The sequence below is a fragment of the Micrasema longulum genome, unplaced genomic scaffold, assembly GCF_059751315.1.
Source record: "Micrasema longulum isolate JH-2025_06_02 unplaced genomic scaffold, ASM5975131v1 h1tg000177l, whole genome shotgun sequence".
NCBI classification, from domain to species: domain Eukaryota; kingdom Metazoa; phylum Arthropoda; class Insecta; order Trichoptera; family Brachycentridae; genus Micrasema; species Micrasema longulum.
The window spans coordinates 713,408-1,159,980 of NW_028277382.1; the positions used below are offsets into that span (position 1 = coordinate 713,408).

General features: G+C 31.2%; 2 protein-coding genes and 1 long non-coding RNA gene across 5 annotated transcripts; 1 reads left to right on the forward strand and 2 right to left on the reverse strand.

Moving 5' to 3' along the window:
* The first annotated feature begins 67,825 nt into the window (after positions 1-67,825).
* LOC148283952 (uncharacterized) lies at positions 67,826-78,795 on the forward strand. Of its 2 annotated transcripts, none has more exons than XR_015825463.1 (3): positions 67,826-67,905; positions 77,331-77,529; positions 77,624-78,795. It is a non-coding gene; the product is annotated as an uncharacterized LOC148283952 (long non-coding RNA). The 2 variants fall into 2 exon arrangements; XR_015825464.1 differs by having other exon boundaries at positions 78,290-78,795.
* Positions 78,796-179,324: 100,529 nt separating this feature from the next.
* Positions 179,325-179,884, reverse strand: LOC148283953 (uncharacterized). The gene has a single exon (XM_088242923.1). It carries the CDS (start codon positions 179,759-179,761, stop codon positions 179,384-179,386), a length of 378 nt encoding a protein of 125 aa, XP_088099049.1. The 5' UTR covers positions 179,762-179,884; the 3' UTR covers positions 179,325-179,383.
* On the reverse strand, positions 179,774-399,348 carry LOC148283954 (potassium channel subfamily K member 18-like). Of its 2 annotated transcripts, XM_088242922.1 has the most exons (4): positions 398,930-399,348; positions 351,286-351,411; positions 285,362-287,141; positions 179,774-180,714 (listed from the first exon to the last, which is right to left on the reverse strand). In XM_088242922.1, exons 3-4 carry the CDS (start codon positions 285,993-285,995, stop codon positions 179,891-179,893), a joined length of 1,458 nt encoding a protein of 485 aa, XP_088099048.1. In that variant the 5' UTR covers positions 285,996-287,141; positions 351,286-351,411; positions 398,930-399,348; the 3' UTR covers positions 179,774-179,890. The 2 variants fall into 2 exon arrangements, with proteins under 2 accessions (XP_088099048.1, XP_088099047.1); XM_088242921.1 differs by lacking the exon at positions 351,286-351,411 and having other exon boundaries at positions 398,930-399,331.
* Positions 399,349-446,573: the final 47,225 nt, after the last annotated feature.

The window sequence follows — 446,573 nt, forward strand, 5'->3', positions numbered from 1 at the left end:
TTATTTGATATCTTACAAGGGTGGAAAAAAAAATCACTGGTTAACAACAAAGTTGTTTTATTTATTTTACCATAATGAATAACCACAAAGGGAGTGCTTCAAATATAAACTTGATATTATCTCAGTTTCACCTTTTTATAGCAGACTGTTTTCTGCATAACTACGTTCATTTTGTGTTTGTGTAAATGTTTATGTTTATATTTCAACCCCTTGGGAGGTATTAAAATGGACATATTACAATTGACACGGAGAACATTTCTGAGAAAGAAATATGAAAGTTAAGTCATTTTCAGGGCATGTGATCTATCATTTGCTGTATATACAATGATTTAGTCAGATGAATCTCACCTGCATTAATAAGGCGTTTAGCTTTTTAACCCCAAAAAATAACTTATGGAAAAAACATGTGACAGAAATACCTTTTGTTTTTGAAATATGGTAATGATAAAGATGGCCAATACCCGACTAAGGTCCTTCTTATAATTTACCAAACTCACAGTAAAAGCGGCAGTGAAAGCAGTAAATTTAATTAAATTAAAATCAAGAATTACGATCTTTTTAAAAGAGGAACTTGCTCTTTTGTATGAGAGATAAAAAAGAACGATACTATAGCTATCTTTATCGCCCAAACACAAAACATAATTATGTCGCGTAGTCCGTGACGTCAGTTTGAATATTGACAAGTTAAAACTTGACGACGCGCCGGCTCAAGTAAATTAGTAATTATAACAATGCGGAAAGTTTAAGTAAATAAGTTTGTTTCACAGACAGAAATTAGAATGAAAAATATTTCCGATATTTTTCATTCTAATTTTTAATTGAAATTAGAATGAAAAATATCGGATGTAATGTTTATGTGTCAATGCCGGTTTCCGTGAATAAACAGATCTTTTTATTTGGATTAAAAAAACGGACATTGCCTAAAATACATATAGGAAGTAAATAGTTATTTGTGTTCACACTAACAGCAATGTCCATTTCAAAGGACTAAAAAATAATATTTTTTGAAAAAAATAAATGTCATGCACTAAAAACTAAATTGATCAGAAAATGGGAGATCAAAATAGAAATATACCATTATTTCATTGGTAGAAATAATCAGAGTTACATCAGCCAACGAATGGTCATAAGCCCTGTAAATGCCTAGGCTTCCATATGTCCTTATCTTAAATATTCTCCATCTCTGTTGTAGTATATTGGTTTTCATCCCTTTGAGAAATCTTTGTTCGAGTAACCTTAAGGAGGGATTTCATTGTAACCAGCACCTGAGAACTTCGTCCATAATCTTTTAATTCGTGTCATCAACCCTTTTTAAGTTGGGGATGTTTCCTGTAGATTACCGCACATATTTTCCTCGGCAAATATTTCCTGAAAGGCCTTTTCCTACCTCAACCCTGCTCATCTATTTGTCTTCCGAGTAATCCTTCCCTCCTCAGCGAATTTTTTGTCGATATTTTTGTAAACATTACTGAAAAACCTTTTTCTTTATAAAGCGGCTGAAATAACGTTAATGTCCGGAAAAGAGAAAATAAAGTTGTAAAGGAAAAAGGATATTTTAAATTTTAAAATAAATCTTCCATTATTCTTGAAACTTGAGAATGACTATGGAGTTCAAAGGTCATGTAATTTACTTCAGGCAGCGTTGGTCGAGTCGATTTTCTTTAATCCTTTGATTCCTGAGTACTTTTTGAAGGTTATTTACGCAAATATTATTTCACTACATATTATTTTATCTGTGTGCGGGTGGTAAATAAATTGTAGAGTACAGTTTTGTGAGTGAAAAACAACCAGAATCTTGGATGAGCGTGTTTTCGAATCGATGCCTTCTTTCAAGTAAAAATCCTAAAAAACAGAAATCGTGAGGAGACAAATCCGCCTTGTAGTTTGGTGGCTGGCACGACCGCCAAAAATGCTTAAAGTCCCAGGTTGGATTCATGTGAAGGTTGATTCGGTTTCATTAATGCAGAAAAGAGTTTATTCGTCATTTTTAGAAACACACCTAATAACAATTTACCCACCCACTGAAAAGACTCTAGACTTAATCAACAATGCTTCGAGGATGATCCAATGTTAGAGAGGCTAGATTGCAAGAAATTAAGATCTTAATCTCTCCAAAATAATTTTAATTTCCTCTTTCGGGTGACAAGAATTAAGTATTTATTCCATCTGCCAGTCTGTAGCAATAACTATGCACAACACTCTTTCCTCTATCGTTCTTGCTCTAACTATAATGTTTTTTTTTCATCTATTGATACATTTTACATATCCCTTAATTTATTTAAAAATAAAATAAGACTTATTATTTCTGTCTGCGATACGATTCCACTTATTATTTAATGATGCACACTCCTGAACACTTACTCCCACACTAATACACATAAACACAAATCTACACTTACTCTCATAAAAATACACATAAACACATCCTTTTGTTGTGACACATTTTAATAATATGTATGATTTTTATTTGTAAACTTTGCTGGTCTGTCTTTAAACTGTATTTTAAAAAAATTTTAAAATATAATTGTCGACTGTTTGTTTCTATAAAATAAATAAATTAATAACTCGCCAAGGAGGGAATCCAGTCTGTCCTCAAGCATTTGGACGTACCCAAAACATTGGTGATTAAACTAACTGGTACACGAAGAAGTGTAGAAATTAAAAAAATGTTTTCAGGCGTTACCTAGTAGGTGAATAAGTTAAGGGGGCTATGTATAGCGTGTGAGCTCGCCAATATATGACAGTAAAAATTTTATTGTCTTTGAATTTCCTAGAGTTTTAATCATCGAAAAAAAAGAAGATTGCAAATAAAATCAACAGACAATGGAAATTTGATGTGTATTATTTTAATAGATTGTTTATAACAGAAAAATACATAGAGAAATATGCATTTTTATTTATTGTAATAAAAACAGTCTAGTAAATTCGAATAAATAAAAATACGCTTTATATTAACAATATTAATTAAAATGCAAAAATAACATTGAATACTTGAAAAATAAATATTACTGAGTGTTACAAACATAATTTAAAAAACGGATAGCGATTAAAAGTAAAAACTATCTTTAGTTTAATTCTTATAGCGATAAATACATAAACATTATAAAACAGGAGTTATACAAATACAAAAATAATATTGTAACTAGGCGGCTACCTACACGGTTAAATTTCGAAACATCACGCAATTTCTTATCTCGGCTACGCTATGTAAAATGAAAAAAAATATTTAAATTAATAATTTCATCACGTCATGAAGTCGCCCCTGGGTAGCGCCTGCTAACGTCAATCAACAAAAACATCCTCGTTTTAATTATAATATTTCAGCTACGCCATAAATCTCTTTTTTTAAATAATTTCTCACGTCACAAAGTCGCCCCTGGGTAGCGCCTGCTAACGTCAATCAACAAAAACATCCTCGTTTTAGTTACAATATTTCAGCTACGCCATGAATCTCTTTTTTTAAATAATTTCTCACGTCACAAAGTCGCCCCTGGGTAGCGCCTGCTAACGTCAATCAACAAAAACATCCTCGTTTTTATAACAGTATTTCGGCTACGCCATGAATTTCTTATAAAAAATGTCAAAACGTCACAAAGCCACTCTCTGAGTGTCGCTACTGACATCATTTACAAAAACATAATTATTTGTGCTTTTTTCAGGTACGCAACATTTTTTTTAATACACCTACCTAACCGATAAAATACTATTAGTAATTAAACCAAGGTGTGCTTTAAAGTTCCGTATGGCCAAATAATATTATTTATTATTAGAATATTATTGACATGTAGTTCAAGCATTGCTGCATTCACGTTGCTTTACTTCTGAGAACTCAACTGCTATGTTTTTCTATGGTTATGTTAATGTCATCTGTCATGTATTGGCGAGCTCACAGGCTATACTTACGCCAGTTAAGGTAGATGGATTTCACCAGCATGATTCGCTCTTTTATTTCTCAACATATGGAAGAGTTGAGATAATCGTAATTTTCAAACATGGACAGAATAGTAAATGTTGTTACACAGCGTGTAAAGTGGCTACTTAAACCAGCCAATAACAGATCATAAGCCCTGTAAACGCCAAGACTTCCATGTTCCCTCCTCAAAAATGTTTTCCGTCTCTGTTGCAACAAATTTTAATCTCTTGACTTATTCAGAGACTTTTCTGTGGACAGAATTTTTAAAAAGGTTTTGACACATTTACACATTATATCACTCAGATACCATATAATATTATAATTCCGAAATTTCCATACAAGTCATGGTCAAAATAGCTTTGTCTTCAAAGGTGTAAACAATTAATATAATCTTTCCAATGAACTATAAACTATTAAAAATAATATATCAATAAATAAATTTAAAGTTAATCTTAAGAAATTTTTTGAACACGTGGAAAAACAACATTAAATTTTAAATATGTAGTATGAATGCAATATTGTTTATATATCTTATGTTTTTATTTTTCTTTCTCATGTACTCGTAATTAAAATTATGTTAACTCCTATATATAAACAACTAAACCAGTGTAAGTCACTTTCCAAGTACAATAATTAGTCTCTTTTTTGAAGAGTTACAATGATAATATTTACCAAATGTGTAGATATGTTTAGAATTTTACAAAAACATATACTTTTTATGAAATTAATTAATAAAAAAAAAATATAAGTCGTATAATAAACATTTATTAATTTCCTTTTAAACTGTTACTACAAAGTACTGATGAGGTTTTCTCAGGGCTTTTTTTCATTTGATGCCTTCGATTTCAATAATAGTTTTCGGGAGATTATTGATCAACCTTCGAATAACATAATTTAATGTTTGTTCTCTGAAGTGTGGTATTTTATTTAATATTCCGGATAGTCACAGTTTAATAAACTCATTGTTGCATCCGTGACAAAACTTGAATTTCATTCCAGAATCGGACTACACTTTAAATTTACGAGCGCTGCGCTGCGCACTTGGCAAATCATTATGCATCAACTTCAGACTCTGGAGAACTTGTCTGAGGCGGTTCCACGAATCAACACACAATGAACCACCCAAGGGATTTGGTCCGCCAGCAGCCGGCCCATCATAACATATGGTAAAGTGATATATGCCCCACTACAGGGTCAACGAAAAATCTACAATCAATCTGTAGTCAACCACTAGATAATGCCACCGCCATTGAATTAGAAACAGTCCAGAAACCGCATGCGCGCATCAAACAGAAGTGGCTCCTATAAGAGTAGTTTTAGGTTTTGACCCATTAGTTTCTTTAAGACATCGCTCAGTACGCAACTCCTGATTTGAGTTCAACTGTGCCATGTAGTGTCGTTTAAAAGTGTAGAAACACTGCTGGGATCTTAAAGAAACATGATAGGATCACATTTCATGTGTAAGTAGCCAAATGCATTACTTAAAAAAAAAATATTTCCATTTGTCAAATTGTCAAAGAAAACAAAATGGAAATTTCGATGGTGTTGCCAGGGAAGTAAAATTTTTTACGCTACTTAGCTCATCTAATGACTAATAAAAATCTGCCCTCTCGGATTTAACAACGCCGTAGTGGACATTTGCATGACATTATCTTTAAAACATAAAAATATTCGTTTTATGTCAAATAAAATTTGTTTACTTTTTAAGTTAAAAGTTCATTTATTAAATGACCCTTTACTAATCTATTTGTTGTGTCAATCCGTGTTTCCACGTAAACATTAAAATTTTAGAGAAATTAAATGAATTAAAAAATATATATAGATAATAATCTTATATTTGTGTTACGATTATATTTTTCACGATCTGGCAACATTACACGGTGACTTCACGCATGCGCGCGGTGAAAGTGGAAAGATTTTTGGACACGGTAGGATGTATTTAAATATGATTTTATGGTCTTTCTAGCTATTCTTAATTCTATGGTCACCGCTTTCTTAAGAAACTACAGCTTTATCGTCCTTTGTTGTCGTTCTATACTATCGAAAATTAAATAAAAAGTTGAAAAAAAAATATTTTTTTAAGATGCGTTTAAACACGTTTATATAAAAAAGACTTTTCATAAATCGAAAGTTAAAAATAATGTAGGCATTGAGAATTTTTTATATTTTCCAATATTCAATTACGAAAATTATTCAATTTACGAGACCGAAGTTCGTTTTACCTTAGTAAGTTAAAAGCCAGATGCTTCTGCTATTGTTAAAGATTAGACTTTATCCGTAGTAAAGGACCCAAAAAGGATACCTTGAATAAGCTTCCGTAATATTTCTATGGGTCTGATAAAGAAAAATACTCCGATGCTTATTTTAATTTTAAACGTGCACTATTATTGTAGAAATCAAAATACAAATTTACAGTTAAGTAACGGCGTAAAACCGAATAAAGTTAAAATTAAAATATTAAACATTTAATGCATAAAATATTATAACGGAGATGGAGAACTTTGATCAGAAAATACGGAGATCTAGGCATTTAAAAGACTTATGACTTGCCACTTTATAAACTATGAAACGTTTACCATTCTGCCTATATTTAAACATCCATATTATTTCTTCTATATGTTGATTTTTTAAAACTTTAAGGGCTGTAGAAGAAATAATATGGATGTTTAAATATAGGCAGAATGGTAAACGTTTCATAGTTTATAAAGTGGCAAGTATAAGTCTTTTAAATACCCATATATCTCCGTAATATATTTTCTGATCAAAGTTTCCATCTACGTTATAATATTTTATGCACAAATATCATTTTCGTATTTTCAAAAATTTATTGGATTTATGACAGCAATTTGAGTTTGTCCAAATGTTTGTAGACATATACTGGATTTCACCCCCTAGGGAACCATTAAGATTAACAAATTACAACAGGGATGGATAACATTTTAGAGAAGGGAATATGTGAATCTAGGCATTTACATGGCTTAGTACCTTTTATTGGCTGGTTTAAGTGGCCACTTTACACACTGTGAGCATTCACCATTTTGCTTATGAGTGAACATCCATATGGCTTCAATTCTTCCATCTGTTTATTTTACTGAAGTTAAAGAGCTGAAACTTGAAGGCAACGCCTGAAAACAATTTTTCAATTTTTAAACTTCTTCTTGGACCTGTTGTAATTTGTTAAATATTAGTGACTTCCTAGAAGGCAAAATCCTGTTGGTTGTCTACAAACATTTGGACAAACTCAAAATATTGTTATTAAACCAACTGGTCAAAGAAGAGGTTAAAAAATAGGAAAATTGATTTCAGGCGTTGCCTAGTTTGTGAAATAATTCGATCAGTTGAATCTCGTCGCAACAATAAAAGTCTTAGCACTTTAACTTCAGTAAAATCGTCAGATGGAAGTGAAGAAATATGGATGTTCAAATAAAATCAAAATGGTGAATGTACACAGTTTGTAAAGTGACGACTTAAACTCGCCAATGACAGGTCATAAGCCTTTTCTAAAATGTACTCCAGAACTGTTGTAATTTGGCAATTTTATTTTTGAAGGTTTTGTTTATTTTATGTCGTTTGAAAAGCTTATTTATTTTTTATGATTTAGTTCCTAATTCGAAATGTGTTTCTCCGTGTAAAAATAATTTAAAAGAGAAATACGTTTTTTTGACTGTGGGATTTACGAAAAAACTAAAAAAGATGAAAGAAATGTAGATTTCGAAAGCGCTAGCCACCAAACGCAAACACTTTGAGATACTTGCTGTGGATTCTGTAGAGATCAACATGTTATTCCCTTTGTTGAGATGGATTGCCTCTCCATGTTTTCTCCTCCTTTCAGCTAAAACAAGAACAAACACAGCCCCTAAAGAATCCTACCCCTCAACAAATAGAGGGGAGGATCCGAGGCCAATTGGAGAAATCGATAGGCCGGAGAAAACTCGAGAAAGGAATCCATACACTAAATGTGATTATCGAATCAGAAGAAGGGTTTTGATGAAAGGAGGAAAATTCCGAATCGGCATTTGTTATAATGATCAGAGAAGATAATACGTTTTTCTATTCTTTTATCGCTAGTCCATTTAATTTATCGTGCATTATATATTATATTGTCTCGAGCTTTTTGGATCTAATCTAATCGATTGCCAAGCACTTAATTTTATTACTGAGCCGTAAGATATCATACATATTATGAAGGGTACTGGATATAAAGGATGAATGTCAAAAATACAGTTTTGTGATATAATATTTTTATATTTACGAAACCTCTAGGATAGGGCTATCCAAAGCACAGCCCGCGGCTTATATTCGTGCGGTCCGCGACGTTTTTTTGATATACCGTCTTCGGATCAACGCTCAACTAAATCTTTTTATACTCGTACCTACCTGTCATTCCCGTTTCCTACCGCACTCCACGCAACAATGATTTCACTCGGGAGTGCCAGTAACAACATCGAAATTTCAGTAGGAATTAAAGTCAACCAAGTGAAGTGCTTTACAAATATTTCATCAAGCGAGCTGTGCCAGCGTACATTTAGACCGCCAGCTCCATGCAAGCTGTGCTAGCGTCTCACGATGGCGAGTTTCACCATCCAGGTTCCTGCAAACGTCACGCCTCATCATCAGCAGGTTAGTTCGGTTTGTTTCTGTGGCCCTCCAATATATTTAGTTATTTGAATTAGCCCGGGATCGTATCTAGTTTGGACAGCCCTGCTCTAGGACATTAAAATCGCAGAACAAAGATGCATTTGATTTTTTCAACTTAACATGAGAGCGGTTTTTTTAACACTTTATGTCACCACTTAGTGAGTACAAAAGTACATCATTTAACACTGAGATTAATTATTAAGTATTTTTTTTCTTTGAAACCTGGAATATAAAGCCTTTATAATATAACTTTTTCCTGATCAAATATAAAATCCCACTTAATGAAAATGCTCATACAGTTTTATAAAATCTTATATGGTTTTCATTATTATAACTTTATTTCCAGTATTTAACTACTCGTTTTATCCACCTTTTATCCGATAAATTCATTTTATTCTTGTTCATTTATCGTAGAAATTAGAGTCGTTTTGTCCATTTTTATTAAACAGAAATGTAGATTTACGTTGAAATCACGGATAAAATGTCACTTCCTGAATATTTGAGTTTTTCTTTCTCCTCCTCCTTAACTTATCTCTTTACCCCCTCTTCTCTTCATAGTATAGTGTAAATATTAAGTAAATTAAAAAAATATATAAATATGCGTCAATGTTTTTTGCGGTATGATCGATAGATAATTCTGAAACTAGAATGAGCATTGGTTTGTATGTTCCTGATAATTACCTAAGACAGCGTCAGCATAGATTGTTTCATATTTCGATATTCAAGACCAACTTGCCTATGGTTATGCCTGTTGGAAGGGCTACCGCTATGCTGAACAGCATCGCTCTGGATATTGATCTGTTCCATGTATCTGAAGGGGTTTTCTGGAGTAGGATTCTCCTACTACTTTGACATGAGTTTCTTTCGTGTATTTTTTTCTTCTTTTTTACAATATGTACGTATTGAATATGTTTTTGTAATGTATATGTTATATCTAAAATAAATTAATTGAATAGAATTAAATTGAAGTTTTATAATGAAAATATTATAATGTACCAACAATATGTTCATTAACTACGGATTTGCTCAAATTGAACGGTTTGGGTAAGTAGTAGGAAATTGCCTTAGGGTAATATGCTCGCCCTTATACATATGAATGTAATCTGTTTATGTATAAAAAGTGTATTAAAAATCTGCCATCAGATGCAATCATTAGTTTTAAACATGTAAAACTGACAACCATTCTTTATATACTGTACGCTTCATATGTGTTTTAGATGTAGAAATAAAAGACGAGTGATAATTAAATCCAGAGATTAAGAATAACCAGTGACCGGTTTTATCGCTTTCGCGACATCTTCGAAGCTGGTATCTTTATTGTCTCTTGTATGGCTGTGATGTCACACTAGTCTACAAAGATAAGACTTGATATGTCTCTTATTTTGAGGTTGTATTTTTTGTAATCTTCAAATGCACATTTTCACACCGGATTTGGAAAGTAAAATTTGTATAACTATGCTGGATTTGAATCCAAAAAATATTTATTCTTGCCACGCGAAGAATGAATGTGACGCCAATACTACAATGAATATGTACAAGAGAGAGCACGAAGATAACTCTCATGACAATGAAGACAGTGATACTTTTCTGTGGCCAATGTATGTGTAAAAGAGATTTAGTCGGTTATTGACAGTGGTGGGGGACGCACACATGTAAAATGACCGCTGTATTTATAATTTGTAATTTATTTTGCTATAACAGGGCTAAATTTTGCGTTTATTTTTTTAAAAATGAAAAAATAATTATTAAACAGTTTGTCTCTATGTTTATTTTTCAAATGTCTGGAATTAAGAATATTCCTTCTTTTAATTGTGGTATCACGATGTTACATCACCGCACGTAAAGTAATTATTTACAACAATATTTTAAGAGTAAAAACATTAAACAGGTCTCCCATTTTGAAAGTTCGTTTTGTCCATTTTACTTTGTTTTAACATATTAATAAAAAATGTGTATTGATCTCTGTATTTAAACAAAATAAAAAATTTAATTGAATTTAATGAAAAAAAAACAAAAAACACAGAATTTCTGAAACATGAAAGATACTTTTTTATTTTTATTTAAATATATTTTTATTAAAAGATTGTTTGCTTTACAGAATTTCTTTCATAAGCTTATATCTTTGCATTTTTTGTTTATATGCTTACTGTTTTTTCTTGCATACCTTTGTTATTATTGTTTTTTTTACTTTGTAATTTTTTTTATTATATCCTTTTTAACTAATTTACATATTTTTTCTGTGTATTATGTGTTTATTATTTAGTATGTTAGCATGTATTTCATTTTTATTTTTTGTAAATGCCTTTTGGGCGTTAATGAACAAAATAAATATATCGTGAACAAGATCATTTTTTTAACTGTTTTATAATATGGAGGAAAGGATACACTTTAGAAATGTTTTAAAGGTGCAATAATAATTATTTTGGTATTTTTTTAAATTTTTTTTTTAATAAAAATGACAATCACTGCACATTAGTGTTTGTAATTTGTGACTTGGCAAAGAGACGGGTATGTCTCGAAACCGGTAGTCATTAAAAAGTCGGTGAGGGGTTATATACAATTTATTATCATATCGCATACGTACAATTGAACTTAGTTCTGCAGAGAGCAGCCAATCCACACTTTTGAAAAAAATGATATATTGGTGTTATCGGGTGCAGTAAGGTCGATTCTATGTTCTGCTAAAAACAGTCAGACCGCTTTCATACAAAAAACTGTAATAATCACCTTCTGAAAATATGCCGATCACAAAAACGGCATTTTTCAGTCTGTAGAAAACACTCACAGCACTAGAAAAATCTTACAGTATTTTAGAAATTATTAAAACTGGTCAAATACATAATTATATTCTGGTGTGTAATTAATGTATAAATTTGTCAAAGTCAAAAACATTCCAACTGTTTTGCAGATTTTATTATTCAGTCTTTTCATAAAAGTGCTATTATCTCTGTTTCACTTTTCTATAGCTGGCTGCTTTCTGCATAGCTACGTTTTATTATACATTTACACAAATTTTCTTTTACGTGTTTGATTTTTTGATTTGATTTATTTTGGTTATTTTATTATAAATTCATATAAATAAATATATTACAAAAAAAAAACCCTTTAATATCCTTTACTCTATAAGGCCAAGAGTCTGAGCTTCGACTGTCTAACTAGAGTTATTTACCCAGTTTTTTGACAGTCGAAATATAAAAACATTAACTAATGTAAAGAAAACAATAGTTTTAGAAAACTATACATTATAAAAACGTAGTCAAAAAACATAAAAGACAAATAAAAAAACATTAAAAACAAAGAACAAAACGTAGTAAAGGACATTGCGATGAAAAAAAAACTAATTAAAAAACATATTAAAAACCACAGTAAAAGATATGTAAAAGAAATGTAATGAAGATCTCTGAAATTTAATAAATTATTCTGTTACATTGAATAAAAAGTTTGATCACGAAGGTCAAACTTAAAATATGAGTAATATAATAAATACTCGGTTGAATAATTATTTATTTGATAATTGTATTTTGGTCCTTGATATATTATTGCATATTATCGTACATGTCTTCGTGCTTATACCATATGAAATAAAATATATGAATTCACGACGGCAGCAATTCTAAGGGACTGGAAAATCAAATTATACTCGTTGGATAAATATATTTAATCTAAATGTGGGTTTCGAAGCCTCGTCAATGCTGAGACGAGAGATTATTTCTGAAGTTAGAGAAAAGGGTAGGTATAAATGTGATTGAAAAGTTGTTTGAAATATTTCAGAAAATTATTGTGTTATGCTTAAAAATACACAATACGTATAGGTAGTTACATTTATTAGTATTGATATAAGGTCAATCGCAGCTAGACTAGTGTATTTAATGTAAGTGAAATATGGAATTGGCAGAACACGGTTGAAAACAAAGTGAACGCAGTCGAAATGCGATCTCTAAAACGAATGTGTGGGAAATCAATATATGATAGGGTTACGAATGATGAAATCAGGCAAGTGCAAATCTGAGATATGTTTAATTGATAAGACAAAGAAAGGATCACTAAGATGGTAATGTAAGACGTGGTGAGATCAGATAAACCATTATCCAAAGTCTGGTCATATCAAAAGTAAATAGAACCAAAGAGCATGTGTGATAAGATGTATAGATGTTCAAATTAAGATTAATTTATTTAACCAATAAAACATTACAAATAACAAAATACTTAAGACGTTATATTGGGACAACATATCAAACCAGAAACCTTTGAACAATGGTTCTTCGGTATTAAGGTATAATACTCTTCAATAGCAAGAGTTATTGCCTCTTAAAGTTTGTTTCAGTGATGTGAAGGATGTCACCAAAGTGATAATATTCAGCTGCTTGACTATTCTTCCAAATGGCGTAACCAAAGGCAGGTTGACTCTGGAAGCCGGGAAATAAAACAGTCTGTTCTGACGCTGTCCGAGATAACCATCAATAAAATAACAATTGATACTCCCTAAAATGGCTGAGTTCTCGATAAAACTTCTTATCAGTCTGAAAGAATGGGTCAGTGTGAATCCACCCTCTCTAAGTTTTGAACTATTGGTCCAAAGCATGTGAAAGAGGAATGCAGGGGTATAGAGACACGGATAACTACCACATTTTCTTATGAAGAGATACCGTAGAAATTTTTTGGACCCCTCTCCAACATGAAGGAATATCTCGCCTCGAGCAGACTCCATACCACCGAGGCACTCTCAAGCCTGGCCTGGTCCGAACCAACGAAATTTAATTTATTTTATAAGGTAATTTAACGAGGATACTAGGGGCGTGCGGTGAAGTTTTTGATTAGAAAAGCAATTAATATATAATTAATCGGTACATTATAATATACACTGCCCTTAAGAAATTAAAGACAAACTAAATCAATTAAATAAAGAAAAACTCAACCAAGATGTTTCATTGATAATTATATTTTTAATTATATTTAAATCATTAACTATGGAAATTATCAAGAAATATCTACAAAAACATCAATATAACAATCTAAATACTATATACATACGATTAAAAAATATATATTTTACATTGGCGGCCTCTGTGGTGTACTGGTAAAGACGCTTGACTCACGCACGGAAGGTTCCGGGTTCGATTCCCGGTGAAAACACAAAAATTTTAAAAATGTGTTTTTTATCAAGCCTGGGTGTTCCGTGATATAATTCACCATTGTAATTGGGCCTCCTGACCTGTTGTGGTGCAAACAAAAAATATCCACCAAAAATTGAAATAACAAATTAACCAATTTCACTAGATAATACTATAGTAAATAACTGCAAAGTATTTTGTGGCGTTACATTTCATTGGACTAAAATGTAGTGAAACTTAAATAGATTTAATCTATTTAAAGAACATGACTTTCAACGAAAAAAAATTGGTCATTATTTGAACCCGAAAAAACAATATATTTGATTTATTTCGAATACAAACAGGTGTACAGTGTATTGATTAAATTAATAAAAATAAAATCTTTGAAAAATATATCCAATTATATGGATTCACTTAATTTTACTGCAATAAAGCGACGACGGCTGAAAGTTTAAACTATAAATTAATAACCACACCATACATTAAAATAAAAGAAATTTTCACAAAAAAGAAGATAGTGGGAAGGAAATTGATAAGGAGTGGTGAAGGATGATTGAAGGAAAGTAGGAGTCGAAAATTGCATTTGATTTTATCATTTCATGATTATGGGGTAGATTATATATTTTTTTCTTATACCAAATCAATATTATATTTATGTGATGTTTGAATTAAATTGGACATTATATTTTGAATTCGTACTCCATCACAAAATAATAATTATAATTTTATGTTCAGTACCAAAATACCAAAATTGCATCTGCGCTGCTCGGGGTTGCGTTCACATCGCGTCTAAACTACATGAAAAATAATGGTATGTTTCGATTGCTTCCATAGCCAAGTGAGAATTTTAGTCTGCCACTGCGCGCGGATCGCGCGTTCAGTAAGGCGCTGGAATGGAATTTCGAATTTAGTTCCGCCGCGATCGTTCTTTGCTTGAGATCGATACCCAGCCAGCAGTAGCAAATACGCGCCGATCAGTACGCGCATGGCAGCACTGACAAATGGATGTGTTTGGGGTCTACGTTATTTTTTAAAATTATTTTTATAAGGCAATGGTAAAATTCCTCCGCAATTTATCGCGATTATTAATACAATTATTATTACGTTTTTTGTTTATAGTAATCTAAATGTTGGGTATTATGACTGATAATTCATTTATTAAACATGCTATTTTTAAAACATTATTTGTCTAAATTTAGGGGAATCAATGGTTCCGTGCGTTTTATAAACGGACCGCGCATGAAAGATACATTCTAGAAAACAAACAATTTGAAGTTATTTGTATTTACAATTTCACAAGCACATATCTACCTTAAATTATAGAATTACATTTGTTGTTTTTTATATATTTTTTAACCTAACTGGACCTAAAGGAAGGGTTTAAATCCCCTATAGACCGATTTAGTCAATTTCGCTTTATGTACATAAGCATTCGGCAAACTAACAAAAATGAATAAAATACACGAATGAGTAAAATATGTGTACTCGAAAACATGAATAAATTATCGCACGGTCATAAACGGCCATGGCGGCCTCCGTGGTGTAGTGGTCAAGACGCTTGGCTCACGCACGGAAGGTTCCGGGTTCGATTCCCGGTGAGAACACAAAAATTAAAATATGATTTTTCTCAAGCCTGGTTATTCTGTAATGTAATTCACCACTGTAATTGGGCCTCCTGGCCTGTTGTGGTGCAAACAAAATGGATTGAAATGAAAAAAATGAAATAAACAAGTCCAACGTTTTATTCTCCTGATGTCATATACAAGTAGGTGCTGGGGTCGTTTGGCCCCTCCGTTTGGATCATGTGTAATTTTTTGATACTTAGTGAGGGAAAGGTTAAAAGATGTGGAAAAATCTAGGAATGTATGTAAAGATAGACGTATGTGACAATCCATCTGCCTTTCCTAGGGAGAAATGACGTGATAGTATTAGTAGTAGTAAATATTTATTCCGCCGTCATTATTAACTTCCGCTTCATGGTAAAGCGGTTAGGTTTGCCTGCCATACAAGATGTCTAGAATTCAATTTCCGCCATAGTTAGCAAAAAATATTTATTTAACAAGTTGATTTTGTACTGGAACTCTTCACAATCCCTGGCCTAGTAAGTGCCTGTAGCGTTAGACTGATCATCTTGTCTTTATGTATAAAATAAATTATCAAGACACTGTAATCGGCGTACGAGTAGAAAAATAGCCCGCGACACTCCCCCCTACCCAGGATGAGGTCATTTAAGAAGGTCGCAGTCACGAGCAATTCAAAAGTTAAATAAAAGCAAACTACGGGGGGGGAGTAGCGCCAGATTCAGGATGTCGTTTTGTAAAAGATGAAAAATTCTTATTTTGGCCCACGACCCTTTAGCAAGACTTCGTGACCTCCTAGAGGGTCGTGACTAAATACAACCTGACAATTAACATGAAATAAAACAAAATCAAATTGTTTATGCTTAGTTAAAGGCAGAATGTTGAATGTGACATAGTATAATTGTCAATTTCGCGAGAGTCATAAAACCTGATATTGATTACTTACTTACTTAACGTATCAGGCTGAATCATATCCTGCCATTGCAATATGCGGCGGTGGATATCGCTTTGCCTTTGCAGGTCCCCAGGAGCGTAGCCTTTTTCCATGAGCATGGATGTTAGTCAGTGGGTGTCGTCTTGGGTTGAGCCTCAAAAACACAAGGTATCATCCACCGAAGAGGTACCCCCAGCTTTAGAAATTTTTCACCCTTGGTCTGTTAAGGACAATCCATAGGGAGTAGGGTCAATGTTCACCTCCTTGTATATCCTCATGTGGATCCATCTACAGTCTCGCTCCAAAATCCTGTAGCCGCAGTTCCCCTTCCGTTGTTGTGAGGATTCAATACGTGAAGTGGCTTTGATAAAACTGTTTCTAGATCTCAGACGCGAGGGCATTGTTTGATGGTAGTGTAGGGGATGTCTAAGATCGTGGGTTTGTTTGTACTGTTGGTCTAACAAACTAAATAGATTATCCTGGTTCTCTGCCGTTAATAAAACATTGAGTAAAATTATTTAATTGTACGTCACTGTGAATTTCCACCAAAATATTTGAATGTACACTGCGTGTAAAGTAATCACTGAATCAGATATTTCACTGTATTGGGCTCAAAGTTTTTAAACATATAAAAATATGGTGAGCAAGATAATAAAATGCAGATTTTTTAATATTCTGTGAATTTGAACTATTTGACAAGATAAAAATGGTTGTTTTGATTTTATATGTCTCGTTACTTTTTTATATTTTCTTGTTTATATTTTTATTTCTTGTTGATTATAATTCTTTGAGGATCATCCAATAAAAAAAGCATATGTATCAAAAAACTTCCTATCTAAACATAGTTAATTCCTAGGGAGTCGTGACCTGAAACAAATAAACTCTGTACAGTGCAAAAACAGTTAATTAAATAAATAAAAGTAATAAAATAAGACATCAGCCAATGCCAAAACATAAACATTGTAAATACCGAGGCTTCCATATTCTCCCTCTCACAAATATTCGTTGTTAATATTTATTAAAATGAAAATGACAATTAAAATGGACAAAACACATAGACGGACTCACTGAAGTAATGGCATCACTACATAGCCTCTTCTACAAAATTAAAGATTTTATACCAAGAAAGGAAAAAATTATGATGTATGAAGCCTATGTCAAAAGTAAATTGAGTTACATGATCGCCTTCTGGGGAACTGGTAACAAGACAGACATAACAATAATACAAAGACAACAAAATAAAATTCTTAAACTAACATACAACCTACCCTACCTGACCTCTACGACTGAACTGTACAAAAAACACACCAGTTTGACATAAACTACTTGACTAAAATTGAGACCTTAAAAATTGTGCACAAAATAACACTGGGAAACATACAAGACGACGACATAATATTAGTCAAAAATGCTGACATATACAAATATAACACCAGACAACAACAACACTATCATATTGAAAAAGCAAAGACAAACACAGGACAGTCAAAAATACTACATAATGGACTTAAACACTACAACGACCTACCTTATTACTTGAAAACTTTTACTAGAGACAAATTTAAAATCAATCTGAAAAAGCACATGATGACTGAACTAACTAAACTAGACGAGACATAAAATGACTAGACAATATTAAATTTCTAATGTAACCCTTACGGGTTTTTTAAAATTGTAAATAAATAATTAAAAAAATAAATTAATGTTTTTTATAATTCATAAAACTTGCATAAAAATGCATTAAACCTAGGTATTGATATTTTTCTAAAAATAAACTCTTGTATTTGGCTGTTTGATATCAAATATATATTTGGATAGATATGAAAGATCGAAATATGTGGTGTAAATACCCTAAGGATATTATATTATACCGTACTGGACCAGGCACTCATCCCTTATCGACGTATTTTCCGGTGGTTGTCGTGGCATTTACAGCCATTAACAAGAAACCACTTCGATACACCGGGGTTTGCTAAAAATATTAAAACTTCGAGGGTTAGTATCAAAGAGAGCAGTCATAGGGTTTCTATGATGGATCAGCCCTCAAAAAGGCTGCCTAGTATGCCTTAGGCATTTCGAGACATTACGCGAGAATCTAAAAGGCACAGAATTACGCGGTAATACTCAAAATTACATTCTCAAAATTTAAACCAAATAATAAACGTTAATTATTTTAGGGTTAAATTCACTTATGAATTAATTTGCCTTTTTCGAATTTTTATTTTTTATTCATTAAATGGCCAGAGCTCTTTAAAAGCACAAATTTTCTTTTAAAATAAAAAATAAAGTTTTCAAAATATAAAAGGTAGCAGTTATGCTTTCCATACATAGGTTAAAATATGAAGTTAATAAAAACATGTTTAAAAAGGTATATTCGAAAAAAATCAAAAGTATGAAAATTAGTTGTAATAAAGTGTAAAATAATAACCGAGTGAATAAAACCGAAAATAAAAAAATAAAAAATTAACACACAAATATAAACAAATACAGAAAAGTAAACTACAAATCTGCTTTTCTTCAATACTTTTACTTTTATTTGCTTTTTATATAGCTTGATATTGTAATGTTTTGTCATTATGTATTTTCGTATTATTAATTTAAGTACTTACTCTTATTTGGCATATCATTTATAACTCCTATTTCTTACTATAGTATAGAGCAGAGAACGATTCGGATGTGCCCGCCACTATTCGACAGAGACATAATTTTTTCATAAACATTAATAAAAAATGTGAATTATTTTTATTTATTTGTTAGAGTTCTATTTATTTTAATGCCTAGGTTTATTAAATACGTTTGTATGTTTGCGATATTGTATGTATGAAGTGGTTCCTTTGCTGACAGTACTTGTTACAACTTGTCTAGCGGCGAGCCAGACTGCACTCTTCACGCTACCCTGGAACGGGGAGTGCTATTTGCACATCACTCCTTGTACACGCAGATAACCCGAAGTAAACAATGAGCATCTTTATGATTGTTTGCTAACAGGATTATCGTCATACTCTCCTAATTATGAGGCACTGGTCAATGATATTCAATGCCAAAGATAACATTGACATTTTGATTTATTTTTTTCTTTGTATTTTTGTTTTTTGTTTCCGTTTTGTAAATACTTTTCTCTTTTCTCTGTGTGAATTACAATTTTATTATTTTGAAACATATTTGTTTATAATTTATTAATAATAAATTATAAATATAAGAAAATAAATCATGGGAAAATGAGAAGTTATGGAAGGAGTTTGTCGATTAAAAATAGGTGGTGCCCGCCACCCTACCATAATTTAGAATGTGATCTAGAGTACAAAAAGATTGGGAACCCCTGGTATAGAGTAAGTTTCTAGAAAACATATCTCGATTATCATTTCAATTATGTTAATATTTAAAAATATATATATATTTTTTTTATTATATTGAAAACATATTATACATAATTATATACAATATTCCCAAGGAGTTTTTTAAAAAAAAACTCATTTAGGGACATACAGATAATATTTTTTTTAGAGACGTTTTTAAATTTTAAACTATAATATTATTTAACAAAAGCAGAAAAATTAAAATTATGATATACTACAAATTAAAAAGGGTATGAAAAATACTTGAAAATAACAGAATAAACAGAATACTAGGCATGGAAATAAATTCAAAATAATGTTTACATTATGCAATCTGGGAAAGAAAATTGAAAAAGTTTAAAAATTACATGGATGTATATATACATACTGAACTAGTACAAAATAAAATCATTTTTTTTAATTAACAAAATATGCGCACACCCAATACAGGTTAATTTTTTTTCTATTGATTTTAGTTATACTATTATTCTGTTGATTTCAATAATACTATTATTTTGTATGTTTGATTATGTATGATTCTAAATTTGTATAATTTATATTGTATTATATTACATTGTATTCTATTGAATTTTATTACTCATTACTTAAACTTGTTTTACTGTATTGTTATTTTATTGCATCACATGTCATCATAACTTAATCTAATTAATTTTACTATGTATTTTTTATTGTTAATTATTATGGCTTGACACGGGCGCATCCTAAAAAGCCTAAATAAGTTAGTTAATATTGAAACGAGTGTAATTTTAAATAAATAAATCAACTCATCAATATAAAAATTAAGTACCAAAAGAGTGAATTCAAACATTGTTTTTGCTAGTAAAAGCTTATAACGATTATTAGCATTTAGATGAAATCGCACTTATGTAAAGAATTGAGCATTATTTGTTTAAAACGATTTTTTGTGGAACGTACTTTAAAGTCTGATGGTCTTAAATGGAATTCTAAAGTTTATTTCATTTACCAAGCACGGACAATCTAAAGCATTAGTCACAATATTATGTAGAGTAACAACATCAGCTACTATGCGTCTAGTTGAGCGTGAAGATATATTCAAATTTTATAATAACAAATCACATTTACTTTCGATATTTCAGAAAGAGGTAGACCCATCTTACAGTTAATATATCGTAAGAACTTTCTCTGGACTCTCTCCAAGTTATCTATGTTTACGTTATAAATAGGTGACTTGATTTGAGATGCATATTCTAACTGAGACCTCACCAGTGAGCAGTTCAATAATTGAATTGAATTGATTCTCAACAATGTTTTGAGTTTGCCCAAATTTTTGTAGACAAGGACTGGATTCAACTCCCAGAGGAGCTTTTAATATGAGCATATTACAACAGAGATAAAGAACATTTCAGAGAAGGTAATATAGAAGTCTAGTCATCTACAGGGCTAATGACTTGTTGGTGGGAAAACGAATCCCCACGCAGGTGCGGGGCAAGAAATTGCGTTGGGCGAAGCCCTAGGGTTTTTGTTATATTTTTTGGCGGAGTAGACTGTATTTTAATTTGAATGAAATAAGTTAATATCCTCAATATGCGGTATGCAGTGTCAATCGGTCACAATCCCAACAAATGAGATGGATTAGAAATGGATTCCACTAACCTGGTTCGTTCTTGATGGAATCGCAGTAGTCCGACTGGTCAATTGCAAGCGGCACCAACACTCAGACAGACCTCCAATCTGGAGCTGAACACTAGTGATTGGTGGAAACAAAACATACGAGTTAAACGTGCGATTCACTACGCGAGGTCTTAATTTGGCGGATGATCAAAGGATACTGAAGGTGTGAAGTGAACAGTTGTTGTGGGTAAAAAGGATGTTGAAGTGTGACAATATTTTAACAAAACATACCCACATAGTTCACAACCACCTGTCATTAGCTGGTTTATGTGGTTACTTTACACACTGGTTATACATAAAAGTACATAAAAGCTCTGTAGATGTAGATGCCTAGACTTCCGTAATATCTTCCCTTAAATGTTCTTTATCTCTGTTGTAAAATGTTTATTAGTTTATTAAAATGTTTAAATGTTTTCAATTTCTAATGTCAAACCCAAAAATTCCCATCACTTTGTTTGAAATCAATTCACAGTACTGGGAAAAAGAAAGTTTTCTATCAAATATGACGCCAAGATATTTGATTGATTCAACCGGCGTTAACGCAGTATTGTTAAAATAATATAAGATACTATTTGACAGCATAAAGGATTGAAAATTTTTATATCAATTATATTATTTATCAACAAATCCAGTAAATACTCGTGCTTGATGATGGACATGTCAAGCGTAGGAATAATCGGGGTTAGAGCACGAGAAGATGTACGAATTTAGAGGATGCGAGGTTTGTATGCAAATACAGAGTGATATGGCGTTCGATCCTCTCTACCTACCCCTACGGGGAAACGGCGTGATGGGTTGTTGTTGTTGTTGTTGTTATTGTTATATGTCGGATAATTATTCATGATATATGTTTCCAATAATAATACTAGAACGAGATCTCCAGCACTGTTTTACGCACCCAGATACCGTACAAATGTAAGTCAGAATTCACCTATAAATAAGGCGATTCTTCTGCGGACAATATAAATCTTTTTTTGTGTACATATTGGCAGTTTAGCAACTATCTGCTTTTTATTCTTCTTCTGATTTATATTTACAGCCTGCATCACGTCATGGGTTAAACAACCCGAAAACTAATGCAGACGACACTTATTGTCAAAATTACATTAACAAAGAACTATCCATTCCGTTGAATGAACGTTAGGGCATTCAAATCGCTATAAATGTTTGTTTATATTTCACCACGTTAAAAAAATGTCTATCATTTCAGTGGAGTGTTTCTGTCAGCTAAACAGCAGCTATTTTATACTCGTAAATACGTTATAAGAGTGAAGTCAGTGTATAGTGGAAAGTTACTAAGTAATGTTTGGAAATGGCCCAAATTCGAGTGGGGTTTCCACTAGCTTGCTACGATTTCAGGAGTGACATTAAGTATTAAAATGTTCTGGACGTGTGTCACAAAATACGCGAGGAATATTGAACAGCAAAAACTCCCAAATGTCAAATCGTGAAAGAAAAATAACAAAATAATGATTTAAAACATGATTTTGTAAATTACGCAACAAAGGTGTGATTGAAACGATTTACAACGATAATATAAGGAGGAAAGGAGGAAAGGAGGGAAGGAGGAAAGGAGGAAAGGAGGAAAGGAGGAAAGGAGGAAAGGAGGAAAGGAGGAAAGGAGGAAAGGAGGAAAGGAGGAAAGGAGGAAAGGAGGAAAGGAGGAAAGGAGGAAAGGAGGAAAGGAGGAAAGGAGGAAAGGAGGAAAGGAGGAAAGGAGGAAAGGAGGAAAGGAGGAAAGGAGGAAAGGAGGAAAGGAGGAAAGGAGGAAAGGAGGAAAGGAGGAAAGGAGGAAAGGAGGAAAGGAGGAAAGGAGGAAAGGAGGAAAGGAGGAAAGGAGGAAAGGAGGAAAGGAGGAAAGGAGGAAAGGAGGAAAGGAGGAAAGGAGGAAAGGAGGAAAGGAGGAAAGGAGGAAAGGAGGAAAGGAGGAAAGGAGGAAAGGAGGAAAGGAGGAAAGGAGGAAAGGAGGAAAGGAGGAAAGGAGGAAAGGAGGAAAGGAGGAAAGGAGGAAAGGAGGAAAGGAGGAAAGGAGGAAAGGAGAAAAGGAGGAAAGGAGAAAAGACTACTAAGTGTAGGGTAACTATTACAATTTAACATAACTCTAATAGTTTTACGTAACATCTGTCTAACAAACATTGGTTTGGAATTGATTTATATTAGAAAAATAATAAAAAATGTTTTGAGTTTGTCCAATTTTTTTTAGAAAAGAACTGGATTCAACTCCCTGGGGAGCTGTTAATATTAATACATTACAACAGAGATGCAAAACATTTTAGAGAAGGTAATATAGAAGTGAATATTATACAGTGTGTAACATGGCCACTTAAACCAGCCAATCGGGTCATAAGCAGTATAGATGTCAAGAATTCAATATTACCTTCTCTTAAATGTTTTTTTATCTTTGTTGGAACATGTTAAGAAAAAATCTGCCTATTTTTGAAAAGGTTATTTATTGTCCCGCAAAATTCCTTTTGTACCGCATTAGTCATTTAGCTGTTTGACCATCGATGTAATAAAAAATATTCTGATATTGTACAACTTCTTTGGATTTCAAATATGAAAAAACAAAGTATTTGGGTAATATTAATGAATCTAAATGAGCTTTTTTATCCTTTTAGATTCAAGTCGGAGTAGTTCAAAATTTATACTGAAAAACGTGTCATTTTTATCTCATTTCCCCGAATATATTTCACGATACTCGCTCAAAATTAGATTAAGGATAACAAAGTGTGGAATGATAGAGCAGCTTGCGGGATCAAAAGTTGTAAATTGGAAGTTTCTAAATTATTATTCAATACTGAAAAGTTCCACGGAATTCGGTAAAAAGTTTCGACATTGTTCTTCAAAATACTGGACTTGGAAATATTACGTGCGAAGTTTGTGTTTGATGGATGGCTTAATGTATTTTGCATATTTTGATTGATACTCTCATTGAATTCAGTAAAAAAGCTTTTACCGTCATTGTTTGAGAAACAGCTGAGAGGACAAAAATCAAAAGAGCTTCGTAAAAATTAAATACGTTTCTGATAAACGGTTTTCAAACGATTTTGTTTAGACTTCGTCAAAATTTACATCAGCATAAAAAGTGATTTAATAAATTTAACATAGCTCAGCGGTTGGTTTTATAAAAAAAAACTAATTAACACACTCAATATATCTTGCATGGTAAAGGACTTAAAAGGATACGTTTTTGAATAACATAGTGTTTACAACAAAACAAGTTTTAATAAAGTTCATATTGATAATCTTAGATATATAATTCCTCTGTCCGTGTGATGTCACTGAACTCCTTCTAAACGGATTAACCGATTTACGTGCGGTTTTCAGAGAAATATAGATCTTTGTGCTGTGCGTGTTCGTAGCAGATATTAAAACCTAATGTGTAAAAAAGAAGTAAAGAGCATAAGTGTTTTATTCATCGATCTATCAGAGTTACATTCGAGGAGAATGCATTGACAAAAAAATGGGAAGATTTGGTTTTTTTGTGTATAAAAAAAAGTTGTTTTTAAATGTTTACAAATAGCGTTTGATTTTTGTGGATCTCACTCAGATTTTTTCCTTAAATTCCTTATGATTTCTGTCCATTTATTTCTTTTTACTGGATTTTTGGTAATTCTAAAATAATATTAAATTCAATACATTTAAAAAAATCGTATTCTCACATAAGTACACCCTTCTGTTGGTGAGAAGACCGGAGTTTGATGTTTGCAAAAAGAATGCCATATTTGAAAAAAAAAATATTTTATGTTTTGGATTTCCACCACAAACAAGTACCTGCTTCAATTTAATATTTAAATATTAACAATTTTTGGTTTGCAAATTCAATCACAAACAATTACCTAGGTACCTCCTAATCAATAAAAAATATTTTTCCAAGGCAAACCAAGGTTTGGGCAGGACAACGTCTGTCGGGTCAGCTAGTTTACAATAAAAAACTGCTAAGGTGATGATGGTTTAGAAATATTTAAGTAAAAATTGATCTTTGAAATCCGCGTTTAAAATTAAAAACGGGTACCAAAAAAAGGCAACAGCTATGCATAAAAAATAAAAAAGTAACAGATACAATATAGAAGTAGGCAAAATAGGCTTAAAAAGCACAGGAACAGTCCAAAAAGGAATAAAAGAAGCAAAGGAATATTCCAAGAAGGTGTAAAAAGAAGCGTAGAGATATTCCTAAAGAGAATAAAAAGCATAAGCATTCTAAGAAAGTGTAAGAAGAAGCATAAAAATATTCAAAGGGGAAACAAAAAGCAAAGAAATATTCCAAGAAGCATTTGAATATTCCAAAAGGGAATAAAAAGCATAATGATATTCCAAGAAGGTATAAAAAGAAGCGTAGAGATATTACAAAGGAGAATGAAAAGCATAGATATATTCTAAGAAGGTGTAAAAAGAAGCATAGGAATATTCCAAAAGGGAATAAAAAGCATAATGATATTCCAAGAAGGTATAAAAAAAAGCGTAGAGATATTCCGAAGGGGAAGGAAAAAAAAGAAAATATATTCTAAGAAAGTGTAAAAAGAAGCATAGATAAATTCTAAGAAGCAATAAAAAGCATACAAATATTCTTAGAAGGTATGATAAGAAGCAGAGACATATGCATTATCATCAACCCCCCCCCCCCTCGCGCCTAGTGGTGCATATGGCACTGCATTGGTGCAATCCCAGCGTATCTTGATCATTTTAAGTAGAATAAAAAATATTTTTAAATTAATAATTTTTAATTCCCATAAAAACGGTCATTCCTAATACGTCACAATTCATGTTTTTTTAAAACTCTGTTCCTTTCCATTCAAATTTTTACGAAACATCATCATGAATCTTGACGTCACAACTATCAATTCAAAATACGCCGCGTTTTTCTAGGGATATATTTTCTATATTTTCTTTTTTAAAGCTATATATAAAAATAATTCTCCACAATATCCATATTGTTTTTGGAAATACAATCAATTATTCTATGTCCATTTAATATATTTTTACCGGTATTCGTAATATAAGATATTTCCCTATTATGTAATTATTTTTTTTCTTATATATTATGTATTTTTAGATTTACAGTGGAAATTTTAATTAATACTAGTATTGTTAAATATTTTTACAAATATTTTATGTAATAGCTGAAAAATTCCCAAATAAAATAAAATAAATAAAAGGCATACATTTAACATGACAACTATCAACACTCGTTCAAATTGACACAAATATACATATGTATTATATTTTATTTACATTTCATCTTTAGTATCTAAAACAGATTCAACAATATTTCAGTTTGTCCAAATTTTTGTAGACAAGGACTGAATTCAACTCCCTGGGAAGCTGTTAACATTAACATACTACAACAGAGCTCCCCAGGGAGTCGAATCCAGTCCTTGTCTGCAAAAATTTGGACAAACTCAAAATATTGTTGATAAATCCACCTGGTCCATGAAGAAGTATAGAAATCGAACAAAATAAAAATGCTCAAGCGTTGCCTAGTGTGTAGGTGAAATAATTATATTAGATGAATCTCACCCGCATAAATAAAGGTTTCACTTCACAAACATCAACATATGAAATAATTGAAGGAATGTAGATAGATTTTAAAATATGAGCAGAATGGTGAATGTTACACAGTGTGTAAAGAAGCTACTTAAACCAGCCAAAGACAGGTCATAAGCTCTGTAGATGCCTAGACTTCCATATTACCTTCTTTTGAATGTTCTTCATCTCTGTTGTAATATGTTAATAAAACAGTTTCCTTGAAATAAGATGTAATATTGTATTGAATTAATATGTTCAGTTGTTTACGATTTTATTGTGACAAACAGGTGAAATAAATTCAATAATGAGTCATATTTCGTTTAAATAAGGTAAATTTTGCATCGCTGTAATCCTGATGTATGTAGGGACAAGAACGTTAGTGGACTGTAATGAAAATTTGGGTAAATCCCCGAATGCCTCCACTTAGTGGAACCTTTGCCATGTATTGTACGCTGAACAAGTACGTACCTTCCCCACAAATGTAAATTAATTTCTTAACATGAAAGTTGTGGTAACACCTTAACACATCAAATAATATTCTGACAAAAAAAATAATCGCATTAACACAATACTTTACTTACAAATCTTTGTGGACAAGTACTAAAATCAACGTAATTATTTAAATTACCAATTATTTTTATGTAATAATACAAATATATATATTACAAAAAAAAGAAATATCCCCAACTCAATGAGTCGAAGAGTCCTGTGATGAGTTGAGATACAACACACAACCAGTCTCATGCACAAAGTTTTAAACTAGGGTAGGCAGTAGAAAAAAAAGCACGTTTTATATAAGTAAATATTAGTTTATCCTGTAAAATTATTAGGATTTGTACTTAGAACCGGAAAATATTTTAATAATATAAACACATTAAAATATCTTTACACATCTCTAGTTAGAAGCCAACTAGATTATAATTCTCCAATATGGTCACCTTATCAAATCACTTTCTCAGATTCTATTGAGAGAATTCAGAATAAATTTCTTAGATATATTAATTTTAAGATGGGTTTTTCTACTAATCAATTAAATTATAACAAAATTTTAGACTCTCTTAAATTAACTAAATTGCAAGAACGAAGAACATCGACCGATCTAATGACTTTATATAAAATAATAAAACCAATGTTTGATACCCCTGATCTATTGAAATTGATTTCATTTTATGTACCACCTAGATTAAGCAGAACATCTACGATATTTTATTGTCAAAATTTTCGAACGGTAGCTCAATATAACTCACCTATTGTTAGATTACAGAATACCGGGAATGAATATGCATCACATTTTGATATATTTAGTTTATCTCTGCCTAACTTAAAAAATAAAGTGACCAACATATTTTTATCAAAAAGAGCAAATCCTCTTCAGAAGATTGGGTTGGAATAGTTATAATTTGATTGATTAATGTATTTTGTTATTGTATAATTTCTTTAAAATATATATGTATTTCAAGTAATTAATAATGTGTACAGTGCGAGTATATTAATATTTCATACTCGATTTTTTCAAAAATATTTTTATTTTTAAGCACTCTTTATACCACATATATGTAAATGGCAGAAATGCCGTATATAAATAAATAAATGAATAAATAAATAAATAATAAATAAATCTTACCAAACAGTTTCCTTCTCTCGTCACATTAGTTTGAATCACTATGTTGTTGACTTGTAGTTATTGTTAAAATTACCTAAGCCACATCAAATATCCAAAGGCTAAATTTATATAATATATTACATGCCAAGTATTGAATATCTGAAGTGGCCTTGATAAAGGCCGATAACTTTGTTTACAATTTAAAGATAATAAAGTCCGTTTTTTAACTTATTTGCTTTACGCGCTTTTCTTTTGTTAAATATGCTTTTATAACATCATCGTTAAAACTGCCAGAACACTTTGAATCCAAAATTTCTGCAAAATAGTATGGATTGATTAAACACACATTTCCATCACTATCACAAGTTTCATAAAACTCCATTTAATTTTTTTCATTGACAAAATAAACATGAACTTTATTCTCGAATGTAAAAAAAGAAATCAATGTCAGATTTTTTATCTAACATTTAATATTTGACTGTCTTCTATTTAATAATAAATAAAAAAAACGCTAGATATCAGTAATGTGTTAATTTTTTCGTTATAAAACAATTGTTGAAATAAGCACTGCCTAAAACAACTAAAAAATAACCCACACAAACACGCATTGATCATGTATACAACAACTATGAAAAAAAATAGACATTTTTAGTTCGTGCCTCTGCCGCTAGCGGCGCGCCGATCGGAATGAAACACGACTTAACCGAAATACATTTGGCGCATTTTTCAAATTTTACAAATAGTATTTCGTATTTTTCATATTATTTTTTGTTATTGTTTAAATAAAATGCTAATAGAGTAGGCACTGTTTATGTGCTTATATGGAACGCACGCCGCTGCAAACAACATAATGGAAAGTAGACGCATACATATTATTAAGAAATAGTAAAAATACAAATCATTACATAAACATATAATTTAATAAATAAATTAATAAAATAAACTTTTAAGGCGTAAAAATAGGATAACACATCTTCGACCTTCAGGCAAAAGTTAACAACCCTAAAAAAGTCAATTTTGAGGTGAATATGCCACTTGAAGCGTAAAATTCTATTATTTAAAAGTCAAAAGTCACCAAGGTTACAGAGTTTTTTTATTATTAGTAAAAAACCGTAGTGTGACTTTCAATATATCAACGGCCATAAATCACTTAGTGCAGATAAAATTTATTGAGAGTTTCGGCAGATTTTTATAAATTTTTTAAGCATGACAGCTTTTTTCCCAAAAACATAATTTTATTTGTGTTAAGGTATTTGTATAATAAAACATAAAACAATAAATACGTTAAGAAACATTTCTTTTAATAAAGCATATTTTTAAACACAAATTTTATTTAATCACTAACTCTTTTATGATGCATTGTCCAAATTACAAACAAGCAAAAGTCACTAATCTTAATTTTAGCCACCTTGTTACATTCCACCTTGTCACACACCTTCCAGATATATAAATATGCATCTGAAAGAAAAAGTTACCAAATAAATTTATAAAAAAAAGAGGAATTGTGTTGTATACATAATACTCCCATGACACGAAAATCTGATTTCTCCAAACTTTCCAATTGCGACTCCTCAAAATTGCATTTTTCTGGTCGCTAACTTTTGCCTGAACGGCAACGATATTAAGCTAGAAACCCTTAGGCAAAAGCTTGATATTATGAAGTTTCAAAACTCTCTGTCACTGATGTGAAATATATCGATCTAAAAAGTAAATATTTTGAGTTGTCTGACAGTTCTTTCTATCGGCATGACCAAATCAGCCGATGCTGACGCTGTCGGAAATATCCAGGAACGTAAGAAACGATATATATTAGGTGTTTACAAAAGTTGAAGAGAACAAGAGAACACAATAAAAGGTCAAGAGACAGTTAAATAATAAAGCGGGATAAAGCTACGTTTTAAATCAATATTTCAGGTAAGGAATCAAACCCAATATTTCATGTATTGTGAAAAAACGTACTAAACCCAACTCAACATGGTGATTTTTTTTTCTCACGTTTTACTTTGGTAGGATTATTATCTATGTAAAATAAATCTGACTAGAGTTTTGTACTGGTTTTCTCTATCCTGTCATATCAGCATGCTGATTTTATATTTTCGATAGTGGGATTTGCACGTTTTTAAAAAAATAAAAATATTATTAATAAAAAATATACAACGAAAATTACATATTATACTCCCAGGAGTTATTAGAAACTCATTTGGGACTGTCCATAAGAAAAACAAATTTTTTGACAAAACATAATATCATAAAAATTGATACATCCGAAATAAAAAGAAAACATTATAGTATAGGAAACATAAAAGACCATCTTATATAAACTATATAACAAAAGATTTAAGAAATATTTTTTAATTGCGACACTTCTGGATTTTTTATTCAGTTTTTCGTGTCTTAGCTCATCAGGCAGTTTATTATATTTGGGATGGCCAATATTTTCCATGGACTTACTGCCAAACTTTGTTAAACGAAACTTAGACACGTGAAGATGCCCTGAATAACGCGTATTGTAATTATGAATATTATGACCAAATGTGTATTTTAAATTTGAGTGAGCAGAAAAGTTGATGATATTTAAAATAGTATTGGTTATGTCATGCAGTTGCATTACCTTGAAAGGAAGTATCTTTGTTTTTCGGTAGATATCCTTGACACGGGAATCCCGTTTAAGTCCAAGAATGTTTCTGAGAGCTCTGTTCTGAAGAACTTGTATTTCCGAGATCTGATTTTTGGTGGCAGAACCCCATATGCATGATAAATAAGATAGGTGGGAATAAATCAAAGCGTAGTAGACGTTATTGTAATTAGGTCTTGACGAAGAAACAAATACGTCTAGAAACCGGTGGACATAAAAAAATCGGTATCTGGTTGAGTGCAAATATTTATTAAATATGGAACTTTTATGGTGGATAAACCTATTTGGTTTGATATCGATAAACTCACATATATATGGCTCCATAGATAAGGCAATCAGTATGAGGACAAGGCTGATATATTTTGTTCTGGACTTGATAGTTATAAAACGAGTCTGATTTCTCTTGTTCTGTCGCAATATTATTATTAAACTTTTCTTTATATTTAAAAATGTTTTTCTTTTTTTTGTTTTTTCATATTTATGTATTTATTTCGTTAATATTTTTGGTTGCTTATGTGGATTTCCTACTTGTTACTATTGTTATAGTTATGCAATTTTGTAATTTAAATTTTTTTATATATTTTTTTATATTTATGTTCAATATATGTTAAAGGCAATTTATGCCGTTTATGTAAAATAAATAAATATTTATTGAAGTCAACGTGTTATAAAAATAATATATAATTTGGAAATCGAATAAATAAGAACGGGTGTATTCGAATGTGTTAAAAGTGCTTTCAGCAAAATGGCCGAGCACCGTGGACGGGGATTTGAACTCCCCATCACATGTATTTCCCTTTGTATCTTTTTTATTTCAGCTGATGCCCAAACCGGATGCGATGTAACTCTAACATTAACCATTTTTTGCATAGAGGTAACATTTTGAGAACAGTATCCAGAAATTTCACGTCGGTCGCTCGTCGTTTGATATGTGAAATTCACATTTCAAACGAACAGATTCAAATTTATGCTCAGCGTAGTAAAAATTTTAATGGTATTTTATTTTAAAAAGTACTATGACGTAGTACGAGTACTTATTAACACTTTGAGTACCGGCCAAATACACGTAGAATCTACCCCGTGCCCGGCCCATTTTCGTGAAATTTCGTGCTTTGTGAAGGGTTTCTTAAAAGTGTCATGATTATGAAAATACTGATTTATTTGAAACAATTAAATAAGCTATTTTTGTATGATATTTTTGCCAACATTGGCCTTTATGGAGAGCCATATTGCGCATTGCAATGTTCGCACATAATACAGGGCCCCACTCCATTTTTTGTACTTTGTGTCCCGGATCCGTGTAAACACGTGATTATAATAACCATGTGTTGTGTCCCGGTCCCGTGGTTTCACGTGGTTTACCAGCAGCAAAAAAGTACTAATAAAAGTCACTAGATTTCAATAAAATGCAACTTTTTAGACAGTTGGTAAACCACGTGAAAACACGGGACCGGGACACAACGCGTGGTTATATAATTTCGAATTTACATGGCTCCGGGATACAAAGTGTTAATGCAGTATTTAATAAAACAGTTTGGAAAGTTTTTCGTTTTAAATGTTTTTTTCTGTACGTTTTTCTTCCTGTTATTTATATTTTTTTCTCCGTTTATAGTATTCTGATTCTAACTTAAGTAAGTAATCTAGTGTTTTTATTTTTAGATAGATGTACAAAAATGTAAATTATAAAAATTAGTTAAACTCTTACTTATAAACAATATAAATATGTGTTTATTTATAAATATCAAGGCTATACTGACAAAATGCATCAGGTCAACAGTCTTAATACATTTAATATATTTTTAAATATATGTGCAAGATATTGATTTCAAATTTATGCTATGCCTAGAATAAAGATTACCCCTTTAAAGCTTACAAAAAAGCTTTTAATGCGATTATCTCGGAATTTGTTTTAATGACTTAATGCATTATGTCAGTCAAGCCTCGATATATACAATATTTATTATTTCAAAAACAAAACATTGTTATTACATCCAGACGCTTTCCGATGACATTCTATCTACCTAGATGGTTGTTTGTTTTTAACAAAAATCATCGCTTTCTCACAAAATGATGCGATGGACTAAGCAGCCCTAATTTCTTTTGGAAACTAAATAAATATCTTTAATCCTTTATGGTACATATTGTTCTGAGTTGCCTGGATTTCTATTTTTGGGAGACTGAAACGCTCACCTCTCCTCCTAAACAGTTTATTTTAAAATTTAAATCCATTTTCAGGAGAGGTGTACAAGTTTGGATTTTGTCTTAGGGGAGAGACCACTGCAGGAGAGATATTGCATAGATTTATATATTACTAAGCGTGTTGTCCAAATGTTTATTTCATAATTTTTTACTTTTGTTTTTTTTCAATAATATACATGCTTTCACTTTCCATTGAGTTGTATTCCAACTTAACACCGAGTTAGGGATACGTTATTATTTATGTTTTTTTAAAATTATTCTTTGTTTTACCGAAAACATGCCCAGTTTCGTCAACATAATATGTTGAATCTTTAAATATCTGCCATATTTTGACCTTTTATTGAATGTTATTTTTTAAGTGATTTTTTAATCATTAAAAATGGCATTTCATATGCTAAAAATTAAAGGATTACAAATTCTAGATAGAAAATATAGAACATAATAGGAAAGACAGGTATGTATCGAATTTGCTTAGCAATGTAATGGTTACACTCATGGAAATATTTGGTAGGAAAAAAACTTTTTTTTTTTTTTATAATTAATAAATTTCATAAAAGGTACACGTTTTTAAAAAAACCTTTCTACTTTTACGCATCTTGTAAATGTTATCACTGTAACTCTCCAAAAAAAGAGACTAACTCTTGTGCTTGGACAGTATCTTACACTGTTGTAGTTGTTTATTCAAAAGAGTTTATAAAATTTAAAAAACGAGTACATGAGAGAATAAAAAAATCAAAAACAAATAAAGAAAAATAAAACAATAATACATTCATACTAATTAAAATTTAATGTAGTTTTTACACGTGTTCAAAAAATTTCATTAGATATGCTTCAAATTTATTAACTGATTTATTTTTTTAATAGTTTTTAGTTCATTCGGAAAATTATTATAATTCATCTTAAATACATTTATTCACAGAAAGCGAGAAAGTCGTTTTTATATTTTGCAAATTTGAATTAAAGCAATTTACAGCTTACCCACCACATACCGCACACCGCATCTAAGGACACAAGTCTCTTTGGCGATGCCCACATACACGGAAAAGTTGCTCGTTGCTGAACGAGAAATTGTCTGTAATTTAGTAGCCTTAGCATCTTTGTGCTAAAAGAAGGTAATCCAGAAGTACATGATATGCACTTCATCGGATTGAGAAAGGAGGGAAGTGAATTTTTCACTGACTGGTCAAATTGATTGGACATGATCAATTCATCGAAATGACTACAAAACTTTTTTAATGCCTTGAAATTCAATGAACTAGAAACTAATAAAACTAATATATCGATAAAAAAATTTGAAGTAAATTTAAAGAAATTATTCGAACCCGAGTACAAACAGCTTTCTATTTTTAATTGAATAACTGTATTATTATTTTCTGTTTTCCCTTATATTTCGTATAATTTAACTTTTTTCTTATGTATATTCGAAATAACATAATTTTAAATTACTAAATAAATATAACAGCGTAAGTCACTTTCCAAGCCCAGAAGCTCTTATTTGGAAAGTTATAGCTTAAGCACTAAAATAAATATAAAAGTAGATTATATAGGAAAAAAATATGGATGAATTATGTAATTATATCAATCAATAAATAAAAAGGTTTCCCATCTCTGTTGTTATTTGTTTATCGTATGGGTAACTAAATTATGGTAAATATAATTTATCTGTTCTAATGTCGTGATGCAACTTGAAAATAATGATCCCGGGTTGAACATATCTGAACCAGACAGAACACATTTCAAAAATAAAATTCCATACTAAATCTGATTGACGTCACTGAAGATGTGTTTTTTAAAAGCTTAAGTGAAAAATTATTCAACTGTAGCCGAGTGGCAATAAGTTTTCCATGTCTGTTTAAGTTAATTTTTCCCGTTTCAACCCTGCAGTAGTCTCCTTTTTGTACTTGTTTTGAAAAATCCGAAATATAATTTTTTTTTTTAAATTTATTTCAACGGAGAGGTAAAACATTTTTGAGAAGGGGATATGGAAGTCTAGGCATTTGCAGGGCTTATGATCTGTAATATAAAAGATGGGTTGACGACAATGACGATATGAAGTTTATACTTTGATGTAATTTGTTTTTTTTTCATAAAAAACACGTTTAATTTTATACAATTATTTATTATCAATAGTAAAATATCCATAAAATATGTTTCAATCTAATTTTATGACGAATATGTCCATATACTTCTTATTTTTATTAGCAAAAATTGACTTATCTGCTTTCCTTTTATACTTTTTTTTTGCTTTTAACATATCTAGATATTTTCATGTGTTTTTATTTTGTATTTTTACATTATTTAATTTAGTACTCACTGTTATTTGGCATATTATTTATTAATCTCATTTTGTACTGTATTATAAAATAATATAAAGTGAGTTTCTAGAAATCGTATATCAATTATTATTTCAATAATATTTTTATATATTTTTTCCTATTGATTTTAATGATACTATTGATTTGTATATTTGATTATGTATGAATATAAACTTGTTTAATTTATATTTGATTTTTTTTCTGCATTGTCTTCTTTGGAATTTTATTATTTATTATTTATAAATTGTTTTTCTGGATTCGTATTCTATTGCATCATATGTCATTAAAATTGGATTGAATTAATTTAACTTTGTATTTTTTACTGTTAATTATTATGGCTTAACCCGGGCACAGCTTCAAAAGCCTTTATAAGTTCATTAGTATTTTAAAAAGCGTACTTTTAAATTATTAATTAATTTTTTCAAACTAAATGGCTTATATGTGCATAAAATGTATATCTAAATAAAGTGTCAAATGAATAGTACGTTATATAATTGGTACACATATTTTTTATATTTTTATGTATTTCATTGCTTTATATTTGTTTTAATATATATTATACTATATTATATATGTTTAAGTAACATGTATTCTTGGCACATTTATAAGGTTAATATTTGTATAATAACGATTTTCAATTTCTTAGATTTGATTAATAGTTTTGGTTTTTCTTTTTTATGTTATTGTTTTATTAGTATAGGACTACTTATGCCCTAAAGATAGAAAATCTCCACCTTAGAACAGGTTGTGCCATGTTAGATGGAGACTATTACAAACAGAGAACACTCCGTTTTAATTTTACATTAATTGGTTTTATATAGATTCCCTGTATATTCAAGTATGCATATTATATTTTTTTTGAACTAATTTTATAAATAAATAATAAAAGTAATGAAAAATAATTTTTAAGTAGCACAATATTCTAACTAAGCATTACAAAAAGACGTATGCGCAAATTTGTAGTGAATATACGTGGAACCATTGAAAAGTAATACTCAATGATTATCTATTAAAAGAAAAAAAATAACTTTTACAAGGAATGCTATTAAATACCTCATGAATTAATGTAAAACTACATAATGCTCTGGCTTAAAACCAAGTAATAAAGGTGAAAATAAAATGATTTAATCAAAAACATATACAAATATAATCAAAAAAGTATAATAAAAATATTAAAATTTATCTCAAAATATTTTAAACTAAGTATCGTCAGGTAATAATTTGTATTGTTTCTGGGATCCCTAGAATTGGTAATGTTTATTTTCTTACCTTGTATTGGAATTAGATAAAAACAAGACATAAATTAAAAATACAATTACACATATAGTAGAACTCCAACTATTCGACCTCCGACTATCCGAATTGCTGATTATCCGAATCGCTATCAGAATTAAAAAAAAAAATATATTTACGAAAACGTACTGCGATTCGCAAAATAATAATTCTGTCTACGCGGGCTATCGTCCTTCTCTTCCTCCGCCGTTCGTGTCGTTTGCCAGCTAAAAAGGTTTTTTCTCCCATTTTCGACATACATACCCTTTTTTCGAAAAAAAAAAACAATTATACGAATTTTTTATAATCCGACGGAGTCCGGTCCCAATTGATAAGAAGAATTGGAGTTTTACTGTAAAATAATTTCGCGCCATTCCGATGCAATTAAGTTTTTTTCTGACGCAATGTTTCAGATCGCATTGCTACTCAAAAGATTGATGTTATTTGTGTACTTATTATTTATTTATGTGACCTTATGTACTTAGAATTTGTACCGTGTCACAATCGTGGGTAAATGCAGCTTATTGGTCTAAGACCAAGTCATACAGGAGTGTCGGCAAAAGATGAAGAAAAATTTAATTTTAATTTTATAATTTAGTTTGCTCGACCAGCTTAGTGTTAAGTAAACTGTTCTGATTAATGTCGGCTAGGGTTGACGCAAAGTGGAGTCGCGTCACAGTGTCACATTTCTACAATGGGATATGTTAATGCCAGAACAACTTATGTCTGTGCAATTATTTTATACTGGAGAATTTACTGCACACAACTACTCTGGGATTTAACCGTATAACTAATGTGATTACCCGACCATCCCATGGCAGAAATAAAACAAAACCGGTGCTTTCACAAAACCGGTGCTTTCACAAAATCGGTGTTTTGTAGTACACAAAAAAAAACTACTTTGTTAGTACTGGTTGTATTGAACAATTTCTCGTTTCCAGACAGTGAAAGGGCTCCCTCAACAATAATATAAATAATATTTGGCTGATTTATAAAGCATTTTTGTAAAAAAAATCACCTCAAGGGCGTTTTAAAATTGTATACCTAAACTTACATTCTAACTAAACTAAAGTGGTATATTATATTTCCAGATTTAAAATTGAGGGTATGATAGTCTAAAGAAATGGGATTTTAGTTGGGATCTGAACATCTTGAAATCTGTTTTTAAGACCAAGGGTCTTTATATCGGTTTCGCTAATGTTATCATTAAAAAAATTTTTTTTGACAAAAATCGGGAAGTTTAATTTGGTTATAAAGAGGAATTTTAGCCCTACGGAAAATTAGAAACAATAAATGTTTTCTTGCGCGCAGTCAAAATCGGAGCATCAAATTGTACGGTAAAGTTTCCTTAAAATGTATGAAAAAAAAAACTAACTACTTTGAACGACGTCCCTGGTGCATATGAATCAACCCATGGTAATATAGTTATGGGAGATTTTTGGTTTGCCGTTAATGGACCAATGAACAGAACTGATCGAGAATAAGCGGAAGAGATCATTTGATGTCACGCGCGGAGTTATTTTAGAAATTTAAAACATTAAAAAAATCATTGTTATTATATTTTTGAAAATTACAGATGGTCCCTTCTGCCATCTGACAACCGAGATAATCTTGTGACTGTCGGTAAACATTTTCAAAATCAATCTCGATATTATGGAGGAATGATTTCGTACATAAATATTTAAAAAAATATTTTTTAAATGCGTCACTAGGAAAAAGCGACATATTTGACCTTGGTAGTTGTGACATCAAGATTGATGACCATGTTCCAAACAAATTTGAATGGTCAGGAACAAATAAATATCATTAGTAACGTATTAGGGGCGTGGCCAATGGAATGACTGTTTTTGCGGGAGTTCAAAATTACAAATTTAAAAATATTTTTTTTACTGGACAGTATTTTATAGACTTTTCATTATCATCATCATCGTTCCCTTTCTGCACCTAATGGTGCATACGCTGCAATCGGAGTACCATAGCATTGGTACTCCGATCGCAGCGTATCTTAATATTTTTTGTTACATAAAGGTAAGATGATCAGTCTTACGCTTCAGGTACCAGTCCAGGGACTATGAAATATTCTAGTGTAAAAACACCCATTCAAATAAATATTTCACATCAACTATGTCTGGAATCGAACCCGAGACCCCTTGCATGGCAGGCTAACGCGCTGACCACCACGAGGCCGACTTTTATTTCTTTAAAAATGTACATAAAAGGAAAGTGATATTTCCCTATTTCTCTACGTTTTATATTTTAGTTACCATCGACCAATTCTTGAAAGGTTAGCCATTTGTACTAATGATTTCGATCAATAAATGTTATGTGAATCTCCCGATAGCAAAAGTAACGTATGTAATTTTACATCCACGAAATAAAGATCCGACAGAGTATCAAGAATACTCCCTGTTTGTTTTTTTTTTTACAAAATCGCAAGGTTTTTGTCCCTTCTGACAAATGGTCTTTCCACGGTATTGAACTTACATAGACGATATCAAGTTTATCTTGTTGTCACATAGTTTTGTATGTCCCGAACGGAGTTGATGACTTGCAAACTTCTGAGACTATAATATGTATTCTGTATCACATGAACGAATTAATAATTTATTTATTTAAAAATGAAAATCATAGTACTGAACGATTTTTTTTTGTTAACAACGAGTAAGTGATTTATCATCGACTACCCTTCTGTATTTTTTATTTTGGTTTTTTAAATAATAAATTTTAATAACCAAAAGCTTTAATTATCTTCTATATATAACAAAACAAATAAGCCAATTACAGGTTTTCACAAGCAGTATCACAGTAAATTAAAAAAGATTCTTGAACATAAAATGAATAGTAATTTAATGTAAATTCAAAAGAAAAGAAAAAATACTACGAATTATTTCGAAAGCAAACGCCGTTCGTCATTAACTCTTAAAAAACTGTGGTAAATAATCCCTTTGCGCGCGGTGATGTAACGTCGTGTTACCACTAGTAAAAGACGCAATATTCTAAAATTCCGACGTTAAAAAAAATGAAAAACATGAATACATACTGTTTAATAATTTATTTTCCATGATTTATGCGAATAAACATATAATTTAACCCTGTTATAGCAAAATAAATTGAAAATCACTAATACGCCGCTTATGTTACGCGCGTGCGTCCCCCATCATTGTCATCAACCGATTGAAGACTAAATCTGTTTTAGACGACACTCGCCGCAGAACAGCGTCTCTGTCTTCCTTGTTATGACCTTCGTGCTCTCTCTTGTATAGGGTATCTGTATAGATGTGTCGCTGAATTAGCGGATATTCTTCGCGTAGCAAGGATAAATATTTTTTGTATCAACATTTAGCATGGTTATAAAAATTTTACTTTCCAAATTGAGATTACAAAAAATACGAATTCATCATTTTTAAAAATAAGAGAGATTTATCAAGTCTTGTGTCCTATGTCGACTAGTGTGACATCACAGCCACACAAGAGTTAAGATTGCAAATAAATCTATGTTAAGTGATATATTTATTACATTAAAATTATTAAAATTATTAAAAGTTCGCCATAAATATGAATTTTGCCCATAATTGGATGAAACATAAGGTGTGTGAAGAAGAAGGTTATTTCTTAAAAATTTGGAAGGAACATAATATATATAGAAAGTTTGCATAGTAGTTCAGGACAGTCGATTGAAACAGAGGCAATTTTTAGTTAATAAATTATATCCGCTATTTCACGACGTTTTCGCAGAGGCAATAGGTGATGTTTTTTACATATATGAATATACGTTTTTTATTTTTATTATTTTTATTATTACATATATTTTTTCTCGGCATAATTCTTGGGGCTTTGTTTGGTGTATGGTGAATTTGTTTCAAATTTGTCGTGGTTTGATAGGATAATGTGCTGCTGCTGAGATTGGTGTGTGGTTCAATGATTGATTGTGTTGTAGGTGATTTTACCTGAACCCATATCAAAAAATTATCTGGTTCTTCGTAAAAATTTTAATAAAAAATGTTTTGTTCAATTCATTTTTTTAAATAGCTTTCATGTGTTCGTATATTGATTGATTTGGTGTAAATTTTGTTTAACTAAATATTTAAACTTTTAATACAAGAAATCAAACACTAACTGGACACTTTATTTTATTTTTACAAATATAAAAAGAAAAATTTCGTCACAATTGTTTCACCGTGTTGGGGCATTTTCAAACGAATGTGAAGATTAGATCGATTTTATGTCCTTATCTTTATATATATAATTCCTCTGTACGTATGATGTCACCGTACTCCTAACGGCTTAACCGATTTACGTGCGGTTTTCAGAGAAATACAGATCTTTGCGTTGTGCGTGTTCGTAAATATTAAAATCTTTCATTGAATATGTAAAAGAGAAGTTGGGAGCATAAATGTTTTATTCATCGATCTACCATAGTTGCATTCGAGGAGAATGCATTCGCAAAAAATAAAAAAGATGTTGTTTTTTTGTGTATAAGAACGCTTGTTTTTGAATGTTTATAAACTGCATTTGTTTTTAGTAGATCTCAATCAGATTCTCTCCTCAAATTCCTTATGATTTCCACCCATTTTTTAAATTGGATTTTTAGTAACACCAAAATAATATTAAATTCAATACATTTTTAAAAATCGAATTCCTACATATGTACACCCCTTTATTGGTGAGACAAACAGAGTTTGACGTTTCAAAAAGAATATTATATTTGAACAAAAAAAAAATATGTTTTGGAATTCAACCATAAACAAGTACCATAATCAAAACTATTTAGCAAAGACAAACAAGAGCCAAACAATAATTGTATACAATTTATTCATAAAGACGAAAGACCTAAGACTTCGAGCTTAAACATGCCAATCCAACTTCATCCCACACTGTTTAGTCGCGAAGCGATCTACGAAAAGCCGGAAGGTCTATCCCGAAAAATTCCAAGTCGTGTGATGAATTAACTAATCTACACCTTCTGGACATTGGGGCATAAAAACCAAAGTAGCTCTTAAAAGATTTTATAAATAGCAGATTTTGACTTCTGATGACATGGTTGAGAACAAGAAAAGAAATTGATTGCAACAGAGATGGGACATCACTTATATCGTTAAGTATTTTGAAAATGCAAATAAGGTCTATTTCAGTTCTACGTCTCTCCAATGAAGACAAATTAAGAGATTGCTCTATTTCAAAACAGGAATAATTACCCCTTTGTAATCCGAGCTACCATGCCACTTTTCTTAGAAAACGGTGATGGACAGACTCAATATAGTCAATATGAGTCCTGTAGAATGGATATCAAATAGGAGAAGCGTATTCTAGATGGGGTCGAATTAGTGAGCAATAAAGAGTTTTGATGGTATTATATTATAAGTTTAAATGTACGTCAATTGTTTAGAAATGTTATAATTAGTATTTATTTTAATGATATTGAGATACAAGTTAATATAAGAACATTCATGTAGGAAGTTTGTATATTTTTAAATTTGATGTTTTTAATTTAAAAAAAATTTAAATGAAAAAAAAGGCTACATTTAAAAGTGTTACAATGTATTTCCATGAAATTTATATCTTTATATAATCACTTTGTAAAGCGCCCTTGAGGTATTATATGACGAAAATGGCGCTATATAAGTTATCCATAATTATTATTATTATACAAAAGTAATATCTAAATAGCCAACAATTATTAGAATTAAGTATTAAAATGAGTTTACTGTTATGCAAAATGATCAGGGTCGGTCACACCGGGTTAGATTAAAATGTCTTCAAATGTAAGTAGCGTATTTATAACCCGTTACGACATCCGCCCGCTCGGTCCCCCGCTTAACCCGAAATTACCACCACAAAACTAGCGCTCGGTCCTCCTCCGGCGGTCCCATTTGAGACAGACATAATGAGAAATGAAACCATGATGATGGTGTTCTGGTTAACTATGCTGCAGTGCTTCCATTAAATTTCACAAAGCAACTTAAGGAAACTGAGAAACTTGTCGGGTTATAAGTAGACAGTAAACCACGCCGTACGTACATTTTAATTACTTTCATTTTTCGCAAGTGAAGAAACAACTGTAACGTAGAGAACAATGTAAGAAAATACGGATTATCACTTTTTAATAGTTGAAAAAAAAAAGGTGATCAGAATTCCTTTGGGCCCGTTTTTCGCGTATCATCCGAATCCACACCAGCGACACCGTGAAATTTAGATGCATAGACATATTTTCTGAGTTCAGGTTTATGAAGATTACAAGTCTGTGTGTGAAATAAAATCAAAATAATAGTGAATAGTCAATAAAAATAAATAAGAATCTTTTTTTACATATTTGTGCATGTTGTGTTCGCATATAATTGATGAACTATATCTAAACGTAACAAATTGTCTAAATGTTTGTACACAAATGACTAGATTTCACTCTCTAGGGAGTCATTCTTTTTCTTCTTGTGCCTTGCCGCGTCCCAGCGAAAGTATATGTATCTGTCCTGCGCTAATTTTACATTTCACCGCCAAAACGACTGCTTATTGGTGTACTCGCCGTAGTGATTCTTGGGAAAAGATGACCAGAGTGGTTTCCCGTTGCCTTCTCTGGTGGATTTTCTGTCGGGGTTACCTTCCCTTAGCTGGTTGGTTTTGGTTTGGAGGCGCCAAAAATTCGCCTTTCATCCTCTCGTTATCTGCTGTGATCACACCGTTATGAGTGTGATCCCATTGCTCAGGATTTGCGACGTGGACGCCAACGAGTTGAAATAGTCAGTAGTGTTGCTGGTGGAATGCAACTAGGCGTTTGCAGCATTTTATAGAATTACATCCTCCAGCAAGATGTGACTCCCTGCGACCCTACTGACAGTTTGCACCCCTACGGTGTTCGAACCCCTAGGGAGTCATTAAGATTAACAAATTACAACAGGGATGAAAAATATTTAAGAAAATGATGTATAGAAGTCTAGGCATTTACGGGGCTTATGAAAAACCGACTGGTGCAAGAGTTTAAAAATTGGAAAATTATTTTCAAGCGTTGCCTAGTATGTGAAGTAATTCGATCAGATTCACATTCTTTACAACAATAAAGGTTTCAGCTTTTTAATTTCAGTAAAATCAACAGATGGAAGAAGTGAAGAAATATGGATGTTCAAACATAGGCAAAATGGTGAAAGTTACAAAGTGTGTACTATAATGTGGTCACTTTAACCAGCCAATTATTCTATTCTATTCTCTATTCTCTTCTCTAAAATGTTCTCCATCCCTGTTGTAATTTATAAATAATAAATTGTGTATATTATACCAATGTAGTATGATAGTAGGTCTACGATGTAGGCAAGGGAAGCGATTTGCTGATTAATTTCGATAAATTGAATGTGATGGTTTTTGAAAGAAATGAAAGTATGAATAAATGTGAAATCACTGTGAATTATGCTAAAAAGGTAGAGGAATTTGTGTATCTAGGAAGTATGTTTACTAGGGATGGAATGACTGAAAAGGATATTGAAAGGAGGGTGATTGCCAAGTGAACGGTGCACTTTAATTAACCCTGGCAAATAAATATTTGTCACAAGAGGCAAAATTAGCAGTTCACAATGGAGTCATGGTCTCGACCTTGATGTATGGTAGCGAAGTATGGACGTGGAAAAGCAGGGATGAAAGTCAGCTAAATGTTGTTGAAATGCGATCTCTTAGGCGAATGTGTGGTAAAACTATGTACGATAGATGCACAAATGTTGAGATCCGTACATTTTGTATGGCTGAGATAAGCATTACCGACAAAATCAAGAATGTAGCTCCACATTGGTTTAGACATGTAGAGCAAATGGACAGCGAAAGAACGGCTAAAACATTTACGATGCGAGTGTTGATGAATGCAGAAATAGAGAAATACCAAGAAAGACATGGCATGACCAAATCCAACAAATACTTGAAGTGTTAAAAGTCGAAATAATCGGCGCGCGTGTATGAGAAGATGTATTAATGTAGAGGAAGCGAGATCTGAATGCAAAGATAGAGTGATGTGGCGTTCTATCCTCTCTGCCTACCCTTACGGGGAAACGGGGCGATGGTTCTTGTTTGTTTGTTTTTTTGTATTATGTATTGTTTATTGTTTGTGAACCATAATAAATAAAATATAGTAAATAAACCAGACCTTTGGACGAGTTAAAAGTCCGCTGCGTAGAATAGCTGTTGGAGTTTTCGCCTATCACGCTTGAGGCCTGGGTTCAATTCCTAGAAAGATCAACATGAAATATTAGTTTATAATGTCGTTTTACACTGCAATATTTCACTGTCTCTGGATTGCAACCTGCGCAAGAATGATCACCTTACCTTCCTGTAATGCATGCTCGAGATATACTACATTTGGTGTAGCAATACAGAGAAAAAGAAAAGTTATTAAAAAAAAAAAATATAGAATTGTTAAAAAAATTAGAGATGAACTAAAATGGTTATCTGTAAGAAGGAGACTTAAATTTAATATGTTGATATTTATACATAAATTTTTTCACGATAAATTACCAAAATATTTTAAGGATAAAGTTGTCTTAAACAAAAATTGTCATGAATATGCTATTAGACAAAAGGATAAAATAAGACTACCATTATTGAAAAGAGCTGAGTCGCAAAATTGTTTGATGTATAAGGGTAAAAAAATGTATGATGAGATGCCTGAATGTATGAAGAATGAAAAGTGTCTGAAAGAATTTAAAAATAAATGTATAGGTTACTGTAAGGAAATGTAAATATATATAGATGATGTAAATGTACAAAATAGTTTATATTAGTTTTAATATAAGCTAACTTAAGAAATAAATAAATAAAAAAATACATTATATAGTTATTATGTAAGTGCCGGTAACACCATTTTAATTGCAGTACTAATCGAACATTAACCGAGTGAAGTGCTTAACAAACCTTTCATCGAGCGAGCTGTGCTAGCGTCCATTTAGACCGCCAGATCCATATAAAATGTGCCAGCGTCTAATGACCGCAAGCTTCAGGAGCCAGGTTCCAGCACACGTCACGCCTCATCATCAGCAGGTTAGTGGAGTTGCGCTACCTTCCTTACACAACAATACAGTCCACTCTTAATTATCCTCCTCTTAGGACGAGGTATTATTTACATCTCGTCCACTCATAAACAAAATAATACTTTCTTTTAACGTGACGTGATAAATGCGTTCCATTAATTTCAAAATTTTAATAACAGTCAGTACTCAATGATGTTTTTACACTTAAATAATCAGTCAACATATTATTGTCACAAGAGTGAATAAGCTGTTTTGGCCACTGTTTTCGTTGTTTTGACATTTGACGTCTCTCTCTTATTGGTTAATATTTACACAAAGACTAAACAATCCATAAACAAGCAATACTCAATAACCATAAACAAACAGTTTATTTATTTAAAAAAACCATAAACAAACCAAAACACTTTATGAAGTTTATATTTGAAGCACTAACTTTGTGGCTATTCATTATAATATATTATTTTCATTATTTTCACCATAACAAAATGGAAAAAAAAGTTAACATTGACATTTATCATGATAGAGCAAATGGTTATAAAAAAAACATTACTATGTATCTTAAATCAAATGCCTAATCCTTATTTTTGTGTATGTAAATTAATTTTAGTCTACTTTATTATATCTTATATGTTTTTAATTTCTCTTTTCTTTTCTTTAAAAAAAAAAAAATCTTTCTTTATTTTTACCTTTCACTAAACTTAATCTTTATCATAACATAAATTGATTTTACACTCTTATTTTATATAATTTATGAAAGATGTGGGAGTTCTATAATTGAGAATATATGTAAAGAACGTTAGTTATGCTCACTTAAAAAATGTATGTATTTTATGTATTCTTGTTGAACTTCCAAATAAATTTAAAAAAAATATATATATATTATTTTTTACAAAACAATATAGTTATTTTATTTTTTAAAATGTTGCAACAGAGAGGGAAAACATTTTAGAGAAGTGAATATGGAGATCAAGGCATTTTCATAGCTTATGACCTGTCATAGGCTAGTTTAAGTGGCCATTTTACACACTGTGTAACATTCACCGTTCTGCCTGTGTTTAACTTTAGGAATGTGTACATTTTTTATTTCTCCTTCATTACATTTAAAAATAACGTAAGAACAGTAATTTATGTTTTATTTACTTAACAAAGGTCAATAGATGGAAGAGTTGAGGAATGATGTTCAAACATAAACAGAATGGTAAATATTACACATTGTATAACGTGGCCACTTAAACCAGTCAATGACCGGCCGTTAGCCTTGTAAATGTTTAGACTTCCATATTTCGTTCTCAAAAATGTTTTCCATCATTGTTGCAACAAATTGAAATATGAATAATACCCCTGGGAGGAAATCCAGCCAGTAAGCAAGCATTTGGACATACTCAAAACATCCTTATTTTATTATTATTTGTGAAATATAATGTATTGCGCTAAACGTCGTAAATATATTCACCAAGATGATGCGATTTAATGTTGTGTATTTCAAAATGAAATTTACTTCTACTGTGGTATTGTGAATGAAGTTAATTGCCGTAAAATTTCTAGTTTGAATCGTAACAAATGGAAGTGCACTCTATGTAAAGCTGTTGAACCACTAAAAAAATCACCTGTTACTTCAGCAAATTGTGCGACAAAAAGTAAGCCAAACTTTTCAAAAGAATCAATGAACGAGTCTCCAATAATGATCGCGCTTTTAACAATACAACATGCGATGGTCGCAAATAAAGGTGAGCTTATAAATAAAATTGAACAGAATATCGAATCATTACTAGAAACGATATTACTTACGATTTATTCGAAAAATGCAGTGAGATAAAAGACAAGTTGGTTACAATAGAAAAAAAATCAGGAACTTGAGATTAAATTGAAAAATAATGATGCGCACAAATGATGGAAGAATTTGGAAACAGAAAACATATTAAAAAATACACCCTAGATAATCTGAAAGGGAACCACGAGGATAATGTTGAAAGAATAAATACTGATATGTTGAAGTTCTTTAGGAATTTGATTACTTTTAAAACAAATCTTCATTAAAATGTATAAAACTATAAACAATGGAGATCAAAGCCGATTAAAGTTATATTTGATAATAAAAAACAAATACGCAATCTACTTATAAATAAGTGTTCCAGTTAATCTCAAAGTTGCGAATGATCTTACATTTATGCAAAAATATCTTTTGAAGCCATAAGAAAATATCACTTTTTCTTTACAATGATATAGGTGAACAAAAGTGCTAATAGTTTATTAAGCTAAGTGTTTTATTTTAGATACCTTACCAAATCTAAATATGAAATTCTACCAATTATCTGCATACACAATAAATAAGTAAGAGATAATATTCAGTCAAAGATGAAATAATACAAAGATTAATTATTAAAGTAATTTTAAAGAAACCCTCAATATTCAATACGGAAAGTCTATGTAAAATATTTAAGGTTCATACAGTACACACTCTTTAAAAAATAAATTCTATTATACAAATATATAAAAAAGAAAAAATAAAAGAATTTGAACTGAATAAGTCATTTATTGTGTATGCAGACAATTGGTAGAGTTCCATTTTTTTTTTGGTAATGTATCCAAAATAAAACAAGTTTATTGGATTATAATTCTACTTTATTTATTTTTATAAAAAATATACAAATGGTATATTGTGACGCATTTTGTCTTGTTAGGATATTTTCAAATAAACTAACTTAAATATTTTCATAGTTTCATTATATACTAAAAATAATTGCTATTTAATGTTTGTGGATTTCTATACAAGCCAAAATAAATAGAGTAATTAAAATTCAATTAGGGTATACTGAGTATATAAGAGGAATATTTTGGTTATATTGGGGAAAAACCTTCCATTATTTAAATATATTTGTAAAGGTATGACTTTAAAATTAATTTAATAATTATAAAAATATTGATTTCATTTATACAGGTTTATTTGGAAAATTATTGTTGAAACTCCATGTTGGTGTTTTACACAGGTTTCATTCACAATAAAGTAGAATTATAATCCAACAAACATGTTTTATTTTGGATACACTACCAAACTGAATAAGTCGGTCAGATACCAACATAATATTAAAATTCCTAAATTCCATACAAGTCATGGTCAAAATAGCTTTGTCTTCAAAGGCGTAAAAAATTATAATAATCTTCCCAATGAACTAAAAACAATTAAAAATAACATATTAATAAATAAATTTGAACTAAAGAAATTTTTTGAACTCGTGTAAAAACAACATTAAATTTTAATTATTATGAATGTATAATTGTTTTATGTTTATTCTTTATATTTCTTATGTTTTTTTTTTTCATGTACTCGTATTTAAAATTATATAAACTCTTATAAATAAACAACTAAAACAGTTTGTTTCTTTTTTTGGAGAGTTACAGTGATAACATTTACTAGATGTGTAAACGTAGATATGTTTAGAATTTTACAAAAACATGTACTTTTTATGAAATTTATGAATTAAAAAAAACAAGTAAAAATACTTTCACAACATTTATAAAAAGTAATTAATTTGTTTAGGAAAAAAAAACCGGTCTAGTGATAGAAAATAGTACTGATATGTGATTTTTCTTTTTGGGGAACCATGCTTCCTCACGTGTATAAATGTGAGGCCAGAAATAGCAAGTGGTTAACTTAAAAGTGGCAAAAGTGCAGATTAGCGACTTTAGAATTGGAACGATGATATAATGTTGATCTCAGATAGCAGTAACAAAAATAAGAAGGTATGTGCATTTGTATAATCTCTCTTCCAATTCTGTTTTGGCATACTTCTGAATTATTTTAATCCACCCTGACCTGCGACATAATTTGCAGACCGCGAAAGTTTAAACGAGCTTCATAATTGCTTTATTGAAGAGAATGGTCTCCCGTTCCTGGGACGGCGGCGTCGTCAACCCATTTAGATATTATTTCTCCCTCCGTCCTTCCTTCGCTTAGTGCAGTGGTTCCTTCTCCCTCGGGCTAATGAAAACCTGTGACGTCACCTTGCCTGGCGTCTTAAATCGAATGGTGCCATTAATAGGGAGCGAGTTAATATGTAAATTGCAAGTTGGTTAATGGGTACTTGGACACTGCACGTGGAAACTGGTTTGACGCAAGATTTAACGGTTATTTTAAGAGGAAATAAAATTCCTTTTTAATAATAACATTATTTTACAATTAACTAACTAAACAGCCAAACGATTAGGTTTTACCGGAGTTTAAAAATTCGATTCCCGCTTTACCACAACTTGATTTCCATTTTTAAGCGATTATTTTCGGCTAGTTTTTTTTACATCATGCATTGGTTTAATTTATTTTTGAATATTAATTATAAAAATAGGAAAACTATACCAACCAGGGGCGAACCGTGTAAAGAAGCAATTATGCGCAGCTTACCATTTTATTTGACTATGCCTAATAATGTTTTACGGTAACTTTATTTACAGAAAAACAAACAAATAATTACTATTTCTTATAAATCGTGGCCATTATTTGTATTTTTCTTCAAATATAAATAAAAATATTAATAAACGCGCCGAGCTCCAGCAATAAGCCAAGGAAGCAGCCGATTACTTCAGCTTATTTATATATATATATAGTTGGATAATTTATATAGCGCCATTTTTGTGAAAATCACCTCAAGGGCGCTGTACAATTAATAAATATCCCAGTACGTCTTGCAGCTACAGAGCGCATGGACGGTTGGGATTCTAGTTCCTCGTTTTCAATTAAAATCAATAAAAAATTATAACAGATAGGAGCTAGATTACAGGACGTCTTGCAGCTACAGAGCGCATAGACAGTTAGAAATTTAGCTCCCATTTACACATTTATAAATTGACAAATAAATTTAGTGTATTAATGATACTAAAAAAAAATAAAAATAATATGAATAATAAAAAGGAGTAAGATTACAACACGTCTTGCAGCTACTAAGCGCATAGACGATTGGAATTCTAGACCCCATTAATAAAATTTAGGTATTTTTAAGTTGGTATATGAAAGCTAGATAACCAATCATCGTGCAGCTACAAAGCGCATGGACGAGTGGAGTTCTAGCAAAGTTAGAATGATATCAATAAATTTATAAAAAATAGAGCATAGTAGTAAGTTTGTCAAGTGTTCATGCCAAGAACTAAGCAATAAAAAACTAAATAAATAAAGCACTGTATCAACTCCATGGTTAACAAAGGGAGATAGATGTCCGAAGAGAATCTTTTGTAGACAGTAGGTAGATATCGTCACCGTATTTCTTCTTACAAAGAGGTGAACTATATTTTGAACATCATAGACCCAGTGGTGGGATTTTTCTCTTAGAGTAAATTTGCAAATTACACAAATTCTTTGAACATTTTCGATTTGGAAAACAGTATTTTAAACATTTTTACTTAAGGACTATTTGTCTTTGAGATAATACTTTTGACATAGACTCGCAACACATGTGGCACTTGACGCGGCCTATCTATACATCGCGGATATCTAGAACAAATCAGCCAGTGGGCATTTCAATCGTAATGAGAATACCTAATACTAACTGAATTTATTGTGCTATTTTTTAGTAAACTTTTTATACAAGTTATGTTTTTAATGAATGGATAATATAGCTACACAATATATAATATCACGAAGTTAGGTCGTTTGAGTTGATTTCATAGATGATAGTTGTTGTATCACACAGAACTACAGAAAAAAATAGCAATTTATTGTAAAATATAAACATGATATTATGTACCTAATGTGTAGGTACAAATAAATAATATTTTTTATAGCTTACTTGTAAATAAAATAACAGTTTGCCACTGCTAGTTAAACAAGCAAAAAATAAAAAAACGCGTATGTTTATTTTGACTACTTCTTAAACCCACTAAACAACTAAATGGAAATTGCTGTAATAATAGAAATACGTAACTATAAGTAAAAAAGGGGATTCGAACCATCAGTAGGGTTGCAATGAGTCACATCTTGCTGGAGGGTGTGATTCTATTTATTAAATGCTGCTAATGCCCAGTTGCAGTCCAGCGGTATTACTACTTACTAGTCCAACTCGTTAACGTCCACGTCGTGAACCCTGGGCAATGAGATCACAGCAGATAACGAGAGGATAATAGACAAGTTTGAGGCGCCTCCAAACCAGAACCAACCAAGGGGAAGGTAGCCCTGATTATCAGAGAAGGCAACGGGAAACCACTCTGGTCATCTTTTACCAGGAATCACTGTGACAAGAACATCTAATAAGCAGTTGTCCTGGCCTCGAATCGTATCCACATCATAAAGGTACGCTCAACAAATGAAAGAGTGTGCAGAATGGTGAATATTTCACCGTGCGTAATGTGGCTACTCAAACTAGCCAACGACAGGTCATATTTCCTTCTTAAAAATGTTTTCACTTTCCGTTGGAATAAATTCAGATCTAAATAACTCCCAAGGGAGAAAATCAAGCCTGTCTACAAACACTTGAACTTACTCAAAACATTGTTATATGTTTATTTTTTAAATGATAAAAAAATAACAACCTAATAGAAAAAAAAAGTACACAAAATCGGAGTATTAATTCAGTGCCCTATGCATCCGTGTGTGAAGGTGAGATGATAAAAATATACTCTCAGAATGTTTTTTTTTAATTCTTTTTTTTTATCCAACACAGCCATATTAACAAACAATACATACAGAATAACAACAAATATTATTTTTTTTGGTTTCACGTAGGATTAAAAATATAAAAAAACAAAACGTACAGTTTGCTAGGAGAGAATCAAAGTAGGATAGGAGAAAGAAAGAGGGAAGAGCAAGTATATATAAAACAATGCGAAAATAAATAAAAATTAATATAAATAGACATACATACATACATTTATATATATACACCAGTGGCAAATGGTGATTCTATTTAAAGGTAAGCTATAATTATTTTTTATCATATATTTGTACTCACATAGAAGGTACATAATATAATGTAAGTAATATGTATATACTTTTAATTGATATTTTACTGTGGTTCTGTATGATACAACAACTCTCATCCATGAAATCAACTCAAACGACGTAACTTCGTGATATATTATATTGTGCAACTATATTATCTCTTACTTTTATACATAACTCATTCAAAAATAAATAAAAATAGCACTATGAATTTAGTCGATATTAGGTATTCAATTGAAATGTCAACTGACCGAATTGTTCTAGAAATTAATAGTGCTAAAAACGGCCGCGTCAAACGCCATATGTCCTGCGATATGACGCGTGAAAGTAATTATGGTCTTATGTCAAAAGTACCATCTCAAAGAAAAATAGCCCTTAAGAAATTATGTTTGAAATACTGTTTTCCAAATAATTAATCTTCAAATAATGTGTGTAATCTGCAAGTTTAATCTAAGAGAAAAAACCCGCACTGGGGTTATAACATTCAAAATATAGTATCGGTCAGTTTCTTAGCTCACCGCAGGCGCTGGGCGCGCTTTTAATATTTATATTAGGATAAAAATATGAACGGTGGAAATTATTAAAAATAAATGGTAATTATTTGTTTGTTTTTCTGTCAATAAAGTTACAGTAAAACATTATTATGGTTAGTCAGATATAATTGTAATCTGCGCATAATCGCATTTATACACGGTTTGCCCCTGATACATACATATACACATACATCCGCGTACATACATACAATTAATAATAAAAGAAAGAAAGTAAATAAATAAAATTTTAAAAAAGGCAACTAAAAATTTTGCTTTTGTGACGTCTCCATCGCAATTTTGATATATTTTAAAAACATTATTTTGGTACGTTGAAAAGATCTATCGTGCTTAAGTTTTTGTATGACCAAACAAATGTAAGACTAAAGCTCAAGATAAGTTTAGTGCCCCCTAGTCCAGCGACATAATTGATCTATCAAAACAGCCACGTCTCTCCAATCTGTAGATTAAGCAATACGTCGGACGATGGAACCAATGCTAATGGGATTATGCATGTTACCTCGCATAACATTTGCATTAGAGTGGCACTTCGGGTCAGTCGGGATCGCCGCTGCCAAGATAATACTAATGATCCGGAACACAAGGCAAGAGAAGGAACTTGAACACCAAATTGGGACAGTAGACATGAAAATATACGAAGGTAAAATAATTAAAACAACTTTGTTTTTAACCACTTATTTTTAATTTTTCTACCGGCCGGTTTCAAAGCTATTCAAGCTAGCTATTATCGTATTATGCTACACATATGGAACTTAAAAATCAAGTTTTTTTGTTTTTTAAGGACAGAAAGCGTAATTTGAGATGAATACGCTCAAAACTAGACAGAAGTGGACTAAAGAAAATATTGTTTATTTGGTTATTTATATATTTTTTCTTATTATGAATCGCTTTTCAAACCGAACTAAAAAAATTTGACTGTTGAAGAATATAAAACTAAAAAAGTGTTTTATATAAAAAAAGTCCAAGAAGGTAAAAACTGATAGAAAAATAGTAAAATCCAGTGAAATATAACAATATATGAAATTTGTCAAAATTACATTTCTTAAAATACGACGCACTGACAAAAAAAGTGATGAATAATATTTAATATTTTACAAATTTGGTGTCATGATGCGGGTCTTTTAATAAATGCCAAAAAAAGTCAATTAATGCATGTTAGATCGCCACACGCCAAAACAAATATGTTACCTATTGTAAAAACTCATAATTTTGAATGCCTTCATAACTCTACCTTTGATAGAGCTTGCTTATGCGATAAATTAAAAATTGTGAATGAATATGTTTATTTAGGTTTAACTATTGATAACTTTTTTAAGTGGAATATTCATGTTATGAAAACATGCAAACGGTTAAGATCTGTAGTTAGTCAACTACACAAATTAAAGTTTTTAGTTCCTCTCTCCACACTAAGATTAGTATATTTGTCTCTGGGAGAATCTATAATAAGATACGGGATCACTGCTTGGGGACATTCTTGTTCAACAAACATTAAATATGTACAAAATGTTCAAAATGCACTTGTCAAATTGATTGCACCCAATTATGTATACAATCAGAGGAATAATACCCCATTTATGTATGATAAATTAAATGTTTTACCAGTTAAGGGTATTTTATGGAGCAAAATTATTATTCAACAGATGTTCAGCTCGATATATAAAAATAAATTAGAACACAGCTATCTAACAAGATTTACATCTGTTGATGGCCTAGTAGTACCAAAATTTAAAAATAAATATGGACAACGTACGTTGGATTATATTGTTCCAAAAGTATTTAATTTGTTGCCACTTGACATGAAAACATGCCATAGTAAAAATAAAATTAAGTTTCTATTACGTAAGTGGTTAGTAGATAAAACGTTCCTATATTGATTTATTATTTATGTAGTATTTATGTAATACATTTTTTAAATTTTTTAATATTCTTTACTTATTATTATTTTTTTACATATATACATTTTTTGAAAAAAAAAAAAAATTATCCCTCATTAATTACATTTTTGTTATTTTCTTGGGTTAACCTTTTCTTTTCTTTTATTACTTTCTTACTTTCTTATTTCATTTACAAATGTAAAATGTTAGATCTTAATTTTAATATGTACTTTTAATTTTCTTACTATTTTTTATATTTTTTTTCTGTAGATATGAATTGAAATTCTAGATTTACTTTACCTTGTTTAATTTATTTTCTTATCTTGTTTTGATTACATTTATGAGCACACACTATTTATATATGTGTCTATTATTTTTTTTCTTTCTTATATTTAAAATATATTTAAGTAAATTACTATTCTTTAATTTTAATTGTATTATTTTACTCTATTTTCTTACTTAAAAAAAAAAAAAAAATCTTTAAACTATTTTTATGTTTATTATTTTATACGTATACAGTATTATGTCTGTACTCTTCTTATTTGATTATTAATTAAAACTAATGTCTGAGCACCCGATGACAAACTATTATTGAATAGTTTATCGGGACAAAATATATCTTAATACTTTGTTTTCTTCATAATGTATTATAATGTAATAATATGTATATTTTATTGAATAAAGACTCTAAAAAAAAAAAAAAAAATCATATTTTTTTATAAAGCCCTTGAGATAATTTCCTCAAAAATCCATTATCATCATTCTGCTTTCCAAACTCAGTGGTGCATAGGGCACTGATATTTTGTTTACAAAATGCAGCATAGTTCAATAATCTGTTCCATGAAGACAAAGCCATCAGTCTTACTCTTCTAGTGCCAGCCCAAAAAAAAGAATTAATGCAGTTTGAATAACCCCATTAACGTAATACTTCACGTCCACCTTGCCAGTTTTCAAATACAAGACTTCGAAAATGATAGACGTAGGCACCATCCACTAGGCGGACATTTATCCACTTGTTTTTCTTATTCAGGATTTTTATCTGAGAGTAGGCATCAAGTCAAAAACACTCGTTCAGGGTTCTGGTTTTATTTTACAAACAGAACAGTATTCTTTATGCTCCTGGATAAAAATTGGGCTATGTAAATCATCCACAGTGATAGTAAAAAAGAAAACATTAAACAAACAAAAAATAGATGTTGTCCGATTTTCCAAACACGTTCATATTTGATTTCATAAATCAAGCGTCAAAGGTTTTATATATCAAAATCAAGTGACGTTTTCCGGTAAAGCGGTGATAAAAACATAGCGAACGACAAATTGGTAATAAAAATGATATCAGATTGACATCAGCATTGCGCCGGAACAAGGGTAGAGCTTGAAAAGCATACCTTTTAATTTTGAAGTAAAATACTTTAAAATTATGCATTATAAGGAATGTTTTTAATTTTTATTTTAATTGCAGTAAATAAGTTATTAAGTGAAACTAATATTAATTTTATTCAAACTTTGCAAAATTCTATGATCAATTTGCTACTACATAAAGATGTATGCCGCCAGAGACACAATATTTCAATATCATTAATGTATAAATCTGAAAATAAATTATCTGTTAGGGTTCTATTTTGGTACAAATTAATTTGTCAGCATGCGTCGCACTCCGAGTATAAACTCAAGTTGGTACACGATTACAACACCAGGTTTACTAGTATGGAAGGGCTAGCTGTTCCTAGATATTGCAATAAATATGGCAAAAGGACACTGCAATACTGTCATTATGTGATTTACATTTAAATCTTGATTTTTAATTTGTCATGATATGCATAGGGAACTGCGTTACTACTTCAATTTCAATGTGTCTAGATGTATTTTCCATCGTAATTAGTCTTACGATTCCGGTGTTAGTCTAGAAATATTAAATGTTGCGGTAAAGAATCTTTGAAACCAATATTTTAACGCCCATCTTGCCAGGAAACGAACCTGGTACCTCAAGAATAATAGGCAAACGCATCAACCATTACAAAAAAGGCGGATCTATCTCCCCTCGATTTCCTTAATCAAGATTTTTACCCGAAAAAGAAAAGGCATTTTCAAGTCGATTCTCAATTTCACGTCTCTAGAATTTACCTTTCAAAAGTTTGAGTTAAGATCGAATAAAATTTAGCTCGAAAACCGCACAGTTGATCTAAAAATGGCATTTCAAAGGTATATTTTGAATTTCTCAATTTTTTCGACCTACCATTGAAAAATCAAGTTGTTATCGAACAGCGTCAAAAATTTTGCCCAAAAATTAGTTGTTAGCTCGCGGTTGCTTTAGGAATAACATTTTTCATATTTAACATTTCACAAATTTCACGTCTTTCAGACTTAAATGTTTAAGTCTGTATCGAGTGGAGAACGAGTCAAATTTCACTCAAAATAGCACCGTTGAAATAGAAATCTAATTTACTAGTAAAATCAAGTGTTTAAATTTCATATCCCAACGACATGCCATTTTGAAAATGTTGTGGCAGACAAACTAACCAACAAACGGGCAAATAAACACACGTATGTATTTTTAGTTTCATAATATTAAGTCGAAAACACTCGTCCAGTATTTAAATTCTATTAAATACACAGAACTTTATTTGTAATCCGTCTGGACACGATACTTGATATGTATATGTTTTATTTTTTCAATTTAAAATAAAGTCGTATTTTACACGCCTAAATAACATAACTATTACCTTTTACTTGCGGCTTTGCTCGAATGGAATTAGGAAGAAATAATTTTGTCGTTTACTAATAAAAAAAATCCAGATGGATGATACGTTTTTTCAGAATAGAAAGAAGCTTGTATCGATTGCATCGCTATGAAAAAAATACGACAAACCTTTAGTCTATGGCGACGTTGCATAGTTATTCTGTCAGAAATCCAAAATCCTACTGCATAACTGAAACGAAAAGAAACCCAAACAAACCATGGATAAAGCAAGTCAATTATAGAACTTTTAATAATCAATTTCAAATCGATTTTTTTTTGACATCCTTTAATTACTGCTTCTGATTTTTAAATAATGTTGCTCATTTTTGAAAGGTATATTACATTTTTTTTTGTATTTTTTAATTCGAGATAAAAAAATTGTTTTGTTTTTAACTTCTCACCTCTTCGGCTATTCTTTTGCAAAAATTATGTCAAAGGATTGCTTCTTTGAGACGTGAAGAAAACACAAATAAACAAACAATCACATTTTCGAATTTATAATATTTGTATAAATTAGAAAAAAATATATATTATAAGTTAGTATAAAGAAAAAACTCCACGTAGCGAAACGACTATTTCTTTTAAATTACAACGTACAACTTGCGCATAATGTGCATGCTTTGACAAGAAGCGAAAAGACTATTTATTTTAAGTTGAATGTGCAATTTATTTATATATTGAAAACTTCAAGTCAAAGTTCAAAGAATAAGTAAATTGAGGGACTTATTGCTGAAAGCAATATCTTCTAGCCAACCAAAAAACAGACTGGTCAAAAGAAAGAGGTTGGTAAAAATTTTGTACTGAATTCCATAAATATATATTAAAAGATACATACAAATGTTGAAATAAAATATACTAAAAACCTAATATTTTAAAAATAACAGCTGTTTTTAATTGGGAGATAAGGCTTGCACATAGAATTAATGGGCTTGTACATATTAACAATAATATTTTATTTTTAAAGGTACATTATGTTATACGTATTAAATGATGAGGAAAATGAATGTGAAAATGAATCAGACGATGAGTTTGGAAGAAGAAAGAAAGATGAACCAAGCATATTGAACTAAAAAAAAAAAAAGTCTATTCGCTACTCGTTTTGTTGGTATTCCCAAAAACAGTGGCGTTTTTACTGTTAACCCACTCGTTATTTGGGTTAAATATTTTTTTAAATGATAAATTCATTTATTCAATTAAAATAACACTCAACAATGTATGATTATGTCCAAATGCTTGCAGACTGGCTGGATTTTCTCCCTAGGGAGTTGTTCATATTTAAATTTATTTCAACAGAGAGGGGAAACATTATTGAGAAGGAAATATGGAAGTCAAGGCATTTACAGGGCTTATGACCTGTCATTGACTGGTTTAAGTGGCCACTTTACACACTGTGTAACATTTACCATTCTGCCAATGTTTGAACATCCACATTTCCTCGACTCTTCCATCTGTTGACTTTTGTGAAGTAAAAGAGCTGAAAGCTTTATCACATGACAGGTCATAAGCCATGTAAATGTCTAGACTTCCATATTCTCTTCTCAAAAATGTTTTCCTCCTCTGTTGAAATAGATTTAAAATTACACTCGTTTATAGATTCATGAACTTATTAAAGCTTTTTAAAGCTGTGCCCATGTTAACCCACAATAGTTTACAGCAATAAAAAGTACATAGTGAAAAAAATTATCATAATTACATGTGATGCAATAGAATAGCAATCCAGAAAAATAAAGAAATCTTATAAATAATATAACAATAAACAATAACATTCTAAAGAAGATAACATAAAATAACTCTCAGTGTTCTTGTGAAATAATAAAATTGTCTAACACTTATAACAAAGTTTTATTTTCATAATAATGAATAAATAAAATGTCAAATAAAAGTAAGTACTGAATGAAATAATACAAAAATAGGCCATGAAAAATCTTATATTAAGATTTCGTCACTTAAGCGCCAACATGAACTATCTCATTTTTTTGCACTTTACAGAATGACAAAAAACTGAATAAGATATTCATCATGTTGTCTAGAAAATTTTGATATGTCATGTAAATATGAGTCGATTTGTGGCGCCTCTAGTGAGAGTTTGTCAAAACTGAGTATGCAGTTCGATTCAAAAGGCTACGAAGCTTTTTATATACTTATTTCAATCTGGGAAAAACATGAGATTGGTCATGTTGCCGCTTAAGCGACGATATGTAATAAGCAAATAAAAGAAAGGAAGGAAAGCAGATTAGTAATTTACATGTATTTAAAAAAATACAATATTTTGCTTTATGTAACACGACGTTGCAGCACCGTCTCCAGATGATTTTTTTAGCACAGTCTTTTAGGAATTTTAAAGAACGAGCGATTTATTATTTCGTGTTTCTAAAATCGAAGCTTTTACTAATTCATTTTTCAAAACAAAAGACAAAATGTTCGACCATCCCTGTCTTAGAACATTGGTATGCGGCTAGTTTCATCTTGAGTGCACATCTCGGTAATCTCTTTAACTTCCATATGCAGTCTCGTGCACAGGCAATCCATTCTTATCCACCTATCTGCATCTACATCCTAAGGAGGAATTTCTGAGGGGTACACCTAATGGCACCGAGGCTATCTTCCATAATCGGTAATAGGAAGATGCCACTTGGTCTCAAAATCACCGGGATTTTAAGCACAAGTATATGAAGATTCTAATACGTTTATTTTGATTAGATTTAATAAAGCTAGAAGTTAACGTTCTATGATTTAATACGTATTTTAGTCGTTGTAACAAAAAATTAGGATATAATTAAACTTAGTTATTCACAAAACATATTGGTGTTATTTTTATTATTTTCTTTTATTTTATTTTTCTCATAAAAACAAAACACATTATGAAATTTATACAATAATGGTTAGAATATGTCAGTAGAAATACATACATTACATGTGTCTAAATAACATCATGAGTTGAACTTTTATTATAACACAATATTTACTTTTAATACTAGGTTTAGTCACAAAAAATTAAGTGTATCCGTTTTATTATTGTACATGTTAGTGAGGGTGAGTATATATATATAGGGTGTGTGAGGGTGTGTGTGTATGTGTATGGGTGTGTGATTATTGTATGTATGCGAGAGTATATGTGCAGTTATCGGATGCAGTAAGGTCAATTCTATGATCTGTTAAAAACTGTTATGCCGCTTTCATAAAAAAAACTCGAATAATTTATTTCTGAAAAGAGAGTTGATCACAAAAAAGGCATTTGTCAATTTGCAAAAAGGACTAGAAAAAAATCTTAATGTATATATAGATGCTGATTAGAAGATTAAGGAATTCAGAAATCTAGTTCTTTTAAAAAAATGAAAGTGAACAAATACGTTCTTCATGATAAATTCATTTATTGAAAAAATCCTGTAATAAGAAAATATGTTTTAATACAGAATATCCCCTCATACATTCAACGTTTGAATGAGGTGTCATTGTATATTATTGGGTGTTTTCTTCAAAATTCATATTTTTAATTGTGTGGTCAGCCAGACTTCAAATCAACTCATAAATCACCAATATTCAACTTACACACACTTATCATAGAAAATTCATTAGGTGATTATTAACAATTTAGTGTCTTAACATAAATATAAAATTATGTGTTAAATAAATAATGACACAACAAACATCAGAGTTTTACTAGGGCCTGGCTGTTTTCTGCATAGTGTCCGTCTTAGATTGTATTGTCAACCAGACAATAAAAATCATTTAAACTGGTCAACTACATTAATATATATATTTTTAAATAATAAAATGAGTTTATGCATTATTTATTATTTGTCTGAGGAAAAAACATTCCAACTCTTGTGTAGATTTGATTATTCACTTTAATCACTAAAGTTCTATCCTCTCAGTTATTTTTTGTATGGCTGGCAGTTTCCTGAATAGCATCATCATCATTCTCTTTTCGCACCGAATGGTGCATAAGGCCTTGCATTGGTACACCAATCGCAGCGTATCTTGGTCATTTTTGTTACATGAAGGTAAGATGATTACCCTTACTATTCAGGTAATAGTCAAGGTACTTTATTCTGCATAATTCTACATAACAACGTTCAATTAGTAAATTTTGCATATTTTAATAAATATTAAAGAACCGTACTATCCACAGTCAATAACCATTATTCAACAGTGTCGAATAAAATGGGCTATTTAAGGTAAATCAATGATTAAATTTTCAAAACGATTTTCATCGATATCCACTTCACTTGCCCATGAGCACGTTTTTCTGACTTATGTGGTCCGTCCAAAGTATTACCTATACAAACACAAAACAAATAATATTTCCGAAACTCTGGCAGTTTCTATTGCGGTGATTTATCACGACACTGTTAATTTCATTAAACAAAAATAATAATTATGTAATGAAACGACTCGATTATTTTATTATTTTTTCACATCCGCTCCCAAGTGTAGCAAGTGGAGATCACCAGACGCCTCCGGAAACCTTGTCGAAAGCCACCACTCTCGCCTGTCGCCTCCTCTCACTTCAATCCTGCGTCCCTTAACTGAGCCAAAATCAACTGAATGATCGTCACCAATGTCCTTCTAGGATAGCGAGAGCATGCAGATGAGAAGAGGCAACTTGGTTTAATTCTCTTCTGAGGCATTCCCACAACGTTTCCAAGCCAGATCAACCGCTGAATCCTCAAGACACTCGTCACAGGAGGCTGCTGCGTCCGATCTCAGACTTGAATATTATTAATGAAATCGATCCATACCTTATATTCTCCTCAAGCACCAACACTCAAAACTTAGAAGTTTAGTGTTCTGAGTTTTGGCAAGGTGCCAAAATTCTTACTTATAAATTCGTGACTCCTTCACATTTGACCACAAAGATTATTTTGTAAAAATGCCACTTCTCCTATAAAGGTATGGTATCATTGATTATTCATATTGTAAATGTCAATTTTCATAATGTCAATTGTATTACGGAAGTTTATTTTACATTTTAGAATCAAATGTTGCACCGCTTTCACTTAAAAATGCGGTGTCCAGATCACTGATGCATTTTTTAAATCCCTTTTGACAAGTGACCATTTAATAATATTAAAAAAAACAGGAATAACCTGCTAAGTCTCTATTTAAAAGCATTGTCAGCAGGTTCAAAAGAGAGGATTTAGGAGAAAAGCATGAAAAATACAGGTTTATTTTTTTGATTTTTTCTTGCAACTGGCGGAACCTTTCAACATTTCAAAAATTGCGTCTAGTTTTTGGTAAGATATTTATGGCTGTCTACTTTATTCCCTCTTCATCTCTCCTGAGATATCTGTCTGAGTTATTAGTTTTCTAAACTAGTACGCTGGTTCCTCAACAGATAATATTTGTTTTATTTCAACATAAAGTGGACGCCCAACTTCTGCACGATTTAGTTATTAATTTGTTTGGTCATTTGGGAGTTGTAGTTGCTTGAACAGGGTTGTAGCACTAACTATTAACTATGCGCTTTAATATGGTTTGAGTTTTCAATTGACTAATTTGAATTACTAACTTAATAACTTATGTTTATTATCATATACGGCCACCAGTTTGATATTAATATGGAAAAAAAGTGTTTAAGTTTTACACGAGTGCAATTGAAAAACGTACAGAGTTAGAAAATTATTTTATTATTATTATTAGGACAGTTATAAATTGTGTTTTAAATAAAGCGTAATTTTGTTAAATTTATTTATCTATAATTTTAAAAGACGTAAAGTTTTTATGAATATTTATTATACGGTCCATTCACGTTACGTCTCATCTGGTTAGAGTAGTTATCGTGCGCTTTTAATGTTAATTTCAAATTTGTCTCCAGTATAATTTTAAAAGTAAGTTAAGACTTAACCAGTTAAGACCAGTAAAGACTTTGTACTGCTTAAGTACATTCTATTGTATTTTTAAATGACTTGCAGTAATTGTCCTTGTTTTTTTTAAGTGATAGTTCAATGTCTGTCAGCATTTTTGGTTACTGTTATATCTTTGTCTCGTATGTTTCCCAATGATTATTTTTTGTAAAATTCGTAACGTCCCCAAGATAATATCTGTCAAACTAACTTGTTTTTTGATACAATTCAACCGTAGGGGTCAATATTTTATTTTGTTGTCTTTGTATCCTTGTAATTTATTTAATTTAATTTATATATTTAGAACATTACAAAAAAAAAACAATTTGTTCTAAATACAATAATAAATTACAAATTATATTGGAAATGTTAATTAAATAATATAGCAAAGTGGAAAAAGAAAAATTAAAAGTTAGAAAGTGCTTTCCTAAAGGAAGGCCCACTGTCGTGAAATATGTTGACATCTTAGGTGTTGCGATTAAGTAGCAAGATTGCCGTTGGCAGGTTGGTTCTGCATCGTGGTAGGTAAAACAATCGATGTTGCCTTTGTCGAAGATAGTTATCAGGTACGAACAGACCTACATCCATCAGAATTTTTAAGTTATGTATGCGACCATCAATCACCTGGAAAAAGTGAACACCCCAATGAACGTCCCTTCTCCTCCATAATGACTGATAGCCTAGCATCCCCAGTAAAAAGTCGGTTCGAAAGAGCCAAGGATAATATCCACACTCTTTTAGGTACAGATAGCGCAGACATTTCTTCTGCACTCTCTCCACTATCAAAGAGCATCGAGCCTCATGTAGCGACCAAATAATGGAACTAAACTCAAAACGACTTCTTACCAAAGAATAATTATACAATGTCCTCATAATCTGAGTGTTTTTTTTTGAAAGATGTGTTTTTTGGTGTTTAAAAAAAGTTTGTTTTTGAATTTTTAGAAACAATATTTGCTTTTTATAGATCCCGATCAGATTCTTTCCTTACATTCCTTATATTTTCTTCCAATTTATTTCTTTTAACTGGATTTTTGGTAAAAATAAAATAACATTAACTTAAATTCAATACATTTTTGAATTTTGCATTCATGTATAAAGCGCACTCCTGTTGGTGAGAAGAGTCAAGTTTGACATTTGCAAAAATAATTCTATATTTGAAAATTAATTCTTTTTTGTTTTGGAATTTAACCACAAACAAGTACCTAAGTACCTACTTAAATTCAATATTTGAATATGAATAATTTTCAGTTTTGGAATTCAATAATAAACAAGTATCTAGGTACCTACTTATTGATTAAAAGTATTTTTCCAAGCTAATAGCGATAACGTTTGTCAGATCAGTCAGTATTTATATAAATAATAAAAAGTATTATGAACCATTTAGCAAGTAAACAATATTCATTAAAATGAAAACTAAATATTATTATTAGAATTAAGAGTAGTTAAAATGGAACAAGGGTTCCGGAGCGTTCGTTCGAATGTAGCTAGAACGAGAGTGAAATACGGTGTTGGTTGCGTTAGACTGGGATAGAGATACGAGATACGAACGAACTTATGAAACGAAGGAATGACATGCTAGGGGTTAAAAAAGAATTGGGTACCCAATTATTTTTTGAATATTCTAATGATTTAATTAACATTTCGGACAGAATACGAAATCGAATTATGTAAATTGTCTCGTTCACCCTAGTTTATGAAGACGAACTTGGAACTAGAGAGGGGAAGAACGAAAACACTTCTCGGAAATGTAAAGAACATATTGGATGTCGTCTGGTGAGAACGGCCAAGTAAAAGATAGAAGGTTCTAAATACACCATAAAAATGAAACGCATTATTATTTTGAAACCTTTTGTATCACTGACGTAGAGCAAAATTAAATGGACACCTTTCAAGCGCGTAATAGATGGCACTTGCCTAAATTATCTAACGGACTTTTGGCGTGGTTAGGCGTGATAATAATGCCGCCCTTTGAGATATTTGAAAACAAAATACACTATGTAAGCAGTGTTAAGTAAATAACAGAATTTATCGATACTGTTCCTGGCCGATTACCTTTCGTTCTCATCTTTCCTTTGACCCATCCTTATGGTACCTACCTAACATCAAGATAAAAGATATTCAAAATTAGAAGATTTGGATTTAGAACAAAAACCTAACAACATTTTTGACTTCACATAAAATCGGATAAAAAGTCGTTGGAATCGTCGCGCGTCGTGGAAAACATTGTTTTATTTTATGGTTCATTTTGTGATCCAGTGCCAAAAATTGAATAACATTCAGATCATATTAATGGTAGGTATCCATTCCATGTTTCTATCCTTTCTCAAATATTTCCAAATCACAAAACTAAATGAAATTCGTTTTTAATTTACAGTCCGCCTTTTCGTTAACAAGCAGCAAATATATATTTTTTTAGATGTATGTTATCCAGATGCTAATTCTAATTTTTTTGATAAATTAGAACGATTGCAGAATGTTTGTACACGTAATTATCGTTAATCTAAATAATTACTTCACAAAATTTTAAATAATCCCACTTCGCCTGTTGATCTGAGAGAGCTTTTCTAACCTCTATCACAGCATGGGCTGACTCTTCGTTCTAGTAACGAGAGAACCCTTTCAATACCAATCCACCGCTCTATATTTTTTGCCTCCTCTTTAACAGTAGTAGCCGCCCTCTTCTTTATTTACATTCAAATCACGCATGAAATCTCACTTACTGAATCTTTGAGTTTTTTCCTTTCTCCTTCCTCTTTCACCTCCTCTTCTTTTCATAGTATATTGTAAATATCATATTATACAGTAAATCAATTATTTTTTTATAATGAAAATATAATAATATATCTACAATATGTTTATATAAGAAAAAATAGTCTTTTAAAAAAAAAATTAAGCCAATCAACAGGTTTAAGTAAGCCCTAATAGATTGGCATTAATGAGTAATAATTAATCTTAACATTCTTAAAAACTACTTAAATCAACAAAGTGTATAATTAACTAAAGAGATGTACTCGTATATAGCGTAATCTTTGTTTTAAATTGTTGTTGTCGTCCCGCCCTGTGAGCAAGTCACATTGGGCCTTATTTATTAGATTTTCTTATACCAGGTTTACATTAAGAAATAACTATACCCGGCTTAACTTTTTATAACAGAGATAAAAAAAAACTTACGAAAAAAAATATTTATTACCTGGAATAACAATTCACAGGTTATTTCATGCTTTATTTTTTTAAACAGTCAACACTGAAATGTTCGCGTGTGCAGTTAATTTTATAACAACAACAAACAAACGTCATAATCAAATCTAGACTACTGTCAGTGTAATGGAGAACATGGAGAAAACCATTAATCCCAATTTCGATTTTTTTTTCTTAGGGAGAGAAGAACCTAAAAACGAGTTCTTTAGTTTATACATTTTTATTTTTTTATCACAATCAATTTAAACACATACAGACGTATAACATTTTGGATATTAAACAAAAAAATATTAAAAATCACTGTTGAATTCATGTTGACACTACCAAGAATTGAAACTGGGCCCCGATTACGATGAAAAGTTGAGTTATTTTCGACTGTCTTAAAAGCAATATTGAAATTAAAAATGTGTATATTTGTATGAAAATTGAAAGTATTTTCATTGGTAACCTGTAATTTATAAAAAAAACCTTTGTGGTTATTATATTTGAATACAGAGAACTTTAATAGGTGCGAAAGTTTTCACGGTCACTGTTATCAATATGTTCCTAAAACTAAACGTGTTTGTAAACTCGGTTTACCCTGAAGATGGCTCCTGCAATGGTTGCCGAAACGTCGGAACACATCCAACACACACGGTATCACCAGAAAAAGAAATATATTCAGAAAACTTAAATTGATTTTATATATATGCAATTGAAGATAAGTGTTGACTTTTTATTATAATACAGGACCTCGAGCACGGTTTGCGAATGCACCAACTATTACATTACGGGGCGGACTATTTTTAGCTGAGAGTAGCCACGAAAACGCTCGTCTAGGGTTTTGATTTTATTTCACACACCACGACGAATAAATTTGAGTAGGTACGTTGTCACATATTTTCGCACGCGTCACCCTCGCTGTTTCTCTATGATAAACGTTGTGAACTATTAATTATCGAACAATCTCTTTTTTCTCTATGGTTATTTTCATAACAAGAGAAGCGGGCGATGACAGCTAAAATCCCTGACAGTTTCGGACGCCGTCAACGAAGTAAAAAATCATGGAACTTGTTTACTGGGTGAGTTTTTTTAATCACTACGAGTATCTTAACGATTGACATCATCATTCTTGTAACAAATCGCTTTTCTTCCATACCAATTATTCGATATGTTCCGAAACTACGTGAAAGCGTCACGACTTGTAACGCTGTTGCTCATAACAACATTGCAGTATCTATTTTGTATTTATCGTGGTCAAACCGGATGACCCTTTAATTACTTTTTGGCCTGGTAAAAATGCCGATTGAAATTTGTCTCGCCGGCCGCCATCTTGAACAATGATTGGCGGGAAATAATTAAATGGTCAAGGAATTGTAGATTGGCTCACAAAAGAACTTTTTGTGTCATATGAATTCCTTTTTCTTATATCGCAAGTTGATCTACCCAGCAGAAAGTCTTTTATATTTATATTTTTTATATTTATTTTTGCACCACAACAAGCCTGGCGGCCCAATTACAGTGATGAATTACATCACAGGCTTGAGAAAAATCACATTTTAATTTTTGTGTTCTCACCGGGAATCGAACCCGGAACCTTCCGTGCGTAAGTCAATCGTCTTGACCACTACACCACAGAGGCCACACTTATTACATTGAAACAAGATGAGAGATCATAATTTAGGACCTTTACAACAAAACTATATAATTCATTTGTTATTTTACATAGTAATTTGGATTCGAAAATCCTCGTTTTTGGGCAAACAGTCATGGTGAAATTTGAACCGAACGTATAAATATAATATTTTTTTAAATATATAATTTAAAAACAGTGAAATTATTAATACAATGATGTAATGAGCAATATAATTATTGCCGTCGACCATTTCTTATTGCGTTTTAATTTAATTTTAAAGTGAATTCACTACTTATGAAATAAATTTATAATAGCAGCAGAGATTATATGAAACCTGTTAACTAATATTTACTTTGTCTCGAAATTCATTTGAAAATTAAAATTACCAGATAAAGAATTGTACCTTTTAAGTAAATACGCAATTAATTTATTGTGAATGCAGACAATCGGTAGAATTCCATAATAAAACAAATAAATATTTACATTATATATATGATGCGAATGTGTCTGGTTGTAGAAGTCGAGGAAGGCCGAGAAAGACATGGCATGATCAAGTACAACAAATTCTTGAAAGTGGTCATGTGAAAAGTCGGAATAATCGACGTGCGTGCATGAGAAGATGTATGAATGTGAAGGAAGCAAAGGAAGTGTGCCAGGACAGAGTGGTGTGGCGTTCTATCCTCTCTGCCTACCCCTCCGGGGAAATGGCGTGATGGTTAGTTAGTTAGTTAGTTAGTTATATATATGATATAAATTTAAAGTCATACCCTTACAAAGGTTTTTAAATAATGGAAGGTTTTTCCCCAATATAACCAAAATATTCCTCTAAAATATACTCAGTATACCCTAATTGATTGATAATTACTCTGCTTATTTTGGCTTGCATAGAATTCCACAAACATAAAACAGCAATTATTTTTAGTACATAAGGAAACTTTGTAAATATTTAAGTTAGTTTTTTTGAAAATGTCCTAAAAAGATGAACCGCGTCACAATATACCCTTTGTATATTTTATAAAAAACAAGAAAGAATTATAATCCAATAAAATTGTTTTATTTTGGATACATTACCAAATTTAAATACACAACTAGTGAATTGTTTTGTGAACCAGTGTAGGCCAGAGTAGAAAGGCAATTTGATTAATAATAAAACAGAGAAAAAACATTTTTGAGAAGGGAATATGGAAGTCTAGGCATTTACAGGGCTTATGACCTGTCATTGGCTGGTTTAAGTGGCCACTTTACACACTGTGTAACATTCACCATTCTGCCCATGATTGAACATCCACATTTCCTTAACTCTTCCATCTGTTGACTTTTGTGAAGTAAAACAGCTGAAACCTTTATCACGTGGGTGAGATTATTCCGGCTGAACCGAATCACCTACTAGGCAACGCCTGAAAACAATTTTCCAATTTTTATACTTCTTCTTTTACCAGGTAGTATTTCAACAATGTTTGATTATGTCCAAATACTTGCAGACTGGCTGGATTTCCTCCCTGGGGAGTTGTTCATATTTAAATTAATTTCAGCAGAGAGGGAAAACATTGCAGAATGGTGAATGTTACACAGTGTGCAAAGTGGCCACTTAAACCAGCCAACGACAGGTCATAAGCTCTGTAAATGCCTAGACTTCCATATTCCCTTCTCAAAAATGTTTTCTCCCTCTGTTGAAATTAATTTAAATATAACAACTCCCTAGGGAGGAAATCCAGCCAGTCTGCAAGCATTTGGACAAAATCAAACATTGTTGTTTAAACTTTTCTGGAAAGCTAAATTTTTGAATAAAAGTTATATTTAATATTTGGAACTTCATAAATCAGATTTTCGACTTGACCTTGAAATATTACACCTGACGTTATATTCTTGTGACTCCTTGTGATTTTGGAAAGTTACACCTGTGTAATATTTCTGTTAAGTTTAGAGCTGGAGAATTTAATATTTTTATGAAAGTATGATGAAGTAAATTAAAATACCTCAATCGAAAAAAGCTAGACTGATCTTATCGGTGGATGCGTCGCACCGGAATTTCTCCATCACAACAGAAAAGAATATTATTTTTTCGCATGGACACGGAACGAATAGATAAACTAAGTAATTTGCGATGGTTGGTCATTTCTTAAGAAGTTGTTTTTATTCAATGCCTGAACACTCTTTTCTCAGTGCTATTCATATTAAGAACAAGAAGCCTACTACGGCCGCGCCCACCTCGGCGTCCGCCCGCGCTCATTCCGTACGTAACGTAACCGCCGAACGACTTCTCTCTGATTTATTGTGTTCCAGTTAGGGATGCGACAATTCTTTCTTAAATGCCGAAAGTTCGATATTTAAATTTTATTTAGAGAATTATTAACATGGATAACTAATAAAGTTTAACAAATGACAAATGCGATGGAGAACATTTTAGAGAAGGGAATATGGAAGTCCATGCATTTACAGGGCTTATGACCTGTCATTGGGTGGTTGGAGTGGCCACTTTACACACTGTAACATTCACCAGTTTGCCTATGGTCGAAAATTCACGTAACTTTGACTCTTCCATCTGTTCACAAAGTTCACAAACTAGGCAACGTCGAAAGGTTTTAGCTATTTATTTATTTTAACATTTTACAACAGAGATGAAGAACATTTAAGAGAATGTAATATAGAAGTCTAGGCAACTTCGGGGCTTATGACCTGTAAATGGCTGGTTTAAGTGGCCACTTTACACACTGTGTAACATTCACCATTCTGCCCATATTTAAGCATCTTTATTCCTTCAATTATTTTATCTGTTGATGTTTCTGAAGTCAAAGAGCTAAAACCTTTATTTATGCGGGTGAGATTTATCTAATTGAATTATTTCACCTGCATACTAGCTGACGCCAAAATTTTTTAGTTTTTATAATTTCTATGCTTTTTCATGGACTTGGTGGATTTATCAACAACTATTTATCAATAACTTTATTAATTTGATTTATTTAAAACTTCAATACAAAGAATGAGTACTTTGGCGGATTCTCCTTCGGAGCACTCCTCCATTACACGGGTGATATAAAACGCTTATATCACTCGTTTTATATCACATAAAGTTTTATATCACCCGTCGATGAAAGGAGTGCTCTCCCGAAACTGTTGTAGTGTTCTTGTAAAATAATAAAAAAACACTAATAACAAAATTTAATTTTCATAATAATTTATAAACATAAGACGTCTGTCAGGTAGTTTATCTTAAATGCATATTTCTTTTGAATAGCCAAGTCGGTAATCAAATTCAAGATATTTTGCATGATAGCTACACGCACTTACCATTTGATTATCATAATCGCTCCCTTTCCGCACCCAATGGTGCAAAAGGCACTGCATTGATACTCCTACTACAGCGTTTCATGATACTTTTTGTTACATGAAGATAAGATGATCAGTCTTACGCATTACTTTAAAATACTATAGTGTAAAAACACATTTTTAAATGAATGTTTCAAAAATATTTGAGTTTGTCCAAATGCTCGCAGACTGGCTGAATTTCCTGTCTAGTGAGTTATTCATATTAAAATTTGTTTCAACAGAGAGAGAAAACTTCTTTAAGAAAGAAAAATTGGAAGTCTAGGCATTAACAAGACTTATATCTTACTGACTCATTAAATTATCATATTTTATATTGTAAAAGGCACTTGTGGCATTTAATAAATAAAAATAAATAAATAAAATATAACAACAGAGATGAAGAACATTTAAGAAAAGGTAAAATAGATGTCTAGGCATTTACAGGGCTTATGACCTGTCATTGGCTGGTTTGAGTGGCCACTTTACACACTGTGCAACATTCACCATTCTGCCCATGTTTGAACATCCACATTTCCTCAACTCTTCTATCTGTTGACTTTTGTCAAGTAAAAGTGCTAAAACCTTTATCACGTGGGTGAGATTCATCCGGCTGAACCAAATCACTTACTAGGCGACGCTTAAATGCCGAGACTTTCACATTCCCTTCTCAAAAATGTTTCCCCTCATGTTGAAATAAATTTAAATATGAATGTTTCATTTCTACCATCTCCGAAATTAAACTTGCACAGTAGGAAAATGCATTCTTTTTTTATCGATGTTTCGCAAATATCGATGTATCGTACCTACACATCCCTAATTTCTGAATAACTTTATTTACCGCCCAGGGACGTATTCGAGGTAAAAGGATAATAAAATTCAAAAGGGGATAAATATTATTGTTCTTTATAAATATGTTTTCACCTCTGGCCCAGTTCATTACAATATCAGATTTAAGATCATTACTTTTGAGTGATGGACTGTCAGGTGTAATGGAAAATGGAGTCATAAGGGTTTCGGGTTTCGAAGGTTTTCGTAAGACGTTGAAAAATTATGTACGGTTAAATGAGGGGGAGTCACCATATATTATTTTCCTTTAAGTGACAGTTAAAAATTTTAGTGGTGGGAATTTAAAAAAAAAACACACATTATTCAATAATTTCTAGCATCTTCACTGTACACTGCGTAAATATCGCAAGCGTTTTTTTTTTTTTGTTTTTTTACAATAAACAAAAATGATGAAACAGAGTATTAAAAAAATAAAGCATAATTACATAACAATGAAATACATACAACTAGTAAAAATAGTAAGCAAAAAAATCCCACAAAGGCATGGCCTGTTCGTGGGTACACAAAAAAATGTTAATTAATTGACATCTTTATTACCTCAGTTGAACGCGAACAAAGGAGGTGTCATATTTCTTCATGGGTGTCGGATGTTCAAACGTAAGCAAAATGGTAAATGTTACACAGTGTGTAATGTGGCCACTTACACCACCTAATAACAGGTCGTAAAAACTGTAAATACCTAGACTTCCATGTTTCTTTTCTAAAATTTTCTGCTGTAAAAACGGTAATTTTTTTTATTTATTGTACTGAGTGTTAACATAAGTTGTGTCCGTTTTCAGTTTAATTTTTAAAAATTTGCTTCAAAAGTACAAAAAAATGGTAAAGGTTATGCGTACATCATTTGAAAGAAAATTTTCTGCTGTACAATATGTAAACGTAGTTATGCAGAAAGCAGGCGAGATAATAAAACTTTTGTAAAAAGAGTAAATAATCAAATCTACGCAGCAGTTGAAAAGTTTTTGGCTTAGACAAATGATAAATAATCCACTTTCTTATTTTTTTCTCTTATTTTAATAATACAAAAATAATTTAACTGTGTACTTGACCAGTTTTTATGATTTTTAAAGTCTGGGTTTTCACACAACCTAAGATGTGCGTTTTGCAGATAACAACACTTAGATCACCGGCCGAATACACATAGAATTTACCCTGTGCCCGGCCCATTTTTGTGAAATTTAATGCTTTATGAAGGGTTTCTTAAAAGTTTCATAATTATAAAAATACTGGGTTAAATCAATTGAAACTTCTCATATTTATTTGATACAATTAAATAAGTCATTTTTGTATGATAGTTTTGCCAACATTGGCCATTATAGAGAGCCACAATGCGTATTGCAATGTTTACACATATACAGTGTCTCACTCCTTTTTTGTGCTTCGTATCCCGGGGCCGTGTTTTCACGTAGTTTACCAGCAGTGAAAAAGTACTAAAAATAGTCACTAGATGTCAATAAAATGCACTTTTTAGACAGCTGGTAAACCACGTGAAAACACGAGACCGGGACACATCGCGTGGTTATATAATCACGTGTTTACACGGCTCCGGAATACAGTGTTAAAACTCCGATGTATGTTGTCATAATGTATTAAACGTATTATTTTATATGTATATTATAGTTCCTAAGTCTAAAGAAGCACTCAATTAATTAGTTTTTATAACTTTTAAAATAATTTAATTATGAGTTAAAGGAATTTAGGTGATTTTTAAGTCTGGCAGACAAAACAATCTGAAATATGCATTTCGCTGAAAACAGACAATCTTATTTTAAATGATACCTCATTTAAACTTAGACATTTAGACAGGCGCCGTGGCGCAGTTGATTAGACAGCTAACTGTGAAACTGGCGTCGCGGGTCCGATTTCCGCCAGTTGCAAGAAAAAAATCCAAGAAATGTTTTTTTCTTAATTGGTCTGGGCGTTGTGGTGTATTTTCCATTACCTCCTTCCATATCCCCTTTATCCCACCTGCTGACAAGTCTCAAAATAGAGGCTTAGCTGGTTATTCCTTTTAAAAAAATATATTAATGAGGTGATGTTCTGTATCGAAACATATTATATATTATAGATATTTGATAATGAAAATTACATTGCTTAAGTATGTATCTTTAATTAATTTAAGGAAACTAGATTTCTTTTTATTTATTTATTCATGCTTTATTAAGTAAGTTCATAACATCTTAAGAACTCATAATAACTTTTAATAACATTACGATTTTTTTATCAAAATTTGTCAAAAACATATTTTTTCAAATTAATTTGAAATGTTTCAATATTTTCTATCTTCTTTATTTCTTTGGGTAACTCATTGTACAGCTTCAATCCCTTGTACAATTAGTTTTAAGATTCTGTTTTTCTCCTCATTGGTAATCTTATCTTTTTTTTATCGCTTGTTTCACATGTATGACATTGTTGGTTGGATTTTATTATTGTTTTTATTTTATTAATCTCCTTCATTATGTTATGTATAAAAATTGCTACATTATATTTCATTTGCTGCTTTACTGTGAGCAAGCCAATTTCTTTGTGCATTATTTTTACTTTAAAATAGATATTTCTTTTAAATACAGTTCTCATCGCCTTATTTTGAAGAATTTGAATTTTTTTAATTTCTCCTTTATTACATAAAAAAAGATTTTCGAAGGCATTAATCTGCCTATCAGTTTTCTGTAAATTGAGAAATGCCATTTTTGTGATCGACACTATTTTCAGAAGGCGATAATTACAGTTTTTTGTATAAAGCGGCCTGACTGTTTTTAGCAAGACATAGAATTGACCTTACTCCACCCGATAACACTAATTTTTTAATCGTAGACTAGCCGCTTTCTGCATAATTTCGTTCATCTTTAATTTGCTTTCACGTTGCACATATTATTTTACTTGATAATAAAGAAAGTGAGCTTTTTGGACTCCTTCTGTTTACGTTCGTATATTTTGTTTTCTCTTCTTGTTTTCTTTATTTAAAGGCACTGTTAATCTCTACACTTTCATTTTCCCTTCCCGAAAATGTTTTTCCTCAGTATTGCAATAAAAAAAGAACGAAATTGACTATCAATCAATCTATATAAGTACCGTTTATAACGAAAAACTATGTAACAGTTTGTAATCAGTTATGATAGATTGCCGTAAGCGGTTTCCATTGCCCACATACCACCCACTGTGTCATTTTACTATTCCGGAAAAAATGCACGGCTGGTGCATTTGTATGCTGCTAACTACAAAAAGATAAAACACCCATTCTGTTTTTCTGAAAAGACTTAACGCCCCGTGAAATTATTTTGAAATCAAAATTTAAAACCTATTGTTGTATAAATATTGAAATCAAAATTTATATAACAACTAGCGGACCCAACAGACGTTGTTCTGCCCGAACGTTGGCAAAAGACTTTTCATTGATAAGTAGGTACCTAGGTATTTGTTTATGGTTGAATTCCGAAACATAAAATAAATATTTTTTAAATATTGCATTCTTTTTGCAAACGTCAAACTCCGGTCTTTTCACCAACAGAGGGGTGTTCTTATGTAGGAATACAATGTTTTAAAATGTTTTGAATTTAATATTATTTTAAGATTACTAAAAATCCAGTAAAAATAAATAAACGGGTAGAAATTATAACGAATTAAAGGAAAGAATCTGATTGAGATTTACAAAAAATAAATGCTGTTTGTAAACATTCAAAAACAAACTTTTTTCATAAGCAAAAAAACTACATCTTTCCATTTTTTTGTAAATGCCAATCTCCTCGAATGTAACCCTGGTAGATCGATAAATAAAAGGTTTATGCGACGTACTTATTTTTTTCATATTATATTGAAGATTTTAATATCTACCAACACGCACAGCGCAAAGATATATATTTCTCTGAAAACCGCAAGTAAATTGGTTATGCCATTTTGGAGGAGTTTAGTGACATCACACGTACAGAGGAATTATATATATAAAGATAATTTTGACGATTAAAGTGTATTTTATTGTAACAAAACTGTCTCATATAAATGAAAAATAAAAATACTTTGAAATTGTATCGTATTTTTGGTTTTGGCACTCGGCGCTGGTGCAGTCGAAAAGTTGAAAAAATATTTTTTAGATTAAAAATCACTTTATTAATCAGGCAAATTTAAAAGTACAAAAGTAGAGTAGGTTTTTCAGATGAGTGACGAATAGGATGTAGGTATTCATTATAATAATGCTGAAAGTGAAGTGCGAAGATAAGAAATTTGAATGTAGAGGAAGTAAGGCCTGTATGTAAAGACAGGGTGATATGGCGTTCTATCCACCTCCTCCTAAAAATTCTGGAACCTAAACTATGCCGGGTCTTCAGGCTACTGCAAACAGCCTCAATAGGTACTCCGCATCCATGGGTGTCTTGTAACACTTCATGCTTTGATGCCCAAAATCCCCTTACTATGCCAAACCAAGTCATCAAAATGGTCGATAGTTAAGGCTATTTTAACATATTATTTATCCCGGAATTTTTTTGATAATGATCCTTAAGATAAAAATAACTTTATTTAATTTACTTTCACATAATTTTGAATTCTCTATCCTTACCTCTGTTTTGAATAAATACATTGAACTCTTTAATAAATATACTAGTCTCCAAGATGTCGCAAAAGCGATGAAACCGGTCACTGGATATTCCAAATTTGTGGATTAAAGTATCACTCGTCTTTTATTTATATAATATATGATGTATATTGTATTATATTTTATTTTTGCAGCAAAACAAGCCAGGAGGCCCAATTACAGTGGTAAATTATATCACAGAACACCCGGGCTTGAGAAGAATCACATTTAATTTTTGTGTTCCCACCAGGAATCGAACCTAGAACCATCCGAGTGTGAGTCAAGCGTCTTGACCACTACACCACGGAGGCCGCCGTTTTATTTAAAAATAAATGTACATCAATAACATCAAAGGTAACGTAATCAGTTTTACGTTTTAGGTTCCAGTTCTGTAATATTTAGGAATAAAACCACCCCCAAAACAAATATTTTATGTTAATATTCACAGGAATCGAACCCGGGACCTCGATTATAGTGGGTAAACGTTTCAGCCACTACACTTTGAAGCGGGCATGTACCCACTTGATTTCCCTTTTCCTCATTTTCACCTGAGAGTACCACTACTAGAGGTTCTGATTCAATTTCATAAACATCACTGTATTCTTTATCCGACTGGACACGGAATAAATTAGTTACACATATTTATTTACAAAATTAAAACTATTGTCATGTATGTGGAGGAAATAATGTAAAATTTACGTGAATGGAAGGACAGAAGCTATGGGAGAAGAAATGCAAAGCTATGCAAGATTTCTTGGTAGATAAAGGCTCGTTGTAAATATTAAAACGGGGTTCCTGTATATATTATATTTTGCTTTCTTTGTTGTTCACAAGGGATGGAAAAGGTTTTATAGCTACCTACGTAATATGCCTAGATTTAGGTACACGATAATGGTGGAGAATTGCCAAATAACAGAATTTTATATATTAGTTTAAGCCATTTTACCACAGGATCGTAAAATGGTTTCAAGATCTGTAGGATGATTTTTTAACAATGAAAACAACAGACTTACATGCAGGTTTTTTGTAAGGGTTGACAAATAGTAAATAAAGTATTCTTATAATGACAATATTTTCAGTACGATTTGTAGACAAGTCTGGGAACTTTTTTTAGATTGAAACATGAAACAGAGGGGTCAACATTTTTGGGAAGGCACTATCAAAGCAATGAATCTCACCCGCATAAACAAAGGTTTCAGCTCTTTAACTTCACAAACATCAACAGATGAAATAATTGAAAGAATATAAATGCTCAAATATAGGAAAAATGGTGAATGTTACACAGTGTGTAAAGTGGCCACTTAAACCAGCCATTGACAGGTCATAAGCCCTGTAGATCCCTGGACTTCTATATTACCTTCTCTTAGATGTTTTTCATCTCTGTTGTAATATGTTACTATCAAAGCACTTACGTGGCTCATGTATTTATTATTAACTGTTTTAAGTGACCACATTTAAAAAAAAAGTGTCTTGCCATATTATAAGATATATTGGAATAATAGTTTAAATCATCGAAACAAATATCTGTCTTTTTCCAAAATGCTTTGGAATGATTTTTTTTCATTTGGGCAACACCGATAAACACGAGAATATATCAATAACTCTCTTTTCTCTTTTTTATACTTTCATAATTAACATTAGATTTAATTGCTTTTTAATATGGAAACTTCACTGGTCCATTATAATTAAGTCCAATTGTGTAAAATATTGAACTTTGTAACTGTACTGTATGTTTCCTGAATAAAAGAAAATAAAAAAAAATAAAAAAAATAAAAAAATAACAATGCTACTTGTGTCTATACTTTAATATTTTATGACTATTCATGCAATTTCACAAAATTCACAAAAACCGCCCTTGAACCTGTAGCAATTGCACAGAAATCTTTAATCCGAGTCATCTTAAAAAAAACATTTCGCTATCCAAGTGACTTGCTCTTCAAAGAATTCAGAGTACTGAATATTATTCAACAGTATATATTGAGAACGGTAGTGGTTACACACATAAAAAGAGACATTTACCCAAGCGTCAACCACAACCATAATACAAGATACTCTAATAGGGATCTGATACTAAGTGAAGGGGTCAACACTGTTCTGGCATCGAGACAACACTATAACGTAGGCAAAAAGGTCCATAACCTTTTGCCAGAATCGTGGAAAGACGGGAGTGTTGTCAAGTTACGGAAGGTGTTGACCTCGCTCTTTCATGACATTGGTCGTAGGGAGTCAGAAAAGTTGATGCATGCCACGGATTGGAGAACCTTACTGGATGTCAAAAATAAAATATAAAAAATAAGGAATAATTTTTTAAAAATATATTTATAGATGACAACCATGAAGTTTCGCATAAATAAATTGTCTATGTTTTTATGAATGTATGTATGTGTTTGCGCATGGGTGTATGTACGTGTGTGTGTATGTACATGTGCATATATGTGTATATTTATATATACATGTGTGTATATATGTGTATGTCTGTATGTATATGAATCAAAATGTGTATCCGAATAAGTTTATATTTTTTTTGTCTGTGCTCTATATTAATTTGTTAACTATTATAATATATAAAAATATAATTGCCTAGCTTGGAACGGGGTATGTACCCTTGTTAGCTGGGCAAAGTGAATATGGAATTGTATTTTGATAAAGAGTGTGAATAAATAAATAAATAAATAAAATAAAAAATTTGGTGGTTATAGTGTAATTGAGTGTATGAGAAACAAGCTTAGAAATCTCCATTAAAGGAGTTCCTGAGATATTTGCGAAAAACTTGTTAGAAAAAGAATTGTTAGATTTCTAATCATGCTTCACGTACTCAATGGAGAATGCTCAGATTACGGTGTCAATGTATAATTGAAATCTGTTTTTGCAAGATTTAGAAACAGTTTTGAATAACGCTATTACTTAGGTAGGTTTCCGTGTATTTTTTATTTTGGCATTAATAACTAATTTTCCGATTTTGGTGGAGATTTCCAAGTTTGCTTCTAATACTCTCAATTTTGATATTGTGCAGGTACATTTGTTTGTCGGAATATTTTATTTTTAAGACTTATTTTGTGATTTAAACAATATTTTATCTATATCTGTATAAAAGTGAGAGAAAGTTTTTTTTTATTTGTTATGTAAAAATCCGTCCATAGAAATGGTGATGTTTTTCCATGAAAATTTGGAAAATTTTATGAGCTCATCGGAAATCGAACTCAGAAAAATTCTCATGTATGAAGCCTATTTTTTATTTATTTATTTAAATCTTAAAGTAGGGCACACATATCATACATATTGTTATGTGTGTTCTAATAATAACATTGCAAATATATTTAATTTATAAATTGTTTATCACATATGTCTTGACCATTATTTTAAATTTTGATATGTTTTTTTCTTCATAAATATTTTTTCCATTTCGTAATACTTTTTATTTGCTTTAAATAAAATTGAATTTTGTGACTTTGCCTTTTTCCTAAATGGAAGTGTAATTTTGTTCTTTTCTCTAGTATTGTGATCGTGTTCATGCTGGTTCCGATCAATTTTTTTCAAAAATTCTGTTTTTTTATTAGAGTTTATAATTTTATGAACAAATATCATTGTATTGTAAAATATTCTTTGTTTATATGTTAATAATTTCATTTCATTTACCATCGACTTTACCCTCGTATATCTGTTTTTTTCAAAATGATTCTAAAGGCTTTATTTTAAATAAAGTTAGTTTATCTATTGAAAAATATAAATACTGAGACATCTCAGTATAAAACCGCAAAGACCTTTCAAAGAACGATTAAAAGCATGGAGGAAAAATTGGATTAGGTTGAATCTTTGGAACCAGCCCGCTACTGGTAGAAAAATGCAAGAATACATTTTGTTTTTTTAAAATTAATGTTAATAATTTGGCAAGCCATTTTTTATCTATATTTATTTAATCTTTTTTAGATTATAAAATACAGTTTTTATGATTTACTTTTAAAAAATACATGCGGACAAGATGATCTGATTTACCAACGCTTTAGGTGGCAGTCCAGGCATTAATTAACATTGAGGTCTCTGGTTATTCCAAATCTGTAGGTATGATTATCAATCGTCTTTTATTTCAATAATAAATTACAATCAACTTTTATGTAGAATTTAATAAATTTTAATGTTTGTTTATAACTATTGCAACTTCATAAATGTTTTTTAGCCGTTTAGATGCACAATGAGTTTGTAACTGACGGTAGTTACATGCAGTCTAGCATGAGTCATGTGAGTGAACATTACACGAAATGCAAGACATGTTAACAGAGGGCGCTGTCAAAACGTTCTAAAACAAGAGAGATCGCTTTTTTTTCTACAACGACGGCCTCTAAACTAATGCGTGACGTTTTAACTCCACAACTCATTTTTATAAATTAGTCTTGTCATTTTAAACGTGAAAAATAAATCTCAAATTATTTATCTGCATCGCGCATCATTTGATTATCATGACCTGAATAGTTTTAAATAATTGTAATTAAATGTCATATTGGATAATCTTTCAACGGATCATATTTCGACAAGTTTAAATAGGACAACCCTGGCGATGGACGCTGTAATGTGACCGGAAACGTCGAAAGAGATTACAAAAGACTCACGATATAGTAACCCAGAAAAACTCACTATGCACAAACATACGTGTTTGAGGAAAATAGTTGATTGAGGTGACTGAATTGTTCCTATTTCGGCAAGGGACAAATAGGGTTTATTTTCCAAATATCAAGGTTGTATCATTTGTTGGGTCTTTTTACGGCTTTTTCGTATACCCGCATATCTAGTGGACAAATTTTGACTTGATGGATTCGGTTTCCCGAATTCTCATAACTTATGTAGATTTATTCGGAGTTTTTATGCCTTGTAAGGGAAAAGGGACAAAAATTGTATCCAGTGAGTCATAGACATAGAAATGGTTGGAATTATAGTTTATGGCACACATTTAGAAAACAAAGTCAGTATTTTCAGAAAGCGTACAGTAGGGAGCAAATTAATGCAGTTTTAAAATATATAGTTTATCAACAATATTTTGAGGTTGTCCAAATTTTTGTAGACAAGGACTGGATTCAACTCCCTGGGGAGCTGTTAACATTAACATATTACAACAGAGATGAAGAACATTTAAGAGAAGGTAATATAGAAGTCTAGGCATCTCTAGGGCTTATGACCTGTCATTGGCTAGCACTTTACACACTGTGTAACATTCACCATTTTGCCCATATTTGAACATCTAAATTCCTTCAATTCTTTCATCTGTTGATGTTTGTGAAGTTAAAGAGCTGAAACCTTTATTTATGCGGGTGAGATTAATCTAAGTGAATTATTTCACCTACACACTAGGCAACGCCTGAAAATGTACATTTTTTTCAATTTCTATACTTCTTCATAGACCAGGTGGATTTATCAACAATATTTGGGTTCCGGGTTCGATTCCCGGTGAGATCGCAAAAATTTAATGTGATTATCTTAAGTCCAAATGTATGGTTATTTACTTAATTAGAAGTAGAAGAAATAGAATTAATTGATATTTTTCTGATATTCTCGCATTATCTCTATGTTTACTACAATTTTTTTCAAGTTTTAGTTCTTTGTCTACAATTTCATCAGTGGTTAATTAATGGATACATTTTAAGGATCCTAGTTCAAAGAGTTCAGTAATATTTAATATAAAGGATCATAAATAGATAAAGGATCATGTAATGACTTTAATATTTTATTTTGCTGTCTTTGTAGTCTGTTTATGTCATTTTGATTTCCTATTTCCCATAGTAGTTGGATATAACATATTTTAGTTTTTAAATAGAAAAGGGAGAAAATTATAAAACAATTATGGACAGACTAAATCATGATCTTAATAGTGTATCACTGTGGCTAAAAATTAATAAATTAAAATTAAATGTTAACAAAACTAAATATATGAATATAGGAAACAAAAGAATAGAAATTACACCATCAATTGTAATAGAAAATGAAAAACTTTATGAAGTCACTGAAATTAAATATTTAGGTGTAATGTTGGATTCAAAACTTACATTTCCCAAAACGCTAAGATGGTAATAAATAAGATTGCAAAAAAATATCAATTTTGGGAAGGATCAGAAGATTTATTGATAAGGACTCCTGCAAAACTATTTACAAAGCAATTATTGAACCACACGTTAACTACTGTAGTAGCATTTTATTTTTATCAAACAAAGAAAACATAGATAAACTAACTGTATTACAAAATAAAGCCTTTAGAATCATTTTGAAAAAAAACAGATATACGAGGGTAAAGTCGATGGTAAATGAAATGAAATTATTAACATATAAACAAATAATATTTTACAATACAATGATATTTGTTCATAAAATTATAAACTCTAATAAAAAAACAGAATTTTTGAAAAAAATTGATCGGAACCAGCATGAACACGATCACAATACTAGAGAAAAGAACAAAATTAGACTTCCATTTAGGAAAAAGGCAAAGTCACATTCAATTTTATTTAAAGCAATTAAAAAGTATTACGAAATGGAACAAAATATTTATGAAGAAAAAAACATATAAAAATTTAAAATAATGGTCAAGACATATGTGATAAACAATTTATAAATTAAATATATTTGTAATGTTATTATTAGAACACACATAACAATATGTATGACATGTGTGCCCTACTTTAAGATTTAAATAAATAAATAAAAAATAGGCTTCATACATGAGAATTTTTCTGAGTTCGATTTCCGATGAGCTCATAAAATTTTCTCAAGCCTGAATATTCTGAGCGGGCCTGTTAATGCTGATGATAAATTATCCGTAATTGCCTAAAAAATATATACAACCACATTTAATAATTTTTTATTCTTAAAACCAAAAGCCGTGGAAATTTTCAAAATAATTGTACTATCAGTAATAATTAAAAACAAGGTTAAAGTCCTAGGTCATAACACGACATTACAACAATAATAATATTATATGGCAGATCATAATAACATGATAGTTTGTTTAAGCGTGTCGGCGTGGCGTGGTTTTATCACGAGAAACCTTAAATGTTAAGCATATTATAGAAAAGAATTCTTTCAGATTATCAAATATCAATAACCATTTATCTTGATTCGATAAATAGATTATTACTTCTTGTTGTACTAACCTCATATCTTCTGATACTAGATTAGATTTAGCGGTACTATTAATAGCTTGAGCTAGCTTTAGAAACTCTTGATTAATATCTTGCTAATTCATGAAAATGTATTTAAACAAATTAACAGAGCAAGAAATGTTTACAAAAAATGTCGATAACATTTTTGTGACCGATGTTTTGTGTCTGGATGGAAAAAATAATAAAGTTCCTGTTAGGACCGGTTGCATAAAAAAGAGTTGAGTTTAATAATGTAGCTGACTTACTTTGAAGCTTCATCATCATTCCCTTTCCGCACCTAATGATGCATAGGGCACTGCATTGGTGCACTAATCGAAGAGTATCTTGATTATTTTCGTTACTTAAAGGTAAGATACTCAGTCTCACGCTTCAGGTACCAGTCCAGGGACTACAAAATATTCTAGTGTAAAAACACCCTTTTTAATAAATCGATAGTCAGATGGCAGAAGGGAACATTCGTATTTTTGTCTATGTTTTAGTTTTCAAAAGTTTTAATTAACATTTCAGTAAATACACGCAGCAAAAAAATTAAAAAATCAGCGTCATTTAGAATGGTAATTTATTATTGAAAAACACAACAAAAATATTTTAGTTTGTTGATTAAAGTCTTGAAATTGAGACGTATTTCAGCTCTCCTGAACATTTTTGGAAATTACAAATGGTCCCTTCTGCCATCTGACTACCGAAATATTTCATATCAAGCATGTCAGGAATCGAATTCAAAACCTCTTACATGATAGGAAAACGCGCTTACTATCACACCATGAGGCAAAATAATTAATAAAATATTTCATAAACAAAATAATGAACAAAATTACAATAGCAAATAAAACAGTATTAATAATATAAGACTACAAATAATAAATTTCCCGCTACTGTGCTAAATTTATTTCTTGTATTATAACGTACTCCCCGGAAGAAATTTCTTTACATCCCCATTTCAAAAATTATTTTTACATCCCTTAACTTAATTTGAAGACCGTAAATAATAAAGAAACGGTAAATTAATAACAAGATACAGGATACACATACATATTGAAGTTACCAGCGCTAACCCATAATTCAATAAATATAACAAACCGAGGAAATAATATTTATGTCGGGTCAAACGACTTAGTGATCTTCCAAACAATTTGTTTTCTCGGGAAAATTGCAATATTTGTTTGAGAAAAATGATATTTTTGAAAATATTTACAACTTAAGTTTAACAGTGGACTGATTAAGGACTATAATCTTCATTTTGTCTTTTTTTTTTTACACTTTATATACATATACAATAAATATACATATAAGGGCGGGCATATTTCCTAAGGCAATTTCTTCCTACCTACCCAAACCGTTCATTTTTAGAATATTATAAATACATGGACATATTGAATCTTACAATTTTATACAAAAATTAAAAAACAAAGATTAAAGATTATATTAGATCTTCTTTGTGTTTATTTGGATATTCATTTGTTTCTTTGTACGCTCTGAGGGTTTATTAATTTTTTAGGCAATAGCTGATTACCAGTAGAAGTTACATAGACATATACGGAAAAAAATATATCTGAATAAGTAATATTTAATCTGTGCCCAGCATGATAGTTAAAAGAGTTATAAGAACAAGAAAAAAACTAAACAAAAAATAATACACAAGCACAAATAATATTGAGAACAAATAATGTTAAAAAAATGAGTTTTGCTTTTGAAAAAGGATAAGAATAATAATAATCATCGTGTATTAACAAAATAACAATTATTATATCTACTACATAATACACTTAAGTGATAGATTTCTCTGGATCATGTCTAGTCTGCCTTAATAGGTACAACCTGTTTTAAGGCTGACATTTTTATGCAAAAATAAACAATCAAATTACTACTTGCATACTTATGATAATCTATGACAGCAATTAATTATAAAACAAACAATGTTTTGAGTATATCCAAATGTTGGTAGATAAGCTGCATTTCCTCCCTAGGGATCTAAATTGGTTCCCTTCTCGAAAATGTTTTACTACTCTATTAATTTAGATTTCAATAACTCCATAGGGAGGAATAGCAGCTCATCTAGAAACATTTGAACATACTCAAAACATTGTTTTTTGAAGAAACAGGTATAAAAAGATGACGGAAAATTGAAAAAAAAATCACACGTTGCCTAGGCATTACTAGTAATGGAAATAATTCAGTCAAATGATTTTAATCCCACTTTTACTTTACAAAAGAAACCATATAAATAAGTAAAATTCACCAGCATGTTTAAACGTAGGCAAAATAGTGGTACAGCCCAAATCGAGCCTTGGGCTCCTTTATCTTTTGCCTCCAACTCCGCCTGTCCTCAGCAGCCATTTTCCGATTTGCAACTTGTAGAAGCTGTGCTGCACCTTTTTTCACATCATCCCCCCTAGTTAGTCTTGGTCTTCCAATCTTTGTTTTACCCCCTGGATGTCCAATCATGACTCTCTTAATTTCTCGCGCATCAGGCATTCTTTGTTCGCGTCCAGCCCATCTCAACCTGAGCAGTATTATGTGCATTGAGAAACTAGGGGATTGATATATGCTGTACAATTCGGCATTTTGCCTAATGCGCCACTCTAGTCCATCTTTCACGGGAGACCACAGATTCGGCGAATGTTACACAGTATATAAAATGGCCATTAGAATCAGCTAAGGGTAGGTAGCAAACCCTGTATTTACAAGGCTATGGAATATGAAAGTCTAGGCATTTTCCATGACTTCTATATTCCCTTCCCCGAAATATTTTCTTCCCCGGTCGTAACAAATTTAAAATTATAAAACCCCTTTCTGGTTTTTTGTCAAAATATATTGCTAAAATTCAAACCTTAAGATTGAATAAAATTACACAACATTCAATAAACAAAACCAGAGTAAATTTAGGTAAGGTATTCAAAATAAAACACTTTTATTGGATTTAATTCTACTTTTATTTATTTTAATATATGTGACGCGTTTTATCTTGTAAAGATGTAATGTACCTAATAAAATGCATTAATTTTTTTATTATTTTACTTTTCTTAGTCTTTATAAAATTTTTCAGTACTTTTTAAATACCCCATAAACCATTAGCATTATCAATATGGTGAATCCGTGTAAATGGAATTCGATAGCGGAGTAATAAATGAATTCTCCAAACTAACAATTTGAGCTAACGGATGCAGCAAACAATATATTTGAAATGAACGCAGACCAGAGAAAATTAACATGTTATAACACTGATTAACCTAGTGTTCGGTCCTCTTTCTTGTCGGCGATCAGCTCACGCTATCAGAGAAATTGGTGATCCAGGAACACTGCAGGCATACAATTTCGTCTGGAGGCGCGGATGATGTGAACGGCGATGGATTGATGATAAATGTTTGCGGCGTTGGGCGATCATAGGCGAAGTTTTAATAACTTTCACGGCGAAAAGCGAAATTACTTTTCAGCAATTCAAAATGCGTGCGGACATAACTAGTAAAAAAAGCGAAGAAAAAAGAGCAGGGGGACATACAGTGTAGCCACACCAACAATGTCCCGTAAGGCGTGGCAGCCTCACAAAACCAAAATTAGCCAGAATCTACTTACATTTAAATTTTTTGGCTAAAAAACATGGAAACAAATTATCGGCTCAACCAATTCACCTATATCATGAAACAGCAATTATTATTAGATTGATAATTTCCTAAAAAGACGAAACGCGTCAAATATATTTAAAAAAAGTAAACGTAGTATTTAATCGAATAAAAGTGTTTTATTTTGGATACCTTACAAAATTTTAATATGAAGTTCTACTAATTACCTGCATACTCAATAAATTATTTTACAAAAATATATTTAAAAAACAGAGAAGGTATCACGTTTCATCCTTACGATTGTAAAAATACATACCGTAATATCTAATCATTATTTATAGGATCATTCGTTACTTTAAATAGCGAATAAAAAATATTCACTGTATTTCATAGTCTCTGTTGGAATCTTAAACGTTTATCTGATTTTGACTACAATAAGATATAAGATATTTGCTATAAAAATACCTCAACTAGTTAAAATTAAATTAAAAAGAATAAGATTTATAAATAAAAGAATCTTTGTGGTTCCACGTCTGAAGTTAATTTTTGCCCAAAAACACTTTATAGGCTTTATAGGACCACGATGCAACAATAAGTTACCTCGATAGATTGGTAACTATCTCAAAAATAAATTCCGAATTGAATTGATAGAGTGGCTCCCTAGAATTGGAAGAGGTTCTAAGAATTTAATGCTGTCTTCAATAATCAATTTTGTTAAACGTTTTTTAATCTTCTTTTTTTCTATCTATTTTTCATAAATACTGCGTGCAAACACATTGGAATTTTAAGGTTTTAAAAAATACTTAAGTTTTAATTTGAAATAGTATATTTGCATTCTTTTACCAAAACAATTCTATTTTACAGCCATTTTCAGCGAGTTGTAAATAACTCAGAATTTATGAATCAATATGTGGTACAGCGGGGTTTGAACCTTAGACCTCTGATCCGTAATCTTGCAATACTAGCCAAGGGACCATAACCGTGATGCTTCATATAATATTTTATTGATAACGCACAGTTTATTTTTAGTCATAATTAATGAACCATAAAAAAAGTTGTAAAAAGTTGAAAGTATAAAAATAAAACAGTTGTATGAAAATAAATTAATGTTCAAAATAAAATGTCAATTCCGATAAAAAAAAAAACTATGTTAATATTTTAATTTTTTGAAAACTTATTTTATGCAAAACCTACAAGTGATCTTTAGATAAAAAATAGGTTCTTTAGTATAAATTTAAAACAAAACAGTATTTTAAATTTAATGAAATATTTCATCATCATCATTCCCTTTCTGCATACAATGGTGCATAGGGCACTGCATTAGTGCACCAATTGCAGCGTATCTTGATCATCTTTGTTACATGACGGTAAGATGATCAGTATTACGCTAGGTACCAGTTCAGTGACTATGAAATAATCCAGTGTAAAACACTCATTTGAATAAATATTTCATATCAACCATGTAGGGAATTTTAGCTCTTTTACTTTTTACTGAAATCGAAAAATTGAAGAAATATGGATGTTCACACATGGACAAAATGGTGAATGTTGCAGTGGATAAAATGGCCACTTAAACCAGCCAACTACAGGTCATAAGCCCTGTAAATGCCTAGACTTCCATATTCCCTTTTCTAAAATGTTCTCCATCTCTGTTGTAATTTGTTTACATAATTTTTGACAATTCTCCTCCAAAAAGCAAGTCAAAATTATTTATATGACTTAATTGATGAATCAGAATTATTATGACTAGGGTACGTAAAATAATGGGATGTTAAAATGTATCTTCAATTATATCTACAATGTAAAATTAAGTTTCCCGTATGAAAAATAAAATTTGTTTGCGATTTTTTTTCTAAACATGTTCAATTACCGGTTACCAACGAAGATATTTTGAATTTTCACACAAATATACTCACTATCGTTCATAAATATCGATATTAGTTTATTCCGTCTCAGTATTATATACCGATGAAGATATGCGTTTATAACCGCGGCCCTGATCACTTAGTATAACACCGCCCTATGCACTTTTAAGTGCCAATACTAAAAATAAAAACTAATGAAACCTTCGGAACTGACGAACATAGCTCTTTTACTGGTTTGATCAAAAGACTGTTCATTATTTTTTGTTCCCAATGCCTCTATAGAGCGCCGGATACGCGCAGACCCAGTACGGCGTCAGTCGACTCTAAAAGGTTGAAAATATCAATTAAAACTTCTGCCACTAATGGACTGGCCTTGTATGAATACGATGTGAAACCTTTATTTATTAATGCACTCTACGTAGAATTAAATTTCATGTCCTTTTTGTACTGCAGACTTTCGCTTTTCCCAATTACTTCACTTGCCAATAATCCAGTTTTAAGGGTATAGAACCCTGGTTGCTAAATTGAACGAGGGGCCCACCTCTTGTTATTTGAAAATGGCGTAAATAAAGTCGCATATTTTTATAATTGATAGGTATATCACGTCGGGGTCACCATTGTAAGATTTTAGTAGTGGAGGGTTGGAGTTCCTATCCCAGTTAGAAATTGACCTAGAAAACTCGAGGTTACTTTTTAAATGCGTATTTATTACATGGCAAATAAGAAACAGCACTTGGTTTTATACATAGCACGAACGTAGCAGCGATGTTGAGACTGTGAGACTGATTGAACTGAACTTGTTCGGCTGACTGACGTTGACTGCGTCCTGTGGTCTCTTTATATACTACGTTCCTTTGTAGTTTATTTCTTCATGGTAGGGACGATGTAAATGTACTGCACAATGACGCTCCCAATTTTATGTGCAATATCATTAGAGTTGTTGTATTGGATTCTATAGAAAATGATAATAATATTTTCTTCAGTCATAGCACTATTTCCGGTGAAACGTTTTACCACGTGTGTGTCATCGATTATGAACTATAAACCCTAAATATTTTTTAATGCCTTAAAGCAAAAAAAGTTAGATATTTTTCACTACAAAAGTCAACAGATGCAAGAGTTAAGGAAGTGTGGATGTTCGAAGATATGCAGGATGGTAAATGTTACACGGTATGTACAGTGATGAATTAAACCCGGCAACTAAGGGAATATGAAAGTCTAGACCAGCGTCTTCCAACATTTTTAACCGCGCGGACCGGTGAAAATAGGGAAAAAACTTTGCGGACCGTTAAACGCAGATACATTTTTTTTAATGTGGTATTTTGATTACTGGTTTTCAATATGATATTATTACAAGTATGGAAAAACAAATGCCGCTTTTTTAATACAGGAATTTTTAAATCGGCGACAAGTATTCCCGTGAACCGCTAGAAAATCTCAACGGACCGGAACCGGTTCGTTGACCGGCGGTTGGGAAACGCTGGTCTAGACATTAATAAGACTTATGACCTGTCGTTGGCTGGTTTAAAGGGCGTCTCTACGCACTTTGTAACATTCAGAATTCCGCCGATTTTGAAATGTCTTCTTTTCCTTAACTCCCATTTCTTAATAGCTTCCTAGGAAGTGAAATCCAGTCTTGTTTATAAACATTTGGATACACTAGAAATATCGTTTATTCAACCAACTGCCACAAAAAAAAGTTAATTGAAAATAAAAAAAATATGCTGATAAGCCGGTTTCGCGGTTTGGTGGGTTTCATTATTTTTCTTTTTACATTTTCTAATTATGTTTACCTTCTTAAATAAAAATAAATACAAAAACAAAAAAAAAGGTTTAAACAGGCGTTGTCTAGTTGGTTATATCCTACTAGGTAAGGTATTCAGATGAATTTCATCCACATCAATACGGTTTCAGATCTTTTACTAAGTGAAAGTTAAAAGATGGAAGAATTGAGGATGTGTGGATGTTCAAATATAGGCAGAATTGCGAATGTTACTCAAAGTGTAGTGTAATCACTAAATTAGCCAACGACAGGTTATACGCCCTGAAGATCCCTTGACTTGCATATTTTCTTCTGAAAATATATTTCCCATCCTGTTACGAAAAAATCATTGAGTAGTTTTGTTATCACTGTTTACATAATATTGCCTTTTTTTGTGTATCGTGATGTTATCTGAAAATTATGATATTATTGAATTTTGACTTGACCTCAAATGTATTCCCTCTCTGTTAAAATAAATTTACATATTTTATAAGGTTACGAAAATGTTACATGTATTTTAAAACAAATAAGTGTTTTACTACTTGCAAAGGAAATTGTTTTCAAAGAACAGGAAATAAAAATAGCTGACAAAAATTTGAAAATATATATAGGTACTATATTCAGAAACTTTTCAAATATTGCAAGTACGCAAACATGATCAAATGTCAATTATTGTTTAAATCAGAAAGGGGTAACTGTCTATAAGGTGAATTCAAATTCTCTTTACTAGGGCAAAATGTAATATCTAGATATACTACATGTATACTTTTTAAACTTTTACAATTAAAGTTGTCAGACAAAGATATTTCGAATTTTTATAAAAATATACACATTTCATTAAAACAATCAAATCCATTGTGATCCATAGGAATATCATTTGACGGTTAATTAATATTTGTGATTATATGTCGCAGCCGGACAGTCATTTTAGACAGAATAAATATTGGTTTGTCAAATTACAAAATAACTACGTATTGTTCTCGTAAAGGGTCAATCGATAATTAGCCGTATTGCGTTTTAGCTGAATAACTGTTTTTTTTTCATTCATTCTGAAATCTATTCTCCAAACGATACGACATGATGTTTAAATGTAAAAGAAGTTAAGGTGGCCCTGGTTTCAGATAAAAAATGAACATCCACTGTGTAGTACTAGGAGAAGACCATATAATTTGATCTTTATTACAGTCAATGAGTATTTCATTATTTTTTTCTATTTTTTATAGTTGTTAATTATTTGTACATTGCTTTCGTTATATGCAAGGTTTTATCGAATATTTTTAACTTAATGTTATATTCAGTTGACGTTAACATTTTTCACCGCAGATAACAATAATCAAAATAAAAGCAGAATCAGAATAAAAAAATAACTGTAGAAACATTACATTAACAAATAATAAAAACAGTCGTAAAAGTCGGACACAAAAAAAACAAAAGGAGTTATTAACACCACCATTAAATAACTTTGCCTGATTGATCGTCCTTGTAATGAATCGAACAGTCTCTCTTCGTGTATTATTACAGTTCAGAAGCTCAGCTAGGTTATTTGTCGCAGCAATCCGAGAGTTTAGTATTTCCTTAATATTAACACGGAAATGTCAGAAGACTCAACGGTGCGTATAATACCAATGGAGCAATATTTTTTTTTGTGTTATGTGAAGTAAGGTTAGTTGTATATTCCGATAATTTTAATAAAACTATAGCGAAAATAACTTTTTTCTTTTTTAAAAGGGCCAATAAAATTATTATATTTGTCATTCAAATGCTCTCTCTAAAAATTCCAAAATCTTCTCCTATTTACGTGGTGCAAAAACGTGGCCAGCCATATTGTAAAATGCACAGTATTGACAATATAACTAATCGTTCATTTGTCCTTTTACGATAAAGAGCCTTTTGTAATAATTTGACTAGTCAGTATGTTTTCCGGCTAAAATGATAATCCAGCTGCGATAGATGTATTTTGAAAGTAATAAAAAAGAATTACTCAAGTTTGCAGTAGCTAAAAGATAAAATGCTCATGTATAGCGGCAAAACGTGTTTCCCATTTCAAAGTGAAACTGGGATATATTTCGTAACAATATCGCTCTGCGGAACCGTCTTTGTGCAATCAAATATTATAACCAACAACTATAAAACTAGACAACAAGTTGAGCTGGTAAATAATTCAAAGGTTTTCTAAAGAATTTTACAGAAAAACATTGTTCCGATTTTAAGAAATTTCTCTAAAAAATATTTTAAAATTTTAGGATTTTAATTTAGAATTGGGAAAAAGAAAGTTTTGTTAATGCTGTTGAAATTCAATCCCACAGGTGAATGTGTAGTAAAACTATATGCGATAGGTACACAAACCGTGCACTTTTGACAAAAGCATAATATTTAATGAATATCATAGTATTCAATGAATACTTGTTTGAATATTTGTTTGGAGATTTTAATCTACTTCGAATCTAGTTTTAATTTTTTGAATCATGAACTTTTGTAACCTAATTTTTTATTTACTGCGTTTAATATTTTATTTTTTGTTATTAATGTGTGTTTTTCACTTTGTATTCGTAGTTTCTTATTTTTATAATTTCATTAAATTCATTTATTTTTAATATTTATTTATTGAAGAAATCATACAGTCTGTATATAAATACAAGGTACAAAAGAACGAATAAAAAAAGTAAGACCAATTACTGATTGCACACAATTTTTTTATGAATGGGAGAAGAGGGGAAAAATAAATCAATTCCAAAAAAGTAAAAATATGAATATTAAATAAAAAGTACATAAAAGGGAGAAGAAATTGTATAGCTCCAACTCTACTTTCCTCTCATTCTCTCTACTTCCATGAACATTTATATTTCTTTGTAAAAATTCACAACCAACAATAACTAATTAGATGCAGGTAGTAGATGTACATGAATAAGTATAAATTAAGAGTTGTAATTAAAAATTAAAGTTAAAATCAAAAGTACAAGTTAAAATTAAAGGTTTAAATTAAAATTAAAGTTAAAGGTTAAAATTAAAAGTTTAAAATTAAAGTAAAAATTAAGAATTAAAATTAAAAAATAAAAATTGAAAGACAAAATTAAAAGTCAAATCAAAAGTTAAAAGTCAAGCAGGAGATAAATTTAAAATGTCTTTAACCACAAAGAAGTTGGCTTGCTCACAGTAAAGCAAATTAAATATAATGTGGGAATTTTTATACATAAAATAATTAAGGGGATGAATAAAATAAAAACAATAATAAAATTTAACCAACAATGTCATACATATGAAACAAGGGGTAAAAAAAAGATAAGATTACCAATGAGGAAAAAAACAGAATCTCAAAACTCATTGTACAAGGGATTGAAGCTGTACAATGAGTTACCTGAAGAAATAAAAGAAATAGAAAAAATGAAATATTTATAATTAATTTGAAAAAATATGTAATTGAGAAATTTTGATAAAAAAAATTGTAATATTATAAAAAGTTTATATTAGTTCTTAAAATGTTATGAACTAACTTAATAAAGCATAAATAAATAAATTAAGATCTGATAAAAATATGGTATTTACAGGTATTTATTTATAACAATAAATGTTGTAATATTATCATTAAACATTAATGTTATAAAACATGTATGTCATGTAGCTTTAGAACGGGGATTTTTGTATTTAAAGAAGCTGCCAAATAGAAATATTTATCAACAATATTTTGAGTTTGTCCCAATTTTTGTAGACAAGGACTGGATTTAACTCCCTGGGGAGCTGTTAACATTAATATAAATAAAGGTTTCAGCTCTTTAACTTCACAAGCATCAACAGATGAAAAAAATGAAGTAATATAGATGTTCAAATATGGGCAGAATGGTGAATGTTACACAGTGTGTAAAGTGGCCACTTAAACCAGCCAATGACAGGTCATAAGCCCTGTAGATGCCTTGACTTCTATATTACCTTCTTTAAAATGTTCTTTGTCTCTGTTGTAATATGTTAAAAATATTTATATTTATATCAAGCATTTTTTTATTTTTGAATTGCACGCACGTATTTTTCTTATTGCTAGTTATTGCCATATTTGCGTACCGAATGTCTGTTTGATTGTCATTTAAATACATAAATTAAAATTTTATGTTATTGTATCACAAAAATAATATTAATTAAAATTCATATATATGAAATATTGTGGAGATGGTAATTAAAATAAAATACGCAGAACAAAGTCTATCAATGGAAGGTAAATTACTATACAAGTGTCACATTTTATCGTCTAATTGAATTGAAGTACGTGTTCGTGTTCGATAGAACAATTCTATAAATACGACTTTTGTTAACCAGTGAAACCTTCACAAGGCAGTGAAAATAATGGAAGTTTCTGGCTTTGTGGGCCAGATAGCGCATGGCGTCTCTAGCACAAATAGAAACTATGTCTTTGAAGACAAAGACACATTTATGGTTGAAAAGCTAAACGTTTCCGCTTATGTACACTATCTAGCGAGCTTTTTTGTATGCACAGAAAAAACGAGGCCCGCTTCCGCGGAGCAGGATTTGTATGGAGTGTGTGGCGGTGTATGTATATTACGTGTACGGAATGTGTATGGAGCTGTCTCTTCTTTTCAATTTTTCAGAATTGCAACGCGTTTTAACATGGGAAGATGAATAAACCAAGAGAGGGAGATATTAGACTTGCGCTTATTTGGACAACTGTGAATCGAACTGTGCTAACTCTAATTTATTATCGTTAAATGTATAATTGGTAATGTACAGTCAACTGATTGATTAAATTGCATAATAAAAATACGGTTAAAAGGCAGTCCAGTGATGTTTCCAAATAATAATCATACATATTAAATTATGGTACATTCTTAAATGTGTAAGTGCGTGTATATGTATATTTGAGTGTGTTTGTATGAGAGTATGCGTTCAGGTGTATGTTAAGCTAGGGTTTCCTAGGACAGCGGCGCCCGTATTTTAATGGCCGTAGTGAACGGTGATGCGGAGGACAGCCGTCGTAACGGTGACTAGAGAGTGGTTTCCTAGGAAAACGATGTTGATAACATCGTTAAAAAATAAAAACACTCTCTAGTCACTGTTACGACGGCTGTCCACCGTATCACCGTTCACTACGGCCGCTAAGATACGGGCACCGCTGTCCTAGGAAACCCTAGCTTAAGCGTGTGCATCATTAAAAAATAAGTGGGAGTGTATCGCAGCCAGATGGAATGAGTCGTAATTTATTTTTAAATAAGTAAAGAGATGTTTTAAAAATACCAATTGATTAAGAAAAAAATCATTTGAATAAGAACGATAGAAGAAAGAGTGTTGCGCATAATGTAGTGCTGCAGACAGAATAAATATTTCATGAGTGACTTACAAAAGGGGATCTTAAAATCAATTTTACATAAAAAGTTTTAAGGGTCCAATTTATTTTTTTATAATTTATGTTAATTTGTAAGCTAATACAAAAGATTTTGTATGATAACGTAACGAGAATGAAAAAAAATGATATAAATAAAAAGTTTTTAAGTATAAGTACTATCTTGGGGAAGTAAATATTGAGCCATGATTGTCAAAACATCGTAATCAACAGGAGCAATAATTTACGAAAGACTATATTTTTTGTGGTGAAGGAACTTTTTATTTAAAAAAAAAATTTTTTGTAATTGAAAATGTTTTATAAATATTTACAACTTTTTCTAATATAAATAATACACATAAGGTGAAAACATATAAGAAAAACGAAACTAAATACCACATCAAAAAAGAGACAACCCCTTGTTTTTGCTGTGGGAAAAATATAATACGAGAACTTTATTTCCCACCACAACAGATCGGAGGCCCAATTACAGTGATGAACTATATTACAGGACACCCAGAAAAATTACATTTATTTTTGGCGGTATCGCGGAGAACCGTTTTTCCAGTATATTTTTTTGTTTTTTTTATTTTGTTTAAATAAAATAAACAGTTAAAAGCGAGTGTAATTTTTTAAGAGTTTCTTTTTCAATTGGGAGGTAGAAATTAACGTTCTTCTTGAAAATATTGTTTTTGTCGGTTACGATGCTTTTTTTTTTTTTTTAGTTTTCTTACAATAAACATAATAATAAAACCGAGTTTTAAAAAATAAAGCATAATTACATTTCAAAGAAATACATATTAATAAAAAAATATTAAACAAAAAAATCCCACAAAGGCATGGCTTGCTCGTGGGTATACAAGAAATGTTTATGAATTTTTGCTCCTATTATAAACAATGGACAGTTATATATTTTTGTAAAACGTAAAAAAGAAAAAATGAAATACTCTGTAAAAGATAATATGGATATTTTTTTATAGTAATTAAAAAAGGAAATAATAAATATTTGAAAAAAACACAAAAATATTCCTTATTATTAAAGGGCAATAGAATAAATCGTGGAAAAAAAGAGTTCATATCTTTAGTTTGAATCCAGGATAGTGCATGTATTTTAAAAGAAGCAAAATTTGAAAGATTGGATTCAATGAAATATTATCAGTAAAAAAAGAATTAAACATTTTTGGGCCTATAAAATATGCATGTCTCTGTGCGAGCCTCGTTTTACAATGTGGTATTTCTAAACACACGATTCTTTCTTTGACTTGATCTATTTGAATTACCTGTAAATAAATTTTGGTTTTTAAATATATATTTAAAACAATGAAAACAATATATTTTTCTTATATCTAAAAGTTAAGCTTCTAGAAACAATTAGCAATCATGGCTCGATATAATTTACTATGGTTTTAAATATATAAAACAATGATTTCAAATGAAATCATAACATCAACAATGGTGAGTTTTATGAGTACGTACTATAAACTGGCTAGAGGCATTTAAAATGTGGATGCGTCAAAGAATGAAATGAACCGATATGGTCAGAAATGCAAATGTTTCGCAAATAGCAAGGGCAGTGTGCAGTTGTTGACTGATATCAGAGTCCGGAAGGTGTTCTTTCGAGGGCATGTGCTTAGAGGAGAGAAATTCCATCGATTATACCTAATTTAAAGAATAAAACAGAGGTTCAATGAGGTGTGATGAAAGAGATCTCCTGACTTCGAAACATACGAAATTCGGAGAGGGCCAGAATTAGAGCAGTCGAGGCACTGTTTAGAGCTGCTCAGGACAGGGACACATACTCCCAGGTGGTAATCCTGACACGAACATTAAGAGGAGTAAAACTACAAGACATTGACGATAAAAACCTGACTGTAAACACAATAGTTTTTTTACATATTTTGAGTTTGCTCAAATAATTGTAGGCAAATAACTGGATTTCCTCCCCAAGGGAATCATTAAGATCAAAAAATTACAACAGAAATGGAAAACATTTTAAGTAAGAAAATATATGTAAGTCTAGGCATTTACAGGGCTTGAGACCTATCGTTAGCCGGTTTAAGTGGCCACTTTACACAATGCGTAACATACACCATTTTACCTATGTTTAAACATGTGAAATGAATCTATTCACAACAATAAAGGCTTAAACCTTTTTATTGCTCCACAACAGGCTAGGAGGCCCAATTACAGTAGTGAATTACAGTACAGAACACCCAGGCTTGAGAAAAAATACATTCATTTTTAGTGTTCAAGCGTCTTCCCCGCTACACCACGAAGGCCGCCTAAACTTAAATTTACAGTCAATCACTTAATTTAACAATCATTTAAATTAAGTAAGAATCAGAATTTAAGGAATCTCCAAGTATGAATCTCATAACACTTCATTTGCTTAAATTTTTTGTGACATAAAATAATACAATGAAAGGAATTTTACCGGCATAAATAAAGGTTTCAGGTCTTTAACTTCACAAACATCAACAAATGAAAGAATTAAAGGAATATAGATGTTCAAATATGGGCAGAATGGTAAATGTTACACAGTGTGTAAAGTGGCCACTAAAACCAGCCAATGACAGGTCATAAGCCCTGTAGATGCCTAAACTTCTATATTACCTTATCTAAAGTGTTCTTCATCTCTGTGGTAATATGTTAACCTTGGTTTTCGTTTGTTACTAAGCTAAATAACAGGATTATACACCATATGAAAATTTTTTGCTAGAGTTTAGGTGTCGATAATAGCGATAAGTACGTCAAGGCAAATTTATTTTAGCACGCATGCGACTTGAAATTTCACACCACGCGTAAAATATTTATGTACACGTCTGTAACACATAGCAACGTGCAGTAAAGTGAATAGAAGAGAACGGATGGCTGTGGGGAGGGGAGGTAAATAGGGGATTTTTGCTTAAGATAACATACCAATCTTTTATTAAAGGAGAAAATCACATTAACGTAAATTATGGTTGATACCAAAATACAAAACAAGAAGATATGTTTTAATTGTTTTTTTTATACATTAACTTTTAGCGGAATCACTGTAGTTATTAAAATAAAAAATATATATTTTCGATGATCTTAAGATGACATGCATCCGTCTAAAATGACATGGTACTCTTATTTGCATAATTCACAGATATTTGTTTTCATGTCAGCGCACAATGTGTGGCACCACTTTGCACATAATTAAAAAAATATACAGTCGTTGCGCCGCCAATATCTGTTAAGTGATTTATTTTTTTGAAAGTATTTTTAACTTCTCATTAAGATTTCACAATTTTGTTTCGACAAAATGAAGTTATACATTTTTCAAAATAAAATTACGTATTTTACCTTTTTGTCATGAATAAAAATGTATTTATAAATAAAATCCTTCATCGAAAAATTTATTGTTTAAATTATCTCCTTGAAAAAATTCAAAATGTCACTTAACATGTATTGTCAGCGTAACGACGATACTTATGTTTTTAAAATATACGAAAAGCTGTAAAAATCATTGCAATTAATGAAGGGTGGATTATTATCGGTCATATTTTCATTGAAAACTGAAGTAGAATCAGAATTTAAGGCATCTCCAAATATGAATCTCATAAGACTTTATTTGCTTAAATTTTTTGTGATATTTTCTAAATTCTCATTTTTTTTGTGTCATCTTAAACCACGTTACTCTATGTCGTTTTACCTAGGAACGTTTAGAAACAAAATGTATCCAAAAATCTTAACAAGTGACTTATTTATTATGATCCACTTAAGTTAATAACAAAATAAAACTAATACTAAAAATCACAAACCTGTTAGTAGGTATTTATCAAATGTCAAGCAAAAATAAATATTTTTGGAACGGTTTCGACAAATACCTAACCAATACAACGCATTTTAGTGCACTATCTGCTGTGTATGTTTGTACTCTGAGAGTCATTTAAACGTGTTGCTTAAACTATATTTCCAGGGTCTAACTGTAATGGTTTAATATTGGTTGCGCGAGTGGTTGGTGATATTGAGTAGTTTTTGGCTGGATGGACCGACAGTTGATGAAAGTCTACCTATCCCATCCATCCTGTGATTGCTCAGCTTTCAATATTAATTTATTCTCCTCATCTCTATGGCCATAGGTAGCTGCGGTTGCTTTGAGAACAATTTTCCATATCCATACACTGAAAACATCCACCCTTTTCCCTAAACTGTTCATAAAGACTTGTGTTTTTCTTCAGTTCCGCATATTAATATAATTTTTTTTTAAACTAATTAAGCAAAAATTTAATATGTCTTTACAATCAAACCGCGGAAATAACAAAACAAAGAACTTTTAAAAGCTTTCATTGTACCCCTTCCTGCAGTATTGTCAATTTGTGATCAATCAAATACACATGGTCAGCACAATCACCTTTTTCTAATTTCCCAGTATAACAGTGAAAGAATGCAGTGTAAGTTCCTAATTAAGACCGCGGCCGCATGCTCCAGATCCCGCCTCGGAAAGAAAAAAGAAAGTAGTTGTACAAAAAAATCAAAAAACGACACAAAACTCAAATACATATAGGAAACATAAGAATAATTTGCCGTTTACAACATGCACTCAAGCAACAGAAGAAAAACAATACGTATCACAGAGAAACATCAAATTATCAAGACATTACTGGCAAATTCCTAACACAAATCCTTACATAACTCCTATCGAACTTAGGCAAAGTTACTTCTCGTCATAATACTGAATTCCACGAATATCCTTCCATATCTATAGCAACCAACATCAACAATCACGTGTTTTTCTTCTCTTGATAATTTTGTTCTGTCAACTACTGCACGTTCATAATTTTATCTGCCCGCATCCGCTCGCCTTTTAATTATCTGCCCGCATCCGCACACTTTTACATTTTCTGATCGCCGCGCCGCCACATTCATCTATATATTCCCCGAATAACTATAGTAAAAGTGCTGTGTTCACCAAATAAGGGAAATACTACCCAATGGTCGAAAATTGGAGATGGCTTCCGTATTCCTGTCCCTTATTCCCTTTCCTGACTTCCCAAAGGTAGGATTTTTGTCTGCTGTAGTTTTTTTGGCTGCATAACGTTCTTGTTCGCATCTGCTATCATCGCGAAAACGCATCTTTTCTCATTCCGCCAAAATTAACGATTCATTCAACTAATACCCACGTAAATTATAAATCACCACTACAAATTTATTTAACTGGTATGTTATCTTATCAGGTGTGTAACTTTGAATAGACTTCTCCTACCTAACATCATGATTACAAACGCTCAATATTGCTCAAGCTACTTTAAAAAGGTGTCTATGGAAGGCTCCCACGGTTCAAATTGAACGTTTACTCGTATGAAAGCTTCTGTAAATGGTTCTATAATGTAATTTAGGTGGTCCTTGCTCTCGTCCATGACCCCCCCCCCCTGAGACCATTATCCATTGCCCTTAATTATCCCCCTGCAGAGATGTCCAGACACATTTGTTACTCCTTTATACTTTGTCAATGGACCAAGCTATCGACCTGAACGGGACAAATTATCAAATAGATCCAATACACGATTACTGGTTTGTAATCGTGGAAGTAAATTTAAACTGAAACGAATTGTAAAAGTATTTTCGTTTATAAATTGAAACATGATAAAGATCTCTGTTTTAAGTATTTTCAATGTATTGCGTGTTTATTAATTTATAAGTTAATTCCTTTAGTAATATTTTTTTAATTTAATGTTGATATATCAACACATTTTAACCGGGTTGTAATAGTGTTGTGGACTTACGGTCAGGGGTTCAAATCCCTTTCTACCACAACTTGATTCTTATTTTCCCAGTAAAAGTTTTTTACAACTTTTAGGAAATAGTCTGAAAATCAAAATATTTGCGTAAAAGAACTCAAAAATGTTATTTTTACAAACTCCTCTTCGTCCCCAAAATGCCCCTCTTTAAAGATAAACATATTGTTTACCTCTTCATTTCATTGATCATTTTTTGCAGTTAATTATATAAAGGACATTAGGACTTTGCATTGGTACTTATAGTCGGTGTCTACGGAAATAATAATAATGCGGTAGTGTGTTGTGATGAGGTCCGGTTGAGTTTAGAAAAACCTTTCTGCCTATGTTTGAACGTCTTTATTTCCTCAACTCTTCCATCTGTTGACTTTTGTGAAGTAAAAAAGCTGAAACCTTTTATTTTATTTATTAGTTTTTCCATACATATATTTACATAATTTTTATTACAAAAATACAATTTAAAAAATGTATCTTAAAATTAAGCTATAACGCATTTGGAATAAATGCGGGTGAGATTCATCCGGCTGAACCAATTTACCTACTAGACAACGCCTAAAAACTATTGTTCAATTTGTATGCTTCCTCTTTAACCAGTTAGTTAATTCAACAATGTTTTGAGTATGGCCAAATGTTTGCAGACTAGCTGTATTTCCTCCCTATGGAGTTATTTAGATCTTAATTGGTTGCATCAGAGAAAAGAAAACAATTTTGAGAAGGGAATATGGAAGTATAGGCATTTACAGAGCTTATGATCCCTCATTGGCTGGTCAAAAAATTAAAACCAATTATTATAAAATGTATTCTTCTTTAATCATTTAGAACAAATTCGTCAGTAATTCATAGAATCTTCACTGTATACTGCGCACTGTGTAGCTTTGGCAGTTTTATTCCCTCAATTAAACGCGAGCAGAAGGAGGTGTCAAAAATGCTCACTTTCGTCTGTTTAACGTTCCGTTTTGAAGGCTGGTAATCAAATAAAATAAAATATTTAATGTAAAAGTAATCACGATATCTTGTAGAATATGATGTTTTCTTTCAAATGACGTATAACATTTAACATTTTGCTCTTCTTTTAGTGCTCATATCATTTAGGAATGGCTCATATTTGAATTTGGAAAAAACGGACACAACATATTTATACGTACACCAATATATTTATATATTTATACTAGCGGACCCAACAGACGTTGTCCTACTCAAACGTTGGCTTGCCTGCTATTAGCTTGGAAAAATACTTTTCGTTGATAAGTAGGTACCAGGGCTCTTGCTAATGATTGAATTCCAAAACATAAAATGATTAATTCTAAAATATAGAATTCTTTTTGCAAATGTCAAACTCTGCTCCTCTCACTAACAGGGGCGTACTTTCAAGCAATTTTTAAAAATTTATTAAATGTCAGTTAGTATTATTTAAGTATTACTAAAAATCCAGTAAAAATAAATAAGTGGGAAGAAATTATAAGGAATGTAAGGAGAGAATCTGATTGAGATCCATAAAAAGTAAATGTTGTTTGTAAACATTAAAAAACAAAACATTTTTTTAGACACAAAAAAAATACATCCTTTATTTTCTCTTGTAAATGCATTCTCGTCGAATGCAACCCTGGTAGGTCGATGAAAAAAGATTTATGCTTCTTACTTTTTTTTACAGATTCGATTGAAAATTTTAATATCTACGAACTCGCGTAGCGCAAAGATCTACATTTCGCTGAAAACCGCACGTAAATCGGTTAAGTCGTTTAGAAGGAGTTCAGTGACATCAAACAAACAGAAGAATTATATATATATATATATATTCATCAATATTTACCATGAAGATAGTATTATATTTCAACAAATTAATATCTAACTGTATAGATTCCCATGATATCCTTGCTCAATAAACCTTAATTTACCTCGCCGTAACTTGCGTACTAATCCTGTCATTCTTTTCTTCTCTGCCAAGGATCCTTAGAACAGTGAACGAAATCTCACTAAACGGTACTGTAGATGTGTTTTAACAGCAAGGGTAGGCATTCAAAAAGCAAGCGGTGTTGTCTCTCCTGACTCGCGATGTCACACTTGCGACTTCCGCCTAGATTATGCTATATACATACCTTTTGTTAATTATACACTTTTTTACTTTAGTAGATTTTAAGAATGTTTAGATTAAGTATAACTAGTTAATGCCAATGTATTAGGGCTTACTTAAGCCTGTTGTTTGGCTTAATAAAAAATATAAAAAAATCAGGAATATTGGTAAAAATATTTTTCTTTTTAAAAAAAATATCAAAACAATAAAACATCCCAATAATGCTCAAGCAATTAGGTTTCGCTAGAGTGAAATGAGAGGAGTTCTAGCAATGTGTGTCCATAAATTGATTGAAGACCCTCCACCTCCACTTACGTAGGTCGGTTCTTCGATAGCCATTACATACGAAGGGCAAAAGCATTAGCCCCTGAACTCGGAAAATAAATTGAAAAAGTTTTGCAACTGATTGCCTTTATTCTGAATTACCCGTGAATTTAAATCCAATTGATTCCGAAAGCATCATATTTTTATAAAACAATATTTTCCCCTCTTATGGGTACGATAATCATTTAGCTTTAAAAAAAATACAGATGAAAAATAATTCAACAACTCGGTTCGTTTATATATTTTACTATGGGGAAAATCTGATACTTTCCTTGCTTTACATAAATATTTTAAAAGTAGCAATTTGTTGTTTTGTCTATGTTGTGATGAAGAATATGCACGTCGATAGGGACGAGGTTGTCAATTTTTTTAATGTTCGAGATTAGCAATTAGCAAAAATTTACAAATCTGCTTTCCTTCCATACTTTTACTTTTATTTGCTTTTTCTATATCTTGATATTTTTATGTTTTTTTCATTATGCATTTTTGTATTATTTAATTTAGTACGTACTATTATTTGGCATATTATTTATTACTCCTTTTTCTTACTATAGTATTGAGTGAGTTTCTAGAAAACATATCTCAATTATCATTTCAATTATGTTTTTATATATACATTCTTTTTCTGTTGATTTCAATGATATTCTTTTTTTTTTTATACTACTATATTTTACTATTATTTGTTGATTTTAATGATACCATTATTTTGTATATTTGATTATGTGTGAATCTTAATCTATACAGTTTATATTTTTAAAAATATTTCTGATTATTTTTTTTGCATTGTATTCTTCGGAATTTTATTATTTATCGTTACTTGTCCCTTTTTTTCTAGATTGTTATTCTATTACATCAAATGTCATTATAATTTAATCCAATTAATTTTAATATGTATTTTTATTGTTAATTATTATGGCTTGACACGGGCATAGACAAAAAAGCCATAATAAGTTCATTAAAATTTAAACTAGTGTAATTTTGAATGAATAAATAAATAGTTCTGTGTGTGAAATATAACGAGAATCCTGGAGTGTTTTCGACTCGATGACTGCTCTCATGTAAAAGTCCTGAATAAAAATTCAAGGAGAGATCGTTCGCTTCGTTTTGTAGTGGTTGACGAGTTCACCTACCATTTTTGAGGTCTTGAGTTCGATTCATGGCAGGCGGGAGGTGAAATATTGATTTTAAAGGTTGTTTGTGTACACTGCAATATTTCATTGTCTTTGGACTGGCACTTGAAGCGTAGTGGCTGATCTACTTACCTTCTCGTGACTAGATGATCGAACAACGCTGCGTTTATTTGACGAATGCAGTGCCCTATGCATTACTGGGTGCGGAAATGAGGGTGATGATGAAGATGATATTATGTTTCTGTGTAATTCGTTACCGTAGCTTAGACACTAACTGTTAGTGGTATTATTTATGTTGTTTTAAATAGAGAATAAAAAAAAAATGAATATCTATTTTCTAATTATTCAATTAAATTGGTGTGTATTTTTAAAGGAAACGATTTATCTGTTGCAGAGACAAAACTTAATATTATCACCCAAAAAGTTATTTTTTATGTAACATGATGTCTGCTGGTAATCCAAGAATCAAAATGCTATTTATTTTGCGCTTGTGACGTCTCTTTTTATTTAAACGTCATCGGTTAATGTACTTTACCTAGAAACAAAGTTATAATAAAATAATATTCACGGACACTATTTAAATATCGTTGTACATGAATATTTGCAGAGAAAATTATACAAATAAAGCAAAAGATATTCGTTTCGTTTCTAAGAAAATAAGTTTTCCTAAACAAACGTAATATTTCAAGCAAGCGACAGGCGCGACTCAGCTGTTTAATCGCCGCCATCTTGATTTCGGAAAGAGCGCTACGCAGACAACTTCACTCCGCTGAGCCATTATTGGCGGAGGAGAATGGAAAGCCAAGTATTTGCGCCTACGCTTTCTACGTAAAATTATGTCACCGAGTATGCGGCACGCTTTTCAGTTATTGTACCCAACGAATGCAACAAATTTGACACTTAATTTCGTCGGAATACGTACTGGCAAAACCATCGAAATGCGTTATTGACCTCGCTGAGAAAAATCTATTTCAATATTTGACTAAAAAAATTTATTTTTTACATATTTTGGACATGATTCATCCTCGTGGAACCACCTAAGCTCCTTTTAATTTGTTTTAATGGATGAGATTTCGCAAAAAATAATCTGGTTTATGGAATTAATGGTTATCAGTGCAAAAAAAAATTAATAGGTTTTTTTTATGCATGATAATTTTGAAACTAAACTTTGGATATTTTCGATGACTTTATCAGTTGATAAAGCGTTTAAAATGACAACTGCATTTTCAAATTGTGTTATCAACTTTTGCAAATGTTTGCCTACCGTGCTTCAGGGCCTCGATTGTGATGGGAAGATAAAAACGTCACACCTTCACCTTGACGGTATAGTTAAAGATAAATTCTCTCTAGCGATTACAAAGATATACACGCCTTCAAATTTTGGGTAGGTACATCGATATGAAACAAAGGGGAGGGTACTTCACGGTTCACATATCTACGCTCTAAAATGACATAGCTTTAGTAAGACGTCATAGTTGAAGATAAAGTTCTCCCGACCGATTACAAAGATATACTACCGATCCCCCCCCATCAAATTTTGATATAAGTACATCGGTTTATACAAGAAAGAAAATTTAACACTAGAGTTATTAGTAGTAAATTTTCAAAACTTTTATGATTGTTTAATTTTTTATTTATTGTATTATTTTGTTTTGCATTTTTTTTTTTATAACATTTTGTAAAGTTGCCAAACACAAGAGCCAGATTTTTTTTGGCAAGTTCAACCTTAAGAGTTTCATTTTTTTACTGTATGTTTTGTTTTTGTATGCTAATAAAGGTTTTTCTTGAAAAAAAAAGTGTGTAAAGTGGCCACTCAAACCAGCAAATGACAGGTCATTAGCACTGAAAATGCATAAACTTCCATATTCCCCTCTTTAAGGTGTTCTCCATCCCGGTTGTGATTTGTTAATGTATAACTCATACTTTATAAACACAACGTAAAATGATTAATTCAGCCTCTTTTCTACTAATAATTCATTTATATTCTAGGTCAAAAATGTAAAAGCCAATATTTTCTTTTCTTGATAAACTTTTCATTTGCTCTAGTATTTTTTCCAAATATAATTATAAACTTTAATTGAAAATTATTTTGTTCTACATAAATTCTTTATATTTTTTATTTCGTATATTCAGATTCTTTACTCTTAGTCAAATTGAAAAAACAATCTGAAAGTAACATTCAATTTTTACTTCATGTTTTTATTTTTTTTATGTATTATGCATCTACACCTTTACGTATTCTAAATCTAGTATACACCGGCTATGCCTTTTTGTGGTTTTCATGTAAAATTGACAAGTTATATATTGTGTTTTGAAAAATGTACGGAATGTAAACGAAAAAATTTATTAAAAAAAAAAAGTGTTTTCACACATCATCATCGACATCATTACCCTTTCCACACCCAGTGTTAAAATTAATACTGCATTTGTAAACCAAACCGCAACAAATTTCCATAATCTGTTTACATGAAGGTGAGGTGATCAATCCTACGCTTCAGATATTATACCAGATACAGCTAAATACTTTATTGAGGGGATTCTTAAGCCCACCATCCACTCGCAGCCGTTATAGAGTCCAGTTCCTGTCAGCTGCGCATATAGGAATTTTGTTAAAAATATTCTTAAGAAATACGAACTCTATGCAGAAGTAGGAGTAGAAGGAAGATGTATAGACACGTCGTCTCTATTCTTCAGAATTACCTCAAAACCTTTGTTTTTTTGTTCAATAATCAAGTATCTACAAAATTTGCAAAAAACTTACTTCTTCTTCTTCACGTGTCATGTCGGGTCGCCCCGACGTTGACAATCACTTGGGAGAAAGCTTCCCTATCCCGAGCAGTGCAAAAGAGTTCCTCCACAGTTCTAATCCTGGTCCATGCTCGGATGTTTCGAAGCCAGGAAAGCTGTTTTCTTCCGACCCCTCTTCGTTTCCTCGATTTTCCCCTTCATGACAAGCTAAAGTATGGCATATTTATCACTTCTCAACACATGGACAAAATATAAAAGCTTACGGAGCCTAACAGTGGTGAATAGTTCTCCATTTGTATTGGCTCTACGTAATACTTTGGTTATCATATTGGTCCAAGATATTCTTAACATTCTACGGTGGATCCACATTTCAAATGCTTCAAGGTGGTTATTAGTATTGACTTTTAGAGTCCACGGCTCTACACCGTACAGTAGACCATACATAACATTTACACATTTTATTAAATGATCAAATACTTAATTTGAAAATCACGAACGAACGAAAAACGAACCTGGTACCTCAAACATGGTACACGTCAACCAATACCACTACAAAACTTGATTTCCTTTATAAATAATCTTATCCGAGAGCAGCTATCGAGTCAAAAATACTCATCTATGATCCTAGTTATGTTTTTGAAAATAACTGTATTGTTTATCTGCTTTGATGCAAAATAAAGGAAAATCAATAAAGAATAAATAAGAAACATAAAGTAACAAAAATGAGTAATGATTCTCAGGACAATCCGTCTCTCTTACAATACAAGATGAACATCATGGAAAGCAATGTTATCGCAAATAAACAGATTTTTTTATACAGCCCACCACTGTGGCCCACAGCAAGTCATTAACGCTCAGAAAAACACCTCTTGGGCTCTGGAAAACTGAATTATTCATCATTTTTCTCATTAATCACACTTCCGTTAGATTGCTTTACGCAGGACCCCAATGTTCGAACTTATTTATGTTTTTTTTATATATTGAATCAATAGGGCACACATAAGCACATTCTTCCGTGAGCTTTTAGAATAACGGTGTACATATATTTTATTTATAAGTTGTTTAACATATATTTCTTAACTTTCTGTTAGAATTTTGATTAAAAAAACTCATTAATGTGTTTTTCTATGTCATAATATTTTTTTACTGCCTTATATTACTATTATCATTTTTTTATTTTAGTTTTATACATACTTAATAAAAGGGAATCTATATATAACTTATTAATGTAAAATAAGAACGGAGTATTCTCTGTTTATGATAGTCTCCATCTAACATGTCACAGCCTGTTCTAAGATGGAGAATTTTTATCTTGAGAGCATAAGTAGTTCTATACTAATAAAACAATAACATAAAAAAGAAAAACTAAAATTACTTAATAATAAATGCCTAGTTAATCAAATGTAAGAAATTAAAAATCGTTATTATACAAATATAAAGTATATATATTTGCCAATAATACATACTACTTAAACATAAATAATAAAGTATAATATATAATTAAAAAACAATATAAAGCAATGAAATACATAAAAACATAAATAATATGTGTACCAATTATATAAAGTACTACGTGTTTTGATTAACATATATTTTTTTTAAATCTCTCGCTACACTATTTATATGTGCAGTTATTTTTATTTAAAAATTTGTTTTACATTTTGAATATTTTATATTTGGCAATAAATCATTAAATATTTTAGGAGCAATTACATTATATTGCTTTATACCAAAGGAAACAAAATGAATTTTGTGACTTCCCTTTTTTTCTAAATGGCAGTCTGATTTTTAACAATGTTTGATTATGTCCAAATGCTTGCAGACTGGCTGGATTTCCTCCCTAGGAAGTTGTTCATATTTAAATTTATTTCAACAGAGAGGGAAAAATTTTGAGAAGGGGATATGGAAGTCTAGGCATTTACAGGGCTTATGACCTGTCATTGGCTGGTTTAAGTGGCCACTTTACACACTGTGTAACATTCACCATTCAAAATGCTAAAGGCATTAAAACATAAATTAAATAAACACTTCTAAAACGCAAGGCTTAAAGAACAGAAAAGAAAATAAATCGTATGAAATAATATAAAGGAAACTGATATTAATATTAAAGAAATAAAAACAAAATTTAAAGATCTTTTTTAAATGTAAGTTGATGTTAACATAATGAAGATTGTAGAAAATACATGACATGAAAAAATAGTATGTTATTAAAAAAATATTTTCATCTTATATTTATAATAAAAAATACTCTTTTTAGGTTATATAAATGAACAAATGAAAAAAAATAAAAAATAAAAAGAAGTGTTAACAGATCTTCAAGATCATCAGCGCCTAGTAGAATTGTCGATTTGCCGATGATGACATTAGATTTGTTGATGATAAATTATCCACAATAATAAAAGTAATAATTTTAACAAATATTTATAATATCCCTGGTATAAAATACGTATACTTGTTTATGCAATAAATTTCTAAAATAAAATAATACTACATAAAATCGATTTAATAAGTCGTTCTTTTAAAACCTATTAGCGTAGACTTAGCTTTTAAAACATATATCTAATATGACGTGAACGGTAGGTCTATAGCCATTTGTAATTACTTATTTTTACATTCAAGTAAAAATTAAACAGTTGACATTTCGCAACGGCTACGGCAAAAGTTATAAAAATGCATTATGTTTATTATTCTGTGACCAATCAGTCTCAATACTATGTACAGAGCATGCGCAATAAATGACCAATCAGTGATCGAAATTTCGTTTTCATTATTGACACCAAAGCAGAACACAGCAGTCTATGGTAATAGATTAGGTCGGTACCAAAATATATAATATTTTTGTACAGATTACAGATAAAGTGGATACACATAAATAAAGCTAAACATAACCTAACATTAAATCGCATCTCGTTTACCATAGCAAAATAAAGTTGACAGCGGTTACGGTGTAGCCTTGAAAAAAAAGCACAACTAAACAAGATTTAAATTAAATTACATTCATTTTGCACCCGTTCTAGGTTGAAGATCTATTTTCGTGTAGTTCAAAGGCCTTGTGCTATGGGTGGAATCTTAAGAAGAAGCAGTGATTTTACCAGATTATGGCGATATTTGAAGCTGTTCCATGGCACGGATATTCTTGAAGTTTCCATCTGACGTGTAAAGAACAATGTGACCATTTCTCGTCCACCATAAATCAGGCTTGAAACTCCCACGTGCTTCTGAAAATATTTTGTGCCTCAACAATGTGAAATATTCGGTTAAAACAATTTTGTGCGCTTTAATTTCCTTTTCAGAGCCTTAACCTTACTTTTTGTTCCAACATTTGAGCTGTGTATTAGAACAACTCTCGATTGAACCCTTTTATTTGATTTCTTACCAACTCTGTGCGCGAATCAAATCGCCGCGATAGTCTTTGCTGTGCAAAGTGAAAAAAGAAATCGATTGGGGATAAATCCATCTTGCAGTACAGTGATCTGCGAGTTCGCTTGGCGTTGTGTGTTCAATTCCTGGAATCGTTGATGTGAAATTGTTCAAACCGATTTATTTATTTATTTATTTATTTATTTATTTATTTATTTATTTATTTATTTATTTATTTATTTATTTATTTATTTATTTATTTATTTATTTATTTATTTATTTATTTATTTATTTATTTATTTATTTATTTATTTATTTATTTATTTATTTATTTATTTATTTATTTATTTATTAACGGACATAGTCCATGTATACAATTTATAAGATTTAAATATTACAATAAAAGAGTAGTTTAAAACATTTAAAGAAAAAAGAAAGAAGCATTGACAAACATAAGGGACATCGAGACAAGATCTGGACTATTTATTTAGTGCTCGTTTAAATCGTTGTAAACTTAAACCAAAAAAGTCCAGATCCTGTCTTGAGTTAACAATACGACAAAGGCGGGTCATTGGAGAATTTAGGCCATAGTTTGTTCTATGCTGATCGATGAACAATACTTCACTGTTTCTCAATCTACGAGTCGGAATATTGAATTTTACTTGTCCCAGCAATGATGAAACATCGATTATACCATTTAGTATGCCGAACATATATATGGAGTCAATATTAGTTCTACGTTTTTGTAGACTAGAAATATTTAACATTGACTCTATTTCAGCATAAGAATAATTATCTCTCTCTAGTCCAAGCATCCACGCTATTTTTCGAAGCATTCTTTTCGATTCTCAATAAAATCTATATATTCCCATCCGTCCTTATTATTTTCTAGCGTACTCCACGTAACAATAGTTCTACTCGTGAGTGCCGGAAAAAACATTATTTCATCAGAAACAAACAAACATCTATCTAGTAAAGTGCTACTAACAAAAAACATTCAACAAGCAAGCTGTGCCAGCCTCCATGTAGACCGCCAGCTCCATACAAGCTGTGCCAGCTGCGTGAGACCATCAGCTTCTTCACCAGATTCCAGGTTCCACGTCATGCCTCAACACCAGCAGGTTAGTAGAATTGCGCAACCTTCCTACTCTATCAATACAGTTCACTCTAAATCCTCCTCCAAGTATGAGATATTTTTTACACCACAGCCACTCCTCAACAGAAATATTGTTTTGAAAGGTCGTTTTATAAATCAATATGTCATTGTCCTTGGAATGGAACTTGAAGCATAATACTGTTCACCTTACGTTCATGTAACAAATTTATTTATTTATTTACATACATAAGGTTATCATTTATTTTTTGAGACAGTAAGTCCCAACTCCATGGGACTAAAAGTCTTGTGTTGAGATGGGACGAGCAATTATATGACACAGACATATAAGTATATCCCCACAAATATAGGATTAGAAACATAAAAAATATTTTTTAAAAACATATATATGGCACATCAATATGGTAAACAGTAAACTCAAACATTTGTAAAATCATCAATGAGTTTCCCACTCAAATCCCTCCCACTAGGGAAAATCCAGTCCTCAACTCCTTTCTTGAAAATAATTTTTGTGTTTGAGAGCTTAATACGTTCTTCCAAAATATTGAAATAATTGAGATACGTTGCATTTGCTGTTTCCTTCACACTCCTAGGTGTAGATAGGGAAAGGATGATGAAATAACACGTTAAGATCTAGATAATTATGGTTTAGGCATATAAAACGAATGGATGACAAAATAAAGATTAAAACAGACATATATGGCGAAAACAAATGGTAACGTAGGACGTGGATGACCAAGAAGGACGTATAACGATCAGACAAATAAAAATTTCAAGTCTGGTCAACTTAAAATCAGAAACAAACGAAAGACATGTATAAATATAAAAGAAGCTAGGAATGATGATAAATGCAACCAAAAAAAAAATAATAAAACAAAATAAATCAACAAAATGAATTCATATCTACAAAATCAAAATCAAAAGTTCCTATTTAAATCAGTATTTAAATTATGTAATATTTTTTTTTAAAAAGACTTGGTTTTGAACCAGATTGTGGTCCCGTGGTGGTATTGTGGACTCACGGGCCAAAAGCCCGAGGTTCAAATCCCACTCTACCACAACTCAATTTCCATTTTTCCAGCACAAATTATTTACGAATTTTAGGAAATGGTTAAAAAAAATTAGTATTTGAGTAAATAATTAAAAAACACAAGGATTTATCTTTTTCAAAAAAAACAAAAGAAAAGGAAATATTTAAATGAAAAAAATTAAACTGTAGTTAACGAGAGATAAAATTACTGAGTTTCTTAAATGAATTTAAATAAAATGGTCTGTCTTCTAACCACTTTCATAGTAAAAACATGGTTTTATTTTTATTACGATATGTTTTCAAGTCAAGTGGCATATAAAATACAATTGGAAATAATTGTAATCCTCGTACGCTGTCCATATTTATTGTCTATTTTTGGTACAACTATATACTATCAACAGATGCAAATCTTGTTAAACTACTGTGTTCTAATTTATTTTTATACATTGTTCTGAACATCTTTTGGATAATACTTTTGCTCCATAAAATGAAACTGGTAAAACATTTAATTATTTTAACATGATACGAGTTCATGAATGGAGAATGGAGTATTGTGTTTCTGATTGCTGATGCATACGTTTTTGCAATCATTTTGACAAGAGCATTTTGATGTTTTTCAAATGATCCAAGCAATATTATCATTTAATTTTCAGTAAGTTTTTTTGGCGTTTTATGTTTATGGTATCATTTTACAAATAATATCTTTATCAAACTGAAAACTTTATCGTTTTTTTAGACGTTTTACCAATGAAACTGAACGATCGACATGAATAATTTATATTAACATTTCCTCGGAATGCAAACAACAGCGTATGAGTTCGTGTATTGGGTCTCATTTCTGTGTGCTGAACATATACAACCCAATATTGTATTAATTTGCCTGAAAAATTATAGCTTTTCAAGTGGGTAAAAAACTTAATTTATGTGGAGCTAGGATGGTAATAAAATTATCATTACGTCACTCAACTAGAGGGCATGGAAAGGAAATAAAATATACTTTGAAGTTGATCAAAATAAAAAATATTTTGAAAAACAAAACTACAATAACTATTTAAAAATATTTTTAGTAGGTATATAAAAATATTAACATACCGGTACGTGAGCGGGTAATGAGTGAGTTTTTTCTTTTCTCTTCCTTTCCTTTAACCCCTCCTTCTCATTGAATTGTGAGTTGAAGTACTCTCTTACGGTGGAGAGGGTTCAGAAGAAATTTCTTCGGTTTCTCTACATGAGGGAGTGCGGATATTATCCATGGCTTTATCCCACTGAGTTCCTCCAGGGTATGCTTGGTTACAGCAGTTTGAAGACTAGAAGGAATGTGTATTTAACAACGCACTTCTTTCGATTGTTGCGCGGTATAATTGACAACCCTGAAATTATGCGGAGCATTAGCTTTTATGTTCCTGATAATTACCTTAGACAGCGTCAGCATAGACTGTTTCACAATCCAATATACAGGACAAACCTGAAAATGTTTATGCCTGTTGGAAGGACTATCTCTATGTTTAACAATATCACTTTAGACATTGACATTTTTCACGTCTCTGAGGGAGTTTTTCGTTACAAGATTCTCTTACTTTTTTAACATATTATTCTTTGGATATGATGTATACTAATGTGTTTTTTTTTTTATAAATACCTAATTTTACCTAATTATTTTAATTATTTCTCTATGTATGAATATAGATATTCCATTGTGTAATGTACATATATATGAATAAATAAATAAATTGAATTGTGTGTATTTTTATTTGAATTAATTTCTGTTTTATAAATTTTTGATGGTTTTTAAAAATAAAATTATCAATATTCTAATAAACTTAGCCACAATATGTTCATATTTATTAAGTGTTAACAAAAGATGTCCACTCCTTAGTTGAAGCATATGGTATGCACAAAGATCCTCCAGGCATCTCTGTCTTCTGCCAGCTCCTGTGCATTCTTCCAAGTCAGGTTCGCGCCCCGTAGTTCTGACATGAACTGCCGACGAACACTCAGCAGTAGACCTCAAGGACATCGAGAATCTGATGCCTTGTAAAGTAGGCAAGCGTGGTTAAGGCTCTCAGGAGGCATCCGCAGTACATGGTCAAGCCAACCGTATCACCTCCGCTTGTTGACAGTTGTCACCGGACAACTGCTGCGTCCGTTCTCTTATTTCTTCATTCTGCACAAAGTCAAACACCCGCACTCCCAAGATTCTTTTGAGACACAATTTCTCAAAACTTAGTATTTTTAAGTTTTGGGCCCTAGGCAGATGCCACTATTCGCATCCATAGAGGAGTATAGGTCTTATGCAGGCGTTATATAGGCGGCTGAATGTGGTGCACTCTATTCCTAGCCGCACTCCCAGTTTTTTTTGAAAGCTGCAATTTTCCGTAACATGTACTCCTAGGTATTTGAAACTCGAACCTTTCAATGACTTGGTTTGACAGTCAGGGAATTTTGGCCATCAAAACATGAAGTGTTACATAATGCATGTATTTTTTCAAAATTGATTTTTAAACCGATGCATGCCGAGTACCCATGATACCCAAATAAAGAGAACAAGATGACAAATTGCAACAAATCAAAACGATGGCCTCCGTGGTATAGTGGTCAAAACGCCGCTGGACTCACTCCCGGAATGTTCCGGTTTCGATTCCCGTCGAGAACACAAAAGTTAATGTGATTTTTCTCAAGCCCGGGTGTTATGTGTGTCTGTGTAAAATTATAATAGTAAATAATGTGGATTACTCAAATAAAAGACATAACTCCTACAATACATCACATACAAATAATATAATCACTAGATCCTCAACACAAAGACAACTTTAACAAATACAAACTAATACCACTTTCGGACAAAGGGATTTTAAGTATTATTCCATTAAAATCTATAACCTACTTCCACTATCTATTAAAACAATTAGTAACGAGAAAATGTTTAAAAATGCTATAAAAAAATTGATAGTGGAACTAGGTAGAAGTAAAATGGATTGTCTCATTCGTCTAAACCAATATTGAATCAACTGCTCCACAAGTGTATAGCTTATTGTTTTTTTTTTTTTTCATTGTGCGTTTCGTAATATAAATATTATAGATGTACATACATACCTAGTTTTCAACAGTCTGAATATTTTGTTAATTATCTCTGTTTATTAAGTTAGTCTTCTTTGTTTATTCTCAAATGTAAAAACATTTCAAAAAAGTATATTGTTTAGTGTCCTCGGCACGGGTAACCCCAGTGAGGTCATATTATTTTTAATCTTGTTTATAGTTTGTAAGAGTAAAATATGAATAAATAAATACAAAATGTATGATTAATTTGTAAGTGATTTGTATCAGCCTTTGTTTTTTGTGCGCAATAAGGGAAGAAATATTTTCTTTGAGAATTATGAAGTGTTTGGTTAGTCTTGAATAAGCCGCGCTCTCCTGTTTACAGATGAATTTAATTAGAAAAGAGATTTATTATGAATGGTGCTTCTTACTTCTCCTAGCCTAGTCATTTTATGGAAAACTCCCGTATTTAGAATATTCAACTACTATTTTATATTATTATTTCGGAAAGGTATTAATTTAATCTTTACCTTGAACTTTATAACGGTAATAAATTTCCAACGTCATCATTATTTTTTTATCCTCATCTAATGGTTCTTAGGCCACTGATTTGTCATTTTTATTGTAGCGTCTCAGCGATTTTCATTGCAGCTTATATTTCATCAAAATACTCGGATGATAACGAAAAAGATTGCATTTTTTTTTTCAATTTTGGAAAGAACTAGAAGATTTATTAATAAGGATTCGTGCAAAATTATTTAAAACACAATTATCGAACCACACATTAACTACTGTAGCGGCATATTATTTTTATCAAACCAAGAACATTTTAACTAATTAAACATATTACAATAAAAAGCTTTGAGAATCATTCTGAAAAAAATCTGATACACAAGTGTAAATTTAATGTTAAATGATTTAAAAGTACTGACATATAGGAAAAAAATATTTTACAGTACGATTTGTTTGTGTATAATACTAATGATAAAAAAACACACCAAATTTCGGGAAAAAAAATAATCTAAGCCAATATTAAAATTGATAACAATTCCAGAGAAGTACGAATATTGGAATATTGTCTTCAGACGCTGCCTAGTAGGTGAATTGGTTCGGCCGGATTAATCTCAACCACATGAAAAAGGTTTCAGCTCTTTTACTTCACAAAAGTCAACAGATGGAAGAGTTGAGGAAATGTGGATGTTTAAACATAGGCGGAATGGTGAATTTTACACAGTGTGTAAAATGACTACTTAAACTTGCTAATGACGGGTCATGAGCCTTGTAAATATCTAGACTTCCATTTCCCCTCTTAAAAATGTTTTCCCTCTCTGTCGCACCTAATTTGGATCTGAATAACTCCGTCGGGAGGAAATCCAGCCTGTCTGCAAACATTTACACATTTTTTTTTTGAAATTTTTCTTTCAAATAAAAACCTTTTCCATTTTGTTTTAGTTTTGACGTTCATTTTTTCATTTGAATAAACGCTGGGCAACTTTTTTTAACAACTGATTTTAGGTTAACAAAGATTTTAAAAAGCCAAAAGTTTTATACAAAAAGTATTTTATTTGATTCTGTATTTTTTTATTCCTTTATTGTATCGTAACCATTTAAATATTTCTATATTTTAAGAAAAGTTGGATAAAAAGTTATGGAATTCACATAAAAAGTAACAAGGCTGGATTTGGATAGTATTTTAGATACCTAGCGTTGTGTAGTTTTACAGAAGTTAAGGAAAAAAACAAAGATAAAAAAACTTTGAACAAGTTGGTTTTGATTCTTATAGAATATTTTAAAGTGATAAAATAGGGGTTGAGACATTCAGCTACATAGAAACAGTATTTGAAAAGAATCCCAAAAAAGTCGCTACTTAGTTTGGAACTTTAGATTGAGCGAAACTATTTGTAGTGTACAGGGCACAAATGTTTTTTATTTTTTAATGTAAATATGTATTTCATTTCTATGTGTCCACTTTACACACTGTGTAACATTCACCATTTTGCCTATGTTTGATCATCCATATTTCCTTATTTCTTCCATTTGTTGATAATGTGAAATTATTCTGTCAGATGAATCTCTTCACAACAATAAAGGTTTCAGCTCTTTAACTTCACTAAAATCAACAAATGGAAGAAATGAAGAAATATGGATGTTCAAACATAGGCAAAATGGTCAATGTTACACAGTGTGTAAAATGACCACTTAAACCAGCCAACGACAGGTCATAAGCCCTGTAGATGCCTAGACTTCCATATTCCCTTTTCTAAGGTATTCTCCATCCCTGTTGTAATTTATTAATCATTGCTATGTAATTATCCTTTATTTTTTGTATTCTCTGTTTCACCTCTTATGTACATTGTAAAAAACAAAAAAAAACAAAAAAACATGAATAAATACCATTAACGTAACACTGTTATATTACAAAATTATGAAACAATGTAAGAACAATATATTTTTACATATTACCCAGTTTAACAAATTACAACAGAGATAGAAAAGACTTAAGAGAAGGAAGTATGGAAGTCTTGGCATTTACAGACCTAATGATTTGTCATTGGCTGGTTTAAGTGCTCACAAAGTGTTCTCTATTGTAATTTTTAAATTTTTATAACTCTCTAGGAGGTCTTTTCTCTACAAAAATTTGGACACATCATAATATTTTTACACAGTTGTTTTATACATTGTTCTTAATTATAACTATGCGGTTCATTATACTTAAGATACTGAGGTAAAAAAATAATGTATTATTTTTTAACCTCGAAACCGGTCGAAGTGTAATTAGAAAAAAATTAAGTGGTTTATACAAATTTATAAGCAAATAAGTGTAAAATGTCATACCACAAAGTGAACAATGTTTTTGATAACAATAATATATTATTGGCGAGTACGGCCAACAAAGCAAAAACTTACGTCTCTTTCATACAATATTTTATTATATAAATAGCAACGCGTGTATTTATAAGTTAGTTGAATTCCTGACGATGTGGTAGTAACCTCGAAACTCGAAGTGTAATTTAAAAAAAATTAAGTGGTTTATACAAATTTATAAACAAATAAGTGTAAAAAAATAATGGTTAAAAAAATAAAGATATCGCAATAAATTAGAAATAGCTAAAATCGTAAATTGTTGATTTGTTGGCATTGTTGCAATGTATATTGAATGACCTTTGTATAATACAAACTGTCTCGTGCTCAGAGCTCAGGGGTTTGCAACAATTTAAAAAATAAAATATTGAAAAAATCACACAGATTCGAGATCTTGGTATCATATTTGACGAAAAACTTGAATTCAAAAGCCACATTACTTGTAAAAGTATGTAAACTTTAGGTGTCATTCTTAGAACCATAAAGGATTATGAATCAGTTAAAATAATAAAACTCCTGTATATATCCTTGATCGGAAGCCAATTAGAGTACAAATCTACTATATGGTCCCCTTTTTATAAAATTCACATAAATAATATGGAAAGAGTTCAACGAAAAAAAAGTATGATTCATTAATTTCAAACTGCCATAGAAAAAAATTAATACATGTCTTTGTTATTTTTTTTTAATGTACCTAATCTGGAGGATTGCAGGATAATAACAACCCAATATTTTATACAAAATTATTAATTCTATATTCGATTGTTGCGAACTCTTGGATTTAATCAATATTAACATATCAACACGTAAAACTAGACAAAATAGTCTATATTACTGTCACCCTTCTCAAACCAGCTATCTTTGTCACTCACCAATATTGCGTATACATAGCTTGGAAATGAATGTACCTGTCATATTGACATTTTTAGCTCGAGTCTCTGTGAATTAAAATCACCTCTTTATAAATATTGAATGCTGTTCTATAGTAACGATTAATGAATTATTTTCAAAAGCTTCATTAGAAGCTTTTGAAGCATTAGCATAAGCTAACGATTTGGTTTTTACTCATTTTATATTTATTTATTTATATCTTTTGTATACATACATACATACATGTGTGTATATTTTTTTTGTTATTTTTAATTTTCGTATTATACCCATTTTTTAATATTGTTTTTTTATTTTTTGTATATCTTACTAACTCATAATATTATCATATTTTATATTGTAAAAGGCACTTGTGCCGTTTAATATGTAAAAATAAATAAATAAAATATAACAACAGAGATGAAGAACGTTTAAGAAATGGTAATATAGAAGTCTAGGAATTTACAGGGCTTATGACCTGTCAATGGCTGGTTTAAGTGGCTACTTTACACAAAGTGTAACATTCATCATTCTGCCAATATCTAAACATCTACATTCCTTTAATTATTTTACCTGTTGATTTTTGTGAAGTTAATGAGCTGAAACTTTTATTTATGCGGGTGAGATTCATCTTATTGAATTATTTCATCTACATACTAGGCAACGCCTAAAAATCTTATTTTTTAAATTTCTATACTTCTTCATAGATCAGGTGGATTTATCAACAATATTTTGAATTTGTTCAAATTTTTGTTGACAAGAACTGGAGTTCAACTCCCTGGGAAACTATTTATATCAGCATATTACAACAGAGATGAAGAAAATTTAAGAGTAGGTAATAAATAAGTCTAGGCATCTACAGGGCTTTTGACCTGTCAACGGCTGGTTTAAGTGGCCACTTTACACACTGTGTAACATTCACCATTCTGCTCATATTTAAGCATCTTTATTCCTTCAATTATTTTATCTGTTGATGTTTCTGAAGTCAAAGAGCTAAAACCTTTATTTATGCGGGTGAGATTCAAACTCAAAATATTGTCAAAAAAAAAATAATTTTTTTTTTTATGCCAAAAAAAAAAAATTCGTTTATTTATCGTAGCTGCTCCAAATTCAATTGAATTTGTCCCCATTTAGATATTTTTACAAAATTTTGTGACTTTTTAAAAAAAACTTTTTGAAACAATGAAAAATAAAACATTTGATAGTGTGTAATAAGTTTATCTTTATTCATTTAAATATGTTTATTTTATTATGATATCAAAATGTTGAATTAGTCAACTTTATTATGAAAATCCCTCTCCTCCACTCCTCCACTCATTTCCTCATCCCTTAACCTTCTTACAAGCTCTTTTTTTTCTCACATCTTATATAATTTATTATTTTTCTCTTTACTGTGTAACATATTCTCTCATTATATTTGTGAAAAACTTTAACTGGACGTATGTACTATTTTTTTAAATTCTGTATTCTTATATAACAATTGTTGTTTTTCCTTAATAAATAAAAATAAAATCAAACAAAAAATTCACTAAAATAAAATATTAAATATTTAACCTCGAATATTACGTATAAACAAATTATAATTAATTTAAGGATTTTTTTACGCTTTGCCAATTACAAGACATCTAAATCTATTGAATTTTAAAACCATGACTTTTTAATGAGTACATTTGGTTTGCAAAGTTTATCCAGAAGACGGGTACTAATCGATTCATGTTTAAAAAAAATTATAAACAGCATGTCGGACTCTCCTGACTAGCTAAATACGAGTATGATTCAATAACGAATACCTGTTAGAACTACTAGACATAATGTGCCATTTCATGCAGAAATTGCTGCAGCAAATAATCCAATTAATTCACCTATTCCAAGATTGCCTAGTCTAGGGAACTAGATCAGTTGTATTGACTTTTTTCAAATCAGCGAAATCAAGTTTCAACTCGGTATTAAAGAAAAAGTTTAGGATTCTGACTGCTGTATAAATATTTATGGTAATTTGTAAAAGGGGAAAACAAAAAAAAATCCACGTTAAATATATGTTTATACGTATGGCTAGATTTTTTTTTCCAATGCAATAGTTTATGTTTAGTGCTAATGAAATATAAAAGAAAATGTTTACTTACATAATAAATAAGATTATCTCAAGGCTTAGTTGTAAAGTGTCTTTATTATAAACATAAATCTATCTCTTGAGTTTGTAAAATTTTTTGCAGACAAGGACTGGATTCAGCTCAAAAATGTTGTTGATAAATCCACCTGGTTTATGAAGAAGTATAGAAATTGAAAAAAATAAAATTTTCAGGCGTTGCCTATTAATTATTTACGTGAAATAATTCAATTACACAAATCTCACCCGCTAAAATAAAAGTTTCAGCTCTTTAACTTCCTAAACATCAACAGTCGAAAGAATTGAAGGGATGTAGGTGTTCAATGTTACGAATGTTGAATGTTACGCAGTGTGTAAAGTGGCCACTTAAACCAGCCAATGACAGGTCATAAGCACTGTAAATGACTTCTATATTACCTTCTCTCATATGTTTTTCATCTCTATTGTATTCTCTGTTTCACCTCTTATGTACATTGTAAAAAACAAAAAAAAACAAAAAAACATGAATAAATACCATTAACGTAACACTGTTATATTACAAAATTATGAAAAAATGTAAGAACAATATATTTTTACATATTACCCAGTTTAACAAATTACAACAGAGATAGAAAAGACTTAAGAGAAGGAAGTATGGAAGTCTTGGCATTTACAGACCTAATGATTTGTCATTGGCTGGTTTAAGTGCTCACAAAGTGTTCTCTATTGTAATTTTTAAATTTTTATAACTCTCTAGGAGGTCTTTTCTCTACAAAAATTTGGACACATCATAATATTTTTACACAGTTGTTTTATACATTGTTCTTAATTATAACTATGCGGTTCATTATACTTAAGATACTGAGGTAAAAAAATAATGTATTATTTTTTAACCTCGAAACCGGTCGAAGTGTAATTAGAAAAAAATTAAGTGGTTTATACAAATTTATAAGCAAATAAGTGTAAAATGTCATACCACAAAGTGAACAATGTTTTTGATAACAATAATATATTATTGGCGAGTACGGCCAACAAAGCAAAAACTTACGTCTCTTTCATACAATATTTTATTATATAAATAGCAACGCGTGTATTTATAAGTTAGTTGAATTCCTGACGATGTGGTAGTAACCTCGAAACTCGAAGTGTAATTTAAAAAAAATTAAGTGGTTTATACAAATTTATAAACAAATAAGTGTAAAAAAATAATGGTTAAAAAAATAAAGATATCGCAATAAATTAGAAATAGCTAAAATCGTAAATTGTTGATTTGTTGGCATTGTTGCAATGTATATTGAATGACCTTTGTATAATACAAACTGTCTCGTGCTCAGAGCTCAGGGGTTTGCAACAATTTAAAAAATAAAATATTGAAAAAATCACACAGATTCGAGATCTTGGTATCATATTTGACGAAAAACTTGAATTCAAAAGCCACATTACTTGTAAAAGTATGTAAACTTTAGGTGTCATTCTTAGAACCATAAAGGATTATGAATCAGTTAAAATAATAAAACTCCTGTATATATCCTTGATCGGAAGCCAATTAGAGTACAAATCTACTATATGGTCCCCTTTTTATAAAATTCACATAAATAATATGGAAAGAGTTCAACGAAAAAAAAGTATGATTCATTAATTTCAAACTGCCATAGAAAAAAATTAATACATGTCTTTGTTATTTTTTTTTAATGTACCTAATCTGGAGGATTGCAGGATAATAACAACCCAATATTTTATACAAAATTATTAATTCTATATTCGATTGTTGCGAACTCTTGGATTTAATCAATATTAACATATCAACACGTAAAACTAGACAAAATAGTCTATATTACTGTCACCCTTCTCAAACCAGCTATCTTTGTCACTCACCAATATTGCGTATACATAGCTTGGAAATGAATGTACCTGTCATATTGACATTTTTAGCTCGAGTCTCTGTGAATTAAAATCACCTCTTTATAAATATTGAATGCTGTTCTATAGTAACGATTAATGAATTATTTTCAAAAGCTTCATTAGAAGCTTTTGAAGCATTAGCATAAGCTAACGATTTGGTTTTTACTCATTTTATATTTATTTATTTATATCTTTTGTATACATACATACATACATGTGTGTATATTTTTTTTGTTATTTTTAATTTTCGTATTATACCCATTTTTTAATATTGTTTTTTTATTTTTTGTATATCTTACTAACTCATAATATTATCATATTTTATATTGTAAAAGGCACTTGTGCCGTTTAATATGTAAAAATAAATAAATAAAATATAACAACAGAGATGAAGAACGTTTAAGAAATGGTAATATAGAAGTCTAGGAATTTACAGGGCTTATGACCTGTCAATGGCTGGTTTAAGTGGCTACTTTACACAAAGTGTAACATTCATCATTCTGCCAATATCTAAACATCTACATTCCTTTAATTATTTTACCTGTTGATTTTTGTGAAGTTAATGAGCTGAAACTTTTATTTATGCGGGTGAGATTCATCTTATTGAATTATTTCATCTACATACTAGGCAACGCCTAAAAATCTTATTTTTTAAATTTCTATACTTCTTCATAGATCAGGTGGATTTATCAACAATATTTTGAATTTGTTCAAATTTTTGTTGACAAGAACTGGAGTTCAACTCCCTGGGAAACTATTTATATCAGCATATTACAACAGAGATGAAGAAAATTTAAGAGTAGGTAATAAATAAGTCTAGGCATCTACAGGGCTTTTGACCTGTCAACGGCTGGTTTAAGTGGCCACTTTACACACTGTGTAACATTCACCATTCTGCTCATATTTAAGCATCTTTATTCCTTCAATTATTTTATCTGTTGATGTTTCTGAAGTCAAAGAGCTAAAACCTTTATTTATGCGGGTGAGATTCAAACTCAAAATATTGTCAAAAAAAAAAAAATTTTTTTTTTTATGCCAAAAAAAAAAAATTCGTTTATTTATCGTAGCTGCTCCAAATTCAATTGAATTTGTCCCCATTTAGATATTTTTACAAAATTTTGTGACTTTTTAAAAAAAACTTTTTGAAACAATGAAAAATAAAACATTTGATAGTGTGTAATAAGTTTATCTTTATTCATTTAAATATGTTTATTTTATTATGATATCAAAATGTTGAATTAGTCAACTTTATTATGAAAATCCCTCTCCTCCACTCCTCCACTCATTTCCTCATCCCTTAACCTTCTTACAAGCTCTTTTTTTTCTCACATCTTATATAATTTATTATTTTTCTCTTTACTGTGTAACATATTCTCTCATTATATTTGTGAAAAACTTTAACTGGACGTATGTACTATTTTTTTAAATTCTGTATTCTTATATAACAATTGTTGTTTTTCCTTAATAAATAAAAATAAAATCAAACAAAAAATTCACTAAAATAAAATATTAAATATTTAACCTCGAATATTACGTATAAACAAATTATAATTAATTTAAGGATTTTTTTACGCTTTGCCAATTACAAGACATCTAAATCTATTGAATTTTAAAACCATGACTTTTTAATGAGTACATTTGGTTTGCAAAGTTTATCCAGAAGACGGGTACTAATCGATTCATGTTTAAAAAAAATTATAAACAGCATGTCGGACTCTCCTGACTAGCTAAATACGAGTATGATTCAATAACGAATACCTGTTAGAACTACTAGACATAATGTGCCATTTCATGCAGAAATTGCTGCAGCAAATAATCCAATTAATTCACCTATTCCAAGATTGCCTAGTCTAGGGAACTAGATCAGTTGTATTGACTTTTTTCAAATCAGCGAAATCAAGTTTCAACTCGGTATTAAAGAAAAAGTTTAGGATTCTGACTGCTGTATAAATATTTATGGTAATTTGTAAAAGGGGAAAACAAAAAAAAATCCACGTTAAATATATGTTTATACGTATGGCTAGATTTTTTTTTCCAATGCAATAGTTTATGTTTAGTGCTAATGAAATATAAAAGAAAATGTTTACTTACATAATAAATAAGATTATCTCAAGGCTTAGTTGTAAAGTGTCTTTATTATAAACATAAATCTATCTCTTGAGTTTGTAAAATTTTTTGCAGACAAGGACTGGATTCAGCTCAAAAATGTTGTTGATAAATCCACCTGGTTTATGAAGAAGTATAGAAATTGAAAAAAATAAAATTTTCAGGCGTTGCCTATTAATTATTTACGTGAAATAATTCAATTACACAAATCTCACCCGCTAAAATAAAAGTTTCAGCTCTTTAACTTCCTAAACATCAACAGTCGAAAGAATTGAAGGGATGTAGGTGTTCAATGTTACGAATGTTGAATGTTACGCAGTGTGTAAAGTGGCCACTTAAACCAGCCAATGACAGGTCATAAGCACTGTAAATGACTTCTATATTACCTTCTCTCATATGTTTTTCATCTCTATTGTAATTTTTTTTATTTTTTTTTATTTACTTGGAAGTTCAACAAGAATACATAAAATACATACATTTTTTAAGTAAGCATTACTAACGTTCTTAACATACATATATTCTCAATTATAGAACTCCACCATCTTTCATAAATTATATAAAATAAGTGTGTTAAATCAATTTAAGTAATAATACAGATTAAATTTAGTGAAAGATAAGAATAAAATTGAGTTAAACATAAGAAATATTTTTTTTAAATTTTTTTTAAGAAAAAAAAGAGAAAATAAAAAGAAATAAGATGCAATAAAATAGACTAAAATTAATTTACATACACAAAAATAAGGATAGGCCATTTGATTTAAGATACATATTAATTTTTTTATATTTTTGATTTTTATTTTTATTATTATTTTTTTTATTAATATGTTAATAAATCTATCTAGTCTATTATTATCTCTCTTTTTTTAAATTCGGTACTCGGTACTCGGTACTTTTTATAAACATTTTTGAAAATCTAGTTGATAAATATCAAACGCCAGTATGTCTACCCATTTAAAAAAAAAATATTCGTTTTATAAAATGTAGAAAAAAAAAGATAATTTCAGTACTTTTCACATGGAAACATGTCCTCATAATTACAAAAAAATCGGTCGAAAAACTCTGTTTCAATTCAGAAGTTAGTAGGTTCACATGGATACTGTGCTGAATCGTTGAGGACATACTTGCGTTTAGTATTTATCAACTCAATTATGCTTTTCTTTTTTTTTGTTTTAAAAACGCGCCAACAATAAACTTCTTTATTTTCTCCATCTCTGCTAAAATATATATGGCAATACATTTTCTTTGTATTTTGATTTGTTAAAAATCACATAAATAAAAAAATAACATCATACCTAGCTTTTCATCGTGGGTTATTTTCATTTTATCATTATTTTGAATAGGTAGGAAAAATTCACGTATCAAAATCATTACCGTTTAAATTTGAAAACATAGCGTAAGTTTTATAAAAGATTACGAAGTTTACAAGCAAAAATAAGGGCGATAAAATATTTTCCTACTTATCTCAATAATCCGATACAGAAGAAAACATTTGTAACATTAATTAATGGGAATTCGGTTTTTATCTGTTTGTTAACTAAATTGACCGTTCAAAAAATACGAGGAATTTACAAAAAAGTTTATACCAGAAGATAAACATTTCAATAACCAGAATGAACGATTCGAAGAAAAATGATAAATTCGTTTCGTTGTGACAGAAATTATTGCTATCTACTCGTATGTCCAGGCGAATGAATTATATAGTTTTTTTTGATAATCACTAAAGTTTAAAAACAAAGGTTATCAGTATCTAGATCGTGTCAAACTAAAAATAAATAAACATTTATCGGGGCCTTTATAATACAAATGACAAATGAAAAAAAAGGATTTTATCACAAAAAATCAAGTAAACAAAAATTAAAACGTCACTCAGATTTTTTTTTGTTTCCTTGATTGTTTGTGATAACATCCTGTTTTTTTTGTGATAATATTGAAAAAAAATTACATCAACGAATTAGTTTTATGGGCACGCACTTTCACCGTATTTTTACCACTGTCAACAGCGAGCAAGACACAACAGAACTGCACGACATCGGCACGATCAAAGTTCACCAGAATCTGCGTGTCTTCGGTCTGCTTTGGTTCAGTTGGCTTTTGCTCTTTCTCACTCTCTCTCTCTCTTTCTAAAACTTACCAATACCCACATCATGTAAATTCGTGTCACGGTTAATTATTTCAGTGTTGTACTTAATTTAATCACATCTTTGTTTATCTTGTTTTCATCATATTATCTATTAAATCTCAAAACAACGTAAGTAAATTGTTCATTTAATTTCACGCTACCTTGCAACGCAACTGCGGTAAGTCAAATAAACCATTTTATGTTAACAAAAGATTTCACTACAGTTTTAACAGAAAAATGTACCTATGGCACTCTAGTTTAATATCTGCGTAATCTAACAATAAATATTTTATAGAAAACTCTGTTACAAATGATGTTTAAAATAAAAATTAAATAAATTAAAATATATTCTAGCAATCCAAGCAATGAAAGTACAAAAACAACTGATTTTTTTCATTACGGTATCTGGTGAATTAAATTTAAATATCATTGTATGATTGGAAAAAAAAACAACCTGCCCCGCAAAATTCATATTATCTTCTCATGTCTTCCTTCAATCTTTAGTCGTGAATTCAAAATCAGTGATTTTTTTTACAAAAGAAAGTAAGGACCGTCGATAACTTTTAAGTGGAATGTGCTGTTTTATGTTTTTCTTATTGAATAGATAAATAAGATTCCTAAAACTTGAGTCAATTTTTTTTTGTGGAAATTCTGGAAAAACAAACCACAAACAATCAAAACATCACGCCGTTTCTCCGTGGAGGTTGGCAGAGGGGAAGGAACGCCACAGACCTCGCTTCCTCTACATTCATACACCTGTAGAGGGTGTAGTCACCCTACTAAGTAGAATATTGATTTATGTCTTTGTATAAAATAAAAAAAAGAGAAGTTGCTTAGAATAATTCATTTATTTTATTATTGTTTTAAAGACTAAACAGGAAGCTGAGAAATATGTTTCATATATCAGAATATAATTTTAATTTCTTGAAAGTCCTATCTCATTTAATAAAAGTAGGTAAGCCTTAATATCTTTTTTCAAATTTCTTTTGAATTTTTACACAACAATTGGTGTGAAAGTGTGTAGTATTATGTATAAAATAAATAATACACTGACCATAAATAAAAAGGAAATTATATTGAATGTACCTATTGAATACATATTTAATTTTGTAAACTTTGTATTTGTTTAATATATTGGATAAAATAAATAAATTTAACTTCTTTGATTTTCTGGTATTCCGGCCGATTTGTGTGCTAGAGTCATGGAAAATTGGGTCTTGCGTATTCACTCATGCCAGAGCTTTTGTGAAGGAAATTTGAACTATGTTGTATTTCATAAATAATGACATTAATTGCACTTTTATTTTAAGGAAAAATAATTTTCATAACTAACTCACAAGTTTTTTAATTAAAAATACAAAATGCGTTGCTCGTCATAAAAAACCCTATGGTATAATATTATGTAGTTTAGTGATAAAAGATATATATTCTGATAAGTATCAAACGAAGTTAAAAATAAGAGTTTTTATGATACTTTTGATAATCAGAATAACAATATGATTCACGTGACTAAAACGAAGCCAGATTCATTAAACTTAAAGTAACAATCAAATAAATACGACGTCAAGGATTTTATTTTTATATTTGACAAGAATGGTAAGTCTGAAAAGCTTCGTCCAAGAGGGATCTTTCTAAGTAGCGTAAAACGAAAATTTCTTGTATATATTTTTCTCTTTTAATAGTCTTGACATCTCGAAATCTGCCTCAACGACGCACTTGAAATCATTTGCGATTCCGGTTGCGTTCCTCAGCGCTAAAAATAAGGGAAAATAAAAAAAATACACATAATATCGGAAGCAAGAAATCGCGGAAGATGGACATTATCTCGGTAAATAAAGAAAATCGTTAGGAAAAGAAGGCGATTCTGATTGGGAGCAAAGGGTGGTAAAGAACTTGATTACAGAGTGATCGTGGAAAAAGAAATGGTACCATTTCAATGCCTTAATGATTTCCTACCCGAGGGATGTATTTAAAAGGTTTATTTTTTTAGAAAACACTAATCCTCAAAGTTTTATCTAGATAAATAATTATTATATTAATCAAATTTACTATGACCTTTTTTGTTTATTTTATTTTACAGAATTAAACAGTCGACAATGATATAAAGACATTTAAAAAAGACGGTTTAAAAACAGACCAGCGAAGTTTCTAAATAAATATCAAACATATTAAATTATGGTGCAACAACAGGGTGTGTTTATGTGTATTTGTATGAGCGTAAGTGTAGAGGTGTGTTTGTGTGTATTTGTGTGGGAGTAAGTGTTGAGGTGCGTGTAAGTGTGAGCATCAATAAATAGCAAGTGGGATCGTATCGCAGCCAGAAAGAATGAGTCTTAATTTATTTTTAAATAAATTAAGGGGCGTGTTAAATTTATCGATAGATGAAAAAAAGCATTACAGTCAGAGCAAGACCGATAGAGGAAAGAGTGTTGTGCATAGTTAGTGCTACAGACTGGCAGATGGAATAAATACTTATTTCTTGTCACTTTTTATTTTGTTTTGAATAAATTTTCTCGTTATATTTTGAATTTTTTTGTTATAATTTCAATTACAGTGGTTAATTACAGCGCAGAACACCTAGGCTTGAGAATAATCACATTTTTTAAATTTTTTCATCTGAGTCAAATGTCTAAACCATTATACCACTCGGTAATGTATTCATTTTTAGATATTATAAAATCCAAGTATTAAAACATTATTATTTAAAACTCATGTCAATAATCAAATGTTAAATACATATAATGTACGTTATTGGAACCTTATATATATTAACTACAATGAATTACAAAAATAAAAGTACCTATGAAAAATTTAAAAACTACTAACTATGGTCAACAAATCACAAAATAGTATTTATTTTTTTATGTTAGATAATGTAAAAACAGTACCTAATCATTTGATTGGACAACAATCCAATGTCTAATTATGCCTTTTTAAAAATATATTTAAGATATTTCTGTGAAAAATAAAACTTTTCAAAAGTTTGCTTGTAAAAAAATATTGAATAATATAGTGGTGGGGAGAATAAAAAATGCTGTTCGACGCGTGCGGACGCTAATACTGTAATCCGACACATCCTGACGGCAAAGTTTCAGCTGCGCTGAAGTTTCGCATAGTTTTTGGCCGAATTTTCGGCCGAGTTTTTGGCCGAAACCGAAACCATGGCCGAATCTAGTTTTATCGGTCGGTCACTAAAGCTTTTTGCCAATTTTTTTAAAAAATCTTTTGATATTTTTATTAACATAGAGACGTTTTATGTATAAAGAGGACGAGATTTTGGTGAAAATGATTATTTAAATGCCATATAACTATCAGTTTACATCACCTTTGAAATGTCAGAATTTTATTTCATCTGCAATCGGCTTAATTAATAACTTTTATTCTTTAGATTATTACGTAACACTTCTTAGTTATTTGTTATTTTTCATTTATTTTGCATTTCTGTGTTTATTTAACCTTTATAAAAATATAAGCATTAAAAAATGCAAAAAACATAATTTAAAGTTATAAAATAAAATATTATCTCCCTCAATGAACGAAACAAAAATAATTATCTGCAAAAATTCATGACAAATTTTACAGGCAAAATTGACTACGTTTTTCATTTTTTTATTTATTTCAAAGTGATAATGTTTTTGAAATACATGTTGAAAGTACCGTACATAATATAATGTATGGTTATAAACCACCCATTTGAAAAATCTGATCTTTGAGAAGCAATTAAACTCTAGAAAAGCACTAAAATGGCTCCCCTGAACATGATTGATTTCGTCACTTGGTCAATTTATCTTGTATGCCCACGATACATACCTAATGTACATTATGTGACATTTTAATAAAAGTTAACTTTTTAATGCTACTAAATATTTTTATAACCACTTGTCGACTTTTCTATATCTACTGGTTTCAAAACGTACCCGTTTCTTTGCCAGGACACTAATGAAACTAACATGCCAATCTAACAAAAATAGTAGCTAACTCTAAAAGCATGTGGTTTTATATTTTTGTTCAATAACTATGGTAAATGAGTTGTATAGTGGGATCCGCATGTTTGTATAATCAGTGCTCTGACGAAGGGCGGGTAAGTCTTGAAGTCGGTAGACATAGGGTCGTCAGTATGTGGTTATTTTCAATTATTTAGTAACATAATAAAGCGTTTGAGCACAAATCCTGTTAACTAAAGCAATTAAAATTATTTTAGAACTAGAGATTGTAACCTGATACAAAATACACAATGTGCTTTGAATGCATAATAGTAACTCTATCCTCAGATTACAAAGTAACCTTATCCCTCAAAAGTAATTAAAAAACAAATAAATAAGGCACGAAGATTTATTGCACGCGAATAATGTTGTTGCCTCCAATAAATTCTCGCTAAAAAAAAAGATATAATAATGTCGTTTTAAATTAAATGAATGAGAACTTAATAAACTTAAGAGATTTTAATTTATTACTCAGGACACAAAGTTTTTTACAGGATAAAATAACATACTGATAGACACTAAAATCAATAAAAAGTAATCGAAAAAATATTGAGTTTAACGTAACATTTCATTATCATAATCATTTATCTATATCCGCACCTTAAATGGTGCACAGCGAACTAAATTGGAACACCAAATCCAGCGTATCTCGAGTATCTTTTAATAAATGTAACATGATCAGTCTTACGCTTCAGGTTCCAAGCATGGGACAGTGATATATTTCAGTGATATACCACCTTGAAAACAAATATTTTACATCGTCTATTTAACATCGTCCTACCAGAAATCGTCCCAAAACCTTAAGCGCGGTAAATCAATGCGCTAACCATTATTATTTTAGAATTTAAAAATATTATACATGCAAATTGGAGGGTATGAATCAAAAGTTATCTTTGCATTTAAATTATAATCTGAGAGATATTTTGGTATGAAAATTCACCAAATGTGTTTTATGTGTTTGGTTTTCTTTTATAGACGTGTAGATGTAAATTTAAATTATATTTTTCCAATAAATCAAGGGTCGTTTTGAAGCGAAATTTTAAATATTTCGCGAGGTTGTTTAAAGCACTCGATGTCGTTCGGACACTCAGAAAATCTGTTTTCAAAACAGTAATTTGTCAAAAATGATTGACACGGACACTTTGTTTTACTTTAAGATGTACAAAACATTTCAATGTTTTGACGAATAATGTATTTTGTCTTAGATAAATATAAATAAATGTATACAATTTCATAAATCTCTGTCGGGGCTGGAGCCTTACAACACCTGTTCTCGAGGCTTCTCGTGATCTGATTATTAATGAGAAGGACGAACTACGTGGCAAGGGTAGAAGGTCTGGGGTAGACAGGAGTTAGGGGGTGGGAGGAATATTGAGTGAGGAGATTTTAAAGAGAAACAAAGTCGAGCAAAGAAAAGTGCACTGCATCGGTTGAGATCTAACTTCCTGGACTTTAAAGCTTTAGAACTTACGCAAACATGCTAAACTAACTTTTTACTTTCAAACCAATCCACTTAATAAAAATCTTTCTTTTGTTGAAAGTCTAAATAATAATCTTTAATATTTATGCTCTAGAATTGAATGATTGCGTCTGTTCTTACACTCGCGAACAAGAATTTAAAGCCTTGTTATCTTGGTATCCTCGGTAACCTCCGTGGTGTAGTGGTCAAGACACTTGACTCACACACGAAAGGTTCCGGGTTCGATTCCCGGTGAGAATACAAATATTAAAATCTGATTTTTCTCAAGCCTGTGTGTTAAGCCAGGAAAATTATTATCTCCTAAAATTTAATATTCCAACGAAACAATAATTATCTTTGTTGGTTTGTGTTTAGATTTACCTCAAATTATTATTTTTAATAGACCATGATTTATATTATTAATGATTATTATCACAATAATATTTACCTCTAATTTTTTTTTCAATTGGCCACGAGGACACATTTTAAAAATATTGTTACAAAAACATTTACGTCTTAATTATTATTTTTAAAGTGCCGTGAGACTATTATTCAATCCCTTTAAATGTATTATGGAAAATTTCAAATACTCAAGTATATATTTAGAAATTCCTTTAAATTCCCTGAGCTCTTACCACGAGACAGTTTGTATTATACCCAGGGCATTTAATATCAAGACATTGAAACGATACCAATAAATGGAATATTTATGGTTTTTGACATTCCTAATTTTAAGTGTGTTATCTTTATTTTTATTTACCGAAGTGTGTTTAATAGAATATATCGCATAGTACTATAATATAGTTCAACATATCAAGTCAAAGAAGGAATCGTGTGTTAGAAATACCACATTGTAAAACGAGGCTTGCACAGAGACATGCATATATTATAGGCTCAAAATTTTTTTATTCTTTTTTTACTGATAATATTTCATTGATTCCAAACTTTAAAAATTTTCCTTCTTTTAAAAAACACGCACTATCCTGGATTCAAACTAAAGATATAAACTCTTTTTTTTCGACGATATATTTTGTTGCCCTTTATAATGAGGAATAATTTTATGTTTTTTTAAATATTTTTTATTTCCTTTTTTAATTACTATAAATAAATACCATATTATCTTTTACAGAATATTTTATTTTCTCTTCCTTATGTTACACAAAAATATTATAATTGTCTATTATTTATTATAGGAGCAAAAATTCATAAACATTTCTTGTATACCCACAAACAGGCCATACCTTTGTAGGATTTTTTGGTTTAATATTTTTACTGTTAATCTGTATATAATTGCTGTTTAATGTTTTATTTTCCTAAAACTCTGTTTTACCTCTTATGCATATTGTAAAAAAACAAAAAAAAAATGAAAAAAAAAAAAAAACATTTTAAAATAAAAATTAATGTAAAAAGAAATTCCTCTCTAAACACTAGTTTTAACTGAATTAGAGAGGTAAAAACGTTATAATTAACGATTTATGAACAAAACTTTTGTTACTTTATACTTTGTCGAAAAAGAAATTCATGTTTTTTTTTACATATTTTTTTATAATGGCACACTGTTATGCTTAATGCATTTATGTTTATCTTTATGAAAGTCATTTAATAAATAAAATAAAATAACCTTGATTCATAATTTACACTGCGAATAAATAAAATTGTATCCTTAAAACATTTCGTTTTTATTATAAATATTTATTTATTTCACAAATATACATATAAGGGCGGGTATATTGCCTTAAGGCTATTTATTCCTACCTACACAAACCGTACAGTTTGAGAAAATTAAAAGTTCATGAACACTAGAGTGGGCGGATGATGTATGAAGTTTTTTTATTTTTTTATACATCAAAGTGAAAGGGGCCTAAAAAGTTGCATTTTCGATCACATTGAACTAAAAAATTAATTAAAAAAATATTCCATACTACTTTTGGCCCTCAACCGAGGTTTGAAGTTTACCTCTGTCTAAAAATTTTGTTGACTATCCATAGAGATAAAATTATTTTTTGTTAGTAAAAATATTCCTTAATCACATTACAAATTCGAACACGTTTAAAAACTTTCGAAATGTAAAAGGTTTAAACTCCGCGGAAGTGATTCCGTTGAGCGCCTGCCTAATATTGACGAAAATAATGGCTTATTAAAACAATAATACTTATTTATTACAAAACAAAGTGCAACTTACGCCCTTAGATGCTTGTTAAATAAGGTTCGATGCATATTTTTTAATTTGATTGGACTGATTTTCGTATTTAAATACAAAATGACAGCCGGTTTGGCGCAAAAAATCACTTTTTCGAAAACTTTTTTTTACAGTTTTGATTGAAAATTTTAATATCTACCAATCCGCGCAGCGCAAAGATCTACATTTCACTGAAAACCACTCGCAAATTTGATAAGCAGTTTAGAAAAAGTTCAATGACATCACACGTACAGAAAAATTATATATATAAAGATAATATCTGACATGAGCCCTCTCATAAACTCACAGTGCAAGGGGCAATGAAAGCAGAAGAGTTCAATTTCCGATTTATGAAATTTAAAATTTTTATGGAGTTACTCGTCTATTGACGAAAAAACATTGTATTTTTTATGAGTAGAAACGATATAAAGCCCTGCGGTCTTTAAAATGGTTTCGGGTATCAGGAGGAATGTACTTTCAGATGGAAGAATTTATTGATGATATTAAACAACAGTTTTATTTTAAATATAATGTAATGTTCAGTGGTTTTTCTCTAATTTTTACCGCGCACAAAAAAACATTTCTAATATTCTATTTCCCGTTGCACTGAATCTTCTCATTGATTTATAAAATTAAGCGATTCAAAGTATCAATCCTTTATTTGACTAAATTTTTAAAATATTTCTATTTCTGGTTTTTGGATAGTAAAAAACATTAATTAAAAACAGTTAAATTTTTATCTAAAGAGAAAATAATTAAATAAATGTTTTTAAGGATCGATTGAAGAATAAACGGACGTATTTCTAAAATTTCTGAATTGAATGAAATATCAACGATAATTCGGTTAAGTCCCCGGTAGAACTTTGGTTACGGCAATAATTGGATGAAATCATTCAAACGAAAAGCGGAAATTTTTGGATTGTATCCGGAAATATTATTCGATTTTGAAAGATGAATATTATTATCAAAACTTTAAATTTAATCTGCTGTTTTTGAAACTTTTTTTTAGTGCTAGAATTTTACAAAAATCTTTTGTTTGGTGTTCTCGTGTTAAATAAAAAAATCTAATACCTTTTCTTTTCATTTTTTTTAACGTAAAAAAAAGGGAGGTTTTAAAAGTAAATCATTGATTAATACTATTTTTTTTTGCACCACAACAGGCCAGGAGGTCCAATAAGGAACTTCAGTTCTATCGGAAATTGGATACAAAACTGTTTTCTTACGCGCGGTACAAAATTAAGTATTAAATTATACTGCAAAGTTTCTTGAAAATGTAAGAATTAAAAAAAAAAAAAAACTACTTAGAACGACGTCATTAGTTCGTATGAGTTATACAATGTTAAGAGAATTTTAGGAAATTTCTAAGACATCAACAGAACTGATTGAGAAAAAGCAGAAGAGAACTTGAGACGTCACGTCACGTCAAGAAAAGTTTAAAAAAAAAATTCCCAAGGAACACAAACTCTGTGCAGATACAAATGGGGTCAGGAGGATGCGTGGATAGATGCTAATACGTCGTCCCCGCCCCTCGAAATTCCCACCATACCTTATAAGGCACGTAGGATTGTGATGGTTGCTGGTTGTGGAGCTCCTACCCCAGTTGGAGGTGAACAGAAGAAACGAGGTTGATGTTATAATGCCTATTTATTACATTGCTTATAAGATACAGCACTTTGTTATGGAGTACGAAAGTAACGGTGATCATAAGTGGAACTAATTGAATTTATTTCAACAGAAAGGGAAAACATTTTCGAGGAAGGATTATGGATGTCTAGGCATTTACAGGACTTATGACCTGTCATTGGCTGGTTTGAGTGGCCACTTTACACACGGTGTAACATTCACCATTCTGCCCATGTTTGAACATCCACATTTTCTCAACTCTTCCATCTGTTGACTTTTGTGAAGTAAAAGAGCTAAAACCCTTATCTAACCTGGTAAAAGAAGAAGTATAAAAATTGGAAAATGGTTTTCTGGCGTTGTTTAGTAGGTGATTTGGTTCAGCCGGATGAATCTCACCCACGTGATAAAGGTTTCAGCCTTTTTCCTTCACCTTATAGTGTATATCATAAGAGCAAACATAGTCTGACTTTTCTTCATACAAACGTATTCCCGTATTTCATTCCTGGTTTATGGCACCAGAACAGTATTTTTTATTTTATTATATTTATTATGCAATGCCTCAGGCGAATGTGTGGTAAAACGATGTATGATGGGTGCACACATGTCGAGATCCGTGAACCGTGTAAGGCTGAGTTATGCATTATAGACGGAATTAAGAAAAAGGTGCTGCATTAGTTGGACATGTAGAGCGAATGGACAGAAAAAGAACGGCTAAACGGATCTACGATGCAAATGTGTATGGATGCAGAAAACGAAGAAGACCGAAAAAGACATGGCACGCTCAAGTTTATCAAATACTTGAAGATGGGCATGTCAAAAGTATAAAAAAAAGAATAATCGTCGTGCGTGCATGAGAAGATGAATGAATGTAGAGGAAGCGAGGTCTGTATGCAAAGATAGTGTATTTTTATTTAAATCTTAAAGTAGGGCACACATATCATACATATTGTTATGTGTGTTCTAATAATAACATTGCAAATATATTTAATTTTTAAATTGTTTATCACATATGTCTTGACCATTATTTTAAATTTTGATATGTTTTTTTCTTCATAAATATTTTTTTCCATTTCGTAATACTTTTGATATGGCGTTCTATCTTCTCTGCCTATTCCTACGGGGAAACGGCTTGATCGGTTGTTGTTTTATTGGCGTGTCCCTATGGCTTTTATTTTATTTTTATAAATTGTTTGTTATAGGAACCAGAATTATTTTTAAAAAATTACTGTCTTCGGACGCATGGTATAGAACTACGATGTAATAACTTATATTTAAATCATCATCATCATCATCATCATCAGCCGTCTCTTGTCCAATGTTGAACATAGGCCTCCCCCTTTAGTCTCCATATTTTCCTATCCTGAGCCAACCGCATCCAACCACTTCCTGCAACTCGTCTTATGTCATCAGACCACCTTGTCTGAGGCCTGCCGACACTTCTTCTACCCGTTCTGGGTCGCCATTCCAGGACTTTTTTGGTCCATCTAGAGTCTGTGATTCTGTCTATATGACCAGCCCAGCTCCATTTCTGGTTGGCAGCCCTATGGACCACATCGGTGATCTTTGTTCTTGCTCTAATCCATGTATTGGTTTTTCTGTCTCTCAACGAAATACCCAGCATTCTCCTTTCCATGGCTCTCTGTGTCACTGATAATTTGTGTAAAAATTTTTTCGTGAACACAAAAGTTTCACAGCCATATGTCAGTACAGGGAGAACACAAGCATCAAAAAGTTTTTTCTTTAAGTAATGTGAATACTTCGGAGATTTTAGGATATATGAGAGCTTACCAAAGGCGGCCCATGCTAATCCTCGCGTTATTTCTATTTCTACCTCTTGATTATCTAATAGGTTGAAAGAGATACAATGCGAGTGGGACGAATTTTTTTAAATATTTTTTTTATTATTTAGTTCTATGTATTTACATAGTCTAATATATATTTACAACACAATATTTACATCTATGCTTATTCTAACATTATTTATCACTATTATACACTTAGTATCCTAATTTATAATATTAACTGTTTCATATGTACATTTTCATTAATTATATTCACTATTTATACTATTTACTACCTAATATTTTTCACATATATACTTTTTACATTTAATTTTAAATATATTTACATTAATTTCATTTTTTATGCTTTCTGGCATTTCTTCAAATAGTTTTATTCCCTTGTACATAAGGCAGTTCTGGGACATTGCTTTTGATTTTTTTTCCAGTCTTATATTTTTAGATCCTCTTGTTGCATCGTTATGAAAGAACTCATTATTTTTTAGTTTATTTTGAAAATATCTCGGAACTATTCCTTTAATAATTTTGTTTATTTCATTGGCAACATTGAATTTGATTATTTGATCAATTGTCATGATATCTAGAAGTTGAATCATTTTCTTAACATTTGTTCGTCTCCCACATCTTAATATTATCCTCATCGCTTTGTTTTGTATTATTTGGAGTCTTTTTAGATCTCCCTTATTACTTAAATATAAAATACTGGAGCAATAATCAATGTGGGGAACGATAATACTTTTAAATATCAGCAGAGAGGTTTTAATGTCTAATTTATTCTTTATCCTTCCTAACAGGGATACCTTCTTTGCGATTTTCTTAATCGTATAGTCTGCATTTTTTGAAAAAGATAATTTAGAGTCAATCCAAACTCCTAGATATTTTATGCTTTCAACATTCTCAAGAACTTCTCCATCTAATTCAACACTGTGATCACTGTTAAAACAGCGTTTCTTACCCATTATCATACATTTTGTTTTTCCTACATTTAGTTTTAGCTTATTTGCTTTAAGCCATTTGGAGACGGTTTTTAATTCTGCATTTATTTTCCTTATTGCTGAATCATATTCGTTATCAGCTAATTATTAAAAACTTTCCCTGGCGGTGTACTGTCAGAGAGGATTCTATTCCGTGAAAATATTTATATTTTTATTGCAATGTACAGAGTCAAACTAAGGGGACCAATAAGGGTATACGAATCCTATAACTATTTTTCAAAAACGCAAAAGGTACTGACACAGAAAACTTTATTCTGATACTTCATCATTTCTATATAACGGACCTAAACTATACAACCAGATACCGTGCTTTTGGAAATCTGATAAACCATCAGTACTGAAAAAAAAAAAAAAAAATGTTGACAGACATTGGAATTAAGGAATCTGAGAATTTACTGAGGATAGTAATCTAAATTTTATGCTATCCCATTGAATCATTTATAAATTTATTGTATTTTTGCATGTGCATATATATTGTATATGTATATGTGTATATATATGTAAATGTATGTATATGTGTGTATATATGTATGTATGTGTATATGTAGTATGTATGCTATATAAATATATAGCATACATAATTGTATTTTTACATTTAATGTAAACTGTACTTTTTTTTCAATTCTTCTCCTTTGGGCTATAACTGTTTTTCTATTTCTTCAATATTATTTTTATTTATAGGAAACATATTCGAAAACCATATTTGCCGCAACAAATCAGATTCTTAAAACAGGGATTTGCCCATATAGGAACCGTTTGCATCATTAGGCATACTAATATTCTGGCTTGCTGACCCTTCATATACTGAGCCTACTCCCAGTACAAGCAGAATTTGCCAGAGTGTTTTCTGAGCCATTTTTGTAACAATGTATGTATAAACTAATAAATAAAAAAAATAAAACATACCCTTTCTAAAAAAAAAAAATGTTTTTTTAGTTTTTGGATGCGGTAAACGGGACAGCGAAACGTTGTTTTTTTTCATTTTGTCAGTTAAAATCAATCCGACGTGCAGTTGTCTTTTACGCAGTGTCGTGGAGGCCTAAGAGAATTTTCTTGATGTAACGACTGGATTTAAAAGTTTTTTTTTCATCCAATTAATGTTATTCACTTTTAGATTAAACCACAAAGCGGTAAACATTGTAGGTATTTTCTGACTTAAAGTTTATCGCTTTATGCTCAAGTGGCTCAGGGCTAAATGCTAAACAATTTTCAATGAGTTTTATGACGTCACGAACCCTTTTTATGGCTAGTCCCTGAAAGAAGACTAATTTCCCGTAGTTCTCTAGTGGCGTCGTCACACGTTTTTTTCCGAAACCAACTTTTGGATTCGTAGATACTTTATTTTGTGGGCATTCTGATTTTACGATTATCAAATTTTATTTAAAAAATGGCAATTAACTACTTCATTAAAATAATGTACTATTTAAAAAAGGTTTTAAAGATGACAATTATTTTATTGATATTATAACATTAAGTATAAAAAGAAAGAGGGTGAGTGCCGAGAAGCAAAATATTTTTATTTTCAAAGATTTATCCGTTCAGGATGTTTCGGAATCTACCCAAAGTGGCTTTGGTAATAGCAGACGTGTAAAGGAGACACTAGGAGATGCGTTATCCACCCCAGTAGCAACCGAAACAAACCAAATTCTCATACATGATATTTATGGTCGAAACGATAAACTACAATGAAAACAAGAATGTTTGTGTTGAGCGACGATAGTAGGTGCCATCATGTGGCGTTACGTAATTAAATAGTGCTTATTTATAGCAAGCGCCCGAATGATTTCTAAACATCCCGAACGGAAGACGCATTTTTGAGTGATAATGAAGCATCTCAAATGTATCGGGTATAAACGAATCTGCTGCTGGGAACAGGGCGAACCGTTCATTAATATCAAACTTGACATGCAAATGTTTATCAGGAGGCAAAATAAGCTGTTCACAATGAGGTCTCGGTGCCAAACCTTGTGCGTGGAAGCAACGGTAATGTATGAAATCGAAAAAAAGGATGATACTTGGCTGAATGCTGTCGAATGCGATCTTTCAGGCGAATGGAGAGACATGAGAGCGAATGTTGTGTGCCTTTAAATAACCTCCTTATAGCACATCCAAGGTTACCAGTACTCAAAAAGCAATGTTTCTAATCTGTGGGCTCATAATTTATTGAGAAAATTTTGAAAAATTTAACGTTTATTTTGTATAATTCCATATCTTTTTAATATCAATTAGGCACTGATTAGAGTCTACTTATTATATATTTTCAATAACGAAAAATCAAACGGTAGATTCGCATTATTAGGGGATTTTCAAACGATTGTCAAGATTTGGTACACTTAAGAAGTCGCATCATGCTTGGCGTGTAGATATATTATATTAATAAGAAAAACCAAAAAATTAGTGTAAGGTAAAGTAATTTAATGAAAAAAGTATCGATTTCGTGAAAACACAAGTATAAATACTTAAATTTCTCATGGTGAACGTGTGTTTTTGATTTAAAAGTGACTGGTTTAAATCCTTAAAAAAACAAATAAAAATAAATCCCCTCCGTAGTGTAGTTTATTAATAATTTATTTATTTTTACACTTCATATACATTTACAGTTTACATACATAAAAAGGCGGGCATATTGCCTTTAGGAAATTTCTTCCTACCGACCCTAACCGTTCATTTTGAGAAAATTACAAATACATGAACATATTGAATTTTACAATTTTAGACAAAAATTAAAAACAAAGACTAAGAAAATAAAAAAACTTTAAAAAATTAACACTATACTATGAAGATAGGAGAGGGCTTAAATGGAAATAAATAAGGGGCGTCTTTAACATTAGTGGGTAGATTATTCCAAAACCGAGCAGCTACTACTGTGAAACAGGAGGCAAGAAAATGAGAGCGATGAAAGGGTATTAAAAGGGTTTTCTTGAGAACGAAGAGATAGTCCGTGTTGTGATTGAGGTTGAAAGAGCTTTCGCAGATAGTGGTTGGTGGCTTCATCTACCACAGATTTCTCGTATTTTACAAAACAGATTATTCCGCAGTAAATTGTATTTTATTAAAGTCATTTGAATGAATATTTATGTTTTATGATTAATTTACATTAATTATTTACAGTGATAACATTTAAATGCAAACACGATTAAACCGCTTTTTTCCCCCCACATAATGACGTTCATGTAAACTGAGGTAAATATTTTCATTCAATTTCATTTTCATGAAAAATCATCAAGGATATTAAGGTCTTTGAAAAAGGTTCTTTGTCACGTCGGGTAGGTAAACAAAATTATAGACTTATTTACCTTAATTTTCTTTATAACGATATTAAAAATATATTGAAAATATTAATTTCGAAGCGAAGGCTTAATGCAGATTTGTGTCACCAAATTTAAAAACCTTAAATACAACAAACCAATACATTCTCAGGAGAGCGATTAAAAAAAAACTGGGTGGAGTATAAAGTGTCCACGAAATCTCTCCAGGCCTCTCTGTCTACGGCCATCTCCCATGTGTCCTCCCGAGTAAGGTCCGCGTCTCGTTATTTAGACGTGAACTGCCGAGAGACTGTCAGCCTTAGATGTAAAGGACCGCAAGAACCTAAAGCGTGGTTAAGGCTCCCGAGAGGCACACGTAATATACACTTATTTTTTTAACGAAAAAGCGTTTTCTTTTTCGGTATAAGTATTCATTGGGTTTTAAAAAAATATTTATCAAAAATATATACCGTGCGTCCGACGGCGCTTTATGAGTTTTTAAATGGTCCCATCTTCCATTGAAAAAAATATAATAAAAAAAACGAAGACACGCCAATAGTCAATATCCATTGTGCGTAAAAAAAGTATTGCTCAAGTGCCATAATCCAAGGAGAAAATAAGAAATAGGTTCATATGACGAAAAGTGGCCTCTGACGTGTAATGTCTATGATATATAATCCTAGTTCGATTCCGTCATTTGGAGGAAAATAACTTTACCATATAATGTTAGTATATTGATTATGCTAACCTTACTGCAGAAAAAATGACAGATTTTAAAAGAAAACAAAAAAATTTCTTCGCCCAAAAACGCAGCATTTTTTTAAAGTTCCGTGTAAATTACTTGTATGAAAATAAAACAATCACTTTTAAGCTGCGTAGTATCTAATCAAAAGTATTTGTCAATCAGGTTGTGGTCCCGTGACTAGTGTTGTAGACTCACGGATTAAAGGTCCGAAGTTCGAACCCCACTCTAATCAACTTGAATCCCATTTCTAACAGCGAGCCATTTACAACTCCTTAAAAATTTCCCCAAAAATACTGATAAGTCATAAAAACGCAAGAGACTTGAATTTTGACACCCGTAATTGTCAGTTTGTTCAGTGTTTAGCTCTAGTAATTTTACCATTTTAGTGTGTTTTCGTGATTGTTTTCAAAGTTTATTAGGTTATTTAATGGTTGCTGGTAGAGAAGTACTTCCCAGATAAGCATAATCTTTCTTTCTTTTATGATTTTGATCTTAATTCTAGTTTTAAAATTCCATGCAACTGAAATTTTCATTTTCAGTTAAAAATTGTAACAATAACTCTTGTTGTTTTTTTCTTTGTTTAAAGGTTTTTAAGATTCATGTTTTTTAATTTTCTGAGAATATAGAGAGAATCAAAACGCATCATAAGGAAACTCCTGATTTCCTCCCTACATCTTTATAAAACACATCACTATCCTCGTCCCCAGTTTTACCAAATAAAGTAAGAAAACCCTGGAAAAACTATTTTGTCAAAGATATTTCAAATAATTCCTCAAACATCTTAACGCTAATTTTTAGTTTCCTTAGACATTAAATCAACCTTCACCCTTGAGAGGGACTGTGGACTTTTCTGTATTTTTGTCTAAAAAATGTTCTTCTTAACCATTGAGATATTTATTTATTTATTTATTTAAATCTTAAAGTAGGGCACACATATCATACATATTGTTATGTGTGTTCTAATAATAACATTGCAAATATATTTAATTTATAAGTTGTTTATCACATATGTCTTGACCATTATTTTAAATATAATATTTAGAGATAACACTCCGTACAAATCCGAGCTAAAAAGTCGTCCCCAGAGGAAAAGAATGACCATCGGAGGGAGCAAGTAGTCATACCACGTTAACGTTGACAAGCAAAACAATTAGTACAGTAAAAAGCACAGACTGTTTACATCGGTCTACTGTAAATTCTATTAAGTATGTCGCTCCCTTCCGCATACGCGTCACCTTTGCTTATCGTTTCACTATACGCCCGACTAACTGAGCTGGACAGAGACAGGAGATAGCTAGTAATAAATTGATAAAACGTTTTTTAACGTCAAAATAGCTATTTTAAACAAGTATTGATTAAGATAAAAACATTACTTACCGGTAAAGAGATTATACGAGAGATTAAATTGCGCGGACAAAAATAGCCGGTGAACGCTCGCAACAGACCAAAGTCCATTCTATCAAACATATGCTAATTGGCTGCAGGTTGAGGGAACATATTTTGATCGCTCATGTTTACTTTAGTAAAATACCTCTATGTTCTTAACTCATCTTTCTCTTTAAATGTCATCGAACTCGCATTCTCTTAATAGATGTTATTTAATATTTATATATAAACACAAACTGACTTTTCTGTCTACCGGTTTCAAGACGTACACGGTTTTTCGTCAGGACACTTATTAAACCAACATCCAAAACCTACCATACACCATCACCATAATTATTACACAAAAACATAAAACCTCATGAAATGAAAATGTGATGTTGTAACGTCATGTTACATTGAGCAAAATACGACACATTTCAAGATATAAGTATCAAATAGATGAACAAGATTACCTGTGATTGTTATGGCGTCTGGTAGACATATTAGTTTTGTCAAGTTTTTAGTTTTTTAGAAATTGTTTTTTTTTTTCTATCGTCAGTTTTTAGAGTAAACATTCTTACGGCGATAAAGAAAAAATGTTTTTTAACGGGGCCTACTGGGTTGATATGGTGGAAAAAAAGTCAGACCACAATCCCCTTTAAATTCGCTACCAAAAAAAAAGAACAAAGTCGTATTTAACTAACTTTTTTTAAAAAAGGAATAAGCCACTTAGCCTCTATCTTGAGGCTTGTCAGCAGGGGATAGAGGGGGTATGGAAACAGGGAATTGCAAACACACCACAATATGATGAATTTTGATGGAATGATGATGTTCGGATTTGTTTTGAGAGTAGCGTCAAATTTAAAAATGTATTTACATTAAAAAAATTGTACTGCACTCTAGTACGGAGTAGACTTGAATACAATTCTTCAGTTTGGTCACCCTATTATAAAATTCATTCTCATGTTATTGAAATGGTACAAAAGAAATTCTCGCGCTTTACAAATTACAAATTAAAAATACCTGTTGAAGCCTAAAATTATGGTGTTCTTAGACTTCTAATGACTTCTAACTTCTTCTTTCACTTGAAATGAGATTACTTGAATTGTCAGACCAAAGAGTCATGGCTGATTTGTTATTCTTATTTAAAATAATGAAATCAATAATTGACATCCCTGCTTTACTTGAACTAATTCAAATTCGAGTACCTGGTAGGTGTATTAGAAGTAAAGAATTATTTTATTGTAATAACTCCCGTACCAACTTTGAAATGCATTCACCTTTATCCAGAATACATAGGTATGAAAATAAATTCGAAAAAATATTTTTAATTTATTTAAAAACTATATTATTTAATTCAACTTTGTTTTTTTGGATACGCATTTTTGTTTATTTAAAGAAATAAAGATATATAAATTTTGTGGATTAATTTGTGGATTTATTGCCAGATTCCAACTTTTTCCAACCAACTGATAAAATAAAGGTGTTACTAGGATTATTTAAGCTTTCATATTGATCCAAAAAACGCATTATTTATAAAGTATTATTGTAGCATTATTTTTCTTTTTCATTATTACCAAGCCAAATACTAGCCTCTTTATGTTTATGATAAATTATTCTCAATTTTACTTTGTTATGTTTACTTTGTTGTTTTGTTTGTCATCTTAGATATGTCATGTCTCTTTTTGACTTTTTTGCAGTTTAAAAAAAAAATAAATACTTTAACTAATGTGTTTAGTTTTAATTATTCAGTTGAATTAAATAGTTTAATTTCATATTATTTATTACATAATGAATTGTTCTCTGCGGTGATTATTTCTGTAAAACTTTTTTTTTTGTTTAATGAAAGAAATATTTGCGCACTTATCATTTACCCAAATATTTAATTTTGAGGGTCATTTTCAATGAGTTGTAAATAACTCACTATTAGAAAATGGAATCAAGTTGGGGTAGAGTGGGATTCGAACTACAGACCTTTGGTCCGTGAGTCCGAGACACTAGCCACAGAACCACAACTTGATTGTACACCGACTGTAAAAGGTTCTTTGAACCATTGATATATAAATAAATACATACCCAGACCAATTGAGAAATAAACCTTTCTAGATTTTTTTTCTTGCAACTGGCGGGAATCGAACCCGCGACGCCAGTTTTACAGTTGGCCGTCTACTCAACTGCGCCACGGCGCCTGTCGTTGCCACGATTTCGTGAACATAGATAGCTTTTTTTAAACATTTTTATGCAACCGAATTAGTCAGAAATGGGATAGTGGACTTAAACATAATAACGTTGGTGCAACTGACCTAAAGTCCTTCAATAAATGAATGAATTACGCTTTTGACATAGCATTTTCTTATAATAAATATTATGATTCATTCCACGTACTAGTAACTTTGATCTCCTGTTTCAGGTGCCAGGGTTGTTTCTCGAGTTTGGTCTGTAGGTGTTGTTGTAATTAGCTTGCTAATTGCGTGTGACCATTTATCCCCTACGGACTAACATATCACCACTAGCGTGATGTGTATTCGAGATAATTATTATACCTGTATATTGTATGTACGTCAAGATATATCGCCCATCGAGGGAGAGCCCTGAAATTTAAGCTAAATGAGTTAAGTGCAAACAACACAGTCACAATTAATATGTTTTTGTGTGTATTTAAAAAAACATAAAGTTATTTATATTTTATATGAAAACATACACATATGAAAATACCAAAAGCAATTGCAGGGAATACCCTAAAGGGCAGAATCCGGAGTTAAGAAATTAGACGGATTTGCGATACCCATGACATAGTATAGTAAAGCCATAGAATTAAGAATAGTCCAGAAGGAGCGTAGAATCATATTATAATACATTGGACTGTGTCCAATAATTCCCCCGCTTTGCCCTACTTTCGCCACGCGCATTCGTGATGTCGCCGCGTAATGTTGCTTGAAGGGAAAAAAATAATCATAACACAAATGTCAGGTAAAAAAAGCAATCTGTCAATTTTTCTAAAATTTTATTGTGCACGCGGAAACATCGATTGACACAACAGAGAAGATAAGTAAAAAGTCATTTAATAAGAGTAATTGAATTGATGAACTTTGAACTTAAAATATAAATCTAATTTTATTTTACATAAAACGGATATTTTTGTATTATGTTAAATCATATTTGATGTTTTTAAGAGAATGTCGTTCAAATGTCTCCCACGGCGTTGTTTAATCCGAGGTCTAACTTTCATTAGCAAAGTAGGGTAAAAAAAATTACTACCCTGGCAACACTAACTAAATTTCCATTTTGTTTCTTCAACAATCTGACAGATGGAAAAATAATTATTTTTTTTAGTAATGCATTTGTTACTTTCACATTCGTTTCCTAATTACACATGTAATGTGACACCATCCTGTTTTTTTAGATCCTAGCAGTATGACTACACCTTAAAAGGACACAACACGGCAAAGTTGAATTCAAATTAGGAGTTGCGTACTGAGCGACGTCTACAATGAGACTAATGGGTCAAAACGTAAACCTACTCATTTATGAGTAGTTTAGTCACCATCTGTTTGATGTGCGTATGCGGTTTCTGGACTATTATTAATGCTTTGAGTAAAGCAAAACAAATATATGATTCTGGAGGAATCACGCCATTAAAATGAACAGCTTCAGAATCTCCTATATTGTGGCCCATGAAATCCCAGCTGGTTGCAGTTTGCAAAGACTACTTAAGACATGAAAGCACCGCTAAAACTCTAGTTTCAGGAGTCAACATCTTACCGTTAACAGATCAACCTTTAGAAACCTCGAAGAAAAAAAAAAAAGGAATGTTAAACAATGTTTGAGTATGTCCAAATGCTTGGAGGCTGGCTGTATTTCCTCCCTAGGGAGTTGTTCATATTTAAATTTATTTCAACAGAGAGGGAAAACGTTTTTGAGGAGGGGATATGGAAGTCTAGGCATTTACAGGGCTTGGGCAGAACATGGGCAGAATGGTGAATGTTACACAGTGTGTAAAGTTGCCACTTAAATCAGCCAATGACAGATCATAATCCCTGTACATGCCTAGACTTCCATATTCCCTCCTCAAAAACGTTTTTCCTCTCTGTTGAAATAAATTTAAAGCAATGTTAATATTAAATGTGTCAAACAATTGAAGACGTACTTTATAACATGGATGAAGATTTTATGTACAGCCCGTTCACATTGGGCAAATCGCATCATCACAAAAAGTCAGAAACCTGATTTAGACAGTTAAATGAGGAACTTCAGCCCTACGGGAAATTGGATACAAAGAATGTTTTCTGACGTAGGGTAAAAATTAAAGCATTAAATTGTACGGCAAAGTACACAAAAAATAATAAAAAATATGTTGATAAAAACGCACTACTTTTAATGACGTTACTGGTTCATGTGAATCAACCTATGATCTGAGAGATATGGAAGATTTCCGGTCTGCTTGTCGCTTCTGGACCAACGGGAAGAACTGAATGAGAATAAGCGGAAATGAACCTCTGACGTTACACGCGGAGTTATTTCAGAAATACAAAACTAAAAACAAATATTTAAAAAAAAAAAAACACTGAACTTCCTCATTGTGCGATTAATAATTCATTATACTGGTGTTCAAAACATCAACCCTAAATATCTCTGCTTTTTATTTTCGTCGCAAAACACGTTTATCACAGTGTCTTCAACAAAATAAATCGTTAACGTTTTTTACGCATGATATTATTTACAACAAAAATACTGAAAACGCACACTATGTTATTTATACACACACACACATACATGCACACATACCATTTACATGTGGGTGTTGGATGTTGTTGGTCGAGGGTTGAAGGTTCTACCTTAGTTGGAGATTAACAGAAGAAACGAGGTTGGCGTTTAGTGTGACGTTCCAATCACGACACAACGAGGTGAACTTATATCCTCACGTTTTTTATATCCAGAATTTTTACCTGAGAACAGTCATCGAGTCAAATACACTCGTCCAGGGTTATGGTTATATTTCACAGATAACTGTATTTTTCATCTGTCTCGATACAGATACATGCTACACAATCACCAACCTGTCCGCTTTCAGTAGTGAACCAGAACCCCAGACGAGTGTTTTCGAGTCGATGGCTGCTCTCAGGTAAAAATTCTGAATCAGGAAATCGAAAGAAGAAAAGGCTGTTTCGTTGTTTAGTAATTGGCGCGTTCTTTAACGATTCATGAGGTTCTTGGTTTATTCCCGTCAAAATGAACGTGAAATGTTAATTTTACTGAGAGGTTTCAATATTTAATTGTTCCTGGTCTGCCCCCTAAAGCGCAAGACTGATCACCTAATTTTAATTTAACACGGAACAGATAATAATCATAAAAAGGTGTAGCATTTCTCCGTTAACAAATTTCCTTGAGGTGATGATTTTTTCTTTGATCCGGAAATAAAAATACGAAAATACATTTTACCCACGTCAGAGGCACAGTCTTTCTCGTGTGTTAATGTTTCGGCCAGGAAAGATAATACTGATGCATTCACGAAAGGGTCGGCTTTAGTCAAGGATTATTCAATCAAGATGATAGAGAAAGGACCGGACATGATAAAATTTTTCTTCTAGGGAAGATTTAAGGCTTCTGTTTGGCAGTAAGAGGAGTGCGTTTTATGGGAAGGCGTGTTTTGAGAAAAAACAAAAGGCTCACAGCTCCTACAGTATTTTTTACTTATTGAATGTACTTTTCTACATAATTGATTAATGTTCATGCAATTTGCCGAGAATAAAAGAATACCTTTCAGGGATTTCAATAATCCAATAAAACTGTATAAAAAGTTACAAAAAATATTTAACATGTACATGAAACTCACGATATAATGGCCTTTTGGCACATTACGGCTTGTTAAATTTTTTATTTTTTTACGATTGGAGAATTTACAAAATAATTGTCTAACAGAGGTAAACTACCATCTTGTACTTATATCTTTTTACTTTTATACTTATATCTTAATAAATGTTTATTTTGCTTAATGTAACACGATGTTACAGCACTGTCTCTAAAAGGGTTTTTTGGCAGTATGTTAAGAATTAAATTATTTGTTTACTTCACGTTTAACTCGTTTACAAGTTCACATATGATTCATCTTTGAATTTCCTTTCTTTTTTAAGAAATATATATACTTCTGTTCTTACGATTTTATTTTCATATAATTGAATAAATGACCTTCTTTTTTTATTTAAAATTTTTAATTCGGAGCTCGATTGTTGTGAGCTCCTAATCTCATTAACTTCAAAATAGCGAATCGAGTCACTAGAAGTACGGAGTTGTTTGCAACTACGAGTACATACGCAGGTACTAACTATGCACGACACTCTCTTGTTCCGCGTTTACATTCCTTAGCCAGCAAATTTACATGTGATATAGACATTTTTAATACGACAATAACCCATTTTAAAACGTTCTTAAATGCACTGTATAAAACTAATTATTAATGTCGTAATAAAACTTTTTTTTTTCATTCAATTTTCTCTCGGTTTTTGATGTGAATTATTATTTATTATTTTCTTTTTCTGAAATAAATGTATCAAATATTTTTGTGTACCAGATATTATGTTATTATCTTATATATACTAACTGTACACTAATTTTTTTTTTGTTTTTCACAATAATTTGTTAATAGTAATTTTTTTATACGTATAAGTATATGTAAATGTAAATGTAAATATATTTTTGTTAAAAGTCTTTACAAGCTATTTACAATTTGCTTTTAAATTAAATTAATTTTCTCATATCCATATATTTTTTTCTTTTTTACTATGTTAAGTTCTACTTTTTATTTTGCATGGCAGTATGCTTTTTATTGTTTCTACATGTGTACAAAAAAGCGTTGTTTATCTTTTAAATTATTACTCACTATGTTTGTACAAACATGAATATTTTTTGTAAATGCCCCTTGGGCGTATTGTAAAATTAAATAAATAAATAAATAAAATAAATAAATTTATTTATCATACGAGTTCTTTTGATACAGTAAGACTAAAATCTTAAAGTTCTATTTAGTTTTTTTATTACTCATCAGTTTCGTTTAATCGGGACGTCTAGTGCGTGATTGACCATTTTATAAAAAAAATATTAAATCATTTAGAGTTCTCTGCTTAGAAATAAAAAGTTTAAAAGGTTAAGTAAAAAGTGTTGTTATTGATGCTTATCCTGAGCTTTGCATTTTGCACGGATTTCGATGTTTGTGACCTTATCAAACGTATTTTAACACGTATTCGCTTATGAGATCGCGTTTCGATTGCGTTCAGCCTATTTTCACAGTAAACTGCTTATTTGAGCTTCTGTGACAAACAAATAATATTGTGATATATATAACGGGCCTATGTCTTATTTAATGTTTATTTAGTCAAGGCTTTTATTTTCGTTGTATTTTATGGTTTTCACGCAACAGAAATTATTATATCTGTCTCGTCCACCCAGACAACACCAACGCCAACGTAGCAGATTTATTATTGTAATTTAGAACTTTTAAAAACTTCTCCGCCATTTCGTTTTCGGATGTGCTAGCGTCTTCAGGAAGATTTGTGACGCATTTATCTGACAGGGAACATAACAATGCCAGGCAGAGCCGTGCTGTTTGACAATATATTATTTGCAAACATTGCCAATTATTTTCTTAGTTTAATTAATTTTGTTTGCTAGGCGCAAACGCAAAATTCATTGTTAAAATACAGAATAAAATTCAATAAGATTGAATCGAGTACACGTGTACAAACATTTGTAAATGGCGAAAATATATTTATTGATATAAATCAATTTGTTTTTTTTTTTTCATAGTTTCCATTATATAAATACTATTTTACTTTTACTATCCCTGTCACTCGTAAATTTACGGAAGTCACGTACGATTATAAAGACAAATGAGCCAAAAATAAGGCTCCGAACACATTCGTAAATACCCGACGCGTTATCCGTTTGGGATGTTTCAGAATCCACCCGAAGTCGCTTCGTAAATTTCAGACATGTCGGATGTAGGTACCCGACGCGTTTTCTAAACAAACCAAATTCTTTCGTAAGAGATTTATAGCGTTGTTAAGATATTACACAGAAAACGATACTGTTCATATTGCGTGACGTTAGCAGAAGCTACTAAGGGGCGATTTGTGTCATTGTGAAATCGAACATTGTTTATTAATAACGAATGCCAGAGTGATTCAAAAACTCCCTGAACTGGAGACCTATTTCCGAGTGATACCGAAGCATCCCGAATTAATGACGCGGCGCGTATTTAGGAATATGCGCCTCGGACCAATTAGCAGAAAACATGAACATTTTCGAATTTCATGCAGATACTAGATTAAAAAAATAAACTATTTAAAATCATAACTCTACAAAGACTTACCTAGTGAATTACCAAAATCAAAAAACCGAATCGTGGCCCCTCACCTTAGAATAGGTGTCTAAAAAATAACAAATAATAAAGAAATATGACAAATGTCATCAAGTGGATGATATTCAGTTGCCTGGGCCATATACGAATATATTATAATTGGTGCCTCCCATGGGTCTTGACTACGCTTGCCTACTTTACAAGGCATCAGATTCACTCGGTTCCGGGCGTCCACGGTTGACAATTCGTCGACAGTTTACATCTGAACTACGGAACGCGGACCTGCCCTGGGAAGACACACAGAAGTTGGCCGCAGATAGAGGCCTGGGGAGATTTCACGGATATCATGTTCTCCAGCTATAGAGCGGAAATGGTTGAAGTAAAATTAAGTGATAACTATATAATATATTATGTTAACATATTACAACAGAAATGAAAAATATTTGAGATAAGGTAATATCGAAGTCTAGGCGTCTACAGGGCTTATGACCTGTCAATGGCTGGTTTAAGTGGCCGCTTTACACACTTTACACAACATTCCCCATTCTGCCCATATTTGAACATCTATATTCCTTCAATTCTTTCATTTGTTGATGTTTTTGAAGTTAAAGAGCTGAAACCTTTATTTATGCGGGTGAGATTCATCCAATTGAATTATTTCACCTACATACTAGGCAACGCCTGAAAATGATGAATCCACCTGGTCCATAGAGAAGTATGGAAATTGAAAAAATAACATTTTTAGGCGTTGCCTAGTATGTAGGTGAAATAATTAAATTCAGATGAATCTCACCCGCATAAATAAAGGTTTCAGCTCTTTAACTTCTCAAACATAAAATAAACAATAATCAAAAAAAAAAAAAAACACTCGACACAAATCATTTCGACAGTATACGCCGCACGTCATTACGATTTTCGCAAATAAATCTTTCTTTAATGATTTTATCATTATATTTAAATTATTTATATCACTACAGAGATGGGTAGAATTTTTGTTTCAAGATTATGGATATTCGAGCGTTTACAGGGCTTATGACCTGTCATAGGTTGGGTTCAAGTGGCCACTTTTATGTAGAATTCTACAACATTCCCCATTCCGCTTATTAGCGAATATCCATATCGGTGACATTTTTGGTTCTTGTATATATGTCATGAAACAAGGAAAGCTTTCGCTAGCGCGTTTGGAGCGCCATCTATGTATTATATTTAAATTGTTGATAGTTCGCCATTAAAATGAATTTTGCCTAAAATGAAATAAAACAAGAAGAGTCTGAAGATAATAAACGAACATGATCACATGTAAATCTATTTGTATACAAATCTGTATGTAGAAACAATCGTTTTTTTAAATTTAATTGTCATCGACTACAAAGCGATAGATCCAAGCTACAGAAATAATCGCTACCATTTGCTACTGAAATGTGAACAAAATATTTTGATGACATAAAATAAAATAAATACAATTTTTTGAGTTTGTTCAAATTTGTGTAGACAAGGACTCTATTTAACTCCTCGTGAAGCTGTTTATATTAACATATTACAACAGAGATGAAGAACATTTAAAATAAGGTAATATAGAAGTCTAGGCATCTACAGGTCTTGTCCTTGTCTACAAAAAATTGGACAAACTCAAAATATTGTTGATAAATCCACCTGGTCCATGAAGAAGTATAGAAATTGAAAAAATAACGTTTTCAGGCGTTGTCTAGTATGTAGGTGAAATAATTCAGTTAGATGAATTTCACCCGCATAAATAAAGGTTTCAGCTCTTTAACTTCACAAACATCAACAGATGAAAGAATTGAAGGAATGTAGTTGTTTATTTCTTGTAAACCCACAAACAGGCCATGCTTTTGAGGGATTTTTGTTTACTATTAATATGTATTTCATTGCTATGTGATTATGCTTTATTTTTTTAATACTCTGTTTTATCACTTATGTTTATTGTAAAAAAAACAAAAATAAATAAATGAAAAAATATTAAAATATGGGCAGAATGGTAAATGTTACACAGTGTGTTAAGTGGCCACTTAAACCAGCCATTGACAGGTCATAAGCCATGTAGATGCCTAGACTTCCATACTACCTTCTTTTAAATATTCTTCATCTCTCTTGTTGTATGTTAATAAAATAAATGCATTTAAAATATTCGAAAATTTTTGTAATAATAATTGACTGATAAATAATATTACCGATTTAATTTTCACTCTTCAAATATGTTTGTGCTTTGTGCATCCATATATAAATTTCAATACTATGCAAACGATCGATAGTCGGCAATATGTTTAGATCGCGTCCCAGATCAGACTTCGCTTTGAAAGTCGTTCTAAAGAGGAATACGAGCTTTTTGTTCAGAATTCCCTTTTCACTTTGGTACGAGAATGTGAATTGTCAAATAATCTCTCGATCGTGTACACAACATGCTATAAAAGGTCATACGTAAATATTTTGTATTAAATTTATAAGCTCTTCCAGTTATCAGATCTCGTCGGTGAGTTTTAAAATAGCCGTAGAACGAATAAGCCGTTTAAAAAATATGAAATAAATATTTTCTCTACTTCTTCCACATCCGCTCCTAAGAGGAGCACGTGAACATCAGACCCCTCCAGTAGAATTTATCGTCTCCCCCCACGTTTATCCCGAATTCCTGGGTTCGGCTGAATAACGCCGAAAGATCGTCATTGACGGCCTCCCAGGATAGCGAGAACCCGCAGGTGTGAAGACGAAGGAACTTGGTTTGAGGCTGTCCTGATACATCCGCAGTACGAGTAAAAGCCGGGTCCACCTCTGCACCTTCAATACGATCGTTGTTTAAAACGTTTATTTTATATCTCTAAGCCATTTTCATCACCAGATACACTCAAACTTCTTTACTATACTTATGTGCGTAGTCAACTCGAATTCGCTTCATTAGTATGGTCCCCTCCGTACACTGTATCTAATTGAGAACATTCAAAAGAAATTTATAAGGAGCCTGGAATATCGTTTTGGTAACATTGAACATGATTATGGCGCATCTTTGATTAATTTTAATATATAATCACTACAAAAAAGGCGCCTTACGTGGGATTAAATTTTTCTTTTCAAAATTCTAAATAATATGGTTGATTTGCCATATCTTTTACAAAACAGTGGTTTCCGTTGTCTTCTTCTCTATACCAGATTAAATTTCCTTTTTTATGTACCAACTTGAAAAAACAATTTTACCTCGAATTCCTTAATTAGACGTACCTGTAGAAATTATAATGGACTCAGTATTGATGTAGATATTTTTAACTGCACGTTGCATTTGTACAGAAAATTTCTTCATGGGGTCGATTATTTGTGATAGTTGCTGAATGTGCATCTTGAGTGGTTTATGCTATGTATATGTGCCGCATGTAATGTATAAGTTTGTGTATGTTTTATATGTGCGTTCATGTGTGTGTGCATGAATGGTTCGGAGTATGCATTCGGTATTTTTATTTATTCTTATTCATTACTAACGATAACCTCCATGGAAAACGCAAATGATAACAATCATTATTTTCTCATTTGAATTTTTTATTTTTTTATTTTTTTTTATTTCATTTAATATTACATCATTTGCACAATTTATGAAAACTTAATTGGTCTTTTAATGTCAAAAAAATGTTGTTTTTAATAATTATTAGGTATGACTGTATGTTTTCTGAATAAAATAAAATAAAATTATATAAATAAAATATTGTACTTAGAACACAAACAGATGTACTGGTTAAATATTTACATAGAGAGACCATTAAAAAAATTATGATTAATTGAAACAATGTTATTTGTATAAATTACAATAAAAAAATTAAGACATAACAAGGAGACAGTCAAATAGAAAAATAAGTAAAGTAGGAGTGTAAAATTGCATTTGATTTAATGACAAGAAATAAAGAAATATAAAAAATTAGAACGTCGATCCTTTGTTTCTCTGAATCAAGCTTGTTAGTTCTCTTCTCTATTATATGGGATGTAAAATATATCTGTACAAATTAAATTCTTGAAAAATGTTTTACATATACTTGTTTTAATGTTAAAAATATATAAACAGTCACAATCTAGTTGGTCTGGAGAGGACACGGTTAGCAAGTATATAATTAGTTCTTGGTTATTAAAAAAACAATTTTTTAAATCGATGATATTTTAAAATTGGAAAATTTATATTTAAATGAAATGCACAAAAACTGGATTCCATCCTTATATAGGTATTCAATTGACATCCAAAATATTCTTAATTAAACCAACAGGTCTAAGAAAAAGGTGAAATGTAAGATTAATGTCAGCCACATCGATAAAGGTTTTTGATCTTTCAGTTCTTGAAAGTGAACAGACAAAACATAAGCGGAATTGAAAATGTTACAAAGTTTAAAAAGTATAATTCTAATAGCAAAATGTTTCGCGTTAAGTTAAACTTTTCAGTGGTTAGTTTGGGTTAAAAAAAATAGTTATCGGGTTAATGGTAGTTTCCGATATTTTACAAGTGAAGAAATCAATAGGACACAATAAAAATACAACGAATTGGTCAATAATGTTTTCTTCTTCATTATTTTACAACACATTAGTCAGTCATTCATAGAATCTTCACCGTACACTGCACAAATATCGCGGGCAGCTTTGGAAACTTTATTCTTAAGATTAAATGCGAACAGAAAAATGTGTCAGAAATGCTCGCTTTCGTCTACTTGACATTCCATTTTGAAGGCTTGTAATCAAATATAATAATGCGTGTTATGTAAAAATAAATACAATAACTTGTAAAACAGAAAATTTTCTGTGTATTTAAATTATGAAAAGTATTTTTAATGCAGTGCCCTATGCACCATTAGGTGCGAAAAAGGAAATCACGAGAATGATGAATTTTGAATTGTATTTTGTCACTAGTTCTTTTCTGTAAGTTCTGAGAATTGCCTTTCCGTAAACCGAAAATCTATAGCAACACTCTTTCATTCGTTGATACGAAAAAACTAGTAACATCTTTCTAAAAAGTTCCTTTTTATCAAAATTTAATGTTTACCATAGAACTAAACTCCCCATGCATGATGAAAAAAAAACATTTGTTTCCTGCAGAATACATTGCCAAAGAAAGGGTTTAAATCTCGTCAATTAAGTTATGCAAAGAATTTTTAAAAAGTTTTTGGATACAGAATGAAATGGATATAAAAACACAAATTATGATTAGTTCCTTTTCCGCACCCAATAGTGCATAGAGCACAGCATTGGTGAGCCATGTACATAGTATTTTGATCAAATGATGCATTTATTTTATTTTTATTTTATTTTATTTAGAAAACATACAGTCATACAAAATCAGTATTAAAAACAACCATTTTTTAACATAAAAAGACCAATTAAGTTTTCATAAATTAAAAAGATATAAACATTAAATGTGACAAAAAATAAAAAATAAATAAGAATTTTAAGTGAAAAAAAGATAATTGTTGACATTTGCGTTTTCCATGGAGGTAATAAATTAAAATAAATAAAAATACCGAATGTACACTCCGAGCCATCCACGCACACACATGAACGCACATATAAAACATACACAAACATATACATTACATGCGGCACATATGCATAGCATAAACCACTCAAGATGTACATTCAGCAACTATCCTAAATAATCGACCCCATGAAGAAATTTTCTGTACAAATGCAACGTGCAGTTAAAAATGTCTACATCAATACTGAGTCCGTTATAATTTCTACAGGTGCGTCTAATGAATGAATTCGAGGTATAATTGTTTTTACAAGTTGGTACATAAAAAAGGGAATTTAATCTAGTATAGCGAAGAGGACAACGGAAACCAATATTTTGTAAAAGATACGGCGAATCAACTATGTTATTGAGAATTTTGAAAAGAAAAATTAAATCATATCTAAGGCGCCTTTTTTGTAGTGATTCTATATTAAAATTGATCAAAGATGCGCCGTAATCATTTTCAATGTTACCAAAACGATATTCCAGGCTCCTTATAAATTTCTTTTGAATGTTTTCAATTTGATTAATATATACATTATATTGAGGGGACCATACTAATGAAGCGAATTCGAGTTGACTTCGCACATAAGTATAGTAAAGAAGTTTTAATGTATTTGGTGATGAGAATGGCTTGGAGATTCGTAAGATAAACCCTAGAAGTCTGTACGCCTTATCTACTATTGTATTTATGTGATCTCTAAATAAAAGCTTATCATCCATCAGTACACCCAAATCTCTCGCTTTCATTGAACGATTGACAATTTTCCCAGATAGTTTGTAGTCAAATAGTATACTTTTTTTCTTTCGAGTAAATGACATGACAAGACATTTATCAGAATTCAATAATAACTGATTGTCCTTGCAATAGCAACAGATTCTATCTAAGTCAGCTTGAAGAACTTCGCAATCATTTATTGAAGACACAATTTTAAATACTTTATTGTCATCAGCGTATAGCAAAAAATTTGAGTTTTGAATGCATAAACTTATATCATTGATATAAATAATAAAAAATAAGGGTCCAAGATGCGAACCTTGAGGGACACCTGATGGGATTGGTTTAAATGATGAATTAAATCCCTTGAGTGAGACCGATTGACTGCGGTTACTAATGTAGGAACATATTCAACGATACAGATTCCTCCGTATACCAATGTTCCAAAGCTTGCGAAGTAAGACCGAATGACTTATTTTATCGAAAGCCTTTGAATAATCCGTATATAAAACGTCTACCTGAAAACCTGCATCCATTGCATTCAAAACAATATCGGTAAATTCACAAAGATTTGATTCAACTGACCGTTTCTTATAGAATCCATGTTGATTGGGATTAATATGTGGTTTTATAACATCGAAGAGCTGATCGGTTACTATATTTTCAAGGATTTTACTAAAAATGGGAAGAAGAGAAATGGGTCGATAATTTACTACAAGACTCTTATTTCCTTTTTTATGCACAGGTGTAATATTTGCCTTTTTCCATATTTCAGGAAACGTGCCTTCCTTTATTGATAATTGAAAAAGATAAGTAAGAGGATGCATAAGGTAAGGTGTTCATTCTTACGCTTCAGTTGTCAGTCAAGGAAAAGTTATCGAGCCAAAAACACTCCCCAAGGGTTATTCTTGATCCTGACGGACACTAAAAAAAACGGAAAAAAAACGTAATGTCCTTTTTTATAATGTAATGTATTTTGTAGATTAATTTACGAATTCATATATTTTAACAACTATTTATAACTAACATCAATAATACTTTCAATATCTGTAATATACGTTATTGAATTCAGACTCACCGCATTCCCAAACTTTTTCAACGTTTCATTGTAGATTTGATTATATTATTTGACCAACTTTGTTTGAGTCATTTCTCTGTTTCTGAAGTTTACACAGGAGTTGTGTATGCCATTAATGATTGAGATTTTAATATTATTTTTTCAAAGGCATAATATTGTCAATTACTATCATTAAAAATCGATTTGCTTGATTATTTATTTCATATTTATATATTCCATTATTCAATTTTCATTTCTCCATGCTAATTTTTTCTTTGCTGTGATTTGCGTTTCTGTAAATATTTATCTGTGTTCGGGCGGATGAAAAATACATTTGTTTGTGTGAGAAAGAACCAGCACCCTGGATATGATGGTGTTGTCGGCTTGATAGCTGCTCTCCGGTAAAAATCCTGAACGGAGAAATCGACTGGAGATAAGTCCGTCTAATGTTGTGGTTGGCGTCTTAAGCTACCCTTCTTAGTGTCTTGGGTTCGACTCCGACGTAAAATATTGAATTCAATTGTATGTTTTCAACTGCCGTATTTTATTGTTTTTGGGCTGGCATGTGAAGCGTAAGACTTATCACCGTACCTTTATTTAACAGATGATTGAAATACGCTGTTTTCGGCTTGCCAACACAGTTTCCTATGCACCACTGGGTGTGAAAAGCGGTCGATGATTTAAAAATAAAAATAAAATTTAAAAAATGTTTAAGATGTATTTTATGATATGTACTCAAATATTGCGTACAGGATTTATAATTAAAATGAGCTATCGCCTGTCGAAAACATTCGAATAAAGTTCTGACTCTATTTCGCAATGGCGGATAATTAAATAGACATGTTACAGGCGCGAATCAAACTGCATTTGATTTGTTAATTAAATCAAGAATTTTTTGTTTTAGAAAGTATTTCTAGCAGGCAGTTAGTCATCGCCGACTTTAACATACTAGAAAATTCAACCCAAAGTACCTCGTGTAATCGGCTTCCGTTCTTTAGCCCTACGGGCTTCAGTTGATCGGCCCTTTTGACGTAAAAATATCGCTTCTTTAGGCTTCATTATTTGTTATTTATTATTATGTGCAATTTAAATACAGTATGTTATAATCTGCCACTCAAAATAAAGCTACTGAAATTTACAGATAAATGTATTTAATGGCTGTACAAAAAGTTCTGTTAGAAAGCGTTTAACATTGAATAATAAAGAATCAGTTATTTATAAAAATAATAATCTGTGAATGTTACTTATTAGAAAATTCAGCTCTTCGGGTTTCATTAAATCGGCCTTAATAGATCTCTTCTCTTGGCTTAGTAATTAAATCGGCCACACGGGCCTTAATGAGTCTGTCCTCATGCTTTAACTTCCGCATTTCCTTAAATACATTTATTTTTCTATTGTATTTATTTTTATCAAAGAAGGCTAACATGAACAGAAAAATATAAAAAAGTTAAAATAATGAAAACCACTAAACGTTTCTTTTTTTTCCTTTTCAAAGAAAAAAGTTGGATAAATTATATTTGTGTAAAAAGTAATACAAACATTATTAAGAGCTAAAATTAAACGTATTTTTTTCACAAAATTTATAAACAAAAATTTAAATAGATGACTGTTAACATAAAATAATAATCACCATGAAGCCATGTTACATACTAGTCATTTAATTATTTTTATCTTAAAGTTTTGTCAACACTTTTTTCTAAGATCTGTTTAGGAATCTTTTTGAAAGTTTTAAGTCATTTTATGATGAAGCGTTCTTTGGCCATATTGTTTACAAATCAATTGTTTATCTTTTTATCACATAAAAATTTAAGTCCTGATCAATTAAAATATTTATAAAGGCTAATTGAAAAAAAGCTAAAATCAATACAAATATGACAAAAAGTAAGGCAAAAACGTATTCATGATTTGATATCTAAAGGTACAAAGAACTGTTATTTTTATTTTGCTCAGACACAAAGCCATACCCACATAATAATACAAAAACATGTTTTGAAAATTATAATTTATAAACAAAAAAAAACATCAGATTTTCTTTGAGCAATACGTTATCTCAGCGTCTGCGTCTTTTGGGAGAAAAAATATCCCAGCTGAAAAACAGCACAGAGGTAACCAAAACCTGTACGGTTTGGTCGCTTTAAAAATAAAAGGTTTTCGTCTGAAACCTTATGAAATTCCTCGCTGTTTTCATGAAAATCTTTCGAGAATTTCGTGTTTTTCACTCAACTTTTATGAAACCAATCATATTATTTCTGGGCGCCGATTTTTTTTACGCCTGTTTTTAATTCTGGGTTGGAGTGAGTAAAAGCATCGAGATTTATGAAAATTGAAAATATTTTCAGTAGGTAAGTACGCACTTACCAACTCATAATAGTATCGCTGGGTAGACTGATTAACTGTACAACTTTTCATTAATCGCTTTTTTTATTAAGGTTTATTTGCTATTTTATCTCTATCCTGTTTGCCTTTTAAACGTTCAAATGTGTAATTTTTGAATTGTATGAAACGAAACCAATTATTTTATGGAATCAGGAATTTCCATTTCTCAGTATTTTAGATAATTTTTAAAAATAATTTGCCTTGTTGGAAAGCAACGAAACTTTCGTTGCAAACTGTTAGTAAATAATTTTCAACTATCGTTTACCGCCATTCCTTTGTATGCCGGTTTCGAGAAGTTTCCGTCTCTTCATCAGAACACTAATTAAACTAATATGCAAATCCCACTATATTCCTTTACCCTAGTTGTTGCTTAAAAATATACAACCTACATGCTGATAGGACGCTATTAGTATCTAACACTCACATGCACTGATTATAGATATATTCTTAAATTATGATCGTGTGGTAGAAAACCTTAAAAAAAGAACTAAGAAAAGCAAAATAATAAACATATGTAACAGAAAATGTCCCATATATTTGGTCAATTTTTAGTAGTTTTGGCCATTTTTAAATTATTAGTTTTATAAAACGGCCTTGGGTGGTATTTTAGACCTTCTCTACGGGGAGAAAGAGTGATTCATTTTCTTTTTTTTTCATAAATCATAAATTTAATAGACGATTAAACGTCAAACAAATACAAGCAGGTGTAACCTAATATAAAAATGTACATTTAGACCATTATTGTGACTTAAAGTATTACCCAAAGCACTTAATTAGGTTGAATTGACCGAACCGTATTGTTTTTTTTCCGTTTTTGAAGCAGTTTTATACACCATTTGACGTTTTATCATCAGTGTGGCCATTATATGAAGCAAATAAAATATAAATATCTTCAAATGAATCACTCTCTTGGGGGTAGAAAAGATCCAGAATACCACCCCTGAGGATCAGTTTTGCATAGAGCTGCTGCTGTCACCCGTTTTGTCGTGTAAAATAATTATCCTTTTATAAACCTCAATATTATAGGCAATAATATATTTTTAGAATAATAATGTTAGTTAAAGCAAATTATTCTATCAAATCCCAAAAAATACTCCCTTACTCTACCAGAAGTCAAACTAGAGGATGGGTCATAGGGTCTACCACAAACTCTGAATTCGAGCAAAGAAATTTCAGGTTTCTGGCCTCAAAATATTTAATACATTACACAAACATTGCAAAACCATGACCCGGATTCAATTTAATAAATTTGTAAAAAATTGGTTACTCAGATCGAGAAAAATCAGAAAATTTACTCAAAAACATTCTCACCTAATAAATTATATTTAAGTATACAGTTGAATAATTATTGTATAACTGTATAGTTAAATAACTAGGAGGCAGTAATGATATTGTTTATTTTTGTACAAAAATGTCTATCTTAAAACATGTAACTAGTTAGGCAGACTAGACATGATCCAGAGAAATCTATTACCTAACTGTGTATGTAGTAGATAAAGTGATTGTTATTTTTGTTATTAAACCATGATTATTATTTTTAATAGAATAAAATTATGATAGCTAGTGAGTTCATTTTATTTCATTTTTTTTTGTGGTTTAATTTTAATGCAGGGTTTTCATTTCTTTTTATAAATATTGTATATCGCATTGGAATAAAAATATATTGTTGCAATTGCCTGACGGTACAAATTTGTAAAACAATTTTTTTTATGAACAATTTGATACCTATTATTTGATTGTATATTTTGTTTAACATTTATTTTTATGAACACTATTGCTAAACTGAACTGATATAATGAAATGAAATATGCTTTATTGGCTTCGCCCCAAAAATCATTTACGCAGTTTTGCATTTACGAGTAGGTACACTGTCTTTATTTAATGTAAAGTTACGATTATTACCATTTTGTCTTATCTAAGGATATGGAAGTAATTCAATTAATTAAATAAGATATTTTAGAGTTTTATCAAAGGGAACTATCGAAGTGACGTATGTTAATGTCTATCTCGGTGATTGTTGAATTATTACAAGGATTGATTGAAGATACTCCACATCTTCATAAGATTAAACTTAGAACATTATAACAACATTTTGGAGTACAGATTTTGTATAAATAATATCTTAATATGCTTCCTACGGGTTTTCAATATTGGAATTAGGCTATGAATAAGTTTCATTTGCTATTTTGAATATGAAATATCTCTGCAAATACTGCGTACCTAATCAAATTATATTAAATAATACATTTCTATTAAAAAAATATTCGGCGTTACATCTCCAAGTTGTAATTTAGTTTTAAAGTTATCTAATTCTATAAAACTTTATAACCAACTTAACAATAATCTGAGTAACTGTAATCATAAGATAAACATTTCTCAATATTTAAAGCATTAACTTTGTGGTCAAACATTTGACTAAATGTTATTAAATGTTTGTATATAACCACTTACTAACTTTGATATGTCTACCGGTTTCAAAGCATATCCGTCTCTATGTCAGGACACCAATTAAACTAACATGCAAAACCCACTATACACCTTCACTATTGTTGTTGCCCAAAAATATAAAAACAATACGACATGCAATTTAATAAGCACATGCACTGATTAGGACAAACATGCAATGATAAGATTGTGAAAATACTTTATGTTGTTTGGGAAATAGATGTAAAAAGGGGGAGGAGATGGAGGGAGGGGCTTGAGTTTAATAGATTCCGGGTGACCTTTACAATGGAACATCGTATAACGGACTATATTTAAGGGTTTTTTTTAATGAAAATAAATGTTTGCGTTCTTATGATTTACGTGAATATAACCATTTTCAAAGAGTTGTAAATAACTCACTATTGTAAAATGGGAAACAAGTTGGGGTAGAGTGGGATTCGAACCACAAACCTTTGAGCCGTAAGTCTTAGACAAGTCCAAGGGTTAAAAGTAAATAATATGGAAAAAAATAATTTCACATTAAGAAAGCTCTAAAAAATAATGTTCCTTGAATTTATGTCTTGTACTAACTACGATCGTTTTAAAAAAATATGCTCATTGTTTTATTTTGAAAATACGTAAGAAACAAATAGATAAATAGGCATTTTTCAATAAAATCAAATCCACAAAAACTTAGAAATGCTTTATTATTAAATGTTAGAATTGAAAATTCTTTCGCGACACTTTTTACCCACACAAGAGGTATTTTCCCAACTTTTAAAATAAAACAGTATGCTGAATGTATATCTTATTCCGACAATCCATGACTTTAACCCCTTTTTAGCGTTATAACCAGTTCTCTAGACCCTTGCAACAACCCTTCTGAATTTAGAACAGAACCTACTATTTTTAGGAATCTCAGTCATCATAGACCCTTTTCGTACAATAATTGTGGATCTAATATCAGTTTGGCTGTTATCTCGTTAATTTATTTCACACTTCTACGTATTTTACTGTCGATCATCCCCTCAAACCTTTTTACACCTCATTACATTTGTTTCCTAAAAGTTCGATTTACCAATACCTCTGAACAGGGTTTCGGATTGGTTTCGTTAAAAGTTGATGAGTTTAAAAAGTTTCGATAAACTTGTATTTTGATTTTGAAGCATCCGATGTCTTTAAACCCGTAACTGTAAATTTGCGAAAATTTTTCGATGTCATTATAAAAAAAAGAATTTTCTGATTGCAGACTTCGGTGTATGATAAAATGCACTGGCCTAACGCTGTCACTCGATTATTTGTTAAATAATCAAAGAAACATTTTAAATATTCAGAGATATACATATTAAGCCACCGTTCCTTTGATGAAACTGGCGTTGCATATTACACAAAATTAATATCTCGGCAACTACTTTGAACGTTCCCACGATATTTTAATTCATCTTTAAGTAAACCTTAGAAGATTAGAAAATATATCACATATTTAGGTTAGTTAGAATATTTTAAATAAAATATATATAGTCCATCAGGATCTCCAAAAATGAAAATGTATCGAGTCCCCGGAGACAAATAATAAATTAAACATTAAATTAAAAAGACGTGATATAATTAGATCACTAAGCAAGACACACATATAATTTTAGTATGATGAAAAGAGACAGTGATAATCAGGCAATCAATTTCTAACCCCAGGTTACCACACACAGCCACTTGATGGAGTTTTTTCATATAATATATGTTAAGGGTTAATTAGGTCTAGGTATTCATAAAGAAGGACTTGTAGTTACCTGGTTTAAGTATCACTTTGTGGCTGCGCAGATACAAAAAAAAAAAAAAAATTACCCACATTAGTAACTCACCAAATTTCGCCTCTTTTGTCAAACTCGCCAACCTAGTATTAGTAAAGATCTGACTGCAGACCAGAGAATCACTTATTGATATCGGCGCATCGACTTACTGCCATCCGCCGCCCCAGCCTCATTTTTGTGAGATAGTTAAGTGTCCCAGAAGCCAGCTTCACCCTCTAGTCAACTGACCGGGATCGATCCGAGATGCAGAAGATTTAAGCTCATCTACTGGGATCCTTAAACTGGCTTAGTATGAAGATATGGCATGCTAAAAAAATTTGATGAATATATTCTCGAATATTGTTTTTCTGTCACTCTCTTGCAAATGCCTCCCAGATACTGCGCGAAAAAGACAACTGCACGTCGGACTAATTTTGCCTAATTAAAATCGACGTTTGATTGCCCCGTTTTCCGCACACCAAAACTGATCTGATATGGTTATTTTTTAAAGAAAAAGTAAAAAAATAAAATTTCCTGTGTTAGAACTTTCTCTTTTTTCCAAATTTTTTATCATACTTTTACCAAACGTCCGAAGATGACAGATAAACAGGGCGCATCTTTAGTTTTTAGATGGTCTTAGCTCCCATAAGAAACATTTTTTCTAAAAAAATAATAACTAAAGTCATGGTAATAGTAAATATCTATAGTGTATAAAAGAATCACTGCTCTAGTATCATAATCCAGAGAGAAAATACGTGGATACGTTTGCATGAAAAAAAGTCGGACAACGTTTCCTCTTAAGATTAAACATCATTAAGTATACTTACAAAACTTCACTGCATAATCCTTCACTGATGTAACCATAAAAATAGGTTCAGTGTTCTTAATTTAAACCATATATCTATTAATACACAAAAGCGCACCACTAAGCCCTCTAAAACTATGACACTCAACTCATGCCCAAACGCTTAGTGTATTTAGTCGTTCTTTAACGGCCAGTCGGGTTTCAACGTGTTCTTGACATTTAATTAGAAACAGAAACGCTAATTTGTGTCCTGAAAGCGTGTAAAAACCGTTCGGATAAACGTTAATAAGTACATAGGTACCTAGGTACTTGTTTATGGTTGGATTCCAGAACTGTGCAAATTTTTTTTTGTTTAATTTTTAAATATCGTATTTTCAGCGCCACGATTTTCTAATGCTTTGTTTTTCTAAAATAACTCCGCGTGTGACGTCCGAGGTTCTCTTCCGCTTATTCTCGATCAGTTATTCCCATTGGTCCATTGACGATAAACAATCCGGAAAATTTTCATAACTCTCTTAGCATTGGTTGATTTGTATGAACCAGGTACGCCGTTCAAAGTAGATCGTGTTTATATCAACCATGTCGGGGATCGAACTCGAGACCTCTTGAATGGTAGGCAAACGCGCTGACCATTACACCACGAGGTCGACAATGGCGTGTCACCTTTAAGGTGTTTAATTAACAATGTTTTTTTATAGGTTTTAGTAATCTTCATTTATTTATACTTTCTATTATTTTTTTATGTTATAGCTGTAAGAATTCCGAATAAAATAAAATAATGTCCTAACAAGACGAAAGACGTAACATTACAATAAACCCTTGTAGTATACAATTTAAATAATATGTTAAAGTTAAATGAGAACAGAATTCACTTTTTTTATTTTATTTTGAATACCTTAGTAATGTAATTCTACTAAATGACTGAATTCACAATAAAAAAAATATACTTATTCGTATGTAGCGACTAATTGTAAACTATCTTAAATAATATGAATAAGTCTCTATACTATTCCCTCTTTAGGGAAATGAGACGTTTAGATTTATGAGGAAATTGGTTTCAAGTTAGTCAAATCCTTTAGAGACCCTAACATAGCCAGTATCTCGTGAAACCCTTGAATAGAGAGATCTAAATGGATTTCCACAGAAATCTGCCAGTCGGATTTAAAAAAGAAATTCGCGACAACACAATACTTAATATGATGCGAGCATTATGTTTTATTACTTACAATACATTTTGGCGGAGGGAATATGAAAGTCTAGGCATTTACTGTACTCATGACCTGTCATTGGCTAGTTTGAGTGGGTACCATTCACACAGTGTAACATTCTTCATTCTGCCTTTGTTTTGAACATCCACATTTCCTTTAATCCGGCTGAAATTTAATAAATTAAATTATTTTACTTACTAGGCAATGCCTGAAAACAATTTTTTAAATTAATTATCCTTCTCATACAACTTAGTTATTTCAACAATATTTTAAATATGTCCAAATGTGTGTAAACATACTGGATTTTCTCCCTAGGGAGTTAATAAGATTCCAATTTGTTGCAACGGAGAGAGTAAACGTTTTTAAGTTATAAAAATAAAATTCTAGGCATTAACATGGCTTTTGATCTGTCGTTGGCTGGTGTAAGTGGCCACTTTTTACGCTTTAAAAGAGTCGAGGAAATTTGGATGTTTAAACACAGGCGGAATAGTAAATGTAACACAGTGTGTAATGTGGCCACTTAAACCAGCCAATGAAAGGTCGTATGCCTAGTGATTGCCTAGAATTCCATTTTTCCTTCTCAAAAATATTTTCTTTCTCTGTTGCAACAAATTTTAATATAATCCTGTTTTGTAATTTTAACAGTGTCTAATAAATACTAAATCTAATATATATGTAGGTTGTATGTAAAGTCACTATGTCAAGTAGTATTTTGTGAAAGTATGGAGTGAGGGGTGGAAGGGGGTTCATTTAAATGAGTATTTAATGGCTTAAAACAATGTGTTTTAATTTTAAGAATAAAGTTCTGTTTGTGAATCTGAACAATTGAGCCAGAACCCTAGACGATTACTTTGATTTTAAAATTTCATACCCCAGTTTGTTTAATCAACAATATTTTGAATATGTCCAAATATCTTTAGACAAGACTGTACACTACTTTATAGTTACTCCGATTTATAATTTATTGTTTCAGATAGGGAAAACATTTTTTAAACTGCATTATGGAAGTTTAGAAATTTTACAGGGCTTATGATCGGTCATTGGATGGTTTAAGTACCCATATCAACCATTGGGGAACATTCACCATTTTGCCTATGTTTGAGTCAAGCCGTGACGCAGTTGGTTAGATGGCTAATTATGAAAGTTGCGTCGCGGATTCGATATCTGCCAGTTGCAACAAAACCCAGTTTTGTTATCAATAGGTAAATATTTTACACATTTTTTATAACAATTTCAAATTTATAAGGGCCTTCAAAATACTATCAATCAAAAAAAATGTTTTTGACTAACATTAGTAGCATGAAAAATATTTTGAATTCCCGTAAAAAGGGTCCATTGCATTGGTCACGTCCCTAATACGTCACAATTTGGGTAAATTTTGAGTTTTGTTTCTGACCGTTTAAATTTAAATATAGCATCGTCACCAATCTTGACGTCACAATTATCAAGGCCAAACATGTCGCGTTTTTGGAGGGACAAGTTTTTTAATAATTTATTCATCTAAGTTATGTCTGAAAACTTTTATTCACAATATCCTTATTGATTTTGAATTTTAGTTTTATTTATTTTTAACGGTATTCGAAGTATGCGAGATTTCGTTTTGGGTCTCGGTATTGTAGTAGATTTTTTATAATTTCCATTGTTTCACTTTCTCGCCTGCTGATAAGCCTCTTTAATAGAAAAGCCTAGCTTAGATTTACAGGTAAATATTTGGACTTCTACATTTTTTTTTCAAAAAAGTTTTTCCTCTCTGTTACGATTTATTTCAATCTTGACAAGCTTCAAACATTTGGATGTACTCAAAATATTGTTAGTTTTTTTATTTACATTATATTTTAAGTAATATTAAGTAACACTTTCTTGTAAAACCTTGTTTTTTTTTAAAACCAACATAAAAAGAATCAATCTTTACAAAACTTGGCTCTTAAATTAATTAACAGACCAGCTAGAACTGATAAGGGAGGGGTACCCGAACTTTTTAAAAAGCAATGGTGCCTGTCCGTTAATGCTATTTTATGGCTCAAATTTATTACTAAATATCGATTCAATAGTAACTACCAGAAAAAGTATACACATACACATAATACAAGGCTGGCACAATGTAAAGGCTTGTCTGTACTGAGGTTTATAAACAAGTATGGCCAAAGAACGATTCATTTTATAATTCATAAAATTTTCAATAAGATTCCTAAGCAGAGTTTAAAAGAAAATGTTGACAAAACTTTTAAGAAAAAAATAATTAAAATGCTAATACGTAACAAAGCTTTATATTGATTATTATAATATGCTAACCGTCATATTAAAATTTTGTGTGAAAAATACGTTTGCTTTTAATTCTTAATAATGTTTATATAACTTTTTAAATTTATATTATTTCTCTAACGTTTTTCTTTGTAAAGGACAAATAAGAAACCTGCTGAGCCGGTTTCGTGGTTTAGTGGGTTTCATTACGTTTCCTTTAACATTTTCTGTTCGCGCTTTCCTTCTTAAATAAAAATAAATTTAAATACTTTTCACGGATTTTCCAAATGTTCGTGTTGTGAAATTAAATTCAACGTTTTAAATTAAAATTAAATAAGTAATTAAAATTTGAATGGAAAAGCTTATTTAATTTTAAGTGAAACACTTATCTCTGAACTCTCATTGAAATACTTAACCATTGCATTCTGCTAATGAGATTGCATTCATACTGGCTCTGAATGCAAACTCAATAGTATCATTAGAAGGAATTTTAATTTGCTAAAGAAATTAATGTTTTGAAACCCACTTAAATTACGAACAAACGGAGATGCTTTATTTGAACAATTTGTTCACTTACCTTTTATCGTAGTGGTATCTTCGTGCAATTTACACTATGCGATCAGATCAGGTGAGCTTCATTGGGAAAATTGAAATATTTGGTTTTTTATGAACTCGATTTTAGAAAATTTTATTTTGTGTTTGAAGCAAATTTAATTTGGTGAAAATGGGATATTAACCAGTGCTTTAGGCCAATCCCAAAATAAATAAAAATAGTTTCATTAATATTTAAAGCATTAGCTTTGTGGTCAAACTTTTTACTTAAAGTTATTAAATTTATTTATTTTTTTTTGAAAAAGAAATATTTGCGTTGATTTACCCAAATATTTAGTTTTGAGGGCCATTTTCAACGAGTTGTAAATAACTCACTATTAGAAAATGGGAATCAAGTTGGTATAAAGTGGGATTCGAACCACAGACCTTTGGTCCGTGAGTCCGAGACACTAGCCACAGGACCACAACCCGATTCATGTTTGTTACCGATTTGGCCGACATTATCTTTAAAACATAAAATATTATTTAACATGATACAAAAATATCCGTTTTATGTAAAATAAAATTTATTTTATATTTAAGGTTATTTATTTATTTGACACTTTATATACATATACAATAAATATACATATAAGGGCGGGCATATTGCCTTAAGGCAATTTCTTCCTACCTACCCAAACCGTTCAGTTTGAGAAAATTATAAATACATGGACATATTGAATCTTTTCAAAATTCAAAGTTCATTAATTCAATTACTCTTATTAAATGACCCTTTACTTATCTACTCTGTTGTGTCAATCAATGTTTCCGAGTGCACAATGAAATTTATGAAAAATTAACAAATTGTTTTTTTTTACCTTACATTTGTGTTATGGTTATATTCTTCGCGATCTGGCAATATTAATCGGAGACTTTAAGTATGCGCTCGGCGAAAGTGTGTCTCAGTGAGGGAATTATGAGACACAGTCCAATGTATTCAAATATGATTCTAAGCTCCTTCAGGACTATTCTTAATTCTATGCTTGGATGCGTGATTTCGACTCGATAGCAGCCTCTAGTTCTTGAATAAAGAAATCAAGGGGACATATAACAACAGACATGGAGAACACTTTAGAGGAGGTAATACAGTAGTCTAGTATAAAACATCTACAGGGCTTATGATCTGTCAATGGCTAGTTTAAGTGGCCACTTTACACACTGTGTAACATTCACCATTCTGCTCATATTTGAACATCTATATTCCTTTAATTCTCGAAGAGTTGAATCCAGTCCTTGTCTACAAAAATTTGGACAAATTCAAAATATTGTTGATAAATCCACCTGGTCCATCAAGAAGAATAGAAATTGAAAAAATAACATTTTCAGGCGTTGCCTAGTATGTAGGTGAAATAATTCAATTAGATGAATCTCACCCGCATAAATAAAGGTTTTATCTCTTTAACTTCACAAACATCAACAGATGAAAGAATTGAAGGAATATAGATGTTCAAATATGGGCAAAATGGTGAATGTTACACATTGTGTTAAGTGGCCACTTAAACCAGCCATTGACAGGTCATAAGCCCTGTAGATGTCTAGACTTCTGTATTACCCCCACTAAAGTGTTCTTCATCTTTGTTGTTATAATAAGTTAATATCGACAGCTCCCCAGGGTGTTGAATCCAGTCCTTGTCTACAAAAATTTGGATGAACTCAAAATATTGTTGATAAATCAAGAGGAGATAAGTCCGCCTTGTTCCGTTGTGGTTGGCGCGTTACTCACCGTTCTGGAGGTCTTGAGTTCAATTTCTGGCAGGCTGAATAAAATATACTGACTTTTAAGATTATTTTCACATGAATTGCAACTGGAATGTTGTTTCTGAGCTGGCAGCTGCGACGTAGAACCAAATATATTATCTAAATTTGCTGGATTTGGTATATAAATGCAGTGCCCTATGCACAACTGAGTGAAAAAGGAACAATAATGATGATTTTGTAAGTAGAAGTGTGTTTTTAGAGCATGTTGTTAAATTAAAATTATTAAATTAATTTGTTTTATAAATGTATGTTACTGTGGTAAACTTACCTAAACATGCTTCTTTTATGAGTTATCAGAATTTTAAAAGTTATTAAATTTCTTAAAAAAGCTACTACTACTACTACTACCATTACACCATTTCCCCTTGGAGGCAGACAGGAGAATGGACCGCCACACACATGTATCCTGGCATACATTTCTAGCTTCTTCCACATTTATACATCTTGTCATGCATGCCCTTAGGTTCTGCCTGCTTTTAAAATGACCCGACTTAAGATTTTGGTTTATCTGATCACGTTACGTCTTTTTTTACATTCTCGTTATCGTTTATTCTTGTCATATTTACATGTTTAACCATTATTGTGTCATCCATTTTTTCTACGTAATCAAACCGTCTTAGAGATGTTTAATCTTATTTATTTGAAAGAAACAAACAGTCTACAATGATATTGTAACATTAAAAAAAATACAGTTTAAAGACAAACCAGCAAAGTTTCTAAATAAGAATCACACATATTATTAAATTGTGTTACAACAAAAGGGTGTGTTTATGTGCATTTGTATGAGAGTAAGTGAAGATGTGTGTTTTTGTGTATTGGTGTAGGAGTAAGTGCTCAGGTGCGTGTAAGTGTGAGCATCATTAAATAGTAAGAGGGATCCTATCGCAACCAGAAATAAGGAGTCTCAATTTATTTTAAAATAAATTAAAGGGCATGTAAAATATATCAATAGATGAAAAAAAGGCATTATAGTTATCAAATATACTTGACTCAGATTTACAGTCTCGCCTGAATTCATCATTTGTTACCCAATCATATATTTATTTCCCACACTTTTGTCTAAGAGATCGCATTCCGACTGCGTTCACTTGGCCTTCATCCTTCCTCTGCCAGTTCCATGTTTTATTTCCATACGTAAATTAGCTGAGATCATTATTGACTTGGATATACTTTGTGAATTCCAAGATCTAAAGTAAATCTATCCGAGCAAACTCACTAGGTTTTGTCTATTTAGTGTTTCAACTTGACCTATTTTGAGGATAAAAAGCTACTTGCTAGGATATCATTCAAACTTTTCAATTTCGGGCTGAAATAGTTTCATAAAACCTGAAAATATGTCAGGGTAAAGTTTATAAGTTCAAAACGCCAAATGTACACAGCGTCTTCTAAGATGAGCTTGCCTTTTAGTCTGAAATGTTTTCTTAGCGCTGGCACTGTGACCCTGCGACGCCAGTTCTGTCCCATTGACCAGCGTCGGAGCGCCGTTATTTATTAACGACGCCCCTTTGAAACGGAGATAAAGAGAATTCTGGAACTACGGACTCCTAATACTTCAGCGAAGATGTGAAATAAAAACTTGTGCTTTGGCAAGTAATGTGCTGAAAGGGAAGATAAAATGAAATGTGGTTGCATTTAACAGATTAAACTTGATATTTTCTATTCATAAATAGGCAAATCTTTCAATTTTATTTTAATGTTTTTCAGTGAACCACCTTTTATTAGTAAAATGAGCCAATTTAAAGTGTGGTTACCTAATCAACAAATTATTTTCTGTCGCTGAATATACCGGAATTGTTTTTGAATGCGGACTTCAGTTTATTTATAGACTCGATCGTTAACTTGTAGCTAGTGGTACACATGATAGTAAAATTAATAATCACTGAATTGTTTACCGTCGCCAAATTATGAAAAAAATAGTACGCTCGGAATCAGGAAATGAAAGCAAATACAGGAAGAAATCGTACACAAAATGGACCTTTTGGATACGTATCAACATTGTGGATGTCAAATAAAACGATAATTATATTCATGACTATCCCGCTAACCCACGACTATGTTATCCAAATATACTCAAAATTAATTGTTTTTCCTTCGATAACATTATTAGTACATTTTTAAAATTTAAAATTTTTATAAACTTTAATTTTTTTTTTTTCTATTATTATTTATATTTTTCTATTATTATTTTGTATATTGTTTTGATTATTTTGTATATTGTTTTGATTATTTTGTCTATTGTTTATGTTAATAAATGTTTTCAATTTACATATAAAAGAGTCCCGACTTAACACGGAACTTTCTAACAAGTCGGGACATAAAAATTACAATTGTGCTCTATGATAAAATTGTGTATTTTGTGCATTAAATAAAAAATAAAATAAAAATTAAAATTTCCTTGAAATTCAATGCAAGTGATAGAATAGCAGAAAATTTAAGTTTACGTGAATAATAATGTAATGTAAATATTATTAAGTATTGCACTGTTACTATTAAAATAAATTTACATGTTTTATTTTAATGCAAATTCAGAGAACACAATAAGTTGCACAAAAATATTCAAAAAAACATTTTTGTCTTTGGATACTCTTTCAACTATTTTAAAAGAAAGGTTTTCCGATTATTGTTACTGTAATTTATTTTTTTAATATTACGCATACATACCTGCTTTATGCTTTAATTTTGTTGATGTGTTTAAACTTTTTTATATTTAATAAAAATATTCATTTTGTTTCAATGAATTTTTGTTACTTTGTTTATTTATAATGAATCACAAGTCTATTTTTATTGTTTTCGGACATGTAATTTGTATGTTACCGTTTAACAAATAAAAACCAAATTTTAATTTTCTACACTAGGTATAATTGTAATTGTCTTTCCTTTTTTCCTTTCTGTATGTGCCTTTTTGATTATTTTGTATTTTCTTCATCACACAAGGTAAGGAGGACCAATATCAGTGGTTAATTTTAGCCCATAGCTGCGGACTTGGGACTAAAAATCACATTAAACCCGGATCTCCCTTGCTTAAAGATATCGTCTTAGCTATAACAATCGCGGAGGTGGTATTATTATATATATTTTTTATTCGTTAATACAGAATTTTTTTAATTTGCATCGGCATTTTGTATTTTTATTTGATGGCGGAGTGATTTTTTAAAAATAAAATAAAATACTTCATAATTTGATAATATTTTTATTAATTTCACAAATTATTTAACAAATTTATAAGGGCTTTTTCATCCACAGGTATAATTGTTTTAACGAAGGTAACAATATATTTTTTAATCATTTTCATTGATTCAGTTTCACCCTAGTGTACATGTATTTTATACAAATATCATATTTTCATTTTGGATTTATATTACTTAATTATTTAATTTTACATTCCCTTAACGGTAAAATTATTAACACTTTAATAAAATTAAATATATTTTGTTTCTAATAAATCTGTACATTACTTAAAATTCCATCTTTTCATAACGTTCCAAAACTCTGTAATAAATAATTAGCCTTTAAAATGGTTTAGCATTCTCCGATGAAAACAAACTACATGTTTCTTCAAAACAAAACTTAAAATTACTTAAATCTTAAATGTGAGCATTTTACATTATAAGGATTCGTATTTGATTGGGTTTGTCGTCTATTGAAACAAATTTATTTCTGAAAAAGATCTATAAAATTTTGTAATTAAAACACTCGAAAACAGTCTATAAACTCCGTGACGAAGTCAACGATTGAATCAAAAGTTTTATCATCTTGCGAACAAACATAAATTTGCACAATTAAAGTTTGTTCTCAGAATGACAATGGATCATCTCAACCGACATTTCTCTGTTGTCACATAAAAACATCTTCCATGTTCACGTTCTTCCTTACGGAGCAACCCTGCAGCAACTGGTCATCTTCAAAGGTGACCATCTTGTCTCTAGCCTTGCACGTTCCATCTACTCCCGATGTGGAAGGTTTGACTGCGGAACTAGTGGATCTTCCTGAAGCTCTCAAGACTCCCGATATAGGTTGAGAAGGTGGTAGACTGTCAGAGTCTTCCACAAGACCGGCCAAATTAAATTCACTCACACTTCGTGGTACAAAATATTCAACCAGTGTTTCATTTCCACTCGATCTTCTCATTGGCGTATTTCTTTGGAAATTCGAGTTTTTGTAATAATCCGATGTTCTTTTTCTCGGGAGGCTGTTACATTTCCCAGGAAGCATCGACCCTGGTGTGAAATTTTGTGGAATTTGTATTTGTATTGGAATCGACACCGGTTTGGTTGTAGAAGTGGAAGATGAAGTAGAAGACACAGTCGTCAAAGGAGCTCCTACTTCCAGTTGAGGCCGCTGTCAGGATACCACAGACATTGATATCTCTTCTACTGATTCCATGTCATCTAATGTTCTTTGTGGTATGTGGTGCCTCGTTTGCCCTCCGCAGGCTCTGTTGAACTTTCTAACTAGCACTATTATCTCGTCTTGCACTAGATTGAAGCACATCGCTATCACAGCCATACCGATCAAGATGTAAACTGAGCACACGCAGAGAGCTACTTCTTCAGCTTGTGGGGAAACGTTACTCGCATGCTGTCCAGGGTACAGATCCCCAAAGCCCACAGTACTAAGGCTCGTGAAACAAAAGTACGATCCTTCTAAAAGTGTCCAGTTTTCTGTTTTATTGAACAACACGGCTCCGAGAGACATATATATCAATATTATTAACATACACACTATGATTGGTACTCTGACTTGATCCGGACATCCCCTGTGGTAATATCTTTTTCTAGCATAGCTATTAATGCCAAGACCTGATGGTAAACCTCCTGAAGCTATTGCACCACCGAGCGGTAAATTAGCATCCACACAATCAAGAATGACAACATCATTCGATTTAAGATCTCCGTAGTATCCTTTAGATACTGGTCCATCAGGTAAATGGTTTGGCCCTTTGTAGTTGATATTGGCGCTTAGAGTTGGAGTTGGTTTTTGTCCCTTGAGTTTAGGCTTGGTAGGACGAGAAGGTTTGCAAAGTTTAGTGTAAAGACGTCGAAAAGCTCTGGCTAGAACGTCTCCAACAGTGGAGAGATATACCAGCATAAGTGGTATACCGAGGAGAGCATATGCGATTGTCACGAGCTTCCCAGCCGCTGTTTTTGGAGTGACGTTCCCATAACCTGTAGACAAAAGAGAAAAACATATTAGAAATTATCAGAAATTTACTATTTTGCATTTTTTTTATACTATGTTATTTAGTGTACATCCATATATATCCATATATATATATACATGTATAAATGTCCCAAAAATACATATATGTTCACAAAAGTTAACATATGGAAGAGTTGAGAAAATCTGGATGTTTAGATATCGGCAGGATGGCGAATGTTAGACAGTGAGTAAAATGGCCACTTAAACCAGTCAATGACAGGTCATAAACCCTTTTAATGCCTTGACTTCCATATTCCTTTCTCAAAATGCTTTGCTTCTCTGTTGTAATAAATTAATATTTACATGTACATTTTCTTATGTTTTTTACTGTTTTTAGCTATACATATACATATTTTTAACTATGACTTTTACCATGTTTTTTGTTTTTACTACGAATTTTACTGTCTTTTTAAATATATTTTTTACTATGCCTTTTACTGTATTTTTTAAAACTATTATATTCATTATGTTTTTTGATTACTATTTGATTACTGTTTTTATGGTTTGACTGTCTTAGAACGAGGTAAATAACCCTAGTTAGACAGTCACAGCACCTTTGTATGAATGTTGAATTTAATGTTTATGATTTGACAATAAATAAATATAAAAAATTAAAGTTGTTAGATATATGATAATGCGCAATTACATCATTTTGGTTGAATAAATGCATTTTTTTTTTACTACTTCTATGTTATAAATGATTTTATTTGATTAATTATTTCAGAAAAAATATTTTGTTGAAGCAAGCGTTTTAAACATAAATTTAAAAATAACTGTCTCGTGGTTGAAGTACACTTTTTCATAGTTATCAATTTCAACTATTTATTTAATGAAATTTTTCTTTTGATAACGCAAATAATAATTCAAATACAATCGATATGAATGTTTATTTTATGCCAGTAATAATTCAAGAATTTGTTGAATCAAAATTTGTTTCTACAACACGTCAAGTAGAAGATCCCTAATGTTTCATAAAATGTTCAATATTCTATTTGGAAACGTAAAAGGATCAATATCATCCTTTATAAAGAAAATGCGGCACTAAAATGCTAATTTAGTAAAATATCCACGAAGAAAATAAGGCAACGTACAAAACGGTTGGACTCATTTAATTTTATCAAAGGGCGAAATCGTTTTAAAGTTTAGTATAATATGGATGAATAGGTACCGTCCAATCTTAAATCACTTGGAAACCACGATTTGGTATAATCTTGCAAAGAACGAGCAACGATTTTGATTGAGAGTAAAGTCATGTAGGAAAATCACTTCAGTTCGCGGTTTCGTTTATCTGAGTTATTTATCTTTCTTGTTTTATAATTAAAAATACAGTTTCTTTATGTTTTGTTCTAATTTTTATTAAATTATTGTTTTAACACTTTGCATGCCATCAATAATTGAGGACATGTCCACACACATCCACATCCAGGCGTTTTTTTTACCCAAATTATAATTTTATTTAGAGTTTTACAGCCAACTATATTGGTGTTCAAAACCTTAACCCCAGATATCTCTGCTTTTCGTTTTAGTCACAAAGCACCTTTACCCACTCATGTCTTCAAATGTACGGGATGACGGGTCTAGAAACATTTTATATATTGTGGGCCTTACTTATCAATCGCGTATAAAGTTAAGCTTGAGAATTTTATTTATTTATTTATTTGACACTTTATATACATAAACAATATATATATAGAGCGCCTCTATATATAAGAGCCTCAAGGGTCAGTACTCGGACCACTTCTCTATCTCCTTTACACTAAAGATATAGAGAACATTATCAAAGAATGTGGATTGTGGTCTCACTGCTATGCAGATGATACGCAAATTTATTTTTATTGCAAACCAGGCGAGAGAAGTGTGTTTGTCAGTTTAATTAATGGATGCATCAAAAATATAGGAAACTGGATGGCTGAAAACAGACTAACATTAAACCCATCAAAAACTGAACAACTGTGGGTGGCTTCAGCCAGACGACAGAATTTGATTCAGGATACGGCTCTACCCAATGTAGGGAGTACCGCTTTACCCACCGTTAAACTACTGGGAGTTTTACTCATTTCTGACCTATCTCTTGACGCTCAAATTAGTAAGACGATAAGTTAATGCTTCTACCAGTTGAGACAAATTAAATGCATACGCAAAAATTTGCCGGTTGATGCCGCCCGTCAATTAATAAATGCGTTTGTAGTGTCTAGAGTCGATTATTGTAATGATATCTATGCAGGTCTACCAATGAACAAAATGACTCGCCTACAATCTGAATTAAATGCCGCAGCGAGAATTATTTTTGGAATCTCTAAGTTCAGTCATATCACTCCACTACTTCGGGAAATACACTGGCTACATTTTCCACAGAGGGTCGAATACAAACTCTGTTGGCTTATGTATAAGTCACTGCACAACTCTGCTCTGGAATATCTAAGGGAACTATGCATTCCAGATGAAATAGCTGACAGGCGTCTCACGCTTAGATCAGCTACGTCTACGGCGAGAGGAAAAGTTATTATACCTCTACGCAAACAGCGCACTAAATTTAGTGAACGCGCATTTGCGGTCGCAGGCCCTATAGCATGGAATGCTCTCCCAGCAGAGGTACGAGGCTGTGGAAGTGAAGTGATGTTTCGGAAAAAACTTAAAACCCACTTGTTCTCTAAATCATTTGAATAAATCCGTAGCATGTGACAACAAAATAAATTGTTTTAATTGAATTACAAATTTAAAAGCTTCAATTAAATTAATTTAACAATAGAATCACTATGTAAAGCGCCCTTGAGGTATTTTATTACGAAAATGGCTCTGTATAAGTTATCCATAATAATAATAATAATACATATAAGGGCGGGCATATTGCTTTAAGTTAATTTCTTCCTACCTACCCAAACCGTTCATTTTGAGAAAATTATAAATACATGGAGTAATTTATAAATCAGAATGAATAATTAATTATTTTTAATTTTAATCAATAATACTTTATCAAATCAATTGTTCATGAGCTGGATTTGGTGGTCAATTTCTATGCAAAATTTATAACCTAACTTACGTTACGTAAATCTTGACAAAGAAGCTTGTTTGCTTTGAAACCGGTCGGTGAAAAATAAAAATTAGTGGTTAAAAACAAAGTTGTTTTATTTATTTTATTATAATGAATAACCAAAAAGTTAGTGCTTCAAATATAAACTTAATATACAAGTTTGTATTATTTAAAGAGCCAAAGGAGGCGAAGGACTGACCCGTCTGTTTTTTTTTACTGACTAGCTCAGCCAGAAAATTTACATAAATAAGTAAAATATTAGATTATGAGTTTACCTACAAATTGCAGACCAGATTTACGTGGAATTCAAATAAAATCTGGTTAGTTGCCGACATACAGATTTTATTGAGAGAAACAACATTAATATAAATTATAGACCATCACGAAGAAATCATCAAAAAGATAGATTCATAAATTTTGCATAGAAATTGACCACCAAATCCAGCTCATGAAAAATTGATTTGATAAAGTATTATTGATTAAAATTAAAAATAATTAATTTTTCATTCTGATTTATAAATTACTTAAACCAATTTCACATGTTCGGATACGTGAAATGAGATTCCTGTTTTTATTTTATAAAATGGTTTTTAAATTCAAACGATGTTTTTTTTAAATCAAATTTTGTCAAAATTATAAAATGAAGAGTTCGGAATTAATGTTTCGTGAAATTAAATTGATATTAAATAAATATTACAGAATTTTAGTCTGGTATAAGCAGCTGCTGAAACAGTTTCACAAAAAAACCTATTAATTTTTTTTTTACCATTTCTAAATCGGTATGCTTTGGTATCACTCGGATATAAGTCTGCCATTCGGGATATTGTTTTTGAATCACTCGGGCGCTGGTTATTAGGGAACTTTAACTTATATTTTTGTAGGGTTTCTTGTTATCGTTTTCGGTAAGGGCAGGTATGAAGGTCATTCAATCGTAAATATGATGTTGTTTTAAATGAAATATTACAACCAGAATTATCTTCTATCTTTAAAAAAAGAGAATACAATTCTATAAAAAAAGACTTTAACTATAGTATTTCAATAAATTTAATTTTTTAAAAGTATTATCAAAGGCATAGTTTTACGTAGAAATAAAGGAAAATGTCACAAAAATGTATGTGATTTAAAATGCTTGTATTTCTTTTCAAAATAAAAAAAATAAAAATTGACTTCAACCACATTCATGTTCAATTAATTATCTTAAAATTGTTAAAAGAAATTTTAGTTCAATACTTGGTCTTTATTGACGATCCCAGATACCTACGTTCAGTCTTAATTTGAAATGGCGTAGTCTGCGGGTCTAAAAGAATCATATTTTAGTTACATAAAATAATTTATAACAGAAATACCTTTAAAAAATATTGTTTTTATCTCATTTATCTTTTTAAATTTTTGTATTATTGCGCGATTAAAAAAAAACATTCGTTTTAAAATGGCAAAATTGTATGATTCCCTAATTTTGCGTTCGTTTTACCAGGCTACAGCCTTAAGCACGTTCTTTTGTATTTCAAATTTGTTTTAATGTACAAGAGATTTGAAAACATGAAAACGTTAAAACTTTAAACTTTATTTTTTGACATTCTTTATTAATGAAATTCACATTGAATCATCCATCCACCGTTATTTATAATTTGTGCAAAAAATACATTTTTTTATGTACCGTTTTGAATCATATTGAAAATTTTGAACTTTTTTAACGTTTTAGTTCATTCAAAAATACGATTTGTTTCCGTTAGTAAAAAAATAACAATGAACTTAAACAAAGCCTTAGTTCGCAATGTTCAATTTCGTAACGCCACAAAATAGTTCCTGAGTAGCACTTGGTAAGCCAACATAAACATTTTCCTTTTATTATAATAAATAAATTTGGTGTGTTTTGGTTATACCTGGAGTGGATAACGCGTCAGATATCTCCATTTGACACTTCTGATATTTATGAAGCCACTTTGGGTTTATTCTGAATCATCCCGAACGGATAACGCATCGGGTGTTAGCAAATATGCGTTCGGGTGTGTATGCGCGTGTGCGTTAAGGGAATGTGGGAGTATAACAACTATCAACGACTATGTATTAAAGTCTGATAGCATTAACCGTAACTTATTTAAATTTAGGTCAAACATAACAAAAACGAAGTTCAGTGCTACGGGAAATAAGAAGTACAAAATGTTTTCTTAGGCGCGGTAAAAGTAAGAGGATTAAATTGAAGTAGGTTATGCAGAAAGCAGCCAGTCCACAATTTCGGAAAAAATAAAATATTGATGTTGTCGGGTGCAGTAAGGTCAATTCTATGTTCTGCTAAAAACAGCAAGACCGCTTTCATACAAAAAACTATATTAATCATCTTCGGCAAAAGATGTCGATCACATAAACGGCATTTTTAAATTTGCAGAAAACACCCACAGCACTAGAAAAATCTTATGGTACTTTAAAAATCATATAAACTGGTCAAATACATTAAAAGATTATTGATTGTAATATTCACAAAAAAATTATGTATTCATTGTTTATCGTTTGTTAAAGTCAAAGATTTTCCACTTGTGTAGATTTTATAATTCACTCTTTCTCACAAAATGGCTATTATCTCAATTTCACTTATTTATACAGTTTGTTACACATTATTTGAGACATAAGTTCTAGTTCCATGGGACTAAAAGTCGTGTGTTAAGTTGAGACAAACAATTAATGGACACAGACACATACGTATATCATCACAGATATTTTATAGGATCAGAAACACAACAATAATAAAACTATTAAAAAAAACAAATATATGGCACATCAATACGGTTAACAGCAAACTCAAACATTCGGTAAATCATCACGGAGTTTCCCACTTAAATCTTTTCCACTAAGGAAAATCCAGTCCTTAATTTCTTTCTTGAAAATAGTTTTTGTGATTGAGAGCTTAATACGCTCTTCCAAAATATTGAACACTATCGGTGCGATAAAGGGAAAATGGTTCTGAGCAAAAGTCGTACGGGTTTTGGGTATGACATAATTTGTCCTCTGGGAAAACTTTGTACGAACAGAAATAAATAATATTTTAATAAAAACGAACCTCTTTTAACGACGTCACTTGTTCTTCCAAATCAACTAATGATAGAGTGTGGTGAATGATTTCCGGTTTACGGAAAACCAATTCACTAATCAGTAGAACTCTCAAACATATTCACAATACACGCTTCACGTACGATGATGGTTTGGTAGTACCAAGACAATGTAATAAGTACTCTCAATTATTAAGTAGGGTTAAAGCACCAGTAAATGACTAACCCCCCAGTAAATGACCATTGGTTTATAAAACACAATATAATAAGAATTGCTACATGAGCCCAGTCGAAAAACTTTTAACACGAGAAACTATGACAAAAGCAGTAGGCGGACACATCTTTTGGTAAGAAACAAATCTATCAGTTTTGAACTGTGAGTTATCAAAAGGTAATATTGCGTCTTCCCGTTATTGTTCTGAGATTGATAGTGTTTTTATAAGGAAAGGTGTGGTAAGTGTTTTATTTGATGCTATTTCTTATGCATTTCTTTGAATATATCCATATTCTAATGTGTTAGGATGTTTTATAATGTTATGATGTAACTAAATCTGAGTATTTTTTTTTACTGGAGTAGTAGTGGTCATTCACTGGTGATTCTGCTATTTTTGTAGAGTTATATTAATTATAATTGTTTTATTCGTATTTCAATAAAAAATTAAAAGTACTTAGAAAAATTGATGTGTTTTTTATTATTTTCTTTTATTTTGTAGGCTTAAATAATGAAATTTATACCTTTAATGTGGATTTCACTACAAGCTGAACCTTAAACGGTCATTTATTGGTGCTTTGACCCTACTTAACATTTTTCATTTATTGTCGTAAGAACTTAAATTCAACACACAATATAACAAGAGTGTGATGAAAAAGTGACTACTTGATCAAAAGTTTATATATGAATAGTAAATACGAATAGCTTATGTGTGAATATTAAAATTTTTCGTATATTTTATTGTATATAAAAAATATATATTACTATTTTTTTATAAGCACGTATATCACTGATCTTTCCGGCTGTTAATTATATCTGTAAATTGATTGTTTTTATAATTAAAGATAAAATTACATAAGTATTGATTAGTATTGATATAAATCTTCAACAGCAAGCTGCAGAAAGTGGCTCGGTGGGATTTTCGTTTTCGTGAAAATAAGAGAATCGAATGTAACATCAATATCAAATAAAAAAATCTCAACAAAGAGTGAAAACTGGTAAGTGTTACAAATGAGTACTTTATTTTAAATTGTAGGATATTACTTTGCGATTATTTAGATTCTATGTAGCCTTTGACACTGCTCGGGGTTATCTTGATATTTACGAAAATGTCGAAAAGAACACTTTGTCACCCGACTATGTACCATGGCTCATAGATGGCAACTTATTTATTCTTTAAATTTTATAACGTAAAGGAAAAATCTGATGAGAGTAGTGAGTCTGAAGAGGAAAAACCACTGTTACTATTTGAAACTGACTCAACTTTTAATCCGAAAAGTAGTGATAAATCTACAAATGAACATTAACGAATGAATAAAAATGAAATATTACAAGTGAATGACAATGTTTTTGTGCTATTCGAGGGAGAAAATTAGCCAGGGCAAATAAAAAAAAATATAATGCTGGAATACCATCATCATTGGGTTTGGCCAGCCAAGGAAGACTTCAATTTATATAAGCAAAGATATACAGAAAACACAAACCCCAGAAAAGATTTCTTCTACCAGGGCAGCATACAAAATTCCTTGATTGGGATTTTTTTAACTTTCTTTAATTCCTTAATACCTACATACCTTTTTTTCAGTTCCATTAACTTAAGTATAATTAGGTTATAAAATTTCTCAACTTTTCTGTTATTTTGCAAATTAGACTTTATTGTCTTGTCGAAATAAATTACTTATTTTTATTAAGCTATGTTTTTATTTTCAATAATATTTGTAATTTGAATACAGTGTTGACATTTAGCGTTACAACTATCAACTAGATTTGTTTTTTGTGAAATAAAGTGATAATTTCCAAGGTGGTACATAGTTGGGAACTTCGATGCCTATCTATATACCACTTGTAGAAAAATATTTTAAAATACTTGCAATTAATATTTTTAACAAATTATAATTTCAGAATATTTCGTAGAAAGTCTTTTATCAAAAAAATTAAAAATGAAATTGATTAACACATAAACAAGGTAGTTATTTGTCAAAATATACTTAAATTGGTACAAAGTTGGGGAGTTCTACGGAATTTAAAAATTATATTAGAAAAGCCCTTTATTTTGCCAATGAAATATTTTAATAGGATACAGATTAAGTTTTTTCTTCTTAAATTTAGATATTCACTGTATTCATCAACATACCTTGTGTAAATTTAAAACCACCGCAATAACCCGATAAAAAGCAGGTTTAAGCCATCTTTCAATAATCGTTCATCCCTTAACTCGAGTAAATCTGCTGTTACGAGAAGTTTATATACAAATTGGCCAAAGTCAGCGCGCTGTTTACTGTACAAGTTTCGTTTCAGGTGGGCTTACATCTAACAACATGTATGGCGAGAACACATTATGGGTTTAGTTTATGAGAAAACTTATCTGATATTGATGCGTGTAATACGTTTATGGTTCATCTGAGCCATAATGAAACACGGCTCGAAGTTTGTGTACATACCCTCCATATAACTTTAGTCGAAAACAAAGATTTTGGAAACTTTTTAAGGGTGCAAAGCTAAACGCGGTGAGGGTTCTAACATAATTTAATTAATTTTATAACTTCACATTTCAAACAATATTTTTATTGTCAAACATTTCAATAAATATTTGTAAAAACCATTGTTTCTCTCTTTGATTAAAAAATACATTATTATCGTTTTAAAATTCTTAGTATTGTTTTGGTTATGTTTTTAAAAGCATAATATAAGAAACGCGGTTATAATTTTTTATTTTTTTATTATTTCGGTGCAATCAAAATTTTGTTCCCTTACATATACATACATTTCATGGATAGTAAAAAAATATGTTAATGTAATTAAAAATATCATACAACCTCTTACTTAATATTCTGTGTCGATCGGTTTTTATACGTATCCATCTCTTCTTAAGGACACGTAATAATAGTAATATGCTCAGTCTTTACCTAGTTGAGTAAAAATATCGAAATGAAGATTTATATAAGATACACGGTATTAAAAGCTAATACAAACGTGGACTTTTTAAAATGAAAAAAGTTCATCTTGTAAAAACAACTAACAATAAAAAAGGGGGTGAGGATTCACTATAATTGGTGCACTTTCGTGTTAGCTTTTAAAAGTATGTGAGTTTTCAGCACGTTTATATAATATTTTTGCGCCACTATTATTGTGAAGGTGGTTATAGAAATTTGCATGTTAGTTTAATTAGTGTCCCGACGAAGAGACGGGTGGGCCTCGAAACCTTTAGAAAAACCAAAGTCTAAACCAGGTATTTCAAAACGCTTACAAAAAGTGGTTTAGTATACCTACAAATACTTTATTTGACGTTATAATACGGTGCTAATCCGACACTCCGGAACGTGCCTGCGGGCCAGTAGAGTGGCTACATCCATAAATAAAAAGGAAATTATATTGAATGTACCTATTGTATACACATTTTTTTTGTAAACTATGTATTTGTATTATATATTGGATTAATAAATAATTCAAAAATACATAATTTTTAAGTCTCTACCGTAAAAAAATCAATCCCCGTTAATATACATAAATCATTTAGTATACTTTCATATTCGAACAACACATTTTCTTTAAATTAAATTTAGACATTTTTTCGATCATATTTAAAAACATATTTTTTACCTACCTCTGACATTTTGATAATAAGTTTTTTCACCAAAAGCTGTATATATTTCTGATCCGAAAACTAGAAAAACATTGGCGGTAAATCTTTCAGTACGTGAGAAATGTATTGCCGTTCTATTTCAATGGCAAATTTTTGTTTGAAGTTCTTTTATCCGTGACGGGTAAAATCTCACCTTTTCATTCTGAGAAAATCCCTTGACATTTTCCCATTTAGTCGATTTCCCGCTCGAATATTTCCAGAACCTCATTTTGTATTTTTTCTATTTACATTGAAACGAACGTGCATAGCGTATGCTTATTTTGCATACGCGCTCGTCCATGATTTTTTTTAAAGATTGTCGAGTTTAACTATTTTTTTTGGTAAAAATAATTTCTTTATATACCCTACACAAAATAATTTGATGCATCAAAATGGTGGCACTTATAGTGGCCGACCGAAACAAGATTTTTAGCCAAAACCGAAACTGAATTTTGGCTTCTGTTCTAGTTTCGGCCGAAACCAAAGCTTATTTAAATATGTTATAAGTCAGTTCAAAACGCACAAAATTAGGCGTTTTTATGTTAAGCCTAAAAAGTTCAATAAAGTAAGTGTTAAATAAAATAAACAATGAAATATAAGGCACTAATTTAATGAGTAAATCGGTTTTTTGGTTCGTTGTTATGTTATATATATAACTTACATTACACTATTTTGAGTTCAATATTTTGTCCAATTATTTGTAGACAAAAGACTGGATTTCACTCCCTAGGGAGTCATTAAGATTCAAAAATTACAACAGTGATTGAGAACATTTTAGAAATAGGAATATGGAAGTGTTGACATTTTCAGGGCTTATGATCTGGCGTTGGCTGGTTTAAGTGTCCACTGTACACACTGTGTAACATTTACCATTTTGCCTATGTTTGAACATCCATATTTTTTCAATTCTTCCATTTGTTGATTTTTGTGAAGCTTTAAAATTTTATGTAATATCAACAGTTGGAATAATTGAAGGAATATGGATGTTCAAACATAGGCGAAATTGAGAATGTTATAAAGTGCGTAAAGTAACCACTTAAACCTGCCAACTACAGGTCACTAGACCTGAAAATGCCTAAACCTCTATATTCCCTTACCTCAAATGTTCTCCATCTCTGTTGTAATTTTTAAATTATAACTTATTTTGTAAAGAACCGTAAGATGTACCCGAGTACAGCCGAACGTAATCCGACACATCTCGACTACACATCGGCAGAGCCAAAGTTTCGGCAAATTTTTGGCCGCATCCGAAACCGAATTCTACATTACCTTCTCAAAAATATTCCGGATTTTTGTTGTAATATTTTGAGGTGATCAGTCTTTCGCTTCTGATGCAGTCTAGGGATTGAAGAAATCTTACGGTTAAAAACATCTATTTATATGCATATTTTACGTCAACCTTGCCGGAAATTGAACTCACAATACAGACAAAGTTACCAAGCAAAAGCCCTAACCGACTACAAGACGAACATTTCCACCCGCTTTCGTTTTTCAAGACTAGCCATTAACTCAAAAATACTGGTGTAGAAATCTTGTTCTATTTCACCAAGACCTGTATTGATAGACACGGGAAGGATAAAATAAAATAATACTTCCGTAAACTATGAATGTAAGCTATTTGTGAAATGTCTAAAACAAATAATATTCAAACATAGACAACTAAATCCGGGCAAATGAAAAACACACAAAAAATATTTTCATGACGATTAAAGCGAAAAATACGATAGATAAAGTTAAATGAATTGTTTGTTGGATAAATGTCGGATTAACTCTTATTAATTTATCTTTGATCCTGTACTTGGACTGGCGAGGAATTTCGCTGGCAAGTCGGGGTATGGGAATACAAAATGGGGTACGAAAATAACACAAGTCACCCCGTAATGGGCGTCACCCCTCTTCGGATAACAGAATCTTATCCAAATTTATTCAGCCTGTTTCCATTTACGATCCGAGCATCAAATGATACTCAGAGATACAAATCGATGCCCCGTTCTCAGTGAGAATCCAGAAATACAGAATGTCTCTTGTGAGAAATTTTGTCGGAATAACAAAGTGTTTTCAACGTAGTCAACGATGTGAAATTATTTTGTGTAAACAGAGTAGAATCTTTTAAAAAGGAATCGATAATTTATAGAAATATGTATTTATTTTTAAAAAAAGATTTTTCTTTCATAGCGTTCTTATAAGTGCAACAAAAAATTATTTTAATAAATTTCTATCATAATTTAAAAAAATATTTAAAATTCAAACTCTAGTATTATATGAAACCCTCCCACTTCTATTTATTTATTTATTTATATACGGCATTTCTGCAATTTACATATATGTGATATAAAGAGTGCTTAGAAATAAAAATATTAAAAAAAAAAAAATCGAGTGTGAAATATTAATATACTCGTACTGTACACATTATTAATTACTTGAAATACATATATATTTTAAAGAAATTATACAACAACAAAATACATTAATCAATTAAATTATAACTATTCCGACCCAATCTTCTGAAGATGCTATGCTTTGATTATAGATTTTTTATTTTTCTAAATGTTTTTAAAATTATAAATATTATTATTTATAAAATAATATCTTATTTTATTTATTTATTTTATTTTGTTTATTAAGAAAAACAACAGCAATACAAAAAAATATACAGAACATTATAAAAAAAAAACATAAAATAAAGCCAAATCAGTTTTCCACATAAATACAATTATAAAAATCCAGTTCAGTTAAATATAATTTATAGAAGTGCATGTGTGCGAGTTTTTTTTTGTGTGTGAGGATGCGTGTGTAAAAAAGTGGAGTGTGGTTTTGGTAAGTATGTGAATATGTGTGTGATTGTATATGGGTGTGAGGGTAGGTTTAAGGACAGGGTAAATGTGTATTTGATATGAGTGAATAGAAAAAATTTAAAATTATAATGTAAAAATATAAATATATTTTTTTTTTTTATAACGAAACATAATTTTTTTCAAATAATAGTTTTTTAATTTTGGTTTTAAAAGTGAATTTACCACAATTAAATATGTCAATGTTATTGAAAAATAAATTATAATTACGCGTCAAGCGAATCAGAGGAGAGTTCTGTGCATAGTTGGTGCGAACTGTGGGTACATGGAAAAGAGATAGATTCGTGTGACGGGTGCGGTAGCCAGGTGCGTTAAGGGCCAACTCAGAAACCAGAACAGGACTACATAAATTATAATATTAAGTCAATATTGAAATGTAACTATCTAAATATTTAAGTTGTTCCTTAATCCTGCTTCTTTCCTTCCCATCCTTTGTCCGCTTTTCATACTATAGTGTTGATTTTTTATATTTTTTGTATTTTTAGATAATTTTTGTTCTCAATTTTGTATAAAATCATAAGATCCAATATGGTCATGAACTTGTTATTTTCTCAAACTTAATGGATTAGGTAGGTAAGGAGAAATTGCCTTAAGGCAATATGCCCGACCTTTTATGTATATATTATATAATTAATGTATGCATATAAAATGTTAAATAAATAAATATCTGTAATATAGGTTTAAAATCAAACTCCTTCTCAGAAGACGAAAATCCTACTACATTGGATATAAAATGCGTAAATATCGTGTGTAAATACTAAAATAATATTTTTGTACTTTTTTGATTAAATGAAAAAAAAAATATTTCATTACAACTTTACCATTTCGCTATTTTTCTAAAATATGGAACGTCAGACAGGTAAAGTTTTGCATACATTCGTATTTTTTTTTCTATATTCATACATTTTGTCTGCTTTAGACTTTGTCTGCTTTTGACAATAACATATAATAATTTTATTTATTAACATTTAAAGTACAAATAATTGTATGCACTTTGGTAGACTTATTTGATTGAGAGCTTTGATCAGGAAACTCTTCGATGATTTTCCGAATGTTTGAGTTTACTGTTATTGATTATACCATATTGATGTACCACATATATGTTTTTTTAAAAATATTTTTGATGTTTCTGATCCTATATTTGTGATGATATATTCATTTGTCTGTGTCAACTTATTACTCGTCTTATTTCAACACAGGACTTATAGTTCCATGGAGTTGGGTTTTATATCTCAAATCATGTACAATAAACTTATGTATGTAAATAAATAAAATATTGCTAAAAGCATTATCTTCTAGCCCACCAAATGAAAAGTATGGCAAAAAATTGTAGTTTCAATTATTTAAATATAAATATCTCTTGCTTAGGGTTACGGAAGAAGACCTTAACGGTTTTGATGGTGGAGATCAAATGCATTAGTACTGCGAAACAGACAAAAGGGGTATAAATCTTCCCCTAGGCCACCAGGACATACTTCGGTCTATAGGTTGTTGGGAGTCAGAAGCGTAGGGCAGGACGTTGTGTTGTGGATGGCAGCGGAGGAATAATAGTCAACGGTTGCATATAATCCCCAATTAGCAAGAAGGGTTGCTGTCGTCAGGTGGTAACCGGTCGTATAGAACAATCTGAATAACAAATCTCCTTATCTAACGTGTAGAATGAGGACCCTGACCCCGAATTAATGAGACATACATTCATGATAATAATATATTAACAAATTACAACAGGGGTGAAGAATACCTTAAATAAGGAAATATGGAAGATTAGGCATTTACAAAGCTTATGACCTGTCATTGGCTGGTTTAAGTGGCCACTTTACACAATATGTTACATTCACGATTTTGCCTATGTTTGAACATCCATATTTCAAGGCAGAATGGTGAATATAAATATTTTATGTAAATATTATAATTATTAAATTTATTTTAATGTAGTGAATGTCCTTACGAAGAGACTGGTACTTCTCGAAGCCGGTAGATATAAAAAGTCGGTAAGTGGTGAAATTCAAATATTTACTAGCATGAATTAAAATGTTAAATTATATCTAAATAACTCAGTAGGGAGGAAATCCGGCCAGTCTTCAAACATTTAGACATACTCAAAACATTGTTTAAAATATTTACTTTTGTATATACTAGTATGAACAGTAGGTATACCATCCATTAATTTGAAAGAAGTTTGATATTATAGTGTGTTCTAATATAAATGCTAAAATATACTTTTACTTAAAACGTATTCTTCTTAGCCATAGTTAATTTAAATTTTGGCTTGGTTATTCATTTTGTTCACAGCAACCAAATCTCTCTACTAAGCGCTTTACTAAGTCATATACAACAACTTGGAATATCGCCAACGATAAATTCAATTTCATTTAATAAATGGTTCAAACTGGACTGAACAAGGTGCCTTTATTTTGATTTTAAATTTTGATGTGCGTTTATTCTGCAGTAAAAAGAATTTATGTATAGAAAAAAACAAACTTCTTTTGTAGGGTCTATAGTCCATATTCGATGACACACACGCGTTAAATTAGTTCACCTGAAGCAGAATAATGACCGACGATGCAATGTCATCATTTTCTATGGAATCTAATACATTCGTTTATTGCAACTCTTTTAGTATTGCACATAAAACTGGGAGCATTGTTCTGCAGTACATTCACATCGTCCCTACCACGAAGAAATGAACTACAAAGGAACGTCGCCTGTAAAGAGACCACAGGACGCAGCCAACATCAGTCAGCCCGTTCAATTAGTCAGCCCAACAAGTTCAGTTCACGTCAGACCAGCTCGACGACATCACTCAGTCCCAGCATGTAGTTCAAGTGCAGTTTTTTAAACCTATCATCGCCGTTGCGCTCGTGCTACACAACCAAGTGTCGTATCATTTATTCAACATGCAATAAATTAGCATTTAAACCGCAACCACGTCTCTGACAACCTCCAACTGGGACGGGATCAACACACCCAGCAACAACCTAAATCCTACAGTGGTGACCCCGATGGTTCTACCGAGATATCAGGATTGTATCCTGTAGGATGTTTAATTGCTGCAGAGATCTTCTTTAAACAGATATTTGGACAAAAGAAAATATTGTTAACAAAATTTTATTTTGTCCAAATTTTTGAAGACAATGATTGGATTTAACTCTCTTGGGAGTTATTAACATGAGTATATCACAATCTAGATGAATAATACTTTATCGAAGTTCAAGGATTTACAAGGCTTATGATCTGTCATGGTTTGCGGCGCTTTGCACATTGTATAACATTCACTGTTCCGCCTATTTTTAAAAATTTAATTAATTACTTTTCGCGTAAAGTGGCCACTATAACTGGCCAATAACAGGTGAAAAACCCAATAAATCCTATACATCTTAAAATTTATTTGGCTAGGAAAGTGTTCTTATTCTCCTTTGAAATGGTATTATTTAAAATCATAGTTTTATTTCAAATATATAAAAAAAATACCACAGAGTTAATGCTTTAAGTCTTAATTTTGAAATATTATTTATTTACATATTTTAAACACCATCAGCAAAGTTTTACATTTAAAGTTAATATAACACAAGAAAATTAATACACGTGTTAACTAATATATTAAGTGATATACTATATAAAATAAGCAAAAACAAATAAATAAAAATAATAAAAACACAAAAACCACAGTAGTCCTTGAACAAAAAATGGCTAAATGACCCCATAAATTATATTCCGTTTAATAAAATCGTTTTTTTTTATTTGATTGAGTTAATAAAATAACTGTAATGAGCGTTGTTTTTCTTAATATTTATTTTAAAGATCAACATAATATATTCATTTTTAATTGCAAATTAAACTTAGTGTATCTTTATATTCTAGTCTAGGGACAGAAAATTAAAAAAAATTAAAAGGGAATATTGACGTCTGGGCATTTACCGAGCTTCTGATCTGTCAATGCATTATTAAAGAAGTCACTAAATACACTGCGTAGTATTCATCATTCATTTCTCAAATTTAAGTGGTTGTGTTATAAATTTCCCTTTATTTCAATTTGGTGTTCTCGTGAGTCCTCGCGCGTCGCTTAGATTAGGGATCGTGCTGAAAATCTTCCCTTAAAACCATCCCTTGAAAGCCTTCCTTATAACCTCCCCTTACCCCGATAGGGCAATTAAATTATTCCAGGTGACCTATCACGACCTCTTTTCAGTGCGCCAAAGGGGGTGTGGTACTCCAAATTGTAAACAAACAAGAATATGATATTAAATTTTAGATCCCATTACTAAAAAAAACATATTTTTGAACGATTAAATTTAATTATACCCACGAAAAGTACTGTGAGAACTTTTACATACCAACAAAAAAAACATTTTGTACATTTGGACGAATGACTTGTCAAGTAGTATAGTTGCAACAATTCGCGAACCGTATACTCGTATGATGCTATTCTGAATCGACTCCATGCTCTCGGCAATAACTATTCCGACGTTGCTGATATTTTTCACTTAAAGTATAGCTTATATAAATCAACTATATTTAATCATTTCAAAGATGGTGAACGGTAATATACATTTTTTAGATTATAGTGCTTTCTATGTTTACTTTTGTATGGGTAGTATTGTGTAACATATTTACGTGTATACTTATTTTTTGAATTATTTTAATTGTAATTATTATAATTATTTTTTCAATTAATTTTCGTTTCAAACAAAATAATTTTATTGTATTTAATATACTTATATTTTTTACCTTTTATAGAAAAATATAAATTAATTATTTTCCTTGTAAAATTTTATCTGCACACATTGTTTAATTATTTTATTATATCTAAACATGTTCTTTATACAAAACCCCTGAGTTATATATATATAGTATTTATGTGAAATAATACTTTTTTATTTAATTTTTAAGTTTTTCACATTATATTGAAATGTTTATATTTTTTTAATATGTATCTTTTTAAGATAAAAGGTACTGCGTGCCGTGTATATTAATTAATAAATAAATTATTTACCATTGCAGGAGACTGCTACAAGACATTGCATAAATTTATATACAGTAAAAAATGAGCGTGTTGTCCAAATGTTTATTAAAAGTTCTGTTAGCGTAATAATTTTTATTTGTAGTATTTTTAAATAATATGCATGATTTCACTTTCTTTTATGTTCTATACCAACTTAACACAAGGCTGGCCTCATAGAGTTAGGGATACGTTATTATTTATAGTGATTTATGTATCTTTTCAAATTCAAAAATAATTAAAAAATAATTGTTAAATATAATTAAAGTCGTTAGATCGACGTCTTATCTGCATGTAACAAAAACTATCAAGATGTTCTGTGATTTATTCTCCATCAGGTGCGGATATCAAAACTATTATTTTTTAATATCTTTATAAATATAATTCATCTGTACGTGTGATGTCACCGTACTCCTTCTAAACGGCCTAACAATTTACGTGCGGTTTTTAGAGAAATATAGATCTTTGCGCTTTGCGTGTTCGTAGATGTCAAAATCTTCAATCGAATATATAAAAAAAAAGTTAGGAGCATAAATGTTTTATTCATCGATCTACCAGGGTTGCATTCGAGAAGAATGCATTTGCAAAAAAATGGAAAGATGTTGTTTTTTTGGGTGTAAAAATAGTTTTTTTATTAAATTTTTCGTAACATTCCAATAATATTAAATTCAATACATTTTTAAAAACCGTATTCTGACATAAGTACACCACTTTGTAGGTGAGACGACCGGAGTTAGACGTTTGCAAAAAAAAGCCATATTTGAAAAAATATTCATTTTATGTTTTGGAATTCAACCATAAACAAGTACCTACTTAAATTCAATATTTTTTGAAAATCAACAATTTTTAGTTTTGGCATTTAATCACAAACAAGTACCCAGATGAAAAGTATTTTTCCAAGATGATAGCAGGCAAGCCAACGTTTGGGCAGGACAACGTCTTTTGGGTCCGCTAGTGCAATATATATATAAAATACAATATTTGATGAAGGTCAATAATGGCAGATCAAATCCATTCCAGATTTACAACGGTCTAAGGCTAGGTGATGCACTGGCATGCTTGTGGTTTAATATTGCTCTAAACAACCAACGAGAGATGCAGGAGTGTAAATAACAAGAATTACTTTTAGAAAGACTACTCAGAAGTCTTAGACGTAATCTCCAAATTTATTCCTGGATTAAAATATGATTTCTAAGACCTTGAGATGGTTGCAATTCACATGGGTCTTAAAATAAATACATATCAGATAAAATATATGTTAATAAGAAAGTCACAAAGGGATAATGCAAAGCAGACAATTGCCGTTGGGCCATAGACAATGTAAACTCTTTTAAATATTTACTGTATGACATTCGGGTAGTTTCCTCTTAAAATTAGCTAATATTTACTAGTTCAATTCATAAACTCATATTTCTTCATTGAGATATAATATCTTCATACAAATCCGAGCTAAAAAGTCGTCCCTAAAGGAGCGGAAATGGCCAGCGGGGGATGCAAGTGTCATCACGTCGTATATCATTGACTTTGGCAAGCAAAACACGTAGTATGGTAAAAAACACGGAATATTTATATCGGTCTACTGTGAGTTTTATTCAGTATGTTGCTCCCTTCCGCATGCGCGTCACATTTGTTATCGTTTAACTACATATATCGAAAAATAAACTTTTGAACAAAGGAGTAAAGTAATTGGCGAAATCATTAACGGATTAGTACTGGTAACATATTAATGAAACGTTTTTCAAACATTTAAATAGCTATTTCAAACAAATGTTGATTAAGTTGAAAACATTAATTATGGGTGAATGGTTATGCCAATGTTTATCTATATTTTCCAGAACGATTTGTGCAAAGTCTTAGCGTGCATTTAGACATTTAAGTAATTGCGAGGGGACACAAAAGTTCAAAAGAAGCCGAGGAATGCTCGCAATAGACTTAAGTCCGTTCTATCAAACATGTGCCAATTTGCCGCAGGTTCAGGGATTATATTGTAAACGCTTATGCTTACTCTAGTAATATATCTCAATGTATCTCTTCTCCCAGTGATTGAGTGAATGTCTGATTTTCACCCGAAACCATAGTCACTTAAGCTTCTTTTATATTTTATCACGATATTTCATCAAATTTGTGGAACGGTTTTTTTAAGACGCCATTTTAACTCTTTAAGCATGACATTGACATGCTACGCCTCAAGTGGTAGAAAGGAGAACTAAAAATAACAATCGGGCGCGATTTAATCCAGCGAAAACATTGCATTAAGGTGATTTTAAACGAAAATATGAAACTGATTGCAGGGGTGAACCGCGTATAGAAGCGATTATGTGCAGCTTACCATTTAATTTGACTAACCACAATTATGTTTTATTGTAACTTTATTTACAGAAAAACAAATAAATAATTTATTTTTTTTTAATCATTTCGACTGTTCGTATTTTTATCCAAATATAAATATAAATTTTATTAAAGCGCGCCCAGCGCCTGAGGTGAGCTAAGAAACTAGCCAATTATTCCAGCTTATTCTTTCAAAAAAATAAGTATACTTCATTTTGAATGTCTTAAACCCAGTGCGGGTTTTTTCTCCTAGATTAAACTTGCAGATTATACAAATTATTTGAAGATTCTTTATTTGGAAAACAGTACTTCAAACATAATTTCTGAAGGGCTATTTTTCTTTGAGATGGTTCTTTTAACATAAGACCATAATTACTTTCATGCGTCATATCGCAGAACATATGACGCTCTTAATTTCTAGAACTATTCGGTCAGTTGACACTTCAATTGAATACCAAATATCGACAGAATTCGTAGTGGTATTTTTTATTTATTTTTTAATGAATTGTATATTAAAGTAATGGATAATATATCACGAAGTTACATCGTTTGAGTTGATTTCATGGATGAGAGTTGTTGTATCACACAGAACCATAGAAAAAGATCAATTTATTTTAGGTATATTTTACTTACGTTATTTTATGTACCTCCTATGTAGGTACGAATATGTGTTTTTTTATAGCTTACCTGTAAATAAAATCACCATTCGCCACTGCTATATTAATTGTAATAAATACCATAGCAAAATAATTTACGTCCTTTTCACAAAATGGTGTATAAAACCAAAAATATCTTGTCTTATTGGTGAAAATTGTATTTTTTAGTAAAAAATGATAAAAACGCCCATCTTTGAATAATTAGTCTCATATTTTCGTTAAGAATCACCTAAACATTATTATAACATTGATCGTTCAATCAGCCGCAATGCAATACGGCTGTTCGTTGATCGGCCGTTTTATAATACGAAACCGTTTTATAATTTGGCTAGCTATGGATTCCAGCTAAAATAACAATCTGGCTGCGACAGATATAACCTTTAAAATATCGTAAAATCAATGCATTTGATTAATTTAGTTTTGTAACATAGGTTCGTACATTTTTAAGGTCCCTGTTATCAATATGTATCGACTTTTATTGGTGATCTCGTGTAGGTTCGATTCGTTCCGACGTTTCGGTAACGCGTATTTTGAATAACCCGAATACTAATTTTAGCTCTATGGGATAAACGGTATGTGTTTTGTTACCGCGGTACACTTGCATTTGTATTATAATCTATTAAAATAAATATTTGTGTACCGCATAATAAATTATGTAATATAGAAATATAGGTACTTTCCTTTTCAAAAGAAATATCATAATCAAACTTCAATCCGCACCTAATGGTGTACAGGTAACTTTGTTGGTCAAAAAAATGCAAAGTATCATGAGCACGTGTTATATGAAGATAATGTGATCAGTCTTACGCTCTCGGTTCTAGTCCAGGGGCAGTAAAACATTGGTATTTATTTTATTTTAAATCATGAAATATTGCACTCATAAACATATTCTAATGGGTGCCCCAATAATAGAATTTATATATAAATATCATTAATAAATTGTTTAACACATATTACGTTTAAAGCGTTAGTTTGCATTTTTATATATTTTATGTTCATAAATATTTTTTACTTTATCATAGTTGTCTTATTTTTTAGAATTTTCCTTTTCTTTTATTGAAGTGTTAAACCACCTTATAAACAAACATTTCATGATGAACCTCCCAGGAAACGAACCCAGGACCTCAAATATGGTAGACGAATATGACGACCACTACATTACAAGACGGATATTTCTAGACACAATTTTCTTTTATCAGAGTTTTCACCTGGGAAATGCCTTCATGTCGAAAACACTCGTCCAGAGTTCTGGTTATATTTCACACAGAACTGTATTTTTTATCCTTCTGGACGTATTATAAACACTAAGTTTGAAAAAAATCGTTTGTTTTTGTATAATAGTAAAATGTATTTTAACGGTGTATTATTTCTTCAATAAAACAGATGATGTAGACATACTAATGTTTCTTCTACAAAATGCCTTTTATGGTAAATGTAGGCTTGGGTTTTTATCTCAGTAGTCTTAATTGCTTCATCCCCTAATTATTATCATCAATGTGTTGAACACAGTGCAAAACCTATTATTTTAATATCACAATCCTTATTACGCAGTAAACAAGGGTTAGTAATGACCGCTATCCATAAACCGCTGGGATATAATAAAAACTACTTTTGTCTAATTTTGACTGCTATATAAAATGCTAGGTATGTGTATGACAAAAAAAAAATCTTTTCAAGAAAAAAATCACTGAGATTTTTACTCTTTCAGTTTTATTTTAAGTAGAATAACATTGACTCCATATTTATGATTAACATACTGGCTAAATTGATGAACCATGGTTACTGGAACACGTGGCATTCAATGTTCCAATCCGCCGATTGCGAAATAATAATGTGCTGTTCTTTGATCAACACAGCACAAACTATGACTTACATGCACCAATGTCCCGATTGTGTCGTATTGTAAACTCGAGACAAGATCTGGACTTTTTTGATGTAAGTCTTTACAGATTTAAAAAATCATTAAGATATACTGGATCTTGAGGTAGTAATTTATATTTTTTTTGTCCTAGAATTAATTTTATTTAGTTGATTTTATTTTATTTAGTTTTATTTTATTTTATTAGCACCTGTATTTATTATAAGAAATTGTATTTACCATTAATAGAATGGACTGCATAAGTCTGTCAAATAAATAAATAAAGTAGTATTAGAAAACCATGAAAATCAAAAGTATCAACAAAAAAAAAAATACTCGTATTCGGAAAACTTTCACTTAGGTACTCAAATTCGAAGAGTATTTTTCATAATTTATATAAAAATGTATCCCTAACGTAGAGAAATTTTGAAGTTTTTTTATCTTATAACGATTTGAACAAAAATTATGGACAATTTTATTTTAAAAGTTACCATGAATGTATTAGGGATATGTTTTTTTTTCAATATATACTTGCATAATATGTGTTTGAATAAATAAACACTTATTGTATTTTATTAGGTATTATCCAGGGTTCTGTTTTAATTTCACAAAGCTTTTAATTCAGTTGATTTTAATAACCTTCTTGCAAGTCTTGGTTCTCAAAATGTTTCACTTCCAGTCTTGAAATGGTTTTCCTCTCAGAGAGAAATCAAAGCGTCATACTGGCAAACAAGGCATCTTAATTTAAAAACCTTAGCCCAGGAGTTCCTCAGGGTGGTGTATTGTCTCCACTTCTATTTTACATCTTAATAAATTCAATATCTTCACATTTAGACAGTTAGTTTGATTTTTATGTCGATTTTCTTCAGATTTACTTCAATATTGACATAGAAAATATCAATAATACGATTAAAGTGCTAAATTCTGATTTCAATTAGATTTTTTGTTGGTTCAAAGATAACGGCTTACTGATCAATCCGAAAAAATTCCTGGCGATTATCTTCGGCGGCCTCCGTGGTGTAGTGGTCAAGACGCTTGACTCACGCACGGAAGGTTCCGGGTTCGAATCCGGTGAGAAAACAAAGATTAAAAATGTGATTTTTCTCAAGCCTGGTTGTTCTGTAATGTAATTCACCACTGTAATTGGGCCCCCTGGCCTGTTGTGGTGCAAAAAAAAAATGAAATGAAATGAAACGAAATAATTGATAGCCACAGACAAATCTCCTTTCTAAATTTCTCCACCTTTCCTACCTTAGTAATCAACCAAAATGGGATTCCTTTGACAACAACAGTTTAAAATTCTAGCATTATTATAGACCAACACTTAACGTGGCCAAAACAGATTACTGAGGTTGGGAAAAAAAATTATCGCCCCCTCTATTCACTGAAAAGAATTTTTGACGAATTTTCTTTCAACCACAAACAAAAAAAAATGTCCCGATCTTTTATATTGTCTTATCTGCGCTATGTTTATTATATTTCCTACCTTGGCGCCAATACGGAACTTATAAATCATCAGGAGCGCTTGCAGAATCAAAGCATCCGCTTTATTTTCAATATCGAAAAGTGTAACTTTGCATCACCCTTTCATTCCGAACTCTAGTGGCTTCGTTTTTATCAACGCATGATAGCCCTTTTTTTTCCTTGGTTCCTCTTTCTTTCTCCTTCCAAACTCATTATCTGATTCCACATTCCTCATTTTTTAATATGTATAGCAAAATGTACTTTTTAAAAATTAATACGTGCAAGCCTTATCTCCCATTTAAAATTCAGCTGTTATTTTTGATATGTTAGTTTTTTTTATGTTTGTATCTTTTTAATATATATTTTCATTTTTTAGTACACGTTTTTGACCATCTCTTCTTTTATTCAGTCTTTTTTTTTAGTTGGCTGGAAGATATTGCTTTTAGCTATAATTCCGCTAATATACTTATTTTGTGTAATTGAAGTTTTTAATAAATAAATTATTAGAACTGTATATTTAAAATTAAAATAAAAACATGTTGGATTTAACCACTTATTATTAATTTTAATTCTACTTCCTTTATCGTTTACTCTATACTTTCACAAACACAAAGTACTGCTTGACATGGTGACTTCACTTATAACCTACGTAGATAATATTAATTGCTTAATTATAAGGAAGCTTGTGTTGCTTCGAAACCGATCGGTTTTGAAATAATTTTGAGTAGTTAAAAAAAGGTGTTTTTGTTTCAATGTAATTTCAATGTTTAAATGAATAATCATAAAGTAATTGCTTCAAATATAAATACGTATAAAAACTGTATTACTTATTCGCCTGGACACGGACTAGCGTTTTTGACTGGATGGCTGCTTTCAGGTGAAAATTTCGAAAAAGAATATCGTGTGGAGACAATCACCTTAGCTTTATGTAACAAATGATCAAAACACACTGCTTTATTGGTGTAACATTAAAGTGCCCTATGCTCCACTGGCTGTAACAAAAGGTTTCATTATCATATACCACTTGTTAGTGGAATGATATCAAAATTTCATGTATTTTTTGAATGAATAAACCTCACTATGTTACTGAACTATACTGAATGCATTAAAAAAAAAATTGAGCATTAGGTAATTCAAAATTAATATATTTGATCTATATAACTTATTTAAGTAAATTGTTGCTCTTGTTTTAGAAAAAGACAAACATTTATTCATTATGAAACACTTTTTAATAATAATATTTAACATCATGTTTTTAAAAACAGCTGAAAGGTATTTTTTAAATATTTTTGTTTGAAATAACCATGTTTTTTTGTGTCTTTTACTAAAATAACTACCTCTTTCAGAACTTATGATAATAATTGCCTTTATATTTTAAAACAAGGTTTGGTAAAGTTACACAAACAAATTAGAATATAACATCTATGTCAACCTTATAGTATAAATTTACTAATCTGCTTTCCTTCCATACCTTTATTTGCTTATTATACGAGTATCTTGATATTTTAAAGTTTTTTCATTATTTATATTTGCGTTAATTATTTAAGTACTCAGAATTATTTGACATATTATTTATTACTGTAAGTATAGTGTGATGCCTCGAAAGTAGGTACCGCCAACCGTCGATAATAGACAACATACACGACAGGTTGACAAAACAGAGGATCAGTGACGTAGGTAAGCATATAAAAGCACCGACGCACTGATCGCTCTTCCTTCTCTATCTCTGCGGCCCGCCACCTACTACCAAGATACAAGATCTACGTCTTCTGAAATGATTGTCAACCGCGTGGGTAGAAAATATTATTATAATCTTAACTTCAGCATTAATTTTTATTGGTAAAATATTATATAAGGTATCTCGTTCATTTTGTTGTAATTAATTTTTGCTTTAGTTGAAAGTATTCAAAACTCATGTAAGTACAGACTTCCTTGTATTTATGAAGTTTGAAGCAACCCTTTGAATAGCAAAGTGAGGGCCTGAAACTGAAAACACCAATTTTTTAAAACAGTTTTGCGTAAATATCGGGTGCTTTTATTGTAAATACGTATTTTAGGATTTTCAACTGTTAGTACTGCGTGAAAAACAAATGGTTTATTCAATAATTTAATTTCATTCAGTAAAAGGCAAAAAAACACTTAACAATTTATTAAGGTGACTAAGTAAAACATAAAAAATATAATTTTAAATTAGATAAAAAAAGGCTGATAATTTTGCAATAAAAAAAAATCATGGACTCAAAAACTGACTCCGTCGAATTTTGTTGAAGCGTGTACCAAATCAAATCCTGTTATAAAAATTAATTAAATTTCAATATCACATATTTTGCTTGTGATGACAGATTTCGACGTGAAGCCAAGTGCTCTTTTTTTACCCCTACGCAATAAATTCCGTAAAATCCCTCTATACTTTTACGACCCTTCTGAGTATTTCAATTGTGCCAAACATTTCCGGCGGATGGTCATTCTGGGGTAATTATTTACTGTCGGGTATTGCGTACCCACCCACGCACTCCAGGGTTGTTGTATGGAAACGAGTATATTAATGGCAGTCTGTTATACGGCAATTTTATGACCATAGTTAAAGCGATAGGATGGTTAAAAATACGATAAATTACTTGGAGAGCAGTTATCTATAACCGCGAGTATTGAAATTAATGAATTTGTTGAAATAAAATACGTTTTTTAAAAATAAATGATCTTTAAAAAATTAGTCAAATGTACTATTGAATGAAGTGTCTCGTAATGTTTTGCGTCCACGAGCTTTAATCTATACGATGATTTTTTTACGTATTTGGGTCACACTGATTATTTATCATAGTCCTTTAGACAAAAATTGTTATATTCAATTACTATTCTATAAATTTAAATTGTGTATCTTTACTGTTTTTTATAAAAATATATTGAATTTTGAAATGAAGATATAAGTCTTGAAGATGCCGCGAAAGCGATGAAACCGGTCAATAGTAATTCGAAGTGAGTGGATTAAGTATCTCTAGTGTATTATTTCTTTAATAAAATACAATGAACGTCCTGAAACAAAACTGGTCTGAAAGTATTTTTAACAAAATTTTAAAATTAACTGGGTGGTGGTCCCGCGGTAGTATTGTGGACTCAAAGACCAAAGGTCCGAGGCTCAATTCCCACAATGTACCACAACTCGATTTCCATTTTTCCAGCATAAGTTATGTACGATTTTCAGAAAATGGCCAGATTTAAAAAATATATTTTAGTAAATAATAAAAACATAGGTATTTCTCATTCTTAAAAAAAATATTATTTAATAATAATGTTTTTCTAAAAAAAAAATATTTTTTTTTAAATATTGATAAACAATATCTATCATATTTTATTCTATGATGCATGAATTTGACAATCAATAAAACAGAAAAAAAATCAACAAAATTAGGTGGGTCCACAATTAAATATTTTTTTATAAAATAAAACAGTCTAAGGCAAAAAAATAAGTAAGTAAAAGGCATTGTAATTTAAGTGAATAAAATACAAAAAATCTGTGATTTTTACAGCATTAAAATAATGTTAGTTATTTTGATTTTATTGCCGTATTTTTTTTTACGTTAACGAAAGTGGGATTGATGTTTTCATAATTCTCAACCTTCATGTTTGATTCAACTAAGAGATAAACCCCTAAATAGCATAAAGTTTAGTCAGAAAGCTTAAAATCTACATTCTGTAATAACTTTGTCAAAATTGTGGCCAGAACTTTATCTTCAAATAATGCAAGTGAATGTTATTCGGAATCAAAATATTTTGTAGTCGAAAGATTAGAGATCCCCAGATTAAATGTCACTCCCACGAGTGCAAAAAATACCACAAAGAAGCTTTGGAACAGCTTTTTCGTTTATGTCAAAGTTTCCAGATTTTCTTCCGCAAAGGGTCCTAATCTTCCCAGGGTATGGATGTCTTGTCCACATTTTGACGAGAGGTCTAGGCCCTACTTAAAACTTTAAGCAAACAAAAAGTTGGAAATTCACTGAAGTTTCATTTTGGCTCAGAGCATGATTAAGAAATTAATCAAAATTAGAAGGCCGTTGATAAACAGTTTAGTTTGGAAGTTACGGCCATAACATTCGAATTTTGTTAATAAATTAAAACATTATTACAAAATAATCGTGGTGCAATTGAATTAAAAAGAATATAAATTTGTATATTCATTTCATAGTTATGCACTAATTTAAATGTTTTTGTAAAATTGAAATATTGTAAGTGTAAAATGTATATTAAATATTGTAAGTGTAAAATGTATAAATATATTTTTTTTAATTCGTCGAAATGGACGAAATTGGCCCAATGAAAAGCCATTTAGTTTATTTTGCCTAAAAAGTAACAATTATTTTTTAATAAATTATCATTATTATTGTAGGCCGAATTATATTAAATTATACTTTTAATTGAGTATACCTGTGCACAAGCCATGTCTTTATATTTTTTAGTTTTGATAAATAAAGTGATTGTTTTGTAAAAAAAAATGTTAATAAATATTTTAAAATGTCGTAAACGGTTAATCAGTCTTAAAGATGCCTGCATATTTTGGTATACTACAATAACAACAGTGCTAAATTTGTCGAAAAAAAATTATTCTTAACTTAACAAAGAAGCAGGCCTCGTGGCCTCTTTATTTTAATGCGGTGTTCAGCGCATTTGCGTACTGTGCAAGAGGTCACGGGTTCGATTCCCGGCGTGGGTGATATAAAATATTTGTTCTTTAAGGTGTTTTACACTAGAATGTTTCATAATCCCTGGACAGGTAACTGAAGCGTAAGACTAATCATATAACCTTCATGTAACAAAAAAATTATCAATAAAGGCTGCGACTGGTGTACCAATGTAGTGCCCTATGCATCATTAGGTGCGGAAAGGAAATGATGATGATGATAAAACCAAGAAGTTTCATACGTTAAAAATACCATCAACATACCCGAAAACCATAAAAGATATTTTGCTAGAATTTTTTTTTTACACTAGAATGTTTCATAATCCCTGGACAGGTAACTGAAGCGTAAGACTAATCATATAACCTTCATGTAACAAAAAAATTATCAATAAAGGCTGCGACTGGTGTACCAATGTAGTGCCTTATGCATCATTAGGTGCGGAAAGGAAATGATGATGATGATAAAACCAAGAAGTTTCATACGTTAAAAATACCATCAACATACCCGAAAACCATAAAAGATATTTTGCTTATTTGGATACCTACTGATTAAAAACTTGTAGAAATTGGTCGCCATCTTTATTTGCTATAGCAACTCCCGAAGGAATTAGATTAAATAAATCAATACGCTTCCTACGACATATCAAATATCGTTGATAATAAAAACGATATGACGTATTTTTCTCCGCAAAAAAAAAAATATTGAAGGATAATGAACGAAGCGTCTTAAAAACCGAATGCAAAAGAAAAAATATTCATAAAAATAGGTGTAGTGGTCAAGACGCTTGACTCACATACGGAAGGTTCTGGGTTCAATTCCCAGGGAGAACACGAAAATAAATAAATGTGATTTTCCTCAAGCCTGGGTGTCCTGTGATGTAATTCACCACTGTTATTGGGCCCCCTGGCCTGTTGTGGTGCATACAAAAAAATAATTCTGAAGGAATGGAAATCGGACATGGACAGAAAAAAATGGATTTATTTCGTATTATAAGCATTAAGTTTGCGGTCTGAAATTTTTCCAAAATTTAGTTCAAATGTATTTGTCAAACGTCCATCCAACAAATGGCCTAGCCATTCAGGTAAATGTCGGCATTTAATGAACAGCTTAGTCGCTCTATTTAGTAGCTGATAGAACTATTTGGCGGCAACGTATGTAACGATTTACTGACCATCTATCGGTTTCGAGATGTGGTCGTCTCTTCGTCAGGACACTTATTCTGCACTACACTTGTGTTTTTTTGGTTTTGTAATAACTATTTTATATATATTGTTTTTTTAAAGGAATAACCCACTAAGCCTCTATTCTGAGGCTTGTCAGCAGGTAGGATAGAGGGGATATTGAAGGAGGTAATAAAAAATACACCACATACTTTTTAAATCTTTCTTGGATTATTTTTCTTGCCACTGGCGGGAATCGAACCCGCGACGCCAGTTTCATAGTTTCCGTCTAACCAACTGCGCCATGGCACCTGTCTATTATTATTTTCTATTGTTTATATATTTGTTTATATTTATGTGTGTGTATGTAATAATAATAATAATAATAATGTTTGGATAATTTATATAGCGCCATTTTTGTGAAAATCACCTCAAGGGTGCTGTAAAATAAATAAATTTCCCAGCACGTCTTGCAGCTACAGAGCACATGAACTCGTCTTCAATTATGATATATAGGAGCTAGATAACAGCACGTCTTGCAGCTACAGAGCGCATGGACAATAAGAAATCTAGACCCTATTTACATTTTTATGTAAAAAAAATATTTGACAATGAAGTTTAGTTTAGAGTTTAAGTGATATTTTTAAAAAACGAAATAAAAAGCAAATTTATAAAAATAGAAGTTAGATAACAACAAGTCTTGCAGCTACTGAGCGCATGGATGGTTGAAATTCTAGACCCCATTTAGTTGTAATGTTATGCATATATTTTAGATACCAAATATAGTAACTAGAAACAAAATATAAATAACATAAATAAGAGTTTCGACACAGGTTCGGGAAAAAGTATTATGTTGTTATAAAATTAAAAATATTTATAAAACAATTCAAATAACATTAACATGTAAATCCCACTATGTACACCCTTACCATAGTAGTAGTTGCTTACCAATATAAAACCAGCGTTTGACACATGCCGTTAGAAGCTAACACTAACGTGCTTTAATTATATACATTTTTTATGTTTTATTGTGTTGGAAAAATAGACAATGAAAATAATTTATAATTTACAAATTTAAAAATGAGCACCAGAAGTAAATGGTTACGGGCATTCCTCATTCGAAATATTTTTTTTGCACTGAAACATGTTGTGTTTGTTTTTACGTTGCATATATTATTTTTTTTAATTACAAACCTTTAAAATGGAATGTTAAGTGGTGGAAGGTGAGCACTTTTGAACAAAATTTTTCCGCGTTTAATCGAGCGAATAAAGCTGCCAAAGCATTTTGCGATATTTGCGCAGCGTACGGTGAAGATGCTATGACGTATTGACTGATTTTTAAAAATAATAAAGGAGAACACGTTATTATTATTAGTGGACCTGGCTTGGATACGTGTTGCCTCGGGAGTCTAAACCCAAATTGCCTCTTCTTTAAACCTAGGGGCCTTCCATGCCTAAGGCCTTCCTAGGGCCTAGGGTCTAGGACCAAGGGCCTTCCATGAAAACCGTCGATGACCATCTTCCGGCTTTATTCGGCGGAACTAAAGGACGCGGGATTGGCGTGGGAGAAGGCGAGAGTGTTAGCTGGCGATAGGGTCTTCTGGTGGCGTCGCGACGTGATCACATCCCGTCTCGTTTGTACCGTTTATTAATTAAAAAGTAAAATGTAAAAAGACGCTTGTGTTCAGTGAGTCACATGAGTGGATTAAAATAATTGGCATAAAGAATAAGCTTTAAATAATTCCTTTTAACCTTGAGTTATGGTAGCATAGTCTAAGAACTAATATAAACAGTCTTTTGTCCCCATTTTCAGATCGTTACATTTTACGGTTTAGTGTGAATTAAAGTTTCTTAGTGGCTGTCAGAAGGAACTTTACTGAAATCGTCAGACGTAAACTCGAATCCTTTATGAGCGACTTTTACAGACATTTTCTCTTGGTGAAATTTATTATACCGCTAGTATTTAATCTTGGACTAAATTTATAGTCCGCTGGGACTACAAAGGAGGTATAAAGAAACTCAGCAGGATTAAACCCTTCACCAACCTTCCAAATACTTCATTTTTTGAAATTTTTAATATATTTTCATTTTTCTGGAAAAAACTATGCACTTTATACCGAAGAGTCTCGACAAACTACCTCGCCAATTGACAGCACCATTTTTGGAAATAATGTTGTCGCCAAACTTGTCACGCAGTAAATTCACATATAGTTTCAGAAAAAGCCCTTATATATTAGACTTATTAAACACTGATTTTAAAAAACTGATAAACATATTACCAAATTGTGTAAAAGATTAATGACAGTTATAGGCAGCATGTTTAGAATAAAATATTTTGTAACAATAAAAACATTAAGAGTTATTTATCAATCATTAGCGGAATCAATCGTCAGGTACGGTATTACCAGTTGGGGCCTTTCTTGTAAAATCAACATCTAAAAATTTCAATCTTTACAAAACTTGGCTCTTAAGTTAATTAACAGACCAGCTAGAATTGATAAGGAAAAGGTACCCCAACTTTTTAAAAAGCAAGAGTGTCTGTCCGTAAATGCAATTCTATGGCTCAAATTTGTTACTAGATATCGATTTGATAGTTACTACCAGAAGAGGTATGTACATACACACAATACAAGGCAAGCACAATGTGAAAGCTTATCATGACCAATGTATGATAACAATTATGCCCAAAAAACACTTCATTTTACAATTACTAAAATTGTTATTAAAATTCCTAAGCAGATCTTAAAAGAAAATGTTGATAAAACTTTGAAAGAAAAAATAATTAAATGGCTCATATGTAACAAGGCTATATTGATTATTGTTTTATGTTAACAATCATCTATTTAATTTTTTGGAAATAAATTTTATGTAAAAATACGTATGCTTTAAGGTTTTAATAATGTTTATATTACTTTTTAAAATTATATAATTTCTCTAACGTTTTTCTCTGTAAAAGAAAAATAAGAAATCCGCTGCCAAGCCAAGGTTTCGCGGTTTAGTGGGTTTCATTATTTTTCCTTTTATATTTTTTCTGTTTATGTTTACCTTCTTAAAGAAAAATCAATACAAAAAAAAAAAAAATTCCACAGTTTGCAAATGCTGTTCTAGTGCAAGGCGTTATATTATTAATTTGAGTATTGTTACAAAGCACTAATCTAAATTAGAATTTTGCCTAGAGATATTATTACCAATCGAAAGTTCTATCGCGACAAAAGAAAACACTAATTTTAAATGCAAGTCAAAAGAGTTTCCTATGATTTTCATAAAACGTATGTGGAGTTAGCGGTAAGTTTAAATTCCACCTTAAGAAACTCTTCCGAGTTTTGAACCGTGTTAAATATTGAAATGAAGCTTTTTGTCTCAAACTAAATTAAACCCTTGGGGGTTCTAAAAAATCTAAGACACTGCAATAAACCTCAAATTTGACTTCAATAATTTACATAGTTTGACCTAGTTTAACGTTTTTTGTAATATGGAAAACAGCGAACAGTTTTTTTTAAATTCTAGTTAGTACCTGATCTATAACTCAATTTCAATGCAACTTAAATAAGGAAATATCACTTTTATTTTACAATGATTTTTAATTAATAAGGGTCTATAAAATAACGTTAGGTAAAAAAAAGGTTTAATACTTGTAAGTTAATTATTAGTAGCGTTAAAAATATTTAGCGTTCATAATTTTGAATTCCCGTGAAAACGGTTGAATGTATTAGCCGCGCCCCTAATAAGTCACGATTCGGTTAATTTTTTATTTTTTTTCGACCGTTTAAATTTAATTAGAAACCACAATTGTCAGTGCCAAACATGTTGTGTTTTTCTAGGGATATATTTTTTATAATTTCTTTTTAAAAACTACGCATGAAAACATTTCTCCACAATATCCATATTGATTTTAAAAATACAATAAATTTATCTAAATCTATTTCACATGTTTTTATCGATATTAGTAGAATGTTATATTTACTTATTACATGTAATATTTTATACTTATGCATTGACATGAAATTGAGATACTTGTTATTTATCTAGTTCTTGTTTGTTCAATAGACCATTCAAAAAATGAGTTATGAATGCCAATATGTTCATTATTTTACTACGCGTTCATATACCTAAAGAATTTTTTTTTTTTCCCGTTATTGAATAGTATTTTCAGCATTTTTCGAGTGCCAATCACCACTTACTTATTTACTTATTTGACTTTAAAAACAAACAAAATGTCTTTTGTAGAATTTGAAAAATGTTTATCGCAGGAGGCTAAACTAGCAGTTCACAACGGAGTTCTAGTGCCAACTCTAATGTATGGGAGCGAAGTATGGAATTGGAAAAATTATGATAAAAGTAGGTTGAATTCTGTCGAAATGCGATCCCTTAGGCGAATGTGTGGTAAAACGATGTATGATAGGTTGACAAACGTCGAGATCCGTGAAGTGTGTAAGGCTGAGACATGCATTTTCGACAGAATCAAGAAAGGGGTGCTGCTTTGGTTTGGACATGTGGAGCGAATTAACAGCGAAAGAACGGCTAAAAGGATCTACGATGCAAATTTTGATGGACGCAGAAAACGAGGAAGACCGAGAAAGACATGGCACGATCAAGTCCATCAAATATTTGAAGATGGACATGTCAAAAGTAGGAATAATCGGCGTGCGTGCATGAAAAAATGTATGAATGTAGAGGAAGCGAGGTATGTATGCCAAGATAGAGTGATATTTTATTTTTATTTATTTAATTTTTTTAGCACCACAACAGGCCAGGATGCCCGATTACCGTGGCGAGTTACAGCACAATACCCAGGCTTGAGAAAACTCACTTTTTTTGTGTACTCACCGGGAATCGACCCAGGAACCTTCCGTGCGATAGTCAAGGGTCCTACACCACGGAGGCCAACTATATGGCGTTCTATCCTCTCTGCCTACCCCTGATGTGATGGTTTGTTTGTCTTAAAAAATGGTCTATTGAACAAACAAGAACTAGGGCAGGGTTGCGGCAAATATTATTACTATATTTATGGATGTGTGTTTTTATTTTTATTTAAAATACATGTGCCGTGTTGTTTAATTGGTTTGTTATAAACTTTAATTTGAAATTCACACTTCATCAATTTTCATTCTAAATGTTAATCTGTGTGGGGTTCTAAGATGGATTTCAAATATATGATTTAAATTTCTTATGTGTAATTAAACGCGTATAATGTGATATTATTGTTGTGAAACTATTTTATTAACCAAGAATGTTTTGAGTTTGCTTAAACATTTGTAAACAAAGGCTAGGTTTGATTTTCGAGAGAGTTTTCAAAATTGACATAGCTAGAACAGTATTTAAAAAGAGAATATGGAGGTCTAGGCGTTTACAGGGCTTGTAATTGGGTGGCCTAAGTGAACTTATTCTTTTAGATAAGGGTCAGTGATAAATAAGTTCTAGACGTCGCGTCACAGCGATTTACATCATTCCATTGTGATGAGTTTAAGTGATCACTTTACAAACTACACAATTCACCATTTTGCCTATGGTTGAACAGTCATATTTCCGTAACTCTTCTAACTGTAAAACTTTCACCACTTTAGTGAAGTAAAAAAACTGAGACCTCTTTTTGCTACAAATAATATTTTCAAAAAAAATAATTAACTTGCTACATTTTTTTGTGTTAAGGCTGATGAATAATACAGTTCTGGGTGTGAAACAGGACCTGAATCCTGTACAAGTGTTTAAGCATTAATGGCCGCTCTCAGGCAAATTTCTGAATAAGGAAATTAATCTTGAGGCCCAGTGTTCGATTCCTAGCAAGATGGACCTGAAATATTGGTTTTAATGGTTGTTCAAACTACAAGTCTTCGTTGTTCTAGGACTCGCAAAAAAGTACCCTTTTTTTGTATTTTTTTTATATTTGTTTATTTTTCTATATTATTTTCTATTTTTATTGGAAAAAAATGCCCACAAAGACTTCAGCGTCTGAGCGTGGGCTATTCATTTTTTGATAATTTAAAGGGTTTATGGTATATAAGTATGGTATGACAACCATGAAAAGAAAAACAAGATTTATTTTTGCAATTTGTTTGTGTGTATCTGTTCCTTCCATGCTAATCCAAGACCTCAAACCAACTTTAAACTATATGAGAGATGTAATGTTTTGTAGTTCTTTAGTAAGGGAGATTGAATAATCTTGGAACAACATGTGAAGAGTGCCTATGTGCGAACTTAGTTTTGCATCCTGGAACTGACAGTACACTATCGGATCTATTGCTAATCCGATTTAAATTATTGCTGAATAATTCCTTATTTATTCGAAAATATTTCAGGCACTGAAGTAAATACAATTTTCTAAAACTAAGGAGTTCACTCTCTACGTATAGTTTATTTATTTATTTTATTTATTTAAATCTTAAAGTAGGGCACACATATCATACATATTGTTATGTGTGTTCTAATAATAACATTGAAAATATATTTAATTTATAAATTATTTATCACATATGTCTTGACCATTATTTTAAATTTTGATATGTTTTTTCATAAATATTTTTTTCCATTTCGTAATTCTTTTTAATTGCTTGAAATAAAATTGAATTTTGTGACTTTGCCTTTTTCCTAAATGGAAGTTATTACTTAAAAAAAAGTTTATGTTTTTTCTGTTCAATTTCTATTGAGCGACTACGCACGACCAAGACTTCTTCCCATCCTATTATACCATATGTGATTGAAGATTGAATTAAAACGTGATATAACACTTTTATTTCTCTTTAGAAAACGTAAGATAAATATCTGATTTGTCTGTTAGTTTAGCTATATGTTTTTCCCATTTTAGCCTATAATTTATGTGTATACCCAAATATTTATAGTTTTCACCACTGTGTGCGTTAAAAAGAATGATGATGTTGATTTCATTTTATATACAAACATTTAGATAAACAAAAAAAGGCTTTCTTTTCTAGGTTGTTTTCTCGAGCACTGATTTTTTAAAGGAGTGTGTGTATTTTTTTTATAAAACAACCTGGCGGTTACGGAAAGAAAAATAATGTAGAATTGGGTTCTGTTGAAATTTATTTAACCTCCGAATGTTCTGCTAATAAACTGGCTTGTTTTTTCTAAACTTCCACGGAACTTTTGTGATAAGCCGATGGTTTGAATTCCCACTGAGAATTTCACAAAATCCCTTTAAACTTATTCATAGCTTTTAACAGTTTTCGTAAGTTTTTCCAAAAAAGTGAGATTCGAATAACTTTAAGGATAAAAAAACATAACAGAAGGTTAAAAGGGTCTATGTAAAAATCAGTGTTTTGAAAATAAAAGAAAGAATGGATTGTTTTAAAATAATTCAAGTATTCTGAGAAATGAAAACTTTTGTTAAATTTTTAATTTGTAGTACAGATATGAAGATTTTCTTATATAAAGTTTATATTTGAAGCACTAACTTTGTGGTTATTCATTATAATAAAATAAATAAAAAAACTTTGTTTTTAACCACTAATTTTTATTTTTCTTCACCGACCGGTTTCAAAGCAAACAAGCTTCTTTGTCAAGGTTTGATCGGTGAAAAATAAAAATTAGTGGGTAAAAACAAAGTTGTTTTATTTATTTTATTATTATGAAGATTTTCATTTATTTCTTGTTCCTGAACTCTTTATTTAATAAAATAAAATAATGGTAAATAGCGTATTTTATGTTTGATTTTATTTTAATTAAAACAGATAATTTTTTTTTAAAGGAATAAACTGCTAAGACTCTACTTTGAGCCTTTCCAGCAGGTGGAATAGGGGAGTTATGGAAAGGGGTAATGAAAAATACACCACAACACCCAGACCAATTGAGAAAAACACATTTCTTGGATTTTTTTCTTGCAACTGGCGGGAATCGAACCTGCGACGCCAGTTTCACAGTTGGCCGTCTAACCAACTGCGCCACGGCGCCTGTCATTACGGTGCCTGTAATTTAATTAACAGCGATAGAATACATTTTGGTAAAGAAAACATTCAGGAATAAACAGAGCTTATGACATGTCATTGGCTGGTTAAAGTTGTCACTTTACGCACTGTGTAACATTCACCATTCCGCCAATATTTGAACATAGGTATTCCTTCAACTCTTCCATTTGTTGATGTTTGTTCTTCTTTCTTTTATAGTTTGAGTTGGTATAAGTGGTGGCAAAAGTTGGTTTGCAACTAGAAGGGGTTTGAACTAGGTGATGGATTTATTTATTTATATTATTTATACTTTCTCTCGTCACTACCTTGTAGACGATGAGCAGGGGGGGGGGGGGTTTAGAGCGACAGCGAACGGGACATTTAAAGTCATTAATGTAAATACTTCTTCGCGTTTTTCTTTACTGAATTTAGTTTGTAAAAAAAATTCTTGCTTTTATGAGAAAATTCAAAGAAAGACATTAAGTCTTTAAAACGGATTCGGGTATGTGGTGGATTCTTTCAATGATGATGTTTGTAAAGTGTAAGAGTGGAAGAATATTTTTAAGTGCTGCCTAGTATGTAGGTGAAATAATACAACCAGCTTAATTTCTCTCGTATCAATAAAGGTTTTAGCTTTTTAACTTCTCAAACATCAACAAGTGGAAGAACTAGGAAAAAAACATGTATATTTTCTTCTCAAAAATGATTTCCCTCTCCGTTTCAATATTTTTAGATCCTAATAACTCCCTAGTAAGGAAATCTGGAATGTCTACAAGCATTTGGACGTACACATTTTATGTACATACTTATTATATACATACCTTTACATAGTATACATACTTAAATATTACATTCATAATTATGTATTATATACGTGAATCATAAATTTATTTTACAATATGTACTTGTAAAAATTTTAAAAAAGATACACCTGTTTACCCTTTGGCAAAAACGTTCAGGTATTTTTTTTTTGCCGCATCATATCGGTTTTTTAGAACAAGCATTGCCCATAAAAGTGGGCCAATGATGTATTATGTTTTTTATTTTTTTAGACATCAAAGTGAAAGGGGTCGAAAATCAAAACAAAAAAGTGAAAGGGTTCTAAAAAAAACAAAAAAGTGAAAAAGGTTTGAAGTTTTTTCACTGTCTGAACATTTTGTTCATTATTTATATTGATATAATATTTTTTTGTGAGAAAAAATATAACTTAATCACATTACAAATTCGAACACGTTTTGAAACTACCAAAATGCAATATGTTACACTCCGTGGAACTGATTCCGTTAAGTGCTTGGCTAATATTGACGAAAATAATGGCTCATTAAAATGTTACCCATTTATTGCAAAACAAAGTGCAACTCACGCCCTTAGATGCTTTTTAAATAAGGTTGAATGCAAGTAATAAAATTTGATTGGACTTACTTAAATACGAAATGAAAGCCGGCTAAGTGCAAGAAAACGACTTTTTCGGAAGCTCTCTTTGAGAACCAAAAGTAGAATCGAATTTAAAAAAAATATTTTTTGCATTCCGAGTTATTCAAAAGACAACTTTTTAGACCCCTTTCATTTCGGAATTCGGAAAAAAAAATATCGGTCCGCTCAAGTATTCCGCTCTACTGCCCTGCTGCGCTTGTTTAATGTATCTTTAGTGCTTAAATATAATATTGGTTTGTAATTTTGAAAATGTGATTTTTTAAACTACTACTACTACTACCATCACGCCATTTCCCCGTAGGGGTAGGCAGAGAGAATGGACCGCCACACACGTCTATCCTGGCATACACTCCTAGCCTCTTCCACATTCATACATCTTGTCATACATGCCCTTCGGTTCTGTCTGCTTTTGACATGACCAGACTTAAGATTTTGGTTTATCTGATCATGCCACGTCTTCCTTGGTCGTCCTCGTCTAACGTTGCCGTTCATTTTTGCCATATATACTTGTTTTACCATTCTCTCATCGTCCATTCGTTCTACGTGACCAAACCATCTCAGAGACCCTTTTTTAATCTTATCAATTATACTTGTCTCAGATTTACACTCTCTCCTGATTTCATCATTCGTAACCCTGTCATACATTGATTTCCCACACATTCGTCTAAGAGATCGCATTTCAACCGCGTTCACTCGGCTTTCATCCTTCCTCTGCCAGTTCCATGTTTCACTTCCATACATAAGTGTTGGGACTAAAACTCCGTTGTGCACTGCCAGTTTAGCTTCGATTGACATATTTTTATTAGAAAATACTGTGCTTAGTGCTCCGTTCATTTTGTTGCCCGCATTCACTCTTCTTTCAACATCTTTTTCTACTCTTCCATCTCTTGAAAACATGCTTCCCAGGTATACAAATTCTTCTACTTGCTCGAGACATTCGTTGTTTACATTTATTACGCAGTCAGTAACCTCACTATCCCTTTCAAATACCATCACTTTTGACTTACTTTCGTTCATCGCCAATTCGCTCTCCAGGCATACATCATACATTCTAGAGACTATTTGCTGCAAATCAGCCTTGCTGCTTGCTAACAGAACTGCATCGTCAGCATACAACAAGCAGCTTACTGAAAAATTATCCATTTTTGCTCCAATACCCATACATTCTATCTCTTTCATACAGTTGTCCATGTATAGATTAAACAACCATGGTGACATTACACATCCCTGTTTCACGCCTTTTGAGATCGCAAACCAAGATGTAAATCCCCCATTAACTCTTATACACGCTGAACTCTCCTCATAGAGAGACGATACTGCACGTATAAGTTTATTGTTTACTCCATACTTTTCCAACACGCCCCACAATTTCATTCTATCTACTTTATCATACGCTTTTTGCAAATCGACAAATGCGCAGAATAGTTTTTGACTTTTTGCCAAAAACTTCTCCGTTAGCATTCGCAGCGCAAAAATTTGATCCGTGCATCCACGTCCACTCATAAAGGCTCCTTGCACGTCCCACACTTTGTCTTTCGTCACCTTTCTTACTTTCTCGATTATAATTTTCCCATACAGTTTACCGACAGAACTCAGAAGACTGATGGCCCTATAGTTTCCACATTCCGCACGAGATCCCTTTCCCTTATATAAAGGCATGACAACTGCCCTCCTCCAATCCAACGGCGTATGTCCTTCCTTTAGGCAGAGATTGAAAAGTCTGTGCAGCCATGTGCTCACGATCTGGCCACCACTCTTCAGATATTCCACAGCAACCTTATCATACCCAACGGATTTTCCGTTTTTCATACTTTTCAGCGCGCTCTTTATTTCTACCATGCTTATCTCACATGACCTATTATCACTCGTATCTTCCTCTGCACAACCAAGCTGTTGCTCAGGGACACTTTCAGTACTTTCGTATACTTCCATAAAGTATTCCATCCATCTCTCTTTCACTCCTTCGTCATTCGTTTAAATAAATCGATAAATAAACTCAACAGAACGCTGAATTTGGTTTACAAATGCAGTGCCTAATTCACCACTGGGTATAGAATAGGAAAGATGATTTTGATATGGAAATATATCCGCCTCCGTAGTGTAGTGGTTATTCCGTTCGCTAACCATAATTATATTTTAAAATAAATCTAAGTAAAGGATTTTTTTATGGGGCTGGGTTTATTTTATTGCCTTTTACGTTTGAAATAAAATATGTCGATGTTTTAACATCCACATGCATCCAATTGTTCCATCTATTGATTTTTGTGAAGTTAAGAAGCTGAAACCATTATTAATGCGGATGAGATTTATCTGACTGAATTTTCTCCCCTACTAGGCAACTCATATATGTATTTTTCTATTTTTATTCTTCTTTTTAGACCAGATTGTTAAATCAACAATTCGTTAATTTTAATAACTCTCTCGGAACTAACCCAGTCTTGTTAAAGTAAAAGTAGTAAAACCCAGTAAAAACTTCTACAAACTTAAACTATCATAAATAATTTCTTATTTTATAGTTATGGTCAACCTTTATTTTAAGTGCCCTATTAATAACAATATTATTAAAAAAGTGTTGAAATTCAAAATGTTATTTTAATGAGAACGTATTCACGTTAAATTAATGTTTTTTTTAAATGTAGATATCTCTACCTTGGAGGATTAAAAATGGGAGTCTACTTTTTGTGTCTTTCAAATTAAAAAAGCATAAATTATCTCAATAAGCTTCTTTGAAAGTGAATTTCTCTTTTGTCATAAAAATGCGTTTTAAAGTTGAAATAATAATGTGAAGTCCATTTTGTTTTACTGCAAAAAAACATCAGTACTCCCGCATATGCTATTTTAATATGTACCACGTATTATAATATTTAAAAAAATACATTGAAAGTTCATTATAGATTGAAATAATCTTATTTGGTTCAAAAGTTTTGGAAATCACAGAATCACAAAATCTTGTTTCTTGAACATTTCGTTCATGAAAGTCAACACGCTATTTTGTGTTCGTCAATCCTTTTTTATGTTGTGCACCTAGTATTTGCGCATACTGCATGTACAGAATGTTACTGACAGGATAGCCAAAGTGCTGAAGAAACATATTATTGGAACAACGTTTGAGACTGTAGGAAAAATTAAGAACCATTTACTAAACCCAAGAAATAAGAATCCCCTGGAAACGGAAGCTGTTTATAAACTAAGTTGCCAAGGATGTGATAAAGTGTACATGGGACAAACAGGGCGCACAGCAAAGAAAATGATTGACGAACACAAACGAGCGTGTAAACTTGGGCATCCTGACAAATCTGCAATAGCGGAACGCTTTATAGACACTGGACATTTTTTCGCCTTCGAACCGAAAATTTTACATGAACTAAGTAATTACAGTGCACGAATAATAAAAGAGGCAATTGAAATACACAAACACCCAGATAACATAAACAAAGACGACGGGCTTAAATTTAACTCGACATGGTTCCCAGCAATACATGCTACAAAAACGAATAGAAATGTGCCTACTGTTGACTGTGACATGGTACAAATTACTATCACTTAAACACATACTTTTTACAACAAAACACTCAGTTTACCCTGAAGATAGCTCCTGCAATGATAGCCGAAACGTCGGAACAAATCCAGTACACGATAATGATTAATTTATTTACATTTATTGAGACATAATTCCCAATTCTAAGGGATTAAAGTCTTTTGTTGAACTGGGATGAATAATATTCGAGTATATGCTTGAATTATAAAGTGTAACAATAGTATTGATATATACAACAGGAAAATCATTAAAAATCATAAAAAAATGTTACGAAAACTTTATATAAGATCTTAAGAAGAAAGGCGGTCCATTTTTTCTGCATAGAAAAGTATTCCCGTATTTTCTCCCTGGATTATGTCACTAGAGCAGTGATTTTTATACACAATAGATGTTTTCTATTGGCGTGTCTTTATAATTTTGTTTTTTTTGACAAGGATGAAGGCCTTATATTGTTTTTTTTTTTTAATATTTTTTTACGCAAATGAAAATTTCATGTACCGCTCTTTTACATAAAGCCAAATATACCATAAAAACGAAGCGGAAACCCGATTTTGAGAGCGAATAAAGTTGTAATTTTATCAATAAATGCATTGGGGTTTAAAACTTTGACGCCAGATATCTCTTCTTTTTTGAGAGTTAGGATTATTTAAAACCCTTAAAAGTGCGATGCTTTTTTACCGTCTCCGGACGCATGGTATAAAATAAGGATAACAGATTTTTAAAATCGCAAAAGTTACCGACACAGAAAATTTCATTCTTGTACTCTTTCTTAAACTACACAGCCAAATTGGTTTAGTTTTGCGGTGCGGAAAACGAGACAGCAGAACGTCGACTTTGTCGATTTCAATCAGGCATAATCAATCCGACGTTTTCAACCAACTACATTGTAACTAGGCGCTTTGGATACATTTGCTTTAAAAACGTTTCTTCTACAGATTTTTATTTTATTTTGATTTACAAACTTCATTTTTCAAATTTATATTGCTTGTAGGAGGATCACTTTCGAACCTTACTTGGGTTTCAGGGTACTTTGTTAACCCTAGGCATAAAGCAATATTTCAAACATTTAAGCGTAAGTAGCGATACGGTTAAGGGTCGGTTGCGGTTATATTAGATTCGTAAAAAAGTTTAAATTAAGGATAATAAATCTTTTAAAGTTCAGAGACTTAACTTTATAGGTTCGATGGCGTTATGCAAAAAAGTTCCGAGCATCAAAATCGGGAAAAATGAGTTCGAAGAATCATATATAATCCGAAAGTCATACTCCTGATTTTAAAAATCGTTTGAGCAGTTTAAACTAACACATTTATAACACATCGATATGTTGACCTAAAACCATACAATTTGCTGTTGATAACAATGTTTGTTTATTACATACGTGACATTTGTCTGCAGTTTAGGTCTGAACTACGAGACACGGCCACAACTTAGGAGGACACACGATTGTTATCCGCTGACAAGGAGCCATTGAGAGATTTTGTGGATACCATATGCTCCACCTAGGGAGCAAATATGGATTTAGTAAGTATATGAGATGAAAGAAATATAAAAGTTACTTTTGAAAAATTAAGAAACAAACTGTTATTTAAATTAGATTTAGGAAGGCCAAACGAGTTATTTATAAAAATACGAAAAACAAGTTTTCTCAAAATAACCACGTTTAAAAGTGTAATGTTCTATATAAATTAAAAAAAATATCAACTAGAGGCTTAAGTTTTCCAAAAATTATAAAGTTTAAAAGAGATGTGGGTATTTAAAACACGGAAATAATCTAGAAGTCTTAAGCATTTACTGTGTTTTTGACAAGTCATGAAGCAGTCACAATTCTTGTTACCAACGTTTACACATTATTTGCTTATTGCGTCTGTTGATTTTTTATGTAGCAGAAAGCAATTTGAAGTATTTTACTAGCAAAAGAACGTTTGAAATCAATTGAGAAATATACTGCTTACACCGGTTGGTTTTCTCAACAACATTTTAAGCATGTTTTTGGGAACCTTTTAGATTAAATAGTTCTTCATCATTGTTGGAATATCTAGCAATCGTGATAAATTTCCCGAACAGTCAATTTTGATAGTTGTCAAAAAAAAATAGTCAAAAAAATATTCACGGAACCTAAAAACTTTTCTCATGAAATTTCTTGATTCTTTGCAAATATGACAAAACTTGATGAAACTCCAAAGTCAATTTTGATAATAACAGATTTTGACCAACGGGCACTTTTACCTAATGAGGAATTCCACTGTTTTCTATTTTTTTTTTGTATTAGCGTACTATTTAACTGAGCAAAAATATTTTATTTTTTTTGTGCGTTATTTACCAAGATATATTTTTTTAAAGTTACATTTATCAAATACCGCACCAAATGACTGTAATCAGTGTGTCACTTTTCAGTAGTGACGTCATAAAACGGTTGGCGTTCTTACTTTCACTGACCTGACAAGAATCTATGGAATATTGATATGATTACTTCATTTAGTTGATCGTAATTTGCTCATTTCTATGGTTGTTTTTACGAACGTTTCGATTTAAAAAAACCTAGAAAGTTGACATAATCTCTGGTTGAAATGTCAAATTATACAAATTATACTCTTTTTTTCTATGGTCAAAACGTTGCGGGGGCTTTAAAGTGGAAACCGGAAATACTACACGTAGATATAAGGAGTGATGTCATTAAATACGATTTTAAAATGAATACTAATTTTTAACATTTTTTATTTATTTTTGCGTGCGTTTTTGAGATATTTCATCCTACTCCAAATTTTTTAAATATTCACGTATACACAAAAACATTTTTAAAATTTAATTCCGGGTTGGGCTGGAATTCCTCATTAGGAACTAGTCCCGAAGATGCTCACTTTAACGAAAGCGCTTGATGGTCAAATTTTGTTGATAAACATATTTTTATCCAAATTATTAACATACCCAGATGTAAAATTTACATTAAATAAAACTTTGGGTCCAAACGATATGCTTTCCATTTTCGTTTCGCTAAATTTGTTAAATCATATGCAAAAATCTCAAAACATACACTTGTAGCCACTCGGAAGTTCCTCTTTTGTTACCTGTTTGTCTTATACAGAATCACTTAACTCCGTTGGGAGGTTCTGCAAACTAAGGTGAATTCAGTATTTGTCTTTGATTCAGAGGATACTGCACTTGAAGTTACATTCGACTAGAAACAGTTATATAAACAAGCAAGTATGCACGCGGTTACTTTGAGAGGAACCAGCGAACTTTAGCATCAAGGAGTACGGACATAAATACGTGAATTCTACTATTTATGGAATGTGTTAAACAAATTTCACCCTCTTACCATCGTCACATCCTTATCAGCAACCGACGGTGTATAGGGCTCTGCATTTCACCAGACGTAGCGTATTTTAGTAAGTTGATCAGTTTTCCGCTTAAAGTGTCAGTCTAGGGGCTGTAAAATATTACAGCCACAAAGTAATATTTAATCGAAACCGGGACCTCAAGGTGGCGGGCAAACGCATTTACCAGTTAAGTATACAACGGGGCCGATCAGTTGAAACATAAAAATACTCCTTTCAAGGTTCTGGTTCTAATTCGTACACATAACTGTATTCTTTAACCGTCCGGATACGAAATAAAACAATTGTTATGGGTAGTAGTTCAGTGAATGGCCTCAAATTAAAATATTCGTGCAAAGTATAAGAATGCAAATATTTATTTTTTATCAAAAAAAATTATGATATATTATTAAAAATATTTTTTTAAATAGGTACGTCAATAAATAATAGAAAAAAATAAGTAGACATTTCTTGACTATAATATTCTCGATATTATTTAAAATATTTAAAAATACATTTTTGGAAGTTTCTCGTCTGTACTTTTATTTATTTTATTATAGTTAGAGTAAAAAAGTGTAGGGGAACAAATAAAACCAACGATTAATAACATGAAACAAGCAACAAGAAATACGCCTTGACAGTTGATGTTGACAGTTAACAGTATCAAATATTTAGGTTAAAATATTCGCCAAAAAATAAACTTGTTTTAGTTTTTCTGAATTTAACATACCTATGTACATCTTTCATCCAATTTGTGAATTATTACCTTTTTTATTTATTATGGTTTACAAACAATAAACAATATGTGTATATTTGGTGAGCACAACATCTACAAATATATATTTATTATTTTTTTAAATGGACATGTTTAGTTTGTTTTGGATTGGATTGTTTCAATATTATTAAGTGCACTAAATACAAGTTTAATTATGCACCAAAGTTATAACAATTTCACCTAATTAATAGAATGGACTATTTAATTCTATGCATTCAGTAATAGTCCTCATACAAGTTACACGGCGCGGCGCTTTATAATTACTTATAATTGGCAGGAAGAAAAAAATTTTTTTTTCTCATGTTTCTCATTTCTCATTCAGTTTATTATGAAAAGGGAAAAACCACTTTTTTTTTTTTTTCATTTTTAACCCCCCTCCTTGGTGATGTGTAGCTAGTACACATTGCGTCTAACTACATGTCCAGTCACGTAGTCCAGTGTCCAGTACTAGCTACTTAGTAGCTCTCAGGAAGTTGGCGCAAAGCACGTTTCGCCAGAGTCGTTAGCGATACCCAATGGTTTTTTCATGTTTTCAGCAATTAGATTTGAAATATTATCATTTTTAAATTAATCATGGTTAATAAAAGCTATTCCCTAAAATATTCCATTTTCCTTTTTTAGATCTTTTATTTTTTTATTGCGTAGCGACTACACAGCACCGTAACGGGCGGGTATTTTAAGGACAGTAAGGGAAAGGTAAGAGTAATAAGGGTTTATGAAATACTGTCCAGTAAAAAAAAAAAGCTACTTGTTATTAGCATAAAAAATCTTTTTAAATTTGTAATTTTGATTTCCCGCAAAAACGGTCATTGCCACGCCCTTAATACCCCACGATTTATGTTCATTTTCAACTTTGTTTCAAACCACTTAAGTTTTTTTAGAACATCATCAAGAATCTTGACAACACAACTATCAATGCCAAACATGCCACGTTTTTCTGGTGACGTTTTAAAAAATATTTTCTTTTTTAAAGTTACATACGAAAACAATTCTCCACAAAATCCATATTGATTTTTAAAATACAATTAATTGTTTTAAATCCAATTAATATATTTTGTCTGTATTCATTGTACGCAATATTTCCTTATTGTGATGAAAAATATGGAAAGGCTGTTTATTTGAATGTTGATTTACTTGTGTTAATTTTTTTTTTAAATTAAATCTTTTAAAAAATGGAATCGTATGTAATACGAGATTTATGCATTCTTAAACAATTTGTAATGACCGTTCTGTCTGATTCTGCAAATGACTAGTTTTTAATACATCAAATGTATAAGTTTAAAGTTTAATTAACTGTTTAATAAGATAAATTTCAGAAGTTTAATGCGAGGTATTACTATTCCGAACATGTTGAGGTTTAAGATAAGCTTCAAACTGTTCATTTTGGATTATCAGCTACCACATTCATTTGGTGTTTCTTAGTTTCAGATAATGCTTATTTATGACGGTACCCATTGTACGAAAGGAAAAGATTTTGTCCCAGTGAAACATGATAGCACCCAGATCATTTCTTACGTTTAGGCTACCCTTTTCATACAACAAACAGTATGATATTTCGTTGGTTTACCCAACCTATTTAAGATGATAACTGCCAGAGAAAATTTTGCTCGTTTTTAAAGAATCACAATCTCTTTAAAAGCGATTTTTCTTTGTATTTTATAAGTTTCCAAGTACTTTATAAAGTAATACTCGTTCATATTTTTTAAATTTATTTGACGGCTTATGCCTTAAGTTAAGGTTTTATGATTATTATTATTTACATTTATTTAATTTAATATCATTTCATTTCAATTTATCTATTTTTTACTATGTTACTTTATAAAGTAATACTTGTTCATTTTTTATTTTTTTATTTAACGGCTTATGCCTTAAGTTAAGGTTTTATGATTATTATTATGTAAATTCATTTAATTTTATTTAATTTAATTTCTTTTATTATTTTATTTTATTTTATTGTTTTTTATTATATTTTATTTTTAATATTTTATTTTATTTTATTTTATTTTATATTATTTTATTCGATTTTATTATATTTTATTATATTTTATTCTATTTTATTTTATTTTATTCTATTTTATTCTATTTTATTCTATTTTATTCTATTTTATTCTATTTAATTCTATTTTATTCTCTTTTATTCTATTTTATTCTATTTTATTCTATTTTATTTTATTTTATTTTATTTTATTATAGTTAATCTTATTTTATTTTATTTTATTTTATTTTTAATTTTAGCTTAATTTCAATTCATTTCGCTGCATTTCGTTTCGTTTTATTTAGTTTCATTCCTTAAATTTAGAACATTATTGCGGACCATACTTCTCGTTTAAGAAGTCAAAACCACAGAAAACTCATTCAGAAGATGCCGCGACATATTACATCAACAGGCCATCCGTTTCACTTTAACGTTGTTAGCATTTTGTGTCCTATTTCAACAATTACCTTTACTAAAAAATAAATAACCACGTGTGTTACATCTTCAAAGTCCTCATCCAGATTTTTACGTCGTGCATCTAGCTGCATTCGCTCTTAGCTTAAAACGGGACAATGCATCAACAAATAAGTGACATCTTAGGGTTTTTCATTACATAGACAGCTATTGATTTCTGAGAGCTGAAAGAGTAAGGATAGCGCATAAAACCAACAAGGCCGCTGAGGATTTGAGTCAGTTAATGTTATAGATTACTCACGTATGTATTACAATAATATAACTATGTTTAGGGATATATTTATGTATGTCTTGGCTCTTTTCAAGGCGATTAAGAAGACTAAGAGATAGTGCAAACAGTATCCACTAAGCTTCTGCGAAATGGATCAAAGCATTACTGTTTACCCTATAATATGGAATACTAGAGACTTAAGTAACGTTAAAGTCACACAAGCTTAACTATAACGGTAAGTTATTTATTCTTAAGACTTATAAAACGACTAAACCTAAGCCCAAAAATTACGTCGTTAAATACAATATAACCTTAATCTGCGGCTTAGCAGAAACCAATTTGATGACAAACGGTTACTGATTCAACTTGTAGATCTTCAAATAGTAAAAATACCTAAACTTAAAAATACAAAATATTACATTAAAAACAGACACACTGGACATTTGGAAATAACTGTTTTTGGTTTTACAGATCATAAGCCCTGTAAATGACTTGACTTTCATATTCTCTTATTTTCAATGCTTTCCATCTCTTTTGTAATAAGTTCATCTAAATAACTTCCGAGTGGGTATTCAATCGGATGAAGAATACAGCTAAGTGTGTAAAATAGAACTAGAACTCTGGACAAGTGTTTTCGGCTCGATTGCTGCTCTCAGGTAAAAGTCCGGAATAAGAACATCGAGTGGAAAAAAAAATCGACTCGCAGTACAATAGTTCCTACCTGACGCATTTAAAAAAAAAAAAAAAAAAAGAAATATTTGCGTTCTTATGATTTACCCAAATATTCAATTTTGAGGGCCATTCTCAACGAGTTGTAAATAACTCACTATTTGTCTACTATTCTCGAGGTCCCGGGTTCGATTGCTGGCAGGGTGAAAGTGAAATATCGATTTTTATAATGTTTTTGGAGTGCAATATTTCATTGTTCTGACTAATCACCTTATCTTCATGTAACAGATGATCTAGCTACTTTACTAATGCTGTGCCCTATGTACCACTGGGTGTGCAAAGGGAATGATGATGAGAAGGCGACATCCAGTCCTTGTCTACAAACTCAAAATATTATTAATTGGGGTCCGGTATTTAAAAAAAATATTTGTATCAAATCATATGTAAAGTTTACATTGTTTTTATTTAAAACCTTACCAGTCCGAGCGACTGAGAGAGCAAAATAGGTTATTGGTATATTAAACTCAGTGGATTTACGTGTCAACCTGTTATTCATCTAGGTAGTTTGTGTCAATACATATTGGACTCAAATAAGAAATAATCTAAGAGCGGCACATCACAGGGTCGAAGAGGCCAATTATTAGGATCATTATTTCTAATAATTAGCCTCCATGACCATAAACTTGTCACGCAGTAATTTCACGAAGAGCCCTGTACGTTTAGCGAACTAAACGCTGATTTTAAAGTAGTTTTATGCAATAAGGTATTTTCACAAATCGAGAATAACGTTAAAAATATCAAATATATTTAATGCAGATTTCAAAGAAGTATATATTTAATTGATGTATTCAAATCAGGCTTTCATATAAAAAAATTTGGTTGTAAAAATGAGCACAAACAAAATGGATCGCAGTAAGCATCGCGTCATTTTGACGTCGCACGATGACCGCCGACTGTGTTTCTAATAAACATTGCAAACAAATTTTGTGCCAAAACGTCATACATGCCGTTTATTCCTCATGGCGCGAAACATCTCGCTTTTGGGTAATTTAAAATATGGATAATGATTTCAGCCCGGTTGTTGTTTAGTCAAACATACACAAAATTAAAGAATACTTATTAACTCCCGTGCCTACCGAAATTCAAAAGCGGCGAGTTTTCAATCTATATTTTTTCTGCTTGTGTTCGCAGTCGGCGTTACACAGAAAAGTTTGTTATTTGGTTTGCGACGAATTTCCGTCGTACTTGAAAATCAGATTTGAGCTAAAATTGAAATATTTTTGCTAAATCAAACTTAAACGTATTTTGTAAGATAATATTACATGTTACATGATTTATGTTGATTGACTATGAGCTTGAAACACATTGCTCCTTGAAAATTGACGTCCAATAATGCCTTTAGTTCAATTTATTTTTTTAAATAACATGAATTTACGAATCCTTATTTTAATATACACATATCCACTGGAATTAACCAAGGTCTAAATCTGACTTTGGCTGGTATCGAACCATTTTGAATAGTTTTTGTTGAAGACAACATTTTATTACAATATGACGCTTTTACGTATGGATAAAAAATAGTATCTAAATATTAAAATATATATTATTAATATTTAAAGCATTAACTTTGTGGTCAGACATTTTAATAAATATTATTTAATATTTGTGTATAACCACTTACTGACTGTTCTATGTCTGCCGATTTCGAGACGTACCCGTCTCTTCGTCAGGACACCAATCACACCAACATGCAAAACCCACTATACACCTTCACCATGGTTGTTGCACAAAAATATAAAACCAACACGACATGTATTTTAATAAGCACGTGCACTGATAAGGACAAACATGCACTGATTATAATTGAATCAAATTATAATTAAATCAGTGCATGTTTGTCATAATGAAAATATTCTTGGGTTTGAGAATTAATAAAAAAAGTAGAAGTTTACGTTGGAAGAATATCAAGAAATGTTGATATTCGTGTTAAAGAACAGATGAGGTGTCTTCACAATAATAATTTCTCTGAATTCGCAAATCAATATAAATCATGACTTTATTAAAAATACAGGAGTTAAAATTTTACATATAAATAATAAAGGGTTAAAAGTAAATAATACGGAAATATTTCACTTTAGGAAAGCTTTAAAAAAAAAGTTCCTTTTATCAATAATCAACCAAACTTCCAATATAGTCCTTTATATGATGTTCCACTGTAATAGTCACCCTATTAAACTTATTAAGCTTATCCCCTCTCTCCATCCCTTCTTCTTTTCTCATTAATTCTCAAACAAAAGAATATTTCCATATTTTAATCAGTGCATGTTTGTCCTAATCGGTGCATGTGCTTATTAAAATGCATGTCGTGTTGGTCTTATATTTTTGTGCAACAACTATAGTGAAGGTGTAAAGTGGGTTTTGCATGTTGGTTTGATTGGTGTCCTGACAAAGAGACGGGTACGTCTGGAAACCGGTAGACATAAAAAAGTTGGTAAGTGGTTATACACAAATATTAAATAAAATTTGTTAAAATATATGATCTTTTGTATTTTGCACTGTTTGTGAAGCTTAATAATGACACGTCAACAACGCGAAAACTTTCTTCGACGTAACTCTAAATACTAAGTCATTTAAGCAAATAATTATTATTTAAGTGAAATCAACAAAGAAACCCAATGAATACATTAATTTTTAATCTCAACTTCTCCATCAAAATCTTTTAAAAAGCTACACCGCAAAATCAACTAATTTAATATCACTTTGAAATTCAGTGATCAATTATTAATCTAATTTTGATAGCAGCAGTAATTAAATCAAGTAAGGTTTTTTAGAAGCAAATGATCAAAACAGTTTAAATTTTACGATTACTTGTGTAAACTCTAATAAATGAACCCTTTACGAGTATCAAAGTTACGGAAATTAAAGTTCATTCGATGGTAGTTAACATATTCCTCTATATCTGGTTGAACGATTTTGAATACTTTTCCCCTTACAATTTTGTAAACCTCTAGGTGAACAATTTTATGTCTGAAATAAAACAGCCCTAGGAAACACCTTAAAATTCAAGGCTTCGGGGACCCTCTGCGGTAATTTAAGGTTGATATTTTATTCAGGGTTATTCGAAGGATTATTTGTACGAAGGCCCTGCGTATCAAATATTAAACCCCAAGTCTTAGTGGTAAAAGGAGTAACATCGGGTTGTGTCAGCTTGTTTCAATGTACCAGAATTTTTTAAAAAAAAGCGTATGCTATGGATTACAATTTATCATGACGATCTTAATGTTAAAATATCATTTAATTCATGAAAACAACGTTGTTATTGTTCTTTAATTCATATTTAAAAGTGCATACAGTACTGCATACATACATGTGCCAATCACAGTTTATATCTCGATATTTTTGTAACATCAAGGTAAAATAATCAAGCCGCGGATACCTACTAATTCAAGGACAGGTTAAAGAGAGGCAGTAAGCTAACGAAGATGCGTGAGATAGGTATTTTATACAATGCAAAAAAAAACTTTTTCGTTTGTAGATGTATCAATAATACCTCAAGCGACGCAACATCCGTCCGGCTACAATATTTTCCTGATACTGCATTTTTAAAGACTATGTTTGAGTTGACAGAAAACAATTTTTGACTTTTTTTATTTTTTTTATTTATTTCATTATTTATGACAAAATACAAGGTTTTTAAACTTAACATGTTACATTATATTTTATTTGTACGAAATATTCCCAATCAGCAAAAGTGCTGGTATGTTATTATATTATATATAATAACACAATAGTTTAAGTAAAAATTCGATAAAATAACATCACACATCACACTCGGCTGTAAGAACGGTTTTATTTATGTGTTTTTCTAAGTGCGTATATGTTTTGTATATTTTTTAGATTATTTCAAAGTGAATTGTAAAAAAATATTGCTGTATACAAAAAACCAACTTAGATCCTCTTTACAAATTAATATAAAAATCGCGTACGACAATATCAATGCAAAGTAAATGACAACAAATAAACATATTTTTTTATTTGCTTACTAATAATTTTGTACAGTAAGCTTTAGTATTAAGGAAAAAAAACATGTTTACATGCCTGTAAGACTTTTCATTATGTCTTTTCCCGTATAACAAATAGATATTTTTAAAAAGCAAACAAATTTTAAATATATTTTACTGTGCGCCAGTCGTTATGACCACAGTAAATCTTTTTTGCCTTTTTCACGCCACAACTTTACATTGTTTTACATAAATAAGTATTTTTAAAATTCTTATTTATTGAAATCAGTTTTAGCCACGAGGAACTGCAGCCGTACAGAAAATCGAAAAGAAAAATGTTTTTTGACGCGAGGTAAAAATTAGAGCATACAATAATATGAAACATTTAAGTTTGTAAGTGAAAATTCTTGATGGAAGTTCATTGTAATTTATTATAGAAATGAAAGATGAGTGATACTTTAATCAATAAATTTGGAATTTCCTGTGACCGGTTTCATCGCTTTCGCGAAATCTTCGAGACTGCTATCTTTATTAATTTTGCCAATGATTTAATAGAAATTAAACATTTCTTTGATGAAAAAAATTATGTAACAATAATTCACATTGCACTTAAAGGCCATAAATTTGACAAAATAGAAATTCTCAGGATTAATAGATTAAAAAATGACGGAGAATTATTAAATGAACATTTAACACACGCGCATTCTCCATTACAATACAAATGTTGCTATATATTTTTACTAATGATGTTTTACCCTTTGTTTTTCAGAAATCGAAATTGACAAAAATCACACTCGCGAAGAATAAAACACAAAAAAGCTTAAACTCGTAAAAATAGCATTTTATCAACTCATTAGTTCACCCTTTTTTTTATGTTAAATATCCTTGAGATAAAAATAATTTTATTAATTTACTTTCACATAATTTTAAATTCTCTATTAAACTCCTTAATAAAGAAACAAATTTCAAATTTGTGGATTAAAACATTAATCGTCTTTTATTTATATAATCAATTAATGATAACATAATTATATTATACACAATACAGGTACATTGAAAAGTTTACAGATTTCTAAAACTGTTTGAACATTTCCCATATATCAAATATCTCTCTGTGTACTTACGATTTTATCTTTATTTTAAAACTTTTAGAAAATAAAATGTAAGTAGTACATTTGTGGAGGAAGTATTTCAAAATTGGTTTGGCTGAATGACACAATTTATGTAGCTTCTTCTTACTTCCACTATCTATTTTATTATAGTCTTTTTAAACGTTTTTTCCTAACTTATTGTTTTCATGGACAGGGAAGTAGGCTAAAGATTTTGATTGCATAATACTCAAAGTTCTTTTTGAGTATGCTGTGATCTATCTAGATAAAAACTTCATGGGTGTTTATAAATAAATTGATGAATTTTCACTTAGTAAGGAACAATTAATTAAAACATTTTCGGACTTTTAAAAATCACCGCCGTGCCGTAATTTATCTTAAGCTTCTGCGAAAAATGTGTCACAACCTTTGTTACATCACCAAGTTCTTGCGTCATATCTCCTGCTAACAAGGGATATAGGGGGTAATGGGGTCATCCTCGGAACACTGAAAAAACCCGCAATGGTGTACACAACGACCGCAAGTACGTGCAAAACACAATAAAAGCTCCGTGTCGTCTTTTGTTTTACCACCAGCACGAGGCGAGCTTGTGCCGTGAAAGCTCAGCACAAAAAACCCTAGCAAACCGCAAATGATGCCCCGAGTACTCTAAACTTTAGCTTTTCTCTGCCCGTGTCAGATAATCGATAAAGCCTCTGCCTGCAAGCTTTGTGATGTATCACGATATAAAACTTTATTAAGTTTTCGTGGGCTTTTGTTAACATTTTCTTAAGCCTACTCAAATACTATTTTTAAGACAGCTCTGTAAACAATATCGACGCCACTAAAATTCCTCGCTTATTAGTCCTGTGTCGTTTTGAAAGCTGTACAAAAACGTACTTATTTCACCTTATTAAGACACTAGTTTTGAACATGAAAAGTATTTTTAAACTAATTCAGTGTTAGGATGGCAAAAAGGTATATCCGTAATGTCCTTAACTGTGCAGAACAATAAAATAATTGGCTCTATCACATAGCACTTAAATATTTGTTTTAACTCCCTTTAAGTTAAAATCTTCTCGTAATACTGCTTTGAAAGTTTTAAAGATTACTTAAAAAACTGTTATTTTTTCTTTTAATTACTCTGAACAAGTTTTTAAAAATTTTAAGTACTTTGAATTACTTTTAGAATAGCTTTTAAAAATAATATATTACTTTTCTTACAGTAACTTGTTTTTATTGTTGTTTTTAAAATTATCTTTCAGGGCTTAAGTCAGAACTCATCATCTTTGGCATTCCCTTTCCGCACCTATTTGTGCATAGGATACTGCATTGATACATCAATTGCAGCGTATCTTGATCATTTTTTGTTCTATGAAGGTAATATGATCAGTCTTACGTTCCAGAGACATCTTTTAAAATAAATATTTCATTTCAACCATGTCGGGAATCGAACCCGAAACCTCTTGCATGGTAAGCGAACGCGCTGATCATTATACCAAAATGCCGACGAAACAGAACTTCGGCACCTAAGCCTAACGCACAAGGGCTGAAAGACTATAGAGATGCATGGTGGCTTTTTGTGGACACCATATGCTTCAACTAGGGAGCGGACATAAAATGATGATGACAAGTTCATTTAGTAAAATATTTATGTACTAATATGTATTTGACCACAACGTTAATGCTTTTAACATCAATAATGTTTATTAGTTTGAAATATATGCTTAAGTAATGAAATTGAAAAGAAATAAAAATAAATTTTAAAAGTTAAAATTTCAGGGTTATCCGAGTAATTTTGAAAAATGCATTAAATTCTTCTGGCTGGATTGCCAAGGGAGGGAGTAAATGTCTAAATTTATTGCATCTGACTGGAAAAATTTCTAGGCATGTACAGGGCTTATGATCTGCCATTGGCTGGTTTGAGTGGCCACTTTACACGCTGAGTAACAGAGTTGACAAAAAACGGATGTTAAAACATAAGCACAATTTTGAATATTACGCAGTGTGTAAAGTGGCCGCGTAAATTAGTCAATGATAGGAAGTAAGCCCTGTAAATGCTTAGATTTCCGTATTCTCTCATAAAAAAAAATTCCCTCTCGGTCGCAAAAAATTTAGATATTAATTTTCATCAAGTATATTTATGAGTGCGTTAAAGATACGTAAGTTGAAAATGAGTCATTACCCGCTTAAGGACCACGCCCGAGTATCATCGAACGGCTCTTATTTGCAAAAATTCCCGCACTCGAGCAAACCTTCGGAAAAAATCACTCCTGTATATTTATATCAACTTTCAGTCATTATGGGTTTGAAATGTTCATGAGCGATATATTATTATATATTGCAGTCTATCTTTGCTGTGGCACCTGGTAAACATCCTTGTTTTATGAATTCTCCAATCGTCAAGACCACACCAGCTCAGAAACGAGTATAATTGAAGTGTTTTGTTTTCTATTGCTGGTTTTTAGATTAAGAATTCTTACGGCGTAAAAAGCGAAATTATTCGAATGCTGTTAAAATTGTTGACTTTTTGAAATAAGACATATTGTTAACTTATTTTTTATGCTTTAAGCTGTTGTAACTTTTAAAATTGTTTAATTATGTACCTACCTACTTATATGTATTACTTATCTATATTTATATATATCTATAAACCAATATTGATTTAACTGCTCCTCATATGTATACTTATATTAGATTTTTGTTCTTTCATTGTGAGTTTTGAAATATAAATAACAACAATAAATTAATAATGAATGTAAATACACTGTGTTCAAAATTGTCTAAAAATTATGTTAATTATCTCTGTTTATTAAGTTAGTCTTCTTTGTTTATTCTCAAATATTAAAATATTAAATATATATATATTGTTATGTGTCCTCGACACGGGTGGAAACCCCCCAGTGAGGTGACATTATTTCTACTATTAATTATGGTATGTAAGAGAAAAAATTTGAAAAATATATAAACAATGTAATTAGATAGAAAAAAAATATAAAAAAACCTATTTATTTGATACACATTTTTTCTTTATGGAAAAAAAAATATTTTACTTCTTATGGTTTACCCAAATATTGAATTTTAAGTGCCATTTTCTACTAGTTGTAAATAACTCACTATTAGAAAATGGGAATCGAATTAGGCTAAAGTGGGATTCGAACTACGGACCTTTGAGCCGTGAGTCCGAGGCACTACCCACGGGACCGAAACCCGATTTATTAGACCTGCCTATTAAGTTTTGTAATGAAACGCTTGAATTGTATTTTTTACCTATTATGAAGAAGCCCTCTGGGCGTGTAAAATAATATTTAAAAATTATTTTTAAAAAAAAAGTTTTTTAAAAATTGATTGCCGAAGTGGTTAAGATCTTCATGTTTTTATTTAGGTACTTATATATTTACTGAAAAACTGAAAATCGGCTTTTAAGTTAAACTTAAAAACCCAGTTGTATATTTAGTATGAAATATTATATTAATAAGTTTTAAATAAACATAAATAAGTTGATTTTCAGATTTTTACGACCGCACGATTCAAGGTTTTTTACGCACGTGACACTAAATGCTATCGAGTGCTAATGAGTTTGAGTTTCTAAAACCAAGTTTAAATTGATTTTCATGAAAAATTGAAAACCTCACGCCGGTATTGAAAACAGTTTTAGCGTTCCAAATTTCGTTTTCCAATTATATTTTATCACAATATTTAGTGCCTCCATTTAATTTTTGCATGGGCGCAATTTACGACGCCCAAACAAGTAAAAAACTAAATATTGGATCAGTATAGATAATTCCTTTGATTCAATGAGGGTACTTCAGAAAATTTCTTATTCATCATCATGTCAATCCAATTGCGGAGTATGTAGATAATTTTTGCCATATAGAAGCTAAGCTGATCAGTCTTACGCTTCAGGTCCTTCTCCGAAAAATATGAAACACTGCAGTGTATAACCACAATATTAATATTTCACGTCCACTTAGGCAGCAATCGAACTTAGAACCTCAAGCATAATAGGCGAACGCGCCAGCCATTACACTAAGTGGCGGTGTTACCTATACTTGATTGTTATTATCAGGATTTTGACTGGAGAGTTGTCATTAAGTTAAAAGCACCCTTCTAGGGATCTGGTTCTATTTCACACTCAAAACTTTAAACATTTTTCTGTCCCCTAAAATTTGCTTCCCATTGCATCAAATTCGGAAAATGTCCGTATAATTATAAAAAAATAATCCGATTTCAATGCCCATGTTTTTCTATAGAAATATTCAGCGTCTTATTTCAAATTTTTATTATTATTTTAAATAATTGTTTACCATACATTTGCTAAAGCTAGGGTTTCCTAGGACAGCGGTGCCCGTATTTTAACGGCCGTAGTGAACGGTGATGCAGTGGACAGCCCTCGTAACGTCGACTAGAGAGTGGTTTCCTAGGAAAACGGTGTTAAATGGTGTTGATAACACCGTTTTCCTAGAAGACCACACTCAAGTCACCGTTACGACGGCTGTCCACTGCATCACCGTTCACTACGGCCGTTAAAATACGGGCACCGCTGTCCTAGGAAACCCTAGTTTAACTGAGTAAAAATAAAAATACTTCGATGGGTCTTATTCATAAGCGATAAAGTTACGCCTAGGTATAGTGGTAGAATACGGATGGGAATACCATCCTTATTTTACCTCTATAATAAGGATGGTTTTATAATAATATATGCCCGAGCGTAACTTTATACCAGGTTTATAAGTAAGGCCTATTGTTTTTAAATGATTATTGTTAAAAATAAAAACATATCAGTTGGTAGCGAATGAATCTGAAATTGCTGAAATAAAATTTCATCAAAGAACAATAACTTTTTTCGAAAATCTAAAACAAACATTTTATTTTTGTATATTTATGTCTTTGATTCTGCAGCGTGTTTTTTTGAACCACTTTAGTATTTTGAGAAGAAACAATAAATTTCTCAAGTTCTCAAAAGAGTTTTTTCTGAAGAATTTAGGGCCATCGCGCAAATACTTCTGTTCACAATCAAAACATAACGTTGCGACATTATATTGGTTTCCAGGCGGTGCAAAATAGTGCTACAAAAACAAAAAACCTTTTCATACTTCGACAGTGTATCAAATATATAGATACATTATAAATAATAAGTTAAATAGGTATTTTATTTAGTGTCCTAACATATTGATAATTTGTATTTCTTGTAAAGTTCATCAAAATTTTAAAAATATATAATTATTATTATTATTTATTTAATATAATCATACAATGCATATACATTATACTCCCAGGAGTTATTAGAACTCATTCCGGGACTGAGGAAAATATAACAATTTTATAAAGTACATGATATAAAGAGTTACAAGAGACATCGCATTTCTGGCTAATCTTAAACCAGTTCATACAAATAGAAATTTGAAGATCAACCAGATCAGATTAATTTCAATAGAGATATGCCAGTTTAAAGTGTAACAATTATACAATTAAAAATATACATCCCAACTACAAACAAACATCTTACCTTAAAAGAAAAATCTAACAATTATAAAAAAAGTACATCATTTAAAGATCAACCAGAAATGGACCAGTTAAATGTATAACAATTATAACAAAATACATAATATGATAAACTAATAAATTTATACTACAATATACAATTATAAAATATACAATATACATCCTAACCAAAAAGTACATAGTATGAAGAACAAACAAGAAAAATACTATTTTATCCTACAAATATGCAATTATAAAATAAAAAAAACATACATCCTAGCTAAAAAGCATTAAACATCAGATATAGAGAAACCTAACTAACTAGCTTAATCTACTGTGGGGGACAAGAGAGTGAGAGACGAAGATGTGTTGTTGTCTATGACCCCAGTACCCAATGGACCTATATAAAAGTTTGTAACACGTCACTCGCCCTCCTCTGTCTTCACCAGTATTCAAATTCACTTAAAAGTATTCTTTGTTTAATCTCTGTATTTTCGTGTGTAATATACCAAAAATTGTAAGTAACTTAAATTATTTTATTTATTTCACACAAAAATACTATAGGTAAATTTAAATACTGGTGAATACAAAGAAGGCCGAGTGATTCAATTCAATTCAATTCATTTATTTAAGTATAACATATACATTACAAACACATATTCAATACGTACATATTATAAGAAAGAGAAAAAATACATGAAAGAGACTCTTGTCAAAGTGGTAGAAGAATCCGGCTCCGGAAAACCCCTTCGGATACATGGAACAGATTAATATCCAGAGCAATGAAGTTCAACATAGCGGTAGCCCTTCCAACAGGCATAACCATAGGCAGGTTGGTCCTGTATTTCGGAATATGAAACAATCTATGCTGACGCTGCCTTAGGTAATTATCAGGAACATACAAACCAATACTCATTATAATCTCAGAATTATCGATCACACCGCGCAACAATCGATAAAAATGTGTAGTTAAATAGACATTCCTTCTAGTATTTAAACTGTTGTAGCCCAGCATACCCTGGAGAAACTCAGTCGGGTAGAGCCAAGGATAATACCCGCACTCTTTCATTTAGAGATATTTCAGAAATTTCTTTTGGATTTTCTCTATCATAAGAGAGTACTTCAGTTCATGTGGTCCCTAAATCATCGAGCCACTCTCGAGTCTACTTTGCACCAAGAGTTTGTCAGGAGTTCTCAGTATGCGTGTATTTTCGAAAACCCTGGCAGTACGCAGAACAAATCCTAACATCTTCAATGCATTACCACTGTTATATTTGATATGCTGCGCGCCCTTTGTTGCGCGTCCATTGGGCACTGCGGCCATAGACAACAACACATCTTCGTTTCTCACTCTAAGGTCCCCCACTACCTAATATATTATATTTTTTAAGTTTGTCGGAAGATGAAAAAAGAGAATGTGAAAGTAAGTTATGAAAAATACTACAGTACCAAGATCAAATGAAAAATGATATTTCATCATTTTTTTCTAACAAACGGCTGTGACGCCTCAATTACATGTATTTTAATCATTTTATTTATGGGAATTGTGATGAAATTGATTATTTGTTAAGTAAATGCTCCAGTAATGAGAAATTTAATGAGCTCCGACTCTTAATAGATTTTCGAGTGAGTCGAAGCAAATGCGAGTTGTTTCCGAGTACTGCTTAATATAATATGTAGGGTAGATGATACAAAGAATGGATGTTTATAACGCGTTTTAAACTAAAAACGGCATCTGATGGCAGTTCACACGATCCACATTTCACAGAAAATTTGACATTAAGGCTCGACTTTCCAAGATAATTGAACAAGAAAAAAATGCGCATAAAGGATGGATGCCAGTTAAATACTGGAAATAAAGCGATTATTTAATATAATTAAAAATCATTTACGGTTGTATTAAACAGTAAAGGCTAATTACATTAAGGCTGTAGTCTGGCAAAACGCACGCAAAATGAGAAAATCATACAATTTTGCCAATTTAAATCGAATATCGGTTCCGGTAAGGGCAGGTATGAAGGTTAAAAAAACGTAAATAGAATATTTTTAGAAATTTAATATTGAAACCAGAATTATGTTCTTTTTTTTAGAAAAACAGAGCATACAATTCTATAAAAAAAGGTTTCAACTGAAATATTTCAAAAGATAATATTTTTTAAGTATTACCGAAGGCATAATTTAATGTAAAAATAAAGGAAAAAGTCACAAAAACGTATGTGATTTAAAATGCTTGTGTTTCTTTACAAAAACAAAAAAAAAAAATTGCTTCGGCCGCTTTCATGTTCAATTTATTATCGTCAAATTACTTTTAAAAGTTTTAGTTCGATACTTAGTCTTTATTGAAAACCCAGATACCTAAGTTTAGCCTAAATTTGAAATGGCGTAATCTGCCAGTCTAAAAGTTATTATATTTTAGTTACATGAAACTTTTAAGTGTATTTTTTAACAGAAATACCTTAAAATATAAATGTTTTAATCTAATTTCTGTTTTTTTATTATTACGCGATTAAAAAAAAAATTGTATTAAAATGGCAAAATCGTACGATTTCCTCATTTTGCGTGCGTTTTACCAGACTACAGCATTAAACACGTTCCTTTATACTTTAAGTTTGTTTTAATGTACAAGAGATTTGAAAACATAAAAACGTTATAACTTTCAACTTTATTTTTTGAAATTTATTATTCATGAAGTTCACATTGAATCATCCATCCACCGTTATTTATTATTTTTGCAAAAAAAATAAATTAAGCATCGTTTTGAATCATTGAAAATTTTGTACTGTTTTAACGTTTTAGTTTATTTAAAAATACGATTTGTGTACGTTAAAAAAAAAACAATGAACTGCCAACTAAACTAAACGTAAAAGTTGGTTTTGCATGTTGGTTTAATTGGTGTCTTGATGAAGAGACGAGTACGTCTCGAAACCGGTAGACATGGAAAAGTCGGTAAGTGGTTTTATACGAATATTTCATAACATTTGATAAATAATATTATTTCTAGTTGTCTTCTGGGCGTGCGAGTTAGTTCTAACTTCAAGTTGCGTGTCTGTAACACATTGAGAAAAAATAAGACTTGCCATGAAATCTTTTCCTCAGTTAGAAAGAGGAAAATGGAATCCTCGCATGAGAACGTTACATTAGAAGTGTGGAGAGAAACGTCTTTTTCATAAATACTTTCATGAACCAACAATGGGCATGGATTGATGCCGCCCGTCAATTAATAAATGCGTTTGTAGTGTCTAGAGTCGATTATTGTAATGGTATCTATGCAGGTCTACCAATAAACAAAATGACTCGCCTAAAATCTGTATTGAATGCCGCAGCGAGAATTATTTTCGGAATCTCTAAGTTCAGTCATATCACTCCACTACTTCGGGAACTACACTGGCTACATTTTCCACAGAGGGCCGAATACAAACTCTGTTGGCTTATGTATAAGTCACTGCACAACTCTGCTCCGGAATATCTAAGGGAACTATGCATTCCAGATGAACTACCTGACAGGCGTCTCACGCTTTGATCAGCTACGTCTACGGCGAGAGGAAAAGTTATTATACCTCTACGCAAACAGCGCACTAAATTTAGTGAACGCGCATTTGCGGTCGCAGGCCCTATGGCATGGAATGCTCTCCCAGCGGAGATGCGAGGCTGTGAAAGTGAAGTGATGTTTCGGAAAAAACTTAAAACCCACTTGTTCTCTAAATCATTTGAATAAATCCGTAGCATGTGACAACGAAATAAATTGTTTTAATTAAATTAAAAATTTAAAAGTTTCAATTAAATTAATTTAACAATAGAATCACTATGTAAAGCGCCCTTGAGGTATTTTATTACGAAAATGGCGCAATATAAGTTATCGATAATAATAATAATAAAAATAAAGTTTACCGCGTTTTTACCCAGGATATGCTGGGCTACAACAGTTTAGAAACAAGAAGGAATGTGTATTTGACTACACCTTTTTTATTGATCGTTGCGCGGAGTGGTCAATTCGGAACAGGAGTCTCCTACTATTTTGATAATTAATAATAGGCTATTTGTGTATTTTTTCCTTTTTATAATATAGTATCTTGCATTTTAGTTTGTAATTCATTGGTAGATGTTCTTTTAAATAAATGAATTTTATCGATTCAACGATGTTTTGAGCATGTTCAAATATTTGCAGACTGGCTGGATTTCCTCCCTAGGAAGTTATTTAGATAGAACTTTGTTGCAACAGAGGAGAAAAACATTTATTAGAAAAGAAAATGGAAGTCTAGGCATTGTAGGTGAATTGGTTTGGCCGGATGAATCTCACTCAAATGATAAATGTTTCAGCTCTTTTACTTAACAAATGTCGACAGATGGAAAAGTAGAAGAAATATGAATGCTTAAACATGGCCACTTAAACCAGCCAATGACAGGACAAATGTTTTCCCTCTCAGTTGCAACAAAGTTTGAATTAAATCGAATTGAAAAAATATCCTATAATCATGTTAATTTCATATAATATCAACCATTATAATTTAAAGCATAAAATAAAGAATGTTAGTTAGTTCATCTACTCGGGTTGTGCCCAGTGAGGTGTCCACATAAGAAAAAACTTTTTTGTATATTTTTTTATGTGAGCTAAGACTTTATTTAGAGGCTTGTTAGCAGGTAGGAAAGAGAAAATATGGAAGAAGGCAATGAAAAATACACCACAACACCCAGACCAATTAAGAAAAAAAACTTTCATAGATTTTTTTCTTGCTATTGGCGGGAATCGAACCCGCGACACCAGTTTCACAGTTGACTGTCTTACCAACTGCGCCACGGCGCCTGTCATCGAGTTATACACATATAAAGTATATACACATAAATATAAATACATAAACATTTATAGGCTTAATTCATTTATTTATGAAATCATACAGTCTTTATATAAAACAAGGCACAAAAGAACAATTTAAAAAGTAAGACCAATTACAGATTTCACACTAATTTATTATGAATGCAGGAGGAGAAGGTAAAAATAATTGAATTCTAAAAAAGTAAAATTATAAATATTAAATAAAAAGTACATAAAAAGGAGAAGACATTGTATAGCTACTTTACTTTCCTCCCTCTCTCTCTGCTTCCATGAGCATTTTTTTTTTGTTTGTAAATAATAATAATAATGATATTCGCATGTTAGTATTAAAGCGTCTTGACGAAAAGACAGACACGTCTCGACACTGGTTATATTTAAAATTGTTGGTAAGAGTTTATTTACAAATATGTGTTGAAATTTATTGTAACTTTGTGATCAAATACGCACTGAATCGCAAGTGATCAATTCATCGGAGATTCTTATAAATATTTTTAATATTAATGTTTTAAATATACATAATTTTATTTAGCAAAAAAGAGTAAAAAGATGATTTCATATGGTAAAAAAATTGACGAAAACTGTTTAAAAAAAGAGTTCATTTTTTTCGACGATAGGAGGAAAGCTTTTAATCCAAATTTAGAATTTGTTTTCGTTTTCGGATATACATTCATTGTACATCGGTTTTCCCTTTTGTGAAGGAATTACATCATGTTCCCGCTACTGGGCAAAACTTTACCCCATGAGACATGTCTAGTCAACCCTTATCTGCGGTATAAAATTGGTTTAGATTTCGCATTAGCAGCCTCCTCCCCGTAAATGTATCGGGAAATTGAATTCGTCGAACGAGACAGACTGGTGTAGTGAAGCGAAGAAATTATTGAATTAAATCGCTTATGCTGTTCGTATGTCGGTCGCGTTGCGGCCAAAAGGAATTGGTCAAGTTTATGCATTATGTATACAGTATGAAACACATTTTTTTAAAAAATATTTGAAGGGTAAAAAATAAAAAAAATATACAGTTACACGGCAAATAAAACCTTAAATGCCAAAACATCTGTTTGTTTCAGCAATATCACATGTATGATCTTTAATAACATATCTAGGTTATCATATATGGCGTTATATCATAAACGATATTGATTAGAAATTATTTATATATTTTTAAAAAAATATTTATTTTCTTTATTCATTTAATTTATTTATTTTATTTAAATTATTTTATTTATTTATTTATTTTATTTGATAATTTAAAAAAAAAAATTAAAAACGGTTCGATAAATGAGAGATGTCTCTGAGCAAAAGTCGTACGGGTTTCGGGTATAACATAATTAATGTTTTGGAAAAAACCTCGTACGGACATTTTGCTGAGACCTCTTCTTATTGTTTGACCAGAAGTGTGTAAGTGCTTCTTTTGGATACAGTTTTCTGACGGGTATGTATATTCTAAGAAATGTGTTTTTCTCAATTGGTCTGGGTGTTATGGTGTATTTTTCATTACCTCCTTCCATATTTCCTCTATCCCACCTGACAAGCCTCAAAATAGACCCTTAGCGGGTTATTCCTTTAAAAAATAAAAAAAAGAACGAAAGTTTTCGTCTCAAGCTAAATTCCTGAATAATAAAACCAAGCGAAGATAATTTCACGTCGTGCAGTGGTTGGCGCATTTGCGGACCATTCTTGAGGTCCAGTGTTCGATTTCTTGCTGGATGGACGTGAAATATTGGTTTTAATGGTTGTTTAAATTTCTCGTTGTTTCTGGTTTGGTAGCTGATATGTAGGACTGATAATGTTACCTTCACGATGATCGAGATACGCTGCATTTGGTTAATCATAGCGGGTTTCCGCTATTTGATGATGATGAAGATATTCCAAATTTGACATGTTGACAAAAAGAGCGAACCAGAATCAAAGAACAAACTACAATTAAGTTAAGTATTCTTAAAAGTGTATCTTGGCGTAAGAGAGTTCTTCTATGGCAGATAAAACCCATTTACCAAGAAGCGTACACGCTTTTGGCGACAGTTGTAGTAATAATTTACTTTCATCTAATCGACAGTGCTATGAGTTGGTGAAGATTTGGAAGAATTGCAGAATGACCATAAACACCAAAAAGAGACGGGTGAAGACTTTGTTTTCTCAATGTTCATGTACGGTGTGTTGTGTCGGACAATGAGATAATTTGAAAAGAAAAAAATCGAAGCTTTCAAAATGTGGTGTTGGCGGTGAACGGCGCCAGACGTACGAATGTATCTATACTTCAGGAACTGGACATAAAAGACAGATTTACATCATGACGTGATAAAAATAACATTGATTTTTTGTGTCCTCACCGGGAATCGAACCCAGAACCGTCCGTTCGTGAGTCAAGTGTTTTAGCTATTACACCGCGAAGGCCGCCTTATTTATTGTTTTGGATTTATGTTTAACACCTAATAAATATATTGTTTTGTGTTTATTTTAAATTTATTCATCTGCTTTCATGGTAAAAATCCCGCAAAACAAAATTGCGTGGAGATTAGTCGGCCTCATAAATTTGTTCATAGGCTCCTCTAGTTGGCCTCATAGTGTACTGACATTAAGGATATAAATTAATAATAATCTTAATTAATTACATCGATCTACATTTTGTTATTTTATAATGTCGAGTTTTACCAAGGTGAAAAATGAGCTAATCACCATATTACGCAGTATGCTCGTGGTTTGCACGTGTTAAAAAATGTTATGTTTATTGTAATAATGTAGTTATGTAAGAAATATTTAATAAGTATTTGTTATAATTGTAAATATATTAGTTAATATACAATGTAATATTAACTAACTTAAGTAAATAAATAACAAAATATAACAGCCGTCTAGTCTCCGTAAATGTAGGTACTTGTACACAATTTTTAATCAAACAAAGTCAATATAAAACTTTAAAAGTATTAAGCGTATTTCTAATACGAGTATGAATGTGTGAAAATGCTTTTTTTTTGTTTGATAAAATTTTCAAAACAAAATTAAATAAACATGTAACGTAGATTTTGTATTTTCTTTTTTTAATCTTCTAAAAGGCGATGCATAATGTCTGAAACAATACTTCATCGTTTAAAGTAACTTTAAACAAAACAAAATATTTGTTTTCAATCTCGCGAAGCATTTGAATAATTTTAAAGCCCTTGGCAATAAATAAGGCATTGTTTTACCCGCATTTTCACGTTTGCTATGTGGAATGAAATAAAAACCCCATCAAAATTCAAATCAGGTTGGGTTTTCCAACAAGCGTAATTTCGAAACATGAAAAGGCTGGTTACATTAAAATGTAAGAGAATTTTTCGTAATTAGCCAAGAATTTTTAGCCGAAGGATTTAAAATCCCATTTAACAGATTCAGTTTTAGTACTCACATTTCTTAGCGAAACTGCATTTTAATTATAGGTAAATATAAAACAAAACTCTTCAAAACCTAGACATTGACAACTTGAGAAAGCTTGACACCCTCAAACTAATTATTTACTCACACTAGACCACATTAAGGATGAAGAAATTTCCCTAACAAATGTAACTGGCACGCACAGAGTGGGAGATGAGTCGTTTTTTTTTTTTTTTTTCTATTTGTAAAAAGACTGTACTAAAGTTATGTATCGTATTATCAAAGCTTTGATTTTTTAAAGTTTTATAATTTTGAAATTACTTTTCGCAAGACGTCACAAATTCTCGTCGGAGTGTTCTGTTGATTGGTGATATTGGTGAGACAACACTCTATCGTTGGTTTATTCTTAGTAACTTTTGATCTAGTTTAATGTAGTTTTTTATCGTTAATTTATTTTCTAATAAATTAACGAATTGCTTCTAAATAGGAAATGAGAAGAAAATATTTTTCTTAAAATAATATTTTCATTTTATTTATTTATATCATTTTTATTTATTTTTAATATAACCGCAATTGCTGGCGAAATTTTTTATTTATTTAAATAATAGTTTTATTAAGTATGATTTTTTCCACATATTTCAAAACATTGTCAGAAAAATAGAACAGGTAAATGAATTATTTTAATTTATTAATTCGAAGGTTTTTTCGAAGGAAGAAGAAAACTTTATAGTAAATTAACTAGTAGGTAGTCATGTTATTGTTTATTTTTGCATAAAAATGTCTGCCTTAAAACAGGTGGTACCTAGTTAGGCAGACTAGACATAATCCAGAGAAATTTATTACATACATTTGTATGTAGTATATAAAAAAAGTTTTTTTTTTTAATAAACCATTATTATTATTATTTTTACTATATACAGACAGCAAAAACAAAAATAGGACATCCTCGACCGCTTTACAACAGACTGAAAATGTACCATGAACTGCCGTGTGTTAAATATATTTATTAAAATAAATTAAACACCTTGTTCCTAGACAACTTGAGATTATTTTAAAGCACTGCTAGTTTCGGAAAGCACAGATCCATTTTAAATTGAACCTACAGAAATGAAAAGTCAAGGTACTGACACGGGTAGGAGCTACTAAAGAAGAGGTGTATATAACGGGAATATTGTCATGGTAAGGGTGTAATATAATATTTTATGTCAATGTTTTTTTTCAAGTTTTTATCAGTATATCTAGATTTTTTAAGCTTTTCATAATTTAGCTTTTACTTGTCAAAGAATGAAAGAGCTTGATTCCGAGTGAATCAAAAGAATGGTTCGATTTTATTTTGTGATTGGTGAATTTTGAGAAGGTATTGGATACAAGGGGTCGACAATGTTCTTTCATACTTATATTTATTTTATTTTTTTATATTCCGAATTCATTTTTGTATAAGTAAACTTATCTCCTGTTGTTTTTATAAGTATATTTTTTTTACACGGTACTATGTAGAATTTATTCCGAGTGTAAAAAATGGTTCCAGTGTATTATAAGTACTTCGAATTTTTTTGTTTATTATTTTTTCATTCAAAATTAAAATAAATTGAAATGGTTTTAAAGTATGAAAAATAAGAATTAATTCTAATGGATCAGTAATGTTTACATATAATATTATATGCTTAGGTTACAAAATCAATTGTTTTTTTAGTCCAATAATATTATAAGGGGAAAAAACATTACTGAAAATAGTTTAAAAATTAAATAAATATTAAAATCAAACTAAAAACGTTATGTTGTAAGTAGTATTTACATTAGTAGAAATAATATTAAAAATAAAAATAAAATATTGAAAGTAAGTAAAAAGTAATAATTAAAATAAATCAGATTTAAAAACATGCTCAAATGCAAAAAAAACATTTTTAAAAAGGAAATATTTTTTTATATTAATGAATTTTAAAAATAACCGATGAGGAGCGATAAAATAAATTAAATGAAATGAATTAAAGTTAATTTGAAAAACATACAAATTAAAAATAAGTAACTGTAGGAAAAGCTATACATTATTCTTAAAAGTAATCAAAAGTTTTTTTTAATATTAAAACAAGCTCAGAGTAATTAAAATTAAAATAAAAAACCGTTTTTTAAGTAATTTTATAAATTTGAAAATGCTTTATAAAGGTAAGATTTTAAACTAAACGTACTTAAATTTTTTTAAACAACGATAAGAATTTCAGTAAATGAATTTAATTAAAAAAAAACCATATCAAACCACGTAATGAAAGAAAAAAAAATGACACTACTTATTACAATAATAATATATCTCTTTGATATGGTTTCAATTAAAAAGTAATTTTGTGCTTAAAAGTTGTCATGGAAAATATTTACACAAATTATCCCACTTGAAATGGCCGGTCAAGTAAATATACGAACTCCCCCCCCGTATGGCATTTTGCAAAGCATAGCGCAGCATATTCACAAGTGTATACTTAAGTTCGCTGTAAGCTTCTCCCTTAAGTGAATGCAATTTCAGAGGAATACTTTGTAGACATGTTGGTTTCTTGAATTCCAATCTCGATCCTCGTATGCTCCAACTAACAAGTATAGCGGGCTGGGAGCTAGGAGCGGCTAGTGCACCGCCATCGCTTATATCTCGCTAAGGACTCGCGCAGGAAACTGCATACGTTATAAGTTTTGGATTTACTCACCGGATATAAATATATTATACTATGTTTATGTATCACAGGAAATCTGATCCGGAAAGCGCCTTTAAATTTATTCAATGATGGGTCTAACGCATCCGGTTTAGTCTACGGTTTTTTGAGAAAACGATCAGTAGTCTCTAATTTTACGCTCTTAACAACAGAAATGGTTGAGTATATGGCCGATGGATTACAGTCTCAAGTTATTTACACTGATTATTCAAAAGCATTTGATTGTGTTGATTATTCAATCCTGTTAAAAAAGTTAATCGCAATCGGAATTAATAGAGAGCTTCATTCTTACATTAGTAAAAGGAGTCAGACAGTCAACGTTGGTGGGCTCTTTTCTGACTTTTGCTTGCTTCTATCTGGCGTCCCCCAAGGTAGCCATCTGGTACCCTTTTAATTAAATCTCTGGGTTCATGATGTATGTGATTGTTGAAAAACTCGAAATACATTATGTTTGTAGACGATATGAATGTATAATTAAATATTAAAAATACCAATGACTGCCATAAAATGCAGGATTACCTCACTAGACTGTCAGTGTATTATACAAATAATATACTATCGCTTAACGCTTAGTAAAAATACCAGTGCTATCGATTTCAATTACAAATTAAAAAATACCAATACTCAATCTGTCGAAATGGTACATGACTTAGGTAGCATTGAGAATATCACAGAAAATCTTTAAGAACACTAGGATTCATATTACGCACAGGCAAAACATTTAAAATTATCAATACTCTTAAAAAAATACATTTTTATCATGTTTGTAGTTCAATTGAATTTTCTTCCCTGGTGGGGGTCTCTTTTTATAAAATTGATTTTTGCGAAATTGAAAGATTTATTTTTTTATTTATAAAAAAAGTGAAACCATAGACTACATCTCAATTTTACAGATTACCTATCAGATTGACATTCGAACTCCAGCGAGATTTTCTGATAGACCAACAATGGCTGATATAGTGTTACTCACTAACATCATTTCTGATAAAATAGAGTCCTCTGAATTAGTTACCCGCATTCGTTCTAAAGTACCATAAAGGCAAACGCGTTATGCACAACCTAAATGCAAAATAAATTTTACCAACAACACTACAATTAACCGTATTATGGATACATAATATAACACTATATTTAACCACATACATATATTCCCAAAAAATATTAAATTGATCAAAACAGCCATAGGTAATGATTTGTCTTTGCCTGCTTCCACCTCTCCGTTCTTCTTTTTTCCTACATAAATATCAGTTTTATAGTAAGAAAATCTTTTAAGATATTACACTGGCTCGCTGTATCTAATGAAGTTTCAAACTAAATCTTATGTAAATTTGCCAACGCAAGAAATTCCAACGATGGCTTGTGACATATTCTTACATAATAATAATGGAATGCAAAACATTACTTTCGATGTCAAAAAAATACGGTAAGCTGCAAATAATCGATTATTATAAGAATTTGCCTCTGGTGTAAATACACACATACTAGCATATATATATATACGCATGTGAGATTAAACATAATAGACTTAACCTGGCTTTGCGAAATCCTTTATAACTATCTTAATACGAGTACCGCCCTGATTGGCAACATAAACTCACATGCTAATATCATCATCATCATTTCCTTGCTGCACCCGGTGGTGCATAGGGCTCTGTATTAGTAAGCCAAATGCAGCGTACATTAATAATCTATTCATCATCATCATCATTTAATGTCCGCTCCCTAGTTGGAGCATAAGGTGTCCACAAAGAAGCTCCAGCATCTCTATAGGCTAGATCCTGTGCATCCTTCCAAGTTAGGTTTGCGTCCCACGGTTCTGACATTAACTGCCGATAAACAGTCAGCAGTGGACGTCCAGGACGTCAAAAACCTGATGCCTTATATAGTAAGCAAGCGTGGTTAAGGCTTTCAGGAGGCATCCACAATATATGGCCCAGCCAACCGTATTGTCTCAACTTGACTGTTATCGGAGTTTGCTGAGTCCGTACTCGTATTACTTAATTTTCAATATTGAACCAACTGCTCCACAAGTGTATAGCTTATGTAAGGTGTTTGTTATTTTCATTGTGTGTTTTGTAGTATAAATAATATACATAGATGCACATAAATACCTTGTTTTTAAATTGTCTGAATATTGGTTAATTATCTTCGTTTTTTTAAGTTAGTCTTCTTTGTGTATTCTCAAATGTAATTAAAAAAAGTATACTGTTAAGTGTCCTCGGCACGGGAAACCCCAATGACGTCACATTATTTTTATTATTTAAAAATATGAATAAATAAATAAATAAAATAAATTTCTTATGAAGCCAAACCACCGCACACCAAAGATTTTTCTGAAACACCTATTCTCAAAACTCAGAATTTTGCTGTTTTAGGCCCCAGTGAGGTGTCACGATTTGCATCCGTAGAAAAATAGGTGTTATGCAGGCGTTATATAGGCGGCATTTGGTTTTCACTGAGTAAATATCCAATATCTAGACAACTTTCACACTGTTGAATGTAGCACCTGCCATTCCTAGTCGCACTCCATAAAAACTGCGGTACCCTATGCACCACTGAGTGCGGATAAAGGTTGAATGATTTTGATTATTACTATACTAAAGTTGTTGAATTTATCATTTTGGATATTTGTAGCACAAATTTTGTAGTTGTTATATTTTAGAGTACAAAAGTCAAAACCCTATTTTTAATATTTTACATGTAAAGTCTAATCCTACCTTAAGCGCGATCACCCCCACCCCCCCTACAACTACCCCACCACAATTACCTTCCCCCCATCCTTATTGACACCCACGTATCTGTTCTCTGTTTATTTTATATATGCGGTGCGTTGAAATTAGAGCGGTGAAAGAGTATTAAAAGCTTTATCTCGTTACTAGAACGAAAAGATAATCCATGTTGTGATAGAGGTTGGCAGAGCTCTCTCAGATAAACAGGCGAAGTGGGATTAATAAAAATATTTTGTTGAAGTGATAGAATGTGAATGTTTCTTCTATGCTTGATACTGAGCCGGTGTAGTTGCGGGCAATATTCGGTTATGTGGTCGAATTTGAGAAGATTAAAGGTATAATGTATACAAACATTCTGCAATCGTTCCAACTTATCAAGAAATTCAGAGTTAGCATCTGGATAACATACATCTGTAAAATCAAGGAGTGGGAGAAGTATGCTCTGGATTATTGTTTACTTAACATTAATTGGCGAAAAATTCTACATTTTTTTAAGTGAGTGAAAACTGCTATGGAGTTTACGAACGACTTCGTTAACCTGATCGTGCCACCCGAAATGCTTATGTTTGATAATACCTAAGTTTTTGACTGAAATCATGAATCGGATTTCTGTGTCATCTATTTTGAAAAGGGGAAGTGTAGGAAAATTCACTTTAACTCAGCATTCGCAAATCTATATAACGTATGGTTTCTTAACGAATAAAAACTAATTTATAAAATTAACATTCCCCTCTTACTTCCCTCAGTTTCTCCTAAAATATTTAAATTTATTTTCTACAGGTACACGCCTTTGTATTTTATAACAAATAGAGAAATATGAGGAACATCAAAGCCTTCCAATTGAAAATTGACGTTAGAAACTTACAGATAGGTACAAATTGCCCAATAACGCTTTGAAGAATACTTCGTATAGAATTATTTGGGCTTTTCTGTACTTTTAAAGGCTTTTGGGGAATGAATATCTGCTCATATACATGTCATATATATAGATTTATTAAAGTTCGTATATGTAAAGTTTACACGGTGGCAAAAGATAAACACAAACATTTTACAGAGTTTGAGTATGTCCAAATATTTGTTGACAAACTTGGATTATTTGTAAGCCCTGATGTACAATAACAATTTAAAACTTTATCCTTAATACTTTTATATCTTACAACTAGTTACAAAGATTTCATATTTTACACATTGCCTAGGATCTTTGAATATTATAAATTAATATATAAATATAAGGAAAATAAAAAAAAAGACTTGCACTTGAACTACATGCTGGAACTGTGTGACTGATTGAACTAGACTTGTTGGGCTGACTGACGTAAACTGCGTCCTATGGTCTTTTTATAGACCACGTTTCTTTGTAGTTCATTACTTCATCGAAGGGACAATGTAAATGTACTGCAAAACGACGCTCTCAATGTAATGTGCAATACTGTTAGATTTGTTGTATTGGATTCTATAGATAATGATGACAATGCTTTCTTCGGCCACCGCACTATTTTAGGTGAAACGTTTTAGCACGTGTGTGTCATCGATTATGGACTATGAACCCCACAACTGCAACACGGTACAAACCCTCAGTTCATAACCTAACCTGCAGTTGTAGGTATTATGCATGTCTACACAAATAAGATCAACACCGATGATGGACGCTGTATGCGATGTGAAACGTCGGAAAAGAGTGAACGACACACGGCATAATAAACCAGAAAAATTATATCTAAAACACATGACTTGTTTGAATGTTTAGACACGTAAATGCAATTAAATTAGCTCGTGTTTAAAAAAACTGACAAAACGTTATTTATATAATGTATTATGTTTAAATATAATTGAACTTACTTATTAAAGTTTTATTTAAATATTATGATGCTTTTGATGCTCTGAATTCAGGCAAAGAAAAATATGTTTCTGGGCCCCAACATATTTAATATGTTACTCTAACATTACAAAACTATCATCCGAATTATATTAAATAAATTTGTAATAAAATGGTTGCTGGATTTAGGTAGAGAAAAATTGGAAAATTTATTTTAAAAAATCCAAAATAATAAATGTTATATTTATTGTATAACTTTATAATAAATAAACTAGTAGGTAGTCATGTTATTGTTTATTTTGACACAACAATGTATGCCTTAAAATAGGTTGTACCTAGTTAGGCAGACTAGTCATAATCCAGATAAATCTATAACATAAGTATGTATGAAGTAGATATTTTTTTTTCAATTTTCGTTAATAAACCATTATTATCATTATTATTTTTTTAATTTAAAATGGAGCGCAATCTTTTAAATCATATATGTATATTTCTTATGATCGTTTGAGAAGATATTGAATATTGTATGATTTTCCATGTACAAGAGTATTGGACATACACATTTTTAGATAAGCCGATTTACTGACCATCGTGTACTAGGCGGGAGATATTAGTCCCGATAGAGTTTCATGGGAAAATCAGAAATTTTCCTCACAAAAATCACATTTTCTTTTATACTTGGAACGCAGGCAATTTCACGTGATAAATTGAAATGTTAAAAGGTTTCTAGTCACTATTCGAATTTAGAATCGAATGAATTTTTATTGAATAAAATATGACCTTTTGGATGGTGATAAAGGTCATGCGTCTACCAGTGTTATTGACATTAAAAAATACCTTTAATAGATCTAGAACAATATTGGCAACAGCGACCTCATGGTGTAATGGTCAGCGCGTTTGCCTACCAAGCGAGAGGTCTCGGGTTTGATTCCCAACATAATTGGTATGAAATATTTATTTAAAAGGGTGTTTTCACACCGGAATATTTCACAATCCCTGGACTGGTACCTGAAGCGTAAGACTGATCATCTTACCGGTGTACCAATGCAGTGCCCTATGCACCATTCGGTGTGGAAAGGGAATGCTGATGATGACGCGAACGGGTTTAAAAAATTAAAAATAAATAAATAAAAAAGGATTTTATTCGGTCCTGTAAATATATTCGTTGGTTCAGCGTAAAAATATTTATGATTTTATAAGGGAAGTAATTTGCTGGATTTTAGCACTTTTAATTATGGTACAATAGTTATTGTTCAATTCAAACATTACGATTAATCTTTTTATCCACACACACAAGTACTGGATTCAACCATTCAAGAAGTTGAAAGACGTAATACGCTGCGATTGGTCTGTAGGGTCCATAGTCCATAGTCCATAGTATATTAATTTTTATATTTATATGTATACATATATATGTTTTATTTTATTTGCATTTTATTTTTAATAGATACAACAGATTTCTTAAAATTAGTTATTACATTATTAAATATACATGATTTTCCACGGTATGGAGTCAGGATAGGGTGGGTCTCATGTGTTTTTTAAATTTATATTAAAATGTTTTAAAATTTGCTGTTGATTTTAAAATTTCCGGAAGATTATTTAAGTTTTTTATCCCAACGTATAAATGATGATTTAAAGCCCCAGTTGTGTTGCATCTGTGTCAAGGTAAATTATTATAAATATTTTGTACGGAATTTTCTAACAAGTCGGGACATCAAAACTAATAATTGTGCAATAACAAAAATGTGTATTGTGCGTATTAAAAAATAGTTTTTTTTTTTTTTAAGCCAAAAACTGGCTTATGAAATCCCTAACAGATTGGCATAAATAAGTATATATGATATAGTAACACTTAATGTAAACAATTAAAAAATCTATTTAAATTTACAAAGGTATAATTATGGTACATGTATGATTGTTTCGAATTCATTATCTTTTATACAGGTGTCAAGCCATTCCTTCGTTTGATTCCGGTGGTCCTTGTTTTGAATCCCAATCTACCTACTCCTCCCTGACGGCGAGTCAAGAAAGCAACGCGTGACAACACAACAATTAAACACAACAACGAAAACCGTACCGCGAGCGTGACAGTGATTTCGAATCACCAACATACAAGGAAACGTTCAAAGTGACTAGTGCAAACGATAACAGTGTTTTTCTGGACCAGTGCCAAAGGGAGGAAATCGTAAGTCCTTACTCCTTTCATTAATTCCAGGATTGACACTCAAAACCATAACGTCAATTAGTCTACCTAAAATCAAACGTTCCCTGTTTTCTTCGAACACGCGTATCGCGAGAGGGCAGGCCTTGTTTACAATCCTGGGGTCGAAGGTATCAAGCATCCAACATTTTGGTCTATCTCGCGAACCGGATAATTAATATATTCGGAAGTTTTGCCCTTTCGCGACACGTCGTCGATGAAAATAAACCTGCATTGGTTAACGAATAAATTCTCATCGTATCATAACATATTATTAATTTTTATTTATATTTAATATGTTATTAACGTATAATCATCACTGAACATAAATAACATTCATTTCCATAAATATTTGTGAGCCTTTTCGTCATACTCTTTCTTATTTGCATCAAAACTTTTAAACTACCTTTTTCGCGCGTCAATAATACGCGCGTGTCCCGTCCGGCAAAGCGAACAATAATTTTAGCATTAGCATTTAGCATTTAGCATTAGCAACTTCAAAATCATTTTTCTCTCATTTTTACTTGGAACCACGAATGTTAGCGTAAATGTACATACAACTAGGCGAAATCACGCGCTAAAAAGATTGAAAGATGCTTTACGATCGGGAAAAAAAAGCTATGTCCGATCCAGAAAATATTCCACGTTTTTTATCTTGGTGCGAGCGACTAGATCCAATAATGGATATGTTTAACGAAACGCAAATAAAAAAATTGTGTGAAATTGCCGAAGATGAAACTACCGTGAGGGAGACCGAAGAGATACAGGAACAAATGGATGAAATCGTTTGTGAGATTTTCAACATCAAGCGACTGGTTTTACCACCATTGAAGAAAAAAGTCCAGTCCGAATCGTGTGAAAATAAGCACTACGCAAAATTGCCGTTAATAAAGTTACCCTTATTTACAGGTAAAATAAAAGAGTTTCCTGCGTTTTATAATTTATTTTTTAGTTTAGTGCACAGTAGAAACGACTTATCAAACGTGGAAAAGTTCCAATATTTAATATCGTCAATATCAGGGGAGCCTGTACACATTATGCGAACATATCCAATCACGGCTAATAATTATCGCGACGCATTTGATGCGTTAGTAGCGCGATATAATAATAAACGACATCTTGCATTTTTATGTTGGGAAGAGATTTTATATAATAAACAAATTACTACTTATACTCCATAGGCGTTAAGAAAAATTCTAGACATTTTTATGGAAAATATTTCTATCCTAAAAGAATTAGAACTTCCGACATCTGACTGACATTTTATTCTCTTTCACATTTTTTTGACAAAACTTGATAAAAATTCACACAAAGCAATTGAATTATCCATTTAAGCGGTTGATTTTCCAGTTTTTTCAACATTACAAGAGTTTCTTGTAGAAAGATGTCAGGCTTTGTAGAGTTAGCGTCTTTCCAGAGATCGTTCTCCTGACGTCATCGCCAAGAAGATGCTGTTTAACAAACCGAAATCCTCATCAACCTTATTGGCAAATGCACAAACGTGTCCTTTGTGTTTGGAAAATCATTTTATATATTCATGCGAACGGTTTATGAAGAAACCTACGAAAGAACGTTGGAATGTCGTTAAGCAACTAAAACTGTGCGTAAACTGCCTGAGATCAAATCATAACTTATCAAATTGCAAATCAACTTTCAATTGCAAAAAATGCTATTCACGTCATAATACAAACTTGTGTTCTTCAAACGTCACTGAAGTGCATAATTCACCAGAAGTTATCGCTTCCACTTCCACTAAAAATAATAATATCGTTCCAGCTACCACTCTTAGCAATATGCATTCGGCCTCAAGCCCTACACCTTTTTTGTCCTCTTAGCGACAGCTGAAGTTGAAGTAAGGGGTTATTATGGCAATTATCAAGTCTTTCATATTTTATTTAATCCTGGTAGTCAAATCAACATAATTTCAAATCGCTGCGTAAACAGATTAGGTTTAGAACATTGTAAGGTAGATACCCCGATGTCAGGCATTGGTCAGGTACCTACTAACTCTTGTCATAAAGTGAGCATTGAGCTACGTCCAGTGGGTAAACCAGATCCAGTATATTTTACCGAAGCTGTCAAACTAGAGCATATTTGCGGAGACATGCCAACCCACCAAATCACTACTCAATAAGTTGACCTATCAAATATGGTATAAGCTGATAATCGTTATAACCAACCTCGTCCCATTGATATTTTATTGGCGGTGAGTTGTTTCCCAAGTTTCTTCTTTCAGGCAAATAAGAAGGAGATGAAGTGGCTCCGACAGCCGTAAATACCGTATTCGGTTGGATTTTAATGGGAAGAGTCTTGTCAGCTGACTCGAGAAATCAAATCAATTTACTGTCACATTCATTGTCTGTAATTGATGACACCCGACTGTATTGTACTGTGCAACAACTTTGGGAGATTGAAAATATACCTAACATTGAGCCATGTCAGCGTCCATTAGAAGTACTAATCACACGTTATTCTTCACTTACGAAAATACAACGTATCGTAGTATACATATTACGTTTCATAAATTCATTATCAAAGATAAAGCATCTCGTCAACCTACAGATCAGGATATGCACGAGGCTTTGACGTATCTTGTAAAATCTGTTCAAAACACCGCCTTCATTAAAGACATTCAGAATCTGAAACTGGGAAAAGATTTACCGAAATCAATGAGGAGATTAAATCCCTTTATTGACAGTGAAGGTGTATTGCGGGTCGGTGGGACAATAAAATCTTCAGATTTATCATACGACGCAAAACATCCAGTTTTATTGCCTCGAAAACATCTTAAAGTATCAGTGCAAACAGCAAGTGGTTTGATCAAAAGACCACTTGTAAAGTTATGCCCTTTTCCGGATGAATGAGTATCGAGTTCTCATTCATAATCATCCATAAGACATTGTTTATAATCACCCATCATCACTTATTATCCATATTCACGTAGTCACAATTGTATTATTTAAACCTTCATCATATTATACATCATATCATACATCATATCAGTCGGCATATTTCCTTTAACCGTTAACCAAAACAGAACCATTTACTGGGAATATGCCGTCATATTCCGCAGCGCGGGGGAGTATGTTTCGGATTCAGTATCTTTTATTCAAGTGTCAAGCCATTCCTTCCTTTGATTCTGGTGGTCCTTGTTTTGAATCCCAATGTCCCTGACGGCGAGTCAAGAAAGCAACGCGCGGGAACACAACGACAAAACACAACAACGAAAACCGTACCGCGAGCGTGACAGTGATTTCGAATCACCAACATACAAGGAAACGTTCAAAGTGACCAGTGCAAACGATAACGGTGTTTTTCTGGACCAGTGCCAAAGGGAAAATCGTAAGTCCTTACTCCTTTCATTAATTCCAGGATTGACACTCAAAACCATAACGTCAATTAGTTTACCTAAAATCAAACGTTCCCTGTTTTTTACGGACATGCGTATCGCGAGAGGACAGGCCTTGTTTACAGTCCCGAGGTCGAAGGTATCGAGCATCCAACAATGATTTTACAATTGGTTAAAAAGGGGTATTGTCTTTTTTTCCCAAAAAAGTATTTTATTTAGCTACGCTAATACACATACGTTGATATGCAAAAGTAGTTTGTAATTATAAATAACAAACATGTTTAATTTATTTGAAAGGCAATGTTTTTCTGTGTAAAGAAAAAATAAGCCTGCTGACAAGCCGGTTTCGCGGTTTAGCGTGTTTCATTATATTTCCTTTTATATTTTCTGTTCATGTTTACCTTCCTAAATAAATATAAATACACAAAAAAACTATTCTATGTTTATGATATCATAATACAATAATAGTATTATTATGCCAAACTTATAATAACAATATGATGATAATGTTATGGCGGGTCTGTAAAACAAACATTACTTAGTTTGGTGAAAACATGACAGAGACCTTACAATAACATAATTATGTAATTTGTGTTTATCTACTTAAAATATAATTTTGGGACCGTCATATGTTACTGAAGAGTAAATTAAATATATCCATTTACAGGACGTATGAATTGTCATTTGCTAGTCTCCCTCCGTAAACGCTAGGATTTAGACTTTTTTGTGTCCTCTGTTTTTTATCTTTGTTATTTATAATGTAGACATATTGTTAACTATTATTATTATTAATAATAATAATAAACCAACAGCTACTAGGCGGGTTTTGAACACATTAACTGAACTAGCACCAATCACTTTCTCGGAAAGGCCATTCCATTTCTCCACAACTCGGTTTGTCAGGAAGTTCTTCCTGGGGTTGGATGAGAGGTAGTGTTGAGTTGCAATGAATGACCTCTGAGATGGCGGTTTTCATTTATAGTGTATACGCAATTATATGCATTGTCAAAATACTTAATGCTATAAGTGATGTTCCATCTCTGTTTCAATCTATTTCTTTTCATTTTCCCAACCATGTCACTAGAAGTAGAAAATCTGCTATTTATAAAATCTTCTAAGAACAAATTTTATTTTTACACCCCAATGTCCAGAATGTGTAGATTAGTCAATTCATCACACGACTTGATATTCTTTGGGATAGATCTTCCGGATTTTCGTAGATCTTTTCGCTACTAAACAGTGTGGGACGAAATTGGATTGGCATGGTTTAGCTCGAAGTCCTATGTCTTTCGTTTTTATGAATACATTATATACCATTATTGTTTTGCCCTTGTTTGTCTTTGCTTCATAGTTTGATGTTATTTTTGTTCAGTTTCTTGCATTTATGTTTCTTCATTTAACTGTTGTAATTGGCTTAGGCCGTATATATAATACATAAAATAAATAGTGAACATTGATTTCAACTTGGGTACATTATATTGCTCAGTTAAGATTTTGAATGTTTCAATCGAGTCACCACGCTGCCTCCGCTCTTCCAGTAAACTTAACCCAAGCTACCTTAAGCGGTCCTAGAATGATTTATTTCTTAGAGAAACTGCCATTTTAGTTGATCTTCTCTAGACTTTCTCCAACAATTCTTTGTCTTTTTAAAAATAGGGACTCCAGATTTGGTAGGCAGACTCCAGGAGTGGACGAACGTATGTTTTATAAATTTTGAGGAACAAATCTCGGGTGATGTGAGCGAATGTTTTCCTTATTAAGTATTAGAGAGAACTGGTGCGTTTGACAATTTCGATAATATGTGATTCCCATTTAAGATCACAAGTAATCACAATTCCGAGATCTTTTTGTGACGTTACGGCTTTCACTTGATTTCCATCCACGGTATATTTTATTTTCGGAGTAATATACGGAATACCACAGATATGTATATTATCTGTTCAGTGGTAAATACTGTTTATCATGCTGAGAAACGCGAAAGGTTCACCTTTTATCACAAACCACTTTAAAAAAAAAACTGTGTTTGACACTTACATATTTATTGAACGCAACTTCTCCAAATCTAACTGTTCCCCCTTTGAAAAGGAAATATGAAATCCTAGGCATTAACAAGGGTCATAATCTGTCGATGGCTGGTTGAAGTGGTCGCTTTACACACTGTGTAACATCCACATTTCCTCAACTCTTCCATCTGTTGACCTTTGTAAAGTAAAAGAGCTGAAACCTTTATCATGCGGGTGAGATTCATCCAGCTGAACCATTTCACCTACTAGGTAACGCCTGACAACAATTTTCCGATTTCCGTACTTATTCTTATATAAGTGAGTTTATTCAACAATTTTTGAGTACGTTCAAATGTTTGTAGAAATTTTGAATCTCAATAACTCCCCACCGAGGAAATTCAGCCAGTCCACAAAAATTTGGACATGCATACTTAAAACACTTTTTCCATTTATATAAATTTATTTTAAATACGAAATTTTATGACTTTAAATTTATGAATTTTGTAAATACCAATTTTAGTCCATCTTTAAATTTTTGTTAAATTTGGTCATACTATGTCTTTCTCGGCTTTCCTCGTTTTCTGCATTCATCGATAATCCGAATCGTCAATTCTTTTAGCCGTTATTTTGCTGTCCATTCGCTCTACATGCCCAAACCAACGCAGGACTCCCGTCTTGATTTTGTTAACGACGCTAGTCTCAGCTCTGCATTTTGCACGGATTTCGATATTTGGATATACATCCTTTTACCACCATTCGCCTGCATTTCGACAGCATACAACACATAGATAGTTAACAAATTACAACAGGGATGGAGAATACATTAAATAAGGGAATATAGAAGTCTAGGCATTTACAAGGCTTATGACCTGTCATTGGCTGGTTTAAGTGGCCACTTTACACATTGTGCCTATGTTTGAACATCCATATTTCTTCGATTCTTCCATTTGTTGATTTAAGTGAAGTTAAAGAGCTGAAACCTTTATTGTTGTGAATAAATTCATTTGACTGAATTATTTCACATACTAGGCAACACCTGAAAATAATTTTTCAATTTTTAAACTTCTGCTTGGACCAGTTGGTTTCATTACAATATTTGAGTTTGTCCAAATGTTCGTAAACAGATAATTGTTTTTCCAATTCCATTCTGATAAACAAGTATTAATATTGTGGTCGAAAATTTGAATAAATGTTTATTAACAAACATTAACCTTTTAGAATTTTTTTTGTGTATTATTTGTCCAATTTGTCTGATATAAATCTGATACGAAAAACATTATTAAATGTTTTATTTTTGATAGCATTTCTTTTCTTATTAGTTTGCCTTAGAAAAACAAGATGAATTATTTCATCTCTATCCTCGAGGTTTATGTAAGGTTTATTCTAGGGCTCAGATACCATCGATCGAATTGAAATCCAAGATAATGAAAACGGTGGCATTAAGGCGAAGCTTCTCCCATAAGGGTCATTATCTCGTGTAAGAGGGAATGAAAAGAGTTAAATGGGTTCAAGAGTTATGGATATCTTCTAGGAATTATTTCAAGCATTAGTAAAAATACCATATAATCCTTTGTACAGCTGATGCTGGCAAAAACTATTACGCAATTATGGAATTTGTTTACAATTAAATTTTTTAAGTTAAGATATTTTTCAACAATGTTTTGAGTATGTCCAAATGCTTGAAGACTGACTGAATTTTCTCCGTAGGGAGTTGTTGTGGGAGAGGGAAAACATTTTTGAGAAGGGAATATGGGAGTTCAGGCATTTACAGGCATTTACATTTATGACCTGTCATTGGCTGGTTTAAGTGGCCACTTTACACACTTCGTAACATTCACCATTCTGCGTATGTTTGAACATCCACATTTCCTCAACGCTTCCCTCTGTTGACTTTTGTGAAGTAAAAGAGCTTAGTTGCGTAGTAGGTGAATTAGTTCAGCCGGATGAATCTCACCCGCATGATCAAGGTTTCTGTTCTTTTACTTCACAAAGGTCAAAAGATGGAAGTGTTGAGGAAATGTGGATGTTCAAACATGGGCAGAATGGTGAATGTTACACAGTGTGTAAAATGGCTACTTAAACCAGCCAATGACAGGTCATAAGCCCTGTAAATGCCTAGACTCCCATATTCCCTTCTCAAAAATGTTTTTCCTCTCTGTTGCAACAAATTTAAACAAGAACAACTTCCTAGGAAGAAAATCCAGCCAGTCTGCAAGCATTTGGACATACTCAAATGAAAGATTTACAAAATGTCGTACTAACTTAATGTAATTTTTTTTTTTAAAAATAATTTTAGAGAGAAAATTGAAACAAAAGCAACGATGTAATATGATATCAATACAGAATCTGTAATGTTATAATAAATTAAAATACATAATGTTAATAAATAGTAACATTTCAGTGATTACTAAAAACGTTGTTAAAAGATTGCCTCTAAACTGAAATTAGCTTGCCTGCAATTAGCTGGTTCAGCAAACTTTTTTTTGAAATTTAATTTTCAATAAATTATAATCTAAGTGACATTTGACATTGAGTCTGACATTTCAATCTATTCCATTTCATCAACCGAGTCCAATTATGCATCTAAATCATCCAGGGACACACTCAAACACACATAAAATTCTTCGAAATCGGTCTAGCCGTTTGGGAGGAGTTTAGTGACATATATAATATGTAGGTACATAATAATTAACTTAGGTTTTCTTTCGCTGAGACAATAAATTAAATGTTCATACTTGTATAAGCTATAATTAAAAATACCAATAATTTGATTGACGAATAAGCGTTTTCACCCTCTAACAGGCGTCTTCCGACTGGTAAACATTATACGTTGCATTTATACTTAACAAAATAATAATATGAAACAAACAAGACGCTGAGACTACATAATCATTTCCTTCCCGCGTAATGGTGCATAATGCACAAAATTGGTTCACCAATCACACCGTATCTTGATCATTTTTGTTACATGAAGTTAAGATGATCAGTTATACGCTTCAGGTAGAAGTCCAAGGACGATAAAATATTCTACTGTGAAACACCTTTCAAAAAAATATTTCATTTCAAATATGTCGGGAATCGAACCCGAGACCTCTTGCATGGTGGGCAAACGCGCTGACCACTTCACCACGAAGCCAATACAGTTGAGACTACAATAACCAAAAATGTTGTCACACACAAATACACGGTGTCTCACGGTAAACTTTTCAAAAAAATCATTTGGTTTTTTTACAAAAACTCAGAATTTTAAGTTTTTTTTTTTGTAATTTGAAAATAAAGTAAACCTTGACTTCTCAGACTAGCCTTCTTTCCACAAAGTTCTATCCCTCCCGTACAAAAAGCAAGAGATAAAAAACGTATTAGACCAAAGAAGCAATAAGAACGCGAACAGGAGAAGCGGCTGGGTAGGGAAGAGGTAAAGGTTGGTGGAAAGGATGCTAGTCCAAGAAATTAAGGATGTACTCTTTTTTCATATAAAAATAAAAAAAAGTATTAGATTTTTTTTAAATGAGAAATATTCCTCTTAAGTTTCGTGGTCTGGCCCTGAAACACAGGACAAAATACCGGACAACAATAATACTACCACATTTAAAAAACAAGGACAAATACAGAACAGTAAAAAATACTATGCAATGGACTCAAAGACTGATGATTTACCTGACTACTTGGAAAATTATACTGGAGACATTTTAAAATCAAAGCACGTGATGACTTAACTAACCAGATGAGACAACTGGACTTGACATACGAGGATATTATAAGCAAACTTAGAAATCTCCATTGAAGAGGTATTTGCGAAAAAAATAAAAAAAGAATTTTGAGATATTTAATTACACTTCACAAACTCATTGGAGAATGCTGAAAATTTGCGGTGTTTAGTTTAATTAAAATCTGTTTTTGCTAAATTTAGTGACGGTTTTGAATAACATAGAGAGACAGAGAAGAGTCATTAATGTCAGGGCCTCTATGCTAGCGAGACGCTTCTTTCAATGCAGTAACAAAGTGAAGAAAATCATATTTACTTCGTATTTGACGTCCATGTATACAGCGAAACTTTGGAACAACTATACGCAAGGAGCGTGGAATAAATTAAGGATCACGTATAACAACTCATACCGTCAATTATTCGGATTGCCTAGGTACTGCAGTGCCTCTGAAATGTTTACAGCTGGACGAATAAACACCTTCGCTGCCCTGCTTCGCCAAAGAGCCTGGAGCCTATGGGAACGCCTAAAAAAGTCTAATAACGAAATTCTCCAAGCCACTGCAGAGTGGATCCAATCACCGTTGTTCAAGCGATGGCGCGATATGTTAAGACCACCATAAGTGCTGCAATATAAAATTTTATTTTATGTTTATATTTATGTTTATTGTTATATTTATGTTTATTGTTATATTTATGTTTATTGTTATATTTATGTTTATTGTTATATTTTTGTGTATATTTATATTTATGTTCATGTTTATATGTTCATATGGTAGAATTGGCTCTGCACTTTATAGCCATTTTACTGGAATAAAAATTTAAATAAATAAATAACGATATTATTTGGGTGGGTAGATTTTTATTTTAAAAAAAAATTGGCATCAATAACTAATTTTCCGTTTGTGGTGGAGATTTCTAAATTGGCTTTTAATACCCTAAACATATTTGATATTATTTGCCTATAATATAACCCTATTGGGGTTTTTTTAATGACAGAATTTTCGTGTATTAAGCATTTTCATATAATATTATTTTTAACTTATTATAAGAAATAGCTTAATTACAATTAAATTTCATAAAACATTTAAGTTTGTTAGTGAAAATTCTTGACGGAAGTTCATTGTAATTTATTATATAAATAAAACACGAGTGATACTTTAATCCACAAATTTGGAATATCCAGCGACCGGTTTCATCGCTTTCGTGACATCTTCGAGACTGGTATCTTTATTAAAGAGTTAAATGTATTTATACAAAACAGAGGTAAGGATAGAAAACCGGTCACTGGATCAATATTATGTATCTTTTTTGGGTGATACCGTGTATGTTGGATTTGATCCGACGTTTCGGCTACCATTGCAGGAGCCATCTTCAGGGAAAACTGTGTGTTTTATAGAGAAATGTATGTGTTTATGTACTAGTAGTTTGTACCGTGTCACAGTCAGCAGTAGGCACATTTCTAGTTTTGTAGGAAAGAATAATTATGTTTATGTACTAGTAATTTGTACTGTGTCGCGGCCGGCAGTAGGCACATATCTATTCGTTTCTGTCATGTGTAGTGCTGGGAACTATGTTGAATTTAATTTAAGCCCGTCGTCATTGTTTATATTATTTGGATGTCTGTATATTTCAATTGCCTCTTTTATTATTCGTGCACTATAATTACTAGGTTTATGTAGAATTTTCGGTTCAAAGGCGAAAAAATGTCCTGTGTCTATAAAGTGTTCCGCTATTGCGGATTTGTCTGGATGCCCAAGTTTACACGCTCTTTTGTGTTCGTCAATTCTCTTCTTTGCTGTGCGCCCTGTTTGTCTAATATACACTTTATCACATCCTTGGCAACTTAGTTTGTACACGGCTTCAGTTTCCAGAGGATTTCGGTCACTGGATATTCCAAATTTGTGGATTAAAGTATCACTCGTGTTTTATTTATATAATAAATCATAAAACATTGTTAATAAATAATATAAATTGAACCATTAACGGCAGCTGCAAAAAAAAGTCGGAAAAAGGTTTTTCAATTGGTCTGGTGTTGTAATATATTTTTAATAACTTTTTACTATATCCTCTCTCTCCCGCCTCCTAATATAAGCTTATGCCTTTGAAATTTAAGCTTATTGGGTTATTCTTTTAATGAAGAGGGGAAAAAATGTAGTTGAGATCGTAGATAATTATATTTTCGGGGGGTTGCGTCCCACAGGTTGAAAAATACTGCAATATGAATAAAAATTGGTAAACCAATGACATACCAATTGATGTGGGTAAGGTTAATGAGACTCTCTCAATGGTTCATATTTTACGTAGACCTTTGGGATTTTTTTTTGTTATTGAAAGTACAACTCCTACACCTGTTGAAAGATGGAAAAAGAAACGATGTTGGCGTTCCATGTGTACTAATTACACAGTGAGTGTGATACAGGACAGCAAGAACTGAAGCGAACTAGATAATGTGACTCGGTAAACACTGAACTATTTTACCTCGCCCCGCGGTCCTTTATAGGTTTTCTTTTGTTCTTCACGTTTCTATGGCGGAGATGAAGTTAATGCACTTCAAAGCGTTGTACTCGATTCGTCATCAAATTTACGTCCTGCTTGTAATTTGATGGTTTTGCACGATACAATGTACTTTTCAGGGGTACTTTATAAGTGGTGACTTATATTTGCTTAACTTTTGCCTTTTAGAGGTTTTTTAGGTTAGTTGGTAAATCATATTTGTTAGACCAGCGCAATGTTTCTCGAAATAAACTGAAATTAGTACTGTCAATTTACAACTGAGAAAAGAATGGTTGCCTACATAATTTATATTTGATCTAATATTATTTATTGTGAAATTTTCAAAGTGCTAAAAATTTTTCACGCCTTGCACTCATAGATGCAATTGAAGTACTTAAAACATTGAAATATGTGGAGTTAATTGAATCAATCTTCCTGGTGGCCTGTAAGAGCGTTGATAAAATTAAAAAAACCTTAAAAATAATTATGATTGTAAAATTTAATGCTGGTAATGGATCATTGTAACTAGATTATATAAGTAAATAAACGGTTTTCCTGCAATTTCCATAATACAAATTTATTTATGAGAACGACAATCTCCAACATGAGCCCCTCCATATAATTTGTCAAACTCACAGTAAAAAATATAATAAAAACGGTAGAGTAAAATTCAATTAAAATAACATTTTATGAAATAAAAAAAAAGAGAAAGTTTCTGGATTTTCGACAAAATAAGAATTTTTTTAGTATAAGCGGAACTGATAGGAAGACCCTTGGTCTTTCACTCTTTTGTAGCTGTGATGTCACACTTGTCAACATAGGATACAAGACTTGATATATCTCTCTTCTTCTTTTAAATGATAAACTCGTAGTTTTTGTAATTATCAAACGGATATTTTCACATCGGATTTTGAAAGTAAAATTTGTAAGACTATGCTGGATGTTAATACAAAAAATATTTAACCTTGCTACGCAAAGAATGAATGTCCGCTAATTCAGCAACACATCTGTATATAAGAGAGCACGAAGATAGAACTCATAACAAGGAAGACAGAGATGCTGTTCTGTGGTGGGTGATGTGTAAAACAGAGTCAGCCTTCAGTCGGTCGATGACAGTGATGGGGAATGCACGGGCGTAATATGTGCGGCAAATTAATGATTTTTAATTTATTTTGCTATAATAGGGCTCAATCGTAAGTTTATTTGCATACATTTCGGAAAAAGAATTAGAAAATAGTGTGTAAAACAAACTAAATTAAAGAATATTCTGTCTTTTATTAATGGTAACACGATGTTACATCACCACGCGAAAAAGGATTATTGGCCACAGTATTTTAACAGTTATAGTGGTTTTTACTCAAATATAATCTTGAATAAACAGTTACTTTCGTTGTTAAATGTTCTAGATGTCTGGTTAAATCGTTTGGCGCATGTGTCTGTTATCGATCTTAGGACGTGTACCCACAGACCCATTATTAAAAAAAACATAGACGCTTCAAAGACATCTTAGTCCACCATTGATATGTTATAGGGACACCACAAACACGCCATTTTCTTTGCCACCCACTAAACTTGTGTATCTTTAGATCCTGTGATTCGACACTGGAGTGACAAAGATAAATGACGCATAGATAGACAGATACATTTGTTATCCCGGACTCGCCCCTGTTTCTTCAAGCGAATCTTCAAGAACTTACATTTAAATAGCCCGAATCTTATTCACGCATATGCGAATGATAAATCGAGTTCTTTAAAGAGTAAATAATATAATATATATAAACCGGGTTGTGGTCCCGTGGTAATATTGCACTTGAAAAAAAAATCCTCAATTTTATTGAAAATTTATTTGAAAATTGCTCCATTGTAAAGTATTTGGGAAAGTTTTCAAAATGCGTTTTTTTAAATAACGTATTTATAAAAATATAATTCGTTCTATTAACACTTTGAGTACCGGCCGAATACACATAGATTTTACCCTGTGCCCGCCCCATTTTTGTGAAATTTCATGCATATCATATGAAGGGTTTCTTAAAAGTGTCATAATTATGAAAATACTAGGTTAAATTTATTGAAATTGCTCAAATTTATTTGAAATAATTAAATAAGTAATTTTCCTATGATAGTTTTGGGAACATTGGCCTTTATGGAGAACCACATTGCGCATTGCAATGTTCTCACATATACAGGGCCTCACTTCTTTTTTTGTGCTTTGTATCCCGGAGCCGTGTAAGCACGTGATTTTATAATCAGCAAAAAAGCACTAATAAAAGTCACTAGATGTCAATAAAATGCACTTTTTTAGACAGCTGGTAAACCACGTGAAAACACGGGACCGGGACACAACGCATGGTTATATAATCACGTGTTTACACGGCTCCGGGATACAAAGTGTTCATTCCAAAATTCAGTATAAGACCGTTTATCATATAACTTATTTATTAGTTTTGAATATTTTCACGTGCTTTGTACAATGTATATTTTTTTAAGTTGGGGTAGAGTGGGATTGGAACCACGGACCTTTCGTCCGTGAGTCCGAGACACTGGCCACAGGACCACAACACGATTAAAAAATGTGTTTTTACACAAGAATATTTCATAGTCCCTGGACTGGTACCTGAAGCCTAAAACCGATCATCTCACCTTTATGTAGCAAAAATGATTAAGATACACCGCAATTGGTGTTCCAATGCAGTGCCATATACACCATTAGGTGTAAAAAGGGAATGAAAATCTTTATTTCCTTTGCAAAAATGTTATCTTCGTATCTATCTTAGTTTTATTCAATTTACTTTGATTATTTTTAGCTTCTTCAAGTTTTTCATAACCCAAATAATTTACATTTCTGGCGTTTTTTACAATAAAATCATATTTGTATGAAGATCCTTCTAACTATGAGTACTTTTTGGGTCAAACCTTACTCAAGTATACCTTTCCAAATAAATTTTAGTTGAGCCAAATCCTTAGGTCTTTGTTTAGATAAATGTTTTTCTGAAAGCTTGGAATTTTTATTCATATATTCAATTATGAATATGTAAAAGTATATAGCAGTATGTACTTCCTTATATGAAATTACCCCGTAACCTGTTAAGCTTCCAATTTATAGGCCTATGAAAATTAATGCTGTAACAGATAAAATTGAGGTCAGTCATTTGGTTTATGCTGAATTCATTATAACTCAGCACAAAATGGTATCAACTTTTTATATCCAGTACTTAAAATATTAATCATTTTGTAAAAAACCACGACTCATTGAAAATATTTCATTTTTATATATTACTAGCATAGAATTAAGAATAGTGTAGAAACCGCATACGAGCATCGAACAGAAGGCGACTAAACTACTCATAAATTAGTAGTTTATAAGTTTATTTGTGGACGTTGCTCAGTACGCAACTCCTGATTTAAATTCAAATATTCCGTGTTGTGTCCTTTTAAAGTGTAGAAAAACTGCTAGGATCTTAAAGAAACAGGACGGGATCACATTTCATATGCAATTGGCAAATGAATGTGTAAGTAGCAAATGAATATGTAAGTAGCAAATACATTACTTAAAAATGTAATTATTTTACCATCTGTCAGATTGTCGAAGAAATCAAATTAAACATTTCGTTAGTGTTGCCAGGGTAGAAACTTTTTTTTACCCTACTTTGCTTTTTTTTTTACAACTCTGTGGTGGACATTTGACCGACATTATCCATAAAACATTAAAAATTATTTAACATGACATAAAAATATCCGTTTTATGTAAAATAAAATTTGTTTAATAAATTAATTCAATTACTCTAAATAAATTAGCCTTTATTTATCTACTCTGTCGTGTCAACCAATATTTCCGTGTGCACAAAAAAATTTTAGAGAAATTAACAGATTGCTTTTTTTTTTAAACCTTACATTTGTGTTATGATTATATTTTTTCCCATCGTGAAACATTACGCGGTGACATCACGAACGCGCGCGGTGAAAGTGGGGCATAGTATGGGGATTTTAGGACACAGTCCGATGTATTCAAATATGATTCTACGCTCCTTCTGGACTATTCTAAATTCTATGATTATTAACATGGTATACCACAGAGTATCTATTCAATGAGGCCAACCATCACACTATGGAGGCGGACTTATTTCCATATCATCATCATCATTCTCTTTTCCGTACCCAGTGGTGTCTAGGGTACTGCAGTTGAAAACAACTTTGTTTTTAAACACTAATTTTTTTTTTTTTCCACTGACCGGTTTCAAAACAAACACGCTTACTTCGGTTTACGTAACTAATGAATTAATTTCAATTATATTTTTATCATGTTTACTAAATACTACACGTGGAGCCAAATAATCAAGTCTTTTTTTTAATATTTAAAAAAGTAATGAAAAAATTATAAATTAGTGGTTTGAAACAATGTTGTTTTATTTATTTCATTAAAGTAATTAAATTAATATATCCCTAAAACATAAAAAATTATCTAGAAAGTTAGTGCTACAAATATCCCGAATATTATTTTGAGTATGTCGAAATGTTTGTAAACACTCTGGGGGGGAGTTATTTAAATCTAAATTTGTTGCAACACGTAAGGAAAACATTTTTGAGAAGGGATTATGCATATATAGGTGAGCGATTCTAATTTTTCTTACTATGGAACCCTAATTGATCTTTTTTTTTGTGGCTTAACCTCCACCTCGACAATAAAAAAGACAATAGACAAAAGTGATATTTTTAAGACGCATGGTAACTTATTTTTTTTGCATGTTGTATGGCATGCTCAAATTAGAATTAATGTATGACTGTTGAATACGGAAATCTGGAGCGGCATCAGGACCATGATAGACTTCTCGGATACTGCAGAGTATTCATTTTTAAGTCCAATCTAAAAGTCAGTAAATTCTATTTTTTGTTCTAGAAAATGAATTCTTAAGGTGGCCTTACTTCTGAACGGGTTAATTTTCGATTCCAACATTTTGAAGCGCATAAAATTTTATATACTCAGCAACTATTTAAGAGCTAGGCAACACATACTATTTGTTTTACTAGAATGCAGGGAAAATTTACCGTTAAAATGGTCAGTGGGGAGAACGATTGATCTATTGAACAGCCTACCGAGAGAGCTGAATCTTTGTTATGCTAGGATTACCAGTTTTAGCCTCTTCCTCTGTAACTATGTATCAAAGTATGTATTAGTGACTTATTCGTCTTCGTTTACTATTGTTTTTATGGGCCATAATAATCTATTGTACGTTTTTTTAAACGTGTTTTTCTAATAACCTAATTATAAAATTTATGTGCATTGTAATTGGCAGCTGTGCTGTATTGTACATTTAAATAAATAAATAAAAATATTCAGTTCTCATACTCAGACACGGGTAATATTGACAATTTGGTCTTATTTACGAATAGGTATCCTGTTGATGTTCCTGCTGATGGCTTCTTAAAACAATATCAAGCTTCACTTTTGCTCTCCTGTAAACCTCGTAATATGCAGATCCAATAATATACCTAGGGACAGTTTAAACGTCCATTTATTGTAAAAAAAATTAGCAACAGAGGGAAAACATTTTTGAGAAGGGAATTTGTTTTGTCCCATTTATGGATTTTTCTCAGAACTCCAGTGTTCTTTGGAACACTTTTTATTAACCGCTGGTCTTGGTATTTACAAGACATTGCAAAATTATACAGAATCGGAATATTTGTATTTTCTCAATAAACTGTTTATTTAGCTAGCTGCTTAATTATCTTAATCCTAATCTAAATAAAACCTCTAGGAAAACAAAATGGTTTCCTTGAATCTATATACACGATAAGACATTGATATCCGTAGTTAGAGGGATAGCGGGGATAAGTTGATGGTCAATTAATCACTTTTCGGTCGGATTACGGCTAATTTGATTCTAAAAGCTACCTCCGCACGTCTATGGCAGTGACAGCAAACCAAGAAAACGTCGAAACTTGGCAAAAAAAGTTACAAAAAGTAATCACGAGTGATCCAAATTGCCTCCATCTTCTTAATCTTGAGTAAGGAAATAAATGTAAGTGAAAATGAATTATTGAAAAAAAAATCTTATCTTTGCTTTAGGAACATGTTGACAAAAAATAATTATGGGCTACAGAAGAGAAACCTATTTATATGCTGTTATAAAAAATGTTTACAAATTTGGACCTTATATGTATTTTGAAAATACTGAACTCAATAAGTGATGTCCCTTCTTTGTTATAAATCATCTTCTTCTATTTTTGCATGTCTAACTTTGGCTTTAATTCCCAATGTCAAGAATGTGTAGACTAGTAAACTCTTCCAGTGACTTTGAGTTTCTTAGGCTAGCAGTGATCGCCACCCGGTAGCTTGCCAAGACTTTTTCGATGGTGTGCGTAAGATATTAAACTTCTTTAGTAAATTTTATTATTGAACCCAGAAAATAAATGAAAAATGTGCAAAATTTCAACGAAATGCTTAAAAGCTTGCCACTGTAGTATGTTTTTTTGGCATAACAATTTGTGCGTACAGACGACGTAAAATACTTAGCGGTCAGCGATGTATTACAATTGATGCGAACTGCGTCATACACTATGTCTCTCTCTCGCTCATTTGTATCACCGCTTAGGTGAGAATAAGGGAGTAAACGAGAAAAGGATAGCGCCGTACGTCCTTATTATTTTGCTAAGAACGTGATGAAACATACTTAGAGCTTCCAAATTTTGATAGTCTGCGAGATTTTGCCTCTCTTGTCGACGTTACAGAAAAATTAAATCAACTGAATGTTCAACTTTAGTGGACGAGATAAACATTTTGAGGAAACGATCTCAAAATTATAGGCATTTTCAGGCAGGAGATGTCAAACATTTTCCCTGTTTGAATGAGAAGTTAGAAAAATTAATTGATTGTGAAAGCTACAAAGATGAAAATCATGCCCAGATTCTTTCAAGCTAGCAAAAATAATTGCGTTTTAGTGACTTTAAGAAAGTTGAACTGCTTGGACAATTTGTTTTAGTTTCATTTATAAATTTTGATATTGAAAAACTAGCTGTATCGTCGAAAATTTTCAAGAAGAAGGGCCGATGATAATAAACTAAAAAGAGGGAATTTGTATTGGTAGCTCAACAGACAAGTTCAATTTCTGAAAGTAGCTCACATCTTAATTGAGTTTGGAGACCAGATCTAGATAGGCCAGATCTTTCTGCGTTTTGCAGATCTCTTGTTGATGCCAAGAAGAGCGTAGGGGGGAAACCATGGCTAAACTAAGCTTCTGTAAAACTCATTTTGTATATCCCTATTTCTGTCTTTAGCAATATTTTAATATTTTTTTTGTATAATTTTCCATATTTATAATTTTTTTTTTGTTCAAATAACATGTTTGTAGGCAATGCAGATTGGTTTAGACCGTAAATAATTAAGGTTCATCTGCATCCAAGGTACACTAATTTACTTTTGACCTAATAAAACTCCTTACACTAGAGCCTTACAGGGCACTGCAGATTGAACAAACAGCGTGGTAGAATGAACCTTTCCGAAACTTCTAGATGTAGGTTTTGAGTGCAAACGTGGAAATACCTACATAAATTATATATATTTGTGATGCTTTACATAATAAAAGGAACCTTATCATCGGAGGACTATTGGTTAAACCTCAGGACGTTAAAGAGCTCGCCCCCTCCACCTATTAGCACGATACTTTACGGATCTGGGCTTGAAGGGGGAGATTTACCAAAATGTAAACTCTCGCCTTCCATACAGTAGCCAGGCTCTTTAAAGACCTGGGTTTGGAGGGCGAGAGCTATTCACGGGGACCCGTCACAATAGATCTTCACATGTTGCAGTGACGTCAGAAGCTTGTATAGCTGTGACCGCCATCACTAAAAATAAGAATAAGGCGCACAAGGCACTGCATTATTGCACTTAATTCAGCGAGTGACGTATTGCTATATACTGATAGCGAGTTATTTACTTAGAGTATACACATTACGACTTGTTGAAAATCACTTCAAAATTGAAATAGTGAGGTACATAATAGAAAGAACGCTTAAAAAAAAGCACTTCATACAAATATGCTCGTTTTTATGGGGAAAGTTTGATTTTATAATACGTTGTAGACAATTTAAGACAACTGTATTTAATTCTCATTGTAATACAGGCGTTGGATTTGTTATGTAATAGAAAACATTTCCCCATTAAAAATATATATTGTAGAATAAATGTTGAATAAATGTATGATTGTAGTTTTAAATTCAATATTTGTTTTTGTTGTTTCGGATACCGGTATTTTTATTATATTTATAAAAATGATTACATTTCGTTTCGAGGAAAACATAACCTAAATGTTGTTTGGATAAAAGTCAATCCAGCAAAGAAAAATACAACATAACGATATTTCAAACACATACTTTATATATGTCTCATTCAGATTTGATATGAAAAAAGTACAGGAAAAATGCTACCGGCACACAATGGGCAAATTCACAAAACACGACGAAAAACATGTTTTTTAATTTATAACTAAAAATGTGTCAAAAATATTATTTAAATCGTTTTTGAGGTTCCGCTATAAATATAGGGAACAAATGTAGGCACAAATAATGCATTTTTAGTTATCGTTGGTGATATTGTTTGAAATATTTATAAATATACAGATTTATTCACTGTCTCTTGAATCAGATTCAACACACGTCTCCATTTCATAATTTACCTGTTTTTTATCATATACTGTTATCTTCATTTTGTGATTCGTCTCCACAACTCTAAGTCGTATTTTTGAAATTTGGAAGTACAAGCAACCTTGGCGCTTCCGATGATAACTCTTCTTCTTCTTTTTTTTCTTTGGTAAATATTGGAGTGAAGATGTATAAATATTCGATGGTATAAAAAGCATATTAAATATTATATCTTTGTTGTTATTGATTTTTTTAGGCTTTTCTTGCATATTAATAATACAAATTGTGACACATTACGATTTATAATAGAATAATAATGATCTCAAATACAATTAGTGCGTATCTCCAATATTTTTCGTGAATATCTGCAATACTCTTGACAGCATTTTTTTTTTGCTTTTATAATATTATAATGCTCTTCCTAAGACATATATATATATATATAAATAGTTGGGGTAAATAAAGCCGTAAGTAAACTTTTGAACATTTGTGAACTCTGATCTGATGAAAAATATGTGAGAAAACTACAAAGAGTCGTTTACGTAAAAAAAATATATTTCAAAAAGATGGATGAACTTAGGTTTAAGTTCTAGAGTTTTTTTACAAACTACATTAACAAACATTTCTGCAAAATTAGATGTCATTTCAGGGGGCGGAAGTGTACTATAAATCTACGCGAAATATTTTTTTCCTAAAAAGGCGGTACCAAAATTCGCCTATATACTTTAATATTTTTTTTGTAGATATGTGTATTTTATGTATTAGGAAATGAATGTGTATATAACAAATGCATTACTCAAAAATATAATTATTTTTCCATCTGTCATTGTCTTTTGTCGTTTTGATTGTCGAAGAAACAAAATAGAAATTTCGTCAGTGTTGTCAGGGTAGTAAATTTTTTTACCCTATTTTGCTCATCTAATGAGAGAATTAATGAAATTTGGATTTCGGATTTAACAACTCTGTGGTGGACATTTGACCGACATTATCTTCAAAACATGAAATATTATTTAACGTGATATAAAAATATCCATTTTATGTCAAATAAAATTTGTTTATATTTTAACTTTAAAGTTCATTAATTCAATTACTCTTATTAAATGACCCTTTACTTATCTACTCTGTTGTGTCAATTAATATTTTCGCGTGCAAAATAGAATTTTAGAGAAATTAACATATTGCTTTTTTTTACCTTACATTTGCGTTATGATTTTTTTTTCTTATCAAGCAACATTACGCTGCAACCTCGCAAATGCGCGCGGCGAAAGTAGAGCATAGTAGAGGAATTATTGGACACAGTCCGATGTATTCAAATACGATTCTACGCTCCTTCTAGACTCTTATTAAACAAAGCAAAGTAAAAAAGAGTACAAATGTTCCATAAAAAGTTAGAATTTCCCAGCATGGAAAATATCCACCCTTTGGTAGGATGTTTGACAGACCAATCATCCTTCCCACGGGCATCAACAACCGTTAATTATTCTGAATTCTGGAAGAAAAAATGGTCTGTGTTGCCTAGCTCTTGAATAGTTGCTGGGTACATATAACTTTACGTGCTCCAAAATGTTGGGATTGTAAATTAACCCCTTCATAAGCTTAAAGGTCATAATAAGCAAGGCAAAGCCTACTGTAATCTAATTAAATAAAAACTAGAATTTAATTACAGTATAATCTTATTCACCGTTGGTAATTTTTATTAAAAAATTTCTAAGAAGAGTATTATTCATATTTGCTTTCAATTTGTTTTGCCTTGCACAGAATTCTACATACACAAGATATGAGCCAAGTTAATTTAATTTATTTCCCTTGGTAGCCGGTACAGTTTTACGATTTTCATAACATGTGGCAAAAGGTTTACACGTGCCCATAAATTTCTGTGAAAATATTACCCTCTCCCGACGTAAGAAACATTCAAGTCTTATATTTAAAGGAGGGGTCGTAATATGTGCCATAAATTATCGGTAATTGCAGTACTGAAAGGTGAGCGCACATCCCTTATCTCGTTATTAAGGAATGTATTCTTTAATTGAGATTTGTGGCGTCAAGCGGTTGACCATTATGACTGCATTAATTATTCCAGGTGTAATTAATTTAATTGTTTGTTACTCTTATTTCAGTTTCCATAAACATTATATTATACATGAATGAACCTGAGCCATAAAAGCAGTATTCCAAGCTCGACCATTTTGAAAAAGTAATTCATTTAAGGATAGTAATGATTTTAATTTTTTAATTTTTTAAACGTTTTTCATGTCTCGTCATAGAATTAAGGATAGTCCCGAAACCGCATGCGCGTATCAAAAAGAAGGTGACTAAACTTCTCTAAAGGAGTAGTTTTACGTTTTGACCCATTAGTTTCTTTGTATTCAACTATGCCGTGTTGTGTCGTTTTAAAGTGTAGAAATATTTCTGGGATCTTAATAAAACAGGATAGGATCACATTTTATGTGTAATGAATTACTAAAAAATTGAATTATTTTTCCATCTGTCAGATTGTCAAAAAAAAAACAAAATTGAAAAAAGTTAGTCAATTTTTTTACGCTACTTTGCCCATCATACATTGTTTAACATGACATAAAAATATCCGTTTTATGTAAAATAAAATTTGTTTCATTTTTTAATTACAACGTTTATAAAATCAATTACTCTTATTAAATTACCCTTTCCTAATCTTCTATGTTGTATCAATATTTTTTTTGCGTGTACAGTAAAATTTTAGATAACTTAAAAATAAAATAAAATTATCTTACATTTATGTTATGATTACATTTTTCACGATCTGGAAACACTACGTGGTGACTTCACGCATACGCGCGGCGAAAATGAGAATGATCTTTTTGAACACAGTCCGACGTATTTAAATATGATTCTACGCTTCTTCTGGAATTTTCCTTATTCTATGTGTCTCGTCTAGATAATTATTTATAAATATTATTCATTAATCGTAATATGTGAAAACATGTATTAGGTGTAAACATATTTTTTGACAGTTTTTTCCAAATAAAGAGAACAAGAGGACACGACAAAAAAAATACAACGAATTAGTCGATAATCCATTCTCCTTAATTATTTTACAAAATTGTTATCAATAATGAATGATATTTTTACCGTACACTGCGCAAATATTGCGAGTAGCTTTGGAAGCTTTACTTCCTCGAATTAATGCAAACAGAAAGTGTCGGAAATGCTCATTTTCGTGAACTTGACATTTTATTTTGAAGGCTTGTAATCAAATAAAATAATACATGTAACGTATAAACCGATACAAAATCTGGTAGAACAATTTTTTTTTTTTAATAAAGTTTTACAATTTTGTTTTACTTTAAATCCTCATTTTTAGTTTTGGAAAAGACGGACTCAACTTATGTTAACAACTTATAAGTTAAGTATTTAAAAAAAGAATTAAATTTAATATTTTTTTTAAGCAAGCTTAATTCAAGTTATTTATTGTTTGCACCACCACAGGCCAGCTGGCCCATAATAACAGTGGTGAATTACGGCACAGAAAACCCAGGTTAAAAAAAAAACACATTTTTAATTTTCATGATCTCACTGGGAATTTTAGAACTCGAAACCTTCCGTTTGTGAGTCAAGCGTCTTAACCACTACACTACGGAGACTAATTATGCTTACGCTTCATCGCGCTGTCGAAAAAAATCCAATATATCATACATTACAGTGCACTACGCATAATCTTGTGCAGGGCATCCAAATCAATTACGATATCGGGCCAATCCAAATAAATAAATAGATTGGAGGGCCGCAGAAATAAACGTTTCAACTTTATGAAGAAAAAACACATTTGGTTGCGTGATTGGTGGCTGGATGGACCCCCAGTTGATAATGGTCTACCTATCCTATATCCTATCCTGTTATTTTCCATCTTACAGAACACAAATATTTGTTTATTTTCCTCGAAGCAAATGGCCTTGGGTAGCTACGGTTGCTATGATATCAATATGTCAAATCCATAGCAACTAAAATTAACTATTTTGTTTATTCTCTTCTGCATAATTGTCACACGCACAACCGCATATTTTTTTCATATTTCTTATGCCCGCATCTGCTTGCTTTTTAATTATCTGCCCGCATCGTCACACCTTTGCATTTTCTGACCACCTCCGCATTGATCAAAATATTTCCTGCATTTATTAGAGTGAAACTGCTGTGTTTGCCCAAAAAAGAAAACACTACCCGAAGAAAGAACTTGGAGACTTAGCATACGGATTCCTGTCCCTGATCCCCATTCCTGACTTCCCAAAGGTAGGATTTATGTATGTTGTATGTCTGTTTGGCCGCGTACTGTTTTTACTCACATCTGCAATCATCGCGTAAACGCATCTTTTCTTACCCCGCAAAATTAACACAGATCAACGATTCATTCAAAAAATCCCACGCAAGTTATAAATCACTACCCCATTTTAGTTGAAATATAATACATTATATTAGTTTTTTATTCATTTATTTTTTACAATTCTGTCAATATCAACATGAATGTTGTAGCCAGACGCAATGGTTGTGTAAAAGACTTGCTTGACAAGGAGATTTATATTTAGATTCTTTACAATTCATAATATATGAGTACTTTACAAAGATAGATACTGCTCATCATCGACCCCATTATTTAGCCAAGATTCGTTCGTTTGGAGAAAAAATACACAGTTTCATTAATTTATTTGAGATGCCATAAAAATAAGATAATGTTAGAGTAAAAAAAAATTCAAAAGCAAAACTTTTGTATTTGCGGAAGATCAAAAACACGTCTTCGAACAGTCCTGATCTAGTGCGTGATATCAATGATGATGATATCGATATATTCAGAATTCAATTTATCATATTTGTTTGAGACACAAATAAGACTATTTTATATAATGCTGCTAACAGATATTTTAAGTAGTACCTAAGCTCAAATAAAACGACGTATTTAATTTTCTTTTATGAAAATGCACGTAATAAATATAAAAAAAAACTGAGTAATATTTTTGACAAAGTGATTGGTGTTGTGTATTTTTATGTTTTTACCGTACTAAAGTACTTTATTATATGGATAACGTAGGAGCTTCATATTTTAAACATTTCAACGAAAATTGCTTTTATTCAACATTTTGTATTTTCATTATCATAACCACCATACATAGATAAGTTTATTACCGCATTTCCCTTCTCCACTATATTCTAATGCTTTATTGCTAAAATAAATCATGTTTCTTTGTATACCTCAACGATTTGAAAACAGAGAAAATTATTCGAAATACACGTAGCTGCCTAATTGGAAAAAAAGCATTCGCTCTCCGTAAATCGTGATTTTTACCGAAACGAGCATTTTGTATTGTAAGAAAAAAGCAATGTAATTTTTATGTATTTGAAAATAAAAGCCAACAAAAATGTTAAAATAATATATTTTCTGCACAGCGAATAAAGTAAATTTTTCATAAAAACAATGAAAATATATTTGAAGAAGAACTCAAAACATTTCTGCCGGGTATTCATTCAAATATACACGATATTTCCGTACTTACAGAAATTAAAAAGCGGGGAGTTTATATTTTAAATAACTGGTATCTCTAATTACATCTCTACTTTTTATGCTAATGTAGTAGTCGGCATTACACTGAAAAGTTTTTTAGTTTGACAGCTGACTTTTGATTGCTTTGTTTGTTTTAAAACGAATTCTAGTCGTCCTTTCAAATGATATTTAAACCAATTTTTCAATATAGACGTTTATATCCATTTAAAATGGAATTAACTAAAATATAATTCGGTATAGTTAAAATCACTTGGTAAAATATTGTATGATTGTGACACATGTTACATGAACTTTTTAAATTCATTATCAGGTTAAGATCCATTGTTCATTATTAATGAAAGTGAAATATTTTGTAAAGGATAAAAGATTGAAAAAATACAATTTTTTTAAAGTGATTCCTCTAGTAATACAGAATACAAAGTATTGTTCGTATCATTAGGAAATAATTCACGTTTAAAAGGGAAGGTATTTGAATGCTTATTTTTTATCAAAAAAGAAAAAAAAAATACTCACCGATTGTAGTAATCAGCGTAAGCGAGTAGAGGAAGCTCGACGAAAAAGACCAGCGATGCTGCTGACCATGCAGAAATGCCTGGGTTCCCCTCTGCCTATATGTCACTCCAGTACTGCTCCTCATAGCCCGTACCAGGGTATCCTGGAACTCCATAACTTCTTGCGCTGCTAGCCTAGTCCAGTTGTCTTTATACAAAATATTTAGGTCCTCAGTTATAGACCAAAGTTTTTCCACTGTCTTGGATCTGATCTCAGCCCCTGCCAAACTGTCCGTTGTACTTGGATTAGGCTGTGACGCTGCTACAGAAGTTTCTGTCTCTCTGAAAGACGCGAATGTACCCTCGAGAGCCATGAACGCGAAAGCGCCGAGAAGAGTATAAACTAACACTATAATACAAACTCCTAGACAGGTCAAAACAGACGCTGACGACGTCGGAGTTGGACACGTGCAACAGCAACATAGAACCGAATCATCTCTCGAGTTTTTGTTTGGTTTGTGCGGTCTCTTTTTGGAGAAACAACACGAGGATGATGCTGATGGTGAATTGGTTCCGCAAGATGGATTTCTGTAGATTGGATGTTGAGAGTAGGATGTCGACGATGGATTGGCTCCAGATGATGATTCGTGCATCATCTTGCGACACGGAGATCGAATCTCAGTAACTTAATTATCAAAAGTCATTTAAATTATTTCATCTTCACAAATGTTTGAAATGATTTTATTTTCACAAACTGTTCTTCACTAAAACATTTAAAGTTTTCAGACATCATTTTGTGTTTTTCGATCGCGCGTACTCTCGTTCAAAGCGTAGACTACAAAAGCACATTTTGGAACAATTTGTTTTTATTTTTAAGATCAAACAACGCCAAGGTTTGGTTTGTCAATTCTAACCTTACTCACGATTTCTTTAAGCAGTTTTGATTGTATAATACTGTTTTATCAGACAGCTATGCTAAGTGGCCCTTTTCCCAGTTTTCTTTTTGTTTTCGACACATCTCCCCCATAACTGTTTGTATTTATTCTCGATATTTACAGAAAACAGAGCGCCGGGGTGAACCGAGTAAAAAGTTTTCTCCACGAATTTAAATTCTCGTATGTTCACGCTTTATCAAAGCAGCTCTGTGAATCGTATTGTGAGAGTGGTACAAAGAGTCGACATTACCATATTTCCGGCGGGTGAGAAGCTTACATTTCACCCCCCTTGAAGGATTCGCTTTAACAATTTTTCAATTTTCACCATTGGATAGGACGTCATCGTTGACATGATTCAGACCTGTTCGCCGTTGCCATTCGATTTCCATTTAAATATGTAAAGATTTCATTTTCCCTCCTTTTTCTCCCATTATTTATAGCGCCGGGCGAATCACATCCGGCTCATTTACTCCGAGAGCAATTCTTTTGTAATAACCTATTTGTTATGCGCGACTTTGATAAGAGGCAAAATGTTCAATAAAGAAATTGAAGATAACAAGCAAAGCGAATTATTGGCATCCTAAATGGGCGTCTTTAATGCGATTATTCCGGAATATAATTGAAAATATCATTAGAAGACCTTTACATTTCTTCACGGTTCGTTAGTTCATACACTGTTCTAGTCCACAGAGCGAAGTTCACCATTCGAATTGGGACTTAAATTTCATTTTCAGTTTTCATTTTATTGCAAGAGCGATTGAAGAGCCAGTCCTTCCAATTGTTTATCTTAACTTTTCATCTTGATCACTTTTTCATTGGGTTTCCGCGGGATTATTCCTCCGACATTATTTTTCAGTGATCTGGAATCTGAAACAAAGAGAAAAAGTATTAGAAATCTCTTTAGATATTACATAATATTATTTTTTTTACAAAATGTTCGCCGAATGAACAGTCAATCGAAGCGAAAGAAATTATAAACACAAAAATTAGTTAATATTTTTGTATAACCGCGTATTCCTTTCTTTTATATCTTCTGGTTTTAAGACGTACACTTCTCTTCGTCATGACTTTAGTAGAGATATTAGAGTTAACACACATAATATGGAAATACTATTCCTTGGAAAGCCTTTGAAAAATCTTTTGCTTAGAACTAGCTATGTCAGATTTCACATTTTTCTTGCCATTATTTGGGATCGATTTCAATTAAAAAACTTATATATTTGACTATTTTATACCCACATTCATATTTTGCATTTAAAATATACATATATTTGATATCAAAGACGTCAAACAGTTCATCATAGCACCATAAAGTGCAAAATGATTTTATAGTCGGATGGCAGAAGGAACTATCTGTATATTTTAAAGGATGTTTAAAGCATTAACTTCATGATCAAAAAATTTTTTAAATGTTAGTATATCCGATATATAAACACTTGCCGACTTTTGATGTCTACCGGTTTCGAGACGGACCCGTCGTTACGTACGTTAGTACGTTAAAAAGATTCGACAAATAATATTCCCCTAATAAACAATCAAACATCTTTTCAATTAAGCTCACGTTTTTATTTAAAAATTAACCAATCAAGTAACTTTTAACCTGCTTGCCCTTCCCCTTCCCAAATCCTACCTGCCCACTCTCCAGCATGCCACTAAATATTATTAACCTTATTGTTAGTACATGTTCGGGCACGGTGGTGATACCCTTCCTCTGCATGAAATTTTTTAGGAATTTTTCAGGTAAACACTATGTATAATATATTTGCATGTTGATCTAGTATTTATTTGTATTAACGTTTAGAATGATCGTTTTCGGTAAGAGCAGGTATAAAGGTCATAACGTAAATAAGATGTTTTTTAAAATTATTTATTACAACAAGAATTATCTACATTTTTTTTTTAATAATACAATTTCATAAAAAAAGGTTGCAACTAAAATATTTCAATATTTAAAAAAAAAAATTTTTTTGTATATCCTAAGGCATAATTTTACGTAGAAATAAAGAAAAATGTCACAAAAATGTATGTGATTTAAAACGTATGTATAAAGTTTATATTTGAAGCACTAACTTTGTGGTTATTCATTATAATAATATAAATGAAACAACTTTGTTCTTAACCATTAATTTTAGTGGTTAAGAACAAAATTGTTTTATTTATTTTATAAAAATGCTTGTATCTCTTTTCAAAATCAAAAAAATTAAATTTAGTTTCGGCCACTTTCATGTTCAACTTATTATCTTTAAATTAAAAAAATAAGTTTATGTTCAATACTGAGATCTCAGATACCTAAGTTTAGTCTAAATTTGAAATGACGTAATCTGCTGGTCTAAAAGTAATTATATTTTAGTAACTAAGTAACTTTTAAGCATATTTTTTCAAAGGAAAAACTTCAAAAAAAAATTCTCTATTTTTTATTATTGCGCGATTAAAAAAATCGTTTTAAAATGGCAAAATCGTATGATTTCCTCATTTTGCGTGCGTTTTACCAGACCACAGCCTTAAGAGGCCGTTCCTTATTCAAAATATTTACTACTACTAAAATATTTACTAGAGGTAAATTAAAAAAATCAGATAACATATTATACCTCATCTTATTTTAATTTTAATACAGTACAACCATCCATTTATGGTCTCACATTCTAAAGATTGATAGAATACTTTGTTTACATGTTTACTCGAGAAGATAATCAATACCCATTTTATTAATATTACACAAAAATATTTTGTGTATTTATTCGTATTAACAAAGGCAAAATAATAGTAAATCTATGGGAAACAACGTCCATAGATCAATGACACACACACGCGCCAAATGATATTGCCAGAAATCTAGAGCATTGACTCGAGAAGCAACTTAGCATTTTCTATTGAATACAATTCATTATATTCCGCAAGACCCACAGTATTTATTTATTTTTATTCATACAAATACAAACATACATATTTTTATTTTATTTTATTTTATTAACATAAACGGCAAATCTGCCTTTTACCAACATTTATAATACTGCATATTCGGTTAAATATATATATATTTTTTTAAAACATGAATTTCCTTATTCCCAAGATTTATAAAAAAAAATTAACCTAAAAGTTATACAAGATTTCAATTTAAAAATTAACCTAAAAATTATACAGCACATTCAGTAGAAAGTTTAAATAATGAAACATCTACAGTAATACAAGAAAATCATAAGTACTGTTTCATACAGCTGGGCAAAGTGAACAAAAAACTGTGTATATTATGAAATGCATGAATAAATACATATAATAACCATTCATCATCTTTGGAAAAGTTCAAAAGGTTTATTCTATAGGAATATATCAGATACGTGGGAATAACTATTGCCGAGTTCATGAAATCTATTTAAAACGGCATTACAAGTATACACTGTCCGTGAATTGTTGCTACAAAACAGTGGCACCTGTCTAGTCACTCTTTCAGGTACCCTGAAGTTGATGAGACATAATAGATATTACAAAATATATAAATAATAACGTTTCCCAAACTCTCTGAGACCAAGAGCCAAGGGCTCTGTGTTGCATATGATGTTTATACAAAAACTAAATCGGATGACATATCCAGTGCAAATTCCTGGGGGGTATTTTGAATCTTCTTTATCTCCTAGAGAGTGGTTTTTGGGGATTTTTATTTTTTGTATTCGTTTAAACTTTGCTTCATACAAGGCCACACTGATGATTAAACGTCAAGTAAATGTGACGTGAAATCAAACATGATGGTTATCATTTACAACATTATTGCGATCTTAAGCATTACCCAAAACGCTGAATTTGATTGAATTGACCAAACCGTATTTGTTTTTTCCCTTTAAAGCAGTTTTGTATATATCATTGGACGTTTAGTTATCAGTATGGCCATATATGAAGAAAAGTGTACTCGCGTGCGAAAAATAAAAGTCCCCGAATTTCTTTCTTTTCTACCTCCGCGATAAAACCTATAGTTGCACCCCTGGGAATTCCAACTTCATCCCCGCCATGGAGACGTGGAGAACGAAAGTACACGACCTATAAAAGTACCACAGGGGATGGCAATATCAGTCAGCTTAACTCAGTCAGTCGATTCTAGCATTTAGTTCAAATGAGTTTAGAATGTAGACAGTTCAGTCAGTCCAGTCTATTCATAATCACCATTACTTTCACGCTCCATATCTTAGTTCTTTACTCTATTCACCATTTAATAATTACGCATTGGAACCTCAATCTTCATTTTTCTGTTCGTTCCTAACTAGGGTAAGAGCTCTACCACTCATAACAATAAAAAATCGTACAAATCGGATTTTTATTTATAGAGCGCCTACGTAAATGTTTATTATATTAAATAAAATTATACCCCCTTTTAAAAAAATCACCTTTGGCCGTTTTAATTTAAATACCGAAATAGTTTTTTTTTAATAAATAAAAACCCTCTTTTTAATTAAGATTTAATGTCAACTATGTCGGGAATCGATCCTGCAAACGCGCTGACCATTACACCACAAGGCGGGCTAAGAAATGATAAGTTTTTTTTTGTACGACTGTCTAAATAAACACATGCTTTATGCTAAAAATTCGTCGTCTTCGAAATTTGTTTGCAAATTTATTTAATACTTTGATTCATTATTGTTCTTAGTAGGTAAGGATATTATTTGTATGAAACTTCTGTGGTATATTTTATTTTTTGTTTTATTCTACCATACGCCCAGGGGGCATTTACAAAAAGAATAGCGGTAAGTACAAACCTGGCGCGTGCGGTAAATATTTTCAGTGGGAATGTTGACAACAAATAATCATGTTTTTACTTTTAGTAGATATGTTAGTAGGTATAGTTAGATATCTAATTAAAATCAATATTGAATTAAAATCACTTTTGTAAAGTACGCTTGAGGTATGATATCAAGAATTCGGTGCTACACAGGTTTTCCATTTTAATAAAAATAATTGATAAATGATCTTATGAACGGAGCACAGGAGTAGGCGCGTCTAACAGTGAAGCTGTAAACATTAGGTCAGTACCTAAAACAAGAGATGTTCTAAAATTTTGGCCAAGTTACAATAATACGCTTTTACATTATTCATTTTTTTTTAACCAACTTCCGGAAGCCATAAAAAACTCCAGATGTGCCAACGTATTTAAGATAAATGTCTGCAAATGGTTGCTGCACATCGATAGGGACGAAGTTGTAAATTTTTTTAAGTTCGAGATTAGCAATTAGCAAAAAATTACAAATCTGCTTTCCTTCCATACTTTTACTTTTATTTGCTTTTTATATATCTTGATATTATTGTTTTTTCATATTATTTAATTTAGTACGTACTATTATTTGCCATATTATTTATTACTCCTATTTTTTATTTTTTTACTACAGAATTGTGTGAGTTTCTAGAAAACATATCTCAATTATCATTTCAATTATGTTTTTATATAAACATTCTAATTCTGTTGATTTCAATGGTACTCTTATTTATTTTTTTAATACAACTATATTTTACTATTATTTTTTTGATTTTAATGAAACCATTATTTTGTATATTTGATTATGTGTGAATGTTGATTTGTATACTTTATATTATAAAAATTATTTCTGATTATCTTTTTTGCATTGTATTCTTTGGAATTTGACCTTTTTTTTATCTTTATATATACCTTTTTTTTTAGATTAATATTCTATTGCATCACAATTTAATGTATTGCATCGCATTAAAATTTAATCTTATTAATTTCACTATGTATTTTTATTGTTAATTATTATGGCTTGACACGGGCATAGCCCAAAAAGCCTTAATAAGTTCATCAATATTTAAACTAGTGTAATTTTGAATAAATCAATAAATAAATTATATATTTTTTCGCAATTCGCGAGTTGGATGCTCTTATCTCTACATGTCTCGTAGAACCTTAATACGCGTGCGCGGCAATTCGAACATATGTTATAGGACTGGATTCAAACTGAAGAGTAGTATCCAGATTTCAGCGTATATAACGAATATTATCAAGGCCAAGGTACATTGATATTCTGTACATTGATAAGTTGAAAAATACGCAAACATACTCGTATAGGTAGATATGTATACTGCAAATATTACTTGAATTTGTAAACCGCGTACGCTCAAATATTTTCTGCGCTGATTTTAGGAATATTTATAATTTTTGAAAACAAAACACATACTATTATTTTCAAATATTCAAGGGATGCGCCGCATCCACAGTATGTATGAGCGAAAAGCTCTCGGTACAAACATAATAGTAATTTTAAAAATAAAAAAACACAATATTTTTTTAGACATGTAAAAATCAAAAGGCAATAAGCCCGCCATGTTCAATTAACATTATGCAAAAAAAAAAAAAATTAATAAATAGAAATAAAAAAACATACTACAATGCAAAATTGAAAGTAAAACGTTGCGTAATAAAGAAAATAAAAATATGGATATAATTGAACATTTATAAGTACTTAGGTATAAAAATGTGAATTTAAAAAAATATATAACGACAAACAGTAATATATAATATAAATTTAAAAAATGACAAAGCAAAAAAAAATAAAATATCTATATATTATTAGATATATTATATTTAAACAATATTTTGAGTTTGTCCAAATTTTTGTAGACAAGGACTAGATTCAACTCCCTGGGGAGCTGTTTATAATAACATATTACAACAGAGATAAATAACATTTACGGGAAGGTAATATATAAGTCTACAGGGCTTATGACTTGTCAATGGCTAGTTTAAGTGGCCACTTTACACACTGTGTAACATTTACCATTCTCCCCATATTTGAACATCTATATTCCTTCAATTATTTGTAGATGCCTGGACTTCTATGTTACCTTCTCTTAAATGTTTTTCATCTCTGTTGTAATATGTTTATATTTTTAATGATTGAATTTCGCCATGTTTACTATTTATTAATTCTTACATTTTTACTTTATATATTATTTTTATTTTATGATAAAACGCAGGGCATAGTATAATCATTAAAATGATTGATCTCATAGTTACTTTTCTTTTGGATTTCATTATCTTTAAGGTTTTTCATACTTACACAGATTGCTAATTTCTTAATTGAATATATTTCCAACAATAACTGACCATCAGTTAGAGATTGAGAAGTAAAGTATCTCAATATCAACTTTTTATCGTCAGCGTCGATAAAAAAGCAGACCAACTCGCAAAGATAGGAAAGTTAGAAAAAGTATGACGATCGTTAGGGGCAAAAAGTGCCAGAGTGGAGATCTAAGATAAGATGTGGGAATAGAAGTGGCGGACAACAATAACATAAGGAAAATGGAGAGATTTCGCTTGAATAAAGATAACAGTTGCAATTTTGCGGGGTTTTCATCTTGACTTCATTGTTTTGATTTTGTTATGTGGATATAGAATAAATATAGGTGGATGTTTCGAAGATAAAAATAATGATTTTCAGCAATTGCATAGTGTATGTGTAGCAAGAGATTTTTTTTGAAAAATATATGTAAATCAATAAACGTAGTACTTTATATAATTAGTACACATATTATATATATTTTTATGTATTTCGTTGCTTTAAATTTGTTTTATTATATATTATACTATATTATTTATATTTATGTAACATGTATTCTCGGCCCATATATATACTTTATATTTTTATTTTATTTATTTATTTACTTAAGTTAGTTAATATTACATTGTATATTAACTAATAAATTTACAATTAAAACAAATACTTATTAAATATTTCTTACATAACAACATTATTACAATAAACATAACATTATTTTTTTTAAATCCGTAAGTTTTCTTTCATTCTTCATACTTTCAGGCATCTCATCATACAGTTTTAACCCTTTATACATTAAGCTATTTTGTGATTTTGTTTTTTTCTTAAGTGGTAGTCTTATCCTATTTCTATTTCTTGTCCTATATTTATGTACATTTCTATTTAATATAATTTCACTTATAAAATACTTTGGCATGAGATTATTAAACACTTTATATATAAATACAAATACATTATACAATAGTCTTTTCTTTATTTCTATCCAGTTCAATTGTTTTCTCATTTTTTCAACACTATTATATTTGCTTTTTTTCAGTATAATTCTCATTGCTTATTTTGTAGTATTTCAAACTTGTTTATGTCTCCCTCGTTAGCTAAATATAATATAGTAGAGCAATAGTCCCAATGAGGGGCAATTATTGTTTGGTATATAAGTTCTGCACTCTTTTTATTTATTTTTTTTCGAATTCTTTCTAGGAAGAAAATCTTTTTTGAAATTTTCTTATGTATATATTCAAAGTGTGATGTTAAATTTAATCTGGAGTCAAGAATAATTCCTAAGTATAATAATGATTTTTAATTTCTTACATTTGATTAGCTAGGCATTTATAATTAAGTAGTTTTAGTTTTTCTTTTTTATGTTATTGTTTCATTAGTATGGGACTACTTACACTCTAAAGATAAAAAATCTCCATCTTAGAACAGGCTGTGCCATGTTAGATGGAGACTATCATAAACAGAGAACACTCCGTTTTCATTTTACATTAATTAGTTTTATATAGATTCCCTGTTATTAAGTATCTATATTATTTTTTTTGCAATAAATTTATAAATAAATAAATAATAATAAACATATTACCGCAGAGATGAAGAACATGTCCAAAAGGTTTTATAAAAATCAGGCATAAACAGGGCTAATGATTTGTCATTGGCTAGTTTCAGTGGTCACTTTAGACAATGATGATACACTTTACACAAATCAACAGATGGAAGAATTGATCGAATATGGATGTTCAAATATGGGCAGAATAGTTAATGTTTCACAGCGTGTAATTTGACCTTTCAAACCAGCCAATGACAACTCATAAGCTTTGTAGATGCCTAGACTTCTATACTACCTTCTCTCGAATGTTCTTCAACTCTATTTTTATATGTTAATATTCATAGCTCCACAGGGAGTTGAATCCAGTTATATTCTACAAAAATTTTGACACACCCAAAATATTGTTGAATTACATAATCGATTTATTGTTTTTACTGTTTATTGAAAACCTCGAATATCGCTGTAAGGCGCCTGCCTTGAAACCTTTCAACGTGGTCTAAAATCAATTATATTTTCCCAAAAATATTTAAGACCTTTGGAAGCCAAGATCTTCAATTTTTTCGCTACTACTACTACTACCATCACGCCATTTTCCCCTCGAGAATGGACCGCTACACACGTCTATCCTGGCATACATTCCTAGCTTCTTCCACATTCATACATCTTGTCATACATGCCCTTCGGGTCTGTCTGCTTTTGACATGACCAGACTTAAGATTTTGGTTTATCTGATCATGCCACGTCTTCCTTGGTCGTCGCGTCTCACTTTACCGTTCATTTTCGCCATTTATACTTGTTTTACCATTCTTTTGTCGTCCATTCGCTCTACGTGACTAAACCATCTCAGAGACCCTTTCTTATATCTGCATCATTTTATACCAGTTTGTTTGATCAACAATGTTTTGAGTATGTTTAAACGTTTGTAGACAAGGCTGGATTTTTCATCCTAGAAAGATATTAAACTTTAAAAAATGCTTCGTAGATTTTTAATTTTACCTTACAGAATTTGACTATTTTCATCTGAACATCAGGCTTGCGAACACCATTTTACAACAAAGCTTTGTTCTTTTTGCCCAAGGTCAGAAAAAAACTTTTTCTCTTTCAACCTGATTGAAATAACATTTGAATTTTTTCGTAGCGATTTTACCGGGTATTAATTATGATAATTATCTTGGAGTTAAAGTATCTCAACTCTTTGGCTTTGGTTTTCGCTTGCCATTCCTTTGTTATGAGTTTAATCGGACCCAAAAGTCGGCCGACCAGCGGACAATTAAATCTTTTTACGCTGTAACCAGCTAATGTCCCATCTTTTAAGAGAATTCACCCCCTCTAATGGTTTCATCCTACTGATGAAAACGAACAGAGTTACTTTTTACTTAATATATAAATCTGTTGCGTTTGCTTTCTCATAGAAATTGGCTGAGATTAATAAATACTATCTAAGCTTCGGTATTGTTAAACAAAAAAAAATGTATGGCAAATAGATATTTAAATTAAAACACAAAATTATCGTATTCTAGAAAAATCCTATGATTTTATGAGAACACAAATCTCAGAAACGCGGTTTTTAAACTACCAAACCCCAAAAAACTTGTTACGCATATATTAGAATATTATTGTATTTATTTAACTTGTACACATTTAAGCTTGCATTGTTTTTATTATAGCGGCCTTTGTGGTGTAATGGTTAAGACATTTGACACATGCACAGGTTTCGGTTTCGGTTTCAATTTCCGTTGAAAACACAAAAAAAATATTATGTGATTTATCTCAACCCCGGGTGTTCTGTGTTGTGATTCACCATTCACAAATATTTGGGCCTCCTGGCCTGTTATGGTGCAAAATAAAAACAATTAAATAGGTAAGTACATGGATGACTAATTGACAATTCAATTTGGTCGTGATCTCGTGGTTAGTGTCGCGGACTTACGGATCAGATGTCCGAGGTTCGAACTCCACTCAACCCCAACGTAATGTTATTGTATATTTTTTTTAATGTATTTATTTAATTGTAAAAGTACACACGAACAAAAATTAAGATTCATAAAAAAGAAGTACACCTAATAAATACCAAAACCTCACCAAGCCCATTTTTTTGGCTTGTTAGTGAAAATTATTTACATAAATATTAATCCTACTTTAAAATTAATATCTTTTTTTTTAACAATTACAGTCAAAACAAGAAGCAGTAGTTAGATTGTATCCGCTTGGTAAAAAAAATAAAATATGAAAAACAAATATATTTTTAAAAAATTAAACACACATATATATATATATATTTATAATACGTATAAATCAAATTTAAACAGATGATATATATAATATTAATATAAAAACTCTTGATTAAGAAGAAAAGTTCTTTTTTTTTCTTATTAGATACATATATTATGAAATCTAAGGTCAGTAAGAATAAAATTAGAAATGTAAGGTACAGTATAATTTAATGTTTTACCACCATATTTATTACTAATTTTAGTGATCATTAAACCATCACAAATTTGAGAGTATTGCGATTATGATTTTAATAAATTTTAAAAATATAATGATACTGCTTTAAAATGATGCAGAACCACAAAATTCCTTGAACTGGGAGAATTTTGAGTGATTTGTAAAGGAGTTCACTTGATTTTGAGAGTTGAATTGAGAGTGAATTATTTACAAATCGTTGAGAATTTAAAATTCAAATGTTTTATATCAATTATAAAAACGCAAGTGTTCTTTTGAAATAATTGAACACACTGAAATATTAAATAAAAAAACAACAGTCTTTTTTTATACCTGCAACTAATTTGTACCTTGCTTTTGTTTTCTGCAGGGTCTTATCAATTATGTTTATCTTAAAATTGTATTCAGGAAATTTGAACGTTTTTCCACTAAAGAAAACAATAGTTTAAATAAAAGCAAAATCAGAATTAATGAAATAATTCATAAATTCTAAATTTACTAAAAAACAAATGAAAAATAGTCGTAAATTCTTGACACAAAAAACAAAAGGAGCTAAATACCTCAATTAATTACTTAAAATTTAATAGTAACAACTAAAGGTTTCCGCTCGTTTAATTTACAAAAATCAATATTTAGCAGAAAGTGAATGTCAGACATTGCACAAATTAGTAACACAAACAAACGAACGACAGTTAATAAACTCTATAAATAGTATAAAAGTCTAGACTTTTATATTCCTTTCTCAAAAATGCTCTCTTCTGTGTTCTAATATGGTATTGTGACACTAAATTTTAAAATATTTTTAGAAACACATTTATATATGAATATTTAACATGAGATCGTCTGTAGAATAGATAATTTGTTGACAATGAGTTGAAATATCAGAGGGGTGTAAAACGAAAAATCTCGTTTGAACATCAGTCAACAAATAAACACGTGACATAAAATGACACGTGTGACGCTATCGCTCTGTATCCGATATAACACGGAAGAGATTCACTTCCGCTGTTACTGCTTCCTTTTGTAAGCAAATAGGATGTGTTCTACAAGGATGAATGTACAAGTACTTATTTTGGGTGTTGGCATTTTCCAACAATTCGAGAAGTAATACAGTAAAAAATATCTGTACATCAGAGGCAGACGGATGCAAATCCAGAAGTTGATGAAATAACATTTCTATTTTCAACAATATTTTGAGTTTGCCCAAATTTTTGAAGGCAAGGACTGGATTCAACTCCCTGGGGAGCTGTTTATATTAACATATTACAACAGATATAAAGAATATTTAAAAGAAGGTAATATAGAATAATATCAACAGATGAAAGAATTGAAGGAATATAGATGTTTGACCACAAAGTTAATGCTTTAAATATTAATGATATATTATGTGATGTGATTCTATTATGGGGTACAAGAAATTAAATAGATATATGTAAATAGACCAACGCCAAAAAAAATTATGCTTCTACTAGCTGAGACAAATTAAATGCTTACGCAAAAATTTGCCAGTTGATGCCGCCCTTCAATAATAAATGCGTTTATAGTGTCTAGAGTCGATTATTGTAATGGTAACTATGCAGATCGACCAATGAACAAAATGACTCGCCTACAGTCTGTATTAAATACTGCTGCGAGACTTATTTTTGGAATCTCTAAGTTCAGTCATATCAATCCACTGCTTTGGAAATTACACTGGCTACGTTTTTCACAAAGGATGGAATAAAAGTTGGCTTATGTACAACTCAATGCACAACTTTGCTCTGGAATATTTTAGAGAAATTTGCATTCCAGGTGAACAAATTGGCATATGTCTTACGTTTAGATCATCTACTTCTACGGCGAGAGAATAAGTTATTATACCTCTACGCATCCAGCGCACTAAATTCGATGAACGTGCATTAACGGCCGCAGGACCAATGGCACGGAGTGCTCTCCTAGCAGAAGTGCGAAACTTTAAGGGTTTTAGAAAAAAACTTAAAACCCACTAGTTCTCTAAGTCTTTTGAATAAGTCATTAACAATACAAATTTAAAAAATGTAAACTAATCTAATTTATTGAAAGAATCACTTTGTTAAGCACCCTTGAGGTATTTATATTACGAAAATGGCTCTTCACATGTTATTATCATTTTTTGTTTTTTTTTCTTTATTTAAGAAGGAAAACATGATCAGAAAAATATAAAAGGAAAAATTATGAAACCCACTTAACCGCGAAACCAGCTTGTCAGCAGGTTTCTTGTTTTTCCTGTACGAAGAAAAAAGTAAGAGAAATTCAGTAAATTTAAAAAGTTATATAAACATTACTAATAACTAAAAGCATACGTAATTTTGATACGTAAATTGTTGTACAAAAATTTGAATAAATGACTGTTACATAAAATAAAAATCATTAGTAGCCATTTAATCATTTTTTTAATAATAATTATAAAAAACAACATTCTGAAACTGACATTCAACTCACCATATTTATTTGACTCCAACCTTATTTTGTTTGACTTAAAAAAAACACTAGTAGATATTCACTTAATACAAGATTGAAAAAATGAAACATTTGTCATTGAGTAACAAGTTTATCTTAAGTTAAGGCTGCCCACCAGAAATGGAGCTGGGCTGGTCATATAGCCAGAATCACAGACTCTAGATGGACCAAAAAAGTCCTGGAACGGCGACCCAGAACGGGTAGAAGAAGTGTCAGCAGGCCTCAGACAAGGTGGTCTGATGACATAAGACAAGTTGCAGGATGTGGTTGAATGCCGTTGGGTTAGGATAGGGAAATATGTAGACTAAAGGGGGAGGCCTATGTTCAACATTGGACAAGAGACGGCTGATGATGATGATGAACAAGTTTATGTTCCTTTAATTATGTTTATTTTATTGTAATATCAAAATTTTGAATTGTTCAAGTATATTATGAAAATCCCTCTCCTCCACTTCTTCACTCCTTCACTCTATTTTTTTATTCCTTAACCTTCTTACGAGCTCTTTTTTTTCTCATGTCGTATATAATATATTATTTTTCTCTTTACTGTGTAACATGTTTTCTCATTATATTTGTGAAAAACTTTAACTGGATGTATGTACATTTTTTTATATTTTGCATTCTTATATAACAACGGTTGTTTTACCTTATAAAAAAAAAAAAAAAATTAAATAAAAAAAAAAAAAAAAATAATAATAATAAAAATAAAAATAAAATAAAAATTAAATGGAACGTATTTATGATGAACAAATTTTTTAAATCGAGGACATAACTCTGCAGTGGTCTCGCGGGGTTCATATCACATATTATGTCACCCACTACCATAAAGTACAGAATATCTCGAATTCAATGTTAGTGTGTAACTTGAAACTCCACGTACTTAACACAGAATATCCGTGTTCCCCGCTCAGATGGTATCGTACTCTGGAGACGCTTTGACGTGTCAAAAGGATCTTTCAAAGTTCATGGTGTACATATTTATGTAACCCGCGCGAACTGTTATGGAAGCATTTTTTCGCATCGTATAAAATTGAATAAATATCTAAGATAAAAAAAAAGGATGTGAAAAAATGCTAACATTACAGGTCGCGCGGATTATATATGTACACCACGAACTTCAAAAAATCCTCCTGACAAGTGCGAATAATGTGATAATCACCTACGTCAATAAATATATTTTCTTTTTCTTTAAAAAAAACATTCTTTTCCCATTCACATTATGCCATTGAAATAAATGTATAAAACCCTAGGACGTTACATTTTTCAGCAAAACGAGACAGCGTAAAAGTACGGTTGTTTTTATCTCCGGACACATGCTGAATTGTCTACCCTGAGGATGGGACATTTGTCGGATTATCCGCTGCACTTCCTAGCTTCGGAAGCACTCCACGAACCGGAAGATGTCGGCCGGATGTGCAATGTAGATTTGTGCATAAAAGCATTGTAAAATAACGAAGTTTAGTGCGCGTTAACTAAAACACATATTCACCTTTGTATTTTTTTGTACCAAAAGTGGTAACAGAAATCGTATTACTTAATATTATAAGTTTTTTAAAAATTGCATCAGGTGTAAATTTGCCTAAAATGTTTAATTTAAAAAAAAGGAAAAGTCCCGGCATATTTAAATAAGATTTAATAACATTAGCTTCCCGTTTCTTGTGTAAGGAATTTTTATTTAAAAATCAATTAAAAAATAAAAAAAATGTTTGAATTATTTTCATTTTTTTTGATCAGTCAATATTATCACAAAAAAACAAATAAGACGCAATATTTTGAGTATGTCCAAATGTTTACAGGCCCTGAATCTCACCCCCGTGGATAAAGGTTTCAGCCCTTTTACTTCGTAAAAGTCAACAGATGAAAAAATTGAGGAAATGGGGGTGTTTAAAAATAGGGAGCATGGGGAATGTAACAGTGTGTGAAGCTGCCACTTACACGGCCTCTACACGGATTCTGCCCTGTGAGGTGTTCATAATGAATAAAGTGTTTAGTAAAAATGTAATAAATAAAACATTAAAAAAACTGCCACAGGTCATACACTTTGAAAATGCCTTGACTTCCATATTTCCTTCTAAAAAATGTTTTCGCTCTCTGTTGTAATAAATGCATACCAAACAGTACATTTTTTAATATTTTGTGACCTCTTCTTTTGCCGTAATAAAGGCAGAAATTCGAGACGGCATTGATAAATGATAAATGGCAATAGTTGTTTTCAAAATTATATTTTCTAGTACTAAGTTTATCCTTTCTGGGGTTTCAATTATTGTATTTTATCTTCATGTATTGTCACAAATCATCTTTTTTTTTAAATTCAAGAGTTAAAACCTTTATTCATTAAAAATAAATAACGACAACATGGTGAATGCTATATAATTTGTAAAGTAGTCACTTAAACCAGCTAATAATTAGTCAAAAGCCCTGTCACACCAATTAAATACAGAGTTATATAATTGAAAATAGATAAGCTTCAAAACTTATTTACAATGTATAAGAAAAACTTGGCAAAACTCAATACAATAATTATTCGACACCCGCATAAAAATATTTCCATGTATTTTAAAATTCAAATGAAATAAACAAAAAAATGTTTAAAAAACGCTAAGATGGGGTTAGCGAAATCGGATTGCTTCCGTATTTGAAAACATACGAAGGTCTTTTTTTGTACGTTGCACGAAAAACGCGGGAAAAAGGTGCGATGTTCGGGTTTTGGTAGCTCCCGGGGCGTGTGCTTAGCATGAAAAATGGCCGACACAGTTAGAGAAAGAAATTCGGGCGATTGTGTCATATAAACGATACATTTTTCTCTGCAAGCATACATTGATCAGTCTGCAAGCATTTGGACATAATCAAACATTGTTGATACATTTTTCGTTTATTTTTATAGTTTACAGACAAAATTCGACGTTAAATAAATCGTGGAAACACATTTTTAATAGATTCGGACAGAATCGTATTTTAATGTTATCAAAACCATTTTTCACTTTGTGGTATGACATTTTATACTTAGATGTTTAAAATTTGTATAAACCACTTTAATTTGGAGTTATACTTTGGCCGGTTTCGAGGTTAATACCTCATTGTCAGGAATTAAACTAACTTATATTTACTCGCGTTGATATTTAAATTATAAAATATTTTATGAAAGAGACAGAAAAATGAAAGAATGAAAGAAAAAGAAAATAAAATTAATCAAAAACTTCAAAAAATAAATAATCAATTAAATTAAACTTCGAGTCCTCTTTTGAAAATGTTCCTGTTATGATTCATTTTATCTTCTTTCTCTCTATTTCTTATATTTTTCTGTCTCTTTTATACAATATTTTATAATCTAAATAGCAACGCGAGTAATTATAAGTTAGTTTAATTCCTGACGATGAGGTAGTAACCTCGAAACCGGTCGAAGTATAGCTCTTAATTAAAGTGGTTTATACAAATTTATAAACAAAAAAGTGTAGAATCGTATTTCTTTCTCACAAATTTTATTCTAGGGTCAAGTTAGCCTGGCGTTGGCCGCCGCCGATCTGCGACATTAAACATGCGATTTTGTGAAATAAAATGTGCCCATTAGAACTAAGATTAACAAATCACAACAGAGATGGAAAATATTTTAGAGAAGGGAATTCGGCAGTCTAGGCTTATGGGGCAAAACAGGGCTTATGACCTGTCATAAACAAGTTTACGTAGCCACTTTACACACCCTAGGGAGCGAAATCCAGACTTTTGTCTACAAACGTTTAGACGAAATCAACATTTAGTAATAAAACCAACAGGTCCAAGAAAACGTAGTAGCTGCTCGATAATGTCATAATCTAGCCACTAATGTCAGGGACGCCACTTTTTTATTTACATTTTAATGACGTATGAAATGTCACTTGCTGAGTATTTAAGTTTTACTTTTTCCTCCCACTCTCCTTTTCCTTTTACTCCCTCCTCTCTTCATAGTATAGTGCAGATATTTAGTTAATTTTTACTTCATTAAAATATATATGTTTTTCATTATTATGAAATAATGAGTAAACCAACGATATGTTCGTAAATTACTGATTTTCTCAAATTGAACTGTTTGGGTAGGAAAGAAAAATAATTTATCTAAACTGTTTATGTTTACAAAGTATTTAAATAATTGAATTAGAAGTTTAAAAATTGGAAAATGGTTTTCAGGCGATGCCGTGTCGATCAGATGAATCTCTTTACGATACTAAAGTGTTCAGTTATTTAACTTCACTAAAATCAACAGTTGGAAGTATTGAAGAAATATGGATGTTCAATCATAAACAAAATACACTCGTGAGCAAAAAAATTGGCTCAAAGCCGCACGCTTGTGTTCAAAAGTAATTAGGGCAAAATCTTAAGCTCATATTATATGTATATTATTTTTTAGAATTTAAAAGTTCTTGATTTAAGCTTTAAAATTAGAAAAAAAATACAATTATTCGTATATTTTTAAAAACACAATTTACAATTAGGGAACTAAAACTTAAGAAAAATTTGGTCAACATTACTATGAATTTTTATATTAATTTGCATATTAAAATTAATTATAATCATCAGTTTTATTAAAAAATAATATTTTCAGTACTTAGTGTTTTCCCTCTGGCCTGAATGACTGCTTCTAATGTTAATGTTAATGTTACACAGTGAGTAAAGTTGTTACTTAAACCAACCAATGACAGGTCGTAAGCCTTTCCTTCTCTAAAATGTTTTTCATTCCTGTTGTGATTTATAGTAATTTTAAGGAGTCCTGAAGGGGTGAAATCCAGTCTTTTATCTACAAATATTTAGATGAACTCAAAAGATTATGATAAGTGAACTAATTGACATTTAAAATGTTAGTTAGTTCACTTATTACTGCAAAATTAAATTTTCTTTACCAGAATCTGTACATTTTTTTTTCTGGAATCATGTTCAATTTTTATACAAATATAAATATTTCAGTACAAAAAAATCTATTTTACGATACAGGTAATTAAAAACTTCATTGTACGGTAAATTGAAATTGAAAAATATTTTCTTGCACGCGCTAAAACATAAAGCATTCAATTGAAATCTAAGTTTCTCGAAAATGTATAAAAACATTATAAAAATTGTTTCGATTAAACAATGTCACAAGATATTCTGAATTAAAAAACGATAGAGTGTTGGAAAAAATTTCAGGATTCCTGGAAGCCAACTCACCAATCAACCAACCTCTCTATGGAGAACTTGTGATGTCCCGGATAGAGTAATTTGAAAACGACAAAACTTTAAAATATCAAAGCGCCGATAATGCGATAAAAAAAAATATGATACGATTTTTTTTCGCTGTATTTGATAGTCTATTAACAAAAAATAAAATAAATTAAAACGACTTAACTTCCTCATTAGAGATCACCTGAAGCGTAAGACTAAATTGATTTATTTACGGTTCTTTTACAAAGTTATAATAACCACGAAAAACTCATTAAAAAAATACATTAATAAGTTCACTTGTGTAAATTGTCAAAAAAAAAACTTCTTCTGTAGAAAAAAAAAAATTGTCACATAGAAGAAAAAACTTTTTAAACAAAATATTTAAAATTGAATTTTACTGCAAAATAATGAAAAAAGTACTTAGGTTCGAAAAAAAAATTTAATACTATTATCTCTTACCTCCACGTATTAAATATTGCAGACACGTTGCTTTGAAAATGTAATTAAATGTCCTATGCACCACTGAGTGTGGATACGGAAACGCTGATAAAAGCGTCACCACCTCTTTTGGATTAAGTTAAAACTCTGATCCAATTATTTGATATCAATCCCTTGACAATAGAGTGTTGTTCAACGTAAAACGTACCTCCGTCGCTATGAAAATTAATTTCCAAATAGTTTTGGTCTATTTGTTCTAGACGGGGGAGGTTTTGAACACTTCTGCCAGACATTCCAGCACGGTCTACGTTATTGTTCTGTTAATTAAATCAATCGTCCCAAGAATATCTGAGACCCTTTTGATCAATTTTGATCGCTCCCATTTCGAGAATTAGAGAATTAATATGATACGCACGAATGTATTTTTATATTTTGTAACTAAGGAAAAAGTATTAAGTCGTAAAACTTCATAAGTTTATACATAATTCTAAGACCGTAAATGACCACCTATAGCACTGGTGTCACGGATTTGATTCCCGCCAGTTACAATAAAAAATCATAATAGGTTTTCTTTTAATTGGTCTGGGTGCTGTGGTGTATTTATTTATATTTTTTATTAATAAATTTCATAAAAAATACATATTTTTTAAAAATTCTGTACATATCTACTTTTAAACATCTAGTAAATATTATCACTGTAACTCTCCAAAAAAGAGTCTAACTCTTGTGCTTGGATAGTGACTTACACTGTTGTAGTTGTTTATTGTTTATTTTAAGAGTTTATATAATTTTAAATACGAGTACAAATACATGAGAAAAAAATAAAAACATAGGATATATAAAGAAAATACATAAAACAATAATACATGCATACTAATTAAAATTTTATGTAGTTTTACACGTTTTCAAAAATTTCTTTAGATTTACTATAAATTTATTTATTGATTATTATTTTTAATAGTTTTTAGTTCATTGAGAAGATTAATAATTTTTTACACCTTTGAAGACAAAGCTATATTAATCATGACTTGTGTGGAATTTAGAAATTTGAATTTTATGTTGGTATATGGGTGACTTATTCATCTCAATTTTTTTTTTCTTTTTTATGAATTAGTATAATAGAATTAATTTTATAAAGAATGTCTACTGTATGAACCTTAAATATTTTAAATAGACTTTCCGTTTTAAATTTTAACTAACTTCCTTCCATATCCTATCTTTTCTATATGCTGACAAACCTATAGAAAAGACGCTTAAAGTGTTATTTCTTTTACAATCTGATTCTTAATATTTGAGAAATATCTCAAAAATATGTATACAAAATATTGCGATAAAAAAATCACATTAATATATTTATTTAATACTTTTAAGTTAAAAGGCCGTTTTTGAAACGAGTGCGTCCATCCGTTTTTTGCACTGAACCGTTGTCCGTTGGATAGTTTTGTATGGGTTGGTGTGAATAAACAGATCGTCAACGTGGACCCACGTTTCTCACCGGCCTTTTTCTCGATATGAAAATGGTAATTAACAAAGTCCCTGAAAAAACTGGTTCACATCCAAAAGTCAAATAAAAAAAACGTGTACTTGAAAACGGTTATTTAAGATGTTTTCGTATTGGTTTTGAATAAAAAAAAACATGCCATTAAAAAGTTGAGTGGTGCAGATCCAATTTAACTATATCCGAGCAAAAAAACATATTTTTGTTATTATTAATAAATAATTGGCTTAAAAAAGATATAAGTGTCCAAAAAAAACTGAAACTAAATGTCTTTAAAATATCACGCAGAATACATTGATACTAAAAATAACTTATTGAAAATATAATTCTACAGATATTTTTATTTTGAAGAACTAGTGAAGTTAATTTGTTTGAATTTATGGCTAAATTCACACAAGAATTTTCCTTTTAACCTTTGTTTGTTAAGGTTCGTTATTTCAAGCCCTTGTTAACTAGTAGTTAATAACCACCACTCCACCTGGTATTTACTCTGTGCTTAATTATTAACAGACACATCCCACGTACAAGTGTTTTATCAGCAATCAAAAATATTATTTGGTCTTGAATTTGAAGCATTATTATTTCCTACCGTTTTGTGACCGGAAAATGTATTTTTTAAAAAATAATAATAAAAATTAAAATCAAATAAATACTTAGCAACTTTGTTTTTGAAACACTTGTTTTTTTTTTCTACCCACCGGTTTCAAAGTTATATAAGCTTCTTTACCAAGATATACATGAATCTTATTCAGTGATTACAAAATATTATTGAATAATATTCATCAAATATGTAGAGCTTATAAATCAGGTCTAAAAATAATAAATACCCAAGTAAACAATATTTACTTTGGTCCACTACTGTCTAGTTTCAAATATCGTATCCATCTCACTTAACACTTCCTATTTTCACAAAAACAACATGACAAGAAGACTTGTTTTTTATACGGTTTTTTTATCGCCATACTATGAAACATCAGGGGAACAGTTTTTGTATGTGCTTTTAAAAACATCAACGATTTTTTACGAAAATCGCGTTTTGTAATTGAAAATAAACAAATCATATTAAAAACGGATTTTAGCCAACAAAGCGATTTTGGAACGAAGCGGATAAGGGAAGCGGCTGTATAAGAGAATAGTAGGGGTTTGTAGAAGGGATGCTAGTCCAAAACATTAAGCATTGTCTTCATTTTCAAATTATAAAAAACATTTATTTTTCAAATAGGTGCGAATGTTTTCTTGGTCACTATTATTAATATGTTTCTTTTTTTGGTGATACTTTGTGTGTTGGATTTGTTCCAATGTTTCGGCTACCATTGCAGGAGTCATCTTCAGGGTAAACTGAGTGTTTTGTAAAAAAAAAGATTGTTTACATAAACCCAGTAATTACAGTGCACGATTAATAAAAGGGGCAAGTGAAATACACAGACGACAGGCTTAAAATAAACTCAACAAGGTTTCCAGCACTATAAACATACCACAAAAACCAATAGAAATGTGTCTAGTGCCGACTGCGACACGTACAAATTACTAGTACTTAAACACATACTTTTTCATTAAAAATTCTCAGTTTACCCTGAAGATGGCTCCTGCAATGATAGCCGAATTGTCTGAACAAATCTAACAAATACGGTATCACCCAAAAAAGAAATAGAATGATTATTTTTTAAACTGAGTTTTTTTTATATTAGAATTATTTTTAATTTTAAGATTAGTAATGTATCTTGCGGTCAGGCGCAGAAAGACGTGTATAATCAACTCAAAATATTTCTCAAATATGTTTTCCCTCTCTGTTGCAATAAATTGTAGTCTTGAAATATGTTTTGAGTATATCTTAATGTTTGTCTATTCGTAAATCCCAATATGAATTACTCTTTACCGAGTAAAATTCAAACTTATGTACAAATCATTGAACATACTCAAAATATTGTTATTTTTACTAGTTGGTATAGGACGAAGTTTATATATTGCAAAATGTTTATAAGCGGTGCGTTTAGATGGTAAATTAATTCAGCATGATGAATTTCATTCACATTAAAAAAGGTTTTAGCTCTTTAACTTCACAAAAGAGGACTTATTGGTAATTTAAGGAAATGGGGATGATGCGTGTTGTCCAGCGTGTAAAGTCACCACTTTTACCTGCCGATGACAAATCATGACCGCGTTTATTGCCTAGACTTTATATTCCGTTCTCAAAAAACATTTTCCGTCTCTGTTGCATTAATTTTATATTTAAAATATGTACTTGCCAACTCCTTTCTAAAGTTCTACTGTTTTTCAATACCTTTATAAATAAATAATTTATTAATGCATCTTATGTTTTATTCCTGCTAAGTGCAGAGAACTAGTTAGCCCCAAGCAGCGTCCATAAATGAATTATAGATAAAAACAGTCCAGCGACGTTCTTTTTTGTCAGCGATTACGCCAGAAAACACATCAAAGTGTGTTTTTTTCAAAACCCACTCGATCGGAATAACTAGACAACGCTTTGAGGGATTCACCGAACGATGTCTACCTTGGCGTATCGATAAAAAAAATCATAATATTAATCTGTGGCTCAATCAGAATCGGCGCTATTGTCGATACTGCAAAACAAACGATAAACAGACAAATTGAAATTCAACTCACGTTGACTTTGACATTTGGCGTTTGGGCACATGGCCACGATAAACAAATATTTTCAATGGGCATGCGCGAGCTTATTACCGCGGTCCACTTTTAGAGTGATGGGTGGAGTTGTTGCTTGAGGACTTTACATCGACATCGATAAACATCTGTGATAAAAGTCTAGACTGATCTAAATGAAATGTTAACAGTATCAGCAAGGTTTCTAATTGTCAATCGACGCTTTTTGAACACCAAATCATTGATGTCCTAAACGTGTTGTTTATCAGTTGATGTAATTGAACGTAGTTATACAGAAAGCAGCCAGCCATAGAAAAGTGAAACTGAGATAATAGCCATTTTGTGAAAAGAGTGAATTATAAAATCTACACAATAGTTTGAATGTTTTTGACATTAACAAACGATAAAAAATGAATACCTAAGTTTTTTTTAAATATATTACAAACAAGAATTTTATTGTTTATTTGACCAGATTAAAAGATTTTTAAAGTATCAAAAGATTTTTTTAGTTTTTTTTTAATAATTTAAATTTTTTTAGTTGTGGGTGTTTTCTGCAAATTGAGAAATGCCGTTTTTGTGATCGACACCTTTTTCCGTAGGTGATAATACAGTTTTTTATATGAAAGCGGTCTGGCTGTTTTTAGCAGAACATAGAATCGAGCTTACTGCACCCGGTAACATCAATATCTCATTTTTCCGAAATTGTGGGCTGGCTACTTTCTGCATAACTACGTTCAATTGGTCGTCCAGGGCGATTTTCGTCTTCAACTGTACCTTCTTTGAATTATTCATAACAAATGTAAATGTTTTTTTTTCTCAGATCTTCCCCAATATTCTCAACGTTTCCGCAGCTAACAATTTGTTCCGCAAACAACTTTTGCACTTCTTTGCAACAAAATCAGACATTGTAAAAATCGCTAAATTAACTTTTTGCTATTCACAAAACACGTGCGTAACCATCAGACAAAAACAAATATTCACATGAAATTTGACACATATATCAATAAAAGTATTACCAACCTTAAAAAAATGAGTAGCTTGAACAGAAGAGCTCGTGTATTTTAAATGAAAAATTTCACCAAATTTTTTTTATCACAGTAATAAATTGCAGTTCGGAGTAAGAATGTTATTTTCCAGGTAAATATGTATCATTTGAAATATCTGTACAAATTTGTGGGACATTTCGTAAATATCATTAATATCATTATTGAACGAATAACTTATTAATTTGACCAACCGCTTAGTTTTTCCGCCTCGTCGCGATCGACAGGCCAAATAGCCGCTATCGACCGCTGAACAGCCTCTATCGATTTCTGCTCTATAGCATTGGTTCCCTTTTTTTTTACTATGGAACCCTAATTGATTTTCCCTTTTCCGGCGGAACCCCATCTCAACAATAAAAAAGCAAATATACTAAAATTTTGCTACAATTATCAAATTAAATAATGAGAAAATAAAGTGTGTTTTTTGTTTGTATTTTTGATGTTTGAAGCCCTTATTTTTTGGAACATTATTATTTAATATATTCAAATAAAATCACTTTGACAATATTTTGAGTTTGTCCAAATTTTTGTAGACAACGACTGGGTTCGACTCCCTGGGGGGCTGTTTATATTATTATATTACAACAGAAATGAAGAACATTTAAGAAAAGGTAATATAGAAGTCTAGGCATCTACAGGGCTTTTGACCTGTCAATGGCTGGTTGCCTAAACTTCTATACTACCTTCTCTTAAATGTTCTTCATCTCTGTTGTTAGAATCACTTTGATTTTATGTACCGCTTATATTTTTATAATTTTGCAACCAACTCGGCAATACTATGCCTTTTCAGGGTTAATTACAAACTAACATAACATTTATAACATTTTCACAGTGGAGGTAGAGTGGGCGTTGCTACAGAAGTAGAGAGGTGAGGGGATTTGTGTGTGGATTTATGAAGAATGAACACATTTCAAATATGTTTATTACTAATATTGTTATTACTATTTGATTATTAATAATATTTCAATTTTTATTTACAGCCTTTCCAATCTCCAATTTTTCAAAATAATCGAGTGAATATCCTTTTTTGTTTGTATGTAAAATTTCGATGCCATCTTCAAAGTTGAATGAGTGACTATTTGTTAGAATATGTCCAGCGAACTCAGAAAAAATATTGTTTTTAAGACATCTCATTTGTTTTTTAACTCTAGTTTTAAAATTACGTGATGTTTTTCCTCTGTAAAATGACTTGCAGTCATGGCACATCAACTTGTAAATGCCTGATCGGTCTAATTTATTAGTTTTTTGTTTGGTGTTTTTTAGTTTACTTCCTTTATTATTGGTTGTTTAAAAATGCTGGTTTTATGATATCTTTTAAAATTTTATTTGAATAATTGTTTTTGTATACAAATCGTCTATTATTATTTAAATCCTTGTTGTTTGAGAACAGGAATTGATTTTGAATAATTCGTTTTTGTTTTTGTTTAAAATATTATCTTGATAATTTGGTCGTTACCATTATTAATAGCAATTGCTTTTATTGTGTTAAGTTCAATTTAAAAATTCAATTAGACGTCGGTATATTTAAGAGACGGTGTAGAATATTTTTATTCAAAAATCTTTACTACGGGTATTTTATGTGAATAATAAAAAAAATTCTTAGTTTATATATCGCTAATAATATCACAAAAATTAAGTTTCATGTGCGACAGTAAAATACGAAAATAATTTAATAAAACAATGGTAGTCTTCTCGACTGCGGGGTATTCATTTTTAAGTCCATTACAAAAGTCGGTCAAATTTAAATCAGCTGATTCGAATTTTTGTTTTAGAGAGTATGAATTCTTAATATCCATCAAATTATCATACTTCGATAGTTTGGTTTGATAAACCCAGTCGATGTCCTGTAATTCCTCTGGGAAATTTTATTTTAAAGATTTTTGAGGGTCAATAATTGTCCTTTTATGGTTTTCTCTCGGAACTCCTATGAGCCTTCCGCGGGACTCCAGGGTTCGGCGGAACACCTTTTAGGAGCCGCTGTTTTAGAGTACCTTATGATGTGAGTGTATGAATATTAGAATGTATACGGTTGTAGAAGCGTTGTTCCTTATTCACCGTGAAAGTATTCCTTCATTTATTCATAGAGTAACAGCCAAGCGAGTCGGGGTCGATTTGAACAAAAACTGACGTTAAAATTCATGAACACTCCGAAATGATTTATGATATCTATCAAAGTTTATTACCTTTTATTATTCTTCCATACCTTTACAGAAATCTCAAGATACACATTTATAAAATGAATTTTATGTATTTGCTGATACTAATTATTCTGTGTAACTCAAAACACTAACTTCTTAGTTTGAAGAATAAGTTCTGGAGGAGGATATTGGATATGAGGTTGTTCGATTTTTTAACAACATTGTCCGAGAATAGACGCAGTCGCCTCCAATAATGAGTATTTTGGGGGTGCAGTGTGGACCTGGCTTGGACACGTTTTGTGGATGCCTCAGGAGAGCTTAAACCCAAGTCACCTCCACTTTTCATTTAGGGGCTTCCACCGTCCTTCCAGACCGTCGATCCTGGTCTTTCGGTTATTTTCGGCGGAACGAAGAGATGCGCAATTGACGTGGGAAGGACTGAAAGTGCTGGCTAGCGATAGTGTCTCCCGGAGGTGAAAAGTTATTTCCACATGCTCCATTTAGAAGAATGTAAAAATAAAAAAAAGAAGAATAAATATATGTTTGTAGAGTAACGAGTCATTAAAATATTGGTTAAATGGCTACTACTTGATATCGGTCAATCAAATGCATGACGATCCGTAGTCGTGTTATTTGATTAACATTTATTTAGTTCCCAGCTTAATTCATTTGCCATATGTGGTTTTTTAAATTTTATTCAGGATAATTCCGATATTTTTTTTACTACGTGTTGTACATTCAAAGACCTAAAAACAAGAAAGATAAAAAAATACATCTTCTTCTATTGTTCCTTAGTTATGAGGGTCGTGTTCGTTGGTAAGTTTTTTTTTTTTTTTTTTAAAGGAATAACCCGCTAAGCCTCTATTTTGAGGCTTGTCAGCAGGTAGGATAGAGGGGATATGGTAGGAGGTAATGAAAAATACACTACAACACCCAGACCAATCGAGAGAACAATCTTTCTTGGATTTTTTTTTGCAACTGGCGGGAATCGAACCCGCGACGCCAGTTTCACAGTTAGCCGTCTAACCAACTGTGCCACGGCGCTTGTCAACAACTATTTAGCAAATGTTTAACAATCCTTTAATTAACAATGCGTCTCCACCCTTTACGGCTCTGCGTCCTCTCTACAGCTCCATGTAGGGTCACCCGTGACATTGTTTAACCTGATCGATTCATCGAGCTGCAGCTCTGCTTTTGCTTATTTGTCCTGACACACTGCTGTGGTTATTATTTTCTCCAGATTTTCTCACGAGTCACGTCTGGCTATGTGTTTAATGAATTACAGAATACATTGGCAGCGTACGGTCGATGTTCAAACTTTCACGTTAAGTTCCTCCAGAATGAAGACATTCGTTATATTGGCTTTTCATTGGATCGTGAAAATTCGACGTCAAAACCAAATTTCGAAAGCAACGGCTCTCTCCAGCTCATTACAGAGAGAAAGACATGACTTGACCAAATTCAACAAATACTTAAAGGTGGATAATATGGACACGTCAAAAATTGGAATAATTGTCGTGCGTTCATGAGAAGGTGTATATAAGTACGGAAAGCGAGGTCCGTATTACAGTGGCGTTTTATCTTCTCTGCGAACTCTTACGAGAAATTGGCATGATGGTTTGTTTATTTATTTGGTCAACCCAGCTATTTCCAGCGTCAATTTCGTTTTCCGTTCGTTAAAAAAAAACACTTTGATTTTAAAAAAAAAAATTTTTTAAATAAAAATTGAAACAAAGCGAAGTGAATAAGTAAAATAATTAAGTATCATATTACAACAGAGATGAAGAACATTTAATAGAAGGTAATATAGAAGTCTAGGCATCTACAGGGCATATGACCTGTCGATGGCTGGTTTAAGTGGCCACTTTACACACTGTGTAACATTCACCATTCTGCCTATATTTGAACATCTATATTCCTTCAATTCTTTCATTTGTTGATGTTGAAGAAGTATAGAAATTGAAAAAATAACATTTTCAGGCATTGCTTAGTATGTAGGTGAAATAATTCAATTAGATGAATCTCACCCGCATAAATAAAGGTTTCAGCTCTTTAACTTCACAAACATCAACAGATGAAAGGATTGAAGGAATATAGATGTTCAAATATGGGTAGAATGGTGAATGTTACATAGTGTGTAAAGTGGCCACTTAAACCAGCCATTGACAGGTCATAAGCCCTGTAGATGCCAAGACTTCTATATTACCTTATCTTAAATATTCTTCATCTCTGTTGTAATATGTTAATATAAACAGCTCCCCAGGGAGTCGAATCCGGTCGTTGTCTACAAAAAATTGGCCCAACTAAAAATATTGTCGTTAATATGATTACTTTACGAAATCAGAAAGATGAGTTTTTTATTGTACTGTTTGGTGATCTAGCCTTTTTTGGAATCTGCCATGACTGTGCTAATGAAAATAGTGAATTTCCTTTTAAACAGTTCATAAATAAAGTACCTTCCTCACGGCGACTGTTTTGTTTAACTCTTTGCGGGCATCACTGTAACCCGAGGATTGTTCTAGAGTGAAAAGTTTACTTGCTCCATCTATACTACTTATATAGGGTAGGTATACACTATTTGTATTGTCAGTACTGAGCGCAACCTTGTATGTGTTAAAGGGGCGAGTTTTCGTTAATCTGTAACATCGACTATCTTTTCTGTATTAATTAACTTTTCTTAATATACTTATGAATAGGATAACGGTTATTACTTTTCTGTATGTTAAAATCGTATAAAAATACACACATGATTTTCACATAAGCAGTGCCTGTGTTTCATAAATAGAATAGGTAGGTTAATATAAAATTAACATGGAACTGACAGAGGAAAGATGAAAATCGAGTGAACGGGGTTGAAATGCGATCTCTTAGATGAATGTGTGTGAAATCAATGTATGACAGGGTTACAAATGATGAAATTAGACGAGAGTGTAAATCTGAGTCAAGTATAATTGATAAGTTTAAGCAATGGTCTCTGAAATGGTTCGGTAACGTAGAACAAATGGATGACGAAAGAATGGTAAAACAAGTATATATGGCGAAAATGAACGGTAACGTGAGACGAGGACGACCAAGGCAGACGTGGTATGATCAGATAAACCAAAATCTTAAGTCTGGTCAAACGCAGACTGAACCGAAGGGCATGTATGACAAGATGTATGAATGTGGAAGAAGCTAGGAATGTGTGCCAGGATAGAAGTGTGTGGCGGTTATTCTCTCTGTCTACCCCTACGGGAAAATGGATGAATGGTAGTAGTAGTAGCAGTAAAGTAAAAGAAAATCCTCTTCTTAAATTCTTAAATTTTCGAGAAACTTACATAAACGCCGTTGCTTTAATTTTTACCGTGTGTAGGAAAACATTTTTTATACCCAAAGTCCCGTTACACTGGACTTCCTCATTTGTTATATTACTGTGAATATGTACATCGATCTCTCTACAAATAACTGGCTCCTTAATGTCGGTACGCAACTGCGACCACTTGTGTTGAATGCTAACGGAAAGTTTTGTTTACCCTGGCTTCCGAATGTGAAACGAGCCGCAAACTGCTTTCTAATACAGAACGTATACATATGTTTGTATTGCAAATGAACGCCGGTCGCCATTTTACGAAAAGTTTATCCAATGCACATTATGCCAATTTTCTACAAATGTCTGTTAAAATTTTTATTTGAATTCTCAAAAAAAAACAACATTGAATTAGAGGATAGTGTGAATACTGTCTCAGCCTCTCTTCTTCTAACAATTTATTTATAAATTCTTAAAATTCTGTGGTAAATAATCATTTTGCGCGCGGTGATGTAACATCGTGTTATCACTAGTAAAAGACGGAATATTCTAAAGTTCAGACATTTGAAAAAATAAAAAAACGTGGAGATATACTGTTATATAAATCTTTTTTCATAATGTATGTAAAAAAACATAAAATTTAGCCCTGTTGTAGAAAAAATAATTTAAAATCATAAATACGTCACACATATTACGTGCGTGCGTCCCCTATCACTGTCATAATATAGACTGAATCTGATTCACACAACACCCGCCACTAAACAGCGTCTCTGTCTTCCTTGTTACGAGTTCTATCTTCGTGCTCTCTCTTTTACAGATGTGTTGCTAATCAGCGTACATTTATTTTTCGCTTACCAAAAATAAATATTTTTTGTATTAACATTTAGCATAGTTATACAAATTTTACTTTCTTAATCAGGTGTGAAAATGTCAAATTGAAGATTTCAAAAAATACGAATTCATCATTTAAAAAAATAAGAGAGATATATCAAGTCTTGTGTTCTATGTCGATTGGTGAGATATCACAACCACACAAGAGTCAACTTTAAAAATACTGTGGTAAATAATCCCTTTGCGCGCGGTGATGTAACATCATGTTATTACAAACAAAAGACGGAATATTCTCAAGTTCAGACATCTGAAAAAAGAAAAAAACATGGAGACATACTGTTTAATGTTTCCCTTTCCTTAATTTATGCCAAAAAAAAACAAAAAAATTAGCCCGGTTATATTAATAAAAAAAAAAACATAAATACGCCGCTCATATTACGCGCGTGCGTCCCTCATCACTGTCTAAATCTGTTTCACACAACATCCGCCACTGAACAGCGTCTCTGTCTTTCTTGTTATGAGTTCTATATTCGCGCTCTCTCTTATATAGATGTGTCGCTAATTAGCGTACATTCATTCTTCGCGTGCCAAGGATAAATATTTTATGTATAAACATCCAGCATAGTCTTACAAATTTTACTTTCCAAATCCGGTGTGAAAATTTCCATTTGAAAATTACAAAAAATACGAGTTCATCATTTAAAAAAATAAGAGAGATATATTCAGTCTTGTGTCTCATGTCGACTAGTGTGACGTTGATATATATTTAAATACTAGATGGCTAGATGCAGCACTAAACACCCGTCTTGCGTTCCAATCGGCGTAAAAAGGCGCGACATACAGCTTTGAACTCCTAATAAACTAAAATAGAAAGTTAGTCTTTTATTCTCTTCTACGCGTTTTGCATGGCAATGTTGACACGACAATGCTCATTTTTCAGAACATAATTTTAACCTTTCCTTATATGAAGCATCATCTCTATTTAATTATACTCCCACGCAAAAAATCAATAATTTACTTTAAATTATTATTATCATTTATTAATTTATACAAACATTTCATATTTTGCATAATGGCACAAAAAACACTAGCAAATTCTGCTTGTACTAAGAGTAAGCTCAGTATATGTAGGGTCGGCAAGCCAGAAATATTAGTATGCCTAATGTTGCTATCAGTTCCTATATGGGCAAATGCCTGTTCTGAAAAACAGATTTGTTGCGGTAAATATGGTTATCCAATATGTTTCCTATAAATAAAAATAATTTTGAAGAAATAGAAAAACAGTTATAGCCCAAAAGAAAAGAAAAAAAGTACAGTGTACGTTAATATAAAAATAAAATTTAATATATATGCACATTCAATTCAATTCAATTTAATTAATTTATTTAAAATATAACATATGCATTACAAAAATATATTTAATACGTACATGTTATAAAAATAATAAAAAAACACAAAAGAGACTCATGTCAAAGTAGTAGGAGAATCCTGCTCCGGAAAACCCCTTCGGATACATGGAACAGATCAATATCCAGAGCGATGTTGTTCAGCATAGCGGTAGCCTTTCCAACAGGCATAACCATTGGCAGGTTGGTCCTGAATATCGGAATATAAAACAATGTACGCTGACGCTGTCTTAGGTAATTATCAGGAACATACAAACCAATGCTCTGATTAATACTGTGATTTGTTATAGATACGTATTGTTTTTCTTCTGTTGATTGAGTGCATGTTGTATAGGGCAAATTATTCTAATGTTTCCTATATGTATTTGGGTTTCGTGTCGTTTGATTGATTTGTTTGTATTACTACGTTCTTCTTCCTTTCCGATGCGGGATCTGGAGCGTACGGCCGCGGTCTCAATTTAGAACTAACACTGTATTCCTCCACTGTAATACTGGGAAACTAGAAAAGGGTGATTGTGCTGACCATGTGTATTTGATTGATCACAAACTGACAAAACTGCAGTAAGGGGTACAATGAAAGTTTTTAAAGTTGATTTGTTTTGTTATTTTCGCGGTTTGATTGTAAAGAAATATTAAATTTTCGCTTAATTAGTTTTAAAAAAAAAAAAATTGATATTGATATGCGAAACTGAAGAAAGACTCAAGTCTTTATGAACAGTTTCGGGAAAGGGGTGGATGCTTTCATTGTAAACCAATGCTCATCATAATCTTAGAATTATCGATCATACCGCGCAACAATCGATAAAAATGTATGGTCAAATACACATTTCTTCTAGTCTCTAAACTGTTGTAGCCAAGCATACTCTGGAGAAACTCGGTTGGGTAGAGCCAATGATAATACCCGCACTCTCTCATGTAGAGATATCTCAGAAACTTATTTTGGATTTTCTCTATTATAAAAGAGTACTCCAGTTCATGTGGCACCCAAATCATCGAGCCACTCTCGAGTCTACTTCGGACCAAGGAGTTGTTAAGAGTTCTCAGTACGCGGGTATTTTCGAAAGCCCTGGCAGTACGCAGAACAAATCCTAACCTTTTTAATGCATTACCACTGATTGTCTTTATGTGTTCATGAAATGTCAGAGTGCTCACAAATCTAACGCCCATATCCTAAATATTCGATGCTCATATCAGATTCTGGTCATTCATTCACATACATGCACATACAAAAAATATAATAAATTTATAAATGATTCAATGGAATTACATAATATTAAGATGACTATCCGCAATAAATTCTAAAATTCCTTACTTATAATGTCTGTCAACCCAATCGTAATTCTTTTTTTAAATATTGATGTAATTCGATCTTTTCGGCTCATATGCGGCATTGAACTTACGTAGATTATATACGCCAGCGGTCAGTCTCAAGTAAATTTGTAATAAGAGTTGAGGTAATGGCAAAGCACTCAATATATTAATTAATTATTACTTATTATACACAAGAATCGCTACTCAACCTAAGTTTACTAGTTTAGTAATTAATACGGAACCAAATAATGCTTGTGTTTCTGCTCGAGTGAGGCAGAGGGTACATCTGAACAGTACATCTACAGCTGTATCAAGTTTACTCCAACTCGTCTTTATTAAGTTCTGTTTCTAATTGAACTTCGATCAACAATAATCTTAGTTAAATGAATTATAAGGTCAATAATACCTTTAAGAGAATAACAATTTTGAGAACAACGTTAAATTTAATAAGAAGATATCAATAGCATTTTTTTCCCAAAAACTTTAACAAAATAATATTCGAATAAAAATCAGTGATTTTCGACGATACAAAAAGCATTTTATTTTTTTAACTGAATAAATGCACTAACCACTACAACTCGACGTGGATTGGTAAATATTTTTTACGTTTATCATTGACCAACATACAATAAGGTTAATTTAAAGACATTTTCATTAAAAATATTTACTTCTGTTTGCTATGAACTATGCGTAATTAAGTTAACTCAAAACAAATTTAAAAATTTAAAATAATCAATTTGTTCATTTATCTTCACCGTACATAACGCAAATATCGTGAGCATCTGTAGCAGTTTTATTCTTTTGATTGAACGCGAATATAAAATGTGTCGAAAATGCTCATTTCCATCTACCAGACATACCATTTTGAAGGCTTGTAATCAAATTAAATAATATGTATAACGTAAAAACACATACAAATTCTTGCAAAGAATTTTTTTTTTTTTTAACCATGCATAACTTGTATCATTTTACATTTGGAACTCATTATTAAACTTGGTAAAAATAGACACAACCTAGACTAACACCTAATTGTTAACAAGTAAGGAGGTACTAAATTTAGCATTCTAAAAATTTGGCTGACATGTTTTTAAAAGAATTATCTTTTAAAGAATTTTTATACAATATTAATAATTTAATATATTTTAGAAATGTGGATAACAAAACATTAGAAAAATGGTAAAGGCAACAGTGTAAAAAAATACAAAAACTAGTCACTGATAGGCCATAAGCATGTTTATTTAAAGAGATCGATATTTTCATTAGGGTTATCAATTATGGAAAATAAGGATTCATTTTAACTTTTATTAATTTTAGCTTAAAAATTTAAATAGATGCAAAATTCAAATTTAAGAAACTTCATTAAAAATGGAAACTGATTTATTTTTCAAAATAGTGTAAAGAATGTCAAAAACCCTTTCTAATCGTAGAATTAATTAAAATTTTTGATCTAACACGTTTTTTTTAGATTATTGAATATTCATAAAGATTGATTAATTGTACAAAAACAAAAATCGTTTTTTCCCCTAAAATATTCCGCGCAACCCTTCAAAAAGAGACAAAATGGCTATACAAAATTGATGATATCATGGAGTTTGATTAAAATTTCCTATTTACTTGGTGAGGCGTGGAATTAATTAAAACCGAGCACTTTATGCAAATCTGAGACCACCGCTCAAGCCGCCCATTAAAAATATATGTTCCTAAAGCTTTAAATAAAAATTCATTAAATCATTTCTTGCGGAAAATTATTAATACTGGGGAAAGAGCAACCCCTTTCTGACAAACTTTAGGGGTATGGAGGAGAACTTTTCCACCAGAAGGAAATATTCGCAAGTATTTCGTATAAACAACGTATCTCGCAATATGTTTGCCCTCAAATTCTTCTGTACATTAAGAAAGACTTTACTTATTACTTCTAGACCTCTGAACGATAAAAACGTTTGTTTTTTTATTACAAATAAATGCTCAATGTTTGAAAAATGCAATTAGTATTTTTTTTTAGTATTGGATGTTAACATAAGTTTTGTCCCTTTTATTACTGAAAATGACTAGCAAAAAAAAATAAAAATACAGGTTTTTTTCATTCGAAAGAAAATTTTCTGAATTAAAAATATTTCAAAAATGTTTGAGTATGTCCAAATGCTTTCAGACTGGTTGGATTTCCTTCCTAGGGAGTTATTCGTATTTAAATTTATTTCAACAGGGGGGGAAAACATTTTTGAGAACGGAACATGGAAGTCTAGGCATTTACAGGGCTTATGACCTGTCATTGGCTGGTTTAAGTGGCCACTTTACACACTGTGTAACATTCTACATTCTGCCCATGTTTGAACATCCACATTTCTTCAACTCTTCCATCTTTTGACTTTTGTGAAGTAAAAGAGCTGAAACCTTTATCACGTGGGTGAAATTCATCCGGCTGAACCATATCACCTACTAAGCAAGGCCTGAAAACAATTTCCCAATTTTTACACTTGTTCTTTTACCATTTGGACATACTCAAACATTGTTGAATTAACTACCTGGTAAAAGAAGAAGTATGGAAATTGGAAAATTGTTTTCAGGCGTTGCCTAGTAGGTGATTTGGTTCAGCCGGATGAATCTCACCCACGTGATAAAGGTTTCAGCTCTTTTACTTAACAAAATTCAATAGATGGCAGAGTTGAGGAAATGTAAATGTTCAAACCTGGACAGAATAGTGAATGTTACACAGTGTGTAAAGTGGCCACTTAAACCAGCCAATGACAGGTCATAAACCCTGTAAATGCCTGGACTTCCATATTCCTTTCTCAAAAATGTTTTCCCTCTTTGTTGAAATAAATTAAAAAATATATTTTGTCTGCCTCTACGTTACATATTTAAGCCTTTAAAATGAAATGTCGAGTAGATAAAAAGTGGGAATTTTTGACACCCCATTCTGTACGCGTTCAATCGAGGGAATAAAACTCTCAAAAGTATTTGCGATATTTGCGCAGTATACGGTGAAGACGCTTTAAATTATTGACAAATTTGCTGTAAAATATGAAGGAGAATACATTATTGAATAAGCTACATTATTGAATAATTATAAATAATATTTTAAAAGGACTCAAATTATGTTAACAGCATTTAGTTCACACATTTTAGTGTCTATACAATATTACAATTTGGGAAAGTCCTCTTAGTGTAATGTTTAAGACGCTTGATCTCGCGTGAAAGGTTACGGGTTGGATTCTCAGTGAGAATTTAAAACAAATTAACTTAACTCAAGCCAGGGCAGTCTGTGCTTTAATTTGCCATAGAAATTGAGCTTTCTCACATGTCGTAGTGCAAAAAAATCTTTATTAATTTAGTTTTTAAATATATTACGACCACTCTAAAAATTTACTACTTCGCTTACAATTTCCTTCTATGTACATTTATTGAAATAATTTTGAAGTTGATACAATTACATATTACAGCAGAGATTAAATTTTTTTTTGTGAAGCAAAAATAAACGTCCAGGCATTTATTGGGCATGTAACCTGTCAGTGTATGGTTAAGTTGGCTGCTTACGCACTGGTAACGCTTATCATTTTGCTTAGGATTCAACACTTTTTTTTAATATTTATTTACAATTTTAAAAAACCCGTTTGGGTTACATTCGAAATTTAATATTGTCTTGTCATTTTATGTCTCGTCTTCTCTAGTTAGTTCAGTCATCATGTGCTTTTTCAGATTGATTTTAAATTTGTCTCCAGTAAAAGTTTTCAAGTAGTAAGGTAAGTCGTTGTAGTGTTTAAATCCATTATGTAGTATTTTTGACTGTCCTGTGTTTGTCTTTGCTTTTTCAATATGGTAGTGTTGTTGTTGTCTGGTGTTTTATTTGTGTATGTCAGCATTTTAGACTAATATTATGTCGTCGTCTTGTATGTTTCCCAGTGTTATTTTGTGCACAATTTTTAAGGTCTCAATTTTAGTCAAGTCGTTTATATCAAACTGGTGTGTTTTTTTGTACAGTTCAGTCGTAGAGATCAGGTAGGGTAGTTTGTATATCTTTATATCTTCAATTCTTCCATATGTTGATTTTTTATGAAGTTTAAACTAAATAATAGAGACCTCAACCTCAATCTTCGTACAAAAATTGTGCGATGCTCTACTTCTCTCTGGGATCGAAAATTTGACTTTATCTAAGCTATAAAAAAGAAAACTGAAGTATTCAAAATATGATGTAATAGAAAAATGCTTAAAATGCCATAAGTAGACAGAAAGTCGCAGCAAACAATATTGAAACGTATGAAAAAATACAAATAACTTGTACAATTAAGAAAAGTGTAATGACTTGATGGTGGCCGAAGAAAAATACGAGTAGTTATTGTAGAGATAGATTTAGAATGAAAATAAACGTTTGAATCTGAATGTAGTTGTCAGGAAGTAAATTCCTGAATTCAAGCTCTTGAAAAGCACTTACAATTTGCCCCGAATTCCCATAGTAAACAGGAACTTGTCTTGAGTAGTCTATGACCTTTGGCTATAGACTCTCTAACCAATCACAGAGCTCACCGCGCTGGGTAATACCCGTCCTTACACTGAACTCATAAAAAACTTTTTTGCATACGTCATACCCCCGGGACAGGGAAGGAGCGGTGGTTGAGCGGGGAAAAGAGGGTACAAGCTGCCCGCTGACGATCGGCTCGACAGTGTGTGAAACGGGCTCGAGCCGTCCGCTCGTCCGTTCTTCATTCTTTAAATCTGCCGCGTGAAGCAAGCTAGGCAAAATAAAATTTTGTCGTTACTTTCTTCTCATAGTCCGGCTTCACCCCAGTCAAACAAAAATTTTCAAATCAGTTCATTGGATTCAAGTGTGTCACTCTTGCGTTCAAGTAGAAAAGGATTACCGCCGTATTCCTATACTAATGCATTTGTAATTTCAATTCAAGGAGGTTCGAAAGGCTCCATACCCGGTTTAGGAACCCGTTTACACAGTTTGGAGGACCGCACGGTCTGGAAAGACCTCATACTCGGTTAGGAAAGACCGTTAGCGTGCAGTTGACTGCGGACGCTTTGAATGGCCTCAAGCACCTCGCTTGACCTAGCTCCACAGCTCACCCCCTTTGACGTGCAGCCTCTCACTATGACGCGTAGTAGATTAAAGAGCCCCGGACTTGACCATGGCATACGGCTATTGAGCCGTGAGCAGGTTTCTTTCCTAGGGGCTGAGCCAGCGCTCGAGGTTGACCTCCGCGCCCCTTGCGCCAGGCGTCTAACTTGGGCCTCCCGTGCGGCAGCCTTGTATGCGACGCGGCTGTGCTCCATGATGCGTTCCATGTTGACTCCTGTGCCTCCAGTTTGCGTTGACACTGGTGCTCACTGTTCTACTAGAACCGTCCATGGAGTCAGTTGTAACAGCTAAACAAAACCCACAATTTCCGTATAGATATACTTTGTGAGACCCTGTACCCTTTGAGGGTAACGCTCTGCCTAAAGTAGGTTATGTAGTTCATAGTCTATATTGTGTGACGTTATGACCCAAAGAAAAAGGTCAGCGGTTGTTGGTTCACCAGCCTGTAGATCAGGGGGGAACCAAGGAAAATATTAAGACGAGCGATCAAGGTCTCTATTTATGGTATCATATATCTATACGACTGTCCGAATACTTGTTTATATCTTACTTTATGTGCCACCATATGTAAATAAATTCATCTTGTATAAATTGATTTTAAAAAATCTAGTTCATAGAATAGCCACATCTTTTTCAGCTGAGTAAAGCATTCGGAAGATACCCACGCCCATACTAGATTAGAACGGCGACCTGAGATTGTCTCATTGCTCTGCTTGTCCGTTCATAAATAAGTTAGGTGCCCTATAGACCACTAAGAAACATGCTTGTATCCTTCCACTGAAGAACGATTTCAGTATCCTTTCACGGTTCGAGGGATCGCTTTCGGCCTCCTGCCAATGGCACCGCAGTGACATCTCTTGAGCTATGAGTGTCTTTATTTGACTATTCAAATAATGGTAGAACATTTTAGATATTTTATTTATTTATTTATTTATTGAAAGCAACTAGTGATGTCCACATGCTCCATTAAGGAGCGAATGGGGAAAGAAGAAAGAAGTTATGATTCCACATGAATTGATTATTGAGTGCTACTAAATAATTTAGGAAAGCATAAGTCTTTCCATCTATATGTATAGTTATAAAATAAACCCGTAGATGGCAAGATAAAATGTTTTCCTTAACTACATTAACTTGCTAAATAACAAGTTCGAGTGGCCTTATAAAAAAGTGTTTATTTTTTAAATACTTTGTAAAAAGGTAAATTGTTTCAAAAACATAATTAAAAGCCCAAAGTTCAAATGACTAAAAAAGTGAAAGTTGTATGCATGTCTGATAAATTGGCTTGAGGTGCTTCGCTTTTCAATTTCAAAGGCACGACCACTTTATAAAGCTCGCGACCGAATAGCACTTTCTATCGGAAATAAATGTCCCATAAAATGACCCGATCTGTCTATAAACCAAAGGTTGTTTGGTGCAACCAACGGTGCGGATGTAATTACCGATGATGGCTATTTGCCAAAGATACGTTTACTAAATTCGTTAGTTAGTTTTATCTAAAAAGCTTTTCGATTAACTGGAAGCTTGCAGATTATTTAAAAGCTTTTCCAATCAATTTGAAGTTCAGTAAATAATTCTTTTGAAGTTTAGTAAATACGATCGTTATTTGGTAATGAAATGCCTTTAAATAGACTTTGTATTAGTTTTCTCTGCTGCGTTTATAAGATAACCATTTTCTTGATTTATTTTATTTCATAATATCGTTTTCTAAAAGCATCTGGATTTTATAACAATGTCTTGTTTTTGGAATTATTTTTATATATGGTTTATTTTGTTTATTATTTAAGGTAAAACTAGAAGTTCAAATTTTATTAAAATGTTTGAGTAAAACGGTTTGGGTAGGTAGGAAGAAATTGCCTTAAGGCAATATGCCCGCCCTTATATGTTAATATATTTTATATGTTTATAAAGTGTCAAATAAATAAATAAAAATAAAATGAATTCAATACAATACATAAAAATTGCTAGATAACTAATAAAACTGTCTAAAGATATTATATTAATTATGAGTGAATTGGCTAACTAAACTATCATTTATTGTTACTTTTACCTTCATTAAAATAAGCTTGAAACAATAAATCGATTGAATCAAATAATATTTATGAAACGTGTACGATATACTCGTATATACATGTCACAGACAAATAAATCAACCGCTGAACTTAGTAGCTAGGCTGTTTTTTAAATGCTGACATTCAACTGGATGGCTAGGCCATTCGTTAAATTAACATTCAACAAAAGGGTTGAACGTCGTTTAACCTCTTTAATTTTAAGGCAAAAAAACATCGTTTTTTTTTAAATTTATTTTGTCTCCATAAATATAATAAATTTTGGGTAAAGATTTCGGTATCCCTCTGTTACACATTTACGTATGGGTTTAATTTTTTTTATTTGAAAATTAATGCTTATTGGGAATAGAAAAAATCATTTTATCAAAAATCGGAGATAAATCATGAATACAATATAAAGTTTACCAATACTCGTATGTCGCATGTTGCGGAGAACATCGTAAAAAAGTAATCCCATATATACTTGTCTCACACTCTTTATCTCCTACTTTTGATAACACAGATATATTATGTAGCGAGAGAGGCAATTTCACGCGTCAAACGTGAAAGTAGCAAAATTTCTTGTACTTGTCCAACCCAGCTAGAAGCTCCCCGACTATCGTCAGGGGTGGTTCTTTTGCCCGCGCTACGAGCATGAGCTAATGGTTTTTTTTAAATATTTTTAGCAATTATATTAAAAATATTATTTATTTTGACTTCAACTATTAAAAATTGTAGGAATTGTTTATAAATTTTATAACTGTTTCATTTTTTCGATTTAAAATCTCTCATTTGTTGCATGTGTAATGACAACACGGCACCGTAACACGTGGATGTTTTTTGGACAGAGAGGGAAAGGTTAAGTATTTAATTAAATTCATTCTCATTATTGAAGTCTGAGAACAAACGCAGCAGCCTTCTATAATTAGTATTTTGAGGGTGTTGGGGTAGACCTGGCTTGGACGCGTGCTGCGCATGCCAAAGTAACCCAGGTTGCCTTTTCGTCACACCTGGGGGCTCCGTCGTCCTGGAAGGCCGCGATGAGGATCTTTTGGCTGTATTCAGTGGAATAAGGGAACGGGGGGAGGTGAAAGCGCTGGCTGGTAAGAGGGTCTCCAAGAGGCGTCTGATGATGTCCACATGCTCCACTTAGGAGCGAATGTTAAAAAAGAACATATGTAAAACAGAAACAGAACCCCGGAGAAACGTTCTATACTCGATGGTTATTTTCTGTATAATCCAATACAAAAGAGTTTTTTAACAGTAGTAATTATGACTATTTCATTTGAGTAATGTCAAATTAAAATTTAAATGGTATAACAGAGTGTCACTCGGGGCAACAATTGCTAATATCTACGTCAGTTTCAGTCAAGTGGCTTTGTTGGGTTTTGAATGAATATAATTTAACACTTTGTATCCCGGAGCCGTGAAAACACGTGATTATATACCCACGCGTTGTGTCCCGGTCCCGCGTTTTCACGTGATTTACCAGCTGTCTAAAAAAGTGCATTTTATTGACATTTAGTGACTTTTATTAGTACTTTTTCTAGGCTGGTAAACCACGTGAAAACACGGGACTGGGATACAAAGCACAACAATTGGAGTGAGACACTAAATATTTATTATTTATACTTTTACGATGTTTGTAAGTAAAGCATGCTTTAAATTAGTTATTTAACAAAGTTAACATAATAAAAAAATTAAAACGTAATTTATCTAATGAACCTAATTTTCATTAACTTTATAAACAATATAAACTAAAATAATCATTAAAAAAACATAACCAATTGTGCGAACATTGCAACGTGGCTCTCTATAAAGGCCAATATTGGCAAAACTATCGTACACAAATGACTTATTAAATTGTTTAAAATAAAAATGAGAAGATTCGATTGATTTAATTCAGTATTTTTATAATTATGACACGTTCAAAAAACCATTTACAAAGCATAAAATTTCACAAAAATGGGCCGGGCACAGGGTAAATTCAAAGTTTTTTTGGCTGGTGCTCAAAGTGTTGATATTAATATAAAAACCAAAAACCATGAAAACGGATTCCATTTAAAAAAAAAAAAATACTTTTGCTAAAAATAACTGAAAAAAGTATTAACTTTCCTAAAACAGGGTAGTTGACTCTAGTAAGGTAGTTTTTTTTTTGAAAAAAGAAAGGGAATTATAATTATTTGAAATAAAAATTTCAATTGTTATTTTCACTGAACTAAAGAAATTTTGTCAAGAAAACGTAGATTATTATTTCCTTTATCTAAAATTTTCATTGTTCAGCCTCGGATTGGATATGGAATGGAGAAAGGGTTGTAAAGAAAATAAGCAGACCAATATTAGCTCATATTTTCCACCCCAATAACAGATACAGTTAATCAATATTAAGGGAAAGAAATATTTGGCATGTTATTGATTTCTGTTGTATTCATTATCATAAAAGCTGTTGTATATTATAACTAATATATTAAAGCTTTATTAACAAAATGCATTTGGTCATTTAGACAACTTCCAAGATAATCGCATTTAAAGCTTTTTTATTATTTTCAACCCATTATTTCTCCCCCGATTTCCGTTTTTTTTTTTTTAATACAAGTACTAGGTAGACTTTTTCACGCACAAGATGAATATGCTGAGTGCTTGATGGCGTGTAAAGTTATCGTTTTAAACAGACAATAATAAGTGACACGGGTTGTGGTATCTTTCCTAATGGACGTGGAGTCCGAAGTTCCGAGGTTTGAACCCAACTGTACGACTTGTTTTCCATGTTTTAACACAGTTAATTACAACCTAAAGAAAATGGTTTTAAAATTCAAATTTTGATTAAGAATGCAAATATTTTTTTAAAAAAACGAGAAATTAATTACATGAACAAATTACAACAGAAATTTAGAATACCTTAAAGAAGGGAATACGGAAATCTAGGCATTTACAGGGCTTAGGACCTGTCATTGGCTGGTTTAAGTGGCCACTTTACACACAGCGTTAACATTCACCATTTGGCCTATGTTTGAATATCCATATTTTTTCAATTCTTCCATATGATTTTTTTTAAATTAGAAATTTATACAACTTGTTATGTTGACAAAATGCAAATTGATATTCTTAACACTCGACCATGAATTTGTATATTGTAATTTATCGATCTTTGTTGTTGATTTCGAAGGCTCAAGAGAAAAGCGGAACTCGCACAAAGATAAAGTAAAACCCCATTCTTATTCCGAATCCATCTTTCATTGCTGAACTTTGAATTATGATTCCGTTCGCCCTCGAGACGTGGAGGGAGTTTATAATAAAAAGAAGAAGAAGAGAGGAAGGACGGATTCGATATTTTTTCATACTTCTTTTATTTCAACCCTGTCCCGTTCTACTTGTTCGAAGGGTTGAGATTTCTCGGTCCTAAGACATTGATTCATACAGACCGATAGGAAAACAAATGGTCGAAAATCTTTTCTGAATGAAACACGCGACTAAAATATAAATAATTACATATGAAAGTATATAAATATTTCAACAGAGATTTAAAACTTTTTAAGATAAAAAAATATGTGAATCTTTGCATGTTTAAAGCTTTGGACAATTTTTTTTTAATTTCGTAAAATAACAGTACATTTTGCATTGGCAGAATTCTAAAAATGTATCTTCATAGAGGTAAAATGCATATATAGAAAACAATTCAAAACGGTTATTATTTATGACGAAAAATCGTATGATAAAGATAACATAACTCGTAAGTAACTTAAACCACTGAGATTCCTTAAAAGAGTAACCAAACCATTTAATAACCCGGAAACTGTTATATGTGTATATATGCGTTTGATTCAGGTTTATATCAGGTAGTGATCCCGTGGCTAGTGTTGCGGAATCGCGGATCAGAGATCCGAGGTTCGAACCCCACTCTACCTCAACTTGATTTCCATTTTTTTTACGTAAATTTTAAGAACGCTAATATTTCATTTTCTTTTTAAAAAATAATATTTTAAAAAAAACGCAGTTATCTTGAATATGCTTCATGCGTATGGAGTCCGCAATATCAAAATCATATAAACTCAAAAAAATCTACTAAAAAAAAATCTTAAAGTACCTTTTATATAAGTCCCAAATTTATAACCGTCGTTCAAATTTAAATGACGAGAAATTTCTAACTCTTTTTCATTTCGATTCTCTGACAAAACGAAGCGTTATTTTCGATATATAATTTTTCAATAAAATATTAAATTTTAAAGTAGATTCGAACCTCTTAAATAAAATACAAATAAATGCGGGATTGAAAACACTCAGACATCGGGACATATTTAAACTTACTTTACTTTTCCATGCCACACACCTACGGCCCGCATGTGTCGGGAATATAATATCTACTGCCGAAAAAGCAAAATCGTCATCTTTCATGATACCCTCCAAATTTTTGCAAATAATATCTTGGGAATAAATCTTAGTTATTAAGCACACACGTACAACTCATTTTTCATTGTATTGTATACTGTAAGATAAATTTTAAAATACACGAATAAAAAAAAAAAAAAAACAGCAAATGTAATTAGATCTATTTTATGTCATTCTATAATTGAAGGTTTAAAATATGTGCTTGTGAAATTGTACCGACAAATACCTTTAAATTGAATGTTTTCTAGTATGTATCTTTGTTGAATCACCTTATAAATTAATATAAATAAATAAACATAATTACCCTCGCTCTGTGTTCCATGGTAAATGTTATCGACTCACGGATCCAGAGGTTTGCGGTTCGAAATCCTTTTTACCCCAACTTAATTTCCCTTTTCTAATATTGAGTTATTTACAACAATTTGAAAATCGCCCCGAAAATTAAACTATTTGGGTAAATCATACGAACCTAAATATTTTTTTAAACTTTTTTTTTAAATTTAGAATAAATGTAAATCTTGACCGTATTGCAAAGTTATTCGGTAGAATCTTACCCACATTAATGAAGATTTAGGTTATTTTATTGATAATTCAGTAACAATTCCTCTTCAAGAGCAAAAGCGTGTTTCTTTTTTGGAGAGAAACTGCATTGAAAATAAACAATTTATACATTTTAATTCAGTGTGTATTGAAACTGATATGTACTTTAGTATTTTTCGTATTAAAATGAATAAATAAATTCATTTACTTAATTTATCGTATGATATAACTAAAAAAAATGTTCATAGAGAGCCGTAATGTGATATCAAACAGAGTGGAAAGTGGCCACTTAGACCAACCAATGGAAGGTTGTAAGCCTTGTATTTTATTTTAAAAAATCATTTTAAAATTATCTATGGAACTCTATAAACATACCTATAAATAGAAAATCCGTCTTTAATTTTTTGTTTGATTTATTTGCTTTTCACAAAAAAAAAACATTTTCGCCTTAGGTTTTTTTTAATGTTCGTGGTAATGTTTCCTATAATTTGAATTTCGATTTGTTTAGTCAACTGTTGTGTTTTTAGAGAGAAACTTTCATCAAATCTAATATTCCGAGCTAAGTACATTAAAACTTTCCTTTATCTTAAGACATTTATGTCAAAAATATTATAATAAATGAATGTAATTTGTTAAAGTTGAGGGCCATCGCATTCAAAATATTACAGCGCGGAATGGGCTTCGTTCAAATTACATGCTTTTTAAATGGCTAAATGAAATTTAGTAATTGGCTTGTAAGACAACATTTTAAGAAATAATTATACAATTTTTGCTTGCAACCGATTAGCGGTCATCGTTATTTTTTTGATTTCTCAATTTTTACAAGATTGAGCTCATTATCTGATCTGAATAAGAAAGCTTACTATCGAAAACACACATAAAAAAGATAACAAAACAGCAATTTGTATTTTAGGTCACAAGTAAACTCTACAAGTCCGGTTCAAAAGACGCCAATACAGAATCTATATTTTTCTAGCACAGCATTATATTTTTCTTCAAACGGTTGACCCTTTTTCGATACTTTTCCCGTAAAAGATTTCTTCAGCTGACCCTTATCTTACGAATTTCACTCTTGTATTGTTTTTCTTAAATTATTAACAAATATCAGACGTGTTTACAGAAGAGTTTGTAACAAGGTCTAAGGTTCTTCTCGATAAGAAAAGCACATTTTATTTTTCATTTATTTTATTAGACAGATTGTTATTTTCTTTTTCATTGTATTTAACTTTAAACGGGACATAAATGCGTTAGCAAAACGTTGAATCATATTGAAATATTAATTTAGAATGTCAATAAAGATAGTATAGGATCAGATAAATTTAAACTTAACAGCGATGGCATTTTATCTCAGTCCCATAATCACCATCCACCTTTTGTTTTAAAGCAATAAAAAAAAAAAAACTAAACATTGGAAGCTTTAGTACTACTTATATCGTATCAAAGGTCAAAAAGGCAAACTTACTGATACGTCACTAATTCAATTTTGCAGATGAGTTTTATTAAGATTTAAAAAATAATAAATGAACATTTAAAAAAAATCTATTCCATAACAATAAAGGTACGACAGAAATTGTAAACAATATAGGAGTTGTATGGAATAAAACCTAAAAAATATTTCAATATAAACCTAAACGACTATTGAATATGTATGTTAAAATATGCCGAAAATAACTTTGGTTTTAGAAAGTGTTCACAGTAGTTAGATGCTTCGTTTGAGTGTGAAAAAACCAACTGATTTATATTCCAAACACCCAAAACTATAGGAGCCTAATTAATGTGTGATTATATAAACACATTTCATCCGGGATATTTAGCACTCTATAAGTTGCAAGAATAGTATTAAGAGCCAAATGCTGTAGTAAAGATGAGTGATACTTTAATCCACAAATTTGGAATATCCAGTGACCGGTTTCATCGCTTTCGCGACATCTTCAAGACTGGCATCTTTATTAAGGAGTTCAATGTACTTATACAAAACAGAGGTAAGAATAAATAATTCAAATTTGTGGATTAAAGTATCACTCGTCTTTTATTTTTATAGTAAATTACTATGAACTTCCATCAAGAATTTTCACTTACAAACTTAAATGTTGTAGTAAAGAACAAATGATTGTGAAAAATAATGTATTAAATTAAAATTTAGTAAATATGTATTTAAAGAAGTCAAGAGTCTGATGATGATAATACTTTTTATTGACTTTGATTGATAAAACACCTTTACCCATGAAATTGAAGTATTCATTAAAAAAATGTTAAATAATATAGATGTAAAATATTTCTCTTACGTCGAGCTGACCCATTCATAAAATTTGCGCTCTAATTATTTTATTTTATTTTATTTTATTGAAATAAACGGCACTTAGTGCCTTTTACATATTAGTTACAAATACAATTAAATATACATACATGTAAACATAGTTATAAGTAATACAGAGCATTTAAAACAATATTTTTAATTTAGAAAGTCTAAGAAATATAAACTATATAAAAGAATAAAATATTCCCAGTTATAGAATTATCGATAAAAAAAGATAATTTGGTATTAGAGATACTTTGAACCAGTTAAAAAAATAACTAAGAAGTAAATTTTTAATAACATTAAAAATATATATATATATATATATGTATTATTATTGAAAACTAATATTTAGGTAAATAGTATATGTTTATGTATAAAAGTATATAATGATGTAAAAAAAATGATAAAGAGAAATATTTTTTACTTATAAATGAATTAAGAAAAGAAACGAAAAAAGAAAAAAAAACACTAATAAAGAAGTTTAAAACAAATTTTTAACAAAACTAACAAATAGTTACCTAGAACTATTACCAATAAAATAAAGAAGAAGAGCCGTTCTATATGTAATAAATTTCATGTGAAATGAGTCACCAATGTCCTGGTACTTATTGCCTAGAGAGTGAAGTCTATTGATGACTGCATTTTTACCATATGATGTCGAAGTATTGTTGCCACAGTATTGATAGGTTTGCCGAGTTGTCCTTTTTGGTACATTAAAACTAATTAGTGATAAAAGTGCAGGGGTGTCAAACATGGAATGGATTATTTTATATAAATTTAATAAATCAGTTATAATTCTTCTGTCACTTAGTCTTAATAATTTCAAAATAAACAGTAACAAATCATAATTTAAAAATTCAATACTAACACCTAATTTAAAATTTATAAATCGTAAAAACTTATTTTGGACCTTTTCAATACAATATTGGTGCCTAGAATAATGAGGAGCCCAGATTGTAGAGTTGTACTCCAAAATGCTTCTTACAAGTGACGTGTATATTTTTAGAGTACAGTTTTTATTGATTTCTTAACAATTTTACGTATGGTTTTAACAATCATGCATTCAATCCATAAAAACAAGTACAATTTTATGTAATATAAATATGTCGATTTTATGAACTTTGTACAAGAGGGTTTTTGGCTTAAAATTTTGTCAGATATCAATGAGTGTTTGACGATTCGATGAAGCTTGAAATTTGGTGTATTTTACTTTTTTTCTGTGCCATATCAGGTCCTCCTGACATCGGCCATCACTCTGGAGTAGGCATCCTTGACCTGCGTAAACCGAAATCGCTCAACTGCGTGCCATAACGCCCAGTCATGGATATTCCTCATCCAGGACATCTGTCGTCTTCCAACTCCACGCTTTCCCTCAATCTTTCCCGTCATTATTATCCGTAGAAGCGCATAAGTGCCTCCGCGCATTATGTGACCAAGATATGCGAATTTCTCCGCTTTATTCATTCTTAAAAGACTAGATAAATAAGTTACACGCTGCGATGTAACATCATGTTACTTCAAACAAAAGACAGAATATACTGAAGTTCAGACCTTTAAAAGAAAATCATAGATGCGTCCTGTTAAATAATTCTTTTTCAACAATTCATAAAAAAATATATATAATTAGGCCTGTTATAGCAAAAAAATAAACATAATAAATTCACTGTTCATATAACTAGCATGCACTTCTACTCACTACCAATAACCGACTAATTGAACGTATTTCTTCTTTTGTTTTTCTCTTCCACACAAATCACCGCCCACAGAACAGCGTCTCTGTCTTGCTTGTTATAAATTCTATTTTCGTGCTCTTTTCTGTACCGTAAAGCAGATTTATTGTGGTGTTTGTCTAATTATTATTCGCATAGCTAGGATAAATATTTCTTCAATCCATAAATATAATTTTTCATTTAAACATCATCATTTATAAAAAAAGAGTCATGTATCCTATGTAGACTTGTGTTACGCCTCAGCCTCACAAAACTTAAAGACGGAAGTTCTCTTTAAACACTGGTTTATCTCAGCACCTCCTCGTTGTTCACTAAATCTGTCCATGGGATATTCAGCACTCTCAGGTGAAGGCACATTTTGACAGTCTTTAATCGTTTCATAGAACTTTCTTTGAGAGTCCAGTAAAATAGTGTTTATAAGTTAATGTCACATCAATCACTTAATTGTTTTACCTTTGGAATAAAAGTTCCTAAAACATTTTGATTCGGTCCATTAGAATTTATTAAGATTCTTTCATATAATACAATAGACTGGTGGCACGGTTTATTCACCGCATTTTCCCGAGATAGTTTCATTCGATTATTGTTAAAAGCCGTTAGAGATTTTGTGAGGAGGCTGAATAAATCGATTGTTGAGGTTGCAATTTCTATGCATTTATGTAAAAATATTCGGAAACAGATGGCGCAGTTCCGGAAATGCTCATGCCAATATCGAATACGCTGCGCTTTTTGTTGGCGACGCTAACGCGTCGCGACGCCGTGGTTTTATGACCTAGATACACAATTAGCCTTGTTTTTTGACGCAAAATATTTTTTATTATCATTCTCTAATCCGCGTTCTGTGGGGCATAGGGAATTGCATTGATATTTATTGAAACGCGTATAAACATGTAATCTTTTTATGAAGGAGGGAGTCTGATACACCGTCAACCACATGGACACGCCCCCCTTGCTTCACTCTTGCAGAAGTAAGCAACCATTTGTTTTTTTAATGTTTTAAATATGTAAACTTTATTTGTTCTAAAAATTTATTTTAATATGCCAATATGTCTTCTTGGTCATACTGATCATCGTGGTTTCGGATGTCACAGGGTTCAAAAAAACACCCTGAATAGACCAATAGAACAAATTTCATAAACAGTACAAACATTTAACCTATTTGGCTTTATCCACTTATCGATCCGTGTGCAACCCACCTCCACTATCCATTTCTTAATAGCAATTTATTTATTTGACACTTTATATACATATACAATATATATACATTTAAGGGCGGGCATATTGCCTTAAAGCAATTTCTTCCTACCTACCCAAACCGTTCAGTTTGAAAAAAATTATAAATACATGGACATATTGAATCTTACAATTTTATACAAAAATTAAAAGCAAAGATTAACAAAAATAAATATATAAAAAAATCAACACTATACTATGAAGAGAGGAGAGGGGATGAGGATGAAAGAAGAAGGACAAAGGAACATTTTAAACGTTTAGATAGTGACATTTCAATCTTGACTTAAATGTAAATAAAGAAAGGGCGTCTCTAACATTAGTAGGTAGATTATTCCACAATCAAGCGGCTACTACTGTGAAAGAGGAGCCAAGAAAATTAGAGCGATGACAGGGTATTAAAAGGGTTCTCTCGTTACTAGAACGAAGAGATAGTCCGTGTTGTGAAAGAGGTTGGATGAGCTCTCTCAGATAAACAGGCGAAGTGGGATTATTTAAAATATTGTGAAGAAGTGATAGAGTGTGAATGTTTCTTCTATGCCCGATACTAAGCCAGAGTAGTTGCGTGCGATACTCGGTTATGTGGTCAAATATGCGAAGATTAAAGATATAACGAATACAAATATTCTGCAATCGTTCTAACTTATCAAGCAATTCAGAGTTAGCATCTAAATAACATACATCCACGTAGTCAAGGAGTGGAAGAAGTAAGCTCTGGACTAATGTTTGCTTAACATTAATTGGCAAGAAATTCTGTAATATTTTAAGTGAGTGCAAACAGCTATAAAGTTTACGACTAACTTCGTTAACCTGATCGTGCCACCCTAAATGCTTATGAATGATAATACCCATGTTTTTGACTGAAGTCATGAATGGAATTTCTGTAACATCTATTTTGAAAAAAGGAAGTGTGGAAAAATCCACTATCGAATACATTTGTTTACTACCAACAAGTACAATTTGGGTTTTTGTTGAATTTATAAGAAGTCCATGTTTTTTTGTCCATGAAGAGATATGCTCGAGTGCAAGTGACATTACTCTATGTGTTTCAACAATGTCGACGGATTTGAAATAAATATATAATTGCAAATCATCGGCATATAAATGGTACGAACAATGTTATATTGTGAAAACTTACAAATTCTCCTTATGTGATTTCACTAAATAAATAAAAGTATTTTATGAATTCTAGAACGCAATTATAATTTTATATTTTTATACTGGTTTTATAGTAATATTAAAGTATAATAACATAAAGTATAAAGTATAAATTAAAGTATAATCAAATAAAATATAAATAGGCCTTTAGGGTACTAAAAATTTCATTTACGATTATAGCACACGATTTTAATTCCACACCAAATCCTTTATCTCTTATTACCAGATTGACGGCTCTGGAATGAGCCATTAATTTTTAATAACGCGTTATAAAATTTATGTACTCCATACAAAATCGCTATAAAACTTCTGCCAGCGAATCTGTTTAAAATTGAGTAATTTAAGATTTAACCACTAAAATAATATTTCGCGTCATCTCAAACGAGATTACTGCTTATTTTATTTTCATTTTTATTTTTGAGGCATTGCTGTCATTTTTTTCAATGTTTATTTTTAATAAGAGTTGCTTTATTGATCTATCGAATGTTGTATAAAAAATGTATTTCTTGAAACGTTTTCTATTATCTATTTTTGACATTTGTTACATCAAAGATAAACATGTATGAAAAGGAAATACATATTTTGCCATTTATATAGCTGATGATAAGTTATGTCTGTATAACACTAAACCAATAAAATAGTGAATGTTACACATGACGTAAAGTGATAACTTAAACCAGCCAACAATAAGTCATTAACCCTGTACATACCCTAACTCTCAAATTCAATTTTTAAAGATTTTCTTTAAAATAGAATTCTGCATTTGTCTACAAACATTTAGACATATTTAAAATATTTTTTGTTTATCCTACTTCAAGAGAAAAAAAGTGGGAAAAATAAAAATAGCAGAGGTCTAGCATGAGCACATGAGCAGTCTTTAGAAAGGTGTCATATTTATATCCTGAAATCTCCGAAATATGTATTCAGATTACTTTTTAAAAAAAAATTTTGGTTCTTGTGTTCTCTTCTCTCTGTACTCACATCTAGTTGTGAAAGTTTTGTATTCCCGACAACAAATTATGAGTGACACTTAGTGCGTAGCCATAGTGGTGAGCGCTTTGCGGCGCGGATAAGGTGCCTGATTGGCCCACTATGAGTATTGAATATTTTTCCTGACCCGGGAGTCTGATAAGGCTTTTTTTTAAACAGAAAAATACACTTTGTGAAATATAAATCTTATGCATAATCATCATCATCATCATTCCCTTTCTGCGCCTAATGGTGCATATCACAACGTGTCTTGATCATTTTTGTTACATGGTGATCAGTTAACGCTTCAGGTGCCAGTCCAGGGACTATGAAAAATTCTAGTGTGAAAACACCCTCATAAATCGATATTTCATATCAATCATGTCCGGAATCGAACTCGAGACCTTATGCATAGTAGGCAAACGCACTAACCATTACATCACGAGACCGGCAATAATGATAATAATCTTAATAATCAAAGTAGGAAAGTTTAATTTGTGTAACGATGCTAAATGTTAATACAAAATATTATTTATTTTTGCCACGGAAAGAATGAACGTCCGCTAATTCAGAAATACATCTTTACAGATACCTTATACAAGGAAGAGCACGAAGATAGAAATCATAACAAGGAAGATAGAGACGCTATTCTGCGGCGAGTGTTGTCTAAAACAGATTCAGTCTTTAGTCGGTTGATAACAGTAATGAAGGATGCACGCAGGTAACATGGGCGGCGTATTTGTGATTTTAAATTTATTTTGCTAAAACGGCAATATTTTATGTTTATTTGCATAAATTATGGAAAAGTAATTATTATTAACAGTATGACTCCATGTTTTTTTTTCTTCAAATATCTGAACTTTAAAATATTCCGTCTTTGCTAGTGGTAACACAATGTTACATCACCGCGCGCAAAGATATTATTTACCACAGTATTTTAAGAGTTAATATATGAAAGAACTAATACATTAATAAATGCAAGATCCATTATAAATATTTTGATCTACAAGGTTGCCAACCTGAAATGGTGCTGATCTGTTCATTGAACTAGATGGACTTTAAAAAAATCCTAGAATGACGACCCGAAGGAAGAAGTTCGCTGATAGAGCGGTATGAAGTTCTATGAAAGGCCCTTGTTGACCATTAGAAATGAGAAGGCTGATGATGATGAATATTATATTGAAAGCCAATCATTTTTCTGCAGAAGAATGGCCTTCTCAAGCCATTCCGATTTCCGATTACAATCACCCGCACATCGCATCTGAGGACATAAGTCTCTTTGGCGGTGCCCACATACACGGAAATTTTGCTTGTTGTCAAACGAGGAAAGCTGCCCGAAGGAGTTTTCTGAAATCTGGTAGCCTTAACATATTTGTGATGAAAGAAAGTAATCCATAGGTACATAATATGTACTTTATTGGATTGAAAAAAAAAGGGAAGTGAATTCTTCACTGACTGGGATTAAATTGATTGAACAGGATCAATTAAAACCACGGATAGTAGCGAGAAGCACCATTCGGTAATCATAGAGAAGAAAAAAGGGACAAGATCCCAGGATGTGTTCAGAAGATTGGTTAGGATATCCGCAGCAGCACGAAAGGGAGTCAAAAATATTAAAGACAAATATTTTTTGATTAAACTGATCACCTACCTAAAAATATAAATATGTATGCACGAGTACATTGCTGCGTAATGCCTACACACATTATTACGAACGTGAAATCCAGCGGTAAAAATATGAACCAGTTGTAATAATGATTTTTTCAGGACAATGGTTTCAATACGAGGGCAGAGTTTGCGAACCAGAATCAGTCCATTTCAGGAAATTTCAATTTATTTTTCAGAATTTCAACTCGCGCGTTTTCAGAAGTAAATTTTCGCATAAACGAATATCTGTACAAGCGTGTACCTACATACAATACGCGCGACTGGGTTCTCCGGGAAATTTTTATTTTTAAATCCGCACTTATTTAACTTATGTTACTACAAGCCGCTTTAATGTATTGAATTGTATTTTATACAACATGCATAGATTTTTTGACTACACAGATCAATAATTCCATGAGAAGCCATTACAAACGCTATTGTTATAAGGATGTATCGATACGAATTTTTTTACCTCTATTTTACATCTACCTCGGTACGTAAAACTAAAAAAAGTCCCGTAACCGCATACGAGCATCAAACAGAAGGCGACTAAACTATTCATAAATGAGTAGTTTTACGTGTTGACCCATTAGCTTCTTTGTAGACGTCGTCCAGTACGCAACTCTCGATTTGAATTCAACTATGCCGTGTTGTGTCCTTTTAAAGTGTAGCAATACTGCTAGGATCTTAAATAAACAAGATGGGATCACATTTCATTGTAATGAGCAAATGAATGTGTAAGTAGCGAATACATTACTTATAAATTGAATTATTTTTCCATCTGTCAGATTGTCGAAGAAAAGAAAATGAACGTTTCGTTAGTGTTGCCAGGGTAGTAAATTTTTTTACCCTACTTTGCTCATCTAATAAGAAAACTTATGAAAATTGGACCTCGGATTAATCAACTCTGGTGAACATTTAACCGACATTATCTTTAAAACATCAAATATTATTTAACATGATATAAAAATATCCGTTTTATAATGTTTTATATATTAAGTTTAAAGTTCATTAATTCATTGACTCTTTTTAAATGACCCTTTATTTATCTACTCTGTTGTATCAATCAGTATTTCCGCGTGCACAATAAAATTTTAGAGAAATTAACAGACTGTTTTTTTCTTTACCTTACATTTGTGTTATGATTATATTTTTCCCATTGTACAATATTACGCAGCGACATCACAAATGCGCGCGGCGAAAGTAGGACATAGTCAGGGAGTTTTTGGACATAGTCTGATGTATTCAAATATGATTCTACGCTCCTTCTGGACTATTCTTTATTCTATGCCTCGGTATGACAAAACCGGCCCCACTGACACTTAAAAAAATTTTTTTTTAAGGCGAACGACAGTATTTATTTTTCATTGTGGCAACATTTGTTCCGAAATGTTGCCATTGCACCTAACGTCGCAAACCTATTATGATATTTAAGACGACAATGCGTTACTATCCCAAATTCTCAAATTTTAACACTTGTCGCTTCTGTCAGATTTTACTTTGCGCTCAATGTCAAATAAAAATTGTCTTATTTCTCTTTCGCATTTTAAATACACTGTTGTAGTAAAAATAAGATTTAAAATTGGAATAAATTGCAATTAAGGTAAAGAGTGCTTGCCTGAAAATTATTTTTGACACTTTCAGTGCGTAGTTACGTATACCGGGGGGTACGGGTGCCTATGATAGGTATCGATGTCTCGAAACTTGAAGATGGTCGATAGTGTATCTTCGTAATCACTCTAGAGAACTAATCTTTAACTTTACCATCATAGTGATGATGGCTTTCGCTTAATCCGATTGTAATCGCCCACTGAATTGTTTTGTTTGGTAACCGGATCTGACGAATAAATGTTGGGTAATGACATAAGTTTTGTCTGTTTTTTCCAAATAAAGAGAACAAGAAAACTCAACGCCAAAAAATTACAGCCAATTAGTCAATAATGTATTCTCCTTCATTATTTTTCAACAAAATCATTAATAGTTTATAGCATCTTCGCCGTGCACGGCCCAAAAATCGCGACCAGCTTTTCCCCTTGATTTAATGCGGATTTATCAATCATTAGCGGAATCAATTATTGGGTACGGTATTACCAGTTAGGGCTTTTCTTGTAAAACCAACATTAAAAAAATTCAATCTTTACAAAACTCGGCTCTTAAATTGATTGACAGATCAACTAGAATTGATAAGGAAGAGGTACCCAAACTTTTCAAAAAGCAAGGGTGCCTGTCCGTAAATGCTATTCTATGGCTTAAATTTGTTACTAGATATCGATTCGATAGTAACTACCAGAAAAGGTATTTACATACACATAATACAAGGTTAGCACAACTTTAAAGCTTGTCAGTATCGAGGTTTGTAAACAAGTATAGCCTTATAACATTTCATTATACAATTACTACAATTTTCAATAAGATTCCTAAGCTGATTTTTAAAGAAAATGTTGACAAAACTTTTAAAGAAAAAAAAAATTAAGTGGCTTATATGTAACAAGGGTTTATATTAATTGATATTTTATGTAAACAGTCATCTATTTTATTTTTTGTAAATAAATTTTATGTAGAAATACGGATGTTTTTAGTTCTTAAAATATGTTTATATAATTGATATAATTTCCCTTACGTTTTTCATTGTAAAGGAGAAATAAGAAACCTGCCGACAAGCTGGTTATTCAAATTTTTTTATTATTTTTCCTTTTATATATTTTGTTTATGTTTACCTTCTTAATTAAAATTAAAAACAAAAAAACTCAACACAGGGCTCTTGGCCTCATAGAGTAAGGGATGCTTTATTTTTTTGTAGTATAAATGTGTATTCGTATGAACAAATAAATAAAAGCTTGTTATACAGTATTCTTCTTTCCGCCCGGACGCTGGAATTATATTGAATTAACCGGCTGTTTCACCTCATCTAAGCGACTGTTTTATCGAAATTACATCCAGCTATCAGCCTTCAAAGAGCCGAAAAAACTTTTTCTACGTTCGAAATTCAAATTAGCGGATCACCAATCCGGGTTCCGACTTCCGCTTTAAATTTTCTGTGATGTCGCTAAAGAGAAATAAAAAACGGAAAAGAGGGTTTCCTGTCATGGCGGCCGTGCCGAAAAGTTTCAGATTTTTTTGTTCTTTATTACATTCCACCCAACTCTATCTATTGACTGCCCTCGAGAATTTTTTGCCATTAATAGGCGGTTCCTACAGCAAAATTGAATTTTTACGAGAAGAAAATTTTTAGAAACAGAATATGGGACTTTTGGTATTTACAGGGCCTGTGACCTATTGGCAGATTCAAGTGGCCATTTTGCAGACTGTGTCACATTCTATGCCTTTGTTTGAACATCCGTATTTCTTCGATTCTTCCATCTCTTTTTTCTACCGGTGTACCGACTCCGATTCGTATTGTAATAGTTAGAGCGTTTGCCTATCATATAAGAGATCTCGGGCTCGATTTCCGGCGTGGGTAATATTAAATATTCATTTAAACGGTGTTTTATAGTTAAGAATAATAATTATAATTATGGATAACTTATAAAGCGCCATTTTCGTAATATAATACCTCAATGGCGCTTTACAAACTGATTATAGAAAGATATAAATTTAATTTTAACTTTAAGAAAAATAATGTACTTCTTCATATTACTTTTCTACCACATGCTAAGAATTTATTGAAATGATCTAGAGAACAAGTGGGTTTTAAGTTTCTTCCGAAACATCACTTCACTCTCACAGCTTCGGACCTCTGCTCAAAGAGCATTCTATGCCGTAGTGCCTGCGACCGAAAATGCACGTTCGCCGAATTTAGTGCGCTGCTTGCGCAGAGGCACAATAACTTTTCCTTTCGACGTAGATGTAGCTGATCTAAGCGTAAGACGTGTGTTAGCTAGTTCATCTGGAATGCAGAGTTCCCTTAGATATTCTGAAGCAGAGTTGTGCAGTGACTTATACATAAGCCAACGGAGTTTGTATTCCACCCTCTGTGAAAAACGTAGCCAGTGCAATTCCCGAAGTAGTGGAGTGATATGACTGAATTTAGAGTTTCCAAAAATAAGTCTCGCTGCGGAATTTTAAACAGCCTGTAGGCGAGTCATTTTATTCATTGGTAGACCTGCGTAGATACCATTACAATAATCGACTCTAGACACTACAAACGCATTTATTAATTGACGGGCGGCATCAACTGGCAATTTTTTGCGTATGCATTTCATCTGTCTCAGCTGGTAAAAGCATGAACTTATCGTTCTACTAATTTGAGCGCCAAGAGAAAGGTCAAAATTAAGGATGACTCCCAGTAGTTTCACGGTGGGTAAAGCGGTACTCTTTACATCGGGTAGTGTCGTATCCTGAATCTAATTCAATTAAAGTTGTGTATTTCATAGTACCTGAACTGGCATTTAAAGCATATAACTTTTTACCTTACCATCATGTATAAAAAAAAACCATCAAGATATGCAGCGATTGATGTACCGGTGTAATGTCAATGCATCATTAGATGTGGAAAGGGAATGATTATAGTGACTGACAAGCTAATAAACTAAAATACACTACCTTTTACCAAAAAACTATCAAGATCAGCTGCTAAAAATAAAACACAATGACAAACTTTAAATAATTGCTATTCCATAATAAACAAAAAATATTATATAATTTAGGCCTCTTCTAGCTAAACATAACTACGCCGGTCCTTAATCTACCGTGCACTTCTGCTCACTGCCAATAACCAACTATTTGTACGAATTTTTTTTTCTGTTGATTTTGTCTCTTTCACACAAACACCGGCCACAGAACAGCGTCTTTGTCTTCCATATTATAAGTTCTATTCTCGGGCTCTTTATTATACAGTAAAACAGATTTATGTGGGTTTGGTATAACTTTCATCAGTGTAATAATTTTTCTAAGAATATTTTTTTGTTGTCCAGAATATTTAGAATCCAAAATATGAATATAAATTATTATGAAAATATTTTTTTTTTATTCGTGTTACACATTTTTATAATTTTACAAGAACACAACTATAGTTTTGGGAGAGCACTCCTCCCATCGACGGGTGATATAAAACTTATATAGTTAAAACAGAATATTGTTCACAATGTCATAGAATTTAAACAAAAAATAAACAAATTAATCAGTGAAACTTTGAGCAGGAGGGTTTTTTCCCCCTTATCTAAGGTGAAAGCATATGAATGGATAGTTATCTCAAGTACAGATATGAAAACATGATCAATGGGGGACAGGACATTAAGTCGAATTTATTTCTTAATATTCAATAATTTAATAAAAAAGTATCATTTTCATAATAATTTATAATGAAGTGTTACGAAGTGAATGCCGATTCAATTAAAAATATTATTAATTTGAACTTTACTTTCCAAATCTGGTGTCAATTTGAAAATTTCAAAAAATGCAACTTCATCAATAAAATAAATAAGAGGGATATATCATGTCTTATACAAATGTAGATTCGTGTTACACCATAGCCATACGAGAGTTAAAAAAGATAATGAAATATTTACGTTCTTATGATTTACCTAAATGCCTTAATTTTTTAGCCATTTTCTTTTAGTTCTTGACAATCATACTATAAAATGGGAAAAAAGCTATGGTTAAGCTGGATTCGAATTAAAAACTCCTGATCTGGAGTCTGTGAAACCATTCGCAGGACCACAATCCTTCTCTTTGGCAGGTTTAAGTTATTACTGTAAAAACTGTTCAACATAACAATTGTGAATGTAAACAATTAGCAAATAAGTTATTCTGTCAAAAATTTCAGATTTTTTCTCTCCTGTTCTATATACATTTGAAATTATTTGTACTGCCACAGTACAAAACAAGCCTTCCTTCCCATTATGATTCAACAACAATAGTTCGAGCGTCAATTTCCTTTGAAGTTCTTAAGAGTTAACTTCGGCTTAACTTCTTGACTTGGTTAATCGAGGGTATAGGCTTTGATGTTCCTGCGATATCCTTGTAACCTTGAAATAAGTCTTAAGGGCTAAACAACCAAGTTTTGCTAAGCAAATTGAATAAAATTGTTATGAAACTTTAGCGGCAAGAAAACAAATCTAATTTTGCTAAGCTCCTAGGCGAGTAAATTTACGAAAGTGTCAAGTGTTCTAACGAAAACCAAATATATAAGTCCGCATTTAAATAAAGGTTAATCATTTGGGAATTTGATTTAAGCTGTTTTTGCTATTATGAAATTTGCTTACAAATTAAGAATCAAAATAGATAACTAAAGTTGTGACTATTCCGATTCTTAGTAATGAGGAAACAATGCTATATGAGCCCCTGACATCACTGCGACCTGGGTATATCTATCTATGTGACTTCCACAATTCTCTCTCAGCTGCCATACTTTGCCACTTTGGACCTGCAACTATTCTGATGTCGTCAGACCATCTGGTCTAGGGTCTCCCTATGCTTCTGGGTCTTGTTCTCGGCCTCCAGTCCATAAATTTTTTTGGTCCATCTACAGCTCAGCATCCGAAAAACATGACCAGCCCAATTTCACTTCAGATCCCCAATTATTTTTCCTAAATACGTAATTTAAGCACTTTCCTTAATCCATTGATTCATTTTGCAATCTCTGCGAGCTTGAGTAGGATTATTTAATTTATACTGTTTTAAATTCATAGCTGGCACGGGGAGAACGCATGCGTTGAACGCCTTTATCTTCAGGTATATTGGAATGCTTCTAAATTTCAGAATATTTTATCGTTTCCTAAAGCCCACCTTAGTCCTTGTCTTCTTTCTAATTCAGCTTCAGAAATATCTCTTCCTAGTCTAACATTGTTACTTGAGTATGATTCGATTCTGCCAATATTCTGACCATCAATCTTAACGAGCAGTATTTAACTTGTAGACATGACTTTTGAATTGTCTATGTTCATTTTCAGTTCCACTTTCTTGCATTGGTTTTTGAGATCTGTCAACGTTGAAATTATTTTGTTCTCCTTATCTGCAAAGACGACAATGTCACACGCCAATTTAAGGTTTATCAATGACAGGTCCCCGTAAATTTATTATAATTATTTATAACTATACTGATATGCTACATTTTATCAAATACTTTTAAAACACCAATTGGACGCATATATATTTATTTATTTACATACATAAGTTTATTGTACATTATTTCAGACATAAGTCCCAACTCCATGGGACAAAATGTCATGTGTTGAGATGGGACTAGCAATTAGCTGACACAGGCACATGAGTCACCACAAATATAGGATCAGAATAAAAATATATTTAAAAAAAAATACTTGTATAAATAAATATATATATATGGCACATCAATATGGTAAATAGTAAACTCAAACATTCGAAAAATCATCAAAGAGTTTCCTACTCAATTCCCAGGGAAGATCCAGTCCTTAACAACTTTCTTGAAAATATTTTTTGTCCTTGAGAGCTTTATAGGCTCTTTCAAAACATTGAACACTCTCGGTGCGATAAATGAGAGATGTCTCTGAGCAAAAGTCGTACGGGTTTTGGGTATGACACAATTCATGCTTCGGGAAACCCTCGTACGGACATTTTGCTGAGACCTCTCCTTGTTGTTCGACCAGAAGTGTGTAAGTGCTTTTTTTAGGTACAGTTGTCTCATATCCAGCACCTTCGTGTATTGGAACAACTGTTCTGACGGGTATGTTGGTAATTTCTGTGAAATTATGAAAATCTTAACAATAATTTCATTTTATGTCTCGGCTATTCTCAAACATATTACCCCTAAATGTTCCCTCACGTAGACTCAAATAATGAATTTCTGTTCCTCGGTCTTCATAAGACTAATTATGGTTTACAAGTATCTCCCAAGGTTCCCGATTCCCAACTCAGGTTACCGAAATAAGGGTAAATTAAATAAATTTAATATTTGCCTGTATTATCGATCTGAATCACGATAACAATGGAAAGTTAAAAGAGTTATTTTCAATTGTCCATAAAGTAAAAAGGTTTTTTTTAAAGAAAATCTGAATCCGAATTTGAAATGTATAAATCGGAAACATGAAATTGAATATGATTTTAAAAAATCTTTTGTACTTTTAATTTTATGTTTTAGGATAGTAAATTTAAGATAACTCTTTTTTTGATGTTTGAAGCACTTACTTTGTGGAACATTATTATTTAATATATTAAAATAAAATAAAATCACTTTGTTTTTATGTAACACTTATATTTTTTATAATTTGACAACCAACTAGTTTCGGCAATACTATGCCTTCTTCAGGGTTAATTACAAACTAACATAACCTATTTTTCACAGTGAAAAAAAGTCACTGTGAAAAATAAACAAAAAAACACACTATTTATATTTTTATTTTTTTCCTATGTTGAAAATATATTTAAGAATTAACTTATTTACTAGCCATTTGGCTATTTTTTTATTTTAGTTGTATTATTTTACTCTATTTTCTTACTTTTAAAAAATATTTATTTAAACTATTCTTATCTGGTCAGTTTTTTCTTCTTCAAAATATTTTTCAATGCATCGAAAATTAAATAATCTATGTTTATTATTTTATACGCATGCAGTATTATGTATGTACTCTTTTATTTGATTATTAATTAAAACTTATGTCTGACCACCCGATGACAAACTATTTTTAAATATCTGTTGACTTTTGTGGAGTAAAAGAGCTGAAACCTTTATCACGTTATAAAGTTCTACACAAAAGTCTACAGATGGAAGAGTTGAGGAAATGTGGATGTTCTAACATGGGCAGAATGGTGAATGTTACACGGTGTGTAAGGGCATACTCAAACATTGTTGTTTTATTGAATAGTTTATCGGGACAAAATATGTTTTAATACTTGTGTGTATATTTTATCGAATAAAAACTCTATAAAAATAAAATAGAAGTATTATTGATAGACAGAACTATATTTGTGGATTTGTTGTTTTCTGTTTTAATTTATTTTAATGATAATTTCCTAGGTTTTTTGTATTGGCAACGTGCCAATTTTTTTAAGTAATCTGTTTCTCTAGATCTATATTAGTATGCGTTAACTTTTGTATTTTTTATGGATACTCAGACGGTCGGCAAGCAGTACGCGGCGTATTGATTTTTTCGCTCGAAGTGAAGTGATTAATTTTCTTTTACGCTTTGTGCCTTAGTTATTCGTTTTATTAAAAACCGTTAAATTTGTTGACCTGAGAGCCATATAAAAGCCTTATATCTTAAATTCGCATTTTAAAGTAGAGATAAATTTAGAAATTTTGTGACTTATTTTTCACGAATTTGTGAAATTCGCACATTTTATTCACACACTGACCCCATTGAGATTTGTATATCTATTTGTAAAAATATTTATGCGGGTGAGATTCAGGTGAGATTCAGGCGTTGCCTAGTATGTAGGTGAAATAATTCAATTAGATGAATCTCACCCGCATAAATAAAGGTTTTAGCTCTTAAACTTCACTAACATCAACAGATGAAAGAATAGAAGGAATATAGATGTTCAAATATGGGCAGAATGGTGAATGTTACACAGTGTGTAAAGTGGTCACTTAAAAAAGAACTGAAGAAATATCTTCTTGATACTTTATAGTGCCTGTTTAAAAATAAATTTGTAAAATATAAATAAAATAAATGTAATATAATTCTGTCATAAAAAAAATGTGTCCCACCGAAAAGTCTTTAGACTTAGTGGGTAACAAATTATTGTATGTATTTTTTTAAAATTATAAAATAAACGCTGCTCTACAGCACTGAAACTGAAATCAGCCATTGACAGGTCATAAGCCTTGTAGATGCCTAGACTTCTATATTACCTTCTCTCAAATGTTTTTCATCTCTGTTGTAATGTGTTAACTTTACATACTGTAACATTCACCATTTTGTCACACAGTACGTAAAATGCCCACTTAAACCAGCCAATGATTGGTTATAAGTCCTTCAAATGCATTGACTTTCATATTCATTTTTCAAAAATGTTTTTTCTCTTTGTTGAAAGAAATTTAGACCGAAAAATATTTTCAGATGTTGCTAGTATTCCCCATTTAAGACCATACTCGTATCATGACCTATGTCTGTAACCGCAATAAATACGAGCTAGAGACATTGTACCATTAAGGAAAACTTGCAGGTGATGACAGTACTATATTTAAGTCATTTTAGCCCAAAATGGCGTTTGGGATGTTTTGGTTTTCAGGTACCGATTTGTATTTCTGAAACTGAGTCAGCTGTTTCAGGAGAATAACTAATTTAAAATAGGTGTACAGTTTAAAAACATTCTTCAAACAACTAAAGATACGAACTCTTTTTTTCTATGATTTATTTTGTTGCCCTTTAATAATAGGGAATATTTTTGTGTTTTTTTTTTTTAATTTTATTTCCTTTTTTATTACTATAAAAAATAAAAAAAACATATTATCTTTTACAGAATATTTTATTTTTTCTTTTTTACGTTTTACAAAAATATTACAACTGTCCATTGTTATTATTGGAGAAAAAATTCATTAACATTTTCTTGTATACCCACGAACAGGCCATGCGTTTGTGGGATTTTATTGTTTACTATATTTCTATTAATATGTATTTCGTTGATATGTAATTATGCTTTTTCTTAAATACTCTGTTATATTATTTTGTTTATTGTAAGAAAACAAAAAATAAAAAAATAAAAAAAATAAAAACTCATTCCAAAATTTTATAGTAAAATATCGTTCTTACCTTTTGTTCTAATAACTCCAAATAATGTACTTCTCGAATGTAAAATTTTCAAATGACCAACAATATTTAATTTCTTATTCCACAAATCACTGTTTGGTATTGGAGCAGTAAGCAGGGAAGAGTTACCTGAAAAATAAAGCATTGAAATATGAGAGTTATATAAAATGTAAAACTAGCATTTCATAAAATAACTTTGGAGGTAATATTGTATTATATAATTGAATACAAGGTACCATTTAAATTGTTAAATTCAGTTTTACATTTTCTAATGGAATAAATATTGCATTTTGAATATTTACCATACTCAAACATATAATTATAAAAAATCAGAAAAAAGTGCTGAATGGCAAATTTAATTTTTAAAAAGTAGTTTGATTGATTGTCTTCAAGACGATAAAGACAACAGCTCTGTTTGAACAGTAAAATGCGAATCCTGGACGTGTGCTTTTGACTCGATGGCTACTCTCAGGTAAAAATTCTGAAAAAAAAAATCGTGTGGAGAAAAGTTTGCCTTGTAGTGTAGTGGTTTTTTTTTTGTAGTTGTAAATTATTTGTACCTTGCTTTTGTTATGCGCAAGGTTTTATCGAATATATTTATCCTTAGATTATATTCCGTTGACTTTAACATAGTGTGGTGGGCAGCGTATTTGACAATAATGCTTTAAGTTTTGAGATTTCTGGGAGCGTCAACATGCAATATCGTCACCCTTACTTGTAAAACTCGTAAGTTCACAAATTATCAAAAAATATATTTTGACCCTTTTTTTAAGACTTCAAATAATCTTAATGACATGTGTGTAAAATTTTAGCCTACTTTATATATTTTTTCAATATTAAAAAAACACCTCGCTAGCTAATGTAAAAACAATTGTTATCCACCCTTGAACAAAAGTAAGTTTGGGACTTACGAGTTTTACGAGTTAGGCCTTCTGTGTGTTATTACTAAAGTCTGTTCATTATTACAAAAATTTTCAAATAAACGAACCAGCCGCTTGATACCCTGCGAAGAATAGCCTCTTTCAATATTTCATCTTAATAATTATAGAATTTTTTGCACGATACAATTATAAAAGATTACCATTTATTAGATTCGTTTGTACCTATTTAAATTTGATAGTATTTTTATTTTTCGTTAACTCCGTCGTTAATGATTTCAATAATAAAATGAATAAAAAAGTCTCAATATAAAATTTATATTTGAAACTTTGTGGTTATTCATTATAATAAAATAAATAAAACAACTTTGTTTCTAACCACTAACTATAAGTATTTTTAACTAGAAATCTTAGAAATCAAAAAGCGATTCATATTAAGAAAACAATAATTAATAACCAAATAAACAATATTTCTTTTATTCCTCTCCTGTCTTACTTCGAAAATAATGATATCAAATTACCACCCATGTAGAGAAAAAAACCACTTCATTTATTGGGTCTACGTGTAGTATTTAGTGAACATGATAGAAATAAAAAAAGGAATCAATTCATTAGTTACGTACACCTTGAAGAAGAAGCTTGTTTGCTTTGAAACCGGTCGGTGAAAAATAAAAATTAGTGGTTAAAAACAAAGTTGTTTTATTTATTTTATTTAAAAAAGCCTCAGTTAATTTATTAAAAATAAAACATTAGCGTTCTTATAATTTACCCTAATATTTCAATTTTGGTGACCATTTTATTTATTTATTTATATATCAACGGTTCAAAGAACCTTTTACATCTAAAAGTTTTACAGAAATAATCACAGCAGTGAACAATTCATTATGTTATATATAATGTGAAATATAATTGAATTATTAAAACTAAACAATTTGGTGAAAGTAAAATATAAAAAAAAGACTACAAAAAATTAAAAAAGAAACATAACATATCTAAGATGACAAATAAAAAAAAAATTACGTGAGAAAATCTTATGTTCTAAATATAAATATAACAAAGTAAAGTGGAAAATAATTTAACATAAACATAAAGTGGCAAGTCAACAAGTATTAAATAACTCACTTTTAGAAAATGAAAATCAAGTTTGGGTAGATTGAGGTTCAAACCTCGGACCTCTGATCCATGAATCCGCAACACTAGACGCGGGACCACAACTTGATTCAAATAACATAGTGAAACTTTACAAAAGAGATTTTAATAATAATTTTATCAAAATCATTTTTTAAATTTAGCAAATACTCTCAGGTAAAAAACCTGCAAAAGGAACTCGACTGGATTCGTCGGTGTTATGGCGTACTGGTTAATGCATTTGTAGTATATCATAATTTTAATTTTTCTGCTTTTGTAAATAATATTATAGTTTAAAATGTAAAAACGTCTTTAAATAAATTTGTTATCTGTATGTCCCTAAATGAGTTTTTTTTTAAAAAAACTCCTTGGGAATATTGTATATAATTATGTTTAATATGTTTTCAATTTAATAAAAAAAAAAAAAAAAAAATAGTTGTAAAATAATAAATATCGATCCACCGTACTGTATTTTATCATGCCGTGTAGATTTTTGTAATGGTGTGAAATGGGCCAATCATGCGATATCACGCAGTGGGCTCGTGGTTTGCACGCGCACAGCTGTCCAGTCTCCGTGAATGTCGGTAGATTAACACGACAATATTTTACCTATCCTAAGACTGGTTCCTGAAGCGTAAGACCAACATTCCTGTAACACATGATCGAAATATACTGCATGTACCAATGCAGTGCCCTATATACTATCAGGTGCGAACCAGGTTTATTTTATTAATTGATTCCCTATATCAAAATAATGTCCTGAATATTCTAAAAACCCTTCAATTTTCAACAATTAAATATAAAAGGTTTTATCAAAAACAATAATATTTTTTTTTTTTAAATATTTTTTTAATAAAAACCCTTATTAGCTTAAAAAAAAAACATTCACTAAAAATAATGGAACATTAAAGGTTGAACTTTCCGAAAAAGAGTCTGGCTCTTGTGTTTAGAGTTTAGAAAATATTATTAAAAAGAAACAAAAAATTCAAAACAAAATAAAACAACAAAAAAAGAAATTGTAAAAATTGTAAAAATTGAAAAAACTTTACACTAATAAAAAATTTAAAAAAATTATTATTATAAACATATTTTTAAATCTATAAAAAATACTGTGTTTGGACCAATTTTCAACCAAATATATACCTATCTATCTACCCGTCCCTCCCTCTTCCAAGCGCACTCCATGTGACAATAATTTCACTGGTGAGTGCCGGAAAAAAAATGTTACACCTTCAGTACTAATCTAACATCAAACAAGTGAAGTGCTTACAACAAATCATTCAACAAACGACCTGTGCCGGCGTCCAGCTGAACCACCGGCTCCATACTAGCTGTGTCAGCGTCTCACGACCGCCAGCTTCGGCAACCAGGTTCCATTACAAGTCACGCCTCATCATCAGCAGGTTAGTGGAGTTGCGTAACCTTCCTTCTCTAAAATTATAGTGCGCTCTAAATGTTGCTCCTCCTAGGACGAGGTATTTTTTACACATCGTCCACTCCTCAAAATGGCTTTCAAAACCGAATAAATCAACTGTAAACGAACCAGACTAAGTTGTAAAAAATATGACGATTATAAAATCGTTCACTAGACCCTTTCTCGATACAAAAATAAAACAATATAATTTTGTAATAAATTTATACTTTCGAAATTCATTAAAGATTATCATAATATCAATTGCTGCAAATATTATAATAAACGCTGTAATACCAAGTAATAAATGTAAATATTTCGCCAGTACACATTAATGATTATTGTTACAATTTTACATAACACGACCACTGTACTAAAAGCAAAGGGCGCCTGACACGCCGCGCCGGCCTGCTGATTCATCAATACGATTATCTATACTATACAAACAGCACATAAAATAGGTACGCACACCGACAAAATTGTTTTCGACAAAACAAGTACTTGTATAAAATAATGAGAAACACAGCCCGTATTTAAACATTTCACAATCATATCCCTTTCCGCAGGGTGCATAGGGCACTGCATTAGTATACTTATCGCAGCCTATCTTGATTATTTTTGTAACATGAAGGTAAGATGATCATTCTTACGTGTCAGGTTCCATTCCAGGGACTATGAAATATTCTAGTGTAAAAACACATTTAAAAAAAAATACATCAATGTCCACCATGTCAGCAATCGAACCCGAGAGCTCTTGCATGGTAGGCAAACGCGCTGACCACTACGCCCACGGCTGTCAATTTTATATACAAAGTAAAATTGAGTTTTATGTATGAAAAGCAGAATATTCATACATTTTTTTCTTTGAAACATGTTCAATTATATTTTACCGATGAAGATATTTTAACTGTTCATGCAAATAAATTCATTTTCGTACATAAATATAGATTTTTCTCTAAAGACAGTCGGAGATAACTCTGTTAACTTCCCATTGTGGTCGGGGCCCAGGTACCAGTATGGTACTGTGAAATATTATTGTGTAAAAACACAGTTTGAAATAATATTTCATATTATCCATGTCGGGAATCAAACTTGAGACCTTTCGCATGTTATGTAAATGCGCCGACCATTGCACCACTAGGCCGACTACGAATATTAAAAAAATTAAATCTAAATGAAAAAACTACAGTTTAATACAGTAGAAAATTGTGGATCTTTTAGAATATATATTATACCAATTTGCCATACCGAGGAAGGTAGTTGAAGAGATTGGTGAAAATAATCAAAAAAAGCGAAAATTGACAAGTCTGCTTTCCTTCCATAATTTTACTTATATTTGCTTTTTATTCATCCTGATATTTTTATGTTTTTTCGTTTTGTATTTTTGTTATGTTTCATTTAGTATTCAATTATATTTGACATATTATTTATTACTCCTATTTAATACTACAGTGTAGAGAGAGTTTCTTGAAACCATATCTCAATTATTATTGTAATTATGTTTTTATATATGTATTATTTTTCTATTGATTTCAATGATACTATAATTTAGTTTTTTTTCAATACTACTGTATTTTATTATTATACTATTATTTTGTTGATTTCAATGATACTGTTATTTTGCAGATTTGATTATGTATGAATCTAAATTTGTATAATTAATAATTTACAATTTAGGAAGTATGTTTACAAGGGATGGAAAGACTGAGAAAGATATTGAAAGGAGGGTGAGTGCCGGGAACAGCGTGAGCGGTGCACTGAAATCTTCTTTGGAATGTTTAGCGCAGGAAGCAAACTAGCAGTTCACAATGGAGTTCTAGTGCCAACTCTAATGTATAGGAGAGAAGTATGGAATTGGAAAAATGATGATGAAAGTAGGTTTAATGCTGTTGAAATGCAATCTCTCAGGCGAATGTGTGGAAAAACTATGTATGATAGGTGCACAAATGTCGAAATCCGTGAACTGTGTAAGGCTGAGACATGGATTTTCGACAGAATTTAGAAAAGGGTGCTGCGTTGGTTTAGCCATGTCCAAACCAACGCAGTTACATGTAGTGCGAATGGACAGCGAAAGAACGGCTAAAAGGATCTACGATGTAAATGTTGATGGATGCAGAAAACGAGGAAGACCGAGAAAGACATGGCACGATCAAGTCCATCAAATACTTGAAGATGGACATGTCAAAAGTAAGAATGGGATAATCGGCGTGCGTGCATGAGAAGATGTATGAATGTCGAGGAAGCGAGGTCTGTATGCAAATATAGTGTGATATGGCGTTTTCTCTGCCTTGCCCAACGGGGAAACGGCGTGATGGTTTGTTGTTGTTATTATAATTTACATTTTAATATTTATGTCTGATCTTTTTTAAATTGAATTCTTTGGAATTTTATTATTTATTACTTAACAATATTTTGAGTTTGTCCAAATTTTTGTAGACAAGGACTGGATTCAACTCCCTGGGGAGCTGTTTATATCTACATATTACAACAGAGATGAAGAACATTTAAGACAAGGTAATAAAGAAGTCAAGGCATCTACAGGGCTTATGACATGTCAATTGCTGGTTTAAGTGGCCACTTTACACACTGTGTTTCATTCACCATTCTGCCTATATTGGAACATCTATATTCCTTCAATTCTTTCATCTGTTGATGTTTCACAAACCTGTAGTATGTAGGTGAAATAATTCAATTAGATGAATCTCACCCGCATAAATAAAGGTTTCAGCTCTTTAACTTCACAAACATCAACAGATGAAAGAATTAAAGGAATATAGATGTTCCAATATGGGCAGAATGGTGAATGTAACACTGTGTGTAAAGTGGCCACTTAAACCAGCCATTGACAGGTCATAAGCCCTGTAGATGCCTAGACTACTATATAACCTTGTCGTAAATGTTCTTCATCTCTGTTGTAATATGTTAATTTATTACTTATACCTTGTTTTTCTGGATAGTTATTAAATTGCATCACATTATATTTGAATCTTATTAATTTTACTTTATTTATTTATTATGGCTTGACACGGGCACAGCCTAAACAGCCTCAATAAGTTCTTATATATTTAAACGAGTGTAATTTTAAATAAATAAATAAATCAATAATCATACTAGTATTTAATTAAGTAATTACGTAAATCGTTTTAAAATAACAAGCCATAAAAAAAAACTTTGAGAATTTGAAACAAAGCGATTGGCGTATTTGTTTTTAGAAAAATTGTACAGTCCTCACTTCAACACAACATATCGCGACATTTTAATTATCATAGTTATGGAGCAGAAGGAAAGTAAAGTTTATTTGTTTCCATATAAAAACACATGTCTTACAAGAAAAAACCAATTATGTTGTAGAGTTATACCTTACTTTGAAAAAAATATAAAGCAGTATTTAAAAAATATAATAGGTGCCTTATACATATAACTTAAAACTTCAATTTTGCTTATTCTAGATATAAATATAATAAAGGGAATTATTTTGAATTGCTAAAATAAATCGAAACAACAATATTTTAAGTTTGTCCAAATTTGTGTAGACAAGAACTGAATTCAACTACCTGGGGAGCTGTTTTCATTAACATATTACAACAGAGATGAAGAAAATTTAAGAGAAGTAAGTGACCACTTTATACAGTGTTTAAAGTGGCCACTTAAACCAGTCATTGACAGGTCATAAGCCCTGTAGATGCCTGGACTTCTATATTACCTTCTCTTAAATGTTCTTTATCTCTGTTGTAATATTTTAATAAATCAAATCATAATAATTTCAGTGTAATAAGCTAATGTTCCTTTAAATATGTTTATTTTATTATGTCAAAATTTTGAATTTGTCAACTTTATTATCAAAATTTCTCTTACTTGCCACTTTACACACTGTGTAAAGTGGCCACTTAAACCAGCCATGGACAGGTCATAAGCCCGGTAGATGCCTGGACTTCTATATTACCTTCTCTTAAATGTTCTTTATCTCTGTTGTAATATGTTAATAAATCAAATCAGCATAATGTAATAATAACATCTCCTCCACTCTATTTTCTCATCCCTTAACCTTCTTGCGAGCTCTTTTTTTTTCTCGTATCTTATATAATATATTATTTTTCTCTTTACTGTGTAACATGTTCTCTCATTATATTTGTAAAAAACTTTAACTGGATGTATGTACCATTTTTTATATTTTGTATTCTTATAAAACAACTGTTGTTTTTTCTTAGTAAATAAAATAAACTAGGTTAAAATAAAAAAACAAAAATGGTATTTTGTCTTGTGAATTTTTTTATGCTGGGTAAATTTAAAACGAAAGTAACATGTATATTCGCATATCGTATGGGCTATTTTGCTTAAAAAGGTTTCTCGATAATCAATTTGTTTCAGAATTCAGTATAATTTGTCAAGTAAAGCGTTGACGTTTGCGATTTAGAAAGGCTACTCAATGGAATAAAATATTGCCTTGAGAGAATAATGTATTAGTGAAACTTTAAATCCATAAATTTCTTTACTGCCGCGATGGCTTTAAATTCAATGAAATTTTAATCTAAATTCATTGTCAAATGGCGTAACTATTTTTTTATTTATTTATTCATATAAATATATGTATAAACAAAAAAATAAAATAAGCGTATCCTAACTCTATATTTTTTTGGACAATGTATGTAAATTTATGTCAAAAATCATAAAAATATTGAGAGAAGCAGAAATTTAATTAACCTTCTCTTATAAATACATATTTTTCATTTCTTAACTTTTACGTTTCTTATATTTAACATAATTTCAATTATTTTCCTAAGTGGAAATACGTTTTTTGGTTTGTTCATAAGTGTCCTACATTAAAATACAAAGAAATTTTCAATATTGTCTACATACTGTTTGTTTACCCAATAAAATTAAATTTAAAAAATATGAACAAAAATAAGTTTGGTTACTATAGTATAAGTTATTAAATTTAGACGCATTACATAATCATCATCATCATTTCCTTTCCGCACCTAATGGTGCATAGGGCACTGGATTGGTAAACTAATCGCAGCGTATCTTGATCATTTTTCGTTTCATGGAGGTAAGATGATTAGTCTTACGCTTCAGGTGCCAGTCCAGGGACTACGAAATATTTTAGTTTGAAAACACCCCTTTAAATCAATATTTCATATCAACCATGTCGGGAATCGAAACCCGAGACCTCTTGCATGGAAGGCTAACGCACTGAGCATTACACCACAAGGCCGAGTATTATTTTAATTATGGATTTTCGTGCAACAATGACGCTATTGAAAACTGTGTCACTCGTACCACCTCATCTGATTATACATTTGATCGATTATATATTGACAATTACTTTCATCATAAAACGATATTCTCTACTATTTACTTCACATATTATTGTTTTATTATTCTTATTATCTTTTTGATGATCCATACGTATTTTTCTTTGTTGTTATTTTGTTTTTACTTCTTTTACTGCATGTTTTTCGTCACCAATATTCGAAAAAAATCAATAAAAATTTATAGTCTGATCTGGAGAATGACACACCACTGCATATCTTCCTTTTGAAAAAAACAAATCCAACAAACTTTGGTGGCCTTGTAAACATACTAATAAAGTAATAATGCTTTGCTCAATAAGAAATAAACAGACAAAATAGTAAAGAAACCCCTTTATCCACTCGACCTTATTTGTCGTCCACAAACCCTTAAATTAAGATGCTAGTAAAAATACAAGCAAAGCCGTAAAAACCATCTTACTTGGATTCTGATTTTTATCAAATATCTTCATATAGTCTACTTTTTTACTACGACACCAGAATTCGTCCATATAATAAATCCGTGTCAATTGTAAAAGCGTTAGTCAAAAGTGGTATAGCCTTCTTTATTTTACTAATTGTTTGAATTTACTATTTCGTCATAATCGTAGAACAATGACGTATGTGATTTTTTTCAACTTTACATCAGAGCGGCTTAAAATTAGTTTTGACACTTTATGTCACAACTTAATAAGAACGAAAGTACGCTATTTGATACTTCATTCCCTTTCCACACCTAATGGGTCATATGGCATTGCATTGGTACACCAATCGCAGCGTATCTTGATAACTTTTGTTACATGAACGTAAGTTACGTACATTACAGGTACCAGTCCAGAGATGATGAAATATTCTGGTGTGAAAACACCCTTTTAAATAAATATTTCATATCAACCGTGTCGCGAATCGAACCCAAGACCTCTTGAATAGCAGGAAAACGGGTTGACTACTACACCATGAGGCATTAAAAGCAAGGGGTTGATACTCAAATAAGTTATAAACATTCTCTTCTTTTCAAATCTGGAAAACAAAACCTTTAAATGACCTTTTCAAGATGAAATATAAAAAAATGTTAATGCCGCATTTTTCACACATCCGTCACTGTTCTACGATCCCGACGATTTATTTTTCTTTACCTATGTCGTTTTCGTTGCAAACTCTACCGATGATATTAAGAACATTTCTCTCTTATATCGGAACATTTTAAATGCTTTAATTTTCTTTGTGGTGGCTTAAGTGTATTCGTAAGTTCAGCATTCAATGTCATATGAAATAATCAAAAAGCATTGCACATCTTGTATATTTAATATCTACGCGGACTTAACTTTAAATTTGAGTGGAAACCACGCATTTTTAAAAATCAGTTTCTTGTCACCTCTATTTGAGAGTATTATAAGCTTGTTTAAAAATTTCCGAGTTACTGAGATATTTGCGTAAAACTTTGAAAAAAGAATAGTGAGATTTTTAATTATGATTCACTAACTAAATGAAAAATTATAATTTTGCGGTTTCAAGTAGTATGATTAAAATTTGTAAGATTCAGAGACTGTTTTTGTAATATTCAGAGACGGGTTTTGAATTACGCTATTATTTAGGTAGATAGGTTTTTTACGTATGGTTTATTTAAGCATCAATAATTAATTTTCCGTTTTTGGTGGAGATTTCTTAGTTTGCTTCTAATACTTTGATTTCTATGTAACTTTATGGCCTTTTCAATTTAAAAAATGGGTCGTTGAAGCTTTTTATTTGTTAAACCATGACTTTTTAACATATGTTTCTTTGTGCAACCACTGCACTTAAAGAACAGAAAAAGAAAAAAAAATAGTCCGTACTTTATAACATAAAAAATGCTAACATCATACTTTATTAATAAAACGTCATCCTTTCACAGTCCTCTTCAACTTTGGGAACAGTGAAAAGTCCCAGGGGGGCAAGTACGATGAATATGGTGGGTGATGCATCAATGCAATCTGATTTTTCGGCAAAAAGACAAGGTGCGAGATGTGAGCGGCGTCCATTATTTTTGCACTGAAATAATCTTAAAATTCACCGATCACTCAAAATGCGTTTTACCGAATTATCTGTCAAAGATCAACACCGCGTCCAAAATTATTGAAAATAAACATATTTTTTTATTGTAAATATGTATTCTAATTAAGGAAAAAAAGGCTTTTAGAAAAATTACGTTGGATTCAAAATTAATTTGGTGTATTTTTTATCAAACCTCTTTAATTTACAATTTACGAAAATCGTTTTTTTTATGTACTCCACTTTTCTCGACAACGTGTCTTTAGCAGACTTAGTCTTCACGTCTAAACCTTGAGTTGGTAGAACTGCCGCTACCTAAATATAGTTTAAGCATCTTCTTATTGTGTTTCCTTTAACAAATCTAGAGCCTTATTGTTCAATTATGAAGGCTGGTGTTCTAGATATAAAGGTTACATGAAGGACGATTATATACAGAGTAAAATGAAAAGCGGACACTGAACAAACCAGTTAATTAAGTAATTTGAAGTTTGTAACTCGAGAACCATTGTTAATTATCACTTACAATTAATTACGCTCTTATAATTTTTTTTACCGTTCCTGAAAATAGTACTTTTTTAGAATTCTGTCTGAATCAGCATCATCACCATAGTCTTTATCAATACTTAAGAGTTCGTAGGATACTGAATTTTCTAACCAGATTAAAAATATCATTATAACGTAACATAACCCCTACAGTACATCACAAACAAAAAAATATAATCACTAGATCTTCAACACAAAGACAACTTTAGCCAATACAAATTAATACCACTTTCCGACAAAGGGATTTTGAGTATTATTCAATTAAAATCTACAACCTACTTCTACTATCTATTAAAACAATAAGTAACGAGAAAATGTTTAAAAAGACTATAAAAAAATGGATAGTGGAGCTAGGTAGAAGTACAGTCTCAGTTTAAAATGGATTGTCTCATTCGCCCAAACCAATATTGAATCAACCGCTCCACAAGTGCATAGCTTATGTTAGGTTTTTGTTATTTTCATAGTGCGTTTTGTAATATAAATAATAAAGATTAACATATATACCTAGTTTTTAAAACAGTGAATATTTTCTTAAATATCTCTGTTTATTAAATAAGTCTCTTTTGTTTATTTTCTAATGTAAAAACAATTCAAAAAAGTATATTGTTAAGTGTCTTCGGCACGGGTAACCCCAGCGAAGACACATTACTTTTACTATGAACCAGAGTTTGTAAGAGAAAAATATGAATAAATAAATAAATAAAATTTAAAAAAATAAGCGAGTTCAGAATATAACTTCTACCTTTATACAAGTTGTCAAGTATCAAAAAATTAGTGTTTTGATTTTTGACAGTTGACAGTTCCATAGAAATTCGTCTGTCAGACAAGTGTCCAGCTTTACCGACAAAACATATCAAATTGTTTACAAAATCTGCAAATTGGAAATTGTATGATTTATTCAATCATAGCAATTAAATATGGATATAAGAAGTTCTGTCAAGGTTTTTTATATAGAAATTTCTAAATGTTTTCTTTTTTTTTTTGGTCAATTTTTTATTTCCGATGTACATATTTTTCCAAAGTAATAAAAGTTTTTATATGTTTATAGAATTTAAGAGATAAGATTATGTATATTTATTAAAACTTAACCTACTAAAAATGTAAAATGTTTTCCATCTCAGTAGTAACATGTCAATCTTGTTAATCCCTAGGGAGTAAAATTCAGTACCTGTCAACAAACATTAGGACAAAAAACTAAAAATATTTAAGAAAATAAAAAAATAAAATTCATTGGTTGCCTAGCAGATATGTAAAAAAACCCTCAAATAAATCTTACCCACAGGAAAGGCTTTAGCTCTTTGAATTCACAAAAATGACACAGTAAGAATGCAAAAAATATATGAATCTGAACAAAGTTGATTTAAAAAAACTTAATAATAACCCACTTAGTCTGTATTTTAGAGGCTTGTTAGCCGGTTTTTGTTAGCCGGCTTCGTAGTGTAATGGTCAGAGCGTTTGGTTACCATACGAGAAGTCTCGGATTCGATTCTTGACATAGTTGATATGAAATATTTATTTAAAAGGGTGTTTTCACACCAGAATATTTTAGTCCCAGGACTGGTAAGACTGATCATCTTACCTACATGTAACAAAAATGATCAAATAACGCACTGCGATTGGTGTACCATTGCAGTGTCTTATGCACCATTAGGTGCGGAAAGGAAATTATGATGATGATCATGTTAGCCGATGGGAAAAAGAGGATATGAAAGGAAGTTATAAAATTTTATATGTTTCACATTGTGTTTAGTGGCCTCTTAAACCGGCCAACAGATCAAGAGGTCATAAGTTTTCATAACATTATTTTTTTTATTACATGTAATTTTATTCTATTACAAGTCTTCAAAATAGAAAGAAATGAAGTTTAAATTAAGCATTTTTGACCCCTATTTCTTTTCGCGTTCAATCAAGGAAATAAAGCCGCCTATTTGCGATGAAAATGTTCTAAATGGAAGGATAGTTCGTCGCTGGTTTTTGCGTAATAGATGATTTTGATCTAGCCTTTTGGAAGCTCTGTTGTGAGTTACCACAATAAAAAAAATACAACAAATTATTCACTAATGTAATTTCATTTTTTATTTTAAAACAAATTAGTTGATAGTTTATTACATCTTCACAGTACACTGCGAAAATATTGCAATAGTTTTTGGCAGCTTTATTCACTCGATTGAACTCAAACCGAGTTGCCGAAAATGCTAACTTTCGTCTACATGTCATTCCATTTTGAAGGTTTGTAATTTAAGAAAAATATATTTAAATTACGTTAAAGCACATACTAATTGCAAAACAGAAAATTTTCTTTCCAATGACGTATGATTTTTGCCATTCTGTTCTGCTTTTGGTGCTGATTTTGAATTTGGAAAAAAACATAACTTGCGTTGACACCTAATACTAAGATAGCGATAAAAATATTTTTTATTCTAAAATATTTTTTTTAAATTTATTACATTAAAAATTTAAACATATTGACTTGAAAGTAAACTAATTTTGTAGTAGTTAATTTTGACACTATTGCATAAGATTGTATTAGTAACATTGATATTTGCTTATCTTTGTTTTTCCCGTACAAGCAGATATAAAATATATCCATAAAATAGTTTTTTGTTTACGAGAAAAGAAAGTCCATACGTCTCCATACTTCATTGCCGACTCATTCAAGGGCATAAGCCTTTTAGCGTAATGAAATTTTGTTTTCCGTGTCCAATACTTGAATTCATATGACATTTCGAAACATGTCGTTTATAAAATAACAATGGTGATTTAAATTGATCTTCAATTTTTTTCTGAAAAAAAATAAATTCTTACGTTAATACATGAGGTGTATGTATGTCTTAATTATGTTAACTTGAATAATTTTATTCGTCGGCACCGTTTAAGAAATAGTCACCTAAAAATTATCTCTTTGAGAAATCGCAATTTTAAAGATTGAAGACCAAGGAAAAATCAGATTATTGTGTTTCGGAGGTTTCTCGTACCTTACATAATTTATTAATGTCATTTTTACAAATGTTATTAGATTTTTTTTTCTTTCTGGTATATTTTAAAATATCTAGAAGGTTTTCTTTAAGACAAGGTAGCTTAAAGTTGGTGTGATTTTTGCTTGTTAATAATACGGACAATGCAAGGTATAAGAGTAAGTGAAAGAAACATTGAAAACAATTATTATAAGTGGTTTAGTTTGTATATGAACATATTTTTTTGTTGAAACACGTTTTTTTTATGTTTTATTGTACTGTAATAAGATGTAAATAGTGTTCGAGATAAAAGGAAATTCGTATTTCTTTTACGTCATAAGCCGCGGCAGGCAAACATGGATATTTTTTTACTTTATAAGTGTTTTATCTGCAATTTCTGATAAAACGATTTTTCGTTTCGAATTAATATTATTTTTTCAATAAAAACACATTAAAACCGATATTTACATGCTGTGTAACATTCACGATTCTGCCTATGTTTAAACATCCACATTTTCCTAACACTTCCATCTGTTTTTTAATAAAAGAGCTGAAACCTTAATCATGGAAACCTTAACCAGATTTATCCAACTAAACCGATTCACCCACTAGGCAACGCCTGAAAACTATTTTCCAATTTTTATACTTCTTTTACCGGTAAATTTAATCAACAACGTCTTTTTTCTTTGTTGAAAACTTTTTCATAAGCATTTTTTTAACGCTCGTTTAATTCCCGCCAAACAGCAAAAGCAGTTTTGTTGCAGGGATTTCTTCAATGAATTTATAGATAAAAAATAAAATCTTAAATATATCTACAAAATAAATGTAAAAAAATAATAAATGTTTTAATTGAGTCTTTGTTTGATACCGAAATATATAAATAAAAAAAAACAATTAAGATTGTTTTTTTCTCTAGTTTTAAACTGTTTGGTTTTCCTTTTTCCCCTTTTTTTATGCACTAACAGGACAGGACAGGAACCGTGGCGCAGTTGATTAAAAGGCCAACTGTAAAATTGGCGTCGCGGGTTCTATTCCCACCAGTTGCAAGAAAAAAATCCAATCGTTCTGGGTGTTGTGGTGTATTTTTCGTTACTACTTTCCATATCCTCTCTTTCCCACCTGCTGACAAGCCTCAAAATAGAGGCTTGGCGGGTTACTCCTTTTTTTTTAAAAATAAATAAAACAATAATCTAAGAAATAGATGTTTAAAACAAATTCAACTCTATATTTATTTATTAAACTTTTTTTATTTCGTCGGGGAGTCTATTTACTTTGCGTGGGGGTATAAACGTCCTAGTCCTCTCACCATACGCATTTAGAGCTCTTTATTCTGTGAAATTTCCCTTTTGGCTTGGTTCGTACTTGTGGGATATCAGCGTTTAGTAAAAATCTTTAAAAACCTCTGTTACCAGGCGATTGTATATTATGTTTTGTACAGTCAAAACTTCACAAATCGGGAAAAATTTTTTGGAGTTATTTAAGCAAGTAATCACGTTTGATTTACTTGCTTACATTTTTGGAAATCTAATTTGTAATTTTTTTATTCTATCAGGATGCGTTTTAAATATTACAAATGTTTTCAGTATGTCCAAATATTAAAAAAAAAAACCAGCCCGTCTGTACTAGCTACAGATTACCGGAAAGGGAGATTTAAACGTTTATGCTGGGTGTTATTTGCTCTGTGATGCGATTTTGGGAATGTGGGTCAAAACTATAACTCAAGAATAAATATACGTATTTTTACGACGTTCCTTGTTGTTTATTAATGCTGTAAAACAAAAAGGTGACATTTCTATTGCTAAAAATATGCTCCGCTGGATCCTAAGGGGTTAACAAGGGAGAGGTCATAACACACTGAATTAGCTGTGAGATTTCTGAGAACATCAATGCGAGCTATAAAAGGCTATGATTTACTCACTTATTCCCAGAAATCGTATTAATAAAAACGGCCGAATACATACTTTGGCGACGTTATTGAAGGATGTAATAAAAGGCCCGTTTTATTCGAAAAAATAATAAGCAGGTAGATTATATTTATGAATATAAAATTTAAGATGTAATAAAGACAAAATTGAATGTAGTAATCCAAAAAACAGCCAGACAACAATTTAGAAAAAAGTTTAAATTGGTATAATTTTTAAAATACCTGTTTGAATTTTTTTTCGTTTTGAATCTTAAAATTGGACACACATAGAAATATTCTTAGGTGCGCCCTTACAATAATAATGTGCATATATTTAATTCAAAAGTTGTTTAAACCATATTTCTTAACCTTGTGTTCGAATTTTCGGCACAAAAAACGGAAAAATGGAAAAGCGGAAAATAATAAAACAGTAAAACTTAGTTAAACAAAATGCTTCGCTTAGGTAAAAAAATATTTAAATTTGCCTTGAATTTTTTAATAGTTTTTAATAGTTTTTAATAGTAATTTTTTAATTTTCCATCGAGGAAATTATTCTAATTTTTAATTTCTTTGAGAATATTGCTATTTTAACCATGATTTGTGTAGTATTTATGAGTTTTGATATTATTTTGATATCTAAATGACTAAGTCATCTCAATTCTTTTATTTTTTTTGAAATTTTAATACTATAATTTAATTTGTAAATAGTGTCTACTGTATGAACTTCAAATAATTTACAATAATTTTCTGAACTGAATTTTGATGGTTTCTTTAAAATTATTTTGATAATTTATATTTGCACTATTTAAAAAGGGTTTAATATATTGACATATGCACCACCCCATCCAATAAAACTATATTGCAATCTTTATTGTACAATTGAGTAATAAGCCTTTTTTAAATTATCGATTCCGAAAATATTTATTAATCTATTAAATATGTGCATATATTTTCTAATACGTTTAACAAGTTCGATTATATCGTCTCTTCATTTAAAGTATTGGTCTATATACACAAAGATTTTTTATTTTTTCCATACTTATTGATTTTAACATTGCAGTCAGTTTTCTTGTAAGTTTAATCACACCAAATAAAATAATTTTAAGTTCAATCAAATTAAAATGGCTCCTCAGTCTAGAATTTTTCAAATTAATTTAATCCTCTAAGCACTGCTTCCCACGCAAATTATTAAACTAAACCATATTCCAATTTCCCCAAGATGGCGTCCTGATTAGGCCGCCATCTCGCGCCGATAATGAGTGGCCGTGACGTAGGCCAATATCTGCCAGCGTCTCGTGGTAGGGTGCCATTGTGCACGAGAGATGATTAATGACGTCACCATTGTACCGGCCAATGGGCGGGCTGGGTTCGAGAATTGGAAGCATCCTAAATACTATACACGCGCGGTCGGCTCTTGAAAATAGAACAGAGCGACGTCAGCTTATAATGGATTTTTTTCTCATAAAATATTGCCACATGTATCAAAATAAAATACGCTGTATTCTCGTATCTTTCTAGAAAATGAGGGTTTTTTCCTCAAAATAAGCTCAGTACCAAATTTTAAGATATCATAGAAATGATACAGATTTTTTTTGCAAAGCAAGATTGTATGTTTTTGTTTATTAAATATGTTGAATGTGCTGAAAATTTTTTATTATGTGTTATTGTGACGCACACCACAAATGTTTTTTTGAATACCCAATATAAAAATCCCTTACATACATATACCACCAGAATAATGAAGTTCAGCGGTTTTTTAAGTTTTTTATATTTTTTAATATACTATTACACTATTTTATTTATATTTTTCTACATCTTATTATGAGCGCTACGAAGTTTTTTATTTCAGAAATACCTCCTTGTGTGACGTCAGAGGTTCTTTTCCGCTTATTCTCATTAAGTTCTTCCCAGTGGTCCATCCCTAGCAAACGAAAGGGAAATCTTTCATAGCTCTCATATCATAGGTTGATTAATACGAACCAGTGACGTCATTCAAAGAAGTGCGTTTTCATAAAATTGTTTTTTTATAATTTTTTTCATACATTTTCAGGAAACTTTGCAGTACGATTAAATGCTCCAATTTTTACAACACGCAAGAAAACATTTATTGTATTCAATTTCCCGTAGGGGTAAAAACTTCTTTATTGAGGTCTACATCGTCACCGTTCAGTAAAAAGTAACTCATCCAAAAAAATACAGTTTTCAATTAAATATGTCATTCAAAGAGTAAAATTATGTTTTTTAAGGGGCGAAAGTCACCATGGTTAAAAACTGTGGTGTGACTTTCAATAAAATCTAAACAAGCCTAAATCACTGAAGACGGATAGAATTTATTCACAATTTTCTTCATAAAACAATTTTTAATTTGCTTTCAGATATTTGTGTAATAAAACATATTTTTCACCCCGAAATTCAATATTCATTTGTAATATTTCCTTCCTGTTACAAATTTTTATGGGTTGCAATTTCTAGAGTATAACAATCAAAAGTTACAAAACCAAATTTTTAAAGTTTTCCAAACCAGCGCTGAGCTCTTTTTTACACATTAAATATATTTACCATTGGCGTGTACCTTTATTGTTTCGTTTAAAGAACAATAGCTTATTGCGGAAACTAGAACCACCCAAACCCGTTAAAAAACACAGTTTCATCTTCTGTCTTCGGGCGCACGGACCACGGTATACAAATATAACTATTTCCGAAAAACGCAAAGCATACCGATACAGAAAATTTTATTCTGAGACTTTGTCTAAAAAAAGAACAAAATCGGTTCAGTTTTGAGGTGCAGAAAACGGGACAACGAAACATCGATTTTGTCTATTCTAACAAAACGTCTGAAATGCAGTTGTCGTTTTTGCCCAGTATCGGGGAGGCATCTTCAAGACAGTGACAGGAGAACAATGTTTAAATACCTATTTATCAAAATTCTCTGTCATCGTAATTTATGTAAACCGAAACAGTAAAATAATTATGGATAAGTACATATCTTATCTGGACTAAACAAAATAATTGATATAAAAAACGAACAAAACAAACCATCTCGCCCTTTTTTCCGAAAAGATAAGCAGAGAGGGTAGAACGCCACCTCACTCTATCTTATCATACTGATCTAGTTTCCTCTACATTCATACATCTTCGAACGCACACGCACCAACTTTTCCGATTTTTAACATGTCCATCTTCATGCATTTTTCGGATTTGGTCATGCCATGTCTTTCTTGGTCTTCCTTTATTTTTGCATCCATCAATATTCGCATTGCAAACAGTTTTAGTCGTTCTTTCGCTGTCCACTCGCTCTACATGTTCAAACCAACGCAGAGCTCCTTTCTTGATTTTTTGATAAAGCCTTTCTCAGCCTTACATAATGTACGGATCTCAACATTTGTGTATCTATCGTACATATTTATACTACACATTCGCCTGAGATATCGTTTTTTGACAGCATTCGATTTTGTTAGTTTAATAAAAATGCAGACGATACGAGTAAGAAAATCGCAAAGAAGGTATCCCTGTTAGGAAGGATAAGGTATAAATTAGACATTAAAACCTCTCTGCTGATATTTGAAAGTATTATCGTTCCCCACATTGATTATTTACTTATTTATTTTATTTATTTATTTATTTATTCACACTTATTATCAAAATACAATTCCATATTCACTTTGCCCAGCTAACAAGGGTACATACCCCGTTCCAAGCTAGGCAATTACATTTTAATATATTATAATACTTAACAAATTAATATAGAGCACAGACAAACACAATATATACTTATTCGGATACACATTTTGATTCATATACATACATACATACACATATATACACACATGTATATATAAATATACACATATATACATATGTACATACACACACACGTACATACACGCATGCGCATACACATACATACATTCATAAAAACATAGACAATTTATTTATGCGAAACTTCATGGTTATTGCTCCAGTATTTTATATTTAAGTAATGAAGGAGATCTAAAGAGACCCCAAATATTACAAAACAAAGCAATGAGGATAATATTAAGATGTGGGAGACGAACAAAAGTTAAGAAAATGATTTAACTTCTAGATATCATGACAATTGATCAAAGAATCAAATTCAATGTTGCAAATGAAATAAACAAAATTATTAAAGGAATAGTTCCGAGATATTTTTTAAAATAAACTGAAAAATAATGAGTTCTTTCATAGAAACTATGCAACAAGAGGATCTAAAAATATAAGACTGGAAAAGAAATCAAAAGCAATGTCCCAGAACTGCCTTATGTACAAGGGAATACGGGAATAAGGGAAAAAATGGAAAAAGGGGCTAGATTTCTTATTGTCTATGCGCTCTGTAGCTGCAAGACGTGGTGGGATATTTGTTTATTGTACAGCGCCCATGAGGTGATTTTCGCAAAAACGGCGCTATATGAATTATCCAAATATATATATATATATATATATATATATATATAATATATAATACAATTATTTGAGGAAATGCCAGAAAGCATAAAATATTAAATAAATGTAAATATATTTAAAATTAAATGTAAAAAGTATATATGTGAAAAATATAAGGTTAAATATAGTTTAAATAGTGAATATAATTAATGAAAATGTACACATGAAACAGTGAATATTATAAATTAGGATATTAAGTGTATAATAGTGATAAATAATGATATAATAAATATAGATGTAAATATTGTGTTTTAAATATATAATAGACTATGTTAATCATAAAACTCAATAAAATAAATAATCAAAAAATAATCTTTATGCGAGTACAAAAACAAATCTAGCGATAGCAAAGCATTGCCGGGTTCAGCTCGTAGAAGTTATTAAAAAGACGTAAGGAAATTGTGATGTATTCATAAAACTTTTAACACAGAAAAATCTGAGTTCTTCCTAGTTCTCCAAACTTTTGAATTGTGATTTCTCAAAATTAGTAAGTGAGTTTTGACTTAACGACGACAATTTTTTTCTATAATTTTGTAGTAACAAAAAGTCTTATGTTTTGACATATCACACAGAATATCTTTATAACTTACACTGGTAGATCAATTTACCACTCAGATTTTCAAATGCAATAAGTTTGTTATCTTAAAAAATATCATCAATCCACCAGCACTTGATAATCGACCTATGCATACGGTACTAGATTTAATTAGAAAGTATATTTATATACCCGTATTTCTAATTCATTGCTTTATACCCATAAATTGAATATCTTTTATTATATTAATAAATGTTTTTAAAAAACTTAGAAAGAATACAGAAGAGATTCATTAATTTAATAAAATATAAATTTCACTGTACACCAAATTCATTTCAAATTCTGGAGTATAGAAGAGTGATTGCAGATCAAATATTCCTGTTTAAACTAGTAAACAACGTCGTAGACTGCCCTTTACTTACAAGTTCTTTAGAATACCTTGTACCCAACTTAATTTAATTTAATTTGCCAATACCTAGGACTAACTCAAGGAAAAACGACTTTTTCTTTAGAGCATGTCATTATTATAATACTGTTCTCTCCGGTCACGCAGGCATTTTTCGTCTCTCCTATATGAAATATAGAAAAATCCTTATAGACAGTACACTCGTTTAGTTTTACGATGTCAGTAATTATGTATGTATTCGTAGGTTCATAATTATATTTTTGTACCTTTTACATTATTTTTATATAACTTTTTTCTTTTCTTATTCTTTTAATTTAAATTTATCTTGTTTCTATTAACTTTATTTTTATAACTGTATGTAAGTATCTGTACTTTAATTTTATTTGCATCTTCTAAGTGCCAAACAATTGTTAATTGCTTTCATTTTGATACCAATAATGCATTTAATCGATATCTTACACCACTGTAGAAATTCTTTATTGACTGTTTTTCACAATTTCTTTATAGAATATATAATGATAAAACTGTTGTTTTTTCCCAAATAAAAATAAATAAATAAAAAAAAATATTTTTACTATTAAGAACCGCAGCGCAGTTTTGACGAACGCAGGAGCACTCTGCGTATATTTTATTACCATATCATTAGCAACAAACAAAATAATATTTGTCTCTATCACGCTTATAAGCGCGTCTGAGCGCGAAAGAGACCGAGAATATTTTTATTATACATATTTCGTGCGATATCTATGATATTGTATGGATGATATGATATGACCACGTGGTTATTCACAGATACGACACAAGCCCAATGTGTAAATGCATTATTCGCGCCAGCTCTTCCTAACAGACCAGTACATACTTTTTTTAATTTAACAAATATTTAAAAAAAATATATTTTGGACAGTGGAATATCGGAAGACGGTTTAACTTGGAAGAGTTCTACAAAATGATTCAAGAAATGAATTTATGAATTCTGAGTTTGACATTTAGACCTAACTAAATAAGCGGTTTCGGGGTTATAATACAAACTTAATACGTGAATAAATTCCTGAAAGAGTTCTATGGAATTATTCTGATGGAATAACTTATTTTATTTGTTCAGTCCTATTCAGTAGAAATACATTCATCTTTTGTTGGCGGCGGTTTTTCTCCCCAAAGTATCGAAGTAAATAGTAACCTTTTACGAAATTATCCCCTCGCCAAAAATGTGACAAATTAGGTCCTGAGTTAGTATTCGTTTAATTTATTTATAAATATTTTTTTAGGTTCTATTAATATGACTAATTATTTTCTTCCTTTTTTATTTTTTTTTGTGGTGAGTTACAGCACAGAATACCCGGGCTTGAGAAAACTTACATTATTTTTTTGTGTTCTCACCGGGAATCGAACCCGGGATCTTCCGTGCGAAAGTCAAGCGTCTTTACAACTACACCACAAAGGCTGCCGTGTAAGAAAAAAATATACATATTTAAAAGTATTTATTTATATCTAAATAATTCATAACCATAGATACGACATTAGCTAGCAGCTAACACTGTCCTCCAACATTGTGAAAAATGTTCAATAAAAATAACAAATATTCTATTTCATAAATAAGATAATATTAAAATATAACCGTAAATGCTTTTTTTTTTTTTAAATTCATTTAGTTTGCTTTAAAAACTAATACATTTTTCACACAAGCATACATTTTTTATTTATTTTGCACAAATTTAAAAATATAAAAAAAATTAAAAGAAATACTACGCTTAAAAAAAGACAAACTTTTGTGCTTGGTGTTAATGGTGTTAAATAATGAAAAGTAAAGTTGAGGTCTACGTTCAAGGCGTACTGAAGAAATGCAGGAAAGTGTTTTGACGCTGCCCGGTTGAGTTTCGATAAAAAATGGCGCAAAAAAAAGAATATTATATATTCGTGAATATCGACCTGCCAATTTTTATTTAAACTCAACCGGGCAGCGTCTAAACACATTACCGAATTCTCTCCGTGCGCATTAAACGTATACCTCATCTATTTATTTTAACTCAATAATATTTTCATTTTTAAATATCGAATGAATCAAAGAGCAAGTCTTTATTATTATTTTTGTGAAAATTACCAAAACGTAAATACATACATCATCATCATGCTTTTTCTGCACCTGATTGAGCATAGGGCACTAATTGGTTTTCCAACAGCAGCTTATCTCAATGAATAAATCTAACTATGCTTAAATTAAAACACAAATATTTATTTTAAAAAATATGTACGTAAACATCTATGTATAACCATAAAATTTCATCAAAATAAGCAGATAATTCATTTACAAAAATATATTTATTTTATTTAACATAATTTTAATTATTGTCATAATTTTAATTATGGTCTCAATTTTAATTGTTGTTATACATTTTTTTGGTGCGTGCAAGGGTATCTTACCTAATCTGAAAATATTTTTTTTTTAATAATAACAAATCAAAATACAATATTACAACTAAATACATATTTTTACAATAATCAAATACATATGTTTACATAAACGTTTCCCATTACGTAAAAGAAATAAAATATTCTTGTGTACATAATGGGGAGTGACGTCTTACAATAAATTATTTTATTTTAATCAATAATATTTTTAAAATAACATATATAAATTACAAAAAAGATATTAACGATGTTTTCAATCAGTATTACATAAAGAAGAATTATAGATGTATTTTTTTTACTTCTTTCTTAAATACTTTGTATTCCTGACTGTACTTTTTATTATCTTTGTTCATTTCATTAAAGAAAAATATTCTTCTGTAAGTATAATGATGTTGTGCAGTAGTTGTTTTTAATTTAGGAATTAAGATATTACCACCTGTTCTAGGTCGATCAATAATATTTTAAAAATAACATATATAAATTACAAAAAAGATATTAACGATGTTTTCAATCAGTATTACATAAATAATAATTATAGATGTACTTTTTTACTTCTTTCTTAAATGTATTGTATTCCTGACTGTTTTTTTAATTATTTTTGTTTATTTAATTAAAGAAAAATATTTCTCTGTAAGTATAATGATGTTGTGCAGTAGTTGTTTTTAATTTAGGAATAAAGATATTACCACCTGTTCTAGGTCGCGTACTTACGTTTTGAGACCTAGAAAGACTACTATTTATTTTATCTTTATGTTTTTGAAGCAAACAATTCTTTTTTCATGGCAATTTTATATCTAAAACTTTAAATTTTTAAATAATTGAACAGTGGGAAAAGTAGACGGTTTTTTCAAAATAACTTTTGTAATTAATTTTTGTATTTTTTCAACTGGTAAAATATTTGTTTTAAAAGCACCACCCCATCTAATTGTCTAAATGTCAATGTGTTTTAAATTGTCAATTTGTTTTGTATAAAGCGTTTGTTAACCCAACAAAACAAAGTAAATCAATTAAACGGTTGTTTTACTTTGCAGATAACTGAAGCATTAAAACTTTAAAATAATGTGTTTTTTTTTTTCAATTTGTACAGACTGGGTTTTGATCTTCATATTTGAACACCTTGAAAAATGAAACCAATAACTAAAGGGATTTTGAAACTATAAAAGAGAGTCAGATTAGTTTTCAGAAAACATTTCTCACTTTTTTTCTAGCCCTGATCCAGATTGATGAGGGCGTGTCAATCCTATTGAAGTGAAGAAGTTTTGCTCGGTGACTTTTGGAATGAAATATTCGACAGATTTTTTACCTACGCGAATAATAAATATACGGTTTCCCAGGCACCCCAGGAAATACACAAGAAGTGAGAATGTATTTATTTATTGAAGTCTTCTATATGACTTTTTACTGACAGCAATCTACATAGAGATCCAGTATCACTTTGAGGTGAAAAGTGATTATTCATACCCTGATACGGATTTCCTATCGAGACCGGACAAGTTCACATGTACGATTCGTTTCTGGTTGATAATTTACTTTTTTTTTCAATGCCTTATATCCTTAAAAAGGTTTTTAAAATACGCAAAAAAAACATAATGCAAAACTCATATATTCATTTAAAAAATCAATAAAAAAAATATATCATCATCACATTTAAACCCGCAATTTAAGCATACAAAACAAAGTAACTGAATATAAAAATAAAATGTTTTTGAGCAATAAGGGTTATTCAAATTCAAATTAATTTATTTTATCAAAAAAACATTACCTATAACATTTAATGTAATGTAATTTAATGGACTTTTTAAAAAACTGTTGTGTCATAATAAATTATATCCCCTCATACTAGCACTTTTGCTGATTGGGGATATTTCAAAAAAATATAAATACAATATTTTGTAATATGTAATGTTAAAAACCGTATATTTCGTTATAAATTAATGAATCGAAAAATGCCTGTTGGGCCTAAGCATGCCTTAGAGGACTGCCGTGGTATAGTAATGTATTCCTTTATAAGATAATCAGAGTAAAACGGGCGCCGTTGCGCAGTTGATTAGACGGCTAACTGTGAAACCGGTGTCGCGGGTTCGATTCCCGTAATGAAATTCTGGAAAGATTTTTTTCTAAATTCGTCTGGGTGTTGAGGCGTCATTTTCATAATTTGTTTCCACATCTTTTCTTTCCCACCCGCTGACAAGCCTGTAAAATAGAAGCCTAGAGGGTTATTCCTTTTTTAAAAAATGAAGTTATTTTTTACTGTCAGCGCCGGAGACAGTACTACACATAGTTAATTTTTACAGTTTGGGAAATAAATAGTCAAAAAATATCGATTTTTATTTCAATAATGATTCCCTCGGTAATTAATTCAACCAGGTAACTTCAAAATTACCGTTTGTGAGTAACCAACTAAAACCACATTTTTTATCCTTCTCCAGGAATGCTACAAATAGACAAATCATGCATTCAAATTTTCATCATGTGATTTGAATGAATCACAACTTGTTTATTTGCTGCATTCATGGAAGAAGATACAAATATACTTTTACCGTTACCATTGCCATCAAAATGTTTTCTAATTTATTAAGACGTGTCTTCGAAATTCGAAGGATTTGTTTCATTATATTCTGAAACATTTGAACGCAACGAAATTAATTTACACACGATTAATACTACTAGTCTAATTGGACTTATTTCCGGTAGGCACAAGTTGTTGGTAAATAAATTTCATGTTATTCATTACGCAACCTTACAACAAAACTCTTGGTTAATCTACCTTTGTTACACTCATTACATCCGCTACTTAATTCAAAACAAAAAATGTTAATTACAAGACATTAAACGTTTTTTTCAATACATTGGCACGCCTACCAGATGAACAAAAAATTCTATCACCAGTACTGATGTGGGTGATTGGGTGTTTTTTTTGTATTTCAAACAAACGCGTAAAACAAGTGACCCAAATCCAGTTTGAATGATAGGTATGAAAGAGGATAAAAAACAAAATCTTTTGTAGTATTGTCATGGGGTACAAAAATATAACAAAAGAATCGTAAAACGGGTGTATCATATGACAAGTAAATATAAAAATAGCACCAAGATAACCTAAAGACTTGGCATGTTCTTATAAATCAAAACCTAAAATCTGGTCATGTCGAGACTTCACGTAACCATTGAGCAAAATGTATTGTAGAGTTATTGGAATCTTGCCAGGTTGAAGTTTTTGCGTGGGATGAAATTTTTGAAAGGTTTTCTAAATACCCTCACTATTTTTAAAATGCAATGTTTTTTTTTTTCTTGTAACACGTGACTGTAGTTTTTAACAAACTTTAAGTGCAAGTTTTGGAATGATGTTTAAAAAAAATATACAACTTATCTTTGCTACTTTATTACGCAATTGAATATCTTATAACGAAAAATTTGTAAAACTAAATATGCCATAATATTTTCCATTTTCATTCAATCATATTAATTGAATCAGTGTTTACTTTGTTATCCTTTATAATGAATTATTAACTTTGTTATTATACGCATAAAACATTACTAGTTTACTGCTGTAACTGGATTTAAAACGTTTTTTTTTTTTTTTTTTTATTCATACATCAACGGATCAACGAACTTTTCACAAAAAAATGTTTTGCGGAATTCATCACAGCAGTGAACAATAATTCTTATTTACATAATATGAAATATAACAGAATAATAAATTAAAAATAAACAAGTGAATGAACATAAAATATAAAAAAACAAAAAAAGTAAAAAAGAAACACATCTCTAAATCAAAGATAATAATGAACATGCGTTATTATGAGTACAATCACGCAATTTCTTAAATAAAATAATAATTTAAACAAACACAATTATTACGAAAGTATTGAATCAAAAGTATTCACAAAATCTTTCATTTCGTAGTACATAATGTAAGCAAAACATGAGAAAACGAATATTAAAAAAAATTATAATAAAATAAAAGAAATTACGAGGTTAAATTTCAAACAGCTTTAATTATTACAACAACAACAACAAACCATCACGCCGTTTCCCCAGAGGAATAGGCAGAGAAGATAGAACGCTATATCACTCTGTCATTGCACACAGACCATGCCAAGGTAGATTTTAATGCACCATTCACCCTGTTCCCGGCACTCACCCTTCTTTCAATATTTTTACCAGTCTTTTCATGCCTAGTGAACATACATCCTACAAACACACATTTCTTTATCTGATTCAAAATATCTCCGTTCACACTGATCTCAAAATTAAGTTATTCTTTCATCCCTTTTAAAAACAATTACTTTCGATTAGTCAACATTTATGAGCAAAACTCTTTTTTTTATAAATCGAACACTTTTGTATTTAAGAATTGGGGGTCCTCTTTGCTGCTAGTAAAAAACACGGCATCATCAGCATATAAAATACAGTGAATAGTTTATCACTTATTTTCGCTCCTATTCTAAAGGCTTCCATTCAAAAATATTTGTATTCACCCACTTACCGACTTTTTATGTCTTAACAAAATTTGCATTTAACATGATTATGGACATAAAAAGTCGCTAAGTTTTAAATCTTCAATATTTAATCATGGTTAGTACATGGTTGTTTGTTAACGTATTTTAAGATAAAACATTCTCGTTGTTAATCAACCGTAATTTTAATGGTAGTTTTCAATTTCTATTTCCGGTGGATCAGGCATGGATTTCAAATTGATTCAAACAATAAATTAAATTTGCATGTATTAGCATAAATATATCCTAGATTGTTCCAATTCTAGGGTGGAATTAAGGTATCAGAAAACACGAGTAACGTGATTGTTGTCACAGGTGGGATAACTGATTGCTCGATAGACGCTTCGAAGGTAGATTCTAACATAAAATATGCATCACGTTTTTATTAGAGTGGGTACAAACAATAAAATAATATTACATTTTTAAAAATAAAATTTATTGCAACAGTGAAGGAAATTTTTTGAAGAGCAAATATGGAAGTCTGGGCATTTACAGGTCTTAAGATCTGTCATTGGCTGGTTAAAGTGGCCACTTCACACGCTGCGCCGCCTAGAATATATATTTCTGCCATGATTTTTTTACATTTTCTCAAGTCTTCCACCTGACGACTTTTGTTAAGTCAAAGAGCTAAAACCTTTAGTGATGTAAGTGAAATTTGTCTGACTGAATTGTTTCTTCTTATAGGCAAAAGCTGTAGTTAAAAGCTGTAAATCAAAAGCTGTAGGAGAAAAGAGGTCAAATATGGACATGAGGCTAGAGTAGACCGTTCAAATTCCGGGCGTGAATTCAAAATGAAAAATTGCGAAAAAAATGTATGGATGGTCTTATTAAATTTGGTTCAGTTAACTGCCATATTTTATGATTTGACCGTAATTGGTAAAGAAAACTTAATTTGTATTACAATGTTCGAGTTTGTCCAAATGTTTGTAGACAAAAGACTGGATTTCACCCCCTCGGGAGTCATCAAGATTAACAAATTACAACAGGGATGGAGAATACCTTAAAAAGGGAATATGAAAGTCTAGGCATTTACAGGGCTTATGACCTGTCATTGGCTGGTTTAAGTAGCCAGTTTACACACTGTGCAACATTCACCATTTTGCCAATGTTTGAACATCCATATTTCTTCAATTCTTGAATTTGTTTAAAAATTGGAAAAATGTTTTCAGGCGATGCCTAGTATGTGAAATAGTTCAGTCAGGTGAATCTCTTCACAACAATAAAGGTTTCAGCTCTTTAACTTCACTAAAATCAACAAATGGAAGAATTGAAGAAATATGTATATTCAAACATAGGCAGAATGGTAAATGTTACACAGTGTGTAAAGTGGCTACTTCAACCAGCCAATGACAGGTCATAACCCTGTAAATGCCTAGACTTCCATATTCCCTTTTTAAGGTATTCTCCATCCCTGTTGTAATTTGTTATTTGTATAACTTCCGCCACCAACAACTGCCAGTGGAACAAAACGAGCAGCTGCTTTCTGGGTTTACTTTTCTCTCAGTAGAGTGTACTATTGATTTATTTACCATCTAATTACCAGTATTATTTAGTTACAATATAATATATATTTTACCACATGTATATAAAAGGTACGATTAAAATGAAACAAAGAAAAAAAACGATATCGAGACAAGATTTGGTCTAATTACTTTTTTTTTTTTTAATTCTGATTTTATTCTAAGATATTTTGAAAACTGACAAAAATGTATATTTTCATTTTTCCTTTTAAAAGATATTTTTTATTTAATTAGAATAATAAGAGATGTTTTATAAAAATAATAATACTGTGCCCACAATGGCCTCTGTCAAATTTTGACAGTGTCCACAATAGCCCCCTTTGAAGGGTAAAAGTTGACAATTAGCTTGTTTTAAAATTTTTAAGGCTTAAAAAAAACACAGAGGTGCTTGGTTATAAAAACAAAAATTTCCTGGGCATATGAATATTTTTTTATAATAATTTTTATGCTTTATAAAAAATGACCTATGAATAAACTATGATCATACTCAAAATATGATTGATTAATAGATAACTAACTAGAAATACGATACACGGTTTACAGTTAAATTGTAACTTATGACACTTTCCACAGTGTGTAATGTAGCTGCTTAATACAGCCAATGAGCGTGTAAATGCCAAGACTTCCATATTTTATTACATAAAATGGTATACCTACATCTCTGTTGTTATATGTTTCTGCAATATATTTGTTTGAATCACGCCTTAAGTAACATTTTTCTCTTCTTTTCTTCTCTCTTTCTTTCTTTTCCCGTTGAAGACAAGTTTCGATATTTTTTCATTTATATACACACAGTGCTAGTTCTATTTTAATATTTTTATGTTTCTTGTGTACATTTTTAAAACATAAATAATGTAAATAACAGCTTTTATTTTTTTATCGGCTAGAAGAAAATTTCATCAAACAATAGACCTGCTTGTTTACAAATATGAAGTGTTTATTTTTTGAATAAATAAATAAAAGATAAAAATAATAACCTCGCCGCTTACCCTAAAAATGACAGTTTTCTACTTAAATAGGTCGTTCGAAGCATAAAATTACTTTCTCTGATGTACAATGCTAGCGTTAAAAAGTTCCGTAAATCCGAATTATTTATTTATTATCATACATTAAAACACGATGAAAAATATTTATTTAAAAACATAATTTACTTTTAACCACAATATTATAAAAAATATTCCTAATGTTTATTTCCTTTCACTACTTATTATGCTCGTACATACCATGCTTAGATCGGATTATAAACAAGCAATTCGCTTAACCAAACTATAGCCACTCTGTCTCATTTAAAATCTCTTAGATATTTTTACATGTATCAGAAAGAAAAAATACTACTGAAATTTAATGAAAATTTATGAATGAATTATGGAATGAATATAAAACCTCCGAAAAACAAAAATCTGATTTTTTCTCGATCTCTTAACTTTTAAATAGCGATTTCTTAAAATCATGTTTTTTGAGTTAGTGACTTTTGCCTGAACGACGACGATATTATAATATTAACAACTTCCTATTTAGTGAAATCATAAAAATTACATAAACTCAGAAAATCATAAATAAATATTTTACCCACCTTAGTCAACGTTTTTTTCTAAACTTTCATATCGGTGAAGTATGTCGATGAATATTATTACTATGTAAGTATGTAAATTTATAAATATTATTTCTAAAGTTACGTACGTAGAGTGGATCATACCTCAAAATCTGGTGTTGCTTTTGAGTTTGACTTAAAATGATTGACGCCCATGGCGGGTTAGAAATTAGTATACAAAGCTTACCTGAGGAAAATAATGACTGAAGTTGTTTTAAAGTACGGTATTGACGTTTTAATAGGAAACTGTTCAAGCACGTCAATAGAAATTGAGACTTTAGATTAAAATGGAAAAATGAAGCCTAAGTAATTATGTCTTAACATGAGCGATCTATCTATCTCAGTAATCATTATATCGCATAGTAAAAAAAACAGGGTCATTACTAAAAAAAAGACATTTAAGTAAACTTAAAACACGAATAACATAAATTTAAGTACAATATTTGAGTTTGTCCAAATGTTCGTAGACAAAAGACTGGATTTCACCCCCTCGAGAGTCATTAAGATTAACAAATTACAACAGGGATGGAAAATACCTTAAATAAGGGAATATGGAAGTCTAGGCATTAACAAGGCTTATGACCTCTTTTGAAAAATTTTGAAAGTTTGTAATCATTGAAATATTATCAGTTAAAAAAGAATTAAAAGTTTTCGGGCCTATAAAATGCATGTTCCTGTGCGAGCCTTGTTTTACAATGTAGTATTTCTAACACACGATTCCTTCTTTGACTTGATCTATTTGAAACTCTTGTAAATGAATTTTGGTTCTTCAATACATATTTTAAACATTGAAAACAATATATTCGTCTTAGGTCTAAAAGTTTAGCTTCTTGAAACAATTGAAATTCAACGATTTACGATTCAACTCCGTATAAAAGCACTGACCAAACATAAAACCTTACCATTTCTAGCCGAAGTTTTAGATTGAGGCTATCATTACTAAATGTTACCACTCTATTTCATTTTCGTCCGTATTTATTAAATATTTTGATAAGTTATCATAATATTCCAGTAGTTACGCCTACAATTTACCCTGTTGGTCAATTTACGTCTTTAAGTTACGCTTATTTATTTTTTTAATCGATTTCCCTATGCATCAACGGGTGCAGATAAGAGTAAGATGATGATTGTGACAAGTCATAAGTCCTGTTAAGACCTAGATTTTTAATTTCTTCTTTTTCAACATTCGCTCCTGAATGGAGCACGTGGACTTCACCAGACGCCTCTGGGTGACCCTATCGCCAGCCAGCACTATCTCCTCCACTCTCTCATCGTCCCTTAGTTCCACCGAATAAAGTCGAAAGATTGTCAACGACGACCTTCCAGGACGGCAAGAGCACCCAGGCGTAAACAAAAGGCAACTTGGGTTTAATTTATCCAGAGGTATGCAAACACAAATGCAAAACGCTCGTTTTAAGAGCCTGCTGTGTCCGTTCTCGAACTTCAATATCAATTAGGAAATTGGACCACCTTATTCCTAACATTCTCCTCAATCACTTACTTTCAAACCTCAGAAGTTTGGTTATTTGAAGGCGCCGAGATTCGCATTTATATAGGAGTGCTGGCATTATACAAGAGTTGAATAATTGGCATTTCATTTTGACTAAGTATATACTACAGTTCCAGACAACACGCATCGTCTCAAAAAATTCCATATTCTCTCCTTTAAATTTTTTGTCATCTCCATTTCAATATATAACGTCAACCTATTTACGTGTATGTGGTATTTACATACGGAAATTTAAATATACGATTTTCATGTTAGCAAGATATTATGTAAAAAACTAATACAATTTACTCGATGCAAACTTATTTTGTCACTGTTTATTTCAATGTGTAAAGGAGACTTCTTTCTACGATACAAAAGAAGATGGTTTTCAGAAATTTATTTTAAACCCTCGGAAATTTCCATCCTGAAAAGAAAACGGTGTTATCTTTTCATGGATTTTCAGCGTGAATTGTTGAAAATATTTTGTGCCTTCAAGCGACATGTAATGTTAATCTTTTATGTAATGAACATAGTATCTAAGAAGAACGGCAAAACTTTTTCTCATTGACATGTTTTTACGCGGATCAAAAACAAAAATATTTCAACGATATTATTTTGCAAACACACAAATAATATACTACACCGTTTCTCCGCAGAGGTAGGCAGATACGTAAAAGGATATATTCTGTCTTTACATTTTTCATACTCCATTCCGTCATCAGTAAAATATAATTAATTCGGGATTTTCGTAAATTATAAAATTTTGCAATCAAATAAACAAAAGAATCAAACTATATAACATAAAAATTCTCTATTTTTATTTTAAGCTTTTCAATATATGTCGTAATAGTATTGTTTATTTTAATTGCTGAAAATCAAACTTAAATGAATGTATTTTTCTGGTTTACTTTCGTATTATTTATTTTTATTTTTTATTTTAGAAAATACATACATGAACAGACGTATATGGTAGAAAAGTGTATTATTTCAAATAAATGTTTCATTCAATTTTCACTGGAATATTTCAGCTTTTGTTTATAAATCAACAGCTTAAGCAACAGTCGATACAAAAAATTAAATTGAACTTCATTTTAATTTACGTGAGTATGTATAAATTTTAATCCAATTCGTGAGCTAGCCGACTGAAAAAAAAACAAAACTTTTTAATATTATCTTTTCAGTGAATTGAAATCTGATAAAAATAAGATAAACTTATTAAATAAGCAACCTGATATTATTAAACAAAAAAATAAAAAAATAAATAAAACCTTTATTGAAAAAATGATGCGTCTAATACGAAACCACTAGATAAATATTTATTACCTAGATGCTTTTTCTTTTTCCAATTCCTCGTGAGACCAAATCTCATTATGACCAAATACGTGATAACTGAGTTCCAATTTTGTGTGAACCAATCTTCGGAGAGCGATCCATGTCATTCCCATTTGTCAAATCGTGACTATGACCAGGTATATAAAGGAACTTAAAAAAACGCATTGGATAAGCACTTAAGCCGAGTTCAATTTCACTTTTATTTCATTCTTAACTACTTATTTATATTAACGTTCATAAATAAACGATAAAATATATTTAAAAATTACAGCAAAGACGAAAAAAATTTAGAGAAGGAAAAACGGAAGAAAAGACATTTACAGGGATTATGACCTGTCATTGGCTGGTTTAAGTAGTCTTTTTACACACTGTGTAACATAAAACATTTTGCCTTTGTTTAAATATTCATATTTCTTCAACTCTTCCATCTGTTTATTTTAGTGAAGTTAGAAAATATAATAATCTTCCCAATGAACTAAAAACAATTAAAAATAATACATCAATAAATAAATTTAAAGTAAATCTAAAGAAAATTTTTGAACACGTGTAAAAACTGCATTTAATGTTAATTGGTGTTTAGTAAATAACAGCATTTATCGATACTATTCCTGGCCGATTACCTTTCGTTCCCATCCTTCTTTTGACCCATCCTTATGGTATCTACTTAACATCAAGATAGAAGATATTCAAAATTAGAAGATTCGGATTCAGAACTAAAACAAAACAACACTTTTGACTTCACATAAAATCGGATATAAGAAGTGGTTGGAATCGTCGCGCGTCGTAGAAAACATTGTCTTATTTTATAGTTCATTTGTGATCCAGTGCCAGAAATTGAAGAACATTTAGATTATATTAAAAGTAGGTATCCACTCCATGTACCTATTCCTTTCTCAAATATTTCCCAATAACAAAACTGAATAAAATTCGATTTTCATTTACAGTCCGCCTTTTCGTTAACAATTGGTATGAATGTATTATTATTTTATGTTTTTTTCTTTATATTTTGTATGTTTTTATTTTTTTTTCTTATATAATCGCGTATTCAAAATTATATAAACTCTTATTAATAAACAACTACAACAGTGTAAGTCATTCTCCAAGCACAAGAGTTAGTCTCTTTTTTTGGAGAGTTACAGTGATAACATTTACTAGAAGTATAAAAATAGAACTGGATATATTGCTGTGAAGAGATTTATCTGACTGAATTGTTTCTCATACTAGGCAACACCTGAAAGCAATTCAGGTCGTAAGCTCTGTAAACACCTTAACTTATTCCCTACTCTAAAATGTTCTCCATCCTTGTTGTATTTTGACAATCTTAATGATTTTTTATCTGGTTATATCTATTCATTTGTCTATAAACATTTGCACAAACTCGAAACATTGTGATAAAAAAAACATTTATGTTCTTTGAGTTGGCGTTTATTTTGTTAGACCCAATAAGAATTTAGAATCATATATTTGAGTCAAACACTTGCCGAATTTCATCAAAAATAAGAATACTTAAATCAGTGTTGGCTAAAATCATTGCATGTTTAGAATCAGGAAGTCCGGGGTTCGAACCACGCTCTACAATCACATAAATATAAAAATAATTATATTTTTGCAACATTTTGAAAACTGCTACAAAGTTATTTTTAAAATGTGTTTTAAAACATATTTATGTTAATTCTTCTTCTTCTTCACGTGTCATGTCGGATCCCCTTGACGTTCACTATCACTTGGGAGAAAGCTTACCTATCCTGAGCAGTGCGAAACAGCTCCTCCACAGTTCTATGTCGAGCCGGGAGATTCTTCGCACCCCTGGTCCATTTAAGGACCGCCCGGGACTCGGGGCCATTGTTTGGTTTCTCTTCATAGTGATATCCTGGGAATTATTGACCGAAATGGTTTCCCGTTGCCTTCTTCTGTGGAATTTTCTGTCGGGGTTACTTACCCTTAGCTGGAGGGGTTCCGTTTTTTCGCTTTGGACACTCGCCATTCATTTTCTCCATTTATGCTATGGCACTGATGTTGATGCCAGTGGCCACATTGCCCAGGGCTCGCGGGGCCAAAGAGACTACCCATGGACGCTAAGGAGTAGGACTATTGGAAGTGTTGCTGATGGAATGCAACTGCGGCATTATACGGCATTTTATATGTGCATATTTTCCAGCAAAATATGCACCACCGCGGCCTTACCAAAATTTTTAAATTTATGTTAATCATATCTTGTATAATAACAGATTTTATTTGAAGATATTTTCTACAACAATAATGGAAAATATTTCTGAGGTGTTACAAAATAATAATTGATAGTATCTCAACTGACACCTGAAGCAAAAGGCCGATAATCTTATCTTTATGTATAGCAAAAACAATCAAGATACGTCAACGATCAACACTTCAGTGTTTTATAAAAGTGCGAAAAGAAAATAATTATGATGATGATGAATGACTAGGCATTTACAGGCACAGCATAGGCAATACACAAAATTATCTGATAACTTAGCTAATGACAGACGAAATGATCACATAAATCAGCTAATTTCCGCTCCTTAACTTTACTCAAATTTACAAATGGATGAATTTAAGAAATATAGATGTTTAAACACAGGCAAAATGGTAAACGTTACACAGTGTGTAAAGTGGCCATTTACCAGCCAACGACAGGTCATAAGCCCTGTAAATGCCTAAACTTCCATTCCATACTTTAAGGTATTTTCCATCCCTGTTGTAATGTAACGGGGAACAAGAACCCCAACCGTCCATGCGCTCTGTAGCTACAAGACTTGGTGGGATAATTATGTATTGTACAGCGCCCTTGAGGTGATTTTCTCAAAAACGGCGCTACATAAATTATCCAAATATATATCATGACAGATAAAATGATCACATAACTCAGATAATGACAGAAAAAATGATCACATAACTTAACTAACGACTGACAAAATTATCACACAACCCAGATAAAGACAAACATTTATAAACTCGATGACCTGACTTTAGCTGGATTAAGTTCTTGATCACTCGTGTCTGCCTCGTGGTCACTAGTCAGTGAGTTGCCTACCTTACAAGTCTCGGTTTTGATTTCTAAGAAGGTGAAAATGAAATATTTATTTGTACGCTTGTTTTTATCATCATCATCATTCCCTTTCCACATCTAATGGTGCATACAGCACTGCATTGTACACCAATCGCAGCGTACTTTGATCATTTTTGTTACATGAAGCTAAGTTGATCAGTCTTACTTTTCAGGTACTAGTCCGAGGACTATTAAAATTCTAGTGTAAAAACACAATTTTTTTTTAAAGCAAAATTAAACATTAGCGTTCTTATTACTAACCCAAATATTTCAATTTTGCTGACCATTTTTAACGAGTTAATAACTCACTATTAGAAAATGGAAATCAAGTTTGGGTAGAGTGGGATTCGAACCTCGGGTCTCTGATCCTTGAGTCCGTAACTCTAGCCACGAGACGACAACCCGATTCAAAGTTTTAAATAAATATTTTATGTCAACCATGTCGCGAATTGAACCCATGACCTTTTGGATGGTAGTGAAACGCGCTGACCACTACACCACAAGGCCGACAATAGTAAAAAGTCAAAATTAATTGAAAACATGGGTCAATTTAGCGTTATATTTATTCAAAATTTATGTATATTTGTAGATAATCGTATGATAGAAAATAAGGGCAAGACAAATGAAACGTTCTTTTAAAGGAAATAATTTCTCTATCAGGAAATCTTAAAGGACAAACTCTAAATTTGATACGTGAGCAGTTTTGGTAACATCCTAAACGTGTTGATAAAATCTGCTTTAAATTTGTTTGGAAATTATTTAACCAAACTCTGTACCGATCGAAAAACATTGTTTTATTTTTTTATTATAAAAAGTGATCTTTATAAGGTTTTCATATATTTTTTATCCTTTTATTTATTAACCTTTCCAGGTCTAAGCGTGTAAAACATTCACAAATTCTTAAAGGGAGTAATACAAATACCTCAGGGTTAATGCTATAAATCAAGATTGTAATAAAACTGTTTCATAATATTTCTAGTTTTCAGCAGCGGTACAGTAGTACAGTGGAAAGTTGGGAGGGGGAATGCATGTAAAATCTAACCTGCGAAATCTGTTTTTTTTTTTTATTAATTAACAAAAAAGTTTTTTTTTTAAATGCGAATGGGAGACCCCTAGATATTCCCTTAGACCCGGAAAGGTTAAAAACATTTTAATATTACAGTATGATACAATTTCTTTAACTGCCAAACTATAATCAGTTACCTTGTTCTTAGAAAGCTCAAATACGAGTATATTATTTTTCTAAACAAAAACACAATATATAATATAATTTGAAAAACAAATGAAAAAATATTTCATTAAATATTAGTTTAAGCCGTGTTTCTGTAAATATTGTTTTATCATCAACATATTTTACATCAAAATGGTACATGCATATCTGCACCAGATGGCGCATAGGGCACTGCAGCGTATCTCAAACATTATGTTACCTGAAGGAAAAATTACCAGTTGCTAGTCTGACTGCCAGTCTAGAGACGATGGAAGTAAAAAACAAATGTTTTATAATGATAGCTCCAGGAATCGAACACGGGACTTGAAATATGATAGGCAAAAACCCTAATTTCCACTGAATCATATTAAAATTTATATTTTAATTATAATCGTTGAGTATAAAACACGTTGTCTTAAAACACTTGTTCCTGCGATACTTTCCTTTGACAATGGACCAGAGGTTAACGATTTGAAGCCTATTCAATCACATTTTAATTTTAATTTTCTGTTTTTATTCAACAATGAGTAGAATATGGTCACACAGTTGAAAAAAGTATTTTTATAAGTCATTCTTAAGGACGCTAAATAGACAAACCAAGTAGATACTGTGCGTGGACTGTCATACATACTATGGTAAAAGAGTTGAATATTATAAGTAAATATACCTCAAAAAAGGACTATTATTTATATGTGAAGTACGCAAACCCAGAAATTGATAGCTAAATTAGAGAACAAACGCTAAAAATCCTTTTGCTCTAAACAAAATATGAACTTCAGATATCTTTCCTATTACTGGAGGTGAATACTAGTAATGAAAAGCATAATGAAATCCACAAAAAAAAAAAAACGTGTTTTTGTTCCGTCATTTATTTAAAAATTCTTTATTTTTATTGTTTTTTGCGCGCGTGATTTTAATAAAAAAATGTATGGAGTGAAGCGAGCAAAAAATATTTTCGGTCGAGCGCAAACTTAGTCTGAGATAAATATCGGAGCCGGACGTATGTTGCGCCGCTTGTTGATACATTAACTTACCAAAAATGTGTTTTTGTGGGTCGTAAAAAATACTTAACTCACGCATGGTTTCTTGCTTACTACAACCCCATCAATGCATGTATTTAATATGATTGAAGTTTAGCTTGCACATTATTTTACGTGATGCACAGAAGACTGCTTAAAGACTCTTAATTCTTGTTATTACTTTTTCAATTAAAAAAAACATCTTCTAAGCTTGCAAAAATAAATATATGGGACATGTTTCTGCATAGTTTAAAACGACTTCCTACAAAAAAAAATATTACGATTTTGAGAAATGTTTTATTTATTTTAACGATAAAAGGACATCTTGATTCCTGTTTATTTGACGCTGAGTCTCTTTTCACTATTTCAAACAAGATCCCTAATAAAATTCAAAACATCAAATCCATTAGTAGAAGTTTTAAAAACCTGCCAATCCTGATAAAAGTTTTCTTTCTGAAAAGGAACTTCGGAAAATGTTTTCCTATTTTTCAGGACAGAACTACCCTCTAGCAGAAACTATCGATGAAACATAGTAATCGGATTAAAAGTCCCTCGTTTCAGGAACAGGACCAGTTTTTAAGGACTGATTAAAAAAGGAGTATTTGGAAAGAAAGTGTTATTTCTGCATTATTAATGACGGTGAAAACGTAAACCGTCTTTAACTTAACTTATATCAACTTAATTCGACTTGAATAAATGTATTAAATCCTCATAATGGTAAAAAAAAAAAAATTGTAAGTTTAATTTTTCCAAATATTTGATAATTTTTTTGAATTATAATATATAAAAACATCTTTATATAAAGAATGAACGTCAAAAAATAAATAGGTGCGAAGGTTTTCACGGTCACTGTTATCAATATTATGTATCTTTTTTGGGTGATACCGTGTATGTTGGATTTGATCCGACGTTTCGGCTACCATTGCAGGAGCCATCTCAGGGAAAACTGTGTGTTTTATAGAGAAATGTATGTGTTTAAGTACTAGTAATTTGTACCGTGTCACATACACAGACAAATATTGAAATACACAGACATCCAAATAATATAAACAAAGACGACGGGCTTAAATTAAATTCAACATGGTTCCCAGCACTACATATGACAAAAACGAATAGAAATGTGCCTACTGCCGGCTGCGACACAGTACAAATTACTAGTACATAAACATAATTATTCTTTCCTACAAAACAAGAAATGTGCCTACTGCTGACTGTGACACGGTACAAATTACTAGTACTTAAACACATACATTTCTCTATAAAACACACAGTTTTCCCTGAAGATGGCTCCTGCAATGGTAGCCGAAACGTCGGATCAAATCCAACATACACGGTATCACCCAAAAAAGATACATAATATTGTCAAAAAATAAGTCTAAATATAAACCGTTTTTGAGTTTTCAAACCTTTGGACGTTAAAATAAACTTCACCCGTTTAATGTACGAAGTCTTTATGGTTTTATATAATCTAACATGGTTTTCATAAATGTTAAATTTTCACTTTATTTCCAGTATTTAACTGACATCCACCCTTATCCCTTGTATCCTTTTTCGTTGACGTATCTTGGAAAACAGAGCCTTTATGTCAAATTTTATCAAAAAGAAATGTAGATTATGTGAACTGCCGTCAGATGCCGTTATAAGTTTAAAACCCGTAAAAATTGACATCCGTCCTTTATATCTTTTATTTTAATTTTATTTTTTAATTTATTTATTTATTCATTCAAAATTACAAAATTAAATATTTGTGAACTTATTAAGGCTTTTTATGCTATGCCCGTGTCAAGCCACAATAAATAACAATAAAAATACATAGTAAAATTAATTAGATCAAATTATAATGACATAGAATCACAATCTAGAAAAAAAGGTAAATGTAATAAATAATCAAATTCCAAAGAATACAATGCAAAAAAGACATTCAGAAAAAAATTTTAAAATATAATTTATACAAATTAAGAATCACACATAATCAAATAAACAAAATAGTGGTATCATTAAAATCAACAAAATAATAGTAAAATATAGTAGTATTAAAAAAAAAATAACACAAAATAAGAGCATGATTTTTACCCTTCGTATGTAAATCTCAAGAATTCAAGCCCTGTAAATACCTTGACTTCCATATTCCCTTCACAAAAAAATTTTAACCTTTCATTTTCAATAAATTTAGATCCTTATAACAACTTCTTAGGGGGGAAATTTAGCCTGACTACAAACATTTGGAAATTCTCAAAACATCGATGATTAAACTAACTGGAGCTCAATCACAGATGGCTATCGACATGCTAAAAAACGTGCTAAGTATTTGAGCAATCACCACGAACAATCATGAACACGCTGAAGTTATCGCGGTCGCGTTGCAAAACGAAATTCAACTTCGGTCAGTTCAAGAGGATTGGTTGAATCTCGCACACGCCTTCTTTCAATTTTTCTCGATGCATTTAGCCGGCGGTCGGCAAGCCAAATGTTAAGAAAAGCAGTCGCCATAGTAATTGTTTGTAACTTGAAAACGAAATAACAAACCGGCACGAGATTACACGCGTGTTGACTTTTTTGATTTGACGTTTGACCACGGACTACGGATACGGAACTTATCTATGGCGTTTTGCAACGCGACCGCGATAACTTCAGCGTGTTCATGATTGTTCGTGGTGATTGCTCAAATACTTAGCACGTTTTTTAGCATGTCGATAGCCATCTGTGATTGAGCTCCTGGTATTAGAAGAAGTATAAATATAAAAAAAGTGTTTTCAGGCATTGACTAATGACTAGTAAGTGAAATATTTTGGCTAAATGAGGGTCTTTCACGTTTTTTTTTTTTTTTTAAATGAATAACCCGCTAAACCTCTATTTTGAGGCTTGTCAGCAGGTGCGATAGAGGGGATATGGAAAAAGGTCATGAAAAATACACCACAACACCCAGACCAATTGAGAAAAAAATCTTTCTTGGATTTTTTTCTTGCAACTCGCGGGAATCGAACCCGCGACGCCAGTTTCACAGATAGCCGTCTAACCAACTGCGCCACGGCGCCTGGCTTAATAAAGATATCCGTTATTTTACTATTCGACAAATTCAAATTGTAGATGAATGTTACACAGTGTGTCAAGTGGCTATTTAAACCACATAATGACATGGTTAAAGCTCTGTAAAGGCCTAGACTTCAATATTTCGTTTTCAAAAAAGTATTATCCACTTTGTTACAATTAATTTAGATCACTGGAATTCAAATAATTTTGTGCGATTTTTTTTAGAGCAATCTTTTTTATTTTTTTAATTACAAAACGTATTCTTAGTTTTTGTTTTAAACTTTAAAAATAACACAATATTTTTTCTTATTTTCGTAAATATCTGTATAGTTGCTCATTTAGTTTTGTTTTGAAGGTGATTGAACATTCAAACAGGTACGTTCTTTTATGTTTTTGATTTTGACATATTTTTATAATTCATTCGGAATCGCAACATTGTTCCCAGCACTACATATAACAAAAATGAATAGAAATGTGCCAACTGCCGACTGCAACATAGTACAAATTACTAGTACTTAAACTAGAAAAAAATATCCAGTATAAGTACAGAAATAGATTTCTTGAGATCCATAAGATGAAGTACAAAAAAGTTCTTTACAGTTTGATGGCTGTTGATTTTATATATTTTATTTATTTTTAATTTTTGGCACGTTTTAAGTTTGAAATACTGTAGGAAAGACCTGTTTTGTTAAATTAGGACAAAAAATAATTCAAAAATATTTTCACTCGATATTTTAAAACGCTGTGAAAATCAGTTTGGAAATAATCAATCAAAATTTTCAATAATCCCTCGGAGTAAAATTTTCCATTATCAAAAACGCAAAATTTTCATTCTTCAAATTTGTTCAGAGCTTCGTTGAAAGACGTGACAAAATTCTGAGATGCTGGAAAATCTTATAAAATTTTACTACATGGTAAACTTCGGTACCTTCTCTTAAATTGGGAATGAAAATAAAAGTTTTTAAAAATACATTTTTTCTTTAAAAGTGTTATTTCTTTTCACTGTCGAAAGAAATCTATTTGTTGTTCAGGCAAAAATAATAAAAAAAATATTAGCCATCAAAAGCAAAAATGAATGAAAGCGGTTAATTTTAATTTATAAAAAAACTGCAAACATTTTTTTTGAAAAAAACTTTTTAATTTTGGCAGGAACTGGAGTAAATAATATTAAAATTCGCATACCTATATTAAAATGAACACCTAGGCTGAAGGGGTAACGAATAATAAAACACATTGAAATAAATTTAAAGATTGAAACCAACAAACAAACCATCACGCCGTTTCTCCGTAAGGGTAGGCAGAGAAGAAAGAATGCCATATTAATCTATTTTTGTATACAGATCTTGCTTCCTCTACATTTATACATCTTCTAAAGTAATATTGATGTTTTTTGATGATTTTTCTTCATTTAACTCCATAGTCAATAATTATGATACGATTATAAATAAACTTAGCAATGAAACTTCTCGGTTTAGTTTTACTTTTTCTGTTCCCTGTTAAAATACTTATTTGATCTTAACTCCAAAATATGTTAAGAATAGTATAAAAACTGTAAACGTTGTAAACAATTCACCAGTCTTGAAGATGCCTACTTAGGCAAAAGCGCTCGTTAGTCAAAATTATAAAAAGTAAAACTTAACCAAGAAGTTTCATTGATAAGTTTATTTAAAATTTTATCATAATCATCTTCTAAAGCATGCGCGCCGATTATTCTGACTTCTAACATGTTCATTTTAAAGTATTTGTTGGATTTGGTCATACCATGTCATTTTCGGTCTTCTTCTATTTCTGCATCCATCAGCATTCACATTGTTAATATTTTTAGCCGTTCTTTCGCTGTCCATTCGCTCTACATGTCTAAACCAACGCAGAGTCCTGATTTTGTCGATAATGCTTATCTCAGCATTACATAATGTACGGATCTTAACATTTGTGAGCAAGACCTTTACGTGCTATGAAGTTATGCTTTTAATAGGAATATCGATTAGTTATCTGATGCGAGGTCCCGAAAGATGACTCATGATTTTAAATGGAGATAATTGAAGCAACTGGACAAGATTATACGCTTTGAAATTTCTAAATCAACGCGTCGTCATTTCAATTTACACTAAATTATCTTCGAAATCAATAAATAAATTGACATTTTCATGAAGAAATAAATAAAAAAGTATTTAATCTAGACCCTTTAATCGGGTAACAAATGTACCTTCAAATAAAATAAACAATGTTTTATGTGAATAAATACTCTCTCTCAAATACGCTCTGTGGTCGGTATTTCATTTTAAATATCCTGCCTCTTAAATTTACTTCTATGATTCATATATTATTTACTGATCTTCGAACTTATTCATCCCTGTCATGTTTTAGCGTTGGTGGTGGTAATTGGCTTCGTGGACGAAGGATTGTGGGTTTGGGAAGGCAAATCCTCATTATTTATTTAAATGTCAATTTATTTATTTTATTTATCGATCCTTCAATGAAAACCATAACAATGTCTTTATTTATTTACCCCTTACATAATAGCCAGATTCTTGACGGATTTGGACTTGGAGGAGCAGATTAAGCAAAATAAGAACTTTTGTCTTTTACACAGGCTCTTTAAAGACATGGGCTTGGGGGGCGATATATATATAATAGATCTTCACAGGTTGCATTAACATCAAAAGCTCATATAGCACTAATCCCTACATTAATATACATAAATATAAAATGTAAAAGGGTTTTTAAATGTTTAAATATGTGAGTAAGTATTCGAAAACATAAATATTTATTTAATATTTGTATGTTTTACGTGTGTAGGTACCTTTAGGTAAGTTTACTTTAGCTTTTACATATAAGAGTGAAATATGTATGCATGTTTTATCTTTCTACCAGTTAATGTAAATAGTAAAAGTGCTTGTTTTGTATTTGATGGCTCCTTTGAGGTAAAAACCCAGAACAAGAAAATCAAGATAAGGTCATTTTTCCTCGTAGTAAAGTGGGTGACACGTTCGCCTACCATAATTAAGGTCGTAGGTTCGTTTCCTGTAATGATCGATATGAAATATTGCAATATTTCATGTTCCTGGACTGACACCTGAAGCGTAAGACTACATTTTACCTTCAAGCGTACCTTCATGTAACAAAAAAACAAAGATCAAAATACGCTGCAATTGGTGTACTAATACAGTGCCCTATGCTTTTTTATATTTTAAAAGGGAATGATAATTATGATAAATATTCATACATTGTTTTTTTTTTTTTTTCAAATTCTAAATTAATTGAGAAAATAAATATCATAAATTTTTATTTTTGACCACTTATTCTTAATTTTTTTCTACCAACCAGCCATACAAGTTTGTTGATCAAGGAATATTTAACTTAAGGTATACTTAAAGAATACTTTACTTAAAGATATACTTAAAAAAGCTTATGGGACTTTGAAACCGTTGGTAGAAAAAACGAAAAATAATTGGTTAAAATCAAAAATGTTTATTTATTTAATTATAATAAATAACCACAAATAAAATGCTTCAAATAATCAATTTATAAAATCAATTAATTAATTATTGCTTTATATTTGTCTCAAAAATATAGATTTAATTGATTGATTTGGTTTTTATTAGGAACACCATAGTTATTAGAACATTATTAGAAAACCATTATTACACTTTAAATAAAAGAAATCAAACCATATAAGGAATTATATAACTATAAAAGGACATTCAATCCATCTAATCTTCACATTCTCTTAAAAATGCCCTAACAAGGGGAAACAATTGTCACGAAGTTTTCTTTTTTTAAATTTTAAAATAAAATAAAGTGTTTAGAAAACTCAAATCAGTGTTTGATTTCTTATAATATAATTTTTTTTTTTTAATTTTATTGATTATTTTCTTTATTTAAAAATAAATATTATAAAGCAATGCCTAGTTGGAGAAGACCCGTGCTAAGACAGACAAACATATATGTTTATTTATATATCTCCATATACATACACACGCACGTGTGCGCTTTTATAAACATTCATACGCTTACACACATATATACACGTACATACACACATACACGTACATACACACATCCACGTACATACACACACATACCCACATAAATGTTCATACATATATACACACACATATACATAAACACCTTTACATACACATACATATACACATATATATAATATTCATATTTATTTACAAATTTTATCCTTCTTGTCATAATAAGTTTAAATTATATCGATTTTATCTAATCCAGATTGCACAAATTATAATTTCAATGCAAGTTCAAAAAATATATTTTTTTTTTAAATAAATATATATTACTTAAATAATAAAACTTAATAACTTTATTTTGGGTCCATTTTCAAGGAGTTGTAAATAACTCACTATTTGAAAATAGGAATCTAGTTGGGACAGAGTGGGTTTTGAACCTTGGACCTTTGTAAGTCCAAAACACCAACCATTACCATTACCCGGTTCCTGATTTAAAACAGAAATGTATTTAAAGTAGAGCCCATTCATTAATCAGCACTTAATGATATCTAGAAGAATACTAGGTCCTTCTCAGGGAATTTCTTCATTAGAATGTATGTTTTTACAGCAATTTTATAATATATAGTCCTTACGCACTGGTTAACTGCCGCTCTAAGCTTAAAACGATACGTTTTTGTTTAGTAAATAGTTCAAATTAAGTGTTATTGGTGCTTTATTAAAATACCTTATGCACCGATCCCGTCCGGAATGTAAATTATGTTTTAAGATCAGAAAATAATTACAGGCAATTGCTTAAAGAGCGTATTTAATTTAAAAAAATACTTATTCGTGTATTTAAAGGTATATTGATAAACCGTTTAAGTAAATATTGTAAAACGTTTTATAAATATTTCAGAATAATTTATTAAAGATAAAATAATATAAAAAGAGTTTGTAACATATTTCTACGGAAAATAAATACTTTATACAAACCTTATTTGTTTGGTTCCTTAGTTAATTTGACACGATAACTAAATTCTTAGGTTTAAAATCAAGTTTCTTAACACAATAATATTTGTTTTACTTTTATTTTTATTTAACACTCACTATTAATTAAAAGTTTTTGTAAACACTTTATTATATTTTAAATAACATCAATTTCTAAAATCTTAATTTTACATTTATTAATGTTTAATTATTAACATATTAATAAACAACTAATTCACACTCATTAAAAATGTATACGCAGTCTCACTCATAATCCAGAATTAGCTTCAGAATCGATATGAGCTAATGTCTCCAACACATCTCACGCACATTTTCAGTTTGCGCTCTTTTCGCCGGGATGCGTTGATGTCTCTTTTTGGGTGTCGCGACGCTCTTGTGAACCGACCGGCTTCCGCCACCGAACTAAAGTTTCGGTCGCTCTCGGGCGCACCCAGGATGCGCGCGCAGCCTTAAGGCTATACGTACATACATATATACTTCAAGCACACACTCGTATACGAGATTTTAAGATATTTGCTTGCATAACCGGAGGCTGAGAGATTTTTAGCTCTTTGAACTAGTTGGCGAAGTTTTTGTATAATGTACAGCTGCAAAACTGAATTACATTTTAATTTAAACAAACGTTATTTTTTTATTATTTAAAGGAATAGAAAAATATTGACAGAAGAAATATAATCTTCCACATTACTCGTTTTTTTATTTATTAAAAATCTGTTTTCTTTATAATATCAGGCCCCGAATCTTTGCTGATAATGTCCGTTTTGAGTGATTCTTACTTACATATTTTAACATTAATTATACCTTGCTTACAATTTAAAAAAAAAATGTTTTGATAGCTTTTTTTTTGCATACGGACATCGCAAAATCCATGAGTTTACCTAAAATTAGATTTTTCATCACAAATATTCATAAATAGTTAGGAAACAGTAACAAAACTATGTAATAAACGATGATTTTTTCTGAAAAAATAAGAACATTGGTTGAGCCAATAATTTGTTATAATGTATTTTTGCCGGAAAAATCATATTATGTAAGTAGATTCTGGCTAATTTTTGTTTTATGATTTTGCTACGCCTGACGGAACATTTGTTAGTTTGGCTATACTGCTTGTCCCCCCCGGTTTTTTATTCGCTTTTTCGACGAATTATGTCCGCATGCATTTCGAATTGTTCAAAAAGATTTTCGCCTTTCGCCATTTAAGTTAAAACTTTACTCAAACTCGCACAATGCCACAAATTTATCACCAATCGATCGCTGTTCATCATAATCCGCCGCTTCCATACGAAATTGTGTGCCTGCACTGATCATGATTTTTTTCCGATAGCGTGAGCTGATCGCCGACAAGAAAGAAGACTCAACACTAGATTAGTCAGTGTTATTACGTGTCGATTTTTTCTGGTCTGTACATTTCTAATAGATTGATTGTTGACTGTATTTACTAGCTTATATTCGCTATCATAAATTTATTTTTAAAACGCAAGGTGAATTCTATTTACACGGATTTACCAAATGTCATGGAATAGAACAAAAAAAATGTTTATTTTTACATGTAGATATGAATGATAATATAACTTATTTTAAAAGGTGAAAATGGTTGTATTTAATTGTCTTAAATAACGCACTCCCTACTGGTAAAAATTGATGAATAATTTGTATTTGTAACACGTAAATGGTAAAACCTTAACATCGATATTAGCTTCTCGCGTTCTTCATCTCTGTTGTCTCTTCTATTTATCTTAAGAATTCCCTTTGAGATGGAATCCAATTATTGTCTACAAAATTTAAAATCACTCAAAATATTGTAAATAAGACCAACCAAGTCTAAAAAGAAGTATAAAAACAAAAATATATATTAAGGCGTTGCCTAGAGTGTAAGTGAAATATTTCAGTTATATGCATCTCATCAGCATCAAGCAAGGTTTCGCTCAACCAGCATCAGATGGAATAACAAAAATATTTTTTTTGTTGTTTTTATTGATTTTTTTCATTATGTTTGCACCATAACAGGCCATGGGGCCAAATAACAGTGGTGAATTACAGCACAATACACCCAGGCTTAAGAAAAATCACATTTAATTTTTGTGTTTTCACGGGAACCTTCCGTGTGTGAGCCAAATGCCTTAAGCACTACATCACGGAAGCCGCCATATTGAAATAAAATAAAACAAAATGGTGAATGTTACACAGTGTGTAAAGTGACCAATCATACTATCCAATGACAGGTTAAAAGCCCAGAAAATGCCTAGACTTCTGTATTCGCTTTACTAAAGTGTTTTTTTTATCTCTCTTGTGTATTATGATCTAAAAATTATTCAGCTTATGATCTTAAAATAAAACAGATATTTTAAACTGTACATGTTTTGTTATTAGATCAGAATTTGTAGTTATTTAAACAATAGACGAGAGAGTTTTGTAAACGAGTAAAAAAGAACATTTGTCAATGTGGGTTAGATTCATTAGGCGGAATTATTTCACCTACTAGGCAATGCCTAAAAAAAAATTTCAATTTTTGCATTTCTTCTTATACCAGTTAGTTTAATCAACAATGTTTTGAGTATGTCTAAATATTTGTAGACAGACATGGTTTTCTCATTAGGGAGTTATGGCAACAGAGAGGAAAAATATTTTTGAGACGAGAATATTAAAGTCATTTTCATCTCATTTACAGGGATTGAATTCTTAAGGTTTTCATATAAAAGTTACGGAATATAAAGAATAAATGTCAATTTTATGTCTTTTAAACTAATAATGGCATCTAACGGCAGTTTACCTAATCGACATTTCTGTTTAAACTTGACATAAAGGCTCTACTTTCCAACATAATTGAACAAAAAAATCGTACAAGGGATAAAGGGTGGATGTCAGTTAAATACTGGAAATAAAGCAGTAATCTTATATATTAATACTCTAAAAATGATTGTATCTGTCATTCCGTTTCACACGTATCGTGCCAATCAAATAAGTCCGGTAAAATTAGGGTGGGTGAATACTTATTTATTATTCTTCTTTGATTTTATTTATTTAATTTCTACTCGCGGGTATGTCGGCCTTGAAGTGTAATAGTCAGCGCGTTTGCCTACCATGTGAGAGGTCTCGAGTTTGATTCCTGACATGGTTGATATTAAATATTTATTTAAAAGGGTGTATTCACACAATAATATTTCATAGTCCCTGGACTGGTACCTGAAGCGTAAGACTGATCATCTTACCTTTATGTTACAATAATGAATAAATTAAGATACTCTGCGGTTGGTGTACAAATGCAGTGCCCTATGCACCATTAGTTGCGGAAAGGGAATGATGATGATGAGAATGCAGACTTAATGCTTGATGGTAGGGAATTAGATAATTAGCTAATTTTAGTAAATACAGGTACATAGCTATTTACCGATTTTTTTTGTCTACCAGTTTTGAGACTTACCCGTTTTTTTTGTTAAGACACTCACTAAGCTTACATACTCATACTTAAATATTATTTATAAGGGTGAAAGTGGTTATAAACTAATAATATTTACTAACATTTGTAAAAATGTTTGCCCCCAACACTTTTAATTTCAAAAATTTATTTTAAAAGTACACACGCACAAAAATGAATAAACATAAACAAGAAATACATCAATAAATAAAAATCCTTACCAATATTTTTTTTTGTGGCTTGTTGATAAAGTTTACCTTCATAAATATAAATCCTTATTAAACATAAATATATTTACATAAACAATTACAGTTTAAATAAGGAACAGTAGTTTTACTGTATCCGCTCTGTCAAAAAAAAGAAGAAAAATAAATACTTAGACCATGAAAAAAAAACGATTTACATTTAAATTAACTTGGAACACATTATTTATAGACAATTAATATAAAAGCTCTTGATTGAGAAGCCCATTTCTAATTCTATTCTTGTCACAAGTTTTTAATTAGAAATCTTATTTGGCAGAAATTAAGTTTAAAGTGTAAAGTACAATATATATCAATGTTTTACTGCCATATTTTATAATTAATAATTTTTTGCCATAAATTAATGCTTTGAACACAACAAATTAGAAAATTGACATTCATAAAAATAATCTACTATCTATCTAAATGGGTTAGCTTTGTTTATTGTGGGAGTAGAATGTAAATATTTATTAATAAGTTTGCGTTTTTGTATTTGATTTGATATTTGATCATTTAGGTTCTCGCTGTATCCATTATTATTATTATTCTTAATTACTTGTTATATTACTCATTACTTTGCTCATAAGATTACTTATTATATTCATCATCATCATCAGTTTTTTCCACACCTAATGACCCTGCCACACTCTGCTCCTTGCGCTGCTCATGCTCATGCTCCTCGCGCTGCCGCCCTCTTGCCCGTATTGCCCTCTCCACCCACACACTGCTCTACTCGCGCAATTAATCGCGACGTTCCGCACTTGTCATTTGTCTTTCTATACAATGGACGATGAAACTTTGACAGCGTGCGCGCGATGCATTTTTAGTACAGCTAATAATATCAATGTATATTAATATGGAATGATGGAATATTTTCATGTTTTTTATATATTTTTTTAATAACTATAAAATAAAAAAAGTACCTTATAGTCTTTATAACAGAATATTTTCTTTTCTCTTTCTTATATAACACAAAAATATTATATCTGTCTATTTATTATAGGAGCGAAAATTCATAAACATTTCTTGTATACCCACGAACAGGCCATGCCTTTGTGGGATTTTTGTTTGCTATTTTTACAGTTATTATGCGTTTTATTTATGTGTAATTATCCTTTATTTTTTTTAATGTACTTTGTTTCACCTCTTCTGTGAAAAAAAAAATTACAAAAAATATTTTTAAAAATGTCATACAAAGAAATAAACATCATTTAAAAATTAAGTGAGCGTCTTGTGTGAGCGCTCGATGCGTACTTGCGTACTGCGACCGCGCGATTATGTGGCCACCACTCGCGCTCTTATTGCCGGCCCTTTGACTCGCGCTCAAAAAACCGACAAAATGGGGAGCGATGGGCACGACGAGGAGCATGACGAGCGGCATGACGAGTGATGTTGCCACACTACGTCTCTGCCTTCTTTCCTCGCTGCTTCCCATACCACTCGTCAAGTGTGTGGCAGGCCCATAATGGTGATAGAGCACTACATTGATACTCCGATCGCAGTGTATCTTAAATATTTTTGTAACATAAAACTAAGATTATCAGTCTTACGTTTCAGGTACCAGTTAAGGGAATAGAAAAATATCCCTGTGCAAAAACACCTTTTTTAATAAATAATTCATGTCAATCATGTTGATCGAACCCTCATTATATTACTGATTATATGTATAACTTGGTATATCTATTAACATTATGACTGCCTAATTTATATGGATCTTAAAATACAAATTAAAAGTGAATAAAAAAAACCAATTACAATCTTTAAAAAAATGTAATTTATTTTAGTTTTTTTTTTACTTCCTAAAAACATATTTATCCTCTTTTATTTAATTTTACTTTTGTATGTCAATTTTGACCTTTAGTAAAAAAGAAGGTTAAGACAACATTTTGTTGGGTTGTGGTCCCGTGGCTAGTGTCTCGGACTCACAGACCAAAGGTCCGTGGTTCGAATCCCACTCTACCCCAACTTGATTCCATTTTCTAATAGTGAGTTATTTACAACTCGTTGAGAATGGCCCTCAAAATTAAATATTTGGGTAAATCATAAGAACGCAAATATTTCTTTTTTAAAAAAAAAAAAAAAAAAAAAAACATTTTTCAATTAACTGGGAATAACGAATGTATTTTTTATAATTTTTTTATTATTATATTCACAAATTTACCCTTCAAAGATGTTAACAATTTGTTCTTGTTGAATTATTTATCGGTCATTTAATTAAAGAGAGAGGATTTCTTTCAAAGGAAGCAGCTTGTCAAATCCAGTTCTTAAAGTAATTATATCATTAAAAAAGTATAAAGTGCCTCATGGTGTAAAATAAATTTCTTCATAGAAAAATTAGACACGGAATTTGAACATCTCGAGCAACGTATCTCGATCATTTGTTACATGCAGTTAATGTAATATTAGTTTCACGCTTGGGCACAGGTCAATAAACAATTATATGTTTGATGGCAGCTACGTACACTATAGTATCCCTCAAAATTTAGTTTTTTGATAGTAACGTGTTGACAATTATTAAAATAATTTAAGGTCCCCTTATTTTCAATTTTAATATTGCCAACAATATCTTATATCTCTTCCCATAAAAATCCTATGTTTTGCGAACATGCACCGTAAACTATGATATTTACACCAACGACTGTGTTGAGTGGAGGCGAACGAGGCGACGCCTATTGCATGTATTAGTTACGATTCATTACGCCATCAGAGCGCACGCTGTCCCGTTTACGGGTTTCGTTTGATTTACACACATACAAATGTTATAACGTTTTGTCAAAAATGAATACATCATTCAGAAATAAGTATTCAAAAGGGAAAAAAGTACGTGAGTCTAAAACTATCCTAATAATTGAGTTCTTGACATGTAAAACAATACCACTTTAACGCTATTTTTTAAAACTTGTTTATAACTATCGTATAACATACATACGATTATGTACGTCGTTTTGTTTTTAAAGAAAAATAGTATGGTTTGTAACACGTCTAGTCATTTCATTTGCTTAAAATATAAACCCCGGTAGACGCTATGAGGCAGTTGGTTAGACGACTTACTGAATCTGGCATCGCGGGTTCAATTTCCGCCAGTTGCAAATAAAAAGTGTTTTTTTTTTCTAATTGGTCTGGGTGTTGTGGTGTATTTTTCATTACTATCTTTCATATTCTCTCTTTCCTGTCTACTCACTAGCTTCAAGAATATATAATATCACTTTCATAGCCTTGCAACTCTTCTGGGAGAGCATTTTATGACATAGGGCCTGCGACCGGGAAATGCGCGTTCACCGAGCTTAGTGCGCTGTTTGCGTAGAGGTATAATAACTTTTTCTCTCGCCGTAGATGCAGCTGATCTAAGCGTGAAACGCCTGTCAGCTATTTTATTGGAATGCATAGTTTTCTTAGAGATTCCGCAGCAAAGTTGTGCAGTAATTTATACATAAGCCAACAGAGTTTGTATTCCCTCCTCTGTGGAAAACGTGGCCAGTGTAATTTTCGAAGGAGTGGAGTGATATAACTGAACATAGAGAGTTCAAAAATAAGTCCCGCTACAGAATTTAATACAGCCTGTAGGCGAGTCATTTTGTTCATTAGTAGATCTGCGTAGATACTATTACAATAATCGACTCTAGACACAAAAAACGCATTTATTTATTTGACGGGGGAAATTTCACTCAGCTGGTAGAAGCATGAACTTATCGTCCTACTTATTTGAGCGTCAAAAAAAAAGTCAAAATTAAGGAAAATTTCCAGTTGTTTAACGGTGGGTAAAGCGGTACTTCATACATCGGGTAGTGCCGTAACTTGAATCAAATTCTTTCATCTGGCTGAAGCCATTCATGGTTGTTCCGTTTTTGAAAGGTTTAATGTAAGCCTATTTTCTGCCATCCAAAATTCTTTTTTTTTATGCATCCGTCAATTAAATTAACACGCACACTTCTCTCGTCTGGTTTGCAATAAAAATAAATATGTGTATCATCTGCATAGCAGTAAGACAACAATCCACATTTTTTATTAATGTTATCTATATCTTTAGTGTATAGGAGGTAGAAAAGTGGTCCAAGTACTGACCCTTGAGGCACTCCAGTAGACACTAGTAGATTGTAGTGTAAAACACTTTTGAAATAATAATTTTACGTCTACTCTTCCAAAAATTAAACCCAGTACCCTAAGGATTGTTGTCATATGCGCCAAATACTACAATACAAAGTGGACTTTCTTCGCTCATTTTCCTTTTTCAGGATTTTACCTGAAAGCAGCCATCAAATTGAAAACACTTTCTAGGGTCTAATTGTTATTGTTTTTTGCAGAATGCACTACGTCACTTGTTTATACGCAAAACGCGTGTTTTATTTAGAAACACACGAGTATATAGCTACATTTTTAACTCCTAACTGCAAATTTCGCTAGGAGCAAGGACATGGCGCATTCACACATGACGGGTTAATCCTTTACGGGAAACGGAATTCCCTTAACGTCAACGAGTATCTTCTGCGTGTGTATCGTGTAGAAATTTCAATTTCAATTTTAATTTCAATTTTTAAATTCATTTATTTAATTCGTGTATTTACGTTACAAAAAAAATATTTAAGGCATACAAAACACGAAAAAAACTATTTAAATGAGATAAAATAGTAAAATAAAAATACCTAGTAATTAAAGTAACAGTAAGCTATAATCTCTGAACTTTCTTTCAGTAACACGAAATTTGTTAATATACGTAGAGATACGGTTGAGTAAAAACATTTTTTTTAAATAAAAAATATTTTTTTGCGTTCTTATGGTTAACCCAAATATTTAATTTTGAGGCCATTTTTAACGAGTTTTAAATAACTTACTTCTAGAAAATGGGAATCATGTTCAGGTAAAGTGGGATTCGAATCACCGACCATTGATCCGTGAGTTCGAGATACTAGCCACGGGACTACAACCCGATTCCTTCACATTGCTCTTTCTACTGTGACTAAGTGACGTTGAAGGGTATCACGAGGCCTTAAGAACATCTACAGAATTATTTTAAGAGCTCTTTATTAAAAATGTCTTAAAACTTAGTAAAATACTGAGAGATCTTGGATAATTTTTAAAAACTGCTACTTCGTTTTACACGGTTTCGAAATAACACCGTATTTTTTTTATTTTTTTTTAAACATTAACTTAACAATGTTTAACAGTAATATTTTTATACTAGTCGTTAAAGGAATGCCCTACATTGCTATTTTATTTGATTGGCGTATTATTTATGCTAGTGATAGTGATTTTAAAAAAAAATCCTGAATCGATTTTAATACCACAGACCCAGTTTTATTATTTTTTATTGTACTTTTTAAATCGGTTTTTTTAAACTATCTTTATGTATTTAATTCTTCTGTGCGTGTGTATATAACTGAACTCCTAAATTTATTTATTGTGTGTATTTGAGTGGGTGGTTGGTTGGGTGGGATGGTTGAGATTCATAATTTGACCCAAATTGTGTAAACAAAGCTTATTTATTAAATATATACAAAACAAAAAGACCGAAACGTCAAACTCAATGTCAAAATAATGTCACTTTGTATCTAGTTTATCGAAAATTCGAATATCGAAAAAAAACTTGCTGAACCAGCTAATAGCAGGCAAGCCAACGATCAGGCTAAACAACATCTATCGGGTCCTTTAGTTCTGTATAAAACGTATCCCTCGTGTAAAAAAGGGTTTAGTAGTGTTGCCATTTTTGTGTAAATCACCTCAAAGGCGCCGAACAGTATATATCATAGACAATTAGGATTCTAGTAACCTGTTTCCAATAATTATTTTAGCAAATTAGAAATGTATTAGGGTAGCGCACCTTGTGAAACTTCTTGTAAGAATTCTTGCCTCCATAAATAAAGATATTTTTATAGATAAATACATTTTTGAGGAGGAATTATGGAAGTGTTTAGAAATATAGGATTTGTAACTTATCATTCATAAGGATGTTCAAGTAATCTCGTAACACATCGTGCAAATTCACCATTCTGCCTATGTTTTAACATCGAAATATCTTCAAAGCCGCCAACTTTCCAAGCCTTACCGTGGAAAAAATTCGTGAGTTCCTGAGAGGCGTACTAGGAATACCCTACCATTATAACTGTCACGGCAGTTTTTATAAAACAATTTCACAATATTTTGCGTTTTCTGTGGAATTTATTTTCTTTTTCATATAATACTATTGCGAAGGGTTGCTATATGACGTCATGCTTCTCCCGCTGCTACACGTTGAATGACACTGATCTTAGGTCAGACAATCCGGTAGCGGGGAGTTAGAAGAGGGAATGTATGTAAAATCTTACGCGCGAATTTCGAATAACAAGCGGAATGCAACTAAATAGAAAGAAGCACACGTGGATACTGACCGGCATATCAAATATTATTAAACCGAAGAGCGATAAATTGTAATGTTTGCTGTTTGCGCGTGGGAAAACAAAAACTAATTTGAATTATTGTTGAAAGAATTTGTCAAAAAAATAATTAAATAATTTTGAATCATTATATGATAGAACAATGAAAAAATTAAACGATACATTAACGAGATAATGAAAAGAAAGTAATTGAAAAGAGTATTTTCTTAGGGAACCAAAGATACTTCTTTTAGGCCTGGATGAGTTTACAGCTGACACATTTATTGATACGGGTGAGATTGAATTATTTCATCTGCGAACTAGGCAAAGCTTGAAAAACATTTTTTTAAATTTTTATATTCAATGCGTAAAGTGTTCACTTACACCGGACAACGACAAGTCACAAACCCTGCCCTATAAATACCTGGATTATTACATTCCCTTTTTCAAAATGTTTTCCATCTCTGTTGTAATAAGTGTACCCTTAATTCGATGTTACAGTCATTTTCTCGGTATAAGCGTTCAACTTGATAAGGGTTAATTATTTCGTTTGGTAAATTAATTGATTCGGTTAACTTCGTTTCAATTTAATCAATACAAAATTCAGGATTAAATTAAAATAGGTACTATCGTCGGTTTTCACTAAGGGTTGTTTCTTTCGAGCAAATATTTGTACGTTTGAAGAATGTACATATTTAAACGTAGGCACATATATAATACATTTTATTTATTTTATTAACAAACATCCCACAGATATGAAGGAATCATTGAGAATATAGAAATTTAGTCCTTCAGGGAGCTTATGAACTATCACTGGCTAGTTTAAGTCATCAGGTTGAAATAAATTTATTTCAGAAAAATAAAGCTTATAATGTATTTTGTGGTATGAATAATAAATTTCAGGAAATTAAAACTGAAAATTTCACGCAAATACTCGTTACCCTTAAACATACTTAGTGTGTGTTAACCTGAATTTATGAAATGATCGACTGAAAATCGTTGACTCTTTTCGTTTTATTAAACGTATATGTCTTGCTAAGTTATCTAATCAGATTACACCTCTTTCTCCCAAATGAATGTTTGTGAGATTAATGAGAGAGGAGGAGGATGTATGGACAGAGGCTAACACATCGTTTTTACACCCCAGGATTCCCTCAATGCCTCTGTTTTTTTTAAATTTTAAAATATGCAAGTCAAAATAGTTTTATTTTTCTAGTTTCGATTTTTTTTATAATCAGAATAATTACGATCTTGATATTCATTTGCAAATCTAATCATTCTGGGTATAGGCGCATGGAAACCATAATAAGTCTTATGATGACCGAGGAACAGTTAGTCATTATTTCTGATTTTACGTAAAGCAAAGACAAACACAGGACAGTCAAAAATACAACAAAATGGACTTAAACACTACAACGACTTACCTTACTACTTGAAAACTTTTACTGGAGACAAATTTAAAATCAATCTGAAAAAGCACATGATGACTGAACTAACTAGACTAGACGAGACATAAAATGACTAGACAATATAAAATTTCTAATGTAACTCTAACGGGTTTTTTTAAATTGTAAATAAATTTTTAAAAAAAATGAACATTTAAAGATAATTATCAGAGAATAGTCGGGACATCAAATAAACTATTAAGTATTTTAAATATGCAAATTAAATCTGAATTAAATCGACGTTGTAAGATGAAATATATTAACGAAAAGTTCCATGCCAGTATAGTTATAGTTATCTCCTGTGATTCCTAGTTTATGAATACCAGTATGTTTTTTATCTTATTACGCGTTCATGTGGCTAAAAAAAATTTATTTCCGTTATTAAATAGTATTTTAAGCATTTTTTTAGTACTAATCTCTACTTACTGATTTTGCTTAGTTTTCTTTTGTACAATTTGCAAAATGGTCAATTGAACATACAAGAACTAGGGCAGCGGTTTAAAAAAAATTGTTTACAGGGGCGTCTACAACCAATTGCTAAAACAGTGAAAAATCAATTAAACTATTTATATTTAGCTCTTTCAAGACAAAAAATATTTTAATATAACTGTTTTGTTTTTCAAACCACCTCTAGTTGAAACAAAGATTATTAATCAATGAGTGGTCCTTGTAATTTAAAGGAAGCAGTGTTCTCCAGTAAAATATGTTTTTTGTTGATTACGGTGTTTTTGGCAATCATGGCACAATGTGTATAAATGTTATTACACGCGCCAGCAGACGAATAAATACCAAATAAACTAAATACAAAAAAGACAAGCAAAAACGAACGTCTCTAGATTTTCCTTTTTCGTGATTTTTGCCATGGTGGCGATCAAGTCTAAAAAAATCATCCAGTGATTTGATTTTAATTCAATATGTTTTATCAGCCCAAAAAAAGGCACGTGCAGTAAAAAAAATATTTTTTTTCAATCTTTGAAACAATTGACTAGCAAGATTTATATAAATCAAATTCTTTTCATTAATTATTTTCAAACATTGCGCAAGATCATTACAAAAACTAGGTCACAAACCCTAAAAATACCCCGTCTATATTTAAACATCTAATTATTTAATTATTCGCGATAAGCATACACCGAGTTGATGGTACATTAGTGTAATTATCAAATTGATATCTCGTGTTTGAGATGTTTTAATTATACATGCAAATTCATCCATTAAGAAATCAATTGAACACGTTTGTAGCATTGTCAAGGCAATTTTGAAGTCAGCAAGTTTCCGTGAGAGCATAGTTTTGCCCAAAGTTAGATCCTGCAAATTAGTTCGGTATTGACATTAAATCCTTCGCAGCTTAAACTTAGTGAATACGTATTCATGTATTTCCTGTACGGGATTTTTACCATGTGAACGAATGTGATTACGATCGTTTTAACGAACGAATACATTTTTGATGCCACAAATCATAAACAATCTAGTTAATACACAATATTTATTGTGCAGTAAAAGTGAATTTCAAAATTATTTTTAAAATGAAAGTTTATTTAAAATGTGTAGTACATTTTTTCTTTTAAAATTAAAAATGATTATTTCCGGTATTATGATTAGAGAATGGGAAACAAGTTGTGGTGGGGCGGGATTTGACCATCGGACCTTCTAATCCGTAGTCCCCGACGCTACCCACGGGACTAAGACCCGCCATAGAACATATTTAAATAGTGGATAATAATATGATGTTATTTTTAGTTTTTTTTAGGCGTATGAATAAAAAATAGTGTATTGAATGAATTAAACAAAGAAGCAATTAAAAAAAATACCCGACAGATATTCAGTCACAGACAATCCTCTGCAACAAGCAATTACGTAGCACATGTGTGGGTACAGTTTTTGGCCATTTTTTTAACAAACCTGGCGTTATTTCCAAAATTATGCTTGTTATATTGGCGATTAATGCTTCAAAAGTTGTTTTTTTTTCACAGATCAAGGGCTAAATGTAGCATCATATGAAATAATAAAATGGTGTTACTAGATCGTGTAGGCAACTGGACCATTTCTGGAAAAAAAAATGCCACACTTTTACGTAACGCAGTAAATTCGTAATTTTACGAGGAGTCTTATATGTTTGGCAAACAAAAAACTAATTTTTAGAGATAATTTCCTTAATTTGCAAGGATTGTTTAAGTGGAAGGCGTCACATTATTCATTTGAGTATTATAACAGAAATGTAAAAATATCTTTTTGACAAGACACATACATCGAACCATTTTGTTGTGATCCAAAAACTAGCATACTTATGTCCTAAAAAAAAAATAACAATGATTCATTCTTTTTTCCATCATTATTTACAGCGGGGACTCTGGATTACAACACTTTTGAATCTCGTCGGCAATTTTTTTTGTGAAACATTTCTATAAGTTAATTTCTGGAAGTATACATAATCCAAACATACTGAAAGAGATCAGTTTGTATGTTCCAAATAATTATACTAGAGTGAGATCTCATGCACCGTTTTACACACCTAAAAGCCGTACAAATGCAAGTCAGAATTCACCCATTATAGGTCAATTCGCTTGTTGAATATGACTTCTACGGATAAAATGCATCTATTTTTCTGTACATATCGGCAGGTTAGCAGCAATCTGCTTTCTATTTATTAACTTCTTACTTATATTAACAGTCTGCATAACGTAATAGGCTTAACAGCATAAGTAATGCTAACTAAAAGTTGTCAAATAAATAAATTACTATTATGTGTATGTGGGTACAACGTCCATAGGTCGAATAGACACAAATACCCCAAATTATTTTACCAAAAATCTAAAGCGTCAACCAAAAAAAGTATCTTTGCGTTTTCTGTTTAGCACAATACACTTTATTGTGCAAAAATGACCTTCACAGAGGATGTCAACCCTCAATAATGAAATCTGATGATAAAAGCAGTGCAATGACTGGAGTTCAATTTCATCTCCGTCATGGAGACGTCAAGAACAAAAGAACTTCCGTAAAAGGTTCACAGGGGGTAACATCGTTTTGTGTTAACCTAATCACATCATCCAGTTCGGTTCAGTTCTCGATATCCCGTAATAAATTCACCATGTAATAAATACACATCAAACATCAAAATTGAACATTTTGTCATGACCAACTGGTGTACGTCCTCACCTCTCAAAAACTTACTTAGTCTTACATATCAAAAAAACTAAGCAGTGCTCAAATAGCTTTTTTTTTTAGTTTCAAGGTTTAAATGCTAAAATTATACTTATAAAAATCAGAAAACAAAAGTACTTGTTTTACATTAAGCACAATAAATTCACGAGAGCTTAGCTAGAAAAATAACTAATGGCACTTAGTTTAAAAGTTTTTTTGCACAGAATCATTTTACCGTTAGTGGACCAAAAATGAACAATGATCCTTCGCTGGATGTAATATAAAGTATCAATACTTATTCCTTTAAGAAAAACATAATACAATGGAAAGATAGAAAACAGTTAGAAAACCTACTTATGTAACATGATAAGATGGATCTTTTATTTACTAACAGTTTTTGTTTAATACACTTTTTTGTTTATTTCTGTCCTTTAATATCAAAAAAATAATTGCTAGCTATCTCAATAATTGCTATTTCTCATTTACCTAGTAAGCAACTATACTTACAATTTATTTTATACTATTTTACAATATTTTTTGTTTTCCCTGTTGTAAGAATTAAGCTGCATTTAACTAAAATAAACGCCGATTTTGTTGACACTGAATCTGAAAGAAGCGCTTAATTTTATTTGCAAATAGTCATGTAATCGTATGTTACAAATCTTATAGGATATAAACATTAAAATAAAATAATTAAAACAGACAACTTACCGTATTTGACCCCTATGACTGAACTATACAATAAAACACACCAATTTGCCTTAAAATATTTGACGAAAATTGAGACGATAAAAATTATAGAGTACACAACATTGAATAACGTGAATCAATAATTCTGGCATACACAAATATAAAACCAAACAACAACAATACTACCACATTAAAAACGCAAAGACAAACGTAGAACAGTAAAAAATACTATACAATGGACTTAAACACTACAATGACTGATCGCGCCACTTGCCTGTTGGTAGATGAACGCGCCAAATGGTCTGGTTCTCGGAATGCGTTATCTTTATTTACTGAGCCACCAAACCCTAATACAATGAATGCAATTACCTACCTTGCACTAGGGTTCTGGCATCTTATTGTTTGGAACTTCTCTCTTGGTAATCGGGATCAGATCAGCTCCTGTGGACAGAAAAGTGGGGCACTTGACAATTACACGACATAGTGAATTAAATTAGTTATTGATCGCAAAACGCATATATAACTTATTCGCGATAGCGGTGAAAATATCAAAGGCACATGCACATACAATGACAGTTCAGTGGTTATTATGGAGCCCGGAAAATATTGGTACCTACGGTAGGCATTGCAACATCTCAACCAGGGCCTAGTAGGTAGTAAATAAATTTTAACGCCTCAACCTAGTCAATGTGTTATACACAATTAGAGTAAATGTAGCGTTACCCATTACTTATCTGACTACTTGAAAAATTACACTGAAGACAAATTTAAATCTTCCTGAAAAATCACATGATGATTACACCTACCAGATGACACAAAACATAAGTAGATCTTAAATTATTTCTTATAAAACCCTAACGGGTTTCTAAAAATAATAAAAAAAGATGCGGAGGATAAGTATCAATGCTTTTTCCTTTCCAAAACGAAATATTCGTTTTCGTATTTGAGTTCGTTCAAACTCTTTGGACGTAAAAGCTGAAATTTTGCTTGCTAGGGCTTTTGTACAGCTCTAAATGCTAAAGGATCCGTTAAACGATTACATTGTCGTGCAATTCGGTTGGTCGATTCTGCATTTTACTCGTATATTAGCTGTTTCGTGGAATCCAAGACTTCGTACGGGATTAAATTATCGGCACAAATCATCCATTCCTTTGTAAATTGATTTTTCCAGCGTTTTGTCGCATATGTCATTTGCACTGTGTGATATCAACCCTGATAATGGACGTTGCAATACCTGGAATAACGCGACGTCAAAGAATTGAATGACACACTGCACCAAAACACTGCAAATTCAATCTGCATTTAAAAAACCGCAAAAATATTTTTACATTTAGTATCTTAAAACCATTAAAAACAAATCAAACTTTCCTTTTTTTGTAACAACTTTGATTGTAACCTCAGTGTGTAATAGTTCGAATTTCGTAAAAAAAAACAACTTAAAAAAAAACTAAAACTACAATTTATTCGGATAAAACATTGCGTTGATTATTTTTTTAACCGATCGTTTATTTATTTAACTTATTTCAAGAAAAAAACAGCCATCGAAACAAAAATGCAATTTGTTTAAATACCACAATCTATAGGCCAATTTTAACTATCTTTTTACGCCTCAATACAAAGCCAAAAAAAACGTGTTTCTGTGAAGTTATTTCGTATCACTCCACTTTTAAAAATAAAAAAATACAATTGTAATGAAATAACACATAAATATGAAAAAAAAAAGTTTTATTTGTTGTTAAGAAAACCAAAAACCTTTTCGTCAGCGAATTCATTCGGAGCAACCCGAAATTAGATTTTTTTTTCTTTAAAACAACAAAAAATATATATGAAGGTGTACAAAAAAATTAATACGTATATTTCTCAGAATACGGTTAGATTATATTAAAATAATTATAGATTGAATATTTTTCATCATGATTCCCCTTTCCGTACCTGACGGTGCATATAGCGGTGCATTGTTAAACCAAATGAAGCGTAGTTCGATCATCTGTTACATGTAGGTAAGATGATTAGTCTTACGACTCCAGTGCCAGTTCCGAAATAATTCAAAATTGCAGTTATAAGAAATCAAACCTGGCAACCCTTAGCGTGGGTGACGAATGCGCTAACTACCCGCTATTACCCATATAAAGATTTTTGCCTGACGGCAGGCAGTCTATGTCAGGGCTGATGAAGAGTACAGTTCTGTGTATAAAATAGAACCTGAATCTTGGACAAGTGTTTTTAATGCAATGGCGTTTTTCTGTAGCATAAAATTCATGGATTCTTTACACTAGTAATCTTATCTGAACAATGTCAAACTAAAACTAAAGTTAGAAAATGAAGTGTCACTGAAAACTCATATACCATCATCAATAATTGCTTTTTTCATATATGTATCCATGTGGATGAAAAATACAGTTCCGTGTGTTGAATCGAACCAGAACCCAGAAGTTCAATCACAAATAATTATCGACGTGCTAATAAGGGACGTGATATTTTTTTTCACCTCGGTTGTTTATCGTATTCGTGATCACAGTGGAACATACCTAATATTAAATGTTAAAATATTTACGTTGCGCGACGTATAACCCTGCTGCGCAATTGCATATTTGAATTTCACCGGTATAAATATGGAAAATATTCTAAAACTGCTATTTTTATTTATTTATGTATTATTAATGATGATATTCATTGCATTTAGTCAGCGGTTGGCAAGCCGAATGTCAAAAAAAGCAGCCGCCATAGTAATTGTAATTTAATTTACACTTTTTTGTATTAGATAATCCTAACTATTTTGCTAATGCAATATACTGTGTTATGTTTTATAGTAAACGCCGATTTTTTGACAATGAACTGTATTTATTTAGGAGGAAAACAAAAAACAAACACTAGCGTTGACTTAAAGATTTCACACGCGTTGACTTATGACGACGATAACTCGAGCATGTTCATTATTGTTCATTATGATCGCTCAAATGCTTAGCATGTTTTTAAGCACGTCGATAGTTATTTGTGATTGAGCTAGTAAAAACTTTAGTCGGGTTGTGGTCCCGTGGCTAGTGTCTCGGACTCACAGACCAAAGGTCCGTGGTTCGAATCCCACTCTACTCCAACTTGATTCCATTTTCTAATAGTGAGTTATTTACAACTCGTTGAGAATGGCCCTCAAAATCAAATATTTGGGTAAATTATAGGAACGCAAATATTTCTTTTTTAAAAAAAAAAAAAAAAAACGATTATTCCAACTAAATGACTGCTCTCAGATAAAAAATTGCCTCGTTATGAAGTGGTTAACGCAATCGTTTACCATTCTTGAGGCCTTGGATTCGATTCCTGGTAGGGTGGATATAAAAAAATGATTTTAAAGATAGTCCGAGCTGTAATATCTTATTGTTTCTGGACTGGCACCTGAAGCGTAGACTGATAACCTAACCTTCATATAACAGATGATCCAAATACACTGTATTTGACAACAATATTTTTAATTTGTCCAAATTTTTGTAGACAAGGATTGGATTCAACTCCTGGGGAGCTGTTCATATTGACATATTACAACAGAGATGAAGAACATTTAAAATTTAGATGAATCTCACCCGCATAAATAAAAGTTTCAGCTCTTTAACTTCACAAACATCAACAAATGTAAGAATTGAAGGAATATAGATGTTTAAATATAGACAGAATGGTGAATGTTACACAGTGTGTAAAGTGGCCACTTAAACCAGCCATTGACAGGTCATAAGCCCTGTAAATGCCTAGACTTCTATATTACCTTCTTTTAAATGTTCTTCATCTCTGTTGTAATATGTTAACACTGTATTTGGTTTACCAATGTTGTTTCTTATGCACCACTGAGCGCAAAAAGGGAAAAAATTAAGACAATGATGTACAAATTTTGATATTTACCAACATTTTTTGAAATGTTTGACTTCAAAGATAATGCTTCATAAATTAGTCATTTTATTTCTAAAATGGATTTTATTTTTCAGAATTTTTACCCGAGAATATCGATTGAGTTTAAAACATTCTTGCAGGCCTTAAAAATATACATTTACTATGCATATCTCTATCTTTGTCGTAGAATCTCTGTTTTTGAATTTTCATTCGAGTTTACGATATATCTGTGTCCGTTTGTCACCGAAGGCTTTACTAATCCAAACCCACTATTTATTACAGAGAGAAAGGAGTACAAAGCCTTTTCCGAGACCAAACATCGGTTCACTAAACTAATGTAAAGGGAACGACCCGCTATAGACCGCAGCCATTCATCTTCTGTACAAATTGTTAATTTTGCATCGACATGTTGATTGAACATTTTTAATACATGATTTGAGGAATCATGTTTTTGGTTCTGAGACCGTGAAATATTTATTGAATATTAAAATATAACTTAATGTGAAATAAATGTTTAAATGTGAAGTCTGTTCATTATTACATGGCCTCCGTGGTGTAGCGGTCAAGACACTTGACTCACGCACGGAAGGTTCCGAGCTCAATTCCCGGTGAGAACACAAAAAAAATATGTGATTTTTTATTGAAAATTAATGACACATAGTAAGAGCAGCAATATATTGATTTTATATACATATACAATATAAGTAATTAAAAGTATTTTAAAAGTATAAAAACATGTCAATGCAGCAGAGAAAAAAGAAAGAATAACAGGTATAGGTAATATTTAAAATTTGAAAAACTTCATGTTTTCTACAGACTTAATTCGTCCCCAAATGCTCGGGCGTTGGTACGCTCCTTCTGGACGCAACGGTCGCGCGTATCACGCACGAGAGAATCGCAGCGAATTCACCTTTTATGGACAAGCTCTTAATCCATCCATTTACAAACTTTTATGTAGATTTATATAAAAGTTGAAATTTACGACGAAACTTTCAACAACAACCTTCTCGTACATTAATTAAGCTAAGAAATCCTAAAATGAAAGCTTTGTCTTTTTTTAAATGGTAATTACCAATGACTTTTAACAAAGTTTACTGTTAAAATTGACGTAGTATCAAGGCTTCCATTGGCAAATATATCTTGAAATATTATTTGCTTTACTAATTCTAAAACACATTTTACTGACCTTTTGATCTTCGTTTGAAGGTTTGACAAACTTTGTATAATTAGTTTAATTTTATATAATATCTCTGGTCCTTTCGTTCTCATGGGTCCTAAGGCAATGAATAATACACGTGTTTTGGACATATGAACATTAAATTAAAATAAATGAGGCAGTGAACATTTATCGATATGATTATTTTACTAGGAGAGATGCCAAAAAATATTATTATATTTTCGGCAATAAAACCGTAATTTGTAACGTTGAATGTGATTGTCTATTTTTTCTTCATTTTTCATAGATCTTTAGGTCTGTGTTACAGAACATTAATTATTATTGTTCTCCTGAAACAATAAGGTTCTACTGTTTCTTTATCTCTTAGGTGGTTTCCCAGGCAGACGTTGTCTAGATTTTCATTAGCTGTAACATACACTGAGATGTCACTGCTCATCCTGCCCGCATAGTCTCTCATGTATCTTCGTCTGGATCTACTCTATCGCATCAAACTTATTATTTTACAGACTTCTCTAATTACAGTATTACGTATTTAGAAATAGATGTTCAGACCTCCATTTCAGCATTCCTGAGTAGCCCTTTTGTATGAACTGTATCAGCCACGCACCCATAGCTTACGTCATGATGGGTCCGACGCACATCTTCTGTATTTTGACCTTGTTATCAATACGCATATGGTTATTTCTCCAAAATACTTTCCTCAAACACCCCGATGCAGTTGATGCTTTGTTGATTTGTTCATGGACTTCCGTCCAAAAATGACTATGACTGAAGAATTCAACTCTCAGGCATATTATAAAACTTATGACCTGTTTTATTGGCTTGTCACTAGTCAACTTACACTTTCTAGTGAGTAAATTGTTTGTAAATTGTATAAGAAAATATATTATACCATAAAAAGTTTAAAGGCTCCACCGATTAGGTTCTGAACACGCACTTTCGTTGTCGCATTCCTCCATCTGTGCATGTTATAAAATATTTCAAATGTTTTCGTAATACAAATTATTTTACATAAAGAAAATTGGTAACAATACATCGACATTATTATTTGTACAGAAAGCAGGTGCGACATTATTTGATAAAAAAATAATTGACAACACAATCATTTAAAAGATTAGACACGATAGTTATATAAAAATCAAAATCTTTATTTCTATCTAATATTGCATCTCTTCAAAAAAGTTTACTCCACCCTCAAAGTAATAATGCGCCAAGCTATAGAGAAGCCCAAACGTAAAAAAAAACATTCTATGAGTATTGGGTATTCAGTTAGCTACAGTTCGCAGTAAAATAATGGGCTTTACTCAGGTCAAGAATTGTCAAATGGATATTAGTTTGCATTGTTTATACTTTAAAATATGTACTTGTGTATTTATTATTGCAGGGTTATTTCAATTTATTTTTCAATAATTCGCCTATATTTATTTTATAAAACTGAAAATACATGTGTCTGTTAATTTTTTTATTCATTTATTCATTTTATCACAACATAATTATGTTACATTTATTTAGACATAAATCTCAGCTCCATGGAACCAAAGTCTGGTGTTTAGTTTGTTTGTTCGTCCGCCATATTTCCGAAACAGCAAGTCTAAGCGGCCTAAAATTTGGACATGTCGTTTAAAATGCGATTTCAAGGTAAACTTTGCTTTTTTCGAGTAATATTTTAATCAATTTCTACTCAATAAAGACTCAAACTTTATATATATGCCTAGTGCAGCCTTGACATATTGTCCTTAATCAACCACAGAGGGTTGAAACAAACTCTGTTGGCTTCTGTATAAGTCACTGCACAACTCTGCTCCGGAATATCTAAAGCTAGGGTTTCCTAGGACAGCGGTGCCCGTATCTTAACGGCTGTAGTGAACGGTGATGCGGTGGACAGCCGTCGTAACGTTGACTAGAGAGTGGTTTCCTAGGAAAACGGTGTTATCAACACCATTTAACACCGTTTTCCAGGGAAACAACTCTCTAGTTACCGTTACAACGGCTGTTCACCGCATCACCGTTCACTACGGCCGTTAAGATACGGGCACCGCTGTCCTAGGAAATCCTAGCTTAAGGGAACTATCCATTCCAGGTGAACTAGCTGACAGGCGTCTCACGCTTAGATCAGCTACGTCTACGGCGAGAGGAAAAGTTATTATACCTCTACGCAAACAGCGCACTAAATTTAGTGAACGCGCATTTGCGGTCGCAGGCCCTATGGCATGGAATGCTCTCCCAGCAGAGGTGCGAGGCTGTGAAAGTGAAGTGATGTTTCGGAAAAAACTTAAAACCCACTTGTCCTCTAAATCATTTGAATAAATCCGTAGCACGTGACAACAAAATAAATTGTTTTCATTAAATTACAAATTTAAAAGCTTCAATTAAATTAATTAAACAATAGAATCACCATGTAAAGCGCCCTTGAGGTATTTGATTACAAAATTGCGCTTTATAAGTTATCCATAATAAATTAATAAATAAAACTGTCACTACCAACAGTAAACAAACTTTAATTCGTAAATTTTTCCCCTAAATTGATAAAAAATAGTATCTGAAGTAAATATGTTGATATAAGGAAAGTTTTAAAGCAACATAATACACGTGCTGGAAAAATAAATGACAAAAATCAATGCTTTGTTCCGTCTTAAATTAAAATCATAATGAATCATTGTTTATCTCCAAAAAAACGAAAGACAAACGAAAAAAAAAGCAGAGACTTTTATCGTCATTTCACTCTGTTTTTGTATACAGACCTCGCTTCCTCTTCATTTGTACATCTTCCTATGCACGCACGCTGAAATCACAAAACGTGCAAAAAATATTCCGAAGTTTATACCCTGAAAATTACGGTTATTTCGATTTAATTCAGATTTATCGTTTATTAATAGTAACACAAAGGATACAGTATTCAAAGACTTCTTTATCGAATTGACAAAACGCCAATTATATCATTTTAATCCACTTTGATATTTTGAAGATATCGTTTTGGGATGCTAAACTTTTTGATTAGTAACACAAAGGGAATAAAAATGGAAAAATAATTTAAATTACTACCATTTTCACATAATAAAGCATCTTAAAAAATCTCAACAAACTAATTATTCATTATTTTTAACGAATACAATTTTGCTTTGAAGTCATCACACAATATGCATTTTAACGGAGATGGAAAATATACTTGAAATATGAAATTTTAACTCATCCGAGTCACAGGGGGTACCCAGGGTTCTTCGTCGAGCATATTCTTCTCGATACTCAATAATGTTAAAAATGTGATTTCGCGATGTGATTTGGTCGATGATGGACCGCAGTAGAACCGAGTATTACATCGGGTAACTCGACCAGGCACTCGCACATTAATCAAATTTATGAGTTTGTAACAATCGAACATTGATGTCATTATTTTAAATAATAAAAAAATCATGTTAAATATATATTTTTTTTAATAAAAAGAAATATTAGCGTTCTTAAAATTTACCTAAATATTTCAATTTTTAGTGGCCATTTTTAACGAGATGTAAATAACTCACTACAAGAATATGAAAATCAAGTTGGGGTAGAGTGGGGTTCGAACCTCGGACCTCTGACCCGTGAGTCCGCAACATTAACCACGGGACCACAACCCGATTAAAAATAATTATATAAATACGATATAACTACGACGCGAATGTTGATGGATGCAGAAAACGAGGAAAACCGAGAAAGACATGGCCCGATCAAGTTCATCAAATATTTGAAAATGGACATGTCAAAAGTAAGAATAATCAGCGTGCGTTCATAAGAACATGTATGAATGTAGAGGAAACGAGGTCTGTATGCCAAGATAGAGTAATATGGCGTTCTATCCTCTCTGCCTATCCCTACGGGGAAACAACGTGATGGTTTGTAGTATATTATTTATAATTGCATCTGTTTTCTAATGTTTGGATGTTTAAAAAATCATTTAAGTATGTGTAATTTATGTATTCAATCGGTGTATTTAATTTTAAATTAATAAAACCCAAAAATTTATGCTGAACTCTTTCGATGTCCTTTACATGTACCCTGTAATACGGTGACCATAATAGAACTAAGTTATACTCAAGTTGACTTCGCACTAGGACATAAAAAAAACGGTGCAAGGACGCAACCTTCCCGAACTCCACTGGTGACCTCAAACCAATCCATTTTTTTCTTTTTTAATTCACTTTTTCACAAAACACTTTTTTCATTTGAATGAAAAAGTGCAATATCTAACTAGTAACATGTAGATTGAGTTTGTGTCGATATCGGTCACGACGAAACCCGATCACTGGTAAAAAATTATAAATAAAAGTGGAATAAAACACATCGATCAAGTCACTTTTTTGCTCCCTGGTTAGAAGTCGTTTAGAATATATTTCTCCAGTCTGGTCGCCCTATTATAGTGTACATTCTGATTCACTCGAGCGCGTCCAGAAGAAATTTCTAAAATATATTCATTTTTAACTACATATTCCAGCTGCTTTATTTTATTATAATCAATTGTCTTCGTCAAATCTTTTTAAATTTTCCGATTGAAGAATCCTAACTGTCCTTATATTACTTTATAAAGGGATCAACTCATTCATTAACTGTCCAGATTTGCCGGAGTTGGTGTGTTTCCGTGTACCTGGTCGACAAACCCGCCACAGATCTTCTTTTTGTTCTGCAAGTTCTAGGACCAACTATCATATGCACTCGCCTATCCCTAGGCTCCACAGATATGGTAATCAGTATGAGTACAGGGCTGATATATTTGGTACTGGACTTTAAAGTTATAAAACTAGTCTGATTTCTTTTTTTCTCTCGCAATATAATTCTTAAACTTTTCTTTATATTTAATAATGTTTTCCTTTTTTGCTTTTTCATATTTATTTCTTGAATATTTTTTGTTGCCTACGTGTATTTACCTACTTGTTACTATTGTTATGGTTATGCAATTTAATCATTTTTGTTATGTATTTATAAATTTATTTAAAAAAATGTATTTATGTTTAATATATGTGAAAGGCAATTCATGCCGTTTATGAAAAAAAAAATAAAACTATATAAGTATTTTTATTATAATAATTAGTAACATGTACTCGTAGTTACCAACTTGAGCCAGAAACCCGACGGTATTGTTGTTTTTAAAAAATAAATACAATAATACAAATATAAATTTTAAATGTAGCAGATGCTTTTAAAAATTAGAAATGGTTTCCTGGTTGGTTCTCCAAATGATTTACTTAAATATGTAAAATACTTATCCATATTTAATCTAAGGTCGGGATAAGTATGTCTTTCGAATACGTTTCTCTCAAAGGACCGAATCCCAATCTCTTTATATTTATGACAGCTTATTTTCAACCCTATTTCTTTTAGATCTTTGTTTACTATCTCTCTCTAAAAAAGAATTAAATCTTGATATGCATTGAAATTTTCTTTGTACTGCCTTTTTATTTTAGAAGATGGCATTCGTAACAATAAATATTATTCTAATGTGTAATAAACGAACCATAAGTCATATTTTACCTTCACAAATATGCCCTTATCTTACAAGCGTGCTTTTTGTTGTTTAGAATGTTTGTGTTAAAAATATTAATCCAATGTTACTTTTTGTGTATCCCATAAAACACTTTAGTTTTACAGTTCGAATAATATTGTCCAAACATTCTGATTTAATTATATAAGATTAGTAAAGAGTTTGTTGGCTTCTCGGTGTTTGACTTTCATGCAAAAGACTTCGGGTGAGATTCCCAACCTAGTAGATAATTTAATAACTTAATAATTTGTGAAAATAAATTTTAACTTTTGCTAATCGAATCCTACTCTACCCTAACTTGATTCCTATTTTCTAATAGTGAGTTATTTTCAACTCGTTGAAAATGCCCCTTCAAAAAATTTTTTGTATAAATTATAAGAACGCAAATATTTATTTAAAAAAAAAAAGTGGTTTATTTTCTTTTGTCAATCTGGCTGCTTTTTTTTCAATTATTGTGTTTTGTATTATCAGCGCAATAAGTTTTGTAATTTTCTTTGCAAATTCTAGTCAGAGTTTTTCTGATTGATGAGTTAACATCTCGGACCCTTACATCTATCTTAATACTCTATCATTCGTCGATTCGGAAGAACTTGTGACGTTGTTCAAAGTAGTTAATTTTTTTTTTCAAATATATTTAATGTTCTTATTTTTACCGCTCATAAGAAACATTTTAATATCTAAATCCCCGTAGCACTGAACCTCATTGTGATATATTGAACCTCGGAACTCTGATCCGTGAGACCGCTACACTAGCCATAGGACCATAACCCGTTTCAAAGAGTAAGGTATTTTACTACATACAAACTCTATTGGTTTTTCTCTTGAATATTTATATTCAATAAAAACCATGGTCTTGTCATAAAAGGATGCGACAGGCCTTAGTCTACTTTATTTTTAAATGCTTCTATATTTTTCGAGACTCAATATTATTATCCAATACATTATATATGAGTATTGTAATATTTATTATTATAAATTTTATTTTTCTTTGCTTTTCCCGTATGAAAACTGTTTATTATTTTCTGTTTCGTGAAATTCGTCAAAACTCTACCAAAACAAACATGGTTCAATAAAATCGAACCTTGTTCAATTCTTTTTGTTGGCAATTTTCTTCGGAAACATAATTATGTATTCCGAGAACTTTGTATCCCAAGGGAAAAAATCAAAATACCATAAAACGCTGATTCCTCTACGATACGTATCCAATACGCCATTATTTATGTTTAATATATATTGTCATGTCTTTTATTCTCCACCAATTCTCTGTCCGTATATCAAACGTCATTTGCCGGCTTTTTTCGGTTGAGTTTTGCGTTTATCGTCCACTTCGGCGTCTCTTGAATTTGGGTTCTTTTAGCCATAAATCATCATTCCTCAAAGTGTGTGCGACTCAATCTCAATACAGTTTCTAATGTCAAAGACGGCCCATCATTGTTCACATTCAAATAGATAGCGGTTGAAATGTTTCTGTTAGAATATATTTTTTATTTTTCTCCTTTCCTCTCCTAAAACCTTAATAAAAGAGTAAATTTTACTTTTTAATTTAAAAAAAATTGAATAAAAAATATTTTTGAAATTTGATGCTTTTACTCCCGCTAAACTGCATTTTATTTCTGTATTATTTTCTGGTTAAGGGAGGTTGCAAGAAATTGCCTTAAAATCTGCCTTTATAAACGTTTATTCTGTATTTATATCATCGAGATTTCCATAACCGCACCACACCTATTAGTACATAGGGCGCTGTTTTGGTAAACTAACCAGTTTATTTTATTTTTACAATCCTTTTAGATTTTAATAAATCTCTGTGAACTTAACAAATACTTTAAAAGTATAAATACATATTTTTATTTTTACGTACTTATTTGTTTTATTTTATTTTCATGAATTAATTTTCACTGGAACTAAAGTTAAGTCTCAAACTGATGACAAATGGCCTATGGCCTAAATTCTCCAATGACCCGCCTTTGTCGTATTGTTAACTCAAGACAAGATCTGGACTTTTTTGGTTTAAGTTTACAACGATTTAAAAGAGCACTAAATAAATAGTCCAGTTCTTGTCTCGATGTCCCTTATGTTTGTTAATGCTTCTTTCTTTTTTTTTTTATGTTTTAAACTATTCCTTTATTGTAATATTTAAACCTTATAAATTGTAAACATGGACAATGTCCGTTAATAAATAAATAAATCGATAAATTCATGAAAATGTTTTATTTTATTAAAACAATGACTTTTCAATCAAATAACTTAATTTTAGTAAATCATATTTAAAACTTACCAGTAATTCAGTCAGAAGGACAACAAAGATTTGCTCCAAAGAAAAGCTGTCAAACTAAAAAATAACTTTTCTGTCCCAACTACTAACTTAAGCAGAATAAACAAGCAAACGTGCTTTGAGATACAAGTAATTAAAAATAATTTTAAAATAAACTGTTTTTTTTTTTTAAATTTATTTGATGTGTGGTTATTAATTATAATAAAATAAATAAAAACAGTTTAGTTTTTTACAAAAACTTTTTTTTCTACTAACTGTTTTCAAGGCAGTATAAGCTTCTTTATAATGGAATATTTAAGGACTAAAAGACATATTAGAGTTATTACTTCCATACACAGAATAAAACTGATAAAATAAAATAGGATAGAACTCATTAGTTAAGTATACTTTGATAAAGAATATTGTATAGCTTTGAAACCGGTCGGTAGAAAAAATAAGTGATTAAAAACAAAGTTGTTTTTATTTATTTTATGATATTTATTTCGTAAGAAAAAGAACATCGTTTTTTGACAAGGGAATGTAGAAGTCTAGGTTTTTACAGGGTTTACGATCTGTTATTGGTTATGTGAGATTCACCATCCTGCCTATATTTAATTAATATTTCTTCTCAACTTCCATCTGTTGACTTTAGTAAAAAAAACGTCCTGTGGGATTTCCATATTAATGTTATCATTAAAAATTGCTCTATCGTATTTAAATTTAAAACTGAGGTAATTATTATAAAGTACGTAATAAGACCCAAATGTTTTATTGTGTTATTATTAGATTAACAAATAACTCATGCCCTATTGCCTTCCTAAATAAAGCATGTAAAATAAATATTTCTAAAGATTTTTGATATGGGTTAAGTTAATCTATTATTTTTTTTTCGCCACAATAGCCTAGAATACCCAATTACAGTGGTGAATTACAGCACAGAAAATCCAGGCTTTAGAAAAATACTTTTTTTTTTTATGTTCTCACCGGAAATCGAACCCGAAACCACTTCGGCATTTTTGTAATGAAAAATAATAAAAGCGATAATTTCCCAGGAGATGGAAACCAGCCTTTTTCACAAATATTAAAACATGTATTTAATATTTTTAGAAATATATATACGAGCTGATTTTTTATGTCGGTTTGTAAGGGAGTAAATAAATCTTAATTATCATGTTTATTTTATCGTACGCCCGGTATAAAAAACGATAAAAAAACTTACGATTTTGAAGTATCCTAAAAGTATACAAACCAATAATCTTTTTACTACCTCAAATAATTCATACATTTAAGTTTTTACAATGGAAATGGATATTGAAATCCTTTCACAAACTTTTTGATTCAAACTTGGCAATAGATCACGCGACAATCATATTCTATTTCAACCCAGACAATCGACATGTATGAAGAAAGATATATTTGTGGTAAGAAATTTGCTAGGGATAGCTGATTTTTCTTGGCTTTTCGATCCATTGTGAATAGAATCGTTACATTTTATGATTTGTCTAGAATAATTTTCCAAAGGATTTCGAAAACTCTTTAAATATTATTGTGCTTTAAAAAATATGAATTATCTCTAATTTACGACTTAATAAGTAAATTTTTTGGAAGTACCTTATGAAAATATTTATAACTAAAAAAAGGACAGAACATAATTTTTTTTAAATTCTTTAACATATTTGAATTACTTCACATACCAATATTTTTTGTGAATGCCTTATATTTTTTTATAAGGCAATGTAAAATATTATTAAATTTGCCTTTATTTTCAGCTTCGATCACGTGGTATTAGTGATAAATTAGTTAATTTATTAGTTTTATGGTTTGACAATAAGAATTTTCTCGATGAAATAATACATTTTTCGATTGGAAAAGTGGTATGTATCGATTGCCGGTCCTCCAAATAATACCGTGCAAAACAATCACGATCCGTAAGTCTATGTAGACGTGGCATTGTAATTCTGTTTTAATATTAATGCAGTTTTACACTTAGAATTCATTTTCCGTTAAAATTTTCCCCGGGGGACTGATATTTTTTAAGGCATAAAAAGTAGTTATTGACACTTTTAAGTTCTCCGCAAAAATACTCCACCACGCGAAAAATCGAGTCAATCGGTCCCTTAGTTGCGACCTTAAATAAAAATATATTTTTTTAATTGGAATTTTCTCGAGGGAGTGATTTTTTTTCGGGACAAAAAGTATACCCGGCTGTCATTATTCAAAAAAACAAGTTTTTCTGTTTTTCCGTTGCAACGTGAAGAAAATAAAAGGAATCAGACAAACTATTTATAATTTGTTATAATGTAACAATATTTTATTGGTATAGAATTATGACCATTTTTTATTTATATGATACATATGTACATATAATTATTTTCATTATATTTTTATTTACATTTACTTGAATAACATTTAGATTTAATTTTAGTTAACACATAATCTCACACCAAGCATAACAGATTGCTTTTTTTTTTGGTGTGGTATCATGTTTCATTTTTCTTTGTTGTATTTTTTGCCTAAATATATATTTTCTATGTTAAAATTGTATCTGTTTATATATTACTAATTTTAATGTACATTACAGCACACTGTTAATTATAGTGTACATACATTACGTTATTAGGTTTTTCATAAAAAACATTAAAATAACCATTAGAATTTTAATTAAGAGAAGTATTTTTCCACTTTTTCTGAATCCTTTCTTTGTATCATGATCTGATCCCCCTTCTTCTATCATATTAAATTATTTTTGAACGATACTCGTGTTAACACTTACAGCTGTAAAAGTTACGAATCTTGACCAACTTACATCATCCTATAGACGGTTAGTTAAAATATATTTTTGATAGCAATAAGTCCGCCAATCTACTTATATATTGTATAAATGTATTGTAAATATATTGTATGAATTATTAAGTAGCATATTGATTAGAAAAAAAATTTAAATATTCACAAATTTTGGCAATGAAAAAAACCCGACAAAACAAGATGGTCAAAAATATGCGGAAGAAACATTATAATATTGAACAAAGTTTTCCAGTTTTCCACCCCATTCGGCAAGTTCGTAACCCCTAACAGTTCGGGGGTTACATGGGCAGGGTGTGAAGACTTGAATTTTATTAGGGCTGTTCGGCACAGGGGTGGTAGGAGGGAGCAGACAGCAGACGGTAGAATGTAGGCTAGAACTGAGGATAGTATGCAAAGTAGAAGAGCCTTATCACGGACAAATATTTGACGCAAATACCGAAGGATCAAGATAGTTTACCAGAATGTGTATTTAAACGATACGGTCATTCTGTCAGATTTCAAGGACTAGGTTTATCTTAAGCTTGAAATGTTATTATAAGGGCAGTTAAGGTTTTGCGTACTGTTTTATGAGACGATGGCGGGAGGTGGGTGTTTTGAATGTGAAATTTATAATATTTTTCTGTAAGCCTCAATTTTTAGTTAATTTATTCACATAAAATACATAATATTACAACAAAATACAATTTTTAATGCTGATTTAATATAAATATTTATATAAGCGATTCCCATTTATCATCATTCCATGTGCGTTCTCTAGTTGGAGCATATGGTGTCCACAAAGAGCCTCCATGCATCGATACAGTTCGCGTCCCGTAGTTCTGACATAAACTGCCGCAAACAGTAAGCAGCGGACGTCCAGGACGTTGAAAACCTGATGCCTTGTAAAGTTGGCAAACGTGGTTAAGGCTCACGGGAGACAACTGCAGCATATGGCCTAGCAAACCATTTTACCTCCGCTTGATGACAGTTGTCACTGGAGTTTTATGCGTTCGTTCTCTTATTATTTAATTCCTAACAAAGTCAAACCACCGCGCACCCGAAATTTCTCTAAGAAATCTATTCTCAAGAGTGGAGAGAGAGGATAGAACACCATATCACTCTGTTTGCGATATCTCACTTCCTCTACATTCATACATCTTCTCGTGCACGCGCGCCGATTATTCCGACTTTTGACATGTCCATCTCCGAATATTTGTTGGATTTGGTCAAGCCATGCTCCTCCCGTCTTCCTCTCTTTCTGCATCCATCAACATTGCAATGTAAATCTTTTAAGTTGTCCTTTCGCTGTCCATTTGCTCTACGTGTTCAAACCAACGCAGAGCTCTTTTCTTAATGTTATCGATATTCCTGATCTCAGCCTTACATAATGCATGGATCTCTTTTTTTTACAATGTTATGGCAATTTTTGGGTTTTTTAATGTCTTAGATATTCGCAAAATAGATCCACATATTTTGAGCGCTTTCTTGAAAATTTAATCAATGTGATGGTGAAATTAAAGTTTGTTATCAAAAAGTATCCCAAGATGTCGAATCATCTCAACGTTCATTAAAATTGTGTTGCCGATTGAATAATTGAAAACATTTTATTTTTTTTGTAAATTTAATAAACATACATTTTTTTATATAAAAAATAAGTCGTTTTCATGACACCAAGATAATGAAGAATATATACTATTTTTTAGTTTATGACAGTTGGTGACGTTAGAGAGAGGCGCAAAAGTTAATTCCTCGAAAGCTTAGAGAGCGCATGAACTGATCCAAGATGGTCTTACAAGGTCAGCCAACACACACGTTATTAAGAACGTTTACTGCCAGCTAATATGCAATAGAAATCGACTCACCTGTGTTGAAGTGTTCCCCGTCACTCGACCAGAAAATAAAATGCGGGAATGATGCGGATGTTAGGTTTTTTCTTATTCTGCTTTGTGTATCAGGATTTTTGGATACAGGATGCGGTGATGATAATATTGCTGTTAACACTTTTAGTGGTAACTTTATATGGCAAAACAGCGGTACGAATATTATTTGTTGTTAGTTTTTCATGCGGATCACAGAAGACGATATTCTTTTGTTTGAAGAAAAATACAGATATCAGTTTTATTTGAATATGGAATTTGTGAATTGTTGCAATGCGGTAGGTACTGCCACGCTGCTCAGGTTCCTACTTCTTAAGGAAAAGCCGACAGCCAAAACATATAAATGACAGTCATTAATTTATTTCATAATTTAGAATTTTTTTTATGGGTCATCCGCAAATAAAATAAATTTGGAAAATTAAATTTTTAGTATAATTTATCTAAATACAATTATAAATAACGATCCTTAGAAAATTCCTAGGGTGAGGATAAACAAAGCTTTTATTAAAACAAAAAAAACTTAATTTTGTTGAAATAAACGAATTTAAAAGATATTGGAGTTAAATAAAAATATAAACTATGTGTAATAATAAAAATGATGAATTTTGTAATTACGTTCCGTGACATAGAAACTCTTTCATGAATTTCAATGAAATATTTTGATGAAATGAAAATATACTTTACATTTTTTTTAGTAGGCCTCAAAGTTTGTAGATACGGCTGAGTTTTACTTCCTAGGGAGTTAATAAAATCGATATTTAATGCAACGGAGCTAATGACTCTCATTTGGTGATTTAACCGGCCACTTTACAAATGCAGCTCATGTTTAAACATCAATAAAGGTTTTAGTTACTTTACTTCACAAAAGAAAATCAGATAGAAGAGTTAAACAAATGTGGATGTTTGAACATATGCAAAATCTTTAATGTTACACAGTGCGTAAAGTTTTTTAAAATTTTATAAATATTGAAATTTATTAACAAACAATATCTAGATCGCGCCAAGCTAAAAATAACTAAAAGTTCATTGGCACGTTTTTGATACAAATGTAATAAAAAAATAGGAAATAAAAACAAAACAAAAAGTGAACCCCTACACTTAGAATTTTAAAAACAAGAGGGCGAATATTTTAAAAAGAAGAAATAATCATACCAAAACTTAGTGTTTTGATTCGGTTACTCATGATATAAATGATTTGTGGCAACATAAATCAGCCAGGTCAGAAACCCTGTAAATGCCATGACTACCATTTTCCTTCACAGAAATGTTTTCCCCCTTTGTTGCAGCAAATTCATATCTCAATAACTCCCAGGGAGTAAATCTTGTCCATCTACAACCATTTGGGCATACTCAAAACATTGTTGGTTCAACTAACTAGTTTCAGAAGTACAAAAATTGGAAGAGTGTTTTCAGGCGTTGCTTGGTGAAGTTATTCCGTTAGATGAATTAAACCCACATCAATAAAGCTTCAACTAGTTTACTTCACAAAAATTAACAAACAGAAGGGTGAAGGAAATGTAAATGCTTAAACATAGGCAGAATGGTGACTGTTTCAAGGTATGTAAAGTTGCCACTAAAACCAGACAATGAGGGCTGTAATTAGAATCTTAGACTTCTATGTTCCCTTTTCAAAAATGTTTCCTTCTCTGTCGCAATAAATTTTAGTTTTAATGACACTCTAGGTTAGTAAGAAATCCAGCCTGTTTACAAACTTTTGGACATGCTTCAAACGTTGTTGATTTCAATATCGGGCCCATGTGGCAGCCTTTATATTTGCACTCATATATTGTTTTTTGTAGGATAATTGAAATAAGTAAAATAAAATTTTAGATCACAATAATCTTTCTCTCCCAATTACCAAAAGAACATTTTAAAGTAATGATGATACGCGTTATAAAATAAGTTTTATAAATAAAAAAAATTTATATACATAAATACGTGTTAGCATAAACTCGTGACGTAATGCGTTTGTTTGTTTCATCATGTGAACGTATTTGTGTACGTAATTAGGGTCCAGAGACACAATGAGAGCCTATTCTAAGCTTGGGATGTGACATATGGAATTACCCAAAACTTTCCCAAATGATAAACCCATATGTAAACACAATAACTTATACATAAACAAAACCTTAAATGTGTTAAACTGCTAAAATGAAAAACCAAATTAATACAACACATTACTAATAATATTTTGAGTTTGACTAAATAATTGAAGACAAGAGGTAATTTAGATTCTTCTTCTTCTTATCAGCCCGTTTCTCTTCACTGCTGGATTTAGGTCTCTTCCAAATTTTTCCATGTTCTTCTGTCCCAGGCACTCTGTTTCCATCCATGGCCCACGAGTTCGACGACGTCGTCAGTCCATCTCTTTTGTGGTCTCCCTACTTTCCTTTTACTTCGGTAGGGTCTCCAGTTTAGTATTCTGGGGGTCCACCTATCGACTTAATGTCTTGTTACATAACCCGCTCACTGCCATTTTTGTCTTCCCACTCTTTCTGCGATATCGGTCACCTTTGTATGGCGTCTTATCTTCTCATTCCTTATTCGGTCTCTTAAGGAGACGCCCAATATTTGTCTTTCCATAGACCGGTGAGTGAACTTAATTTTATGAACACTTCTAGCAGTGAGTGACAAGGTTTCAAGACCGTATGTTGCCACCGGCAAAACACAAGAGTTGTAGACTTTGGCCTACAGATTATTTGGGATTTCCTTATTTCTGAAAACGTGTTTTCGCTTTCCAAACGCAGCTCAACTTAACTCGATTCGTCTAGGCAGTTCCGCAGTTTGATTAAATTTTCCCAATTTTATTATGCGCCCAAGGTAAATGTACTCGTCAACAGCACCGATAGTTTTACTTCCAGTTCATATGTTGCTAGGTATTGGACTCAACATTTTGGTTTTGTCTATATTCATTTCCAAACCGATCTTTCTAGCGGCTTCGTATAATTCTTTTATCATAGATTCCAGTTCATTTACCTCTTCGCTTATTATTACTATATCGTCTGTAAAACGGAGTGATTTAGATAATTGCCATCTATTTTTATGCATTTGTTATTCCAATTTAGCATCTTGAAAACGTCTTCTAAGGCTAATGTAAAAAAAATTGGAGATATCGTGTCACCCTGTCTTACACCCTTTTTGATCTTGATTTTCTCCGTCTTAAAATCGTCATTTACTTTTACATCCTTGGTGGCATTTTCATTTACATATTTAATTAACCTCGTGTATCTAGAATCAACCCTGGCATTTTCAAGTGCATTTATGATTGCCCAGGTTTCCACAGAATCAAATGCTTTACGATAATCTATAAAAACCATGTGTATGCAAATGCTATGTTCTGTGGGTTTTTCTATAAGCAGACTTAATTTAGATTAATATATATTATTACAACAGATGTGAAGAACAGTTTAGAGAAGGGAATTTAAGAGTCTAGGGATTAAACGAGCACAGCGGAGTTCTATTCCTGACACATATGTATGGAAGTTAAACTGGCAGAAGAAGGATAGAAGCAAAATTAACGCGGTCGAAATGCGACTTCTTATGCAAAAGTGCGAGAAATCAATGTATGACAGGGTAACAAATAATAAAATCAGGCAAGAGTTCAAATCTGAGACAAGTTTTAATTGATAAGGTTAAGACTGTAGTCTGGTAAAACGAACCCAAAATTCGGAAATCATGCGATTTTGCCATTTTAAAACGAATGTTTTTTTTTAATCGCGCAAAAGTAATAAAATTAAAAAGCATAAATTAGATAAAAACAATTTTTTTTTAGGTATTTCTGTTCAAAAATATACCCAAAAGTTTTATGGAACTAAAATTAATTACTTTTAGACCGGCAGATTACGCCATTTCAAATTTAGACTAAACTGAGGTATCTGGGGTCTCAATAAAGACTTAGTATTGTATTAAAATTTCTTATAATTATTTAAATATAATGAATCAAACACGAAAGTGGCCGTAGGGAAATTTTTAATTTTTTGATTCTGAAAAAAAACACAAGCATTTTTAATCACATACATTTTTGTGACATTTTTATTTATTTTTACGTAAAAATATGCTTTAGAAAAATAAAATTAATTATGATATTTTAGTTGAAACCTTTTTTTTTAAAAAAAAAGAAAATAATTCTGGTTGTAATATTTACTTTAAAGCAACATCTTGTTTAGGTTTTCATGACCTTCATACCTGCGTAAACCGAAAACAATAAGGGCAGGTCTGAAGTATATTTTTGAACAGAAATACCATTTGAAAATATTGTTTTCATCTAATTTATGTTTTTTTATTATTGCGCGATTAAAAAAAATATTCGTTTTAAAATGGTAAAATCGTATGATTTCCTAATTTTGCGTTCGTTTTCCCTGACTACAGCCTAAAGAAAGGGTTATTGAAAAAACATACAGTACATATTATAATAATTTATTTTTATTTTATATACATATACAATTTATACACATGTAAGGGTGAGCATAGAAGTGCCTTAAGGCAATTTCTTACTACCTACCCAAACCGTTAAATATGAGAAAATTACAAGTACATGAACATGTTCTAGGTTATTCAGAACCTTATTATTTTATACAAAAATTGAAACAAAATTAACAAAAAATCTTCACTCAACTATGAAAAGAGTACACAATTTAAGTATTTTAGTATTATTTTATTTTAATTTGAATTTTAGTTCATAATTTGTCGTAAGCAAAATAAGCTGAATTATAATGGACCAGTGAAGTTTTCAAAATTATTTTATTATACACGCTAAAGTATAATAACCAAATTTTTTTATTTCTTTATAATTATAAAAATAATATTATGACTGAAAAAAACAATGTTAAAGGTAATTTCAAAAGTTAAATTAAAATTATTGTTAAAAACATGCTCGAGTTATTACAAGAAAAAACCTTGTAGTCATGTGGAACGAATAGGCAACGAAACAATGGTAAAGCAGATACATATGGCAAGAATGAATGGTGACGCATGACAAGGATAACCAAATTAACTAAAACACCTATGACAAGATGTATGAATGTGAAAGAAGGTTGGCATGTATGTCAGAATAGATGTGTGTGGCGGTCCATCCTCTCTGCCTAGTCCTACGGGGAAATGTCGTGATTTTAAAGGCAAAGTTATACCTATTATAGCTGGATCTCATATCTGTAAAATATTGCCTTTTTTTAATAAAAACCTTTATTTGCATAAATAAACAATACATACGGTAAAAAAATGGAACACTTAAGGTTGAACTTGCCAAAAAAGAGTCTGTCTCTTGTGCTTGGTAAGTTTACAAAATAACATAAAAAGGAAACAAAAAATTATGGATAAAAAAAAAAATATGGATAAATATAGGGAATCACAAATGAAAATATTGGTGAGGGAAAGAGACATACATACAAAGGTACGAGTAGACTGAAATTGAATTCACAAATGCTGTAGAACGCGAATAAAATGATCTTCAGGAGTGCTAAATGGCATGTGGAAGTAACATTCCTCTTATGTATGTATGCGTAGGTGTTGCGTTTATCTAGTGTATTTTGAGAAGCCGAAGTATGGATACGTGTTCTAGTGCCATGTTGACGCGCGGTAAATAGCGTGCAGTTTTGAATTTTTAACTGCTGAAAAAGTGACTCCGACTGAGATTCATCATCGTTTAAAGGCTCTTTGTAGTGACTAAGATTTTGAAAGTTTTACTATAAATTGATAGGTAGTAAAACTTTGTGATTGCGAGTCTAGAAATGCCATAATTGTTGATTAAACACGTAGCGGACGTCCGATCACTGCCACAGACGATAATCATTGCAAACCTGTCGACGGTTTGAATCAAAATGACCGGTGAATAATCCAAAACTGTACCGCAAACCATATTGAAATATTAAAAAATTACGTCAGTTTCATTATTGAACAATCGATATACTGAATAATCTTGCTACATATAAACGCTAATCCACACACCTCGCGCGCAACTAAAGAGGCTTTGCGAAACCTGTGCTGCGATCATGTACGCTAGCTTCATCTGTACATATCGAAACGGTACACTTAACTTCTGTACTATCTTTATTTACCTCGGTATGTTCTACCGACTTGTCATCTCGACGTCATATGTTCGAATCCAACCAATGAATGACTCCGCTACTTTCAGTCCGCGTTCCTTACTTCATTATAATTTAAAATAGTTCTCATTTATATTTTAAATGGGCTTATTTAATAGAAAGTGCCCACTTTAAAGCATTTATAAACTCCAGCAAATCCCAATTCAAACAAAAAATGCTCGCTTGAACATAATTTTTTTATAATTTTTGATAATTATCAAGACGGTATGCTTAACGATCATCTGTATTTATCTACCGGGCGATCACAAAACCAGCTCTTTTCACGTCTCAATACGTACACTCAGGAAGATTTTAAAACAGATGGACAAAATATAGTAACAAAATGTATTTTTTATTGTGGCAACATTTTTCACCTAGATGCTCTTATATGTTAATAGGGCTGAATCCCGCTACATTATATGTGTATCAAGGCGTTTGTTTCCAAAACTGACATTTATATCAGAATTTAATTCGACTTCAAAATTTACAAATTTTTGTCTCATATTTTTAATAGGCTTTCAAGAAAAAAAATACCAATCTCGTAACTATTAAAAATGTAAATAAATCGTAATTAAAGGAGAAATTTCTCTGTGAAACTAATTTTTTGGCACTTCTAATGCATAGATATACGTATTGAGGGGTACCTAGACCCATCAGTACAAACCAATGTACTTACATCAAAACTTGGTGGGGCGATCGGTAGTGTATCTTCTTAATAGCTCGGGATTATTATTTTATAATTATCTTCAACTATGACGTCATAATGAAGCTTTGTAACTTTAGTGCGTAGATATGTGTACCGCGACGTACACTTTCCCCTGTAACGTATCGATGTACTTACCCAAAACTTGAAAGTGGGTGGTCGGTTGTGTATTTTTCTTTAACTATTTCATCATGGTGAAGGTATGACGTCCTTGGCTTCCCATCATAATCGCTGCCCTGAAGTTTGAGCCAATTTCACTCCCTCCTTACTCCCCCAATCTTGCGTCTTGGAATTTCAATTTTTTCCCTCTCCTCAAGAGAGAACCTTTAAATTATTACACCCTCGACGATGAGGTGAAGGCAGCTATCAAGTCCGGGATATGAAAAAAGTCTTGTTATACGTTAGAAGTATGTTACCCTTAACGGTGACTATGCTTAAATATTAATATATGATTTTAAAGCTCAAGAATTGTTCTACAAGCATGCGTGCATTCTTTTTCTGTCTAACCTTGTACTTTTAAGTTCGGATTTCTGTATTACCCGTTGTCGTAACTACATTACTATGCGTTACATATGGAATTAAACATTCTGACAATTTGAAGAAACAGTTACAAAAAAAACAAATTTATTCATTCGATTTCGTAAAAGCTAAATTTTTCCAACAGATATACTCTTATATAAAGTTTATATTTGAAGCACTAATTTTGTGATTATTTATTATATTAGAATAAATATAACAACTTTGTTTTTAACCACTAATTATTATTTTTCATCGACCGGTTTCAAAGCAAACAAGCTTCTTCGTCAAGGTTTACGTAACTAATGAATTGATTCCTTTTTTTTATTTCTATCATGTTCACTAAATACTACACGCAGACCCAATGAATCAAGTCGTTTTTTCCTTACACGGGTGGTGATTTTATATCATTATTTTCAAAGTAAGACAGGAGAGGACTAATAGAAATATTGTTTATTTGGTTATTAATTATTGTTTTCTTATTATAAATAGCTTTTTTAATTTCTAAGATTTCTAAGTTGTCTAATTTTAATATTTTATTTTCAACATTTAATCCAGTGTCTATATTGAAGTAATGATTATTTTCTATCAAAAGGAATCAATTCATTAATTACGTAAACCTTGACGAAGAAGCTTGTTTGTTTCGAAACCGGTCGGTAAAAAATAAAAATTAGTGGTTAAAAACATTTTTTTTTATTTATTTAATTTTATTAGATATACTCGTATCTATATCATTGGGTACCGATTATCGAATCGACATTATCTGACATTATCTTAGCCCTCATAAAGTATTTTTTTTAATTTTACGGAATACACAATCAGTTATAATTTTTATTCCATCAATATTGTTGTTAAAAACTACTTGAGTGATCATACAAAAATAGGCAAAAATTGTAAAAAAAAAATTTTTACGAAAATACTCATAAATCCTCTTCAACTCGTTTTTTTTTGTTTTTAAATAAAAAAAATTGTTTTTTCATCTCGCTTTACAATGAATGAAATATCAAATGATTTTTTTGAACCCTTTTTAGATTTAACACTCGTTAAACATCTAAAAAAAGGAATATCCCCATTCCCGGAATATTTTTTCATATTAATATTTCCTTTTCAAATCAATTCAATATTGGACTGGAGTCATGGATAATTTCCCCAAAAATACTTTCTGCTACATTTCCACCCTCCGTAAAAATTCATTGGCACTTCAAATAACATTTCCCTTAAAAGGTAGAGCCTTAGGAAAAACAGTAATCTGACGGTTAAGAAGAAAAAGCATTTTTCATAAAACCAGCGTGTTGCTTTAGTTATCTATTTGTAAAATTAGATTTTTTTGAAATTTGTAACCTTTTTTCAATGCATTTTTCTATTCAAAGTAATTTAGGCGCACAAGCAAAGATTCCTTTTCAAAAAAGAAAAGTTTTCATAGCTATCTGTTAATTCATATATTTTGAAATCGTTCTTTTTTCTCGTCATAATAACTTTTCTTATACATGTGGGAGTTATTGTCCATAGATCAATGGCATATCCACGTGCTAAACGATTTCACCTAAAATAAAGAGAAACAATTAAAAGAAAAAACTCAGCGTTTTTTGTTGTAAACAATACATTTTATTCTGCAAAACTAACAGTATTGCTTATAAAAGGTCTATCTATATAAGAAAAACTTCTTAAAGTACATTCAATTCATTAAATACTTTATTCCTACCATGGAGATTTGAAGAACAAAATTACGTGGCGTATAAATAGACCACATGGTGTGGTAACGCTCAGTCAGCCCAAAGAATCAGCTCAACCGTGTCAGCTCAATGCAATTACTCAGTTGCAGCATAAAGTCTAAATGTAGTCAATTCATCTCCTCATCGGCGTTACTCTCGCGCTCCACAACAAAATGACGTATCTTATTTAACACGCAATAAATACGCATCAAACATTAACCTTGTTTTTTCTGTCAAACTCCAACTGGGGTAGGAGCTTGGAATTAAAAAAAATTTCGACAAATTTGTAAATTATTTTTTTCAATTTTTTGCACCACAGCAAGTCAAGAGGCCCAATGACAGTGGTGAATTACAGCACAGAACATCCGAGCTTGAGAAAAATCACCTATTGTTTTAGTTTTCTTGCGGGAATCGAACCCGAAACCTTCCGATTGTGTGTCAAGCATCTTGATCAATACACCACGGAGGCCGCCGCTTAAACCCTCAACAACCTTAATCCTATATTGGTGACCCCGACGTGATTGAAACAAAAAGGTATTGCTCAAATTTATATATATGTTCACAAATTGTGTTTCTCAATCGTATTTTATTAAAATAATTACTCACTTGATTTTTGTAGCTTTAGAACGGGTATTTTTGTACGTAATCAAGATGTTGAGAATACATATTTTCTTGCAATTTTACATGTGAAATTGATTTAACTCGCTACCTGCTTTATGATTTTATTATAAGAACACATTTTTATTGTATATTATTTTTTTATAATGCAATTATTGTACCATTTTTTTGCCGATAAATGCAGTTTTACGGCACTGAAACAGAATCTATGTCCTCTCTTGGTGAAGCATATGGTGTCCATGAAATCTCTCCAGGCCTGTTTGTCTGTGTCCAACTCCCATTTTTTGTCCTTAGGTCACGTCCGCATCTCGTAGTTCAAATATAAACTGCGGAAGAACCCGATTCCTTGTAAAATAAGCAAGCGTTGTGAAGACTGTCGAGGGGCATCCGCAGTATATTAATTATTTAATGTGTTAATGTGTCTATATTTCACTTACGCGATAATAATGGCACAAGCCAAAAAATTATTGTTTTTGAGGTACATAAGTATGATTTTTTTTTATCAGTACAATCAATGGAATCATTAATTGAAATCATCCTCAAAATCAAATGCTAAATTAAAATTTATTTCGTTCAATATTCAAAAATAGTGGCACATTATTATAATTCTATTGTTGTTGCAAAAAACATTTAAAATTAGATGGTGTTATTATTGAGTGGGTGAACCTTCAGCTCAGGAGAGTGTTTAACTGCTCTCATGTTTAAAAGAGATTTTCGAGTTATGCCACTGTTATTCCCGCGGAGCAATATATTGATTATGTTCAAATCGTTGTAGTTTATTGATAAAAAAAGCATCTCAACACATATCGCCTACAAAAGAGCGTCAAATTATGTGGAAAAACGCCTGTTTTGACTATGTGTAAACATACATTTAACTTGTAAATAAAAAAGAGATTTAAAATTCACAGACGTACGCCCAGAAAAATAAATTTGGCACAATGTTTAAAGTGAACATTTTAAAATATTTTTTGATGTTTTTTATAAGGCAACAGAATATAACACAACACAGATATCAAAACAACAGGTAGATATAATAATTCTTAGGTATAAAATGTCATTTCAGTTGTATTCTAAAAAGAGCCCCAATTTGTTACCATGTATGTCAAAACCATCAAAACAGGGTGTTTGTGTGAGAGAGAGTATAAAAAAAATAATGTAAAGGGGGATGATTGCGGTTAAGAATTTCGTCAGAAGAGTATTATTTTTAAAACATGTCACAGAGTCTAATAATATGTCGATGTCGAGAGTATGTAGTTGATTGTATTAGGCCAGGGCACGATTGATGCGTGAATTTGTTTCTGCATTTTTATTTTATTAAGGTATGTGAAAAAGTTTGCTGTGTCTGGACCACCCAGGTGGGATATTTAAATCAATCGAGGAAAGTAGATCTGGGTTATTCACTAATTGAGTATTTTATGTATAAAAACTTAATACTGAGTGAAGGGGTCAACACTGTTCTGGAATCGAGACAACACTATAACGTAGGCAAAAAGGTCCATAACATTTTGCCAGAATCGTGGAAAGACGGGAGTGTTGTCAAGTTGCGGAAGGTGTTGACCTCGCTCTTTCATGATATTGGTCGTAGGGAGTCAGAAAAGTTGATGCATACCATGAATTGGAGATTTTACTGGATATCGAAAATAAAATATATAAATAAGGAATAATTCAAAAAAATATATTTATAGATGGCATCCGTGAAGTTTAGCATATATAAATTGTCTATGTTTTTATGAATGCATGTATGTGTATGCGTATGAGTGTATGTATGTGTGTGTGTATATATGTGTGTATATATATGTATGTTTGTTTTTATATGTATCAAAATGTGTATACGAATAAGTTTATATTTTATTTGTCTGTGCTCTCTATTAATTTGTTAACTATTATAATACATTAAAATATAATTGCCTAGCTTGGAAGGGGGTATGAACCCTTGTTAGCTGGGCAAAGTGAACGTAAAATGGTTGCACATTGAGTAAGTACAGGTCAGTGTTTTATTTTTTCTAGCAAATGGAATGGTATGGCATTTGGTGATATTGAGGTTCAGACAAATTTTAATGCAGTAATCACACAATTTGTTTAAATCGTCTTGCAATTCATTTAGCGTAAAAGCCTATAAATCTGAAAAGTTTAATATAATCGGCATACATTATGTTTAGAAAACACGTACTTGTATCATTTATTTATTATATTCAACAAGAGAGGTCCTAAATGCGAGCCTTGGGGAAACCAGCTTATGACAAGCTAAAAGGCCCATAAATGCCTAAATCGTCACAATCCTCAATAATTCCTTAATCTCAGATGATGTATTTGTTTTTTATTTATCTATCAAAGTTGTTTCTTTCGTTTCTGTTAAATTCTAATATAAATTATGTAAATGAATGCCTCAGCACGGGTCGGGTCTAGATTGTCCAGTGAATTGTTTATACTTTTCATTAAGATTTTTTTTTTAAAGTTTCACGTGAAACAAAAATATATACAAAAGAGATTCTCCGTCTTTGTCGAAATAAGTCCAGCGAAAACAATGCATATAATTAAAAAAAAAAACGTTAATTTCAACCACACTAAATAATTATAAAAACATTTGATATTTCCGGTTATTGTAGGTAGTATTTTCATTGATCGTCTCTAAGCGCCTTAAATCTACTCATCCTTTTGGATTGAGTAGGCAGAAGATTTGAATAATTTATCAATTCGTGGCTTTGACGTTTTCTGTGGAACTTAGTACAATTTACACAACACCCGTTTCGCATTAAGACATTAAATTTTGATGGTAATTATCATGGTCCCTTAAAAATGTTTTTTACACAGCACAGTGAGATCTGATATGATAAATACTAAACTAAAATGATTCTGCATCCTTTACCGAGAATATGTAGTTGTAATTTTCTCAAACTGAAGGGTTGGTTTAGGTAGGAAAAGATTGCCTTAAGGCAATATGCCCGCCCTTATAAATATATCAATTGTATATGTTGATAAAGTGTTCAATAAATCAATAAAATAAAATATTATTAAAGAAGAGTAAAAATAAAAATTATGACAAATACACAAACTTTATTTTACGTCCGTACAATACGCTTAATAGTATATAGTAAATATCTAGTCAATGTTTCGCAGCAGTCTCCTGCAATGATATCTTCCTAGGAAAACTCCTCTTACATCTCAAGAACATGTCTTCTTTAAAAAGTCATTGACACATTTCTGATTGAGCGATTGTAAGAATAGATCACAGCAGAATGCTTGTACGAGGTTTTCCTGGGAAGATATCATTGCAGGAGACTGCTGCGAGACATTGACTAGATATTTACTATAAAATATTAAGCGTATTGTACGGACGTAAAATAAAGTTTGTGTTCATGTCATAATTTTATGTTACCTTCATAAATTAAAATAATGTCTCATATGGGAAATTGGGGGGACGTCAAAGTTGTATTGAGAAATATACAGAAAACTGTAATTTTGTTTTATTGGTAAACTTCGTTTTGTTATGTTGTAGTGGGTTTTTTTTTAATAAATAAATAAACTTACGTATCCTAAAAATGTAATTTTGCTAGTTAACATTTGTAAACCTTGTCAACTAAAACGATTTGCAAAATGTGTATTTATAAACGTTCTCACCGCTTTTCCATCACGGTTTACAAAAACAGTACAATATATAAACTAATTCAAATGACTACAAAAATAAAAATAAAGTAACAGTCAGTTAAAAACTAAATATTTTTAAGATTTCGAATATTTATTATTTTCTAGGACACAAAACTTGATTATCAGCGGCGAGGTATAAAATAAATCTATATTATCACTGTATCGATTTGCAAGCCGCAGAATACGAATAGGTTTTTGGTAAATCAATGAATAATTATTAGTACTATGATGATAACTGTAAAACAACAAATTATGTCTGGTTGGTCTTTACAAAATACGAAAATGTACGAAACCTCACAGTTCAGAGCAATCTATTGTATTATTTGATAATTTATAAATTAACAAGGGGTCCTTTATCGTTTTTTTGCTCGACGGTAACAATGGCTTATTAGTCATCAGAGAATTATGTTTCATTTATGACAAAAGGAGAACTAATTAATATTGAATATACCTTTAAAACTTCTTCTGTATTTGTTCAAGATTATTAATAAAGGTCATTTGAGATATTTTTCTTATCGTATTATGAACAGATATTTATCTTATTAAACGACTACTCTCTGTAAAACTTATGTGCACTGTACTTAAACTATGTTTTTGAAGGAAAGTGGTGCCACCATTAAGCTGCCGTAATATACCGTGATGCGGTTGAAATAATAAGACGGCCGTCTTAAAGGTTTCTAGAAATGTAAACTTAAAGAATACGGTGCCGTTGTCTGGCGGCCGTAACAGCTTATCTGTCAAATATTTGCACTGGAATAAACGCCCGCGATCTGCATAGTTTTCACTAGTCATAATGTAAAAATCAACCACGTAGAAATAATATCATTATAAAAAATGTTTTGGAATAAAAAATCAATATTTCAACCTACCATAATGTTTTCTTTTGAAGTAAATGATATTTTTTTATTATAAGTGTAATTTGATTGTTATTTTCATAATATAACGAATTTTCTTACAGTCTTTGCTCTTTGCATAAAGTAAAACTCCATGATTTTTTAAAAAATTAATCAACATTTCGTCAATTTCCCTAATCAGGCAAACGTGTTTACCACTATACGAAAAAAATCGTTCGAAGACTGTTCGCACTGCTATGATAGCCGTTCTGCAAATAGCGGCAAAGATGTTTGACATCCTGCTTACAATTAACGTTTTCTTGGAAACCAGTGATATTGATTTGTACAGACAGCATTTAAATGATGTTATTCGCCGCCGCATACCGGCCGCTAGATGGCGGCACCGCTCTTCCGGGAAACCATAGCTTTAGCGGGTGGGTTAATTACTCCATATCAAATCCTTCCAACTAACCGAAAAAACAGTAAATATGAAAAATTATTTAAATGTTAAATTATATTCATTAAAAATTTCCTTTATGCACCAAATGGTGCATAGGGTACTGCATTGCAACACCAGCCATAACATATCTCGACGATTTTTTACAAGCTTCATGTGCCAGCACAAGGACTATAAAATGGGCGTAGTTATGCAGAAAGCTGCAATCTATAGAAAAATAAATCTGAAATAATATCACATTTGTGAAAAGAGTAAATAATCAAATCTAAACAATGAATACATTCGTTTTATTGTATTATAAGCAAGAA

Bases quoted from the DNA above. Each gene is read 5' to 3' on its own strand.
- LOC148283953 (XM_088242923.1), bottom strand. From the start codon at position 179,761: ATGCTTCCTGGGAAATGTAACAGCCTCCCGAGAAAAAGAACATCGGAT.
- LOC148283954 (XM_088242922.1), bottom strand. From the start codon at position 285,995: ATGATGCACGAATCATCATCTGGAGCCAATCCATCGTCGACATCCTAC. The intron at 180,715-285,361 runs GTGAGTATTTTT...TTTTGTCTACAG, and splicing joins TACGCTGATTACTACAATCG to GTTATGGGAACGTCACTCCA.